The 576,716-nt window shown below is 48.8% G+C and overlaps 1 protein-coding gene across 2 annotated transcripts; it reads right to left on the bottom strand.

Moving 5' to 3' along the window:
- Positions 1 to 92,682: 92,682 nt before the first annotated feature.
- On the bottom strand, positions 92,683 to 575,412 carry LOC146813671 (solute carrier family 22 member 7-like). 2 transcript variants are annotated; one of them, XM_085610167.1, is made up of 11 exons: positions 575,384 to 575,412; positions 454,952 to 455,562; positions 389,149 to 389,252; positions 319,640 to 319,794; positions 236,590 to 236,758; positions 236,335 to 236,458; positions 202,031 to 202,140; positions 201,328 to 201,542; positions 120,144 to 120,252; positions 110,114 to 110,320; positions 92,683 to 97,067 (listed from the first exon to the last, which is right to left on the bottom strand). In XM_085610167.1, exons 2-11 carry the CDS (start codon positions 455,543 to 455,545, stop codon positions 96,995 to 96,997), a joined length of 1,860 nt encoding a protein of 619 aa, XP_085466293.1. In that variant the 5' UTR covers positions 455,546 to 455,562; positions 575,384 to 575,412; the 3' UTR covers positions 92,683 to 96,994. The 2 variants fall into 2 exon arrangements, with proteins under 2 accessions (XP_085466293.1, XP_085466294.1); XM_085610168.1 differs by lacking the exon at positions 110,114 to 110,320.
- Between the last annotated feature and the right edge of the window lie 1,304 nt (positions 575,413 to 576,716).

The raw sequence follows: 576,716 nt of genomic DNA, 5'->3' as shown, positions 1-576,716 counted from the left end.
CTCCACATGAGATCACTTTAGGAAGAGTTGGACAGCCAGTGGCTAGAAACCAACAGCTCTTTTGACTATGTCAATTATATTATGTCCACAATGAGGCAAGTCATGTGATGGTGGTCACATACACCCAACATTTCTGAAAGTCTCTCATTTCTGACACAGATTCCTGAATATGTGGTACAGACTGATGCATCCTAAGGGCAGGGGTGCTCATCTCCAGGACTGACGGTCAGGGGAAAATGGACCTCTCAACAAACACTCCATATCAACTTACTGGAGCTAAAGGCCATCTCCTTGGTGCTAAAATCCTTCCTAACCAAGATCACAGGATTAAACCTGGGGGAACACGTTCATCAGCGCTATCCCTTGAAGCACATGAGATCTTGAACTGGGCCCTTTGACACAGAATAACTCTCAGGGCAGAACATGTGTCCGGCTTATCCAGCATCCTTGCAGACTCACTAAGCGGGACCAGCGCAACCGGCCGCGAATGGGAACTTGACCAGCATACGCTAGACCGTCTTTTCCATCGCTGGAGAAAACTGTGCTTAGACCTGTTAACGACAAGCAAGAACATCAAATGCCAGTTCTTCACCAGTTGGCAACTGTAAAAAGGATTTTGAGGGAATTCATTTGTTCTCAGATGGTTAGGAAATTATGCTTACGTTTCCCCCATCGCCCCCACCCCCGATTCCACTGATCCCAAGGTTTCTAAGGTAGACGAAGAGAGCCTTGCAGAGGCCTTCCCATAGCCCCCAGGTGACCCGCCAATTTTGGTTTACGGAGCTCCTGCTCCTCTCGGAGCAGCTTCCCGTTTGTTTGGAACCAATATTGACCCTGTTAAAAATGAACCAAGGCCAGTTCAGTGATCCCAAACTAACATCTCTTCTCTTGTCGGCCTGGCTCATGAGTTCTATGAGTTTGCCAAATTATATATTCCCTTTGAATGTCAAGAAATTCTCGCCAATGCCAGAGCACAGACCACGAATAAACCATATAATCTTCAGTGGAACAGGTTTTTTATCTGTTCTATGGAAGCAGACATCCATCCTTTCACATCATTACCGAAGCTGATACTTGCGTATCTTCTTTTCCTAGCAAAATCTGGTCTTTCTCACTCATCCATAAAAGTCCATCTAGTTGTCATTCCCAGGTTTTGTCAAACCAGTAACTCTTCATCGTTATGGTTCTTGAGTATATTAAAGCAACTCCGTAAATTACTCTTCAGAATTGTCCTCCAGTGAAACTTCCTCCCCCTCCTTGGCATCTCAAAATTGTATTGTTGCAACTGATGAAAAACCCGTTTGAACGAAGCAAAGCTAAAGTACATTTCCTGTAAACGGCACTTCTTCTGGCACTTCAGCAAAGCGGGTAAGCGGCATCAACGATCAAACAACCTTTTCTCCAATTGAAAACTGACAGTGTGATCCTTAGGACTAATCCTAAATTTATTCCAAAGGTTCTGTCAACTTTAATTTAAATGAACCAGTCATATTGAGAACATTTTCCCCTAATCCTCAAACACCAACGGAAAGATCATAAAATTTTTACGATGTCAAACGATGTCTCAAGTTCTGCATACACAAGACTAACAACATATGCAAAGCAGATCAGTTGTTTGTAGCCTACGGGAACTTCAAAGGGGTTTCCTGTTTCTAAGCAGACTATAGCAAGATGGATTGCTTCAGCCATACGATGTTGTCACTGACAAGCAGGAAAACCTTTGGCTACTGAAGGTCAAGGCCCACTCCACCAGAGTGGTCTCCACCTACACAGCTCTCTTAGCAGGTGTGCCCATTCAACAAATATGCTGAGCAGGGACCTGGTCCTGCAGGCACACTTTTACTCAACCCTACTGCCTTGAAACCACAGAAAAAACTGATGCAGCAGTAGAAAAAGCAGTCCTAAGACTTCTAGCCACTATTCTTCCCACCTTCCACTACCTTATTCTCGTTTATACTGTGTTGTTCACTCCTAATTATTCTGATTTAAGCATGTGAATCTATGAAAGATCCAGTACTGGAGAAGAAATTAAGTTACTAATCTGCATTTGTGGTTCTCTAGTGTTAGTATCTTTTATAGATTCACATGCACCCTTTTCCCCATAGTCTCCCCTTAGGTCTTCTTGTGCATATATATCTCACTTGTGCTAGAAAATCAGAGACTGGAGCCCACATGGGAAGGTTCTAAGGGGTGGTGTCGCCTGATTGGCTGCACTTTGGGGCATTTCTAGTAACATTAAGCTAAAAAAGTGAATGTCATTTGCATTAACTTAAATGCAAATGTTTAATTTACTGCTTTCTATGATACCGTGGGACTCCCTCTTCAGGGGATGATTCAAGCATGTGAATCTATGAAAGATTCCACTAACATGCCAGGATTTTTAGGTCTTGCTTGACAGTGCAATTGTTTCTTGACCTTTTAACCTACACCAGTATTATTCTACTGCTCTTTGCTTCTGATGGATACATCTGCCAGTGGATTCCTCACCTTGTGAATATCCCCTGCGCCAGCAACGTTCGGAAACTTTTGTAGCAGTCCACGCCGATGGGGTCGAAGACGACGTCACAGAGACACGGCTCCGCTCGCGACTCAGCTGACGTCACCGGCTCCATAAGAAGACCTCTTCGGCGTAATGACGACAGTTCCCTTTTTTCCGCGCTGTCGACGCCAACGGATTTCGGAAATTGCTGTTGGTAGCTTTACTGTTACTTTGTGTTTCTTCTGGGTTTTCCTGTTTCTCTTCGAAGAAGATGTCGACGAAGAAGTCGGGCTTCAAGCCCTGTCGGGAATGTGGCAAACACATGTCGATCACGGATCCACATGATGACTGTGTTTGGTGTTTATCATCTGACCATGATGTGGATGGTTGCTCTTGCTGTCGCAAGATGAGCTCCAAAGCTCTAAAAGAAAGGGAGGCGAAGCTATTCATCGCTAGGATGAAAAAGGAAAAGAGAGGAAGAAGTAAGTCGAGATCGAGGTCACGATCGAGGTCGGCGTTGAAGTAGACTTTGGGGCATGCTTCGCGAACCAAGAAGCATAAGAAGAAAAGGAGCCATTTTTCTCATCATCATTCTGATAAGAGTTCGGCGTCGAAGTCGCCGACTCGACGCCGAAAGGAATCCGTGTCTCCTTCACCAGTCCCGGATTCTCCTCCTGGTCCTTCTCCAGTGACTTCGCCGGCTCCGGCTACATCTCCGGTTCCGGTGCCATCTGCGACGCCGGTTCCATCTCCGGCTCCGGTTTCATCTCCGGCCCCTGTTGAGGATCTTCAAGTCCCGGGTGAGCCTGCGACGCCGCTTATTCCACTGTCGGCGCTGGTTGGCCTGAGTCCGGTGATGCCTGACCAGTACCCTGTATTCCCTGGACCAGGTCAGGACCCCTCGCATTATCTAAATGCTATGTATGGGGTTTTTTCGAGGGCCATGTATACCACTGGTGCACCTGCGGGTCCGATGGGTCCAATGGCATTTAACCTGGGAGTGCCACAGGTCTATCCGCAGGCTCCTTTCATGCCATTTTTTCTGGCGACGCCGTCTTGGCATCTACCGGCGCCGAGGACGTCGACGCCGCTCCCTTCTTCACCGGCGCCGGCTCGACCTCGTTCGACGCTGGCTGCTCCTGCGGATCCACGTTTGACGCCGGTGCCGGCGCCGTCTGATTCGAACACGGCGCCACTGACGCCTCTTGTGCGGATTCGATCCAGAAGGGAAGCACAGAGAGTGGTGCATGAAAGGAGGTACCTTTTGGAAGAAGCTGAAGAGGGAGAGCTGGTTGAGTCTGACGAGGTTTTTGAGAAGCTTAAGGAGGCTAGAGGACTGGATTTGTCTCCTGAGTGGGAAATCACTCCACCTTCAGATGAACCCTCGAAAGATGTTGCTCCGTATCATGCAGTCATCAGGAAGGCTGCAGAGCTGCTAGATCTTCAGTTGCCAACTACGGAGTTCAGATCAAATATTCTGACTGAAGTGCTGCATTCGCCCACTACAGTTTTGGACCCTTTGTTGCCTTTTAATGAGGCCATTATTGACCCTGTAATGGAGGTGTGGCGTAAGCCTTTTTCTGCTCCCGCAGTCTCTAAGACGGTTGCAAGGAGGTATAGGGCGGCTCCAGGGGACCCTGAGTTTTTAACATCGCACCCATCGCCTGAGAACCTGGTGGTGCAGGTGGCTTGCTCGGGTAAATCCAAGGGTGCTTTCCCTCAGGTTCCAGGGGACAGAGAAGTTAAAAAGATAGACCAGTCGGCCAAAAAGGTCTTTTCATCGGCCAGCATGGCCCTTAAGTCGACGAATGCCACTTGCCTATTGGGACGCTATATCCATGCGCTCATGGACTCGGCGAAGAAATTGGCACCAAAGCTTTCTGAGGAGGATAGAGTTGGCTTTAATGAAGTTTTGACTGATGCCCAGGCAGCAGCACGCCAAGTGATTCAAAGTGGGCTGGACATGGCAGACTCAGTGGCGAGAGTCATGGGGTCTTCTGTTGCCACCAGGAGAGGTGCGTGGCAGAAGTCTACTGAGTTCTCCCCGGATGTACAGTCGACTCTGTTGGACCTGCCATTTGATGGATCTGGTTTGTTTGGCAAAAAGGCAGATGATGCTCTTGAACGCTTTAAGGAGAGCAAGGCTACGGCTAGGTCTTTGGGCCTTCAATCCCAGTCAAGGGGGTCTTTTAAAAGATACAGAGGCTTCGGAAGGGCAACCTTTCGTTCCTACAGACAGACCCAGCAGCAACAGCAGCAAAGCTCTTTGTCCAAAGGATACAGAGGTAGAATCAGGGGTCGCTCATGTAGCCGTCAACTCTCCTCCTCCTCCTTTTCCTCCTCCTCAGCCCCTCCCACCACCACAAAGCAGCCCTAGATCCGCCATTCTGGATCATGCTGGTCCTGTGGGGGGCTGGCTTACCCATTTTCTACAGGATTGGGAATCTGTAACTACAGATGTCTGGGTTCTGGATCTTGTAGAAAATGGGTACGCCCTTCCATTTCGGGAATTCCCTCCAAATTACCCTCCTTGTCAAGGGGCTTGCTCGGAGGACCACTGTCTTTTCCTGCAGGAGGAAGTACTGAAGTTGTTTCAGAAAGGTGCAATAGAGGTGGTTCCAGGGCAGGCGAGGGGTCAGGGATGCTACTCCCGGTATTTCTGGATTCCGAAAAAGGACGGCAGATTGCGTCCGATATTGGACCTCAGAATCTTGAATCTTTTTCTAAAGCAAGAGAAGTTCAAGATGCTCACCCTTGCTCAGGTTCTTCAAGCGCTGAATCAGGAGTACTGGATGGTGTCGATCGACTTGCAGGATGCGTATTTCCACATCCCCATCCTGAAGTCGCACAGGAAGTATCTCCGGTTTACGGTAGGGTCGCAACATAATCAGTTTGCGGTCCTTCAGTTTGGTCTTACTACTGCACCCCGAGTCTTCACGAAGGTGATGGCAGTGGTGGCAGCCCATCTCAGAAGGTCGGGGATCTCGGTTTTCCCCTATCTGGACGACTGGCTGATCAAAGCGGAGTCGCCAGAAAAGGTGCTGCATCATCTGCGGAATACAACTCAGCTGTTGTACAAATTGGGTTTCTCGATAAATGTGCCCAAATCTCACCCTCTCAGCGCAACCTGTTCATAGGTGCGGTACTGGATACTGTGTGTCGAGCATTCCCCCCTCCTCAAAGGATTCTCGACATACAGGAAATGATTCCTTTGTTTTACAATGGAGCGGTCCTTCCAGTTCTGAAAGTCCTTCGCCTGCTAGGTCTGTTTGCTTCCTGCATTCTGTTGGTCAACCATGCACGCTGGCACATGAGGGCGCTCCAGTGGTTCCTCCGCAGGAGATCTCAGGGAGTCTGTGAAGATCTCCAGGGAAGCTGCAGCGGATCTGTCTTGGTGGAGCGTGGAGGGCAATCTGTCTCAAGGAAAGCCCTTTCATCTACCTCCATCGGTGGCCACAGTGATAACGGATGCATCCACTTTAGGGTGGGGTGCGCATCTGGAGATCAAGGGTCTTTGGTCTCCAGAGGAAAGGTTGCTTCACATCAACCTTCTGGAGTTACGGGCGATTCGTTTGGCACTCAAGGCCTTCCTCCCTTCCCTTCGCGGTCAGTCTGTTCAAGTCCTAACGGACAACACTACCGCGATGTGGTATGTCAACAAACAGGGTGGAGTGGGGTCTCTTTGTCTCTGCAGAGAGGCTCTGCGTCTATGGTCCTGGGCTCAGGACCATCGGATTTGTCTGATGGCAAATCATCTGGCCGGGATTCTGAACGTACTTGCAGACAGTCTCAGTCGGCAGTTCTCCGCCGACCACGAGTGGAGGTTACATCCGGAGGTGATTCGTCACGTCTTTCGAATGTGGGGAACTCCTCGGGTGGACTTGTTCGCCACTCACGAGAATGCTCACTACCTGTCATTCTGCTGTCTCCAGTATCCGATGCAGGGAGCGTTGGGGGACGCGTTTCAGTTGAGTTGGAGCTCTCGAATCCTTTACGTGTTTCCTCCCATACCCTTGATTCCTCGGGTTCTGAGGAAGATTCGCCAAGAGTCATATTGATCGCCCCGGACTGGCCAAGAAGGGTGTGGTATACAGATCTTCTCCACCTCTCCTCGTGCCCTCTGCTCTGTCTCCCTCTGAGGGCAGACCTCCTCTCGCAGTCGGAGGGGCAGGTTCTACACCCCCACCTCCAGAGCTTACACCTTCATGCCTGGAGATTTAACGGAGCAACCTGAATTCTTTTTCTCTCCCGCCAGATGTGGTAGATGTAATTTTGTTTGCCAGACGTCATTCCACCAAATCTATATATTCCTATAGGTGGTCTAAATTTGTACTTTGGTGTGGAGAGAAGTCAATTGATCCTTTGAAGGCTCGACTTTCTGACATTCTACAGTTTGCCCTTTCGCTTGCCCAGCAAGGCTTTGCTGTGGCTACTGTAAAGGGATACTTATCGGCTTTGTAAGCGTTCCTTTCCTTGCCAGATCAGCCGTCCTTGTTCAAATCACCTATTGTGCTTAGATTTCTCAAGGGCCTCACAAACCGGTTTCCTCCTACTCCCTTTATTGTGCTTCAATGGGACTTAAACCTTGTCTTAACTCATCTTATGGGTTCTCCCTTCGAGCCCTTACACAAGTGTCCCTTGAGATTGCTGTCCTTTAAGACGATTTTTCTTATTGCAATCAACTCGGCAAGGAGGGTAAGTGAGCTGAACCTGAACTCTTGGTACTGTGATTGAGTACCACAGTGGTTTGTAAAGCATGCATTATCCTAAAAAACTATTCTTTTATAACCATTTCCTAGAGTGTCCTCCATTGGCATCAGTACCAAAACAAAAGCACTGTTTTTGAGAATCAGACAAAGAGCATAGTTTACATTTTTGCTACTAGACACTAACTTTGATGCAAACAGCATCTGTGATATCCTTTTAGATGACTGTTGTGCTTTTATAAATAAATACTAATTGTGTTTAATTCACTGATCCCTGCTCAATTTAGACTGTTGTAAATGAATCTACTATAGCAGTATTCCAAGGCAAAATATTGTGACTCCACACAATTCCTCGTGTCAGCAGTTGCCTAGCTGACACCAAAGCACGGTGTGTTTTGGACTTAATTGTGACACTGATGAGCATGAAAGACTGCCACCCATGAAGAGTGAGACAAGGAAGTGGCTTGCTGTAACCGGTGCATCTACAGACGGACTGAGAAGATCAGATGCCACCCATGAAGAGTGAGACGGGGACTTGGCTTGTAACCTGTGCATCTACAGACCAACTTAGAGAATCTGATGCCACCCGTGAGACAGGGTAGTGGCTTGTAATCAGTGCATCTACAGACGGACTGAAACGTTTGGATGCTACCCATGAAGAGCGAGATGGGGACGTGTCTTGTAACCAGTGCTTCTCTCATAGGGAATTTCCATGTATAGTCAAACGTATAATATTCCCGCCTGCCTGCAGGGACCCTGGAGCACTTCTCCAGTATGACTTAAGTGCTGAAGTTCACCTTTCTTCAGGAAGGTATTGAATAGTCACTTAAAGTCAATATGCAGCCTAAAAGGCTACAGTGGTCAAAATCCTTTATCTTGATATAACAAAAGGGAGATAGACTAAAGGGGAATTTTGAAGAATAACGGGAAAAATCTTTCTCAAACCCCTTTTTTAATGTGCAATAAGTATGAAGAAGTGCAGAGCAGTATAGCCCATAGGCTGCCATTATAAAGAAAGATAAAGGAGACTATTCATTTTAAGAATCCTGGGACATCAGTAGCCCAAAATCCTCAGCCAGAGAGTTAACCTCAGTTCTTTTTTCCAACTCCTGCTGACAGTACCCTTTGAGCATTGATCACTACCTTTTTTAGGTTTTACTTCACAAAAGTACTTCAGAATTCAGTGACAACTGTTTTACTCAACAACTTTGTCTTTCTCTCTGTTTGAGATGTTTTTTCTGACCGAACAGACATTTCCTGCTTTAAAATGCCTTCTCTTTTTGATAAATGTCCTCACTGTGGTAGGAAAGGCTAAAACAGCCCCCCACGAGGTCTATCATCTGCCTGCTTCCAGTGATATTTGCAAAACATTTTCCAGGTGTACCCTACGTGACAGGGAGATGATTCGCCTGCATGTTAAAGAGGGGAGACTGCACCAGCAAGAAGCCAGTAGGACCTCTGAGCCAGTGGTTGTGAAGGTTCTGAAGTCAAGAAGTGGTACAGCCGCGACATGCTTGCTGTCACGGACTGGCTCGACTTCGCTTAAGTGTTGCCGCTCGGCGTTGAGACCTACAAAAGCGACTTCGTAATATACTGCACCTTCCTGCCCAACGTCGAAGTGCACCGGCGTCGATGGATTCTGACTCGCCGTCATCAAGAAGACTTCAACCGACGTGGAGACCTAAACGTCGACAGGACATAAACATGAAAGCCGGTCGTGGTCTAGACAGAGGAGATGGAGATCGAGGGACTCTTTGATGTCGAAGATAGAAGAAAGCCTCTAAAAGAAAGCAGATTTATTCAGCCTCAGAACGCTCCAGATCTCCTTCTCTGATAGAGCTGCCTTTGTCTCCCATACCACATTCTCCACTGGTCCTGCCGCTTCCTTTGGATCCTTAGCTGCCTTAGCCAGCTCCTCCACCTTCAGTGGTACCAATGCCTCTAGTGTTGCCGGCACAGCCTGCCCTGCCAGCACCTGTCATTACACCTTCGGTGCCTCAAGTGCCTGCATCTCCAGCTCCCAGACCACGTTCACAGTCAAGGTCACGCCATCCACCATGTCATGGCCATCATGAATCTGGGCGTTTTTCCACCAGATCGAGGCGCACTCGTTCAAGGCATAGGTCATGCCATAGATCACAATTACACTGTTATCGTGGGATACTTCATTTTCCTCCAGGGACTATTCTCCCACCTTGTCAGACTCTCCGCAACCTCGCACCTCACTGATTGATGACATCAATACCTTTCAAGAGGTTGTGGTGCGAGGTGCAGCCAAACTGAACAGTCACATAGCGGTTCAATGCCATCAACTTCAGTTATTTTTGAGATGGTACACCTGCGTATGGCCTAAAGACTTTTGTTACCCCTAGTGCCTGGTGTTTCTGACTCCAGCAGTGACTAAATCGGCTCCCTCCAGGCTCCAGAAGAAATATTGTCACCCTTATCTGGATCCGTTATTTCTTGCCAGTGCAACTGCCCTCTTGGGTAGATATGACAGGGCATTATGGGACTCCATGCCTCATTTTGCAGATCAACTGGAAGATGTTTTTCGAGATCGTCCAAGAATGGGCCATGGTCTCCAACCAAATCAGTGCAGCTGCAGATTCCTCTTTTAGCATGCGCAGTTACTGCCATGGAATGTCCTTGCGCAGACATGCCTGGCTCTGACTGACCTCATTAAAACCACTCAGCTGTTTTATCCAAAACCTGCCATTCTCTGGTTCCACGATGTTCGGCTCTCATGCTGATTGTCATTGCATGGATGGAAATGGACACCCTGAAATCTGTAGGGCTTGAACAATTTAAGGAACAACGCAGATAGTTTTGAGCCTACTGCAGTTTTTCATCTCTGAGGATTCAAACCCCTCTGTGGCAGACTGGGAGACCTCCCCAACAATACCAAAGATCCTACCAACCCCAACTCAACAACCCACCCAAGGAGACCTACAACCATCAGCTTCAAAACCCTGAACTCTTCCTTTCCCCTCTTCCGTTACCCACTCCTGTACGGGGAAGCATCTCAAATTATCTAGAAGTGTGACAATATATTACAATAGACACCTGTTTATTTAAATATTGTAAAGAATGGCTATTCTCAGGAATACTGCTTCACCACCGTCCATTCCACCAAAGGCATCCGCTTTCCACCTCGATCTGTTAGAGGGAGGTCCCCATCTAATGCCAGAAGAAAGCGGTGGAACCTGCTCCCCCACATTCAACGAGGAAAGGGCATTTAGTCCCGGTACTTTCTAGTGCCAAAGAAAGACAAACAAGAGTTCAGGCCCATTCTCTACCTCAGGCTCACCAACAAATGGATTTGCAAGGAAAAGTTCAGGATAGGATATATGTTTGTATAGCGCTCGAATGCCAGGGCGTCTTGGCGCTGGTGTATGTGGAAAATGGTACGGCCTGTGTTACCAGGGAGTTAGATCGAAGTGAACACCCACGTTTTCAGATCCTTTCTGAATGACTGTCGATTTAATTGAAATCTCATGGCTATTGGCATCTTGTTCCATAATTTTGCCGCACAGTTTGAAGAAGTTCTGCTGTCCCATTTTACCCGCCTAATCCGGTCAATCTGGAGGAGGCCTAGATTGCCAGACCTAAGGGCATGAGCGGGGGTATAGGGTGAAAACATTTTTTAATGTTCCTGGCCCCTCCCCCGTAGAGTGCTTCATGAACCGGGCATAAGGCCTTGAATTCCGCGTGCTGCTGAACAGGGAGCCAGTGCAGTGCTCTGGTTCCTGCCGAGGTCGATTGACCTCCAGGTATATCTAGACGCAGCCTTGCTGCGGCATTCTGTAGGGACTGCAGCTTTCTCATCTGGGTTTTATCAATGCCCAAAAACAGGGCATTTTAGTAATCCAGTTTGGATAGCAAAAGAGCCACCACCACCACCGTCTTTTGCAATTCCTGTGAGATGAAAGGGAAAATCTTTCTCAAGGTTTTTATTAGAAAGAAACAGGAAAAGGTGAGGCTGAGCAGAAAAATGTAACTGGTCATCGAAGATGACTCCGAGGTTTCTAACCTTAGGCACCGGGCAAGGGCATTCCCCCCCAGCTCCCACCGGCCATCAGGGGTCATTTCACAGGGATCGGCCCTGACCAAACTCTATGACCTCTGTCTTATGTGTGTTAATTTTCAGGAAGCTGTGATTCATCCAGGTCATAATCTCGGTAAGACATACGTGAAACCTAGCAGCTGTATCATCAGGTTGCTTAGATATCGAGATTACAAGCTGAAAATCGTCAGCGTAGGATACCAGGGCGAATCGGTGCTTCCTGATGAGTCTGGCCAGGGGAGTGACCTAGATGTTGAACATCGTCTGGGATAAGGCCGATCCCTGTGGGACCCCACAGGGAAGATAGAAACTGTCTGATTGCAGATCCTCCCCATACAGACTCTGCTCCCTCCCCTCCAAAAACGATGAGAGGAGGATCAGGGCAGCACCCTCAACCCCCACCTCCTTCAGGCGCTGCACTAACACCGTGTGGTTCACGGTGTCAAACGCTGCTGACAGGTCTATAAGTACAAGGACTGCTCTACCCCCTCCGTCTACTATTCTACGGACATCCTCCATTGCAACAATCAGGGCTGATTCAGTAGAATGATACGACCGAAAACCATGCTGAGTGGAATCCAGAAGGTTATTGGTGTCAGCACCTTGTTCACAGACTTCTCCAAATTTTTTGCTGCTATTGGTAAGCCGGCAATTGGACGATAGTTCTTAGGTTCCTAGGGGTCTAGGGTCGGCTTTTTCAGAATTGACCGGATTGTTGCGGTTTTTCCAGCATACTGGATAGCTACCTGATTCCAAAACTTGATTGAGTAGAGGGGCGAGTTTGTCACAGATTTTCCTAGCAGCCAAGTGTATAATAGCGGGAGGACAGGGGTCTTTGGGTGAACCGGATTTTATGGAGACGAGAAGTTTGTGTACGTCATCGCTTGTAACTGTCTGGAAGCAAGATAATATGCAGTGTGTTGATTCAGCCTCACCGGACGATTGACATTGCTTATCCGGAAACATTCGAGTGTTCAAAAGGTCGTTATAAATTACTTGGACCTTGTTCTGGAAATATAGGATGCTGGCTTTACACCAAATATATCCGTTACTTTGCCATGGACACTGGCTGTGCTCCATCGACATGCACAATGCATACTTTCATGTTCCCATTTCAAGAAAGCATCAGAAATTTCTAAGATTTGTTGTGGGGCAGAACCACTACCAATACACCGTCCTACCCTTTGGTCTCAAGTCAGCACCCAGAACTTTCTCCAAGTGCATGGCTGTGGTGGCAGCAAATCTTTGAAAGCACCGAATCTTTGTCTACCCATACCTGGACGACTGGTTAACCAAGGCATCGTCCTTTCGAGAAACCCAACTACATTTCAAATGGACTAATGAGCTTCTTCGTTTGTCGCTTCAGATTAATTTTTCCAAGTCCACGCCAACTCCAGTCCAGAAGTTGCGTTACTTAGGAGCTACTATTGACAGTTCGCAGACGGTGTGTCCTTTGGAGGAACGGCGCTTATCCATTCTCCAGAAGTGTCACAATCTTCAGATAATGTGCCGTCCAACAGTGCTCCCAGTCTTGTCACTTCTCGGCTAAATGGCCTCCTGCATTTTTCTCACTCCCAACGCCTGCCTCCACACATGTCCTCTCCAAGAGCACCTAGAGGACCAGTGGGACCTACTGTCAGGAACCTGGGAGGACAGGATCACTGTCCCTACATGCCATCAGATCACTCAAGTGGTGGTGCTCACTGGCCAATTTCCTACAGGGAATGACCTTTCACCAACAAGATCCCACTCGGACCATTGTGACGGATGCTTCCCTGCTCAGCTGGGGAGCCCAAATGGGTCACCTGCAGATACAAGGCTCATGGTCTCCAAAGGAGAGGGCATACCACATCAACCTTCTCGAACGCCATGCAGTTCATCTAGCGCTCAAATTATTTCACCACCTACACCCTGCTGGTTCACACGGACAACACAACTACTATGTACTACCTGAACAAGCAAGAGGGAACAAGGTCCAGAGTCCTGTCACAAGAGGCCCATTTGATCTGGTACTGGCTCCTCGCCAGGCATCTGAAGAAAACTGCCACTCGTCTTCCAGGAGTCCCAAATGTCCAAGCAGATGCACTTAGAGTTCTCGATGAGAATCATGACTGGGTGTTGAGCGAGGATGTAGTTCAAAATATCTTCCACATGTGAAGCACACCTTCTATTGATCTTTTCACCACAGTGGAAAACAAAACATGCCATGACTTTGCCACCAGGTTTTACCTTCCAAAGTCGTTGGGGAATGCTCTGAGGATCAACTGGTCCAACAAATGTCTTTACACATGTCCCCCAATTTCCCTGTTCAGGCAGTCTGCTCAAACTCTTATCCACAACAGCCAAGATGATCGTCATCGCTCCAGAGCAGCCGAGACATTTGTGGTTCCCAGACCTGCTTCACCAATCACTCTGTCCACATCTCGAGCTGCCCTGCAGGCCAGCCCTTTTAACAAAATTCGGAGGGCAAATCTTAAACCCAACCTCTCCTCCTTGAATTTGGCAGCATGGCTCCTGAGCTTGTACAATATGGCCACCTGAATCTTCCTCGGGCTGTATGAAAATTCTAAAAGAGGAAAAGCAGCCCTCCACATGGGCGGCATATGCATTTAAATGGAGGAGATTTCTCATTTGGTGTTCATCCAAACAGAACAGGTAGACCCTACATCTTGTCAGGAGGATGTTATTCTTCCATATTTATTGGACCTTTCTAAATCTGGCTTGCAATTTTCTTCCATTAGAGTCCACCTTGCGGCTCTCACTGCATATAGGAAAAGTCCTTCACAAACTTCTTTCAGATTCCTGTCATTAAAGATTTCTTGGAAAGGTTAAAGAAGGGCTCCCCTCCCCCAACCTTGTAATACGTCCTCCATCATGGGAACTCAGCCTGGTTCTTTCACGTCTCATGCAGGCTCATTTTGAGCCGATACATAAACCTTCTCTGCAACACCTCACTTGAAAAACTGCCTTTTTTGTGGCAACTACTTCTACGTGCAGGGTTAGCAGGATACAGGCCATTTGTGCTCATGAGCCGTACACAGTTTTCCAATCTTCCAAAGTACTGATAAGGACCCTTTCTAAATTCCTCCCTAAAGTCATTTCTGATTTTCACGTAAACCAGACTATTTCTTTACCCACTTTCTTTCAAAATCCATCTACTCCAGCACTTCACTCTCTGGATGTCAAAAGGACGTTAAAGTTTTATCTAGATGAAACTAAATGTATTTGTAAATCTCAGCAATTATTCACGAATTGTGGCCCAGTTCGCACATGTCTCGCCACCTCTAAACAGCCTGTTTCGAGCTGGATTGTTTCTTGTATACTTTTCTGCTATCAGCTAGCTAACCAGTCTCTTACTGGAAAACCCAGAGTGCGCTCCACTAGGGACAAGGCAGCTACTACTGCCTTGATCAGAAATATCCCATCAGCAGATAATCTGCAAGGCCGCTACATGGAGATCAGCCCACACATTCACTAAACATTACTGCCTCAACTCTGATGCAAGAGCGGGTGCTCAAGTGGAACAGGCCTCTCTCAGGAATCTTTGCTTGATTGCCTATCTCATTGGTCTGTCTACTCCACTGCCGCAAGGGGGATGGGCTTACTACTCTGGTCTATGCTTATGACTATACATGGAAATCCCCTACGAGAGAAGGTATAGTTTCTTACCTGTAACTCCAGTTCTCTCATAGGGGTATTTCCATGATGGTTATGAGCAACCCTCCGTCCTCCCCGGTGGATTAGACGCACTTTCATGTTCCGATATAATGCAGCTAGTACCGCCTATAAAAAAGAACTGAGGTAACGGTCTCTGGCTGACTTTGATGGGATACTGGATGTCCCAGGATTCCCAAAGTTGCAGTTTCTTTTTTCTTCCTTTATAATGTCAGCCTATGGGCTACACTGCTCTGCACTTATTCATACTTTTACACATTACAAAAGGAGTTTGTGAAAGATTTTTTCTGTTATTCTTTAAAATTCACATGCATTTCTACATTTTTCTATCGCTCTTGTTTTTTTTTTTTTTTTTTTCAATTTTATAAAACTTTATTTATGAAAGTTGAGCGACCATACATCATAAGCAAGTTACTTCAATGGGTTCATATGGCAGTGGGAAGCAGTACAGAGGTGACAAGGAGCATCACAGCAAGCATCGATAACACAAGATATCAATAAATCAAGATCGCATTTGAAATCCATATTAACTGTGCAGTGCGTTTCAAATCAGACTCCCCCTGGTGAAGCCGCAATTCCACTCTCTCACGTCTCAGCACTGGGCAAATGGAAGACACTCTTCACGAGCCAAGGGCCGCTGCATTTAACGGCCAGCCAGTCGCATCTGCACTGGAGCACACCATTCATCGTAGGCGTTACACATGTCATGAGGGGTAGTCCCGTATGCGGCTATGGGATCGCCTCATCCCCCCCAGCAGTCTCCCCCTCCAGCAAGTAGCAAGTCAGTGGTGCCCAAATGTCAGTTGGCCTGGAAGCGGGTGGTAAAAGTTCAGAGTACGTGTTAATTTGTTCCTGGCAATAAACAATATCCCGCATCCAATCCTTAAATTTAGGGGCCCTGCCTCTGCCCCACTTGCATGCAACTCGTCTTTTAGCAAGCAGGAAGGCTAATGCAATGAATTTGCGGTGCGCGGCTTGTATGGGCTCCACATACCCCAAGAGGGCGAGGACAGGGGAAGGCTCTATCTCCGAATTGATCATTTTGGATACCGCTGTAAAGATCTGACGCCAGTAACGTTGCACCGCCTCACACGCCCACGCCAAGTGGAGGAAGTCTGCCCCAGGAGCATGACACCGTTCGCACCTATCATCCTCCCGGAGTCGGTATTTGTGCAGCTTTACAGGAGTGTAATACAACCTGTGAATATATTTATAATGTATTATTCTGAATCTGCTACTAGAAGAAATACGCTCCGTTTGTTGAAGGCAGAACTCCCACTGTTTGTCCGTCAGTGGGGTCTGCAGTTCCCGATCCCACTTCTCCCGAGCAGCAAGAGGCGGCGCGTCCATCAGCGATCGCACCGACCCGTAGATCTTGGAGACCAACTTGGCAGGGGTCTCGTCCCGAAGGGCACGCTGTAACGGTGTCACCTCTGGCGGTTCCCGTGGGAAATCGGGCGTGAGTGCCTTAAGCCCCTGCCGGAGCCGAATATACAAAAACACCTCAAGGGGAGAAGGCTGGATGCCCCCATAGAGGTGCTCCATAGAGCGAAACGTGCCATCATGATATAAGTCTCCCCATGTCTTAACGTGGATAGCCTGGGCCAATTTCTGAAACCCTGCCTCCTGCAGCAGGGGCATGGCAGGGTGGTAGACAAGCGGCAAGAGCGGCGCGTATACCATATTCAGGCCCAGCTTAGCAGTTATTCGCTTCCAGGCCGTCACCGTACCAGCCACTGTCGTGGGCGGCGCATCCGCCCCCGCTACCGGAGCGTACAATGCGCCCTCTATGGGGATCGGATGCGCCAGCCAGTGTTCGGCCGCAAGCCGGGGCATGTATCGGGGCTGCCGTATCCAGAAATAGGCGTAGTGCGCCTGCGCCGCTTGAAAGTATAGCTCAAAGTCCGGGACGCCAAACCCGCCCTGCACAAATGGCCTAGTGAGGACCTCCCATTTGAGTCGAGGAGACTTCCCGCCCCAAACCAAGCGAATAAGCTCCGAGCGCAGGGTCCGGAAGAAGAAGCTGCCCGGGTAAAAGGGGATGTTCAGGAAGAGATACAGCAACTGTGGCAGTATTACCATTTTAACCAGCGACACCCGACCCGCCATAGAAAGGGGGAGTGTAATCCATCGAGTTATGCAGTCTGAAATACGAGTCATCTTCGTGCCATAATTGGCCCTCAGCAGTTCCTCCCTGTTTTTCTCAATGTGTATACCTAGATAGGTGAAATCCCCCTCGCACCAAGCTAGAGGGTACTCCAGCGTAAACCTGCTAGTAGATGACGTAAGCGGGAAAACCCGAGACTTGCTCCAATTGATCTGAATTCCCGAGAGCCTGCCAAACCTGACGAACTCCCTAAGAATCGGGTGAAGGTTATCACAGGAATCACGAATATACAGGGTAACGTCGTCCGCAGACATAGAAATCAATATCTGTCTTTGGAAACACCGCATCGCCTTATCTTTATGATGCTGCCTGAGCCGCGCCGCGAGCGGCTCCATGGCGATAGCGAACAACAGGGGCGACAGGGGGCAACCCTGTCTAGTGCCCCTGGTGATATGAAACGCCTCCGACAGTTTGCCGTTCACCAGCACTCGGGCCCTGGGGGATACGTACAAGAGCCTAATCCAAGAAATAAAGATGAGGGGAAACCCCATCAATTCCAGAACTCGAAATACATAATCCCATTCAAGCGAGTCGAAAGCTTTCGAGGCATCAAGGAAGACGGCAGCCATCGGGAGGTCGTCATGCACGGCATTCAGAATCAAGAAAAAAGTACGCAGATTATGGGATGTGGCCCTTCCGGGCACGAACCCCGCCTGGTCAGGGAGGACCAGGTTAGGGAGGAGCAAGTTAATGCGGGTAGCTATCAGTTTAGCAAGTATTTTTACATCGCAATTGAGCAGTGAGAGGGGTCGGTATGAATCACATTGGTCAGCAGCTTTACCAGGCTTGAGGAGCGAAGTAATGAGGGCCATACGCATCGAAGGGGGGAGATGGCCCACCTCCAGTGCATCTTCATACACTTCGCGGAGGACCGGCGCCATAAAATCAATGTAGGTCTTATAGAATTCGATTGGGATCCCATCAAGGCCTGTGGCCTTGCCCGATTGCATGTGCATAATAGCCTCCCGCACCTCATCCAATTCAAAAGGGGAGCTTAAAAACGCCTGTTGTGTATCGCTAAGCCATCCCAAGGAGACATCCCCCAAATAGTCCTGCAGGTGCAGATCCCCAGCCCTGGTCGATGTATATAAGTGGTGATAATGCTCAACAAATGCGTTGAGAATGAGCGTGGTGTCTCTGTACACGGCACCGCTACTGCTTTCAATTTCCATTATAGTATTTGGCGGGCGCGTCAGTCGCATCGTCGCTGCCAGGGCTTTCCCTGGCCGTTCGCCTTCGCCATAGCGGCGAGCTATCCAGTGTTTGCCCCTAAATTTCACTTCCCGATCGGCTTCAGTCATATATTCCGCTATCTTTTCACGAATACGAGCGAGCGTGGCATCTTCAGGGTTGTCGGCCAGCGACACCTCAAGCGCCTCAAGTTCACTCTCCAGAGTACGCAGGCGAGCTAATATGGTTTTGAGAACGCCTGACCCCTTAGCGATGCACACTCCCCGTATGGTAACTTTAAAAGCGTCCCATATGGTTCCGACCTCAGTCACGGAATCTTTATTGCGCTCAAAGAACTCCAAACATTCCTCCCGTAACTCCTCCTGAAATACCGGATCTAGCAGCATCATGGGCTGCAGGCGCCAAGAAGTCACAGGGGGGCCCAGGTCCGCCGCTCGCAACGTGACACGGGTCGGTGAATGATCAGAGAACGTGCGTGGGAGATGGTGTGCATGTTCAAGCGCCGCATGAAAATGAGGGGAAATAAAAACATAGTCAAGCCGTGCCCATGATTTTGCTTGCGCCGTGAAGTGTGTACCTTCACGTGCGTCCGCATGTAGGTGCCGCCACGTGTCAATTAAGTTATGATTAGCCAATGCGTCCAACAGGCTCGCACGCGCCTTAGTGTAATGGTGCGGGGCCGGGTGGGATCTATCCCTAGACGGGTCCAGTGAAGTGTTGAAGTCCCCCCCCCAAATAAGCTGTCTCGGGCCCACGCCCACAATTGCTGCATTGAGGTCTGTAAAGAAGTGCGGATCATCTATGTTGGGGCCATAACAACAGACCAGGGTAACCGCCACATGTCCCAGCCTACCCCACATTAGACAGTACCGCCCTTGAGCGTCACTTTTAGTGCCCTCCATACTGAAGGGCGTTCCCTTCTTTATCAATATCGCCACACCCCTAGAGTACGAAGAGTAGGAGGAGAAGGCAGCAAATGCAGCCCACCTGCCAGCAAAGGGGTGGCTGGCTTGCTCTCTGAAGTGGGTCTCTTGGAGAAAGGCAATATGTATAACATGGCGGTCTAGATAGGAGAGTATCTGTCTCCGCTTTCGCGGGTCTCCCAGACCCCTAACATTCCACGTCAGGATATTTAAGGCCGAATCTACTCGTGTCATGGGGACAGTAAAAGAATATGACAGTGCTGCGACAGGGGAGGGCCCCTCACGCAACCATAAATACACATGTTTAACCGCAGTGTCACCCCAGCATCAGAGCCGCGCCACCACCTGTGTCCCCCATGCCTGCAGTTACCTCCGCCAGACCCCACGTGAATAAATGTGGGAGGAGTCGGCGCCAAGAGGGGACCCCCCAGCATGCCACCCGCAGGAGCACCCATAATCTTCAAAAAAAACCTCACATTGATGTTGGTCGCGTACAATAGTGCAATAACATATTCAAACATTCCCATCCCCCCACCCCACATCTTGAACAGTTCCAACAGAATTCCCGTAACCATCTGAAGAACATGGTCTACCGGCAACGTATCTAAGACAATCTCATACTGCACCGGAAAGCGCATCTCCCCGCCCCACCCAGTGTCAGCTGCCTTGCATAGCCACCATTCCCAAGCATTTTGATCTAAAGGTTGGGCCAGGGTCATCACACACAATCGTTCTGTCCCAGTCGTCCAGCAGCTATCCACAAGAATTTCCTCAGTGTTCCGAGCATGCCAACTCCTACCACATTCCCCAGGCGCGGGCATAGCAGGGCGGCCCGGGCTAGTAAGCACCAGGGCCCTCGCTCCAATCCCCCCCCCTTCACCCCCCGAATGTAGGACAGATAGCCCCGTACACCCCATGCTCCATGACCCATCAATGAGCGTCCCTACCTGATCGTTGCCGCAGGCCATAGTCACAAACAATGTGTGCAGCAGGGGTCTCCGCCAGCGCCAATCCCTCCACCCGGGCAAAGTTGCTCCGGTAGAAGCGAGGGCAGCGGGAGAGACCAGGGCCATCACGCGCATCCCTACCCCACCCCCAACCCACTGAAGCAACCCCAACTTGCCAGAATCCCCTCCCCTCCCCCCACCCATAATTCCCCGCCGAAAGCTCAACAGGAGCAACACAGTCAGTGTTAGCAATGGGGTACACCCCATGGGGTCCGTCCAGAGTGCGCCCATATCCACCCCCAGCGGCCCGTCCCCTCTCACAACAGGGGAAGGCACGGGGAGGTGGCGCCTGGAATACGTTACCAACCGCTGTCCCACATCCGACCAGAGAAGTTCCAAACAGTCACAGCGTCTTCATGCTTGCATGTCCCTTGGGCTCGCATTTGTATTAAGCATATGACAATAGTTCCTGAGTTCGCAGATCCATCTAGCACAAAACACACCCTCATAGCTAGTGTTCATCTTCACGATCTTCCTCGCCACCAGCAGACCTCTCTGTACGCCCATTCTTCAGAGCCTTAAGAAATTCCTCTACCTGCTGAGGGTTTGTAAAGAAGTGCTGCCGTGCTTGGTGGGTAATTCTCAATTTAGCCGGGTAGAGTAGTGCATAATCAATTTGTTGGGCCCTCAGTTTCTTTTTAACATCGAGAAATTTACGCCGCTGTTCTTGCACGATAGGCGTGAAGTCTGGGTAAACGGTAAAGTTGACCCCATCACACGAAAGTGTCTGAGCCGTGCGAGCCGCTCGCAACGCCGTGTCCCGGTCTCTATAGTTTAGTAGCCGTGCAATGATGGGTCTAGGAGGAGCTCCCGGTTTCGGCCGCGGCCCAAGAGAGCGGTGTGCCCTCAACGATAAATTGCTTAGAAAAGGCGTCGGAACCAACGGCGGCCAGGAGGATCTTTTCCACGTAGTCTTCCATGCGCCCTGTATTGGTAGATTCTGGAATCCCTACCACGCGGATGTTATTGCGGCGGCTACGGGCTTCCAACTCCTCATTCTTTGCGGCTATAAGTCTCAAGACATTATCCATTCTGGAAAGCTGCGTGGTGTGGGTGGCTGTGGTATCGTCGTTATCGGATATCCTCCGCTCAGTTTCCGCAATCCTCTCTTCATGGATATCTATTTTCTGCGCGATGGCGTCCATTCTGGACGATAGCCGGTCCACTTTGTCCACAATTGTAGCAAACCCTTGCTTCATCTCTCGCATTAGGTGTTGTAGTTCTGTGGCCGGGGAGGAGGAACTCGCCTCGGGCGCGGGCGAGCTCTGGGCGCCTCCCGGGTCCTGCGCACCTCGCACCCCTTTCTTGGTCGCCGGGGGGTCAAACGTGAGCTTAGGCTGCCGGCTGTCCTGCTTGCCCATCGTGGGTGCCGACACAGGTCTCAGTCCGCCGGCCTCTGCTATCCTCAAGGGCACAGGCGGGCCCAGAAGTCCCGGACCGCACACAGCGCGACCTTAGTGGTGAGTACCAGGTCACCGGCGGGTCCGAACCAGCCTCCCCCAAGCAGGGAGCAAAAGGCAGGTAAGAGGCGTCCACCACCACAGCCCCCAGAGGAAGAACCGGCCGCCGGGACCCCAATATCAACGATGCCGTGCCAGGCAAATGGAGCGAAATGCCCCGCAGGTCGCAGGGTGCAGGGTCGCAGCGTCTGTAGCGTGTCGCCTCCCTCGAACCTCTAAACAGCAGGCCGGCACACGGGAGAGAGGCCAGCCAGGCACCGTCACATTAGAGATGAGCCCAGCACTCGTCGAGTCCCAGCAGATGGCCACGAGGCGGTGAGTCTCCGAGTCTCCCTCACCGGCCCAGGCACCTCACAGCCGCCCACCCCGGCGGGTGGGCGCAGTCTCGGACACCTTCTCGTCCTCCTCTGGCAGCAGGGGGAGAGGGGGGGGGAGCGCCCCACCTACACGGGCTCTCTGCGCTGGCCTTCGCGTGAGCGGGTCGGCCAGACCAGGGCAGGGTACACCGCCGTCCACCCTGCCCGCTACCCGGCGAGCAGGTCGTATCTCGTCGGCATTGCTCCAGAGCCCCCACCTCACCATTGTAGTATGCTTCTCCCTCGGATGGCGCCGTTCCGCACAGGGCCCCGGGTGCACAGATAATGCTCACGCAGCAACGTGACTCATAGCAGGGGGGTAGTGTCCGGCTGTGCCTCCCCCTCTCTCAGCGACCTCTCCGCCGTCCGCACAGTCGTCAAGGCGCCGCCAACGCGGGTCCCCAGCACGGCCCACTCGCCTCGTGGTGAGCCTCGGACTTGCGTGGATCACACGCCGGGCGGCTCGCTCCGCCCCACGTCTGCTGAGCTCCCCTTCCGGCTACCGCCGCCGCTAACTCCGCCGCAGCCGAACGCACAGGGCTCCAACTTTCACCAAAGCAGCAGCAAAACACCTTCAACAGCCACGGGTAGTTTCGGTCGCGGGAGCAGCGGTTTAGACAGGATAAATTACGGATTTGAGTTCCAGGCTGCAGGAGCCTCACAGCAGTGCGGCCATTCTGCGTGCGCGCTCTCTAGCGCCCCTTTTCTATCGCTCTTGTTACATCAAGATGGAGAATTTTGACCACTGAAGCCTATCTGTTAGGCGCATATTGACTTTAACTGACTATTCAAGGCCTTCCTGAAGAAAGAAGAACTTCAGCACTTAAGAAGACATATTGGAAAAAGTGCTCCAAGGTCCCCTCGAGACAGGCAGGAATATTCTACGCTTATGACTATCATGGAAACACCCCTACGAGAGAACTTGAGTTACAGGTAAGAAACTATACCACCTACAGACCCTGAGAAGACCAGATGTCGCCTTCACCTATTTCCACTTCAATAAAATGGACTCCTTGGCCGGAAGTCGAGCAGTAGGTCTTGCTGCTGATTTTAGGATAATGGAACCGATTAAAACAGAGCAAACACAAGGAATAAAATAGATCACAGTAGTGCAGTCCAAGTTGTATTTCGCAAGAGCACTCTAGCACTCCGGACGTCTTTGCCTCATTCTGATGTGCTGCAAGAAATAACTGCACCTATTGCGACTTGAGGCAAAAACTCATTAAGGTTTGCATTGAAATGCATTGGTGTTGTCTAAAGTAGCATAACCAAGAGAGCCTACATTCAGTCAAAAAGCGGAATTAATCCTAAGAAAAGTTTTGTTTTTGAGCAAAGATGTTTCTAGAGTTCAATTGCTGTGGAAGCCAGTCGAAAATAATGTAATGGTAGTTTGACCTCTAGCGGGCAGCTGCAATTATAAGAACTTTTAGGGTGAAATGATTTTGGTTCGGTTGATAGAACCGGTAGTAGAAAAAGTACAGTTAAACTATTGTCAACAGTTCATCCCACATCAGATTACACAGATTGCTTGCGGAATTGAGTATGCTGCCAAATGATTTAAGAACAAGAGGTCTGGAACAGGCACAGAAGGGTACACCACCCGTGGAAGGGTACACTACCCCACAGAAGGATACCCCGCGCACAGAAGTCCCTCACCCACAGAAGGGCACATATTCATAGAATCATCCATCCCCACAGAAGGATGCATCACTCGAATCAGAATACATCAGAAGGATGAATCACCCACAGAAGAATTCATATCTATAGATTAATACATCCCCACCGAAGGATAAACAACCCACCGAAGTATGCATCATGCAGGGACACCTCCCCCACAAAAAGGTGCATCACCCCCAGAAGGGTATGTCAGATGAATAGACCAGCCATAGAAGGCTGTGTCGCCCACAGGATACACCACCCTCAGGAGGAGGATGCACCACCTTCAGGAGGTGAATGCACCACCTACAGGAGGAGGATACATCACCTACAGGAGGAGGAATGCACCACCTACAGGAGGAGGATACACCACCTACAGGAGGAGGATGCACCACCTACAGGAGGGGAATGCACCCCCTACAGGAGGAGGATACATCCCCCACAGGAGGAGGATACATCCCCCACAGGAGGAGGTTACATCCCCCACAGGAGGAGGATACATCCCCCACAGAAGGATGCATCCGAGGAAACCTCGCCCACAGGAGGATACATCAGAAAAATACATGATCCATAGAAGGATACATGGCACATTGCAAGGGAACAATGTAGATGACTGTGATGCTGCCATCTTCCCTTCTGATTCTCATGATTGCGATGATGGCGGATTTTGTAGTGGCGCATCATGGATCCCACCATGGGCAAGAGAATGCCCTAAGGATAACCTCATCCCTTTGCAAAATACAAATACCCATGTGTCCACCCCAGCTGTAGGGATGGCTCCACTTCAATGCCCCTTAGAGCTGCCTTTGACAATGCTGTTCGAGGTGTGCCCTGGAGTACTCTAGAAACGTCCTATAATCGTCGCTAAGACGGCCAGGCTCAAAGAGCGAGCCACAGCTCTGCTGTTTTTGAAGTGCTCCAGGGAGGAGTTGACTTTCTCTCTCCGAAAAGACTCTCTGGATAGAAGGCTACTAAGTTTTGCCTGTACCCATGGGATGTAGCTTTAATGGCTGAGGAGACAGGTGGTGTTTCCTGTATGAAAAGCAAGGCTGCCAGAGGTGAAGATGTTTTGGCCATAGAGTTCAGCTTTTTTAACTCCCTATTTGGGGGCAGCCTTAGATTGTCATTTTGGTTCAGTTTCAAGGAACAAGCTTGGACCACCAGGCTTTCAGGTTAAAGGTGTGAAAACTGACTTTTAGGTTCATCTAGTGCAGGTCTTTTTGTTTAGCTATTTGTAGGCTAAAGGGCCCGAAACCCGTTCCTCCCCTGCAGCCAGACCACCTTCCGAAATAACCTCATTCAAAAGAAGTATTGTATCTGCAACTGTGGAAGATGGCTGCAGAATTGGCAACCAATCTTATGCTGCTTTTCGTACCATTGTAGTGAACAAATAGATTTTCTGTGAATAAGGGCCAAGGGGTAAAAGATGTCCTCCTCTGGCGAAGTATTCAGGCCACTGCTTTTTATAACTCAATGTATAGGCCACCATTGCTATCGTAGGTGACTGACTTTATCGGCTTTTCAGTCTCTCGTTCGTCCCATAATCTATATCTGTCATGTTAAAGGCCATGAACTTGAACCCACGTGGGCACCCCTGTGATTTTAGCCAACTTCGAAGATGGTGCAGAAGGCGGCTTCAAGAGCACCGTCTGTGTCTAAGGTGGCATCAGCCAATGGATGATCGCATCTTTGCAAGCTTTTATTTCCTCTTAGGAAACTGGGCCAGAGCCAGTTGAGGCAGAATCGACCTCACCAATAGGGGCATGGCATAGTTCTCCAGCAGTCGGATGGAGCCGGGAACAACTTCTTCAATGAGTTGATTTTCTCAGACAGTGAAGGAGAGTGCAGTGCCCACCAGAGTCATCGAGACTCTAGGAAGCTATCCTGCTCTCAGGACCATTCAGAGTAAGAAGAGGCTTTCTCAGTCCTGTAGTGATTGTGTGGTTGCGTCTTTTGGGAGAGCATTTCCTGTCAGGAGACTTGTCTTGAGGTGAATGAATGCTTCTGCCTGCAGGCCTGAGCCAAACATTGATGAACCTGCTGCACCCTGGTAGTTTCTGGGAGCATCAGAGTTGCTGTCGCAATCTGCGGCACAGTGCTCTGAGTCTAGACACCACATGCAGACTTCATGAATCCGACAGGGACATGTTCTCATGGGTTCTAAGACTAGGCTTATACCCTGAAACCTTTGCAGAGCCATTTCAGCATGCTAGTGCTCATGGCGCGCTTGAGGGGTATGTATTAGTTGAGAAATTTGCGGAAAGATGTGTTCCTCAGAAAATCAGAGCCCCTACAACACTTGTTTCTATACATTTATTTGCATCAACCAGTTTGAGACTGAACATTGAGATGAGGTTCAGCAATGTAAGCTGGTACAAAAGGCATGCCTTCCTCCCCTCTCCCCAAGAACATAAGACAAGTGACTATTTGTGTTATAGCATTTGTGTAGCACCATAATACCCCTTACGAGGTTTCAACACACTATTCGAGTCGGAGGAGTGACTAGCTGTAGTGTGCATAAACGATAGTGCATTGGCTATGCTGTGACCTATAAGCAGTAGGTTTTGGTGTGTGGGCTGCAATCTTCCTGCACAGTGTAATGCACACAGTGTGGTATTTGGAAGATTAAGAGCGGTAGGTCTGCTAGTTGCTTCTACAAACTGATGACTTATCACAAAGAATTCGCTGATTCATAGTTTGGTAGAAAGCTAGATCTTTTCTGAACTCTAGATGACTGCTGACATTCCTTATTGCCTTCAGGACTGTGCTTGGTGGCTTGCATGTCTGTACAGAGAGCTCCCACTGATCCAGGGTCTTTGAAGTAGGGGCTTCATCCGCAGCAGAGCCTTTCTGGATCAGAGGTTCTCTTTTTTGACTGCTCGATTTGGATAGTAAACAGTTCGGGATTGTGCGGTGACCAATGCGAAGGTTTTGCAAGGAGAGGATTCTTGCCACTGGTAACCAGTGTGGGGGGTTGAATGCTGAATTTAATGTGGATATATGTTCTTAGGACTAGGGCTTTTCCTCTCTTGATCACTGGAGTATCCAGGGTCGTCAGTCGGTTGGTTTTTTTACTCATGGATCCCAGTGAGAGTCCAGAGGGGCGTGGTCTGGCATCTGCCCACGCCCCATGGTGACACTTTCCTTAGGAGCACTGTTGTGCCAAGTGTCCAAATCGACCCTGCCTGCGCCTGGACTACACCAAATGCCAGGATGCCTGGTCCTAATGCCCCAGATATTGCACCTTACACACAATACTCTACGAAGGAGCTCTGGGCCCTAAATAGAAGTTGAATTGTAACCATGTTCTACAGGATTCCTATTGCCTATGGATTGTGGCTCCATGTTCACCAGTCCCTACAAGCATATTTTAGAACGCAAAATTGCACATGACCACCTTCGTATGCCCTCATGTTGGGAATCTCACGCAGCCAGCACAAGATCTTTACTCAAGCATGTGAGAAGTTGGCCTGATATATGATGTCACTAATTCTAGTGTACACCTTGTATCAGTCCAAACAACCCTTATGGTGATTGGTTGTAAAGTCAACCTTATAGACCAGCTATCCTAGTGGTAGCATGGACAAGAGCAGTCTTAGGCTAAACTCTGTATGGCATGTGAAGCCAGCTGTTATACCATATGTAACCCCTTGAATACCAAATGAAAGGACACCACAACAGATATATATAAAAATAGAATGTATTTATTCTAGTCAAACCCTCAGCACTCTTTGAGATTCGAGGTAAGTACAACACAGTCTTATTTAAGCATACATTAAGTCACACAGGTAAGTAATACAGTTAGGCCCTAGGGGCCACGCAAACCATATACTAAGTAAGTGGTATAAGAACCACTGTCACGAACACAGGATAGGCCTAGGCCTAGGGAATCGCTGGGGCTACATTATACTACCAAAGGTTAGGAAGTGGGAGGCCCACGGGATTCAGGTGCAGAGTGGAAACACTTGCGCGTAATGCGTAAAAGTCGATAGAAATGGAAGTTATTAGAAATTAACAGTTTTAGGACACTTCTGGTATAGCTAGGAAGTCGAGACTCGAAAACTAGACCCTTGGATAGTCAATACCCTTGTGAGCACCGAAGTACTCAAGTTACCTAGCCCACGGGCTGCGGGTGCATAGGTGTGAACTTGCGTCGGGTTTCGTCGTTGACTCCTATGGATGCCTGAAGGAAAGTTGCTGACAGGCAGTCAGTGAAGAGTGTCCGGTGGATCCCAAGGATGGAATCAAGAAGGAAGGATACCTGCAAGCAGAAGGGACATAGTCTAGGTCACCAGCCAGGAGCCGGGAAGGAACCAGGAAGGAACCAGGCGATGTCGTGAAGATGCAGGTGAAGAGGTGAAGCTTGTCGCAACAGCCACGGGTACCAGGAGGCGTCGAGGACGAACAGGAGGTGAGCTGTCCCACGAAGGCTCTTGCTGTCGGCGGCGTCTAAAGTCGAGTCAGGACCCAACAAGCCTTGGCAAGCGGAACCCACGCAGGATGGAGGACTTGCTTCTGGTGCAGACCAGGAAGGTCTGGGGTGCTTCTCTTTCACAGAGGAGCGGGTGCCAGTCTGGAGGAGCCGGACCAGCAAGATGAAAACAAAGGTTCATCGTCGCAAAGGTCACTAGCCAACGGGCCAGCAACCGGACAACACGTCGAGCAACTCAGGTGCAGAAGGGCCCCAAGGCAGAACACGTGAAGTGTGGGGAGCTGGTGGTCTTTGCAGATGGTGCTCGGGATGGGGGCTTCTCAATTCCCCAAGCACAGCCTAGAGGGAGCCTCGGAAGTCGCGCTAGTCGGGTACTAGCCACTTTTCCCAAGTCGCCGGTCCCACGTCCCTCGTCGCCTCCACGGGTCTCAGCTTCGCTGTAGATGTGGATCTGGGTCAGAGATGTCTGGAAGTCTCGGCGCTGGTCAGTCTCTGCAGTCGCCCCTCGTAGGATCAGTCTCAAAGCAAAGCAGCGGTCGCTGGATGGTGCCTGGTTGCCCAGGGTGGTCACTCCTTGGCCACAAGGGAGATTTCTTCAGTCTTCTTCCTGAGGTCGAATGTCGAAGGTCCAGAGTTTCTGTACAAGTTGCAGATTCAGGTTAATCTAATTTAGCAGGGCTCAGCTACCTACTGATATAGTGGGCTGGGCTACCTGCAAGGTCCCTCCTATGGGTGGGACCAGGAAGGGGAGTGGTTACACCCCCTTTCCTTTGTCCAGTTTCGCTCTAGGGCTGGAGTGCCCCAGCGCCGGTTTGAACAGGAATATGCATGGGACACCTTGTGTGCCCCAGGCAGTGTCTAGTTTCTTTCATCCCTCCCTGCCCCAATACACTAACTCCTGTCTGGAGTGGTGCTCGCACCTCCCAAGACAGGAAACCTATTGTCCAAGCCTCCCTCGCTGGAAGGACTCCCAGCAGCAGGAGGTCAGACTTGTGTCTGTGGCAGCAGCATCCATTTTGTGATGCTGGGGCTCTGGTTAACTTTAACCGGGTAAGTAGGTTTCAACATGTCTTCTCCCTCTAGAAGGGAGGAATAATATCCTCATTGCCAGAAATGGTATGGGGGTATTATTCCAAAGTGTTAGACACCTTACACGACATGTTTTGATAAAGCCAAACCATAGTTACCATAACCGTTTAAGATTATAAGGTACCTTAAGAGTATATGGTAGGCTATATCATAGAACAGCTATAAGGACATGGTTCCGAAAGCTGCAGACAGGCTCAGCTCATGCTAGAGCACCATCTCACATGTTACCAAGCACTCTGCCTCCAGGATTGTTAAGGCCTGCCATAGGAGTGGCTGATAGGTACACATGTGTCTATATATAAGGTAGGTATAGGAATACTACACCTAAGCAAGGAGTGATTACACGACCTTGCCCCAGCTGAGTGATCAGCCAGTAGTGTCATAATGGAAGGCCAGGCCAGGGGTGGCACAATACATGCTGCAGCCCCTGGTAGGACTATGGTACACCTATGCCCTGGGTACCTAAGGTACGCTGTACAGGGGCCAATAAGGTGATCCTAACCAATTGGGTTATGCACCTAAAGTACATCGTACAAATTTAGAGAGAGAACAGCAGGGCTGTGGGTCTGATTGGCAGGCCCACAGCCACATCTAAGTCGAAAACCAGTGAAGCAAAAGCAAAAAGTGGGGGTGAACATAGAAAGCAGACCCTACTCTCCTACACAAAGCCCTGATATGTGACTACTTGCAATCTCAGAAACCCGTGGCATTAATACTCACTGAACCTCAGTTGAAAGACTCCTCTACACTTGAGCATGGAGCCAAGCCCTCCCCAATGGGGTCACCTTGATTGAGGAGACAGACCTTGCAGTGAAATTGATATCATTCATCCCTCACTGGATTTGTACCAGCACTTCTCTCACAGACCAGCACTCCCCTCGCACACCAGCACTCCCCTCGCAGACCGGCAATCCCCTCACAGACCTTACCCAAGCTGAAGCTTTACTCTTGTTACATAATATTGATGATTTTTTCCTTCTCTGGAGTTCTACGATTGTTGGAAGAGTTGTTCCATGCATTGCTCTCTTGGCCCAGCCTTAAAAAATGTAACTGTGAAATTACCAGAAACCACAGCCCCTTACGTGCTTGAATATCCGGTTTCACTACTTTAGGCAACTTAAAAATTCATTTAAATGATCTCTCTAGCTTCCACTAAAGAGCCTATTCGTGATCTAAACTAAATTGGCTTATTACAAAAAGTTAGTTTACCCTTGCAGACCGCTGGCCACATCCTAAATCACATCTTTACCAATCTGCTTTTCCTCGCGGACTACTCTCATATCACATGTCATTGGTCAGACTACTTCTCTAACTATGTGAGAAGTTGGCCTGGTATATGCTGTCCACTAGTTCTAGTGGGCACCTTGTATCCGTCCAAACAACCCCTTATTGGTTATAGGTTAAAGACAACCTTTATTGACAGCTATCCTAGTGGTAGCTATGCAGAGCAGCCTTCAGGCTAAGTCTTGAAGGAATGTAAAGCAGCTTGTTTAACCCGTCTATAATCTCTTGAGTCACTAAATGAAAGATATCCACACCAGGTATATATATAAAATATATGTATTTATTACTAAACACACCCTCCTAGTCTCTTTATGAGACTAGAGGTCAAAACACATAAGTTACACTTCAATAATCACGGTAAAATAGCACAAATACACATCAGGCCCTAGGGGCGAGCCAAACCATATACTAAAATAGTGGTATAAGAACCACGACTTATCTAGACACAAGGCCTAGTGCCTGTAGAATCGCTGGGCCCTAATGAACCACCCAAGGTAGTGACACAGGGGACCCACGGGGGCCGTGTGCAGTGTGTGAACACAGCTGCAACTCCCGTTAGCTTCTATGGGGAAAGTCGCGGTTAGATTTTTAAAGATTAGCGACACTTAGAAATGAGTCAGGACCAAATCAATCACATAATTTGTAAAGCGCACTACATACCCGTGAGGGTTTCAAGGCGCTGGGAGGGGCGGGGGGAGCTGCTGCTATTGGTCGAAGAGCCAGGTCTTGAATTGTCTCCTGAAGGTCAGCAGGTGTTTGGTTTGTCGCAGGTAGAGGGGGAGGGTGTTCCAGGTCTTGGCGGCGCGATGGGAGAAGGATCTGCTTCCGGAAATAGTTCTCCGGATGCGTGGGACCGTGGCCAGGGCGTGGTCAGTGGAGCGGAGTTTCCTGTTGGGTACGTAGAAGGAGAGTCGACTGTTGAGATAGGCTGGGCCGGTTTTGTGGAGTGCCTTGTGTGCGTGGATCAGGAGCTTGAAGGAGATTCTTTTGTCGACGGGGAGCCAGTGCAGGTTCCTCAGGTGGGGGGTGATGTGGTCACGGCGTGGGACATCGAGGATCAGGCATGCAGAGGCGTTCTGGATTCTCTGTAGTCTGTTGATGAGCTTGGACGAGGCTCCGGCGTAGAGGGTGTTTCCGTAGTCGAGTCTGCTGCTGACTAGGGCCTGGGTGACTGTTTTCCTTGTGTTTGTCGGGATCCATCTGTAGATCTTGCGGAGCGTGCGGAGGGTGTTGAAACAGGTGGAGGAGACTGCTTTGACTTGTTTGGTCATGGAGAGTTTCGAGTCGAGGATGACTCCCAGGTTGCGTGCGTGGTCGGTGGGGGCCGGGGGGGACCCCAGTGACGTGGGCCACCAAGAGTCGTCCCATGCGGAGGGGTTGGACCCGAGGATGAGGATTTCCGTCTTGTCTGTTTAGTTTGAGGCGGCTGTCCTCCATCCAGTCTGCGACTGCCTTCATTCCCTGGTGGAGGTTGGATTTGGCGGTGAGGGGGTCCTTGGTGAGGGAGAGGATCAGCTGAGTGTCGTCGGCGTAGGAGATTGTTGAGGTTGTGCTGTCGGGCGATGCGTGCTAGTGGTGCCATGTAGACATTGAACAGCGTCGGGCTGAGGGAAAATCCTTGAGGGACGCCGCAGATTATCTCGGAGGCATCTGATCGGAACGGGGGTAGGCGGACTCTCTGAGTTCAGCCGGAGAGGAAGGAGGTGGTCCAGTCCAGGGCCTTGTCTTGGATCCCTGCGTCGTGGAGGCGCGTGCGTAGTGTGTGGTGGCAGACGGTGTCGAAGGCGGCGGAGAGGTCCAGGAGGATGAGGGCCGCCATCTCGCCGTTGTCTAGCAGGATCCTGATGTCGTCTGTGGCGGCGATGAGGGCGGTCTCGATGCTGTGGTTGCTGCGGAATCCTGATTGGGACGGGTCCAGGATGTTGTCATCGAGGTGATGGGTGAGCTGGGTGTTTACTATCTTCTCGATGACCTTTGCTTGGAACGGAAGCAGGGAGATGGGTCGGAAGTTCTTGAGGTCGCTCGGATCCGCCTTGGGTTTCTTCAGTAGGGTGTTGATCTCTGCGTGCCTCCAGTTCTCGGGGAAGGTGGCAGTCTCGAAGGAGAGGTTGATGATTTTGTGCAGGTGGGGTGCGATGGAATTGCTGGCTTTGTTGAAGATGTGGTGCGGGAGAGGGTCAGACGGGGATCCGGAGTGGATTGTTCCCATGGTCTTGATTGTGTCCTCGATGCTCATGGTGGCCCAGGTTGTCAGGGTGTCGTGGGCGGTGGGTTCGGTGCGGTGCGGTGTGGTCGGCAGGGGTCATCCGCTGTCTGAAGCTGTCAAGGATGTCGGTGATTTTCCGGTGAAAGAAGGTGGCGAGGGAGTCGCACAGGGCTTGCGATGGTGGGATGTCGTTGGCGTTGGAGCTGGGGTTGGAGAGTTCCTTCACGATGGTGAACAGCTCCTTGCTGTTGTGTGCGTTATTGTCAAGGCGGTCTGTGAAGGAGGTCCTTTTGGCGGTCCTGATGAGGTGGTGGTGGTTGCGGATGGCGTCTTTGTGGGCAGTGTGGCTGTCTGGCGTCTTGTCGCTGTGCCATATGTTTTCCAGTTTCCGGCAGGTGCGTTTTGAGTCGAGGAGTTCCGGGGTGAACCAGCTGACTCTTGTGCTGGTGTCTCTGCTGGTGGGGTTTTTCAGCAGGGCGTCTGTGTTGGCGCAGTCGTTCATCCAGCGTTCGAGGGTGAGTGCACCTTCATCGGGCTTGGTGAGGTTCGTCGGAGGGTTGAGTGCGAGGCTCGTCTGTAGTTGTTCTTGGGAGACTTTGCCCCAGCAGCGGCGGGGGGGTCTGTGGTGTGCGGTGGTGTGTGAGGAGCTTTCGGAAGGAGAAGTGGATATAGTGGTGGTCTGTCCAGGTGAGTTCAGAGGTGTGGCTGAAGGTGACGTGGGGGCTTGAGGAGAAGATGGCATCTAGCGTGTGGCTGGCGATGTGGGTTGGCGTCGTGACGAGCTGTTTCAGTCCGAGGTTGGCTAGGTTGTCGATCAGGGTGGAGGAGTTGCTGTCGTTGTTGTTCTCCAGGTGATAGTTCAGGTCTCGGAGGAGGATGTAGTCGGTGGAGGTCAGCGCGTGCGTGCTGATGAGGTCGGCAATGGAGTCGCAGAATTGAGGCCGGGGTCCTGGCAGTCTGTAGACGAGGATGCCTCTTAGGGTGGTCTTGGGGTCCGTGTGGATCTGGAAGTGCATGTGTTCAGCGGTGCTGAGGGTGTCGTTGGTGTTCGTTGAGACCCTGATGGTGTTTTTGTGGACGATGGCGATTCCTCCTTCGGCCCTGTTGGTGCGGTCTCTGCGGGTGATCTTGTACCCGTCTGGGATGGCTATGGCGATGTCTGGCGAGGAGGTATCGTTCATCCAGGTCTCGGTCAGGAAGGCGACGTCCGGTGATGTGGTGTCGAGTAGGTCCCAGAGTTCGACGGCATGTTTGTGTGCGGAGCGGGTGTTGATCAGGATGCATCTAAGCTGGTTGGGTTCCGTCGCGGCAGGCGTCTCGGCGCTTTCGAGGCAGGAGAAGCTGCAGTTTCGGCAGGTGAAAGGGCCGTGGGTGCGCCTCGGGGCGGCCTTGCAGCAGGCGTGGGTCCTTCCTGGGTTGAGAGCGACGAGGGTGTTGTTGTCGTAGCGGAGGCGGTCTTCGTGGCTGCTGCGGGGGCCAGGGGTTCTGGCGCGGTGCGCGGTCCAGGAGCGGACTGGCGCAGACGGGCTTGCCATAGGCGCGCCATATATGGGGAGGTGAGGAGGGAGGAGCAGCTGGGAGGCGGGAGGTGAGGGACGGGTTTACGTGAATGGGCGCGGAGGGGGCGGGGCCGCAGGGAAGGCCGGGACGGGGAAGAGGAGACCGGCGCGGGGCACGGACAGAAAGGAGCACAAGGGGTACAAAATCAAGGGGCACAGAAGGCACAAAAGTCAGCACAGGGGTATAATATGAACAGAGGCACATAAGTTGACGGGGGTACAGAATAAAAGGGGGCACAGAAGCAAGGTGGCGAGCGGGGGGCAGGGGGGCACAGACAGTTACAGCTACAAAGCGGGTACAACCAGTGATGAGGCGCAGGTGGAAGCCTGCGGGTGGTGGAGGGCCTCCATCTCACCGGCGGCAGCAGGGACAGCGGGGTTGCAGGCGGAGCTGCAGCGGGGGGGGGGGGGGGGGGGATAAGCGACCTACCAGGGAGGTCCAAACCCTTTTGGACTTGGGAAGTTCTAGGGCTAGCACCCACGGGAGCACCGGAAGTTCTAGGGCTAGCACCCACGGGAGCACCGGAGTACTCGTGTTACCTCACCCAGGGAAGTCTGGTGCATAGGTCGCGTTGATTTCAATGGGAGCTGGCGAAGAAGTGCTGCTGCCGTGAAGATGGGAAGTATCCGAAGAGATCCAAGCCTGGGTCGATGATGAGAAGAACCTGAAAGCAGAGGGGACAGAGGACAGGAAGGCGATGAGCAGATGCCCATCTATGTCGGGTGATTTCATGTGAAGGAGGTGAAGCTTGACTCTTCAGCCACGAGGTCCAGGAGGCGTCTAAGACAACCAGGAGCTGGATTCGAGCTGTCCCACGAAGGATGTCGAGTGCTGCAGCGTTGGTGCCCGGATTGGACACAACAATCCTTGGCAACAGCAACCCACGTTGAAACGAGAAAGATGCTTCGGTGCAGACCAGCAAGGTCTGTGGAACTCACCACTTGGAAGGGAGTCCGGGCACGTCTGGAACAACCAGGAAAGCCCAAGGAAATGCAAAGTTACCCCCTCAGGGACCCACCAGTCAACGGACCAGGGATCGCGAAGGGACCTCAGGACTAAACACAAAATGGTGGCCCACGGGTCACTCGGAATGACCAGGCCGATAATCTTTGGTGGATTCAGTGATCGAGGTGGGGGCTACAAGTCAGCCCAAGCACGACTTCAAGAGACGTCAAGAAGTCAATGCACTTGCAGAAATGCACGGTGACCAGGAGTTCCAGTTCCACGCTACTCACGAGGGCTGTGGATCTCAGTTTTGCTGGGGACTCGGGTCGGCCTCTGAGATGTCTGGAAATCCTCTTCCTGGGCTGCAAATACTTCGGACTCCGGCAGGAGCTTCGAGGATGCAGACCGGCAAATTGCTTCGTTGGTGCCTGCCAAGCAGGGGAGTCACTCCTTGACCCCAAGGGAGATTTCTTCAGTCCTCTGGTCTTGAGCAGAGCGTCGAAGGTCCAGGATTCAGCGTCAGAGTTTCGTCCAAGGTAATCTAAAGTCCTAAGGAGAGGGGTCCCATACTTGTACTAAGGTAGGGGGTTGGACATACTGTGGGGACCCACCTATGGGAGGGTTTGGAAAGAGGGGTGAATACACCCATTTCCTTTGTCCAGTTTCACGCCAAATGTGCCCCCAGTGCAGAACTTCAGAGCACTCCGATAGTGCTCCCACCCAGCCCCAATACCCATAAGCCTGTCTGGAAGGTGGTTACACCTCCCTGTGACAAGAAACCTATTGTCCAGGCCTCGCCCGCCGGAGTTTCGGTCAGCCGCAGGAGGCCAGATCCATGTCTGTGGCTGCAGCATCCATTTTGTGATGCCAGGGCTCTATTAAGTTTCTACTGGGTATACCAGTGCTGTCATGTCTCTCCCTCTAGAAGGGTGGGGATGATACTCCCACACCAGTTACTGGTGTGGGGGGGGGGGGGGTGATTCCAAGGTATTTGACACCAAACACGACATGTTTCCGTGCAGCCAGTCCAAAGTTAGCATTTACAGTTTGGTTATAATGCACTTAAGAGTATATGGTAAGGCTGCACTACAAACCGCATCAGAGAAGGGTCTCCGAACGCCGCAGAGGGGCTCTGCTCATGCAGGGGCACCCTCTCACATAAGAACCAAGCACTCTGCCTTCAGAATTGATATGGCCTGCCATAGGTGTGACTTATAGGTTTGTGTGTGTGTGTGTGTGTGTGTGTGTGTGTGTGTGTTTGTGTGTGTGTGTATATATAATATAGTGATATAGGTAACCTATATCACTGTAAGGGGTGCATGCACCACCTTACCCAGGCTGCAGTAGCAAACCTGTGGTGTCATTTTGGGTGGCTTTCCAGGGGTGGCATAATGTATGCTTCAGCCCCTGGTAGGCCTCTGGGGTACCTATGCCCTGGGTACATAGTATACCATATACTAGGGACTTATAAGGGCACCTCAGATCCAATCTGAACTGTACCTAAAGTACATGAAATTATTTTAGAGAGGAGGCAGCTAGGCTAGGGCCCTGAATAGCATGGTCCCAGCCAGACTAAAGTCGAAAAACAGTGAATCACCAGCAAAAAAGGGGGGTAAACATGTGAAGCAGATCCTACTCTCCTACACTATACCTTTCTTCATTAACCCAAAACACCCCCGAAAACATCTCACTGAAGAACCAACCCAGTAGAGCCTAGCCCAGAGTATTTACTTCGAACTTCTGGGAGATCTCTACATATCCAATTTCGTCTAATCCAGTGACTTTGGCATTATGGCTTAAAATGTTGATTCTTGGGTCAACAGGACTTTTGACTTTCTCTCTCCTCTCAAAGAACATCAGTGATTGGCAAATGCACTGTACTTCTCAGAGATGTATCACTTTGCAAAAAACTGCTAAGCAGTCCAACTAGGCAGGAGAAATCTCTTTTTAAAGGTGTGCTGAGAGATTATAAGATTATTCAAATTGAGAGCTCCCCTCGCCTAAAAGGAAAACTAAAGTTCTGAAAATTCAACAAGAAAATACTTCATTATTGTTTTCTTTAAACATGTCTGTCCCAATACCCTGATTCAAGAAGTCACATTATCATGCAAAGTTTTCAGTGATTTGACAAAGTTCTTTTGCAATAAGATTGCTCATATCTATTCACAGTTTTCTGTCCCCCGGTGCCTCAGACTTCTCTAATTGTCCCTCATGGTAAGGTCACCATCTGACAAAATTCCATCCTCTATCCCTGGAAGATGCAAATAAGGCATTGCAGGCTAGTAACTGCATCACCGAAAGATCCATGTCCTCCCTGCATTCTGGTTCTGGAAGCAGAAACCAGTGTTCCCATTCTGATTGATCTTTTGAACCTCATCAGTCACAGTTCTTAACGTATGGAAGTACACTACTCTCCTTTCCGTACTAAAAAGAAAAAAGCTAGCACTGATGCAGCAATTCTCAAGAACAACTGTCCCGTATAATGATTGTTTCTACATCTAAGATTTTTGTAAAACATGTGAACTGCCTGCTCATGGAGTTTATGAAAGTACACCATTTAGAGTCCTCACAGGCTGGGTTTCAACCCAGTCGTAGTACAGAAGCTTCACTGCTGGTGATCTCTGAAGATTTCAGAGCACTACTAAACCAGGCTCTATCAGCAGCTGTAAGTCTTCTTGCCCTGTTGGCAGCATTCAAAACCGTTCCATGTTGTGTGGTAAATAATTTTCCTTTACCTGGACATAATTTGATACAGAAACATAATTAAATAGCTCAGTAAAATGAGAGGCAGAATCCGTGGTATTAGAGGTTAGGAATGGGCTTTATTCCAATGATCGATTATAATCGGTTGCTCCAAGTTCCATCACCACGGAGGTTCAGGAAGTGAAGTACATACTTTATTGACATGAAGTAACCTTTATAGTACATACATTACAATGAAGCGAATGCAATAGGCGTAACAATTGATAAGGAAAATGACGATTGTCTGCGTAACCGAAAAATGGGTGTAATAAGGAGTAAAAAGGAACATAATTGGTTATGATGTCACGTATAGGTGGATCTATAAGATAATACTTGGCATAGATGCGCGCGCAGCAGTATGACGTGTGATTGACGTGCAACTAGGGGGTGAAGGGGACTTGACATTTAGCTCTACATGTGGAGACAAAAAGTCTGGGGGGTCAAGTCAACCTAATCCCAAATCATATCTAACATCCTATGTTTAAAGAACTATGTTATCCGCAAAAGAAGGACTCTCGGACAGAATCTATTCTATACTGACTGTGCGTGCGTGTACAAGCGTCTAAATGTCTACACTGAAAGCGAGGGGGTAGGAATATTTCATGGTAACAGGGCTATGAAGTACTTGCATGAGGATAGAGAAGTCGAGCCTTTTGCTCGGTAGCTGGAAGAATGTTTACTTAAACTACTAGACAGGAATGCATCGGCTAAGGGGGAAGCAGATAACTCGAAGGCGAAATATAGTTCCTGGCAGAGAATAGGCTGATGTCAGGCTTCGTGAGCCGCGCAGAGGATGAGACAAAGTTCATGGTCACAGATGCAGGCTCGAACTGGAGTTTTCAGAGGCAGAAAGCAAGAGGAGTTTGATGACAGAATCAGGGCCTACTTGCCTGGACTGTAAAATGGCATAAGTGAACCATACAAAGCCGGTGGCCTTTCATACTTAGGAATGGAATATCCGGCCTATTCATGGCGGATCTGACAGAGGACATGTTGACGGTGGACGCACATGTATTTGCGTCTTCATAACTGGAACTGGAGGGAACATACATGTACTTGTGACATGCACATAGAACCGTTGGGGTCCAAGATAGGGGACATAACTGATCGGGAAAATCCATATTTCCACATTCCCTCCTTGTCCCCTACTTGCCCGTTAAGAGATATCAATCTTCATCAATCCATTGATCTGTTAATATAACATCATTTGTTCTTCTTTCTTCTTCCGGGACGAACGAAATCTTGGTGGTGGAATACACGATGTGGTACACAGACCACAAATCGCTGGTCCACATTGCAGACATAGACAGCAACTGAATAGTATGAGAAGGCCAATACCTAGGAAGGATAAAACTCTCCATCCCCAGGCCGATATCACACTCCAAAACCAACTGGACCAAGTCCAAGTGCCTGGGTTCTGGTGTATCTGGTTTACAATCTTATGAAGGCGAGTGATGGCTTTATATACAGATGGCGAATTTTCTGGTATGAATACGCAGCAGCTCGATCCGATGACCCTACAAGCTCCGCCCCTATCAGCCAGGATGACGTCAAGAACAAGACGATTTTGAAGCACAACAATCCGCATAGCAGACTGCTCTTCCGTTAAATTGCCTAAGGCGGAAATAGTCTCATTCACTACTGCTTCAAGGGTTCTAGTTAGTCTACGTATCAGTTTACTATTAGTAACAGTACCTATATAAGGAAAGATGCCTTTATTGAAATCTGTGTATTTTTCCCATGCTGTTTCAGTGTAATCGACAATTGGGAGATCTCTCCGCTCTCTGTTGTGTACTAAATGAATATTTCTGTAGTAATCAGGAGGAGCTAGGAAAACAGGTGGCAGAAGGAATGCAATGTAGCAGGTACCATCCCAGTCTAGAGGTAGACGCATATATGCAGTCTGACCACATATAAAGTAGGAGTGGCGATAAGCTCTAAATGAAGATTTGCCTTGATCACTGAATTCTACTGTAGTGGTGCATTTACTATGGCCCATATGTATGGAACCAACCTTTCTTACACATAATTCACCCTTCGCTGGGAATACTGACATGGTGGGCAAGACTAGTTCAACTTCAGATACGATATTTAGAATCATGAGATTAGGTGTAAAATTACCTAATCCATATACTTCATTTTCTAGATCAGTTCCTGTTCTCTTGGGGCGACCCTCCTTGTCAGGGTAGCAGACCTTGAGTAAAACTAGGTTCAGATTTCCCCATACCCAATGATCTTGGTAAACTGCTGTGTCTGAGTCTATGTAATTGATTAAACTAAACCATGCTCCACAGGATCCATTATATGTAAACGGATGTGGAAAGAAAGGCAGGACTCCTTCATAATTCTGATAGGGAGGGAGTCGGCCACACACCCAACAATTAGTGGCATTACTAGTCTGATGGGAATGATGTAACATACTAATGAAAGTGTTATTGCGCAGCGCAAGTCTATAAGACAATTCATGCGGAGGTAAGTCACTAAAAGAATGTTCAGCAGTAACATTATAAACATGTCTAGAAATAGGGTAATATATGTGCAACAATATGCTTGCAGTAATTATTAAAAGACTCAAGAAAAACAAGATTATTAATGTCACTATGCAATGGCTACGCAGTGATTTACAATACGCCTGTCGTTTCATCATTTTTCGCGACTGTCCATAATTCAGGTCTAGAGGATACATGTCAGAGACAGATTCAACCGCTTCACCTAGGAGAGGACTTAAACAATCAAATCGTCTGACGTTCTAGGCCTCAATTTAACTTTGTAGAGTTCAGTTTCAGTCTTTTCAACCAAAGGAAGTTTTGAATCAGTCTGTGAGGGAGTGCAGGGCACAATGTCTATATCCGAGGATTGTCCATGAAATTTCTTGATATGACTTGAATGAATCCAGCCCTTGCGGCCCTCGATCTTCACGGCTGTTCTTGTGGTCAGCAGAACCAACTTGGGTGTCTTCCACCTGGGCTCCAGCTGAGTCTTTCGGTCGAAATTTTTCACAAACACGAAATCACCCGGAACTACGTCATGGGGTTTCACCTCAGTGTTGTCGGGAAATGCTGCAGCAACCTGTGAACGACAAGATTGTAGTGCAGACATCAAGGAAGCCAAGTAATCTGTCAGCATATTACAGTCAATATCAGTTATTTTGCGTGGTATGGGCGTCCCCCACATATTTGGTGGTCTGCCGAAGATCACCTCATACGGGGATAGCCCTGTTCGAGAGTGTGCTACCATTCTCATGTAAAAGAGTGCAACTGGTAATGCTACCATCCAGTCGACACCTTTCTCTCTGCATATTTTGGACAGTCTGATTTTCAGTATCTGATTATGTCTTTCTACGAGACCTGCTGCCTCGGGGTGTCGAACACAGTGGAATTTCCACTGATATCCTAGCAGAAGTGAAACATGTTTCATTAATTCGGATGAGAACGGCTGGCCGTTATCTGAGTAGACAACACGTGGTAAACCGTATCGTGGGAAGAATTCTCGAACCAACTGTTTGGCAGTAGTCGGGGCAGTGTAATCTGAAACCGGGTATGCCTCCGTCCAACGGGACAGAGCGCAGACAACTACGAGAACATATTTGAATCCTCGACATCGTTCCATCTGGATATAATCCATCTGGAGGACTTCAAAAGGGTGGTCAGGAGGATGAAATCCACCCTGTTCTACGGGAACGCTTTTTCCTGGGTTGAACTGGCAACAGATCATACAGGTACGGACCTTTTGTTTGGCTGCTGCTCGTAAATGTTTATTGAACCAAATGTGTTGAATGCTGTCTAGCATAGCTTTTTCTCCTAGATGCGCTGGACTATGTATAGTGTTAATTATAACTTGGACCATTGAATCAGGAAGGAACCATACAGACTTTTCCTTCATCATCCATCCTTGGTCCGTTTGGATCCCTCCTAATTCAGTCCATTTCTTTATTTCGTCTGGTGTAGCATGTGTCTGTATGTCAATTACGTCAAGGGTAGGATCTTTAACTGTCATACAATGTGTTGGTGTCGGGACTATTGTCTTTGTCATGTCGGGGGTTTGAGTTTGAGCAGTCTGTTTAGCTGTTCTGTCGGCTAGATCATTGCCTTGGGAAATGATATCAGTAACTTTCGTATGAGCTTTACATTTCATAATTGATATTGCAGTGGGTAGATGTATTGCATCTAATAAGGCATGAATGAGGGGTCCGTGCTGAATGTGGGCACCGTGGGAAGTTAAATAACCTCTCTCTCGCCACAGCACGCCGAAGTCATGTACAACTCCGAATGCATAACGTGAATCAGTGTATATGTTGACTTTTTTATTTGTGGCTTGAATACAGGCTTGTGTCAGAGCGATGAGCTCGGCGGCTTGAGCTGACAAAGTATTTATACGATTTGTTTCAATGACTTCAGTATCTGTGGTGACTGCGTAAGCAGCCACTAACTCTCCTGTATTTGTTCTCATACATGAACCATCTACATACAACGTCAGGTCTGGATATGACAATGGGACATCTGTCAAGTCTTGTCTGGGTTTTGTCGTTATAGTAATAACTTCAATACAGTCATGAGCTAGTGGGTCTGTTCCGGTTACTGGCAAAAGTGTGGCAGGATTCAATGTGTTACAGCGTCTGATTTCTATATGTGGCTGAAACAATGTAAGTTCATACCCTGTAAGTCGCGCTATAGTCAAGTGTTGTGTTTGCGTTCTATTTACAAGGACCTCTACTGTGTGTGGTACTTGAACTGTCAATGGGTGTCCTAACACTATGGCATCGCTTTGTCTGATTGCTAAAGCTGTCGCTGCCACTGATTTTAGGCACGTAGGCAAAGCCTGAGCTACTGGATCTAATGTACTAGAAAAATAAGCACATGGTTTGTGTGCTCCTGCTTGTTCCTGTGTGAGTACTGACAAGGCAGTACCTTCGCGTTCTGTAACAAAAAGTGTAAACTGTTTTCTGTAACATGGTGTTGCTAAAACAGGTGCTTGACATAGAGCTTTCTTTAGGTTTTCAAAAGCTTGTGTATGTTCCTGAGTCCAAGGGAGAACAGTCGATGTGGCTGCCTCCTGTGTTGTCAACTGAATGAGTGGTTTTGCTAGAAATGCATACTGAGGGATCCACTGCCTACAATATGAAGTGAGGCCTATGAAAGCCCGTACCTCCTTTTGTGTCTTGGGTATTGGCATGTTAGCTATTAACTGAATGCGGTCGGGTGTAAGCTGCCTTCCCTCCTTGGACAGCGAGTGTCCAAGATAAACAACTCGCTGGACACAGAATTGCAGCTTAGAAGGGGACACCTTGTGCCCCTTTTCGGCTAGAAACTGTAAAACTGTCAGTGATGCTTTTTCACATTCCGGTTCGCTTCTTGCGGTGATCAGCAGATCATCGACGTATTGGAGCAGAGCAGTGTTAACTGGCATGTGGATACTATCTAGTTCTCGTTTCAGTGCTTGGCTATAGATGCTGGGGCTTTCTGTAAATCCTTGAGGTGCGCGTGAGAATTTAAAGCTACGTCCATTTAAACTAAATCCGAACAAATATTGGCTTCCCGGATCTATTGGGACGCTGAAAAAGGCATTCTTGAGATCGATTACAGTAAAGAATGTTGCTTCGGAATCAATAGCTGTCAGTAATGACGAGATATCTGGGACCACAGGGAATTGTGGCACAATGCACTTGTTTAATTCGCGCAGATCAATAACCAATCGATATACTGGCGGGGCCTTAGGATCTGTTCGTTTAAGAATCGGAATTATCGGTGAATTACATACATTGGAGTCTGTTTCCACAACTACTCCTTGGGCAATGAGCTAGTCAATGATTTGTAGTAAAGCCACTACAGCATCTGGTGGTAACTTGTATTGTCGCATTCGTGGTAGCACCACTCCTGCCTTTAATGTGACTCTATATGGTGTAATATTCATGCAACCAACATCAGTAGGGCCTTGTGCCCATAGACGTGTAGGTAAAGTCTGCAGTCGGGGATCCATGTCTCTAGACACATAGTGACCTTTAAAATCTCGTAAAAACAACCTTACTCCTTCCGGAGAACAACATATTATGGCTCCTAGAGCTTTCAATGTTTTTATTCCCAGCAAGTTTTCTGGACATGATTTAGTAAGCAATAAATCTGTAGTTCGGGTCAGAGGTCCTATCGTAAGTGGCAGAGGTTGTGACACTTCATTAACAATAGGTTTTCCTGAAAAACCAAGGGAAATATTCTGTGAGCCTGAGAGGGGTGCCCCTGGAACTTCACTACGTTTTATAGTTGTTCGACTTGCCCCTGTATCGAGTAAAAATTTCCTATCTTGGCCTAATAATTCACTATGTACATAAGGTCCTTCTTGATCTACAGGAATCTCGATAAGGGGTAAATCAACTTCCCTCTCTAGGCTAGTTCATGCGTAACGCTGATACTCAGGATATTCATACTGTGCGGTCTGATACATTTGTCGTGTTGTTGTCTGTGTAGCAGCAACAGGCAACGGTGGTGCAGCTGGCACAAACTGTATTGGCTGTTGTGCGGCTGGCATGGCCTGGGCATGCTGCAGAGCTCCTTGTTCATTCTGCTCTTGTCTAAATGGCCGTGGTCTTTCTTGTGTTTTACCTATGGCGATATTATGTTTTAAAACTGGACAATCGTGTACATAATGACCTGGCTTTTTACAATAATTGCATGTCCCTTTTACAGGTCCTGCGGAATCAGAATGTGTCATACCCTTTTTATGTCCTTCAGCTGGAACTGTCTGGGAAACTAACATTTTCATTTTCGTGTCTTTCATGCGTCTGTGTTCATGTTCTTGTTCCTCTCTAATTCTATTATGATGGTACTGTAACATTTGTAACATTTGTGATGGAGTGTTACCTTGCCAGGTACTCTCGAATTTTAATACTCTATTCTTTACTGGTGGCAGGGCATTTTCTACTAATTTTGTTACAAACAGATGTGGGTATGATTCGCTACTTGCTTTTATGCCACTATTTATACCAAAACATTTCTCAAATCGGGCATAGTAATCACTAGTGTCTTCATCTTGCTTCTGTTTACAGGCTGAAATTGTACCCCAATCTTCCTTTTTCGTAGTTAATAAACGTGGCAGTACCTGTACTAATAAACCTGGCAGTGCTTTAGTTTTATCCCCAAGTCCTGCTCCTGCAGTTCGGGCCTTTTCTTCCGCTTCTAACACTGACCATTCTATCTTTTGGTCTCCTACCTCCCACTCTTTTTCCTTGAGTTTCTCATAAATACCAGCAGGCATCAATACCTTTAATATTGTCATAATGTCGGGATAGGTATACTCTCCCATGAGTAACATGTCTTTAATTTCTCGGTGAAAACCCGCTGGATCTTTGTCATGACTGGGTACCACTTTCTTCATTTGTAACAATTCTATTTTCGATATGGGCGTATATACAAATACGCGCTTGAACTCGTTGTCCTCGCCTTTTATTGGGTGCACTTCTCGTAAGGGATTCTGTCTATCCATGTGATACGTGGTTCTTTCCTTGACGGGCAATGAGACATGCTCTGCGCATACAAAAAGAATATACTGCTTTCTTGATTCTAGAATTTATTTAATTAATTTAGTACCTGCACCTCTCCATTTATTCATAAGCAATTCAGTCAGTATGTCAGGTAAGGGACCAGGGTCCGAATGCTGACTTCGATATAGTATAATGAGTTGTTGAATCATATAAATCCCAGCTAACCTCTGTTCATCTGGGGTAAGATTCAAAAATGTGCGTACTACTGTATCATCACTATATTTTCCGGGACTGTCCACCCAATGGACAGCTGCCCTGGCTAAATCTTGTTCATCCATAGAATCGAGAAAATGATAACCCCTTCGTTCTCGGAGTAGTCTGTCGGCGGTTTGGAACGAATGCTCGTTAGACCTTATATTAATTATAGGTATTTGGAAATTCCTGTTATTATCTGGACATATCGGACGTATCGAGTCAGTAAGACGTCTATTATTATTACAAGATCTTCCTCTACCTACATAGGCTATGGTGTCTGACTGTCCTGTGGGCAGTCCTGACCCTTCTTCCTCGCTTTGTTCGGACTCGTCTACCTCTAATCTCTCTTCGTGTAGGCGTTCTATTTCTTTACGGATCTTTCGGCACATGGCTATTATACAATTTTGTTTATCATGTCTCCCTTCTGATATATTCTGGCTCCATCTTGTAAGAACTCTCATTGCTTCCGGGTCTACCCCCGGTCGGTCTTGATTTCTGATCACACAGTTTATGAGGAAACGTAACAGTTCCCCCTGTATCTCTACTTTCTGGTATTCCATAGCTCTGTTAATGCATTCTGGATCTCGCCCTGTTTGGACAAAATGATATATTTTATCTAGATGCTCAGTCATTCCTGGTAACTTTCCTAAATACACTGCGGCTCGTCTGATACGCAATGAGGCCAGGGTCATTTCGTCCTCTTTACCGGGCACAGGGTCATATCTGCAATCTATAAGAAGTTCCTTCAGCGTACGGGCACTTATGAGTTTGGGTGTACGTGAATGTGCTGACTCTTGAAAAGTAAGTTTATTTATTCTGGGTGGCGTAGAAAAGATATTGGTAGCACCTCCCGTGGCCCCATCTGGGGTGTCGGGTGTGAAAGGATTCGTCGAACGTGACACAGCAACTATAGGTGTGGACACAGCTATAGAAGTAGCTGTAGGAGCGGATGCAGAAACAGATGTGCTTGCCAGAACTTGTGACTCGATTTGTTGCTGTAGGGATACGGGTGCTGGATCTTGGCGTTGGACCTCCCTGGTATGCGGTCTAAGCGGGGCGGAATTAGCATATTCGGGAGCTGCGTCATCTAAATATGAGGAAAGAAAAACATCTTCTGCGGTTCTAGGATGCCCCTTAGGATGTACCTTTATTGGGAACAATGGGGGTGTCAAGTCTTTCGGTATTTCTGGAGTAGCCTTAGGTAATCCTTCGGCCAGAAGGGGATACATACCATTCATAAGGGCGTTTCTTTGTCTGTCTACTTGTTCTGATTTCACTCGGATACCTTCCTCAATTAATAGATTTTCTCGAACTTTATTTGAACTTTCTTTACTCTTTTCTTCCTGCCTACGTGCTTTTTCTGTGCGTCTATGAGATTCTTTACGCCATAACTCAACGGCGTCTTTCTGTGACTGTCTAACTTTCCTTTTCCATAACTCTTCCTCGACTTTCATGATGCACTCTGCGTCCCAGGTTCCCGCTGCGGGCCACCTCTGACTTTCTGGTAATCCCTTGGTGTAGTCTACCCATAAATCAAGAAATAATATAGCGTCTAAGCCATGTTTGTGATACATGAAGTGCCCTGGAGTGTCCCTAGGAGGAATAGGGACGGCTTCTTCGAGAACCCCTTTTCTAGTAGTGATCTGTCTTAATTTCGAAAAGAGCGGCATATTGACTACTGATCCGATACTTAATTTTGAACACACTTAATACAAAAGCACAATAATGAACAACCATTCATACCACAATATGCAGGACGTTTAACACATTAAACATTAAACATTAAAACATTTTTTAACCTTTAAAATAACCAGCAATGATGATCGTCTGCATAACTAATCACCAAGCTTAATTTTTGACAATAACTAGATACTTCGGAATACTTGATATACTGCTAAACAGTACAGATACACTGCTAAAACAGTGCAGACCGGATTTGTGTACCCAAACCCGTCTTGACCGGCACAACCTATGTGCACGTCAGAAAATGCCTCCCCAGCAATGGTACTCACCGGGTAGCTTCGGAAACGGAAGGCCTCGGTAACTTGAACTTGAACCGGACTGGACTCGACTCGACTCGTCGGACACTGGGCTTGACTTCGAACTGGTGGGTCTCTGTATACCTCGGATCTTGCTCTCTCAGCTAGGCTCTGGTCGGGATACTTCGCGCTTCTCACCGCCTCGTCTGGGTGTTGATCGCATTCTCAGTCGCCCCCGCTTGACCGGAGGGAGATACAGGAAATCCTGCTGGTACGCGTTATTGTCCGTCCAGCTGTGGCAGGAGACCGGGCCTGCAACGCACCGCCGGCGCGTGAGATGAGAAAGTGTCCCTATTCGGGCGCCATTCATGTGGTAAATAATTTTCCTTTACCTGGACATAATTTGATACAGAAACATAATTAAATAGCTCAGTAAAATGAGAGGCAGAATCCGTGGTATTAGAGGTTAGGAATGGGCTTTATTCCAATGATCGATTATAATCGGTTGCTCCAAGTTCCATCACCACGGAGGTTCAGGAAGTGAAGTACATACTTTATTGACATGAAGTAACCTTTATAGTACATACATTACAATGAAGCGAATGCAATAGGCGTAACAATTGATAAGGAAAATGACGATTGTCTGCGTAACCGAAAAATGGGTGTAATAAGGAGTAAAAAGGAACATAATTGGTTATGATGTCACGTATAGGTGGATCTATAAGATAATACTTGGCATAGATGCGCGCGCAGCAGTATGACGTGTGATTGACGTGCAACTAGGGGGTGAAGGGGACTTGACATTTAGCTCTACATGTGGAGACAAAAAGTCTGGGGGGTCAAGTCAACCTAATCCCAAATCATATCTAACATCCTATGTTTAAAGAACTATGTTATCCGCAAAAGAAGGACTCTCGGACAGAATCTATTCTATACTGACTGTGCGTGCGTGTACAAGCGTCTAAATGTCTACACTGAAAGCGAGGGTGTAGGAATATTTCATGGTAACAGGGCTATGAAGTACTTGCATGAGGATAGAGAAGTCGAGCCTTTTGCTCGGTAGCTGGAAGAATGTTTACTTAAACTACTAGACAGGAATGCATCGGCTGAGGGGGAAGCAGATAACTCGAAGGCGAAATACAGTTCCTGGCAGAGAATAGGCTGATGTCAGGCTTCGTGAGCCGCGCAGAGGATGAGACAAAGTTCATGGTCACAGATGCAGGCTCGAACTGGAGTTTTCAGAGGCAGAAAGCAAGAGGAGTTTGATGACAGAATCAGGGCCTACTTGCCTGGACTGTAAAATGGCATAAGTGAACCATACAAAGCCGGTGGCCTTTCATACTTAGGAATGGAATATCCGGCCTATTCATGGCGGATCTGACAGAGGACATGTTGACGGTGGACGCACATGTATTTGCGTCTTCATAACTGGAACTGGAGGGAACATACATGTACTTGTGACATGCACATAGAACCGTTGGGGTCCAAGATAGGGGACATAACTGATCGGGAAAATCCATATTTCCACAGTTGCCACAAAGCCGGAGTAGTCTTGGATTTGTAAGAAAGCCCTACCATGGATCTGTTTTTTCTTGTTGGACAGAGCCCAGTTGGTTTATTTCCCTCCTTATACTTTGACCTCCTATCTGGGTAAGTTTCTAAATGATTTCTGTTCGGAATTGGGTTTCTGGTTGGCAGAGGTATACACTCTGTCCAAGCAGGAACCACACTTCTAGTCCGGGTAAGTCACAACGCACCCTAAATTATTCTGTGCTAACCTTCTGGTGGCTTGGCACAGAGCAGTCAGGCTTAACTCTAGAGGTAATGCTTGAAGTATTTGTTCAACACCTTACACAATAACACATCAAACACCACAAAAAGACTCCACACCAGGTTAGACTAACAGATAATGATTTTATAAATAAAACAAGACCGCAGTGACAAAAATCCAACAAGTAGAAGTCATGATGTGAATTTTCACAGAATAAATGTAAAATAGTGCTTAGAAGCAATAAGTGCTTAAGTGTTTTATCTGGTCGTGCTAAACCATGGCAAAGTCAAAACCTCAGGCCGAGGGCGGGCTGGATACAGGGACCCACTTTGGCCTGTTGAGCCAAAGTACCTACATCTGGGATGTGCCATGTTATGTTAATTTGGATTTGTTAAGCGCTTTATACCAAAAAGGTCTCTAAGCGCTGTAAGAAGAGTAGGGTTGTCTCAGCAGTGCACTGACGATTAGGCCCAGGCTTCTATGAACAAGATGGTTTTTAATTGTTTTCTGAAAGGGAGAAGGCGGTTTTCCGCACGGAGTTGGCTAGGTAGCTAGTCAACGAGGATGTGCGGTGCAGCCGAGGTGATGCGTCAGTGTCAAGCCACACAGTGGACGAGATACATTGATTTTCTCCACACAACTGCGGTGATGCGTTGGTTCTGAGTGTGGGGCACCGGGTCGAGATTCGATGCAGGTCTGTTGCTCCCACAGTAGGCAGTGCATCGATTCCGCAGGTTATGCACGAGATCCATTCCATGCAACAACGAAAATGTGCTGGTTCAGACGCACAGAAAGGCGAAGATGCACCGCTGTCAAAGAGGGTGCCTGGGTTCTTAATTTGGTTGTTCATGTACTTTAGGTACACTCCAGATTGGATTCTGGGGTATCCTTATCAGTCCCTAGTATATGGTATATTATGTACCCAGGGCATTGGTACCCCAGAGGCCTCTCAGGGGCTGCAGCATGTATTATGCCACTCCTGGGAGACCATTCAAAATGACACAACAGGCCTGCTACAGCAGCCTGTGTAAGGTGGTGCATGCACCCCTTACTTAGATATAGGTTCACAACATCTATCTTTATCGCTGCACATATAAACCTATCAGTCACCCCTATGGCAGGCCTCATCAATCCCGAAAGCAGGGTGCCGGGTTTTATGTGAGAGGCTACCCATGCAGGAGCAGAGCCCCTCTGCAGCCTTCGGAACCTCTATTCCGGGGTTGTTTGTGATGCAGCCAACTATATACTCTTAAGTGCATTATAACCTTGCGGTAACTTTAAAACGGCTGCATGGAAACATGTCGTGTTTGGTGTCAAATACCTTGGAATCATACCTCCACACCAGTAACTGGTGTTGGAGGTATGATTCCACCCTACTAGAGGGAGAAATATGACAACACATATGACCCAGTAACAGCTTTCTCGACCCTGGCATCACAAGATGGATGCTGCCAGCCACAGACACAAGTCTGCCTTCCTGCTGCTGGACGAAACTCTGGCAGGTGAGGCTGGACAATAGGTTTCCTGTCACAGGGAGGTGAGACTACCTCCCAGACAGGCTTTAGTGTATTGGGGCTGGGTGGGTTCACTCTGAGTGCTTTGATGTCTGCACTGGGGGTACATTTGGTGTCCCTGTGCATAGTCCAGCTCAAACCAGTTGCAGGAGCCATTTGCCCCAGCTCTGGCACGAAACTAGACAAAGGACATGGGTGTAGCCACCCCTCTGTCCTGACCCTCCCTTAGGTGGGTCCCCAGAGTTTGTCCCACCCCTTCCTTGGGTATAAAGTAGGAATCCCTGGCTACAGGACTTTGGATTTACCTGGATGAAACTCTGTTACAGAAACCAAGTACTTCGACTATGTACACTACGCTGGATGACTGAAGAATCTCCCTTGGAGTAAAGAAGTTACTCCCCTGCAAGGCAGGCACCTGAAACGCATCTGACCGGTTTGCATCTAAGCAGCTCCTGAAGGCTCAGAAGATTTCTGCAACACAGGAGGTGGGTACCCGTGGTCTCTGTTGATCCGTGCTCTCAGCAATTCTGAGATCTGCATCCCTTGTGGTGACCTTACACCCCGAACCCCTGGTCACGTGTACATTTGCAGCAGCATATTCTTTTTGGCGATCCCTGAGGCTGTGCTTTGGGCTACTTGTAGTCCAGACCCCGAGCAGTATGTCTAGTGAAGATTTCCAGCCTACACTCCACGAGTGTTTCTTGGGCTGGTATTTTGTGATTCAGCTCGAGGTCCCTTAGCGATCCCTGGTCCGTCGACCTGTGGGTCCCTGAGAAGGGAACTTTTACTTTAAGTGGGCTTTCCGGATTGCTCCAGATGTGCCCTGACACTCCATCGCTTGGGGAGTCCCCAGGACCTTGCTGGTCCTCACCGAAGCATCTTTTCTCTGACCGAGTGGGTTGCAGTTGCCAAGGCTTGTTAGTGTTCAGTCCGGACACTGACCTCCTCAGCACTCAACATCCTTCATGGGACAGTTCACCTGCGGACTTTGGTTGTCGACGTCTCCTGGTCCTCGTGGCTGCAGAGTCAAGCTTCACCTCTTCTCACCTGAAACATCCGACATTGGTGGGCATTTGTCTATCGTGCCCCTGGTCACTATGAAGTGACCTAGACTCTGTCCCCTCTGCCTTCAGGTTCTTCTCAGCTCCAATCCAGGCTTTGATCACACCGGACACTTCTCATCATCCCGTCAGCAGCACTTCTTCGCATCACGCCATTGAAATCAACAAGCGTTTCCGACACCACTTGACCCCTATGCACCAGGCTCTCCTGGGATAGGTAACGCTGGTACCTCGGTACTCTCAGGGGTGCTGGCCTTAGAACCTTCTATGTTCCAAAGGGTTTGCTTGAAGTCCTCTCCTAAGTTTCCTTAATCTTCAAAATTCCAACCACGACTTTCCCATAGAGTTATACTGAGCTCGCGCCTGTGTTCTCACACTGCACACATCCCCCGTGCCACTACCTTGGGTGGTTCCTTGGGGTCCAAGCGATTCTACGTGCTCTAGGCATTGTCTAGTCAAGTAGTGTTTGTTATACCACTTTCTTAGTATATGGTTTGGTCTCCCCCCTGCAGCCCACTGTTTTGTGCTATTTATTGTCGTTCTAGTGCTTTAATATTGTGTACCTTGTTCTCTGATCTCATAAAGAGGTTAGTAGAGAGTGTTTAGTAATAAATACATATATTTTATATTCCTTGTGTGGTTCTCCTTTCATTTGGTCATTCAGGAGGTTATAATCTGGTAAACCAAGCTGCTTTACATTCCTTCGAGACTTAGCCTGACGGCTGCTCTCCATAGCTACCACTAGTATAGCTTTCAATAAAGGTTGTCTTTAACCTAATCATCAATAAGGGTCTTTTGAACTGGTGCGAGGTGCCCCCTATAACTAGTGGACAGCATACACCAGGCCAACTTCTCACAGGCAAGAGCACAGCAAGACAGAGTTCAGCAAAGCAGCAGTCCAGCAGAGGGGCTGTGCTTTCATTCGCACGTCAGTTCTTCCTGGCAGAGTAGTCACAGGTTCAGAAGTGTACTGATTTCATAGCACCAGAGGTCCAGTACTTTTTCTCAGTGGTGCATTGGAAGTGGGGGAGGCTTCAAAGTGCACAGAGGTTCTACCTTCCTGCCTTGGCTCCAGACACCCTACAGGGAGGTAATCAATCCTATGTGTGGGAACATGACACAGCAATTTCAGGTGTAAGTGTCAGCTCTTGCCATCCTGCTCAGTATTGCCTATCTGCATGCAGATGACCACTCATGCGCACCTACCCTTCTTTTGTGTGTGACTGTCTAGAGAGAATGCAGGAAGCCAGCTGTCACCCACCTCAGACATGTATTCCAGAGACAGGCACCAAATGGCTAAAGTAAGTAAATGCCAAATTTCTAAAAGTAACATATGCTAAACTGGAATTTGAAATCCAACTTACCATAAGTCGTAATTTTAAATTGTGAGTTTAGTGATACCAAACTTAAAACTGTCTATTTCTTCACAATTGGGAATTACACTTAAAAGATGTAATAAAGTAATCGCAATGTTGTCCAATGGACGAGATAAGCCTTGCAGTAGTGAACAACAAAATTGTGAGTTTTTCACTACTAGGACATGTAAAACATGAAAGTGCATATCCTACCTTTTAAATACATGGCACCCTGCCCTGAGGGTAGACAAGGGCCTACTTTAAGGCTGACTTATATGCATGGGATGGGTTAGGCCTGGCAAGGGTTATCTTTCCAGGTCGACGTGGCAGTTTAAATCTGCACGGACAGACTCTGCAATGACAGGTCTGAGCCATGGTTAGAGGGCTATTTAATTGGGTGGCACAGTGAGTGCTTAAGGCCCACTAGTAGCGTGTAGTTTACAGGTCCTGAGCACATGTAGTGCACTTTACCAGGGGCTTATAAGTAAATTAAATATGCCAATTGGGAACAAGTTAATGTTACCATGTTTAGGGGAAAGCACAATCACTTTAGCACTGGTCAGCAGTGGTAAAGTGTGCAGAGTCCTAAAACCAGCAAAAACGAGTTTTCAAAAATGGAGAGGCAGGCAAAAAGTTGGAGGAAGTCCACCCTAAGGCTGTCAGATCTGACATGTGTTCCCCACCTGAGCTAAAAGTGGGGAGAGCTACCCAACCCCTTGGGAGCTCTCTTCACTAAGGCGGAAGAATGCGTAGAGACCATTTGGCATGATCAGTCCCCGTGCAGTGCTCCACCGCATAGTCCATTCTCTGTAGGGAGATGGACCACCTCAACAGTTAGAGATTTTCACCCCTCCTCTGCATGAGTCATATGAGGGGCCTGTGGTCGGTCTGAACCAGGAAGTGAGTCCCAATCAGGTATAGTCTCAACTTCTTGACGGCCCAGACAACGGCAAAAGCTTCTCTTCCAATGGCACTCCACCTCTGTTACCGTGGAAGTAACCTCCTACTAATAAAGGGTACCTGTTGTTCTAGGCTTCTCCTCATACAGTTGTTCTAAGTCTGCCCCTATCCCATGCTCTGAAGCTTCTGTCTTCATGATGAATTCCTTGGGGAAGTCTGGGCCCCTGTGCACAGGAGCTGTGCACATGACTTCCTTTAGAGAATCGGAGGCTTTCTGACAAGCCTCTGTTCAAATCACCAATCTGGGCTGCTTCTTAGAAGTCAACTCAGATATGGGGCAACAATCGTGCCATTACTCTTAATAAATCTACAGTAATAGCCAGTGAGGCTTAGACAGGCTTTCACACCTGTTTGCGTTTTAGGTGGTTCCCAGGCCATGATGGTTTCAATCTGCATCTTGCGTCTACATATGAGGTGTCCCAAGTGCACCACTGAACCCTACCCAATCTGGCAGTTACTAACCTTGATGGTCAGGCCTGCCTGTTGCAGGACCTGAAGCACCTTATGGAGGTGATACAGGTATTCTTCCCTGCTGGAATATAGACAGCAATGTAATCTAAGTATGTGGCACAGAAAGCCTCCTCCCAAGCCAGGACCCTGTTAACCAACCATTGAAAGGTAGCAGGGGCATACTTCAATCCAAAGGGCATCATATGAATTGGTAATGACTGTCTGGGATTAAGAATGCTGACCTCTTTGGCTCACTCAGTCAAGGCAATCTGCCAGTACCCTGATATCAAATCAAAGGTATTGATGAAGGTGGCAGCACCCAACCAGTCAATGAGCTCATCCGCTCTGGGGATGGGGTGAGCGTCAGTCCTGGTGATGGAATTGAGTCCTCTGTAGTCCACACAGAAACAGAGTTCTGGCTTGATGGCCGGTGGGGCAGCCTTTGGTACCAATACCACAGGGCTGGACCAGGGACTGTTAGAGGGCTCAATCAACCCTAAGACTTACATTTTGAAGACTTCCTCCTGGATGCTGGCTTGCACCCTGTCTGACAACCTGTAAATGTTCTTTACAGGGGGACGGTCTCCCATGTCAACATCCTGGACGGACAGATATGAGTCCAGGGGTAAGTAATAACAGTGAGACGAACTGTCCTAGCAGCTAGTAACAGTCCCCTTGCTGTTCTGGGGTCAGGGTGGTAAAGAGGTTTACACCCTCCACTGACCCATTGTGTTCCTGTGCAGAGATGACAGGAAGAGGTGCACTCTACTTTTCCACTTCAACTGTCACACGGAGCATGGAGCATGCTCACTTGAGACCTCTCGCTGTGAGGTTTCAGTCGGTTCAAATGGCACATCCTTAGGGAGCTCCTGGAGTTCCACCAGGTAGGTGCCCCCCCCCCCCCCCCCATTCCACTCCATTATTTCATATGGCCAGTTCAGGGGTCCTGAAGAGCTCTGCACTCTATTGGTTCCATGATCAGTACCTTTTGGCCAGGCGAAACTCCACCAGTGTGGCCTTCTGGTTCTTTCAGAGTTTCATCACCTCTTGGCTGGCTTCTAGGTGTCTTTTAGCCTTCTACCAGAAGCTGTGCATCTGGTTGCAGAGGGTCAGTATGTAGTTGACCACATCCTATGGGTGCTTCCTGGGTGCCTGCTCCCACCCCTTCTTGACAAGCTGTAGAGGTCCCCATAACAGGGTGTCCATAGAGGAGTTCAAAAGGGCTGAACCCTACTTCTTTCTATGGCTCCTCCCTGTAGGCAAAGAGAAGGCATTTCAAAAGAACGTCCCACTTGCGCCTCATAGGCTCAGGCAGGCCCTTAATCGTGCCCTTCATGGTCTTGAGTCTTTCATCCAAACCAATGGTTTGGGGGTGATCGGGTGTGGGGCACTTGTAAGTTACACCACACTCATCCCACATGGACTTCATGTATGCTGACATTAAGTTAGTGCCTCCGCCTGACACTACCTCCTTGGGGAACCCAACACGGGTAAAGATCCCCATCGGAGTTCCTGCCATCTTGGGTGCAATCCCCTTCCTCAGAGGGGTGGCCTCTGGCAAGCGGGTGACATGGTCTACCAAGACCAGGGCAAACCTGTCGTCTAGGGCTGTCTTGGGGTCCAAAGGTCCAATGACTTTGATTCCGACGTTTTCAAAGGGGTGCCAACGACTAGTAGTGAAATCAGGGGAGCTTTGTGCTTTCACTGATTTCCCACTGGCCTAGCAGGAGAGACAGAACCTGCAGACTGTATCTGACGCGGTCTTAATTTTGGGCCAATAGAAGTGGGAGACAAGCATGGCAAAGTTCTTGTCTTGCCCCCAATGTCTTGCCCAGGGGATGTCGTGCGCCAAACCCAGTAGGAAGGCCTTCTAACACTGGGGGACCACGAGCACACGGGCTGCACCAGGAACCTTAAGACTCACTGTAAAGGAGATTGTTCTGCAAGTAGATCATGTGATCTCCAGAGGCTTCACCTGCTGCATGGGCTGAGACCTGCCACTTCAAACCCTCAAGAGTGAGGCACTTTCTCTGGGCTTGGCAGAATTCCTCCCTGGTGGGCCCACCCTCAACCTGCCAGCTGGCTAACTCGGGTAGGTCACCTAGGACTGCAATGTCTTCCTCGGTTGGCTTGGAGGGCCTCCTCCTCAGGCAGTGGTATCTGGCATTTAGGAAGAGGGGGGTGGGGCAGGCAATTGGGTGGCGGGTAGGTGCATGCAAGCAAGGTGAGCTTAAATAAAAATAAAAAATAACCACTTACCTTACTTGCTGCACAACTCCGTCCTCTTCTCTCCGTGTTCTTCTCTGTCTATTCCACAAGGTCCAGCACTGCCGGCCCCGACGCCACCCTCGGCTCCACCTCTGGCGCCGCAGTGGGTGCCGTTTGTCCCGCTCTTGCCCCGGTTCCAGGACCATTTTGTTCTTACCTGGGATCTGCATTGGCACACAGTGCCGGCTGGGCTCCGGCCGGCGCTGTTCTCGGCGCCGTTTTCGACGCGTATGTTCCTTCTCCAGCTCTGCCGCCGCGGTCTGTTCCCCATGCAACAGAGGTGGAGGACGACTGGGAGGGGTCCGAGGACCCTCTTGCACGTCAGTGTGACTCCGAGCAGGACTGGGGGGACGACTTGGAGGACGCCGGGGACCTCGACGTCTCTTCTGACACGGGGTTTGCCTCTCCCCCGCCTACCATGGAGGAGGGCACCTCCTACACGATGGTGCTCAACCACGATATTCCTACGGTGGCCCTCAAAACTAATCTCCTTACTGAGGTGCTCCAGATGGCGTCCACTTCGTCGGAGCCCCTGCTCCCCTTTAACAACGCCCTCACTGACGTCTTGTTGGGCACTTGGTTGCGGCCAGCCTCGGGGGCCCCTGTGGATGAGAATGTCGACAGGCGTCATCGCCCGGCGCCTGGCGACCCCACGTTTCTGATCACTCGTCCTACGCCTGAGAGCCTGGTCATCCAAGCCTCGACGTCCGTGCTTTTCCCACGGCCCCGCCGGATAAGGGCTCTAAGAAGCTGGAGCAGTTCGGTAAGAGGTTGTTCTGTTCTGCCAGCTTGGGGCTGCGGTCAGTGAACACCGCCTGCTTATTAGGCCGCTATTCCCACGCGGTGTGGAATACAGTTGCGCAGGTGTTGCCTCAGTATCCTGAGGAGATCCACGCTGTGCTGTCCCAAGCTGTTGCTGAGGGTAAAGATGCGGCTAAGTTCGCCATTCGGTGTGGATTAGACACCGCGGACTCACTGGGCAGGGCAATTTCTATAATTGTGGTGCTGCGTCGCCACGCCTGGTTGCGGTCGACCGGGTTCTCGCCCGATGTCCAGAGCTCGCTCATGGACATGCCCTTTGATGGCACTCGTCCTGTTTGGCGATAAGGCCAACAGTGCACTGGAGCGTTTTAAGGACTCGCAAGCCGCGGCCAAGTCCTTGGGTCTTTCTACAAAGAGCCCGGCCACTCCTGGTTTTCGTTCCTTTCGTGGCCACAGCAGAGGCGCCCAGGAACGTTCCTTCAGCAGGCCTGTGCAGAACCAGCCTCAGTGCGGACGCGGCTTCCGCAGGGGCGGGTCTGGGAATTAGCGTGGGGGTCAGTCCACTTCCGCCCGCTGCTTCTACCTCCAAACCTTCCTAATCCGAGCTTTGTGGTGCACCTCACGCCGGTGGGTGGCAGGATCCGCCACCACCTCCCCCACTGGAGCGATATCACATCGGACAAGTGGGTGTTGCAGATCATCCAAAGGGTTATTCCCTTCCCTTTGAGTCCTCCCCTCCAGCCATGCCACCTCGGTGCCACCACATGTCGGGGGATCACTGGGTACTTCTCCAGCAGGAAGTCACGGCCCTCTTGGCCAAGGGGGCCATTGAGTGCGTTCCTGGGTCAGAATTAGGGAGTGGTTGTTATTCCCACTACTTTATGGTCCCCAAGAAGTACAAAGGGGACCTGTGCACCCCATCTTGGACCTCCGGAACGTCAATCGCTTCCTCCGGAAGAAGTTCAAAATGCTGACTCTGGCTCAGGTCCTGGCTGCCCGCGACCCTGGAGACTGGATGGTAGCGCTGGACTTGCAGGACGCATATTTTCACATCCCCATCCTGCCGGCCCACTGACGTTACCTGCGGTTCATGGTAGGCCAGGAGCATTTTCAGTTTGCCGTGCTCCCCTTCGGCCTTACCAGCGCCCCTCTGTGTTCACGAAAGTGATGGCGGTTGTCGCGGCTCATCTGCGCAGGTCAGGGATGTCAGGCTTCCCTTACCTCGATGACTGGTTGTTGAAGGCAGGCTCACCCCAGACAGTCAACCACCTTCAGACTAAGGCCGACCTCCTGCATTTGCTGGGGTTCTCCATCAACGTGCTGAAGTCGCACCTGAGTCCCTCTCAGAAGCGCCCCTTCATCGGAGCGGTTCTGGATTCAACGCTGTTTCGGGTTTATCCTCCCCAGCAGCGAGTCCGGGATATTCAGGCAATGATTCCTATCTTTTAGCCTCTGTCGCGGGTTTCAGTCAGGATGACCCTCCGGCTTCTGGGTCTGATGGCCTCCTGCATCCTGCTGGTGACACATGCCCGATGGCATATGCGGGCTCTGCAGTGGGACCTGAAGTTCCAGTGGGCGCAGGGTGGGGTCCTGGACCCTATGTCAGGAGGCTCTGCGCCTCTGGACATGGCTCAACACCTGGCAGGTTCTCTGAACGCCAGGGCGGACGAACTCAGCCACCGGTGCTTGATGGATCATGAATGGCGTCTGAGCTCTGACGTGGTGCAAGGTCTCTTTCAGCAGTGGAGAGAGCCTTCGTTAGATCTATTCGCCACCGAAGAGAACGCGCAATGTCTTCAGTTCTGCGCGTTGTCATTTCCAAGGCAGCACTCGCTAGGCGACACTTTTCGGCCCGAGTGGAGTTGCGGTCTATTGTACGCCTTTCCACCTATACCACTTCTGCCCAGTGTTCAAGAAGATTTGGTGCGACCAGCCCAAGTCATCCTTGTGGCTCCGGATTGGGCACGAAGGTACTGGTATCCCGAGCTACTCAGCATGGCGATCGATCCCCCGATCCGACTGCCTCTTTGGGAGGATCTTCTGTCGCAACAGCAGAGGATGGTCCTCCGCCCGAACCTGTCCAGCTTCCACCTCCATGCATGGAGATTGAGCGGTGACAGTTGACAGCTTTCAATCTTCCTCCCAAAGTCTGTGATGTCATTCTGGCAGCCAGGCGTCCCTCCACTAAGACGGTATACGCCTGCAGGTGGAACAAGTTTGTGGCATGGTGCACAGCTAAGGCTGTGGATCCCCTTTCTGCCCCTCTTTCTGAAGTCCTTCTGTTCCTTCTTTCTTTGGCCCAGCAGGGCTTTGCTCTGGGCACTATCAAAGGTTATCTTTCGACCATCTCTGCCTTTTTACGGCTTCCCGATCAGCCTTCTCTTTTCAAGTCCCCGGTTGTTAACCGTTTCCTAAAAGGCATTACGCGCATGTTTCCTCCCGTACCGTTCATAATGCTTCAATGGGACTTAAACCTTGTCTTGACATATCTGATGTGTGCTCCCATCGAGCCCCTTCATACCTGTTCTTTGCGTCTTCTCACTCTCAAGACGGCCTTCCTGGTATCTATCACCTCTGCCAGAAGAGTGAGTGAGTTCCAGGCTCTTTCTTCCAAACCTCCTTTCCTTTCTGTTCATCTGGTCAAGGTGGTTTTAAGGACCTGTCCTTCTTTCTTGCCAAAGGTTGTCACGCCCTTCCACATCGGGTAGACTATCACTTTGCCCACCTTCTTTCCGCATCCTTCAAAAGTGGAAGAGAGGCTCCACCGTCTGGACCCAAAACGTGCGCTGTCGTTCTACCTGCAGCGCACACGACAGTTCCGGGTGGATAATCAGCTCTTTGTTGGCTATGTGGCCGCCAAAAGAGGTGGGGCTGTGCACAAGCGGACCTTCTCTCAGTGGGTCGTTCTCTGCATCAAAGCCTCTTGTGGGGCTGCGTCGTCATTCTACCAGGGCACTTGTGAGGCAGCTACGTGGGCCTCGCTGCACACTTTCACCAAGCATTACTGCCTTGACAGTCTGGTCCGGAGAGACGGCTTCTTTGGTCGTTCTGTTCTCCTTGACTTTCTGGTGTTATCTTGCTCGCAGACCCACCACCGGAGTTGGTATTGCTGGGGTATCTATTCTAAGGTAAGGAATCTATCACTAACGTGTCTCTTTCAGATGCACAAGTTACTACTTGTGTAACGACAGATCTGTAAGAGACATTAGTTAGTGATAGATTCCTTACCGCCCCACCCATCCTCCCCGTTCTGCGACCTGATTTCTAGGGTTAAGGTCATCCCCCTTTTAGGGCCCTAGTTTCATGGCACCAGTGGTCAGTTTCTTGCATGGCTCTGCGTTCCTGGCACGGAAAGTAGTGTACAGAACGGACGTCAGCGCGCATGGGTGGCGCTTAAGTAGTCTCCGTGACGTCATCTTGGCGCTTACGCCAGCGATCGGCGTGGAGCCGCACGACGCCACCTACTGACGCGCAGGGGTACTGCTAGCAAAACCTTCCGAATCCAGTCTGACACCTGGGGATATTCTAAGGTAAGGAATCTATCACTAACTAACGTCTCTTACAGATACATCGTTACACAAGTAGTAAATTGTGCTTTAAAGAGCATTTCTGATGGATACATCTATGTACGGATTCCTGACCTTTTGAATATTCCCCCTTCACCAGCTTGTACAAAAGCGTTTTCAAAGACTGTCCCACGTCGACAGGGGGGCTTCCAGATCTACCCGGCTTCACATATGAAGCCACATTACATCACTGTAGCCTTAAAGAGCCGTCCTAGGTGTGCTGACTTCAGTTCCTGTTTTTTCACGCCATCAATGCGTAATGGTTTTTTTGTCCTACGCCCCATTACGTAATTGACAGATTTTTGACGTTTTCTCATCAAAAGTGCAGTTTTTTCATGACGAAGTCACCACCATCAGAAATTGTATTTTATGCCGTGTAAAGACTGTGAGGGTCAGATGTCTATTATCTGTCGTTGGTGTTTGGGTTCAGGTCATGATGTCAACGCCAGTTCCAGTTGTCAAAAGATGAATCTGAAGACCCTGAACAAAAGAGGCAAAGTTTTTCATGGCCACATTTGTTGAAGTTGGCAAGGAAGAAGCTTAAGAAGCAGTGACGCCATGGATCTCGACAATGCTCTTTGAAGGACAAATAGCCAAGGCTGATGTGTCTGTAACCATATTCAGAGGAGGATCGATCGGTTACGGCTGTACTTTTAACTATCCCTGTGACTCGGAAACAAATTATGATCTGGTCCCTCAGCAGCAGCAAGTGTACCCAGCCTTCTCTGCTCCAGTTATGGATCCCAGTCACTTCTTGAATGCCATGTTCAACATTTTTAATAAGATGCTGACTTTATCTGGTGCTCCTGTGTGCCTCATGGGTCCTTTTGCTTATTCTTTGGGGGTGTTTTAAACCCTTACCAGCAGGTGCCCAGATACCCTGTCTTACTCGGGCGCCAATGGAGAGTCGTCAAAAAAGGACGCCTTCTCCTGCCGTCCTTCTTCCTGTAGACGTGTTGCCGACACTGCAAGTTCCACCTCCGTACCGACGTTGCAAACCTCAACTCCAGCGCCTCTTCTGACTTCCCCCGGACCTCTGCCATCAGCACTAATACCGACATTGTTGATGCCACAACATAGATCGAGAAGGAAGACACAACAACTTTTAGAGGAAAGTCACAATTTCTTTGGCGAGAGAGACTCCCAAGAAGAGGAAATTGTGGAGCAACCCTTAATGGACATGCACTTTGAAGGGTTAAGGGACACAAGTGGTTTGGATACATCGCCAGATTGCGAATTGTTGTAACCAAAGGATATTCACCCTCCGCAAGTCACTTTGTACTGTTCTGTTATGAAGTAAGCTGCGGAAATGTTTGATCTACCACTCTTTACTACAGACAATCAAATAAACTAAATGAGGGACTCCTTCCTGCGTGAGTGTCCTCCGAGCCTCTGCTTCCCTTCAGTGAGGCTTTAACAGAGCCAATTTGAGATATTTGGTAAAATCCAATGTCGGCCTCAGCTGTTTCAAGGCCAATAGCCAGAAGATATAAGCTGGCTCCTGGAGATCCTCTTTTTATCCTCTCATCCTTCGCTGGAGAGACTGATTGTATGGCGCAAAAAGGAACATGAAATCTTCAATATACAAATACACTCTGTAGGAGAGTAGGGTCTGCTATCCTATGGTCACCCCAAATTTTTGCTTTTTGCTTCACTGGTTTTTGACATATTGAGTCTGTGGGCCTGCTAATCAGACCCCCAGCCTGCTGTTCTCTCTACTAAATTAACACTATGCACTCTAGGTGCATAACCAATTGGAACTAGATCACCCTGTGAGCCCCTTGTACCAGTGTACACTTGGTACCCAGGGCATTGGTGTATCTAAGGCCTACCAGGGGCTGAAGCATGTATTATGCCACCCCAGGCTTGGCCTAACAAATTTGACACAACTGGCTGATCACTCAGCTGGGGTAAGTTGGTGTAACCACCTCTTACTTAGGTGTAGTGTACCTATACCTAACCTTAAATGGGACACATATTAACCTATCAGTCACTCCTATGGCAGGCCTTAACAATCCTGAAGGCAGAGTGCTTGGTTTCATGTGAGATGGTGCTCTGGCATGAGCTGAGCCTGTCTGCAGTGATCGGAACCACTTCCTTTTACTGTTTCCAGATATCGCCATACCATATACTCTTAAGTGCATTATGAACCTCGCGGTTAAATGCTATCTTTGGTTTGGCTTTATCAAAACATGTCGAGTAAGGTGTCATACGAATTGGAATACTAACCCCTCGCCAATTCTGGCGACGGGGTTAGCATTCCACCCTTCTAGAGGGACACGACATGTACAGTACCTGACACCCGGGTAAAATCAGACATAGCCTCAGCTCCACAAAATGGATGCTGCCACCACAGACACAAGTCTGCCCTCCTGCTGCTGGGAGTCCTTCCAGCTTGGGAGACGTGGACAAAGGGTTTCCTGCCAGGGGAGGTGCATGCACCACCCCAGACAGGATTTTGTGTATTGGTCAGGTAGGGCTTCAATAGAATCAGACATGCCTGAGGCTCACAAGGAGCCTCGGTGCATATGCCAGTTCAAACCGGTCCTGGGGCACACCAGCCCCGGACCTGGGGCGAGCTGGACAAAGGATTGGGGGTGTAACCACCCCCTTTCCTGGTCCCACCCCTAGGGAGGGACCTAGCAGGTAGTCCGGCCCCTAGAATCCGCTTAAAGGTAGGAGCTGTGTCCTAAGACTTCAGACATCCTGGAATCAACTTAACCACAAGAAGAAGACGGGAACTTTGACGCTCTGCTGCACAGAGGACTGAAGGAAATCTCCCCTATGGTCAGGGAGTGACCATCTTGCTAACGCAAGCACCAACCAGCTATCCAACGTCTGCTTTGCCGCCGCCTCATGCCGGAGCCCGAGCCCAGAGCCCGACAAGAACTGGACCTCCAGACCTCTCACAGCCCGATCCACAGTCCCTGCAAAGAAGGAACCCGTGGAGGCACCGAGACACGTGGAGCCAGCCATCTTGGAAGACCGACGACAAGCTGCAAGCGCAACGACAGAGGCTCCCTCCAAGTTGTGCTTTGGGTCCTGAGAAGCCCAACATACGAGCAGCATCTGCACCAAAGGGGAGCCCTCCAGCATCTCCACGATCTGCGTGGGGCCCCTCTGCATTTTGCATCTCGACGCGCCTGCCCGGTCCCTGGCCCGTTGGCTAGTGGCCATTTTGGCGACGAACCTTGAAATCTATGACACTGGTCTGGTTGCTCCAGACTGGCCCCTGCTTCCCTCCAAAGGAGCAGCCCCTCTGACCTTGCTGGTCAGAGTAATCAGCTTTCTTCATTCTTCACGACTTCTGCTTTTGCCAAGGCTTGTTTGCTTCCATCGAGTCGCCGACACTGCCGACAGCGAGAGCCTGCGTGGGACAGCTCGTGAACCGACTCCTGGACGTCGTCGACCTTCAGGGACCACGTGGCTGCGGAGACAAGCTACCCCTCATCACCTGTTTGCACCCGACATCGCCTGGTACCTACCTGGTGCCACGCCGGTCACTGGCTAGTGACTGTGAACACTGTCCCCTCTGCTTTCAGGTCTTCTACAACTCCGATCCACCCTTGGATCCAACGCAGCTCTTCAGGACCGACCGCCTGCAGCATCTTAGTCATCAGGCTCCATTGAATCGATAGAAGAAACCCGACGCACTTCGAGACCTATGCACCCGCTTCCTGTGGGTGAGGTAAAGCTGGCACTCCGGTGCCCAAGTGTAGAGAATCATCTCTAGTGTCTGTGTTTCAAATCTTAAGATCGTAGTCCACCCAGAAGATCCTTTCTGCAGTAACTTTATAACTTTTACGCACCCATTGAAAACCTATGGGAGCACGCGTGTGACTTTACTCACTGCATACGCGACCCGTGGACCTCCTGGTCACTAACTGAAGTTAGCTCCTTGTAGGCCCAGCGACTCTAGAGGCCCTAGGCCTTTTCCCTTTCCTGTTCGTGGTACTTATACCACTATTTTAGTATATGGTTTGAGTGGCCACCAGGGCCCATCCATATAAAGTGCAACTTCTGTATATTATAACATTGTCTTGTTTAACGATTTGTGCTCCTGTGCTCATAAAGAGTCTAGGGGATACTTTGAGAAATAAATACATATATATTTTGAATATATATCTGTGTGGTGTCCTTTCATTGGGATAAAAGGGGGTTACATTTGGTAAAACAGCCTGCTTAACACGCTTTAACGAGTTTAGCCTCAAAGACTGCTTAGCCTACGCTACCACTAGGGCAGCTAGTCCGAAAAGGTTGACTTACAACCACACCATTAGGGTTGCTTGGCATGGTACAAGGTGGTCACTTTAACTAGTGAACATCAATTTCCACCTGGAGAACAACAACGACCGCAACACCAGCACCCTGCTCGACAACCTCGCCAATCTTGGACTCAAGCAACTGGTGTCCACCCTCACCCACCTCGCCGGACACACACTCGACGCAGTCTTCTCTTCCAGCACAGACATCGCCTTCAGCCACGCCACAGAGCTTCACTGGACGGACCACAGCTGCGTCCACTTCACCTTCAAGAGAACGACGACCCACCACCACCAGCAACAGGCCGCCCGCAGAAGCTGGAACAAGATCACAGCAGACCAGCTCGCCACCTCCCTGAGCCAGCACCCTCCTGCCAGTTCAGCGAACCCCAGCCAGGCCGCCGACAACCTCACGAAGTGGATCAGCAACTGCGCGGACGAACTCGCCCCTCTGAGGACCCCGCCCAGCAGACCCGGCAGCAAGAAAGCCCCGTGGTTCACCGACGAACTCAAGAGCTCCAAGAAGAACTGCCGAGCCCTCGAGAAAGTCTGGAGAAGGGAACCTACACCGGACAACAGGACCTCCTTCAAGCTTGCCACCCGGAAGCACCACCAGCTGATCCGCGCCGCCAAGAAAACAGCATTCAAGGACCGGTTGGACAACAACGCACACAACTGCAAGGAACTCTTCAACATCGTGAAAGAGCTTTCCAACCCCAGCACAGGAAACAACGACATCACCCCATCGCAAGACCTCTGTAACTCCCTCGCTTCATACTTCCACAACAAGATCGCGGACATACACAACAGCTTCAACAACCAACCAACGCACACCATGACCGAACAACCACCCCCCACCACCACCCTCCACGCCTGGACCCCGATCAGCACCGAAGACACCATCCGCACGATGAACTCCATCCACTCCGGATCACCGACCGACCCCTGCCCTCACCACGTCTTCAACAAGGCCGACGCTGTCATCGCACCCCACCTGCGAGACATCATCAACACATCCTTCGACACCGCCACCTTCCCTGAGAGCTGGAAACACGCCGAACTCACCGCTCTGCTCAAGAAACCAACAGCGGACCCCACCGAACTCAAGAACTACCGCCCCATCTCGCTCCTCCCGTTCCCTGCGAAAGTCATCGAGAAGACCGTCAACAAGCAGATGGCCGCCTTCCTCGAGACGAACGGATCCCTCGACCCCTCACAGTCCGGCTTCCGAGCCAATCACAGCACCGAGACCGCCCTCATCGCCGCCACCGATGACATCCGAGCCCTGATGGACAATGGAGAAACAGCGGCCCTCATCCTCCTAGACCTCTCCGCGGCATTCGACACGGTCTGCCACCGCACCCTAGTACAGCGCCTCAGCAACATCGGAATCCAGGACAAGGCGCTGGAATGGATCATCTCCTTCCTCGACGGAAGAACACAGAGAGTCAGAGGCCTCCGAAGTCATCTGCGGCGTCCCTCAAGGATCATCTCTGAGCCCCACCCTCTTCAACGTCTACATGAGCCCCCTCGCGGCCATCGTACGCAAACACAACCTCAGCATAATCTCCTACGCCGACGACACCCAGCTGATCCTCTCCCTGACCAACGACCCCGCCTCCGCCAGAGCCAACCTGCACGAAGGGATGAAAGAGGTAGCCGAGTGGATGGCGACCAGCCGCCTGAAACTGAACTCTGACAAGACGGAGGTCCTCATCCTGGGCTCTTCACCCTCCGCCTGGGACGACTCCTGGTGGCCTCCCGCCCTGGGCGCCGCACCCAAACCGACAGACCATGCACGCAACCTGGGCTTCATCCTGGACTCCTCCCTCTCCATGACCAGGCAAGTCAACAACGTCTCCTCGGCGTGCTTCAACATCCTACGCATGCTACGGAAGATCTTCTGGTGGATCCCCACCGAGACCAGGAAGACCGTCACCCAGGCCCTCGTCACCAGCCGACTGGACTACGGCAACGCCCTCTACGCCGGTACCACCGCCAAGATCCAGAAGAGACTCCAGCGGATCCAGAATGCCTCAGCCAGACTCATCCTCGACATCCCACGAACCAGCCACATCACCGGACACCTGAGAGACCTTCACTGGCTCCCCGTCAACAAAAGAATCACCTTCCGCCTCCTCACCCACGCACACAAAGCCCTACACGACCAAGGCCCGAGCTACCTCAACAGCCGGATCAACTTCTACGCTCCCAAACGCCACCTCCGATCAGCCAACCACGCCCTCGCCGCCGTCCCCCGCATCCGAAGAGCGACTACAGGAGGAAGGTCCTTCTCCTACCTGGCTGCCAAGACCTGGAACTCCCTCCCTCCCGACCTGCGCCTGACCCAAGACCACCTCTCCTTCAGGAAGAAGCTGAAGACCTGGCTGTTCGAGTAGTAGCGGCACCCCCCCCCCCCCCCCCCCCCCCCAGCGCCTTGAGACCCTACGGGTATGTAGCGCGCTCTATAAGTGTCATTGATTGATTGATTGATTGATATACCAGGCCAACTTCTCACATTGGTGACCAGCGGTTGGATTTGAGCTTGCTGTGTTTTATCATTGTAATCTCTTGGTTACCAATTGAAAGATCACATAGGTACCTGTAGGTACATATAAAACAAGATAGATCTACTTAAGTTCTACTGAACTTAGTGTTGTAGAGCAAAGGGAGTAGCACACCCTGACTACAACTACTAGATAGGTTTAGTAGGTAAACCCAAGTGTAGGTAGATTGCAACACATCCACCCACACTTAAGAGCAATGGAGGGGGCAGAGGGGTCCAAGGTACCCATCTCTGTCGAGAGTGACCCCCAGAGGGCACCAACTCTCTTTGCTACCCTAAATTAAAATGAGCTCAGGCAGTTGGCAAATATCAGGGGCCTTAAACAGCCCAAGAACCCTACTTCTGCTGAACTCAGAGAGCTTTTGCAAGCTGATGAAGATCAGAAAGCTCTCAAGAAAGCCTCCCAGTTAGGCCCCTTAGGGACTGGAACAGGAGGCCCCCCTTCTGAAGATGCTACTGAGGTACCCCTTTCCAATAGTCACCCCTTAGATGAGATTCATACTACAGAGGATGAAAGTGATAAGGATACAGAGGGTAGTGAGGATGAAGGGAGAAATAGCCCAGTGCCAAGTGTTATACTTGGCCCAGCTAAACTAAGGCTATTGGGGACTGACGATGGGATCACCCCATTGGATCTCCCCAGTGGACTTAACCAGGGGCTTGGGAGGCACAGGAATCACTCAGGTGACTCTAATGCTTCTCATGCCTCTAGAGGCTCTCAAGGTCACTCCAGGAGAAGGATGACCACCCCTCAGAGGAGGGAGCATGAGGCCAGAATGCAGGAAGCCCAGCTGAGGATCAGGAAGCAGGAGCTAGAGGTAGCCCTGATTTGAAGAGAAACTGAACAAGGCTAGGCAACTTAAAGAGAGTGGGTCTATACCCACTGGTGGCAGCATTGTCCCTAAGGACAAAGATAGGGTCTTTGACAATAGGAACCTGTCCAAGGTTGTGCCCCCCTACAAAAGTGGGGATGACATCCACAAATGGATGACTGCTCTTGAGAGAACCTGCAAAGTGCAGCAGGTTCCTGAAGACCAGTGGGCAGCAATCTTATGGCTCTCCTTTGAAGGAAGAGGCAGAGATAGACTCCTCACTGTTAGGGAGGAGGATGTCAGAAACTACAGAGTCCTGAAGAGTGTCCTAGTTTATGGGTTAGGCTTAACCACTGAACAGTATAGGTTAATGTTCAGAGATACCCAGAAGACACAGACTCAGGACTGGTCTGAATACATTGAATGTGCCACTAAGGCTTTGGAGGGTTGGTTGCTGGGAAGTAAGGTTTCAGATTTTACAGGATTGTATAATTTGATGATGAGAGAACAGATTTTAAATAACTGTCAAAACCAGCAACTGCATCAACACTTGGTTGACTCGGATCTGACCTCTCCCCAAGAATTGGGAAAGAAGGCAGACAAATGGGTCAGAACCAGGGTTAAGCAAAAGAACCAGAACCAGGGCCAAGGGGGTGATCGGAAGAAAACAGACCAAAAGGGTGGAGATCAGAAATCTAAAGACCAGAAGTCTTCAACAGGGCCCCAAACTACTGCTAAGGAGGGTGGGTTCCAACAATCCAAGGGAAAGAAGAAAGAATGTCAAAAGAAACCCTAGTGCAATCATTGCAAGAATACAACTCACTGGACTAGTGATTGTAAGAAGGGTGGAGCCCCCAACACTGTTGCCCCTAAGGCACCTGCTCCCAGTACTACTGTTAGCAGTGTTGGTCCTCAAACAAAGGGTGTAGTGGGAATCACTATGAGAACTGAAGGAGATTCTGACTTAGACAGAACCCTGACACAGGCAGTCTTGATCTGTGATGGGGACATGGATTTGTCCCTGACTGTGAGCCCCAGTAACCTGGGCAAGTACAGACAGACTCCTTTAATTAATGAAAAAGTGGCTCAAGCCTACAGGGACACATGTGCCAGTGTCACTATGGTGACACCAGGCTTTGTGGACCCTGGACAGTACATACCAGGTGAGAATTACCTGGTGACCAATGCCAGCAATGCCACTACTTCACATAGTGTGGCAGTTGTTAACTTCTCATGGGGAGGGGTAACTGGCCTCAAAAGGGTTGTGGTTAGTGCAGACCTCCCAGTAGAATGTTTGTTGGGCAATGACCTAGAGAGTTCTCTATGGTCAGAAGTGGAGTACAGGACACATGCAGAGATGTTAGGTATATCACCACATGTCCTTGCTGTGACCAGGTCACAGGCCAAAAAGGGCCTCACTGAACCTCAGGTCTTGGATCCTGGAACAATGGACCAATCGCCTACCAAGAAGAACAGGAGGGTTAAGGATGTGCCTTCCCCCCTGCCTCCAAGTGATGATCAGCCTTCTCAGGAAGATGATCTAGAGAACCCTGAAGGAACTGTCCCTGAAGAGCTTGAACCTGATCAGGTTGAGTTTCTGGGGACAGGGGGACCTTCCAGGGCTGACTTGGGGCAGGCTCAGTTAACCTGTCCATCTCTTGAACCCCTCAGACAGCTGGCTGCTGCTGAGGCTGCTGGGAATGCTCAAGGTACCCATAAAGTGTATTGGGATGAAGGGCTCCTTTATTCAGAGGCTAGAGACCCCAAGCCTGGTGCAACCAGGAGGTTGGTTATACCTCTGCAATTTAGGGGCTTCCTTCTTACCTTGGCCCATGATATTCCTCTAGCAGGACACTTAGGCCAGAACAAGACTTGGGACAGGCTTGTCCCTCACTTTCACTGGCCTCACATGAATGAAGATACCAAGGAGTTTTGTCGCTCCTGTGTGACCTGCCAAGCCAGTGGCAAATCAGGTGGCACAACAAAGGCCCCCATAATACCACTACCTGTGGTGGGGGTCCCCTTTGAAAGAGTGGGAATAGATATAGTGGGTCCCATGGATCCTCCTACTGCATCTGGGCACATATTTATACTGGTGGTAGTGGATCATGCCACCAGGTATCCAGAGGCAATTCCCCTTAGGACCACTACAGCTCCTGTTGTGGCCAGGGCCCTGCTGGGAGTATTCTCCAGAGTGGGGTTTCCTAAGGAGGTGGTTTCTGACAGAGGTACCAACTTCATGTCAGGATACTTGACAGCTATGTGGAAGGAATGTGGTGTCAACTACAAGTTCACCACTCCTTATCACCCACAATGCAATGGGCTTGTTGAGAGATTCAACAAGACCCTAAAGGGTCCATGTTAACAGGTTAAAAGCATATGTTGACAGGGCAGACATGGGCTTGCTCATGGCTACAGATGAGGGACAGGAGGAAGAGAGTGACCCTCTCCCAGATCTGTTGTCTCAGAACCCTGAAGATGGTTCAGTTGAAGGAGTGACCCTTGGAGGCAACCTCACTGAGCATCAGCAGATTGAATGTAGACAGGTTCTACAATCATTTCAACATATGTTCTCCTTGATACCTAGTCAAACTAACTGGTGCACCCATGTGGTGGACACTGGTGACAGTCTGCCTGTAAAGAACAAACTTTACAGACAACCTGACCACGTCAGGGACTGTATAAAGGCTGAGGTACACAAAATGCTGGAACTGGGTGTCATTGAACCCTCAGAGAGCCCCTGGGCTAGCCCAGTGGTTCTGGTCCCCAAACCTCACACCAAAGATGGCAAGAGAGAGATGAGGTTCTGTGTGAATTACAGAGGACTCAGTGCTGTCACTAGGACAGATGCACATCCTATTCCAAGGGCAGATGAGCTCATAGACAAACTAGCTTCTGCTAAGTTTTTGAGCACATTTGACTTAACAGCTGGCTATTGGCAAATCAGGTTAGCTGAGGAGTCCAAGGCCAAAACAGCATTCTCAACCCCAGGTGGGCATTATCAATTTTTGGTGATGCCCTTTGGTCTGAAGAATGCACCTGCCACCTTCCAAAGGTTGGTGAATCAAGTCCTTACTGGGTTGGATGACTTTTGTGCAGCATATCTTGATGACATTGCTGTCTTTAGCTCCACCTGGGAGGATCACCTGATCCACCTGAAGAAGGTACTTGAGGCTCTGCAAAAGGCAGGCCTCACTATCAAGGCTACTAAGTGCCAGATAGGGCAGAGTAAGGTTGTGTATTTGGGCCACCTTGTAGGTGGAGGCCAAGTTCAACCACTGGAGAGTAAGATACAATCCATCAAGGACTGGTCTCCTCCAACCACCCAGACTCAAGTTCGAGCTTTCTTGGGCTTGACTGGGTACTACAGGAAGTTTGTTAAGAACTATGGGTCCATTGTGACTCTTCTTAATGATCTGACATCCAAGAAGATGCCCAAAAAGGTTCAGTGGACAGTAAGCTGTCAAAAGGCATTTGATGACCTGAAGAAGGCCATGTGCTCTGCACCTATCCTGAAAAGTCCTGACTACTCCAAAGAGTTTATTGTCCAAACAGATGCTTCTGAGTTGGGTGTGGGAGCTGTGCTGTCACAACTTAATGTAGATTGTCAAGACCAACCCATTGCTTTTATTAGCAGAAGGTTGACCCCCCGAGAGAAGAATTGGTCAGCTATTGAGAGGGAGGCCTTTGCTGTGGTGTGGGCCCTGAAGAAGCTGAGGCCATACTTGTTTGGCACTCACTTCAAGATTCAGACCGACCATAAGCCCCTCTTGTGGCTAAATCAGATGAAGGGTGAAAACCCCAAACTGCTTAGGTGGTCCATTTCCCTACAGGGGATGGACTTTACAGTGGAGCACCGGCCAGGTACAGACCATGGGAATGCAGATGGTCTCTCCAGGTACTTCCACTTAGGACATGAAGACGAGACTGGTCAAGGCTAGTTTAATGTCCCTGCGTTTGGGGGGGGTTGTGTAGGAGAGTAGGGTCTGCTATCCTATGGTCACACCAAATTTTTGCTTTTTGCTTCACTGGTTTTTGACATAGTGAGGCTGTGGGCCTGCTAATCAGACCCCCAGCCTGCTGTTCTCTCTACTAAATTAACACTATGACCTCTAGGTGCATAACCAATTGGAACTAGATCACCCTGTGAGCCCCTTGTACCAGTGTACACTAGGTACCCAGGGCATTGGTGTATCTAAGGCCTACCAGGGGCTGAAGCATGTATTATGCCACCCCAGGCTTGGCCTAACAAATTTGACACAACTGGCTGATCACTCAGCTGGGGTAAGTTGGTGTAACCACCTCTTACTTAGGTGTAGTGTACCTATACCTAACCTTAAATGGGACACATATTAACCTATCAGTCACTCCTATGGCAGGCCTTAACAATCCTGAAGGCAGAGTGCTTGGTTTCATGTGAGATGGTGCTCTGGCATGAGCTGAGCCTGTCTGCAGTGATCGGAACCACTTCCTTTTACTGTTTCCAGATATCGCCATACCATATACTCTTAAGTGCATTATGAACCTCGCGGTTAAATGCTATCTTTGGTTTGGCTTTATCAAAACATGTCGAGTAAGGTGTCATACGAATTGGAATACTAACCCCTCGCCAATTCTGGCGACGGGGTTAGCATTCCACCCTTCTAGAGGGACACGACATGTACAGTACCTGACACCCGGGTAAAATCAGACAGCCTCAGCTCCACAAAATGGATGCTGCCACCACAGACACAAGTCTGCCCTCCTGCTGCTGGGAGTCCTTCCAGCTTGGGAGACGTGGACAAAGGGTTTCCTGCCAGGGGAGGTGCATGCACCACCCCAGACAGGATTTTGTGTATTGGTCAGGTAGGGCTTCAATAGAATCAGACATGCCTGAGGCTCACAAGGTGCCTCGGTGCATATGCCAGTTCAAACCGGTCCTGGGGCACACCAGCCCCGGACCTGGGGCGAGCTGGACAAAGGATTGGGGGTGTAACCACCCCCCTTCCTGGTCCCACCCCTAGGGAGGGACCTAGCAGGTAGTCCGGCCCCTAGAATCCGCTTAAAGGTAGGAGCTGTGTCCTAAGACTTCAGACATCCTGGAATCAACTTAACCACAAGAAGAAGATGGGAACTTCGACGCTCTGCTGCACAGAGGACTGAAGGAAATCTCCCCTATGGTCAGGGAGTGACCATCTTGCTAACGCAAGCACCAACCAGCTATCCAACGTCTGCTTTGCCGCCGCCTCCTGCCGGAGCCCGAGCCCACAGCCCGACAAGAACTGGACCTCCAGACCTCTCACAGCCCGATCCACAGTCCCTGCAAAGAAGGAACCCATGGAGGCACCGAGACGCGTGGAGCCAGCCATTTTGGAAGACCGACGACAAGCTGCAAGCGCAACGACAGAGGCTCCCTCCAAGTTGTGCTTTGGGTCCTGAGAAGCCCAACATACGAGCAGCATCTGCACCAAAGGTGAGCCCTCCAGCATCTCCACGATCTGCGTGGGGCCCCTCTGCATTTTGCATCTCGACGCGCCTGCCCGGTCCCTGGCCTGTTGGCTAGTGGCCATTTTGGCGACGAACCTTGAAATCTACGACGCTGGTCTGGTTGCTCCAGACTGGCCCCTGCTTCCCTCCAAAGGAGCAGCCCCTCTGACCTTGCTGGTCAGAGTAATCAGCTTTCTTCATTCTTCACGACTTCTGCTTTTGCCAAGGCTTGTTTGCTTCCATCGAGTCGCCGACAGCGAGAGCCTGCGTGGGACAGCTCGTGAACCGACTCCTGGACGTCGTCGACCTTCAGGGACCACGTGGCTGCGGAGACGAGCTACCCCTCATCACCTGTTTGCACCCGACATCGCCTGGTACCTACCTGGTGCCACGCCGGTCACTGGCTAGTGACTGTGAACACTGTCCCCTCTGCTTTCAGGTCTTCTACAACTCCGATCCACCCTTGGATCCAACGCAGCTCTTCTGGATCGACCGCCTGCAGCATCTTTGTCATCAGGCTCCATTGAATCGATAGAAGAAACCCGACGCACTTCGAGACCTATGCACCCGCTTCCTGTGGGTGAGGTAAAGCTGGCACTCCGGTGCCCAAGTGTAGAGAATCCTCTCTAGTGTCTGTGTTTCAAATCTTAAGATCGTAGTCCACCCAGAAGATCCTTTTTGCAGTAACTTTGTAACTTTTACGCACCCATTGAAAACCTATGGGAGCACGCGTGTGACTTTACTCACTGCATACGCGACCCGTGGACCTCCTGGTCACTAACTGAAGTTAGCTCCTTGTAGGCCCAGCGACTCTAGAGGCCCTAGGCCTTTTCCCTTTCCTGTTCGTGGTACTTGTACCACTATTTTAGTATATGGTTTGAGTGGCCACCAGGGCCCATCCATATAAAGTGCAACTTCAGTATATTATAACATTGTCTTGTTTAACGATTTGTGCTCCTGTGCTCATAAAGAGTCTAGGGGATACTTTGAGAAATAAATACATATATATTTTGAATATATATCTGTGTGGTGTCCTTTCATTGGGATAAAAGGGGGTTACATTTGGTAAAACAGCCTGCTTAACACGCTTTAACGAGTTTAGCCTCAAAGACTGCTTAGCCTACGCTACCACTAGGGCAGCTAGTCCGAAAAGGTTGACTTACAACCACACCATAAGGGTTGCTTGGCATGGTACAAGGTGGTCACTTTAACTAGTGAACATCATATACCAGGCCAACTTCTCACACACTCCAACAGATCACTTAATCATGGATTTTAGTCCAAGTTGTTTGTGATACTAGAAACAGTACAATTTCAAAAGAACATTATTCCATATGTCCTAGTCTAATAACAAAACATTTTCAAAGAATATATTACCGTTCACAGTAATCAGAACAGACAAAAGTCAAACATTATTCAAAGCCTGACCAGGCAAAAATGTAACGTGTTTCCACACAAGATATTTACAAATCAAATTATTTCCAACTCTTGTTTTCAGCCAACGCGGGTTTAACGGCGATAAATGCTGCTTCTTTAGGGCTGAAATAACAAAACCAGATATTCTTGGTCATTATTACAAGCACTCTGGTGGACTTTTTTGACTACTTAGACTGTGCACTTTATAGCCAAAATTGGAATAGCAGTCTCCATGCTTACTTGAAAGGACTCAAAAGAGGTGTCTTATTCACCTACATTTAATATCTCGACATGGTTGTGCACCAGTTTAGTGGGTAGAGCTTGTACTGGGCCTTTTAGAATCTGTGTCCACCAATTCGTGTTAGAATTTTTTTTATTAGTTTATCTAAAAATGGTCTTTTGGCTATTGATCTGTCATTTGTTGGGTCAGGCTGGACAAGTCCCCACTTATCTATGTTGTGCTTAGTGTCTGATTATCTCCTTGTGTTTGCTTTACTCGCCTTAAGTTGGCAGGGTAGGCCCAGACGTGGGTCCCTTGCTCACTTTGCCACTGGATTCAAGCTAGCCTGGCTGATGAAGGTTGTGAACCCGAAACCGGTCCCAGGATGCTTGTTTCCAGTCCAGGGAGGACCTGGCTTGGCAGTTCAGGCTGGACTGTTTCCATGAGGCAAAGGGTCAAGACTGATTTGCATATAGCTGTCTCTGAACTGGGGTGGCAAAGTGAGCTAAAGAACAATGATGGATTCAACCCAGATCTGTGACTTTTGGGGGGGGGGGGGGAGGGGCTTGGAAATGTCTGAGAAGTTTCAGAGCTCCGTCCATCTCCTTGTGTTTGCTTTGATGATTATAGGTCGCTTTGGAGCTCTTAGTAAGAAGGAATTAGCAATCGCTCAGACCGGTGTGGCAGCAGAGAGTTATAAAAGGATGCTTTGAAACATGTTTGAACTGTTCAGGTCTGTGGGCGAGCCTGCGATGCTTCGATTTTTGTTTTGTTGCCAACTTGAAAGAACATCGGGCCTGATCATAAACTGAATTTTGTAGTACTAAAGTAGTACTAGTTACTAACTGCAAACACCTGCGAGCCAGCTGCACCGAATGGTGAGAGAACTGGGTTTGTTCTCAAACAAATCGATTGTCTGTGCCCTTGTGCCCGGGATAGCAGGCAAGCTATCCCAGACAACAACAGACCTTGTTGTCCCAAGTCAGGCACGCGCAGCACCTCAAACCCGGAGAATAAATGTAATATTTAATGATCCTGCTCGAGCTAGCATAGCATCTAAAGTTCACACAGTGAGGGTGTTATGGCTACAAAACTAAATTACCAGGTTACAGCTCTTTTTCTTGTTGCTTTCACTGTTCACGAATTGCTTTGCTGCTTTAGTTTTTATGTTCTGCGATGTTACCATTCAATATTGTGTGCACTAGATCAGGATTTTTTTAAATAGATATTTTAATATGTGTTGCAGTCCAACTGGATTTGCTAGTTCAAGTTGGTGCATTGAAGTCATTCCTTGTACCAGGGAGCTAGAGATCCGACCCCTGTGGCTCTGGTCCTCCACCTAGATCGTGACAACGTTTACGCCAACCTGGCTCTAAGCCCCAAAATCACCCTTACCTCCTTTTACCTCTTCGTACCCTATAACCCTCAACACAACCATACTGTTTACCTGTACTCACTCCATAACCATAAAATCACCCTTACCTCCCTTCACCTCTACCCACACCTAAAACCCCTTTTAGAAAAAAATTACAATAACACAAAAATTGTTGTTCAAAATTATATTTGATTAGCAGCCTGGTAAAGTTCTGTGTGGTAAAGGATGCATGGTAAAGCTAAAAACCTATAATATTGTCTTACTTGCGTGGTAAGGACTGGATGGTAAATGTGCTGCATAGTAAACAATGGGTGGTAAAGACACCCTACTGTAGAATCCTAGTCCAGGGATGTAACCTGTTTGTCCTGAGGTGAAAGCTTTCATATAATGCCCCTTGTGTGTGAAATCCTAGTCCAAGAGTATAAAGTGACTGTACTGAAGGTATAGGTTTGATAGAATGGCCCCTGTGTGTGGAACCCCAGCCGAGGGGTTGAAGGTGTCTGCTCTAGGCTTCTACCTTTTGGCAATAGCCTCTGTGTGTGGATTCTTAGCACAGGATTATTGGGTGTCTGTGCTGAATCTGTACCCATCATGGAATAGCCTCTATGCTTGCAATCCTTCTCCATGAGTGTAAGGTGTGTGTCCTGGGGTTTTACCTGTGATAGCACCTCCTGTTTATGGAGTCCCACTCCAGAGGTGTTGGATGTTTGCCCCAGGATATAGCTCGCCTGAGAGGAATGGAATTTGGTCTCTTGTTCTTAATTCTCGAAGGGGAGGGAGATGGCCAATCAGAAATGAAGTCACAGGCTGCTAAACCGCTGCCCTCTTTCAGCTTCTCTCAATGCCAACGAAGATGCTGCCCATGGAGCAGACAACCATGCCGCTCTCAAAGCAGCTGGTGTTGGGAGACACTACCCTTGTGTGGATGAAAAAAGCTAAGATGAACTTTAGTGATGTTCCCTTCGCACAGCACCTCCCAGAGGCCTAGATTTGCTGGGGTAGATGAGGTTCAGCTCCATTGCCTGACACACACTATAATTATACAGAAGGTGATGATCCAGAGGTTGATAACTGTCTATCCAGTTACAATACTGATTCTGGTTTATACCTGGTCCTACAGCTTACAAAAGCCTAGTTACTGCTATAGATCCCTTCCCTCTCTGGTCCTGCCATGATTATAGTATGTAAAGCAGATGAAACCTTGGAAATGATATTACCCTCTAGGGAGGTGAAACCTAACATTTTGACTGAATTACTGTAATCCTCATCAGCAGCTCCCAAGCCCTATTGGATTCATTCATAGCTGCTTGGGAAAAAAAGTTTTTTGGGCCCAGCAGTCCACAGACAGATTGCCACACATCGACCTGCATCAGATGAGCCCCAATATTTACCTTTTATTTATCACAGGAAGGTCTGTTCCTTCTCAACTCACCTCTTGATTGAGAGTCGAAGAAACTTGACAGTGGGACAGACCCTATTTGCTTCTGGCTATAGTGCCCACAGCCTTCCTAATGCCACCTACTTCATGGGTTCTTGCACTCGAGAGTCACAGTTTTGGGCTACGTTGGTGACGGAGCTGTCCTTACGAGCTCTTGGATTGGTCAGACTGAGACCTTTCCTGAATGAACAACCGATTTTAACGCAGAAGACCGATGTTTTACCCATTGTTTTCCCTCTGAGGCGGAAGCCGGAGGCCATAAGGGTTGCTTGGCATGGTACAAGGTGGTCACTTTAACTAGTGAACATCATATACCAGGCCAACTTCTCACACACTCCAACAGATCACTTAATCATGGATTTTAGTCCAAGTTGTTTGTGATACTAGAAACAGTACAATTTCAAAAGAACATTATTCCATATGCCCTAGTTTGCTCTGTGTTTGTTGGATGTATTTGAAAAACGACTGACTGACTGCTATACTCGTTTTAACCTTGTAATTATTTTAATCAGGCGCTGTTTTATATTCCCGCCCCCCCACCCAGGCGAGACTAATTCGCAGAGGCTCCGGTTCATTTCTTACCTCAGCGACGCTGTTCACGCGCTGGGGAGCTATTAGCTTGACTTTGGGCGCCATCTTGTGTTGGGAAGGCTGCCCGGTTTGCTCGGCGCCCCTCCCACCCTCCTCCTGCCCGCCCCGCTATGTATATTAACAACAGAGCCGCCCGACCGCGCAGCGGGCGGGCGCAGCGGGCGCGCCGAAGGCGCGCCAAAGGCAAGCCCGTCTGCGCCCGTCCGCGCCTGGCCCGGGCCCAGGGCCACCCCCCTTGGTCTGTTCCATCCTACCCCCCGTATCAGTTACTCAGCCGCTCAGCTACAGGCTTTTCGCCCCCCGACCAGTCATTCATGCTGCACATTCCATCCTAATGCCCTGCTTACAAAGCATGAAGCATACTGCCCTGGCTGTCACGCCATTTTACCGGTCATTTGCAAATCTTCTCAGACTGGTAAGCACCATCTGACGAAATTTTACACCATTGCGCTCACAAACGTCCGTTCACTTAGCAAACACAGCCAGGACATCCATGAACTGATACAGGACCACAAAATAGATATCCTGTTCATGACGGAAACTTGGATGGGCCAAGCATCTGATCCGGATCTTGTCATAGCCGTTCCTGCTGGATTTGCCATTTATAGGCTGGACAGGCAAACCGAGAAAAAAGGTGGCGGCATTGCTATCATTGCCCGAGACACCTACATTGTAAGGCACACGCTAATTCCTCAGACTTCTTGCGAAGCCTTAGAATTCGCAATAAAACTGACCCCTTCCTACACCTTCAAAGGGATCCTTCTTTATCGACCACCGGGACCCAGGTGTGACTTCCTGGGGGCTCATATATCCTTCCTAGAAACATCCGCACTGGAGAACTCCTTCACCATTCTAGGTGATTTTAATTTCCATTTTGATGTGCCCAACAATCCTGATACAGCCACGTTTTTAGCTGACATGTCCACTTTTGGTCTATCCCCCTTGGTCCATTCCCCTACGCATGAAGGAGGGCACACACTAGACGGCATTTTTTCTAATGCCTCGGGCCTCAAACTTACAGAAATACTCCCTTTAATTTGGTCGGATCACCATCTCATTCTGGCTTCACTTCCAGTGGGCGACCCCCAGGCCGACAAGCCCCATTCTAACTCCTGTCCCCCCTACCTGGCATGGGATGACTTAGATGTACACAGGCTGGAAACCTTGCTTAAAGATACCCTCCCCGCGTTATCTCCGGACCCCAATAATGCTACGTCCCAATTTTACAACTGGGTGAGCACAGCAGCAAAAGATCTGGTCCCACTTAAACAACGGTCACGCAACAGATCGACCCCCTCGGCCCCATGGTACTCAGAGGAACTGCGTACCCAAAAACAACAGTGCAGACATAGAGAGAGACATTGGCGGAAGGACTACACACCCGAAGCCAAACTCCTATACAAAGAATCAGTAGCAAAATACAAACATCTCATCTTGGATGCAAAAAAAAGTATTATTGCAACAAAATTGAAACAGCACAAAACTCTAATAAATGTCTATACGAGACCACCAAACAATTGGCGGGTTTCTCCGTGGATCTCACACCTCCCCCGTCTCAAACCCTTTGCGACGCTTTATCTAGGTTCTTCTTCAGTAAAGTGGACGACATTTACAGGGTCTTCACCAATAACGTCACTCTCTCCCACAGCCCATCTACTCAACCTGAAGGACCTATTCTCTCGCAGTTCAGTGAGGTCACGTGCCCGCAGGTGCTAACAACGGTATCCACCATTAAATCAGGATCGGCCCTCGACCCATGTCCCTTGAAGGTCCTGAGACCTATTATGGATACAGTTCTACCCTCCATAACCAACATCTGTAACTCCATGTTTAGCACTGGCATCTATCCTGAGACACTAAAGAAAACCCTTATAAAACCGTTGCTCAAAAAATCTACCCTTGATAAAGATGAACCCAAAAGCTACCGCCCCATCGCCAGTCTCCCACTTTTAGCAAAAATTGTGGAAAAAATCATGAATGCCCAACTCTCTTCCTTCATCGAGGATAACAAATGCCTAGATGAATCACAGTTTGGCTTCCGTCGCTTCCACGGTACCGAGACGGCCTTGGTGAAAGCGGCGGACGACATCAGACTTATCCGGGATGCGGGAGGTACCGCCGTCCTGATATTACTAGACCTGTCGGCGGCTTTCGACACGGTCGACCATACCATCTTGGTCGACCGTGTCGAGAGCATAGGCATCCAAGGTAACGCCAAAAATCTTCTTGCCTCCTTCCTGGCTAACAGGACCCAGGTCGTCACAGTGGGACCTTTTGAATCCTCCCCTCTGTCACTACCTTGTGGAGTTCCCCAAGGCTCATCCCTTAGTCCGACACTATTTAACATCTATGTGTCGGACCTTGCCAATGTCATCAGGGCACATGGGATGAGCCTTACTTCATACGCTGATGACACTCAACTGGTCCTAGCCGTCAAAAATGACGGCCTTCAGAAAGCCGACATGTTCAATCAGGGCATGTCGGCCATCGGGAACTGGATGTTGCACAATTGTCTGAAGCTAAACTCCGACAAATCGGAGGTTGTAATCTTCGGCAATCTCTCTCCGGAGTGGTCCTCCCGCTGGTGGCCGTCATCTATGGGCCAGCCCCCAGTTCCGGTGGATAAAGTGAGAAACCTGGGAGTTATGTTTGACAACCGTCTGAATTTCCTACCACACGCCAATCAAATATCCTCTTCAGCCTTTTATAAACTGAGGCTCATCAAAAAAATTCTGCCCTTCTTACCTGAAAACATGGCGAAAACGCTGGTAAGCTCCCTGGTGCTTTCCACCCTAGATTATTGTAACGCTTTGTTTCTAGGGGCCCAGGAGAGAGTGTTAACAAAAATGCAGTCCATACAGAACGCGGCCGCCAGGCTCCTAGGGCGAATCCCCAAATTCCATCCGGTTCTACCTACCATGAAACAACTCCATTGGCTTCCGGTGAGGAAGAGGATCATGTTGTGGTAAATAATTTAATTACCGGGACTTAATTTGATGCGGAAAATCTATAATAATAGCTCAGTAAAATAAGAGGCAGAATCCGTGGTATTAGAGGTTCGGAACGGGCTTTATTCCAAAATCGATTCGAATCGATGGTCTCCATATTCCATCACCACGAAGGTTCAGGAAGTGAAGAACCAACTTTATTGACAAGTAATCATTTTTATACAATAGGCATTACAGTGAAACAGATGAAGGAGGCGTAACAGTTGATGATAAAGATAAGAACATACATGCGTAACTAAAATAGGTGTAACTGGGCGTAACTTAAAGAACGTCATTGGATATGATGTCAGAAATGGGTGGTTCCACGGAAGAATTTCGCAATGTCAGCAGAAATACTTGGCAGAGATGCGCGCGCAGCAGCATGACGTGTGATTGACGTGCAACTAGGGGGTGAAAGGGACTTGACATTTAGCTCTACATGTGGAGACAGAAGTCTGGGGTTATGTCAACCTAATCCCAAATCATATCTAACATCCTATGTTTAAAGAACTGTGTTATCCAAAAAGAAAGGTCTCTTAGGATAGAATCTTATTCTATACTGACTATACTGACTGTTAGTGCGTGTACAAGCGTCTAAGTGTCTACACTAGATGCGAGGACAGAAATCTTCCATAGTAACAGGGCTATGAATTACTTGCATAAAGACAGAGAAGCCGGGCCCTTTGCTCGGTAGCTGAAAGAATGTTTACTTAAACTACTAGACAGGAATGCATTGGGTAAAGAGCGGAGCAGAGCAGATAATCTTGAAGGTGAAATACAGTTTTTGGCAAGCAACAGGCTGGAGTCAGGCACCGTTAGCCGCGCAGGGAGTAGGACAAAGTTCATGGATACAGATGCGAGCTCAGACTGGAGCTTTCAGAGGCAGAAGGCAGAAAAGGCTTGATGCCAGAATCAGGGCCTACTCGCCTGGACTGTAAGAAATGTGGGAAGTGAACCATATAAAGCCGGTGGCCTTTCATACTTAGAAATAGAATATCCGGCCCATTCACGGTGGACGCACAAGTGTTTGCGTCTTCATAACTGGAACTGGAGGAAACATACATGTACTTATGATCTATACATGAAACCGTTGGGGTCCAAGATAGGGGACATAACTGATCATAAAAATCCATATTTCCACATTCCCTCCTTGTCCCCTACTTGCCCTTAAGAGATATCAATCTTCATCAATCCGTTGATTTGTTCATATAACATCATTTGTTCTTCTTTCTTCTTCCGGAATCTTGAGTGAAAACTTGGATGTGGGATACACGAGGTGGCACATAGACCACAAATCGCTGGTCCACATTGTAGGCATAAGCAGCAACTGAATAGTATGAGAAAGCCAATACCTAGGAAGGATAGGACCCTCCATCCAAAGGTAGATAATACACTCCAAAACCAACCGGACCAAGTCCAGGTGCCTGGATTCTGGTGTATCTGGCTTACAATCTTATGAAGGCGTGTTATGGCTTTATATACAGATGGCGAATTTTCTGGTATGAAAATGCAACAATTTGATCCGATGACCCTACAAGCTCCGCCCCTATCGGCCAGAATGACGTCAAGGACAAGACGATTTTGAAGCACAACAATCCGCATAGCAGATTGTTCTTCTGTTAAATTGCCTAAGGCGGAAATAGTTTCGTTTACTACTGCTTCAAGGGTTCTGGTTAATCTACGTATCAGCTTACTATTAGTGACTGTACCTATATAAGGAAAGAAACCTTTATTAAAATCTGTGTATTTCTCCCATGCTGTTTCAGTATAATCGACTATTGGGAGATCTCTCTGTTCTCTATTGTGTACTAAATGAGTATTTCTATGATAATCAGGAGGAGCTAGGAAAACAGGTGGCAAAAGAAATCCGATGTAACAGGTACCATCCCAATCTAGAGGCAGACGTATATATGCAGTCTGACCACATACAAAGTAGGAATGGCGAGAAGCTCTAAATGTAGACTTGCCTTGATCACTGAATTCTATTACAGTGATGCATTTACTATGGCCCATGTGTATGGAGCCATTCTTTCTTATACACAGTTCACCTTTAACTGGAAATACTGACATAGCGGGCAAAATTGGTGCAGCTTCGGATTCGACATTCAGGATCATGAGATTAAGCGTGAAATTACCTAATCCATATACTTCATTTTCTAGATCAGTTCCTGTTCTTTTGGGAAGTCCCTTCTTGTCAGGGTAGCAGACTTTAAGTAAAACTAAGTGCAGGTTTCCCCATACCCAGTTGTCTTGATAAACTGCGGAATTCGAATCTTGGGAATTAATTAGACTAAACCATGCTCCACAGGAGCCATTGTGTGTGAACGGGTATGGGAAGAGAGGCAGAATTCCTTTATAGTTCTGATAGGGAGGGAGTCGGCCACATATCCAACAATTTGTAGCATTGCTAACCTGATGGGAATGATGTAACATACTAATAAAAGTGTTGTTGCGCAGCGCAAATCTATATGACAACTCATGCGGGGGAAGTTCACTAAAAGAATGTTCAGCAGTAACATTATGAACATGTTTAGAAATAGGATAATATATGTGCAACAATATACTTGCAGCTATTATTAAAAGACATAAGAAAAACAAAATTAATAACGTCACTGTGCAATGACTACGCAGTGATTTATAGTACGCATGTTGTTTCATTCGCTTCCTTCGGTATCTTTCTCTATTCAGGTCTAGGGGATTCATGTCAGGGACAAATCCGACCGATTCACCTTGGAGAGGACTTAAACAATCAAATTGTCTGACTTGGTAGACCTTAATTTTAGTCTGTATTGTTCTTTGTCATTCAGTTCAACCAAAGGAAGCTTTGAGTCAATCGGTGAAGACACGCAAGGTGTGTCAGTTACATCGGACGGTAGTCCATGAAATTTCTTGATATGACTTGAATGTATCCAGCCTTTTCGACCTTCGATCTTCACGGCTGTCCTCGTTGTTAACAGTACGAGTTGAGGCGATCTCCACCTAGGATCCAGCTGGGACTTCCGGTCGAAATTCCTCACTAACACCAAATCCCCTGGAATTACGTCATGGGGTTTCACCTCGGTGTTGTCGGGAAAGGCTGCAGCTACCTGTGAACGACAAGATTGTAGTGCAGACATCAAGGAAGCCAAGTAATCTGTCAGCATGTTACAGTCAACATCAGTTATTTTTCGTGGTACAGGCGTCCCCCACATATTTGGTGGTCTACCAAAGACCACCTCATAAGGGGATAGCCCTGTTCGAGAGTGCGCTACCATTCTCATGTAAAAGAGTGCAACTGGTAAGGCTACTACCCAGTCGACACCTTTCTCTCTACATATTTTGGACAATCTAATTTTCAGAGTTTGATTATGTCGTTCCACGAGACCTGCTGCCTCGGGGTGTCGGACACAGTGAAATCTCCACTGATAGCCTAACAAAAGTGAAACGTGTTTCATTAGTTCGGAGGAGAACGGCTGGCCGTTATCTGAGTAGACAGCACGTGGTAAACCGTACCGTGGGAAGAATTCTCGAACCAACTGTTTGGCAGTAGTCGGGGCAGTGTAATCTGAAACCGGGTATGCCTCTGTCCAACGGGAAAGAGCACAGACAACTACGAGAACATATTTGAATCCTCGACATCGTTCCATCTGGATATAATCCATCTGGAGGACTTCAAAAGAGTGATCAGGAGGCTGAAATCCACCCTGTTCTACGGGAATGCTTTTACCTGGGTTAAACTGACAACAGATCATACAGGTACGGACTTTTTGTTTAGCTGCTGCTCGTAAATGTTTGTTGAACCAAATGTGTTGAATGCTGTCTAGCATAGCTTTTTCTCCTAAGTGGGCAGGACTATGTATTGTATTTATGATAACTTGGACCATTGAGTCGGGAAGAAACCATATAGATTTTTCCTTCGTCATCCATCCCTGATCAGTTTGGATCCCTCCTAATTCAGTCCATTTCTTTATTTCTTCTGGTGTAGCATGTGTCTGTATGTCAATTACGTCAAGAGCGGGATCCTTAACCATCATGCAATGTGTTGGTGTCGGAACTACTGTCTTTGTCATGTCAGATGTGTGAGTTTGAGCAGTCTGTTTAGCTGTTTTGTCAGCTAGATCATTGCCTTGGGAAATGATATCAGTAACTTTCGTATGAGCTTTACATTTCATAATTGATATTGCAGCGGGTAGATGTATTGCATCTAATAGAGCATGAATGAGGGGTCCGTGCTGAATGTGGGCACCGTGAGAAGTTAAATAACCTCTCTCTCGCCACAGCACGCCGAAGTCATGGACGACTCCGAATGCATAACGTGAATCTGTGTATATGTTGACTTTCTTATTTGTGGCTTGAATACAGGCTTGTGTCAGAGCGATGAGCTCTGCTGCTTGAGCTGACAAGGTATTAATACGATTTGTTTCAATGACTTCAGTGTCTGTTGTGACTGCATACGCGGCCACTAGCTCTCCTGTACTTGTTCTCATACATGAACCATCTACATACAACGTCGGGTCTGAATCTGTCAATGGGACGTCTGTCAAGTCTTGTCTAGGTTTCGTCGTGATAGTGATAACTTCAATACAATCATGTGCAAGTGGGTCTGTTCCGTTTACTGGTAACAGTGTGGCAGGATTCAATGTACTACAACGTCTGATTTCTATATGTGGCTGAAACAATGTTAATTCGTAACCAGTGAGTCGTGCTATAGTCAAGTGTTGTGTCTGTGTGCGGTTCAAGAGAACCTCTACTGCATGTGGTACTTGTACTGTCAATTGGTGTCCTAACACTATGGCATCGCTTTGTCTAATTGCTAAAGCTGTTGCTGCCACTGATTTCAGGCACGCAGGCAGAGCCTGAGCTACGGGATCTAATGTACTAGAAAAATAAGCACACGGTTTGTGTGATCCTGCTTGTTCCTGAGTGAGTACTGACAAAGCAGTACCTTCGCGTTCTGTAACAAAGAGTGTAAAATGTTTATAGTAACATGGTGTTGCTAAAACGGGTGCTTGACATAAAGCTTTCTTTAGGCTTTCAAAAGCTTGTGTATGTTCCTGTGTCCAAGGGAGGACAGTCGATGTGGCTGCCTCCTGTGTTGTCAACTGAATGAGTGGTTTTGCTAGAAATGCATACTGAGGGATCCACTGCCTACAGTATGAAGTGAGGCCTATAAAAGCCCGCACCTCCTTTTGTGTCTTGGGTATTGGCATGTTAGCAATTAACTGGATGCGATCTGGTGTAAGCTGCCTTCCCTCCTTGGACAGCGAGTGACCAAGGTAAACAACTCGCTGGACACAGAATTGCAGCTTAGAAGGGGACACCTTGTGCCCCTTTTCGGCCAAAAAATGTAAAACCGTCAGTGAGGCTTTTTCACATTCAGGTTCGCTTCTAGCGGTGATCAGCAGATCATCGACATATTGAAGCAGGGCAGTGTTGACTGGCATGTGTATACTGTCAAGTTCTCGTTTCAGTGCTTGGCTATAGATGCTGGGGCTTTCTGTGAATCCTTGAGGTGCGCGTGTGAATTTAAAGCTTCGTCCATTTAAACTAAATCCGAACAAGTATTGGCTTTCCGGATCTATTGGGACGCTGAAAAAGGCATTCTTGAGATCAATTACAGTAAAGAATGTTGCTTCGGAATCAATAGCTGTCAGTAATGAAGAAATGTCTGGAACTACGGGGTATTGTGGTACAATACATTTATTTAATTCGCGCAGATCAATGACCAATCGATATACTGGCGGGGCCTTTGGATCAGTTCGTTTAAGAATCGGAATTATCGGTGAATTACATACATTGGAGTCTGTTTCCACAACCACTCCTTGGGTAATAAGTTCGTCAATGATTTGCAGTAAAGCCACTACAGCATCTGGTGATAACTTGTATTGTCGCATTCGTGGTAGTACCACTCCTGCCTTTAGTGTGACTCGATATGGTGTAATGTTCATGCAACCAACATCTGTAGGGCCTTGTGCCCATAAATGTGTGGGTAAAGTCTGCAGTCGGGGATCCATGTCTCGGGACACATAGTGCCCTTTGAAATCACGTAAAAACAATCTTACTCCTTCCGGAGAACAACATATTATAGCTCCTAGAGCTTTCAATGTTTTGATACCTAACAGGTTTTCTGGACATGATTTAGTAAGCAATAAATCTGTAGTTCGTGTCAAAGGACCAATCGTAAGGGGAAGAGGCTGTGATACTTCGTTAATGATAGGTTTTCCTGAAAACCCAAGGGAAATATTCTGTGAGCCTGAGAGGGGTGCCCCTGGAACTTCACTACGTTTTATTGTTGTTCGGCTTGCCCCTGTATCAAGTAAAAATTTTCTATCTTGGCCTAATAGTTCACTGTGTACATAAGGTCCTCCTTGATCTACAGGGACATCGATAAGGGGTAAGCCAACTTCCCTCTCTAGGCTGTTTCATGAATATCGTTGATAATCAGGATAATCATACTGTGCAGTCTGGTACATCTGTCGTGTCGTTGTTGGTGTAGCAGCAATAGGCTGCGGTGGTGGAGCTGGCATAGACTGTTGCGGAGCTGGCATGGACTGTGCATGCTGCGGGGCTCCTTGTTGGTTCTGATCCTGTCTAGGTGGTCGTGGTCTTTCTTTTGTATTACCTATGGCGATATTATGTTTTAAAACTGGACAATCGTGTACATAATGACCTGGCTGTTTACAATAGTTGCATGTCCCTTTTACAGGACCTGCTGAAACACTGGACTGTGTCATACCCTTTTTATGACCGTCGGCTGGAACTGTCTGGGAAACTAGCATTTTCATTTTCGTGTCTTTCATGCGTCTTTGTTCATGTTCTTGTTCCTCTCTAATTCTATTGTGATGGTACTGTAGCATTTGTAACATTTGTGACGGAGTGTTACCTTGCCAGGTACTCTCGAATTTCAATACTCTATTCTTAACTTGGGGCAAAGAATTTTCAACTAACTTTGTCACAAACAGATGTGGATACGACTCGCTACTTGCTTTTATTCCACTATTTATACCAAAACATTTTTCGAATCGGGCGTAGAAATCACTAGTGTCTTCGTCTGGTTTTTGTTTACAGGCTGAGATTGCACCCCAGTCTTCCTTTTTCGTAGTTAATAAACGTGGCAGTACCTGTACTAGTAAACCTGGTAGTGTTTTGGTCTTCTCCCCAAGCCCTGCACCTGGACCCCGAGCTTTTTCTTCGTTTTCTAATGCTGTCCAATCTATCTTTTGGTCTCCCACCTCCCAATCCTTTTCCTTGAGTTTTTCGTAAATGCCCGCAGGCATTAATACCTTCAATATTGTCATAATGTCGGGGTAGGTATACTCTCCCATGAGCAACATGTCTTTAATTTCTCGGTGGAAACCCGCTGGGTCTTTGTCATGACTGGGTACCACCTTCTTCATTTCCAATAGTTCTATTTTAGATATGGGGGTGTATACAAACACACGTTTAAACTGATTGTCCTCACCTTTTATCGGGTGCACTTCGCGTAAGGGATTCTGTCTATCCATATAGTACGTCGTTCTTTCCTTGATGGGCAGTGAAACATGTTCGGGACATACAAAAAGAATGTACTGCTTTCTGGATTCTAGTATTTCTCTAATTAGCTCAGTACCTGAACCTCTCCATTTATTTGTGAGTAATTCAGTCAATATATCAGGTAAGGGACCAGGATCGGAGTGTTGGCTTTTATATAATATAAGGAGTTGTTGAATCATATAGATACCAGCTAAACGCTGTTCATCTGGGGCGAGGTTCAAAAACGTGTGTGCTAATGTATCATCACTATATTTTCCGGGGCTATCAACCCAATGAACGGCTGACCTGGCTAATTCTTGTTCGTCCATAGAATCGAGTATATGATAACCCCTTCGTTCTCGGAGTAGGTTGTCAGCGGCTTGGAACGAATGTTCGGGGGACCTTATATTTATTATAGGAGTTTGGAAATTTCTGCTATTATCTGGACGTACCGGACGTATCGGATCAGTGAAGCATCTAGTATTATTGCAAGATCTTCCTCTACCTACATAGGCCATGGTTTCTAACTGTCCTGTGGGCAGTTCTAATTCTTCCTCGTCTTCGGTTTGTTCAGGTTCGTCTACTGCTAATCTTTCTTCGTGTATTCGTTCTATTTCTTTGCGGATCTTTCGGCACATAGCTACTATACATGATCGTTTATCATGTCTCCCCTCTGATATATTCTGACTCCATGTGGTAAGAATTTGCATTTCTTTCGGATTTACCCCTGGTTGGTCTTGATTTCTGATCACACAATTTATGAGGAAACGTAACAGTTCCCCCTGTATTTCCACTTTTTGGTACTCCATGGCTCTGTTAATACTCTCAGGATCTCGCCCTGACTGGACAAAGTGATATATATTTTCTAAGTGTGTAGTCATTCCTGGTAGCTTCCCTAAATATATAGCAGCTCGTCGGATACGTAATGATGCTAGCATCATTTCGTCCCCTTTTCCGGGCACAGGGTCATATCTACAATCTATTAGAAGTTCCTTGAGCGCGTCGGGAGTTACTAGTTTGGGCGTACGTTGGTGGGCTAATTCTTGAAAGGAAAGTTTATTTACTCTGGGTGGCGTGGAAAAATTGTTTGTTGTACCTCCTGTAGCACCACCTGGGGTGCTGGATGTGAAAGGATTCGTTGAACGTGATATGGCAACCATAGATGTGGGTACAGCTGTAGAAACAGATGTGCTTGCCGGAACTTGTGTCGGAGTTTGTTGTTGCGGAGGTACAGACGGAGGAGGGTCTTGGCGTTGAACCCCCTCGGCAGGCGGTCTATGTGGCGCAGCACTAGCATACTCGGGAGCTGCGTCGTCTAAATAAGAGGAAAGAAAAACATCTTCTGCGGTTCTGGGATGTCCTTTGGGATGTACTTTTATCGGGAACAATGGGGGTGGCAAGTCTTTTGGTATCTCCGGAGTAGCCTTAGGTAACCCTTCGGCCAAAAGAGGATACATACCACTCATAAGGGCATTTCGTTGTCTGTCTACTTGTTCTGATTTTACTCGAGTACCTTCTTCAATTAATATATTTTCTCGAACTTTATTTGAATTCTCCTTACTCTTCTCTTCCTGTCTACGTGCTTTTTCTGTACGTCTATACGATTCTTTACGCCATAATTCAATGGCATCTTTCTGTGATTGTCTAGCTTTCTTTTTCCATAATTCTTCCTCTACTTTCACGATGCAATCTGCATCCCAGGTCCCAGCTGCGGGCCACCTCTGACTTTCTGGTAATTCCTTGGTGTAGTCTACCCATAAATCAAGAAATAATATGGCGTCTAGGCCATGTTTATGATACATGAAGTACCCTGGAGTGTCCCTAGGAGGAATGGGAACAGCTTCTTCGAGTACCCCTTTTCTAGTTTTTATCTGTCTTAATTTCGAAAAGAGCGGCATTTTTGAGAACTGATCTGATCTGATACCTAATTCTGAACACGTTTAATACAACAAAACACAATAATGAACAGTCATTCACACCACAATATGCAGAACGTATTTAAAAACATTTTAACATTTAACATTTAATGAACAGCAATGATGGTCATTTGAGGAACTAGTCACTAAACATGATACTCGGCACTAACTAGGTAATTCTGGATTATATACTAGACATACTTGATATACTGCTAAACAGTACAGATACACTGCTGAAACAGTGCAGACCGGATTTGTGTACCCAAACCCGTCTTGACCGGCACAACCTATGTGCACGTCAGAACGCCTCCCCGACAATGGTACTCACCGGGTAGCTCGGAACGGAAGGCCTCGGAACTGAACTGAACTGGACTCGGACCGGACTGGACTCGACTCGGAACTTCGGGACTTCGGAACTTCGGAACCTGGTGGGCCTCTGTATACCTCGGATCTTGCTCTCTCAGCTAGGCTCTGGTCGGGATACTTCGCACTTCTCACCGCCTCGTCTGGGTGTTGATCGCAGCCTCAGTTACCCCCGCTCGGCAGGAGGGAGATACAGGAAATCCTGTGGGTACGCGTTGTTGTCCGTCCAGCTGTGACAGGAGACCGGGCCTGCAACGCACCTCCGGCGCGTGAGATGAGAAAGTGTCCCTGTTCGGGCGCCATTCATGTGGTAAATAATTTAATTACCGGGACTTAATTTGATGCGGAAAATCTATAATAATAGCTCAGTAAAATAAGAGGCAGAATCCGTGGTATTAGAGGTTCGGAACGGGCTTTATTCCAAAATCGATTCGAATCGATGGTCTCCATATTCCATCACCACGAAGGTTCAGGAAGTGAAGAACCAACTTTATTGACAAGTAATCATTTTTATACAATAGGCATTACAGTGAAACAGATGAAGGAGGCGTAACAGTTGATGATAAAGATAAGAACATACATGCGTAACTAAAATAGGTGTAACTGGGCGTAACTTAAAGAACGTCATTGGATATGATGTCAGAAATGGGTGGTTCCACGGAAGAATTTCGCAATGTCAGCAGAAATACTTGGCAGAGATGCGCGCGCAGCAGCATGACGTGTGATTGACGTGCAACTAGGGGGTGAAAGGGACTTGACATTTAGCTCTACATGTGGAGACAGAAGTCTGGGTTTATGTCAACCTAATCCCAAATCATATCTAACATCCTATGTTTAAAGAACTGTGTTATCCAAAAAGAAAGGTCTCTTAGGATAGAATCTTATTCTATACTGACTATACTGACTGTTAGTGCGTGTACAAGCGTCTAAGTGTCTACACTAGATGCGAGGACAGAAATCTTCCATAGTAACAGGGCTATGAATTACTTGCATAAAGACAGAGAAGCCGGGCCCTTTGCTCGGTAGCTGAAAGAATGTTTACTTAAACTACTAGACAGGAATGCATTGGGTAAAGAGCGGAGCAGAGCAGATAATCTTGAAGGTGAAATACAGTTTTTGGCAAGCAACAGGCTGGAGTCAGGCACCGTTAGCCGCGCAGGGAGTAGGACAAAGTTCATGGATACAGATGCGAGCTCAGACTGGAGCTTTCAGAGGCAGAAGGCAGAAAAGGCTTGATGCCAGAATCAGGGCCTACTCGCCTGGACTGTAAGAAATGTGGGAAGTGAACCATATAAAGCCGGTGGCCTTTCATACTTAGAAATAGAATATCCGGCCCATTCATGGCGGATCTGAAAGAGGACATGTTGACGGTGGACGCACAAGTGTTTGCGTCTTCATAACTGGAACTGGAGGAAACATACATGTACTTATGATCTATACATGAAACCGTTGGGGTCCAAGATAGGGGACATAACTGATCATAAAAATCCATATTTCCACAATGTTCAAAACCTTGTGCTTGGTATACAAGGCTTTACACAACGCTGTCCCAGCGTTCTTCACTCAGAACCTTATCCCCTATTGTCCATCCAGAGCACTGCGCTCTTCCAGCTCCCTGGATCTGGTGATCCCCCGAACCAAATCTGTTAACTGGGGTGACAGAAGATTTCTGGTGGCTGCTCCAAAACTGTGGAACACACTGCCTCACTTCATCAAGACCAGCACGTCCCTCTGGTCCTTCCGAAAAAACCTCAAAACCTGGCTTTTTAATCACTGACCTCCCAGTTCCCTTCTGGCTAAACATTGCAGTTACCTAGCGCCGAGATGCCCACGGGCCTTCGTTTCGCGCTTTACAAATGTCTAAATAAATAAAATAAATTGTGGGTTGGAATTATCACCACACAAGAAAGAAATATTCCAAAGATTGTAGAGCCTTGAGAAATTCGCGGGACGATTTCCCAGTGTATGCGACGCAACACGTCTGAAGAGAAACTATAAGAATAAAGAAAGAAAAACAAGAAACTCCAAATACTGTTAGTATTTATGCATGCAATGTGCAGATAAATGTGTAGATACACTACAGACGTGTGCTGAGGATTTCCTTTGTTACTTCATGGGTTGATATGTTCATGCCTTGTGGGAATTGATGAAACGTACTGTGATCGCTTTGCTAGACTACATGAAAAAGCCATTTGCACACTTTCAGTGACTGCTTGCATGCATCCAAACAGATCTTGATATGCGGCCTCGACTCTGCGGACTCTATTGCTTGGTCAATGGGCACAGTTGTCTCACAGCAGCGACACGCTTGGATGTATTCCACTGGAATGCTCTTTGTTGTTGAGCTGTGTTAGACCTGACATCCTTGGCGTGGTACTTTCCCCAAATGATTTGCCTTCAGCCCTCCTGTTTTGCTGAATTTATTGCTTTTGGCTTTATGACTCTGCACTTTACCACTGTTAAGGTGTGTGTGCGCTCTCTCTACTTCAAACATGGTAAAATTGGACTACTCCTAATTGGCACATTTAATTACTTTTAAATTCCCTATTAAATGGTACTACGTGTACCCAGGGCCTGTAAATTAAATGCTACTAGTTGGCATGCAGCACTCTTACGGCCACCCACGAAGTAGCCTTTTAAAACATGTCAGGCCTGCCCTGCGGCCTGTAGTGCAGTTTTAAACTGCCATTTAGACCTGGCAAAGTAAACTTTTTACCAGGCTCTGGCCCTCTTTTTTGATTACTTATAAGTCACACCTAAGGTAGGCCATAAAGGTTTATAGGGAAGGGGGTATTTTATTTAAAAAGTAGGACGTGTACTTAAATTGTACATGCCCTGTCGCTGAAAAACTCCTAAAGTAATTTTTTACTGTTGTAAGGTCTCTCTCTCCCATTGATTAACACCGGGTTACCTTATTACATTTAATACGAGCTGACTTTGGATTGAGATCAGATAAAGATATGCGGTTTACCCTCAAATTAACTGTAATTTAAAATCCTCTTTAATGGTAAAGTCGGATTTCTGGGTCATAATTCTGAAAAGGCCGCTTTCAGAAAGTTAGCAATTTCTTATCCCATTCATCTGGGCCTTCTGCAAGTGTCGTGACTCGCATGACTGTTAATGGATCTGCTGTTGGGGTTTGTGTATTGCTTCCAGACAGTAGCACAAAGGGGGCTTAGGTATGGTTCAAATGGGCCATCCTGGTAGGATGGTTGCTGAGTAGCTGTACCCAGTCCCACTTATGCTTCAAATGTCATTCCTTCCTGCACACAGAAAGGAACCTGACACCAGGCCTCCCTGGCTTTTCTCACTTTCAAACAGTTTGGAGCCTTGACAGGAAAGTGGAAGCACTTTACAGAACCAGATGTGGGGAGTAGGACAAGGAGCCTCCCCACACAATGGTGAGCACAGTCATCAACAATATGCTGGACATGACCACACAAGTCAACACTGTCACTGCATCCTGCTTCCACCCTGAAGATGATGAGGAAGATCTTCAAATGTGACACTAGAAAAACTGTCACTCATGCCATAGTCACCAGCGAGTTGAACTGAGGGAAAACCCTCCGTTCTGAGATCGCACATGGTGAGAAAAACAAACTATTGATTCAGGCCCAGATCTCTGTTCTGGGGTGAATGTTTGACATTGTTCAGCATTCCATCAATTATTCTTATTGCATTTGTCACCTCATGTGGGATGGGTATGCCCAGATATGAGTCCTGTGCTCTGCATGCCAATGGATTCAAGCTTCCCTGGCTGAGGTGATTCCATGAAACCGGTCCCAGGATGCTAGTTTCTGGTCCTGGGAGGACCTGGCCTGGCAGTTCAGGCTGGACTGTTGACTTAGGGAGCAGGGTCAAGTCTGATTTGTATATGGCTGGGAACAAACTGGAAGGGCATAGTGAGCAAAGAAAATGATGATTTAGGCCCAGATCTCTGTACTGGGGGTGAATGTTTAATATTGTTTAGCAGTCTGTCCATCAATTGTTCTTTTTGCACTCCTTGTTTAGCTGGCACTACTCCGTCCCACCTCCAGGAAGGAATTCCTTTGGGTGAGAAACCTGCAGGAAGATATAGCCATCAGCCGAAAAAACACCTAGCAAAACCTTTCTGGTGGGAACATAATCTTCCTGCAGTTCCTCACCACTCGCCCTCCTCTCCTGAGGATTTAGCACCAGTTATGTCGCAGTTGGAGCCATATGGTGCTACCCAGCGGTTCTGAAGAGCTACTGCTGGGGAAAAGCTTTTTTGGACCACTCTGAAGCCTGGAAGGATAATTCTTAAGGTGAAAAATGTGGGAAGGTTGTGTCTCCAGTAGAAATACCATTAACAAAGGTAGCTTAATGTCTATGCTTTGGTAGTTGCTTCACACTTTAGCACCTAGAAAGGATTACAACCCTCTGGGACCCTAGAACCTTTTAGATAAACGCTGTGTACAGATGGAGCCTTCATCGCTGGTGGTTCAATAAGCTGCTGTCTGACCCAGTACTAAGAAGGAGTCCTCCTTGGCCCTAGGGCTGTGCTATGGATCAATATACAAGAAACATAGAGCACTGTGTAGTGTGGCCTACAGGGTAGAGTTGAATTAAAAAGCTTGAATTTTTTTAGTTACATAGTTGGGTGCCAATCGATATGCGTTGATGCAGTTTGTGAAGTACTGTGATCCCTGGAATACCCTGTCCCCATGATTGTCCCTGCGTCCTTGGAGTCCCTCTCAGCCCAGGACCATCGTTGTCGTTAGATCTTGTCCAGAACCTTCAGTGGTACAAGCTCCTTCGGATCATCCTCGGGCAAGCTGGATCCCATTGTGCTGTAGAAATAAATAATTGTAGAAACAAATCAGAGACCGCAATCAACCTTCTTGTTCAGCATCTGTCATTGTGTCAGTAGGCATCACTGTCTGATAACTGATGATACATCCTGTCTTCCTATGTTCACATATGCAGAGTATAAGGACTTTATGAAGCCTTTTTGGGGGGAAATCCCAATTACGTTTACCAATAAAACACAACATACAATAAATGAAATAATTGAAATTCAACACCCTACGATACAATCTCCATTAAAAACCCAGTTGCAGGACATCTTTCATCACAATTTAAAATGGAATAGTCCCTTCTGTATATCCCAGCAGCCTGACTAAAATGTCCGATCACTTCCACTATGTCATTGCGTCAGCCATGGATTGAAGAGCTCAACTAATCATTTGAAAAGATTTCCCGCTAAAGCATGACAAAATTGGTCAGCGCATGATTTTATTTCCTTTCCTCTGAAAATTTCACATAAAAAGGGAAGTTGTGAATGCAGGGGCATAATGCAAGCACCTGTGGGGCGATGGGGCAATCCTCTGCCCCCCAGTTCTATCAAGTGGGCCCCGTTTCCCCTACGGTCAATGAGTTTCCGTGACCTCTGGGAGCCTCTTCACATTCTGCAGCGGTGCCCATCTTTTTATGTTATGCCTATGTGCACATGCGTCGTGCTGTTACGCTGCTGTGCACATGTGTCGTGCTGTTACGCTGCTGTGTGCATGCGTTGTGCCGTTACACTACTGTGTGCATGCGTTGTGCCGTTACACTACTGTGCGCATGTTTCGTGCCTGTAGAGGTGGGATTCTGATTGTGGAGCACACAAGCACAGGTCTTGTTAGGTTTATTACTCTTTTTCAGTGACTCCTGAACTCTAATAGCTCATCTTTGTGAAATCAAACTCTTATCAAGACTCCACATAGTTGGCTCAAGGCCAACAGGTAAGTACACCTGAGAGGAGAAAGAGGCATAGCTACTTGTTTAAAAAAATTCTCAAATCTGCAATTGGTCTGATTTGTTGACCTCGCTGGAAAGGCAAACAAATAGTCCATGACTGGGATTTATCACTTGTGCATAGGTGCTTCAAAAGAAAAGTGGTGCCGTAATCCACACAACAAACCGCACACAATGTTAGTGCCTAACAAAATTAATGTGTCCATCTGTAATAAAACTGGTGTTGATGTAAAGTGCTCTGATACCTGATATCTTTGGGTCTAGTTTGTGCTATTAAAAAAAAAAAAAAAACTGTGAAAAGAGTGATACAAAGTGAATATTAACTCCGATTGGATAACATCTAATGGCTGTCATGTGCACGAGTCCTAATGAAGGATGAGTGGGTTGCTCATTATACATCTTTGAGATGCATGAGTACAAAGCTTCCAAAAGTATCAGACAGATTGACGTTTCGACACAAGCGTAATATGTTTGAGAGGCTCTTTATCAGGACAAGAATTAAGAATGCACTCTTGTGGTAAGAAACACTACAAAATCGAATGAATGTAGGGTGAAATACATTTGTTTCCTACAAATGAGTACCTTCAATTTACTGAACTATTCTATGAGCCCAACTGGGTAAAAAAAATTCCAGATCCTTATGCTTGCCAGCTACAAATGCAGTCCTGATGAGGAGGCTTCTATTTTAACAAGAAAGGGTAATACAACGTGGCCGGCATGAGAAATATTTACTGTGCTATTTCAAGAAAGCCCGATAGCTGAGGTAAAAGAGGATGAGGGAAGCTCTTGGTTGAAGAGTTCCCATTGTTACTGACATTGATATCTGCAAAGACTCTAAGGAGAGGTTTCATTTTTGCCCCAAAACATCATGAAAGTTGGTAATATCGTCTGACTTGGAAACTCGGGGGTGAGCCCATAAGTGCTATAGGTGAATAGGATAATACGGTGTAACGATCATCTGAATGAGAAGGTGGATCCAGATTCCTCAAAGGAGTATGAGGCACTTGACATCCACACCGGGAGACAGACTAGGAGTCCATGACAATTTCCTTATGAGAGACATTGAAGCTTGCCTAGAACCTATTTTAACAGGACGATACAAGTAAAGAGGTTGTTCTGGTGTTTACAAAGGATCTTCTGCTGGGATGACAAATTGAGGAGGTCCTAGAGGCTGTGGAGATCAGTCAGAAGCTGACGGCCATAATCCTTAATGTCTTTATTGGTGTAAAAGCCACTTCTGCAGAAATACTGGTTGACCTGTTTTTTTTTTTTCTTTTGCCTTCAAATCTTCCATTGTTCCACAAAGCCTGACGCCTTCCTTATCCTCAGGACCATTTTTGGAAGAAGAGGATGGTAAACAAACCGCACACACTGGTATGGGTCAGAGGCAGCATTTTTCCTTCCACTGGATGGGCACACCACAAAAAGTGACGACTTTATAGGAAGAGTCCCATTAAAAAACAATCTTCACATGGAAGGTGGTTGTGCCCTCCAAACAGACCCCTGGAGATTTCCCAGACCTGCTGGCCAGTCATGACCCCACTGGAAACTATCAGGAGAAAAGTAATCTTCACATTATTGCTCAAGGTCACAGGCTGCATTCTTGAGCAATAATGGGAAGATGACATTTCTCCTGCTAGATCTTCTTGATTCTATGAGACAGCCTCCACTTATACCCTGACATCACGAGGAAAGGTGAAATAACTGAGAAAATATTAAGCCTTGATAAAGTAATTTTGCTAAAAACCACTTGGCTGATGGGATGTGAAGGACGTTTTTCTTGAGGCTACCTAGAGTTTGACTGGACTTGTGACCGGTTATGGCCTGGACTACCAGGATTCATGCCAGCAGTCTGCTGTCTTAAGGGCAAGTGATACTGAAGAGCTAAGGCGATTGGAGGCTGGTGAGCCAGTTGTGTCATAGGCAGAAGAGGTGGTTGACATGGTAACATGGGCCATAAGGGTACCAGAGATGTGATGAAGATATGAAGGTGGACATCCAAGCATTGCACCATGATCTCCTAGTTCTCATACAGCTTGATGTGAAGTCTGCATTTGTCGTAACCGGAGATTGCAGGATATCCTCAAAGAACATATGCTCAAACCTTATGGTTCATAAAGGTAGCCATCACCCACTGCTAGTTCACGGAAAATTAATACATTGATTAGACTTGGTGCGGCACATCCAGCTGTTTGTATTTTCACTCAATTGAACAGGGGCGTGGAACAGTAAATTGAAAGAGGGTACATTTATGAACCAAAACCATTTGGAAAAGATGTTGATGTAACGTCCGCCAAGGGCTGGGTGGTGCAGTGGTTCATGGTGCAAACAGTCAGGAAGGGTGTTAAAATGTAACCCTGTTTACTTGGAAATTATTCCAAGGCCAGTGTTCATCTTTGACTTCTCTGCAAATTTACAATATTACCTTAGAGCGCTAGAATTTTTATAAACCTAGCCTACATCCACAGAAAACATGTTCCATAAATATATATGTGATAGAGACATCTAGCTGCAGATTCCTTAACTTAGAATTATCCCCAGGTGTCAGACTGTATCCGGAAAAAAAAAATCAGCAGCACCTCTGCGTGCCGGGGGACGGCGCCACGCGACCCTCCCTTGACGTTGTCCACGGACGTGACGTCAGCGAGGTCATATAAGTCCCTCCCGGCGCGCTGACGTCAGTTTCCTTATTTTCCACGTGCAACGCGGATCTGGACTAAGCTATTCCTCTGGCCTGTTTTCAGGCCCTCTTTGACGCTTTGCATCTAAAACAGTGTGCGATGCCTTCGGGCTTTAAAACGTGTGACTCCTGTTCGCGGCAAATATCCACGACAGAGCCACACCTTATCTGATTGTGGTGTCTGGGCAAACACCACGACTCGACGGATTGCGATGCCTGCCAACAACTCAAGCCGAAGTCACGGCGGGAGCGCCGAATGAAGCTACTTTCGGCTCGCCTGTCCTGGTCGGAGTCGTCCCGGCCTTGTCTTCGGCAGCATGTCCCGGTGGCAGTGGGTTCAGTTTGCGGCGTCGGTCGCCGTCTGGTTCCCACGTGCATCGCTCACCCTTCCTGGTAAGTCCCGGCGCATGTCGCTGAGGTCCTTGACCTCCCTGCCTTCTGTTGTCAGGGGCACTAGTTCATGGATTTCTCTGGACATGCGCCCCAGGAGTCGTCCCTCCCCTATCCGCCTTTTCTTGGTGTGGGGGCGACTCAGACCCAAATGGTGGCCGCAGCGGCCCTGCAGGCCTCCCTTGGGTCCCCTCCTCTCCCTGGGGCGTCCTCGGACCCTCCGCTACATGCGGGATCTCCGGTGGACTTGCCGGTGGGTTTGCCCCCAGCGTTGACTGAGCCCCTTGCCTCTCGGGATGATGGAGATATGGCGTCATCAGGACGCGGCCCGGCTGGGTCCCCCTGTTTGAACCATAGCTCCCCTACCGCGCCGCATAGTCCTGTCGCAGGTGGTTCCTGGCACTCGCAGCTTGACTCTGAGCCCGCCTCGGCCTTCCAGGCAGGCGGCTGCCTTTTCAGAGGCCGAGCCGGCGCCGTAGGCTTGCCTCCCCGGCACCTTTCCTTTCTTCGGAACCGGAGCCTGTTGTTGTTGAGGCTCAGTCGGCGCCGGTCCGGCCCCGTAGGCGTGTTTCCCCGGCTCCTGCACTGTTCCTTTCTTCGGAAACTGAGCCTCTCGTGGTCGAGGTCCAATCTGCACCAGACGAGGCTGAGCCGGCGCTGGACGAGGCCAAGTCGGCGCCGGCCGAGGACTCCCTGGCGCCGCCTCGATGCCGGATCATTGACTCCTCTCCGGAGGCTACCGGGGTGAGTTCGGCATCACCCCGACTTCTGGCGATGCCGGATCCGTCCTTACCTCTCCTCCCCCTGGAATTTGTGGCTCCGGCGGTCTCTGTCTCCTCAGGAGCCCCATCAGGACCCTCATTCGTCACTGGGGCTTCCTTTATTTGGACATCTTCCGTTCCTCGGACAACCCCTTTGGGTGGGAGGCTCAGTCAGCCCTCACCCTCGGATGAGTTACTGTCCCCTCCTCGGAGGGCTACCGAGGCTGGTGCGGCATTTACAAGAGTTGTTTCCTTGGCTTGAATATGCAGCCCCCTTCGGTGCCCCTGCCTGTTGACCCGCTGTTGGATGTCCTCCACCACGGTTCGGGGAATGTTGAGCTGCTTCTGCCTTTTGAAGCTTCTCTGTATGATGTTCTTTTGGGCACCTGGGTCCGGCTGGCGTCGGGTGATCCGGTGGCTCGTTCAATCATGCACCGCCACCGCCCTGCTCCAAACGGTCCTGTTTGCTTGTTTTTTCATCCAGACGTTCAGGGGCTTGTTCTGCATACTGCTCTTCCTTCCTTGCCTCAGCTGCTGCTTCCTCGCTCCCGGGAGTCCAGGTGGCTGGAGTCGCGGGGTTGTAATATATTCGCCTCCACTAGCGCAGCTCTTCGCTCACTCAATACAGTGTGTGTCTTGGCTCGGGCTACTTCTGCCCTTTGGGAGACTGCGGAGTCTCTTCTATCTTCCGCCTCTGAGGGCGATCGTGGTGACCTCTTCCATTTTCTCTGTGACGGCTGTGATCTGGCTGAATTTACTATCCGCTCTGTCCTCGATACCTCGGATTCCTTAGGTCGAGCTATGGCTGGTTCGGTTGCACTGCGACGCCATGCTTGGTTGCAGGATGGCGTCTTCCCGGAGAATATCCGGGAACGCCTTATTGATCTGCCCTTTGATGGGGTCCTTTTGTTTGATACACACGCCGATTCGGTGGTTCAGCGCCTCCTTGCGGGCTTGCACCCTCCACCATAGGTCTGAACTTAGTAGGTCTCAGGTTGTCCACTCCTGGGGTGATTACCCTTTTATTTAGCATCCACCAGTTGGACTATGCGTTTTTGGGCTGGCACTAAGCCTACTGTCGCGGTGTTCCACAGGTTGTTGTGTTCTGTCCTCTGACTGCGGTTTACCATAAGAGGTGTTCCCCTGTTTTCTTGGGGCCGTGATATACTCCAGGTGGGGTACCTGTATGCCATTGTGTGGCTCCACTTTGTGCCACGCAGGCATGGAGGTCCCTTTGGGCTCTCTGTCTCCTGACGCCATTATCTTACTGTTGGATGGTTTTCAGTGTTGTGCCTTCTGGCGCTGCCTCCCACACGCCACGGGTCTCGCCTCACTTGAGCCTTGCGTGTGTGCCCCATTCTCCTCTTCTAGAGGCTTTTTCTTTGTACTAACTTTTTCGGTGTATTTCAACACGCTTCAAATAAGGCTGCCTCCTGCCACGGGTGCTTTAGGTGACTTCCTCCTATAAAGCGCCCGCAGCTGCGTGGTCTCGTGGCTCACCCCTTTTGATATATACCCACAGGTTGACCTTTGGTATCCCTTGTTACACACCTCCACCTCTGTTTTCTGTGAGATCTGGTCCTATATCCCCGTTTTTCGGGGAGCAGTTGGGTGCCTTCTACTCATGCTTGCTATCGTTCTGCACAGCGGTGTTTTTCTTAGCACGTTTATAGTGCACTTCGGTGCCTTTTACTGCATCTTCAACACTGGGAGTTCCTAGGGCTCCGTTCCATGGGGTGGAACTCCACTTCTGGATGCTCTTTCCTTGGGGTTCTGGTCTGTCCCGTTTGTGTACTGCGCAGTCCCTCTCTTCTGTGGGGGGTGCATCTCCCCTCTGGGTCGGAGGTGGTGGTCTGGAGATTTGATGTTGTTCTCAACAGCTATACGTGTTCTTCTTCATGGTTTCGATAGGCGCCTTCAGTGCCACACCCTTCAGATGTCTCTTTTTCCTTTGGATGTTGCCCTAATCGGTGTCTGGTCTGCCTGCGGGACAGCTCCTCTGAAGAAGGTCCTCCCAGGTGTTGTGCTCTGCGACTCTATCTTCCGTGGGTGCGGTCTCCCCTTGGCCTTCAAACTACCTTGTTGGGCAGTCCCATACTCATCTTAGCTACACCATTTTGTAGTCTCCGTAGCTGTCTGCTATGTGCATGCTCTCATTGTGGTCCGCCTCGGTGTGCTTCAGCATGGTGCTCTCCGCCCCTTCGACTTCGTGTGACTGAATGTGCACTTGGCATGTCTTATGTTCCCGCATGTACTTCTGTGACATTCCTCAGTTAGTGCCTCTTGCCCTTCGCTTCCTGGATGCTGTCTGTCCGGCCTCCCTTGCAAGGGCTCGCCTGGTAGGCTCTGGTTACGTTCCTTCATATTGCCCTCTAGCTTCGTTGGTGCCAAATAAGTGTTCCATTGAGCTCAGGGAGTAGTTCCTCGTTATAACTCTCTCTTCAGTTCTGTGATATGGCTTTGTGCCATTTCTTCCTCTCGTGCTCACACGGGTATGGTCTCGCGCCATTCTGGCAGTCTTGTAATACCTTGCCTCCCGTTATCTTTTGCTCTCTGAGCTGCTTGGGTTGCTGACTGGCTGCACCGCCACAGCTTTCCCCATAGTCCGTCACTTTGTGGCTGGCTCAGTGCTATCAGGCACTTTCTATTGTTCTATTGCAGACCCACCTCCCCGGTATGGCTGTGGTATCTATTCTAAGTTAAGGAATCTGCGGCTAGATGTCTCTATCAGATGTACGAGTTACTTACCTTCGGTAAAGATGTATCTGGTAGAGACATTGTCTAGCTGCAGATTCCTTAACGCCCACCCATCCTCCCCGTTCTGCGAGGAACTTGCCTGGTGGGGTTCTCTACTTTTCCTCCTTTCAGTAGGCACTGGTCTTCATCCAAGGTGCTCAAATTGGTGCGACCATTTTAAGAATTGCCATATGCAGTGCCCCCCTCCAGGTGGCTTTGCTTCCTGTAAAGCGGTGCTTATTGCTTCGTCTTCCCCGGTCAATTCTTCTTCTCTTGCTCTGCATTCCTCCACTCTGGTCCTTCCATTGTGGGGTCTTCTCCTGTTGTTTTTCCTCCCTCCCGCCTCCTCTATCGACCTGGAGCTCTTGTCCCCTCTACAGTCGTCATCTTTGGAATCTGCTGGATGTGCTTCGACCTTCCATTTCTATTGGAGAAGTGCCCTTCTTGTACTGTCTTCTCGCAGAAGATTGTTGTTCTCCCTGTGCTCCGCCCTCATGGCCAACGCAGTTCTACGTTGTAATAACAGTCTACTTTTTGTCGGTCGAGATATTCTTCCCTTGTTCCTCAGCCTCTGGGAAGGACCCATGCTTTGCTTGCGGGGTTGTTTCTCAGAGCGATGCTCTGCCTTTCCTTCTTGGTCTGTTGGTTACAGTGTCTGACACTGTCCTTTATGATGATGTTCTGCATTATCCGATCTTTTTGTTTTATGGATTTTTCCTTCTACGCACACTGTTGCCATACTTTCACAGTTTTGTTGGTGGCTCCGCGTTGTGCCGTGGAAAAGTTTGTCCGAAGAAAACTGACGAAAGCGCGCCAGGAGGGACTTGTATGACCTCGTTGACGTCACGTCTCTGGACGACGTCAGAGCGGGGTCACGTGGCGCCGTTCCCCAGCGCACAGAGGTGCTGCTGCAAAAAAAATTCTGTCTGATGCCTGGGGATAATTCTAAATTAAGGAATCTGCGGCTAGACAACGTCTCTACCAGTTACATCGTTACTGAAGGTAAGTAACTCGTACTTATAACATGCAATGAACACTTTGTGAGTCAACATATAGTATTGGGGACGCTTCCCACATGTGTTGCGGCTAGTGCGTTTCTCCTGGCTATGCCGCGCCCCCGGAAGTGAAGGTGGAATGAAGGCGGCAGATGAAGGACAAAGAGCTGCGGAATCTGTGGTGTTCTGCACCGGTTCTGGGAAAATCCGTCTTTAACAACCCACTGTATTTGGAGCTGAGAACGTGGAGCCCTGGAGCTGCGTACGAGGGTGAGGCGTCTGTACCAAGGAACAGCCATCCCGGTAACACAAACGCCAAGGACGACGCAGAAGCAGGAGTGGATTGACATCGACTTGCCAGGTGAAGGTAAGAGCGCAGAACCACAGGGAGCAGTGGTGTGTAAAATCCTTGTCCTTTCCACTTAGAGCTCGGTCAACTGCTTGTTGACCGCGGAGTCAATTTTGTACTCACACGACACAGCAGCATGCAAGGATGCTTGATTAATGTACCATGAAAAATGTACATCCAACTGAAAGCAAGTTAAGCGCGGGATTTGCCGAAGAGAGGAAGAGGTAAAGAAGGGAGGAAAAAAAGGAGTAGTCGCACTTAAAGCAGAAATTAATATAGGGCGACAATAACTTTGCCGTGTTTTTGGGAGGAGGAGGGAGAAGGGTGGAGGTTTAAAGAGGAGGGAGAAGAAGGCGAAAAAAAAGAATGAGAGCAGGGGAGAGAAGTGGACAATAAAGGGGATCCTAGCAGTATGTGCACGATTAAGCGCAAGAATCTGAATATAAGCACTCTGACCGGTAATCAGCCTGGCAACCAGCCGATTTCCACTCAAAGGCATCGCAGTAAGCCAGGTGTGGAGAAAACCATGGGTTTTACGGAATGCGCAACAAAGAATGGATCTGAAAGTGCAGCATTTGTTAGCGGTAGAAAGAGCACAGACCTTGGAGGCACAGAAGGCTCCGCCCGAGAATCGGATCAGCGGTAATCAACAGACCATGACAGAACATACTAGAACACAGGGTCCTCTGAGACAAGAGCTGAAGATGCCAACATTGTTTTGGAAGTAGTGGCAAATCGTCTATGGTGAAATCCTTCTCTACTCCTACCTGTTGCAAGCAGTACCCCCTGTTCTCCAAGTCTCATTTCACAATCACAGCCACCTCTACTCAGCCCTCAGATTCATCGCTAATGCAGGTCATCCTGCCTCCTGCACCTCCACCTTCTCCCGCGCTGCAAGTAGACGAGACGGAAGAGCTAGTACCTCACGCTCCATCGTTAGGCGCAGCCACAAATAGTAATGGGGCAGTCTTTCAGGTTTCGGAGAATGGGAAAGAATCAGATCCAACAGTGCAAAGTATGTTTGAATTAATTCTTTCCGACATAAAAGAGCTCCGGGCATCACAAGCGCAGGAAATTGCTTCACTGCATGCTAGGTTATCACAAATTGAGGACTCTATGGGTAAAATTCCGGAACGCCTAATTGAAGCAGAACGCGTATCTAGTCTTGAAGACAAAGAAATGACTTTTGAACATGAAATAGCTCAAATTAAACAAAATACAGAGGTTCTTGAGTCTAAATGGCAGGACATGGAAAACTACAACAGAAGATCTAATCTACGGTTAGTACGCGATCCAGAGGCAATCGAAGGAACTCCAGCGCGAGAATGCGTCGGTCATTATTGAAGAAAGTAATCCCCGAATTAGAAGGCGATTTAACCATCACTAGAGCCCGTAGAGTTCCTTTCCAATGCCCAATGAATGCAAAATACCCTTGCACTATCTTAATATACTTTGCCGACTACAGAGTAAAGGAGAAGATTCTTTCTAAGGCTATTGAGAAAACAACCTTGTCAACACAAGAAGTGCCGCATTTTAAAATCTTTTCAGACATGTACTTTGTGGCAGCAAAGAGGCGCCGAGAATTTGTGAGAATGGTTGACTTTAAAATCAAAGGGAGCACAGGCAACCATTGTTCAGCAGTTGAAACTAAAGGTTTTGGCAAATGGCAAATTTTATTTATTTTATTTGCTGGACAATGTGGTTACAGCACAAGAACTACTACAGCAGATTTTGAGTTCAGCCTAGTGTTATGAGAATGTATGTTATTCAACCAATGTTAGGCTTGGAGTATAAAGAAGTATAAGGCCTTTTTCTTCTTCCCCCTGATGTGGACATGATATTAAAGGTTCCACGTAAGAGCAGTTAATTTATCGGGGATTGGGGGGAGGGGAGAGGTATCCCAAACCTCCAGTAGATGGAACGCACAGGAGGGGGTGCAGATACATGGCACCCAGAGTTCTCTGAGAAGAGATGTGGGTCACTCTCCAACATACAAGGGGCAGGGCGGGGTGGTTCTCCAAGGGGGAGTGAGGTTCACGGTCGAGTAGGGGAAGCATGAGGAAAAAAGGAGATAGATCTTCTAAATTTCAATGTGTCCACAATACAAATAAGTTCTATGAATGTAAAGAATAGGTTAGGGTGTCAGGCATTATTGCAACATCATTATGCACTTTATACGTTAATTGCACTGCACTGTCACTTTATTTGGTCTATATGCACAGGCACCTTCAACTAGATAAGCCTATTTGTACTGTCTTGTGTCTTAGTTGCCTCTTAGTTGGCCCTAGACCCACAGACACTTTCTCCAAGGGCTGCTATGCTCCTGATAAAGTTTTATAGGACAAAACGGACTTCAACTCTTTGGGAGTTTATATTAATGTTCAATTCAGCTAAGCACTTTATTTCCACTGTCACTTTATATATCTCTTACCTACAGACTCTGTTTTTAGTTAATCTTTGTGTTGCCAGGCGAAAGTTGTCTAAGGAGAGTAAGCGGCAAGAATATTTTATTTCTTCAGGTATCTCTAGCGACTGATATTATAGTTTTGAATGTGTATCCTATTTTATCTCTATCGTGTCAATCAACATTTTAGCATCCTTTAAAAGGGTTTTTTTTTTTAAAAACAAAAAAAGGGTAGATAAATACGCAGATACAAGCTAGGTTGAATACTTTTTGTTACCGCTGATGTCTTACCAACAGGCAGCCAAGGAATCTGTTAGAATTCTCTCTTTTAATGCTAATGGCTTGACTAACAAAATTAAAGCTCGGGCTTTGAATAATGGATGAAAGGCAACTCCCCAGATATTATATTGATACAGGAAACCCACTATGTTGCTAGGAGGAAACTCATACAACATGTTCCAGCAGTGGGCAGGCAGTAGCCATCTTTCATCAGCATGTACGGCTCAAAGAGGGGTAGCAATCTTTTTTTTAACACATTCTTTACTTTCCAGACAATATATATTCCCAGATAAATAAAGAGGGCAGATGGGGATTAGTAAATGGTTCAATTAATACCAGGTTGACTATAGCCACGATCTACGCCCCAATAGAGGATAATCCTGCTTCTCTTTTGGATTTGCATCACGCACTGCTGCTACTTCCCGGAGTGGTCATTTTAGGCGGGGATTTCAATTATCTGCAGAATTCCGCTTTGGATTCATCTTCCAGGGTTCGAAAACAAAATGAACCACGTCCAGGTGCGGCATTAACTGAATGCATGGAAAATCCAAACCTAATAGACAGCAGACGGACAAGATTTAAAAAAAATATATATTTGTGCTTTTCAGCTGAATATAACTCAGCTGCCAGACTTGACTATTTCTTAGTCTCTAGGGAGTTAAATCTGGTTAATTGTACCTACATACAAAACAGCTTCTCAGACCATGCTTTAGTAAAACTTGAATTATCTGGAATCAGGAGCGACAAAAATACCCCTAAATGACATTTAATAGAATACAGCTAGAAGATGAAGATTGGTGCAAGGAAATCCAGAGGGAGATTGAAAGTTGTTTTCAGATAAATAGGGGTACAGCCTTGGTAGAGAATGTCTGGGAGGCTTTTAAAGCCACATTTAGATGCGCTCAAAATACAGCGAGTAAACACCTTGAAATCAAAGTTAAGCATACTAATGAGCAATATTTATGGGATAAAAACAGTAAGAATAAATCTGCTTTAGAGTCAGCTCGTCAGGACATGCAAGATTACTATTATACTAAAGTATATACGGCCAACTCCTCCTATCTTCAGAGAGTTTATGAAGAGAGTGAATTTACCGGTAAATTCTTAGCTTGGCAAATAAAAGACAAACAGGCCCAGAACAGTCCACACGTTGAACAATAATATTACTAAAACCTGCATCACAAATGAAGAGCAAATTCAAAATGCGTTTTTGCAATGTTTACTTGGCATTAAATAAACGGGCGCAGTTTTTAGCGCGTCCATTTCCGATAACCACCTACAGCATTGCATCACCAGTTGTGACCGGTTAGGAGAGGCTGGTTCGATGTGGAACAATTAAATGGGATGTTTAGCAAGGTCAGCAGGGCGTGCAGAGAGAAGCTGGACAAAAGTGGACTACTACAGTTCTAAATTCTTCCTATAGATGCCTACAGATGCTCATCCTATAGATATTCACCCCAGAGGTGGTCATTCATTTCTAAAGATAACTAGGACAGGCCTTACCGCGTCTCTTCGACATCCTTCACTGTCTCAGGCAAGTGCACATTGAGAGTCTCAGGGAGGCAGAAGGCCACCAAGCCGGACACAATGGCCACCGAGCAGAAGACAATCTGTGGCAGGAGATTCCATATGTCACTCAAAAGCATCGTCAGAGGAGCCATGGTAACGCCGATGCGTGCGATGAAGGCAGTGTAACCGATGCCGTTTTGCCTGGAAGAAAACGGTGAAAGAAAGACCTGAAGCGGAGCATGGCTCATTCCTTAATTTGAGCCGGTGGTTTCCGGTGCTCGGCACCGGCACTTATGACATTCTGCCACGTGGTGGCGCTGTTTCTCTAAATTAGAGATGAACATAACAGCTGTTTATAAATTAAATGTACATTAAAATATACTAATATTTGCAACCCAAGCTATTCCTGTCGCTTTAGGTGCTCCGAATAGTCTGAATTTGTACACTCGCTGGTTGTGATGTTTAGGAGTTGTCTTGGTTCTGTCATTTGTGGGCTGGCAGGAGCAATAGGTCATGTGAGCTGAAGTGGCCTGCTGACAAGGGCCCTGGCACTTAAGCTTTAACAAATTAAGCACTGGCATGGTCGATGTCCACTCGGGGAAAGTTGACTTCACACAAGGTTGGAATAGCATTATCACATGAATGCATCTCACACATAATCATCCCTCTTTGTTTTGTGGTTCCTGCAAGGGACTCATTGCGCCCACCTTTCACTGAAACTGCAAAGAAGAAAGTGGTTGGGATCACAAAGACATCACCCATAACTCCCAGGTATCTACTTTTTAAAGACCTAAATATCTTTCTGGGTTCAGATGTCATTCATTGGATTTGTATTAGTAAAATAGTGCAGTATCTAAAAAAAAAAAAAAAAAAACACCACACACACCCATTCACTCACACATACCCACACTCACACACCCACTCTCTCTCTCCCATACACTCACTCTCTCTCTCACACACTCACTCTCTCTCTCACACACACACACACACACGCTCTCACCCACACACTCCCTCTCTCTCTCACCCACACACTCACTCTCACGTTTCTCTGAATCCTTTCACATTTCTCCTTGTCTGCATGTTCACCTGCACATTTTGCTGCACTCTCCCTATCCGTGTCAGGATTGTTTTACTTAAAAATTTGACTGTTTATTAATTTGTCTTCTACTCTGATTTTATGCATGTCTAGGGAAAGGGGTGGGGCCAGAATAACCTGCCAATCACCGGAAGTGAGGTGGAGGAGAAGAGTCCAAACCTCAGTTCAGCTCTACCAGAATCAACATCTCCCATCAGAGAGATGCTCTTGGGATGCAGACCCAGATACTTGCACCTCCTCTGTGTCTCTCCAGATGTGTGGCACCCAGTGCAGGGAGCAGAGGAATAGCTAGGGTCTAGATAGCGTCATCAGAGAGATGCTTTTTGGGATGAAATCCGACATTTTTTTACCTTGTCCATATCTTCACAATATAGACGATACCCTATAGCCAGGTCAAGATTTGTAAGCCTTGTGGCATGTGTTGGGACCTTGACTATCCTGTGTTACCATATTTACAGATTAAACTAGGAGGGGAAAGACTGCACCTTGTCCCAGCACCCTTCTAGGAAAAGGCAATTTAATGATGTACATATATCATGAAGTGATGATGTATGACTAGTGAAGACACCCTCACACTCTAAGTTGACCTGTGTGTGTATGTGCCCGACGAGGTGAGAACTAGGATAAACAACAGCTGGAAAGCAATCATATATATTATTTGTTGTGCTAAGAATGTCTCACTACACATATTTTGGCATACATGTCCTCAAAACATGTTCCTCTTCGTCACACTCCTGATATGTTCTATAAGCTAAAACACTTCTCTTTTAATGTAACAAAACATTTTATCCTGTCTTTTGCCCCAGGAAATAAATACCTGATATTTCACTGTGAATTCCTGTGTGTTTTTCTGACACCACCTGGCAAGTCTTATTGGCAGGTGGATACCTGCAGTGTGAAAATAAATATTATGGATTACACCACACAGTTTAGTGATTATTTGCTCAGAAATACTTAGCATGGATGTGTCAGGTTTGGGGTGTGGCACGAGCCATTTGGTACCTCGCTGACTGGCTCCTGTGTTGGTTTCTGCATTCAGTGTGTACACACTCAATGCCAACTTCTGCAGTTTCACAAAATTCCATTTCAAGATGGCAGTCGTACGCACAGTATGACACAAATTGAGTCAGCAGTGATGTCTTAGTCTCCGCCTATCAGCCTGACCACATTCCAGATATGTTTTTTGCTACTCTTTTAATTTATACTCGGCCTCCAATTTTTGGGTCTACAACTCTGCTTTGTTTCCTATCGGTTCCCTCAGGGTATTTGGCCTGTATTGGGCTTTTGATTCTTTACTTTGAACTATTCGCTGTTTTGTCCAGTAAACCGAAGTTATAGTTACCGGACAAACCGAAAAACCATGAAATTGGCCCTTTACTATTAGCTGAGCACCCCCGCCATGCAAACCATACATTGCACCCCCACCATGCAGTCCATAACTTGAACCCCTGCATGCAGTCCATAACTTGCACCCCCTCCATGCAAACCATAACTCGCATCCCGCCATGCAAACCATAACTTGCACCCCACCATGCAAACCAAAACTTGCACCCCACCATGCAAACTAAAACTCGCACTCCGCCTTGCAAACCCTAACTTGCACTCCTACTATGCAGAACATAACTCACACCCCTGCCATGCAAGCCATAACTTGCACTCCCGCCATGCAGTCCATAACTTGCACTCCCACCATGCAAACCATAACTTTCACTGCTGTCATGCAGTCCATAACTCATACTCCTGCCATGCAAACCATAACTTGCACTCCCACTATGCAGTCCATAACTTGCACCCCCGCAATGCAAACCATAACTTGCACTCCCACCATGCAGTCCATAACTTGCACCCCCGCCATGCAAACCATAACTTTCACTGCTGTCATGCAGTCCATAACTCGCACCCCTGCAATGCAAACCATAACTTGCACTCCCACTCTGCAGTCCATAACTTGCACCCCCGCCATGCAAACCATAACTTGCACCCAGCCATGCAAATCATAACTTGCACCCCGCCATGCAAACCATAACTTTCACACCTGGCATGCAGTCCATAATTTGCACCCCCGCAATGCAGTCCATAACTCGCACCCCTGCTATGCAAACCATAACTTGCACTTTCGCTATGCAGTCCATAACTCACAACCCTGCCATGTAAACCCTAACTTGCACTCCCCCATGCAGTCCATAACTCGGACCCCAGCCATGCAAACCATAACTCGCACCCCCGCCATGAAAACAATAACTTGCACTGCCGCCATGAAAACAATAACTTGCACTGCTGCCATGCAGTCCATCACTTGCAACCTTGCCATGCAGTCCATAATTCACACTCCGACACGCAGCCCATAGCTCACACCCCACCATGCAGTCCATAACTCGCACCACTGCCATGCAAACCATTACTTGCACCCTCGCTATGCAAATAACTTGCACCCCCACCATGCAGTCCATAACTCGCACCCCTGCCATGCAAACCATAAGTAGCACTCCTGCCACGTAGTCCATAACTCACACCCCTGCCATGTAAACCATAACTCGCACTCCCACCATGCAAATCATAACTTGCACCCCCGTCATGCAATCCTTAACTCACACCCTTGCCATGCAATCCTTAACTGTCACACCCGCCAATCAATCCTTAACTCGCACACCCGCCATGCAATCCTTAACCTTTACACCCGCCATACAAACCATAACTTGCTCTGCTCATGGTGCCAACAGCAAAACAGGTTGAAGGGGACTTTCTTTTGGACAGTTGCAGTCAGCTCCAGTGATTAGTGATTTACAAAAATGAGGCTGAGACAGCCAAATCGGACCTATCACTATTAATAAAGTATTTACACTTCGGTGGTGCAACAATCTGGGAAACCAGACTCCCAACTTCCCATGTGGGAACTAAGTTGCACAGAAACAATCAGAAAAGACGATCAGCACCCACAATATATCTGATTCAGTGTATAAGCTGCACAGTCAAACACAATTGTTATATATGGCACAGGCACCTTTTCAATTTTTCATCACAATTTCCTTCATTTATGTCTTTTGTAAAGTTCTCTGTAGCCAACGCGTTTCATCCCTTAACTGAGATTTCTTCAGGGCTTGGAGTATGGTACAATTTAGTCAAAATACAGACATTCCTTTCTGCAGCAAAGACACATAGCATTTCACTTTAGACCAAAGGTAGAGGCTGAGTTACAGAAATTGGAGAAAGTAGACATCATTGAGAAGGTAGAGGGCACCACTCCATGGATGTCATCCATAGTTGTCATCAGGAAGCCTAAGCAGCCTGGTGAGGTGAGGCTGAGTGTTGCAACGCGGCTACCAAATGTTGCCATTACGAGAGGATGCACCTTACTCCCACGGTAGACAAACTAGTCGGTGAGTTGAGCAATGGTTCTCTAAGATGGACTTCCCCTACGACTACCACCAAATCCTGCTATACCCCGACTCACGCTACATTACCACGTTCTCCACGCACATGGGCCTTCACTGTTACTAACTGCTACTAACGGCTACATTTCAGCATATGCGGTGCTGCTGAAATATTCAAAAGTGTGATCCAGAAAGTACTATTGGGCCTGGAGGTGTTCATCAACATGAGTGATGACATTTTGGTGTATGTAGGCAACAACTATAGAAGAAAACTGTGCCTACCTGAAGAGTGTGTTGCAAAGGCTGCATAAGAGATGTCTAATGTTGTCTAAGGAAAAGTGTCTTCATGCAAACACAGATTATTGTGTGGTGTGCAGAAGATAGTTTGTTGTAGACTAAATAGTGTTTATGTTTTGTTTGGATTGTTGTGTTTGGGGAGGAATGTAATGTCCAAGTATACTTCTGGAGTGATGGAAGTGTACCACTGGGCGGAGGAAATTGTTGTTTACACCTCTGACAACAGGGTTTAATGGTTTGGTTCAGCAATAACGTCAGGCTGAGAATAAATCATCCACGCCAATTCCAGGGTGGAACTTCATACCTGTAATGTGATGTATCTCCTGTTACTGCTGTGCTCAACCTCGCCCTGCCGAAAAGACCTCAACGAACTGGGGCCATTGCCCGGAAGCCAGAGCCAATAATGTTGTGGTTTATTGTATTGCACACTTGTATAGCGCTGACTGTCACCCTACTGGTATCCTAGCGCTTTCAACCTAGACTGATGGAGTCAACAGAAGCAGGCCTGAGTATTAGCAAGGAGCATTACTCTCATTCCTGGGAAATAGCCAGGTCTTCAGACTCTTTCTGAAACCTAACCAAGAGTTGGCTTGTCTGATGCTGTGGGGTAGCTCGTTCCAGAGGTGTGATGCTGCTGTGCCAAAGGCCCTACCTCCCCTCCTGGATTTCTTAAATCTGATAGTTATTGCCAGATTTATGCTACAAGATCGAAGGTGTCTAGTAGGCTTGTACCAGGTGAATTTCTCCTACATGGATAGAGGGCCTGTGCTATGCAACGCCCTATATACCATACATAGGGACTTAAAGCTAACTCTATCCCTAATGGGCAGCCAATGGAGATCTCTCAGAGCCATGCTGGTGGAGGACCTGCGCTGCCTATTAAGTGCCAGCTTAGCTGCTATAGACTGGACTCTTTGCAGCCCCTGCAAAATGTATTGTGGAGCACCCAAATACAAGGAGTTGCAATAGTCCAGTCTGCACAGAATTATGCTCCTCACCACCAGGGGTCTAGCCTCACTGAGTAGAAGTGGTAAAATCTGCCGGAGCACTTTTAGCAAGGCAAAGCACACTGATTGTTTTATTAGCCTGTGACAGCATTTGAAGATCTTAATCAACCAAGACACCCAGGTTGCGTACGGTTTTGACTGGGACCAGGGGGTCATCCTCCGGGGTGAGTCTAAACTCACACGGTAGGAGCTGTGACATTCTGGCAGCAGAGCAATATACCAGCTCAGTTTTTCCTCCATTAAGCTGCAGAGAATTTGCTTTAAGCCAGCCAGAAACCCGACGTGTGCATTCCTGGAAGGTGTCCATAGACACCGCATGCTTCCCTCCCAGGGAAAACACCAGTTGGGTGTCGTCGGCATAGTTGACCAGATCAATCCCATATGATTTTATAATGGGAATCAAAGGGCGTAGATATATATTGAAGAGGATGGGGCTTATTGCCGAGCCATGAGGCACTCCGTGACATACCGAAGACTTGGGAGAGGCAAATGGTGTCATGGTTACAACCTGTTGTCTTTCTGACAAGTACGATTGCATCCAATTTCAGGGCACGACCTTTCACACCCAGTCTCTCCATCCTTCCTATCAGCACTGCGTGGCTTATTGTGTCGAATGTGGCCGACATATCCAGTAGCACTAACACCGAAGAGTTACCATTGTCGGCTCGCATTCGCAGATTATCCAACGCGGTTGCCAAAGCAGTTTCCGTCCCATGACCTGGGCGGAAGCCAAACTGATCCCTGTCCAATAAATGGTTATCTTCAAGATAACTCGACAGGGACTTGCTAACAACCTTTTCCAGGATTTTTATGGGATAAGGCAGGAGAGATATAGGCCTAAAACTAGCTGGGTTTGTTGGGTCCAAAGAAGGTTTCTTTAGCAGGGGAGTTACCACTGCCTGCTTCCATACCTCTGGGACTACTCCTTCTTCCAGAGATTAAAAAATCATAAATCCAAAATGAGAATGTTTATTTCAAGAGAGACATTTGAGATTCCCTAAGTACGAGCTCCTCATTTCCTAACAATCCTTTATTTAGGGCAATTGGGAGGCTGCATGGGTTGGGCCAAAGTTGCAGTGTCCACTTCCTGATCAGCAGTAGATGGTTGCTAAGCAGCACAGGGGCAGATCCTTCCAATCCACCAAAACGAATTCAATCTTTTGTTGAGGGAGCTGCACTCATCCTGTCATGAAACTGGATTTAAAAATTTGGAACAAGACTTGTTATAGGGCTCTAAGAAGTGAGATGAAGGCTTGTTATCAGGCTCTGAGGAGTGAGAAGAAGGTATGTGATCAGGCCCTAAGGAGTGAGAACAAGGTGTGTTATCATTCTTTGAAGAGTGAGCAGAAGTCCTGTGATCAGGCCCTGAGAAGTGAGAACAAGACTTGTTATCGGCCTTTGAGAAGTGAGAACAAGACTTGTTATCGGGCTCTGAGGAGTGAGAAGAACGCTTGTTATCGCACTCTGAGGAGCGAGAAGAAGGGATGTGATCAGGCCCAGAGGAGTGAGAACAAGGTTTATCGTTCTTTGACAAGTGATCAGAAGGCTTGTTATCGGGCTCTGAGTAGTGAGAAGAAGGCTAATCGGGCTCTGAGGAGTGAGAACAAGGCTTGTTATCCGGCTCTGAGGAGTGAGAACAAGGCTTATCGGGGTCTGAGGAGTGCGAACAATGCTTGTTATCAGGCTCTGAGGAGTGAGAAGAAGGCTTGTTATCAGGAATGAGGAGCGAAAAGGCGGCTTATTAATGGGTTCTGAGGAGTGAGAAGAAGTCCTGTTATTGGGTTCAGAGGAGTGAGAAGTCCTGTTATCGGGCTCTGAGGAGTGAGAAGAACGCTTGTTATCGCACTCTGAGGAGCGAGAAGAAGGGATGTGATCAGGCCCAGAGGAGTGAGAACAAGGTTTATCGTTCTTTGACAAGTGATCAGAAGGCTTGTTATCGGGCTCTGAGTAGTGAGAAGAAGGCTAATCGGGCTCTGAGGAGTGAGAACAAGGCTTGTTATCCGGCTCTGAGGAGTGAGAACAAGGCTTATCGGGGTCTGAGGAGTGCGAACAATGCTTGTTATCAGGCTCTGAGGAGTGAGAAGAAGGCTTGTTATCAGGAATGAGGAGCGAAAAGGCGGCTTATTAATGGGTTCTGAGGAGTGAGAAGAAGTCCTGTTATTGGGTTCAGAGGAGTGAGAAGTCCTGTTATCGGGCTCTGAGGAGTGAGGAGAAGGAATGCGATCAGGATCTGATGAGTGAGAAGAAGGCTTGTTATCACAAGTCCTGTTATCGTTCTTTGAGGAGGGAGAAGAAGGCTTGTTATTGGGCTCTGAGGAGTGAGAAGAAGGCTAGTTATCTGGCTCTGAGGAGTGAGAAGAAGTCCCGTTATCAGGCTCTGAGGAGTGAGAAGGCGGCTTGTTATCAGGAATGAGGAGCAAAAAGGCGACTTGTTAACGGGTCTGAGGAGTGAGAAAAAGACTTGTAATTGGGATCTGAAGAGTGAAAACAAGTCCTGTTATCGGGCTCTGAGGAGTGAGAACATGGCTTGTTATCGGGCTCTGAGGAGTGAGAAGAAGTCCTGTTATCGGGCTCTGAGGAGTGAGAACATGGCTTGTTATCGGACTCTGAGGAGTGAGAACATGGCTTGTTATCGGACTCTGAGGAGTGAGAAGAAGTCCTGTTATCGGGCTCTGAGGAGTGAGAACATGGCTTGTTATCGGGCTCTGAGGAGTGAGAACATGGCTTGTTATCGGGCTCTGAGGAGTGAGAAGAAGTCCTGTTATCGGGCTCTGAGGAGTGAGAACATGGCTTGTTATCGGACTCTGAGGAGTGAGAACATGGCTTGTTATCGGACTCTGAGGAGTGAGAAGAAGTCCTGTTATCGGGCTCTGAGGAGTGAGGAGAAGTCCTGTTCTCGGGCTCTGAGGAGTGAGGAGAAGTCCTGTTATCGGGCTCTGAGGAGTGAGGAGAAGTCCTGTTGTCGGGCTCTGAGGAGTGAGAAAAAGTCCTGTTATCGGGCTCTGAGGAGTGAGGAGAAGTCCTGTTATCGGGCTCTGAGGAGTGAGGAGAAGTCCTGTTATCTGGCTCTGAGCAGCGAGAAGAAGGAATGTGATCAGGCCCTGAGGAGTGGAGAACAAGGTTTGTTTTCCTTCTTTGATGAGTGATAATAAGGCTTGTTATCGAGCTCTGAGGAGTGAGAAGAAGGCTTGTTATCAGGAATGAGGAGCGAAAAGGCGACTTGTTAACAGGGTCTGAGGAGTGAGAAATGAATAGTAATCAGGATCTGAAAAGTGAAAACAAGTCCTGTTATCGGGCTCTGAGGATTGAGAACAAGGTTTGTTATTGGGCTCCTAGGACTGAGGAGAGATCCTGTTATCGTTCTTTGAGGAGTGGGAAGAAGTTCTGTTATTGGGCTCTGGGCAGTTAGAAGGCGGCTTGTTTTCGGGCTCTGAGAAGTGAGAAGGTTTGTTTTCGGGCTCTGATGAGTGAGAAGGTTTGTTATCGCACTCTGAGGAGCGAGAAGAAGGCTTGTTACCGCACTCTGAGGAACGAGAAGAAGGCATGTGATCAGACCCAGAGGAGTGAGGGCTTGTTTTTGGTCTCTCTAAATGAGAAGAACAAATGTTTTAACGCTTTCATTTGAATTGTCACCTGATTCCTGGGAGACGGTGGCTTCTGCAACAAATCGATGCCCAGTTTGTCCTAAAAAAAAACATTTTAAAAAGCCACTGAACTGACCTTTGCCTCACAAACCCTCAAATATATAATATAATCTATTGGATTCAGACTGGACGTGTTGGACAGTTCACCTCTTTCATTCTTTTGTTTGAATGTTGGTCTAATTGGCTACATTAAAGGTTTTTGTACTTCAAACATGAATATTTTATTCTAAAGGTGGCACATCAGTCCAGAAAACAGAGAAGATGTTTCTGCTGTTTAACTTTGGCTGGTTTAAAGTGATGTATTTTGATAGTTTTGGTGCTGTAAGTAAGGTTCTTGGAGTGCTGATGTTACAGGCACCCCAATATACTTGACATTTATACCTACATTTTCTACAGTTAACTTTAAGAGTCCAGTCTGCTGAGATGCATTGCTTTTAGGAAATTGATGCTGGCCTGCTGTATTTAATACATCATGCCAATTCCACAAGATCGAGGATTTGGGATTTCCCAATCTAAATTGCATCTCCTTGTTTCCTGTGAGAGCCGCTTTAGGGGTTGTGGTCGCCTACTTTATCCATCGTAAATGTCAGAAGCCTGGCACATGCTTACCTGAGGACGGTGGGGTAGAGCTCGGCAGTGTACAGCATGGCAGACGTGAAGGAGGCTTCAGACATACCTTTTCCTATAATGGCAATGGTTGTTCGCAACGGGCCAAGAGCTGCAGTTGGTGAAAACAAAGACAGAGACCACAAGAATTATGAAGATGATGGTTGCAAACATGAGTTGAATCCTAATTACAAAGCTAACTATTGAGCGAAGCTTGGGACCCGATGTAGAGTGTGGTGAACGGGTTACTCCATCACAAACCTGACGGATATCCTTATTGCAAGCTACATAGGATATAATGCACTTGTAATGAGGTAGTCGGTATATCTAACATGTTAGTGATGGAGTAACCTGTCCATCAAACTCATGCACAAAATGTTCCATATAAACTTATTCTCAGCACATGACGTTTCTTTTCTTTGTTCACATTTAAAGAATGTCTTTCCACGCTGGCCTCTGTGATTGGTCCTGTGGCACCGGCTCCACAGCCAGATCGGATCATCTGATCTGCAGTGTTCCTTTTTAAATTAACTCTACAGTCCTGGAGAAGTCCCGACTCTTTGCCAAAACTCTAAATAAATGTGAGTTGAAGTGAAGACACTGAAAAATGATCACGTTTAACATTATTCTAAGTCACGTATGCATTTTTGATAATACGTGCAGTCCAGTTATAGTATGTCAGGATTGGAAGGGACGTTGCAAACCATCAATTCAAGGGTCAACCCACAGAATTGTAATATATATATATATATATATATATATATATGTATGTATGTATGTATGTATAGAGGGAGAGATCATATTTGTTTTATAATAGCAGTCATTTTTCAATATGAATACAATAAGAGCTATGAATCTAAACCAACCCCTTGTATGCTGCTCATTCCTACATACAACATCATAATATACATCAACATTGCTAGTTATATTTCGTATGTTGTGACCGAAAAAAATCATACTTAACTTCACTGCAGTCAAAGGATATGTGACTTGACCCGGATATAAAAGCTGCAGTAACACCGATTGTAGACATGAAGCGGTGCAGCATCACGGATCTGGACTAGGCCTCATCACAGCAGTTGTTGTAACGAGAACGTGGGCCTCTCTCACCTTGATATGACAGTTCATACATGTCACAGTCTACATGCCATTTGTGATATGATGTGAGATAGTGAACATGGAATGAGGGGAGGTATTGTTATGCAGCTCATCATAACTTGTACATTTCAAGAGTTTTGCGGTTTTGGATTCTAACCACAATTACCCTTCTGATGTTTTTGGGGGAATTTCCCAGTTATTTTACTATTGGGAAATTACTTAGCACCTTTTCTTACTATTCCCTAAGAAATTATTTTAGTGTATGCTTTGCTTTTGTTCTCCCCCACTGGATCTTAAATAGATTCACATCCTTGAATCATTCCCTCTCATCGAGCTGTGAATCCCACAGTAACTTTGAAGGAGCTCTACTAGCGAATTACATTGAAAAACCAGTATGGTGCAGTGTCGCTTCAGTAGCACAGTCACCTCATTGGAAATGACCTAAATACCAGCCAATGAGGTGAGACTGCTGATTATATTTTTTTGAAAAGGGGTTGTTTGTGGGTGACCCCTATCCTAGTGGCATCTATTGCCTCTGTCCTCTCCAGAAAATAAAGGAGTGCAACATGTGTCTGAAATATTCAGCACAGATGTGGAATGGCCATGAAGGATCATTTTTTATTCAAAAGCACAAGGCAAACGACCAGCCATCATCTGAGGAGGAATCAGCCCACAGCTCTGGTCATGAAAGTAGGAAACCTATGAAGTGGCCTCTAGTTGGGAAGAAACTTCTTCAACAATCAGTGTCTGAAGAACATCTTCTACTTTAGAAAAGCCCCTCATCCTGGTAGAGCCTTTAAGAACTGCAATAAGAAGCCAGATAGGCACAAGTCCTCTTCCGAGCTGCACACCAGAGAGAAAAGTACCTCAAAACCGTCTTTGATGGCGCTATCAACGATGCCCACAGAGACGTCATCATTGCTTCATTACTATCAGCCTTCTAGACAGAGGACCAGCATTCACCATCAACATCATCAGGGGTATGGCCAAACCAACAATGGCAACCCCATTGTTGACAAACAGTTTCTATCGACACTCCCAATACCGGCACCACTTGATTGCAACAAAGAACATAATAGTCAGGTAGCAGACAAAGGGGCCTTGGCTCCTGCAGACACTTTCCCAAGCAAGATTCCTTCACAGTTACCTGCCAAGTTCCTGGACACTGAAGGAGAATCGCAGAATGAGTGGCCTTTAGAACAGGCAAGAACACAACCCAGCTGAATGCCAAGTGTCAGGATGATGATGATGAAGATGAAGGGCGGTATTATTGTACGCATCACGAAGCATGCAGATACAACAAGAGTGTGAAGACTATTATTGGAGGATCTGCCAAGCAAATTATGATAGGCAGTGCGACGAATATTAAGAGGTCACTCACTACCAACAGCAGCCAATAGTTAGAGTGCCTGTTGATATGATTGACGACTTGCATCAGATGATGCCAGGCTACTATAAGATTCCTTCCAATACCATCTTACACAGAGGTTGCACCTCCACCACCCCCTTTCCTGAAAGACTTTTAAGTACAGATTCCTTACCCTAGAATAGTCCCCAGGTGTCAGACTGGATCCGGAAAATCTTTAGCAGTACCTCCTTTTACCTGTACATGGTGGCCTCGGCTCTGTGTCGATGTTGTCCATGCCGCATATGACGTGTGTGGTGCCTTTATAGGCTCCACCCCAGTGAGCTGGCATCAGCTCCTTTGTTTTCGCACCAACAGCTGCGGTTCTGGAGAGCTATATAGGTCACTTTTTTACCACCTTTTTCTCAACTTTTGTCAAGATGCTTTTTACAATTACTTGGGACATGTTCCCAACAAAACCTGTGTGTTTTAAACCTTCCGATAACTGTTACAGAGAAATGTCTGTGATTGATCCCCATTTGGTTGTCTTTGGTACTTGGGGTTGAGTCATGACTCCAAGTGTTGCTCCTACTGCCTGTCGATGTGCTCGAAGGCTGTTCATGAACAAGAGATGAAGCTCTTCACGGCATCGGAAGACACCGCATCACTCCCAGGTTCTTGGAAGCTCTCGGTAACACAGACAATCCAGAGCCCATACCCGGAGCAGTTCCAGCAACCCGTTGTCCTCAAACTCAAATTCATGGTCAATAAGACAAAGAAAAACAAGCTTTGGAGCATCGTTTGACTTCACCGTGACCCTCCAAGTCCCTGGATGGGTTTGGGAGCGTTGTTGTCCCTCTAGAGCCCGCTCTCTCACTCCTCCTGTGGAGCTGGTGCCGAAACCGACTCTGCGTTTCCCGGAGTTTTATGAGGCTATGTCCCTCATCTTTGGGCAACCGACTCCAACGGGTGTGCCTCCCAGCCCCAAAGAGCCGTGAGTGTCCCACAAAAGCCTTGTTGCTCAGACACTGTACTCCTGTCCTTTGGCAGGCCAGAGTTTGGAATGGAGTTTGGGAGTGATGACGCTGATTACAGGGCCTTTGATCCTGCTGATGACATTGTCCAGTCTTTCCATGAACAGAACTGGAATGAAGAGTTGGGAGACGCAAGCGGGCTGAGCACCTCACAGGACTCTGGCCCCCTCAGGAGAGGGCATCCTTTGCGATGGTGGCGAGGAGAACAGCTGAGGTCCTTGAGCTCCAGTTTCCTGCAGTGGAAGTTCAAACTAATGTTTTAACTGAGGTGCTACAGCTGGGGCAAACCATCACGGAGTGCCTGTTCCTATTTAACGAAGCACTCACGGATGTTCAGTAGGGGGCTTGGTCCAAATCCTGTTCAGAGGTTCCGGTCAACTGAGAAATTACCTGTTGCCATTAACCTGTGTCAGAGTACCCTGCATTCCTCATCGAATACCACACCCCTGAGAGTCTGGTGGTGCCGGCTTAATCAGCCATGATTAACTCAAGTCTATTCCCACCACTCCCCAGGACAGGGAGTCAACGAGATTGAAGAATTTTGGTAAGTGAATTTTCTCCTCCACTAGTCTGGCCTTGTAGTTGTTGAGCACAGCATGTCTATTGGGCCGATACACCCATGCATTTTCTGTTTTCTTGGTGCGGGTTCGCCTGTTCAGCCACAAAACAGATATTGCTCTGGAGCGCTTTAAAGACAGCACCGTCACGGCTCAACGTTTGGACCCGTCACTGTCTTGCTTATATCACACTCTTCTTTTTGCCCTTTCCGTGGCTACGGTAGAGGGTTTCAGTCTTGTTTGCAATAACAGCCATACCTACAGGGCCAGCAGGCTTCCCAGCCTTTTTGTGACTGTGGTTAAGGTTCCCACAAATCATCCACCCCACCAGCTGCTGCACCCTTCAAGTCTCTTTTGTGCTTCCTCTGAAACACAACGCCATGCGGTAGGAGGCAGGATTTGGCACTTTTTGCCTGAGTGGCAAGCTGTCACCTTAGACGACTGGGTACTACAGATTGCTTGGCAGGGTTACACTCTTCCATTCCTAGAAACCCCACCACCTATGCCAGAATCTATACAAGGGCTGATGGACGACCACCTGACTCTGTTACATCAAGAGGTGCAGGCTCTTTTGGCCAAAGAAGTCATTGAGAGTGTGCTAATGCCAGATGTAGGCGGTGTTTGCTAATTCTGCTACTCTCTGGTGCTGAAAAAGGACAGAGGCCTCTACCCTATCACCCTCTCAATGCCTTCCTGAGGAAGAACATGTACAAGATGCTCTCCTATACCCAGGTTCTGTCTGCCCTAAACCCTGAATGGTAGTAATGAACTTGCAGAACGCTTACTTTCATACTCCCGTCTTGCAGGCCCACAAACATTACCTGTGGTTCACGGTAGGCCAAGTACATTTCCATTTCACTGTGCTCCCCTTTGGCCTGACCAGCGCCCCTGAGTGTTCAGAAAAGTGATGGTGGGGGCTGCAGCTCATCTTCAGAGGTCAAGGATCCCAGTCTTCCCCCTACCTCGACAACTGGATCCTGAAGAGGAGCTCACCACAGGCAGTCATCACCCACCTCCAGACTACGACAAACATTCATTGGGGTTCACTATCAACGTGCCAAAGTCACACCTGACTCCTTAAATACTCCCTTTCATCAGAGCCATTCTGGACATGGTACGGTTTTCCGTCTACTCTGGATCAGCGAGGCAGGACATTCGGGCTCTGATCCTAATGTTTTGGTCTCTGTTCTGGACTTTGGTGAGACTGACTGAGGCTGCTGAGTCTGATGGCCTCCTGCATCCTGCTGATGAAGCACAGCAGATGGCATATGCAGACTCTGCAGCCTCTCCCTAACCCTTCCAGGGCTGACCGTGATGAACGATGAATAGGGCTAACCACCTGGGAGAGGTAGGGGTCAGAACTCTGGTCTCCGATGAAGGCCTAGCTCCACATCAACCTGTTGGATCTGAGGGCCATCTGCTTAGCATTAAAAACCTTCCTCCCAATCATCAAAGGGAAGCTGGTTCATGTGTACATGGACAATTCCATTGCCATGTGGTAATGCAACAAGCAGGGTGGGGTGGGATCGAGGACCGTGCCAGGAGGTCCAGTGCATCTGGAATATCGAGACAACTTCTGGTTCGTACAACGAATGGTGGAATCTCTGAAAGCCAAGATGTACAAACTTAGCTGCCAATGACTGGTGGACCAAGAATGGTGTCTACACCCGGAGGTGGAGCAAGGTCTCTTCCAAGAATGGGAAGAACCATGACTCGATCGATTTGCTACAGCCAAGAACCTGCACGGTCAGTACTTCTGCTCGTTGGTTTCCAAAGCCGCTTTCACTTGGAGACACATTCCACTTGGAGTGGAACTCAGGATTCCTTTATGCCTTCTTGCCGATACCACTCCTGCCCCGAGTTGTTAAGAAGATATGACCGATCGGGCCCAACTCATCTAGTGTTCCTGACTAGGCATAACAAGTATCTTATCCCAGACTCCTGGACATGAGCATCTGTCCTCCGATGAGGTTGCTTCTTTGGGACGATCTCCTGTCGCAGCAGCAGGACAAGGTTCTGCATCCAAACATGTGTGCCCTCCACCTTCATGCTTGGAGACGGAGTGTTTTCAATAATCCTTCAAAGACTGTCATTCTGGGAGCCAGAAATTTGTGTACGCCTGCCATTGGAACATGCTTGTGGCATGGCGTTCAGCCAAGCATGTTGACTCACTTTATGCTAAACTGTCTGAGTTGTGAATGCTTGTGTTATCGTTGGCCCAGCAAGGCCTTGCTCTGGACACTGATATGGGGTATTTGTAGGTTATCTCGACCTTTCTATGATTGCTGGATAAGCCCTCCCTGTTTAAGTCACCTGTTGTGACTAGTTTCTTGAAAGGTTTGCAACACATTTCCGCCTTCCCCCTTCATTATGTCCCAGTGGGATTTAACTCTGATGTGTTCTCCCTTTAAACCCATGCATAGCTGTCCTCTTGGGATTCTGACTCATAAGACAGTCTTTTTAGTTGCCATTACATCGGGACGGAAGGTAAGAGAGCTTTAAGCCCTTTCCATTAACCTGCCATAAATCAACTTCTACCCTCATAAACTGATTCTTCGGACTCGTGCCTACTTTCTTCCAAAGGTGGTTAATCCCTTTCACTTTGGTCAGACCATCATCCTTCCGAATTTCTTTGCTCCCTCACCCTTTTAAAGAGAAGGAAAGACTGTCGCTAGAATCCAAGGACAACTGTGAGCTTATATATCAATCATACCAAAGAATAGCAGCTTGGACAATTAGCTATTCATTGGATTCACTGGAGCAAAGAAGGGCATGGCAGTGCAGAGGAGAACCAGCCCTCTGTGGATTGTACTCTGCATTAAAATCACGTTCATGAAAAAAGCAGCCTCTAGACTACTTGGGACTGCACCAGAGCCAAGACTGCTACTAATGCATTGGCACATGGGGTGCCTGTCCTGGACATATGCCAGGTAGCTACGTGGGTGTTGCTTTATACGTTCAGGAAGTACTGTTGTCTGGACAGGTAGGCACGCTAAGATGGGTATTTTGCCTGCTCGGTCCTGCAGAACTTTTTATTTTGAGCCAGCTCAGAGTCCCTCCCCCAGGGAGGTTAGTGCTTTGGTATTTATTCTAATTACCGTTCCTCCCTTCCTTCCCGCTCTGCTAACTGGTGGTCTTCTTCTAGAAAATCCTTCTTAGATTCTGCACACTAGTCACAACTATGCTGACTTGGCTCGGCATCTGTTAGCGTGCAATATGATATGAAAGTAACTGATATCAGCACACTCGGGTGATGCCTGCATAGGCAATGCACAGGTTGCATTCAACATGGAGCCGTCGGTGCTACTTACCGGCAATCAGAGATATTGGTCAAGATTTTCCAGATCAAAGGGGCGTGGCCAGCAGCATGCAGGGCTAGACGTGTCTCCCGGGAGCTCCCGGCCGACGTCTATATATCTGACCAATTACACATCTCCACTGGCCTAAAACCACACACTGGCTGTCGGTGGATGCCTGGAGAGGGACGAGCGCGACAAAGCCCGAAACCGAAGCCTTCCAGAGGGAGTTTGGCTGACCTTGACGCGGCGCCCGTGGTGAAGGGGTAACGGCCGGACAAGATGGCGGCGCGGTGAACGGCCCGGGGCAGAGTGCCGCATCCCGTCGGGTACAGGAGACTACCTGTAAGTGACGAGGCGCCATCGGACACTGACACCAGCCGAGCCCGGAGAGCCGTACAAGCCCGGGTGCCTACAGGTCCGCCCGCCGGGCGAAGAGTCGGAGCACAGCGAAGGCGCTCAGGTGAAGGAAAGCTGCACGGGAGCGGACTGCGGAGGGGCCGGAACCCAGGGTGGCATGCTGTACGGCTTCCTCGACTGGGCAAGAGAGGGACGCCGGGCCGCAAGCTGAGTGGACCGGGTGCAGCGGGTGTCGCTGAGACTCGAGGCGCACCTACTCAACGTGGCGGCCGCTACACCGGACTGACGACCAGAGAAGAGCCCTGCGGTCTCCACGGCGGGAGACAGGACCTCCCTGCCCACACCGGCTACAGCGAAGACACGGAGGAGGTACACTGGTTACGGCTAGAGCGGGGGAGCAGCGGACGCCGAGAGCCCACCTTTACCAATATGGCGGCCGCGACCTCGGACGCACTCGGTGAGTGAGCGGTGCGAGAGAAGGCGGCCCTGCGCACCCAAACACACAGAAGCCGGTAGTGGGGTGCATCTGACTTGAAACGAGGGGTTACTGTGGCAGATAACCCTCCCCCCCCCCCCCACTCCTCACGCCCTCACTGCCAACCCACGGAGGTGAGCGCGCAGGCCACACTGGCGACCGCCACGCACTGGCAGCCACGCGAACCTGGGAGAGGCGCCCCCTGACCGCCCAGAGGAAGCACTATTGATGAGACCAGTGGCGATGAGAGGGCTAGCCCTGTAAAGAAGCAGGAGTAGTGCAGCGCAAGGTTGGAGAGCAGGGGAGAAGGTAACATCCACGCTGCACTGTCGAAGGGCCCTGAGGGAGGGCTGAGATTGCAACCAGCGGCGGTGTAGACAGGGGCGCCGGTTGGAACCTTGCTGGACGTGCTTCTGCATAGGGTGGGCCCACCACAGCTAACTCGGAGGGGCGACGCCGCACACCGCACTGTGCAACACTGAGGCGTAGTGGGTCAGGCAGAGCGGAGGGTCACTCGGAGACACACGGCCGGAATACCCGCTACCAGATAGGCAGGGAGGAAGAGGAGCACCAACCCAGTACACCACCTTGGACGATCAGAGTGAGGTGATAACGGGGGGCTGCCTCGTAAAGAGTTGGTACTGGAGATTTGACGCACGGCGGGCAGTGCCTGGACACTCTGGATCCCTGTGGGGCGCACAACGAGGAGGCCGCTAAAACCACTCTGCCCACATCCCTCACAGCTGGGCTCACCACTGAATTAGTTAGGATGGGGAAGAGGGACCTCCCACCCAAGCATCCCAAACAAGGCACTCTGGATCTCTTCGCGGCGCCAAGGACATCCAAAGACAACACAGGCGCGGCAGCAGAGGGGGCCACTGACACGGACAGGTTACTTGCAGCAATCCAGGCGTCGAGATCGGATATCCAGGAATCCCGATCCGCGTTGGAGGGCAAAATTGGGGAAGTGGGCGCTGAGGTCACACTCCTGCGCCAAGATTTCAAGTACCTCTCCGCCAGAGTGACTGAGACTGAAACACGCATTGGAGAGGCTGAGGACTCGATAACTACGCTTCGAAGAGAAATGGCGGAGCTCCAGGCGTCGCACAGACAGCTGCTCTGGAAGGTGGATGACGCCGAAAATAGGGCGAGACGGAACAACCTCCGATTCGTGGGATTTAGAGAGGGAATCGAGGGGAACAATATGGCATCCTTCCTGCACAAGTGGCTCACGGACACCTTCCCTGGAGCCCGTTTTTCTTCCTGCTTTGTGATCGAAAGAGCGCACAGGGCGCTCCTGGCGAAACCTCCGGAGGGCGCGAGACCCAGGCCAGTGATCGCACGATTCCTAAACTTCACTGACAGAGACTTAATATTGCGGGAAGCGAGGAAAATGGGCGAAATCCGAGTTGAGAACACCAACATAATGATTTTTCCGGACTATAGTCAGGAGGTCCAGAAGCAGCGGCACTCCTTTGACTCGGTGAAAGTCAAATTGAGATCACTGAACATTACGTATATGCTGCTCTTCCCAGCAAAACTCAAAGTCATCTACAAGGATAAGGCGCACTTCTTCAGCCATCCGGAGGATGCATGGCAATGGCTGGAGGAGAGACCGATCTTCAATAGTCGGGAAACGGCAGGGAGAGAGGAGCTGGTGAGGGCGGCACAGGACAAGGCGCGGTGGGGCTCGCCAAAACAGCAGAGGAGGAGATCCAGGAGACTTTACTCGAGATACACAGGCACCCCATACCATTCACGCACATCGGCAGGATCCAGGAGGGGGAGATCGGAATCACCCGGGACGTCGAGGACGGCACACGGAACACAGGAAGGGTCACGGGACCAGGCATGCTCGGAAGGAGAAGGAGAACACCTCAGGGACTCGGATGTGGAGGGCGAGGTGTCTGACACTGGCCAGCGCTCCTTACACCCACTGGAAACAGAGATCCGGCTGCTGGAACAGGACGTATCCGACCAACACTGCAGCACAGTACCGACAACACAAGACTCACATTCGTGAACCTGGAAGAAGTGGATGATTGGATTGTCGGCCGGGACACGGCCATGACACGCAAGTGGCCAACGCCCTTTTAGTTGTTGTTTCTTTCTTTTTTTTTTTCCTTTCGTTAAATCTTTTTGTGTTTTCAGGTACGGTGTACTTGTTAGCAACAACAGTTCTTTCATAGTCCGGACAGGAGCCCAGGAGTGGTGCATACCCTTGTCGGGGGTACAAGCCCGACGGGGGGGATACAGCACGGACCATTATAGGCGGCTCTTGCGGGCCATAGTTCGGTAGAGGGAGGGAGTGGGGGGGGGTGACAGACCGACTTCTACTAACAGCTTGGACCTTGATGGGGACGAGTCTGGAAGGGGAGAGAGGTGGGGTGGGGGGCGGGAGAGGGCACAGGGGAATTTCAACAAGTTGGGGAAGTTGGGGAGGGAGTTGGACAAGGGATAGCACAAAGAGGCACAATCTGAGGAATGGGAGTCAACACTGTCACACACAGCCGCTATGGTCGCCTATTGACCTCCAGAAGACCTACGCAGTATGGCAGGTACACTAACAAACACAGACGGTATACACAAGGGGATCTCCATTATGACTTGGAATGTTAATGGTCTGGGCTCCAAAATAAAGAGGGGATTAGTGAATTCATACATAAAGAGGACCGCCCCGGACCTCATCCTCCTGCAGGAAACTCACCTTAGGGCGGGAAAATGTACATTCATAGCGAGGGGGAGATACAAAGTCTTGAATCACGCGGGCTACACGTCAGGCGCCAGGGGAGCCGCAATACTAATTAACAAAACACACCCCTTCACCGTAGCGCGCACATGGAGCGATACACAGGGTACATATGTGGGAGTACAGGGAGTGTGGAACAGACAACGCATTACAGTCATCTCAGTATATGCCCCACCGAAACTCCAACCACGCACACTCAGGGAGGTAGCGTCCATCTTACTGGAAACGGCGGATACGATGCAAATAGTGGGGGGGGACTTCAATGACGTCATGTCGGAAGAATTAGACCGCTCGGGGGCAACACGCAGAGGGGGGACACAAACAGCTCTTGCGAAATACGTGGCGGACATGGGACTCACTGACGCATGGCGATGGCGACACCCGATGCAAGAGACGTTCTCCTTTTACTCAGGGGCCCACAAAACCTTCTCCAGGCTAGACTATATTTTTGTGGCAAGACAGTACCTGTCGGAAGGAGATGAGTTCACGTACAAGGCAAGGGGAATTTCAGACCACTCCCCCCTATATGCGCTCTTAGGGAAGAACACCGAAAGGCGTGAGACGGAATGGCGCTTGGCAGCCTGGGATATTCAATCCCCTGAAATAGTACGGGGTCTGAGGGCAGACATAAAAGTGTATGTAGCGGAGAACAAGGGCTCAGTGGAATCTAACATTATCTTCTGGGAAGCCATGAAGCCTGTGATGAGAGATAGACTTAGAGGGAGACTACGGGATGAGCGCAGCAAACAGCACAGGGAGGCAACAGCGTTAGAACTCGAAATCCTGACCCTAGAAAGACACTACCTTGTAAACCGAGGGGACGGTATACTGCGGCAACTGCAAGACAAACAGAAGGAGTATAGGGAACTGGTCTCTAATGAGGCAAAGACGCAAGCCCTAGCAACGTTACACCGCCTGTATGATGTAGGCGACAAGTCAGGCAAGCTCCTGGCTTGGCTTAGCAGGAAAGAACACGCCGCGAGGTGGGTGGAACGAATCAGGAAGGATGGGGGAGGCCTGGAAACTACCGACAGGGGCATAGCAGAAGCCTTCGCACTTCACTATGAGAACTTCTATAGGGGCCGAGACCTCGGGTCAGTGGACGAGGCCTTACTTTATATGGAAAATCTGGATATCCCAGTATTGGATGAGGAACTCAGCGCCCCTTTGGAGGCGGGAATCACACTGGAGGAGATCTCCGCAGCCATCAATAAATTAAAAACGGGGAAAACACCGGGGCCCAACGGGTTCCCGGCGGAATTCTTTAAAAAGACAGCCGACCTATTGACGCCTCACCTGTTGGCTCTATATGTTGAAGCATACGGACTAGGGAGACTCCCACGAGATCTAGTATTAGCAACCATAGTGCCGATCTACAAACAGGGCAAGCCGAAGGAGGATTGTGCCTCGTACCGCCCCATCTCCCTCCTAAATATGGAGGTCAAAGTACTGGCCACAATTCTAGCGGCGCGCCTACGGACGGTGGTCCCAGACCTTATACACACAGACCAATCCGGATTTTTGCCGGATAGAGCGACAAAACTCAACCTCCGACGGACCCACAACTGGCTCCAAAAAATACAAGGTAGAACGGAGCCGCACTGGTTCCTGTCCTTGGACGCGGAAAAAGCGTTCGATGCGGTACATTGGCCCTTTCTCATGGCAGTGTTGCGTCGGTTTGGCTTTGGCCCACACTTTCAGAAATGGATAGGGCTGCTATACGCGGCGCCGAAGGCGCGGGTACGAGTGAATGGGTGCTTATCGCGCGAATTCCGGGTGGAGCGGGGCACCAGACAAGGATGCCCGCTGTCCCCTCTCCTTTTCACTCTCACTATAGAAATACTGGCGGCCAAAATTCGACAGAACCCAGAGATCCATGGCTTCAGGTGTACGGAGTCGGGGGATACTCAGGAAAAGGTTTCGTTATATGCAGACGATGTACTGTTGTATATCACGAACCCTGAGGTCTCCGTAGGGAAGTTGTTCAGAGAGTTGGAAGACTTTGGGGTAATGGCAGGCCATACCATCAACTGGCATAAATCAGTCTTGTATACGCCACAGGGAGCAGTACAGGGAGTAACGCTACCGGACCGTCTACTCACCACCGCTGAGGGGTTCCAGTACCTTGGGGTATATGTCACCTTGGACAAAAAGCTCTCGTTCCAGAGAAATGTGGAACGAATACTGAAGGAGGCAGTAGAGGATATGACAAGATGGAGACAGTTGCCGCTCACCCTACTGGGAAGGGCGGCGATGTATAAGATGATTACCCTACCCAAATTCCTCTACACACTTCAAAATGAGTACTATCCGCTTCCGACTAACACCATCACCAGAATACACGCAGACCTGCGGTCATTCATATGGCTAGGCAAACAACCACGCATTGCGCTCCAGACACTCCAGCGACATCAATATAGTGGAGGGATTTCATTACCGAACCTGGAGGCATACTATTGGGCGGAACACCTGACCCCCATTAATGACTGGCTGCACGCACCAGCGGACCACCCAACATATGCATTAGAGAGGCATAAATTATCCGCACACAATATACTTCACTATCTGTATGGGGGAAAGGCGGAGAGAACGCTCCTGCCCGCAACTTTGATTACGATTAGAGCATGGTCCCGAGCTACTAGATCCACGGGATGGGAGGGGAGGCCAACACGTCAGACACCACTGTGGCACTGCAAATGGTTCAAGGAACTCCATAAACTGAAAGGCTTCCAAAGGTGGGATGACATAGGGATCTCCACCATTGGGGACGTGATTAGTAAAGGTGAGCTGAAGACGTTCGCGATGCTGCAGGCGGAGTTCGGTTTACACCACACACAACGGTACAAGCACCTGCAGTTAGTACATGCCTGGAATGCACAGCAGATGTCACTACAGGACATACCGGAATATGCACCTTTGGAAGGGAGACTCCTACAGGAGCAGATGGTACACCAGGCAGTGTCGCTTACATATAAAACCCTCACAAACAACATGTTGGGAAATCTGGCGAAACTCAGAGGTACATGGGAGGCGGACGTAGGGCAGCTAGAGGACTTAGACTGGGAGCTGATACTGATGCACCCCCGAGAAGTCGCCATTAAGTCACGGCTGAGGCTGATCCAATTAAATGTATTACACAGGACATTCTTCGACCGGAGGCGTCTCCACAAGATGGGTAGGATAGCAGACGCCACGTGTCTTCGATGCAATACCGAACAGGGAGATTTCTATCACACTATATGGTCCTGTGAGAACATTCAAACGTATTGGTCTCACATCTTCACAGAATTGGGGGAGGTGTTGGGAATAGAACGAACACTAGACCCGAAACTGGCGTTACTGGGAATGGTGACCGAAGTAGACCTGCCGCGTCCACATATCATTTTCCTGGTGTTGGCGCTGGTGGTAGCGAAAAGGGACATTGCGAAATATTGGGGGGTGGCGGAGCGGCCAGTGATAGAGGAATGGAGGAGAGGTCTGGACCTCTATATGGCAGCGGAACGAGTGACATACAAAGCTAGAGGCTGTCCAAAAAAATTCCGAAAGATATGGAGCAAATGGAGACAATACCATGGCCTAGAGGTGGGACACATAGGAGGACACACATAGAGGGGTAGATGGCGGGGATGGGCGGGAGGGACCACCTGATAACGATGAGTACCCGTACAAGACAGTGACAGTGATTCATTTAGAGATTCCGTACATGCGAGATGCTATATTGTGCTATGGGAGGGGGGACAAGCACTAATGCACTATGCACGGATGAAACCGGTGGACTGGTGACACATAGTTGGATGGACTTGGGAGCTATCTGTCGACCCTGGAGGGGGACGTGCTATTAGTTCTGTAGGGGGTAGTGGGGGAAGGGGGGGGGTGTTGTGGGAGAAAATAGACAAAAAGCAGGATCGTGGGGTTCCATGTGGAACGCGTAACATTGGAAACATTTGCACACTATTGGAATACCTAGGTGTTGCTGCCCGGCCTCAGGGTTATGGGCATAACGGCTGTGGACTAATAACAATATGTAAGTTTGACATGATGGTATGGACGTGCCACATCTGTGATCTTTTCATGCCTGCACAAAAATAAAGTTATAAAAAAAAAAAAAAAAAGATTTTCCAGATCAATTCAGATTCCTGGGGAATATTCAAAGGTACAGAATTTGCAATCAGTCTCAACTAGAAAAGCAATTTGTTCTTCCTGCTCAGCCTCCACCACCACCACAGCTTGTGTTGACACCCCCACTTACAAAAGTGCAGACATAGACTGATCAGCTGATACCGATGTTGAAGGGGAAAGTACTTCATGACCAACCACCAACTATATATATATATATTTTTTTTGTCCTCATATAATCTCCATAATATTATATAAGCATCCTCTCGGTACTAGCAACCCAATTGCTTATGTCATGGGGGTCTGATCTCAGCTGATGTTCTATGGGGCCCGGCCCACGCTGCACATCATAAACGGACCAAGAGGTGTAATCATTGGACAGTTTTTACCAGCCATACCAATTACTGAGTCTAGTAATTTCCAGAATAGCCCAAGCTTGTTTCTATTATTACGGGAATTAACCTTTTGATCCAAATCTTTAAAAAATCTGACTCAGTTCCACCATTCCCTCCAGGAAGGAGGGTCAGCCTGGCGCCATCTTTTGCATATTTCTCGTCTTGCTAAGAGAATGAAATAGAACACAAGTTTACACTGTTCACCCGTAAAGTCTGCCTCCCCCTCTGAGGGCTGTACTATGCCAAAAAAAAATTAAATACGGCTTACCTCCACATCTTTACCCAGTACTTCTGATAAAGTCTTACCCACTTTGCCCCAGTATTCCTTCAACATTGGGCAGGTGAAAAACATGTGGATGTCATCCGCCTCGTGAATGCGACATCTTGTACATCTGGCATCTCCTCCTCCTCTCATTTTGGATATCTTAAACGGAGACCAATATATCCTGTGAAGGGTTCTTCCTTAGTGCAGCCGATTTGATGAAAGGGTATAGTTTATCCAAAGATACTTGCCATAATGTTTGCAGCTCTTCATCTGGCAAGCAATTCTCCCAGACTGTATAAGCAGGGTCCAGCTTCCTGTCTGCAGCAGCAAGAAGATGATTATACCAGAGAGCGATCTCCTTTTTTCTTGGATTTGGATCTTGGAGATCATCCTCCATTGCATTGTCTCCAGGAAATTGCCAGTGTTGGTTCTTACACCAGGTTGAGATTTGGTAGTATTTAAATCTGGAGAGCCTGCCATTCGTTAAGTTCTTCCAGGTATCCCAAGTAGACAGCTATTTCCTTCAACTATGTCGCCCCAACGCTGAACCCCCACCTCTTTCAAGGGTTGAGATAAAGCGTCATTCAGGCTTTCAGGAGTGCCCGGAGAATCCCACACTGGCCCACTCGCTAAAATAGGGTATACCTAGAGTTATGAGGCAGTCAATCCATAATTTGGCAGCAGTGCATAAAACATTTAGGTGGATTTTTAAAAAAAATTTAGTGGTGCCAAACTTGTACATAAAACCCTCCGCTGGACTTTCGTGCAGCATGGCCTTGAACATGCGACCAATCAAATTGTCATCTAGTCTAGATAGGAGCATCCTGCTGTTCTTCAATTGGGATGCCCAGCAATATAATTGTTAGTCTGGTAGGCCCAGGCTACCATGTGCAAACTTTCGTCTAAGCTTTTTCCACGATAGTCTAATCCCCTTACCAGCCCAGATGAAAGTAGAAATCCTTCCCTGAATCTTATTTAGAAGGTTTTTATCAAAAGTCAGGGGGATATTGTTAAAAAGATAAGTGAACTTGGGCAAAACACACATTTTGACCAAGTTTGACCTACCATAGTGTGTAAGTGGAAGATTCTGCCATCTCTTCGAAAGAATATTAACCTCCTTAGAGACTAGCTATATTTGTTTTGGGGAGTTCATTTAGCTCTTGTGTGATGGTTATTCCTAGATACCTTAACTCCTTTGAGACCCTGAAACCCTAGACTTCTGAGTTCCAAGTTATAATCTCGGTCTTATTACTGTTAATCTCATAACCTGACATTTTTCCAAAGAACTGCACTTCACTGAATAAATTGGGTTGAGCTTGATTAACATTAGACGTAAAAAGTATCAAATCATCAGCATACAATGCTAGTTTCCTTAAAAACCCATTCGCTGAGAAGGGGGAGATTTCTTTATTTAGCCTTAAACTTTGAGCGAAAGGCTCTATGTATAAATCAAAAAGAATAGGGGACAACGGGCAGCATTGTCTGGTGCCACGCCCTATTGATCTAGGAGATGAGAGGTTACCATTGGGCTCTTGGGTCTCTAGATTTTTCCAAGAGCATCTCTAAAGGTACCATCAAGCCCAAAAGCCTTCAATACTCTAGAGAGATAACACCAATTAACGTGGTCGAAGGCTTTTGCAGCGTCCAGCGTTACAATTGTTAGAGAAACTTTACCCACCGTTGCCAGATCTATTGCGCCAATTAAGGAACTAACAAGATCCTTCATCTGACACCCGGGGAAGAAACCCTTCTGATCTTTGTGTATTATAGCCCCTGCGATTTTACTTACCCTGGCGTTCAAAATTCCAGTGAAGGTTTTATAATCGCAGTTCAGCAAAGATATCGGGCGCTAGGCTTGACATTGTGTAGGATCTTTTCCGGGTTTTAAAATCAGTGTGATGACTGCATCTTTCCAAGAATCTGGCAGTGGAGAAGACACTCTCAAAATATAATTAAATAGTCTTAACCATATGAGGATAACTTCATCAATTAGTATGGTATAGATCTCATTAGGAATCAAGTCTGGGCCTGCAGCTTTACCTTTCCGGATTTTCTTAAGAGCTTCCACAATTTTACTCCGTTATAGCTTGATTAAGTAATGCTAAGCTAGGGGGGCGCTAGCGAGCCCGGAGCAAGATGGCTGCGCCGTAGTGTAGCTCTGCTGGTCGAGCTGTCTATTCGTCAACTATCCGCAAATATTGGCGCCATCCGTGGCTACTAACGACTGCTGCCTGCTACTAAAGTGTTATGGACTGCTCAGATGCAAACATCTGCGCGCTCTGCTGTCTCTACCCCCTAGAATCCGATCTCGTACTGGCAGTCCGCGCTGGAGGTAAAATGGCGGCTACTGGAAGGTCCGACTAACAACTCCATGCGGGGAAGGCCCTGCACTGCCTGGTAGTGTGCGATACGCTGCGGTATTGCTGCTGAACAGTTACTTACGCGACGGCGACTGCTGGTGGTACCCCTGGACCGTGCGGTGCTCACTGTGTCGTGTCTCGTAGTGGCTGGCGGCCCCGGCGAGACAACATCCCTCCCGGAGCCGGGTGCCGCTGCTGTCTGCCTGCTGCTGGGACCGGGAGCTGCCGCGGGACCCCTACGCTGGACGGCGCGGCGGGGATCTCGCCTGTGGACCCGGGAGGTGTTGCGGAGTCTGGGGCCTCAGATGTGGTGAGTTCCTGGCCGGTCTGGCGGCGTCCTAGTGGGGTGGAGCGCCGGCTGCTGTATCCCGCTGGGAGCGGGCCACCCGGGGAGGAATGCGCTGCACTCTGGGGCCTGCTGACCGGGGCTCCCTGCGCTCGCTGACGAGGCCTTGGTCGGCCGCAGTGGACTGCGGCGGGCGTTGGTGGGATAGCCTGGCTCCTGACACCGGTGAGTGCGCGCCGGCTGGGACATCTGGGGCGCGCCTCACTCGTGGCGCGACGACGGACAGTGTGGCCTGGGGGACCTCCTGGATTTGGTGAGGCCTGCTGGAGGACAGGGGGACAACGTGTAATGTGCTTGGCCATCCGGGAGTGTGCATCCTGAGCAGCGCGTCACATGAGTTGCCTCTGTGGGGTTGTGTGGCCCCTAGTGCAGCGCCTGGACAGTTTCTGATCTCTGATCTGGCTGGATGCTCGCTGTCCTGATCAGTGTTGTGTAGGCTGAGTCACCACTTTGCCCTGTATTCCCTACCTCCATGGGGGGGACTTGCTAGCTCAGACACTGGTGCTCAGCTGTATCTCTGGTCTAGTGTGTAACATGGCTGCAGGCACTAATTGCTGGTTCCCTCTACAACTACACTCCTTGCTGGACTGTGGTACAGTACAAGCATGGGTCGCACGGATAAACAGCAGAGTAATCTTCAGTTTGTGGCTAAAACAAGTACTAAAGCTCCTACGCCTGCCACCCCTGGCTTGTAATCGGAGCCGGAACAGGGCCCGACGGCACGGTTGGAGCGCATGATGCTCAGTATGCAGCAAAGCCTCCAAACCATAGATGCAAAAATTGATGGTTTAAATCTCTGCATGGACAGTATGACCTCAAAGCTGGACAAGCATGATGCGCAAATTGCAGAGGCAGAGGCCCGCATTTCAGTGGCGGAGGATCGGATGGAGGTGGTGGGCGCCTCATGTGCCACTATGGAGAAAGTACCCGAAGGAATAACCTGCGCATTATTGGGGTGGCCGAAACTACCAACACTGGTCCCATGGAAATGTATGTTGAGTCGATGCTCACGGCGCTGCTGGGTGCTGAACATTTCTCTAAAGTGTTTATTGTAGAGCGCGCTCACCGCTCCCTGGCCCCTAGACCCGTCCCGGGAGCCCCGCCGCGACCAATTATTTCCAGACTCCTTAATTATAGGGATAGAGATGTGGCTCTCCATCTGGCCAGGACGAAGGGGAGGCTTGACTATCAAGGAATGAAAATAAAGCTGTTCCCTGATTTCACTATAGCAGTGCAGCAGGCTCGACGAGAGTTTCAGGCTGTGAAGAAAAAACTGCAGTCTCTTCAAATTCCCTATGCTATGCTCTACCCGGCTCGCCTGCGGATACAACATGTTAGGAAGGCGCGTATCTTTACGACCCCAAAGGATGCACTGCAATATGCCCGTCGGTTGGAACGGCAAGAGTCGGCATGCGGGAAGAATGGACATTCTGACTCAGATGACTGAGTGCGAGGGTCTAGACTAACCTGGTCACTCATTGCTATTTTGCCTGGCATTCTTTTGGCTCCTTTCTATGTACTTTGTTCTCTTACGGATCGATATAGGGCCACTGCGTAGGTTGGCTTATGTGACATTTCCACTTTGTGTGCCATGATTTGTAGCTGCTGCTCAGGGATGCAGGCATGGGGGCATGTTTAGAATGATATTCTACGCCTACTGACAGTACCAGGTAGCTAAGGTTACATTTTGCATTTTTGCGTAGTCCACGAGTTGGTTGCCAATTTTCTACTAGCTCAACCCATCCCGCCTATGCGGGGGGCCAGGAGCCTCTAGTGACCCCTGAAATGGGAATTCCCCGCAAAGTTTTGGGTGTATGTTGGTGCCAGGTTGGCGCCTTTGTTGGGGGCACTGTATTTATTTGCTCTCAATCTACTATGTGCTATGAAAATACGATTGTTCTGTTTTCGTTTGGTTCATACAAGGGAATATATGTGGCAGTGTTTATTGGCTGCTGTGGGGGGATGGGGTGGTTGGGGATCTATGACTCAATGTGTTGGCTTGGTGCAGATTCTAATGTTGCATGCTATATGGTGCCGCGAACGTGGATGTTGGCCAGTTGCCCTGTTAAGACCCAGAGTAAGTCGCTGTGGTAGTTAACAACCGATCAAATCTCACTTGGATGAGCTGGAATGTCAGGGGGCTTAACGCCAAGAAGGTGCGGCAGGTGCTAGCCTATCTAGACATAATGTGCAGGTCTCACTGCTGCAGGAGACGCATCTCACGCAGCAGTCCGCCTCGAGGGTCGCTGCTGGGTGGGCAGGGGTGAGGCTGACAGCGTCCTACTCCTCGTACGCTCGGGGGGTTATGATACTGGTCAAAAAAAATGTTCCCTATACGCCTATCCAGGTGGATGTCGACACAGAAAGCAGGTACATAATAGTTCAGGGTAAGCTCTATAATACGCCTTTAACGATTGTTAATATATATGGTCCAAATATAGATGATCTCGCCTTTTTTGACACTCTGTGGGGGTAAACTTGCCAATATCTCCCGTGAGACCATTATTTGTGGCGGGGACTTCAATGTGGTGCTTGACCCTGCGCTGGACAGAAAAACAACAGTAGTATATCCCTCCAGAAGGGCCTCCGGCGTAGTGCATGAGGGAATGAGATCGTTGGGGCTTATTGATATCTGGAGGCAGCGGCATCCTCGAGCTATGGAGGGAATATGCCATTCGTATGCGCGGCAGGCTTGGTCCCGAATTGATTATTGGCTGGGAACGGCGGATGTTTGTAGTTGGGTTGTACAGATAAGGCATTTACCTAGAACTTTGTCCGATCATTCCCCAGTGGCTCTGGATATGACTCTGCCCTCTCGAGTCCCACCTCCCTTCCAGTGGCGCCTTCAGTCCTCCTCCCTTCTTGATCCGGTGTTTACAGAAGGGGTTCGTAAGGCTATAGCGGATTACTTCGCAATAAATAGAGGGTCAGTTACAACTATGGGGGCATTATGGGAAACCTTTAAGGTGACCATTCGGGGGGAATGTATAGGTCTGCAGGCTGGAGTCTTGAAGTCTCTCCGTCGCACCATGGGGGTACTGGAGAGGGAGTTGGGATATCTGGAACATCAATATAGTGTCCGGCCTAGTCTAACCATCCTGGCGCAAATAAAGGATTTTTTTTTAGCATATAACGACACTGCCGAGCAAGAGGTTCAGCATCTCTCCAGGTGCAGTAAGGCGCGCTATTACGGTGAGGGTGGCCGAACGGGGAGGACACTTGCTGCCCGCATCCTTGATCCGCATCATAGGGCGCCGGTCATTCAGGCAATTAAGGTTGATGAAGGTGTGCCTCATGACGCTGACGGTATTTTGCGGGCGTTCTCTGACTATTCCACTGAAATGTATGCCTTTCGGCCCACGGCTAGCCCCGATGAACTAGAACAATATCTAGATGATATCTCGCTGGTGTGGTTATCGTGCGGACAGCAAGAATTTCTGATGCACCAACTAACACTGGGGGAAATACAAGATGCTATTACAGCTCTACCTGGCAGTAAGGCTGCGGGCACTGACGGGCTGCCAGCTGAATTGTATACAGAGTATGCTGACCAGTTAGCACCATGTCTGCTACAGCTCTATGAGGAAGCATACGAGACCCAATGTCGCCCTTTGAAACCTGATAAGCCACCTGATCAGTACGACTCGTACCGCCCATTGTCTCTAATAAACACCGATGTTAAATTTCTGGCAAAGGTATTGGCCACGAGGCTCCAGCTTCTCCTTCCGGTTATGGTGCTCCCGGACCAGTCGTGGTTCATTCCCACTCGTTCCACATCCCATAACTTACGTACCATATTCGCGGTAATGCATGTGTTAAAGCCCACACTTCCAGCGGTGGCAGTGTTACTTGACGCTGCAAAAGCATTCGATTCCATAGCATGGTCCTATATGATTGCGGTCCTCCATCGTATGGGCGTCCCGTTTGTGTTCACGAGCTGGATTAGTTTGCTGTATACTAAGCCGTAAGCCAGAGTTAGAATTAACGGTCACCTTTCCGACAAATTTACTATTCACCGGGGTACTCGGCAGGGCTGCCCGCTGTCGCCCCTGCTATTTGTGCTTGTACTCGAGCCCTTGGCCTGCATAATATGGCAAAGGCATGCTGCGTCGGCATTGCGCTTTTTTCAGCGACCGCTTGCTGTCTCCATGTATGCGGATGACATGGTACTATATGTTCGTGAGCCGGCGCAGTATCTGGCGCCACTTATCCGAGAATATATTCAGTTTGAACGCTTCTCTGGCCTTGGAATCAACTGGTCCAAGTCCACTATATTGTCTCTCACTGATAGTACCCGGCCCTTCGATATGGAGTACCCGTTGGTGTGGGGTTTGGAGGCTGTTAAATACTTAGGAATATGGCTGCATAGGGATCCGCAGACGGTCATTCAAGCAAACTTTGGCACAGCCGTTACCAGATTGGAGGAGCAGGTGGCTCGTTGGATTAAGCTGCCGTTCTCCTTCGCGGATCGCATAGCATTAGTGAAAATGATAGTGCTTCCGCACTTTTTATATTTCTTTTGTAACATCCCGGTGCGTCTTAACGAACACTTTTTTGACACTCTTCGCTCACTCCTGATCACACTGGCTTGGGGTGGGAAAAAGGCCCGTCTTCGGTGGGAAACGCTTACATTACCATATGACCAGGGTGGGTTTGCGGCGCCGGATTTCTAGCTCTACTACCTCTGTGCGCAGGCGCAGTATGCCTATTACTGGCAACATGACCCTGCATACATCCCGCATGTGGCGGTGGAGGCGGTTGCAGTCCATCCTCTACCCCTTAAGGCGGTGAATGTAAACACGCATACGGTATATGAGAAGGGAGAATTTGACACGGTGCAAACTACCTCAAACGCCTGGCGGGCGTTGGGGCGGCGTGCAGGTAAATTACCGCTCTATGCTCCAAGCATGCCTTTGCTCCATCACTCTGACCTCTCGGTTACCCAAGAGGCGGGTACGCTGCGAACACTGGCAGAGATGGGACTTGGCGTCATGGCGGACGTGTTCCCTGGGGGCCAGTTTATAGCTTCAGCAGATCTGGCGGCCCGTGGTGAGGTATCGGCCATGCAGCTATTTGTGTATACTAGGTTGCGCTCTGCCATGCGTGCATTCAATCCGCATTTCCCTTCTGAACCACCGACTCTTGGGGCACTGCAGCTTCTTTACACGGCTACCTCTAGAGCCCGGCTGGTGGCAAGGCTCTATAAGGTGTCCCAGCGTGATAGGGTTTCTGTGGGGACTACGGCCCTGGACAATTGGAATATGGTGCTCCCAGAACCCCTCACGGAGGATGACTGGCTGGATAGTTGCAGCTTGACAGTCCGCTTGACGCCGAATGGCAACCTGCGCTTGGTGCACTGCATCAGTTGTACTATACATCGGCGCAGTTGTTTAAATTTGGGCTCCGTCAGTCTGATGCCTGTAAGCGATGTGGTGCGCCTGGGGCAGGGTTTTATCATCTGGCATGGGAGTGTCCTAAGATATTTGACCATTGGGGTGAAGTTGTGAGAGTACTCAGTCTGATGATTGAGGAGCCACTAGACTGTCATCCACGGCTGTGTCTGTTGGGCACTGGGACTAAAGTGAACCCTTCTAATAAAAAGTTAGTATCTATTGCATTGCTCATGGCTAAGCGAAGAATCTCTCTGTTGGGAGAGTCGACTAGCTCCTACAGCAAAAATGTGGCTGCAAGTCTTAGCGTATTGCTGGGACCAGCTTACCTGCTATATGGAGGAGTTGCCGGCAGCCTCGAGGCCACTGGGCATTTGGAAACCGCTTACATCATATCTGTTGTCGTTTACTGATGTTTGATGTCGTGACTGTAGTTGTTGTGCTACCCAGTTCATTTTCACTCTGTAGGTTGCTGCCCGACATTCTGGCCTTGTCATTCTGGGACTGTTTGAGGACATGATCTTGCGGCGATGTAAGTTCACTGCGACACCACTAATTGCTTTATCCATTGTGTTGATGACATGAATCTGCCAACTTGCATAATTTTGTATTGTATCTGAAATGCATAAATAAAGTTAAAAAAAAAAAGTAACGCTAAGCTATCAGCTTAGGAAGCTGTTTTCGGGCAAGCCATTGATCTAGGGCAAGCTTATCTACCTCTAAGTCCTCCTTGTACAAGTCCTGAAAAAATGTACAGAACTCTGACTCTATCTCACTCTTGTTGTCAGAAAACTGATCAGGAGGCTCGCCCCCACTTTTTATTCTAATCCTACTGATGAAGTTTTGAGACCTGTCCATTCTACTCTTTATTGCTAGAAGTTTTCCACAGTCCTCACCCTGACCAAATTCTCTCATTCTACTCTTGTCCCGTTTATGTAACATTATTCCTTCCATTGCCAGCCTGTATTCATGTTGCAAGCCCTCAACTCTGCCCACCAGTTTTTCCTTTTCCTCCCCCTGAGCTTGATCAAACTTTAGACTTGCTTCGGCTTTTATCAGCCGCTCCTCCAATGAGGCTATCTTTTCTTTCTCAAGTCTGACCCAGCCTGCCGCCGCCCCCTTCACCATCCCTCTCAGCCAGGCTTTAAAAGAATCCCAAACCAAATGTATGGGAGCACACTCAAGGTTTTGGTTAAAAAAGGCAGCCAAATCTAGTTTAATCTTATCCATAACATCAGTTTGTGAGAGCAATCTTCTATTCAATGTCCACCTCCTAACTAAGGGACTAGAGGGGAGTTCCATGATTAGTTCTATTGCCGCATGAATAGGCAAATATTCAATTTTCTTGACCTTATCCACTTTTGAAAGATCCATAAATACATAATCGATCCTAGAGAAGTGGCCATTCTTTTTGCTAAAAAAAGGAATAGTCCCTTGCATCTCCCTTTTTCTTTCGCCTTCTATCACATAGATTTAAATTATTTAACATGGCAGAAAGGCAGGCTCTGACTCGAGGCACATTAATTTGAGTACGGGGTGGGATCTATCCAACTTATTGTTTAGTAGTAAATTAAAACCCCGCCAATTATCAATGGGGCCTCAAACTCAAGCAAAGAAGAGCAAAGACTATGCAAGAAAATAACCTCATCCTCGTTTGGACCGTAATAGCTAGCCAACATGTAGGTGCTAGTACGGGATTTTATTTCAGCAACCACCCAACGCCCTTTAATGCCCACCTGCGTGTTACCCAGTTCTATTCCGGTGTTTGCTTTAATGACTATTGCAACTTTTTTAGAACAACATTGCTGATCTGTAGCTACCACCTTATTCACCCATTTCTGTTTATTGAATAATGCTAAGCACTCTCATCTCAAAAGATGAGTCTCCTGAAGCATAAGAACGTTAGTAGAGGTGTTTTTCAAATATTCTAAAACCAATCGCTGTCTCCTTTTAACTCTAAGGCCATTTGCATTCCATCATAGTATGCCCAGACGCTCTCTTCCTAAAACCTTATCCCCATCCCCCATCCTCAGTATTCCTGATCTTTCTGCTTTCAGTGATGTCGGCTATATTGAAAGAGGACGCTTTTTTTTTTAATTTTTTTTTTTATCCCCATGCTCCCCCCCCCCCCCCCACCACCCCTCTGCCCCCCTTCCTTTCCCCCTCCTCCCCTAGGAACCCTCCCTGACTACTTATTGGCTGACGCCAATTCGAGCCGCTGTCCAACACCCGCCTTCATTATCTACCAGAAGGTGAGCAATAACCTCTCTGCATCAAGTCAACTTTTTCTATTTTTAGTTCTTATAAATTCACTCAACTAAATGCTTGCTTAACAAAAACTTATCAACCTCCTCTGGGGAAGGAAAATTGTAAATTTTATTGGCCCACATCTCTTTAAGGTATGCTGGGAACCTTAACTGAACTTGGGCGCCTAGTTGTCTCAAGGGGTCCATCCGTTTGCCCAACTCCCACCTTCTATCTTCTGTGACTCTAGATATATCAGACCTTATTTTAAACGACAATTCCTGAACCTGAATAGTTTTCAGTTTTAGAGCTGCACCTAAAAGTTTTTCCTTAAGGGAATAAGATTGTATGCACACCAGGATTTTCCTGGGCTTCTTCCGACCAGGATTAAGGCTGAAAGGGTCCAGATGCACTCGCTGAATTTCCGTATCCCAAACTGAGGCAGAGGCGACTTGAGGGAAGGATTAAGACAGGATCTCCACCACAAAGGCTTTAACATTTTCCCCCTCTGCACCCTCCCTTATATCCAGAATCCGGTTGTTATTCGCCTTGAATTATTTTCCATCCTTTCTAGTCTATCCAATAAATCCTTTTCTCTTGTCGTGAGCCTATCCAGTTCCTGAGAGTGATCTTGTAAGTCTGTCCCTAGTTCTAGAACTTTATTTTCCAAGTCCTCCATGCGTTTTGTTAGTACCGATACGTTCTCCTCCAAACTGCTACAGGTATCTTGAATTTTTTTCTGGTTGGTTTCTGAGGTAGCGAAGCGATCTTTGATCTCTAGGGAGAACTGGCTTAGTAAGCCTTTCACAGCTTCTAGGCCTGAAGTATCTTTAGCACCCTCTTTTGCGCCCTCCTTAGGTGACTTATCAAGGATCTGGTCGGTCCTTTCTACCATTTTAGGGTCCCGTGGTTCAGAGTTAGCAGGGGTAATGGGATCACTCAGGGGTAAGAACCTGTTCGAAACAGAGATAGCTGAGAGACTAGCTAGTTGTGGCGTCAAAATATTTAGTGACACAACCTCTGCCAGAGGTTCCATGTTGCACTGTAAATTAAGCTGCGAGTTTAGCTTAAAATAAGACCTTTGTGAAGGGGTCACTCTAGGAGCTAATGGGACTGGTCTCTTTTTCCTTTCTTTTAAAGGAGTGGTCTTCCCTGTCTTAGTAGGGGGATTCCTGTTCTTAGTTTTACCTAACCGGAAAGCTAATGGTTGTCTTGATTGTGACTGTGACTCTATCTGGAAAACCACCGCTTTACCAAGGGAGTTATTGGATCTTAGTTTGTCCTTCTACCCAGTGTTGCTTCCCTATCTGTCTTTTCCGTTGAATCTTTCCCCTTAGGTAGTCTTGCTGGCTCACTCCCTTTGTCCGTCAGATTTGTATTCATTAGAGGCGAGGAGACCGTATCTATACACACTGTACTCATGCAATCCTTCTGGCTTACCTCCTTAGTTGGCTTTGTCAACTTTATCTCTTTTATCAGCTCTCTGTCTCCTGCTCTCCAGACATCAGGCCAGGCCCCCTTGAAAGAGGACAAAACCAAAGCTGTCCTCATTTCCACAGAGGCTGTATTCGCTGTTGTGGCCTCGGCTCTCTGCAGTTTTCCCCAGAAACCGCATGTGTTAACCCTGCCCAAAGCGAACCCGGAGTCAAAACTGGCCTCTCCGAGGCGGGGGAAAGTGCGGAGCACAACTCGAGATTCTCTGAGTGCACCCGCCGCCCTGAAAATCTCCGGACCGACACACATCCGGTCACAACCCCAAGAATGGAGGAAAACTTAGAGCGGAGCTTGCTACTGGTAAAGGTCGCCACCGCCGATCAAACACCAGCGGGTGCGGCCCCCGAAGCAAAAGGAAAAGAATGGTAGGTGTGCAAGCATGCGGTGGAGGTTAAAAGTGCAGTTTATCCATTTCGATGCGGGTGATGAAGAGTGACTCTTGGCCGGTTGGCTTGCTGGCCGCCATGTTCCAACCAACAACTACTACGGAAAAATGGAATGATAATATGGAAAAACAAATATAGTTATGCACCGACAACGATTGTAAATACAGGAGTCCAATCACAATGTCTACTGTTCCATATCTTCTTTATTTTCATCAGTGTTAAAGGTCCCAGGTATGTTTCAACTGCTGGTCATTTGCATTGGCGTGGTGTTGGTTGCTTTTCGTGATGTTATTTTGAGACAGATCCGGGTGTCCTCTGTTCGGTCTGCCTGACTTGAAATTAGAATGAACAGGCGATTGAAACATAACTTTAAACTTCAACACTGACGCAATTTCCAAAAATGTGGTATCCTATATTGATGACCTTCAACAATTGGCTTACCTGCTAATTAAATGTGGATGCCCTGAAGAAGTTCACAGTGGGGAATGCAACGTGTTGGCTTTGTTTTTTAATGTAACGTTTGGAATTGCAAACTAAAATAAAGAAGATATGGCACAGTCTACATTGTGATTGGACTCTTGAATTTACATCTTTGTTGGTGCACCACTATATTTGTTTTTCTATATATCCTCCTTTGCAGTGTACCCTGGAGCAGCAGGTTCTCATAGTGTGTGCGCAGCGTTCTTTGAGTTTATTGTTGATGAGACAAAGGGGAGGCGCTGTTCATTAATGCCTGCTGCTCAGTATAAGCAATTGGAATGATTGTGTGGCTTCTACCACCAACACGCTGACCCGCCACGGGTCTTGATGGGATTGCCAGGTTCCCTTCTTTGGGGGAGAGGGTGTAAAAATGGTTGACCTGTCTGTTTCAGTTCTTGCACGATTTTGAAGAACCTCCACAGAAGTTGTTAAAATAGAGTGCTTTGTAGATGATATTTGGAATAAAGGAGAAAGTATAATGCATATGCTAGCTTCTGTGTGGACCAGAGTATCCAGACTGGATAGGAAATCCAGGGCCGCTGATAGCATATCTGTGTGCCTGACCTCCCAAACCTAATTTGCTTGTAAAGCAAAATGTTCCAGCAATCAATATTTACCTTGACCAACAACTGTAGGGAAGGGCCCCTTTTTGCATGGTTAGCCCCCACTTTTTGCCTGACACATGATGCATTTCGACTTGATGTGCCCTGGGTCCCTGCCAATCACGCTCCCAGGGCCTGTGTTATTTCCCCAAAATTGTACCTTTGTACCAACAATTGGCACATCTCTGGCCACAGGTAAGCCCCTTGTAAATGGGTACCAAGGGCTGTAACCAGGGAAGGCCTCTAAGGGCTGCAACACCTATTGTGCCACCCTTAAAGACCCTGTACCTTAACACCCACACACTGTCATTGCAGGCTGTGTGTTTTGGTGCAGAGAAAATAAAGTGAAGAGTCGACATGGCACACATGGTAAGTAGAGATAATATTGAGTTTTTTTTACAATATACATTAATATCGAGTACATAATATAGAAAGTATGAAATATCGATGTTAAGTATATCAATATAAAAATATCGTTTTTTTGTATAGTAAAAATATTGTTGCTAAAATTATCGATGCAAAAATGTCGTAATGCAAAAATATTGTAATTAAAAATATTGTTTAAAATATCGATTGCAAAAATATTGTTATGCAATATTATCATTTTACAATTTTTTTGTAACGTTATAGGTTTGCTAATGGTACAATAATAGTTTATTAATGTTATAAAAAGTTTAAATTGTTATATAATCTTTAGGAGAGGGATGTTGGGTTTATTGGGGATAAGGGTGGGGAGTGTGTTAAAAATAATCTTAAATATTAAAAAAATTAAGAATTTGAAAAAAATTTAACTTTTTTTTTTAGGAGTGGGGTGTTGGGTTCAAAGGGGATATGGGTAGGGAGTGTTTTAAAAATATTATTAAAAAATATTTAAAAAATTAAGAATTTGTAAATTAAATTAAAATTCGTTTTCTTTAGGGTTTATAGGGGATAAGGGTGGGGAGTGTTTTAAAATATGTATAGTGAATAAAGGTGTTGAATTTAGTAAATATTTCAAACAATTATAAATTATTTAAATTTGAAATATTTATACAATATTTATCAAATTTGTTCAGTAAGATTATAATGTTTATAGTAAATACATTTTTTTTTATTTTTTATTTTATTTTTTTTTTTGAAAAACCTTTATTACAATTTCAGAGAAATACAAGTATGGGCCTACAACCAATAGGCCGGCCGCTAAAATGCAGTGTGACCCTAGGTACAACTGGAACATTCACGTCGATGAAGCCATAAAAGGGGGTCACTGGAGTGTAAATCCTTGCCGTCGGCCGCAGTTGCAGTCCATGAACAAACAAAGGTTTCATATTTTTAAGAAACGAAAAACAACAAACACACAAGGCAAGGAATTTTAGAGCAGTAGCATGTGCCCATCGTATCGAGGGAGTAAACCAACCCGGGTAAACAGAGGGGGAGGGGGGCAAGGCCGAAGAAACCAAACTCGCATGTCGCAGGAGCGTACAGGAATGCGCGGGCTAGGGCGACAGCGCGGCATCTATCTCACGCGTCTGAGGCGGGGCACATATATCCCCGCGATAGGAGTTCCAAGGACCCCACACCTTACTCCACTTGCCAGGCTTGCCTCTCGCCACGTACACCGTTTTCTCTCTGAACATACACCAGTCCATGTGTTCTTTCCACTCGCTGACCGTGGGCGGCCTCTGGGAGCCCCACAATTGTGCAATGTCACGCTTCGCTACCATATAGCCCAGAGTCACCCACTGCGTCTGCGTCGCATTGTAATCAGTAGGCTCCCAGACATTCAACAGACATCGCCGTGCCTCCGGCAACAAGGCCACATGCGTGACTTCTTCTAACACAGCATGCACTCTGCACCAAAACCGAGTCACCTCCGGACATTCCCACAGGATATGGAGGAAACTCCCCAGTAGCCCACAGCCTCGCTTACACAACCCATCCACCGAATATCCCATACGCATCAAACCAGGCCCCGTGACGTACACTCTGTGGAGTATTTTAAGCTGGACGAACCGCAATCGGGCCGGGATAGCCACCTCTTTCGGGGAGGCCACCGCTGACACCCAATCCTCGTCGTCCAGCTCCAAACCGTCGGCAATCCAAGTCTCCCGCAATGAGGCCAGCAAACCCACCCGATCATTAATAAGCTTCTTGTAAATCAGCGAAATGGTGCTATCCGGCACATGGCCGTCCAAGACCCTGTCCTCCAACGGGGAATTCTCCGGAATAGCCGCCGCGTCCGGAAACACGGAGCACAGGGCATGATGAACCTGAGCATACCGATAGTATTCCCTATCATTCAACTGATATTCAGTTTTCAGCATGTCGAACGTCTTGAATTTCCCTTTCGTCCAGAGATCCCCTACCGTGCTGATACCAATCGTATCCCACTTCTCAAAGCCTTTCGTAGTATACAGATAGCCCAAGCGCTGAGATGTATACAGTGGTGTAGCCCGAGTCAAGCGATCCCTCCACCCCATCGCCGCATTTGCTGCATGCCACACCTGTACCGCGACCCGCGTCGGGCCCGTCAACCGCGCATCGAGGACCCCGAGTATAATGCTAGATTATAGTCACCGCCCGGCAATAGCAATTTGTCCATCTCAAAAGCCGGGTTCAAAGCAGGGCCATACATCCTGTGATTGACGGCAGCCAACTGGGAGGCCCAGTAGTATCGCTTAATGTCCGGGAGGGCGACCCCCCCATCGTACCATGGCAGGGTTAGTTTGGCAAGAGCAATCCGCGGCCGCCCATCCCAAAACAATCGACGCTGGAGACACTCCACCTCCCGAAAATAACGGGCCGGCACCAGGTCCATGGTGTTCTGTAGGGCGTACAAAAAGCGGGGCAGCGACATCATTTTGAACAGCGCTGCCCGGCCAAGTGGCGAAAGCGGCAGCCGTCGCCAACCCGCCACGTCCGCCCTTAGGCTCTGGAGGGGGGGGGAGAAGATTCCGTTCGTAGCGGGCCACTGGGTCCAGTGTTATAAAAATACCCAAATAAGTGAATCCCGATGTCGCAATCTGGATAGGGCACCCCCGCGGAAGGGGGGGGGCCTCCCCGGAAAGAACGTACACACAGGACTTAGCCCAGTTGATGACCAATCCGGAGTTGCGACCAAAGGAGCTCAAAACGTCCACCAACACGATGAGCGATTTGCACGGGGATGCGAGATACAAAAGTATATCGTCCGCGTATAGGGAGACCCGGTCCTCGTATTCCGGCGTCCATCTAAGACCACGCATCGAGGGTTCCCATCGCAACCACTCCGCAAGGGGCTCCAAACAAAGCGCAAATAGGAGAGGCGACAGCGGACAACCCTGTCGAGTGCCCCTGCCCAAGAGAAAGGGAGCCGATACCCGTCCGTTGACCACTACCTGTGCCAGCGGATTGTCATAGAGCAATTTCACCCAACCGATGAACCCCGGGCCAAAACCAAACTACGGCAATGCTGCCCAGATGTATGGCCATTCCAGGGTATCAAACGCCATGGTAGCGTCCAAGGACACCAAGATGGCCGGCTCACGAAGGAATGGTGCGCGAGCAAGGACGCCATGCAACCGCCGCAGGTTCAAAGCGGTATTGCGATGGGGTATAAAGCCGGATTGATCCTGATGAACCAGGTCGCCCACAACCCGGATCAGACGATTGGCCAGTACCTTGGCGAGGATTTTAGGTTCCGCGTTTAACAAGGAGATGGGCCTGTAAGAAGCACATCGATCACGGGGCTTCCCCTTATGGATAACAACAATGGTAGCGAGACGTTGGTCAGAGGGGAGAGAGCCTGCCGCCCTAGCCTCAAGGAACATGTCCCTGAGATAAGGCGCAATAACATCTGGGCGCAACTTGTATAATTCAATGGGGAGTCCGTTAGGACCCATGGCCTTGCCCGCTGCAATCGAGCGGATGGCCAAAGCAATCTCATCTGACGACAGGGCCGCATCCATCACTACTTTATCCTCATCGGACAAGGAGGGCAGAGTTACGTCCCGAAGCAGCAGTCGAGAGTCTTCCTCCGAGCGTTCCGAGACCGGAGAGTAGACCCCGTGAAAATACTCCGCAAAGCAATCAACTATATCACCGGGGTCCGTCACACGCACACCGTCCACCCTTTCAACCTCCGGTACCACTCGACTCGCTCTCTCCTTCTTATCCAACCAAGCAATCAATTTCCCGGCCTTATCACCCATATCCTACAAACGTCCCTGTTGCTCCCTGCTCACACTCCTAGCAGATTCAGTAACCAGCGCCTTGTAGTCGGCCTGCTTGAGCTCCAAGATATGCAATCTGTCATCCGTTACACCTTGCTCCAACTCACTCTCCAACTCAGTAATCTCATTTTCTAGCCGAACAACCTCCTGCGCAGCGCATTTTTTGGTGGAGGAAATGAGAGATAGGGCCTGTCCCCTGAGCACCGTTTTAAAGGCCTCCCAAAGGGAGATGGCGGAAGACACCGACCCCACGTTGTCCTTGAAGTAATGTTCCAGAGACTTGACCAAGTCTGCACGAATCGCGGGGTTCCGTAGGTACCAGGGGTTGATCGGCGCCACCCTCCCCTCCGCCCCCAGGGCGATATCCAAGTGCAACAAAAGGGGGGAGTGATCTGAAATACTGCGTGCCAAGTGTCTCACCTCCCCGATCATCCCAGCTTGGGCCGCAGGAACTAGCATATAGTCAAGCCTCGAAAGACTACCATGGGCCCCAGAATGGAAGGTATACTGCGCCTGTCCAGGGTGTTTCAACCGCCAGCAATCTATCAGTCCCAGGGCATCCAGAAAACCCCCCAACCAACTCTGGGCCCGAGGGAGGTCCCTAGGGGGGTATCAATCCTCAACTCCGGAAACAACAGCGTTAAAATCCCCCTCCAGGACCACCACCCCCCCCGGGAGCCCTAGCAGCAGACGTCCCAAATCAGCATAGGTGGCCGTCTGCAGGCCCGGCGGGACGTAGACCGTGACCAGCGTAATCAATCTACCCTCCCACCTCCCCACCAGCGCAGCGTAGCGCCCTCTGTCGTCGTGGATCACCTCATCCACCACTAACGGGAGAGAGGTCCTGACCAAAATGCCCACTCCCCTCGAGCCAGAAGTGAAGCCAGAATGGGCCAGAAGGCGATACCCTCGTCTATTCATGGCATGGAAAGAGTTCCCTATGAGGTGTGTCTCCTGCAGGAACACAATGTCTGGCGAGATACGTTTCAGAAACTGCAGGACTACCCCCCGCTTTATCCTGTCCCCCAGCCCATTCACATTCCAGGAAAGAAGTTTCAACCCCCTACCCCCCATCCCTCCCAGCACAGAACATCCCCCTCCCGGGTGGCACAATCATAGTAGAACAGCATGAAATATTATCCCGCCTTGTGAAACAAACAAACAATCCCCAACCCCGTCCCATCAACCCCAACAAAACTCCCCCCTCCCTGCACCCCTGCGTGAGCCCAAACAGCCCCCCCAACCTGCAGTGTGCCTGTCGCCCCATTATAAAATTCACTACAAAAAGGACAAAAAAAGAACCCCAGAAGGAGGAAAGGGCCCCAGCAAGCCCCCCGCAACCTCCAAACACCACGGGGCAAAGTGTCAACAACTGGAGTCCGGTGCAGCCACAGGCGCAAAACGTTACCAAAGCAGTCCAGCGCCAGAATCACAGATCCATTCCTACTCCGGCGAACCTTCTCCGCTCTCCGTCATCCGCCCCTCCGGCTCCCGACTCTTGGGCAGGGCATCCAGCCACTCTCCCACCGCCTCCGGCCGGTCGAAGAAGTGTGAGCGACCATCTAGCTCGACTCGCAACCTAGCCGGGAAGAGCATCGCATACTTAAAGTCCATGTCTCTCAAGCGCCGTTTGATGGCCGAGAAACCCATCCGTTGCTTTTGAACCGCTTGCGTAAAATCTGGGTAAAAGCTAACATTAGAGTTCTCAAAGCGTAATGGCCCCGCCACCCTCGACGCCTGCAGGATAGCGTCTCTATCCCGAAAATTAAAAAGTCGGGCAATGATCGGCCGCGGGGGGGCACCGACCTTAGGCGCACCCCCTGGAACCCTGTGGGCCCGTTCCACGGCGAAGAATTTGCTCAGCCCTTTGGGTGCTAGATGAGTCACCACTAGATCCTCCACAAAGAGGTCCACGGCAGATTCCTCCGATCGTTCGGGCCCACCGATAATGCGGACGTTGTTCCGCCTGGCCCTGCCTTCAGAGTCCTCGAGGCGACGCTCGGTCAGATCGCTTGCGAGCTGCAACCTCCGCACCGTCGTCTGCAAAGCGGCCACATCCACCGTTAGGCTCGAAGTCGCTTGGGCCAACGAGTCGACCCGGTCGTTGGTTTTCGACAGGTCTGCTCTGACCAAGGTGACATCGATCAGCACCGAGTCCAACTTGTTGGCCAGAGTATCCAGTTGCTGGTTCACGGTCACCTTCATCTCCTCGATGGCCCCCATGACATCCAGCAATTGTATGGGGAGAGCACTCCTTTGTTGTAGTGAATTAATCAATAGTTATCAATTTGAAGAGACAGCGGTGCATCAGTTCTGTAGGAGTTTGTCCTCTCCTACTGTAATCAAGACCGGGTATTGACAGGTTGAGAGCCTGTATACAACTGAGCACTGTTCACAAAGTGTCCTTCCTGACACTGGTTTGTTTGAAACGTGTGTTTTTAATTTTCAGCGATAAATCAAAGCTTACTCTGAAGTTTTACACATGATTATCAGATGTGACAACATTCAAAAATGTAGTAGTTTGTGCCAATACAAATTAATGTCATTTGTACATGAGTAACATCGATACAATCATTTTTCACATATTTCCAAGTTGTATATTCTGAACATATTGCAATAACATAAAAACTTATACACAGCAGAAAGATTTTTTAAATGCCCAATGCATTTCGGAACCAGCCGGTTCCTTCGTCAGGGGCCAATCTGAAAAATAAACCGAACCATTTTTCTGATTAGGATCATGTAATGGGGGCTCAATCTCAATAACTCTAATACAAAACAGATGTGTTTGACAACAAGTTACCTGTTTGACTGTGTAGTTGGATAAGCTCTGGGCTTACCTGGGTGTAAAGAAACTCATATATCTGAAAGGATGAGAAAATGAACCTCTTACATAAACGTATCCTTAACAGCTTCACAGCCGATGACCTCACTTAAGGTATGAATAAACTATCTTCATTGTGACGGCAATTTTTCTCAGCGTGTAATTTTAAACATTGTGCACGCCAAGTTGAGTTGACTTGACTCGTTATCAGCTCATACACGGTACTGTTATTTCCTCAACAGCTTCACAGCCGATGACCTCACTTAAGGTATGAATAGACTATCCTCATTGTAACGTGACACCGATTACCGTTTACTTGCATTAGGACCCCAGTTCTGATTACTTGCATTAACACAATCCGGTTCATTTTCTCATCCTTTCAGATATATGAGTTTCTTTACACCCAGGTAAGCCCAGAGCTGACCACTATCCACTTTCCTCTTGTTCGCAAATTTTATCATGTGAACCTATGTTGACTCAACCACATTTTCGTCCCTTTCAGTGAATATCCAACTACACAGTCAAACAGGTAACTTGTTGTCAAACACATCTGTTTTGTATTAGAGTTATTGAGATTGAGCCCCCATTACATGATCCTAATCAGAAAAATGGTTCGGTTTATTTTTCAGATTGGCCCCTGACGAAGGAACCGGCTGGTTCCGAAATGCATTGGGCATTTAAAAAATCTTTCTGCTGTGTATAAGTTTTTATGTTATTGCAATATGTTCAGAATATACAACTTGGAAATATGTGAAAAATGATTGTATCGATGTTACTCATGTACAAATGACATTAATTTGTATTGGCACAAACTACTACATTTTTGAATGTTGTCACATCTGATAATCATGTGTAAAACTTCAGAGTAAGCTTTGATTTATCGCTGAAAATTAAAAACACACGTTTCAAACAAACCAGTGTCAGGAAGGACACTTTGTGAACAGTGCTCAGTTGTATACAGGCTCTCAACCTGTCAATACCCGGCCCCATGACATCCAGCAGAGTCAATTCGGGTGATGCGCCCGAGGCCTCCTTGGGCGGCTCAGGCGATTTACGTGATCCACTAGGGGATCCCTTTGGCTGAGCATAGCGGTCCATATTGTTGCCCTGAGAATAGGCTCCCTTCCGGGTAGATTTGGGTTTTAGCTTGTCGCCATCCACTCTTGTCGTCATCGTTGGCGATCAGCAAGGTCAGCACCCTCCAGCACCCGGAGGAAGGCCCGGGGATCCGGGCCGCTAGCTAATGACCAGGCTTGGCACTCCTCACTCGGTGCAGCTCTCCCGATGTTTCCTCAACAGTTTCGGTCGGTCAACTCGAAACCGAAAGTGAAAGTACGAGTTCCAGGGCAGGCCCAGCCTGGCATGCCGTTGTTGTTCACTTTGCAGCCGGGCACCTCACCAACCCGAGTCCGGGACCAAAGCCGGAGAAGGCCGCAAACTTCAGGTCGCCAAAAAACCAGGTTCCCGGAGTCCAATTTCGATTTGGAAAACGAGTGGCACCTCAGCATAAGATCATAGACAAAAGCCCGTCGAAAAGATCAGGATCATGACAGGATAGACGTGGGAGGTTGCGGAGGCCCTTGGGAGCCACAAGCCTACGCGGCCATCTTGGTTGCGCGCTAGGCTCCTCCTCCGTAAATACATTTGTTGAAAATTTGTAAAAATATATTTATTTCTAAATTTAATATTTTAATTTAAATATCAAAACAAATTAATAGTAAGAAACAATATTTCTAATGTTATTAATAAATAGGAAATTATTTATAACTATTGATTATTAAAATAAAAATAATATTTATGATAAGATATCAATACAATTATGTATTATGATTTATGATTATGGAAATCTTGCTTTAATCAAAAATGTTTTCAAAATGTAATGTAGAATGTTTCTTTAATATTTAATTATTTTACATTTATGATTAATATTTATTAAAATGATAAAAAATATTACATGTAAAATGTATTTATTTAAGTAATTTAGAATTTAAAATGATATGTTTAATGTACACCACTTGTATTGACTTAATATTCATTGGAGTGGGAATAGTAAATGATGTATGTTTAGTATCCAACACTGTCCCTGATTTTATATTAATTAGAGTGGGAATAGTGAATTATATATGTTTAGTGTCCAGCACCTTCCCAGAGTTAATATCGATTGGAGTGGGAATAGTAAACTATATATGTTTAGTGTCCAGCACCTTCCCTGAGTTAATATTCATTGGAGTGGGAATAGAAAATTATATATGTTTAGTGTCCAGCACCTTCCCAGAGTTAATATTAATTGGAGTGGGAATAGTAAATTCAATCAACCAATCAATCAGGGAATTGTAAGCGCGCTACTCACCCTTGAAGGTCTCAAGGATCTGAGGGGCGGTCCGCAGATCTGTTTAGCGAAAGAGCCAGGTCTTGAGGGTCTTCCTGAAGGTGTTCAGGGAGGGGGCGCGTCTGATGTCTGCTGGCAGATCATTCCAGGTCTTGGCTGCAATGTGAGAGAAGGATCTTCCGCCTGCTCTGGCTCTGTGGATGAGCCAAGGTTCCGGCCAGTGCGAGGTTGGAAGGTCAGAGGTTTCTTTTGGATATGTGGAAGTTGATTCTGTCATTTACGTATTTGGGTCCGTTGTTGGGTAGGCATTTGTAGGGGTGAGTGAGGATTTTGAAAGTGACCCTTTTCTCCACGGGGAGACAGTGGAGACTTCGTAGGTGTTGACTGATGTGTTTGTGTCGGGGAATGCCAAGGACGAGTCTGGCGGCGGTGTTCTGTATTGTCTGGTGTTTGCCTGAGTAGGGACTTGTTGATGCCAGCGTAGAGTGCGTTTCCATAGTCCAGTTTGCTAGTGATGAGTGCGTGGATGACTGTCTTCCTTGACTCAGGGGGGATCCGCTTGAAGGTCTTGTGAAGGATGCGGAGGCTGTTGAAGCAGCTGGAGGTGACGGCGTTGACCTCTCGGTTCATGGTGAGTGACGAGTCGAGTACGATACAGAGGTTCTTGGCGTGGTCAGAGGGGGTAGGTGTGCTTCCGAGGGCGGTTGGCCACCAGGTGCTGTCCCATGCAGAAGGAGTGGTACAGAGGACGAGGACTTCTGTCTTCTCGGCGTTGAGCTTCAGGCAGCTGTTGGTCATCCAGACTGCGACGTCTTGCATTCCTTTCTGGAAGTTGAGTTTGGCAGTGGTGGGTACTTTGGTGAGGGAGAGGATGAGCTGTGTGTCGTCGGCGTAGGATACGATGTTGAGGCCGTGTTGTAGGACGATGGCTGCGAGGGGGAGCATGTAGATGTTGAAGAGGGTGGGGCTCAGGGATGAGCCCTGTGGGACTCCGCAGGGGATTTTCATGGCGTTGGAGAGGAAGGGTGGGAGTCTGATCCTTTGGCTTCTTCCGGTGAGGAATGATTGGATCCAATCCAGGACTGTTCCTTGTATGCCTGCGTTGTGTAGTCTGGCGACTAGTGTGCAGTGGGAGACCGTGTCGAAGGCCGCTGATAGGTCAAGTAGGATGAGGGCAGCGGAGTGGCCTTGCTCCAGGAGGGTGCGGATGTCATCTGTGGCGGCGAGTAGGGCGGTCTCTGTGCTGTGGTTGCTTCAGGATCCGGATAGGGACGGGTCGAGGACAGCGTGCTCTTCAATGAATCGTGTCAGTTTCCTGTTGACTGTTTTCTCTGCATTTTTGGCTACGAAGGGGAGGAGCGAGATGGGCCAATAGTTCTTGAGGTTGGTGGGGTCAGCTGTGGGCTTCTTGAGCAGTGGTCTGACTTCTGCGCGCTTCCAGTCATCTGGGAAGGTGCCTGTTTTGAAGGAGGTGTTGATGGTGCATTGTAGTTCGGGTGCGATGGCAGCCGCGGTTCTGTGGTACATGTGAGGTGGGCAAGGGTCGTGGGGGCCCCCGAGTGGATGCTTTTCATGGTCGTGGCGGTGTCTTTGGCCGTAATCCGTGTCCAGTTGGAGATGGTGGGCTGGCTGGTGTTTCTGGGGGGTGGGGGGGGGGGGTCGTCTGTGGCACCTGGTGGATGGTCGATGAAGTTGTCGAGGTTTTTGATCTTGAGGTGGAAATAGGTTCCAAGCTTGTCACAGAGGTCTTGGGATGGGGTGATGTCTGTGGCTTCTCTGCGTGGGTTGGTGAATTCTTGAATGACACTGAAAAGTTCCTTGGAGTTGGCCAGGATTTTGGTGTGGATGAAGTTCCTCTTGGTGGCTCTGATCTGGTTGTGGTAGTCCGTCAAGGCGTCCTTGTAGGTGGTGTGGTTTTCGGTTGTCTTGGTGTTTCTCCAGTTCTTCTCCATGCGTCTGCAGGTGTGTCTGGCTTCTTTGAGAGCGGTGGTGAACCAGACAGCTTTCCTGGGGTGTTGTTTGTCGGTGTTGCGTAGTGGGGCGAGCTCGTCTGCGCAGTCGGGGATCCACATTATGTATGTTTAGTGTCCAGCACCTTCCCAGAGTTAATATTAATTGGTGTGGGAATAGTAAACTAGATATGTTTAGTGTCCAGCACCGACCCAGACTTAATATTTATTGGAGTGGGAATAGTAAATTAGATGTGTCTAGTGTCTAGCACCTTCCCAGAGTTAATATTAATTGGAGTGGGAATAGTAAATGATATATGTTTAGTATCCAGCACCCTCCCTGAGTTAATATAGATTGGAGTGGGAATAGTAAACTATATATGTTTAGTGTCCAGCACCTTCCCAGAGTTAATACGAACTGGAGTGTGAATAGTAAATTATATATGTTTACTGTCCAGCACCTTCCCTGATTTAATACTGACTGGGGTGGGAATAGTTAATTATATATCTTTAGTGCCCAGCACCTTCCCTGATTTAATACTAACTTTATTAAAGACATATTATTTTATACAGTACATTGATTTCAATTATATTTTTTAATAGAAAATGAAATATTACATTAATAAATAAATATTGAGACATGTATTTTTTTAATTGATGTTTCTTTATTGTTAAACATTTATGGCTCGATTTCGATCTCGCTCTGAAATCCTTCCGACCAACACGGATCTTGACTGGCTTCTGACCGACTCGTACACGCAATGTCCCAATGGCGGAGTACGATTCAATGCGTGTCAAATATGAACGACTCGCACGGAGCACAATATGGACGAACGACTCAAACGGAAAACAATCTATCCGTGCGAACCGTCGGGAAAGAGCCAGACTTGGCCGAGTTGTAAGCGAACGATGCCACATAGCCTAGCATGATCCCAACGTGACAGACTCGTACGCGAACGCTGCTACATAGCCTAGCATGATCCCAACGCCACAGACATATACGCGAACGCTGCTACATAGCTTAGCATGCATGGAACAGACTCGGACAAACCCAATAATACATAAACAAGCATCCGGTGTGGTCAAGGCAACGTTCATCAAATGCTCAAAGATAATCCAATAGTAACAGACAAAATAAGTTCAAACAAGCATTGTCACATCCAAAAAAAAAAACCATTTAAAACAAAAGTTTTAATTAAGACACACCCACAACTCAGCCTATATAAAGGGACTAAAAATGTACCATGATCCTTTGCTACTTTTACATACCTGCCAGCAGACCACACTACTACACAGCACTGATAACTAGACACACAACTCTTACACCACACAACCTCTACACAACTAGCACCTGTAAAATAATACACTCACAAAAACACACCTTTACTCACACTCACACACACATCCATCTCCACCACCACCCATCACCATGCCCCCAAAGAAGAATCCAAAGTTCACAGACAGTGAGTTGGAAGTCATGGTAGATGAAATTCTCAGAGTCGAGCCAAAGTTATTTGGCAACTTGGTCCAGAACCCAAGTCCCAGAAAAACAAGATGTGGGAGAGGATTGTCAACAGAGTGAACGCTCAAGCACCTTGCCTTCGCATAATGGAGGATATCCGGAACAGGTACTACGATGTACGCAGGAGGGTCATGAAGCTCATCGTGAGAGAACATGTCCTGAGCCAGCGTACAGGCAGTGGCCCTCCTGCCAAACCTGTGCATATCACTTCCTGCGAGGAGAAGGTGCAGGCCATGGTACCAGCAGAGGGCGTACATGGAATATCAGGAGTACCAGAGCCTGGTGAGTACATACTCAAATAGCCTATATTGTCATCAAATACACAGCCACAGACATCACTGTCAAGGACACAGTCATACAAATCCCTGTTAGCAAAGACAGAACAACATGAAGCAAATGAGCATGTGATGTGTATGCCACTTAGTAAAACAAATTTACCTGCAATCTCACTGTAATATTAAACTAGTTCATGACATGTACCAACTTACCAACAAACACAAAGGCTTTGTGCTCAAAACAGCAGCCACCACTGTCAGCATGGTTATATTCACTCACAGGGAAGCTGAGCCACAGGAAGGACGTGTGGAATGGCTGGGAAGGTGGGTGTTGCTTAAAGCATGATGGGAGTCGTACTCACAGCTAACAGTTCTCCTCCCACATGGACCAACAAGCACACCTTGAACTATGCACATTGAACAGGGAGTGGAAAAGTACTGGCAAGATGGCTGACACTGGGCTCTGGTGTGGGGATCAAAAGGCCCTGTTGGGAGTTGTGCTCAAAATAACACCAGGCACCACTGTCAGACATCTTAGCCAGTACCTTTCCATTCACTGTATAGAACGCATAGTAGCAGGTGGTCTAGTTGTGCCATGTGGGAGGATGATTATTAGCAGTGACTGCAAATACCATCATGCCCTGCCCTACACACATCTTCTCAGGCAAAACAAATGGCACACTTGTGACTAGGCAGTCTATGAAAGTGAAAGGAAATGTACTTGCAAGATGGCTAAACAGGGGCTTCATGTATGAAGTTGAAAAAAGTCACAGCCAGTCCTTGGCCTTCTCACACAACTACACACTCTCATCCACCTTCACAGTAAATTTCCACTCACTGTCAGGGAAAGCATAGTCACAGGTGTGCTCACTGTGCTTGCTGGGAAGGTGTGTGGAGGACAGGACAAGGTATAAGTTGCAGTCATAGCACATATCACTACCCCCACACAATGAAAACGGTCATCAGCGACAATGGCCACCGGACAGTGAATGTAAGGGGTACAGCAAGATGGCTGGCACTGTTGCATGGAGTCATGTACCCAAGGCATTGTTGTGATTTGCATTCAACTTCAACATCATGCAGCGGTGTCAGCATCCTTGCCACTACACTCCCCTCACTGTCATTGATCCTTTGTCTGCGAGGAGTAAGCTGGTCTGTTTGGGAAGAGGGGTACAAGTTCCAGCAGCATAACTCAAGCAAAAAAAACACTGTACCTCACAGCTCCGACCATGAAAAAGCAAGCAATCAGCCTTGGTTAACTCATCTGTCCATGGAGGACAAGGAGAATGTACATGATGTGATCTTGCGCAAAGCTAAGCAGCAACAAAATATACTACAGAAAGCTATTCACATGTGTGCAATGTAATGAGAATTATTAACACAAATGTCTTTTCACATTGCATGCATTTACAAAGCATGACATTACAACACATTTGTTACAACTACTGTGTTACATCGCGGTACATCACAACGCAATACATTACATTGACTTGCAGTAGGGGCTGCGCCCAATTTTGGATTGATACAATTCAATATTACAACTCCAGTGTGCGCAACAGTAGGGAATGTCTATTAATATTGAATTATACCATTCCTTAGATTAGCGTCCCCTACTGCAAGTCAATGTAATGACTTGGGTTTCAATGTACTGCCATGAAACAATGTGGTTGTTGTAACAACCGCGTTGCAATTGCATGCGTTGTAACGCATGCAATGTAATTGCTGTTTCACCTTAACAAATTCATCAAAGTACAATATAGTAAATGCTGACACAGATTCAGGATAGTGAGTGTGTAGTTTGCCACAGCAATGTGACGGCTTTAAACATCCACAAAGGCAAGCACACATGCTCAAATCTTGCTAAACATCATAATAGAGAGACTACTGTGTTGAGAGACTGATGGCCATGCATCCCCCCAGGAAGTTAAGAAATGCTCCTGATATCCTCCATTGTGTGCAAAGCATTCACTTTCTTGACAGTCACTGGACTCTCCCACATGGGATGGAGGGTCTAAGTTGGATAAATTGCTCAAATGACTGTGGACTTTGCTCTGAAACTTTTCATCTACCACCGCTTCCAACTCCTCTGTGAACTTTGGATTTCAAATTCTGTACAGCACTTACCCTTTCATGTTAGATTTGCACACATGCACTGCAATAAACGTATATTCACAAAATACGTGATTCTTTTGTGAATAAAACACTGTTCCCCCAATTGAAATGATGATCAGTATAAGAAGGAATTGTCTGAAAAAGAAGTGCAGGAGTTTAGCTATGGTCTTGTGAATAAATGTAGCATGACACATATGAGAGATACACACAAGGTCAACACAACATACACAGTACATGCCATAGATAATCATTGCCTCGACTGTTGAAACCATTGAACTGCACAAAGACTAAGCATTGTCTTATGAACTGAACATCAGGAAATATATACAGTATATGAATGAATGTTGGATGTGTGGAAACCGACAAGGCACACCTCAATGTGGCTCAAAGGTGTATTACACAGGCACAAGCTGTTGCCTTCACCACAAAAGCAAGCAGATGACACAGTGTCAATTATCACAAATAACAAAAAAAATCATAATAGGTCAGAAGTGAGTGTGTGGCATAGATTAATGAACCCAATAAAAATTCCATTATGGAACTCCATTGTGGGTCTCGGAGGTCACATGTATCCAAACAACGGCCAAAGGCCCCTGTGAAGGAGAGACCTAGAACAGTCTTAAATCCAATATTTATTTTAAGACATCTCCCAAAATTGTTCCACTATTATCAATTGCAAAATTTGAACACCAGCTAGGAGTAATGTCAACACTGTACTGTTGACCATTATAACTTAATATACACTGAACAAAACCAAATACCATGTTAAGTAGCATATACTTACACGTATCCCAACATATTGTACAACATCCACATATCATGCTTAGAAAATGTTTTATTAAATCATCTTAGCGTACTTACACTCATGAGAAAAAGTTGTTTATGAGCTGTCTCCTAACATCAGCCTTATCCTCCTCATCACTGGCAATGTGTGCCAGTCCAGGATCCTCCCCTGCTGGAGGCTGCTCATCTCTGTCATCATGTATGAGAGGTAACTCATTCCTCACTGCCAGGTTGTGTAACATGCAACTCCCAATTATGATTTTACACGCCTTTGATGGTTTGTATTGAAGTGCTCCTCCTGTACGGTCCAGACAGCGAAATCTGGTTTTAAGTAGTCCAAATGTCCGCTCAACCACTCGCCTGGTCTGCCCATGTGCCTCGTTGAAACGTACCTCAGCAGGGGTGACTGTGTTCCTGAGTGGTGTTAGCAACCACAACATGTTGGGGTATCCAGAGTCACCTATATTTAACACAGAAAATACTTCAGTTGTGCGAAAACAGGGTACAACATGACATACAAGTAACACACAACAGAAACGGATAACATTACACACCAACAAGCCAGGCCAGCTCATTTTGCAGCCGAGACATCATCTGTGGTATCCGACTATTTCTCGTGATGTAGGCGTTGTGTGCTGATCCCGGTAAACGCGCACAGACATGTGAGATGATCATGTCAGGCTGACATACCACCAGGGCATTTATGGAGTGGTAATGTTTACGATTCCTGTATGTTTGTTCATTGGCTTGTGGTGGGATCAAAGCCACATGTGTAACATCAATGGAGCCAATGACATGTGGCATTTGTCCTAAAGCATAAAAGTCACTCTATATTCAAGCAAACTGTCGTGGTGTTGGGAACCTGATGTAGAGGGTCAGAAATTTCAACATAGCCTTACACACATCACGAAGCACACAACTGAGCATTGTCTGTGACATCCCACCAGCAGTTGCCACAGTACACTGAAATGCTCCTGTGGCAAAGAAATGAGGAGCCGCCATCACCTTCACCTTGGGGGTCAGGGTAAAGGTTTATGTCCATCCAGCTTGCAAATGAGGGGCCAACTGGTCTGCCAAATCCTCACTGAGTTGTGTGGTGAAGCGATATCGTCTGATGCTGTCACGTTCTACAATGGTCTGTAGGTGGGGGAAGGGTCTGTAGACAGCTGGTCTCCTGCGGTACATATGTTAAAGAATATTAACATATAAATGTTACACTTTAAAATGTCGTAATGAACATTCAAAAAATCAAATACAACTTTAAAGCTGGACACAATGAAGTCAGATGTGTGAGGTTAAGCATAGACACAAAGGACAGCTATGTGACCCTGAACATACATACAATTTTGTTATGGATTGTCAACAAATGCAGTGCTGTACTGTGACTAATCACTGGTGTGTGTCACTGTCCATGTGATCAAACGTCGCATACTCACCACACACCTAATAAAGTTTCAAATATAGATGTTTGTAACAACTATCACATGTTTGGAAGGTACACACACATGGATCATGTATTGCAACCTAGCTGGTACACTAGATACAGACAGCTTGTCGCCATGCACACCACTGTCATGGTGTGGACAATGTCATGTCATGTCTGACCTACATGTTCTGTCACATACACAACATTCATGATGTGTAGCACATATGTATTTTACATGCATACATGTAATTCAGTGACACAAAGACACAACAGCAACTCACATGACAAATACAATCAAAACATCACCAATTAAGTGTCTGCGTTGTAAAGACTCAGATACTGTGGATACACTCAAAATGACTTCACACGATGCACTTTTTAACACACATTCAGATAATGCAGTGATTATGTGTGGATGTAACCTGGGTTAACACAATGATCCCCTGGGACTGTGTCCAAGCATAGGAGGGTGATCTGTGAAGTGGTCACTCACAGTTGTGATGTTCCTCACAAACAATGCATTTTGTGCACAGGAAGCTTGGCTCATCATGGGAGTGTGAGTTATGTTCTATGTACAATTTGACATTGCTTCACTCCATCCACACGTCATTCAGCATAACATAAATATTTGCTATACTGTCTGACATGGTGAGTGATTATTGTAGTGCGCCTGAGGCGCATTCTGACCGAGCCGGACGCACAGATTGCCTGTTTACTACAATGATGTACAATGCGGGTGAGTATTGTATGGACGCGTGAGCCGCATCCTGACCGAGACGGACGCACAGATTGCCTGTTTACTACAATGATGTACGACGCGGTGAGTATTCAGAGGATGCGTGGGCCGCATACTGTCCGAGACGGACGCACACATTGACTGTTGGTCGTCATGGTGACAGACGTGCATTTTGCTTTGTGTACAATTCGCGTGCGGTCCGATTCAGTTCGCTTAGACACAAATGTATCCAAATCAATAGTGTTATGAGGAGTTGAATTTGAACGTCGCAGTAGGCGTTTCCGATGCGTGCAATCTTATGGATTGGACTAAATCATATAATTCGAACGACTCTGACCTATCTCTTTGGAGGCATGGAACAGAGTCTGCCTCTGCTGCACAGATACAAGTCTGTCTGTTCCCAAGAGAATTCACTTGCCTGCACTACATGAAACTGGATCACATCTCACCATACCACGGCTGCTGTCTCTGCATCCTCTGGATTCTACAATGGCACGTACTGTGGAGAGGTCCCCAGCCTTCACAGAAGCTGGAAACCAGACCCTGCTGGACCGCCTACTTCCACAGTACAGCAAGCTGTATGGAAAACCAGGGGAGCAGGTGAGTGTTGATTACACTGCAATTTTAATATGACTTGTCTAAAAAGCGGCACTACTAGTATTGTGATCCCGAGGGCAAGCATGCCAACCTAGTTTATGTAAGTCTTACAGTGTGTAGATTTATGTACTGGACAGGTAAAGTGATGTAGAAGTGTGTGTGGTGGGTTAGGCTTTTCTGCACTGTTCTCATGTTTGTGAGGGAGATATTCACTCAGAATAACCGCCCATGATGATACTTGGCTACCCTTTAGACATTAAATGGCAGTCTGACCATGATTCATATGTCCATGTGTGTGATGCATAAAGATGTAGCATATGGAGTAATAGTGTGTCACCATGTCATCCTCACAGGTCAACGCCCATCAGAAGACTGAAATTTGGCTGACCATCGTCCGGGTCGTAAGATCTGTGGGAGCATACAGACGCCGTGTCCGCCACTGCCAGAAGAGGTGACAGGACATCCGTGACTGGACCCGGAGGATTGCAAGGGTCCAGCTGAAGCTGTCACCTCTCCGCAAAAGGGGTGGCCGACGGACACTGACCCCCCACATGCTCAGGATCCTGACAGTGGTCTACCCTGACCTAGATGGGCAGTTGAAGGACAGACATCAGCAAGGAGGGGGTGAGTATGTGCAATGTTGCTGAACTATGTATGACATGCTTGTTGCACTCCCTCAGCCTGCTTACCCTCTCACAGGTCATATGTCTGCCAAGACAACACTTCAGGGGCAAAATGTGACTATACCCCATTATCATCTGATGTCCAGGTGTGTCTCTTTCCGTCTGAGACATGTGTCACTTAGGTGCTGTGCATTTGCTGTAGTCCAAGTTCATGTGATCAGCACCATATACAAATGCATTGATTTGTACCATCATGAGTGATGTACTTGTCTGACCTGTGTCAGCACATTGACTGACATATGACCTGTACTCTCCGTGGTACATACATAGATGTAAAAAATGTGTATGTAGGTGCACACATGTTACGAATAACGATGATACACATACGTGCATCAGGTGAGACCAATGTGGATGCCTCAGAGAAATGTGATTGATAATTGTCCCAAATGTTTAGTTACCTACATAGTACTCTGTGTAATCACATGTATCGCATGTACCAAGGTCATGTATGCCAACTCAGGCCATACAAGGCACAGGCACATCCGATTTTTGTGTGGAAGGCAACACTTTCACCATTGTAAATTGTAAAATACATGGATCAGACTCGTTAGTGTGTACATGTAGAAATGTTAGAAATACACGTGTCGCTATAGGAAATATTTACAATCATCTAATGTATGGAATGTGTCTCAGATACACAAGACAAAACATGTTTGTATCACCCCTTAACTATGCATTATGTTGGTCTCAACATATATGTGTATGCTAAATTAGTTCCTTATTCAGAGCTCTGAAGACTTCATGGAGAAAGATATTTTAACTTGACATAGTCCAATATCTGAGTAGAACAACGTGAGCTGGTCAAAGTGTTTATATTGTGTGTAGCACGTAGGGGACATGTATACTTGACCACAACAGATGTTGCTTTAATCCGTCAATGCCTGATTTTTACACGGTGCTGACTTTAAACTTGAGTTTTACTGGTCCTGTTACAAGAGTCAGTACAGACTGTTTAGACAGGCTAGTGGCATAGTTTTACAAAGGTCATTTTGTGAGGATGCAGTTATTCAACTTGTCTGTTCTGCATGCAGAGCATTAGAGCACTGACGTTCAAGACATAGGTGCCGATCATGATGACTGGGGATGGAAGTATGTTGATCATGTAAACTCAATTAACTTGTCCATCCCAAATGCTGCGTCCCTTCCAGACTCCCTTGCAGGAGATGATACAGGTTTGTAATGACACATGACCCTAAGGAGCATTACAGATCTGACAATACGCAAAATAGTGGGTTAGTGGATATGTATTTATTGGTTATCGAAATACATCTAACAGATGTTTGACATGCCATCATGTGTTTGTGAAGCATAGTTTACTGGCAGACTGACAAGTGCCGTCTCCACATATGTGTAAAGATACAAAACAATGACGTGAAAATAATGGTAATGTTTGCTCTGTGACGTGTTGTGATGAAACTCATGTGTTAAGTCTATGCAGATGACTGATGTGAATCTTTCTCATCCTTGTCAACAGCATCATCAATGGCTACAGGAGGAGAGAGTTCCGCAGAACAAGAGGAAGTGGAGAGCCAGACGGGGTCCACTCTGGAGGATGAGGAGGGACCCAGTGGCACAGAGGGTGAGGGGAGCCACACTGAGGGCCGGTCAGAGATAAAACATCTGCAGAAGACCAGGAAAGCTCCAGTGATGACTCCCTTGTGGCGGCGGGTGTTCCAAAATCAGAGGACATTAGTTCCGAGTCTGCCACCACCCTCACAGCTGCTCCCGTTCCCAGTGTCCGTGGAACCTCCCGTGTTAGGGAGCGTGTCTCCTTCGTGCCAGGCACCTCACCCCCTGCATCTGTCTCCCCTGCTGCCCTGAGTGTGGAGGCCATGGATTTACTTCAACAGATCCATGTGGGGCAGACATCCATGCTGAGTGCCCTCCATGCACATGCCAGTCTTTTGACACAATTGGTGTTATACAAGGAGGGCATCTAATCAAACATGTCTACCCTACAGTGATCAAATCAGACCATGGCCTCTTCGCTGACGGCAGCAGTGTCCCCATAGCTGCCAAGGTTTCAGATTGCTATGTGTGACATTTTCATAATTTCACTGTAAATATGAGTGACATTCAACGACTATGAGGGACACTTTCTCAGGAGCAGAATCAAGCAATGACCATGAGGAAAACCTATAAATATCAGAAATTACACCAATTTGAGCAACAAGAAACTCTAGGAAGATCTTTAAACTGCTGCAAACCACTAGAAATGGAAGGGCACAAACCAAATAAAAAGCAGTAATTCTTGGCTAATCCTCATAAAATAGAGTTTTGAGAATATGCGTGGTTCATATTCTTTTGGGAAAACTGTCGCTCAGTAAAAGCTGCTCTTGCCCCAGCGCTGCATCATTCACCAGAGCTATCTTGACCTTTGCATTTGTTGCATGAAAACTCCTGGGCAGAGGAAGAATTCAGCTCCACTAACGTTGGTTTTAACCTCATGTTATTTAAACGAAGCACCCACCACACCTCAGGCGAGCGCCGGGTGCAATGCGTGGCAGAAGCTTCACAAAAACAAAGCGCATCTCGTGATGGATGCGCTTCCCTGGTCACTGCGGCCAGGCTGGGCGGGGGGCCGCGGGCTGCAGTTACAGTGTGGGGATGGGGTCTGAAGCTTGTGATTTTATTGGCCTTGTACAGGCCTTTTCGTTTTTTCACCGATTGCTGTGCGCCCGCTTCCAGATTCACCTTCACTCCCTTGCGTGTCCCGGCTGCCGTCAGTTGGACGAATGCGACTAATACGGTAAATAAATGTGCAGCCCGCGGTCTGTAGCCCGTCCAGCGCACTCATTGAGCAGGCTCAGCAGTCACAACGCTATGAATTAAAAATATTATCCTAAAAGAATGATAAATACCTGTCCATGAGTGACAGGCACTCCGAGCAAGCCACCGCTGTATTATGGGCCAGCCGCCACGACTTCTCCGGCACCGGACCGATCCAGGGACTCGCAGGTGGCATAAAAGCCAGCTGCCGCACAGGCCACACACGGCTGGGTGAGCTCCGGCGGACTCGCTCGGCATGCCGCATGATCACTACTAACGGTGTGAGTTGTTGTGGGGTTACCAGCGGTATTACGGGCCTAGCTGCGCACGCTTGCGGCCGCAATAACGCACAACACACTGCGGGTCTGGGTCTCGGCGCGAACTGCCTCCTCAGGCCGCGCCCCTTTATTTTATACAAGCGCGTACGCCACGTTTGTGGCGTACGCATCGCGTATCAGCCCCCGGCACTCTAGCGTCTAACGCTAGAGCGCTAACTGCAACATCCCTCCCCAACTTGGATAACAAAAATAACTAAAGTCCATGACAGTCACTCACTTGCTTGGCAGGCAAAGTCTCTGAGGCGGCTGCTTGGCGGGGGGTTCGCTCTCAGACCATACCTTGCGGTGGCACGAGTGCCGGAGTTGGCTGGGTGGCTGTTCACCGCTTCGCTTCCCTCAGGGGCACGATGGCTCTGCTCTGGGGCAATGCTGGCTCCTCTGGGTGTTGGTCCATGTCCCAGCTCGGGGGTTGAGACCTCTTCCTCCACCTCGTTCAGCCCCCCCGGGTCGCGCTCAGTGGCCTCAGGAATGCGTTTGAACCACGAGATGTTCCTGGTGGTCGACTCCGCCCCTCTTTCGGCTGTGATCATGGTACCCCGTCGCTGTGCAACTGTCCAACTTCCTGGTTCATACCGGGGTTTGAACTTTCCTCCCGGCCTTCGATCCTTTACGAGGACGCTGTCCCCTGGCCTGATGTCACGGTCCCGACTGCCTCTGGCCCGGCTCACCTGCTGGTTTCGGTGTGCCCGTCGGTGAAAGGCCTGCTCCGCTTCGAATGGTGGGGGCGTCCACCCAGGGGCCGTGGGTAGCCCATCGCGGCGCGTACCTTTAAGCATAAGAGTCCACGGGGCTTGCTTGGTGGAGCAGTGGGGCGTGCTCCTGTACTCCCCCAGGAATCGCTGAATCTCCCTTTTCGGGGTCTAGATGCTCCACCCCGGCTATCCGTATCACTTTATTCAAAGTCCGCATGAAACGCTCTACCTCTCCGTTGGCTTGTGGCCATTGAGGGGTGATTCGCCGATGCTTTATCCCTTGGTGCTGGAGGAACCCCTTGAACTCGTGACCGTGGAAAGGTGGTCCGTTGTCGCTTTTTATCTCAGAAGGGCGCCCAAACATGGTGAATATTTTCTCCAGGGCTGGTCCCACAAACGTGAACGCTGTGGATGGTAGGACTTTCACCACGGGATATTTAGAGAAGCTGTCGATGATGACCAGCGACACTTTTCCGTTTGGGAGGCTTCCAAAATCTATGCTGACTTTGTCCCACGGGTGTCTTCCCGGTTCTTCTGTCACAATGGGGGCTGGAGGCTCAGGGCCACTCGTCACCTGGCACGCGGAGCAGCTCCTTACTACGCTTTCCACCATGCCATCCAGCCCCGGGAACCATATCTTCGCCCTCATTCGGGCCTTCATTTTCTCTGTCCCTTGATGGCCGTTGTGAGCAATGAGCGTGGCTTGATGGCGCAGTGCGACCGGCATGACGATCTTGGACCCCCGCAAGATGACTCCATCTCGGGTCACACTTAGTTCATTCCGCACACGCCAGATCTGCTGCAAGTCCTTCTTCTCCTCGTCTGTCCACGTCTGGCGGACTGTAGGAAATCAGCCCATGATCCTTTCTGGAGAGCTCCTCGTGTCCTTGCCATCACGGCATCATGCTCCCCGGCTTGTAGGATCTCCCGGATCGTTAGTACTCGAGGGCAGGTCAGGGCGGCCAGAAGGTCGATGTGTGCTTCGGTCTCATCCTCTTCTTCCTTCCCCATCGGGGACGTCTCTTCACTCTCCGGGTGTCTCGACAGAAAGTCCGCCGGGTTCTTTGCACCTGGCCGATAGATCACATCCATCTGGTATTGTTGTAGCCCGATGGCCCACCTTTCGATCCTCGGAGGGGGGTGGGGTGCTGTCCCTTTGAACAGGGGCACCAATGGTTGGTGGTCCGTCACCACTGTGAAGGGGTGCCCGCAGACGTATAAGTGGAAGTGTCGGCAGCCCCACCGGATGGCTAGTGCTTCACGCTCAATTTGAGAGTACCTCAGCTCAGTTGCTGTAAGCCAGGGTTGCCCATCTCCCCGGTTCTTGTTCTTGTGTGAGAACTGCGCCCAGCCCCACCGGGCTGGCGTCGACGAGCAGCTCAGTCTTCCTGGTCGGATCGAAATAGACCAGTGTAGCTTGATCCAGAAGCGTGGTCTTGATGGCGTGGAATGCTTCCTCTTCCTCCTGCCCCCAGTGCCACAGGGTGTCATTCTTTGTGAGGCGTCTGAGGGGCTCAGCCGTGGTAGCCAAATTTGGGATGAACCGCCCGCAGTACGTGGCCATCCCGAGAAAGCTACGGACTTCGGACTCGGATGTCGGTGCTGGGGCGTTTTTGATAGCCTGGGACTTCCTCGGGTCCACCTGAATGCCGTGATTGGTAAACGTGTACCCGAAGAACTCGATCCTTTGCTGAAAGAACTGGCATTTTTCTTTGTGTAACGTGACCCCGAACTCCCTCAGCCGCGTCAGTGTGGACCGGACCCGCCGGTAGTGCTCATCCACCGTTGTGGCATGTATCAGTATGTCATCACTGACATTTAGTACCCCTGGTAGCCCCTGCAAGATGTCTCTGATAGTGTTATGGAATATTTCCGCTGCCGAAGAGATGCCAAAGTTAAGGCGTCGGTACCTTCGCAGCCCCAGGTGTGTGCTGAAGGTAGTTATGTATCTGCTCTCTTCGGCCAATGTTAGTTGGTGGTACCCCGCATTAAGGTCCAGTTTGGAGAACCACCGGGCCCCGTTGAGGTCTGCGATTATGTCATCCATCGTGGGCGTGATGTGTCTCTCCCTTTTGATGGCCTTGTTGGGCAGCCTCATATCGATACACACTCTGATCTTGCCTGGTTGGCGGGGCTTCTCTGCTATCACCATGGGGGATGCCCATGGGGTGGGTCCTGTTACTGTCTCGATGACGCCTTGCTCTTCCAGTTTCCTCAACTCCTCCTCCACTAGTGGGCGTAGGTGGAAGGGAATCCTCCTGTGTTTTAGCGCTGTAGGTGTGACAGAGCGGTCAATGTGGAGCTTGACCGGCGGTCGTCGGATGTTCCCCAGGGCAGCAAACAGCTCCGGAAACTGATCCAGCAGGGTGGTCGTTTGGGATTCCTGTACCTTCCGGAGGAATGCTATCAGCCCTAGGTCTTCGGCTGCATGCCCACATAGGAGGGTGTCTGCTTCCTGATTGATCACGTGTATATCAATCGTTATCTCTGTATCATCTGTCCTCACTGGCACCGTCATCTTCCCTGCAAGGGGCAGCGGTACGTCGCTTCCGTAGGCATAAATCTGGGCCTTCGATCGTCGGAGCTCGGGCTTGGGCCGGAGGCGATTGTACTGTTGCACCCCCATCACGGTGACTGACGCCCCAGTGTCGATCACGGCGTTTATTCGGGATCCGGCGACCAGCACGTCGCACCTCGGCTGCGGCCTTCTCGAGCTCTTGAGGGCTCTGGTGAACGAGACCAGGTACGTCTCCCCCTCGTCATCATCGGACTCAGAGGTCTCATCTCGCAGGGCTTGGGCTTGCTTGCGGCCTGCGTTGGTGTGGGAAGACAACGACAGCTGGGACAGCTGTCTCACCATGTTCTTCGCTGGTCTCTTCCCCCTTCGGTCTCGTTGCGTGGAGCGTTTGCGGCAAACAGACGCAAAATGGTTCATCACACCGCAGTTGTCACACGCTTTCCCTTTTGCGGGGCACGTCCTGCCCGGGTGTTCGTCATACCCGCAGTATCCACACAAGGCCGCAGGCTTCTTGGCCGCGGGGCGCTTCACGCGTCTGTACCGCGTCGGCCCGCTCCGTCTTGACTGTCACTCCTGACCCGGCTTCTCGTGTGAGCGCCATCTCCATCTCCTCCGCTCGGGCGTCGGACAGATCGTGGGACCGTGCTAGCACCAGGATGTCCGCCATCGGGATGTTCGGTTGGCGAAGGATGAGGGTTCGTAGCTTTTTGCTTCGAATGCCGCAGATTATCTGTGCTCTGATCTCTTCCTTGGCCTATCACCGACGAGGTGAGTGTCCGCCAACACCCTCAGACGAGCGTGGAATGCGTCCACTGACTCCCCTTCCCTTTGCCTCGCCTGGCGTAGCTTAAAGTGTTCAAAGTCCGGGTTCAGTTGGGGGTCGAAATGTGCATTGAGGGCCGCCACGGCCGCATCGTAATCGTCCGCATTCCCTGTGTTGGGAAGATGTTTGAACAGGAGATACACCTCCTCCCCCGCATAGTGGAGCAGTAGGGACCTCTTCACGGCTCCGTCAGTCTCTCTGGTGCCAGCTAAATAATTGTTGAGCCGGCCAATCCACGTTTGCCAGCGTGGGGCGGCAGTGGCAGGGTCAGCAGTCTCGCTGAATGGCGGCAGGACGCCAGATGCAGGGTGCAGTGGCACTGCTTGGGCGGGGCGTTCATCATCACCCATGGCTCCCTGGGACACAACACAGCAGGAGCAGGTCGCAGAGTCAGGGAATACGTAGGCCGCAGAGTCAGGGAATCCCCACACTAGGGAAGGCTATGATGCTTCAGGGCCAAGATAGGGCACGACCTCCAGTGAGAAATCACCCTTGCAGGAGGCGGGAATATTCGTCCGCCGAGAGTGTTGTGACTTGGTGCACACGTGCACTCACCGGTGATGTGACAGGTCACTCGGGGCTCAGCGCCGACGTCCGGGAAAACCGAGCAGTTCCAATTGACACTTCGGACCCACGTGCGCGCGCGGGACTGCCGCGGGGCACGGGTCACTGCCGATGCACACGGGGCGTGTGTCCCGTTCCTCGTCGCCAGTGTTGTGGGGTTACCAGCGGTATTACGGGCCTAGCTGCGCACGCTTGCGGCCGCAATAACACACGACACACTGCGGGTCTGGGTCTCGGCGCGAACTGCCTTCTCAGGCCGCGCCCCTTTATTTTATACAAGCGCGTACGCCACGTTCGTGGCGTACGCATCGCGTATCAGCCCCCGGCGCTCTAGCGTCTAACGCTAGAGCGCTAACTGCAACATCAGTGAGCACTCAGCTCTTTAGCTGCCAAACGCTAAGAAAACATAACTGCCGCCTGCTCACACGTGACGTGGGCGGCCCGCCCACAAGAGCACAGCCTCGGCCGGGGGTCGGGTGACCTCAGGCCTGGTACTGAGTAATGTCTCACTAAGTGACAGCCTCGTCATGGGCGGGAATCTCAATGGCGCCAGCACAGAGCAGGATAGTACGATACATTGTAGCAGGCAGCATGCAATGCACACGGTCATCAGTAACTGTTTACGAGCCTGCTGGTGACCGCGCCCGGGCCGGCAAGTCAGGGAAAGCAGCAGAGCCGGCGCCCAGGTGCCAGAGGCACTGCCGCGCGCACTAGCAGCTGGCGTAGCCAGTTTCAGCGCTGGTACAGCAGAGTGACACAGTGGCATAAAAATGTGTGACAATACATTTCAGTGCGGTGATGCGGGACACCACACTGAAATGCGTTAGCGTCACGTTTGATGCGTGATACTTGGCAGGCATGTGTCCCTCCTACAGCAGTCCCTCACCCCTCACTCCCCTGCCCCATCCACAGTCACCACTACCCTACCTGACCACAGTACACGCACACAGACACATGCACACACAGAAACAGACACAAGCAGCACACAACCACCCAAAACAAAGTTTAAAAAAAACAATCACGCACACTCAGGGGACTGACATCAAACACACAGGGCAAAGGGACAAAAAAACTCAGACATCCGTCCACAAGCTCTCCACATTCCTCAGCTACATCTACCCCCAAAACACCTACCCTTGACTCTCTGGCAAAACTCTCTTCCCAGCGTACCTTCCTCTCTGATCTTGGCCTCTTCCCAAAGATACACCTGACCAGACTCACAAGGGGAAGAGGAAATCCCGCAGGACAGAGTAGATCCCCCCCCCATGCACGCACCCCCTTCTCTAAGAGTAGAAACCCTGACCCCCCCAGCTGTACATCACCCAGAACCAAAACATCCAAATCCCCAACACCATCCCACACTTCCACCCCAAAATCTACTTCCTCCCGGTTCCAGCCTACCCCTCACAAAGAGCAGACAGACACCAACCGAGTTTCCCCCACACACTATTACACCATCCCCAAGATGAACAGGCCTTCCCCCCCCCCCCTACCAGGAGCACTTCCACTCCCACAACACCACACCCTCTGTCTGTTCCTGACACTGCAGTGGAGCCCCCCCTCAATCAGACCTGTCCACTGCACTGGAGCCCCCCCCCCATCAGACCTGTCCACTGCAGTGAAGCCCCCAACTCAATCGGACATGTCCACTGCAGTGGAGCCCCCCCTCAATCGGACCTGTCCACTGCAGTGGATCCCCCACCCCCTCAATCAGACCTGTCTACTGCAGTGGAGCCCCCCCCCCTCAATCAGACCTGTCCATTGCAGTGGAGCCCCCCCCCCTCAATCAGACCTGTCCACTGCAGTGGAGCCCCCCCTCAATCAGACCTGTCCACTGCAGTGGAGCCCCCCCCCTCAATCAGATCTGTCCACTGCAGTGGAGCCCCCCCTCAATCAGACCTGTCCACTGCGGTGGAGCCCCCCACTCAATCAGACCTGTCCACTGCAGTGGAGCCCCCCCTCAATCAAACCTGTCCACTGCAGTGGATCCCCCACCCCCTCAATCAGACCTGTCTACTGCAGTGGAGCCCCCCCTCAATCAGACCTGTCCACTGCAGTGGATCTCCCCTCAATCAGACCTTTGCACTGCAGTTGATCCCCCCTTAATCAGACCTGTCCTCTGCAGTGGAGCCCCCTCAATCAGACCTGTCCACTGCAGTGGAGTCACCCTCAATCAGACCTGTCCACTGCAGTGAAGCCCCCCAACTCAATCGGACATGTCCACTGCAGTGGAGCCCCCCCTCAATCGGACCTGTCCACTGCAGTGGATCCCCCACCCCCTCAATCAGACCTGTCTACTGCAGTGGATCCCCCTCAATCAGACCTGTCCATTGCAGTGGAGCCCCCCCCCCCTCAATCAGACCTGTCCACTGCAGTGGAGCCCCCCCTCAATCAGACCTGTCCACTGTAGTGGAGCCCCCCCCTCAATCAAACCTGTCCACTGCAGTGGATCCCCCACCCCCTCAATCAGACCTGTCTACTGCAGTGGAGCCCCCCCTCAATCAGACCTGTCCACTGCAGTGGATCTCCATTCAATCAGACCTTTGCACTGCAGTTGATCCCCCCTCAATCAGACCTGTCCTCTGCAGTGGAGCCCCCTCAATCAGACCTGTCCACTGCAGTGGAGCCACCCTCAATCAGACCTGTCCACTGCAGTGGATCCCCCACCCCCTCAATAAGACCTGTCCACTGCAGTGGATCCCCACCTCCTCAATCAGACTTGTCCACTGCAGTGGAACCCCACCCCCTCAATCAGACCTGTCTACTGCTGTGGATCCCCCTCAATCAGACCTGTCCACTGCAGTGGAACTCCACCCCCTCAATCAGACCTGTCCACTGCAGTAGAGCCCCCCTCAATCAGACCTGTCCACTGCAGTGGAGCCCCCCTCAATCAGACCTGTCCACTGCAGTGGATCCCCACCCCCTCAATAAGAACTGTCCACTGCAGTGGATCGCCCCTCAATCAGACCTGTCCACTGCAGTGGACCCCCCCTCAATTGGACCTGTCCACTGCGGTGGATCCCCCACCCCCTCAATAAGACCTGTCCACTGCAGTGGAAACCCTCCTCAATCAGACCTGTCCACTGCAGTGGATCCTCCCCCCTCATTCAGACCTGTCCACTGCAGTGGACCCCCCTCAATCAGACCTGTCCACTGCAGTTGGTCCCCCACCCCCTCAATCAGACCTGTCCACTGCAGTGGATCCCCCCTCAATCAGACCTGTCCACTGCAGTGGAGCCCCCCCTCAATCAGACCTTTCCACTGCAGTGGAGCCCCCTCAATGAGACCTGTCCACTGCAGTGGATCTCCCCCCCCCCAATCAGACCTGTCCACTGCAGTGGAGCCCCCCTCAGTCATACTTGTCCACTGCAGTGGAGCCCCCCAAATCAGACCTGTCCACTGCAGTGGAGACCCCCCCCCTCCATCAGACCTGTCCACTGCAGTGGAACCCCACCCCCTCAATCAGACCTGTCCACTGCAGTGGAGCCCCCCCTCAATCAGACCTGTCCACTGCAGTGGATCCCCCCTCAATCAGACCTGTCCACTGCAGTGGATCCCCCCTCAATCAGACCTGTCCACGGCAGTGGACCCCCCTCAATCAGACCTGTCCACTGCAGTGGATCCCCCACCCCCTCAATCAGACCTGTCCACTGCAGTGGAGCCCCCCCTCAATCAGACCTGTCCACTGCAGTGGATCCCCCCTCAATCAGACCTGTCCACTGCAGTGGATCCCCCCTCAATCAGACCTGTCCACGGCAGTGGACCCCCCTCAATCAGACCTGTCCACTGCAGTGGATCCCCCACCCCCTCAATCAGACCTGTCCACTGCAGTGGACCCCCCACCCCCTCAATCAGACCTGTCCACTGCAGTGGATCCCCCCCTCAATCAGACCTGTCCACTGCAGTGGAGCCCCCCCTCAATCAGACCTTTCCACTGCAGTGGAGCCCCCACCCCCTCAATCAGACCTGTCCACTGCAGTGGATCCGCCCTCAATCAGACCTTTCCACTGCAGCGGATCCCCCCTCAATCAGACCCGTCCACTGCAGTGGATTCCCCCTCAATCAGACCTGTCCACTGCAGTGGATCCCCCCCTCAATCAGACCTGTCCACTGCAGTGGAGCCCCCCGTCAATCAGACCTGTCCGCTGCAGTGGAGCCCCCCCCCCCCCCCCAATCAGACCTGTCCACTGCAGTGGAGCCCCCCTCAGTCATACCTGTCCACTGCAGTGGAGCCCCCCAAATCAGACCTGTCCACTTCAGTGGAGCCCCCCCTCAATCAGACCTGTCCACTTCAGTGGAGCCCCCCCCCCTCAATCAGACCTGTCCACTGCAGTGGAGCCCCCCCTCAATCAGACCTGTCCACTGCAGTGGAGCCCCCACTCCCTCAATCAGACCTGTCCACTGCAGTGGATCCCCCACTCCTCAATCAGACCTGTCCACTGCAGTGGATCCCCCACCCCCTTAATCAGACCTGTCCACTGCAGTGGAGCCCCCACCCCCTCAATCAGACCTGTCCACTGCAGTGGATCCCCACCCCTCAATCAGACCTGTCCACTGCAGTGGATCCCCACCCCTCAATCAGACCTGTCCACTGCAGTGGAGCCCCCCTCAATCAGACCTGTCCACTGCAGTGGAGCCCCCCCCCCTCAATCAGACCTGTCCACTGCAGTGGATCCCCCTCAATCAGACCTGTCCACTGCAGTGGATCCCAACACTCCAGCAGCTTCCATCCCTCCCATAACCCAAACTGGTACACCCTAGTCCTGTCCCTGCAATGCCTGGCATGCCCCTAAAGATACCTCTCCAAGGGGAGACGTCCCAGAGTTGTTTCAGTGCAGGCAAGCGAGGGGGGGCGCTTGATCCTTATTTGCCCCCCCTCAAGGACTATAATACATGGACTGGCCATTGGCCTTATTGGTCTATTTCCATTATTTAATTATTTTTTTAAATGCTGAATAAAGCACTTATTTAATTTGTGCATTTTCTTTTTGTGTCACAGGATTTGATAATAAGTGAACTATCATTGATGGGCTAATCTTGTAGTGTGTATACCATGATATGGTGATGTGATGGACTGCATGTGTTCCATGGCATATGTGTCCTATTAGAGTATGTATCGGAGTCCTCTAGATTAGCTGTTTGTCATGATCCACAACATTTGTGAGCATGATGGTAATATGCTTATAACAAAAAACATTTTAGAATTTCACTTTTGAATATAGGTCATGCTGACATTTGTAGACATTGTACAAGTCTTTCAAAGTGCAACCGTCTAGGATGGACATGCAGAATAGCTCTGTGGTGAGCTACAAGTCATCAGTCTCATTCCAACTGTGTATACATGAAGGTTTACTACGTGCAGATGACTTTAGATACACACATGTACACATGCTGATGTATACAAAGTCTTCAGTGACTTGTAAGTGTTGGAGCCGTGCCTGAGTATCATCATGACATGGTAGACCCCTGCCAAGGACAAGCTTGAAAAAGATTAACTTTCACTGTAGGGAAATCAACTCATGGAAGCATGTTAATCAGTGACATATCCTGAAACCATGATGTGTGTGAGGTGAGCAGGAATCTGTCTTCAAACCCCCTTTCATACCAAGAATATAGTCTGTGCTGATGTTCCTGTTTGAGAAGCTCTCTGTGTGCTGACTAGTCCAGTGCTTTCTCGACCTATTTGCCTTTGAGTGCCCAAGATGTGGGTGCACCATTAGAGTGGAGTCCTTCAGATGTCATCCCTGTTTGGGTTGAGACAAGGGCCTGCACTGTGGGAAAACTAACATGTGACACATTCAAAATTGCACAAGTAACATTTCTGTTAGCCTCCTCAGTGTTTTTTTTATGATGTCATATGTTTTTGCAAGTGTGTCACTTGGATGTGTCAATGACTGCGCACAATCAGCAGATTCGACCCTTCCATGTAGCATGATGGCAACATTTCTTCTTTGTAGGTCTCCTTAAGGGAATTGATTAATCTGATAGTGTTTAAGTGCCAACTTTGTACAATGCATGTCACAATATGCACATGTACTCCATCCTAAATGGATGTACAAATTTACCATGTGTTATGTGTAGCTATGTGTATTGTGATTGTGAGACACAGATCCCACCACCGCCCCTGGCGTTGTCAACAGTGCAAGAAGATTAGCTTACACATTTGCCTGTGCTTGGATGATGCTAACTTTTGATAATCAATGTGTGTGGTGTTTATACTGTCCAAGTGTGGTTTGGCTCCTGGAAAGGGGCCTACCTACAATGTTTGCTCACATTAGCAGCCATGTCCTATGAGTGATGGTTGGGTATTTGAGGAGCTAGTGGTTCTTGCATGGCACGTGACACAGTGCGCAAGAGTGAGTGTGCTCAAACGTATGGCACACATCCTGACTTACCATCACAGAGTGTCAGCATAAAGAATACTGTCACCACAGTGCTGTAGCCTTGACGGTAGTGTTGAAGTGAGTCAGTCTGTTGATGTATTGTTTGTTGTTCCACAAAGCTTGTTCTGCATGTGACTCTTGTGCACCTGCACATCAACCAATGCCTGATTGCCAACATTGGGTATTCAAAGCGTATATGGATTGCTTCCTGAATAGACTCAACACACATCTGCCGGTAATGCCCGGCTGAGTCAGCATCCACACTGACACACATGTTGTGTTTGTTCTGCAGTGGGTGGCTGTGCGGTTGTCTTGGTGAACTTCACACATGTATTTCACATGTCTTTGGTGGAAATGGAGTGAATGGTGTGCTTTATTTTCTACTGGCCCTGGGACTCTTACATCTCTACACTGTACATCCCTCTGATTTCACCAGTCAACGTTGCTGTCACAGTGTGGTATGGTATGTCATCATAAATGTAACATTGTGATTCTATCCTGTATTTACTGCCGGTTATACCACAAATGTAGTTGTTGATGTATTTGCGATGGTCTTATGTCACTATGTGCAATTACACATTGCTGGGAGTGTTAGCCCCTCAATGACAAGATTGGCAGAACATGTCGGAGGGTATGTATCCCCCACCCCAAGTGTTGCCTCTGCAGTGCTGCAGGTGTTTCAAACACATTCTGCCTTTCGTGAGTACAATGCAGGTGTTCTTCGCGCCACAATACACCTATTTGCAATACCAGGAAGGGTGTTAAACCCCACAAGTCCATATTTGTCATTGCAATCCAGGTGGGTTTTACCCCCAATACACCTATTTGCAATACAAGGAAGGAGGTTTAACCCCACAAGTCCATATTTGTCACTACAATCCAGGTGTGGTTTACCCCCAACACACATATTTGCAATACCAGGAAGGGATTTTTAAGCACACATACACATTTGTCACTACTGAGATGGGGATGTTAGCCACCATAACACTGTCTGTATAAACAGTGCTAGTGCTTAGCACCAGAAACACCACCACCTATGGGGTACACATTACTGTGAGTGTTATGGATTTACCTCACTATGGTGTGGCCATTAATATGAGTCTTAGCCATCCACCCCTATGGCTAGAGAATGCTGGTAGTGATAGGCATCCACCCCCTATAAGTAGAGAATGCTGGTAGTGATAGGCATCCACCCCCTATGGGTAGGGAATGCTGGTAGTGACAGGCATCCACCCCCCTATGGGGTGGACAATGCTGGTAGTGATAGGCATCCACCCCTATAAGTAGAGAATGGTGGTAGTGATAGGCATCCACCCCTATAAGTAGAGAATGCTGGTAGTGATAGGCATCCACCCCTATAAGTAGAGAATGGTGGTAGTGATAGGCATCCACCCCTATAAGTAGAGAATGGTGGTAGTGATAGGCCCCCACCCCCTATTAGTAGTGAATGCTGGTAGTGATAGGCATCCACCCCTATAAGTAGAGAATGGTGGTAGTGATAGGCATCCACCCCTATAAGTAGAGAATGGTGGTAGTGATAGGCATCCACCCCCTATGAGTAGAGAATGGTGGTAGTGATAGGCATCCACCCCCTAAAAGTAGAGAATGCTGGCAGTGATAGGCCTCCACCCCCTATAAGTAGAGAATGGTGGTAGGGATAGGCCCCCACCCCCTATTAGTAGTGAATGCTGGTAGTGATAGGCATCCACCCCCCTATGGGGTGGTAGTGATCGGCATCCACCCCCTATGAGTAGAGAATGGTGGTAGTGATCGGCATCCACCCCCTATGAGTAGAGAATGGTGGTAGTGATAGGCATCCACCCCCTAAAAGTAGAGAATGCTGGCAGTGAAGGCATCCACCCCCTATTAGTAGAGAATGGTGGTAGTGATAGGCCTCCACCCCCTATAAGTAGAGAATGGTGGTAGTGCTAGGCATCCACCCCCTATTAGTAGAGAATGGTGGTAGTGATAGGCCTCCACCCCCTATAAGTAGAGAATGGTGGTAGGGATAGGCCCCCACCCCCTATTAGTAGTGAATGCTGGTAGTGATAGGCATCCACCCCCCTATGGGGTGGTAGTGATCGGCATCCACCCCCTATGAGTAGAGAATGGTGGTAGTGATAGGCATCCACCCCCTATTAGTAGAGAATGGTGGTAGTGAGAGGCATCCACTCCCCTATGGGGTGGATAATGCTGGTAGTGATAGGCATCCACCCCCTATAAGTAGAGAATGCTGGTAGTGATAGGCATCCACCCCCCTATGGGGTGGACAATGCTGGTAGTAATAGGACTCCGCCACCTATAAGTAGGGAATGCTGGTAGTGATAGGCATCCACCCCTATAAGTAGAGAATGCTGGTAGTGATTAGCATCCACCCCCTATGGGGTGGACAATGCTGGTAGTGATAGGCATCCATCCCCTATGGGGTGGACACTGCTGGTAGTAATAGGACTCCACCCCCTATAAGTAGAAAATGCTGGTAGTGAAGGCATCCACCCCATATAAGCAGACAATGCTGGTAGTGATAGGCATCCACCCCCCTATGGGGTGGACAATGCTGGTAGTGATAGGCATCCACCCCCTATTAGTAGAGAATGGTGGTAGTGATAGGCCTCCACCCCCTATAAGTAGAGAATGGTGGTAGGGATAGGCCCCCACCCCCTATTAGTAGTGAATGCTGGTAGTGATAGGCATCCACCCCCCTATGGGGTGGTAGTGATCGGCATCCACCCCCTATGAGTAGAGAATGGTGGTAGTGATAGGCATCCACCCCCTATTAGTAGAGAATGGTGGTAGTGAGAGGCATCCACTCCCCTATGGGGTGGATAATGCTGGTAGTGATAGGCATCCACCCCCTATAAGTAGAGAATGCTGGTAGTGATAGGCATCCACCCCCCTATGGGGTGGACAATGCTGGTAGTAATAGGACTCCGCCACCTATAAGTAGGGAATGCTGGTAGTGATAGGCATCCACCCCTATAAGTAGAGAATGCTGGTAGTGATTGGCATCCACCCCCTATGGGGTGGACAATGCTGGTAGTGATAGGCATCCATCCCCTATGGGGTGGACACTGCTGGTAGTAATAGGACTCCACCCCTTATAAGTAGAGAATGCTGGTAGTGATAGGCATCCACCCCCTATAAGTAGAAAATGCTGGTAGTGAAGGCATCCACCCCATATAAGCAGACAATGCTGGTAGTGATAGGCATCCACCCCCCTATGGGGTGGACAATGCTGGTAGTGATAGGCATACAGCCCCGTATGGGGAGGGAATACTGCTAGTGATAGGCATCCACCCCCCTATGGGGTGGACAATGTTGGTAGTGATAGTCATCCACCCCCTATAAGTAGAGAATGCTGGTAGTGATAGGCATCCACCCCGTATGGGTAGGGAATGCTGGTAGTGATAGGCATCCACCCCCTATAAGTAGAGAATGCTGGTAGTGATAGGCATCCACCCCCCATAAGTAGAGAATACTGGTAGTGATAGGCATCCACCCCCCTATGGGTAGGGAATGCTGGTGGTGATAGGCATCCCTCCCCTTTAAGTAGAGAATGCTTGTAGTGCTAGGCATCCACCCCCCTATTTTGTGCACAATGCTGGTAGTAATAGGCATCCACCCCCTAAAAGTAGAGAATGCTGGTAGTGATAGGCATCCACCCCCTATAAGTAGAGAATGCTGGTAGTGCTAGTCATCCACCCCCTATGGGGTGGACAATGCTGGTAGTGATAGGCATCCACCCCCTATAAGTAGATAATGCTTGTAGTGATGGGTATCCACCCCCTCGAAGTAGAGAATTCTGGTAGTGATAGGCATCCACGCCCTACAAGTAGAGAATTTTGGTAGTGATAGGCATCCACCACCCTATAAATACAGAATGCTGGTAGTGATAGGCATCCACCCCCTATAAGTAGAGAATCCTGGTAGTGATAGTCATCCGTCCCCTATAGGTTGAGAATACTGGTAGTGATGGCCGTCCACCCCCTATGGTGGTGTTGCCTTTTGCAGGATAGTGACGTTTTTGTGTGTGCTAGGTGTTTGACTTACCGTCTGTGATGAATGCATCAGTTATGGTATAAGGATGACATGACCATCTGTGACGAACGCGTCCGTTACGGTATAGGGATGACATGCGCGATTAGATACATGGCTGGTCCGTCTCGTACGCATTGATCGTGTTGTTGCACGAATCGGAACTGAAATTAGTCTTGTCCGAATGCTCTGACGTGCTGGAAGTGGCGACATGTCCGGCGCATAGAAAGTACGGAGCATACTCGCCTGGCCGGAAACTGCTTGTGAAATGCCTCCGGACGACTCCATTCAGCTTTGACGGAGCCTGTTCGTCCATAAAATGTTGCTGGATTCGGAGTGTACGAGTCGTTCGTTAATTGGACACTTCTGCGCATCGTACATCATCGTTTGGATTGACCGGCTTCCGGGGTGAGTCGGTCGGAAGGTAATTCCGTAGATGGCTTTAGGAGGGCCTTCCGAGCGAGATCGGTATTGACCCCTTAGAGTAGATTTCTGGAGGTGTCTCCAAATACATTGATTAAAATGATAGTAGCAGTTCTGAATTGCTATATGTGGGTAGGTTTTTGGTATTGCATTTATCATTGCATGCTCAAAATCAATAATTATTGGTTACTTGTTTAATTTTAGACAGTAGTTCCATATATGTGGAGTTTTGTTTATTTGGTTGTAAAGCGTAGAGAAAAGGGATGTTAGTTTTTTGGTATAGTACATGGACAGTATATAATTGATAGAAGGATTTGGGACATATTTTAAAAGACCCGTCCATCATCCATGTTTCAGACTGTTGGAGTATTACAAAATTATTAGCAGTTGCAAGCATAATTATTCTTTTATCTGTAGGTTTGTTATCATAAAGAAGAAATGGTTCATCATGTGTAATTGACAGTTCTGGGGGCATTTCTACTTCTTCAAATGTTTTTGGGGCAGGTGTGGTGGTGGTAGTAGCTTTTTTCGTTCTAGCTATAGTTCTTTTTAGGGAAGATATTGAGGGCATTTGTCCAGTTGCATGTTGTGGTATTCTAGGGAGCATTTCCTTAAGTATTTCGGATGTAGATTTTTGTGAGCTAGTACTATCTTCTTTAATATCGTCTAATGCATTTCTAACTTCTATTTCAGTAACGTTAGGGGGATGGTTATGCTCCCAAATGTACAGAACAGTTCTTTCCTTAGCTGTAGCCATCCCATAACACTTAGGGGTCGATTCCAATCTTGCTCAGAAGGGCTCCAAACGCGATCCGGCGGGTAAAAGGTACGAGTCGGACGTGTGTTTCACGACCAACTCAGACACCTGTACGAGCGAGCCAGTACGATGCGAGTGTACGCGTGTGTTCCGACCGAACCGTTTTCGGATCCGAGCCGCTCCAAGTGACTCGTACGGACACGATTCACACTGCACAATGGAGACGTTTCATGACCGAGCGAGTACGATGTACGTGTCGGACAGCTGGATCGAGCCGAAGTTTCCGGCTCGCAAAACATCCAGGAAGCTGCCTTTGGGAGTCCGCGTTGGACCCCCATCACACGCAGCCTTACGACTCGGACATAGGGGGAGGGTCTCCCCAGCACAGGCATGTACAGTGCAGATGGCACCGACGCGTACCCACTGTAGGGGGCTCTTGTCCGAGACGTACCCATTCAGTCAATGGGAGCCCATGTAGGCGTTGTACGACCGACTCCCATTGACTTCTATGGGAGCCCTACCGAACCGAGTCCGGCAGCATGCGGCCGCATCGTACTCGCTCCGTCGTACTGCAGGGGTCCGACTCGGTCGGAAAACACTTCGGATCCGGCTCGGTTGGAGAGCTTTCCGACCCAGATCGGAATCGACCCCTTATTAGAATAGTATTTACTACATTTCCAATTTATTTTCAGTTCAGTTTGCTTTTCTTGGGTATATACATACCCCAGGTAACAGTAAAAACTTTCCTTTTTGTGAAGTTATGAATTGGGTGCCTTCAGTCATTGTGATGTTGTAAATGCTAAGAAAAATGTATATAAAAATTACTAAAAATGCTGTACAGTTGTATATATTAATATATGTACATTGTTATTTATATACTTAGATTGTTGAATTTGAGGTCGTTTTAAATGCTGATGCACTTTCTTTGTTCTTTGATTTCAGTTTTATTGCTGATATTTCTGTTGGTAGAAAAAAATTGTTTTAATAATTTTGTTTTATTGTGAAAGAGGTGGGGGGAATTTGGGATAAAGTTGGACTTTAGTTGTGTATTTTAGGTCATTGTTTTCATTTAATTTCATTTAATACTTACTTTATTTCTAAGTCGATTTTTTACGGTGTTCTGTAACTGCTTGGATGTTTTCAAAATTATCTGTAGAGGAGATATAAATTGAAAATATATATATTAGTTAGTTTTTTCAGTATAAATAGTTGTTTTTTAAGAGTAGGAGTAGTGTTAGATTATAAATGTTATTTTACTTACTTTCTGGAGATGGAAATAGTTTTCCTTAATGAAGTCCTGTGTTCTGGCAGCAATACGGCAGAGTTTCGCATTCTTGTTTCTTTTTGGTTTGAGGTGTAAAATATGATTAATTTTCCTGTGCTTGTATAGTGTTTAATTAATTGTTTGTTTAATTTCATTGGTTTATTTTAATAGTGTGTGTATTTCATTGGTTGTCATTTATTGTTTTAATTGTTTTGGTCGTTCTCCATATATGGAAAAGGCTAATTAAGAGTCAGTTTTTGCATTTCTTTTTATTTTACTGCTTTAGTCTATTAAATGTATATTATATTGTATTTGATGTTAAATAATATATGCCTATTATTTGAGAATAATATTTATATAGTTATTGATAGTGTGTTTATAATATATTTTATAATGATATATTTTAATAATTTTAAAACAGGTTGTATTTGATGTATTTTGTATGCAGTGTATGTTTATTGATAAAAATATATTTGGGTTAAGTTTTGTATGTTTTAAGTGTTTTTAACTTGTCGATATATATATATTTTTTTTTTTTGTTGTTGAAAAACCTTTATTGCACATAAAAATCAATACAAACATGGGCCTACAACCACCAGGGCCGGCCGCTAATATATACATGTTCAACAACATCAAGGAAATAATGGGCCCCCTGGGGCTCAGCCGAATTGACAAAATACTGAGTGCACCTCAGAAGTTATCCGGATACATAAATTTTAGAAATACAAACGAAAAGGTAAAATAAAATAACACCAGAAAACAAGGCGGAAACCATCGAAAAAGAGGCGTCGAACCACGGCTGGGGGACAACACAATACCAACTCCACCCTCGGGTGGTCAATGAGGATGATCAAGGGGGAGGGTGGGGGTGACGGGAGAGCCACAACCATCTACAGGTGAAATGCAATAGTCCGGGAACCTCAGGATCAGGGGGACAAGGCAGCATCAGATGAATCCATGAGGGGGGGTGTGCAGATGTTCCCACGGTACGCGTTCCACTGGCCCCAAATTCTACCCCACGCCCCCGGCTTACCCCGGGCCACATACACAGTCTTCTCTCTGCACATGCACCAGTCCATGTTCTCCTTCCATACTGACACAGTGGGAGGCCGCCGGGAACCCCAAAGCTGTGCGATGTCCCTCTTAGCAACCATGTTCCCAAGGGCCGCCCACCGAGTCTGAGCCGCATCATAATCGTTAGGCTCCCACACGTTCAGCACACATCGGCGAACCTCAGGCAACAGGGCGACCCCAGTGACACATTCCATGACAGCATGCACCCGGCGCCAATACTCCGCAACCTTACGGCACTCCCAGAGAACATGGAGAAAAGTGGCGCTGAGCCCACAGCCGCGTCTACAGAGCCCGTCTTCAGAGAAACCCATCAGAACTAAACGAGGGCCCGTCACGTAGACACGGTGGAGAATTTTGTCGATATATTTTTTAAACAATATTATTGCTGTCTATATTGATATTGAGATCTAATATATTTTTTAACTATGTTTGATATTTTTTATAACAATATTTTTGTGTTCGATATTACTGATATTGATGTAAATGTTTGATAATTTTGTGTCGATATTAGTGTATTGTTATAAATAAATATAGGGTGTCGATATTAGTGTAATCGATATTTTTGTGTCAATATTATAATAGGTTGATATTGTGTCTGCCGATATTATGTCAGTGATTTGGCACATATACCTGTGCACCATGCCTGCAACCCACTGCTTGAGGCCTAAGTCACCCTTCCAGCAGGGTGCACTAAACCAAAGATGAGGGTATAGTTGCATGACCACTGTACCCCTACAGTGTCTAAGTCCATTCTTAGACATAAGTACAGTAAAGCCACTCAGGGGGCATCTTAGAGAGGCCTCCTGAAGAACAACAAGCCCTGGTTTTTGAATGGCTGGTTGCCATTTCCCACCACCAGACAGGTTTCTGGATCCCTCGAAAGAGGGCATCCACTCTCTAGGTCCAGAAACAAAGCCCATCCTGGGCAGAGGTGCCAAGCCTCCTCACCCGGATGGACTGGGTCCATGAAGGGGAAGCTTCAAAGGCCTGCCGCATTTGTAAGCTGTCCCTGCCTTTTGCTGCCCCAAGCAACTGGTTCCCACCGGTTTTGACCCCAACTTTAGGAGGGAGAATCAGCGGGAAAACCAAGTTAGGAGAAGAGGTGTGCCCAACTTTGCCAATCTCACCCCTCAGGTGGAGGAGGCAAGGTGAAGCACACCTTTCAGTCCCCTCCATCTTGAAGATGAGCAGACTCAACCAATCAGGAAGAGGCTCCTGCCCCCCTCCCACTGGAGGGTGGCAAAATAGAGGGTGTGCTCACCCCAAGGAAGGGACCTGTTGGTCCCAACCTGCACACCCCTGTAAATGCCCCTAAATTTAGTATTTAGGGGTGATCCTGAACCTTGCCTTCTTAGATTCGAGGAGGAAAGAAGGGCCGAAGAGCAGTGCTGACCCAGGGAGAAGAGGACACCAACGGCGTTGGCCCCAGCCCTACCTGCCTCTCCCAACTCTGACCTGTCTACAGCGAAACTCCGGTGTGTCCAGCAGCCCCCGAGAATCCAAAGGAACTGCCCTGCATCTCCTGAGGCTTGAGCCGGGAGTCGGCACGCTGCGTACTTGCACTTCCTAAATTTGCATATTTCCACGTTCGAAGGTATTCTTGCTGCTATCTTTTCTAGAGTTGTGATTTTACTTGTACTGTGTTTTTAACGTTGGGCAGGAACCACTGCTAGTTGCACTTTGCACTTTACTCACCGGACTCTCCAGGAGCTTCCACTCGGTGGCAGGGGCGGGGGCCGCCATCTTGGGGGAATCACGCTTGCCGGTGTAGCTTCTTTGGCCCTGAATAGATTTAAACAGCACATGATCCGAGCGTGCAGCACTGCATCTCCTGAGGCTTGAGCCGGGAGTCGGCACGCTGCGTACTTGCACTTCCTAAATTTGCTTATTTCCACGTTCAAAGTTATTCTTGCTGCTATCTTTTTTAGAGTTGTAATTTTAAAATGTACTTGTACTGTGTTTTTAACGTTGGGCAGGAACCACTGCTAGTTGCGCTTTGCACTTTATTCACCGGAGTCTCCAGGGGCTTCCACTCGGTGGCAGGGGCGGGGGCAGCCATCTTGGGGGAATCACGGTTGGCGGTGTAGCTTCTTTGGCCCTGAATAGATTTAAACAGCACATGATCCGATCACGCACGCGCGCCAAAGGCAAGCCCGTCTGCGCCAGTCCGCGCTCGGACTGCGCTTTGCGCTGAAATCCCTGAAGGCATGGCTATAGACATGAAACCCTCTATTACCTACTCTAGGGAGCAACTACTTGCTTTAAACAGACACACAAGTACACTTGGTTGTGTCTGTTTGGACCCTAAGAGAAAGTCTGGATTAACAACAAAGGTCTGTACGGGGTGTGAAACAACCCTCCCAGAGCTAGATACCACATATCCAGTCAGGAAATTCTTTAGGATGAGTTTGACTAAAAAGGTTATTCCGGCCTTTAATTGCGTTCTCTTAAACGCACGCTCTTTGGTGAAACACAGCATTGAATGTGCATCTTTAATAGAGGGTAACAACGTTCAAATTGCTTTCATAACAGAAACATGGACTGATGAGGCCTCTGGCCTTGATCTTGTGAAAGCAATCCCTCCTGGATTCATATGTTATACGGCTAATAGACCTCTAAAAAAAGGTGGAGGATTGGCAGTTATTTATCATAGCTCCATCAAAGCTAGTTTCGATATAATGTTTAATCCTCTGTTTGAAGCGCTATCCTTTTCTCTCAGCCTCTCTGATCACTACATGTTCAAGGGAATTCTAGTGTATAGACCTCCTGGTCCTAGGAATCCGTTCCTAGCTGAGGTCGGCACATTTCTGGAAGCTGGTTTGACCCTTGACTCGCACACTATATTGGGAGATTTCAATTTTTACCTAGAAGATGGTGTAGATAAAGATACGCTAAATCTTTTAGATCTAATGAATAGTGCCGAGTTAAAGCAACTAGTGAAGGGACCCACACATTTGGCTGGGCACACGTTAGATGGGATTTTTTCAAATGCTCTATCCCTCTCTGTCTTAAACATTTTACCCCTTCCCTGGTCTGATCACGCTGAAATTATGTTTGAATTGATCATTCAGGGAGGTCGGGCGGGGACCCCCCCTCTAGGAAAACAAAGGAGATCAGAGCTTGGAATAGGGTAGGAGAGAAAGAACTTACTGAGTTACTACGTTGGACCCAGGCTTCTCTGCCCTTGGAGGTGGAGGAGGCCTCGGTTGCCTACACCACTTGGTTAGAGGATGCTTGTCATATTTTAGCTCCTAAAAAAGTAATTGTTCCAAAGAGGATTCAGACCACGGCTCCTTGGTATTCTCAGGAATTAAAGACTCAAAAATTGAAATGTAAACAATTGGAACGCTCCTGGAGGAAGGACTACCATCTAACTAATAAAGCTCTATATAAACAAGGCCTCCTTCAATATAAACAGATGCTTTTTAAGGCTAAATGCGAGTTTTTCACTGGACAGATACATTTAGCCAATAATTCCTCTAAGGAATTATATAAAGTTGTTACTAGGCTCACTCATCCACCACCTGCCATTACCTCAACTAGCCTGGTTCTCTGTGAAGAAATGGCCACTTTCTTTCAATCTAAAGTGGAAGCTATTTATAGCACTTTTAGGGACTATGCAGGTAATACTTTAGGGGATTTGGCCCATGCTGTTGAGGTAGGACCTGGTTCAAAATGTTTATGTATGGATAATTTTCCTCCAATAACCTACCCAGACACTTTTAAGCTTCTTCTGTCCGCTAGATCAGGCTCACCCTATGACCCGTGCCCAGTAGCAATTGCGAAAAAGGCTTCTGAACCTTTAGCTGGGACACTTGCTACTCTTTTTAATGCTATGTTTGTAGAAGGACTTTTTCCTAAATTGTGGAAAATTGCGTCTGTCTTGCCGCTCTTAAAAAAACCTAGCCTAGATAGTAAGGACCCAAGTAGCTTTCGTCCTATCTCACGCCTACCGTTGCCTTCTAAATTGGTGGAGAAACACATGAACGCTGCTTTGAGCTCTTTTCAGCATGAAGCAAAGGTTCTGGATCCCACCCAGTTTGGGTTTAGAGAGGGTCACAGTACCGAAACTGCCCTCCTTAAATCCACGGAAGAGATTAGGAAAGCACTGGACCAGGGATGAATGGCGGTATTGATCCGGCTTGATCTCTCCGCGGCCTTTAATACGGTCCACCATGGGGTTTTGATGGATCGTTTATGGGGTTGCGAAGTGAGAGATGAAAGCTTGGTCTCTCCTTAAATCCTTCCTCTCTGATAGAAGCCAGACTGTTTCACTAGGTGAGTTTGTTTCCAAACCATTCTCTCTTCCTTGTGGAGTGCCTCAGGGGTCTTCCCTGAGCCCAACGCTTTTTAATGTATATGTCTCCTCTTTGGCCCCCTTGATTGAATCCTTCGGCTTTGGTCTAACATCTTACCCCGATGACACTCAAATTGTCATCTCTTTGCAATCAGGTCAGGTAGAGGCAACGGGTGAGAGGCTTCATGACTGTATGGGGGCAGTGGGAGAATGGATGTTGCACAACTGTCTAAAATTGAATGCTGGCAAAACAGAAGTGATTCGGTTCGGGAACAATGTTAATCTTTGGACCCCTGGTTGGTGGCCTGAGGCCATGGGTACTCTCCCAGTACCCTCCAGGAAAGTTAAGAATCTGGGGGTGGTGCTGGATGAACACCTTGACATGCATGATCAAGTAAATACCGTGGTCTCTGCCACCTCGTATACTCTCAGGACCTTGAGGAAAGTTTTGCCCCTGTTGCCGGCAGACTGCAAGCAGACAGTGGTCTCGGCCCTGATTATGTCAAGACTTGATTATTGCAACAGCCTTTACTTAAATATTCATGCACGCAGCGTTCAAAAACTTCAGATGGTCCAGAACGCAGCAGCCAGGTTGCTTACGGGGATACCAAAATTTGCTTCCATCTCGAGTACAATTAAAAAACTACACTGGCTGCCAGTAAAAAAACGAATACTTTTTAAATCACTGTGTTTGGTTTTCCGAGCGCTCCATGATATAGGTCCACTCCATTTGATGCGACAATTCCAATGGTATGTGCCTGGAAGATCACTACGCTCATTTGGAGCCAAACTCACTGCTGTGCCCACCTCTAAGATAGTCAGATGGGGAGGCAGAAGTTTTTCCGTTGGGGCAGCCAAGGCCTGAATAAACTTCCTGTTGGCTTAAGAAACTGTAATGATGTATTTACTTTCAGGAAGGCGCTTAAAACATGGTTGTTCTAACTCTCTCTGGTTAAACGTTAGGAGGACTGTAGCAAGCGCCGGGACACCTTCGGGTAGCTGCGCGCTATATACGTTTTTCTAACATAACATCTCAAGCACTCGGTCTCCCTGTGAGCACTGGATTTGCTCAACCCAAGACCCCAAAAGAGAACCCAGATCCAGGCGGTTTCGCTATTCTGCACCACTCTGCACAAGACGCCCTTGGCCAGAGTTTGAGTGGCCCAACACCATGAGGAGGTCTCCCCAGCAATCCTGACCTGTGATCTGGTGATCTCTGACCTACCTTGAGCTTCAGACCGAAGCCTGCAGCCTCAACCTGAGGGGTCTCCCCAACTGGAGCTGGTAAAAAGATTCATCCTCTGCACCCGATGCCCCATGGCCTTGGGTGGCCCAACGGATTGTGTCCAGCCATTCCACAAGACTCCAACTTACTTCTCCTGCTGTTGGTCACCCCTTGACTGAGCCTGCGGCATTATTCTGAACCGGAGATCTCCATTGCAAACCACAGGGCTCCTGATGTCTTTTTTGCACTCTGCATCTGACCGCCCCCATGCTGCTGCAGCTCCTGTGCTGATTGTTGGTCCCTGCAGTGCTGATCCTAACCCTGGGAGCTTTGCTTCCACAACCGAGTGGTCTGCTCGTAAGCAGCCCCCTAGTGGAATTGGCTAACATTGAGCCACTGCACTCGGTACCTGGCAACTCTAGTGCCCCTGCTGGTGCAATTTGAGTGCCTACCGGAACCTTGGGGAACCTTGGTTCTAACCCCCAAAAGCTATTCTTGCAGGTTGTTTACTTGCCTGCAAACTGATAACCTTCTTTCCTCCCATAGGAACCATTGTTATAAGCTTTGTTCCAAAAATGTTCTAAGTGTTTAACTGGAAAACCAAAGTCATTTTCGTTGAATCAAAAACTGTCGTTCTTACCTGTATTTTGTAAGACCCATTGTGTGATATCTAGGCATCTCACCCCAAGGAGTCAAAGTAAGTGAAAGGTAATACAAAGTAATTTCTATGTATTTTAAGCTGTTTTAAAAGCAAATACAAACGTGTAACAATTCCAATTCCATTCACAATTGTATATCCTTGTAAAGTTTTGCATTTGAAAGTGCATTCTACTTACCTGTGCCAAGTCTTGCTTGGTTCTAGAAATAAAACATGAGTATACCTTTTTATACTTGCCCAATTGGTCTGGATTCAGTCTCTGAGTGTGTGTAATCAGTCCTTGCCTGAATGAATACAATAAATGCTTAACACACCCTCTGATAAGCCTAACTGCTCGACCACGCTACCACAAAGAGAGCTGTTATTGTTTGTCTAATTTAGCCTCTGTAAAGCCTCTTGGGATCCACTGGACTCTGTAAACACTATACCTTACTTTGGTATAGTATATACAGAGCCAGTTTCCTACAGCAACTCCAGGCAGAGAAGGCCAAAAGATGACCAATTTTGAAACGAGAGTGCCCACCTTGACAGCAACATCTACTAAAACTGCTAATTGTCTAGCTATAGTTCACCGCTACAAGCATCAGACGAACACCTTTTTAGAAAGCACATTGACCAGGCACTTCGGGTTATTAAATTGGACACTGAAACCACTCGCTTCATAGGAGTGTCACAATATCAGCAGCGGCTGCATTTCATGGTGTAAGGGGCAGAGGACTGCACTCCTATGGAGGTAGCTACCAACCCTATTGTCCTTTTACAGCAACAGCATCCTCCACAGACACCCTACTGTCAGCAGCATTCCTGCCATCCTCTGTCACGCCAGCCACCTTACTCTTCTTGCGGCAAACAGCAGCCTAGAAAGAATGTCTCCTTTCAAAGCAAGACTCATCACTTCTACAATGACTCTCCGCCGGCTTCTTCTCCTGCCTGGACGATTGGCTAGTCAAGGGGAAGAGCACGTCCAAACCAAACACACAGCTGTTCAACAAGCTAGGGCTCCCCTTCAAGAGTCAAATCTCACCCGCAGCACCCACGTCCAATCAGATAGATTGATAATCTCTTTATCGGGTTAGGTAAATTACCATCATTGTTTAAAAAAACAAAAACAAATAAAAACACATAAAACAGATATATATTCATATTACAGTTAAAATACTTGGAACACAATACTTGAATTATAAATAGTGAGGTAATGTATATTTACTACATATACGGTTATAAAATGGATCCAGTAAGCAAGGCAGACAGTAAAATACTGGAGCGTTAAGACCAAGCCCCTCCAGTACTAACAATACTGCTTAAAAAATGACCCATGTTCACACAGGTACAAACTACCTCCAACATGAAGAGGAACAACATTGTTGGCTCTACTTGTTGGAACCGAACCGCTCTTAAAATGGGAACCAAAAACTTTTTCCTGGGAAAAGTGTATAAACTACAGAACATTGCGACATGTGTAATAGAGTGAGCTGAGGTTTTATCACACTCACATGGGCCTACAGTACCATCTGCTGCCCAACCTTTAGGAAAACTGATTAGTGGGAGAAAAGAATTAATCCTGAAACTGAATAAAATCTGGCGATGGTAAATGTTATTGACCCGGTCAGGTACGGTTCGATAGAGCTGTTTTTGTCACAGATTATTGATCGATGGTGCCCAGACCAGGCCTAAACCCATCCTGAGAGTCAACAATGATGTGAGAGCCTGAGCTCTGGTGACAGCCTGAGCTCTGGTGAGACCCTGAGCTGTGGTCAGAGCCTGAGGTGTGGTGACAGCCTGAGCTGTGGTGAGAACCTGATTTGTGATGAGAGCCTGAGGTGCAGTGGCAGCCTGAGCTGTGGTGACAGTCTGATGTGCGGTGACAGACTGAGGTGCAGTGACAGCTTGAGCTGTGGTGAGAGCCTGAGGTGCAGTGACAGCCTGAGCTGTGGTGAAAGCCTGAGGTGCGGTGACAGTCTGAGGTGCAGTGACAGCCTGAGGTGCAGTGACAGCCTGAGCTGTGGTGAGAGCCTGAGGTGCGTTGACAGCTTGAGCTGTGGTGAGAGCCTGAGGTGTGGTGACAGCTTGAGCTGTGGTGAGAGCCTGGGCTGAGGTGAGAGCCTGAGCTGTGGTGAGAGCCTGAGGTGCGGTGACAGCCTGAGCTGTGGTGAGAGCCTGAGCTGTGGTTACAGCCTGAGCTGTGGTGAGAATCTGAGATGCGGTGACAGCCTGAGGTGCGATGATAGCCCAAGGTGTGTGATATCTCAACAACAAAAAATACCCTGGTGTAAGAAGCATTCTCATGCCTAGGACCAAGACTATGGAAACTTCTTCCAGAACACCTCAGGCTCAGCACATGTGTGTTGCCTTTCTGAAAGAACAGAAGACCCAACTCTTCAGACTGCACCTCGATGTCCAGAACTGTTTCCTCCCTTCTGTTTTCCCTTTTCTAGGCTGTACTTGTGTCTGATATATTTGAAGTGCTCTGTTGCACCTGCGGCCAGGTCTGTTATATATAGCAATCTTAATACAGAAACCTGTAAAGAAAAGCTCACTGAGTGAGAACAAGGGGTGAACTAACCTGGGTATTCATGGAAGGGTTGGGGACAGGAGAGAAAAAAAGAATTACCATCCTCCACCTTCAAGAGAAACTGAAGCATAGACAGGGAGAAGGTAAAAGGGAATACGTAAAGGTTGCAAAGGATCTGTGTGGTCCTGAAGGAAAAGGCTGTAGAATGTCTTCAACAAGAACTCATTCAGCAGGATGCATTGAACATCCTTAGGGTTCCATTTATTTGAAAAATGTGAGGTGACCAATTTCATGACAAAGTTCCTTCAGAGCATGTTACCTGGAGTTTACTCCTGAGTTACTATACTTCTGATGATGATGTATCTAGAACTCCTTCTTCCGTACTTGTGTCCTACCTTTACTCATGTGTTACTGTACTTCTGATGATGCTGCAAATATAACTCATTCTTCTGTACTTGTGTCTTACCTGCACTCGTGAGTTACTGTACTTCTGATGATGATGTATCTATAACTCATTATCCTGCACTTGTGACTTACCTTTTCTCGTGAGTTACTGTACTTCTGATGATGCATCTAAAGCTCATTCTTCTGTGGCTTGTGTTAACTTTACTCATGAGTTACTGTACTTCTGATGATGATGCATCTGTAACTCATTCTTCGGTACTTGTGTCTGACCTTTACTAATGAGTTACTGTACTTCTGATGATGCATCTATAACTCATTTTTCTGTACTTGTGTCTTACCTTTACTCGTGAGTTACTGTACTTCTGATGATGCATCTATAACTCATTCTCCTGTACTTGTGTTTTACCTCTGCTCATGAGTTACTGTACTTCTGATGATGAAGCATCTATTGCTCATTCTTCTGTGCTTGTGTATTACCATTACTCGTGATTCTCTGTACATCTGATGATGATACATCTATAGTTCATTCTTCTGTACTTGTGTCTTGCCTTTACTCATGAGTTACTGTACTTATGATGATGATGCATCTATAACTCATTCTTCCATACTTGTGTCCTACCTTTACTCATGTGTTACTGTACTTCTGATGATGCTGCAAATATAACTCATTCTTCTTTGCTTGTGTCTTACCTTTACTCGTGATTTACTGTACTTTTTATGATGATGCATCTATAGTTAATTTTTCTGTACTTGCATCATCAGAAGTACAGTAACTCATGAGTAAAGGTAAGACACATCTATAGTACATTCTTCTGTACTTGTCTTACCTTTACTCATGAGTTACTGTACTTCAATTACTCATTCTTCTGTACTTGTCTTACCTTAACTTGTGAATTACTATACTTCTGATGATGATACATCTATAGTTCATTCTTCTGTACTTGTGTCTTACCTTTACTCTTGAGGTATTGTACTTCTGATGATGATTCATCTGTTGCTCATTCTTCTATGGCTTGTTTTAACTTGTGTCTTGCTTTTACTCATGAGTTACTGTACTTCTGATGATGATGCATCTATAACTCATTCTTCTGTGCTTGTGTCTTAACTTTACTCATGAGTTACTGTAATACTGATTGATGTATCTATAACTCATTCTTCTGTACTTGTGTCTTACCACTGCTTATAAGTTACTGTGCTTCTGATGATGATGCATCTATAGTTCATTTGTCTGTGCTTGTGATTACCATTACTCATGAGTTACTGTAACACTGATGATGATGTAGCTATAACGCATTCTTCTATGCTTGTGTCTTACCATTAAATTGTGAGTTACTGTACTTCTGATGATGCATCTATAACTCATTCTCCTGTACTTGTGTCTTACCTCTACTCATGAGTTACTGTACCTCTGATGATGAAGCATCTATTACTCATTCTTCTGTGCTTGTCTTACCATTACTCGTGATTTTCTGTACATCTGATGATACATCTATAGTTCATTCTTCTGTACTTGTCTTACCACTACTTATGAGTTACTGTACTTCTGATGATGATGCATCTAAAGTTCATTTGTCTGTGCTTGTGATTACCATTACTCATGAGTTACTGTACTTCTGATGATTGATGTATCTATAACTCATTCTTCTGTGCTTGTGTCTTACCTTTACTCGTAAGTTACTGTACTTCTGATGATGATGCATCTATAGTTCATTCTTCTGTACTTGTGTCTTGCCTTTACTCACAAGTTACTGTACTTCTGATGATGATGCATCTACTTGCCTTTGCACATGAGTTACTGTACTTCTGATGATTGATGCATCTATAACTCATTCTTCTGTACTTGTGTCTTACCTTTACTCGTGAGTTACTGTACTTCTGATGATTGATGCATCTATAACTCATTCTTCTATACTTGTGTCCTACATTTGGACTAAAGCTCTGATTTTATGGAGAGTAGCTCTCTGGAGTTCAAAGGTACATGTCACTAAGCATAAGATATTGAAACAAATGGTTGTTCTCAGAAGCAACTCACAGACTGGGATGAGAGTGTTTATGCCAAAACAGAAGCCGGTAATCAGCATGGTCCAGGCCTGTGCGTGACGTCGGCCGCCCTTGTCCATAAAGACCAATATGCCCAGCTTGGCTGGTATCTCAATGGCTCCATAAATGAACTGGGTCATGTACATGTCCAGCCCAAATCCTGTGATGTTAAGGCTGATCCCATAGTAACAGAATGCCACGCCAAACCTACAAGAGAGGAGACAAGCAGTCACATGGAGTAAGCTCACAGCCAGGGATATTTTCTGGATGTTGGGGGCCCGGGCCAAACATAATTTGGGGCCCATTGCTCGGAACAACTCAGAATTTATTATCGATTTTAAGCTCATTCCCACACTCAGCAAGTATGGTTTGATCGTAGACAGCCCTCTTTGTTGCCCCTCAAACCTTTTAAGAGGACACCAGTCCTTCAGGGGCTCCAATATAATGCGAAGCCTTTGAATATTTATTAATTATTGGAGACATGTGAGCCCTTTTTCATATTCCCCAAGGGGGCATTATTTTTGTGTTATGCCACGGACTGTGACTGTCCTGAAAGCTTAATGATGGGGCCCAAAGAAAGGTGGGGCCCTGGGCCAGAGCCCACTTTGCCCATGCCTTACAATGTCTCTGCTAGCAGCAGCACTCAGCTGAGTCAATAAACAAAGGAAGGTTCCCCTTTAAAAAACATCCCTCACCATACCACAGCTGCACAGAGAGAGATCTTTCTCAGGACGGGGGTTCTGAACAAGTCGATGTAGGAGTAATTTGCGCCGGTGTTCTCCTCTTCTGCGATTTTATGGAGTGTCTGAGAACGAAGAAGTATAAAAAGAAGTTGTAGCTTTTGCATCTTTTATTTTCTTGTAATATACATTTAGCTGTGGCTGCATCAGTGGCTTTCCCTTTACTGGTTAGAGCCCAAGATTTACTTGGCAAACCTCTGACTTTGCTGAGCAAATCTCATCATGATTAGAACGTTGACATCAGTTTACAGGCATTACGTTAGTAAACTCTTTCAGACCTCACTACTGTAGGCAATTGTCAGTGTTCAGCCTTTATTTAGGGCATAATCTATGCTTTCTAATTACTGCTGATTTTGCATTGCATTGACTACTTCCATGATTCCATAACAAGAACGGAGGCTACAATAGAAATACATAAAGGGCATGAGCCATAAACAATCTGCCTCTTTTAAATGCGGCTCTGAGCAGATAAGTTGACTTTATTTATACTCTTCAACCTTTTAACCTTTGCTTTCCTACTTGTGGGTTAACCCCAACCCCTCTTTCTGCCTCCATACCGATTTCCAATTTATGGAAATCCCCCGTTTCCTGCCTTTCTTTCTCACAGTGGGGGCTCTCCCCGTGCGATTACACTTCTCTAACTCCTTTTCCTTTTAGTATTGGTAAGTATCCCTTCTCACAACCACCTTATTGGCCTTATAACGTATTTCACTCTATTTCCGCTTTAGGCACACTCTTAAAATGTCTATTTTCTCCCGTTAAGAGCCTTACTTACTCCGCCCTTCCAACGCTACCCCCATCTGACTATTACCGATAACTCCGCTGTTTTCCCATTCATTTTTGGTATTCCCCCGATGCAGGCCGCTGGCTCGAGCGCGCCCCTGCATCACGCTTAGCTTAAAGAAATTGGCCTTGGCAACTGCGACACCGCGTCTTCGTGTTGCCAAGGTCTTTTCCTTCCCCCTACTAAAGCCAACCTCAAGCTGATCGCAGAGACGATCGGGTGTGAGACAACAGTTTCCATAACAACGGGCAACACCAGCTGATCGCGAACACATGCGAGTGTCAGTTACTCGTCGGACATCGCGATCAGCTGCTGCCTCTCATCGTACCGCAAGTTCTTTTTGCTATTTATTTACTAAGCATAAAAAAAGGGGCTTTATCGCTACCCTACCTGAATCCTTCCATTACCTTTGGATTTAAACCCACCTTCACCTTCCAAATCGAACTTTAAATAAAAAATAAGCAGATTCTCTCTACAATATCTCTGCACCAGCAAATTCTACCCTACATCTTCAAATTACTTAAATGTTCTTTATACCTCTGACTCCCTGACCTGCGCCATGTCTGACTCCAACGACGATGCTGCCCCTATAGCTAATTTGGACAATAAAAACCTTAAAAAGTTCCTACAAAAAGAGATGAGGACCTGTATGATCGAGACCTTGAACCAGGTCATGTCCTCCAAAAGGTCACTCCCCACGGAGGACGACGCCACAAAGATCCTCAATAACGATATCACTGAAATGGGGTAAAAGACAAAAGAAATGTAAAAACATGGATCCTAATCCCAGGAGAACTATGGGTGGTCTCAGCACCTCAATTTCTAATGGAGGTCACCGTACCTCGAACTCCCTGGGTGTCCCTAACGGCACAACATATCTGGGTGTCCTTGACGGCACAAACAATCCGTGTGTCCCTAGCGGCACAAAATATCAGAGTGCTCATCATAATATGGGAGACAATGACTCTTACGACGATAACTCATCGGATATGCCTGATGAGTATATTCTTGACCTAGACGAGGATGACCAAGAATTCTATGGCCCAGAAGAACCCCCATCATCCTCTAAGGATAATATAATTGACCCTTTGGTAGATGACATTTTTCACTTCTAAATCTTAAACACCTCAGGAGCTTGGAGTGGTGGCCCCAAGACCACGTAGCAAAATTCATTAAAAAATGGCCAAGGACGGAGCCTAAAAGATGTTTATTAAATATATGGGAACCCAATGACTTGAATCATCCAGCACAGGACTGGGCAACTTTGGGAATGATGGTCGCAAAGCGAAACATAGCCAGACTGTGGGGTTCCAGGTGCTCACCGACACTCGCGGAATGGTGTATGGACATGGATGAGGCCATGGTCGCAGAAAAAGCTGCGTATGTCAATCGAGGCTGTCCCCAGAAATGGGGGTGAATATGGGGAGCCTGGAACAAGTATAGGGGCTTTATATGTGACCCACCTGAATTGCCAAATGAGGACGTTTCGGATTGAAGTGGGGAGGGAATGTAAAGAATTGTGTGGATTTATTAATGTGATCCATTATGTACTATTTGTAACAAGGATATGCATACTATCTAAGAGTACTGAACCAGCCAAATGCAATAACTGTTTCATTTATATGACTTTGCTATGCCCTAACTTTAAAAAAAAAAAAAAAGATAAAAAAAAAAAAAAATGGCCAAGGAATCTCCTTGAGCGAGACACTCGAAACATCCTTAGAGCCGAGTGCTCCAGACCTTCAATTGAAGATAAAACCTGCCACACCCCAAACTTGGACCCGGAGCTGATAAAGTTCCTCTTCAAACTTGGACGGGATCCAAGAAAAGGGATGGAAAGAGCCCTCAAGGGATGCCAGGACCGTCTCCTTGATGTCCTGGGCCCCTTAGCAAGGATCTTAGACTCAGCCGAGCTAAGCCATATTAATGGTTCCCCTCTTGACACCGATTTAATTAGGGGCTGGAGTCGGAGAGCACTAATTTTTCTCAGAAACGCCAACGCAAGCCTGAACACCGAGAGACTGAGAGTTGTTCTGACTAAGATCAACCCTAAATTCTCTGACATGGCAGATAAAGAAACCTCACAAAACCCCAAAGGTTTACTCTTTGGAGAAGACCTTATTAAGTCCTTGGGGAAATATGTCTCAACTTTTACAGCCCTTGATAAGGCCCAACAAAACATGCAGAAGGTTTTTAACCCCAACCTTTTTGGCAGGGCCGGAAGAAGGGGCCTCTCTTTTGGCCGTTTTAACCAAAGGCCCTTTTCAAGATCACGTGGTTTCGGAAGAGGCTATCAACAATACAACTCGCCTCAATTTTACCCCCAAAGAGGGAGAGGACCCCGCCCCAGAGGTTTCAGATCCTGCGGACCCTCCAACAACACCAATCTTCCAACTGAGTACTTTTCTTCCCCTTCCTCCCTCTTCTTTCCCCCCAAAGGAGGGAGGCAGACTGAAATTCTTTTACGAGAATTGGAGATCAATCACACAAGACTCATGGGTATTAAACACCGTCAAGGGTTTCATGATAGACTTTCTAGAAACTCCTACACAATCCTCTCTCCCAAGAGACATTCCACTCCCTCTAGACCAACAAAAAATAATAAAAGAGTAGATCTCTTCCATGCTCCAGAAAGGAGCAATTATAGAAGTCCCTCTGGAAGCACTCTCCTCCTTGTACAAAAAAAAAGGACAAGGGTTGGAGACTCGTGATGAATCTAAGAGAACTAAACAAATATTTGGTTTACAGGCACTTCAAGATGGAAGGGATCCATCTTCTGAGGGATCTTCTATTGGAGGGAGACTGGTTAGTCAAACTGGACCTAAAGGATGCTTATTTCACCATTCCTATGGCCCAAATCCACAAACCCTTTCTTCAATTCCTGTGGAAAAACCATTTATATCAATTCCAAGCTCTTCCATTCGGCCTTTCTTCTGCCCCCTGGTGTTTTACCAAGGTTATGATAACAATTGCCTCAAACCTAAGAGAAAGAGGCATCCGTCTGATCATTTACTTAGACGGCATTCTCATAATGTCGCAAGACCTCTCTCAAATAACCCAAGATCTCAAGACGGTAATGGACCTCTTAGAAAGCCTAGGCTTCATCATCAACAAAGAAAAATCAATCCTGACTCCTTCTAGATCTTTGGAGTTTCTAGGCTTCAACGTAGATACCTCTATATCTCTTCTCTCACTCCCTTCCAAGAAAATCGCCAAAATCAGGAAGGAAATACGTCAGGTCTTGAAAAAACAAGACCTTTCTCTGAGAGAGCTAACCAGACTACTCTGTCTCCTCTCCTCCTCCATTCAAGCGATCTTTCCCTGTCCTCTAAACTATCGGGCCCTCCAAAGGGTAAAAGCGAGAGCCCTAAGATCTGGTCTTTGGTATGAAGATTACCCTGGATCAAGAAGCCCAATTGGAACTAGCCTGGTGGCTCGAGAACCGAGACGTGTGGAATGGCAAAGCGATCTTCGGTTCAAAACCAGAATTTGTTTTAGAGTCAGATACGAGCCTCCATGGCAGGGGAGCCTGTCTTCTCGATCAGAACACGGGTGGTATCTGGTCGCAAGAGGAATCCTCTCACCACATTAATTACTTGGAACTAACAGCTGGTCTTTACGCCTTGATGAGCTTCAAACACTCTCTCCAGGGCAGGTCAGTCATCTTAAAGATGGACAACATGTCCGCAGTAGCCTACATAAATCGCCTGGGAGGTACCAAATCTGCGGACCTCTCGAATTTAGCCGAGAAACTTTGGATGTTCTGTCTGGAACACAAAATTGCTCTCAAAGCGGAATACCTCCCGGGGAAAACGAACATCTCTGCGGATTGGAACTCCAAATTCCTGTTAGGTCACAGCGATTGGAAACTCAACGTTTCCGTGTTCAGGACCCTGAACAGGATTTGGGGTCCCCTGAAAATAGACCTATTCGCGAGCAGACTAACGTTTCAATTGCAAAATTATTTCAGCTGGATGCCCGACCCGGGTGCTCTGGCAATGAAAGCCTTTCTCTATTCTTGGAAAGGAGTCAAAGCCTACGCCTTTTCTCCTTTTGCCATGATCCAAAGGGGTTTTACAGAAAGTGAGACAGGACCAGTGCTCACTTGTCCTAATAACTCCCTTCTGGCCATCTCAAGCCTGGTTCCCCACCACTCTGGAACTAGCAGGAACCCCCCCCCCCTTCTTAATCCCTGCCCAAGAGTATCTCCTAACAGACGTAGATGGAGGAAGTCACCCTCAAATTCAGACAGGGAGTTTGAACCTTCTTGCTTGTAGAGTGTCAGGAGATCCACGAAATCTCAGGGCTTTCGTCAACAGCTGCAACTCTCCTTAGAGAGTCTTGGGCCCCAGGCACTCACTACAGATACAACGACATTTGGAGAAGCTGGGTTCGTTGGTGCCTGGAAAGGAACCTGGATTCCTTGGAGGCACCTATTGTTGACTAAGTAAACTTTCTTGTTGAACAATTTGATAAGGGTCTCAGCTATAGAACTATCAATTGCTATAGATCAGCTATATCTGCTGGCCACGTCCTTATCAACTGTAAAACGGTAGGTAAAAACGTCATTGTTTGCAGAGTAATGAAAAGCATTCGCCTAAGAAGGACTCCTAAGCCCAAATACGAGACTCTCTGGGACGTTAAGTTAATTCTAGATCTTTTCACTAACTGGCCTGATAATACTGAATTGAAAAAACCTTTCAATCAAGCTTGCAAATCTGCTTTGCCTCATTTCCTAACAGAGAGTCTCCAATGTCAAAGCTCTTGAGGTTTCGAATAGATCCTATAACATGTTTGGTGTTAAATTCGAGATTTATAGAAGAACAAAAACTGTCCGATTCAATATTCTATCCACGTTTTGATTTTTGCCCTAAACTCTGTGTAGTTGATTGTATGAGTGGGTATGATCGGAGAATGTCGGGTATTCGTGCCCCAGGTGTGAACCAATTACTCATATCCTTTGTTAAACCCCACAAAGGTATAACCTCAACCTCCATTGCTAGATGGGTTAAAACCGTCATGAACCTAGCCGGTATTGATTTAGGAAAATTTCAAGCTCACTCTCTTAGAGGTGCTACGGCCAGTAAATCTCTCTACTCTGCAGGTAAGTTGGATGACATTCTCAAAGCGGCCGACTTGTCGAATGCTAGCACTTTTGCACGACACTACTGCAAGCCTATTGAGCATATGTCTGATGTGGTCTTACAAAGCTACCAACATGAATAATGTAGCCTCCGTTCTTGTAATGAAATTTCGATTCTCCTATTACCATGACTAGAGAATCTAGATTTCATTAAAGACACGGAGGCTGACATTATCCCTCCGATCCCACCCTTAGGATGACTACTCTTACAGTATTTATATGCCTATTTATTAACAGTGCTAGTATAATTTGTGATGTTTTTCTCATACTATGTATTTCTTCCAGGAGGTATTTACTTCTCTCGCTTTTCAGGTAACCCTTCTTAACTACGAGGCGGCTTGGATCGATCTTCGCATTTCCTTCTCTCTTTTGTGATGTGCACCTGAGGATCCTTTAGAAGTTTAGAAGTCTTGAGTTTGGACATTTAGAAGTTTATTATAAATTCATGGACTTCTTTATTATCTTCTCCACATTTAAAAGAGGAAGATTGTTTGTGGCTCATGCCCTTTATGTATTTCTAATATTCTATTCTGGAACCTTTTTTATTGTGAAGTATGCGGCTGCTTGGAGACTGCATTAAAAGATTATGCATAATGTCAGCCTCCGTGTCTTTAATGAAGTCCAGAATCTCTAGTCATGGTAATAGGAGAATCGCAATTCTTGTGGTTTAACTTTGGGGCTTAATAAAGCTTTGGTGGGCTGTGCTCTTTCCACCAGTTCAGCCGAGTGATGTGCTCTGCTTCCCCGGCAGAATACGCCCTGGCGAAGATCTCTGTGCCATCAACAGAGCCATTACTATGACTGCTTCACTGAAGTCACCAAGGCTTTGCTGTTCACACCCAAGTCAGGAGTTTGTTATTGAAAAATAAAACAACAAGGTTATGGCCCTGACGTAGTGGGTGCGGGTCAGTAATCCTGTTCGCTGGTGTGAACTGCCAGGCTTTATCTGGCCGACCTGAACAGGAACAGATGACAAAAGTACATCCGCCCCTCAATAAGGAAGAAAGACTGGTGTGCAGTAGCTCATCCGTCAAAGGTTTCCACCAGTAGAGCTGGCGGAGGCTCTACTATCTGAAGCATGGTGGTTCTTCCGGCTCTAGACACTGCTTATGACCTCACATATTACATCACTCATGACATCATTGATGACATCACTGATAACATCATCCAGTAAATGTGACAGTTTGGTATAGGCTTACCATACTGGAAACTATTCAGCAGGGTATATCTAGCCCTCATTGTCTACACCCTGTTAACGGCTAATAGGTGTAAACTTTATAAAATGCGTGGCCTCCTAATGGGTCTTGGGTGTGGGAAGATTCTGAGCTGTCCTTGAATGGTTGTGCTGAGGGCAAGCACTGTGCGCAGCAGTGGCTTGCCGACTCATCTCTCGTTGATTGCCCAAAAGAGGGCAGATATCAATGAAAGCTTTGTTTCTTGATGAAAGTTGTACATAGTAGGTGCTTACTGTCCTTTACGACCTGGAGTATCTGGAAGGAGTGGTCTCTGCGTCACATGTAGTTTGTATGTGTTAAGGCCTGGTACTTGCCCACTCGTGTAGTTGATTGCTCACAGGAGGCCGTCTATGTACAAAGTGTTCTGCACAGAGTAAAGGTGTGCATAGTAGGTGCTTCACCACCTAAGGGGCTGAAGGCGGTGGGCTCACAGTGGAAGGGTTGTGTACATGGTGAACGCTGCTCCCCCCCTGTCTGATTCATTACCCATGAGAGGTCTGCAATCAGATGGTGCTTGGTACAAGGGAAAGGCTGTGCATGGTAGGAGCTTGGCCACCTAATGAGGCTTGGGTGTATGCAGGAAGCGGTTTCTCCGTGAAGTCGTTCACAGGGTAACTGCCGTGGTCACAATGGCTTTGCCCACCCATGTTTGTTTAGGTTGCCCACATGAGGTTGGGTAGTCACAGTGTTTGGTACAGGGCAAAGGCTGTGCAAAGCAGGTTAGTTCCTAGCTTGTGTGTTTGAAGGTAATGCATGCTTTATATGATTCTGAGCCATCCAGTAGTTATTTACATAATTGAAATGCTGCAGTGTTTATACAGTACTGAACAGCGGCACGTTGGTTAATGGCGTCAGGGATGTCATCGATGATGTCACTGAAAATGTCATAAGTGATGTAGTAAGTGAGGTCAGAATCACTACATGACAGGGGCGCAAGTTATAGTTTGATCGCTGAACTATACATACAGAATTTCAGGGGGTTTTAGGTATAAAATATTATCACTAACACTGTCGCCCAACCATCCATGATGTAAGTGTATATGCCTGTTTCTCGCTGGCTTACCTGATGTTCTTTATTAGAATGTATATAGTTAATAATTAAAGTGTCAGTTGAACTGCAGCTCCTGGGCCTTTTACTCAACACTTGCACCTTTACATTAAACTCTGTGGGTTGTTATTTCTTGACCTACTATTCTTAGACACTTTTCCTACTTTGTATTTACAGCACGCATGCAAAGTCGGAAAAGAAAGGAGAAATAAAACCATTTCTCCTTTAAACGCCTCATTTCAAATGGTGTTAACGTTTGGTGCTAAACCCTGTCTACAATTGTTTGTATATAGGGTTTTGCATCAAAATTCATGGGTGGTGCATAGGGAACGCACATGCACCACCCATGGAATGCCCCTTTGGTGCCAAGTAATGCAAAGCAGTACTTTGCGCTGCAGTGCGTTACTTTTAGGGTACTTTCCAAAGCGAAACAAGCTTTATTTATTTATTTAATCATTTGTATGGCGCGACTAATCATCCCCTAGGGGATCTCTCGGCGCCTGAGAAGAAAATACCCTATTGGCAGTAGGAACCAGTTTTTGGAAATTGGAAGAGGCACGAATCTCATCGGGAAGGATGTTCCAATGGCTGGGGGCCAGATGAGAAAAAAACGCCCACCCATTTTGGCCTTCCTTATTCTCCACATGCAAAGCAGATTGAAGTTACTGGATCTCAGCCAGTGGTCGATCGGCAGGGCATGGCGTGCCCCTACTTCTTCAATTTCATAGTCAGTTCCCCTACTTTCTTATTTCAAATATGCGTCCCGGACGGCAGAAATCGCCAAGGCCGATAGTTGAGGCTCGGCTTTTGGGGACGGGCGGAAAGTGCAGATAAGGAAAAGGACTTTGTCTTTTCCTTCGTGCAGAGAGAAGACAAGGACAGTGTCCAGTTCTCCTGCCACTGGAAACTGCCCTCCCTTTGTTCCACCTCTTCCCTCTCTTTCTGTCTCGCTCCTCCTCATTTAGTGAAAACCGAGACTTCAAGAAACAGGTATTACCTTCTCTTAGCTCCTTTTGTTTATTTGCTCCCCTGTGAAATGGATCCAAAAAAGAAACACTTTTGCTGGAAACAATGGGCCCGCTTCACAGAACTAACTTAAGACAAAATCCTAAACTTACTACCATTTTGGTATTCACAGAAGGCACTTACTCATTTTGGTATTCACAGAAGACACTTACTCATTTCGGTATTCACAGAAGTTAGGAGTCCTAACTTTAGGACTCCTAAATGCCTTCTGTGAATACCGAAAGTCTTAAAATTAGGATTTTTCTCAGTTTAGTAGTAGTATAGTTAGGACTCCTAACTTTAGGACTCCTAAATGCCTTCTGTGAATACCGAAAGTCTTAAAATTAGGATTTTGCTCAATTTAGTAGTAGTAAAGTTAGGACTCCTAACTTTAGGACTCCTAAATGCCTTCTGTGAATACCGAAAGCCTTAAAATTAGGATTTTTCTCAGTTTAGTAGTTGTAAAGTTAGGAGTCCTAACTTTAGGACTCCTAAATTGCGAAAAATCCTAATTTTAAGACTTTCAGTATTCACAGAAGGCATTTAGGAGTCCTAAAGTTAGGACTACTAACTTCTGTGAATACCGAAGTGAGTAAGTGTCTTCTGTGAATACCAAAATGAGTAAGTGCCTTCTGTGAATACAAAAATGGTAGTAAGTTTAGGATTTTGTCTTAAGTTAGTTCTGTGAATCGGGCCCGTCGTCTTTTCTGACATTTTTCAATTTCTAAGTGCAGCCTCGGGATGGATAAAAATAAAACATTAAAAATATGAAAAATAAGTAACTAAAGCAAAACAGAGGGCCAGATGGATTTCTTCACACCTAAACACATTAGCGCCACTTTACAGTGTTTGCCAGTGAAGCGCTACTTTTATTTTCTTGTCGCTCTTTGAACAACATTGCTTTCCGTGGGTGAGAAAGTGCACTATTCCTGGAGGTACTAAAATACCTGCTTGATGGGTGAATTGGAAAACAAAATGTGTACAGTGGTTGTGTGTTCACGAATGTGGTAATTTTAAGCCCTACTGCTTACGTTTTGTAAGGATATAAGCAATGGGCATTGAAACAGGTCCATTCTGGGCCCTGTAGTCATGGCCTTAACTTTTCAGACAAACACACACACTAATTTCTGAATAATGACTGTAAAAAGAAAAAGGTAACCATGTTGTTCCTGCTTACATTTCACATGCTTTACTTAATCTTGCATTCCCTAGGAGTGTTTTCTTTTTTTAGGATGCTAATTGGTTTTTAGGCAGCATATTGCTCTTGTCTAGTGCGTAATTTGAATTGAGTCACATCCAGGTGTTTATAGCGGGTCAGTGCACTGCAAGTTTCTCTCAGTGGGGCAGTATGGTGCTTAGTGTGGGAGAGGATGTGGCACTATGGTCGGAGCTGCTGAATTTGAAACTGGCGAACCAGTTTCAGCCTTCCTGCCCAGTCCACCAGACCACTCTCCCCGAGGGAGCACATGCCTATGCTAGACCTTAGATGGCCCGCAAGATCTTAAAAGCCCTGGTGTCATAGCACCAGCAGGTGGACCCTAGCAGTGGCAAGTGTGGGTTAACCTTGAAGGCCTGTCCGCCACAATTCATTCTGAAGTTCACCTCCAGTCTTGCAGGCAGGCCTATGAAGCAGCACACCATACAGTGACAGTGACTCTGTCACTGAGGTCACTGGACCCTTGAGCAGGGTGGCTCTCGGGCAGTTCGACTGCACCAGGCGCTGACCAGCCGAGGTCCGTGCGGGTAACGGCGGTGGGGCAGAGGGGCCAGGTAAAGGGGGATTTCGAGGGACGATGCCAAGTTGAAAATTAAATAATCAATTTTCCCTCTACATCGTCCGTCGAAACCCCCCCTTACCCGGCCCCACCGCTGTTACCTGCACGGACCGCGGCTGGCGCTGACTAAAGGTGGGGGCGTCATGTTTGCAAGTATAATATGGTTTTAAAAGCACTTGCTGTCTCCTCCTTGGCCTCCAACAATTTTCGACAACAATAAAAATGTAATGATAACTCCGGTGATTAATGTTCTTAGTAGAGAAAGATGTTTTTTTTGTCTGGTGGACGTTTTGGCTCATGGAATGGAAGAGCAGAGGGTTAATGTGCCTGCTGCAAAGAACATGTACCATGCAGATCACAAAGTGCACATAATGTAAATCGGTCAGTGGGTTACTGTTTTTGTCAGAGAGACCCTATTGTTACTTGCAGTTAATACGTTAAAATCCTAACATAGAACAGTGAGCTATTAACTGTCATGTTAGAACTGCATGCAAACTGCAAGGTATAAATTACAGCGTTATGGTTTTTTCCCAGTCTTTGATTATCCTAATGTTGCAAAAAAGGGTTCATTTGGGTAGAAATCAATTCTCATTATTAAAGAGAACCCCCAACCATGGTATTACGTTTTAAATTCTGAGTTTTTGTTTCTCCAGACCAATCACTATTAAACTATACTACCCACTAGTATGATTTTCATATGACTCCTACACATTGTAGTCCACTGTCTTATGTAACATTTCCTATGCAGTTATTCACACACGTATGATTGATTGTCTCTGTGTAATATGTGAGATGTAAAGTGCTCTGACACCCTACACTGGTATTAGTTGCGCTTTAAATTTTCTGATACTTTTATTATTTTGACATTTTTACACATGCTAAAAGTCTCTGCAAAGATTTTTCCTTATTAGTACCAGTGGAACATACAATTGCAGCAGTGAGAAAGGTGACCAGTCAACCTTTGAAAAGGGCCCTCCACTTCACAGCATCACAAGTCACATTTTTTAGTAACTTTTGATCAGTTTGAGCTATACACAATTTATTAGTTTAAATCGTCAGATTATGCAGCAGATGATGTATTATGTTGCAAATATGGCAAAGCCATAATTATGTGGAAAACATTTGCAAACTAGGATATTTGTGGAAAAAGGGAGGAGAAGTGATGATGAGAGAAACTCCATGGCTGGGAGACAAATGGCTTGCGATTCCACTTTTAAGGATATTTGGGACATTCCGTGATTGGAAACGTATCCCACTCTGTGAATGTATTTTAACGTCAATAACTCATATTAAACCTTAAATAAACATGTGTATCTATTGGTTAAATTAAATAACGTAATAAGCTGTAACCGATTAGTGAAATGAGAAACAAATACTAAAAATTGGGATATTCTGCCACACCTCTGACTATGCCCACTGACCCAATCCACGGGTTAATCCCGCCCTCTGATTCTCCGCCCACAGTTCCCCTACTTTTTTTCCCCCACTTCAACCACTGATCTCAGCTGTCGTAGAGGTTGATAACGTTCAATTTTCTTCATCAGGTAGGCCGGCCCGGTCCCCCGGAGAGACTTAAAAACCAAACGTAGCAGCTTGAAAATGGCTCATTTTCTGATGGGGAGCCAGTGAAGTTGACGCAGGCGAGGTAAAGGGGGGGTCCGTGCTGGTTAGTTGAGGGCAAGGCTGGCTGCCGTATTTTGAACTGCTTGTAGTTTGGATACCAAGTCCTCCCTCACTCCAACCAGCAGAGAATTGCCATAATCCAGTCAACTAACTAAGAGCGACTGGATAAGAATCTTTCTGGCACTAAGCGGGATCCATGGAAAGATCTTTCTGAGCATCCGCATGGTTCCAAAACAGATGCCTGACACGGTCTTCACCTGTTCTTCCATAGATAGTTTGTTATCAATTTTGATACCCAGGTTCTTGGCCCATCCTCTAGGGGAGGGAGCTTCTCCTAGTTCTGGAGGCCACCAATCAGGGGTCCACAACTCCTCCGCTTTACCAAACAGCAATATCTCTGTTTTGGAGGAGTTAAGTTGAAGGAAACTCTTCTTCATCCAGCTTGCTATACTAGTCATACAGTTTATAAACTTTAGTTTGGTTACTGCAGGGTTGTCCTCAATGGGGACTCTCACCTGCGTGTCGTCTGCATAAGATATGGTCTCAAACCCACAACTCCTAATGATTGAGGCTAAGGGGGCCACATAAATAACAAATAAAGTTGGGCTCAGGATAGAGCCTTGTGGGGCCCCTTTATCCACCAGAGTGGTTTGTGACACGGAGTCCAACTGGACAAATTGTGTTCTGTCAGACAGATAGTTCTGAATCCATTTAAAGGCCATGCCTCTGACACCAATCTCTCGAAGCCTGTCCAGAAGGATTTGATGAGATCAAGCAGCACTAACATGGCAGGGATATCCTTATCCAGAGACATTCTTAGTGTCAGTGACCTCCAACAGTGCGGCCTCCGTGCTATATGAAGCACGGAAACCCGACTGGGATATATCCAGTATGTTGTTCTGTTCCAGATAGTAGGAAAGGTGCCGATTGACTAGTGTCTCCATGATTTTTAAGCAACAAGGAAGAAGAGAAATTGGTCTAAAATTCTGTAAATCAGTGGGATCTGCTAGTGCCTTTTTGAGCAAGGGGTTTAAGGCGTGCGCTTTTCCATTTACGCGGAACAGTGGCTGTGGCTAGCGAGATATTACAAACTTCGGCAAGCACATCAGCTAGGACTGGGGTTAGCTCAGACATAACAGCAGGCGGCACCGGGTCTAGAGGAGAACCGGATTTCACCTGAGTTAATAAAGACCTTACTTCTTCACCAGAGACATTAGGAAAGAATTCTAAGCTCGAGGGGCAGCAGCTTTCCTGACGGGGGGCTCTGACGCGCATTGTGAATCTAGCCTTCCACCGTAAGACTACTCTGTTGGTACCTCATCTTTAAGCATTTTTAAACCAAAAGAAATTGTATTTTAACCAGTTGCGTACTGTATAATTGCTGTTTGCACAGATTGAATTACCGTCTTTTACCATTGTCACTTGCACTTTACTTTGTTTTAAAACGCTATCTTTTGCCTACCTCTCTACCTCTGACGCCCTTTTCGATCGCATCCTCCACGTTCCACCACGGGTGCTCCCGGTTGTTGTGGAGGGAGATCGCGGTGACATTTTTTTTTTCCCATTTCCGGGCTAGAGGCAGTGCTGAACAAAACTCTCTCTTATTACCTCCAGGGGGGTGATACACTAAAGCTCCCACCCACTCAATCACTTGGCCTCTCCGCACCCTAAAGATCAACAGCTCTAGATTGGGGGAAGATACTGTGTCTAGGGTCTTAATATGATAAGGGGGACGCGTGGCGATAGCCAGACCTCCACCCCGCTTTCCTAATCTGTCCAAACGAACAACAGAATAATCTACTGGGAAAGCCATTGCCAATGCTGACGTCGCTTCGTTATTCAGCTAGAACTCAGGAAAAAGACAGATATCTGGCTTGGCATCATCTAACAAGTCCCAGATTTCTACCACATGTTTTGGAATGAATCTCACATTGACATACAACCCCTTAAAGGGCACTACTTGCCCTCCCTCAATCTGCTTCTCCCTTCCAACATACTGCCCTTTGCATGAAGGATTGGAGATGGAGTCTAATTGTGGGCTGGAGGAGGTACGCTTATAATTACCCAGTGCCTATCCACAGTCGGAGCACTTCCCAGACGGGAAGGCGTCTGCTACTTGAAGGTTAATTCTCTCCCCTGCACAGGATGAGGCATGCCCAAGTTCCACCAACCTCTCATTGGGGTAAACCAGCCTGGGGACCACAGGTCCCTGTGGGAGAACGGGCATCGTCCCCTGGCAGCCGGCAGCGTCAAGGCGCGGATGGGCGCAGACGGGCTTGTACTGTAAAGGCAATTAGGAAAAAACCTTTTGTGCCTGTCAGCATCACTTTTGTGTCGCTAACCCAGGGTAAAGCGTTTGAGAATCCCCCCCCCCCTTGCTTGAAAGCAGAGAGTCTGATGCGCAGGCGCACGCGGGGTCTTCTCTGCTTTCAACCAGCAGCTATCTAGAAAGGCGGGTGCCGGTATCGGCCCTGCCGCGGATATGGCGGGGCACCGACCCCCTCCCCCCCCTCGCCTGTTCGCCCGGCCCGGCGCGTCTACCGTGTCAGTGTGACACGGTGGGCGCGCCACGGCCGGGATTGGGTGGCGGCAGGGAATCCTTGGCCCGGAAGCAATTAAGGTGCTTCCGGGTCAAGGGGGCGGCGGGGGACAGGCCAGTTAGAACTGGCCTGCCCCCAGTGTTAGGATAAAAGGCCGGGGAGCGCGGGACGTGGTCTCTTGGTCCCGCGCTCTCAGGCAATACGACGCAGCCCCTGGGAGGCTGCTAACTATTTGTTTGCCCACCCACCATCCCCTGTTGCAATATGGTCATTGGGTAATGAATGACGGTGTGGTGTTTTGTTCCTTAGGTTTTTTCCCGTTTACAGGTCATCTATCGTCGTATTTATTGCTATTCCTTGGTCAGGCGGTAAGGTCATGACTGGTGAGCAGTAAATTTAAGGTCCTTAGGGGGCGGCGCCATTCACGGATGGGGTCGCCCAGGAGGAGGGACAAGGGGTCTCTCCTAGAACTCCAGGGGCGGTACATCCGGTTGGATGGATGGGTGCGGGGAAAGGAGGGGAGTCGCGCTTTCTTTAGGCTGGTTGGCCACCCCGCACTGGTATGGACGTCATTAAATGGCGCAGAGTGCAAGACCCCACAAATTGGAATAGAGTTCAGGGAACGTATGGGGGTAACTGGGGGGGGGGGGGGAAGTACCCTCTCGGTAAGCGGGCCCTCTGCGCATGCGCAACTCCTACGGGAGGGCGTGGTTAATTGATAAGGATCTGCCACCGGTTAGCGACCTTGCCGTAAGCCCAGATAGGATACGCAGAAAATAATTAATGTATGATGATGTCCAGATGTTAGATTCGGATAGGAAAACTATGTATTAGGGATAGTTTAAGGTTAGCCATCTGATATCTGTACATATGAATTGTAATCAAATGTTGTGTCATGTTTCTCCGTATAATTGTGTTAATATTGTTTATTTCAATTTTAATTTTGTTTTCATATTTTAATAAATCCGGCTGGGGGTTGTACGACCCCTGCCTCCAAAAAGTAATTACCTTCTCATGTCCCTCATTAGAAATGTGGTTTACGCGTAGGGGGAGGGGGAAATTCGGTAGTCCCAGACCATATCAGCCAGCTGCTGCTGATCCTGGAGGGATTCCCGCCACCTCACGCATCCTTTCACTCCTGGTAACTTCACACTGGCTTTAGTATGAAGAAGCCATTGTTCAGAATTCCTTTCTCTCAACCTACCGGATACTCCGTTCATTAGGTCCATAACCTGCTTGAAGTGCATTAGCAATACAACAGTGACACCCATTGGCTGATGGCCACACCTGCGTCTTCATGCGAATACGATTCACAAGTTTGTTTTTGTTGAAAGCCCATCTACAGTTCAAGTTTCTTTAATTTTCACAACGATTTGCAATTTTACTATTATTGTATTATCACAGTAATGGGCACGCTCCCTAAATGAATGGAACACTGTCCACACTGTAATGGTGCAGGGCCCTAGGCCCCCATGCATAAAGGACTGTCACACAGATACCATTAGATACTGGGTAGAACTGGCCCAGGGCACGTGCGCCCGGCCCCTTTTATTATCAGGGTCACATGTCCAGTGACCCCTGTGGTGGATGGGTGTGGAGTGGGGTGTAAGCCAGCCCTCGGGGAGTGGCTGGTGCTGATAACTAGAACAGTGACCAGTAGGTTGCTCCACACACCGTTGTTTATTAAAGGGTGACTCGGCAGCGATTTGCACGCTTGTGCAGATGCTAAAGTGCCTAGTCATTGCGTACTGTTTTTTCCAGCCATTGGCACACCCGCTGTTAAGGACCTATTCACCGTGATTTGCAGGATTGACCAAATGCACTAATTTTGCTTAATTTTTCTATTGATTTTTAACTTTTTATTACTGTTCATGGATTTTAATTTTGTTGTTTTGCTCACACTCGTATGCTGCTGGTTGGTGCATTGTTATTGTTCGCTCGCACTTTCAGTATGAGGCAAAGGGATCCCCACCTGCTCCTTTTCTACACGAGCCTGGTGAACTCCGCCAAAGTGGCGCGTTTGGCTCAGATCATTCAGTGCGGATTTAGGTGTCATTCCTTGGGGTCAAGTTCAAACCAGACCGGAAAAGGAATTTACTATATGATTATTTGGGGGTTGAGGGTCAGAATGTTTTTGGCGATTTGTCGGAGTATACACCAGCTGAGAATGTGGATGAATTTCGAACTGCTGTAAAACACTTGGGGGCAGATTTGCAAGCCCCTTGCGCCACTTTTGCGTCACTTTTCCCATGTTAAAAGTGACGCAAAAGTGGCGCATGGGGCTTGTAAATCTGCCCCCTGGAGACTTATTTTGAAGGCAAGGTTAATTTGGTGGTAAGTGGGCATACTTCCTTCACTAGAGTGCAAGGGCCCGCTGACTCCTATTGATGTCACAGCTTTGAAAGTGTTAGACTCATTTTGTGCCTTTGAGAACTTTACATCACAACGAATCTGCAATCAAATTGTTTCCAGATGATACTCAAAAAACATATAGGAAAGGTTATTGGCATATAAGAATCCAAGCCTTGATGAGGCAGTTGATATTGCCAAGAGTACAGTGTGTTAACTCGAAGACTCCAAACATAATCAAATGCCATCCAATAGTAACAGGAATGGTTCATTACCCAGTTTTGGCGGAGGGAGAGGCATGATGTGTACTAACACAAAAGCACAGTGTTTTCAGTGTGGATGCTTTGCCCATGTTTCCAATTTCAAAAATTGTCCAACGATTGTCCAGGAATGTTGGAGATGTAACAAAGTGGGGCTTTTTGGCAAAGTGTGTAAAGGTAACAGTGTCAGGAGTGAACAGAACCAAATATTCACTGATGGAGTTGAGGTAGTTGAGACATAGGTCAATGAGTTACTCTTTTCTATAGGGGTACTAGAGATAGGGAGCATTGACAACACCAAGAGTTATAGTGACCCTGTGTTTGCATTTTCATAGATATGCTAAATATACCTCTACAAATTGATTCAGGTACTAGGATTTTCATTATTGCTATTGGCAAGTTCAAACAAAAATGGTGTGACAAAACCCTTCTACCTCCTGATGTTCTCACCACAGCATTTGAACGCAGTATAATTGAACTTCTAGTCTATTACTGGGCTGAAATTGGTTTCCAGGACAAAAATATTAAAGGCAAAGTGTATGTAGCTAAAAAGGGGATTAATGTCTTGGGCTGGTGGCACTACACAGATTTTGGTATGGTAATCAGACCTGGTAGGATATGCCTGTGTATCTCTAGAGGATAATCAGCCCATAGGAGGGGTTTCATCTATGGTCAATCATCAGTGGCTTTCAAGTTTTGAAAACATTTTTAAAGACGAGGTTGGAAAGATCAAATATTTTACTCATAATATACTAAAATATGTATGTGGGATAATCAAACAAACCATCCAATGTTCCTCTTAGGATAAGAGGTGAACTTACTCACATTTTGTAGAAAATTAAGAAAGATTGTATCATTGAACAAGTGGATACCACATTATGATTGTCCCCTGTGGTTTTAGCAAAAAAGTAATCTGGAGAATTGCACTTGTGCATTGACCTCAGGTATCTCACTAATGCCATCTGGGTGAATAATTTCCCTCTACCTCACACCTAGGACTTAATTACATCTATAGGTCAGTCAAAATGTTTGTCAAAGTTAGATCTCAGAGCCGCTTACCATCAGGTGATTTTGGATAAAGATTCACGTCACCTAACTTCATTTTTTTTATTTTTATTTTTTATTTTATTTGGGAGTTCGTACCGGTAAATACATAATCCGAATGGGTACATAGATACATAAAATAGAAGCATAGCATTATACCGTCATGCGAGACAAAAACAGAAAGAGTGATAAACAGTGACAAACAATACGAATTCAATTGACATGTTAAATATCTACACAGCCAGTATGTCATTCATTTGTGATTAATTTTTGCTATCCTCCATGTAGCCACTGGGGCCCAGAGTCGCTTGCCCACATCCCTTAACTTTGCTCCCTTTAAATCATATAATGCCTCCTCAATATTATGTATGCCCAGTATTCTGCACAACCACATTTGAAAAGTTGGTGCTTCTGTATCCTTCCAGGCTGCGCTAATTAGAATCCTAAGGACTGCTACAGAGATAAAAACTAAAGCTTCAGCCTCGATACTTATATTTAATTTCACGTCACAACCAATTATTATCAGGGTCGGGGATAGGTTAATTTTGACATCAAGTAGCCCCTCTAAAAACCGTGTTATTTCAGTTTTGATTGATTTCAATTTTTCACAACCATAGAACATGTGTATAAGATCTGCTGTACCTTTTCCACATCTGGGGCAATTACTATCTGTCGCTTTCCCCCACGAAAATAGTTTTTCGGGCGTGTAGTATAAATTAAATAGGGTTTTATAATGTTGGGCTCTGAGATTCGAGGAGCGTAAGAACTTCTTATCCATAGCTAACGCCTTATCAACATCTATTTTGGGATCTCCCAATTTTTTAGACCATGCAGCTTCAATTTCCCCAATATCATCTATTATTGCATCATTAAATATTTTATATATATCTCTAATTCTATGGCCCCCTGACTTCAAATACTCAATTAATTCATATTTCCCTTGCAGAGTGATACATGGCCTAATTGATTTAATTCTATTTACAATCTGCATGTATTTGAATTCTTGATAGCCTCGTAGTGAATAGTGTTGTGTAAGTTCTTCAAGTGTTCTGCACTGATCACCAATCATTATTTGCCCCAACTCCACTATACCTTGACTCTCCCAATGACGCCACGTTCCATCCCTACTAAAATTTGGAAAAAGTGTTGAATTCCAAAGTGGTGTGCGATAATGGATGGTAGGTATATCTAGAGCTTTTTTAACAGTTTTCCAAATGTACCATACATCCTCAAGCGTCTTGTATCCAATTTCCTTGAAATAACTCCTCTGAGTTCTCCTTAATAAAAGCCCTACGGCTTCACCTCCTACCAATAGCTGAAAAATTGATGGTATTGCCGCCTGTCTGAGGGTTGGACCCCCCGGGTGGAGTAGAATAGCCATGTCTGTAAGGAGACATGCAAGATGGTAGCTCTTAATATCTGGCAGTCCCAAACCACCTCTATCTTGTGGTAATGACATATATCTATTTGACCGCCTTATTTTGCCATATTGCCATAAAAATTTCATAAAAATGGCCTCAATCCTCCTAATAATTTTCTCATCAATTTTAAATGGGATTGACCTTAATTTATAAAGCACCTTAGGAAACATTGTCATTTTTATAACGTTAGCCCTCCCTATCAGTGACAGCTGTAATGAGTCCATTCTTTTTAGGTCTGTTTCCATAGATTTCAAAAGAGGGGTGTAATTATCGTCAATTATTTTACCTGGTTCTGCATTTATTGTTATACCCAGGTAAACTACAGATCCTACATATCTTCCATCCACCTTGGCTATTTTTTTTTAACATAATACCTGAGTTTTATCAACATTTAGTTGGTAGCCAGACACATCTCCAAACTGACCGGTTATGTTAACTACCTCCCTCATAGCTAGCTCTGGATCTTTTGTGATGACTGCTAAATCATCCGCATAAGCGAGAATTTTAGTATGAAACCCATTTGATATTACTGGTTTAATAATCGCACTATTCATTAATTGTGTAATTAAGGGATCTATGTAGAGCGCGAACAAGATTGGAGAGCATGGGCAGCCCTGTCTCGTACCCCTTTTTATATTGATCCTATCTGATCTTTCCCCCATTGATTGAATTCTAGCCGTAGGTGATGAATACATAGCCTGAATAGCTTGACAAAATCTAGGGCCAAGTCCCCTTTCCTCCATAACCTTCCATAGAAAACTCCATCTAACGCGATCAAATGCCTTCTCTGCATCGAGGAGGATCATTGCGACCCTCTCTCCCCTAGCAGCACCGATGTCAAATAATGTAATAGCTCTCCTAATATGGTTTGTAGTTCCTCTTCCTGGGATAAATCCATGCTGCCAGGGGGAGACCAAGGACGCAATAACCCTCCCGATACGAGTGGCCATAATTTTGGCATATAGCTTGTTATCACTGTTAATCAGTGATATTGGTCTGTAGGAGCCTGGGTTAGTCTTTGGTTTCCCTTTTTTATGAAAGATTACTATATTGGTTTCTTGCCAAGACTCAGGTATTATTCCGGTATTCATAACACCATTGAATAGATCTAAGAGCAGTGGTGTTGTTTCCTCCCTTTGACTTTTATATACCTCTAACGGTATGGCGTCTGGGCCCGCCGCCTTTCCGCTTGCAAGATCTTGCAGAGCTTCCGATACCTCCGTCAATGTGATATCTTGTTCCAGTAATTCGATCTGGCCTAAATTTAGCTTACTGCCCATGTCTAACCGACTTATATTTGGGTGCCCTCCAACCGCTTCCTCCTGATATAGTTCTTGGTAAAATTTCCTAAACCCCTCCAAAATTTCACCAGGTTTGTTGTATATTTGGCCCTGATATTCAATTTGTGTCACAATGTTTTTACTTGCAACCTGCCTGATTCGCAAGGCAAGAGCTCTACCTGCTTGCTCACCGGTTTCATAAAGGCATGATCTCTGTGCCTGATAGTATGCTGCCGCCTTTCTTGCTAATTGTTTCTGGATCTCAGCTTTTAAGGAGTTTACTTTATGTAGGCTCTCAACAGATTGATCACCTGTAATTAAATCTTGTCTATGTTGTGTCTCTGCCTCGCTCAATTTTCCCATCCATGCTTCCCTTTCCCTATTAGCCTTTTTCCATACGTTGGTGGTATAGCTTATGGTCTCTCCTCTTATTCCTGCCTTGAAGCTATCCCACACCACTCCCCTTGATGCGCTATACCTATTAGCGTCAAAAAAGGACTGGGACCATTTTTTCATATGAGTGATGTAGTCGACATCCGCTAATAGTTTTTTATCAAATGTCCAAGGTCTAGGAACCTTGAATGATCTATTAATGACCATATTTAAGACTAGGGGGTTGTGATCTGACATGATTTTGGGAAGCTTGTTTATTTGAACACTCTTAAGTAAGGTAGTCGAGATCATAAAATAATCTAATTTCGAATATTTATTAAAAGGATGTGAATAATAAGTAAACCCTGGATCTCCGGTCGATAAGTTTCCCCAAACATCGTATAAGCCATGTGACTGCATCATTGACATAATTGCTCTAAACACCCTTGGCTTCCTGCCTATGTATGCACTATCATCCGTGAAATTCGCAGAGATGTTAAAATCTCCACATAGTACTAAGTTGGTATGCCAATCAATTAATTCATTTTCAATGTGGCTAAAAACTTGTGGCTCGTCTGTGTTAGATCCATATACTGTGCAAATAGTGAAACCTAAGTTCATTTCGCATATTGCCCATCTTCCTAGTGAATCCGCCTTACACCTTTTGGCCCCCCCTAACCCCACTTTGCCAATTATGGCCACGCCTCTTATCATAGAAGTCTGGTATGTACATGACAACAATTCATAGCCTTTAAAATTCAACCAGTGTTTTTTGCTCCAAGGTAAGTGGGTCTCTTGTAGACATATTAAATCTAAGTTTATCATATTTAGATACTGTTCAAGCTTCCCCCTCTTTTTCCAATCATTTAATCCTCCTATGTTAAGAGATCCAATACTTAGCTTCGGCATTGCCAATTTTTAAATACTTCCATAACATCAACCTGTCCGGATACCTGAATTCATAATAAGAACCCATCCTTTGTTTCAAATTTCCTCCTTCATTCGAAATCCCTTTAACAGTACGAACTCTCTTTGGTTTTTTATTTTCTCCCCCCAGATCCACCACCCAACCCCCTTTCCCCCCTCCCTTCCCCCCCCCTCTTGCCACCCCCCCTCCTGCCACCCTTCGAGGCATCCTGGGTTTAGACTCAGCCAGCTGTTGATGGCCGTGTGTTCCACACGCCTGAGCCTACTACCTGGCCTGATACTATATGATCATACTGAGTGTCAACCTTATATCAGATAATAGTAGTTAATAGTTTGTCGGCACTAAATGTCTTCTTCTGTTCAGTTACCATTGTTTTGCTTCATTCTTGCTTCAACCTCCTTAAGATAGACCTCCGCCTGTATCTCACTTGTGAAGCTCCTTGCTGTGCCTTTATATGTTATTTTTAATCGTGCCGGATTTTGCAGGTAGACTGTTGCTCCAAGCTTTTCAAAAGGGGCAAACAGCTGTCTCATTCGCCATCGTCTTTCAACTGTTGCGTGTGCAAAATCTGGTCTTACAAAAAACTTAAAGCCCCTATATTCTCTTTGAGCCGTTGGCCTAGCCAAGTCATATATTGTGTCACGTACCAAAAAGTTTCCAAAGTTGACTAGGAAAGCTCTCGGATATTTAAGAGATTTCTCTGACCGTTTTGGTAATGTTAGTGGAAAGCGATGTGCTCGGCATACTTCTTTATCCATTTCCCAGGAGTTGAGTTCCGGGAAAGAAGATTTTAGTAAATTAATCATGAAGTTTCTTGGATCACTACCTTCAGAGCCCTCGGGAATCCCAAGAAATCGAAGATTATTCCTTCTTGTTCTATTTTCTTGGTCTTCAACCTTTGTCATTAGGTCTTTGATTATACCCTCGTGCTCCTTTGCTTGGAGTTGTAATCTGCCAACGTCTGATTCCAGGTTTTCTGCGCGAACTTCTACCGAACACATTCTATCAGAGATTTCCTGACATGTATTGCCAACTTTGTTGATAGCTCCTACCAATTTTTGAATAGCGACATGGTTTCTTTGACTATCTTTCTTTACATCTTGATGAAAATTTTTAATTGATTCGAAGACTTCACTCAGTGTAGGTTCTCTATGCTTCAGCTGCTCGTCGTCATCCGGATTATCAAAAAAAATATTCTTATTTCTTTCAGATTCTGCGTTTGTTTTGCGATGAGGACTTTTGCGTGAGAGTTTGGTTCTCGCTGTTTTTTGTTCTGGATTGCTCCCAGGATCTGTCGTTTCATCCTGAATTATATTTGGGTGCCTTTTGGGTTTGCTTCTTTTTCTCCCAGTTTTCTTTGTTGATATATAATCATAAAGTAGAGCATTTTTAGATCCGATTTCTGTCGGTAAAAGTACTTTTTTGTCCAGTTCCTCCTGTCTAGGATTCTCGCCAAGATCGGTCTCTTCACTGGATTTGCTGTATTCACTGTATTCACTGGAAATTGATATTCCTGTCTCATAGATCTCCGATTCAGAGCCATCGGAAACTTCCGCTGAGGCATACCCCTTCGTAGCTCGGTTAATATTCGATAGTTCTACTGTAGTGCTGCCTTTCACTTTCCGCATATTTCCCTGTTCTAGATGTTCTGCCGGGACTAAAACCTCATCTACAGCAGTTATGGTCCTATTTTGTAATCCTTGTTGATCCATTGTGATTGATACAGTTTCATTATAGGTGCCGTTCTGCTGTCTTTCTTTAATTGCGGGGCTGAATATATTTGAAATTCTGGGTTGAGAGCCTGTTGAATGCCCAGTTATATTAGCCACAGCTTTTAATTTTTTAATCATCTGTAGTCTTTTAGCCTTTTTCTCCAATAGGTCAAGATTCTCTCTACTTGCCAATTCCTTTTCCTTTTCTATTTCTTTTGCTCTCTGGTTTTCCTTAGCTTTCTTTTTTAATTTCTCAGCTTCCTTATTCCGTTTCTGTTCAATCTGACCATTCTCGATGTTTCTATCTTTTCCATCAGACTTGATATCTTTCATTTTGCCATCGTCATTATTTTCGTCGTTCTTTTCCATTGCTTTGTAACCCCTGGTTTCGGGTCGTCTTTGTGTTCCTTTTATCTTCTGAGATCCTTGTAGATTGAGGATCTCTTTAGTATTCCCTCTGTCCCGGTCCTCTAAGTCCTCTAAGTTCTCTTCTCGTTCATAATTTTCTTGTATTTCCAGTTTTTCTTGATCAGCCACACCTCCTTGAACCTGGGTCTGAGCCTTTGCTTTAGCTTTTGTATCGGTTGTTGTATCATTCTTTATCCCAGTCTGATTCTGGTTTTGAGTTTGAGTTTCATCTTGCGAAACAGAGTCACTGGTTCTATCATTGTTTTTCTCTTTATCTTTTTCCACATCTTTCTCCATGATTGTGTTCAAAATTTGTATGGTAATTTCCGTTATATTTGCTAACAGCGCTGCGTTACCTCTGGCCCCAAGTCCTCCACCTTTAAATCTTGTAGTTGTTTTAAGTAACCTTGGGGGTCCAGCATACGCTCTTTTCGCCCAAAGAATCTTAATGACAAGACCTGTGTTTTTCCCCAGTTGTAGGTCTAAATAGATCACCTGAGAGTTTAGGCCAACCACCAGAGAGCCCATACGTGGTTCAGCTCCTTTTGCTCCTTTTGCTCCTTTCACTCCAGGTATATTATTACTGTTGTACTGTTGTGCTGTATATGTTTTTTTTTAGTTTTTTTTGCTCTCTCTTTCTTTTTTTTTTGAATTTCCTTACTTTCCCTTGTTTTCTCTTTTATTTTTTCTCGTGTTATTCTTGGCCTCCCCCGGGCGTGCTAGATTAAAAGCGTCGTCTCCTTGACAACGACACAACACGATCTCACGCGATCTCCCGCCTACATATCCTCCGCAGTCGTGTCTGCAGATGACAGGTGATGTCAGTCAGCAGCAGCAGCAGCCAGCGGTCAGCGGTCAGCGGAGCGGAGCACAGAAGTTGACGGTGGGGCAGAGAGGCAGAGAGGCAGCGAGGCAGAAGCTATTAACAGAAATCACGAGGAAATAGCTTCAATCACATCCCGGCTTCGCGTTGCATCTTCGCTCCTTGTTTTTCCATTATGGAGCCATACATAGCAAGCAAACTCTGCTAGCGCTACGGCACCGAGGCAGTAAGTCAGGGACCCGGGGGGTAGCCGGTAGGTTATAGCCGATAGTAAGAAAGTTAGAGGATTTTTACACACAAGCCGCGTAATCGCGTCTTTTTTTTTCCCCCCTTATCTGGCAGGCCTCAGCTTCTTTTCCCAACGCAAAAGTCTATTGCACACAGTTCATGTTCAGCAGTTATCAATCACAATCAAACACGATAGAAGAGTGCTGCAAAAGCAAAGGTATCCGCTTACATTTCACTTTTCACTCTTCTTGCCGCGCCACAGTCATCCTGGCAGACACTGAACGTAATCATCGCCTGGGAGTCTTAGGATCCGGCAGTTGAGTTAGAGCTGACGATGGAAGATTAGAGATTAGAATTTTGAGGTTGACAACCAGCGTTGTACTATATTAGGCATCTTACAAGGTCCCAGGTCTCAGGAGCAGGCTCTGCAGCGACCTCTCACACAGACGCCATCTTGCCTCACGTCACCTAACTTCATTTGTAGCACCTGATGGAATTTTTCAGTTTTGCATAATGCCATTTGGACTGTCCACAGCTATTTAGAAAGTAATGACTAAAATGTTAAATGGAATTTCCAAAAATCCGTTTTCCAGGATGACATTTTGATATTTGCAGAAACACTGGAAATCCATGATACTATTTTGAAGTGTGAGCTAAGTGTCTTGTTAGAAAAAGGTGCCACTTTGAGAAAAGACTACTGTATTTTTGGTGTTAATGAAGTAGAGTACTTGGGGCATGTGTTGTCCACTGAGGGAGTAAGACCAAAACCTGGGTTAGTTCACAGCACTGTAAAGGTTTCATCACTCGTGTGATGAAAACAAGGCATGTGTGAGCTCTATTCTAAATTTATGAAGAATTAATCCAATCTCACAGAATGGTACAGGAATTTACTTAAGCTCAATACTGAGTTTGTATGGTCACCTTTGCGTCAGGAAAATTTTGAGCTGATCAAACAAAGTATCATTTCAGCGCCTCCTTCACATCCTTATTCAGAAAAACTTAGAACATTTGTCACAGTCGATGCCAGTGCATATGAAATGGGGACTGTATTGTTCCAGTAGGATGGTGCTAAGGAGGTTACAGTTGGATTTGCTTCCAGACAGTTGAAAGATGTGGAGTCCAGGTATTCCGTCATTGAAAAAGAAATGCTTTCCTTTCATGGGGGTTGAAAAGTTCAAACCATGCTTGTGGGTTAAAACATGTTTTTTTAAGAACTGATCATCGTCCTTTGGTTGATATTTTGTCTGGAGAAAAACATTAAAAATCCACTGCTCAGTTGGCTAGATTGTCTACCAAATTGTTGTTCAAATTTAAAATGAAACATATTGTAGGTGGCAAGAATGTTAAGGTGGATTGTTTATCGAGGTTGTCTTTGGTTGATCAACATGACATTGATGAAGAAGAGGTTGAGGAATGTATCATTGTCAAAGTTGAAGATCGGGTTGGGTGTGAGAACATGGACACTTGGTGCAATGAATTGAGGTCTGATCTTGATTTGCAAGAAGTCCTCTATTTTGTGACAAAAGGGTGGCCCGAGAGACATCAGTAAGGGTCAGGTTGCCGCCTTACTATAAAATTGCTCATCAGTTGTCTTTGGAAAATGGTATATTGGTGAGTAGAGGCAAACTCATTCCAGCTATTTATTTCAGACCGAGGGTTTTGGAAACAACACGTGCTGTTCTTCTGGGCATGAGTGCCACCAGACATAGAGTTTGTTGCAGTTTCTGGTGGCCTGGATTGGATGCAGATGTAGAAGATCTGGTTCGTAATTGGTTGCAGTGTTCTTACAGTGACAAACATCTCATCACAGCTGTTCCCTCTCCATTGTCGTCACCTTGTCCAGACAAGGTATGGCAGGAAGTTGCTGTTGATTTTTTCAGTCCATTTAATTTGTTACCCAGCAAAATGAGATTTTATTGTGTTGATAGACCATCTTTCATGATGAGTTGAGGTAAAGGCTGTGGCTGAACCTACGACTGGCAGTGTTTTAGGATTTTTCAAGAAAGTGTTCACTAGAGATGGAGTTTCATCCGAGATTTTCTCTGACAAAGAAGGTCAATTCACATCTACAATCATGAAAGAGTTTCTGGACTAATGCAGAATCAAACACTTGCGTCACTCCACTCTATTATCCACAATTTAATGTCAAGGTGAAGAGATTTAACAAAGTGTTGGTGGAGAGTATTCAAAGTGTGCCTAAGTCTAGCAAAGACTGTGGAGGCTGTTAGACACTTGTTGTGGGCCTACCGGTCAACACCAGGCATGGGTGGTTGCGTGGAAACGCCCATGTACCACCCAAGTAACCAGTGTTTAAGTTGTCAAAAAATACGTACCGGGGCTCTCTTCAGGAAACAGCGAGCATCAGCCCGTTTCTACTGTTAGTGCCGACTGAAACAGAACCAACTACTAACCATGAAAGCGGGGAGAGGATGTAGTCTAATAGTTAGAGTTGCTGACGTAAGAGCTGGGGAACCAGGTTCGAGTCTAGGCGTCAGCACAACACCCTGTGATTCTCGGCAAATCACTTAATCACCCCATAAATAAATGTGTCCTTAACTGGTGCTCATAAAAAGTGCCAGTGTTGATTATTATGTGCTGGTGCTAAGAACCGGAAACCACCGGCTCAAATTAAGCATTGCATGTAACTTCCCTTTGCCGCTAAGTAACTCAAAGCAGTGCTTTGCGCTGCTCTTCGTTACTTTTAGGGTGCTTTCCGATGCAAAACAAGCTTTGCACTGGAAAGGGAATCCGCAAAAAATACATTTTATGCTGGTCAGCATCATTTGTGTCACTAACCCAATGCAAAATGTTTGAGAATCTCCCCCACTGCTTGAAAGCAGGCGCTAGTGGTATTTCTCTACTTCCAACCAGCAGCTGTGTCTCAAGCTCCAGGCTGCAGCCTGCTGCTGCTAACACTGGCAGGATTCCCGCCCCCTCACACATCCTTTAACTCCTTGTGTCTTTTTTTTAAATCGCACTGGCTTTATTATGAAGCCATCTTTCATGAATCGTTATAGGTTCTTTCACTAGTTCCATTTAGTGTGTTCTGAAGATAAAGGTTCTTTGTGTTCCAGTCTGAGTCTACAGGTTCGCAGGAGTACGTGTGTAGGAGGGTTCTTCGCAAGCTCCTGGACTGTGTTGTTGTGCCCTGGTGTTTGCGTCACCTGTCTGTATGTCTCTTGTGTTTTTTTTAGTTGTATGAAGGGGGGATGTGTTGTATCTTCATTGTTTATTATTAATAGAACATCCATGAGGTAAGAGTATATGCCTGTTTCTCATTGGCTTACCTGATGTTCTTTGTTAGAATGTGCCTTTTTAATCATTAAAGTGTGTGTCAGTAGAATTGGGGCTTCTGGCCCTTTTGCAGCTTTTCCCCTAATGCTTGTAACTTTACATTAAACTCCATGGGCCCGATTCACAGAACTAACTTAAGACAAAATCCTAAACTTACTACCATTTTGGTATTCACAGAAGGCACTTACTCATTTTGGTATTCACAGAAGGCACTTACTAATTTCGGTATTCACAGAAGTTAGGAGTCCTAACTTTAGGACTCCTAAATGCCTTCTGTGAATACCGAAAGTTAAAATTAGGATTTTTCTCAGTTTAGTAGTAGTAAAGTTAGGACTCCTAACTTTAGGACTCCTAAATGCCTTCTGCGAATACCGAAAGCCTTAAAATTAGGATTTTTCTCAGTTTAGTAGTAGTATAGTTAGGACTCCTAACTTTAGGACTCCTGAATGCCTTCTGTGAATACCGAAAGTCTTAAAATTAGGATTTTTCTCAATTTAGTAGTAGTAAAGTTAGGACTCCTAACTTTAGGACTCCTAAATGCCTTCTGTGAATACCGAAAGCCTTAAAATTAGAATTTTTCTCAGTTTAGTAGTAGAAAAGTTAGGAGTCCTAACTTTAGGACTCCTAAACTGAGAAAAATCCTAATTTTAAGGCTTTCGGAATTCACAGAAGGCATTTAGGAGTCCTAAAGTTAGGACTCCTAACTTCTGTGAATACCAAAATGAGTAAGTGCCTTCTGTAAATATGAAAATGGTAGTAAGTTTAGGATTTTGTCTTAAGTTAGTTGTGTGAATCGGGCCCCATGTGGATTAACATTTCTTTGCCTTGGGTCTGAATGACTCCACTTCAGTTTCATTTGAGACTCATTGATTAGGGATCGGCTGGTGCATTTCCCTAATATTTTTCACTTGCAAGAAAAATTGCTACCACACAGTCTCAACTTGAAGTTGACATTTCAGGTAAATAATGTGGACCAGAGTGACAATAGTGTGTTGTCTAAATGAGCACATAAGTCTAGATGTGAGAACGGTAGAGGAGCTTGAAGATGTTGGGTCCTACACACCTTCATAGCCAAGGATGTCATGCATGGTGTTTCTGCTGAGGCCCTGCCTACCCATTGATGTTTGGAGTATTTCGCACTTAATCCCTCAGAACATTTTTTCCACAAAAGGTATCCAGGCTTATTTTGCCTCCATTCTTTCCCCACATGTTGAGGATTCTAAAGGTACTTGGGGGTTGTGGATCCCCCAAGAGAGAACTAAAAAGATAGCCAAAATATAATAATAGAAATGTTTCTTTATAGAACAATACAAAAAGATGCTGTGCAAGAAACCATTTCTTTTTTTCTAAACATGAGAGCAACAGATGGTATTCTGTGCTAATATCCTAATTTCCCCAGCGTTCAGAACAACCAGAGTGGTAAGAAAAATACTATTTTACCACAGTTCTTGCATTTTTCTAACTGGTAGTCAATGTTTCCTATTGTTGTGGTTTCAACCTACTTGGAGTTTGTGGTGGAAAATCCAGGAGTGAACCCAGAAATCTTATATATTTCTCAACAGTAGTGATTACGATTTCAGCAAGAGGTCATTTGTGTAAATTGTTCATAGTTTACCCTCATCAAAATAAATTAGGAATAATGTAATAAAAATAGCTGGCAATGTTTGCATCTCTAATTTTGTATTCAGTGGATGATTTGCAAAAGTAGCACACTGCTACATCCACCAGACCCTTCTAGTTACAGGTGCAGATCGTGTTTGTTCAATACCCAGGAGCTAGGAGCTGAGCTGCAGCTTATAATGAGTTTTCCTTTTGTACCACCTAAGCTTCAGATGGTAAAATATTGTGGATGAAAAATACATATAAAGAAAACTTATGCATTTATGTTTAATGTGCCCAAATAGTGAATTTAGGAATTGTGGTGAATCGTACTACTCGGAATTTGGGGTGACATATACTGAAGAAATGTGTTCTTTCTCGCACACTGGCTTGCATTTCGAATGCACAAATGAAGAGAAATTCATTTGATATTAACAAATGTTCAACTCTTCTGTGATCCCATGCTTCTCTCAAAGGAACAGAAGTCCACTTGCGTGGGTGAGCCTAGCAACTGTGATAAGAAAAGCCCTAAAACACAGTGTGGAAACATCACATTTTTGCCTCCAAGTTCTGCCAATTTTGCTGATGTGAGTAGCAGTGGTATCTGGGCCTGGGCTCAGCTGCCCCCCAGGGGAAACGAATTAAACACAGACATTTCTTGAGTATAAATACTCTGGGGAGTCTAGGGTTGTGTGGGTCCCTCCCCCTACATTCTCCTACCCAGAATGTCCTGCAAACCTCCATGTTTGGCTAAAATCACCCATTTTTTCTGACATATCTGTGAGGGAAGGTTCTGGAATCTGTGAGGCTCAACAAACTACCTACCATCCTGTGTTCCCATACTTGGGACCAGAAATAATGGAGAGGAGGTGACCATCACATGCTCTGCTTCCCAGCTATTGTAAGCTATTATAGGAAAGACCCCACTTCTCCTGAATGAATGGTTGAAATGAGTATTTTGTTCAGAGTCAAGGTAACTGTGGGTAAGGTTTACATCATGACTTAGGACCTAATCTGCTAGTTTGGAGGGACCAAAAACAGTTTGGTATGACGCTAGATTCGAATGTTGAATGTCAAGTGTTAATTTGAGAAAACAGCCTGCAAAGTAAGAACATAGAAGTGTTTACAGAGAAAAATATTTTTTAATATAGGATTCACCTCAAAGATGATGCGGCGCCAGTTGTGGCAAAAGTGAGACCAGTACTGAATCCTTTGAAGGAACCATAGAGAAGGAACTCAAACATCTACTGGATACATAAATTATAGAGGAAACTGAGTTGTCTTTGTGGCTTGCACCTGTGATTCTGGTGATCAAAATGGGTGAAGACTTGATGATGTGCGTCTACTTGAGAAATCTTAACACTACAGTATGAATTGATCATCAACTTTTACCAAATACTACTGCTACAATTAATATGGCTGGAGGTATCAGCAGTTATAGCATTCTAGATCTGTCATCCCTATATCATGGAGTGGAGCCCAATCCAGACTAAGCACTTAACATCTTTTGTTATGATGATGGGAAACTCAAATTGCTTCTCTTTTGTTTGTCGTAGCTTCAGGATGGGCTGCCCTTCCACACTTCTCCTGATAAACATGCTGCCCCTGTACGTGGCTGGACCTCATGCTAGTCTTTGTGACAGGCCAAAGCTAATACCTTGCAAAGACCAGATTGACATTACATTTATTTCACAAAGTGAGTTCTGACCAGTTCCTTCTGTGGACGATAGGCCCACCCCGACAAGTGAGGCACTGTTTTTATTGGGAGAAGTGTAGAATCGCAAATTCTGGAACTTTTTCCTCACAGAAATGTGAGGAAAGGTTGTGATTTTAACCAGTTTTATGTTTGCAGTGCATCCTGGGTAAGAAAAAGTGGAGGGAGCCATGTAAATTCTCACAAACTTGGAAAAGTAGACGCTCTGAGGCATCTACTTTTCAGAAGTGTGTGGGGTTGGTAGAATTCTCTGGGTACCATTTGACCCTGGAACCAAATACCACAGCTAACCACATCCCCAGAAAAATTTAAGTTCAAAGGAAAAATCTTGATATCTCCATGTTACTTTCTTGTAACGGGTGATAGACCTTTCCACACAAGTGCGGTAAAGTTTTATCCTTATACCAGAGTCCTAGTCCTGCTGGATCTCGGAAGCTTTCAACGCTATCAGCGGTAGCTTTGAGACTGAAGTTGTCATATATTGGGTAGCACTAAGATAACACGTTTTCTTTCCAACCAGCAAAACAGTTTAGTTTCCCATCTTTCTTCTCCTCAGTAAACCTCTTACATGTGACATACCTCATAGCCTGGTGATTTCACGGTTCCTCTTTAATCTTCACTTTTAGCTGATCATGTTGTCAGTGATAGTGGTGGCAGACAAAGTATCATTCTAATGCCCACTGGCTGTGTTTACCTCTTGCATACAGAATATTGCATTGAACCTTCATGATGACATTAATGCTCAATGACTTACTGGTTCTTCCTACCTACAAGATATTGTCTTGTACATTTCTGGTCACCTCAAGCACATCAGCTAACTTGCGTTGGTGATATCACTTATGCCTTTGGCTTCACCTGATGGTGATGCTAATACCCACTCAGTCAAGAGACCTATTTTGCTGCAAGGATGTCAGCTAACAGATGCCTATGAAGCTGTTGTTGCCTCGGTCAACAGGACAGAAAACCCATCCTGGTCCAAAATATAGTAATCATATCCTTCTGATTGTGAATTCAGAGCTCCTGAATTTACAATCTGCACCTCTTCCATAGAGGCTTCCTGAAACTGGCTATTCAGCACAACCTTGCCATTCTGAATGTAGTTTTTAGATAATCTTGGTTATGGGAACAGCCTAAACATGGGAAGCCAAGGGGTTTACTCCATCGCCTGCAAGGAGGTCACACTGAAGCAGATTACCTGCTCAGTAGGCTTTAGCAACAAGAACAAGTTGTGCTTTACATTCATAACCTCCATTAGACACCAGATGGGAAAACTCACTTGAGTGGTTTACTCCTTGTAGACTGGGTGTTTCATGACATAGACCTCTGCTTCTTTTGTTTAGGATAATTCAATCACTACTTATTCCCTTATTTCTGTGCACCACCAAGACTGATGCAAGTTTTAGATACATCGCTACTCCTGATGGAGTTCTCTCCATCCATACATCTGCAGTCTTGAAAGTTTTCGGGTACCTTATTGAACCACAAACAGTACCACTTCTCACCCAACTTACTTACAGCACCCTGAGGTCACTGCTAGGATATGTGGTATATTGCAAACCCCTTTCCTCATCGCAGTGGACCCGACAGAAGGAAAAGGATAGGGTGAAAGAGATATCCTTCAGAGGATTGGTTTTATGCATTACCAGTATGGGGTAGTACTTCACAACATCTCACCTCAGTGCTAATTTTGGAGGACAAGTGTGCCTGGCCATTCATTGAAGAGCATTGAACCAAGAGAGTGTGAGCTTCCTTCACCTTGCCTTTGGTCAGCAGCCACCTTGCAGATTCAGGAAGCCATCTGTGTGAAGAGAGCAGACTGAAGCCTAAGTAAAGTGTGCACATATGTCTAATTTCAGATCTCAGGAAAAAGAAGAGGAGCGAAGGATCAGAAGAAAGACACAGACAGCGAGAGGGCATAGTGTCACCCACCGTATGCTGATGATCATCACAATACATGGGGATGTGGCTGCGACTAGAAGCCAGCGCCAGTCCCGGATCAGGTACGCCACCAGGGATAGAAGCATGCTCCCGAAGCTCCAGAACAGGCTGCTCAGGCACCCGGCCAAGGTGCGGTGCTTCGTGTCCATCCACTCTACACCTGCAAGAGAAGATGCAACGAGTAAATGTTGATAGTTGTCTGTTGCCTTTTAACATAAGATCTTGGAATTTCATCAAAGGGATAATTCACCTCCTTTATCTGACCCTTACGTTGTATTGTGGGCCATTTATTTCTTTGTACCTTCTCTTAGACCACAACCTGTTGACAGGGTGACATTACAGCAGCACATAGTAGCTGTTGAGCTTCTAGAGCAATTCCAATGCAGCATTTCCTTGACCTGGATTGGAGGACAAACTGGTCCACACGGGGGCTTGGACCTGCTGTTACCCACTGGCAAAGTTGCATGAAGCAAGAGGCTGAAAAAGCAGATGTGCCTCAACAAGGCCCCTGTCTTGATCATTGTTAGCAGGACACTTTTCCCATCCCTTGGCTCCCACTAGGCAATCTGGAGAGTTGTGGGAGTTATACTCTTGGATTCTTTGGACCAACTGTACCATTGCACCTGAAAACAATTATTTGCAGCAAAAAAGGTCAGCAAGAGATTCCTGGTGGCCTGCCACCATGAAACAAGATGGTGGCCCCAGTCGTGCAAGCACTCTTGCATCGGACAAAGAAACTCAGTTTTGTGTATGGATTCAGCAAGAAGAAGCAGAAGAGAGACCACAAAGAGGTGCCCTTGGTTGCTGCTGTGAAAGGCGGTGATATAGAAGAATCCCTAGCACAGAACTTGTCAGTTAAGAAAATGATGAGAAGTTGCATTTCAAATAGAAGCACTGGCACTTGACATGCTAGCGAAGGTGGTCATATTTATCACTAGGTAAATATATCCTACATCATCCTCAAGGAAACCAGTTCAGGGGCCTAGCCTGCTTCTGTGCAAAAGAATAACAGCTATCCAAACAAAGTATTTGTTTGCCCCCCCCCCCCCCACACAATGGAAGTTAGAGAATGAAAATCTTAATTTAATAAATACTTCTGGGCAGTTTGAAGCAAAAAGTGAAGCAATAAGGGAGCTCTGCTCACAGGCATGCAGATGTCCGTACTACACGCTAGTTTGAGCCCAAAACAATATGACGCCATCATAAGATATTGACACTTTGTTTACAAAGCTGTGAGAGGAGAGCATCTGACCAGGAAGCACCAGGATGGGCATGTGGACCTTTCAGGAGAGAGACACAAGTATTGCTTTCTAGAAATGGATCAAGCCACAATGAAGAGTAGATGGGCTTCTAAGCCAATTTGTCCTCTGTCAGTCAATGCCTCTCTAACAATCCTCATAAGAATGTTTCAAGAATATGGTGGGGTTTGGCTGCAGCATATACTACCCACCGAAGGGGGATATATCTAGCTAGTCTTGTAAGAGCACCCCTGCAGGGGCTAGAAGTTATATGTGTTGTGCATTCGTGGCACTATGCAGGCTGTGAATTGTGTGCAACAGAATAAAAGCTGTGTCTCCATCTGTAGCCCTGGTCGGGCTCCACAAAGAGTTTTTCAAGGTTCTGTTGTAGCCCCCACACTCTACAGCCTCTATCATGAAAACCTGGGTGACAACATTAAAGACTAGCATATTACACCATCAGTATGATACAACCAATTTGTTGTCAATATTTCCTTTCCCTCTGACATCTCCTTATTGGAAAAGCCTCTGGATCCTATAGACCCTTGGAAGATCACTCATCTTCTCTGATTTAGTCCCAACAACACTGAGTATGGTTTATTTCTCCTCGGTTTTCTGCCACCCAGGTTCAGTACTGATTGTACTCTATAAGCATTCTGGACTGGGCACTGACCATTGCGCTTGGGTTCCCTCGTGATAGCCAACTCAAGCTATGCATAAACATCAACAACACGGTCAGAAAGGCCAATCCAGCTCAGACTAGCCTGTGACTTTAATTGTTTTTACTGGAGCAATCCAGAAAGGGACTGGTTCAAGCTCTGCTCCTCTCTAGACTGCACAATGGTAAATTAATTATCTCTGCTATTTCAAAAATTCACATCCGCTCTCAAAGCTGCACTTCACGCCTTAAAATCGATTTGTACTTCATGTGGCAAAAGGCGGCATATGAAAATGTTGTGGACTTAGTAGTGACAGCGAGAAAAATTTGGAAGTTTTCACCGAGTTGAAGACTGTGGCGTTACAGGTCAATGACTGTGTCAACAGTTTACAGTGTTATCACTCCTCCATAAGCAATTTAAGGATCGATTCAGGGGCCTGCCTTATCGTTGTCTCTGATGTATTCTGACAAAGTGAAAGTTAAACTTTTGGAACTGGATGTGACACCTTATAGCTATGGGGAAAACATATAGACATGTTGGTGTATCCATAAAAGTGTCATCACTTTTAGGGATAAGACCATAGTAGGGAAGGTCTATGTACCTGCTGTGGGATACTCTGTGATAAGCTGGCCACCCCAGAAGGAACTGGATGTATCTCTTGACCCCAATGAATCCCCTCAGGTTGTGGTTAACAAAGTCACCATTATGCATAAAGATTTGCTAGAGAAATTTGTGAAAGAATATTCAGAAGTAGTCTGACATAAGAATGGGTGCGTGCCAGGGTACATTCACCACATTCACTTAACAAGCATTGGCATTGCCAATAGGTCTCGCTTTTGGAACCTTATAAGTATTTAGTTATGCAGCACAATATCCTTAGTGCAACAACAACTGTTGCATTGCAAAACACCTTTAAGGTCCCAAAGGTGAGACCTATTGGCTATGCCAATGCTTATTGCTGTTTTTGTGGTACTGCAATATATAGGGATGTTATTTGTCACAGTTTATAGTTTGGATTAGATAATTGATGACACTATTGTTCATAGGATCACGACGTTTCCAGTGACAACTTCTTGCTGCCCAGGTCGTGCCGAGGGGTTCCTTTTCCGGTGGTTCTGCTGTCCTGATCGAGCTGAAGGTCCTGCTGCAGTTGTCTCCTCCCTTTGTGTGTGTGGTTGTGGTTGTGTGTGTGGTTGTGTGTGTGGTTGTGTGTATGGTTGTGGTTGTGTGTGGGGTTGTGTGTATGTGTGAGTGGTTGTGTGTGTGACAGTAATACTAAAAGCATCTCAAAATAAAGGAACACAAACATCGAGTTTGGAGAAAGAGAAAGCACGTTGTAAGTCAAACGGGCGCAGCAAAGCATTGACACAACAACAAAAACAAAGCAAGATCACTTAGCGAAGACTGAGTGCTGATACACACAGCCCATCATCTTAAACGTTCGATTGCAACCAATGTGCACTCAAACCTGCCCCCTCCTTGTGAGATGCACCCCATATTTCATGAGGTATAACTGCTGCACCCACCATAGCGCTTTGAGATCTAAAGCGCAATATAGGTCTAATCGACTAAGCAGTCGCAAACATGCTGTGCTTTTAAAGAGAATGTGCCAAAAGTTTCCAGCTTCCTCATGAAAGCGCCAACGAAAGGACTCCCTGAATGGTGCAACGGACATGAAGCAGCCGCTGCGATCAGAAATAAACACTGTGAACGTTGTCCAATTTCACAGTAACATTTCCTTAATGTTCCTTAAGTCACAAAACAGTAATACTAAAAGCATCTCGAAATAAAGGAACACAAACATTGAGTTTGTGGAAAGAGAAAGCACGTTGAGGCAGCGATGGAAGCTACATTTAAGGTGGGCGTGATATTGCCGGACGGAGATGCACCCACTGGGAGAATCCCGAACGCTTGTAAGCGCGAAGGCGGGGGAGGGGCGGAGGCAGGGAGCAAGCAAGAGGAAAGACAGAAGACGCTGAAGGCTGGCGGTTCACGCGTGCACGCTCGCGTGAACGCAAGCTTGTTGCCAGTCAGCAGCACTTTGAAAGCTCACCTACTTCAGTCTCTCCGAGCAGCGCATGCGCGCTGACTCAGCGAGACCTAAAAAGTGCTATTACGTGCCCAGCGTTGGCCACTTCATAGCCTCTTCTTTTTCCCTCCCGATGACTGTCCGCTTCCCCTCCCGTTGTCCACTTCTACCTGATTGACAAAGCCAATAGTTTGCCCATAAGCGAGTTTTGCGTTGCTAATGCTTATTACGTTGTTTCACTGCTCTGTACCCTCGGTTTCCCCTGACTCAAACTTTGGTGCTGGGCCACTGAATACGAAGTGTGTCTGTTAGTACTTCCAGCTGCAGCATTGCCACATTGTCTCATTTCGAGTTTTGGAGGCGGAGAGTGAAATAAAACAGCCGGTGTGGCATCCCATGAGCTGAATATACCTGAATGGGAGTTATACAACGGAAGTACAGTTTTATTAAATCTTCTGTTAATTATGTGGCATGGAGTAGAATCTGCCTGAAGGGAATCCCTTGAAAGTAAATATGTTCAAAGAGAGTGTTAACAAATCTAGTGGAATGCCTTGTAAGGGAGCGCCAGGTCATGGAATGTTATCTTCTGTAATGGAGTAAAAGCTGGTGGAGACTAGTGCAGTACCGTGCCAGGCTATTACCCATCTTGGCATTGAATCTCAAAGAGTGGAATGCCAAAATCTCTGACCTGAATGTCGAGGAAAGCCTTGCGGTGTATTCTGCTGGAACAGAATGTAATGAGATGTCTTCAAACAAAAGAGCATTTCTAGGATGAAATGAGGAGACATTTTACCTGATGGCACGCAGTGGAAATTAATATCACTAAAGTAAGATTTTTAAAAAAAGTAATGCTGAAGACAACAAAGTGCTGGAGTGGAATTTGAGGAATGCCGTTGTCTGGATTCTGCTAGAAGGAAATACCATTGCATTGAATTTTAAACCATTAAGTCGAATCGACCGGGGCAGAGCATGTAATGTGAGGAGCGTGGAAAGCGATCAGACCCTCGGAGGCCTTCAGGGTGCTTTGTGATGTCACAAAAATGAGATGGGGCCACTTTGAGGAATGCCTATTGCTTGTTAAACCAGTCCTTCTGAAGTTCTACTACACCATCTATTCATGAAGGATTCCATCCAGTGAGCGACGTCATCGCGGATCTTAAACTTGCCAGACTTCTTCAAACAAAGGCACATTCTGGAATCTGAGTTGGTGATCGCTGACTTTACAAGCCCAGGTAGTGAAAAGTGATCACTTCATATCTACAAGCTAGCTTAGTGTAAATCGGATCCATGAATTTTATTGACGTCTTTGGCAAGTTGGTGCAATCGAGAATTGGGTAAGGTTGCTACTGCATCGATTGTGTGAAGTACACAAAAAAGAAACCCAGACACTCGGTTGCGGCTGCTATCAGGAAAAAGGGGTGAGGCAGCGCGGGGGACAAAATAATTAACATAAAACTTGCCCCGCCTCTTCAGTTCCCGACGCTGTACAAAGTTGGTTGGTTCGCGGCACACTCTTAATGAAGGATTTTCAGGACGTACCCGCAAGATAAACGTAAAGATAAAGAATCAACTTAGAGTAAATTGTGTAGCCGGAAGTTATCCTGCTGATTGGGTTTGGATCAGCCATAGGAACCAATGTCGAACACCTCAGCCTGGAAATTAATAAAACATCTCCTCTAGATATAAAGCATTGGCATGTTTAATCAAAAAGTGACGCAGAGTTGTTTTAGTGTAAATATTAAGATTGTGAGGAAGGGTCTGGTGAGCCTGTGCCACTCTAAGAATAATCAATGTTGTAGATTTGGCGGAGATGCACCCACTGGGAGAATCCCAAATGCTTGTAAGCGCGAAGGCGGGGGGAGGGGCGGAGGCAGGGAGCAAGCAAGAGGAAAGACAGATGGCGTTGAAGGCTGGCGGTTCGCGCGTGAACGCAAGCTTGTCGCCAGCCAGCAGCACTTTGAAAACTCACCTACTAAAGTCTCTCCGAGCAGCGCATGCGCGCTGACTCAGCGAGACCTAAAAAGACAGCTTCCACAATGTCCACTAAGGGAGCGACAAGAGACATTATGTGAAAGACATTGAGACAGTCCAAAGACTTGAGCATTATCATTGTAACACTAAGAGCAGCGAGAAACACTGCGTGAGACAAACAAAACAAGCATTGGCCGCGCGGCCGTAAAAGTAACGGCCGCGTGGCCGTGAAAGCAAAAGTAATCGCGATCAAAGCGAAAGTGATCGCGATCGCGAGGACGGGACGCGCTGTGTGGTAAGCACGCGAGTGGTGCGCGTGCAGCAGTGATTGGCGGCTGCGCGCGTGCACGCTTGCGTGAACGCAAGCGTTAGGCCAGCGAGGTCTGGTAGTACTTTAGAAACCCGTATACTAAATGTCTCTCCGAGCAGCGCATGCGCTGGCTCAGGCAAGACCTGAAAAGAGACAGACTAGGACCTACAAACATACGGAGCCACCACAAGGTCCACTAAGGGAGTGACAAGATACATTATCAGACTGAAACTGAAATAGACCCAAGCCTTAAGCGTTCTCATTGGGACATACAAAGGCGACAGACCTGCCACAGACCCAAAAAGAGAAAGACGAGGACCTACAAACAGACCGAGCTGCTGCAATATCCACTAACGGATCGGCGAGAGACACTCTTACAGACGAAAGACTGGAGTGTACTCATTATAACACCCAAAGGGAGAGATGTGAGACAGACACAAATAGATTACGGTCTACAACAAGACAGTGCTGCCCCAGCATCCAGTAGGGAAGCGTCAAGAGACACTCTGAGACAGACACAAACATAGACACAAAAAGAGACAGAGTAGGACCAAAAAAAGGCAGAGCTTCCACAACGTCCACTAAGGGAGGGACAAGAGACACTGAGAAAGAGACATTGTTAGAAATGGGATTTCTGGTTGGCTAGGGCTTGCGCAAAAGCCAGGCAGAAACCACCACTCTAAGACAGGGCTGGGGAGTTACACGCCAAAGAGAACCGCTGCTCACCCCCTTGGTAGCTTGGCACGAGCAGTCAGGCTTATCCCGGAGGCAATGTGTAAAGCGTTTGCGCGCGCACACAGCAACAACACCCTAGGCCCACTACAAAAGAAACTCCACACAAGGTTATATATAAAAATAGCCTTTGTATTATACCAAACACATTAGATAATATTCACACAAATTACACTGTGCCAACTGGCACTGGGCGGAATTTACAGGGGACTATTTACACAAGACAGGGCCACATGGACCACTGTCAGAATCATCACAAATCACCAAATTGTAAATGTAGAAATGTAGAACAAATAATAAATGTAGCGCACAACCAGTAACCACTGGTAACAGGTAAGTACACCCTACGCAATCCTAAACACCTTAGGCATATATCAACCAGGGAACCATGAACACACTAGCATAACCTATACTAGGAAAAACCCTCTTCTACGCATAGGCATAGTTAGAAATAAAAATAGCATCAAGGCAATACACATGGCGCAAAAGTACACATGTAAAAATAATCATGCACCCTAGGTGAGGGCACCACACAGGAAAACTGTCCCCAGGCCAACTTGGCCTCTCAGGGGCTCAAACGCCCTTTGTCCACAGAGCAAGGGCTGGGCTGCCAACGCAGCGTACGCAACAGGGCATAGGGGCACAACCTAAACGTTGCAGCTGCCCACTAAGTGCTGGGCAGCTGGGAAAAGGAGCCTGGGCACCACTGTGCCTTTAAATCAAATATGCAGCGCCTAGGGGGGCCACCTAGGCTCTGGGAATTAGTATATCACACGTTGGAGCTCACTGACGCGCTAGATTAGCAATGCCCCCCTCGTTGGAGCGCACTGGCGCTCTTGATTAATAATGCCCCCTTTGTTGGAGTCCCGCTCGGGGGACTCGCGAGCCCTCAAAGACAATGGGCCCGATGTTGGAGTTCCGCTCGGCGGCTCTACAGCAGGGAAAGTGCTGCGCGGAGCAGAGGAGTGACCCGCGGGGACGCACTCACCGTCTCGCTCTCCGGCGCTGTCGTCCTATTCACCCAGGCCCCCTCCTGGGACCCGGGACTCTGCAGGGGCACTCGGGGAGGCGGGGTAGGCTCCCGTCCTCTCCCGTCTTCTTTCCTCTCCGTCGGGCCCCTCGTTGTTGGGGGCTGTTCCCTCCCCTTGCTCTGAGCCGCAACACCAAGTCTCCCGGTCACTTGGAGACTCGTGCCGTGGGAACCAATCCCAGCGCGGCCTCGGCGGTGACGCCAGGGAACAGGAACCAATCCCAGCGCGGCGCTGCCAGGCCAAGCCTCTGAGTCACTGGGAGGCTCGTACCGCGGGAGCCAATCCCGGCGCGGCCTAGTGGTGACGCAACGGGAATCCCTGAGGCCTGGGACCAATCCCAGCGGGATGCTGCTGACGTCGGTGGGCCCAGCACTTGCAATGAAGCCCCCGGGCCAGCGGCGGTGAATTCCTCTGCGGGGTAGGCTCCTGTTATCTTTACATAAAGTCCCTGGCGGGGTGGGCACCCGCTAGGGGTATTCAGATGGTTGCGGGGCGGGCACCCGTTGAAATTACGCCATAAGCGGGGTGGGCACCCGCCAACGAGCACCACAATGCGGGGTGGGCACCCGCGACAAATCAAGGGCAAAAGCGGGGGAATCCCACGTCGGGGTTCCCTCGTAAATTATCGCAGCTCAGCGCTGCTGGTTACAACGAAGGCGCTCCTCAGCAAGTAAAAATAAAGCGCTTCTCGGCCATGAAAGACCCAGCGCTCCTCCCAGGCAAGGCCCAGGAACAAAGTCTTCTAGGAGGCAGGGGGGGGGCAAGGGCTGGGCCCAGGGGCCAGCTCACAGGGCCCTCCAGGCAGGGAGGCCGTCCCCAGTGGCGGTCTCTCCTGGCGCCCAACAGCAGCAGGCCCCCCAGTTAGGATCAGCAGAGAACATTTTACATGGGGTCACAGCCCCTTTTTATACACAGGTTTCCTTTGTCTCAAGGTGTAGGGAAGGGGCGAACCAGATGCAACTGGTTCCTGAGCACTTTGTTTTACTCAGCCCCTCTCCCTATTCACAGAACAGGCCAGGGTCATCAGCCGCACCACAGGGGGCGGAGCCAGCATTGTGTGGGGAAAGCCCAGCCCTATTCAGGTCCCAGGTGTACTCCTCCCACTCATCAACATGCAGATCTCTCCACTCACCACTGGGGCAGACCCATCCTGACTCCTGGAGCCAGGCTCACCAGCCAATCACACGCCAGACAGTCACTTCACATTTATGCCAGCGTCTAGAAGTGGCACTTCTATACTAGACACACTAACGCCGCACACATCATCACGTAGCATTCACTCTCACGAGTTCGCACATACCAAACTCGACCCTGCACTCCCCACGCATCAGGAACTATCATGGACACATACATTCCTATGGGAGGGCAGGTCAGTCTCACTAAATGTAACAGCGCACGCACTTTCCACTGGGACACAGTGTAAAAGTGCCTAGAGGCCTAAAACCACTTACACCACATAGGGAAAAAGCTAAGATAAATGCAAAAAGTTTAGGGGTGAACCTGCCAGAAGGGCCAAGTCCAACAGACATTTACAAAAAGAGACAGGCAAGCGCCTATAAAAAGACAGAGCTGCCACAAAGTACCTAAGGGAGTGACGAGAGACACCCTGAGACAGACACAACAAGTGATAGAAAAGGACCTACAAAAAGACAGAGCCTTATAACGTCCACTAAGGAGGTGGCAAGAGACACTCTGAGACAGACACAGAAAGAGACAGACTAAGACACCTAAAAAGACAGAGCTGTGCAACACCCAGTAAGGAAGAGGCAAGAGACACTCTGAGACAGACACCAATCTCTCTCTCTGGCCCGCCTCCCCACAGAGAGGTCATTGAAAACAGAGCCTGCAGCTCGGGGGATTTTGTGGTTAGACAGACAAATATTTCTGTGAATTACCTAAAACTTCTAAATGAAAGTTCTTCTATTCATTCTCCGCTCTCTATGCACCCCAACAATACTGCACCCTGCTTTACTCATTTTACATGAGTATTTAAGACTCCTCAATAACACCGCACATATTAAACGCTGCTGTCCTAAGGATGTCTGGGCGTGCGTTCCGTCTAGGAGGGTGGGAACAAGAGTTAACTCAAAACATGTGTGTGCTCACATTTCTGACCAGGGGAACATGCTTCGAAATAACAAAATGCCAGACCTCAGCTCGCCCCTCGCATGAAGCACGACACTGAGCTCCGCCTGACCTAAAACACACTAAAGGCTGGAGGGAAACAGCTAATTGGAACCCCATGTCGAGGCGAGGCCTGGCCACATCGGCATTATTTTTATTCTGACAAGGGCAAATGTGATACAAACATAACATTAATTTTTATGTTAATCTTGACAGAAGTGCAGGATTGCATTGCCCTGGACATGCACGCATGCCCACACACACATGCTTTGACATACACAGGCAAACATACACAGATGCTTTCACATACACAGGCATGCACACACACAGATACACACACACGCCCAGGCACGCACACACAGGCCCAGGTACGCACGCACACACACACACATGCGCACACATATACAGGCACACACATAGGCACGCACACATCCACAGACGCTTTCACATACACAGGCATGCACACACACACAGAAACACACACACGCCCAGGCACGCACACACCAAACACACACAGACATACATTCATGTTTGAGGCTGCGAGAAACAGTCAATTCCAAACTCAACAAGTAGAAACCCTTAGTGCACAACTTGCACCACAGCTGGGATTCCATTTTGGATGCAAACTTCTTTTTGCAGCACATTGGGATGTACACCGCCCTTGGGATACAGAAACAGTGTCCATCAGAAACAAACAACTTTATTATCACTTACGGTAGATTAACTTTGATATGGCTCTTCTCGCAAGTCGAAAACGTGACTGACATTAAAGCAGGAGCATTTGCTTCTTCATCAAACATCGCATTTCCGCAAGAACGGCACTCGAAGTGGACGCAGGTCGCTTTAATGGTAACACGCACTCTATTTAGCGGCCCATGACAAACTTACTGTCGTTTCTAAGCGCTGTAAATTACAGGTGTCGGTAGCACTACAATAGTGAGCAATAGTAACAGTTTTTCCAACATGGGGGCATGAAATCAGCCTTGCTTGCATCTCAGAGCAGGCAACTGCACTCGAGTGGTTCGAAATAGCTTGGTGAGCATACAGCCCCGGTTGCTTGCAGTATTATAGATACCCTTTGTGCATACGTGAACTGCGCAACACTGAAAAAGCAGTCACTAGAGGGTGCTAGACACTCACAATAAGTAGTACATACACACAGCTGAGCACCGAAGTCATTAATGTAGAAATAATGGCGAAAACTGCCCGTAAACGAGCTTCTCCTGCTGGGGTACGAACAGATATCACTTTGCACACATGAAACTTTCACAACAATGCCAAATATAGTCTCCAAGTGGAACATGGGACCCACTGACTGGCCTCATATAGACATACTATGAATGACCTGCGAACACGACAGACATTAAAATGCCATCATGCAGTTTTCCTCAACAAGTACACTATTCCCGACAGTGCACACGCTTTGATTCAATAATGTGTTCAGAATATCTGCGTGGAACCGCGCTCGGCAACCTAGTGGCCTCTACCCACACAGCCTTCTATAGTAGCTGTTTACTGTAGGTAACGTGATTTATACTTGGTCTCCTGCAACAGAGCATGCACCCAAGATTTTGACGTTTAATAATTTTTCATTTCTTATTCCCTTGCACAAAAAAAGCATTTCCCGCGTATCCTCGCACTGTCTTTAGTTGTTGCCATTACTCAAGAACTCGTGTCTTTTCTGTTGAAGTGGTGGTCGATCGAGGGATCAGAGTATGCCAATGAGGGCTCCTGGGGGGCGGAGGCAGGGAGCAAGCAAGAGGAAAGACAGATGGCGCTGAAGGCTGGTGGTTCATGCGTGCACGCTTGCGTGAACGCAAGCTTGTCACCAGCCAGCAGCACTTTGAAAACTCACCTACTAAAGTCTCTCCGAGCAGCGCATGCCCGCTGACTCAGCGAGACCTAAAACATGATGCACACCCACTTGCCTATAAAGTCATAGGGGGCCATTAGTATAGCGGGCGGATCGCCACCGCCCTTATGGCGATCCGCCCGCTGGCGGGGGAGACCCCGGCGGACGGGAAGACCGTCCGCCACTTTTCCGCATTGGCTAGCGGGCGGAAAAGCATTTCATATGGTGGCGGCGTCTGGTAGACACCGCCATCCATATTACAATGCAGGCGGGGACCTGCCTTTCCGTGGCGGCAAAGCCGCCACGGAAATGCAGGCGGTTTTTGACATTGGGGGCCCGTTGCATGCCCCCAGGGATTCTGAGGGGTGGGGGGTGCACATGGGGGGTACCTATGGTACCACCCTGCAGTTCCATGCACAACAGGGCAGGCACCGCGCGGTGCCAGCCATGTTGTGCATGGAAGTGCACGACATGCCTTCTTGGCATTACGGCGGGCGGTGCTGAGAGCACCGCCCGCCGCAATGTCAGGAATGCAGGATGCGCCCGCGAGTGTGGTGGGTGCATCCTAATTTCACCTACGGGACACCCGCACTAATGGCGGGTGGTCCCATTCCACGCCATCCTAATGACCCTCATAGCTTTTATGCTCAGTATTAAAGATACTGTGAAAGCTGAGTTAGATCGGCTATGCACGGAAAAAGGTCATGGAGTCAGTTGAGGCCACTGAATATTTGGCACTCGTAGTGGCAAAAAAGGGGAACGGTGAGATCAGGTTTTGCATTGACTTGAGAGAATTGAACAAAAAGTCATTCAAAATAGATTCCCATTGCCCAGTAGTAATGAGATTGTGAGTGTATTAGCAGGTGCAAAGTTACTTTCCTCTCTAAATCTGATGCCAGCATACCATCAATTAAGACCAAAATCTGACTTTTATTACTTCTTTTGGCATACACCCATCCAACAGGGTGCTGATTGGCCTTTGCTGTGCAGCCACAGTATTCCAGAAGCTCATGACAGATTTGTTTAGCTGATTGCTACGGGTTATATTCTCTGGGATGACATTGTGGGTTTAGTGAGATGTAGGTTGAACACCAGGTATGTTTGCGGACTCTTTCGGATGTGTTGAGAGAGCATGGTGTAAATACTGAAAGCCTTGAAGTGTAAATTCTGGTGCTCTGAATTAAGTTACCTAGGGCACATGAGGAAAGGGGAAAGACCATACAAGGTTTACCAGCACGGCAAAAGAAGGCTGAGATTCAAACCTTTCTGGGAATGAAAGAACTTTATAAAGTTAGTACCGAATTTTAGCAGCAAGACAGCTAATGTACGCTCTCTTCTCCAAAAGGGTGTCACCTTTCTTTGGGGTGAGGCTTGTCAAGGGGATTTTGACAGTATCAAGCTTCAACTCGTGGTTGCCCAAGATCTTCAGAGTTTTATTCCTCTTGATCACAGATGCTAGCAATGCTGTTTCGAGTCCGGCCCTGAATCCGGTTCGAATCTACAATAAGGTCATCATAGCTTTTGCTTCTGGACTTTAAAGGGGCAGAGCTAAAGTATTCTACTATAGCAAAGGAAGCTCTTGCAATATTTTGGGCTGTGAAAATATTCAAGCAGTTTAAGTAGGGTGGGAGTTTTCAGGTAAATTCTAACCACAAACCCTTGCAGGAGATTTTTGTAGGTGAAGAACTAAATGACATATTTTCTTGCATCTGTCATTGGGTGGTTTCTGTGCACGATTTCCACTTTCCAATAAACTACTTACTAGTGTGTAGCTAAAAGCAATTGTCCACATTGAAAAAATTCCAAAATATTGCTTAGCACCTTCCTTAGAGGTCAAATTTAAGGGGCGGATTGGGACTTTGGCTTTGCAGGAGCGGGGTGGAACGTCACCGCTCCGCTCCAGCAGCACCAAAGTTGAACACCGGCCGCCCGCCAGAGTTTCTCCTGGTCTGGCGGGCGGTCCTTTGGCTTTCCCACAGCAGTGCCTTCGAAAAAAGGCACCGCTATAGCAATGGCAAAGCAAGTTCCTGCACAGCATGAACTGTTAAGTCCATGCCGTTCAGGAACTGGTCGTGCATGCACACAGAGGGGCCACACCACGTCATCTCAGTGTAGAGGGGCAACACGGCGCTCCATAGGGCCCCCTTTGTTTTTCCACCATCAGCCTTTTCATGGCGGGCTCTCTACCATGAAGAGCCTGGTGGTGGGGAAACTCAGAATATGGTTGGCGGTGCTGCAGTGGCACCGCCAATCATATTGCTGCTCCAGACCACCACGCTACTGCCAGGGAACACAGTTCCCTGGTGTTTGTAGAGGTCCCTAAACGGTCTTACCACTGTACTTGTAATACCGTGGTCGGACCACTGGTGCTGCGGTCCCGGACTGCCACCGCACCTCCACCTCAGGTTCTTCAGTCCATTGTAGTCAGGCCCTAAGTTTAGAAATCCAATTCAGTTTGTGACAGGCAATGCACATATGTTCAAGCTTGTGATTAATGAACGTCCATTATTGGTTCCATATTTGCATTCATACAATTGCTCTTAGCCAACGTGTTATGTTCACCATAAGCTTCTTCAGGGCCACAATCAAGAAATGTATACACATCAATGTATACCAAATATTTTTGAGATTGCGAGTATAGTGCAATATTGTTTCATGAAATTCTTTATTTCCAAAATTTTAATCTCATCAATTAGATATACACATTATGGGGTCGATTCCGATCCTGTATTTTTTTTTTTCGTACGTTTCGCATCCGTAATTATTTCCATACGAATCGTACAAGTCCCGTCCGACCCATGAAGTACAATTCGTACGGGAAAAATACATACGGATCGGCCCGATCCGTACGAATCGGATCGGGAAAAGTTGTACGAGACTGACCCGGACACTTTTCCGTACGAATCGAAAAATACAGTCTGACCATACAAGTACGATCTGGAACGGCTTTCCGATTTACGAATCGTACGGAAAACGTCCGGTACACGGGGAATGACTTTACCCGCTACGAAGCGAACTTTGTACGACTCGTATCCCGGGAAAAGTTGTTCCCGGGGTGCGAGTCGTACAGGGGTACAAGACGTACAGGCCCCCCCATGCATATGTACGCACCTTACAACAACATCACGTATGTACGCACCGTACATACGCAATGTTGGGGTACGCACCGTACATACTCAATGCATGGGGGTGTATGCCTGTACGACTCGTACCCCTGTACGACTCGCACCCCTGGGAACGTGTCAGAGTACGATTCGTACCGTGGAGAACGTCGCGTATGACCGAGTCGGACACACAAAAAAACAGAAGCAAATACAACGAAACGAGTCATACTGAACCACGGACACTGTAAAACAGCACAAGGAGGGTCTATTCGACTCGCACAACACCACAAAACACGTCTACAGTGCATAAAACATGGAAATGACTGACCTGGCCACATCCAAACAGGCAAACAGAGGGGCAAACTCACAACCACCCCTTATAACACACCCACCAAGAATTCAAACTGAGGCCCACCCACAAATGGACCAATAAAAAGGGCCCACACGCACAAACCATGAGCCTTTATTATTATTATTTAAAGATTTGTAAAGCGCCTGGTGACCCGGAGGCATCCCCGCGCTGTAAGAGCTTGAAATTGGCCAAGAGGGGAGGAAAAAACTTATTTAGGGAAAAGCAGAGTTTTAAGCTGCTTGCGAAAGCGCAAGTAGCCGGGTTCCAACCACAAACTGCGGGGAAGCGAATTCCAGCGTATGGCTGCCTTTACGGAGAAGCGACGGCCTCCAGTACGCAGCCTCCTAAACTTGGGGACATTTGCCAATCGCTCATTGTCCGGCCGCAGGGATCTCGAGGCTTTGTACGAGGTAACCATATCTCCTAGGATCGAAGGGCCTTGTCCATTGAGGAGCTTGTGAGCGATGCACATTGCCTTAAACTCGATCCTCTCTCGCACTGGCAGCCAGTGGAGAGCCCTAAGCGCAGGTCTGGCAGAGGTTCTGGAAGGAAGACCCATCAGCATCCGGGCAGCCGCATTTTGGGTTCGTTGTAGCTTGCCCAGAGTAGCTTCAGGGGCTCCTAAATAAACAGCATTGCTGTAGTCCAATTGTGCAAGGACCAGTCCTTGAACCAGGAGTTTCCTGGATTGAAGGGGAAGCAGAGGAAGGATCTTGCGGACTGACCGCATAAGTCCAAAGCAGGTTCCAGCTGTTTTAGTTGCTTGGGTTTTCATTGATAAGTCCGGCTCGAGCCAGACCCCAAGACTCTTGATTTCTTTCTTGGGGGCGGGTACCTCACCCATAATATCGGGCCAAACAGATGATGGAATTGCTGACCACTTCTTGCCCATCAGCATAACTTCTGTTTTGGACCCATTAAGTTTGAGTGAGGACTCGCACATCCAGAGATGGATTTTCTGGAGGCAGTGCAGGAGATTATCTGGGCATTGATCAAGATGTGAGAGAGAGACGACCAATTGCGTGTCGTCCGCATAGCTCACAATCTTGATGCCGAAGGGGGCAACTACATCCTCCAGAGGGGCCATATATGCGTTAAAAAGAGTGGGACTAAGTGAGGGACCCTGGGGAACCCCACTTGTCAAAGGAAGAGAGTCAGAACGGGAGTTGCCATCCCAGACCTGGAACTAACGGCCCGACAGAAATGACTCTATCCAGGCCAACGCAGTGCCCCCGAGTCCTGCCCTGGCCAGCCGGTGGAACAAGACACGGTGATTCACCGTGTCAAAGGCTGCACTAAGGTCCAGGAGGATCACTGCCACTGACCCCCCCGAATCCAAAATGCACCTTGCCTCCTCGATGACGGCGAGGAGGGCAGTATCCGTACCATGGCCAGGGCGAAACCCCTTTTGGGAACGTCGCAGCAAATTGTTAGATTCCAGAAACTGGGACAGCTGGACGTTAACCAGTTTTTCAGCAATTTTGCTGATGCCCGGGAGGAGCGAGATCGGCCTGTAGTTGGCCAGATCAGCGGGATCCAATTGGGGTTTTTTGAGAAGGGCTTTAACTACCGCCCCCTTCCAACTAGGAGGGACGGAGCCTTGGGACAGTGAGGCATTGATCAACTCCAGAACTGGAGGAACAATCGCAGAGGCGACTGCTTTCAAAAACCTCATGGGAGCAGGGTCACGGGGAGAGCCACTTTTCATCTTGGCCAGAGTTTTTTCAACTTCGTCCGATGAGACCGCCCTAAAAGCATTAAGCTGCGGGCGAGGGTCGCCTACTGGACAAGTGTCAGGCGTCACGTTGTCCCAGCAGGGTAGCTGGTTGGGCTGTGGAAGTGAAGTTAAAATGTGGGAGACTTTAGAGTCAAAATATTTTGCCAGTTCATTACTCCTGTCCGGTAGGGCCCTGGTCAATGAAGGGGGTTGTGGTATCTTTAGGAGTTCTTTGACGATGAGATAGGATTCTCTCGCGGGGTTTGTGGCATTTTTTATCCTATCGTCATAGTAAAAGGCCTTAGAAAGTTTCAAAGCAGATTTGTATGCTCTCACAGTCCTCCGGTAGGAGTCTTTACTAGAGTGGAGCCAGTCCTTCCTCCACAGTCGCTCCGCTTTTTTACATTCCTTGCGGAGGGCTCTGAGTTCCAGGCTAAACCAGGGGGCTGAGCCTGTCTTTCCGCTCTTGTCTTCACGGGTTTTTATAGGTATGATAGAGTCGAGTGAGTCGGAAATCCACTTCCTAAAATTGCTATCAGCTACGACAAGGTCCCCCGAGGGGGCGAGGGTCGTCGATGGCAGAGTACACAATTTATAAAATGTCCATCTGATTCGTGTACATAATTACACTGTGCGTTCTTTGTAGGTCTAAGACTTAGTAAGGCACGACGCGAATAGTTCACCCTATCGGTGTCCACGCCCGGCATAGGTTCTGGCCCTAAGCCCGTTCGTGCGCGGACGGGCGCAGACGGGCTTACCTTTGGCGTGCCTTCGGCGCGCTGTCGGCGCGCCCGCTGCACTCGTCCGCTGCGCTTCCTACAGGGTGCGTCCATTTGTACTACTGATTGGCGGGAGGGGCGAACACTAGTCTGCCGACCCACTCCTCACCCAATATGGCGACCAACCCCCGGCAACAGCCCCAACTCGACTGCGGCGGTGGAAGGGAAGCGTCTGCGCTTAGGGACCCGTGCGGCAGAATAAGGATGCGGCAAGGATCGTGGCAGCAGCTGCAAGTAGCATTAAATCATGGCATGCAATACGGTAGGCTTAAAATTACAAGTTTACAAATGTTAAAAAAACACAGCGTCCCCGGCTTCCGCCTCAGGGATACAATGCAAGCAACAGACTCACTGCAGCTAGAGAGCACACACCAACAACTGCACCCATCCACATTAACATATACACCTTCACACAACCTCCTTCACACATACCCCCTCTTCACATTCCGACCTTCACATTCAGACCCACACACCCACAACCATCCACACCCTCACCCCACGCCATGCACACAGACAAGAATCCAAAGTTCACAAGGGAGGAGCTGGAGATCCTTGTCAATGAAGTCATCAGAGTCGAGCCACAGCTGTTTGGAACATTGGTCAGACAGACCAGCATAGGCGAAAAATCACGCCTGTGGCAGAGGATTGTCGATAGGGTGAATGCTGTTGCACCCATCAGAAGGACCAGGACTGAATGCCAAGCCAGGTGGTACGATCTGCGGAGGTCAGTCAAGCGAAAAATGAATGACGACTACGCCCAGAGCAACATCACTGGAGGTGGTGGGCCCCGCAGACCAGTACATTTCCAACCCTGGGAGGAGAAGGTGATGGCCCTGCTTCCGCCGGTGGGAGTACATGGACTTCAAGGACATCCAGAGCCTGGTGAGTACACAAACAACTTATGTAACATGGGGGTAATGGCATCCACACCCCAACTACACAAAATGCACGCAACTACCCCCAAGCCCTCACCGGCCAGAACCACAGTCACAAACAACGCTAATGCCACTAACATGTGTATGCCCCATTGAGAAAGCAAGGCCATGATATGTCCCATGCTACACGAAGCACTAACCCAAGAATGGATGTCCGGTATGCTGGGAGGGTGGGTGTCACAAAACGCATTGTTGAACTCCAAATCAGACACAATTGCCCTCATCCCATATGGCCCAGGTACATACCCATGCACCATGCGCAATGCACAGGGACTGGGAAAGTACTGACAAGATAGCTGACACTTGGCCCTGGTGTAGGCAGCACAAGGCCCTCCTGTGACCAGTGCAAACACAAACACCAAGACAACAAGGTCAGATATCTAGGACAGGAACTCACACTCACTTTCATGGCAGCATGCTCCATGGGGGGACAGCTACATCACCTGGGAGCCCCAGTGCCAAATCACACTACACCCACCAGCAGGCCCTGTCACACACACCCCTTACACAAGCTGGCACCCCCGGGACAGGCAATGGATTTACCCACTGTCACAATGGACATGTAACACAACAAGACCAATACATAGCCGAAGAAGCAACCAAGCCAAAAATCTACATGTCAAAGACTCAGGAGAACATATCAATCTGTCCCCCGCAACATACCCATCCACAAGTGAACATTGAGGAGAATTCTAGGCACATACAACTACCTGGAGGAACAGTGCCAACTTGAATGTGTATGAAACATGGATGTTGCATGAAACAGCATTAACATTGTCTGTCCCTCACACACAGGGTAACGTGATGAATCTCCCCCCAACAATGGGGATAAAGAATCACAGTCCCAGGCTCGGGAGGAACCTGATCCCACCGGCAGCGACGCCTCTCAACACTCCGCGGATGACCCCGACCGACCTGGACCCTCTGGTGTCCAAGCCCCTGCAGCACCTGGTTCAGGAACATCTGTGCCAACCACCACCCCCATTCCTGCCACATCCCAGGAGACACAGAGGAGCCGTGCCCACAGTGAACAACTGAGCCAGTCTGACCAGGAGGGACAAGGTGCGCCGGGCACCCAGGAGGAGGCAGACAACACCGCCACTGCCACCCCTCAGGGGTCCCGTAGACCCGATGTGCCCAGGCTCTTGTGGGCAGGGGTGGTGGGAGTGTAGGCAGGCGGAGGCGAGAACCTGACCAGCCAGCTGAAGGGACCGGTATGTCACACATACACAACATCATGGACGCATACCGGCGTGACACCAGGGAGTTCAGCCAGGTAGTGGGGACCCTCACAGAGATAAAGGGGACCATCACAGAGATGAAGAACCAGCAGGCCGAGCAACACGCCAGTCAACAAGATCACCAAGGACGGATGGAGGCAAGACTGGTTGTGAGCTCCTGGTGGTGCAAAGGGACATAAGCCATTCACTCCGTCGGATCGCCGACAACATGGGCAACCCTCCCTGTGCCACCAGGCGAAGACCACCACCAGCCACAGGGAAGGAGGAGGAGGAGGAGGAGGATTCGTCCGACGGAGCGTCCCAAGCATCGTCAAGGCCTGCATCTGAGGGTCCCCCGAGGAAGGTGCGTCGTCCACGGAAAGACAGTGAGAGGCAGCGGCCCATCCACATCTCCCAGGTCACCTGGCCTGGCACCTGGCCTTCATGTGCGACAGCATCACCTCATTGACTGACATTGTCTGCCACATGGATGTGCTGGTCACAGTCTGACCAATGATGCCAAACACTGTGGTCTGGACTCTGCTGACTTCAAATGCCAAGGATCCCATCTCCCCCTGTGAATTTTGGATTCTATGGTCCCTGTATTGCACCTTTTTCTTTGCACAAATCACGCCCCAGACCTATAATACCAAAAATAATAATTGAAATTTTATGTTGCAGTCATTTAGCATGAGTCCACAACATACGTGTGGGGATATGTCAAAGTATGCCTGAGTGTGGAACTAACTCCAGCCATCCATACACTGGGACCTGAGTCCGGTCGAGGACACACATGGGTCACAATGTATCATCAAATACAGACATGGAGCCCAATACTCACCCGTGATGGCCTCAAGGTGCTGAGGGGGGGCTTGCAATACTGCTCGGACAGACCAATTTGGAAGAGTATCATGAAGGCGTAGAGGTCATGGGTCATGTGGAGGTGGAGGGAGTCCCAGGTCTGTTTGGCGAGGTGGGAGAACTATCTCCTGCATGCAGTTGTTCTGTGGATGTGATGAATGGTGGCCAGGGCAAGGTTGGCTGCACGGAGTTGGGCCAACGGGGTGTTGGATGACAGACGTCCAAGGTCGGTTTTGGGTCTGGGGTTGTGCACTGCCTCCTGAGTGTGGTTGGGGAGTCTGAAGGTGATCTTGCAGCAGACAGTGAGCCATTGTAGCTATCTCAGGTGGACGGTGATGTTGCTGGGGCGGGAGATGTTGAAGATGAGGTGTGCGGATGCACCCTGGAAGTGGACAAGTTCTCCTGTAGTTTTGCTGTTGTTCCTTCGTAGAGGGCGGTGCTGTAGTTGACCCGGCTGGTGTCGTGGACCTGGGGGACGGTCTGTCCTGCCTTGGAGTGGATCTATCTGTGGATCATTTGCAGCATGCAGAGGGTGTTGCAGCACGAGGCACAGATGGTGTTGAGTTGCATGGTAATTGTGAGCGATGAGTCCATGATGAACACCAGCTTGCGTGCGTGGCCACTGGGTGCTGGTGCGGTGCCCAGGCCGGTGGGACACAAGGAGTTGACCCAGCCATAAGGGGACAATCCTCAGATGATGACCTCAGTCCTGTCCAAGTCCAGCCTCAGGTGGCTGATGTTCAGCCATTCGTCAACGGATCTCATGCCTTCTTGAAGGTTGGATCTGGCAATGGCTGGGTCTTTGGTGAGGAGCAGCTGGGTGTCAATGGCATACGAGATGATGATGAGGTCGTGTGCGCATGTGATGGTGGAGAGGGGGGTCATGGAGACATTGAAGATCGTCACGCTGAGAGATGAGCCCTGGGGCATGGGCCAGATGACCCCAGTGTACTACATGCTGAAGGGTGGAGGCCGACTCCCTGGGCCTTGCTGGTGAGCTACTTGTTGATTTAATCCTGGGCCCTCCTCTGGATACCAGTGTTGGAGATGTGTGAGCTGACAGTGTGGTAGCACATGGTGTAGAATGCCATTGAGAGGTCAAGGGGGGTGGTCTCACCATTGTTGAGCAGGGCAAAGTTGTCGGTGGTGGCAATGATGACGGTTGCAGTGGTGTGATTACTGTGGAAGATGGTCTGGTGCCAGTTGCCTGGAGCTGTTTGCGTGGAGGAAGTTTGTCAGTTGCTCGTTGAGTGTCTTTCTGATTACATTTTCTGGGTAGGGAAGCAGGGTGATGTTCCAGGAGATCCTACGGTACTGCCGTCCGTTGTTTAAGAAGGGCCTAGGTCTCTGCATGCCTCCAGCTCCCATGGAATGTGGCAAACTCAAAGGAGACATTCATGATGCGCTGGATGTGGGCTTCAAGGATGGGGAATGATGTGGTTGAGATGTTGTTTGGGAAGGGGCCTGATGGAGAGCCAGAGTGGATGGTGCACATGAGCCAGGTGGTGTATTTGCTGCTGACGGGAGTCCAGAACCTGTGGGGGGTTTGTCCCGCGGATAATAGTGCTGTCTGCCTCTGTGTGCCAAGGCTGTCGTGTATGTCCATGAGCTTGCAGTGGTAGAAAGTTGCAAGGGATTTGATCTGCCTTGCAAGGGTGGGGTGTCTTTTGGATGGAGATCTGCTGTCAGTTCACTCACAATGCTGATGAGCTCCTTTATGTCGTGTGTTTTGGTGCCTCGGCCCTATCTGAAGGATCTCCACTTGTCCTTGCTGATGATATGGTGATGGCTGTGTGCGGCGTTTTTCAGGGCTGTAAGGTAACTGATGGTTCTTTGTGTTGCAAGGTTTGCACAAGAGTCCGGCTAGATCTGTATGAGTCCAGTAGGTCTGCCTTGTCCCAGGTGGCTTAACTGTTGTTGTGCTTCACAGGAAAGTCCGTCAATGTGGCAAGATTGTTGTATCAGTTGCTGATCCAGTGTGTGAGGTTGCAGGGTGTGGCGGTGGTGTTGGTTCGAGTGTCCCACACAGCTTGTCTGTGGTGACTGACATCAAGCATCTTTGGGGGATCGGTAGTGGGGTGTGGGGCAGTGTGTTGCTTGTCGGAGACGTGGATGCAAATGTTGATGGACCAATGATGGATGGTGGTGTGGTTCTCCTCCAGCAAGAAGTTACTGCCCCCCAGCCACATGTTGCCTGTGGAGGTGAGGGCGTGCGTGCAGATGTACGTGTTGATGGCTTAGCGGAATTGTGGATGTAGGCCTGGAGATCTGTAGAGGAGTGTTACTCTGAGGGTTGCCAGGGGGTTGGTGCGAAACCGGATTTGTGACTCTGAGGGTGTACTTGTGAATAAATTGCAATTCATCCTCCGGGATTGTTGGTGCCGTCCCTGCGGGTGATCTTGTATCCGTCTGAGATGGCAATGAAGAAGTTGTGTGCTGAGGATGCTTTTATCCAGGTTACTGTCATGAAGGTGATGTGTGGGGCTGTTGTGTTGAGGAGGTAACAGAGTCCAATGGCGTGCTGGTGGACGGAGCGGGTGTGGAGTAGGAGGCACATGACCTGGTTGTTCTGACAGGGTCTGGTAGGTGGGGCAGCGCTGTGTAGGCAGTTGGAGTTGAACACTCAGCATGCGAAGGTGTCGTGTGTGCGCTTAGGGGTTGCCTGATAGCAGGCGGTTGATTGTCTGGAGGACATTGCTTGGAGGGTGGCTGCAGCATGAGCCTATTGTGTGACGTGGGTCATGCAAGGACCAGAGGGTCGTGCACTTTGCAGGCGCAGACGGTCCTGCCTTTGGCACGGCGTTGGCGCAACAGTGGCACAGACAAGCTGCTGGCTGCATTAAGAATGGGTGGAGGGGGGAAGGGAGGAGCATTTTGGAGGCGTGTGGGTTGCAGAATCAGGGCACTCGGTGGGGCGGTGCCACAGGTGAGGCAGCAGCAGGCGGAAGGGGTGAGAAACTAGGCAAAAAGTAGCACACACAGACAAGGAGGTCAGAAAGGCACAGTGCAACAGGTGTATGTAAAGGAAGGAGTGTCAGGTCACTCATGGGTCACTCCGAGAAAATGTATGAACAATCACCACAAATGACGGCCACAGGATCAGGCAACAAAATGCGGAGCTGCGCACAGGAGACACACCGTCAGCAGGCGTTGACGTCCCGTTGTGGGGAGCAACCTGCACAAATACTTACACAACCAGGTACTTCATGCACAATAGAGATTATTAGCCATGAAGAACTGCATGCATGTTGCCGAAGTACACATACACTCATATGCTCAATCTTTGACAATTATGCCATAGATGACGCATGCAAACTGGCAAGAGATCTGCAGTGACAGAGATGAGGCACTTTGGATTGTGGTGAACACCTTTATTACACAAACTCACACAAAGGGAAATGCATCCATATGAAGAGACTCACAGGTCAGTTGACATAACATGTGGGACATACGCTGAACCCCCCCTTCACAACACGGATGTTGTAAATCCCAATGAACTGGCACGCAAGTTATGGGGATGAGCCAAACACATCCTGCTGCACACGGAGAGGCTGCAATTCCCCATAGAGCCTGTTGTTGTGATGTCCCACACTATGTCCACCCGTAGCATCCGCAATGTTTCAGAGGCAAGGTTTACACACATTGATGCCTTCATCAGACACCACACTCCACTACAGATGACTGTCAAGAAGGGTGACTATCATGTCATGGGAGTGATGCTACATGTTATATGCTCCATGGTGAGACGACATGTATGCATGGTACCACAACATGTACAGAAGCAGTCCCCACACATTCCCAACCCGTACCATCGCCAAAAAGCCTTGCTGCAATCCTTACCCAAACTGACATTTCCACATGTCCGTGCATGGAACGCTGATTCAGCACACGTTGCAACCCTCATGAGGAATAGCAGGAGGACAAAGATGACACGAGCAGACAACAGGCGCAAAAACCTGGGAATGACAGACACACAAGAAGTCACCTAAACAATTCTCACCGCACACATGGTCAGTTACGAAACATGAACAATGTTGGACACATGCAAATTTCAAAGAAAGTCTCTCCGCAAAACTGTGTGGCATGACATCACTCGAGTGACACATCAGAACACACATCAAAGTCACTTTGCATTCAGTCAGCTGGACACACACATTGCAACACATGCCACTCAATGCTACAAGCTTGCACACTCATACCCAGTGACTCACCATTCTGAGAAGAAGTTGCGTATGAGCCGACTCCGGATATCATCCTTCTCCTCCTCCTCATCACTTGCCTCGTGACCAAACCCTTGATCCTACACGGGTGGATGTTCCTGCTCATCCGGATCCAGGATGAGTGGCACTGCGTTCTCAACTGCCATGTTGTGCAGCATGCAGCACACGATGAAGATTTTGCAGACCTTCTCCGGTGCATATGGGAGGGACCCGCCTGTCTTGTCAAGGCACCGGAATCTGCTCTTCAGGAGGCCAAACGTCCTCTCAATCACTCGCCTGGTCTTCCCGTGTGCATTGTTGTACCGGTGATCTGCAGCTGTTCTTGGGTTGCAGAGAGGTGTCAGTAGCCATGGCATGTTGGGATATCCAGAGTCCCCTACATGGAAACATCATGTAAATAAGTGGGTCAGGAGATGCCGTAAGAGCCAAAGATACCGCAACACACAGGACAAACAGAGTATACCCACCAACAAGACATGCTCGTTCGTTGTGCAGCTGCAGCATCATTTGTGGCACCCTGCTACGCCTCATGATGTAGGCATCGTGTGCTGATCCTGGAAAACGTGCACAGACATGGGAAATCAGCATGTTAGCAAGACACACCACAAGGGCATTTATTGAGTGGTAATGTTTTCGGTTGCGATAGGCTTGCTCCTGTGCCTGTGGTGGTACCAAAGCCACATGTGTCCCATCAATGGACCCAATGACATGGGGCATCCTTCCCAGGGCATAGAAATCACCCTTGACATCTGTCAACTCCTCAGAAGTAGGAAATTTTGATGAATTCATCAAGGTGCTCCAACATGGCTGCCAAAACATCACGCAGGACACGGCTGAACCTTGTCTGTGACATCCCACCAACATCAGCTATGGTCAATTGAAACGTACCTGTGGCAAAAAAATGTAGGGCTGCCATCACCTTCATCTTGGGGGGTCAGCGCAGTAGGATACCTGTGTCGCGGTTGGAGGTGTGGTGCCAGCTTGTTAGTCAAGTCCTCAATCAACTGTCGAGTGAATCTGTAACGTCGGATGCAGGCGCGTTCCCTCATGGCAGCCAAGTCTAGCATTGGTCTTGGGACAGGCGGTGCCCTGCAGGACATTGTTTGGAATAATGAAGATTGAGAGTCTTCCAACATCAATGTCAATGAACATAGCACATGCTAAACTGCTACGAAACATCAGGTAACTATGGAGTCTGGTGTGTGCAATACATCCAGGACACACATGCCAGCTTGCTCGCACTCCTACGAAAAGCCAGATACACCTGTTGATTGTCAAGTCTGCATGACATGCCCTGAAATGAGCTGGGGGCCAGTCTGAGTGAACAGCCAGAGATATCACCGGAGTGACACACATCCACATAGCTGCATTGGAAGGATGTCATCTCATCCAGACAGCTGACTGCAAGGCACACGCACAGGTCACATGGAATGTCAAATGTACATATCAAACACATTGCGATGAAGGGGTACACGTGACAACAAAAAAACACAGCCATTGAGATGACGCAGACATGTATGCCTGGGAAAATATGATGTCCGATGCACACAGACCATACAGCCGTGGGAATCCACATGTGGCATGGTGTGCGTAGATGTGTGCCATGCCCATCTCCACACAGACCCATGTTGGATGCACCAACAGCAGATGCAGTTGACGGAACACTAACAGCAAGCTCATGGGAACACATGACACACACCTGACATAGTCACATAGGGGCACGCTGATTATGACATGTCAGTTGATAGAGTGTCCCTGTCATCAGGAGACAGGTGCGGGTGTTGATGACTGTGCCATCCCACTGCTGCTGTACATGACACAGTTGGAACACAGACACATGTGGCGAGTGTCAAGGTGATGTGTGCCACATAGTGCCCCATCACACATGACGTGTCCACAGGTCATCACACATCAATTGTGCAACTAGATGAGATGACCTGTGCAATATCACTGGCTGCCACACCTAGGGCCTGTACATGAAAGTATGCAATGACAAGTACTTGATGGACATCCTTGTGTGACTCGTAGCCCTTCATTCCTGGCGTGTGTACGCCTCGTATCACCATTGTAAGCGTGTGAAACGCACCGTACCACCGCATTCATTGCGTGTGTATGCCTCGTATCACTATTGTACTGGTGCCGTACGGGTACGTGTGAAACACACCGTACCCCTGCATTCATTGTGTGTGTACGCCTCGTATCACTATTGTACTGGTGCCGTACGGGTACGTGTGAAACGCACCGTACCCCTGCATTCATTGCGTGTGTACGCCTCGTATCACTATTGTACTGGTGCCGTACGGGTACGTGTGAAATGCACCGTACCCCCGCATTCATTGCGTGTGTACGCCACGTATCACTATTGTACTGGTGCCGTATGGGTAAGTGTGAAACGCACCCTACCCCCGCATTCATTGCGTGTGTACGCCTCGTATCACTATTGTACTGGTGCCGTACGGGTACGGGTGAAACGCACTGTACCCCCGCATTCATTGCGTGTGTACGCCTCGTATCACTATTGTACTGGTGCCGTACGGGTAAGTGTGAAACACACCGTACCCCTGCATTCATTGTGTGTGTACGCCTCGTATCACTATTGTACTGGTGCCGTATGGGTACGTGTGAAACGCACCATACCCCCGCATTCATTGCGTGTGTACGCCTCGTATCACTATTGTACTGGTGCCGTACGGGTACATGTGAAACGCACCGTACCCCCGCATTCATTGCGTGTGTACGCCTCGTATCACTATTGTACTGGTGCCGTACAGGTACGTGTGAAACGCACCGTACCCCTGCATTCATTGCGTGTGTACGCCTCGTATCACTATTGTACTGGTGCCGTACGGGTACGTGTGAAACGCACCGTACCCCCGCATTCATTGCGTGTGTACGCCTCGTATCACTATTGTACTGGTGCCGTACGGGTACGTGTGAAATGCACCGTACCCCCGCATTCATTGCGTGTGTACGCCTCGTATCACTATTGTACTGGTGCCGTACCTGTACGTGTGAAACGCACCGTACCCCCGCATTCATTGTGTGTGTACGCCTCGTATCACTATTCTACTGGTGCCGTACGGGTACGTGTGAAACGCACCGTACATGTGTGTGGATTTCAAAATTACATAGGGGACACATAGGGGGCAAGTATTGGGCCCAAAATGCATGCTGATTGTCATGGATACAGAGTTTTCAGTTGCAATGTGTCCATCAGTTGTCCTGGAACAGTCAGTTGGCAAAAAAATAAAATGTTGCAAAGTGGTTGTTGACTTGACATGATGCTCAAAATTTGAACGATGCGAATGCGTGTCATTGGTGTATGTTTAAAGGGATTGGAGTAACCGTACAATGCGAATGAGTCTGACCAATCACTATGTACTCCTCTAAATGAATGCCCCTCAGCAAGACAGATATAAGGCAGCCAGAACCCATGAGAGGGCACTTGCCTGCACAACTTTCGAGTCGACCACACTGCTGCTGACTCTGCTTCCTCTGGACCATGTCGCGTACTGTGGAGAGGGCCCAGCCATTCACCCTAGAGGAGAATGAGGCGTTGCTGGACTGCCTCCTCCCACAGTACCCCAAGCTGTATGGGAGACCAGGGGAGCAGGTGAGTGCTGACTACACTACCTTTGTCTATGCACCTGTTGTGTGACTGTCAATATTGTGTCCGGGTGGGACAGACATGCTATGTGAAACGAAGCGTACACCTGCATTCACTGCGTGTGTACGCATCGTACCCATGGTGTCGGTTAGAATCGTATCACTGTTGTAATGTTGCCATAAGCAGTGTAAAACACTACCTTTGACTGTGCACCAGTTGTGTGACTGTCACTTCTGGCATTGTGTCCAGGTGTGACAGACATGCACAGTTGTTTAGAGTGGGTCCCAGGGGGGTGACATGCTTATGTCTCTCATGCAGAGCATGATGTAGTTCCTGTGTGCACTCCTCACTTGCATTGTGCTTACTGTGACATTCACTGCATAGTGCATGAAACATTCAGCCTGGCAAATCCTTGGTGGCTTTTTTTTTCTATTGTCCTGAGGTGATTCAGTGGTCCCCCCGGTGTGACAGGTGACTGTACCCACAGATGTGTATGAGTTGAGTGGACCTGTGGTGAGAGTGTCCAAATGATGTGTACGACCTCATGGACATTGATGTGTGTGAATGTTCCTTGTCATGTGGGTGAGTGTCTATGTGAAGTGTTGCACCACAGCTGCATGGAGGAGGCAACAGCTCTACCCATCTGATGTGACAAGTAAGCCGTGCTGTGTGTCTGACTTGCAGAGCTAGCACGACACCTGTGACACCCCACAGGCAAGTGGCACATGTGCAGAGTGAGGGTTGTATCTGCTGTTGTCAATGACAGGCGAGTGATCTGTGCCTGGGTGTGTCTGTCTAGTCTGCTGAGGGTGCGTCAGTGGAGTGGAACATGTGACTGCCTGGCACGTGCTGTCCATCAGCCTGCTGTTGCATGTGCTGCACAGTGTGTGCCATGATCAGTGAGTGTGTCGCACCCCTTATGTCACCTGTTGACTTTCAATGCCATGTAGTGCATTGGGGCTTGTACACAGGCCAATTTCTCATTGAGAATGATGCAATTCCTATCAGCATCCTATGACCTGTTCAACATATCAAAGATGTTCAAATGTGTGTCTCTGGGACATGGAGCAGGTGTAGTGATGTTGTCTCACTTTGTCATCCTGACAGGTAACTGCCTACGAGAAGATGTTGATCTGGCGGGACACGTCAGGGCCGTGAGATCGGCGGGGGATCGTAGTCGGCGCCTAACACAGGTCAGAAAAAGGTGGCAGGATATCCGGTGCAGGACCCGGCGGATCGCCCGGGTCCAGCTGGGGATCGACCCTCCGCGCCCCCACAGTGGACGCCGATGCCTGACTCCCCACATGACCCGTGTCCTGGCGGTGGTCTTCTCTGACCTCGATAGGCAGTTACAGGAGAGACTGCAGCAAGGAGGGGGTAGGTACATGGCTGTTTGTTGTGTTATGTGTCACCAGCTTTTGGAAGTGCTCTGTAGCCTGGATACACTCCCAGAGATGATATGTGCAGTGCATTTTCTGTTCCCCAATGTCACCTGGTGCTCTTTTTCATCCCTTCCCCTCCTTGACATGTGTCCCCTGGTCTGTGTGTAATCACATTTGCACATGGTCATCTAGGGTGCCAGAAAATCAAAGTGCACATTGCTTTCCGCATCATGTGGGAGGGTGGTCTGTGACTTGTGTTGGTACCTTGCCTGTGCCATGACCTGTTCACTATGTTGGGGGTCCATATTTGTTGGCACTGATGAGTCTCAACATAGGAGTGTGAGGTTTCAACTGAACACCCTTGCACCATGCATGACCAATGTTGTGGCCTCAGACATGATGTGCATGAGTGGGAGATATGCATAGTGCCATGACGGTTGCTCATGGTACAGTCAGCTCATTCCAGGAACATGGAGCAGTGTGCCCACTACAGTCCCCTGAGACACCCCGGCCTCCTAATCATGTGTGTCACCCAACACTGTGCACATTCTCTGTGGGTTCAGCATAGGTCTGCCTCTGTGGCATTGTTCCCTGGCCTAGTTTGTATTTTTCCAATGTGTGCTACATGTGTCCACTAGACAGGGATACACCATTTGGCTTGTGCATACTCACACTGGGCAGTGCCTGTGTGGCTATTCACAACAATCTGTTGATGGTTGTTTGTCACAAATATGTGTTGCCAGCCCCACGAGGTGATGTTGTGTCAATGTAGCAATTGTTGCTGCACACAGGAGACCGAATGTTGGTTGAGAGGCAAGATGGCGTCAGCGTGAGCAGTCAGGCATGCATCTCTCTGCGAGCTCTGCCTGGAGAGCAGATTTCCAGTCCAGGCCTGGAGTTGAGAGATGAAAGACGATAGAAGAAACAAGAGACTGTGACCTGGGATCTATGATCGATATTCTCTGGGGTAGCAATCAGCGCTTGGACTACTACAGTCCTACTCCAGTACGAGAGAACAGAGCAGAAAGAAGTCTGCCCCGGGTAAGACTGCCCCGGGTAAAGAGTTTCCGATGCTCTGATACTCCGGTGTGATACGCTGCTACGATGCTATGATGCTACTACGATGCACTGAAGAAATCAGGGACAAGATGTGGTGGAGACGTGGTGGAGTTGGTAGAAAGCCAGAGATTGAGATTGGGTTCTAGCTGGTTCTAGCTGGCTAAGATTAATCAGTGGGAGCATCTAACCCAAGTCAGCTGTGGAGCCTGTGGTGCCCGTGGAGAAGCTGTGGAAAAACCGTGGAGCCGCAGTGATGGAGTAGTAAGTGGAGCTGTGGATAGAAACACAGCCACATCCGACGGACTGCTGTCGAGGTGAGCGTCTAGAGGGGTGAGGAATCTAACAGCGAAGACCCCCAGATCTGGCGCTGACAGTTTCGGAAGCGTAAGTTGCTTTGACGAGATATCGAGACTTTTACACTGACACTGACATCTACTCCATGGCGGCACCGATTCTGCTTTGATTTTATAAGACGGTTGTGAGACTCTCTGCGAGACTTCTAAGAGAGCTATACACTGCGTGGGGGAATTGTTAATGAGCATATATACGTACACACGCTCGCATAGCCGCATAAACATAAAACACTAAGAAACTACTGAAAGATTTTGAAAGTATATTCAAGTCTTGATCAAGATCTAGCTCTCTTATACCTTTTCCTGCTCTACTGATACAGCGCGTCAGTTCATCAGCTCATCAAAATTCCCCCTCCAGCACAGCATCAACTCCGCAGCTCCTGTCCAGCTAAAGCTAAGGCTTTTCTTCGTGTCATCTGCTAACGCGGAAGCGAGCCTTCTTAGTACACGCTGCTGACTCACGTCGCTCTCACATTCTCACGCTGTTACTAGGGCAACAGAATAGCATGTGTAGATCGGAGCTTGAAGCAGGAACGGACGGTTACAGCTGAGGTTGGAATTGAGAGAGCTGGCGGGGGGTGAGATAAACAGGAAAAACAGGGAAAAACAGGGAAAAACAGGAGACAGGGCTAGTAATGGACCTAAAATCTTGTAGTCCCTGAGAGAGAAATAGGAGAGTGGAGCTACATGCAGCGTTGGAAAACAGCGCCGAATAGTGCTGAACGTAATCATATTCATACAAACCACAAAATAAGCAATATTATCACACAAATAGTGATATTATGACACAAGTGCAGATTTCTATCACATATTCACACCTAGCATACTTCTCAAGTAACTGTTGGAATCTATATACTATTATAATCCCTATTATAATCCCTTTAGAACAGGCTATACAAAGGGCGATACACAATCAGTTACAGCTACAACAACAGCAACTGACGCAACAACTCCGAATCCAACAACTCCAAGAATTCCAAACACAGCCGAATCTAGTATTTCCTCAAGTATTTCTTCAAGTATTACGGGTACTACAGGCACTACAGGCACTTCAGGCACTTCAGGCATTACAGGCACTCATTGCAGTATCATTTTTGATTACAGATATGGCAGCCCGGGGCGAGGAAATTGTAAGTGGACTAGAAGGTGCTCTGACCACAGAAGCTATATTACTACAACAACAACCCCTACGTAATGGAACCGAAAGCAGAAATGAAGCTGCAAGTGGTGGGGGAAGACCAATTATAGATGACGAACATGGAGAACAGAATCTTAGATGTCCAGAAGTTTCCGAGATTCCAGAAAGGCTGGAAAGCATTCAAAGTACAATGAACGCACAAGACCCACCGAAAAACGTTGAAGTGCAGAGACGACCCGAAACTAGAGGCTCCAGAGCCAAGGAGCATGAAGAAGAAAAACTTGAGGGTAAAGAAAGAACATTAAAAAAAGACAAGAATAAAAACAAAAACATGGATAAGAAGCAGAATAAAGGCAAAGAGAAAGACAAGGAGAAGGAGCAGGAGAAAGAAAGGGAGGAGTTGAAAAAAAGCAAGATTGGGAGCGGGGGTAGAAATGAAAAGGAGAAAGAGAGAGAGAAAGACAGAGGAAAAGATTTGGGAAACAACGACAATAACGACAGTAACAAGAACCTAGAATTAATGGCAAAAAAAGTAAAAAGACTGCAAACAATTAAAAATTTAAAAGCTGCGATAAAAACTACCGGACCGCAGGATCTTTCTCAGCCTAGGATTTTCAATATATTTAGCCCACTGACCAGAGAAGCAGGGAGTGTATTATTGAAAACGGATAAACAATTTGCCACGCAGGAAAGCGATGAGAAACAACCCACTGCCAAGAGTAGTAATTACGATGATGATTCTAGATTCCTTCTAACACGACCCATTATAAATGAAAAGTCTATGCAGGTTATGGACTCTGGTACCCAGCTCCACGATCAGTTATATGAATTATCCCAGAGAAATTCAGGGGCTAAAGCAGCCAGAACACGAATAACGCAGAATGTGGTTGACAACCCCCTACCCCTCTCACTCCGCTCACCTGCACCAGGCAGTGAAAAACCTACTCCACTTGAAAACGACACACTCTCCGATGAGTCGGACTCTGCCCCGTATGAAACAGGCTTGTCTATCTCTACCGATCCCTGCAAGATAACCGATACAAGTGAAGACCAATTTTCGGATTCTGGTAGCTCTGATGGCTCCGGCTTTCTAGAATCGGATAAGCTAACTACCTCTGGGCAAGGTCCGAACAAAAGCCAAAGTCTTGAAAAAAGGAGGGCGAAATTCAAAAAACAGGGGCAAGTTACAAACGAAGAAACCATCGATCTGGTGAGCAACTCGGAACAACCGGGCACAAGAATCAAACTTGCGCGAAAAAGCCCCAATTTTAAAACAAAGAGGAGATCAGAACATAAACAACTTTACAAAAATCAAGAGCAAACTGATTATAGAATTGATGCAAGCTCATCGGCAGAACCCTCACTAGCCGCAGTGCTAAGTTCCATTAAGAGTCTCCATCAAGATACAAAAATGGATAGTCAGAGGAACCATTCTGCTATCCAAAAGCTACAGGGAGCAATTCAAAAAGTAGACAAAACTTGCACTGAAATCTCTGAGAGAATGGCTACAATAGAAGCACGTACTGAAAACCTTGAGTCCGATGTTGCTCAGCTTCAAAAACATGAAAAAGATCAAGAGGCAGTTATAAAAGACCTACTGATAAAGATCGAAGACCAAGAAAATCGATCCAGAAGAAATAACTTGCGCTTCCTCGGAACTCCTGAAGGCAAGGAGGACAACGATCCAAGGGGCTTCATGATAAATCTTCTGAAGACTGCCTTCTCGGAACTACAAACTTGGGAAATAGAAAAAGAAATTCAACGTGCCCACCGATTTCCTTTGACGCTCCCTAAACATCTGCACAAGCCGCCTCAATATCCAAGGGCTATACTGGTTTACTTCGGAAATGTTCTTTTACGAGAAGCTATCTACGATCTGGCAAGACCCACAAAAAAAAAGAGAATACAAGAGCTTCTCATTCTTTACTAGACCAGACTATGCTCACACGACTGTCGAGCGAAGATGGATGCTGCGACAATTAATCACCCCTTTTGAACAAACCGGGCAACTGTTTTTCTCCAAAATCCGGCACGGCTGAAAATAATCTATAATGGCACAACGAGAAGCTTCACAAGCGAAATCCAAGCAGAGGCCTACTTAAAAGAAATAACTAAGACAGGAAAATGATATAAGGACAAAAAAGTTTAAAACTTTTATCAACAAAGGAAACCACAAGTAAAACCTGGAAACTTGACTATAACGCTTATACCAGCCTCACCAGGCCGGTACACAGAGGGTGCAGAAACGCGCTGATCTAGCGGACGCACACACTTGGGTACTTGCTGACCCAGGACGCCTCATTGGGTGGTAAGGGGGGGGAGGAGGGTGGGGACCATGGGGAACGAGGGGCCTTGGGGAGGGGGTTTGCGGACCAAGGCTGAATCAAGAGTAGAATGTAATGATCCACAATCAGGGGGAAAAATGGAGACCAAGTTATATGGTAAACAAGAGGGCATAACTATATGAATACGGAAATATATCCTTAATGAATAAGATAAGAATTATTTCATTGAATATATGCGGCCTAAATGATCAAAACAAAAGACAAAAAGTTGCTATCGGCTTACAAACAATGGAACCAAATATTATATGCTTACAAGAAACCCACATTGAAGGTGGACAACTATATATCTTAAAAAATGCTAGGGTATAAACTGATAATCGCTTCTACACAGCCTACTAGAACTAAAGGGGTTGCAATATTAGCTAAAGGGGGAGATCTTCAATTTACAAAGACAACTTCCGACAAATTTGGTAGGTGGGCCATTGCGGATTGTCTATAAAATAATGGGGAAAATAGGATGACTATCTGTACTGTATATGGCAATGTAGGAGATGACCCTGAAGCCTTGAACTATATTACTAATGAGTTGGTACATTGGCCATTACCCGTAATTATTTGTGGCGATTTTAATTTAAATCTTCCGGGGCAATGGTCGACAGATCCGACATTTATCTATCAAGGGAGAAAACCTAGGGTCTTCAGGGCATTTAAGGAGCTGTGTGCACTGCACGGGCTGATTGATACTTGGCATATGAAACACCCAGGCGATCATGGATTTACCTTTTATTCTTTCCCCCACTCACACCATGCACGCCTTGACTATTTCCTCATCTCCAATTCCCTGCAGAATAGGTGCACAATCAATAAATTACCTAGGATACTTTGGGACCACAACCCGTTAGCACTTAATTTAGAATGCAATAGAAGCAACTCCACACGGAGGAGTTGGACGTTTGAAAGGGCCTTTTTAAGAACGAGGGCTATAATAACCAAATGAGGGATTGGATCTCGGCTTTCTTGGAAGTTAATATCGGTAGTGCTCCGATAGAGATAGTTTGGGACGCATTGAAAGCTGGGATCAGAGGAGAAACTCTCCAGTTCTCTGTTAGGTCCAACCGAGAAGGAAAGGCTCAACTCAATAGACTACAACTGAACCTGAGTATGACAGAGGCGGATTTAGTCAAAGCAACACTAAGTGGTCAGGTAACTGATGAATTAGAACGGGTGGCTGTGGCAAGAAATCGGATATTGGAAGTGTTTATTGAGAAAGCTATTAGTAAAGTTTCGATCTATAAAAAAAAAACTTATGAACTCAGCGAACAAGTTGGACACCACCTAGCTGTTCGCACAAGAGAAGAACAGATATTAAATACAATAAAGAGCATTAAAGACTTAGATGGAGGAGTGAGATCGGAAGCCTCAGAGATTAGAAGGGCGTTTAAGAGATTCTACGAAGATCTATATAAAGAGCCTAATAGAGAACTGGAGAACATGGATGAATGCTTGGAGCAATATGAGGGATTCTGCCTTAACAAGGAGGAACAGGCTAATATAAATAGTACCCCTACGTGGGAGGAAATACAGATGGCAATGAAATCATTAGCTAATGGAAAAGCTGCTGGGATAGATGGAATCCCTTCAGATTTTTATGAAAAATTTGCAATACAGCTCAAAATAATTATGCTTGAATTATTTAGCTCCATTGTTAGTGGCGGTAAACCACCTCCCTCATGGTCTACAGCAAAAATCATGGTCTTTCTGAAAAAAAATAAAGACCCCATGGAAATGGGTTCTTATAGACCGATTACACTAATAAACGGGGATTCGAAAATGTATTCAAAAGTACTGGCTGCCCGATTAGCCCCTATTATCCATAATATAGTGTCTCCTCGTCAACACGGGTTTATCCCAGGGAGATCAACATTGGACCATGTCCAACGGGTGATATCACTTTTTGATTTCGCAGAAAAAACAGGAGACCCTATGGCTCTAATACTGCTGGATGCAGAAAAAGCCTTCGATAGGGTTTCCTGGAGGTTCCTTTGGGAAACTAAGGGTAGGTGTGGACTTGCATCACAATTTATCAAAGCCATGCAAGGACTATATGTTGACCCAGGAGCCAGCGTTATGATCAATGGGACACTCTCAGAGAGATTCAAGATCACTAGGGGAACGAGACAGGGGTGCCCATGCTCTCCCCTGCTATTTGCAGTCTATATAGATGCATTCATACGGAAATTAGAAAATCATCCGTTAGTGACTTCGATAAAGGCATTTAATATTGATACAAAAATCCTAGCGCATGCCGATGATATAGCCATAGTCACCTGTAACCCTATCCAAGCAATGTCAGCGATAGAAGAGGAAGCGAATAGCTTTGGTAAGATCTCCGGATATAAGCTGAACTCAACTAAAACACAGATAGTTATTAATGACAAGCTCAAGATGGATGACTTTAGAGTAACGGAACATGCTGTCTTCCTAGGAGTTGATATAACCGCAAACATAGATAGTATAGTTAGCTTAAATTTAGACCCACTGGTTAAACATACTAAGAAAGAACTATCCCGACTTGACAACCTACATCTTACTATTGGCGGGAGATGCAACGTTATCAAAATGATATTTTTACCTAGATTCCTGTATCTCTTTCGCACAATATGCCTGGAGTTCACTCCCCAACAGTTCAAAAACATAGAGAATACCTTATCCAGATTTATTTGGGGTTATAAGAGACCTCGCCGAGCACTTAAATGGCTTATGCTCCCCAAAGAAAGAGGCGGACTCGGAATGCCAAATTTTAAGCTATACTATTGGGCTACGGTAATCAGATATAGTATCGTGCTTTTATCAATAGAAGAGGTTCACAACTCCGACAGGATCACTGCACAAGAATTGATCCTAGGGACAGGCTGCGAGGGATGTCTCTGGCGACACATGAACGACAACTATTTTAAGAAAGTAAAACTTAAGACCATCTCCAGTATATATAAAGTTTGGATTAATGTAAGAAAACTGCTAGGATTGGGCCGTTTTTCATGCTACACCCCAAATAAGCTAAATTATGAGCTACCCGCATTATTCCACGACACTTGTATGTCGAGATGGATCGAGAATGGCATTCAGCAATTAGGCTGTATTTATAACTCTAGTGGCCTAAAAACTTTTTCCGACCTCCAGACTGAATATTCCATCAATCATAGAGAGTTTTTCAAATATCTACAGATCAGGGATTTTCAGCAAAAAAAAACAGGGGGACGTGATAAATTCCAAAACAATATCGTACTAGATACTATATCTAGACCAAATACACCAAAGATTGGGGTCATCTATGAACTTCTTAGGGATAAGCTCCCTGATGACATGGGAAAATATCTAATGGAGTGGCAGACCTCTCTTGCAATCCAACCGAATATCCCTTTGCAAGCGTACAAATTATCACAAGTATGCTTAATGTCTATAAATCTCCAGGCACAATTTTATAAAACTTTTTTCTCCATTTACTATACACCATATAAGATTGCAAAATGGACAGTAGGAAAGGGAACAACATGTCCACGTTGCTCGATGGGCGCTGCCGACATGATTCACATGTTTGCCTCTTGCGAGAAACTGTCAGGTTTGATAAAAGAAATCTCTGACTTCCTTTCAGAAATTCTCCAAGTTAATATATCTATTACTCGGGAGGAAATTTTGCTAGGAGTATCTAATAATCAAAGACCTAATCATATACACGGCCTTATTTTTATAGCTATGGCTGTTCTCCGACTCTGTATAGCTTCAGCGTGGCTGGATGCAACTCCACCGGCTTCTACACAATGGAGAACTAGACTATTAGCAATCTGTACTCTGGAAGTAGCTATATATAAAACTAAAGGGAAGAGAAAAAAGAGAAGAGGGATGCAGATCTGGGGTCCGCTTTTGCAATGGCAACTAGATCACACCTAAAATGCTTGGTCCATAATATGATCCTATTTGGGAGAATATTCATTGTAAACATACAGATTTTGACAATACATGCTGTATTATCCTACAGATTTACCGAATTGTTTTTCTCTCTTTTGGATGGGTACGATGTGAAGTAATATCTTGGTCCAAGGGAGGGGTGGGGGGTTTATGTATAATTTTGTGAAAATTGCTAATAAAAATCATTAAAAAAAAAAAGAAATTGTTGCTGCACAGTTTTTGTAACCCCGATTAAGAGGTGTCACTTCTTGATCTGTATCAATCACATTGACTCAGGTATCGGGGGGTTGTGCGGGAGAGGCCTACATGGGCACCCCTGATTTTTCCTTGCCAGGTCTGACCTGTGTGTGAGAATTGGCTGTACAAATAATCACCGTGCTGTGCCCCTGTGATGGTGGTCAGTGCTTAATGTTCGTGCTTTGCAGCCTGTGTCAGTTTTTTAAAAACATGATTCCTGCTCATACATTTTTGGCACCTGTGTGTGGTTCAGATGCAACGCAGTTTAGTCTTTGTGTGCTGACATCTGTGTGGACATTCTGGTTTGCCATGAGGGTGTCTCCACAGTACAGCTATGCTTTTTTACAACCCTATTGCAGGCCCATTAGCTTATGCATTGTCCTGGGTTTGGACATGTGTGCCACTCCACATGACAGGCAGTAGGTCATATGTGTAGCCAACTGTGTCATCAGGTAACAGATGGCCATGTGACAACTGACATAATTCAAGTTGTTAGTCAAAAAAAATTGTACCTTGGCACTCACAGCACTTGTCAACAGTTCTTCATGTTTTAAATGTGGTAATTTGATGATTTGTGTTAAGAACTCTAATGTGCCTGCATGAAAGATGTCTCCCAATGAAGTGCACACCAAACGACATTTCCACTTTCATGGAACACGCTGGCACCTTTACAAAGAAGCCACTGTTAGAATTAAATGGTGTTGCAGATTCTCCATATACATGTTCCCACAGTGGTCTTGATTTTGTGAAACTCCTTTGTTTTTTGGTGATACAAACTATGAGTGTCAAGACATCAAGACCTCCGTGGGCCCATGTATATGCACTTTCTGCAACACCATTTATTTCTAACAGTGGCTTCTTACAAAAAGGTGCCAGCTTCTTCAATGACAGTGTAAATGTAGGTTTGTGTGCACTTCCTTGGGAGACATCTTTCATGCAGGCACATGAGTGTTCTTTTCACGAAATGGCAAATTGCCACTTTCAATACATGTCGATTCTGTAAAGTATTGTGAGTCCCAAGGTACCAACATTTTTTCGTTTTGTGTTCCTAAGTACTTACAGGTCTATGAGTGTGGTGACACCTTGAGTATTGAGGTATGTTAGTTTACCTTGGGTGCACCACTACTGTTTCTTTCAGGGTAAACAAGAGGTGGCATGACTTCATTGTATTGCTGTGCTCACCTGTTCACAGACACTAGCTTCTCAGTGTATTTCTCATTCAAGTTGTGGCCTGGTGTGTTCTTTTTTTTCTTGTGTCCAAGTGGCATAGTGGGTCTACCAACTGGGCAGTACAGGGCTTACATATGTGTGGAGTAATCTAGCTGTTACTCATGGTGCATTGCCTGATATGCACTGTGACCTATTGTTTTTGTGCTCATGTGTCAGATGTATACAGGTGACTGATGCATTTCGGTTTCTTCTCCTTGCCCACAGCATCATCATCCGAAACAGATGGAGACACCTGCACGGACCTGGAGGGGGGACCCAGCGACAGTGCCACCATTGCTGTCGAGTCCGAGGGAGCCAGTGGCACGGAGGGCGAGGAGAGTCAGTCCGAGGACCTGTCTGGAGGCAATACCACCTACGACGCCGAGGGGTCCGACGCTGCCTTCCTCGAGGAGGTGGAGGCTGCTACACCACCTGGCAGCAGCCCCACATCTGTCCCCGCCTCCTCCGTTACCATCTCCGCCCTCCCAGTTGCTCCCGTCCCTTCTGTCCATGCAGAGGCCCACCATGTCTCCTTCGGCCCAGGCACCGCACCCCCTACCCCTGTCACTCCTGCTGCCCTCAGTGAAGAGTCTGTGGACATACTGCGGCAGTTGCAGGTTGGGCAGGCATCGGTGCTGACTGTCCTCCATGGCCACACTAAACTGCTCACACAGATGGTGTCGTTCATGGAGGGCATATCAGCAACGATGTGTGACCAACGCAAGATTCTGCGGTCCATGGACTCTTCCCTGATGGCAGCAGTTACTCTCCTGCAGTGCTCCATCCCCCCTACCCCGCACCAATCCACACTCCCCTCTCCCATACCTGTCCAACGCACACCCAGACAGTCACGAGCACGCACCCCACCAGACACAGGCAGCACACCCCCAAGTAAGGCGAAGCGCACACCTCCTGGCACGCACACTCAGGGGGATGTAGGCACACCCACAGGGTATGGGGACAGGCGACATACACACAGTCTGCAGTCCTCACAACCCTGTCCCTCCAAAACCACTCCCCTTGGCTCCCCTGCCAAACACTCACCCAAGCAGCTCTTTTTGGGTGAGCTGGACCTCGCCCCCGCTGAGCCACCACCCCACAAGCGGGCGAGGAAGTCCCCGGGCACGGGAGTTGAGTCCGCCACCACGTCGACCCCCTCCCCCAGGAGTGCTGCACCCCATCCCTCGCCCACCACACCCTCCCTTGACCCTGGGGAATACTCAGGTGCAGGGGTTGGGCTGGTCTTACTTGCAGCGGTGTGCAGCGCCGAGCTTGCCTCCACCTTCGGCGCTGACCCACCCCCTGTGGTGGAGCCGTCCACCCCTGCACCCACCACACCTACCCTTCCCCCTCCTGTCCCTGCGGTGCCTGGTACTGCCCCAGATGATGCCCCACCCTCGTTCGACGAACCTGGAGGTTCATTTGTGCAGGCAAGCTAGGGGTAGACGCGGTCCCCTACGTCCCCCCTTGGACTTTACATATGGACTGGCCATTGGCCTGTGTAAATAGTCTATCTGTTGAATTGTTTTTTTGTGCTGAATAAAGCCTTTTGTTTTACTTTCAACACTATTGCATTTCAGGGACTTGATGTTGGTGATGAGGCTCCTGGAGTTGGTGTTCTGGTAATGTGTTAGGGTTCTGAGAAATGTTTTTGTATAATGGTCATGAGGTGGACCATGGTATCTGTGTGCCATCACAATGTCTCTGCAAAGAATCATTGGTAGTGTGTGTTCATTTTGTTTTGAGACATTGTCCCAAGGAGTGTTCCTTCCTCTGTGGCACCTGACATCTTCCCTGCAAACAGTTGCACAATTGTTGTGCTGACCTGTGTCAACATTTCCTTTGTTGGTGACAGATCCCTTCAACAATGGCCATGCCTGCTCACCGATGTCTCCTGCTGAATAGTCTGTGCCATCCTTGCTAGTCACTGTACTTGTGTTTTGAGTATGTAGAAATGCCTTCAGGGACAAATTCACCCTTTTCAGCACTATGCATGTGTGTAATCACGGCCTACCACACAAATGGTACTTGTTATGCAGGGTATTTGGGCACCTGACTCACAATTGTGGGCATTGTATCTAGGGGAATTCCACCCTATTCCTTCCATGAGAGACAACATCTTGGTGGCTGGACCAGCACCTGGACATCCCTATCACTCCTGGGATGTTCGTGACAGTGTGTGTTCCCTTTGGCTATTTTAGTTTTGTAGGCAGTTACATGACTATACAGTCTTGTGGCATGATATCAGGGTGTTTATAGTGCTGCATCCGCCATGGGTGGGTATGCATGTGTTATTTGTCCTCACACCCACATGTGGTGTGTCATGCAGTGGGTGAAAGACATCCATCCTCGTGGGAGTGGGACACTGCTGTCAGTGATGTGTTGTTATAGCACTATCATCATAGTCCAAAGTTAGGGATGCGTCCATACCACCATGTAGGTGTGGTCATCTGATAATGATGTACACCCCCCATATCTCTGTCCACTGCTGGGAGTCATATGCACCCACCCCCATGTCTCTGTCCACTGCTGGGAGTCCTCTGCACCCACCCCCATATGTCTGGACACTGCTGGTATTCATCTTCACCCACCCCTATATGTCTGTCCACTTCTGGTATTCATCTGCAGCCACCCCCATATGGCTGGACACTGCGGGTATTTATCTACAGCCACCCCTATATGGCTGACCACTGCTGGGAGTCCTCTACAGCCACCCCTACATGTCTGGACACTGCTGGTATTGATCTGCAGCCACCCCCATATGGCTGGCCACTGCTGGGAATCCTCTGCACCCACCCACCCACCCCTTTGGAGCAGTACACTGCTGGCCTGGACCTACACACACACCAATATGAAGGTAACATGCAGGGCCAGACCGTAAGCCCACATTCGTGGCGTGTGTATGCCTCGTATCCCAAATGTACGGGTGCCGTACAGGTACGTGTGAAATGCACCGTACCCCCGCATTCATTGCGTGTATACGCCTCGTATCACTATTGTACTGGTGCCGTACGGGTACGGGTGAAACTCACTGTACCCCTGCATTCATTGCGTGTGTCCACCTCGTATCACTATTGAACTGGTGCCGTACGGGTACGTGTGAAAAGCACAGTACCCCCGCATTCATTGCGTGTGTACGCCTCGTATCACTATTGTACTGGTGCCGTACGGGTACGTGTGAAACGCACCGTACCCCCGCATTCATTGCATGTGTACGCCTCGTATCACTATTGTACTGGTGCCATACGGGTACGTGTGCAATGCACCGTACACGTCCACTTCCGTTGTTGTGGTACGCAGGGGTTGCTGGACACGCCCCCCCAAGTGACCAGACCCTGGTGGTAATGTATGGGCTCCATATTATAGGTTTGGCTTTGGGTATGGGGTATGTTTCCTGCCCCTCACCCCCACCCTGGCCCCTGGGTGTTGTTCTCACCTTCTGCGGTGTGTGCATTGGTTTCGGTGCACCAAGTCGTAGGCTAAGAGGACCGGCATGACACGTACGATGGGGTTCATGGCGTGTACGTCACGTACCGGGGCTCCGTTTGTAGGACTCTGCTTTCACGGCTGTTTTTGGCTCCCGTAAGAAAAGACCCGTACGGAGTGCCGTAGGGACGAATCGTACTTGCTGGGCTGGAAACCACTGCTTAAATACGTCCGGACGTCGCGTACAGGCTGTTCCGGATCCGAATCGTTGTTTTTTTTACCCATACGGTCTTTTGTATGATTCGTTCGGAAAGAGGCTTTCTGTACGATTCGTACTTCCTAGGTTGTAAGGAAAGTTTACCGGGTACGAGTCGTACGGAGAAAACGCTCCGTACAACAATTCGTACAGCCTTTTTCCAGGATTGGAATCGGCCCCTATATATCTATTGCCTGTAAATTACATCTCATATTTTAGATATAGTTCAGCACTATAGCTGACATGCTGTTCTCCCCTTCCTCAATTTCATTTATCGGGAGAAATATTTTTATTTGTGTTTCACTTGTCTATATTTTTATATTGTTATCGCAAATCATATTCCCATAAATGCCATAAGCATTCAATCCTTTAGAGCCTACCAGTGCTCGTAATGGCTGAATATGTGTTCCTCTTATTTTAACCAATAGTTGTCTCTCCAATATGTTTCTAAGAAGTAGACTAAAAAGTTTGAACTCCAGTCTCCATATGTTACACCAGTCCGGTTTATTCTGACCTATATTACAGTTCCTACATACTACACCTCTTGATAACTCTCTCATTCACCACTGCTCTGTTTTCTCCCATCCTTACAGTCTCTACAGGAGTCCAATATCACCACATTCTAAAAGAAAGGAGTAAGTACCCATGTGGAATATCTTGCATATATTTCTTCAAAGAAGCACCTAACAGAAAGATCATTATTCCATAAGGGCGAGGGTGAAGTATGCTCGCCTGGATGAGTATGTATGGGGTACAGCCCCACAATCAAATTCATCTGTACTCCTGTCCTACATAAGCTAAATTTGTTCTTCTTTCATTGATTGATGCATGTTTTTGATTTACTAACGCAGATTTTCCCAAACTGTGGGTCACGACTCAGAGTCGAGAGCCAATTAATGGTGCTGCGCTTTAAATACAGAGGTCAAATGTCAGGCTATGTATTCCAACAAATTAGGGCTTGTAGCATAATGTGTGATATTTGCTTGTTGCCCCAATCACGATTTATGAATCATTTGGTGTGTACCTGTATGACTTACTATCAACGTTAAATAATGCGTCAGTGTCTTTTGAACTGCTATTACCTTACTCATTCTTGCAAACCACAGACCAAAAACACAAGTTCTGTTTTTTGTCATTTGCGTCCCTGAATGATGCATGTTGAGTAGACACGCGGTCCAGATGCCATGGAGAAAGGCCTGGGAGCGGCATGGATGAATCGTCATCCGCCCACTTACTTCATAAGACTACTGGGTGTAGTTCAGCTGTAAGACACTATTGGTCTAAAGCAAGTCAGCTTCCAAAGATGCTGGCCAATGTGGTGCGTTGAATCAGGGCCGGTCCTAGGACTTCTGGGTCCCTGGGCGAAAGGGAAGATGTGAGGACCCTCTAATGTGCATGTGACATCACAAGAAGTGATATCTCAGAAAGTGACATCACAGGACCATTGATCTTCTTTGGCATCACTGAAGTGACCTGCTGTGGATATCAGTAACATGGACAAAAAGATACATCTCCAAAGGAAATACGCCCATCTGTTTTACAACTGTGTGAAGTGGCTCACACTAGCCACGCTGGATGGAAAAGCTAGGCGCAGGTCTCACAAAGATGGATTCTTACTCCATGTTAACTGTTCAGCCCAATTCACAAAGGTAAACTTAGGCTTCAGGTCTAAACTTACACTTGTGGTCTGAGTTTAGACCTAAAGTCTAACTTTACTAGTAGTAAAGTTAGACTTTTGGACTAAGTTTAGTTCAAAAGTCTACCTTTACGACTAGTAGCGCACTATATAGACTTCTTTCAAAGTCAGGTTTTAATTACTGGTTGTAATAGATGAAAAATCCTGAACCTGATGCGCGTCTCCTGGACCATATGTCATCAGAATAGAGATCCGCCCGACTAAAAGAGAGCAACGAAAGCCTCACAGTGCGCGGAACCTTACATTTTCCAAGAAACGGAACACAAGAAGGAAGGAAGAATAAAGACTAAGAGGAAATTAAAGACATATAAGAAAAGGAGGTTGTCACGAGTAACCTAAGACAGGACATCGGACCAATAATCGTTGAAAAATTGAATAGCTGCTAAACGAAAGATTATAAACAAAACCCTGATTTTAAAAGAAACTGAGGACCCACCGTAAGAGATAGACAAATTTGTGTCTTGATAAAGATGGTACAAATAATCTGAAGCCATCGAAACGCGTCGACGCTGTTGAAGGCACAATCCAAGGACCAACATAGAGAAATTAAATACTGATTATATCAATGTATTAAGAAGCTATGTTTTGAAGTCCAATTGGATGTGCATCCGTAAAGAACAGTAACCTTTTTTGTCTTACTTACATGTATGTCTCTATTATGCTGGTCATAATTGTGATGTATTGTTTATTTATCCTTGTTGTTCAGTATGAAATGTAGATTGTTTTAGTGAACAAATGGTTTTTTCTTATACATTGTAATAATTTTTGTGAGATTGAATTTTATTATATGTGTTTGGAAATCAATCGAACACAATATATATATATATATTTTTTAATAAAATATTGTGATAATATAGAACCATTGATTTAGTACTCAATTTCTCTATTGAATCAATAGTATCCACCGAAATTGAAACTGTTAAGTCAAGGGAATCGCTCTCTTTTTCTCTGGTTACAAGAACCTCATTTCCCTTGATAACTTTAAGGGGTCCCTCTTATTATTATTTCACTTAATTAGTGGTTGGCCAGAAATCCAGAGGAACCTGCCTCCTTGAAAGCCTTGAGTTCATCCTGCTCACCCTGCCTTGGTTACACCCTGCCTTGTAATGAATGGTACGGCCGTCAGAGTTCTTAGGATGTTTTCTAGTAACACCCATGAATGTTTTCAAGGCCCCCACAGCTGGAAGGTTCCCAGGCCCATGCGTGATGTACTACTCCAGTCCAGATTTTGTTCTTTGAATTCTGGGATTTGTACTCCTGTTTTGTAATGGAATAAACAGAACTACAAGTCATAGCATTCAAAGAACAAACCTGGACTGGAGCAGCACATCTTGTATTGCCACGGGAAACTTGACATGGCTGGACCCTTTGTGGCCATCAACCAACCTCCATATCACCCTGGTCTCACTGCCCTGTGCCCAAATTTATCTGCAGACATTTTGATGTATCTCAGGAAAAAAAAATATCCTAAAGCCTTTCCTTTCTCACCAGCAAGATTGCTAAATAGTTCAATTTATAAAATCCTCTCACTTTTAACTCAAGAGAAAGAAAAGTAAACACCAATCTGTGTTCAAAGGATAAGCAGTAATGTGTCTGAAGAAAGACTGTCATTTGACCTCTGGCTTTCAACACACAGAAAATGTGACAAGATAAAAGCAAAATTTAAAAGCATCATAATGCTCATTCACTTTGGAACTGCAGCATGGTTATTAGCACGGTTGTTATGGGGGTCCTGAAGTAACACCGCATTTGTACTTCAAGCACCTATGGGAACCCCTCTGCAATGCCTACACCATAAGTGTGAAGAGAAATTAAAACCTCTGCTGCGCTTCCCAGCCGCCACTCAGTATGGACTCTGGAAGCGGATTACTGACAGAATATCGAAGGTCAGAATATCGACCTACAACAATATCGAAGTCAAGAATATTGACATCCTATCTACATTTTAGTAAGTACAAAAATATCGGAAAAAAATATTGTCAAAAGTATCGTTAAAAATATCGGTTTTTTTAGTTAAAAAAATAATGTAAAATAAAGTAAATAATACATATAATTAAAATAAACATAGTTAAAAATATTTTAAAATGTTTAAAAATTATAATTAATATATATATTATTTATAAATGCATTAAGGTGCCGATTCCGATCCGTTAAAAAAAAAATCCGTACGACTCGTATCCGTATTTTTTTACGTAAAATCGGTGAAGTACGATTCGTACGTGAACAATACACACAAATCGCTTCTGGAAAAGGGTACGAGAGGGAGCCGGACAGTTTTACGTACAAATCGTAAAACTGAAGTCCGAGCACGCTAGTACGATCAGTACCGCCCTTCCAAATACACAAGCGCATGGAAAAGGCCCCGTACGGAGCGAACGCAGTACCACTCGTACCCGGGTAAACTTGTGCCCGGGATATGAGTCGTACAGCCCCCCCTTCCCCCGCATATGTCAGCACTGTACCCCCGTATGCCAGCACCTTACCCCCCTATGTCCGCACTGTACCCCAGCCCCGTACGTTTACGCGCCGTACCCCAGCCCCGTACATGTACACACCGTACCCCAGCCCCGTACTTGTACGCACAGTACCCCAGCGCAGTAACCCAGCCCCGTACATGTACGCACCGTACCCCAGCACCGTACCCCAGCCCCGTACATGTACGCACATACCCCAACACCGTACCCCAGCCCCGTACTTGTACGCACAGTACCCCAGCGCTGTACCCCAGCCCCGTACATGTACGCACCGTACCCCAGCACCATACCCCAACACTGTACCCCAGCCCCGTACATGTACGCACCGTACCCCAACACCGTACCCCAGCCCCGTACTTGTACGTGCAGTCCCCCAGCCCCATACATGTACGCACCGTACCCCAGCACCGTACCCCAACACCGTACCCCAGCCCCGTACAAGTACGCACCGTATCCTAACACCGTACCCCAGCCCCGTACATGTACGCACCGTACCCCAGCACCGTCCCCCAGCATCGCGTATGTACGGACCTTACAACAACATTGCATATGGCAGCACGGTACAACAACATCGCGTATGTACGCACCTTACATACGCGAAAACGACTCGTACTGAACCAGGACACTGTAAAACATCACAAGGAGGGTCAATTCGACTCACACAACACCACAAAACACGTCTACAGTAGAAAATACATCTAAATGACTGACCTGGCACATCCAAACAGGCAAACAGAGGCCCAAACTCACAACCACCTTTTATAACACACCCACCTAAATTTCAAACCCAGCCACACCCACAAAAGGACCAATAAAAAGGCCCCACACACACACACCATGAGCCTTTGCAACAGACCCACTGCTGACAGACACCACACACAAACAACTGCACCTATACACCTTAACTTACACACCTTCACACAACCTCCTTCACACAGACCCCCTCTTCACATTCAGACCCACACCGTCACATTCACACCCACACACCCACAACCATCCACACCCACACCCCACACCATGCCCACAGACAAGAATCCAAAGTTCACAAGGGAGGAGCTGGACATCCTTGTCAACGAAGTCATCAGAGTCGAGCCACAGCAGTTTGGAACATTGGTCAGACAGAACAGCATAGCAGAAAAATCACGCATGTGGCAGAGGTTCGTCGATAGAGTGAATGCTGTTGCGCCCATCAGAAGGACCAGGCATGAATGCCAAGCCAGGTGGTACGATCTGCGGAGGGCAGTCAAGCGCAAAATGAACGAGGACTACACCCAGAGCAACATCACTGGAGGTGGGCTGCCCCGCAGACCGGTACATTACCATCCCTGGGAGGAGAAGGTGATGGCTCTGTGTTAGACCTGGCACCTTGGCGTGAGTTTCCCTTCCACTTTTTGCTGATGTGCCTCATTGTGTTTTGTTGGTGTTAGCTGCTCAGGGCACTGTGCCACTGCTAATCAGTGCCACAGTGCAAGTGCTCCCTGTTGAAAAGTGTATACATTGATTGGTGTCCATGTTTGGCTTATTTGGTTTACTATCAGCCCCTAGTAAAGTGCACCAGGAGTGCCAGGGCTTGTAAATACAAATGCTGCTGGTGGGCTTGCAGCACTGGTTGTGCCACCCACAGAAGCGGCCTAGTAAAATGTGTCTAGGGTCTGCCACTGCAGAACTTGCGCGCGGTCTGATACTGTCGCGCTGATTGCTCAAGTGCACCTACTTGCCAGTCCCCAAACCTTCACTTAACTACATATTAGTCACACTAGTCATATTAGTAGGCCCAAGGGCAGGGTGCATTGTAGGAATAAGGTAGGACATGCCCTGATGTGTGTGGCATGTCCTAATAGTGAATTACAGCCATTTTCGTTTTTCACGATTGAAGGCTACCTGCTCTCCATAGGCCAGAATGGGCTGCTGGAATTACTACACGCTGTAATCCCAGTGGACTCAGAGAGCATGGTAGAAAGTCATATTTAGTATGCCTGAACTCAGAATAATAAAATACTTCTTTTAGTAAAGTTTATTTTAATATCCTGTGTTTGTAAATACTACTTTTAGAAAGTTAGTATTTACTGACCTGGCCATTTCAGTCCGCCTCTGCTGTGTGTGCGTGTTCTGCCTAGTAACAGGGAAGAGCAGGGCTGGGGAATTCCAGGAGACAGGCTGGCTGTCAGGTGGTAGGTAAAGAGATTACACCAGGATGGGTGGGAGGAGTACACTTTTGACTCTGAATAGACCTGTGCTCTGCCACCACAATGCCGGCTCCGCCCCCTGTGGAGCGGCTGATGTCTCTGCCCTGCTGCTGAAAGGAAAGAGCAGAGTCACCACAACAAAGTGCTCCAAAACTGGACTGAGCCAGGCCCCCTGGCGACAAAGAACAAAAGAATTGTGCTATAAAAGAAGGAGCCCTGCTCCTAAGAAATCAGATCCTGTTTGCGCCAAGACGAACCTCTGCCTGAAGGAGAAGGACCTGGAGAAGCTGAAGGAGGAATACTGTCCCTCTGCTTGAGAGACTGGCCTGCAGTGGGTGCCTGTCTGCTGGAAGGAGAGGAAAAGACTAAAGGAAAAGACTTTGATTCAACTTGTGCTTTTAAACAATCTCCAAGGGCTTGCTTGTGAACTTGCCCTCTGACCTGCGCCCCAGGAACAGTGGGCGCTACCTTCCCCCAAAGAGAAGAGAAACTGCTGGAGACGATCCTTGAACACTGACCCCAGAGAACCTGTGCGTCCCCCCTCTCTCTGAGCACCGCGACTTCTGCCACCGGGGCTGCTGTGAGCACAGTAAAGGCCTGCCTGGCCCGAGCACAGCAAGCAACTGCCCCCCCCAGGCCTTGCCTTGCAAAGTAAAGAAGAACCTGACCAGGCTCCAAGCGCCGAGCCTCTGCGACCCCTGGAAGTGGAGAGCATTGTAAGGACCTGCGACGCCCTGTTTACCCCCTGAGTGAAGCTGACAGCGCGACGCGCTGAAGAGATTGCCCCCGAGCTGCCCCTCCTTCTTCTGCCCGTGATCGTGTGGCCGAGACTGTCCTGGAGCACCCCACGAAGCACCGCCGGCCACTGCCAAAGAGGGACGACAACGCAACGTGGGACGCTCCTGCAGGGACCCCTGAAGCTGCTGTGATCATCTTTGGGCAAGAAATAAGGTACTGTGTGCGAGCGCACTGAAGTACGACCCGTCTGCTGCTTTGTTCGGGCCGTACTAGCGCTGTAGACCCGCTACGCGACTAACGCGTGAAGTGTGAGCTTTTGTACGGTTCGAAATCAGCTGTTCGAGGCGTCCCGACGAAGGTACGGCTCGTCCAGCCTTAGATACATTGACGGCGCTCACGCGGGAAGCGTGAGCTTTGGCAAGAGGCGTACCGGACGGGTACGACGCGTACCAACGAAGGTACGGTCCGTACGGTTCACGTCCCGAGTACGCGTGCTCACGCGAGAAGTGTGAGAAACGGCAAGTGACGTCCAAAACCTCGTACGAAGCGTACGCAAGGCGCTACGAAGCGCACAGACACCCTAAAGAAGCTATTTTGAGTACAATTTTGCCCTTTTAAGAACTGTGGACTGCCTGAAAGCATTTGAAAGTAACTGGAACATTATTTATACAAGAGAACTGTATTTTGACAACCTGCCTAAAGAAATCTTATCTATAAAGAACTTTATTTTGCTATAAATACAGCCTTGTGTCTTTGTGTGGTGGGGTGGTGATTATTGTGTGGGACGACTTGAACGCTTAACCTAATGCCCTCTGGAATCTAGCCTGACTGCTCGCGCCACGTTACCTAGAGGGTGAGCAGGGGTTATTTTTAAAGAGGTAATCCTACGCCTTGACTTAGATGAAAAGGGTCCCTGCTTGTCGCAAGTGCATACCTGCGCCAACCAGAGACCCGGGATTCTAACATTGGTGGCAGCGGTGGGATTTTACGGATTTGCGTTCTTGGTGTCTGCGCAGTGATTACTAACCATTGCACGGTGAAGACAGTCCAGTAGCTTGAACCACAGAACTTTTTAATTTTAATTTCGCTTGCCAAGTAAAGAAGATCCCTTGCGTTTGAAGCCATGCAGGGCTCAAACAGCACAGAGAATACAGCATCTGAAAGTGGAGAATCAGTATTGGATGAGTCCAAACTGGAGAGCTACTCCAGAGCCCAACTCCAGCGTTTCTGCAAGGAACTCAAGGTTCCACATAAAGGAGGCAGGCTCAAAGGACAACTCCAAAAGGCGCTGAGGGCCTGGATGGAATCAAGGGGTGCAGCTGAGGATGTTGTACCTGAGGATGTTGTACCTGAGGGGGTTGACCTAGTGGAACCAGCGGAGACCATCCATAGTTCTAGCAGAGGCCTGTCGCCAGAGGAGCTGGCAGACAGACAGGCCGCAAGAAAGCAAGAGGTCACTTTGGCAAAACTGAAATTAAATGGTCAATTGGAGCTGGAAAGCAAAAAGCTGGCTCTAGAAGAAAAAAGAATGGCTCTGGAAGAAAGAAAGATTCTGATGGAGCACGACGCGAGAATGAGGGAGCTGGCGATAAAAGAGAAAAGTTTGGAAAACCCTCCCTCTGGTGGCAGCGCAACACCGGTGCAGGTAGAGTCAAGGGTGTACATGCCAAAAGATGTAGTTAAAGAGTATTCCAAGAATGATGACATAGGGCAATGGTTCCGGGCCTATGAGATAGCCATGTCCTCCCATCGGGTCCCTGAGAGAGATTGGGGAGCGGGGTTGTGGGGGCGGTTCCTCAATGAGGGGCGGGACACACTCTTAGATTTGCCCTCTGATTTCTACAACTCTTACCCCCACATGAAAGAAGCTTTAATGACCAGAAATGGGCTAACTCCTGAATTATATAGACAGAGGTTCAGGGGGTGTACCAAGATTGTGGGGAGTACGTATGTGGAGTATGTAACCTTTTTCTGCAGAGCACTGGATGGCTGGGTGAAGGGTAGCAAAGTGAATGATTACCAAGGTCTCTTTGATTTAATTGCATGGGAGCACTTGTCGCGTAATTGTTTTCCTGAGCTACGCCAACACCTGATAGATAGCAAGCTGACTAATCCTAGGAAGCTTGCTGAAGAGGCGGACCGCTGGGTCAGCACCAGGGTCCACAAGGGTCAAGTGGGAGACTCCCCCAAGGGTGGGCAGGGTCCCCAGCAGAAGAGTGGGGGGGGACAAGGGAAAACAGAAAGTGTTCCAAAAAGGCCCCCAAAGTAATCCCCAAGGGAACCAGCAGAAAGGTTCTCAACCTCCCCCACCCCCGAAGCCGACAGGGGCCCCGACAGGTAAACCTGTTCCCAAGGGGCCCCCTCAGTGTTATAAATGTGGTGAACTAGGTCACTTTGCCAGTGATCCCAAGTGTCGCCAGTATGTGAAACCCGCACCCACTGGTGCTCTACCGAAGCAAGTGGCTACAGTAGCCTTTGGGGAGGAGGTAGAAGTCCCAGGTGGGTGGGACCCCGTCCAACTGACCTTAGTCTCACTAGGAGACAGTGAGATGGTCCCTAACGCCGACTTGCCCTCTAACACTAAGAAATATGGGCAAGCGGTGACCGTCAATGGGAAGAAGGTAGAAGCTCTTAGAGACACAGGAGCCAGCGTGACTGCAGTGCGGCAGCACCTGGTATCTCAAGAGCAGGTCGTACCCCATGCCTATTGTCGGGTTGTCAATGCTGACAACACGGAGAGTCATTGTCCAATGGCTCAGGTTCCATTTGAGTGGGGGGGGGGGTCTCTGGTACTCTGCAAGTCGCTGTGAGAACTGCCATGCCTGTAGACTGTCTCCTAGGTAATGATTTGGAGAGCTCCCCTTGGGAAAAGGTGGAGAAGACAGCTCACCTGCGGATGGTGGGCTTACCTGATTGGGCGTGCGTGACCACCCGGTCGATGGCAGCCAGTAGGGGTGTTGAAGGGACCCTGGAGCCTGAGGGAGAGGCCCAGGAACCGGCTTTAGGGAGAGAGCGCGGGAGGCACGGGAAACCGGCTCCTAAAGTTTCCACGGCCCAGGAGGAAGCAGACCTTGAGGGGGATGCCCTGGAGCCCACCGGGGAACAGATAGCCGAACTGGGGGACCTGCCTGAGCTGGCCCATTGGCAGCAAGAAGGAGGCCCCACCAGGGAGGAATTCTGCAGGGAGCAGAAAGAGTGCCCCTCTCTAGTGGGTATGCGGCAGCAGGCTGCAGCCCAAGCCAATGATGATCAGTCCGGTACTCACTTGATCTACTGGGAGAACGACCTCCTGTACTCAGAGCCTAAGGTTGCTGAACCTGGGTCAGCCCGTGCGCTGGTGGTACCCCAGAAGTTCAGAGCCTTCCTACTGGGGCTGGCTCACGACGTTCCATTAGCAGGGCATTTGGGGCAGGACAAGACCTTCGAAAGGCTTGTCACCCACTTCTATTGGCCTCAAATGCGCAGGAGTTCTGAAACTCACTGCAGGACATGCCAGACTTGCCAGGCAAGTGGCAAGAGTGGAAGGAAGCTGAAAGCTCCACTCCAACCTTTCCCTGTGGTCAGTACCCCATTCCAACGAGTGGGGATTTACATTGTGGGGCCAGTGGACCCCAAGACAGCCGTGGGCAACAGGTTTTTCCTGGTCTTGGTGGACCATGCCACCCGGTACCCTGAAGCCATCCCTCTGAGGACAGTGACGGCCCCCGTGGTGGGACGGGCACTGATGGGAATTTTCTCACGAGTAGGATTCCCTCTAGAGGTGGTGTCTGACAGGGGGACCAATTTCATATCGAAATATATGAAATCCCTTTGGCAAGAGTGTGGTGTGACGTACAAGTTCACCACCCCTTACCATCCCCAAGGAAACAGGTTGGTTGAGCGCTTCAACCGAACCCTAAAAGGCATGATTATGGGTCTTGAGGAACCCATGAGGCGTAAGTGGGACGTCCTCTTACCATGCCTTCTCTTTGCGTACCGTGAGGTGCCACAGAAGTCTCTGGGGTTCAGTCCCTTTGAGCTTCTGTATGGCCACCCAGTACGAGGACCTCTTAGTCTGGTCAAGGAAGGCTGGGAGCAATCTCCCAGGAAACCTCCCCAGAATGTATATAGTTACATGCTGGCCTTTCGGAACCAGACTAGGCGTTTCAGGCAACTTGCTGAGGCAAACCTGGACACAAGCCAGGAGGAGATGAAGCGGTGGTACGACCAGAACGCCACTCTGGTTGAGCTTCAACCTGGTCAAAAGGTATGGGTCCTGACCCCTGTGGAGCCTTGTGCACTCCAGGACAAGTGGACAGGACCCTTTGAGATTGTGGAGCGCAAGAGTTCTTCACCTACTTGGTGGACTTGCAGTGTCTGAGGAACCCCTTGAGGGTCCTCCATGTCAATCGACTGAAGCCCCACTTGGAGAGGTCCGAAGTGGGCATGCTCTTGGCCACCGATGATGGGACGGAGGAGGAGTCTGAGCCTCTTCCTGACCTCTTGGTAGCCTCAGAGCAAGACGGGTCAGTGGATGGAGTTAACCTCTCACCCACCCTGACCCCTGAGCAACAGAATGACTGCCGCCAGCTGCTGGGGCAGTTTCCTGACCTGTTCTCCCTGGTTCCTGGTATCACAGGTTGGTGCGTCCATGATGTGGATACAGGAGACAGCTTACCTGTGAAGCACAAGGCTTACAGGGTAACTGACAGGGTCAGAGCCTGCATCAAAGAGGAGGTCTCCAAGATGCTTGCTCTTGGGGTGGTTGAGTCCTCCAGCAGTCCTTGGGCCAGCCCAGTGGTCTTGGTCCCAAAGGCTGCAGCGCCGGGTGCCACACCCGAACTCCGGTTCTGTGTGGACTACAGAGGACTCAATTCAGTCACGAAGACTGACGCGCACCTCATCCCCAGAGCTGATGAGCTCATCGATCGGTTAGGGGCTGCACGGTACCTCAGCACGTTTGATTTAACGTCTGGGTACTGGCAGATCGCCTTGACTGATGGGGCCAAAGAGAGGTCCGCATTCTCCACACCAGATGGGCACTACCAGTTCCGGGTTATGCCGTTTGGGATGAAGAATGCCCCTGCCACCTTCCAGAGGTTGGTCAACCAGGTGTTGGCTGGGCTGACCGAGTTCAGCGCCGCATACCTGGATGACATCGCAGTGTTCAGTGGTGCATTGTAAGAACACCTGCAACATCTCTGGGAAGTGTTGATGGCACTGCGCAAGGCAGGCCTCACGATCAAGGCAAGCAAGTGTTAGATCGGGCAGGGTTCCGTGGTGTACTTGGGACACCAAGTAGGGAGCGGCCAGGTGGTGCCCCTACAACCCAAGATCGAAACCATCCTGGCTTGGGAGCCCCCAAAGACCCAGACGGAGGTGAGGGCCTTCTTAGGACTCACAGGGTACTACAGGAGGTTTGTCAAGGGGTATGGCAGCATCGTTGCCCCCTTGACAGAGCTGACTTCGAAGAAGCAGCCCAGAAAAGTGATATGGACTGACACCTGTCAGAAGGCCTTTGACACCCTGAAAACTGCCATGTGCACGGCGCCCGTGCTCTTGGCTCCTGACTTCTCCAAAGAATTCCTAGTACAGACAGACGCATCAGAGCATGGTGTAGGGGCTGTTCTCTCACAGATGACTGAGAAGGGCTGGGACCAACCTGTAGCCTTCATAAGTAGGAGGTTACTTCCACGGGAACAAAGGTGGAGTGTGATAGAGCGAGAAGCATTTGCAGTGGTCTGGGTGCTGAAGAAGCTGAGGCCCTACTTGTTTGGGACTCACTTCCGGGTTCAGACCGACCACAGGCCCCTCAGATGGTTGATGCAAATGAGGGGTGAGAACCCAAAACTGTTGAGGTGGTCCATCTCCCTACAGGGTATGGACTTCACGGTGGAGCATCGCCCTGGCACAGATCACGCCAATGCTGACGGTCTGTCCAGGTTTTTCCGTCTTAGTGAAGAGGAACTCCCTGGGGTAGGGTAGTTCCCCCCACATTTCAGCTGGAGGGGACACGTGTTAGACCTGGCACCTTGGCGTGAGTTTCCCTTCCACTTTTTGCTGATGTGCCTCATTGTGTTTTGTTGGTGTTAGCTGCTCAGGGCACTGTGCCACTGCTAATCAGTGCCACAGTGCAAGTGCTCCCTTTTGAAAAGTGTATACATTGATTTGTGTCCATGTTTGGCTTATTTGGTTTACTATCAGCCCCTAGTAAAGTGCACCAGGAGTGCCAGGGCTTGTAAATACAAATGCTGCTGGTGGGCTTGCAGCACTGGTTGTGCCACCCACAGAAGCGGCCTAGTAAAATGTGTCTAGGGTCTGCCACTGCAGAACCTGTGCGCGGTCTGGTGCTGTCGCGCTGATTGCGCAAGTGCACCTACTTGCCAGTCCCCAAACCTTCACTTAACTACATATTAGTCACCCCTCTGGTAGGCTCAAGGGCAGGGTGCATTGTAGGTATAAGGTAGGACATGCCCTGATGTGTGTGGCATGTCCTAATAGTGAATTACAGCCATTTTCGTTTTTCACCATTGAAGGCTACCTGCTCTCCATAGGCCAGAATGGGCTGCTGGAATTACTACACGCTGTAATCCCAGTGGACTCAGAGAGCATGGTAGAAAGTCATATTTAGTATGCCTGAACTCAGAATAATAAAATACTTCTTTTAGTAAAGTTTATTTTAATATCCTGTGTTTGTAAATACTACTTTTAGAAAGTTAGTATTTACTGACCTGGCCATTTCAGTCCGCCTCTGCTGTGTGTGTGTGTTCTGCCTAGTAACAGGGAAGAGCAGGGCTGGGGAATTCCAGGAGACAGGCTGGCTGCCAGGTGGTGGGTAAAGAGATTACACCAGGATGGGTGGGAGGAGTACACCTTTGACTCTGAATAGACCTTTGCTCTGCCACCACAATGCCGGCTCCGCCCCATGTGGAGCGGCTGATGTCTCTGCCCTGCTGCTGAAAGGAAAGAGCAGAGTCACCACAACAAAGTGCTCCAAAACTGGACTGAGCCAGGCCCATGCCCCCTGGCGACAAAGAACATAAGAATTGTGCTATAAAAGAAGGAGCCCTGCTCCTAAGAAATCAGATCCTGTTTGCGCCAAGACGAACCTCTGCCTGAAGGAGAAGGACCTGGAGAAGCTGAAGGAGGAATACTGTCCCTCTGCTTGAGAGACTGGCCTGCAGTGGGTGCCTGTCTGCTGGAAGGAGAGGAAAAGACTAAAGGAAAAGACTTTGATTCAACTTGTGCTTTTAAACAATCTCCAAGGGATTGCTTGTGAACTTGCCCGCTGACCTGCGCCCCAGGAACAGTGGGCGCTACCTTACCCCAAGGAGAAGAGAAACTGCTGGAGACGATCCTTGAACGCTGACCCCAGAGAACCTGTGCGTCCCCCCTCTCTCTGAGCACCGCGACTTCTGCCACCAGGGCTGCTGTGAGCACAGTAAAGGCCTGCCTGGCCCGAGCACAGCAAGCAACTGCCCCCCGAGCTGTAGCTCGCAAAGTAAAGAAGAACCTGACCAGGCTCCAAGCGCCGAGCCTCTGCGACCCCTGGAAGTTGGAGAGCATTGTAAGGACCTGCGACGCCCTGTTTACCCCCTGAGTGAAGCTGACAGCGCGACACGCTGAAGAGATTGCCCCCGAGCTGCCCCTCCTTCTTCTGCCTGTGATCGTGTGGCCGAGACCGTCCTGGAGCACCCCACGAAGCACCGCCGCCCACTGCCAAAGAGGGACGACAACGCGACGTGGGACGCTCCTGCAGGGACCCCTGAAGCTGCTGTGATCATCTTTGGGCAAGAAATAAGGTACTGTGTGCGAGCGCGCTGAAGTACGACCCGTCTGCTGCTTTGTTCGGGCCGTACTAGCGCTGTAGACCCGCTACGCGACTAACGTGTGAAGTGTGAGCTTTTTTACGGTTCGAAATCAGCTGTTCGAGGCGTCCCGACGAAGGTACGGCTCATCCAGCCTTAGATACATTGACGGCGCTCACGCGGGAAGCGTGAGCTTTGGCAAGAGGCGTACCGGACGGGTACGACGCGTACCAACGAAGGTACGGTCCGTACGGTTCACGTCCCAAGTACGCGTGCTCACGCGAGATGCGTGAGAAACGGCAAGTGACGTCCAAAACCTCGTACGAAGCGTACGCAAGGCGCTACGAAGCGCACAGACACCCTAAAGAAGCTATTTTGAGTACAATTTTGCCCTTTTAAGAACTGTGGACTGCCTGAAAGCATTTGAAAGTAACTGGAACATTATTTATACAAGAGAACTGTATTTTGACAACCTGCCTAAAGAAATCTTATCTATAAAGAACTTTATTTTGCTATAAATACAGCCTTGTGTCTTTGTGTGGTGGAGTGGTGATTATTGTGTAGGACGACTTGAACGCTTAACCTAATGCCCTCTGGAATCTAGCCTGACTGATTGCGCCACGTTACCTAGAGGGTGAGCAGGGGTTATTTTTAAAGAGGTAATCCTACGCCCTGACTTAGATGAAAAGGGTCCCTGCTTGTCGCAAGTGCATACCTGCGCCAACCAGAGACCCCGGATTCTAACACTCTGCTTCCGCCGGTGGGAGTACACGGAGTCGAAGGAGTGGCAGAGCCTGGTGAGTACACAAACAACTAAAGTAACATGGGGGTAATGGCATCCACACCCCAACTACACCAAATGCACGCAACTACCCCCAAGCCCTCACCGGACACAACCACACTCAAAAACAATGCTCATGCCACTAACATGTCAATGCCCCATTCACAAAGCAAGGCCATGCCATGTCCCAGGCTACACAAACCACAAACCCAAGACTGGATGTCCGGGATGCTGGGAGGGTGGGGCTCACAAAACACATTGTTTAACTCAGAAGCAGAAACCATTACCCTCAGCCCATATGGCCCAGGTGCATACCCATGCACCATGCTCAATGCACAGGGACTGGCAAAGTACTGACAAGGAAGCTGACACTTGGCCCTGCTGTAGGCAGCACAAGGCCCTCCCGTGACCACTGTACACTCAAACACCAACACCACAAGCTCAGATATCTAGCACAGGAACTCACACTCACTGTCATGCCAGCATGCTCCATTAGGGGACAGACACATCACCTGGGAGACCCAATGCCAAATCACACTACACCCAACAGCAGGCCCTGTCACACACACCCCTTACACAAGCACACATCCCCGGGGCAGGCAACGGATTCACCCACTCTCACAATGGACATGTGACACAACAAGATCAATCCATAGCCAAAGAAGCATCCAAGCCAAAAATAGACATGTCAAACACTCAGGAGAACATATCAATCTGTCCCCTGCAACATACCCATCCACAAGTGAACATTGAGAGGAATGCTAGACACATCCAACTACCTGGAGGAACTGTGCCAACTTGAATATGTATGAAACATGCATGTCGCATGAAACAGCATTAACATTGTCTCTCTCTCTCACACACAGGGCAACGTCATGGATCTCCCCCCAACAATGGGGGGGAAGAATCACAGTCCCAGGCTAGGCAGGAATCTGATACCACCGGCAGCGACGACTCTCAACACTCTGTGGATGACCCCAACCAACCTGGACCCTCTGGTGCCCAAGCCCCTGCAGCACCTGCTTCAGGTACATCTGTGCCAACCACCACCCCCATTCCTGCCACATCCCAGGAGACACCCAGGAGCCCTGCCCGCACAGAACAACAGAGCCAGACCAGGAGGGACAAGGTTCTCTGGGCACCCAGGAGGAGGCAGACAACCCCGCAAATGCCATCCCTCAGGGGTCCCGTAGACCCGATGTGCCCACAACGGCAGGCCAGGCTCGAGTGGGCAGGGGTGGTGGGAGTGGAGGCAGGCGGAGGCGCGAACCTGACCAGCCAGCTCAGGGAACCGGTATGTCACACATACGCCACATCCTGGACACATACCGGCGTGACACCAGGGGCATCAGCCAGGTAGTGGAGACCCTCAACGAGATTAAGAACCAGCAGGCCGAGCAACACGCCAGTCAACAACAACACCAAGGACGGATGGAGGCAAGACTGGCTGAGCTCCTGGCGGTGCAAACGGACATGAGCCGTTCACTCCGTCGGATCGCCGACAACATGGGCAACCCTCCCTGTGCCCCCAGGCGAAGACCACCACCAGCCACAGGGAGGGAGGAGGAGGAGGAGGAATCGTCCGACGGAGCGTCACAAACATCGTCAAGGCCTGCATATGAGGGTCCCGCGAGGAAGGTGGGTCGTCCACGGAAAAGACCGTGAGAGGCAGCGGACCATCCACATCTCCTAGGTCACCTGGCCTGGCACCTGGCCCTCTGGCGCAACAGCAGCACCTCATCCAATGACATTCTCTGCCACATGGACTTGCTGGTCACAGTCTGACCAATGATGACCAACACTGTGGTCTGGACTCTGATGACTGCAAATGACAAGGATCCCATCTCCCCCTGTTAACTTTGGATTCTATTCACACTGTATAGCACCTATTTGTCCACACTAAACATGCCCCCCACCGAGAATAAATCTTCATTTCTTTAATTATATGTTGCAGTCATTTTGCATGAGTACACAACCTACGTGTGGGGAAATGTCAAACTATGCCTGAGTGTTGAAGTCACTCCAGCCATCCATACCCTGGGATCCGAGTCTTGTACAGGACACACATGGGTCACAATGTATCATCCAATACAGACATGGAGCACAATACTCACCCGTGATGGCCTCAAGCTGCTGAGGGGGGGTTTGCAATACTGTGCGGACAGACCAATTTGGAAGAGTATCATTAAGGCGTAGAGGTCATGGCTCATGTGGATGTTCACGGGGAGGGAGTACCAGTTATGTTTTGCCAGGTGGGAGAACTATGTCCTGCATGCTGGAGTACGGTGGATGTGAAGAATGGTGGCCAGGGCAAGGTTGGATGCACGAAGTTGGCCCAACGGGGTCTCGGATGACAGACGTCCACGGTTGGTTTGGGGTCTGGGGTTGTGGACTGCCTCCTGAGTGTGGGTGAGGAGTCTGAAGGTCATCCTGCAGCAGACAGTGATCCATTGCAGCTATCTCTGGTGGACGGTGATGTGGCTGGGGCGCGGGATGTTGAAGCTGAGGTGTGCAGATGCACCATGGATGTGGACAAGTTTCCCGTGAGTTTGGATGTATTTGCTCTGTAGAGGGCGGGGCAGTAGTTGACACGGCTGTTGTCGTGGACCTGGGGGATGGTCTGTCTTTCCTTGGAGTGGATCTATCTGTGGATCATGTGCATCATGCAGAGGGTGTTGCAGCATGAGGTACAGATGCTGGTGATTTGCATGGCAAATGTGAGCGACGATTCCATGATGCACACCATCTTGTGTGCGTGGCCACTGGGTGCTTGTGCAGGGCCCTGGCGGGTGGGACACAAGCAGTTGACCCAGCTGTAAGGAGACAATCCTCAGATGATTACCTCAGCCCTATACAAGTCCAGCCTCAGGTGGCTGATGTTCAGCCATTCATCAATGGACCTCATGCTTTCTTTAAGGTTGGAACTGGCAATGGCTGCGTCTTTGGTGAGGGTGAGGAGCACCTGGCTGTCAATGGCATACGAGCTGATGATGAGGTTCTGTGCGCATGTGATGGTGGAGAGGGGGGTCCTGGACTCATTGAAGATTGACACACTGAGAGATGATCCCTGGGCCATGAGCCAGATGACGCCACTATACTACATGCTGAAGGCTTGAGTCTCTCTGCCATGGCCTTGCTGGTGTACGGAGCCGGTGGGGAGTAGGAGGGACATGACCTGTTTGGTGTGACAGGGCCTGGAAGGCGGGGCAGCGCTGTGTAGGCAGTTGGAGTTGCACACTCAGCATGCAAAGGTGTCGTGTGTGCGCTTAGGGTATGCCTGAGAGCAGGCAGTTGATGTTTGGATGGACATTGCTTGGAGGGTGGCTGCACCATCAGACTGTAGTGTGAGGACATGAGTGTCGTGCAATGTGCACGTTGCATGCGCTGACGGTCCTGCCTTTGGCACCGCGTGGCCGCAACAGTGGCACAGATAAGCTGATGACAGCCAAATGAATGGGTGGAGGGAGGAAGGGAGGAGCATCTCTGAGGTGTGTGTGTTGCCGAATCCGGCAACGTTGTGGGCCCTTGCTGCAGGGCCCGCAGCAGCAGGCGGCATGTCCTGGAAACTAGGCCAAAAGTTGCACACAAAGACAAGGATGTCAGAAAGGACAACTGCAACAGGCGTATGTAAAGGAAGGAGTGTCCGGTTACCCATGGCACACCCAGAGAAAATGGATGCACAATCACCAAAGATGACTGACACAGGACCAGGAAACTGAAGGCCGAGATGCGCACAGGAGACACACCCTCAGCAGGTGTTGACGGTCCGTTGTGGGGACCAACATGCCCAAATACATACACAACCATGGACTTCATGCACAATAGAGATTCTAATCCATGAAGAACTGCATGCATGTTGCTAAACTACCCATAGACTCATATGCACAATCTTTGAAAACTATGCCAGAGATGCCGCATGCAAAGTGGCAAGAGACCTGCATTGACAGAGATGAGGCACCTTGGAGGATGAGGAACACCTTTATTACTCAGGCTCACACTAAGGGAAATGCATCAATATGAACAGACTCACAGGTCATTTTGCTGAACATGTGGGACCTACACTGGACACCCCCTTCACAACCCAGATGTTGTAAATACAATTGAACTGGCACACAAGTGAAGGGGGTGAGCAAAACACCCCCTGCTGCACACGTAGAGGCTGCAAATCCCCATTGAGCCTCTTATGGGGATGTTCCACACTATGTCCACCCGTAGCATCCCGTATGTTTTGAGGGAAGTTTTACACACATTGATGCCTTCATCAGAATCAACAAACCATTACAGATGACTGTCACGAAGGGTGACTTTCAATTCATGGGAGTCATGCTACATGTCACGTGCCTCATGGTGAGTCGACATGTATGCATGGTAACACAACATGCACAGGAGCAGTCACCACACATTCCGAACAAGTACCACCCCCAAAATGCCTTGCTGCAATCCTTACCCAAAATGACTCTTCACCATGTCCGTGCATGGAACGCTGATTCAGCACACTTAGCAATACTCGTGAGGAATAGCAGGAGGCCAACGATGACACGAGCAGACAACATGCGCTAGAACCTGGGGATGACAGACACACAAGGAGTCCGCGAAAAGATTGTTATCCGCATACATGGTCATTTACTCTACAGGAATAATGTTGTCACCATGCTAATTTAAAATTTAGTGTCTCAGCTAAAATGTGTGGAATTACATCATCACTCGAGTGACACATCAGAACACACCTCTAAGTCACTGAGCATACAGTCAGCTGGACACACACATTGCAACACATACCACACAAGGCTCCAAGTGTGCACACTCAGACCCAGTGACTCACCATTATGAGAAGAAGTTACGTATGAGCTGACTCCGGATGTCCTCCTCCACTTCCTCCTCCTCACTTGCCTCGTGACCAAGCCCTTCATCCTCCACGGGTGGATGTTCCTGCTCATCCGGTTCCAGGATGAGTGGTACTGCCTTCTCCACTGCCATGTTGTGCAGCATGCAGCACACAAGGAAGATTTTGCAGACCTTCGCCGGTGCATATGGGAGGGACCCACCTGTCTTGTGAAGGCACCGGAATCGGCTCTTCAGGAGGCCAAATGTCCTCTCAATCACTCGCCTGGTCTGCCCGTGTGCATTGTTGTAACGGTGATCTGCTGCGGATCTTGGGTTGCGGAGAGGCGTCATCAGCCATGGCATGTTGGGATAGCCAGAGTCCCCTACATGGAAACATAATGTGAATAAGTGGGTCACGAGATGCCATAAGATACAAAGATACCGCTAAACACAGGACAAACAGAGTATACCCACCAACAAGACATGCTCGTTCGTTGTGCAGCCACAGCATCATTTGTGGCACCCTGCTACGCCTCATGATGTAGGCATTGTGTGCTGACCCTGGAAAACGTGCACAGACAAGGGAAATCAGCATGTTAGCAAGACACACCACAAGGGCATTGATAGAGTGGTAATGTTTATGGTTGCGATAGGCTACCTCCTGTGCCTGTGGTGGTACCAAAGCCACATGTGTCCCATCAATGGACCCAATTACATGGGGCATCCCTCCCAGGGCATAGAAATCACCCTGTGTACAAGTACGTGTACGCACTAGTTGTACACATATGTGTACTACCAGTGTGTACACGTACTTGTACACGTACGTGTACTACCATTGCGTACACGTACTTGTACACGTACGTGTACAAGTACGTGTACACACTAGTTGTACACGTACGCGTACACGTACGTGTACTACCAGTGCCTACATGTACTTGTACATGTATGTGTACATGTACGTGTACGCACTAGTTGTACGTGTAAGGTACGCACTAGTTGTACACGTACATGTAGGCACTGGTAGTACACGTACGTGTACGCATACGTGTACAACTAGTGTGTACACGTACTTGTACACGTACGTGTACGCATACGTGTACGCAATGGTAGTACACGTACGTGTACAAGTACGTGTACACACTGGTAGTACACGTATGTGTACAAGTACGTGTAGGCACGTGTACAAGTACGTGTACACACTGGTAGTACACGTACGGGTGTAGGCACGTGTACAAGTACGTGTAGGCACTGGTAGTACACGTACGTGTACTAAATGCATGCTGGTTGTCATGGATACCGAGTTTCCAGTTCAAATTTTTCCATCAGGTGGCCTGGAAAAAGCAGTTGGCCACAAAATACAATGTTGCAAAGTGGTTGTTGACTTGACATGATGCTCACAATTTGAACGATGCAAATGCTGTCACTGGTGTATGTTTAAAGGGATTGGAGGAAACGTAGGATGCAAATGAGTCTGACCAATCACTCTGTACTCCTGTAAATGAAAGACCCCAGCAAGGCAGATATAAGTCATCCAGAACCCATGAGAGGGCACTTGCCTGCACAACCTTTCTGTCGACACCACTGCTGCTGTCTGTGCTTCCTCTGGCACCATGTCAAGGTCTGTGGAGAGGGCCCAGCCATTCACCCAGGAGGAGAATGAGGCACTGCTGGATGTCATCCTCCCACAGTACCCCAGCCTCTATGGGAGACCAGGGGAGCAGGTGAGTGCTGACTCCACTACCTTTGACTGTGCACCTTTTTTGTGACTGTCACTTCTGGCGTTGTGTCCAGGTGTGACAGACATGCAATGTTGTTTAGAGTGGGTCCCGGGGGGGGAATGGCTTATGTCTGTCATGCAGAGCATGATGTAGTTCATGTGTGCACTCCTCACTTGCATTGTGCTTACTGTGCCATTCACTTCCACAGTGCATGACACATTCAGCCTGGCTAATCCTTAGTGGCATTTTTGTTCTATAGTCCTGAGGTGATTCAGTGGTCTCCCCGGTGTGACAGGTGACTGTACCCACAGATGTGTGTGAGTTGAGTGGAGCTGTGGTGAGAGTGTCCAAGTGATGTGTACGCCCCCTGGACATTGATGTGTGTGCATGTTCCTTGTCATGTGGGTGAGTGTCTATGTGGAGTGTTGCACCACAGCTGCATGGAGGAGGCAACAGCTATACCCATCTGATGTGAGAAGTAAGCCGTGCTGTGTGTCTGACTTGATGTGCTAGCCCCACACCTGTGACACCCCACAGGCAAGTGGCACATGTGCAGAGTGAGGTTTGTATCTGCTGTTTCCAATGGCAGGTGATTGATCTGTGCCTGTATGTGTCTGTGTACTCTGCTAAGGTTGCGTCAGTGGCCTGGGGCACGTGACTGCTTTGAGGTGCTGTCCATCAGCCTGGTGTTGCTTGTGATGCACAGTGTGTGCCATGATCAGGGAGTGTGTCGCACCCCTCCTGCCACCTGTGTACTTTCAATGCCATGTAGTGCATTGGGGCTTCCACAGAGGACAATGTCCATATGACAAAGATGCTATTCCTTGGCAGCATCCTATGCCCTGTTCAACATATCAAAGATGTTCAAATGTGTGTCTCTGTGACATGGAGCAGGTGTAGTGATGTTGTCTCACTTTGTCATCCTCACAGGTAACTGCCTACGAGAAGGGGAAGATCTGGAAGCGGGCCGTCAGGGCCGTGATATCGACAGAGGGTCGCAGTCGGCGCCTAGCCCAAGTGAGAAAATGATGGCAGGACATCCGGTGCTGGACCCGGAGGATCGCCCGGGTCCAGCTAAAGCTCTCACCTTCATGCCCCCACGGCGGGCGCCGACGCCTGACCCACCAGATGAGGCGTGTCCTGGCGGTGGTCTTCCCTGACATGGATAGGCAGTTCCAGGCGCAACAGCAGCAGGAAGGGGGTAGGTACATGTGTGTTTGTCCTCAGCTTTTGGAAGTGCTTTGTCGCCTGGATACACTGCCAGGGTTTATATGTGCAGTGCATATCCTGTTCCCCAAAGTCAACCGGTTCTCTTATCCCTCCCTTCCCCTCCTTGACATGTGTTCCCTGGTCTGTGTGTAATCACTATTGCACATGGTCATCTAGGCTGCCAGTTACTCCAAGTGCACGTTGCTTTCTGCATCATGTGGGGGGGGGGGGGGTCTGTGACATGTGTTGTTACCTTGCCTGTGCCCTGTCCTGTTCAGTCATTTGGGGGTCCATATTTGTTGGCACTGATGCTGAGTCTCAACATAGGAGTGTGAGGTTTCAAATGAACACCCTTGCAGCATGCATGACCGATGTTGTGGCCTCAGACATAATGTGCATGAGTGGGAGATATGCATAGTGCCAGGACGGTTGCTCATGTTACAGTCTGATCATTCCAGGACCATGGAGCAGTGTGTCCACTACAGTCCCCTGAGACACCCTTGCCTCGTAATCATGTGTGTCATCCAACACTGTGCCCATTCTCTGTGTGTTCATCATAGGTTGACCTCTGTGGCATTGTTCCCTGGCCTCATTTGTATTTATCTAAAGTGTGCTACATGTGTCCACTGGACAGGGAGACCACATTTGGCTTGTGCATACTCACACTGGGCAGTGCCTGTGTGTCTATTCACAACTATCTGTTGATGGTTGTTTGTCACAAATATGTGTTGGCAGCCTCACGAGGTGATGTGGAGTACATTTTGGAATTCTTGCTGCACATTTTGGCAAACCCTAATTAAGAGGTGTCACTTCTTGATCTGTCGCAATCACATTGTCTCAGGTATGGGTGGGTTTGTGCGGGCGAGGCCTACATGTCCAAACCTTATGTCTCCTTGCCAGGTCTGACCTGTGTGTGATAATTGACTGGACAGAGACTCAACATGCAGTGACCCAGTCATGTTGTGCAGGGTTTAATGTTTGTGCTTTGCAGCATGTGTCAGTAGTTAAAATACATGATTCCTGCTCATTCAGTTTTTGGCACCAGTGTGTGGTCCAGATGCTACGTAGTTTTGTCTTTGTATGCTGACATCTGTGTGGACATTCAGGCTTGCCATGAGGGTGGCTCCTCAGTGCAGGTATGCCTCTTTCCAATACAATTGCAGGCACATTAGCTTATGCATTGTCCTGTGTTTGGACATGTGTGCCACTCCACATGACAGGCAGTGGGTCAGATGTGTTGGCAATTGTGTCATCTTGGTACGGATGGCCATGTGACAAGTGGCATAATTCAAGTTGTCAAAAAGTATTGTACTTTGGCACTCACTACACTTGTCAACATGTCTTCATTTTTTCAATGCTTGATTTTGATGTTTTGTTGTGCATGACAATAATGTGCCTGCATGACAGATGTCTCCCAAGGAAGTGCACAAGAAAAAAACCTTTACACTTTCAGGGAACACCCTGGCACATTTTAAAGAAAGGCACAGTTCGAATAAGACTGTTTTTCAGATTATACATATCCATGTTCCCACAGTGTGGTGGAATTTGGGTAAGTCCTTGGTTGTTGGTGATAACAACTTACGAGTGTCAAGTCATCCAGACCGCCGTGGGCCCATGTATATGTACTTTCTGCAACACCATTTCTTTCTAACAGTGGCTTCTTTAAATAAGGCTGGCAGCCTATACAATGACTGTGTAAATGTAGTTTTGTGTGCACCTCCTTGTGAGACTTCTTTTATACAGGCACATGTGGGTTCTGTTCACAAAGTGGCACATTCACACATTCTAAACATGTCGATTGTGTAAAGTGGTGTGATTCCCAAGGGATCAAAATGTATTTTTTTTGTGTTTCAAAAGTACTTACAGGTCTCTGAGTGTGAGGACACCTTTAGCATTGAGGTGTGTCATTTAGCCTTGGGTGCACGAATACTGTTTCTTTCCCAGTGAACAAGAGGTGGTATAACTTCATAGTATTGCTGTGCTCAACTGTTCCCAGACACTGGATTCTCAGTATATTGCTCATTCAAGTTTTTGGCTGGTGTGTCCTATTTTTCCTTGTTTCCAAGTGGCATGGTGGGTCAACCAACTGGGGAGTACAGGGCTTACATATGTGCGTAGTAATCTGGATGTTACTCATGATGCATTGCCTGATATGCACTGTGACCTATTTTGTTTGTTTGGACTCATGTGTCAGATGTATACAGGTGACTGATTATTTTCTGTACCTTCACCTTGCCCACAGCATCATCGGAGGAAACCGAGGGAGACACCTGCACGGACCTGGAGGAGGGATCCAGCACCGGTGCCACCAGTGCTGGCGAGTCTGCGGGAGCAAGTGGCACGGAGGGTGAGGAGAGTCAGTCGGAGGACCTGTCTGGTGGCGACACCAACTACGACACTGACGGGTCCGAAGCTGACCTCATCGAGGGGGCGGAGGCTGCTACAACACCTGGCAGCAGCACAACATCTGTCCCCGCCTCCTCCATTCCCATCACCGCCCTCCCAGTTGCTCCGGTCCCTTCTGTCCGTGCATGGCACCACCATGTCTCCTTCGTGCCAGGCACCGCACCCCCTGCCCCTGTCACCCCTGCTGCCCTCACTGCAGAGTCTGTGGACATTCAGCGGCAGTTGCAGGTTGGGCAGACATCGATGCTGAATGTCCTCCATGGCCACACCAGACTGCTGACCCAGATGGTGTCGTTCATGGAGGGCATGTCAGCAACGATGTCTGACCAACGGATGTTGCTGCGGTCCATGAACTCTTCACTGACGGCAGCAGTGAGTCTCCTGCAGTGCTTCGTCCCCCCCCACCCCAGCCCCATCCACACTTCCCACTCCCATACCTGTCCCATGCACACCCAGACATTCCCAAGCACGCACCACACCAGACACAGGCAGCACACCACCACGTAAGGGTAAGCACACACCTCCTGGCACGCACACTCAGGGGGATAAAGGCACACCCACTGGGTCTGGGGCACACAGACATACACGCAGCCACAGTCTGAGTCCGCATGCCTCACAACCCAGTCCCTCCAAAAGCACTCCCCTTGGCTCCCCTGCCACACAGTCAGACATGGAAGTCTACATGTCTGTGCTGGCCCTCAGCCCCACTGTGTCACCAACCCGCAAGCTCCACTCCATGGGCAGGGGAGTTGAGTCCCCCCCCCTGTCTATCCCCTCCCCCAGAAGCGCTACACCCCATCCCTCACCCCCCCCCTTTGTGCCTGTGGTTTCTTCCGGTGCAGGGGATACTCTGGACGCCCTGGCAGAAGTGTGCAGCGCCGTGCTCACCTCCACCTTTGGCGCTGCCCCACCCCCTGTGGTGGAGGCGTCCACCCCTGCACCACAACCCTTACACCTCCTGTCCCTGCGGTGCCTGGTCCTTCCCCACATGATGCCCCCCCCCCCGGTCGACGAACCTGAGGGTTCCACTGTGCAGGCAAGCTAGGGGAGACGTGTGCCCATGTGTCCCCCCAAGGACTTCTATTCTGGACTGGCCATTGGCCTTCGTATATAGTGTTTTTCCCCAAATTTTGTTTTATGCTGAATAAAGCATTTTATTTTTACTTTGAACACCATTGCATTTCAGGTATTGATGTTGGTGCTGATGCTCCAGGAGTTGGGGTTGTGGTAATGTGTTATGTTTCTGGGAACTGTTCTATTCTGATGGTCATGAGGTGGACCATGGGATCTGCGTGCCATCACAAGGTCTCTGCAAAGAATCTTTGGTCGTGTGTGTTATTTGTTTTTTGAGATATTGTCCCAAGGAGTGTTCCTTCCTCTGTGGCACCTGACATCTTCCCTGCATAGAGTTGCACAATTGTAGTGTTGACCTGTGTCTACATTTCCTTTGTTGGTGACGGATCCCTTCAACTCTGGCCATGCCTGCTCAGCAATGTCTCCGGCTGCATCGTCTGTGTTATCCTTGCTAGTCACTGTACTTGTGTATTGAGTATGTTGAAATGCCTTCATGGAGAAATTCTCCCTTTTCAGCACTATGCATGTGTGTAATCCCAGCCTAGCACACATATGGTACTTGTTCTGCAGGGTATTTGGGCACCTGACTCACAATTGTGGGCATTGTATCAGTGAGAACTCCACCCTATTCCTTCCATGAGAGACAACATCTTGGTGGCTGTCCCAGCACCTGTACATTCCTATCAGTCCTGGGATGTGCGTGACAGTGTGTGTTCCCTTTGGCTCTCTTAGTTTAGTAGGCATTGAAATGACTATACAGTCTTGTGGCATGATCTCAGTGTGTGTACTGTGCTGCATCCGCCAGGGATGGGTATGCATGTGTCATTTGTCCTCACACCCACATGTGGTGTGTCATGCAGTGGGGTAAAGACAGCCATCCTCATGGGAGTGGGACACTGCTGTCAGTGATGTGTTGTTATGGCACTATCAACATATTCGAAAATTAGGGATGCGTACATACACACATGGAGTTGTGGTCATCTGATACTGATGTACACACCCTCATGTCTCTGTACACTGCTGGTATTCCTCTGCACCCACCCCTCACATGTCTCTGTCCACTGCTGGGAGTGATAGGCACCCACCCCTCACATGTCTATGTCCACTGCTGGTATTCCTCTGCACCCACCCCCATGTCTCTGTCCACTGCTGGGAGTGATAGGCACCCACCCCTCACATGTCTCTGTCCACTGCTGGTATTCCTCTGCACCCACCCCCATGGCTCTGTCCACTGCTGGGAGTGATAGGCACCCACCCCTCACATGTCTCTGTCCACTGCTGGGAGTGATAGGCACCCACCCCTCACATGTCTCTGTCCACTGCTGGAAATGATAGGCACCCACCCCCATGTCTCTGTCCACTGCTGGTAATCCTCTGCACCCACCCCCATGTCTCTGTCCACTGCTGGGAGTGATAGGCACCCACCCCTCACATGTCTCTGTCCACTGCTGGTATTCCTCTGCACCCACCCCTCACATGTCTCTGTCCACTGCTGGTATTCCTCTGCACCCACCCCTCACATGTATCTGTCCACTGCTGGTATTCCTCTGCACCCACCCCTCACATGTCTCTGTCCACTGCTGGTATTCCTCTGCACCCATCCCTCACATGTCTCTGTCCACTGCTGGGAGTGATAGGCACCCACCCCCATGTCTCTGTCCACTGCTGGGAGTGATAGTCACCCACCCCTCACATGTCTCTGTCCACTGCTGGTATTCCTCTGCACCCACCCCTCACATGTCTCTGTCCACTGCTGGGAGTGATAGGCACCCACCCCCATGTCTCTGTCCACTGCTGGGAGTGATAGGCACCCACCCTTCACATGTCTATGTCCACTGCTGGTATTCCTCTGCACCCACCCCCATGTCTCTGTCCACTGCTGGGAGTGATAGGCACCCACCCCTCACATGTCTCTGTCCACTGCTGGTATTCCTCTGCACCCACCCCCATGGCTCTGTCCACTGCTGGGAGTGATAGGCACCCACCCCTCACATGTCTCTGTCCACTGCTGGTATTCCTCTGCACCCACCCCCATGGCTCTGTCCACTGCTGGGAGTGATAGGCACCCACCCCTCACATGTCTCTGTCCACTGCTGGGAGTGATAGGCACCCACCCCTCACATGTCTCTGTCCACTGCTGGTATTCCTCTGCACCCACCTCCATGGCTCTGTCCACTGCTGGGAGTGATAGGCACCCACCCCTCACATGTCTCTGTCCACTGCCGGGAGTGATAGGCACCCACCCCTCACATGTCTCTGTCCACTGCTGGGAGTGATGGGCACCCACCCCTCACATGTCTGTCCACTGCTGTGAATCCTAGGCAGCCACCCACCCGCACCCTTGGTGCAGTACACTGCTGTCCTGGGCATACACACACCCCAATATACTGGTATTATGCTGCACCAGGCCGTACGCAAACATTCGTGGTGTGTGTACGCCTTGTATCAAAAATGTACTGGTGACGAAGGGGTACGCGTGGTACGGGCTGTACCCACGGTCTGAGTGCGCGGGTACGGTCCGTACCACCATTGGAGTGGTGACGTAGGGGTACGCGTGGTATGGACCGTACCCACGCCCTCAGAGCGTGGGTACGGTCCGTACCACGCGTACCCGCCCTGCACCACTGATATAGTGCTACGGACCGTACCCATGCTCTGAGGGCGTGGGTACGGTCCGTACCACCATTGGAGTGGTGACGTAGGGGTACGTGTGGTACGGTCCGTACCCACGCCCTCAGAGCGTGGGTACGGTCCGTAGCACTATATCAGTAGTGCTGTGGGGGTACGTGTGGTACGGACCGTACCCACGCTCTGAGGGCGTGGGTACGGTCCGTACCACGCGTACCCCCCGGCACCACTGATATAGTGCTACGGACCGTACCCACGCTATGTATGTGTGAGTACGGTGCGTAGCACTATTGTAGTGTTGCCATAGGGGTACACGTACACGTCCACTTCCGTTGTTGCGGTACGCAGGGATTGGTCGACACGGCCCCCGAAGTGACCAGACCCAGGAGGTAATGCATGTTGAAAATATTGTCGTCATTTTATTTGGGTAGGGGGTATGTTTCCTGCCCCTCACCCCCCCTTGACCCCTGGGTGTTGTTCTCACCTTCTGCGGCGTCTGCGTCGGGTTTCTATGCACCAGGTCACAGGCTAAGAGGGCCGGGATGACACGTAGGATGGGGTCCATGTCTGTCCGTCGCGTACCGGGGCTCCTTTTTCGCGTCGGACTCATGTTTCCGGCTCTTTTTAGCTGCCGTAATAAAATTGCTGTGCGAAATGACGAAGGAACGAATCGTACTTGCTGGTCCGTAAAACGCTGCCTGACTCCGTGCGGACGTCGCGTACGCGCTGTCCAGGATCAGAATTGTAAGTATTTTTTTGCCGGTCGGTGTTTTTTACGATTCGTACGGATCGTACTTGCTGGTTTGTAAGGTGGTTTTCCCGGGTACGAGTCGTACGGAGAATACGCTCTGTACGACCATTCGTACCCGGGATTTACAGGATTGGAATCGGCACCTAAATATATACATATAATACACTAAGGGGCCGATTCCGATCTGGGTCGAAAGGGCACCGAACGCGATCCGGCCGGAAAAACTGCGAGCCGTACGCGTGTTTTCCACCCCACTCGTACAGCTGTACGAGCGAACAAGTATGATGCGAGCTACGTGAAATTCACCGACCGAGTCGTTTCCAGTTCCAAACCGCTCCGTACGTCTCGATCGTAAGCTAACCGCCGCGTGCAATGGATACGATTCACGGCCGAGCCAGTACGATGCACGCGTCGGACAGCCGGTACGAGCCAGAGTGTCCGGCTCGCAAAACGCCCTGGTGGTTGACTTTGGGGGTACGCGTTGGACCCCTGTCAGCTGCAGCCCTACGACTCGGACACAGGGGGAGACCCAAGGGTCCCCCCAACACAGGCATGTACGGTACGGATGGCACCGATGCGTACCCACTGTAGGGGGCACCCTTGTGTGAGACGTACCCATTCAGTCAAAGTACGCGTCGTATGACCGGCTCCCATTGACTTCTATGGGAGTCCGACCGAACCGAGTCCGGCAGCATACGGCCGCATCGTACTCGCTCGGTCGGACTGCAGGACTTCGGCTCGGTCGGAAAACACTCCGGATCCGGCTCGGTCGGAGTGCTTTCCGACCCAGATCGGAATCGGCTCCTTATTAATATGTTTTAAGAATAATTTTAATAACATAATTTTTTTTTTAATTTATAAATTATGAATACATCTATACACATAAACCAATAATATAAATTAAATCAATAGATGTAACAAATTAAAAAAAATACAATTATTTTTAATCTTTTTATAATTAATTATAAACTACATTAGCTAAAATAATACAAAAAAGAGTAGACAGTGGAGGGAATAAAATTACTATTCCAACTCCAAACAGTGCAACATTAGGGTAAATGTTGGATAGCATAGGGGTTAAAATTGCTATTCCCACTCCAATGAGTGCAACAGTAGGGAAGGTGTTGGATAGCGTAGGGGTTAAAATTACTATTCCCACTCCAATGAGTGCAACAGTAGGGTAAATGTTGGATAGCGTAGGGGCAAAAATTACTATTCCCACTCCAGAGAGTGCAACAGTAGGGAAAGTGTTGGATAGCGTAGGGGTAAAAAATAACATACTTATAATTAAAATACATTTTTTAAATAAATAATTATTTAATTATTAAGTAACAATAAACTAATTATCAATACCAAGAAATAATTAATAAAAAATAATTGCCAATTAATAATTATTTAACAATAAGCTAATGATAAATACCAAGAAATAATCATTAATAAAAATGAATTACCAAATAAAAATTAACAAATTAATTTTCAATACCAAAAAACAATTATTAAAAAGTAATTACCAATTAATAATTAATGAACAATACATTAATTATAAATACCAATAAATAATATTATACAAATTAATTGGTAAATAAAAATTAACAACAAATTAATGTGCAATCCAAAACAATTATAATTAATAAAAAGTAATTGCCAATTAATAAAGAATTAATTAATGATTAATACCAATAAATAATAATGAATAAAAATGTGTTAATAATTAATAATTAATGAACAATAAAATAATTTCCAATACCCAAAAAATTAATTATTAAAAATTAATTACCAATTACCAATTAATAATTAACAATAAATTATCAATACCCAGCAATAAAATTAATAATTACTTAATTACAATTAAATTACTTCCCACCCTATTCCCCTATAAACTCACAACCCGCTTGAATAATAAATTAATACACTTAATATAATTACCAATTAATCAATTAATAAAAATGAATTACCAATTAATAAAAATTAATTACCAATCATAATTTACCAATAAATTAATTATCAATACCAATAAATAAAAAGAAATAATTACAAAGTTCAAAGATTACTTTATTTCGACCACAAAGTTATAAAAGTAGACACAGCATGGTAAAAGAGCACATTTTAAAAACAGATATAAAATAGACAATATGGTATGATGCAATTTAAGAATAAGCTACAGAGATGGGAATAACAATCAGTACAGTCGATGGGAACAAGAAGGTCAAGCAAGAAATGATGTGAATCAATTTGGTAATCATAAGTAACTGCCATACTAAAGTGCATAAAAGTTAATCCAGTTCACAACAATGACCATCACATCAAGCATTTGGTCCTTTTCAGCCATAAGGTATGCCAGTATCTAGATAAACCAAAAACCACAAGTCTGCTTGCATCCGTGCTTAGCAATCTAAGCACCTTCAGATAGTGGCCGGAGCCAACAATTTTACAAAGTGGAAAAATCCACTTGGCCCTCAGCACTTTATATATCGGGCAGAAAAATACGAGATGAATAATAGATTCAGCACCAGCATTACAAGCAGGACAATGATCGTTATTCTCAGATTCTGACCTCCAGTTTTTGCAAAACGTTTTAAGCGGGAGTGTTTTATAACTGAACTGAAAAAACAACTTCCGAGCCAAGGGAGGGACAATTTTATCCAATGTCTCTTCAAAGCGAGGTACACATTTAAAATTAAAAAAATTGGTGGTCAAGCTACCCTTGGCGTCAAGTGCAATTTGTAGGGCTGTTGCTTCCCAATACCGTTCCTTCAGCACAGCTCTCGAGATGGTAACGATACTTCCTGGGTCAAACCGGTACCCCATCATTCCAAGCCTCTCTAGGAGAGCCCTCAGAGCTCTAAACCAGGGGACAGATTTAATAATACGAAATTTCATAAGCTCACAAAGTAGCTCCCGGTATGGGCGCAATTCCTCCACAGTCCGCAGTCTGTGCCAAAACATCAAGTGCTTATAACTAATTTTAAGGGCCAGCTGTCTGTGTGCCAAGTCAAAATAAAGGGGGACTAGAGGCGTGCTTACTGGAAAATTAGTCAAAGATCTAAGAAAACGATTTTCAACAAATGACAAGGGAGCAGTTATACCAGGGCCCCAAAGTTCTGCTCCATAAAGTGCACCCCCCAAGATTTTCATATTATAAATTTCCAATGCTGGCACTAACTGTCTTGTAAAAGTATTTGTGTATATTTGCCAGATTTGCAGTTTGAAGGATAAGTTGCAACTTTACCTTATCAATGTGTTGATCCCACCTCAATGTGGGAGTTAAACGAATGTCCAGATAGTCAAAAAATTCCACACGCTCTAGCTTGCTACTGCCAGCGAGGACCTGTCTTTTGTTTCGTTTGTCCTTACCCTTCCTAAAAATCATTTATTTTGTTTTAGTTTCATTTAACACCAGGCCTCGTTCCTCTCAAAACAGAATCAAATTATTTCAAAGCTGCTGGAGACCTTGGGGAGATTTTGCAATTAAGAGAGTCGTCAGCGAAGAGGAGGGCTGGAACTCTTCGGCTGCCCACCTTCGGAGCGTCGCACCCGTCCCTATCTAGCCACTTTATAACGTCATTAATAAAAAGAATAAAAAGAGTAGGAGCAAGGACACGTCCCTGTCTCACACCACAGTCCACAGGGAAGGTGTCCGTAACTTGGTTGTTCTTGCCCCATCTGACCTGTGCTGTATTAGATGTGTGGAGTCTAATTAAAATGTCTAAAAGATTAAGTGGCATGCCTAATTCTTTGAGAACCCACCATAGTTTTGCCCGGGGAACTAGATCAAAGGCCGACCGCAGGTCTACGAAGGCCACATTGAGTTCCCCTCCCTTGATATACACTTCCTTCCAATATAAGCATAGCAAACGGAAGGTTTGGTCCAGGGTACTCATTTTGGCTCGAAATCCTGCCTGAAGGTCACTCAAGATTTCAGACTCTGTGATCCAGTCCTGGAGTCGAGCTAGCATCTGCTTGCAGAAGATCTTTTGTGAGGAGTCAATAAGACTTATCGGCCTAAAGCTTGAGGGCTTTGTTCTATCCCCTTTTTTGTAAATCGGGACGATCTAGGCATTTTTCCATGAAATAGGTATAGGACTACCCCTAAGAATGGAATTTGATAGTATGTTGATATACCGGCCCCATAGGGCCATATCCTCCTTATAAAGATCATTAGGGATTCGATCGCCAGAAACCAGAAAGACGGTCACCCAGGCCCTCGTCACCAGCCGACTGGACTATGGGAACGCCCTCTACGCAGGAACCACAGCCAAACTTCAGAAAAGGCTCCAGCGCATACAGAACGCATCCGCACGACTCGTCCTCGACATCCCTTGCCACAGCCACATATCTGCCCACCTTAGAGACCTGCACTGGCTTCCCGTCAGCAAAAGGATCACCTTTAGGCTCCTCACCCACGCACACAAAGCGCTCCACAACACGGGCTCTGAATACCTCAACAGCCGCCTCACGTTTCACACTCCAACCCGCCAGCTCCGCTCCGCCAGCCTCACCCTCGCCAGCATACCACGACTCGCAGAACCACCTCCGGAGAAAGATCATTCTCTTACCCGGCTGCCAAGACGTGGAACTCCCTGCCCACCCACCTACGACTGACCCAGGACCATCTCACCTTCAGGAAACACCTCAAGACCTGGCTCTTCGAGCAGTAGCAGCACCTCCCCCCACCCTTCAGCGCCTTGAGACCCTCACAGGTGAGTAGTGCGCTTTATAAATGTTTTGATTGATTGATTGATTGATTGATCAGGCCCTGGCGCACGTGCTAGGGTACAAGAAGCAATTGCAACTCGGGTCTCCTCTAGCGAGATGTGAAGATCAGTTACATCCAGGGCCTCATCAATCAGACTTACGTCTTGACCTACAAGTGCCTTGTCCCTAGATTCGTATAGGGTGCAAAAGTGGGTTTCCTAGGCCTCCGGTTGAACCGTAAATTCCAGATGGCACTTATTATCCTTTAACCAGTATGCTGCCAGACTCCAAAACTTTTTCGAGTCCCTCGCTAGCAAAGCACTCCTTAAAGATGACCAAACATGGGCCTCCCACTCCTTTTTAGCTTCTTCGATGGCTTTTTTATACTTAGCGCGGCAAAGCATTATATCAGGGCAAGATTTTTGCTTTACTGCCTTTAATAATTCCTGCTTTGACAGCCTACATGCCTTTGTATACCAGGCTCCCTGCTTATTTTGTGCATAATGGGGATTTATTCTCTCTCTCGTGTGCGACTTCCCCAGGCTACCCAATAGATCCAGGATTTCTCTATAGAGGAGATCATGACTCGTGCCTATCACATCATCGACCTGCTCCATGGTTGATCTAGCGGCTTTCTCAAGGAATGCGGAGACCTTCCCCTTTACTGCACCCAAGACCTCCGGGTGGGCCTCTACCCAGTTCCACTTGATTCTCCTCTGATTATTAGCAACTGACAGGAGCCCAATATCCGGGCAACCCCGGTCTACAGTCCACCCGGATGCTTGATTTGTAAGGGTAAGAGCGAGGGCGTTATGGTCGCTATCGGCCCTTATGACCACTGCCATGTCCAATACAAGATGCCAATAATTTAAGGATACAAGGCAGTAATCAATTCTGCTTTCCTGAGCAGTCCTATTAAAGGTAGGGTCCCCTTTTGCATCTAATAGGGTCCTGCCATTGGTAGCCCTGAGGTCATGTTGCAGTGTAAGTGCCAACAGCTGCGCTCTTCTTGCACTCCACCTAACCGGGGGCAAATCTAGTTGAGGAACCTGCCATTCACTATCCCATTCATCAGTTAAATCGGGGGGAATTGAGACCAAAGGCTCGAATGTACAATTAAAATCACCACAAACCAATAACTGAGATTTATGGGAATATTGGGTTAGTGCAGTGTCAAGAATGCAAAGTATCTGTTTCAACCATACCTTTCTGTACCCTATTATAGACATTAAAAATTCTAGTTCTAATGCCACTATTGGTGCTAACTTCAAGGGCTAATATGTCTTCCGACTCTACCTGCAGCTGTCTAGCTTTGCACCCAAGTCCAATGTTCACCCAGACTGCTAGACCTCCTGAGCGTCTCCCTCTCTCTTTTCTAGTGGCATCTTTGGCGTAAGTTGTAAAGCCAGTTCGATAAGGGCAAGAAAGACTCCACATTTCTTGAAATAGAATGATGTTGAAGGAGTCTATAAATGAGCACCAATCTAGGTTTGCCATTAGCTTATTAATCCTTGCCACATTCCAAACCAGAACCTTAAGAGGGGGTGACTGCGACATTGCTGCTATCCGAACCTCGGGGCTAATTTGATCCCCTAAATGTAAGCCCACCCCGGTCCCAGATTCAGCAATGGGAGCACAATCAATATTAGTAACTGCATCTGGTTCCGGGACACAAGCTAGGAAAGAAGAATTTGTGACTGGAGATCTAGATTTACTGGAGCTATTGCCCACGCAAGTGCTTTGGAAGATTTGCTTTAGGGGACTGTAAATTACTTAATTACAATTAAATAACTTCTCACTCTATTCCCCTATAAACCCACAACCCGCTTCAGAACTAAAATGCAAAATGTAATTAAAAATAATTAATAATTCCTAAACATTATTAATTAATTTACTATAATTAAATTACTTCCCACCCTCTTCCCCTATAAACCCACAACCTGCTACGGTACTAAAACGCAAAATTTACTTAAAATAACATTACTAACTTCTAAAAAAAATTATGTATATTTTTAAAAAACAGTACAATACTTAACAAAAAATATATAACACATACATATAAAATACATAATAAAACATATAACACTAATATAAATATCGATATTAATAACGTTGATATTTTTGCTATCGATATTACTAACTTCAATATTAACAAAAACGATATTTCTTACCTTCAGGTCGATATTCTGGTCGTCGATATTCTTGATTTCGATATTCTATCCCTACGATATTTAAAACTCGATATTACTGTAGGTCGATATTTAAAACTCGATATTTAGACTATGCACCTCTGGAAGCAACAGTGTCAGGGTGTGAGTTGATTGTTACACGGCATTGCAGGTTTTCTTTTACTTTTTTATACAGCACAAACTCAGCCAGTGGTCTTTAGAGTGCCTTACACAGGCACCAGTAACAATTGCAATAGGCCAGATTATTTTTAGATATGGAAATTTAAGTGATTTGCCAAGAATCATAGGATGTTGAGTGATGCCGGGACTTGAACCTGATTCCCAGTTCCATAGTATAGCGCTGCAAGGCCAAGAAGAAGGGCTCCTTTCCTGGGCCTCGCAGCACTACATAATGGCTACAAAGCCCAGGGAGCGAGATCCCACACCTGGCCCCTGCAGCCTGATGGAGCGCTGTGGGGCCCAAGGAAGGGGGCCCACCTACAACGAGCCTCTCAGCATCCTGGGAAATGGCTGCAAGGCCCAGAGAAGGAAGCTGCACACCTGGACCATGCCACCTGATCCAGTGCTTCGAGACCCAGGAGATGGGGACCGCCTCTCTTGTGCCTCGCAGCAGTAGCGAGGCATTTTGGAAAACACTGCCCTACCATGCCAGTTTGACCCTACACCTCTTTCCTCCCTTCATCCACCTCTCCTTACCTGTGTCCGGATGGTCCTGAAAACAAAGGGGCCTTCTGTTGCCTGGAAACGGATTGTAGAAAGGGCAGACAAGGATTCACAATAGGTATTTACCAGAGGCGATGCCCCGCCCCTGACACTGTGAGCCAACATAATTGCAGGCCTTGCTTCTGTCACGCCCTCCACCCCAGCTTTCCCTACCTCCTACTCCAGTACACCCCGGAATACCACCACGCCCTGACCAAAGAGATCGAGGCACCTCACTTAAAAATCAGGGCTCTCATTTGCATGAGGCCTGCGCTGCCGGAGCGTCTCTTTTTATGATGCGCCGACGGCGCAGGCTCTCAATCGCATCTATGAGGCGACGCGAAGCCACGCTGCGTAGTTCTGCATGGCCTCATAGATATGGAGTAAGGCTCGGTAGCGCTTTGCACTGCCGTGCCTTACTCTGGTTCATGGAGGCGTTACATCAGCATTGCAGTGGGCGCTTCCACGCAGCACCCATGAATTCTGACACTGCCTCAGATTGGCAACATCACGTAAACCTGGGGCAGCACCAAAACCTTCCCAGAGCAGGCGTAAAGAGGAGAAATTTTCACATTTCTCCTTGTTTTTTCCTCTTTTCTGCAGCACACATAGAATGAGGAAAATGACTCTCGTGAATGTTTTGTGCAGGAAGGGGTACCCTTCCCTGCCAGTAACATAGACTACCTTGCACCATGGTGCCAGGGTGCCTGATTTAGCGCGCGGCTGCAAATTGTGTGCCGGCTGAAAGGACAGGAATGCATTGTATCTTGTAAATACGGTGCAATGCCCTTCTGAATTGGTCCAGTGAAGCACAGCAAAAAGACTTGCGGCGCTGCCCTACGCCAATATTTTGTAAATGAGGCCCTACAGTACTAATGTGATGGGGAGGGCCCCTGGAGGAGCAGGTGGGCTGACTATGAACGTGTGTCCTTTCACACGGAAGTGGACCCCATGTTTTACAGCTGAGCACGGGGCCCTGGTCAGCTGCCCACACTGCCCATGCCTAGCGCCGGCCCTGGGCGATAATCATTTGTAATATTTGCACTTTTTAGTGATGACCAAAAAACTGGAGGCTCTGAAAGTGACCTGTTTTACAGTCGTCATCCTACTCTCGCCCACCCCTTTACTTACTCATAGCCAAAGTGATGGTGGAAAATCCGGAAAGTGACACCCCCGAAAGGGACCTGAAGACGGCAAGCATGGGGTAATTGATGGAGGCTGCGGCGGCCATCCCGAACACCAGTGTGAGCACATAGCAGACCAGGAGCATCGAGCGTCGGCCATACCTGGGGGGAAACACACCAAAGCAAGATCACTTAAAACAGTCTGAGGGGTCATAACAGAGGCCTTCCTCATAACAGAGCATAGGGTTCAGGGCCCTCCCAGGACTCAACAATGTACAGTGACTGTCAACTTACTACCTGGCTACAGACCTGGATAATGGCACACTTCAGAGCATTAAAATACATCTTTACATGCGTTGCACTGAACACAAAGGGGCTTATTTACAAGCCCCTTGCGCCACTTTTGTGTCATTTTTAACATGGGAAAAGTGACGTACGGGTGGCGCAAGGGGCTTGTAAATAAGCCCCAAGATGTTCACTTTTACTCAGCTCAATGGTATTTATAAGAAATTGGAGAATTAGTTGAAGAGGATAAGAAGACGCCTCAACTAATAATAACAGTTATGAAACCTGTGCTCAACCCCCCATCCCCCAGTAGCTACAGAACAGTCAGGGTTAAGGTAGCGGCAATGTGTAAAGTATTTATGCAGTACTCCAACTGTAATTTAGTGAAAACATAATACAAGAAAAATCACACACCAATAGAGAAAATGTTAATGTATAAAATGACATGAAAATGACAAAAAAAAAACTTTAGTTGAACTGGAGTTTTGAATTTTTTTAAGTTTGGACTTAAAAATATTGACAAAAAGCGCTTAGCTAGACCCGCGGGCAACTGGTCGCGCTGGACCGGGACAAGGGTAAGATTGAAGGCCTACTGTGATGGAACACGGTCCGCATACAATGACCATTTCCCAGACGCCCTTACTCACAAATTTACCTTCTCACTTTGATGGGTTCATGGTATGTCGAACATTTGTGCTAATTCAAAGTGTGGAACGTTTTACAGATATCTTTAAGGGTTGGGATGAAAGATATCCCCAACCAACTGTAGAAACACCATGTCCTATGATGTTATTGGCAGCCATTTCCGAGAGTTGGGAAGCCTCCCATTTCCGCCACTGGACAACACGTTATAAGACTCCAGTCACCTCTTTACCTGCAGTGTCGGTGACAGGCACACCTGTGTTTATAATGGATATAGTGCATCGGGCTGCGCTACCAGTGACAGGCACACCTGCATTATTGGAACTGCTGCAGCTTTTGTATTTAACAGCATTTCTCTAGTTTTCTGTTTATTCTTATATTTCACGCACATTTGTGGTGTTTATTCTGTAAGTAGCAGCTCACCCACGCGGGGTGCCTTCCTGAAGAAGATACGGGCTCCTCCACCGTTTCTCATTGTTCCAGGTGCTCTCCCACTGGATTGGCCACAGTGTCCGGGAGCCTTTGAGGCGTATTTGGAGGCAACTGATGGTGACACTTTCACTTCGAAAAAGTAAAAAGCACTTTTGCTGCACAGTACAGGTTCAGACGGTAGGAGCATTTCGAAAACACTTCCTTTAGAAGTCGTCAATGTCCACACTGGGGAGGGTGAGGGAAGCAGCATTTACAATGCTGTCTCCACAATGCGGTATCTTTACAATGCGGTAGTTACAACGACTGCGTTGTTACCACGCGTACCATTACATCGCAAGTTGTTTCAACGGCTTCCTGTAGGGGGCACGCTGGTGTTGGATTTACAATCCAACACCTTCCCTGCTGTTGTGCAAACTGGAGTAGGAATAGTAAATAATACTATTCCTAAGTCCACTGCTCCCCCTACAGCAAGTCATTGTAACGACTTGTGATGTACTGGATCGCAAGGTAACAACGCGGTCATTGTAACAACCGCGTTGTAATGGCATGCGATGTATTTGCATCCATTAATAAAACTCCTGCCAAAAAATGTAATCCTAACAATAATATTTTTTTGGTGGGTCATAATTTTACACAAGGTGCCCAGAGTTTCCTGAGAGTCTATTGATGACGTTGCTGCTTTAAGTAACCCTGGGCATAGTTCACGTAGTAGCGCTATGCGTAGCTACGCAAAGTGCACTTCGCACAACGCGAGATACGCGTAGCACTACGCGAACTGCGTAGAGCGCTGTTCACGATGATTGCACAGTGCCGGATGCTTGTCCGCACTCGAGCGGCAGCTTTCTCAACGCGGACTGGTAGTTTCTCACCGCGAGCGATCACGAGCATACACGACCACTCGCAATGAGAAACCTGACCTTCTCGCGTTGAGAATCTCGCCGGGAGGTTTCTTTTCCACGCTTGCGATCGGCAACTTGATATTGCTGATCGCGAACGAAGGAAAAAGACTCGCCGGGATGTCATTTTGCTCGCCCTCGGTCGCCAACTTGACGTTGAGGACCGCGAGCGAGCAAAAAATGCCAACTACGCTACGAAACACGTTTTTGCACTGTGCTACGTGCAATTCGCGTAGCGCGAAGTAGCACAAACTACGCAAACATCGCGAGCGTAGCGTAGTTGTCCGCCCAGGGTTAGCTTTAAGACCACTACCAGGTACTAGTGGCGTAACAAATCCTGAGGGATCCCCCTTTGAAGTGAACGGTGTAGGGGCCCCCGCACCTCGGAGGTCTCTGTTACACCCCTGCCGGCTGCATACAATTATCAAAACTTTTAAAGATTAAATTGATACATATAGTAATGTAGTGTGATCGATGAACATAGTAAAAGATATGCAATGTATAATACATTAGGGTGATCATTATGAGGCATCCAACATGCAACACAGAAGGAATAAACTCTGATAATAAACATAGCTTGAAGGGTTACAACCAAAACTCTTGAAAACCAAGCCAGCTCCCTCTCCCCCCTCCCTCTGTCGCATCCTCTGATCCATGGCCCATAACTAGGACAAGCCTGTGATAAGAGCTTTTGTAAGTTCACATCTATGGCTCAGCAGGGACTCCGGGAACCGCCCAAGCTAGCATCAGGGTTATCTCAGAGCGGTACGAGTGAATTCAGTAGATCTTCCAGACCTAAAAGGGGTTGAATGGAACAATGTAGTAAGCCTAAGGTGATAGTCATGTTTCTGTGCCTGCGTGTCTTACAAGCTCTAGGTAAACTATTGAGGGGCGGGGGGGTTCAAGATGGGCGCCCATTATCGTTACCATGGTCTTGTACAGTCCGTACTGGGTGGTCCTAGGATGCTGCTATAGGTGGTGTATGCAGTCTCCTTGTTTCCCTCCCTGTGGAGAACGCTACTCTCTGCCTCTGCCCAGTATTCTAATGTTTGCCTCCATGTAAGAAGTGCAGGGGGTGCCTGGGGCTCCCATCTTATTTTTATGGTGCCGTTGACCAGGAGGAGGATACAACCAACTAGAATAGAGGGTACAAAGGGTCCACAATATTCTGGGGTTGCGATCCCCAAGTCCTGCTGAGACAAGAAAGATGTGCTACCATTTCCAATGTGCAGTAAATCAGGCTTAGGGAATGTTTTATCATCCACGAGGACCACGCCAACTGACCGGGAAAAGGCATCGCCATCATACACAAAGCCCCCCTCTGCCTCACAACTAGCTCTGACGACCACTTACACGAAAGGAGCAGCTCTACTTCCAGACCAACCCTAATGCCACACTCCGCGGCACCCTCGTCTAAAGACCTCCCTGACCCTGCCCACCCTTCAGCGATGCCATAGCCGACTTCATCACTCACCATGCTCTCACCTCAACAGACTACATCTTCCTCAGTGACCTCAATTTGCACCTGGACAACCTCAAAGACCACAACACCTCATCCCTACTGGAGAACCTCAAACAACTGGTCACAATGCCAACCCACTCAGCAGGACATATGATTGACCCCATATTCTCCGCATGCAGCAACATCTCCATCAGCCCCACCTCAGATCCACACCAGACTGACCATCACTGCGTCCACTTCTCCTTCACCAAACCCACCGTATGTCACAACGCCTACTGCGACCCCCGCAGAAGCTGGAACAAGGTCATTGAAAACCAGCTGACCACCTCCCTCAGCAAGACCCCACCACAGACATTCATTGATGCCAACAGTCCACTGCTGGATCTCCGACTGCACCAACACACTGGCCCCCCTCAAGAAACCCTCAGGCAAACAGCCTTCCAAGAAGGCCAGCTGTATAGACTGAAGAGTCGGTGGTATTGAGTATAGGGAAAGGTGCCCAACGGTTATTCCCACCAAGTATCTAATGATCTGTCTATTTAGGTACGGTGCTAAAGGGGTGGGGAGAACCACCTACCTCCCCAAATCCTGCGGCTCAAGCTGCAACTTCAGTGCTTCGAATCCCTAGCACACGTTAAAAGGGAATTGTACAGCGAAATGACAGCAGTGGCAGTAGTATGTCAATGCAAATGTAAACACAAGTCACAATAGAAACTTGATTCTTTTATTTTCTTTTGTAGTCTCTTCAGATTTGTGAGCCAGATCAAAAGCCAACACGTGTTTTGCCGCTTCTTGTTTTGTATACAGACGTGGCTTTTTCAAGGGTATGTAAAAAACATAACATGCAATCACTAATGTTGTATAGTCAGCGGATCACTGACAAAATATCGAGAAGGAGAATATCGACCTACCAAAATATAGAGGAAAAAATATAGAATGCCAAAATATCGAATGCCTATCTCCAAACAGGTAAGTACAAAAATATAGAATCCAAAATATCGTTGTAAAAAATATAGTTAGTCAAAATATCAAATTTTTCAAATGTCTTAAAAGTAATGTAAAATTAATGAAATAATACATATAATTAACTGAAACATACTTTAAAATACTTAAATAACTTTAACATTAATAAATAATTAATGTAAGTAAAAAAAAAATAATACATATATTAACGTAATATTAATTAAAAATATTCAATATTTTTGGCGTAGGATAGCGGGTGGGTAAAATTTACTATTACCACTCCAGTAAGTGCAATAGTAGGGAAAGCGTTGGATAGCGGGAGGGTAAAAAATACTATTCCCACTCCAGATAGTGCAACAGTAGGGAAAGCGTTGGATAGCGGGAGGGTAAAAATTACTATTCCCACTCCAGAGAGTGCAATAATAGGGAAAGCATTGGATAGCGGAGGGGTAAAATTTACTATTCCCACTCCAGAGAGTGCAACAGTAGGGAAAGCGTTGGATAGCGTAGGGGTAAAAATTACTATTCCCACTCCAGAGAGTGCAACAGTAGGGAAAGCGTTGGATAGCGTAGGGGTAAAAATTACTATTCCCACTCCAGAGTGTGCAACAGTAGGGAAAGCGTTGGATAGCGTAGGGGTAAAAATTACTATTCCCACTCCAGAGAGTGCAACAGTAGGGAAAGCGTTGGATAGCGGGAGGGCAAAATTTACCATTCCCACTCCAGTGAGTGCAACAGTAGGGAAAACGTCAGATGGCGTAGGGGTAAAAATTACTATTCCCACTCCAAAAAATGCAACAGTAGGGAAAGCGTTGGATAGCGTAGGGGTAAAAATTACTATTCCCACTCCAGAGAGTGCAACAGTAGGGAAAGCGTTGGATAGCGGGAGGGTACATTTTATTATTCCCACTCCAGTGAGTGCAATAGTAGTGAAAATAATAATTTAATATTTTATTAAAAATACATTACTTATTACTACCAAAAAAGTATTAAAATTAAATACCAATCACACAATATTTAATAATTATTTAATTATAAATACCAATAATTTATTTTTTCATTAATTACCTATTAATAATTAATTAACAACCAAATAATTTCCAATAACAAATAATAAATACAATTAATACCAATTAATAATTAATTAATTAATAATAAATTAATTATCAATATACAAAAATTATTTCAATAATTAATTATTTACAATTAAATTACTTCCCACCATATTCCCCTATAAACCCACAACCCGCTACAAATAATAAATTAATACAATTAACATAATTATCAATTAAACAATTATTACAAATTAATTACCAATTAATAACAATTATTTACCAATTAATTATTATTCAACAACCAATTAATTTTCAATACCAATTAATAATTACCTAATAACAATTACATTACTTCCCACCCTATTCCCCTTAAACCCACAACCCGCTACAGAAATAAAACTCAAAATTAAATTAAAAATAATTAATTATTCCTAAAAATTATTATTTAATGTACTATAATTAAATTACTTCCCACCCTAATCCCCTATAAACCCACAACCCGCTACGGAATTAAATTACACAAAAATTAAATAACCTAAAATTCATTACTTTAAAAATAATCAAACATACATTCCAAAATTAATACATACTTTTAACACATATACTAACACTTAAAACACTATAAAAAAAATCGATATTTTTAACAACTATATTATGAATGTCGATATTACTTACTTCTATATTATTTAAATCGATATTTCTTACCTGATTTTCGATATTCTTCACCACTATATTTTGGTAATTCGATATTCTGTCCATTCTATATTAAAAACTCGATATTCTGTCCTGTCGATATTTTTTATTCGATATTATGTATGTTTACCATAGTCAGCACCTGTACATCTTTTATACAGTTCTGTAAAAAAGCCTCCACCGTGAAGCAACCACAAATATGGCAATCCTTCTCATAACATATCATGGTCATGCAATATTCCACCATGATCTCAATACCCTTACACCGCAACACGTGAAAACACAAAAAGAAGGTCTGGTGCACATATGAATTCAAGAGGTCAAATTACCCACTATTATGTGTTATGTGCTCTTTAAGGCTCTAATGTGAGGCTATCGCAGCCTGTTACTTGCACTAATGAATAGAAATGTCAACTCCAAACAGAACCAAAATACGTCACCCATGAGTGCCAGAAAAACACCCATTATTCAAAAAATGCTTAAGTAGCACAAACCTTGAATGTTTTTGAGAACAAAAAAAGATCAGATAGAGATCAGTACTATCTGCGCCAACTGTGGCGAAACACTCGAATACTCTTGAAGCAAGCAAGTAACTGAAACTGCATTTACCATAATGCCAGGGGCGAACCTTGCTGGAGGATGAAGCGGTGTGCTCCCACCCCTGTTTCTGTTTAATAGTACTCCCGTGAGTCATTGAGCTGACGAGCTCGTGGAAGAAGCACCCGCGCGCCAGTTAGAGGTACCTGACCTGAGAAAGATGTTGGCAGCCTACTCAGCCAACCCCAAATTTGAAAGACTGTAATCTCTACTGATGACGGTTAAAGAACCAGAAACACGTGTCTAGAGATCAGCACCATCTGCGCCAACTCTGGCAAAACACTTGAATACTCTTGAAACAAGCAAGTAACTGAAACTGCATTTACCATAATGCCAGGGGCGAACCTTGCTGAGAGGTGAAGTAGTGTGCTCCCACCCCTGTTCCCATACTGAAAGTTCCTATGGCCAAATAATCATATACTCCAGATATTCAATGAGCCAAAATAGTACATACTTTACACGTGGTGATAATTCCAACCCACAAGTTCCTTCGGCGTGGGGAAAAGGTGATTGTCAAGGTCTACAATCTTTATGCCCGCTTCCTCTACAATGTAGCTCGAGTCACTATAAGGCAATAATCATACATGGACCACGCACACAACATCAGTATCATCTTGGACTCCTCGCTCTCAATGAACCGCCAACTCAATGCTGTCACACCCACCTGCTTTCACACGCTCCGCCAACCTTTGTAAGATCTTCAAGAGGATCTCCACCAAGTCCAGGAAAACGGTCACACATGCACTCGTCAGCCGCAGAATCGACTACAGCAACACACTCTATGCCGGCACCACTCAGAAACTCCAAAAGAAACTGCATACCATCCAGAACGCCGCCACCAGACTCATCCTGAGCATCCCACGCTGCAACCACATCATCGGTCACCTGAGAGACCTTCAGTGACTACCTGTCAAGAAGAGAATCACCTTCAAGCTTTTCATGCACGCCTACCCAGCCCCCCACAACGCCGGACCTGCATACCTCAGCCACCACCTCTCCATCCACACCCCCACCACACAACTCTTCTCCCCCCAAATGGCCCTGGCCACCATCCCACGGATCCGTAATACCACAGCTGAAGGAAGATCCTTGCCCTACCAGGCTGCAAAGACCTGGAACCCCCTTCCTCTGTATCTCAGGCAATCACCATCACTGCCGCAATTCAGGAAGGACCTCAAGACCTGGTTGTTCGACTGAACTGCAGAGCCAGCCCTCCCCCCCCCCAGCCCCTTGAGACCCTCACGGGTGAGTAGTCATGCTTTATAAGTCCATGATTGATTGATTTACTTGTGGTAAGAAGGAGCACATTGCTTTATCTCTGTAGTGTCCTGCTGGACACATTCTAGTGGTTTAACCAGCCACTCCTAGAGGGCTGGCTTTTATCACCACACCACACCACACCTACCCAATACAGGTGTCACCGGTCAGGTAACTCTACCAATGAAAAGATGCAAGCGCATGTGCTTGTGGCTAGTTTCTAGTACCACATACTAGTTTAAGTGTATTTATTTACTAGTCCTGCGGGCCTGGGGCCCACAACATAACAATCTTCTTGTGCGCCTACACCTGCAGCTAAAATCCATAAATCTGGCCAAGGAAAATACAGAGGTGCCGATCACGATCCGGTAAAAAAATAGCCCGTACGACTTGTATCCGGTCTTTTTACCGTACGAATCGTACAAGTGCCGTACAAACTGCCAATTGCGATTTGCATGGGAAAAAGACCATACGAATCGCATTGGGAATAATTCCCCACACGTCCTCGGGTCGGAAATTGTGTCCGACACGTCCCCGGACGATTTACCGTACAAATGTGAAAAGTGAAGTCCGACCGCGGAATCACGATCCATCCCGTGCGTCCGATGTTACAACTGTATGGAAAAAACACCGTCCGCACCGAACTCCCATAGCAACCATGGCGACATGTGCCCGCATACGTGCCCAACACCCCCCCAGCCCCCGTACGTTCGAGTCGTACCCCCACCCGTGTATGTACACCTGTGTACGTTCGAGTCGTACCCCCACCCGTGTATGTTCACCCGTGTACGTGTCGTACCCCCACCTGTGTATGTACACCCGTGTACGTGTCGTACCCCCCGTGTATGTACACCCGTGTACGTGTCGTACCCCCGTGTATGTACACCCGTGTACGTGTCGTACCTCCCGTGTATGTACACCCGAGTACGTTCGAGTCGTACCCCCACCCGTGTATGTACACCTGTGTACGTTCGAGTCGTACCCCCACCCGTGTATGTACACCCGTGTACGTGTCGTACCCCCACCCGTGTATGTACACCCGTGCACGTGTTGTACCCCCACCCGTGTATGTACACCCATGTACGTGTCGTACCCCCCGTGTATGTACACCCGTGTACGTTCGAGTCGTACTCCCACCCGTGTATGTACACCCGTGTACGTGTCGCACCCCCCGTGTATGTACACCCGTGTACATGTCATACCCCCGTGTATGTACACCCGTGTACGTTCGAGTCGTACCCCCACCCGTGTATGTACACCCGTGTACGTTCGAGTCGTACCCCCACCTGTGTATGTACACCCGTGTACGTGTCGTACCCCCACCCGTGTATGTACACACGTGTACGTGTCACACCCCCGTGTATGTACACCCGTGTACGTGTCGTACCCCCCGTGTATGTACACCCGTGTACGTTCGAGTCGTACCCTCACCTGTGTATGTACACCCGTGTACGTGTCGTACCCCCACCCGTGTATGTACACCCGTGTACGTGTCGTACCCCCGTGTATGTACACCCGTGTACGTGTCGTACCCCCGTGTATGTACACCCGTGTACGTTCGAGTCGTACCCCCACCCGTGTATGTACACCCGTGTATGTGTCGCACCCCCGTGTATGTACACCCGTGTACGTGTTGTACCCCCCGTGTATGTACACCCGTGTACATTCGAGTCGTACCCCCACCCGTGTATGTACACCCGTGTACATTCGAGTCGTACCCCCACCCGTGTACGTGTCATACCCCCCGTGTATGTACGAACCGTACCCTCACCCGTGGACGTATGGAGCGTACCCCAGGCCCCAACACCAGCACCTTCACACAACATCGCGCATGTACGAGTCGTACCAAGCCAGACACAAGGACAGCACTGTACAAGAAAATGCCCGAATTACACACCGTACACACGCTAAAAACGCACGTACACAACCAGGACAAAGCAAAACAACACAAGAATACACCATTCGAATGGCACAAAGCCACTAAACATGTCCAACAAGCTCAAAAACAACACAATCACTGACCTGCAACTGCCAAAATCCAAAACAGAGGCCCAAAACACAACCACTCCTTATAACACACCCACCCAAAGTTCAAACACAGCCACACCCACCAATGGACCAATAAAAAGGGCCCACACACACAAACCATGAGCCTTTGCAACAGACTCACTGCTGCCAGACCCCACAGACAACCTACAGCACCATACTAGAAGCTTTACCACACCTTACACTTGCACACCTTCACACACACACCTTCACAAACACCCCCACATCACATTCACACACACACCTGCACAACCACACCCACACACCCACAACCATCCACACCCCCCCATCCACACCCACACCCCTCACCATGCCCACTAACAAGAATCCAAAGTTCACTAGCCGAGAGTTGGAGGTCCTTGTCGATGAAATCCTCAGAGTTGAGCCACACCTCTTTGGAACATTGGTCAGACAGACCAGCATTTCAGAAAAAACATCCATGTGGCAGACCATCGTCGATGCTGTGAATGCTGTTGCGGACACCAGAAGGACCAGGCATGAATGCCAAGCCAGGTGGTACGATCTGCGGAGGAGGGTCCGAGCCAAAATGACGGACGAACACAACCAGGCCAACGTCACTGGAGGAGGGCCGCTCCGCAGACGCGTAGAATACCATCCCTGGGAGGAGAGGGTGATGGCCATACTGCCGGTGGTGGCAGTGGACGGATTAGACGGACTCCGAGACCCGGGTGAGTACACAAACAACTCACCTCACATGGGGGGAACGTCATCCACAACCAAACTCACAAACAGGCACGCAACCCCCCCAAGCTATCGCATGACTCAACCACACTCCATGAACACGCACATGCCACTAGCGCCACCATGCCCCATGCACCCAGCTGGACAATGTCAAGTCACAGGCCACAGAAAACACCAACACAAGACACGGTAACCCGGATGGCGGTAGTGTGGGCCCCAAAAATCACATAGTGCAACTCAGAAGCAGAAAACAATGCCCTCTGCCCATATGGCCTAGGTCACAGCCAGACAAACAGTGTGTCCCCACACAGGAAAGACTCGCCAGCAAATGGCGGACGCCTTGCATCAACACATGGGGGTGACGGCACGTTCTTGCACATGACAGCAGCTAATGAACAGCCAACACTGTGAAAGAGTGGCAGCACACACCACCACAGCAGCAGTGCAGACACACACACTACACCCAATGGGTGCCTGGAGATCAGAAACAAACTCACATCAACAATCCAAGGGCCATTCAAAGATCTGCTAACAGTCTGTGCTCAGGAAGCTGGGCTGAGGTGACAGAGGGTGACACACAGAGGGAGGGAGAGGGGGACAGAGAGGGAGGGAGACACAGGGAGACGGACAGAGGGAGGAGGCTGACACACAGAGGGAGGGAGAGGGGGACAGAGAGGGAGGGAGACACAGGGAGACGGACAGAGGGAGGAGGCTGACACACGGAGGGAGGGAGAGGGGGACAGAGAGGGAGGGAGACACAGGGAGACGGACAGAGGGAGGAGGCTGACACACGGAGGGAGGGAGAGGGGGAGAGAGAGGGAGGGAGACACAGGGAGACGGACAGAGGGAGGAGGCTGACACACGGAGGGAGGGAGAGGGGGAGAGAGAGGGAGGGAGACACAGGGAGACGGACAGAGGGAGGAGGCTGACACACGGAGGGAGGGACAGGGGGAGAGAGAGGGAGGGAGACACAGGGAGACGGACAGAGGGAGGAGGCTGACACACGGAGGGAGGGAAAGGGGGAGAGAGAGGGAGGGAGACACAGGGAGACGGACAGAGGGAGGAGGCTGACACACGGAGGGAGGGAGAGGGGGACAGAGAGGGAGTGAGAAAGGGACACACAGGGAGAGCAAATCAGCCTTGTGGGGTGTGGGGATGTCTGCTCCTCAGCAGGTGGACTGCGTGCATGTAGACAAGGGTGGCCAGTGCCAGAACCCCCCCTCTTCTCCATGGCAAAACACAGGGCCATGTCACAACCTGTGCACCAGCACAATGACAGCTACCTACATCATATAAGTATGTGGAACCACTCCATGTGCACACCTACAGTGCTACACGGAAGGCGCCAATGCATGGCTCGCCACACCTGCCCACTCCACTGCTGACTGCTGTCACAATTGACGCAGCAAGTAAGACTGTGCCACACATAGGTAAAGTCTCAAAAGCTGTGGCCAAGGGACATACCCATGCACAAGTGCACTGTCAGTGGAATGCAAGACATATCCATATTCCCAGAGGAAATGTGCCAACTTTGAAAACAATGAAACATGGATGTTGCATGGAACAAAATTAACATTGTCTCTCTCACACACAGGTCAACGTCGTGGATCACCCCCCAACACTGGGGGGGGAAGACTCACAGGACCCGGTTCGGTGGGATGACGGAGCCACCGGCAGCGACGACTCTCACCACTCTGTGGACGAACCCGGCCCGACCAACCTGGCCCCTCTGGTGTCCAACGACCTGCAGCACCTGCGTCAGGTACAACTGGGCCAACCACCACCCCCACTCCTGCCACATCCCAGGAGACACCCAGGATCCCTGCCCCACTACCACAATGCAGCCAGGCTCGCCAGGAGGGACACGGTGTCCCGGGCACCCAGGAGGAGGCAGGCGACAACGCAAATGCCACCCCTCAGGGGTCCCGGAGACCTGATGTGCCCACAAGGGCAGGCCAGGTGCAAGTGGGCAGGGGTGGTGGGAGTGGAGGACGGCGGAGGCGCCAGCCTGACCAGTTGGCTGGGGAACCGGTATATTCCCATGTCCGAAACATCCTGGACACATACCGGCAGGACACCACGGGCATGGCCCAGGTTGTGTCCATCCTCGAGGGGATCAAGACCCAGCAGGCCCAGCAACATGCGGAGCAACATGCCTGTCTACTGCAACACCAACGGAGGATGGAGGACAGACAGGCTGAGCTCGTGATGGTATTCACGGGAATTCACAGTACACTCCGTCGGATGGCCAACAACATGGGCAACCCTCCCTGTGCCAGCAGGCGTAGAACATCACCACCCACAGGGAGGGATGAGGAGGAGGAAGAGACATCCGATGGAGCATCCCAAACATCGTCACGGCCTGCTTCTGAGGGTCCCCGCAGGAGGGCGGGTCGTCCACGGAAAAGACCGTGAGGGTCGGCGCAACAGCACCATCTCCCAGGACACCTGGCCTGGCACCTGGCCCACTGGAGCAACAGCAGCACAGCATCAAAAGACATTCTCTGCCACATGGACTTGCTGGTCACTGTCTGACCAATGTTGACAAAGACTGTGGCATGGACTCTGAGGATTTCAATGGCAAGGACACCAACTCCCCTAGTGAACTTTGGATTCCACACACCCGGAAAGCCCCTCATGTCAAACCCCCCCCTACCCCAACCAAAATAAAAAGTCACACCATAAAGAGAAGATGCCTACTGATTGCATTATTACCTTACATGTGTCTTGTAAAGTCTAACTATGCCTGAGTTCTCATTTGACTTCAACCATCCACACCCTGGGGCCGGAGTCTGGCACAGGACACACATGGGTCACATTGTATTAGGCAAGACAGACATGGAGCACCATACACACCCGTGATGGGCCCAACCAGCTGAGGGGGTGGCCGCACAACCGTGCCGACAGACATATTGAGTACAGCGACAGCCATGCGCAGAGGTCAGGGATCATGTGGAGTGTCCTGGGGGGCACCCAGGTATGTGTGGACAGGTGGCAGAACCATGTCCTGCAAGCTTGAGTCAGGTGGATGCAGTGAATGGTGGCCTGGCCAACGTTGGATGCATGGGGATGGCACATGTCACAATACCCACACAGTCATTGACTACATGCACAATACACAGTCTAATCCCACACAAACAGCTTGCATCTTTCTACTCGACACATAGACACATAGCCACTATCACGGAAAACCATGCCAGACATGCCGGATGCACCGTGGCAACACACCAGCATTGACTGAGAAGAGGCACCTTGGAGGCATAGGGACACCTTTATTAGTCATGTATTCGGGATTGCAGAGGCAACTCGGAGTACACATGAACGGGTCATGTGGAGTAACATGTGGGTCCAACACTGGAACCCCCCTTCTGCAGCCCAAATGCGTGATAGCCATGGAACTGGCACACAAGTGTCGGCTAACAGCTAAACACCCCCTGCTGCTCACGGAGAGACTGCCATACACCATTGATCCGCTGATGTGGAAGTCCCACAGCATGTCAAGCCAAGGCAAACCGTATGTGTCCGAGGGCAGTGTAACACACATTGATGCCATCATCACATTCCACAATCCCATCACTGATGACTGTCAACAAGTCTGACCATCTATTCAGGTGTACCCAGCTGCATGTAATGTGTACCATGGTGATGCGACATGTCTGCAGAGGAACCAAACATCGACAGGGGCAGTGTGCATACATCGTGAACAACTGCCACACCCAATACACCCCTGATGCATCCCTTACCCTAAGGAGACTTCCAAACTTGTCCGTGCATGTAACGCTGAGTCAGCACACGATGACGTGTCCATGAGGAATAGCAGTGCCACAACAATGCAAGCAGCAGACGGCATGCGCAAGTACCTGGGGATGAGAGACACACAAGAAGTCAGCCACAAAAAGCACAGCCACTTGCATGTGCATGTACTCGACACATGTAAGGATGACAACATGCCAGGTCACAATTATGACTGGGGAAATACACATCACTGCCACCATCACTCCAGTGACACATCCACACACACCTCTGACTCACGTGGCATACATGCAGATGGACACACACATCGCAACACATGCCACACGGGGACCAATGCGTGCACACACAGACACTGGAACTCACCACTAAGCAAAGAAGTCACGTATGAGCCGAGTCCGGATGTCCTCTTGCGGAACCACGTCCTCCACATCACTAGCCCCATTGCCAAGCCCTTCGTCCTCCACGGGTGGATGGTCCTGATCATCTTGATCCAGGATGAGTGGCACAGCTTTCTCAACTGCCATGTTGTGCAGCATGCAGCAGACCATGAAGATTTTGCAGACCTTCGCCGGGGCATATGGGAGGGCGCCGCCGGTCTTGTGGAGGCATCGGAATCGGCTCTTCAGGAGGCTAAATGTCCTCTCTATCACTCGCCTTGTCCGGCCATGGGCGGTGTTGTAGCGGAGCTGGGCCGGCGTGATGGGGTTGCGGAGAGGTGTGATCAGCCATGGCATGTTGGGATAGCCAGCGTCCCCTACATGGAAAGCACATGGACATAAGTAGGACAGGAGAAGCGGTCGTGCTGGAAGTCTACGCAAAATACAGGACAGACAGACTGTACCCACCAACAACACATGCTCGTTCGTTGCGCAGCTGCGTCATCATTTCAGGCATCCTGCTACACCTCATGATGTAGGCATCGTGTGCTGATCCTGGAAAACGAGCACAGACATGTGAAATCACCATGTTGGACAGACACACCACAAGGGCATTGATGGAGTGGTAGTGCTTGCGATTCCTGTACGCTACCTCCTGTGCCTGTGGTGGTACCAAAGCCACATGTGTCCCATCTATGGACCCAATGACATGGGGCATCCCTCCCAGGGCATAGAATCCACGCTTGACCCCAGTCAACATTTCAGGGGTTGGGAAATGGATGAAGTCATCCAGGTGAATCAACATGGCCTCTAAGAAATCATGCAGCACACGGCAAAACATGCTCTGGGACATGCCACCAACATGAGCTATGGTATTTTGAAAGGTACCCGTGGCAAGAAAATGTAGGGCTGCCATTACCTTCAGCTTGGGTGTCAGTGCCGTAGGATACCTGTGCAGCGGTTGCAGGTGTGGTGCCAGTCTCGCCGTCAACTCCAGAATCAACGGTTGGGGGTAGCGGTAGCACCGGATACAGTCATTCTCCCGCATGGCAGCCAAGTCCGGAATTGGTCGGGGAAGAGGCGGCGCTCTGCAGTAATTTGGAAGTGACAAGGAAGAGTGAGTGCACCACAACAACAATTTATTTGTACTGAGCACATGTTAATCTGCCAATACACATATGCTACATACGGAGTCAGGTATGTGCCACATGCCCTGGATACGTATGGCTGCCAGGTGACACTCCTACCAAGACCCAGCTACACATGGAGATTGTGAACCTCCACATGCCATGGCATGGGATTAGCTGTGTCCTAGTGTAAGTGAACAGCCAGACGCAACACAGGAGTGACATACATCCACACATCAGCAGAAGTAGGATGTCGATTGCAGAGACTGGTAGCGGAACACTAGAGCCACAGGTCACATGACATTACTCTAAGACAGCCCACACACCTTGCCATGAAGGTGTACATGTGATGACTCACCACACATTCATAGAAAGGATGCAGACATGTCCTTGTTACGCTACTCCGTGTCCCATGCATACATACGCACCTCACATCCGATACCACATGTGGCATGGTGTGCGGAACAGTGTGCCATGTCAATCTACACACAGACACATGTTGGTTGCTGCAACAGCTGCTGCTTTTGAGGGAGCTCCAATATCAAGCTAATGGGAACCCCCCACACATACATGACATGGTCACATCGTGCACCGTGGGTAGTGACATGTCAGGTGTGGTAACCCCTGTACCGGGCCTCAGGGGACACTTCCGTGTGTTGTTGTCCGTGCCATGCCAGTGACGCTCATCCCAAGTGTGCAGTACGACGTGCACACGTCAAAGGAGTCAAGGGCATGCCTGGAACACATTGCACCGTCACACATTACATGTGTACACATCTCATCATACATCTGGTGCCTTCTCGACTCAGGAGTAATGTGCCACATCACAGCCTTTCACACCTGTGCCCCACACATGTAGTACTGCCCAGACAATGCCTTGATGTCCATCCATGGACAAGTATGTCAGCCCTATTCCTTCCTGTGTGCTGCCTGTCACCACTGTGATGTGTGAAAACCACCGTACTTTCGCAAAGAGGGCCTGTGTACGTTCCCGTATCACTATGGGAGTGCTGCCGTATGTGTACCCATAGTGATGGTGAGCGTACGCATGTGTGTACGGTCCGTACCACCATGAGTACGCATACGCGAGAACATCCATAGTGGTACGGACCGTACACGCGTGCGTACGCTCACTATCACTATGGGTGTTCTCGCGTATGCGTACTCATAGTGATAGTGAGCGTACAGACGTGTGTACGGTCCGTATCACTATGGGTACGCATACGCGAGTACACCCATAGTGATAGTGAGCGTACAGGCGTGTGTACGGTCCGTACCACCGTGAGTACGCATACGCGAGAACACCCATAGTGGTACAGAGCGTACACACGCCTGTACGCTCACTATCACTATGGGTACGCATACGCGAGCACACCCATAGTGGTACGGACCGTACACGCGTGCGTGCGTACGTTCACTATCACTATGGGTGTTCTTGCGTATGCATACTCATAGTGATAGTGAGCGTACAGGCGTGTGTACGGTCCGTACCACCATGAGTACGCATACGCGAGTACACCCATAGTGATAGTGAGCGTACAGGTGTGTGTACGGTCCGTACCACCATGAGTACGCATACGCGAGAACACCCATAGTGGTACGGAGCGTACACACGCCTGTACGCTCACTATCACTATGGGTACGCATACTCGAGCACACCCATAGTGGTACGGACCGTACACGCATCCGTACGTTCACTATCACTATGGGTGTTCTCGCGTATGCGTACTCATAGTGATAGTGAGCGTACAGGCGTGTGTACGCTCCGTACCACCATGAGTACGCATACGCGAGAACACCCATAGTGGTACGAAGCGTACACACGCCTGTACACTCACTATCACTATGGGTACGCATACGCGAGCACACCCATAGTGGTACGGACCGTACACGCGTCCGTACGTTCACTATCACTATGGGTGTTCTCGCGTATGCGTACTTATAGTGTTAGTGAGCATACAGGCGTGTGTACGCTCCGTACCACCATGAGTACGCATACGCGAGAACACCCATAGTGGTACGGAGCGTACACACGCCTGTACGCTCACTATCACTCTGGGTACGCATACGCGAGCACACCCATAGTGGTACGGACCGTACACGCGTGCGTACGTTCACTATCACTATGGGTGTTCTCGCGTATGCGTACTCATAGTGATAGTGAGCGTACAGGCGTGTGTTCGCTCCGTACCACCATGAGTACGCATACGCGAGAACACCCATAGTGGTACGGAGCGTACACACGCCTGTACGGGCCGTTGATATGCATTTGGGGTGCCCTAGGGCCCCGGAACGCACCGTACCTGTGTGTGAAGCTCCAAATTACATAGGGGACACATGAGGGACAAGTATAAAGGCCTACATGCATGCTGGTTGTCATGGAGACCAAGTTTAAAGTTTGAATTTGTTCCGGAAGGTGCACAGCAGAAGTCAGTTGGAATGAATCTACTTTGTTGCAATGTGTTTGTGGAGTTGACATCATGCTGAAGAAAAAAACACAATAAGAACCCACTGACTGTGCTAGGTTTGAAGGGATTGGAGGAAACATAGGATGCAAATGTGAGTGACCAATCACTCTGTACTCCTGTGCATGAAACAGGCCAGCAAGGCAGATATAAGGCAGCCAGGTCCCATGAGGGAGCACTTGCCTGCACATCTTTGTATTCCACGACCCAGCTGCTGCTACTGATTCCCTGGAACCATGTCAAGGTCTGTGGAGAGGTCACAGCCTTTCACCCTGGAGGAGAACCTGGCTTTGCTGGATGTGATCGTCCCACAGTACCCCATGCTGTATGGGCGACCAGGGTATCAGGTGAGTGCAGAGTCCACTGGCACAGACTGTGTCCCTTTTTTGTGACTGTGACTTCTGGCATTGTGTCCAGGTGTGACACACATGCTATGTACTGTAGGGGGGGTGCCAGGGGGGGGAATGCCTGATGTCTCCCAGCCAGAGCATGCTGTGGTGCATGTCTGCCGTCCTCACTAGCATGGTGTTTACTGTGACAATCACTGCATGGTGCATGCCACATTCTGCCTGTCTTGTCCTCCTGGGAATGTAGCCTCTACAGTCCTCATGTGATTCTGTGGTCAGCCCAGTGTGACAGGTGACTGTACCCACAGATGTGTGTTAGTTCTGTGTACCTGTGCTGAGAGTGTCCACATGATGTGTTCGTACCCTGGACATCGGTGTGTGTGTAAGTCCCCTGTCATGTGGGTGGGTGCATATGTGGAGTGTAGCACCCCAGCTGCATGAGGGATGGATATACCCTGGCCATGTGATGTGAGCAGGGAGCAGTGCTGTGTGTCTGACGTGCAGAGCCAGCCCCACACCGGTGAGCCCCCCCCCAGTCTAGTGGCACATGTGCAGAGTGAGGTATGTCGCTGCATTTGGCAATGGCAGGTGAATGTCCTGTGCCTGTGTGTGTCTGTGTACTCTGCTGCGGTAGCGTCAGTGGCCTGTGGCATGTGACTGCTTAGAGGTGCTGCACATTATCCTGGTGTAGCTTGTGATGCACAGTGTGAGCCTGGATCATTGATTGTGTAGTTGCCCTCATTCCACCTGTGTCCTTTCAATGGCACGTACTGCTTTTGCCCTGCCCCAGAGGATCATGTCCCTATGACAAAGGTGCAATGCGTTGGATGCATACTATGCCTTGTTGTAAACAGCAAATGTGTTCTAATATGTGTCCCTGTGACATGTGCCAGGTGTATTGATGTAGTGTCACTTGTTCATCCTCACAGGTAGGCGCCTCTGCCAAGGAGCAGATATGGCTGACCGCCGTCAGCGCCGTGAGGAGTGCGGATGGTCGGAAGCGGCGCCTGTCCCAGGTGAGGAAACGCTGGCAGGATATCCGGTGCTGGACGCGGAGGATCGCACAGGTCCTGCTGGGGGACTCACCTGAGACCCATAAGAACCGCGGGCGCCGCCGACTGACCCACATCCACAAGCGTGTGCTGCCAGTGGTATTTCCAGACTTGGAGAGGCGCTTACAGGAGAAGCAGCAGCAGGAAGGGGGTAGGTACATGTGTGCTTATTGTGTTTCACCAGCATTTGTAAGTGCACAGTTGCATGGATACACTGCCAGGGTTTAAAGGTGCTGTGCAGATCCAGTTACCCACAGTATAGCTGTACTCTCCTGCCTCCCTTCCCCTCCTTGCAATGTGTTCCCTGGTCTGTGTGTAGTCACTCCTTCACAAGGTAATGTAGGCTGGCGCTTTCTCCACGTGAACTATGCCTGTAGCATCATGTGTGGGGGTGGTGTGTAACAGGTTTGGGGACCTTGCCTGTGCCCTGTCCAGTTCAGTACATTTGGGTTCCATGTCAGTTGGCACTGATGCTGAGTCCAGACATGGGAGTTAGTCTCACAAGTGTCATGCCTTACAGCGCGCATGTCCTATGTTGTGGCCTGTGACATGATGTGCATGAGTGTGCGATACGCATAGTGCAGGGATGGTGGCGTGTGTTGCAGTCATTCACATTCAGGACCATGGAGTTGTGTTGCCACTACTGTCCCCTGGGGCATATTTTCCTAGGTGTCATGTGTGTCATCACAAAACGTGGACACTCTCAGTGTCTACAGCATAGGTTGTGCTCTGTGCCATTGTCCCCTGGCACCATGTATATTGACGTGAAATGTAGTACAAGTGTCCACTGTACAGCCTGACCTGATTTTCCTTGTTCATAGTCACAGTGGCCAGTGCCTGTGTGTCTTGTTACAATCATCTGATGATGGCCATTTGTACATGATTATTTGGACAGGCGCACCTTGGGTATTTGGCGTCCAATCTTGCATTTATGCATCCCCTGTGTATTTCACCCAGACTAAGAGATGTAAGTGCCACCTGTGTCTCAACAAATTGTCTCATGTAGGGGGTGGTTGGTGCGGGCCAAGCCTACATGTCAAAACCAGAATTCTCCTTGCTAGGTCTGGCCAGTGTGTGATGTTTGTCTGGACATACAATCAAGGTGCAGTGAGCCAGTCATGGTGGGCATGTTTTCAGTATTACCTATGCAGCATGTGCCTCAAGTTCATGGATTTGGTCCCTCCTCATCCCTATTGTCGGCAACGCTGTGTGGTGCAGCTGCAGTGCTGGATTGTCCCCAGGGCCTGGCTCCTATGTCAAACTCCATTTCATGTCATTTGCTATTGTGTCATGCTCTCCATGGATTTTCATTGGCATGGTGGGTCAACCAACTGTGTGTTGCATGCCCTACATCTGTACCTTGTTTTGTAGATGTTACTGATCTTTCTTTGCAGGCTATGCACTGTAACCTATGTAGATTGGACTCATGTGACATATGTATACAGGTGTGTGATTAATGGCTGTCTCTTCACCTTGCCCACAGCATCGTCGGGGGACACGGAGGGAGACATGAGCACAGACGGAGCGGAGGGACCGAGCACCAGTGCCAGCGTTGACATCGTGGCTGGCACATTGAGTGGTACAGAGGCGGAGGAGAGTGAGGCCGAGGACCTGTCCACTGGCACCACCGAATATGAAGCGGACGGGTCCGAGGATGATCTCTCCGAGTGGGCGGAGGCTGCACCACCAGCTGACAGCGGAACAACATCGCACCCCGCCCCCTCCATTGCCATCAGCCGCCTCCCACTTGCTCGTGTCCCTTCCCAACGTCCATGGTCACCACATGTCTCCTTCCTGCCAGGCACCGCACCCCCTGCCCCTGTCTCCACTGCTGCCGCCAATGCCGAGTCTGTGGACATCCAGCGGCAGTTGCAGGTTGGTCAGGCTGCGATCCTTAATGTCCTCCATGGCCACAGCCAAGTGCTGAACAACATGGAGGCATACTTGGAGGGCATTTTTTCGTCGCAGGCTGACCAACGCCAGTTGCTGAGGTCCATAGACTCGACACTGACTGCAGCAGTGGGTCTCCTGCAGCGCTACGTCCCACCCCCTACCCCTGCCCCATCCACACTTCCCATTCCCATGCCTGTCCCACGTACACCCAGACGTCAGCATGCACCCACCACAACAGACTCAGGCACCACACCAGCAGGGAAGGTCATACGCACACCTTCTGGCACGCACACACAGGGTGAAGTAGGCACACCCACTGGGTCGGGGGGCAAACGTAAGACACGCAGCCAGAGTGGGAGTCTGCATTCCACCCAATCCACTCCCTCCAAATCCCCTCCCCTCAGCTCTCCTGGCCACATATCCGGCAAGGACTCCTTCATGGCCGCTCTGTCCCTGAGCCCCACTGTGACACCACCCCGCAAGCGGTCAAGGGAGTCCCCGGTCAGGGTGGTTGAGTCCCCCCCCGTCCACACCCTCCCCCAGTGGTGCTGCGACCCATCCCTCCGCCCCCCCCCTCCTTGGGGCCTGTGGTTCCTTCGGGTGCAGGGGAGACGCTGGAGGACCTTGCTAAGGTGTGCAGCGAGATCCTGGCCTCCGCCTTTGGCCCTGCCCCACCCCCTGTGGTGGAGTCCTCCATCCCTGCACCCACGACGCCTACCCTTCGCCCTCCTGTCCCTGCGGTGCCTGGTCCTTTTTCCCCACATGATGCCCTCCCCGCTGTGGAAGACGAAGGAGTCTGACTGTGCAGGCAAGCCAAGGGGACACGCGTCCCACTGTGTTCCCCATCCAGCTGTGACTCATGGACTGCCCTATGGGCTTTGTAAATATTGAACTTTCTACGAACACACTATTTAAGATCATGCTGATTAAAGCCATTTTTGTTTCCTTTGAACACTACTGCTTTTCTAATGTTGCTGTTGGTGGGGCTGCTTCAGGATTTTGGGTGGTAATCATGCGTTGGGTGTGTGGGAAATGTAGTAGTGTGCTGGTCATAGGGGGGACCCTGGTATCTGTGTGCCATCACACGGTGTTAGCTAGGTTTCTCTGTTCATGTAAGCAGTTACTGCATGGTGAAATTGTCCCAAGGTGTATTCCTTCCTCTGTGTACCCTGACATCTTCCCTGCAGGGTGTTCCCAATATTTAGCGCTGAGCTGTGTGTACATTAGCTGGGTGTGTGACGGACTCCTTCAACTTTGCACATGCATGCTGAGCGATGTCTCCACCTGCATCATTCGTGGCATCCTTGGTAGTCATTGTACTTGTGTATGTGGACTATTGACATGACTTCATGTGGACAGGTTTTCTTTTCGGCGCTATGCATGCGTATACTCCCAGCCTCGCACACATGTGGTACATGTACTGCAGGGTCTTTGTGCACCTGACTGACATTTGTGGGCATGGTATCTGTGGCTACTCCACCCTTTGCGTTCCATGGGCACTGCTGGGAGTGTTAGGCACCCACCCCTCCTGTCTCTGGGCACTGCTGGGAGTGTTAGGCACCCACCCCTCCTGTCTCTGGGCACTGCTGGGAGTGTTAGGCACCCACCCCTCCTGTCTCTGGGCACTGCTGGGAGTGATAGGCACACACCCCTCCTGTGTCTAGGCACTGCTGGGAGGACTCTGCACACACCCCTCCTGTCTCTGGGCACTGCTGGGAGGACTCTGCACCCACCCCTCCTGTCTCTGGGCACTGCTGGGAGGACTCTGAACACACCCCTCCTGTCTCTGGGCACTGCTGGGAGGACTCTGCACCCACCCCTCCTGTCTCTGGGCACTGCTGTGAGTGTTAGGCACCCACCCCTCCTGTGTCTGGGCACTGCTGGGAGGACTCTGCACCCACCCCTCCTGTGTCTGGACACTGCTGGGAGTGTTAGGCACACACCCCTCCTGTCTCTGGGCACTGCTGGGAGGACTCTGCACCCACCCCTCCTGTCTCTGGGCACTGCTGGGAGTGTTAGGCACCCACCCCTCCTGTGTCTGGGCACTGCTGGGAGGACTCTGCACCCACCCCTCCTGTGTCTGGACACTGCTGGGAGTGTTAGGCACCCACCCCTCCTGTCTCTGGGCACTGCTGGGAGGACTCTGCACCCACCCCTCCTGTCTCTGGGCACTGCTGGGAGTGTTAGGCACACACCCCTCCTGTCTCTGGGCACTGCTGGGAGGACTCTGCACCCACCCCTCCTGTGTCTGGGCACTGCTGGGAGTGTTAGGCACACACCCCTCCTGTCTCTGGGCACTGCTGTGAGTGTTAGGCACCCACCCCTCCTGTGTCTGGGCACTGCTGGGAGGACTCTGCACCCACCCCTCCTGTGTCTGGACACTGCTGGGAGGACTCTGCACCCACCCCTCCTGTGTCTGGGCACTGCTGGGAGGACTCTGCACCCACCCCTCCTGTGTCTGGGCACTGCTGGGAGTGTTAGGCACACACCCCTCCTGTCTCTGGGCACTGCTGGGAGGACTCTGCACCCACCCCTCCTGTGTCTGGGCACTGCTGGGAGGACTCTGCACACACCCCTCCTGTCTCTGGGCACTGCTGGGAGGACTCTGCACCCACCCCTCCTGTCTCTGGGCACTGCTGGGAGGACTCTGCACACACCCCTCCTGTCTCTGGGCACTGCTGGGAGGACTCTGCACCCACCCCTCCTGTCTCTGGGCACTGCTGGGAGTGTTAGGCACACACCCCTCCTGTCTCTGGGCACTGCTGGGAGGACTCTGCACCCACCCCTCCTGTGTCTGGGCACTGCTGGGAGTGTTAGGCACACACCCCTCCTGTCTCTGGGCACTGCTGGGAGGACTCTGCACCCACCCCTCCTGTGTCTGGGCACTGCTGGGAGGACTCTGCACCCACCCCTCCTGTGTCTGGACACTGCTGGGAGGACTCTGCACCCACCCCTCCTGTGTCTGGGCACTGCTGGGAGGACTCTGCACCCACCCCTCCTGTCTCTGGGCACTGCTGGGAGGACTCTGCACCCACCCCTCCTGTCTCTGGGCACTGCTGGGAGTGTTAGGCACCCACCCCTCCTGTCTCTGGCACTGCTGGGAGGACTCTGCACCCACCCCTCCTGTCTCTGGGCACTGCTGGGAGTGTTAGGCACCCACCCCTCCTGTCTCTGGGCACTGCTGGGAGGACTCTGCACACACCCCTCCTATTTCACAATATGTACGCTTAGAACATACACGTGTGTGGGTTCGCTCCATGCATACGAGGTGGGGGCACGTGTCGTACATACACGGTTGGGGTGGGGGTACGCTCCATGCATACGGGGTGGGGTTACGGTCCGTACGTACACTATTGGCATGGGGGTACGCTCCATACGTACGCGGGTGAGGGTACGGGTCGTACTTACACTGTTGGCATGGGGGGTACGCTCCATGCATACGCGGGTGAGGGTATGGGTCGTACTTACACTGTTGGGGTGGGGGGTACGCTCCATGCATACGGGGTGAGGGTATGAGTCGTACTTACACTGTTGGGGTGGGGGGTACGCTCCATACATACGCGGGTGGGGTACGGGTCGTACTTACACTGTTGGGGTGGGGGGTACGCTCCATGCATACGGGGTGGGGGTACGGGTCGTACTTACACTGTTGGGGTGGGGGGTACGCTCCATACGTACGCGGATGGGGTACGGGTCGTACGTACACTGTTGGCATGGGGGGTACGCTCCATGCATACGCGGGTGAGGGTACGGGTCGTACTTACACTGTTGGGGTGGGGGGTACGCTCCATACGTACGCGGGTGGGGTACGGGTCGTACTTACACTGTTGGGGTGGGGGGTACGCTCCATGCATACGGGGTGGGGGTACGGGTCGTACTTACACTGTTGGGGTGGGGGGTACGCTCCATACGTACGCGGGTGGGGTACGGGTCGTACTTACACTGTTGGGGTGGGGGGTACGCTCCATGCATACGGGGTGAGGGTACGGGTCGTACTTACACTGTTGGGGTGGGGGGTACGCTCCATACGTACGCGGGTGGGGTACGGGTCGTACTTACACTGTTGGGGTGGGGGTACGCTGCATGCATACGGGGTGGGGGTACGGGTCGTACTTACACTGTTGGGGTGGGGGGTACGCTCCATACGTACGCGGATGGGGTACGGGTCGTACGTACACTGTTGGCATGGGGGGTACGCTCCATGCATACGCGGGTGAGGGTACGGGTCATACTTACACTGTTGGGGTGGGGGGTACGCTCCATACGTACGCGGGTGGGGTACGGGTCGTACTTACACTGTTGGGGTGGGGGGGTACGCTCCATGCATACGGGGTGGGGGTACGGGTCGTACTTACACTGTTGGGGTGGGGGGTACGCTCCATACGTACGCGGGTGGGGTACAGGTCGTACTTACACTGTTGGGGTGGGGGGTACGCTCCATGCATACGGGGTGGGGGTACGGTCCGTATGTACACTATTGGCATGGGGGGTACGCTCCATACGTACGCGGGTGAGGTTACGGGTTGTACTTACACTGTTGGGGTGGGGGGTACGCTCCATGCATACGGGGTGGGGGTACGGGTCGTACTTACACTGTTGGGGTGGGGGGTACGCTCCATACGTACGCGGGTGGGGTATGGGTCATACTTACACTGTTGGGGTGGGGGTACGCTCCATGCATATGGGGTGGGGGTACGGTCCGTACGTACACTATTGGCATGGGGGTACGCTCCATACGTACGCGGGTGAGGGTACGGGTCGTACTTACACTGTTGGGGTGGGGGGTACGCTCCATACGTACGCGGGTGGGGGTACGGTCCGTACATATCCGTACCCACGCTGTGGAATGCTTGTGCGGGCCGTACTCAGGCCTTTGCCACGTGGGTACGAGCCGTCCCGCCATTGTTGGGGTGACGTAGGTGTGGGCGTGGTACGACTTGTACCCACGCTCTTCAGGCGTGGGTACGGGTAGAACCTGTATTGTTGTGTTGCCGGTTCGCGTCGTCAAGCACTTCCGTTGTGGCCGTCGCTGGCTTTGCTGGACACGCCCCCACCCCCTCGTAATGACCAGGGCCTGAGGGTCAGGTATGTCCAGGGCATGTGTGCTGTGTGACTTTGGTGGGGGTTTTGTGGCCTGCCCCTGGTCCTGCCACCCCCCCCCTTTCCCCCCTCCCTTTGTTGTTCTGACCTTCTGCGGCGTCTGCGTCCGAACCTGTAGAGGAGTCGACTGCTATGAGGGCCGGGATGACACGTAGGTTCGGGTCCATGTCTGTCCGTCGCGTACAGGTACTCCTTGTTCGCGTCGTCCTGATTTCCCGGCAGTTTTTGGCAGCCGGAAAATATTCACCGTGCGGGATGACGTCGGTGCGAATCGTGATTCCTGGTTCGTGAATGGCAGGCTGCGTGCATCCCGACGTCACGTCGGCGTTTTCCCGGTTCGCATTTGTACGTTTATTTTCGTCGGTCGGGGTTTTGTACGATTCGTACGGAAATGGTATTTCCGTGCGAATCGTAATTCCATGTTTGTATATTTTGACGACCTGGTACGCGTCGGACGGAGAATATGCTCCGTCCGACGGTTCGTACCCGGTTTTTACCGGATCGTGATCGCCACCTGAGTGTTATTGAGGTTTTCTGAGGTCCTTTATAGGATGTTATCCCCATCGACAAGGTTCTACACTGTCCCAACATTAGACCCGCTGTAGCTAGGCCAGGCTTCAATGCACTGTAATACTGGGCCTTGGCACCGTCAGATTGAATGTCTGAATAATGAACTTGTGGCTTCAGATCATCCAAAACACAATGGCTCTATCGATCAATCATCTAGCCGACATTCTTCGTCCCCGGCTCTAAAATCTCTTCGCTGGCTCTCAGTGCGCAGTAGGGCCGTTTTTAAACTGCTTTTCCATGTTCAACGAGCCCTCTACGCGACTGGTCCTGTGTATCTTCAAAATAGAATTCAACACGACCCACCCTTGCAGATTTACGAGCCAAAAACAGTTGGACGCGCTTTCACCCACCCTGCTGCTTTCGATAGCAATGCCTTACCATGGCCCTTGCGACAAACCCCAATCTTTTTCTGTTCAGGAAGTGCTTCAAAACGTGTCTCTTAAATCAATTGTAACCTGACATCACATGACATAAAATAACATAACATTTTAGCCCTTCTCCTACAAATAGTAAATTTTGTGTTTCTACTGTCTTATATCACAGTAAAAAGACTCCACTTTTGCATGCATAATTCGAAAGCCTTTAACCCCTTCCCTGCTCATGACGGAACCACTCCGTCATGAGCCACGGTTGCGCTGTGCTCATGACGGAGTGGTTCCGTCATGCTGCGGCCGTTGGCCGCCGCTCCGCCCACGCGGCGCTAATTCCCCGCCTGTGCGGGTGATTAGCGCAGTGGGCGGAGACGTGACGGAACCACTCCGTCATGAGCACAGCTCAACCGTGGCTCGTGACGGAGCGGTTCCGTCACGAGCACAGCGCCACCGCGCTGCCCCCAAACCCCCCCAGCGCCGCGGCGGAATTCCTGCCGCGGCGAAGGGGTTAAGTCAACACACCCACCAACGACTCAAAAATACCACAAAACCTATTATTTTGACAATGGTTCAAAGCAGATATAATATAGCCCGCTGCCGAGGGCTATACTGGTTGTTAAAGGACCTTAACCCGAGTTTATGAGGGAGAGGGCCTTTAACAACCCGTATAGCCTGAGGCAGAAGGGCTATAAGGCTAGTAGAACATTCCACCCACTGAGAATAGAATGTTTAAGCTAGAAAGGGAGAAATACAAAAACAAGCATTGGATTGTTGGAGCAGAAGGCCTGTACTAGGCATTGTCAGACCTGAGCACTACGTTGTCTTTAATGGAGCCCTCAACATTCCAGTGTTCTAATACCACCTAATAGACCTGATCCAAGGGCTATACCAGTTGTTAAAGGCCCTGAACATAGTTACAGGCCTCAGTCGGAGGCAAAGGCCTATAGGTTTAGGTTTTAGGTTTTAAAGTCTTTATTTCGATAATAAAATCATAAAAGACAGCAAAATCAACACATACAGTTTGGTCCAATTATCAAACTACTCACACTTTGCAATCACGATAAACTGTCCAATTTACGAATATTTTTACACACAATAAAATCAATACATTTAAAACCCTTGTTAAACATCCCAATAATACAAAAACAGCCCGTCTAAATAATTTTAAAAATATAAAAACAATAAATATATCAGTCTTAATATACTATGTACAATGTCCAACGTTAGATCAGAGAAATAATGTTTTAAATATAAATCAAAGGAGAAATCTTTTCTACCTGTTTTTTAGCTCTAATGATCCAAACCCAGCCAAGAAATTTCGCTATGCTCACCACGAACAACTCTGAGGTATTGGTCTTTAATACCCGAATGGCCTCCGCAGACCTACTGCAGGTAAGGCGTTGGAACAGAGGTTTTATCCATTTTCTACGTGGGTCTTGATACATGGGACAGGCAAATAAAAGATGACCCTCAGTCTCCTTATGGCCCGGGCACCATTGGCAAAATTCGGTTACTCCAGAAGCACAATTTTTTGTGAATGAATTCAAAGGCAGGGATCCCACCCGGAACTGATGATAGAGTTTCTTGTCGAGTGGCCTGGTAATAATATCCCAGTAACTCTCGCGAGAGAGATCCAGTTTATTAATCAGGAACCTCCCTGTTAGACTGGTAGAGCTAGAGGCAGTCACTAGGGTTTGTCGGACTGAGGCCCAATACAGAGCTTTAAATTCTTGTTTGGTGGGAAACACATTGGTTCCTGGGGACACCCACAGCTGTTCCATTCCCATTTCAACCAAAATGGTTTTTACCGTACGTAGCCATGGAATTCTCCTGGAGCCCTCAATAGACCTAACTTCAGCAAGTTCATTAGCAAAAGGGGCAAGGTCGGGAGAAGTCCAAACCCGCCTCCAGAAGGCTACCAATCTGAACCTTGCCATCTCATTTATTGGGTTACATCCTAAATCCAGACAAAGAGGTATGGATGGAGTGGATTGCGGTAGCCCCACTAGACTCCGCAAGAACTTACACTGTGCTTTGAACAGGCTAGAAAGATCCATATACGCCCAGAGATCCGCACCATATAAAATAGCAGCATTAATCTTTGTGTCGTAAATTTTTAACGCAGGGTGCACACGTTTGGTAATGGATCTCTTTTGCTCCCTAAGAAGACAACCAGTTAAGCGGGCCAGTTTTAACTGCTGTTCGACCACCTGCTCCTTCCATCGTAAGCGAAAATCTAGGGTCACCCCTAGGTAGGTCATATGCTCAACTTGTTCCAAGTTAACCCCACCCATGCTTACCGAACTCCGCACCGAGAGTTTCTTAGTAAGAACCATAAACTTAGTTTTGCCTACGTTTACCTTCAGATCGTTGATGACACAGAACTCCTCAAAGCGGTTCAGAGCCCGCTGTAAACCACTTCTGGTCTTAGAGAGGAGCAGAGTGTCATCAGCGAAGATAAGCATGGGGAACCTCGTCCCGGCCAGGGAAGGAGCGTCAGTGGGGAACGCCTTAAAAAAATTTACTACCTGGTCGATAAATAACAGGAAGAGTGTGGGCGCCAAAACACACCCCTGACGGACCCCGCGTGTTACCGGAAAGCTGTTTGTCACTTGTCCTTGACCTCCCCACCGAACCCTTGCAAAGTTGTCATCATGCAGATTAACAATTAAATCAAGTAGTTCCATGGGCAGGCCTAAGTCTCTCAAGACACGCCACAGTTTAGCCCTCGGCACCATGTCAAAAGCCGCTTTCAGATCAATAAACGCGGCGAAGATTGTTCCCCCGCCCAACACCACCACCTTCCAGTAAATCAGACAAAATCTAAACACCTGGTCGATGGTGCTGGTACCAGATCTGAAGCCTGCTTGCATGGGAGACAAGATGCCCTCGGAAACCATCCAACCCTGAACTCTACCTAAGACCATCCTTGCAAAGACCTTTTGAAGAGAATCAATAAGGCTGATCGGGCGATAATTGCCCGGATTGGACCGATCTCCTTTTTTGTGAATTGGAAGGATCTCAGCCCCCTTCCATGACTTGGGGATTCTAGCACCTTTGGCAATTGCATTGGCTAACCTGGTAATATACGGTACCCAAAGTTCGTGGTTGGCTTTAAACAGGTCAGCAGGGATTAAGTCCATCCCCGGTGCTTTCCCCCGCTGAGTCAAGCCCAAGGCTAATTCAGTTTCATGTTCTGTGAAGATCAGGGCCCCACCTTGATCAGACAATGTATACACACTATTTAACATTGTAGAAGATTCCGAGTTCTCAGACCTAAATTGGGCAGAATAAAAATCCACCCAGGTTTCGGGAGAAACATGATTTGTAGGCGTTTGGGAATCTGGGTCTCTGCCCCACTTTACAAGTTCCCAGAATTTAGTCTGGTTATTGGATGTAGATGCATCCAAAAGGTCGGACCAGTGCCTGTCTTCCCACTCTCTTTTAGCATCCCACTGTTTTTTTAATACTGTACCCTTGCTAGCTTGACATCGATCATAGCCCGAGACTTGACTGCTTTAACTAGTTGACTATAAGCCTCCCTACATTTCCCATTATACCACTTCTGACGGGAACCAAGTGTTTTTAACGGGCCTTTTGAACATGGAATGGATAAAAGAGATTTACGCTTCTCAAAACAACATTCGTGAGACTCAATAACATAATCAAGACCGGCCCCCTCAGACACAATGGGCATGGGTTCGTTCACCGTATTGGTGACCAAATTTTTGATACTTTCGAAGAGAGTGACGTCCCCCACTAACTTAGACCATTTCAGCCTTCTTCGATCATTGGTCAGGGCGACTTCTCCTGTCCTAAGAGTATCTGGATCCTTCAATCTATTGATACCCGGCAGCCTTAGTCTAAGTGACAGCGGATTGTGGTCACTTTCTGGGCGGGATACCACTTCCATGTCTATCATGTATTGCCAGAATTCCAACTTTAACAAAATATAATCTATGCGGCTTTTCCTTAGACCATTATCATAAGTAGCACAGGCGCATTGATCTGATGTGGAGCGACCATTAACTGCCCTTAAGCCCCTATTCAAACATAAGGCCATCCAGTTCAAAGCAGCCTCGGTCCCTTTAGCAATTTGATCAATTGATAAATCCGGAATGTTCCAGACAGCATCCTCTGCAGACCCCCAACTGTCCCCAACTGCCTGAAGCGGCTCAAAGGTGCAGTTCAGATCACCCGATAAAACAAGAAAATTATCACTTCCCAACCCATCGAAATACCTGTCCACTACGTCAACAATACCAGGGCAGCGGCCTCCAGGTAGGCCTCGTGCATAGATGTTAATTATAATCAGGTCCCGATGGACAACCTTACTCAATTTAATTCCCAAAAGGTCTTGATGTTCTACAAGTATTTCGGACAGATGGAATCCCAATGCCTGCTTCACCCAAATCAGTAACCCCCCTGAAGCACGCCCTTTGCTACCGCTAATTGCAGGTTTAAAAAAATTAATAAACCCAACCCTGTGGATTGGAACCGTTGCCCAAGTTTCCTGGAGTAATATAATGTCGAAAGTATCTATAAATTCCAACCAATCCCTAGAGTGTAGCCGACCCTTTATCCCAGCCACATTCCAGGAAGCTACCTTTAGTGTATCATATGGAGTTGTTACTTTTCTTTTGGAAAATTGGGCCATTGGCACAGTAATAGCAGGGTTCTCCACTTCCCTCACTAGTTCTGCCCTTGTCTCCAGACTGAGAACCATACGTGCACTATCCACCCCCACGGTTGCCTCTATAATATGCTCAGCGGACGCTTCAACCGTCCCCCCTGTAAAGTCTAACATTAAGCCCCCCTCTTCAGCGTTCCCAGGGAAGGATTCCACCCTTTCGGGCCTAGTTGCCACATTCCTACAACACTCGACAATACTGTTCACCCTAGTTGGTGGATGTAGTCAATCAATGGCCTCTAGATCGGAAAGGGGGCCGTAGCGATTGAAAAGTAATGGGCGTTGGGGGAGGTAAGGTGTTCTGACAGTTGGACGCCTCCTATCTAGTAATCTCATGGGTGGGGGGCCTGATGGGAATTTAAGGTGTCTTTCGGGATAGAAGTAAGCAAGCCCCAGAGTTTGTACATCCCCCAGTCTTGCAAACCTTACTTCCCTTCGAATAGACTCTACCACCCAAGGGTCCTTAAACGATACCAAGATACAATCACCCTCTAAATCTTTGGTCCCATGACCCACCCAATCTACTCTCCTCACGAATAGAATTTCAGTTGAAGTTGATGGCGGGAGGGGGCGATTTTTGTTAAGCCAGAATACTACTTTGTTGCGTAGGTCCCTGTCAGTCTCTGTAATACCCTCCTTTACAGGTGCTGCCCCAGTTAGCACAATGGTATATTGATTTGCTTCGGGGGGTAAATCTGTACGAAGGTGAACATTCTTAGTAGCGTTCCCCCCAGTATGGGTATTGGAATTACGAATAATGGCTGGCTTTCCTATGGAAGGCTGGGAAGAGGTACTTGGGGCGACGTTTACACTGTCGTCCGACCAGCCTGCTTGAACCCGTTGCGCCATTAACTTGGAGGTGGCCTTTCTGGGTTCCTGCACCGAGATGCCTACATCAGCAGTGCTAGTTTTGTCCCCAGAACCCCCCAGTGCTGTAGATTTGTTTGCTACAACCCCCGTTGCTTTACCAGAGCTATCATTGTTTATACACTTAATTTTACTTGCCTGAGAAGTAGGAGCCCCCGCTACTGTGGAGGGGACGGATAACTTCTGAAGCAAGCGCATATTCGTGTTCACTACAGACTCCAAAGCATCAATTTTAACGGTCATCAACCTGGTTCGCTCCAAAACGGGAAGCAGGAGAGTTTTAATCATAGCCTCCATTTTTACCAACAGGATTTCATCGCTATTAAGACAAGTAGGGCATGAATCTCAAGAACCAAGGGGAATTAGAGCGGGGCATAATACATTGGGAAGTACCGGGGGGAGTTGCGGAGCAGTGGGCAACAGCGAACCAACGGCACAAGTACTGTTAGAAACGTTTAACTTATGCAACTTCTGATCTCTCCCCCCCTGACGGCTCTGGACCTTTTTCCTTTTACGGGCTGTTTGTCTCGAAGGATCAACCACTACCGGTGGATTCAACTCAGAATGATTAACTATGTCCACACTATCTGAGCCCCTATCTTTACCCCCGCTATTCTGGGTATCATCCAAGCTCGAATCAATATTGTCTACAGAATGTAGAGAACCCACCCCTTCTCCTTCAACATGCGTTAGTGCCTCAGTCGCTACTGAGTATGAGCTATTAGGCAAGACTTGAGCCACAGGGCTAGAAATTGTAGCAAGGGCACCCAGAGAGGAACGCTTACCACTGACTAAATCTAGGGAAAGTCTTTTCTCAGCCATTGCTATTTCTTTTTCTAATATCCCAGTTGCTCGAGTTATGAAGGCATCAAGCGGTCCAGAAACTATCCCCTTAGAAGTTTGCAGTTGAACTGTACGATCTTTACCAGACCTTAGAGACATATTAAAGTATATTGAAGCAAACAATACCTAGAACAAACCACAATCTGTATTAATGGATGGATACCCTCTACGATGGAATCCAAAATAAAATAGGACAGAAAACCAATAATTGTAGTCCAGTCCAACCTCGTCCAATCACGGGCGGCCTCAGACTTGTCCCGGGCTGCTCCCGTGTGCTCAACGTGTGAGTACTAATCCTGATATAGGAGGGAGGTGTTCGGGGGGCAGGGCAAACAAAGTGAGCACCCAGGTGCAAGTGATGACAACGCAGGGACTCCTGGAAGATGGGGTCCCTGTGTCTGGGGCTCAATGGAGACAGTGCAGATGTCGATCACCTGACTCTGGAGCAACTTGTAGCGATTATGTAGCCAACGACAGGGGGGGTGGCCCAGCCCAGCCTCAGTCAGCCTTGGACGGCCGTAGACGGCCCGCCCTTTGCCCGGGCTTCGCCCGGCGCGTCCCGCGAAGCGGGAGGCGCGAGCTGATTTAAGTCCGCTACGGGAGGGAGGGAGGGGCTGCTGCTGCTGATGACACTCGGCCCCCAGGCCTGCTGGGATCAGTAGTTCTCCACTCTCCAAACGATCCACCACCACACTTGTAGCGCTGCGCGTCCCGCGAAGCGGGAGGCGCGAGCTGATTTAAGTCCGCTACGGGAGGGAGGGAGGGGCTGCTGCTGCTGATGACACTCGGCCCCCAGGCCTGCTGGGATCAGTAGTTCTCCACTCTCCAAACGATCCACCACCACACTTGTAGCGCTGCGCGTTCCGCGAAGCGGGAGGCGTGAGCGGATTTAAGTCCACTACGGGAGGGAGGGGCTGCTGCTGCTGATGACACTCGGCCCCCAGGCCTGCTGGGATCAGTAGTTCTCCACTCTCCAAACGATCCACCACCACACTTGTAGCGCTGCGCGTCCCGCGAAGCGGGAGGCGCAAGCTGATTTAAGTCTGCTACGGGAGGGAGGGAGGGGCTGCTGCTGATGATGACACTCGGCCCCCAGGCCTGCTGGGATCAGTAGTTCTCCACTCTCCAAACGATCCACCACCACACTTGTAGCGCTGCGAAGGCCTATAACAAGGGTGAGGGCCTTTGACAATTGGTATAGTCCAATGCCGAATGGTTATAAGGCTATTACAATATTCAACCCACCGAGATTGGAATGTTTTAATGAGAAAGGTGGAACCATAAAAACAAGCATTGGAATGCTTCTGCACTAGGCGTTGTTAGCCCTGAGCCCTCTGTTGTCTTGAATGGAGCTCCCAACATTCCAATGTTCTATTTTTCCTTCATGGGACGTCCATTGATAAATCGAAACACTGTATAGTCCCGCCCACGCTCAGCATCCAGCAGTCGTGCGCGCGAGAGCGGGAGGTGGCGGAATGTTCAATAAAGAAGAGTTCCTAAAGTGGATGGGTTTTCTGCCTTCAAAGATCTCCTCAATCTCCGGGTTTAAGAGAAATCCCAAACTTCAAGCTGGTGTGGCGGAGAATGAGTTTCATGGTCTATTAGGATGTACACGGAAGAAGTATACGGCAATTCCAATCTTCTCCTTTTTATTTATTATTTTCTGAGAGTGCAAGCAAGAACACAAACAGCCGACACGTGTTTCGCTCCGGGCCTGCTAGCCGAGGCTTTTTCAAGGCACACTGGTGATAGTAGATGGTTCCCACTAATCGTTGAAATAATTAGTCCCAGGATAGAATCTGCCTCCCTTGACGGGATGTCATGCAAACCCTAATGCGGTTTGACACGACTATAAAAGGAGAAGATTGGAATTGCCCTATACTTCCGTGTACATCCTAATAACAGAGCATGTCAACTCATGTCTCCGCCACACCAACTTTTTGGGATTTCTCTTAAACCCGGGAATGAAGTGATCTTCGAAGGCACAAAACCTGCCCACTTCATGAACACTTGTATCACGCCAGGTGGTCTCTGGGTGAAAGCACGGACTAGGGACGTGCCAGGAGCCGCGTGTGGGTCCTCGTGCCTGACCCTCGGTGGCAGCCACTATCTCCTACCGCGAGCATTGAAGAAGAACCCGAGCGACACAACACCCAAAGGCCAAGACGTGCTTCACGCGCCAGCCCAGGAGAGGGCACCTCGGCCCGATGGGCCAGGCGTGACGCTGCGTGGACCTACATGTGTAAGGGAAGCCGGCTGAAGAAGTAGCTGCTGCATTCTCTAGGGGGTCCCAACGGACCTTTGCCCCGCTGGCCGCTGCGGACGGGGCGAGTGGAGTTGTCACCGGGGGTCATCAGGGGAGACCGGCGCATGAGAGGTGCGCATGTGGAGCAGGATTGTCATTCGCGCGTGGTGACGTGGTGAATCTTAATCTAGAAGGACCTGAATGGAACAATGATTGCCCTTCGGAGGGTTCGTATAACTTATTCGTATTAATTTATGACGTCACAGCACAGGCTGAGGGTGTGAAATACCAAGTTGATGTCAGTGCTGGGTGTGTCTGATTCTGGGACGTGGCTTTCTTCTATAAGTTTCTGGCGCAATCGGATGGGGTTCGCTGCGTGTTCATTGCCGGGACCCTGTGCGCGCCGCGGGGTGTGTGAGTTTCACCTGGGATCCTTTTCTATTCACGCTTTCCCAGGCCTAGGAGCAGTGTGGGAAGCCCCATATTCATTTCAACGCTTCACTTTGGTTTTACCATAATATATTTAAGCTTGCAGCGCCATCTAGTGGCATTTTCTTACCAAGTTTTCAACTGAAATTAATTCTGGGCCTTAATGGCAATGTACCGGTGTCTGGCAATGCTCCGCTAGCTCGCGAACTCCACCCACCCCGAAAAATAAGCCCCATGCAAAGAGGTTCCTCTGATGGCCTGATCCACTTGGACATGTGCCCTAGAATCAGAGTCCAGACCGTGCCATTTGAACAGACCCCCGGGTACCGGATATACTCACTGCTGGAGTTGGCATATTCCTTAATAAAGCATTGATTGTAGCTTTACCCCTAGCAGGATGGGTTACCGAGAGCTGTTCGCCTTATGATAACATAACACAATGTAAAACCCTCTCTGTCTAGAGATTGGCTGCTGTGGAACAGCCACGTCCTTCTGAACAGACCCACCTTGTCACATACATGCGTCTTATTCCTACATCCTAAGTTTTGCCACAATTTAATTTTATTAAACCTGGCAAGGACCTCTCACCCGGAGGAGCCATTTTCTGAAAGGAAGTTGGTAACTAAATGGAAAACAACAAGTGGGCATGGTCGCTGCCCATCACCAGAGCGGGTGGGTGACATGCTTGTGGAGATAAACTTACAAACACAAAGGAAGTGGTCTCAACACTGAACCACCGCCACTGTTTCAATACTCTCTGAATGGACTTCTAACTGCTCTGTGTCTGGGGAGGATTTATTGAGTTTGTGGAATAAACGTTTCATGACCCTGTGCTAGGCCAGGCCAACAAAGGTTTAATCAGAAGCATGGTGAAGGAGAGAAGGTTGCAGCACAGTATCAATCAACCAGGGGTTTGCAAAGTGCCGCTACTCACCCGTGAGGCTCTCAAAGCACTGGGGAGGGGGGGCTCCATTGGGTGCTGGGGTCCTCTGAAGAGCCAGGTCTTGAGGTCCTTCCTGAACTGGAGCAGTGTTGGGCTTTGCCGGAGGTGGAGGGGGGGGTCGTTCCAGGTCTTGGCTGTGGGATCGGGGAAGGACTTTCCACCCATTCTGGTCTTGTAGATGCGTGGGATGGTGGCCAGAGAGAGGTCAGCTCATCGGAGGTGTCTCTTGTATGCGTGGAAGTATAGGCTCCTGAAGGCTCACCATATATACCATAAAGGAAGCTGTAACATAGTCTCATGAGAGACCTAAATATGTAGGTAGCTCCAAAGAGTATGGGCCAGATGTACAAAGCAAATTTTCAGTCGTAAACAGCCCGAAAAATGCTTTTTTTTCATGTACCAAGCCCTATTTGTGATTCAGTAACGTATTACCAAACTGCGAACAGGGTTCACGGTTCGGTTTTACGAAGGGAAGTGTTTAGGTCGTTCCTCCCTACTACCGACTCGCCGTGGTATATATGTGAATGTTTTGCGACTGAAATGCAGTTGTAAAACATTCGCAGTTTACTACCAACTTGTTGGTGGTAACCCGTTTGCAAATGGTAATGGGTCTCAAAGGACCCCCATCCCCGCCCCTTTGGGAATGTTGGGGAAACCTTTTTTTAAGAGCAGGCAGTGGCCACAATCCCTGTGATTTTGCAATACCCGATGGGTCGCAAACGTAGACCTACCTCATGAATATTAATGAGGTAGGTCTAATTACAACTCACTGAGAATCGCAAAATGTGTCACAGGCACATTGGTACATGGGTGTTTTCTATTACCAAACAGCAAATAACAAACATTCGCTATTTGGTCATTGCAAAGCCAAACCTATGTACACCTGGTCCTGTTTCCTACCTGAGGCCCAGGTAACTCTGCTAATCTTTACCAGGACGTTTTCACAAGCACAAGGTCGTGAAGATATTCACCCAGGGCCAGATGTACGAAGCTTTTATCAGCTCACAAACGGGATGTTTTGACCTGAAAACAGCATTTTCCAATGTATAAAGCCTTATTTGTGATTCAGTAAGCTATTACTGAATTCTAAATTGAGTTTGTGAGTCGCTATTAGGAAGAGGTGTGCCAAGGGCGTCCCTTCCTAATAACGAGTCGCAGGGGCATGCATGAATGTTTTGCAACCAGAATGTGGTCGCAAAACATTCATACTTAACCGACTCCGTGTAAGAGAGGCTCCCCCATTCGCAAACAGGAAGGGATCCCCAAGGTACCCTTTCCCCTTTGTGAATGTGGGCGGCAACATTTTTTAGGAGCACTGCCTACTCTTAAAAAATGAAAAAGGAATCTTTCCAATTTTCTTCTTTAAATGTATCCAGTTTTCCTTTAAGGAAAATGGGCTGCATGTAAAAAACTGCTTTATTTAAAAAGCAGTCACAAACCGGTAAAATGCATTTTCAAATGTACCAACCCTATTTTGCTAGTCTGTAACCGATTACCGAATTGTAAAATAGGGTTTGCGAGTCCCTATTAGGAAGGGGCATGCCAAGTGCAGCCCTTACTAATAGCATGTCGCACTGGTATGTAGGAATGTTTCACGACCATGAATGCGGTCACAAAACATTCGGAATTTACCACCAATTTCAAATTGGCGGCAACAATTTTTCAGAGCAGGCAGTGGACCACTGCCCACAAAGAAAAAAGTAAAAAGAAAAGTTTTCATTAATATTTTTGAAAAGCATCCCATTTTCCTTCAAGGAAAATGGGCTGCATTTAAAAATAAAAACTGCTTTATTTAAAAAGCAGTCACAGACATGGTGGTCTGCTGACCCCAGCAGGGCACCATCCCCGTGAGTCCCGGCCATTCCCAATGGGTTGCAAATTGCGACCCGCCTCATGAATATTAATGAGGCAGGTCCCTTGTGACCCATTTGGAAACAGGTTCTCGGACACTGCAGTATCGAAATAGCAGGTCACTAAAAATCGCAATTTGCGAGTCGCAAACCCTGGTGGTCGCTCATCTGGCCCAAAATATCCAATCTGACATATACCAAAAGCAAAAAGGGAAGGATCTGGGGGCCACATGTACATAGATTTCCGTTTGTGAGTTCCTAATAGTGTGACAGGAAGTGCCTGCTGTAGCAAGCTGCATAACCTAAAGGCGTGTAGAGTGTGACAGGAAATGTCTGCTGCAGACACTTGTAACAGGAAGTGCCTGCTGTAGCAGGCTGCATAACCTGAAGACGCTCAGAGTGTAACAGATGTGGATGTAGAAGGCTGCATAACTTGACGGTGTTTACAAAAATTCTTTAGATATACATTGTGAGAAGCTGGCATGGTTTATGATGTACACTTATGTAAGTGGACACCTTGCACCAGTCCAGAAAACCTATATTTCTTAGCCACCTTAGAAAGCTCTCTAAGTGGTAGCTGTGGAGAGCAGCCTTCGGGCTTAGTCCAGAAGGAGTGTAAAGAAGCTTGTTTTACCAGAATGCAATCTTATTCTATAAACTAAGTGAAAAAGAACCACACAAAGTATTTATAAAAATATGTATTTATTATATAATACTCTCTAACACATACAAATATCTCCTACCTGAGATACGCACAATGCACACAATACTTAGCAAAGAAACACAGTAAATAGCACGTAATACAAAGTGGACCCTAGGGGAGGACCAAACCATAGAAAGTGGTATAAGAACCAGGACTCGGATCAAGACAGTGTCGAGAGGATGTAGAAGGGCTGGGGACCCAAGGAACCACCCGAGGTGCGTGACTAGGAACCCCATGGAGAGCGTGTGCAATGAGGAAAAACAACCGCGGGCTCCGTACATGTCTACGTGTAAGTCGCGGTTGGATTTTTAAAGATTAAGGACCCTTCCCAGTGGACCCTGAAGACACCCCGTGGAAGACAGAAGTTTGAATAGCCACCCCACCTGTGGTTACCCAAGAACCCATGTTACCACCAGGGAAGCCAGGTGCATACGTGTGAAGTGGTGTCGAAAACTGCAGTCAAACCCAATAAAGGACTTCAGGAAAGTGCTGCTGCTGGAAGGGTTGGAAGTGTCCGGTGGTATCCAAAGGTGGATTCTAGTTGAGAGGTACCTGCAAGCAGAGGGGACAGAGTCTATGTTACTCAGGGGTGACCACGAGACTTGGAAGACAAATGCCCACCGATGTCAGGTGCTTCAGGAGAGTTGACGAGGACCTTGACTCCTCGGGGACCAGGCGATGCTGAGGATGTCCAGGAGCTGTGCATGAGCTGTCCCACAAAGGAAGTCGAGTGCTGAGTGGTTGGAGTCTGGCGGAAGCACCAACAAGCCTTGGCAACAGCAACCCATGCAGAAGGTCAAGGAAGTGTACGATTTGGACCAGCAAGGTCCAGGAGACTCACCACACACAGGGGAGTCAGGACAGACCCAGAGCAATCAGGGGACCCCAAGAAAAGCAAAGTTGACCATTAATTGGACTCACAGGCTGGAGGCACAGGAGTCACAAGAGGACCTCAAGCAGCTTCACAAAACAACAGGCCACGAAGCACTCGGTGTGAGGTGGTTGAAGACCTTTGCAGGAAAAATTGCCAGAGGATAGGGCTACTTGGAGCCCAATGCACTTGTTGCAGAATTGCCAACAAGCACTTGCACTTGCAAATGTATGCGGTGCACAGAGGTTCGGGTACTGCAGGCCCCACGAGGGATTCTGACCTCAAACTTGGTGAGAGGACAGCTCAGGCCTCAAGAGATGTAAGAACCCACCTCCTGTGTTGCTGAACCATTCAGAATCTGTAGGAGCTCAGGATCAGCAGACCAATCAGCAGTGTAGCGGTGCCTGCGAATGCAGGGGAGGGACTCCGTCACTCCAAGGGAGGATATCTTCAGCTGTCTTTTATGCTCCACAGGTCTTACATAGATTCTGTACCGTGCACAGGCACACACGATGCAGCAGACTGAGAGGGAAATGAAGTCAGGCCCAAACGAAGTCCAGCGAAGTCCAGAGTGCCCAGACGGTCGAAGTGCAGTGGTTTCTGTTCTGAATCTTGTCCACAAAGTATCTACGGTCCTACAGCCAGGTAAGCCCGGAAGTACCTACGGGAGAGGGTTGGAAAGATTCAGGGGACCCTCCCAGGGGAGGGTCTGGACAGGGGGGAGGTTACTCCCAAGTCCTTTGTCCAGTTTCGCCACAGAGCAGGATCCAACGGCTCCCAGGACTGGTTTGAAACTGGACTATATGCACAAGGACACCAAATGTGCCCCTTATGCAGACTTTCAGTTACTGGCAAGCACACCCACTCAGCCCAAATATACTAAATCCTGTCTGGGAGGTGGTCACACCTCCGTGTGACAGGATGCCTATTGTTATGCCTTCCCCTGCTCGAATTTGGCTCAGCAGCAGGAGGGCAGAAATGTGTCTCTGGTCGGCAGCAACCATTTTGTGCTGTCTGGAGCTAGAAGGCTGGTACTGAGTATTGCCAGGGGCCCCATGAAGGTTGCTTCTGAAGGGTGGAATCATACACCTCCCACACCGGTTACCGGTGTGGGGCTATGATTCCAACATGTTTGACACTAAACACAATAGGGTTTGTGTTAGACCTGGCACCATTGGCGTGGGTCTCCCCTGTATTTTTGCCTTTGACTCTGTTCAGTGCCAAAGTGCAAGTGCTCCCTTTGTAAATTGTCATTATGGATTAGTGATTCCATGATTAGCATATTTGATTTACTTGTCAGACCCTAGAATAGTGCACTGTGTGTGCCCAGGGCCTGTAAATCAAATGCTGCTAGTGGGTTGAAGCACTGATTGTGCCACCCACAGAAGCAGCCTGCAAAATGTAAATCTGGCCTGCCTTCGCAGAGCCTGTGCTCAGTCTGGGACTGTCATGTCGACTTTGTAAGTGCACCCACTTGTCAGGCCCTACCCTTCCCTGTTCTTATGTGTCAGACACCCCTAAGGTAGGCCCAAGCTACCCCTGTGGGCAGGGTGCAGTGTATGTGAAAGGTAGGACATGCCCTGATGTGTTTAGCATGTCCTGATTGTGAATTACTGCCAATTTAATTTTTCACTATTGCAAGGCTACCTCTTCCCATTGGACAGAATGGAGAGTTTGTATACAACATCTTATAAACATAACTGGCCCTGAGAACAAGGTAGAAAAATAAAGTTTAGTATGTCTGAACTCAGAATTTTAAAATGCATCTTTTAGTGAGGGTGATTTTTTACATTTTGTGTTTGAAAATACCACTTTTAGAAAGTAGGTATTTTCTTGCCTAACCATCCAGTGTGCCTCTGCTAGTTTTGTGTATTGGATGTCTGGCTTTTGGATGACAGGGGCTGGAGAGGGCTGTGGCTCCAGAAGTCTGATGAGTCCGGGCTGGGCTGAATAGACCTGGGCTGCATTTAGAGTAGGGGGAGGAGATTTCCTTTCACCTGAATGGGCCTGGTCTGCCTTCAACAATGCTGTCTCCATCTCCTGCCAGGAAGATACACCAGTGAGGACAGAACTGGTTTTGGCTGGGTACAGACACTCTCTGCCTTCAGATAACAAAGGATTTTTATGGATTCAAAGAGTGGCCCAGATCCCACACTTTTAGATCACTTCTGGGAATCAAGAAGAAACCTCTGCCAAGGAGAAGAGCCGGAGAAACTGAGGGGAAATACTGCCCCTGTGCTGTTTGCTGTCTGGGGTCGGCCTGCAGTGGTTGCTTGCTGCCAAGGAGAGGAGAACAATACTTTGCTGTTTGCTTTGTCATCATCTTGAGGAAAAGATCTCCAAGGGCTTGAAACTGAGCTTGCCTCCTGCCTGAAGTCATAGGGACATAAATACTTCACCACCAGCTCCCCTAAATTCCCTTGATGGGAATTCTAACCCTCAGAGAGGTGCCTGCTGCTGTTTAGGACCTCTAAAGACTGTTTGTCGCTGGGAGCTGGAAAATCGATGCAACCTCGAAGAAGCGTGTCGCATCTGCACCTGTTTTCTGACGCATCGCCGAAGAAACCATCGCAGCACCTGCCGTGGCTCGAGAAATCAGCACACGACGCATTGGATACAACGATCTCTGAAGTCTGAGGTCACCGCACCAATCCCCATGCAAGCCTGCTGTGCTGCTGCACGAGTTCACGCATCACCACCGGATGGTCACATCATATTGAGGCGCCAAGTCTGTCGCATCGTTGGGGGATGCAGTAGGAAACTAACGCATCACCTCCCCATGCAGTAAGAAACCGACTGTTGGACTTGGCCCTTCTGGCAAGTTCACCCCTAGAACTTTTTGCATTTATCCTAGCCTTTTTCCTATGTTGCATTATTGGTTTTAGGCCTCTAGGCGCTTTTACACTGTGTCCCAGTGGAAAGTGCGTGCGCTCATTGTATGTTTTAGTGAGACTGAACTGCCCTCCCATAGGAATGCATGGGGGATCTGAGTGACCGTGTTAAGTCCTGATGTGAGAGGAGTGCAGGGTCGAGTTTGGTATGTGCGAACTCATGAGAGTGAATGCTGCGCAATGATGTGTGCGGCGTTACTCTGTCTAGTGTAGAAATACCACTTCTAGGAGCTGGCATGTCTGTGTAATAAATGTGCAGTGACAGTCTGGCTTGTGATTGGCTGGTGTGTCTGGCTCCAGGAGTCAGGATGGGTCTGCCCGGTGGTGAATGGAGAGATCTGCATGTTGATGGCAGGGAGGAGTACACCTGGGACCTGAATAGGGCTGGGCTTTCCCTACACAATGCTGGCTCCACCCCCTGCGGTGCGTCTAATGTCCCTGGCCTGTCCTGTGAATAGGGAGAGGGGCTGAGCAAAACAAAGTGCTCAGGAACCAGTTGCATCTGGTTCGCCCCTTCCCTGCACCTTTGGAGACAAAGGATTTTGTGTATAAAAGAGGGGCTGTGACCCCATGAAAATGTTCTTGTGTTCTGACTTGAATCTACCAGGGGCGTGCTGCTGCTGGGGCCCAGGGGAAGGCTTGCCTCCCTGGGCCCTGCCCAGCCCCTGGATGCCCTGGATGCTGGAGGACTTCTTTTGGACCCTCCTGCCTGGCCTGAGGATGGCTGGGAGACTGTCCTTGCCCTTCATTCCTAAGGACTTGTTATTTCTGTTGGCTGAGGACTTTGTATTTTACCCCTAGCGCTGGGTGAGCGCTTTGGTTCTTTTCCTACAGAGCGCTTTGTTTTTCCCTTACAGCGCTGGGCGGCGATCCTTGTCGAGGGAATCCTGACGTAGGGATTCCCCCGCTCCGTCTGGTGTATTGCGGGTGCCCACCCCGCTTCTACGTTTAGTGTTTATGGCGGGTGCCCACCCCGCATTTGGCCTGCTTCGCGGGTGCCCACCCCGCTTATGCCTCCTTTCCGTGGCGGGAGCCCACCCCGCACTTTGCCGCAAGAAATTATCACCGCCGCTGGCCCGATTGCGGAAGGAAGTCTGGCGCGTCCGCCTGACTCTGAGCGGGACTTCGCCAATGCCATTTCCGCCTTCCCCCGGCCGGGAGAAGGCGACGCGGAAGTCCCACCCACCGGAGAACGCGAAGAGGAGGGAGTGCGGCCCGGAGCCTCTGAGGCTCCATGACTAAGCCCCAGGTCCCAGGAGGGGGCCCGGGTGAAATAAGAAGTGGCGGCAGAGGCCGCCGATGCCTGGGCAGGGCTCCCGTGTGGGAGAGAGAGTCCCGCCCGCTGCTACCGCCGAGAGAGGACTGCTGCCGGCGCCAACGAAGAGCCCAGGTGAGTGGGGCTCGCAGTGGATGGTGCCTGGCAGAGGCACCCGGTCAGAGCGCCCCCGTTGTGCACCGTGCCGCTCCAACGTGGCGATACCTGTTTTAAAGGCCCCCCCGGTGGGGGGGTCCCGAGGTCCCGTGCCGCCCCTGTTGGGCATTTCTCTCCAGCTGCCCCACTTTGCAGGGGTCAGCTCCAACGTTTGGGGGCATGTTATCCTTAGAGCCTATGTGGCTCCAACGCTGGGGGTCCAGTTATTTTTAGTGTGTGACTGCATTGGGGGCATATTTTATTGAAAACACCAGTGCGCTCCCTAGTGCTTTGGGGCAAGTTCTTTTTCTGTGTTGGCGCATATTGATTTCAGGAGCCAGTGCGCTCCAGGGGGACATGTTTGTTTTCTGAGCTAGATGGCTCCAACGTGGGGCACATTGGTTTCCTCATATTTGACTTCCACAGCTGCGCAGCACTTTGTGCCAGCTGCAGTGTTTAGGCCCCGTTCTTGTCCCCAGCTGCCGAGCAAGTAGTGGGCAGCTGCTACGTTTAGGTTCTGGCGCAACCTGGACCCTAATGTGATTGAAGTACTATTGTGTTTTAATGCTTTGGGTGTTAGGAAATGTACTGTGTGTAGTATGTTTTGCGCACCCTGTGTTTTATACCTCTAGATATAATTTCTGCATAGGAGGTTGTTTTACCTGTTTGGGTTTATGTTAGGGAGATTATACTTCCCTGTGTGATGTACGCCCCTAGTGTAATTATACTTAGGAGGTAGGGTCTAATGCGTTAGACCCTACCTCCTTATGCAATCTCTCCTAGTGTGAGAGATTGCATAATGTGTTTATGCCCCTGTGATGTATACAGGATAGGTTTTATACCTGATTCTATTGTGATAATGCTGAGGTCATTATTGCGCCAGTAGTTACTGGTTGTGCTCTACCATTATAATTTGTGTTACAGTTGGTATATGTTCTACATTTACAATTGGTGATTTGTGCTAATCCTGACAGTGGTCCATGTGGCCCTGTCTTGTGTAAATAGTCCCCTGTAAAATTCTGCCCAGTGTCAGTTGGCACAGTGTAAATTATGTGATTATCATCTAATGTGTTTATTATAATACAAAGGCTATTTTCTATATATAACCTTGTGTGGAGTTTCCTTTGTGGTGGGCCTAGGGTGTTGTTGCTGTGTGCGCGCGCAAACGCTTTACACATTGCCTCCGGGATAAGCCTGACTGCTCGTGCCAAGCTACCAAGGGGGTGAGCAGGGGTTATCTTTGGCGTGTAACTCCCCAGCCCTGACTTAGAGGGGTGGTCTCTGCCTGGCTTTGACGCAAGCCTTAGCCAACCAGAGATCCCATTTCTAACATTGGTGATCAGCGGTGGGATTAGGACTTGCATTTGCGCAGTACCACAGCGACAGCTGGCTGCACTACGAAACTCTGCATTTTAGATAGTCACATGGAAAGGGATTATTGTTCTAAGGTTGTTTTAAGTGTCATGTCTGTGGAAATGTGTTCCTTGTGCACTTTGAGTTGAGTGTCCTGCCAAGGACAGAAACCATAGAAGCTGGAGGAGGTAACTGCCCCTGTGCTGGTTGCTATTTCTTGAGTTTGCCTACAGTGGGGACTTAATTGGTATGGAGTCACTAGCTTGGGAGGGTAGATCATCCCCTAAGTGCAGTGTGTTTTCTGGATTCACCAGTAGGGTGGGGATCCAGTGGTGGCAGCAGATGTGTGTCCAGTGCATGTATTCCCATTCCCAGTTCCCGGAGTAATGGTACCTGTGTCACGTGGTGGTCAGGTTGAGAAATCAGGGGCGGTAGAAACTGTCTTACCAGTCTGGGGGGGTGTGTGTGGATGAATGGTGTGTTGCACTGGACGGGTGAGTGTGAGTTTTCTGAGATAAGGAGCTTGCGGAATACTTGGGTGTAACTGAAATCGGGAGCTTGCTGGTTGATTGGGTGTGAGTTCTCTGGGATAGGGAGCTTGCATTGGGGAGTGATTCCAAAAGGAGTGGCTGAGGTGTCTTCCAGCCCAGCGTGGTGGAAGAGGTTCAGAGTAGCCCAGCTAGCTCTCGGTGTAGGGGCTCATGTCCTGACTCTGCGGAGAAGGAGTGGGTGGGAGTGCGTGTCTCCAGGTGCCCGAAACCCAGTCTCAGGGCCTGGATGGTTTCTTTAGGGAACACCAGGTCGGGGGCCTAGGCTGTACTAATAAGCCATTTGAGGAGGATCTTCCCGTGTTCTAGGATCGGAAAGGGCATTTGGGAGTGAGCACTTTAGGAAACAAGGAGAAGCTTTTGTTGGGTGGAGGAACCAGATGAAACTTAGGAGAGGCTATCCATGAAACTGGGGGAAGTGGCCTGCAGTGGTTGCCTGACTGCCCAAGAAAGGAGTAAGGAACTGTGTGTGTACTTAATTTTCAACTTGTGTAGGATCTCCCAGTGTCTAGAGGACGTGGAGTGTCTGTAATCAGAGCTCCAGCAGTCCTAGTGTCTGGCGGTACCTCTCCAGTTGGGAGGGTGCGGAAGTCCAGAGGGAGGGGTGAGAAGGGAAGGGAGTCCCCAGTTTGAACCAGTAGGTCAGAGGCCAGCCGGAAGGGCTGAGTCGCCAATGAGTGGCCATGGTGTCGCCACTTCTGTCCTGGGGGGTCTGCACGCACTGTCAGATTGACAGAAGGTCGTGAGATCAGCGCCAGGCAGACTGTCACACGACCCATTAGTTATGTGTCACCCTCGTTAAGTCCTGGTTCGCCAGGCATCTGACCAAAGGGTACATCCCTCGGTTGGGGAGCCAGTAGTCGGTGTTTCCGGATCTGGACATAAGGGCAGCTGTAGTCCTGAGGGCAGGTGGGGCTCATCGTAAGTGAAGAGACCCTGCTCTACAGTGGAAGGGGATGCAGAGGGAGGGAATCCTCGCCTCTGACCCCGGTGGATCCCAGTTGGTAGACCAGTTGATGGAGAGAGGTCCTGAACTGGTGGGAGAGTTGTGTTCTGGTGGGTGCTTCCCTGGGAGGGTGCAGAACCCCAGAAGTAGAGGTAGGGTGTGGCATTCCTGCCCGTGACCTCTGGTCAGCCTCAGGGTGCGGACCCTAGGTTGAAGGATCAGTGGTAGTTTGGAACTACACTGAGAAGGAGAGTGGAGAATGGCTGTTGGATGCCAGGGGTTACTGCCCCCCACTCTGTGCTTGGCAAGGACTAGTGGTATCTGGGTGGCCTAGGGCCTGGTCCTGGCCGTGGACAACTAGGTAGTACCAGTGGGGTAGCCTAGTTGGGCCTGAGGTTTTTGTTGTTTGTTTTTTCAGATGGAACCACGTTGATTCAGAATGGCGTAGAACCGGAGGGTGTCCCTGCAGTGCGGGCCTGCGTCCGTGTTCTATCGCCCCAAGCAGGAAGACCATCACGGTGGTGATTGGTCTGCCCTGCGTTTTGGCTGGAAGGGGGTAGTGTTGGACTTGGCCCTTCTGGCAAGTTCACCCCTAGAACTTTTTGCATTTATCCTAGCCTTTTTCCTATGTTGCATTATTGGTTTTAGGCCTCTAGGCGCTTTAACACTGTGTCCCAGTGGAAAGTGCGTGCGCTCTGTGTATGTTTTAGTGAGACTGACCTGCCCTCCCATAGGAATGCATGGGGAATCTGAGTGACCGTGTTAAGTCCTGATGTGAGAGGAGTGCAGGGTCGAGTTTGGTATGTGCGAACTCGTGAGAGTGAATGCTGCGCAATGATGTGTGCGGCATTACTGTGTCTAGTGTAGAAGTACCACTTCTAGAAGCTGGCATGTCTGTGTAATAAATGTGCAGTGACTGTCTGGCTTGTGATTGGCTGGTGTGTTTGGCTCCAGGAGTCAGGATGGGTCTGCCCCGGTGGTGTATGGAGAGATCTGCATGTTGATGGCAGGGAGGAGTACACCTGGGACCTGAATAGGGCTGGGCTTTCCCTACACAATGCTGGCTCCACCCCCTGTGGTGCGTCTGATGTCCCTGGCCTGTCCTGTGAATAGGGAGAGGGGCTGAGCAAAACAAAGTGCTCAGGAACCAGTTGCATCTGGTTCGCCCCTTCCCTGCACCTTTGGAGACAAAGGATTTTGTGTATAAAAGAGGGGCTGTGGCCCCATGAAAATGTTCTTGTGTTCTGACTTGAATCTATCAGGGGCGTGCTGCTGCTGGGGCCCAGGGAAAGGCTTGCCTCCCTGGGCCCTGCCCAGCCCCTGGATGCTCTGGATGCTGGAGGACTTCTTTTGGACCCTCCTGCCTGGCCTGAGGATGGCTGGGAGACTGTCCTTGCCCTTCATTCCTAAGGACTTGTTATTTCTGATGGCTGAGGACTTTGTATTTTACCCCTAGCGCTGGGTGAGCGCTTTGGTTGTTTTCCTACAGAGCGCTTTGTTTTTCCCTTACAGCGCTGGGCGGCGATCCTTGTCGAGGGAATCCCGACGTAGGGATTCCCCTGCTCTATCTGGTGTATTGCGGGTGCCCACCCCGCTTCTATGTTTGGTGTTTATGGCTGGTGGCCACCCCACATTTGGCCTGCTTCGTGGGTTCCCACCCCGCGTATACCTCCTTTCCGTGGCGGGAACCCACCCCGCACTTTGCCGCAAGAAATTATCACCGCCGTTTGCCCGATCGCGAAAGGAAGTCTGGTGTGTCCGCCTGACTCTGAGCGGGACCTCGCCGATGCCATTTTCGCCTTCCCCCGGCCGGGAGAAGGCGACGCGGAAGTCCCACCCACCGGAGAACGCGAAGAGGAGGGAGTGCGGCCCGGAGCCTCGGAGGCTCCATGACTAAGCCCCAGGTCCCAGGAGGGGGCCCGGGTGAAATAAGAAGTGGCGGCAGAGGCCGCCGATGCCTGGGCAGGGCTCCCGTGTGGGAGAGAGAGTCCCGCCCGCTGCCACCGCCGAGAGAGGAGTGCTGCCGGCGCCAACGAAGAGCCTAGGTGAGTGGGGCTCGCAGTGGATGTTGCCTGGCAGAGGCACCCGGTCAGAGCGCCCCCGTTGTGCACCGGGCCGCTCCAACGTGGCGTTACTTGTTTTAAAGGCCCCCCTCCCCCCCCCCGGTGGGGGGTCCGGAGGTCCCGTGCCACCCCTGTTGGGCATTTCTCTCCAGCTGCCCCACTTTGCAGGGGTCAGCTCCAACGTTTGGGGGCATGTTATCCTTAGAGCCTACATGGCTCCAACGCTGGGGTCCAGTTATTTTTAGTGCGTGACTGCATCGGGGGCATATTTTATGGAAAAAAAACAGTGCGCTCCCTAGTGCTTTGGGGCAAGTTCTTTTTCTGTGTTGGCGCATATTGATTTCAGGAGCCCGTGCGCTCCAGGGGGACATGTTTGTTTTCTGAGTCAGATGGCTCCAACGTGGGGCACATTGGTTTCCTCATATTTGACTTCCACAGCTGCGCAGCACTTAGTGCCAGCTGCAGCATTTAGGCCCCGTTCTTGTCCCCAGCTGCCCAGCAAGTAGTGGGCAGCTGCTACGTTTAGGTTCTGGCGCAACCTGGACCCTAATGTGATTGAAGTACTATTGTGTTTTAATGCTTTGGGTGTTAGGAAATGTACAGTGAGTAGTATGTTTTGCGCACCCTGTGTTAATGCTTTGGGTGTTAGGAAATGTACCGTGTGTAGTATGTTTTGCGCACCCTGTGTTTTATACCTCTACATATGATTTCTGCATAGGAGGTTGTTTTACCTGTTTAGGTTTATGTTAGGGAGATTATACTTCCCTGTGTGATGTACACCCCTAGTGTAATTATACTTAGGAGGTAGGGTCTAATGCGTTAGACTTGTGTGAGAGATTGCATAATGTGTTTATGCCCCTGTGATGTATTCAGGATAGGTTTTATACCTGATTCTATTGTGATAATACTGAGGTCATTATTGCGCCAGTAGTTACTGGTTGTGCTCTATCGTTATAATTTGTGTTACAGTTGGTATATGTTCTACATTTACAATTGGTGATTTGTGCTAATCCTGACAGTGGTCCATGTGGCCCTGTCTTGTGTAAATAGTCCCCTGTAAAATTCTGCCCAGTGCCAGTTGGCACAGTGTAAATTATGTGATTATCATCTAATGTGTTTATTATAATACAAAGGCTATTTTTTATATATAGCCTTGTGTGGAGTTTCCTTTGTGGTGGGCCTAGGGTGTTGTTGCTGTGTGCGCGCGCAAACACTTTACACATTGCCTCTGGGATAAGCTTGACTGCTCGTGCCAAGCTACCAAGGGGGTGAGCAGGGGTTATCTTTGGCGTGTAACTCCCCAGCCCTGACTTAGAGTGGTGGTCTCTGCCTGGCTTTGGCACAAGCCTTAGCCAACCAGAGATCCCATTTCTAACACCGACGCATCACCTCCTCTCCGGTAGGGACCTGACGCATCACCTCCCATGTGCTGCAGTAAGGAACCGATGCATCACCTCCCTCGAAGCAAGGGGTTATTTTAGGAGTGTGTCCCCCTTACCCTGACGCATCACCTTCCCTGCGTGTAAGGAACCAACGTATCACCTTCCCTGCGGCCATTTTGTTGTTTTGCGTGACACATACAAGGTACTTTGTGAGAAACATGTCGCATTTACAATTTGCTTTGAATTGAACTATTTCTAGCATCTGAAATTAATATTTGTATTCCTGTATTGTGGAGTTTTGTCGTTTGGTCTTGTTTTGGTTTAGAAAAAGATTACTTATTTTCCTAATTTGGTGTGGTGTCCATTTGTAGTGTTTTCACTGTATTACTATATGTGTTCACAAATGCTTTACACACTGCCTCTGTCTGCTCGTGTCAAGCTACCAAGGGGGTGAGTAGGGGTTATTTTAGGAGTGTATCCCCCTTACCCTGACTAGAAGCAAGGGTCCCTATTTGGACAAAGGTACCTACCTCTGCCAACTAGAGAGCCCCATTTCTAACAGTTTGTATCAGCCGTTTTAGAGTTGCCCATCACGTTATCACATAATGCCCCTCTATAGATAGTATATGGCTGCTTCACTGACAACCCGGGAGAATGGATTCCGTAGGCTGCAGAGGTATCCTGCTCAAGCAGGGGCACACTCTCACTTAGAACCAAGCACCTTGCCTTCAAGATTGTAAAGGCCTGCTATAGGAGTGACATAGGTTTTAAGTGCAGTGACCCTTAGATATAGTAAACCTATATCTTGAGTAAGTGGTGCATGCACCAGCTTACACAGGCTGCAATGGCAGGCCTGTAGTTCAATTTTGCATGCCCTCCCATTGGTGACATTATACATGCTTCAGCCCATGGGAGGCCTCTGGGGTACCTATGCCCTGCGTGCATGGGTACCAAGTACTAGGGATTGACAAGGGTACCCCAGTATCCAATCGGGAGTGTACCTAAGTACATAACAAGAGTTTAGGGAGGAAGCAGATCGACTGGGGTCCTGATTAGCAGGATCCCAGTCAGACTAGTCAAAAACCAGCTTAGCACCAGGCAAAAAGTGGAGATACACAGGCAGAAAGATCTTACCTTCCTACAGGCCCCAATTCCAATTTTGGTCCAAAGGGCTCTGATTTGGTTCCGAAATTGCCTAAACCAATCCGGAGCCCTTGTTTCTGACTGAATCGTTCACAGTTCTGAACAACCAAGTACGATGCCTGGAAAGCCTTAGCGCTGACTGAATCCGTTACAGAAGGCATTCGGAGAGATAGAGCCTTCCGGAGCCGATTTGTACAGCTCTATGGACTAGGTATTCCAAACAACTAAGTACGGTGACCGATTTGGATAGAGTTTCTGAATTGGTTTGCCCGGGTCGAAAAGTCTTGCGGAATCGGTGTTTGGGGGCCGATAGCAGGCTCCCCTTCACTCGGGGCTCTCCGAATTGGGCTCTTGGCAGTACCCGTGGGTCCTCTCTTCCCAACCATGCACAGTGTCGCAGGCACCAAGGGGTTCCCACCACAGGGTGCACGATTATCCCCAGCCACCCCTTTTGTCAATGCGAGCCTGTGTGCGCGTTCAGTACACAGGCTCCCATTGAAGTCAATAGGAGTCCAACGGAATCGTATCCAGATGCATTCAAATGCATCATACTCGGTCGGTCGGACTCCCCCGATCCGAGTCATACAGAAAGCATTCCAGACCCGAGTTGTTCGGTCGGTATGCTTTCCGAACGAGATCAGAATCAGGCCCAAAGTTGGAATGGAAGGCCACAACGAGCTAGCTACTATCACATGCGTAGGGGCGCAAAAGATATTGTTGCAACAAGTGATGAGCTGGAAACAGATAAAATATAGGGGACTCCAGCTCACATTCCACAGAAATCTTTATTGCTAAGCATTAAATAACTCCCATTTGAAAGGACTGTATTAAGGGGAAGAATTGTGTGGACTGGAATTCCTTTTAAATAACAGGACAAATTCAGCTCTGAAGTATTACATGCTCCATGGGAGGAAGAGGCGTGGCGCAGGGCCAGGGTGCCTGACTCCGGACCACAGGGTTCATGGTTCGATCCCCGGCAGCAGATTAGCCCAGCACCAATAGCTTGCTCAATCTTCCTGAGGGCCCCCCAGCGCCGGGACACCTCTCTGGAGGTAGTTGTGAGCTTTACAAATGCTGGCATTTACATTTACATTTTAATGTATTTGCAAAGGAGTGAATGCCTGACAGAAGAGTTGCATTCTACTCCAGTAAGAAAACTCCATACTGGCCCCTTCACAACAATATGTAAAGGAAAGTGACAATAGTTCATGAATGAACCTGCTCCCAAGGGGTTCATTTATACCAATAGGAAAATGTTTCATGCTAGCTGTGAACTGAAATGTTGAAAAAGGTAAAATAATAACGCTGTGTATCAACCACTCAGCCAAAGATGTTTCTGCTATAGTGGATGGAAGCATTGTGTAAGTTGCGTCTTTCATCACCATCAGTTATTGTTTGTGTGTTAAGTTAAAGGGCATGAATAAATTACGGCAATCCATATAGCGCCATGGTACGCACCCATTTTTATAGTTTGAAGTGTCCAGCTAAACTGCATAATAGATCTAAGCTGACTTTGCCCATGATACAATGTTGACATATCATTTTGCATAATATCAATAGCAGACAGCACAATGTTAATTAAATTGTAAATACGAGAATACAACGTATTGATACTATTATTAACAACAGCAAGCATTTTATTCAAATTATCTTGGTCAATTTGTCTTCAACATGCAGCAGCTTCCATCCGGGATAATTTCTAAATTTCATTATAGGAAGAATAAATTAATCTTTTAGAATATGGAGATTGGGATCCCAATAGAAAATCGGATAAGTTCATGTCTTCGGACAGGAGAGAAAGATGTTTCACTGCAGACAGTGTGGAATGTTCCGACCATGGTTGACACAACTTTCCCACTGAATATGTGGTAATAATACCAGAATGTGTTGATTGACAGTGTCCGGGATCAAGTCTGTTTGATCTGAACCCAGGTGTGGAATTAAGAAAATGAGCATGGCAACCATTAGTACCTCCTGGCCACAAATGGAATTAAATGTACCATTCTGCGCCATGCTATTTAGCTGTTCTTCAGTGTAATTTGTCAAGCTTTGCCAATTATCATAGCGGGTAATAAAGGGAATTGTTGGAACATCCATTTCATTAATTTTCGCCAAGCCCAGACATGTAGTCTGCTGGATACTGTCATTCCAGAAGATCATTTGTGTGAGAATCAAGCAGGCTCGACACAAGGTTTCCATTCCCTGAACCTGCCAAGATTTTTTTCCCCAAATTGATTTCAAAGCAATTGCGTGTTTCCAGTAACCATAGCCTTTAAGGGCTAACTGGTTAACAAATGAAGCTGTATATATTAGCTTGGTCTTTTCAAGCATATGTACTTTTTTTGGTTGGGTAGGTACTAATTTGAAATAATATAACAGGGAGGTCTGATGTGTCATATCTTATAAAATACTTGAACTTGTCTCTATATGTTTTGGATCTCCCTTGTGGAGGAGTTGGACAATGTTCCCGTTGTATATAATTAGGGCTCCCAGTTTTATGGTATTTATTTTTTTGCCGTTTTCGTCTTTATTTATCCATATTTATTTTATCTGTATTTATCCATATTTATTTTGGGTTTTGTGGAAAAATTAAGCTGAAATTAGTATATTTCACATTTATTTAACCGATAAATATGCACTCATGCTCGAATGTCTGCCAGGTTTCAGTGCTGTGAACACCCACAGAAGATAAATCAGTGCACTTATATGAAAATATGCACATTTCAGTATCAACCTTGTGCATATCTACTCCTGTTTAAAGCTTCTTTACTAAAATTCCTTTCTTTTTTGACCCCCTTATCTATCAATCCACACATCTATTGGCCTGGCAGTCATAGCAGACAGAATTTAGAATTACTAACAAAGCAATCCAATTTCCATTTTTATCTACATTTAAAAATAAATACAGACAAGAAAATGAATGTTTTCTGTCTGTATTTATCTGTAAAAATCAGTAAAAATGGAAAACAGGGAGCCTTATATATAATTCAAATGTGGACGTTGACTACTGGCTCTCTGTAGGAAGTAATGTCCATAATGATGATAACAGAACATATAAGATGTAGGTTTTCTGATTCAAAAACAGTTTAATACTCAAATTCTGAAAGCATAGACTTTACAGGTTCGACATCCCAACCATCTGAATGTAACCCAGGTACTATTACATCACCCACTAAAACCTTGAACACCCATAGGATCTGCAGGATTTCCATTGGACCGAATATATCGAAAGGAACTTTATCCCAAACAATCCCATCAGTCACTGGAACAGCCGAAATGTTGACAAGCGACAAGTCTCTTTTCAGTTTATGCAAAGAAGAATGAGGGGCCAACACCCTGTCAACCAGTTCAATAGCAGAACGTTCCGGGAGGTAGTAAGGCAATTGATCAATTGGAAAAAAACCTGTCACAAATCCAATCCACATGAACAAAAATACCAAGGAGCGTATGATCCAGACATATATTCAAGGAGGGACTAGATATGTGCATTTTAACCATGAAATACAAAACACAAATCCATGCTGGAGGCGGATGCAAAACATAAGAATTGTCTGAAGAATAATCATCTTGATCCATGTAGTACTGCAGGCTGAGATTCAGTAGTAGAACTCGGAAAATCCAACAAAGAGAGATTTACCAATGGTGAATCATTATAAATTACATCCGCTGTAGAAGATGCAATAGTAGAAACAGTTATCCTTTCCGTCATGTTGTCAGCAGAGTACTCAGCCTCCCCCCACTCCAAGGTGGATCAGCAATGGGTGGTGCTCAAGAGCTGCAAAGGAAAGCCTTATGAAGAAGCACAAACACATCATGGCATATGTTAGACCTGGCACCTTGGCGTGGGTCTCCCGTCCATTTTTATTGTTGCCTCATGTGTTTTTGCTGGTTTTAGATGCTTTGGGCACTGTGCCACTGCCAACCAGTGCCACAGTGCAAGTGCTCCCTATGGTAAATTGATGTATGGATTAGGCTGGTTTGGTTTACTTGTCAGACCCTAGTACAGTAGACCAGGGGTGCCCAGGGCTTGTAATCCAAATGCTGTTGGTGGGCTTGCAGCACTGGTTGTGCCAACCACAGAAGCAGCCTATAAAAGTGTGTCCAAGGCTTGCCAATGTAGAGCCTGTGTGCAGTCTGGTACTGCCATGCTAACTGGGCAAGTGCACCCACTTGCCAGTCCCTAAACTTTCCCTTTTCTTCATATCAGACACCCCTATGGTAGGCCCAAGGGAAGGGTGCATTGTAAGTATAAGGTAGGACATGCCCTGGTGTGTGTGGCATGTCCTAATAGTGAATTACAGCCATTTTCGGTTTTCGCTATTGCAAGGCTACCTTTTCCCCATAGGCCAGAATGGGCAGTTTGATTTTTACAGTTTATAATCCAAACTGACTCAGGGAACATGGTAGAAATTCGAGTTTAGTATGCCTGAACTCAGAATGATAAAATACATCTTTTAGTGCAGTTGGTTTTAACATTCTGTATTTGAAAATACCACTTTTAGAAAGTAGGTATTCTCTTGTCTAACCATTCAAACCTGCCTCTGATAGGTTGTATATTCCTTGTCTGGAGTTTGAGTGACAGGGGCTGGGGGATTCCAGGAGACAGGGTGAGTCAGCACAGGGCTGAATAGAGAGATCTGCATCTAGATGGGTGGGAGGAGTTGCACCTGGGACCTGAATTGGGCTGTGCCTTCCCTCCACAATGCTGGCTCCACCTCCTGTGGTGCGTCTGATGTCTCTGCCCTGCACTGTGAAAGGAAAGAATTAGTCATGTAAACAGAGTGCTCCAGGACTGACCAGAACTGGTTTGGACTAGGCAAAGGCATCTCTGCCTTCAGAGAACAAAGAAAAACTGTGTATAAAAAGGGGGACCCAGACCCCAGAATTTTAGATCACTTTTGGGAAACAAGAAGAAACCTTTGCTGAGGAGAGGAACCAGAGAGACTGAGGAGAGTCTTTCCCTAAGCTGAAGTGCTGTTTGGGGTATTGGCCTGCAGTGGTTGCCTAACTGCCAAAGAGAGAAGAGAGGAACTTTGTGTGTACTTTCATCAACTTGTGAAGGATCTCCAAGGGCTTGAGAAAGAGCTTGCCTCCTGCTGAAGTCTCAGGGACAACAGACTTCACCCACCAGCTACCCAAGAGTTCTTTGGAAGTGCCTGCAGTTGTGTTGGGCTTTCTGAGGGACTGCGTGTTGCAAGGAGCTGGAAGCGCGACTCACGAAGAAGAAGCGTGTCGCCGCCGCAGTCGGTGTCATTACATCACTGAAGAAGGGTGTCGCTGCTGTAGCTGGTGCTTCGCTTCGCATTGCAGAAGCGTCTCACATCACCGAGGAAGCGTTTTGCCACCGCAGCCGCTGTCGTTGCATCATTGGTGAAGGGTGTCGCCACTGCAGCTGTCGCTTCGCATTGCAGAAGCATCTCTTATCACCGGAGAAGCATGTCGCCGCCGCTGTCGTCGCATCACTGAAGAAGGGTGTCACCGCTGCAGCTGTCGCATTGCATCGCCAGAGTGCCACGCACCACCGGAGTAGCGTGTCGCAGGGCCTATTGTGGCTCAGAAGAATCGTTGAGTCGCCGCATGGCCGTCGGGCTTGCACGCATCGTATCGCATCAAGAAGAAGACGCCGCCATCTTTGTTTCATTGCACCGGATCTTCATCGCATCACGGCGTTGCGGCGCACACCGCCACGGAAGTGCAGTAAGAAACCAACGCATCACCGTTCCTGTGTGTAAGGAACCGACACATCACCTTCCCTGCAACACTTTTGTTGTATAGCGTTACGCATCCAAAGGTACATTGAACTCAAAGGTGCCGATTCCGATCCGGGTCGGAAAGCACTCCAACCGAGCCGGATCCGGAGTGTTTTCTGACCGAGCCGGAGTCCTGCAGTCCGACCGAACGAGTACGATGCGGCCGTATGCTACCAGACTCGGTTGGGCGGACTCCCATAGAAGCCAATGGGAGCCGGTCGTACGACGCGTACATGTGCTCCCATTGACTGAATGGGTACGTCTCGTGCAAGGGCGCCCCCTACAGTGGGTACGTGTCGTGCCATCTGCACCGTACATGCTTGTGTTGGGGGGACCCTTGGTTCTCCCCCTGGCTCCGAGTCGTAGGGCAGTGGGTGACAGGGGGTCCGACGCGGACCCCCAAAGGCAACCACCCGGACGTTTTGCAAGCTGGACACTCCGGCTCGCACAGGCTGTCCGACGCATGCATTGTACTGGCTCGGTCGTAAATCGCATCCATTGCATGCCACGGTTAGCTTCCGACCGAGACGTATGGAGCTATTCGGACCCGGGAACGACTCGGTCGGTGAATTTTACGTAGTTTGCATCGTACTTGCTCGCTCATACAGCTGTACGAGTCGGGCAGAAAACATGCGTACGGCTTGTAGTATTTCCGGCCGGATCGCGTTCGGTGCCCTTCCGACCTGGATCAGAATCGGCCCCAAAGTGTCGCATTTTAACATCTAAAGAGAACTAAATGAGGAAAGAAGATCACTGAGAGCAATTGAAAGACAATGGAGAGCCGCCCCATCCGCTACCCACCTCAAATTACTAAGAAGCACCAGAAATGCCTACTACAGAAGGATTAGACGCTCAAAGGCCGATTTCATATGCAAACAATTTGACCTAGCTAAGAATCGCTCCAAAAAACTGTTCGAAATAATCAAAGCTCAATCTAAGGGTGTCTCTCACCCCCTCCCCCCAAGCCAATCCAGACACACTCCCCAATTGCGAGGATCTTGCTTCCTTTTTCACAACTAAAACTGAAAACTTAAAGACAGACCTATTTAACGATCTATTATCCCTGACCGACCCACACTCAATCTCCTCACTGACCACACCTGGGACCCCGCTTAACTGCTCTGCAAGGCTCAACCTCAAGAACAACGCCTCCTTGACCGCCTTCAACTTCTACAGCGAAGATACTATCCTAAACATGCTCACTACTTTGAATCCCTCCAATCATTTCACAGACCCCCTCCCAGCATCCCACTTAAAGACCTTCATGCAACTACTAGTGCCCATATGGACTAGGATTATAAATACCTCTCTTCGGCAAGGAACCATCCCAGACATCCTCAAAGCTGGTCAGATTTCCCCCATCCTAAAGAAAGTAACAGCAGATCCTTCAGACATGAATAACTATTGCCCAAAATCCAACATCTCGACCCTGGACAAACTGCTCGAAAAATGTGTACACATGGATCTTAGTAACCACATAGACCATTTCAACCTACTCGACCAATTCCAATCAGGCTTTCGTTCAGGGCATAGTACCGAATCAGCCATGACCCACATAATAGACGACGCATTACAAATACTGGATCAAAACAAAGCCTGCTTGCTAATCTTACTGGACTTATCCTCAGCCTTCGATACAGTCAAACACGACAACCTACTGGATCTCTTGAAGCATAGAATGGGACTATCTGGAACGGTGTTAAACTGGTTCACCTCCTTCCTCTAACAAAGAACACAAAGATTCAAGATTAACCAATCCTTATCTAACCCCACCCCAGTCACTTTGGGAGTACCCCAGGGATCTTCCCTCTCTCCAACACTCTTCAATTTGTTAATGGTCACACTCACTGAGCTTCTCAACTCCGCAAATATCCAATATTACATGTACGCCGACGACACGCAGCTCTACATTAAGGTCCACTCTCTTGAAGACATCAAGTCCCTTAACTCAACGGTCCAAAAAACACAGACCTGGCTGACTAGGAACCATTTAAAACTTAACACACTAAAGACAGAATTCCTCTTAATCGCTCCCCCCAACCAAAGAACCATCATCCGCGAGTGAATGAAGCACCTAACTGCACTCGACGGCCAACCTCTCATCATCGATTATGCTAAATCCCTAGGAATAACACTGGATGATAAACTAAATATGCAGAAGCACATCAGCGCTGCAACTAAAGGAGCACATTTTCAGATGAACACCCTGAGAAAATTGAAACCCTTCATACCCGCAAATGACTTTAAACAGGCAGTCCAAACTCTAGTAATTCCCAGAGTTGATTATGGGAGTGTCGCTCATTGTGGCCTTCCTAAATCAACGACCGCTCCGCTAAGAGCCTCAATCAATACAGCCGCTAGACTCATCACTGGCAACAAAAGAAACTGCCACATTTCTCCTGACCTGCAGGCCCTCAACTGGTTACCGTCTGAGGCCAGAATCAATTTAAAAATCACCTGTATGACACATAAGGCACTGCATCACAAAACCCTGAGGTACCTAGCGGATAAACTAGTGCTATCTGGTGGTAACAGAGCTACTAGGAGTTCTGATAATATTCTACTTAACCCACAACGTTTCTCCAAGAAGAAAACATATAATCGTACCTTCTCAGGAATGGCTCCCAGGATTTAGAACGCCTTACCCCCAGAAATGAGACTTAATCCGTCCGCTGCTTTTTTAAAAAAAGAAGTGAAATCGATTCTCATGTCTAAATTCATTTTAACTTTTTCTTATACACTCTTGTAGATATATGCTAACCTCTAATACTTACCAGTCCTGTATTCAGAGAATTTGTTATATTTATTTGTACATGTCATCCACCTATATTTGTCCTGTAATGCGCTCTGATACCCGCAAGGGTCTTGTTCGCGCTATTCAAAACCGTAAAAAAAAAAAAAAAAAAAAAAACTAAGCTAATTCTACCATTTTAAGTATAGTATTGTGGATTTTTGTCATTTGTGGTCTTGTGTTAAATCTATATAAAGAATACTTATTTTTAATATACAACTGGTGTGGTGTCCATCTGTAGTGTTGTCACTGGGTTGCTGTATGTGTTCACAAATGCTTTACACACTGCCTCTGAGATAAGCCTGTCTGCTCGTGCCAAGCTACCAAGGGGGTGAGCAGGGGTTATTTTAGGAGTGTACCCCCTTACCCTGACTAGACACAAGGGTCCCTATTTGGTCAAAGGTACCTACCTCTGCCAACTAGAGATCCCCAAATCTAACACTCCTGCATTAGGGACTCCATGTTGTGTTAAATGTGCATAGACCGTCTGTCTGCAGTTGGCTGCAATAGCACTAGGGTGTGCCATAAGTAATTAAAAATTGATTCAAAGTGGAACATAAACAGGGTTGGAACCTTTTAACATTCAAGCTTGAAAAACCAACAGAAGAAGGTGATCCCTTAAAAACTAGGGAGGATTAACCCCTAACACCACAGACGTCTACGGTAGAAGATGCAAGGGTATAGTGAACAAGCACAAGCACAAGCACTACTCAGGGTTCACGTAAATAAATACCTGAACAAACATTGGTGGTGCCATGTTGCAGAGATTCTGCTCAGGTACAGAACTATGCCTGGGATGATAGAACATTGGCATGTAGGGACTGTGTCACTACACTACCTCAATATCTATGAGCCTGAGTCCAACTAGCTATAGTGGCTCACTTGCCACACTAACCTTTTTAGAGAGACAAGTGAATTGGCACCCCAGAACACAACACACTCGACCCTCTGAAGGATCATGGTAACAGGACACACCCTTTCGCTCCCTCACTTGTACTTGTCCACAATAAGATCAACAAGAGACACGAAGGAAGTTTAGAATCTTTATTTAAAATATTGTGCTGTAAGATACAGTATTTGCGCCATAATTAGATTAAAAATGGATAGCAAAAATATCATTAGCATGGTCAACAAACCATATACCATAAAAAGCCCTGTCATGTTATGAGACAGATTAGCCTAAACCCCCTCTTCTACTGAAGCTAATTGATGTATATTATAGATCTCTGGGATTAGTGTCGGACACTGTGCCTTAGCATACATATGTGGGCGTTCTACATCTCAGCTGACGCAGCACTCTTGCTTTAGGACCTTCTCTCAGTGTGTTTTTTGAGGACTCCTGTCCTCGGTTATATGACCAGGAGTGTGATCACAAACAGCAGCTGCATTTTCTTGTTATGTCTAAGTGCGAGTGTCTGGCTAGAGCGAATAACAAGGGGCTTTGTTATTTGACCTTGTCTAGTGTGTTCAGACACAATCCCAGGAAAGGAACAAAATAGGAAAACATGTGCAGGTTCTGTGTGAATATCCAATGTGGCCCAAAGACAAGCGTGCTATGTAGTAACATGTGCAATATAAACGCAGCCTACAACGTGCACAGTTAGTCTAACATAGGAAAAATGACAATGGGCCATGCAGGAAACACACAACACCGGCAGCAGCAAGGCTGGTATAACACAGCATGATGTACTGTGGATTCCCTACAGCTGATAATGGAGTCAGTCATATGGAGTGGGTTGGTGGGTGGTGCGTGTGCCAGTAAACAAACAAACCGCCTTGCATCCTGCCTTTCCTTCAGCGGCCTTTTCGATTTCCGCTGGGCTTCGTTCAGCGCTGTCTCCATTCAATTCGTAGGGGTCTGAGGTACACTATGATGAGTTACATCATATGCAGGTATGGCACTTTTCTGGGCGTGCATGAGTACATGATGTTCGACTCATGCACAGTTCATGTTTCCTGCCGGCTGTCTGTCATCGGGCTCACTGTACTGCACATGAACCCCTCCTGTGAAGGGCAGTTTGCTGCACATGTATGTTATTGCTGCATTCCCGCAGGAGAGCTGTGTTGGCTTTGGGATCGGAATCAGCCAGGAACAGCAGCTGCTAGAAAGTGCTGCACAGCGGTTCGTGTGCAGCTGGGGGTACACTCCTGGATCAGAGGGCGAGTGTCTGCAACTGCAACCCACTGTATTGTATATTGTAGCCGGAGCTCGGTGATGCCAGTAAACACATCTGGTTGTGCTCATATTGTGGGCATCCGTTATCCGGTCGAGGGTAAGGAGAGTGTTGATCTGTTGGGTCAGCCGGCGAGCAGACATGGGTGAGTGTGCATGTGCATGTATGTGCGCCGGGTTTTGTCTAGCGCAAAACTAGTCAAGCAGCAGAGTTCTGTACAGGGTCAAAGGCAAAGATACAGTCACCATGTGATTGGAGAGGTCGATGATTTCTGAGAGCAAGAGTGGGCATTTGTGTGTGTGAGTCTCACTGTGCCGAAGGACTCCACGTCTGGAGTTGCTTCCGTTCCCGTCTGGAGGGGACCTGGCCTGGCAGCTCAGACTGGACTCTTCCTATTGGAGCCAGACCAAGACTGATTTGTATAAGGTGGGTCTCTGTCTAGAGGGCACAACGGGCAAAAAATAATGGTCTGGATGCCGCCTGAGCGATTGTTTGTGGGTGAGATTGATTCAGGCACCCCTTTCATCACCTTGTTCTTGCTGTGGTCATTTTGTAGCATAAACCTAGATGAATTGCTGTACATGAAGCGTTCTCAAAAGTGAATAAATGGACAGCGCCATTAATTAATGTTCCTCACTAATCTATGGGCAGTCTCGTTAGCGAAAGCAGAGCATCAACGTACACAACCGGAGGAAGATCACTCGGCTTACGACAGATAGCTGTGAAAAAGCAGGGTTTTCGTGAAAATAAAAACCTGCTCAAATTGAACCCTCAGTAACATCTACTAACCGTGTGCAGTGAAAATTATGTGGAAAAGGCCTTACATGAGGGAAAATGCTACTGCACAAGCGCATATTACACTAATAATAGGAGGCCGCAAAATGCTTTTTAGCTAATGGAAATAAAAAGGACTAATGCTGCTTTTGTGCGCGCTATTAACGTCTGCTAGGAAAGGGTAATAACTAACGTGGGTTGCGCAGGGATTCGTGCAGCATTGGGATGGTGCCTGAAGAAAAATATTATAAGTGAATATTAATGTCTGTGTTTTGTTCTGTTCAGAAGCATGGTTCACACATTCTGCATTGTAAATAATGGGTTAAGGAGCCACTAACATCTAATAGTGGTAAATGATGAAAATCGATCATGAAGAAGGAGATGGAATATTGTTCTGTCCTTCAAGTCCTGAGTGCCTGCCAAAACCAGTATGAAAGTATAATGCGACAGATAAAGGAAGCTTCCTCTGCAGGAAGGCGCCGAGTGAGAAAGATATACAAAGTTGTAACTTTTGCCGGACAAGAGGAAGAGAACAATGACGAAAGCTCAAAAATTTTAATTCTTGAGTGGAAGTTTATATAATTTGACCAAATAAACAATAAACTATTTAGTAAGATGGATATGCCGAGGATGGTGTGACTATACACCTCCTTTCTTAACCAATCAAATGTTGAGAAAACCTTTATTTTGTAACATGCATGGGTTGGACATTTTGGGGATTAGGGTATAATTGATGTGCCTAGCGGGAGGGATTTAGGAGTCTGTCTGGATATTGTTGGGAGATCATCCCTCTCGTCGGTTTTGATGTTCTGTTTCCTGTTTACTGATTCCTGACCTAGTCTTTGCCTCTTCAAATCTTCTCGAGGGGCCTTTCTGCTCTCATGGCCAGACAGTAGATTTCTTATTCCTATTTGGGTTAGTGTGGACTGAAACCTGAATTTGCATAAACATTTGCAAATGTATTTTGTCTTTTGTCTCTTCACCTATCCACTCCTCTGTGCATTGTGATTGATATCAATTTGTCATTTTCTCTTCTGATGTTGTTTGCCTTGTGTTGATCTATGATACATGCTGTATGTTTTTGCCAGAAGCATTATTTCACATTATTTAGATAAACATTACAAATATACAAATGAGTCTGTCTTCATTAGGAGTGAATCATTCTAGTGTAATATTTTGCCAAATGTACTCAACTATATAAAGATTGCATCGCCAATGTGGTATAATTAGAAACGAAAGAGCAAATTTTAAGTTTGGTAAGTTTGGTTTAGTTTTTGGGAATGCACTAACGCAGCGTGAAGGGACTTTATTTGGGGAATGGAAATTGGGCCCTGTCTTTAGAAAAATTATTGGTCCTAACTCGCAGGATCAGCTGCATCAGTCTTATATAAGCACCCTTGGGGCGTGGATGTCCCTGGCATGTCTCTGATAGCGTGCACCTATGGCAGGAGTTACCCAATGACATGACATGACAATTATGCTTGTATGGTGTGAGCCTACAGACTGGTCCTCTGTGGTCTAAAGGGTGACACCATGTGCACCCTCTTTAACCAAGCATGACCACTGTCGCCTGACCAGGCTGTAGCCATCATTCAGTGGTGGCAGTGATGTGTTCATAAGGCAAGACAGACTGTTTTATCTGCGATCTGTTGCCTACTGGCCTCCCTTCTGGGCCCCTGTAACCAGTATTTTTCTGCATTCATTTTAATAATGTGATTCTGAGTATAAGAAGATTATTGTAGATTGATCTGAAGATGGCCAATGAGTGGTATGAATAACTTTTTATCATTCATTTAAGGGATTAGATATGCAGTAGTTGTTTCCTCCTAATAATGACCTGAATTCAACAATGATTGGATTAGAGATCTAGAATACACAGTTTATTTTGATATGTACTTGACCATCAGTTTTGCTGGAGTAGTAATAGTACACAGACACATCACATGATACTGGGAGATGCATTCGGTAGGCAAAGCTTCTGGGTTTTGAGCTCTTTCGTTAAAATACTTTGGTTAATATCACATACAGGGAGTGGACACGCCTCAACGATACTCTTTATATCAGGTGTATCCAATGAGTAGCTTGTGAGCTACCTTTAGCTCTCCATCTACCTGTAAGTAGCTCTCCTGTGTTCAGCCCAGGCTACTAATATAGAAGCTTTTGCTTGGTTCAATTATTATATGTATACTAAAATTTAAAAGCATGTTCTCAGGATGAAAATGTTTCTATTTTCAGAACTCAATAGCTGATGTTTGTCAAAAAATAGTTGTGTTTTAAAGCAATTATTGAGTTGGGGAGGTTTTATTACTCATAATATTACCATAGTGCCATGGGGATTGCAGCTATGGCTTTTATGTATTACTCGCGTACAGTCATTTCAAATTCTGAAGGGATTTTTTAGTATTAGTTCTGGAAAACTTGACTCATACTCTTATGTGATCACTGCTGACAATCTTGGATAGGGTGGTCACTATTGCATCACTAATACTAGTAGCTCAGAATGATTTCAATTGAACATAAGTACCTCTTCTTACAGAAAGGGTTAGAAACCCCTGCTTTAAATAATTGTAGATGAAATAGGGGGTACTATACCACTCAACACCCATTTCTGAACTTTTCTGGATTCTGTTTTTTTGATGACATCATACACTACGAGTGATAAGGGATTAATGATTCATCCAAGTGACAGCCCTCTTTATAACATTCCATGCTAAGTAAAAAGTACTGTGAATAGCACTGGGCAACTAGAAGGCCAGTGTACAGATAAAGAACGTGTCATGATGGACATTAAATCGCTAGAAACGTGTAATCAAAGTATGAGTGTATACAAAAACTATTGTTTTAAGAAAAATGTATATAGGTAGGAGGTCTTGTGTAGTTTGTTTTCTAACGCTTGAAAATTGATGTCATATGTAAAAGTATTGTGTATCTAGATAAATTGTAAATGAATGATTGTTTGATATGGGACATATTATTTTATGTATGTTTTCAATCTCACAGCCCTGATGAAGTCCTAAGAGACGAAACGCGTTGGCTGGGCTAATGTTCAATTGTCTTTGATCAAAAATCTTCAATAAAGGTGGGTTTGAACATACGTACAAGACTCCTGAGGAATTTAATTGAACTTTTATTATGAACACATTTTGATACTGCATTTTCCTTTTTCTTATGGAACTTTTCCTAATGCTCTAAATTGAGTGATATTTATGATACTCTGTATGCTCCTTTTCATTTGTCTTGTTTGGTGTTGCATTATCTGCGACTTCTAACCAGTGGGGTCACGAAAGGTTGAGCAGAGGCAGGGCATACAATAATAGGACGATACACTAGTGCGACATCGAATGACCCACACTACTATCGTATAGTTTCTGCGGATTTAAAATATGCATACCTCAGTCCTTCTCTGTCTGGATAGCTAGGAAATGTATCACCCATTAACTGCCCCAAATCTGTCCTTGAAGACTGGCAGTCCAATGAGCCATGCACGCATCTAATGCAGGAGACCTTCAGGGGTAAACATATTTTCAAAATTGAAAACTGTAACCCTCTTTCTAGGAGCATCGACTTGTACCAGGTACTGCAGAGTTCACAAATCAACCATGTGTGCCTGGTTTGCCACAGTGGAGTAGCAAGGGTACCATTGGCCCCAATGGAGCAAGGAAAAGGTGGCCCTGATCCCAAATGGGTAATAAAAATGCAATAATCTGTCTGCAATGGTCCAATCACACCTTTGTGGCCAGTGCCACTGCACCTGCTGCACTAATGGTAGCTACTCCCCAGTTGCCAATGTGCTGAACTAGTATTATGTTGTGTTGTGTTGTGGGCCTGGCTAGAAACAAGTAACTTTTCCAAGGAGTTTAGAAGTTATAAAAGAAATATGTGTTTGAAGCTACCTTAAAGTGGGCACTGTATGCCCCGTATTTCTCTGTTTATGTACTAGCATGAAACATTCTATTATAAGTGGATATTAAATATTTTTTAAAGTGCCACATTTTACCTCTAATAACTAAATAAAGCACATGTTAAGTGGATGCAGTCAGCGCATGAAATGTGTCTGTACCCACATGGTTTTTATTGTGTGCCATTTTCAAGAGGTGGTGCTATCTGTCCAGAGTCCTATCTATAGTACTACTTGCATATAGTTCCAGCTTAAAACATTGCTGTGTAACGGACAAAAGTACGTTTAAAACCAAGGCATATGAAGAATTAGAACTGTGTGGTTTGTATGATTGTGTCTTGTGCTGTGGTGTGATCTATTCAGAAACCTAAGTGGCTCTTCATTCTATGTGATTGCACTAGATAGTCTATATTACCACTTCATAACTTACTCAAACCTGACCTCAAATTTCGAACTGCAAAAGAATGTGCTTGTGTGTGGACCTTAGATTAAGGAGAATGAGGTTCGCCCAGACTTTTACTGAATTATCAATTCAATTGATCCATTAAGTTAGATCGCGTGCTGGGACATCACCGAGTCACTCATGATCAGCTAGTATTGTGCGAGTAGGCTGCATTTAACAACCACCCCCTCGTTGAATTATGAGTGCTTACACTGACACCAGCCACCACACCACCATCTCCTGAACTTCTGTCGACTCAGCTTCCATCCTCAGATCTTCTGAGCTGTGGCAGGTAGAAGAGACCTGAGAGCCTTCAAGAGTGGACTCATCCATGTACAACACCTACCCTCAGCATGGGAAGGAGCTCAACCACAAAGACGAAGGAACATAAACAAATTATGCAAACAACAAATGCACACTGTACCTGTCTGACAAGTAACCAAGCAAAATAGCTCCCACCATGACCCCGATGAAGAAGAAGGTGGCTGATGCTTGATTGAGGCGTTTCTGCTCGCACACGAGGTCCCACTGAAAGAGAAAGGCAGGGACCAGTGTTAGTCACTGATATCAGTCAGGGATTGTTCATGCTGTGCTGGTTAGTTTTGCATGCCCTTTAAAGCCTCTGCATTGGTAGAGCCCCTTCCCTCCAAGCATTCATGTGTTAAAACAGGCATGGAGCCTCCCTATACTCGTTAGCTATGATCGGTTATCTCTAAAGAGACCAGTTCATGCCCCACACGTTAACACACAGCGAAGAACAGACCTAGTCCACATGCCGCATGTTAATACTTTTACAAAGAGCTCTACAGGATTTACACTCAAACACAACTAGTGTTAGCCATGAATCTGCCCACTGCCTTCCTGCAGTGCTCTTCTGATTGTCGACTGGGCCCATGAGGACACTGTGACATTCCTACTCCCATAAAATAATACATGGTTATCAGACCAACTTCAAATGGAATAATTATCCAATTACTCACAGTTTGAAGATGTGAGTGTGTAAGCATTTGGCCCATGCATTTCATAGTGACTGTATATGGCAAATATCCATTGGCCATGAAAATGACGCCACTCCTACAGACCCAATCAATCTTGATGTTGGGTGGCCAGATCTTCCTTTATTTTCCATTGGAAAGAATGTGATAGGGTGCAGAAATCATAGCTAATCCCTACGTAGTTGCCTTGCCTCCTGTGTATGCAGCCCCATTCCTTCAAGCCTTAGATGAGATGAAGTTGACACAACTTCATGCCACTGAAGAAATATCATCTCCATTCTGATCCAAGGTGTAGCATCCTTACAGCCATCCCATACTCTGCACCTCTTTGACAACACCAGGAAGACTCACGCATTCTCAGATCAAGATGGCGACCCAGGAGTCAGATCAGTGGCTTCAGAAAGACCACCTGCTCTTCACCCAACCACGATGACTATCCAATGACTATAGGATCCTATCCCGTTCATATGCTTCACAACGCTGCCTGAAATTACAACCTAGGAAGTCACAGACATTGCTTTTTGTGATCCCTTGTGTGACATCACAAATGAGAGTAAGCCCTCAGAGACTGCTGGGTACGCCCTTCGATCACACAGCGCATGCTCTGACCACAAGTGGGCACAGGCTGCGCCCTGCGCTCTCTTAAATAAGCCCTTAGAGGCCACTGAGTGCATTCCTTCAATTGTACACCTCAAGCTCTGACCCGATATAGCTGCCAATTTGGCTAGTACCCCCGCTAACTTTACACTATTGGGAGATTTTAATCTCCATTTTGACAACCCCTCTCAGCTGTCTGCAGCTGAGATAACAAAGGACCTTGAAGGCTACCAGTTTCTTCAAAACGTTGCGCACCCAACACACACAAAAGGACACCTAGTAGATCCCATTTTTTCTAATCTGGAGGACTTAGTAGGAGGGATACCCATCCCAGTACCATGTTCTGACCATTTTCTCATTTCATTCACTTGGTCCCCTAACTTAGACCAAGTTCTCCTTATAAAATCTACCCAGACGAAAACTGGAATCAATAGAAGGGCATGGTACTCTCCAAAGCTCCAGGCATTGAAGCAAACTTGCAAAAAACTAGAAAGAACCTGGAGGAAGGACTTTTCCCCTAGTAAGAAACTAGAATATAGGGAAGCCATCAAATGATATAACAGAAATTAAATCTGCTCAAACGGCCTATTACGAAGAAAAAATATGCGCAGCCAGCAACTCCGCACGCAAGATTTTTCGCATAGCAAAACCCTGCTCAGTCCCCTCTACCCCTGAGACCACACATTTTTCACGCTCACACTGTAATAAATTAGAAGACTTCTTTAATAAAATATAAGATATCAACACGTCTTTTCCATTGATGGACGGTCAAACATAGGATCCCAGTCCCCTCAGCTTAGATTCCCATCTGGAGGCAATCCCCTGATGAATCCCGAGGCGTTTGAAAGTATCTCTTCAAAGGTAAAGAGTGGCTCGCCCAGAGACCCAGCACCTCTTCACATCCTGAAACAAGATGCCACAACCATCTCCCTCACTATACTGGAACTGATCAATGCCTCTCTTGCCCATGGAGTGGTCCCCCTCCTTGGAAAAAAGCAATGGTGAAGGCACTCCTAAGAAAACCTAACCTCGACCCTGATTCCCTGGGAAACTATCGCCCCATCTCACTCCTCCCAGGGATCAGTAAAATAGCAGAAAAAATGTTAATTCGGTGCTGTCTTCCTTCTTAGAGACTCACAATCTCCTCCATCCATCACAGACTGGCTTCTGACCACTCCAGGGAACTGAAACGGCTTTACTATCTGTGGTCGAAGAGTCTAGAAAAATTTGGGACGCTGGAGGCACTACTGTTATCATCCTCTTCGACCTCAGTGCCGCCTTCGACACAGTCAACTATCAAATGTTGGCCCATGACTAGGTCGCGTTGACATGGCTGCAGTCCTTCCTGGACGATAGATTCTTCCAGGTCTTCGACGCTGAAGTGACCTCAAAACAGATGCCTCTCCGCTGCGGAGTGCCTCAAGGATCCCAGTTTATTTAACATTTACCTGAGTCCCCTAGCACGGATCGTACTGCCTTTTGGGGTACACATAGTGACATTTGCAGATGATGCACAACTCGTGGTGGGACTCAAACAAGCAGACAACTCCTCCCCCAGCCTTTCTCCGTCCCTGAAAGAGGGGGCCAAATGGATGAAAAACTCCTTCTTGAAATTAAATGGAGAAAAAACTGAGATGATGATCTTGAGAAACCCGTCTCGATTTGATCCCAAAATAATGTGGCCGGCCGACTTGGGCCCTGTTACGGCCCCCAAGACCCAAATAAAAAGCCTGGATGTCTGGCTGGATCATGATCTGACTTTCAAGGTCCAGGCACTCAAAGTGGCAGCCTCCTGCTATGGCATCTTAAAGATGCTCCGCAAAGTCCTCCCACTCCTCCCATTCCAGGCAAGGAAGCTCATGGTTCAGGCACTCATTCGATCATGTCTGGACTAAGGGAATGCCCTTTATCTTGGGGCCCCATGCACTACCTTTGCAAAACTCCAGACAGTACAAAATTGGGCAGTCAGAATCCTTTCGGATATCCCGAAATGCCGATTGGCAAAATCCACCCTGAAACTTCTCCACTGGCTACCCATTAGGGAGAGAGTTTATTTCAAGGCTATGTGCATCGTACATAAGTCCTTAGCTGGAAAGGGCCCTCCTATTAACCGTTCTGTTGTTCGGCCCTCGGTGCTAACAGACGCCTCTGCTCAGATGATCTAAATCTTGCTGTAGCTCCTAGGATTCGGAAAGCTAGAAGCGGGGTGTAGGAAGGTGGAATCTGACTATATGGTTGCCCCCACTTTTTGCCTGGTGTTTTGCTGGTTTATGACTTAGTTGGACTGGGATCCTGCTATTCAGGGCCCCAGTCTATCTGCTTTCTCTGTAAAATGGTTTCCATGTACATTAGGTACATTTACAATTGGATTCTGGAGTGCCTTATAAGCCCCTAGTATATGGTATACTATGCACCTAGGGCATAGGTATCTCAGAGGCCTACCAGGGGCTGAAGCATGTATTATGCCACCCCTGGGAAGCATTCCAAAATGGCACCACAGGTCTGCTACTGCAGCCTGGGTAAGGGTGTGCTTGCACCCCTTACAGTGGTATAGGCTACCTATATCACTACCATTGCACACAAATATAAAACCTATAAGACACTCCTATGGCAGTCCTTAACAATCCTGAAGGCAGAGTGCTTGGTTTTTATATGGGAGGGTGCCCCTGCATGAGCAGAGCCCCTCTGCAGCGTTTGGAGTACCTCCTCTGATGCTGTTTGTGGTGCAGCCTGACCAAATACTCTTAAGTACATTATAACCTCGCGGTAAATGCTAACTTTGGGATGACTGCACGGAAACATGTTGTGTTAGGTGTCAAACCCTTTGGAATACTTCTAACCCCCCCCCCCCCCCTCCCCTGCCAGTTCTGGCGGTGGGGGTAGCATTCCACCCTTCTAGAGGGAGAGACATGTTCACACTGGTCTAACCCGGTAGGACTTTCTAGAGCTCTGGCATTACAAAATGGATGCCTCTGCTACAGACACGGGTCTGGCCTCCTGCTGCTGACCGAAACTCCGGCAGGGGAGGCCTGGACAATAGGTTTCCTGTCGCAGGGAGGTGTAACCACCTCCCCAGACAGGCAGATGTGTATTGGGGCTGGGCGGGAGCACTCTCTGGTGCTTTGAAGTCCTGCACTGGGGGCACACTTGGTGTCCCTGTGCATAGTCCAGTTCAAACCGGTTGCAGGGGCTACCTGCCCCTGCTCAGGTGTGAAACTGGACAAAGGAAATGGGTGTAACCACCCCTCTTTCCAAACCCTCCCATAGGTGGGTCCCTAGAGTATGTCCAACCCCCAAACTTAGTATAAGTATGGGAACCCAGTCCTTGCGACTTTAGATTACCCTGGCCGAAACTCTGCAACATATATCCTGGACCTTCGACGTTCTATCCTGACTAGAAGACTGAAGAAATCTCCCTTGGGGTCAAGGATTGACTCCCCTGCTTGGCAGGCACCAAAGAAACAACTGTCTGGTCTGCAATTCCAAAGCTCCCGTTGGACGCCGAAGTCTCTGCATCACCAGAGGTGGATTTCCCAACTTCCCCGAGGCTACCCTGAGTCCACAGCAAAGCTGAGTCCCGTGGCTATCGTGGGTGATGAGGAACCGTGACCCCTGGGCATCACGTACTATTGCTGGTACATCAACTTCCTGTTTATCCTTGAAGTTCTGCTTTGGGCTCCGTGTAGCCCCAGCCTTGAGCATTGACTGCACTGAAGATCTCTGACCTCCACTCCACGAGTGACCCGTGGGCTGGGTTCAAGTGCGACCACTCGATGCTCCTTCGCGATCACTAGCCCATTGGCTAGTGGGTCCCCACGAAGGCAACTCCTCTTCTGCTTGGGCTTTCCTAGTTGCTCCAGATGTGCCCCAACTTACCCTCACTGGGTGAGTCCCTCAGACCTTGCTGGTCTGCACCGACGTCCTTCTTCTCTTTCCACAAGACTTGCCGTTGCCAAGGCTTGTTAGATCCAATCTGGTCGCTGACACCGCAGCACTCGACAGACTTTGTGGGACAGCTTGAATCCGGCTCGTGGACTTCGTTGACGCCTCCTGGACCTCGTGGCTAAAGAGTCAAGACGTCCATCAACTCACCTGAAGCACCCGACATCTGTGGGCATTGGTCCATCCTGCCCTCGGTCACTGGCAAGTGACCCAGACTCTGTCCTCTCTGCTTTCAGGTTCCTTCCATCCTAGACCCAGGCTTGGATCTCTTCGGACACTTCTCATCTTCACGGCAGCAGCAGTTCTTCGCCAGCTTCCATTGTAATCGACGACGCGACCCGACACCAAAAGATACCTATGTACCCGGCTTCCCTGGGTGAGGTAACAAGAGTACTCCGGTGCTCCCGTGGGTGCTATCCCTAGAACTTCTTAAATCCAAAAGGATTTGGTCCTGACTCGATTCTAAGTGTCCCTAATCTTTAAATTTCCAACCACGACGTTGCCCATAGAAGCGAAGCTAACGAGAACCCGCGGTTGTGTTTACACACTGCACACGGCTCCCGTGGGTCCCCTGTGTCACTACCTTGGGTGGTTACTTGGGGTCCCAGCAATTCTGCAGGCTCTAGGCCTTGTGTCTAGTTCAGTCGTGGTTCTTATACCACTTTATTGGTATATGGTTTGGTACGCCCCTAGGGCCCAAACGTGTATTTGTGAAATTTCTGTTGATTGCGAACTTGTAAATTAAGTACTTCGAACTCCAGTCTCATAAAGAGACTAGAGGGGTGTGTTTTATCTTAAATACATATATTTTAAATATATACCTGGTGTGGTTGTCCTTTCATTTGATCATTCAAGAGATTATAGACTGGTAAAACAAGCTGCTTTACATTCCTTCCAGACTTAGCCTGAAGGCTGCTCTCCATAGCTACCACTAGGATAGCTTTCAATAAAGGTCGTCTTTAACCTATTCACCATAAGGGGTTGTTTGAACTGTTACAAGGTGCCCACTAGAACTAGTGGACAGCGTATATCAGGCCACCTTCTCACACGGGGGTCGTCTGTTCTCATACATTGCCTCCAACTTCTGGAACACCCTCCCTCTTCATATGCGCAAGGAACCCAATCACCTTGCATTTTGTAAGTCGTTAAAAACCTGGCTATTCCCCTAGTTTGGTCGGTTCTCTACTGCTTGCCGCTACCAGCGATGGGATGCCCTTGGGTAGCCACGCACTTAATAAATGTATTTTTCATCTAATTTCATTTCATAAGTGGCCACAGGCTGCGCCCTGCGCTCTCTTTAACAAGCCCTCAGAGACTGCTGGGTACGCCCTTCGATCATACAGCGTATGCTTTGACCACATGTGTCCACAGGCTGTGCCCCGTGCTCTCTTAAACAAGCCCTCAGAGACCGCTGTGTATGCCCTTCGATCATACAGCGCATGCTCTGACCACATGTGGCCACAGGCTGCCCCCTGCACTCTCTCAAACAAGCCCTCAGAGACCGCTGGGTACGCCCTTCGATCATACAGCGCATGCTCTGACCACAAGGGGCCACAGGCTGCACCCTGCACTCTCTTAAATAAGCCCTCAGAGACCGCTGGGTACGCCCTTCGATCATACAGCGCATGCTCCGACCACAAGCTGCGCCCTGCACTCTCTTAAACAAGCCCTCAGAGACCGCTGGGTACGCCCTTCGATCATACAGTGCATGCTCTGACCACAAGTGGCCACACGCTGCGCCCTGCGCTCTCTGAAACAAGCCCTCAGAGACTGCTGGGTACACCCTTCGATCATACAGCGCATGGTCTGACCGCGACAAGTGGCCACAGGCTGGGCCCTGCACTCTCTTAAGCAAGCCCTGAGAGACCGCTGGGTACGCCCTTCGATCATACAGTGCATGCTCTGACCGCATGAGGCCAGCGGCTGCACCCTGCTCTCTCTTAAACAAGCCCTCAGAGACCGCTGTGTACGCCCTTCGATCATACAGCGCATGATCTGACCACGACAAGTGGCCACAGGCTGCACCCAGCGCTCTCTTAAACATGCCCTTAGAGGCCACTGAGTGCATTTCTTCAATCGTACAACTCAAGCTCTGACCACATGAGGTCACAGGCTGCGCCTGCGTACCCATGAGGTACACGATTGAAGTAATGCACTCAGTGACCAGTGGACTGCTCACCTGTGAGGGTCTCAAGGTGCTTGGGGGTGCAGGTTCCAGTCCATCAAGGAGGGGGTCTGTCGAAGAGCCAGGTTTTGAGGTTTCTCGCGAAGATGGGGGGCGATGTTGTCTGTCTGAGGTGGAGCATAAGGGCGTTCCAGGCTCTGGCCGTGAGGAAGGAGAAGGAGCGGCCTCCCAATCTGGTCTTTCTGGCGTGGGGGAGCATGGCGTGGCGTAGGAGAGCTGGGCTGATCGTAGGGTCATTTGGGGTACGTGGAATTTAAGTCGGCTATTCAGGTATGCTGGTCCGGTATCGTGGAGGGCCTTGTGTGCGTGGGTGAGTATCTTGAAGGTGACTCTAGCTTCGATGGGAAGCCAGTGGAGTGTGCACTGGTGCTGGGAGATGTGGCAGTGTCTTGGCAGGTTGAAGACCAGTCTTGCGGCGGTGTTTTGGATTTTCTGTAGCTTGCGGGTGAGGTTTGTTTATTCTGGCGTAGAGTGCATTGCCGTAGTCGAGTCTGCTTGTGACCAGGGCGTGAGTGACGGTCTTTGTGTGTTCAAGGGGGATCCATTTAAAGGTCTTACATAGGAGGCGGAGGGTGTGGAAGCAGGAGGATGCAACGGAGTTGAAACTACCCTCCCCTACCCTCCACCCTCCCTCCAGCATCAAACATGCAAAAAATGACTTTTCTGTGGGATTCGTGGGTCCCATTGTTGGGTTCACCAACTGTCAAGCAGGCCCTGGGGACTACAAACCCTGCACAAGCAAACTTTGACCTTTGTTGGACCCCCGCCACGTTGATGCAGCCGGCACCACAGAGCTTCGACATTGGCGCACGGGTATGTGAGGGTCTGCAAACCCACCTTGAGGTTCCCCAACCCTTATAAAATAAATATAATAAGATTAACACATGTTGGAAATAAAAGCGGCCTGTTCACTGGGCATTTCCATGTCCATGTGCAGCAGGGATTGACCAGCCATGATGGGTGGGCAAACCTTGGACCCTGTGGGCAACGGTTTTATGTGACTTCATGGAAAACGTTTTCCTCGATCTACATCATCAGCGTTACATTTGAACAGTTTAAAAAAAAAAAAAATCTAAACCCTTTGGAGGAATGTTTTTTTTCTTCTGGAAAAAGACCATTTTTATTCAATTTCAAACTATTTTCTACTGGTGCACCTGAAGCAGCAGTTTAGAATTGGATCTTTCATCAGAACAAGTGTCATTCTACCTGGAAGGCAGCAGAGGGCGCAGCAGCACAGGACTTCTGTCAGCTCTGTCGCACAAAAAGTAAAGTTAAGCTTTGGCTGACACAAATCTGCTCTAAATGTAAGTGTTCCTTTGCCTTGTATTAAACAGCATTCTCCATACTTCTGTGTTCTATTCCAGTGCCAACAACTCAAAAGAAATTAAAGTAAAATATATTAACTCCCAGGGTGGTGGATAAACTGTTGTAATGTTAACCACAGGAGGCTCCGGCTACAGCAGAGAGAAAAGTCACAAAGAGAAAGTTTTCAGGGAATGCACTCAACATCAAAGGAGAAACCGTGAACTTTAACCTTTTGTACCAGAGTCCAATGTCTACTGCCATTATTTTCAGATAAACATTTTACAACGTTTTCTTCTTTTTTTTTGCAGTTTTTTACAGCGGGAACTCGGCCCGAAGGTATTGGAGCGCTTTACATGAGCGCCGGTTACGTTACACAAAGACACATTGGGCAGATTTATGTTGCACTTGCGCCACTTTTGTGCCGCCATTGCGTCACTTTTGTGACGCAGCAGCGGTGCAAATCCTGCGCCATGGTGCGGGGTATTTACAACGTGACGCATCTTGGAGATGCGTCACGTTGTAAAGCCCTGCGCCACATGTAGGCGTTCCAGGGCAGGTGGGGGCGTTCCGGCGCAGGAACGCCTCCTAAAAGTGGCTGAGTGAAAACTACGGGGCAGATTTATGTTGCACTTGCGCCACTTTTGCGCCGCCGTTGCGTCACTTTTGTGACGCATCAGCGGCGCAAATCCTGCACCATGGTGCGGGGTATTTACAACGTGACGCATCTGGGAGATGCGTCACGTTGTAAAGCCCTGCGCCACATGTAGGCGTTCCAGGGCAGGTGGGGGCGTTCCGGCGCAGGAACGCCTCCTAAAAGTGGCTGAGTGAAATCTACAAGATTTCACTCAGTCACTTTTAGGCCCATGCTGCGTCAAAACCCTGCGCCTGCTTGAAGCAGGCGTAATGATTGACGCAGCATTGTAAAGATAGGGCCCCCCAGATCATTGCTGGAGCTGCGTCGTGCTTGCGACGCAACTCCAGCAATGCGCCACTTTTCGGCACAGATGCGTCACGCATCTGTGCCGTTTTTGCCCCATGGTGCGCCGCATTATAAATGCGGCGCATCCATGGTGGCGCAGCAGTGGCGCATAATAACTGGCGCATCCCTGCTGATATGCAGGGATGCACCAGTCGTCATAAATCTGCCACTACAAGTTTTCACTCAGTCACTTTTGAGCCCATGCTGCGTCAAAACCCTGCGCCTGCTTGAAGCAGGCGTAAGGATTGACGCAGCATTGTGCAGATAGGGCCCCCCAGAGCATTGCTGGAGCTGCGTCGCGCTTGCGACGCAACTCCAGCAATGCGCCACTTTTACGGCACAGATGCGTCACGCATCTGTGCCGTTTTTGCCGCATTATAAATGCGGCGCATTCATGATGGCGGAGCTGGGGCGCAAAATAACTGGCGCATCTCTACTGATATGCAGGGATGCGCCAGTTATTATAAATCTGCCCCATTCATTTTTGGTGCGCACGGGGAAATTAAGGGATTTGCCCAGAATCACAGGATGTGGGGTCTGACCCCGAGGCTCGAACCCTGGTTTTCCCACCTCCAGAGTCGGCAGTCAGACCACGTGTAGTTTAAAATTCAGTAAATCTCCAATGACACCAAATACCTATTGTACTGTTGTTTCCATTAAACTGTTTTAATTTAAATTCACCTTTACATTTTCCATTAAAATGTTTCCACTCATTTTCCAAGTTTTGGTGTTTTGTTATAAATGACTTTCATTAAATACGGTTTTCCATGACTTCGTTTCCTCTAATATTCCTTCTTTGTTTTTGTTTTTCTATGAATTCTCTTACAACCGTGTCCCACCCCTGCCGCGCATGTCCCAGGGCTCTGAAAGACAGCGCTTTTGATCTCACAGCCTTTATACCAGTGCTGATGTGAGGGGGAGGGAGGAGGGTGGGGGGCTGCAGCACCTCCTTCTTACCACCGGCTGGCAGTGGCCCCCAGAGTGAGGAATGAAGGGCCGAGCTTTGGAAGACCCCGGTACTCCTAAGCTCCCAGGAGGCGTGGGCCCTCAGTCTGGGCCCCCTCAGTGTGAGGATTGAAGGGTGCGAGCTTTGGAAGACCCCTGTACTCCTAAGCTGCTAGGAGGCGGGGGTCCTCAGTCTGGGCCCCCTCAGTGTGAGGATTGAAGGACACGAGCTTTGGAAGACCCCTTTACTCCTGAGCTCCCAGGAGGCGGGGGTCCTCAGTGTGGGCCCCCTCAGTGTGAGGAATGAAGGGTGCGAGCTTTGGAAGACCCCTGAACTCCTAAGCTCCCAGGAGGCGGGGGTCCTCAGTCTGGCCCCCCCAGAGTATTGTATTGTATTGTGTTGGCACTTGTAGAGCGCATGGCTACCCGGAGGCATCCCAGCGCTGTGAACGTCTGGGGCTAGGGGCGCTGATCTTTTAGGTGAAGAGCCAGGTCTTAAGTTGTTTCCAGAACTTTAGATGGTTCAGTTCCCTCCGTAAATGTAGTGGGAGGTCATTCCAGAGCTCGGAAGTGTTTAGCGAAAAAAGCCTTCGGCCACTTCTCGCCTTCTTGATCCTGGGGACCATCGCAAGGTGAAGTTCATTTGAGCTCAGTTTCCTATTTGCCCTGTGGGGTCGGATCATAGCATTTTGTGATTCCGGGTCTTCCTTCATTCAATGCCTTATGGGCTATACAGAGAGCCTTAAAGTGAATTTTCTCCTGAACTGGAAGCCAGTGGAGAGAGTGTAATGCAGGTCTGGCTGAAAATCGGTTAGGGGTGTCGGTAAGCATCCTCGCCACACAATTTTGTACGACCTGCAGTTTTAAAATCACCTCCTTAGGGGCACCTAAATATAGAGCATTTCCATAATCTAATCTGGACAGAATCAGGGCCTGAATCACTAATCTTTTTGCAATCGCCGGTAGGAGGGGGAGAATTTTACCGATGATTCTCAATAGGCGGTAACATAGGGCGGCCGTTTTCCTTGCCTGTGCTTTAAAGGTGAGATTCTGGTCAAGCCAGATTCCAAGGCTTTTGATCTCTGTTTTGGGGGTCGGTGCTGGGCCCATGGTGGATGGCCAGAGATCTTTTGGGAATGCATTTACAGAGTTACCCAGGATCATAAGCTCTGTTTTCTCCCCATTGAGCTTCAGATGGGATAGACTCATCCATTTTACAACTTCTTGCAAGCAGGAGGGGAGATTGGTCTGTTGGTTAGGGTGGTTCAAGGCTACAACCAACTGTGTATCATCGGCGTAGGTTACCATATGAATCCCAAAAGGGGCCACCACTTCAGCCAGTGGGGCCATAAAGGCATTAAAAAGAGTGGGACTCTGTGAAGAGCCCTGTGGGACTCCGCACTGTAGGGGCAAGGGCCGTGAGTTGGTATTGCCCTCAAAAACCTGAAAGGATCTCTCTTCTAGAAAGGACTGCAGCCATAATAGCGCTGTTCCCGTCACTCCAGCTCTCCTGAGGCGGTGAATCAAGACCCGGTGGTTAACCGTGTCAAAAGCCGCACTCAGGTCGAGGAGGATTATTGCTGCTACTCCTCCTGCGTCCAGTATTTTCCGAGTTTCTTCCACCACTGATAGTATTGCGGTCTCCGTCCCTTGCCCGGGGCGGAAGCCTGTCTGGGAGGGGTGGAGAGCACCATTGGACTCAAGAAATGCGGAAAGAATGTGATTTACATGTTTCTCCGCTATCTCGCTGATACCTGGCAGGAGCGAGATAGGGCGGTAGTTACCTAGCTCAGTAGGGTCCAGGTTGGGTTTTTTAACAATGCGCGCACCATTGCCCTTTTCCACTCTGAGGGGACCACACCCTCATCCAACGAGGAGTTAATCAGGCAGGTAGCAGTGGGGGCAATGGTTGCTCCAACCAGCGACAGAATGTTGGGAGGGGCTGGGTCTAACGGGGATCAACTTTTTACAGATACTAATATGGCAAGGAAACGTTCCTGGGTCAGCATAGGCAAGGACGTTAATCCCTGTTTTTCTGACTGCCCACAGCCATTCATATCCAAACCAGTTTTAGGGGAGGTCGTAGGTTCCTGTTGTCCTAACTGCCCACTATCATTCGTGTCTATGCTAGGAATTGTCCTGATCTCTTGAGGGAGAATCTTAACAATGTTCTGAACTTTGGCGGAGAAAAAATTGTCCAGTTCAGTACATCGCTGACTAGATGAATCCAGTAGAACCGCCGGGCCAGGTGATTTCATTAGCTTCGAGGCAATATTGAATATTTCTCTGGGGGAGTTACATGCCGATAGGATCTTTCCCTCGTAGTAGGAGGCTTCGGCAGTTTTTATTTCTGCTTTATACCGGCAAATGACTGACCTATATTCACTTTTTTTGTCAGAAGAGAAGTCTTTTTTCCACTTTCATTCTGCTTTTTTACACTGTTGGCGTAGGGTGCGTAGATTAGAGTTATACCACTGAGCCTTATTCGGGCCAGTCTTCTTCTGGGTTAAGACCTTGGGGAGCACCAGATCGAGAGACCCCTCAATCCAGTTGCCTGGTCCCCCCCCACAGTGAGCAATGAATGGACGAGCTTTGGCAGACCCCTATACTCCTAAGTACCCAGGAGGCGGGAGTCCTCAGTCTGGGCCCCCTCAGTGTGAGGAATGAAGGGCACGGGCTTTTGAAGACCCCTGTACTCCTAAGGTGTTAGGAGGCGGGGGTCCTCAGCCTGGGCCCTCTCAGTGTGAGGAATGAAGGGCGCGGGCTTTGGAAGATCCCTGTACTCCTAAACTCCCAGGAGGCGGGGTTCCTCAGTCTGGGCCTGGCAGCCCGCAAGTTCAGATGCTGGCGGGTACCACAAGCCCTGGTGACTTTAGGAGTACATCTCTGAAGTACCAGGCTGCTGCCACAACACCAAAAGACCTTTCAGAGTGTATAAAGGCGCTTCTTAAAGGAACAGGCATGTCAGAAGAGCTGAGTGCATGTCCTAGAACCTAAAGTGAGTTTATACAACATAAAGTTCTGTGGGACAGATTCACAAATGTAATCTGAGACAAAATCCTAACTTTACGACTTTCGGTATTCACAAAGGGCATTTAGGAGTAGTAAAGTTAGGATTCCTAACTTCACTTCTCCTCAACTGGGAAAAATCCTAACTTTACGACTTTCGGTATTCACAAAGGGCATTTTGGAGTAGTATAGTTAGGCTTTTGTCTCAGATTACTTTTGTGAATCGAGCCCAGAGTGTCTTGCTGATCATCAAGCTGGGAGCGGTGTTCTGCTCTTGTCAGTGGCTAACGTAAAATGTTGGGCCCCTCTGCAGAATGTGATGAGGGGCCCCTGAGCCTCCCATATCTCACAAATATTAGTCATGGGCTGAATGGGAGCCCCCAGAAGGGTTGGGGTCCCTCTCTATGGTCGGGGGCCCCGTGTGTCACAGGGGCCTGCCTTACGCCCCTGGCTCTTGTGTTCTTGGCTTGATTTGCCCATCCAAGTGTTGCAGACGTTAAACTATAAGCTCTACTCCTGCTAAGCTGCCAGGACCTTTAGTGGGGCAACAAGAAAGCTTACAAACATTAACAGCTGTCATTAACAGCTGTCACAGCACATTTGTCACAGCTGCTGACTTTTCAAGCAGCAGTCACATGAGAGGGCAGGTCCAAATATTCATACTGAATCATGCTCCATATTATGCCGTTCCATGCAGCCTCCCAAGCAAGGGGTGGTGTGAAACAACCGTGATGGAATGGCACGGACGTAACAGGAACCCAATAAATAGCCCAAGAGCCCGCATCTCGTGGCAATTACCTAACAAGGATACTGGTGTGTGACCTACTTCATTTACGGCCTTACATTAGGCCTACGGACACAACACTCCTCTGTGCTCCCCTTCAGCCCTGCAGAAACTGAGGATTTCTGTCCACATCTGCTGCCCCTCTCCCCTCCTACAGAGGGGGCCCTTTCCACCTTCATGCATCAAAAGCCAAAGCACATTTGCTGATCTGTGTGTACACCTGGCATCAACCAAACCCCTAGACCTGCAAAGTGAACCCAAAGACTGACAGAGCAATTGTCAAAGCAGAAAAGGCCTTCAGGAAGACACCAAAGGTGGTTGCAAGACTAAGGTCTGGAAAGGGTAACAAAGGCCAATTGGAGAGCAAGAAAGAAGAGTTTACTGTAACAAAGACCATCCCAGCATACAAAACACAACTGTAAGTAAAGCTTGCAATGGGTAGCAAAAACCAACCCAAGCTGTCGCAAGCTTCATTGTAAGGGGAGCAGAGACCATCCTATGGGTAACGGAGCACCGTGCGGGTAACAAAGAACATCTTACATGTCTCAGAGAGCATTGTGAGCTAAACATAGAGCTTCCTACAGGTGAAAGAAATGTGTAAGTTGTAATAAAGATCATTGTAAGGGGAGCGGACATCATCCTATGGGTAACAGAGTATCATGCAGGTAATAAATACTATCATAAATGTTGGTTTAACAGTGCTTAATTTGAGCCAGTGGTTTCAGGTGCTCTGCACCGGCACTTAATTGTCAACACCGGCATTTATGACAGTCTGCCACAAGGTGGCAGTTTTAGTTGAATTTAGTGATAAGCACAACAGTTATTTATTAATTCAATACACAATACAAATGACCAATACCTACCAGCAAGAACGTTTTTATAGCTTTGGGAGCCGAGAATTTTAAGAGCGTGATGATCAGTAGTGTGTTGGTGTCATCATTGGCAGCTCTGGCAGGGGCAACGGATAGGGCAAGTTGCAATAACCTCCTGACGAGGGACCTGCCCCTTATTGTTTGTTACAAATTGAGCACTGTTGTACAGGTAACAAAAACACTGTAAGCTTATCAAAGTCCCCCAAAAACCATTGTATATTTGGGCAGCTCAATGGAGGGCGGGAACCAAGATGGGTGAGGTGCTCTGGTTGTAGCTTACCGAGCTCTTAGACAATCATTTTCACAACGCTTACCAAGCTCTAGATAATCATTTTCACTGAAATGAGGACCTGAATAAAGTACTACAGTGAGTGTTTCCTAAAGCGCTTGGCTTTGTGGCTCTCCTGTTTTGCTTTCCATTCTTTTTTCACTTAATAATAGTTTAATACTTCCACGTTTGTAAAGCGCAAACCTATCACCCCTAAGTGTATCCAGGCGCTGGGGGGCCCTTGGGGAGATTAAGTGAGTTAATGCCCAAAGTCACATGGTGCTGAGCTGAGCTGCCACTGGGGATCGAAACACAGGCCCAGCGCTCCGGAGTCAGCCACTCTGGCCTCTGCGCCACACCTCTCTTAGCCATACCCCCCCCACTTGACATCTGTGCCATTCTACGAGCAGCTTCTCGAGCGGTGTTGTTCCTTTCTCCACGACAATACTTATAGACAGCTTAGGAAGCAGCGTCCCTTCTAGGGCTCGTGTCGGGGGTACGCGCAGGTACACGGCGTCGCCCCACTCTTTTCACAGAGTGGATGCTGTCCCCCTGCCAAGAAGTTGGGCCTCACAGAAATATGCTGAACTTGTCCCGGTGTAATTTACAGACACCTGCACCTTGCCTGCTTTCCATTCCCAGCAGCAACATGCAGGCAGCGAGGGAGCCTTTTTCACCTCCAGCTGGGCCGAAGTTACGGGGCCATCCAGCCTCCTTTTGTTTGTATATGCAGACTGGGGCCGCCTGGAACCTCACACTTAAATGTAAATGCCACAGAGGGAAACAAAGGCACACAGCTCGCCTTCTCTTCGCAGCAACGAGAGGCAGCTTTTGCCTTTGTTCTGTCCCTGTATATAAATGCGGACACTGTAAGACTGTCAGATGGGTTAGTCTGTCCCAGTATTTACACAAATAATTTAAATAGCACTATTTTATTTCGTTTATAGCGCTACATCGTGATGTCATCAGGTCATTTGCATATTGTCTTACTTGGTCAGTCCCCTCACCTCTTTTTATAGGACTTGTGCCCTGGTCCTTTCCCAGGAAAGGACACGGCTAGCTGCTTGCCGACTCGCCCACTCTTCTTGAAGTGCCACAAGCACAATTCCTTTCAACAAAATACGCCTTGCATTTATTTTTTCCTTGCATGTTTATATTATTTTACAAAATATACACAGCTCAGTATCTTTTTAGTGAATTTTTTCCACATATTTTCTCTCTCCAGAGATTGTTTTTATGGCTGAGTCTAACATGTCTACTGACAACAAGCCCTCTTATATTGCTCTCAGTAAAAGGAAACAGATGAATTCACCCCCTCCATTTAAGGCTAAAGCTGTGGAACCGCAAGAACGTTCCTTCAACAAAATTGTAGAAGAACTCCAGGCAAATTGTCATGACACAGATTTTATAAGAGTGGTTATTAAACACGATCAACGAGACATTGCATGCCTTTCCATGAAAGTTTCTGATAACAGAATTAAGATCAGAGACAATCAAATTAAAATTGACCAAAAGTCTCAGCTGGTCTCTCCTAAATTTGTAAAATTTCAATAAACAATATAATCTCAGAATTTTCAATTTAGCAGAAAATGTTGAAGGCTAAGACTGATGATCTTATTTGCAATCTCTTTCACCTAAACATTTGAGACAAAAATTCTGGAACCTTTTGAGATTCATAAAGCACATTGAATCCCATCTCATAAGAGAGCTGGTCAATATAAATCACACCAGATATTTTTTAAAGTACTTCGCCATCACTGTCTGGCAGTGATTAGGAAAGCAGCTGAGAAAATACCTTCTCTCGTGGTAAATGGTAATAAAATATTCATCCATTAAGACTTTGCAAAGGAAACAGTTGCTATTCAGAAATAGTCTGCCTCTCTAAGACCTCATCTCAAAGACATTGTATTTATGGCCTACTTTTATCCATCTCTTATGAATATTTGGAAAGATGGTATCACTAAATCTTTCAGTGTTCCTCAAGATCTAATCGACTTTCTGGACCAATATCATCCCACTCACATGGAAGCTCAAGCCAGTGGACGTTCTCCACATACCACATAGTAGCTCAGTGGTACTCGATATAGGTCACTCAGCTTTTCTGATTTCATAGCTTTAGTTCTGGTTGTGTGTGTGCTTGCCCCACTGGGCCTCTTTACATTTTGAATTCCCCTCATGATTCTCTGTTCTATATGTTGATTGTCCCATTTGTCTTCTCTTTTTTGAGCTGCTTAGTATCAACATCATTCTTCTCTATAGTCTCTTCGATTATTCCTATACCTAATACTATTTCCTTTTCCGTCCCATTCCTACCTCCGCTCACCTTAAAATTGTGGGGTATATTCACAAGAACGTGTGATAACTACCGCAAGAGTAACCTAATGCATCTCTCAACATCGCAGCCTATCACCGGAAAATTTCGCCATGCCAACCAAGTATTCACAACACGACGGTAGCATGTGATAGTCTCCTGATAACGCGTCAAAGGTCAGCGTAAAAATCAACGCCACGCCACAAAAAAGCAAAATGCGAACGCAAAAAATAATGTGATGAGGCCAATCGCGGTACAAAAAGTAGCGAAAACCTGCCGCAGACTTGCAAATCCCACGCGTCTGGCGGGAGAATGCACCATATAAACCACGGAAACAACAAACCAGAAACAAGCCAAAGCACGTAGCAACATGGATGCACCCTGACCCAGCACAGAGGCCAACGCGAACCCCACAACCCCCACAGATCACCAGCAAGGAACGGTGACGGGGACGGCCGAGGAGAAGAGGGAGAGGAAGACGGGGTGCAGTCCGCAGCAAAACCAGATCAGCATCACGGAGGTGACAGAACACTACCAGCAACTGACCCACAAGTCGACTACCTGGAATGCAGTTGCAGTGCCGAGGAGGCCAAGAGGCGCTGGCATGATGTGACATCCTAAACCAGGCACAAACCCGCTACCAACAGGAAGGCTCCAACGGTGACAGGAGGTGGCAGTCTGGGGCCACAGGAGCAGCTGGAGGAAACCAAGGCCACAGTCATCAGTGTGGAGACGGTGCAAGGAGTAGGGAGCATGAACACAGCTCGAGAGGACCTGACACAACATGAACAGGGTGAGTAACGACCAGGGACTGGGGGGATGGGGGGAGATGGGCACAATGGCACACATGCACAACTAGGTGTAGCACACTGCACACCCACAACTACCCTGGATCATGTCCCTCATCCCCTTGGCACACTGCAGCACACACACATAGCAAGAACAGCACACCCACATTGACAACAACATGGTACAATGCGCAAAGCCGACACTGCAGAACAGAGGACACAACTGGCTCCGCACATGCACAAAAACATGACTACTACATCTGACAGAGCAGGAAACCGTGAAATGGAAATGTATGCATACGACCTCACATCCGTCATGTAGTCCAAATGTACACTGTCCCGCAGCAGCAGTCAGCACCTCCCAAACAGTCACAATGTACATTGTCATACAGTCTGCATGTAACACAGAACAATGAACCAACATACATGTCAACACAATGTCAACATGCATCTCCCCTTCACATTGCAGAGGGGCACACAACACCTCCAGTAGAGCATAGAAGACAACACATCTGTGATGCCGGAGAGGACCACCACACCTTCGACACCGACACCCTTCAACAGCCCATGGACATCCCACGCAACTCACCACCAGGACCTGGGCAGCCAAGCTACTTAGAGGAGAACACAGGGCCTGCAACAGACCGCACAGCAGGAAGCACCCGCAAGCACAGCTGGCTCACGACACTTCACCCACCCACACATAGCACCCCAATGCCATGTGTCAGCACGCCAAAAGGAGGTGGCCCAACAGGTGTGGGTGGGGTCCGAACCCATGGAAGGCGAACTAGATCACATACGTTGGTGTCAATTACCCTTCAGGGACCACCTACACCCCAAAGGAGACCCACACTGCCATAGGGACACATGCAGATGCACATTCACAGTACACAACCACGCCCAGGGGCACGCACATATCAGTCACACACCCACATTGGCCCCGCGTATGACGGCCCAAGCCACTCCCCATACAAATCTGAGTGGGTGATGACAAAGCTACATGTCAAAAGCTCAAACCCGATGCCTGCGGTGACATGCCTGCATCCGCTGTACACAGCACAAGGTAATGTTGCAGGGCCCTGGGCCCCCATGCATACATCAAGACCACAGGGACAAACGCAGACATGATGTTGAACTGGCCACGGGCACGTGCGCCCAGCCCCTTTTTTGGCAGGGCCACATGTACAGTGATGCCTGTGCTGGATGTGTGTGGGGTGGGTGCAAGCCAGCCCTCAGGGAGTTGTTGGTGCTGGCAACAAATACAACAGTTAACACAATGAATACGGAAACAGACAACACCAGCATCACAGGGACAACTGCGGAGCATCATGGAGGTAGCATGAGCAAGTCCAGAGGGCACATAATGAGCAAACAGAAGTGTCCATGAGTTGCAGCGCACTGAGGTCTGGGCACTAAAGCTGAGCGCGCCCATGTGAAGAAAAAGTCTCGGATTGTGTCCCTTCGAGATATTCCTGATGCAGATGCAGTGGGGTGTGTTACACCTGCATCATCTTCCTCATCAACGTCCCAGGACTCCCACACTGCTTGTGGTGACATTGCTGTGCAACCTCTCCACAGCACAAAACTCAATCAGCAACGGACAATGGCAGTGCTGAGCAGGGTATCAGTCTGATGATGGCATCCACTACAGGTGTGAGCAACTCCGTAAGTCTGTCAGGACCACCGTTGCGACTCTGGCAGATGGTGGTTGGATGTGGTCCTGCTGGGATTGTCGTGTGCCTCCTGCGGTGATGCGATGTCCGGGCCGGTCAGGACTCGATTTGGTGTGTGAGCCCTGGTGGACCGCAGTTAAGGCCAGAGTCAGCGGACAGTGCAGGGCCACAGACACATGGCGTTAATGACCCCTAGGCCATCGCCTCAGAGACCATCCAGTATCTCAGAAGGAGGGGTCCCGGACCTGACCAGCACAGAGTTAGTGGCCCCCGGATGCACAGCGGCCGGCACAGGCACCCTGCCACTGGACGGTGACTTCCGGTGCACTGAGGTAGGTCCATGTGCAGTGAGCGGATCCTCATCGATGTCGAAGGTGAATGTGGTGGAGTCTTGCGGTGGACAGAGGAAGGTGTCCTCCTGGGCATGATGCGGAAGGTCTGATGTTATCCGAAAGCAGCAAATGGTGGAGTGGAATGCGACAGCCTCGTTTTCACCACCAATTCGGCATCAGCTACATGAGGATGAGAACTAGCTCCTAGTCCATAGACTCAGATGCCACAAATGTACAACCAGAGAGTGTCCATGAATGTTGGGGGACCGACTTAGTGGCACCAGTGCTGAGAGGGGATGCAGTCTGCAATGATGCCGGTACACCGATATGAACTCCGCCATTGCTAAATCAAGACTCTGTGACCTACTGGACCGCAGTATAAGCGGACACACCCTCAGGCTTAGTCTGCCTGACTTCTGGTGGAGAAACCGGAGCACAGCTTTTTCCCGCGCCCGGCCAACTACGTAGTCCTATGCTGGGACGGACGCACAGCGGAACTGGAGGTGAGACGAGCGCTCACCGAGCAACAAACAATTGAGCTCTGCTACGATATTCTGTTTTATCTTTAGCCTCGCTTTCTTTTATTGGGGACACTGCATATTGCATTTTTAACGATCTTACGCTAGCACCTTGCACATCTTGGTTTTAAATATTTTTATACTGCGCCTTTGCACATTACCTTTGCTGCTACTCCTGGCTGGCTTCTAAACTCAGTCTCCGCTTCCCCGGTCCGACACGGCTAACGCCGATTGATTGGAGGGAAGTGGACACACCCTCAGGCGTGTTCTGCCTGACTTCCGGTTGAGAAACTGGAACACAGCTTTTTCCCGCGCCCGGCCAGCTACTTAGTCCTATGCTGAGCCAGACACACAGCAGACGCGCGCAGCGGGCGCGCCACGCCAAAGGCAAGCCCGTCTGCGCCAAGTCCACGACAAGGGCAGGAAATGCTTCTCAAAATGGCCCAAAAATTAAGTACTCTTCAGCTGCATTACAAATTCTTAATACTGAGGGTCTGTGTAAGAACTTGATAGCACCCGAGCAGCTACAAAGGGCATGTTCATGCCTCCACTGCAAAATGGAAATCCCCATTAAAGGCATTATCCCCAAGCCAAGTGTACCCATCAACTGTTGCTCCGTTATCAGATCTCTGATGTCTTGGCAGTGTTTGCACAATGAGCGGGCATTAATTAGTCCCCCTAATTAACGCCCGCTCATTGTGCAAACACTGCCAAGACATCAGAGATCTGATAACGGAGCAACAGTTCGACTTCCTATTTATTCCTGAGACCTGGCTGAAAGAGCGGCGCAACCCAGATATCGCGGTAGCTTTGCCACCCCTCTACACGATCTATAGGAAAGACAGAGAATACTCCAGAGGAGGGGGTCTGGCCATGATCCTTCGGGACACTCTACACTGCACTGCCTTTGAATTGGATACACTCAAGGGAGCAGAGAGTCTTGGTTTCTGCATCTCACTAAACACCTCTGTGTCATTCTCAGGAGCCTTAATTTACCGCCCACCGGGTCACAGTGCCAGTTTTAATGAATCACTAGGAGACACCCTAAGTCATTTCCTTCTGAGATATACCAACTCCACCCTATTTGGAGATTTTAATCTGCACCTAGAAGACAAGAAAGAGCCAGGAGTAGAGAACTTCCTCCAAATATTAGAAATACTAGGACTGACCCAGATGGTGGATACTCCTACACACCGAGCTGGTCACACACTGGATGGAGTCTGCACTAACTTCAGCCTCCTTTCGGTAGACCCACCCACCCCACAAATATGGTCTGACTACAACCTAGTCCCTCTCACACTCAGTATTCCCATGACAAATCACCTCGACAAACAAGCAAAGGTGCACCAGACCAGACGAAATTGGACACAACTAGCCCGCCATCCTAAGTTGGCCATTACCGCTCAGGCGCAGATACCTACCCTCACAGGGAACACTGCTGCACACTCACGCCTCTTCCACAATTGGATGACTGCAATAAGCAACAAACTTATCCCACAAGATAAACTCGACATAAATAGAAAGACAGAATCCAAGAGAGCCCCTTGGTTCACACCCACGCTCAAAGCAGCACATAACCAATGTAAACAACAAGAGCGTAAATGGAGAAAATGTTATGACGCCAAAGAAAGCAAGCATTTAAAATAAGCAGAATGCTTTACCACAAACAGATTGAGTTAGCCAAAAAAGATTAGTACTCGAGCTAAATACAAGAGGCTAAAAAATCATTTTTTTCAGTTGTAAAGTCTTTCACAAATCCTAAAGCTTTACAAAAAGAACTTCCCCGTCACAAAGGCTATGCGACAAGATCTCATGCTTCTTTGAAGAAAAGATCATGAACATCCAAAAAGACTTCATCACGGACACTAGCTCTTCGACGCATGCCAATTCAGAGCACGAATATGACAGCACCCAACATTCTATCCGCTCAATCGAGCCAGTTTCTCTGGACCAAACTCGCGAAGCTATCATAACATGCAAATCTGGATCTCCCTTAGATGCCTGTCCCCCTTCAATTCTTCACCAGATTATTGACACAGTCAACCTAATTATAAACCAGATCAGGGACAGTGCTAGAAGATTGGAAGTTAGCGATAGTGAAACCCTTGAAAAAGAAGCCAAATATTGATCCATCGGTAATCTCCAATCCACGTCCCATATCACTCCTTCCCCTTCTAGGAAAAATTACCGAAAAATGTGTGCATAAAGAGCTAACTAAATTCATCGAGGCCGCAAATATCCTCCACCTCCAACAATCCTGTTTTTGCTCTAAGCATTCCACCAAGTCTGCACTCCTGGAAATCACGGACTCTCTTAAAATGATTGCTGACAGAGGTAAGAAGGCTGTGCTGATCCCACTCGACCTGCCGGCCGCATTTGATACCATATCACACAGCATCCTCCTTTCCAGGTTCAAATCATGCGGTATCTCACACACTGCCTTGGAATAGCTAAAATCCTTTCTTTCCATGCGCAGGCAAGCTGTGTCCCTTGGAAGCTTCTTATCGGTGGAACGCACCATCACAACAGGAGAACCACAGGGTTCTTCATTAAGCCCTCTCTTATTTAATGTCTACATGACTCCACTCATCTCACTAATAACATCATTTGGGATCGAAGTTACGTCCTACGCAGACGATACCCAAATGATCCTATCTCTAGATCATAACTCTAAGGAGGCCGAACTCAATTTTAAAAGATGCTTCACCAAGGTCCTCCAGTGGATGAAGGATAACCACCTCAAGCGCTGAAAAAACTGAGATCTTACCAATTGGTAAAGAAGTCTCTTTCTCGCCAGATGAGTGGTGGCCAGAGGGTACGTCACCCCCACCTGATATGGTAACGGTGGCAAGAAACCTAGGAGTGCAGTTTGACTCCGCCCTCAGTTTCAAACCACATGCACTGAAGGTTGCAGGGATCTGTTTCAGCCTTATAAAATCTTTCAAAAAATGATTTGATCTACTCCCACTCGCGGCAAGGAAATCAGTAGCGGTCGCCTTGACACTGTTGCGGCTAGACTTCTGCAACAGTCTTCTGGCAGGAGCCAACAAACAAACATTAAAAAGACTCCAAGTAGTCCAACATGCAGCAGCGCGGTTGGTCTTAAAACTTCCACGAAGGTCCTCCGCTTCTACAGCTCTGAAAACCCTTCATTGGCTCCCACTACACAAGAGAATACTCTTCAAGATTCTCCTCATCACCTTCAGAGCCTCACTCAAACTGGGGCCACAATACCTCACATCAAGATTCACCCCTACAGTACAACCAGAACCCTCAGGTCATCATCAGCCAACCTACTCAAACCTCCCAGTTTCAGATGCAAAACTAGGGGAGGAAAAACAATAACAGCATTAGGCACCAGAGCCTGGAACCTACTGCCACCGCATCTGAGAACACATACATCTGAAACACAATATAGGAAGGAACTGAAGACTTGGATTTTCGGAGCCCCACATGAACTTTGCCTCTCTCTCATCTAAGAATTTCTGGGCAGCCGCTCACCTCCATACCAGCGCCAGGATGCTCCTTTCGGAGTGGCAGTTAGCGCTTTACAAATACCAATTTTCATTTCATTTCATTTCAGTGGAGGCAGCGGTCAGCAGTGGCCAACACCCACCTGTCGTTAGCTAGCGATTTTTTTTTTTGTAAAATATGTTTATCAAATAACCTTGTACAGTACTTCAGGAACATTTCAAGCAGAAACTTCCGCGCACATACTAAGATCGTAATCCACCAACCCCCTTGTACAAACAATACTGTTTGTGTGCGATGATTTACAGACAGAGTTGCTCATACCCATTGTAACATCCTGGGATATACCACCCATTAGTCGTACCATCATCTTTTCATATCAAGGTGCACCGCAACAATGCTAATAACAGTGAGTACCCTCTGCAGTACCATAACGTAATAAAGACAGGTACATAAAACCCTTAATCCTATCCCATGCTACCTCCCCTCCTCCCCCCTACCCCCCATTTCCACAACTCCCCCGGCATGACTTCTTGAGTGGATACAGAACAAGGCCTTCGGCTTTGCGCACACTTACAACTCCTACAAGACTAAGGTGGACATCAAACTTTCCCGTTTCAGGACTACTGACAGGCTATCAATAAGATCCATCTATTCTCCCGTAACCGTTCTGACCAGGCCCAGAGGAGGGCACGTCTTGCCTGTCGTTAGCTAGCGATGCACAGACTTAGTGACACTAGGGCAGTTGTCGGTAATGTTCGATCACCTCCGTAACGATGATCCTATTCCCTCCGGACTGCAATGCGTCATCCACTTACGCCTCGCCTTGCGTGCGATGATATGTTTCTGCCTTTGAATAATCGGTGTTCCGTTCCAATTCTGTGGCCTACTCTTGCGCAGCGTTGGCCGAGGGCAGTAGTCCACGTAGTCCCACATACACGTGTGGTTGTAATGCTATGCACAGACTTGGTGGCACCACATCGAAGGGAGTATAGTGACATGAATTTGCCTTAAATAATGTTCACTGCCATGGTGTAATCAAGACTCAGTTCCAAATGTGTGACCTACTTGACCGTAGTGTAGGCCGGGGGCGGCTGTAGAGTACATCAACAAGAAAGGTCTAAAGCAGGCCTGTGTCGTGGAGGCCGTGATGGTCTGAGAGGCTGACAAGGTCGCGGGACTTGGGCTTGGAGCTTGCGCAGGCACGTGGTGGGCCCTCCTTGACACACGCCGGTGCCGGCAGGTGATCAGTGTGGCCTGGCTGCTCAGGGGCGGGCCTGACGGGTTCGGGGGCCAGCGGGCCGGGGTACGGCAGTCGCACAGGATCGCAGGCAACTCCGCTCACGAGGACGGCGTCGGCCTCGTGGCATGGTGAGAGGCGCCGCCCTGGCAGAGACTTTGGGCTCTCCAGAAGAGTACCACGCCCAGGGCTACGTGCTTTTTATTCACACCCCTACGCTGGCCTGCCATACGCCGGGCCATCCCACTCCACTCACGATTACGGGGGTACGTAACAGGCAACATTTTCGCAAACTCCCCCACTGGCTGGGGTGACATGGTTGCGTCCACTGACCACTACACTCCATACACCAGAGGTGTATGTCGCCATGGATATGAGTGTGTTCGGCATACTGCAGTCTGTCCAGCACATCTCTGCCACCCTTGGCATTGTGTGCTTTCCCATTCATGGTTTTCCTGCATCCTTCACACATGCCTGGTTGCCACTTCTCCCCACATTCAGCTAGTAAATGGCTGAGGTGCCATGCCGTTGAGGGCTCATGTTCACGGCTTGCCCAGGTTACCATCGTGAGTTGTTCTGTCATGCTGGGTGGGTGGGCATGTTGATTTTGATTTTGTGACGTGTGCATTGCCAGAGTTGTGAGTTGCATGGTTGTGGAGTTGAGGTGAGTGGGGTGTTCATTTGGAACTTGCCATGGGGCTGTGCATTTCCCTTGGTGCCATCCTGGGGATGCTGGTTGCTGCTGGACTGTCGGAATATGGAGGAATCGTTTACAGTGGCTGGGTATTTGGAGGCGAGATTGGTGGAGGTTCCACGGTGTTCGTTGTTGCCTGCACATTGATGTGAGACGTTTTCTTTCTGTTGCGATGATTGTGTGCTGTGTCGACAGGGCGCACAGGTATGACATGTGTGCTGTGGATTGCCCCAGACACGTGCGTGCATCCAGCTATGGCGCATGGGCCTTGCTTGGTGTCCAGTGGATCCTGCGCATTGTGTTGGACGTATAGGGACTGGGGTAAGAGGCTGGTGATGTCAAGGGTCAGGTGTGAGGGACTTGGATGTGGCTGGCTGTATGTCTCCTCCGACTGCGGCGGGTGTTGGTTGGGGGCTACCAGGGGCCAACAGGTGCAGCACAGCCAGCAGCTTTGTGTGGGGTGGGATGTTGGTTGTCTTCTGTGTTAGTGCTGTCGGCCTGTTGCGCGTTGTTGGTCAGGATGCGTACAATGGTTGTCCTTTTGAGCCTGTGGTGGGCAATAACATTGTCGGGTGTTGGGTCTGTGTGGCTGGTGCGTTCCCTGGGGGTCTGCTGTGTTTGTCTGCGCTGCCTCTGTGGTGGTCCGGGGGGGGGGGGTGTTCCGGGTGGGTTTTGGAGTCCTAGGGTGGTGGCGGTGGGTGTTGTGGGCCTCTTGGGTGTCCGGTCTGCATGACCGGTGGCTCCATGGCATCTGTTGCCCTTCAGATGTGGCTGTGGGCTGTGCTCCCTTTTGTGGTGCAGGCTGTGGCCCGACTTTGCACCAGGTCAGAGCAGGTGTTATTTTCCTGCTGCTAACGCGCCTTATCGACTGTTTTGTGTTTTTATCGCAGTTCTGGCTGGTCGTTGTGAATGTTGTGGAGTGGTGTTGTCCCGGCTTTGGGCACGGGAATGCCTACTCTGCATCTCATTAGCCATAGTTGCAGGGGTCTTCTGTGGCGATGTTTTTTGCGGCTGCTATCGCGGGCAAACTGGTGCTGTGGGCTGTTTACACCAGCTTGTGAATGGGGCGAGCGATTTATTGTAACTTTGGCTGCGATAAAGTGCCGTTACCTCGACATTAGCTCCTTGTGAATATCCTTCTGTATCTATAAATGCGAAAGGGCTTAGACACCCGGTTAAACATAAGAAAATATGGGACTATCTGCATCGCTATCAAGGTGACATTTGTTCCAATCACTCAATCAGGGATTTGTAATGCGTGGCAAATCACCCAAGAGGGTCTCAAGGCACTGAAGTCGCTAGCTGCGTCTTAGTCATCAGCTTACTCAAACAGCCAAGTCTTGAGTCCTTTCCTGAATTGCCGGAGCGATTAAGTGGCCCTGAGGTGCTGGGGAAGGTTGTTCCAAGCTTTGGCCACCAGGTGTGAGAAGGAGAGTCTTCCGCTGTTACTTTGGCGGATTTGGAGTTGTGTGCTAGGAAGAGGGAGGTAGATGTCTAGTCAGCTGGTGAAAGGTCATGCGTTTGTTGGGTATGCTGGTCCTTTGTTGTGCAGGGCTTTGTATGCGTTGGATAGCATCTTGTAATTACATCTCTTCTGGATTGGTGGGAGCCAGTGTGGCTTTTTGAGGTAGGGTGTGATGTGGGACTGTCTGGGGGGGAAACAACTGTTACAACGCATGCATTACCCCGCATGCCATTACAACGAAAATGGCTTGCACCAGGGGTTATAAGGTGTTGGACTTAACTCCAACACCTTCCCTACTGTTGCACAGACTGGAGTTGGAATAGTCATCATCATAGTCTTTATTCGATTTTAAAAGATCATAAAAGACACAAAAAAAGAACAAAATATGGCATCTAGTGCCCATTAAAATGCTTGAAATCCATCAATAAATACTTTTAAAAGTTTAAAAAAGCATTAAACAAGTCCGAAGACTACAGGATTAAAGTTTAAGTATTTAAAAATCAACAAGATCTATAAAAAAAAAAAAGAAAAAGATATCAATTAAACAAGGTTCATATCATAATACAGGAGGAAGAACCCACGTCCCAGCGTTTATATAGTTTCGTAGGAGTGCTTCAGGTATTTAGTTAAAGGCTTTTTTCCTTAAAAACCATGCCCAGCCCAAATATTTAGCTAGAGCTATAGAGATGATTGGTAAAGTGCTTGTGCGTAAGATTCTTAATGCAACAGCACTACTCCTGGTACCTAGAGTTTTACACATTGGAGACCACCAGACGCGTCTTGGGGTAGCAAGTGCAGGGCAAACAAACAGAAAGTGGGCGATTGATTCTGCTTGCAGTCCACAAGCAGGACATGTTTCCTCACATACACTAGACCATCTTCCTGTGAGAGACCCAAGTGGTAAAGAACCAGCTCTAAGCTGAAAATAAAGTTTCCTGACTCCAGTTTTGGTGATCAAGTCCCAGTAAGGTTCTAGAGCGGGTGTAATTTTTGCCTCCAGATACCATCCGGTCATCCCGGAGGAATTTGCTCTACTCCATACTTGATATTCAACACGTTCCCAATATGTCATTCTCAAAGATCTCTTTGAAGGGAACAGAGCAGCCGCTGGATCACTCCACAGCCCCTCCAAACCCAATTCTATCAAGGTCTCACGGAGGTTCCTCAACCATCCAATCTTATGGAACTCATCAGATTTTATAACATCCACGAGACCTTTGGCGTAAAGGGAGAGCTCCGGAGTGGTCCAAAGCCACCGCCAGTATAGAACAGGACGAAGTTTAGCTATGTCCATAATGGCCTTCCTGCCTAATTCGTATCTCAAAGGTACCAAAGGTGTACTCTGTGGGAGACCAGTTATACTACAAAAAAAATTGTTTTCAGCTACCATTAGAGAAGTTAGCTGGTCAAAACCCCATAGCTCAGCCCCATACAACACAGAACTTAGGGCCTTGGCCTCATAAACTTGGAGCACTGGTTTTATGGGTTTAGTGAAAGATTTTTTAAGCTCACTAGATAAGGCTCCCGATATTTGTCTAAATTTCAAGGCGGCCATCTCTATATGCTTACTCCATTTATTGTCTTTTGTTACATGCATACCTAGGTAGACAAAGTTATTAACCATTTCTAGCGGTTGCCCGTTCATAAAAAACTTTTTCCCTCTATAGCTTAAATGTGGGTTAAAAACCATGAGTTTAGTTTTGCCCACGTTTACCTCCAAACCATGACCAAGACAAAAATCTTCAAACACTAGCAAAGCTCTTTGCAGACCACTCGGTGTTTTTGATACGATAAGCGTATCATCCGCAAGCATCAATATCGGAGTAGTAACTCCAGCCAGCTTTGGGGCATCTGTATTGACGCTAAGCATGCATTCTACTATCCCGTTAATGTATAATGAAAAGAGCGTGTGGGCCATGGTACAACCTTGACGCACACCACGCTCTACCGGGAACTCAGAAGTAACATCACCAGGGCCTCCCCACTGTATTTTGGCAAAATTAGACTCATGTAGCCTCATTACCAGGGTCAAGATTTCTACGGGAAGCCCTAGCTTTTCTAACACTGCCCACAGCCACAGGCGGGGCACTAGGTCAAAGGCAGCTCTTAAGTCCACGAAAGCGACATAGAGACTGCCTATTCCCAGGGTGACTACCTTCCAGTGGAGTTGAACAAAACGAAAAACCTGATCCACTGTACTAGTTAGTTTACGAAAACCAGCTTGAAATGGGGACAGGATCTTGTTATCTTCAATCCACTATAATATCAGGTTCAAAACCATCCTCCCGATAATCTTCTGGATTGTGTCTATCAGGCTGATTGGTCTGTAGTTTCCTGGTAGTGCCTTATCTCCCTTCTTGAACACTGGAATAATAACTGCACCCCCCCCCATGATTTAGGGACTGGGGCACCTACGGCCACAGCATTGGCCACTAGTGTGATGTACTTGCTCCAACAAGTTTTGTTGTGGAGAAAGACATCAGATGGAACCCCATCTGGTCCTGGAGCTCGCCCACTTGCTGCAGATCCCAAAGCCGTTAAAGCATCTTCGGTACTAAAAGGACCTTGGCAATAAAAAGCATAAGATGTCTCCCTAGTGGGATTGAGTATAAAGTTACATGCATATTGGGGCTTAAAATATTTTAACCATTCCTCTTGGGTGACATGATTTGAAGGTCTATCAGGCAGACCACCTCTATTCCACTTAATGACATTCCAGAATAATCTAGCATAGCTTGCTCCCTTCAAGTCTTGCCAATAAAGCTCATCCCATTTCTTTTTAGCCTGCCCAACACATTTTTTATATGTCTGTCCAGCCTTTCGGACACGATCATTATGACCACTAGAAAGGGCTGCAGCCAGATCAACTCTGGCTCTCCTACAATCGCCATCTTACCATCGTAACCGCTTAAGTGGAGCCTTTTTATCTTTTCTTGCTGGTTTCATAAAGTGCCTACGTATTCCCTCAAAAAAGGTTTCATGTAGTCCAGTGGCTTGTGCACTACCTTCCTCGGTGGCCAAAGCACCCTCAAGTTCCAATATAACTCTGGCCAACTCATTGTCAATATTAGCAATGACCTTTTCGTTAGTCTTAACCTCGCGCCACTTGAGTCTACGCATATCATTAGAGGGGACAACTTCAGGTGGCTCGAATTTCGTCGCCTCTTCTTTTATTTGGGCACTCTTCCACCACCAGTGCGTTACACAAATAGGATTATGGTCGCTCTCAACTCTTAATTCGACCACCATGTCTTTGACGAATTGCCATAGCTTCATGCTACAGAGGACATAATCGATCCTACTTTTAGAGCGGCCATTTTCGAATGTACTAACTCCTGTTTTGTCCCCCGGCGTCCTGCCATTCAATGCCCTCAGTCCTTTCTTGTAGCAGAGAGCATTTACCTGGACTACAGCCTCTGACCACCTTTTGATTGGTTCAAGATCAAGGCCGGGTATACCCCAAAGCCGATCTTCCTCAGGATCAAGACCCCATTCAGAGTCTGGATCCAGGAGGGGTTCGAAAGTTACATTAAAATCCTCCGCGACGAGCACTCCCCTCTCACTCGAGTGCTCATCTATAAGGGAATCCAAATTGGCCAGGACCCGTGACCTTGTCCCCTTGGTCCCTCTAAGATACAGATTATAGATATCCAAATCGCCCAAGGGGCCCAGGGATAACCTGACTAGTTGGATGTCAGGAGACCCTGTTGGTATCTCACTAACCATCTAAAATAAATCCTGGTGAGCCCAGGTTGTTAGGCCACCCATAGGGCGCCCTTTGGGACCCTTAATTGCTGGAGCATGGAAATTCAAATATCCCAGCAAAAACTGTGGCTCGCAAGACCAAGTCTCCTGAAAAAGGCAGACATCGAAGTTACCGATGAATTCAACCCATTCAGGAGAATCCATTTTTACCTTCAGGCCAGCAATTCCAAGAAATCATTGTACCCACCCCTGATCCTGACGTTATAACCTGATGGGTAGTATTGGAGCTTACTTCGTGTTGCCTCTGGTTCTCCCTGTTCAGATTTAAATTTGGGACCCTTTTCAGGTTAGGCGTCCTGGGTGAGGCCAGATCGACTACATCTGCTCCACCCATGGGCACATCTCCAGCTACAGTGGCATGCCTAGAGACTATTAAATTCGGCCCTTCCATCACCGGTCAGTCCAGGTCATCTAGATTACGCGAACCATTGTAGTGATCAGGGGGGGAAATGGTAAACCAAGAATTTATTCCTCTCCCTACCCAGTCCTGTCTAATTCTTCCATCTCGATTGGGGGCCAGATTATAAAAATAATTTAGGTCGTGCACCCCAATCCCCGACCAGTCTCCAGGGAATGCACAATCGCAGATAAAACGCGCTATGCGCCTATCTTTAAAGTTGACAATAATGGAGTCACCCAAAACATCTTTTGGTCTGGATCCCACCCAACTGACCCTTCTAACAAATAAGATCTTCCTGTTCATGTTGTTGGGAATTGGTCTGTTCTTATTTAACCAGAATGTCACTTTGTTTTTAAGTTCTTGGTAGGATTCAGATTTGCCGCCTTTTATTTCGGGGACACCAGTTAATACGGCAACGTAAGGAAGAGAATCTGGTGGGGGATGAATATGGACCATGGGAGATTTAATAGATTTATCATGGATCTCTGGATTTACGTCTTCTCTCACTCCCTTATTTTCCTTGTTGGTGTTACCCCCGGATACATTACTTTTTTGGCCTGCCCCTCGGTTGATTTGGTAGGCATTGGCCCGAACCTTTTGAGGATCAGTTCCTAGACTGGCCTTGGTTATCACAACAGGATCATTAATGGGAATGGGTGCAGGAATCATGGATGTGTCAAAGGATATGGGATTAGGTTTTGCTCTATCTTTAGTTGCTAATTTGACAACATTTTTTAGTGAACAAAAATTATCAAGGATCGTTTGTTCCAAGCGTTCAATTCTTTCATTAACCAGTTTTACCCTTTCTAGGAGGGGGAGTATTAATGATCGCACCACCTGCTCAATCTGGGAGATCGTTTCTCCAGTTTGAGGCTGGTCAGAGAGACGTTTGTTTGCCTCGCCCAGAACCGGACAGTCATCAAGTAATAGAGCACCAGGCAATTTGGAAGTATTTTTCGTAGTTTTAGGGATTTTTGACTGCCTCACACCTTGGGTATCCCCTCCTCTTTTCCTCTTAGGATTAGTAGATCTTATTTCTTTGTTACTGGCCCTTGTCTGGGGTAGGCTACTTCAGATCTTAAAGAACCCTCGGTTACCGAGGCAGCCACACCGAAGGCCTCCGTAGTCCTCCTACTATCAGATAACATAATGAGACTAGCCTCAGTATCCCCATGCTGGAGCAAATCACCAATAACATGCCCTACTGGCCTAATAGGGGATTTTACTAATGCTAATGGGCCAATAGATGAGCGTCTGGCATGCATTGGTTCAGTAGAAATGCGCCGCTCAGTAATAGCGATTTCATGTTCTAGGACCGAAACAGCTCTGGTTATGAACTGATCTAAAGTACCGGTCACTGTCGCACCCCCCCCTGTACGCTTCCCTTTCCCTGCCATTTAATAGCATACACACCAATGCACTTGCCAGGGAATAAAGAACTACAATGGGTTGGCATTAACACAATGTCCCATAACGTCTTACTGAACTTCAGAAGGTTAAGGAGGTAGCCCAGCCCGGCCCTCCTCGGCCCCTGACGGCCCGCCCTTTGCCCGGGCTTAGCCCGGCACCGCCCGCGGGCGTCCCGCGTCCGGTGAAGAGCTGCCAGCTATATCCGGTTCTTAGGGGCGTGGCCGAGTAGCGCTGGTGGCTCTCGCGCTGCTTCCTGCCTCCTCCCTGCTCAAAATAGGAAGTCCTGAGCACCGCTGGCAATACAATCCTTTGTGCTGCATCACCCGCGAAGCGGGAGGCGCGAGGTCAATTTGATTGGCCCAGTGTTTGGGGCCGTGGCCGGGTAGCGCTGTTGGCTCTCGCGCTGCTTCCCGCCTCCTCCCTGATCAAAATAGAAAGTCCTGAGCACCGCTGGCAATACAATCCTTTGCGCTGCCTCTCCCCAGTTGGAATAGTAAATTATACTATACCATACTCCAGCGCACCCCCTAAAGCAAGTCGGGGGAAAAAATTGAGTTGTAAAGGCATGCGGAGTAAAAGCATGTGTTGTAATGTCATACAACCGTCTGGGGAGGTCGAGGATGAGTCTTGCAGCTGAGTTCTGCATTGTTTGTAGTCTCTTCAGAAGGCGTGCAGTGATTCCTACGTAGAGTGTGTTCCCGTAGTTCAGCCTCCTGGTGACAAGGGCCTGCGTGATGGTACTTCTAGTGTTGACTGGTAACAATGGGGAACACCCTGTATCATTACGTTTTACAATGGAAAACAATTGCAATACCTTTCTTACATCGCAATGACTTTTGCCAGGCAAGTCTTTACAATACATATGTGTTTCTGTTGATGATAATGTAGTAAGTAGTTTATATATTTTTAAGGGTAAATAAAAAATGGGGATTTGGGTGGTCTCCCCCAAAAATATAAAATGTTAAAATATTAGCAAAACTGTAAGTGACATAAATGTAATTTGTTAAACATATACATATTATGTTAACAGTAATGTATTAGGAATGAATGTATAACTTTTGAACAGTAGGTTGCAGTGTTAGGCTGTGACTGGATTTTACAATACCAGTAAGCATGGAAAAAGTATGCATGCTAGGAGATTGTGTGGCGAAGGTATTTCAAATGTGAGTGAATGTGAATGCGTGGCAGTGGTATGCGTTATAAAATCTACGTAGTAAAAACATGGATGGTGGAAGAAGATGTGATAATGTCATACAAGCAGAGCCGCCGGCATATCTTGAGCATCATGTGTCGAGAGTGGAAGGCGGCAGATGAGACTGCGTTTACCGATTTCTTCATAGATAGCTTGCTGTCCAAGATGACGCTGAGGGTGTGGGCGGGGTCTGTCGGGGCAAGGAATTAGCCGAGCTCAACAAGCCACCATTCATTGTTCCATGGCGAGGTGCAGTTCCCAAAGATGAGGACTTCCATCTTGTCTGAGCAGAGCTTGGGACGGTTGTCCTTCATGCAGTCGGTGACGTTCATCATGCAACTATGGAAATTGGCTCTGGTGGTGGAGGGGTCTTCTGACAGCGAGATGATGAGCTGGGTGTCATCGACATATGACATCTGGGTTCTTTCAGTGAGTTATGAGGTGATCCCTTTAGGGAGTCTCCCTGGTAGAGTCTATTGATCAAGATGTGATCTGAGACAATGTCGAAAGGGACTGACAGGTCCAGAGGGATGAGGGCTTCTGTTTCGCCTCAGTCTGGGAGGGCCCTGATGTCATCGGTGGCTGCAATCAGGGTTGTCTCTGTATTGAGAGGGCTCTAGGTGGTTGTTGTGTTCCGAGTGTTTGGTAAGTTGCTGGTCGATTGCCTTCTCGAGAACCTTCAATGGAACAAGGAGCAGGGAGATTGGCTCGTTGTCCTTCGGTTCTGCTAGGTTGGCAGATGGTTTCTTCAGAAGGGGCCTCACTTTGACGTGTTTCTAGTCCTCCAGGAAGGAGGCCCAGTTGATGGAGGTGTTCAGGACTTTCTTAAACTCATCGCCAATTGTCTAGCTCCCAAGTTTGAAGACTCCTTCAGAACCCTACTCCGGAAGAAAAACATGCTTTTCAATATCTCAAGCACAGTATTACGTTCAGGCCAGTCCTTGTATGCCCGAACTATACTAAACCTTTCCTTTTACAAACTGATGCCTCAGACAAAGGACTTGGGGCGGTTCTATCACAAACAGACGAAGAGAATCAAGAATTACCAATTATTTACATCAGCAGAAAACACTTTCCTAGAGAAACTAAATATGCAGTCATGGAAAAAGAAGCCCTCGCACTTAAATGGGCTATTGAATCCCTTTTTTATTATTTAGAAGGCAGAGAATTCCTCCTCTTCACAGACCATGCCCCATTGGAATGGTTGTCCCAGAATAAAGGGCACAATCATATTACGGTGGTTTCTCACCTTGCAACCCTTTCAATTTACAACGCTCCATAGGAAAGGAGAGATCAGGCCAACGTGGACTACCTATCCAGATATCCATCTGGTCCCTTTCTTATATACAAGAAAGTTAGGGGAGGGAAATGTGAGAAAAGGTGGCGGTTGCACCACCCAGGCTTACCTTTGACCGGGCAGTCAGAATCTGAGGGCAACAACGGGGATAGTGCGGGAGGTGCTCCATTAACCGAGGGCTGTCCCTCTCCTCCACAGGGCGGGGAATCAGCGTGCTTGGGACCGAGCCCGCCCTCACACACACACCTGACAGGGGGTAACCAATGGCCTGTCCCGACAGGAGGAGAAAAGGAGGCCGCGTCATCAGACGAGGAGGGAAGCAACCCGGAAGCCGACGACGGGCCGGAAGAAGATGCCAGGAGGACCGGAGTCAATGACGCTGAATGGAACGCGGAAGACTGGGCAGTGCCGGCAAGGAGCAACTACCTGGGGGCAGAGAAAACTGACGCCGATACCAAAGAGGACCCAGACGAGTGGTGGGAAAAGTGGTGTACCCCGGAGGACACGCAGGAACCCGCCGCAGCTCAGGAGAGCTGCGGATTAAGGCGGTACGTGTCGGGGCACGGGGGGGCCAATGTGGGTGGCAGTGAAAGAAACGTACTATATACGTTTAAACCGCGCCACACCAAAATCGGGATTGGCATTTGTTTTTGCACTTTTAGCAACACTATAATTGCTTATGATCTTGATACTTTCCCTTTTACCAACCCCCGGTTTCTGGACCGCTTTTGACCGCCTCTACGCTTTCTTTTGTGCACAATTTTTTGTTATTCTCTCCCTTCTAACGGTGCTCCTCCCACAGCTTGTGAAAAGGGAAAAAAGTAAGGAAGGACCCTGAGGGAAGGGATCATGCCTCCAGCACCGCCTTCTGTTACTGGTACCCTGCAACAAGCACAAACCTCACCTGGGTGTGGTGGTAGAAACAGTGCAACAAGCATAGGGATATTTATCGTCTCTCTTTCCTTTTTTTGGGTTATCCTGTCTTATGAACCTCCTGGGAAGCCACCTTCTTCTGGACCACCACCTCGGAAGAGAGTGAGAGAGAGAGTGAGCGAAAAAGAATCCAAGAAGCATCGCTGACCAAAGACATCCTACACCCGGCTGTACACCAGGGAAAAGACTCTTTAAACACCCTTTTGATCCTGTAACCTTGTCTGCAACTGTTGCTATCCTGACAATAAAATCCTCCGACAGTGGGTCTGTTTCTTCCCCTGCTACTAATAGGACACATAGGAGCATATTATCAAGGAGCTATCGCCGAGTTACCGGCACTTTAGCACAGCCAAAGTTGCAATAAATATAACACCCCATTCACAAGCTGGTGCAAACAGCAGATACCACCAGTTTTCCGATGATAGCATCCTCAAGACACATCGCCACAGATGACACCAGCAATTATCGCTAATGAGATGTAGAGTAGGCGTTCCCGGGCAAAAAGCTGCGACAAAACCACTCCTCAACATTCACAACGACCACCCACAGCGGCGATAAGATCCCAAAACAGGTGATAAGGTGAGTTAGCTGCAGGAAATGAACACCTGCTCCGACCTGGTGCAAATCAGGATGACAACCGGCAGCATAAAGGGAGCCCAGCCCAGAGCCACACCTGAAGAACAATAGATGCCATGGAGCTACTCATCATGCAGTTCAGAGCCCCAACAGGGCCACAACACCCACCGCCACCACCCTCAGGACCGCCACCCCCACCCGGACCCCCACTGCCCCCCCCTTCAGATCAGCACAGAGGCAGCGCAGACAAAAACAGTGGACCTTCAGGAAAAGCACCAGCCTCACAGACTTAACACCAGAGCATGTCATTGCCCACTACAGGCTCAAAAGTACAACCATCCTCCGCATCCTGAACATCATTGCCCACAGGCTGACTGTTGGACTTGGCCCTTCTGGAAAGTTCACCCCTAAAACTTTTTGCATTTATCCTAGCCTTTTTCCTATGTTGCACTAGTGGTTTTAGGCCTCTAGGCTCTTTTACACTGTGTCCCAGTGGAACGCGCAAAAGTCTGCCGAGGTCAGACCTCGGCAGACTTTTGCACGTTTGAATCGAAGCAAGACATCTCTTGAAAACAGAACGAGGAAGGATCTCCCCCGTTCATGCTCCTGTCATTAGAATTTTTGGAAAACTGATTGTATCAACCAGAACGCCCCAACCACGACAAAACACGAGTATCGTGGGATTTCTAGAACTCACGAATGGTCTTATTATGCAATAACTAACTGTCCTGAAGATGGTCTGACGGACTTCCGCCATCCAAGACCGAAACGTCGACTCCATCATCTATTTTCGCAATATTCGATATATTCAGTTGATTATTTTCTCAATAATGAGATTGGTCTCTGTCAAAACTGTACTGAAATAGATGTCTCTTGATGAAATGTGGATCTGATGTAACCCGCTTTTCATGATTTATTGCTCAAACCAATGGTTCTTATGTACTCCTTTTTATTCTGATTTATACATAAAAAGATTTGTGTTTAATTCACAAAAAAAGAATTCCTGTGTGTGTACTCTTTATATCTGATGATTGTTCTTGTTGATAAATTTACTGCTGGTGTAAAATTTGTTTAAATACACCCACAAAACAATTGGCTATGAAATATAACCAAGTAATTACTTTGTTACGAACAAAAGCCCTTGTTGGCATTTTCACCTTATCAACTTCTAGAAGCTGGCATGTCTGTGTAATAAATGTGCAGTGACTGTCTGGCTTGTGATTGGCTGGTGTGTCTGGCTCCTGGAGTAAGGATGGTCTGCCCCGGTGGTGAATGAAGAGATCTGCATGTTGATGGCAGGGAGGAGTACACCTGGGACCTCAATAGGGCTGGGCTTTCCCTCCACAATGCTGGCTCCACCCCCTGTGGTGCGTCTGATGTCCCTGGCCTGTCCTGTGAATAGGGAGAGGGGCTGAGCAAATCAAAGTGCTCAGGAACCAGTTGCATCTGGTTCGCCCCTTCCCTGCACCTTTGGAGACAAAGGATTTTGTGTATAAAAGAGGGGCTGTGACCCCATGAAAATGTTCTTGTTCTTGGACTAGAAACTACCAGGGGCGTGCTGCTGCTGGGGGTCAGGGGAAGGCTTGCCTCCCTGGGCTCTGCCCTGCCCCTGGATGCCTGGAGGACGTCTTTTTGGGGACCCTTCTGCCCTTAAATCTCTACAGGAACTTTCTGCTGGATTCACTCCTTATCCTACAGGACCTTTTGCTGTACTGACGTCTTGTGAGCGCTTTTTATTTTAATTTGACCACAAGGTGAGGAGAAAGGAGCCCGTGGGCCTGGCAGCGCTGAGCTGCGTCCCCTTCTGAGGGAATCCCGATGTGGGGATTCCCCCGCATCACAGAGGGAGAGCGGGAGCCCACCCCGCGTTTTACCGATCTCAGCGGGAGCCTACCCCGCTTTATACTTCTTGCCGAAGTGGGTGCCCACCCCGCATTCTTTGTGAGCCTAAGCGGGTGCCCACCCCGCTGTACATTTTGTATTACGGAGGGAGCCCACCCCTCGTTGCCCCCGAGAGCCGAGATCGCCGCTGCCGCCCGCAGCCCGCCTGGTTGTGGGCGGGGTCACCGGACGGAAGCAGAAGTGCCAGCGTAACGTGTTGACGCGGGGCTCCCATGCTCGAGGGAGAGCCCCACGGTGATGGCCGGATAGAAGAAAAGCCCTGGGTCCCAGGAGGGGGCCCGGGTGAAGAATCCAATGGATCCAGGCGGGAGCCCACCCCGCTGGACCTTGAGGGGAGGAGTGGCGCCGCAGTCTGTTCCCGCGAAGGGGGCGCGAGGCACATTGCCGGTGCCTGCCCCCGCCGCGTCCAGAAGAGGAGTCCCTTGCGCCGGAGCCCGGTGAGTAAGGGCTGGGCAGGGGACAGGGCTGCATTTCGCTCCCGCTCCACCAAGGGAGCAGGTTTTGTTTTTGTTGCAGTGCGAGGCACCGAGTCAGAGCGGCCCCGTCTGTCAGCGGCCCGCTCCACCGAAGGGGGCACTATTATTCTAGAGCCCAGAGAGGCTCCAAAATTTGGGGGCAAGTTATTTCCAAGCCCCGTAGGGGCCAGAGGGCACCGAGGTGCCATGCCCCTATTCTTTGTTGTCTTCTGCCCCGATGGCCAGGGCACTCCACGTTTTGGGGGCACATTTCATTTATTTAAAAACGCCAGTGCGCGTCCCAGTGCTCAGGGCCAGTCCTTCTTTTTCTGTGTTGGCGCATATTGATTTCAGGAGCCCGTGCGCTCCATGGGGACATGTTTGTTTTCTGAGCCAGATGGCTCCAACGTGGGGCACATTGGTTTCCTCACATTTGACCTCCACAGCTGCACAGCACTTAGTGCCAGCTGCAGCGTTTAGGCCCTGTTCTTGTCCCCAGCTGCCCAGCAAGTAGTGGGCAGCTGCTACGTTTAGGTTCTGGTGCAACCGGACCCTAATGTGATTGAGGTACTATTGTGGTTTAATGCTTATGGTGTTAGGAAATGTACTGTGTGTAGTATGTTTTGCGCACCCTGTGTTCATGCTTATGGTGTTAGGAAATGTACCGTGTGTAGTATGTTTTGCGCACCCTGGGTTAATGCTTATGGTGTTAGGAAATGTACCGTGTGTGGTATGTTTTGCGCACCCAGTGTTTTATACCTCCAGATATGATTTCTGCATAGGAGGTTGTTTTACCTGTTTGGGTTTATGTTAGGGAGATTATACTTCCCTGTGTGATATACACCCCTAGTGTAATTATACTTAGGAGGTAGGGTCTAATGCGTTAGACTTGTGAGAAATTGCATAATGTGTTTATGCCCCTGTGATGTATACAGGATAGGTTTTATACCTGATTCTATTGTGATAATGCTGAGGTCATTATTGCGCCAGTAGTTACTGGTTGTGCTCTACTGTTATAATTTGTGTTACAGTTGGTATATGTTCTACAGTTACCATTGGTGTTTTGTGCTAATTCTGATAGTGGTCCATGTGGCCCTGTCTTGTGTAAATAGTCCCCTGTAAAATTCTGCCCAGTGCCAGTTGGCACAGTGTAAATTATGTGATTATCATCTAATGTGTTTACTACAATACAAAGGCTATTTTTTATATATAACCTTGTGTGGAGTTTCCTTTGTGGTGGGCCTAGGGTGTTGTTGCTGTGTGCGCGCACAAACACTTTACACATTGCCTCCGGGATAAGCCTGACTGCTCGTGCCAAGCTACCAAGGGGGTGAGGAGGGGTTATCTTTGGCTTGTAACTCGCCAACCCTGACTTAGAATGGTGGTTTCTGCCTGGCTTTGGCGCAACCCAAGCCAACCAGAGATCCCATTTCTAACATTGGTGATCAGCGGTGGGATTAGGACTTGCGTTTGCGCAGTACCACAGCGACAGCTGGCTGCACTACAAAACTCTACGTTTTAGACAGTCACATGGAAAGGGATTATTGTTCTAAGTTGTTTTAAGTGTCATTTCTGTGGAAATGTGTTTCTTGTGCACTTTGAGTTGAGTGCCCTGCCAAGGACAGAAACCATAGAAGCTGGAGGAGGTAACTGCCCCTGTGCTGGTTACTATTTCTTGGGCTTGCCTACAGTGGGGACTTAATTGGTATGGAGTCACTAGCTCGGGAGGGTAGATCATCCCCTAAGTGCATTGTGTTTTCTGGATTCACCAGAGGGTGGGATCCAGTGGTGGCAGCAGATGTGTGTCCAGTGCATGTATTCCCATTCCCAGTTCCCGGGGTAGTGGTACCTGTGTCACGTGGTGGTCAGGTTGAGAAATCAGGGGCGGTAGAAACTGTCTTACCAGTCTTGGGAGGGGTGGGGATGAATGTGTGATGCGCTGAATGAATGTGAATGTCCCATTCCCAGTTCCCGGAGTAATGGTACCAGTGTCACGTGGTGGTCAGGTTGAGAAATCAGGGGCGGTAGAAACTGTCTTACTAGTCTGGGGGGTGTGTGTGTGGATGAATGGTGTGAGTTCTCTGAAATAAGGAGCTTGCTGAATACTTTGGTGTGAGTTCTCTGAAATAAGGAGCTTGCTGGTTGATTGGGTGTGAGTTCTCTGGGATAGGGAACTTGCATTGGGGAGTGATTCCAAAAGGAGTGGCTGAGGTGTCTTCCAGCCCAGCGTGGTGGAAGAGGTTCAGAGTAGCCCAGCTAGGTCTCGGTGTAGGGGCTCACGGCCTGTCTCTGCGGAGAAGGAGTGGGTGCGACTGCGTGTCTCCAGGTGCCCGAAACCCATTCTCAGGGCCTGGATGGTTTCTTTAGGGAACATCAGGTCGGGGGCCTAGGCTGTACCAATAGGTCACTTGAGGAGGATCTCCCAGTGTCTAGAGGACCTGGAGTGTCTGTAATCAGAGCTTCAGCAGTCCTGGTGTCTGGCGGTACCACTCCAGTTGGGAGGGTGCGGAAGTCCAGAGGGAGGGGTGAGAGGGGGAGGGAGTCCCCAGTGGGAACCAGTAGGTCAGGGACCAGCCGGGAGGGCTGAGTCGCCACTGAGTGACCATGGTGTCGCCACTTCTGTCCTGGGGGGTCTGCATGCACTTTCAGATGGACAGGAGGTCGTGAGATCAGCGCCAGGCAGACTGTCACACGACCCATTAGTTATGTGTCACCCTTGTTAAGTCCTGGTTCGCCAGGCATCTGACCAAAGGGTATGTCCCTCGGTTGGGGAACCATTAGTCGGTGTTTCCGGATCTGGACGTAAGGGCAGCTGTAGTCCTGAGGGCAGGTGGGGCTCATCGTAAGTGAAGAGACCCTGCTCTACAGTGGAAGGGGGTGCAGAGGGAGGGAGTCCTCGCCTCTGACCCTGGTGGATCCCAGGTGGTAGACCAGTTGTTGGAGAGAGGTCCTGAACTGGTGGGAGAGTTGTGTTCTGGAGGGTGCTTCTCCTGGGAGGGCGCGCATCCCCAGAAGTAGAGGTAGGGTGGGGCATTCTTGCCCGTGACCTCTGGTCAGCCTGAGGGTGCGGACCCTAGGTTGAAGGATCAGTGGAAGTTTGGAACTACACTGAGAGGGAGAGTGGAGAATGGCTTGTGTGCCAAGGGTTGTTACCCCCCACTCTGGGTTTGGCAAGGACCGGTGGTATCTGGGTGGCCTAGGGCCTGGTCTTGGCCGTGGACAACTAGGTAGTACCAGTGGGGTAGCCTAGTTGGGCCTGAGTTTTTTTCGTTTTCTTTTTTTCAGATGGAACCACGTTGATTCAGAATGGCGTAGAACTGCAGTGCGGGCCTGCATCCGTGTTCTATCGCCCCAAGCAGGGAAGACCATCACGGTGGTGATCGGTCTGCCCTGCGTTTTGGCTGGAAGGGGGTAGTGTTGGACTTGGCCCTTCTGGCAAGTTCACCCCTAGAACTTTTTGCATTTATCCTAGCCTTTTTCCTATGTTGCATTATTGGTTTTAGGCCTCTAGGCGCTTTAACACTGTGTCCCAGTGGAAAGTGCGTGCGCTCTGTGTATGTTTTAGTGAGACTGACCTGCCCTCCCATAGGAATGCATGGGGAATCTGAGTGACCGTGTTAAGTCCTGATGTGAGAGGAGTGCAGGGTCGAGTTTGGTATGTGCGAACTCGTGAGAGTGAATGCTGCGCAATGATGTGTGCGGCGTTACTGTGTCTAGTGTAGAAGTACCACTTCTAGAAGCTGGCATGTCTGTGTAATAAATGTGCAGTGACTGCCTGGCTTGTGATTGGCTGGTGTGTCTGGCTCCAGGAGTCAGGATGGGTCTGCCCCGGTGGTGAATGGAGAGATCTGCATGTTGATGGCAGGGAGGAGTACACCTGGGACCTGAATAGGGCTGGGCTTTCCCTCCACAATGCTGGCTCCACCCCCTGTGGTGCGTCTGATGTCCCTGACCTGTCCTGTGAATAGGGAGAGGGGCTGAGCAAAACAAAGTGCTCAGGAACCAGTTGCATCTGGTTCGCCCCTTCCCTGCACCTTTGGAGACAAAGGATTGTGTGTATAAAAGAGGGGCTGTGACCCCATGAAAATGTTCTTGTTCTTGGACTAGAAACTACCAGGGGCGTGTTGCTGCTGGGAGTCAGGGGAAGGCTTGCCTCCCTGGGCTCTGCCCTGCCCCTGGATGCCTGGAGGACTTCTTTTTGGGGACCCTTCTGCCCTTAAATCTCTACAGGAACTTTCTGCTGGATTCACTCCTTATCCTATAGGACCTTTTGCTGTACTGGCGTCTTGTGAGCGCTTTTTATTTTAATTTGACCACAAGGTGAGGAGAAAGGAGCCCATGGGCCTGGCAGCGCTGAGCTGTGTCCCCTTCTGAGGGAATCCCGATGTGGGGATTCCCCCGCATCACAGAGGGAGAGCGGGAGCCCACCCCGCGTTTTACCGATCTCAGCGGGAGCCTACCCCGCTTTATACTTCTTGCCAAAGCGGGTGCCCACCCCGCATTCTTTGTGAGCCTAAGCGGGTGCCCACCCCGCTGTACCTTTTGTATTACGGAGGGAGCCCACCCCTCGTTGCCCCCGAGAGCCGAGATCGCCGCTGCCGCCCGCAGCCTGCCTGGTTGTGGGCGGGGTCACCGGACGGAAGCAGAAGTGCCAGCGTAACGTGTTGACGCGGGGCTCCCATGCTCGAGGAACAGCCCCGCGGTGATGGCCGGATAGAAGAAAAGCCCCGGGTCCCAGGAGGGGGCCCGGGTGAAGATTCCAATGGATCCAGGCGGGAGCCCACCGCGCGCTTGACCTTGAGGGGAGGAGTGGCGACGCAGTCTGTTGCTGCAGAGGGGGCATGAGGCACATTGCCGTGGCCTGCCCCCACTGCATCCAGAAGAGGAGTCCCCTGCGCCGGAGCCCGGTGAGTAAGGGCTGGGCAGGGGACAGGGCTGCATTTTGCTCCCGCTCCACCAAGGGAGCAGGTTTTGTTTTCGTTGCAGTGCGAGGCACCGAGTCAGAGCGGCCCCAACTGTCAGCGGGCCGCTCCACCAAAGGGGGCACTATTACTCTAGAGCCCAGAGAGGCTCCAACGTTTGGGGGCAAGTTATTTCCAAGCCCCGTAGGGGCCAGAGGGCACCGAGGTGCCATGCCCCTATTCTTTGTTGTCTGCTGCCCGATGGCCAAGGCACTGCACGTGTTGGGGGCACATTTCATTTATTTAAAAACGCCAGTGCGCGCCCCAGTGCTCAGTGCCAGTCCTTTTTTTCTGTGTTGGCGCATATTGATTTCAGGAGCCCGTGCGCTCCATGGGGACATGTTTGTTTTCTGAGCCAGATGGCTCCAACGTGGGGCACATTGGTTTCCTCACATTTGACCTCCACAGCTGCGCAGCACTTAGTGCCAGCTGCAGCATTTAGGCCCTGTTCTTGTCCCCAGCTGCCCAGCAAGTAGTGGGCAGCTGCTACGTTTAGGTTCTGGTGCAACTGGACCCTTATGTGATTGAAGTACTATTGTGGTTTAATGCTTATGGTGTTAGGAAATGTACCGTGTGTAGTATGTTTTGCGCACCCTGTGTTAATGCTTATGGTGTTAGGAAATGTACCGTGTGTAGTATGTTTTGCGCACCCTGTGTTTTATACCTCTAGATATGATTTCTGCATAGGAGTTTTTTTTACCTGTTTAGGTTTATGTTAGGGAGATTATACTTCCCTGTGTGATGTACGCCCCTAGAGTAATTATACGTAGGAGGTAGGGTCTAATGCGTTAGACTTGTGAGAAATTGCATAATGTGTTTATGTCCCTGTGATGTATACAGGATAGGTTTTATACCTGATTCTATTGTGATAATGCTGAGGTCATTATTGAGCCAGTAGTTACTGGTTGTGCTCTACCGTTATAATTTGTGTTACAGTTGGTATATGTTCTACAGTTACCATTGGTGTTTTGTGCTAATTCTGATAGTGGTCCATGTGGCCCTGTCTTGTGTAAATAGTCCCCTGTAAAATTCTGCCCAGTGCCAGTTGGCACAGTGTAAATTATGTGATTATCATCTAATGTGTTTATTATAATACAAAGGCTATTTTTTATATATAACCTTGTGTGGAGTTTCCTTTGTGGTGGGTCTAGGGTGTTGTTGCTGTGTGAGCGCGCAAACGCTTTACACATTGCCTCCGGGATAAGCCTGACTGCTCGTGCCAAGCTACCAAGGGGGTGAGCAGGGGTTATCTTTGGCGTGTAATTCCCCAACCCTGACTTACAGTGGTGGTCTCTGCCTGGCTTTGGCGCAAGCCTTAGCCAACCAGAGATCCCATTTCTAACACTGACGGTACCAACATAGAGGACAACCAACATTCCTCTGCAGACAAAGCTTCTGGCTGTGCTGCACCTGTTGGCCTCTGGGACATTCCAACCAACAACTGCCAGAGTTGGAGGAGTCTCACAGCCAGCCCTATCCAAGTTCCTCAAACCTGTCCTGGATGCCATCATCAGCTTGGTACCCCAATACCTATACTATCCCCACACTGCGTAGGAACAGCTGGAGACCAAGCAAGGATTCTATGCCATTGCAGGATTACCACACGTCTTGGGGTCAATTGACTGCACACATGTCCTACTTATCCCCCCTGCCGACACTGCCCACAATTACCGCAACAGAAAGCACACACATTGCATCAATGTGCAGGCAAGAATGGACCACTGGGGACTCTTCACCAATGTCGTCGCCAACTACTCAGGCAGTGTGCACGACTCATACATCTTCCGACAGTCCATCATCAACCGGCGCTTCCAGGATGGCACATACGGAAATGCAGTGCTCGTTGGTAAGTACCAACTGGACACACCACACACCTCAACTCCACAATCATGCAACTCAGAACTCTGGCAATACACATGTCACAAACCCACATACAACATGACAAACATGCCCACCCACCAGACCCGACAGCACAACTTACTATGGCAACCTGGGCTAGCCATGTACATGAGCCACCAATGGCACAGCACATCAGCCACACACCAGCGGAATGTGGAGGTAGGTGGCAACCAGATATGTGAAAAGGAGGCGAGTGACGCATGAATGAGAATACACACATTGCCAAGTGTGGCGTGGATGTGCTGGACAGTCTGCAGTATGCAGACCACAGACATATCTATGTAGACATATTATGCTGGTGTTGGCAGTGTTGTGGACAGTGGATGCTACCATGTCACCACAGCCAGTGGGAAAGATCTGGGAAATGTAGCTTGTTATGTCCCCCCTGTAAGCGTGTGCGGAGTGGGCTTGCCTGGCGTATGCCAGGCTAGCATAGGGGTGTGAATAAAAAGCACATAGCCCTGGGCGTGGTTCTCTTCCGGAATGGCCAACGTCTCTGCCAGGACGGCGCCTCTCACCCCGCCACGAGGCCGACGCCGTGTGCGGCAGTGCCTCCTATCATGTGCGCCTGCTGCAGCCCGGGCCGCAGCTCCCCGAACCAGTCTCGTCCGCCCCTGCGCATCCAGGACTCACTGCTCACCTGCTGACACTGTCTCAAAGTGTCCCCACCACGTGCCTGTGCTAGCTCCACGCCTGAGGCCCGTGATCTTGTCAGGCTCCTCAGACCATCACGGCCTCCGCGAGCAAGACCCGTAGTACTCCTTCCCATTGACGCACTCCACCGGCATACACAGCGGACAAGTAGGTTGCACATTTGGAACTGAGTCTTGATTACATAATGGCAGAGTACATTTTAAGGCAGAGCTTGAATCTCTATACTCCCTTCGATGTGGTGCCACCAACTCCGTGCATAGCAGTCAGACCACACGTGTCTGTGGGCCCTTGCGGACTTCTGCCTTAGGCCTACACACCTGTCCAGCAGGCCTCTGACAAATCCTTTCCAGTCCGTCCCAGCCAGGACACATCATCATCGCAATGTGCACACCTGCCCTGCTCTGGTGCCTCCACCTCCGTTACCCAGGAAACCTTTTCACATGCCATTCCAACGCCGTGTGTTAGAGATCCAGGAGGAGCTGGCTGCACAACGGCTGCCCCACGCTGACCCCTGCCTCTGGCACACACTGCGGTCGAGTAAGACACACATTTGGAACTGACTCTTGATTTGTCAATTGCAGAGTTGATATCATTGTACAGGCCTCATCGCACACTGCATCCCCTTCTAGCTCTGGTGCCTAAGACTCTGCGCCACGGGAGTCATGGGCACCATCCCGTTGGACTATTTTGGCATCTGAGTCCATGGCCTGGGGTTGTCTTCACCATGTAGCTGATACTGATATGGTGGGATGCAGGTGACTGTAGCATTCAGCTCCTCCATTCAGTCTGTTTCTGCTTGCTTCTGCCCCCTTCATCATGTTCTGGATGGACACCTTCCACTGTCCCCCGTAACACTCCGCGACATTCTCCTGGGACATCAACGAGGACCCGCTTAGCTCTTGTGGCCCTATCTCTGTGCACCACAAGTCACCATCCCTTGCGGGTGTGCCTGTGCCGGCTGCAGTGCATCCTGGGCCACTAACTCTGTGCAGCTCGAGTCATGGACCCTTGCTGTTTGTACTTTGGACTTCTGATTGTCAGATCACTGTTGTAGTTGTTGCCAGCACCAAACAACCCCTGAGGGGTTGCTTACACTACCCTACACCCATCCAGCACAGGCATCACTGGACGTGTGGCCCTGGCAATAAAGGGTGCCGGACGCACGTGCCCGTACCACAAATTATCTCATTGTGTCTGTGTGGTCACAGGTGACTAAGGATATGCACTCTGCGATTGGATGATGACACCCCTCCGTGCCCCCAAAACACAGGCCCAGAGGCAGTACAATGCAGCCCACAAACGCACCAGGGGCATCATGGAACGCACGTTTCAGGTGCCTAGATGTCACAGGTGGACGGCTCCTGTACAGGCCAGACATTGTGTGCAAGATGATCGTTGCATGTTGTGTGTTGCACAACATAAGTGTACACAGCAAGGCACCATGGATACCAGTTCCAGTGGCAACGGACGATGAGGATGAGGCAGGTGGACCACTCCCCACTGCAGCCACAGCAGGAATAGCCCGCAGGGACGACATCATTACAAATTTCTTCTGATGATCACGTCACATTGTGACTGTCCTTGGAAATCATGGGACAGCACAGAATGACCACAGGCACGGAATGTGCAAATAAATGCCTTACATACTTACATTCACCAAGTGCATGTCACTCATCTGTACAGGCACATCACTCAGACAGGTGTGAGTGCGACATGTGTTGATGGCGAGTTTGTGATGTGTTCATGGTTGGTGGGTGTGCACCTCTGCAGTGGAGCTGTTTGGGGTGTCACGTATTTGAACTGCCAGTTCTGTGTGTCACAGTTGGTAGGGTGTCCCACTCTTTGGCATTTCACATGTGTCCAGGGTCATTCCATTTTGGCTGCTATTTGTGGTCTACAGGTGACAACAGGGCTCCTTGTGGGGTCAGTTATGTACCACCATGATGCAGGGATGCCCCCTGTGAATCAAATCCCACAATATGTGCAACATGTACATAAGCGGGAGTCACTGTCCCTACATTCGTCCACGCTGACATGATTGATTGCTCATGGTCATGACACGTCTGTGTGCAGGAGGGGTTGCTTGTCCCTCTGCAATGCGGTGGGGAGATGCGGTTTCACTGTGTGTTCCATGCATGTGTCTGCATTGGCGCAGTTTACATTCAGACTGCGTGTCAATGTACATTGTGACTGTGAGGAGATGCCTATGTGATGCGGGACGATGGTCATTTGTTCTACGTCACGGATGTGGGGGTGTGCTCGTACATTGTCATCTCACCGTTTTTTTGCTCTGCTTTTTGTTGCGTTTTCCCGCATGAGGCATGGGAATTGCAGGTCTGTCACTAGATTTCACTGGTTTTTGTATCGCTATTGACATCATCGCAGCTTTTTTGCGTTGGTGTTTCGCATTTTTGTGGCGTCGCATTGACCTTATCGTGGACCTTTGACACGTTGTCATGGGCCTATCGCATGGTGCCGCCGGCTTGGGAATACCACGTTAACATGGTCTTGTTTTCCCATGCTGGACTGCGATGTGAAGAGCTGTGTTATGCTACTTTTGCAGTAGTTATCACACGTTCTTGAGAATATACCCCATGGTGTTGCTATTCATTTTTCCAAGAAAATTCCTTTTAAAGTTTTACTTAAGTATTCTGATAGTAATGGTAGATACTTGTATCTTAAAGTTTTAACTGAAAGTATAATTTTTCATTGGTTAATATCCATTATCATGTCTATTAAAACCGGATCGGCCTTGGACCCCTGCCCCTCTTCAGTGCTCTCCAATGTGATAGATATAACTGCTCCAGTTCTTACTCATGTCTGTAATACAATCTTTAGTTCTGGGTCGTACCCAGACTCCTTAAAAAACACACTGATTAAACCCCTGCTTAAGAAATCCAACTTAAATAAGGAGGAACTGAAGAATTACAGACCTATAGCAAGCCTCCCTTTCTTAGCTAAGGTGACGGAGAAAGCCATGAACCAACAGCTTTCAGAGTACATAGAAGAACATCAGTTACTGGATGACACACAGTTTGGCTTTCGAAAGTATCACGGAACGGAAACCGCCCTCATTAAGGCAGCGGACGACATCAGAATTGTCCGTGACCATGGAGGGACAGCACTACTTGTATTGTTGGACCTCTGTTGCTTTCGACACGGTCGACCATAAGATCTTAGTGGGCCGTGTCGGAAGGATGGGGATTCTTCACACTGCGAAAGACCTGCTTTCCTCCTTTTTGGCCGACAGAACGCAAGTGGTTACACTGGGGCCATATCAATCGGCCAAGCGTTCACTTCCGTGTGGGGTTCCTCAAGGCTCCTCCCTCAGTCCGACACTTTTTAATATCTATGTGTCGGACCTTGCAGCTGTGATCAAAGCATTCGGGATGAGCCTAACCTCATATGCTGATGATACGCAACTGGTGTTTGCCATTAAAGGCGACGGACCGGAGGTGGCAGAGCGCTTTAAAAATGGAATGGTGGCAATCGGAGAGTGGATGACAGGTAACGGTCTGAAACTTAACTCCGATAAAACGGAGGTGGTCATTTTTGGCTCTCTTTCCCCAATCTGGCCTGTATCCTGGTGGCCACCAGCCTTTGGTACTCCCCCCAGCCCGACCCTCAAGGTCAGGAATCTGGGAGTAATTTTTGACGATCACCTTAATTTCATGGCACACGCAAACAAAGTAGCAGCCACAGCCCATCATAAACTCAGAATGATAAGGAAAATCATTCCTTTTCTACCAGACACTGCCGCTAAAACACTGGTCAGCTCTCTAGTACTTTCATCATTAGATTACTGCAACTCACTTTTCTTGAATGCCCAAGCCAGGGTAACAAAAAGACTGCAGACAATACAAAATGCAGCAGCACGTCTCCTGTCCAGAACATCTAAGTTTGCACCCATCGCTGACACCATAAGAACATTTCACTGGTTGACTATCCAAAACAGGATTAAGTTCAAATCACTTTGTATAGTCTATAAGGCGCTTCACGATCAAGGACCACGCCCCCTTAAGGACAAGATTATACCTTACAGACCGGCTAGACAGCTTCGTTCTACAACTCTGAACCATCTAGTGGTCCCTCGCTCCAAAACACTGTCTTGGGGTGATCGTCGGTTTCTAGTCGCAGCTCCGAAGATATGGAACACTCTACCTCAACATATTAGAACTTGCCCCTCACTTTTACAGTTCCGGAAGAAACTGAAAACTTGGCTGTTTAACCAGTGATTGTACCCATGTTCTCCCGATGTTAGCCATACCTCAGGGATAGACAGCTGCTAAGGTCTAGCGCCGAGACGCCTACGGGTATTCGTTCGCGCTTAACAAATGTCAGAAATAAATAAATAAAATATCCTTATCACCACAGCAGATGGTCCCATCTTCTGGAAAGACTTAACCACTGCAATTCTTAAACTAGTTAATGTTCCAATGATAGTTGGTGGCGACTTTAATCTTATTCAGGATCTTTCACTAGGCTGCCTTTCTACAGCTAAGTTTCATCCCTCTAAATTCCTTCCAGAGACCAATAGAATTAAATTATCAGGTGCCATTTTTCATTATTTCTTGGTTTACCTCGAAGGAGATACATCTCACATTATCATATGGGATGCTTTTAAAGCCACCATAAAGGATGCACATTTCAGAAGTCTAAACTAGTAAAAGCCATATCCAAACATGAAAGTCTATATATTTCCTCTACTAATCTTAAATATGAAACACATTCGCGGAAACTGAGATATGAGTACAATTAATTATTAAGTAAAATCATTATCAATTATCAAATTATAATGCAAAAATTCAAATCTCAGACTGATAGCTCGGGAGATTATTTGCGAATTATTTGTACTTCAACAATGATAAGAGACAAATTCACACTATACATCCTGTTAGAAATTAGGTTTCTGGTTGACTGGGTGTGAGCACTGGTCAAGCAGCAACCACAACCCTAGTCAGAGTAAGGCACAAGCAAACCGCAAATTAACCTTTGCTCAACCCCCTGGTAGCTTGGCACAGAGCAGCGGGTTTAACTTAGAGGCAATGTGTAAAGTATTTGAACAACACTTCAAACAGTAAAACAGTGAAAACAACACACAAGAAGATCCCACACCAGGTTAGAAATATAGAGCTTAATGCCATAACTAAATAAAGACCAAAACTAAAGAATCCAATCTGTAGAACAGGAGAGATATTGAATTTTAAAGTTTTAGATCAAAATAGAGCCAAAAAGCACAAAGTGCCAACTGAGGATATCTGGTTGCGCTGGCCCAAGGCAAAGTCACAAGTTCAGGCCGACTGTGATGGAGCGCAGGCTGACTACAGGGACCCAGTCAGGCCAGCTGAACACAGTTCTTTAAATCATGGTTGCGGATCCCACAACTTGTATGGGTTGGTGGTCGTTTTCAGGGTTATGCTATGTTATGTTAATTTAATTTCTTAAGTGCAATGGTTACCCGAGGGTGTCCTGGCGCTTATTACTGCCTTCTGATTGACGAGGTGTATAATGACCTATGAAGTGAAAGGACAGGTTTTAAGTCCCTTCCTGAATGCCAAGAGCTCTGTGGTGTTCCTGAGGTGGAAAGGAAGCTCATTCCAGGCCCTGGCGGCGGATGTGATGAAACTCTGCCCCTCCCCCTACCCCAATTGGCTTTTTTGAATGGGGGTACGACCACCCCTGTTGCTCCGGTGGAGCGGAGGACTCTTCTGGGGATGTACCATTTGAAATACCATTTCAGGTGGTCCGGGCCTATTCCGTGGAGAGCTTTGAAGACCGTGCATAGGGTTTTGAATTGAATCCGCTGTTTAACTGGGAGCCAGTGTAGCTGTTTTATTCCTTTTTTGATCGAGATAAACTTTGGTGTCCCAGTCAGTAGTCTGGCTGCTGCATTTTGCACGAGTTGAAGCCTGTTCAGGTGTTTCTTTTGGATGTTTCAGTATAGACTATTACAGTAGTCCACACGCGATAGGATTAACGATGTTATCACTACCTTATGGCTGTCTGCCGGTAAGAATGACATTATTTTCCTTATCATTCTAAGAAGGTGGAAGCTGACCGAAACAACCGCATTTACTTGGTCTCCAAATGTAAGTTTATTGTCAACTATGACTCCTAGGTTTTTCGCTTTCCTAGTTGGCTCCGGGAGCGTCCCTAATTCTTCTGGCCACCAGTCTGGCATCCAAAAGTTGGCATTATTGCCAAAAAGGAGGACACCCTTTTCAGCCTTTTGTCCAGGCTGAAGTGACATCACTATTTGCTGTCATATGCATAGGGTGTCAGCTGGAATCCCAAAAAATCAGATCACTGCAGCCAAAGGTGTCACATGGACATTAAAAATTGTCGGACAAAGGGAGGAGCCCTGTTGTACTCCACACGGTAGGGAGAAAGGTTTTGAGCGAGCTTTATCAAGGTCCACGATTTGGCTCCTTCCCGTAAGGAAGGATTTTAGGAGTTTCCTGGCCTTGCCTTGTATCCCGCCTTCTGATAAACAGCTCATCAGAACTTCATGGTGGACCGTATCAAAGGCAGCGGAGAGGTCCAGCATGGTTAGTGCTGCGTTACCTCCTTGGTCCAGAGCTTCCTCAGTGGATTTTATCAGGGCCTATTCTGTGCTGCTGGTTGGAGGGTCGGGGTCGTTTTTAGTGCTGGGGGGTCGGGGTAGTTTTCAGGGCTGTGGGAGTCGGGTAGTTTTTTGGACTGGGGGTGTCGGATAGTTTTTAGGGCATGGGGTTGGGGTAGTTTTTAGGGACAGTGGGGGGGTCGGTGGTGTATGTAAAGGGGCAGGGGGAGGGGCATGGGTAGTCAGTGTTGTTTTTAGGGCTTAGGGGCAGGCAGGGTAGTTTTTAGGGCAAAGGGGGGGTCGGTCATTTTTTAAAATTTGGGGTTAGGGTTTTAGGCCTAAGGGCAGTGGAAGGGGTAGGGGTTGTTTTAGGGACACTGCAGGAGGTGGGAAGGGGTCGGAAGAGGATTTTGGGCATCAGGACGGGGGGACAGGTAAGTGGTATGTAGCTTAGGGCGGCATGAGGGGGAACGCAGGAGTGGCGAGCTTAGCCCTGCATACCCCTTTACCATTCATGCCTTTACCACCAAATTCTGTGGTGAAGGCATGTGTGGTAAAGGAATGCGTGGTTAAGATGCATTTGTGGTTCAGGCTGCGTGGTAGAGGCACACGTGGTTTAACCATGTGTGCCTCTATCATACAACCAGAGTGTGCCATGCCCACAACCACTGTCTGTGGCATAGGTAAGTTACCCCTGTACCAGGCTTCACAGCCCTAAGGCAAGGTGCACTATACCCCAGGTGAGGGCACAGCTGCATGAGCAGTATGCCCCTACAGTGTCTGTGCTATTCAGAGAAATGGTAAATAAAGGGAAGTCATAAGGAATATATGGTCTGGGAGTTTGTCATTACGAACTCCACAGCTCCATGATGGATTTACTGCAGACGAAGAAGTTTGGTATCAAACTCCTCAGCATAATAAACTCACACTGATGTCAGTGTGGGATTTATTGTAAAATGCACTCAGAGGGCATCTTAGAGATGCCCCCTGAAAAATGACCATCTTCCTCGTGTCCAGCTGACTGGTCTGCAACAGCCTGCCTCACAGAGACATGTTTCTGACCCCTGGGGTTGGAGCCCTTGTGCTCTCGTGGGTCAGGGACAAAGGCTGCCTGGGGTGGAGGTGCTTCACACCTACCCCCAAGCAGGAAGAGCATTCAGGGCGGTGAACCTCAAAGGCTTCCTGCCCTTTGATGTGCTAGCCGGGGCCTCTTCAGATAGTGGAGATACCCCCTTCCCTGACCAGGCCTCACTTTTGACAGCAAGGGTGGTGGGGAAATTAGAAGTCAGGAGAGGTGTGTCCCATCTCTGCCAGGACCACCCCTAAGGTGCCCCGGACCAAGGTGATCCCTCCTTAGGAAATCCTGAATGGAAGGGTTTTAGCCAGTCAGGTTAGTAGATGCCCCCTCCCCAAAGGGAGGGGACATTGAAAGTGTCTAGTCACCCTTAAGGCAAGTAGCCCATTGGCTACTATCTGCCAGCACCTGTAACACCCCTAAATTCAGTATTTAGGGGCACCCCTGAACCTTGATCCTCAGATTCCTGGTGACCTAAAGAAGAAGAAGGGCCAAAGAGCAGTGCCACAGTGAAGACTCCTGATGACAACTGACTTGGCCCCAGCCCTACTGGCCTATCGGCACCCTTGAAGAAACTTGCTCCCAAAAAGTGACTGGTCCTGGAGGCCCAGTGACCTCCACAACCCTGGGAGGACTGCTTGCCTTCTCCAAAGATCAAGAACAACAGAGGGCAGCAGCCCTGTCCACAAAGAAACCAACATCAAGGACTCCCTTGCCTCCTGGAACTGTGAGCCCTGCCCACTCTGCACCAGACGCTCACCGCCCGAGTCTAGGTGGCCCACCGGTCCAGTGAAGTCTCCCCAGCAATCCTAACCTCAAAACCATCTGTGGCTGATCTCGCCTGGAGTCCATGAAGACATGTGCAGCCTCATCACGAAGGATCCTCTGGACCGCGACCGGCTCCGGTGAAGATTTTCCAACGGCTAAAGGCATCCTTGCATCCTCGCATCCTCACCCCCCCAGCCTTGGGAAGCCCAGTTGATGGTGCCACGGCATCCACTTTCATCTCAACTTACCTGCCCAGTTGTTGGTCACCTTCGTCCAGCCTCCTGGAGCCTGCAGCCTCTTTATGACACTGAGTTCCCCTATTCAATTGCATTGGGCTCATAACGCTGTCTTTGCACCCAGCTGCCCCTGTGCCGCTGGTGGTGTATGCTTGGTGCTGCCTTGTGGCCCCCGTGCTTGCTTTACCCTCCGGGGCCTGTGCCCTGAAACCTCGGGTACCTACCTGCAAACAGCACCTCTTGTGGGTGTCCCCAGTCTCCATTGACTAACATTGGGCCCAGTGACCTCTGCACCCGGCCGCCCCAGTGCCGCTGGTGGTGCAGTACCTACCTTGGTCTGACCCTAGCCCAGTATTAGTCTAAACCCATGAAGACTGTACGTGTAAGTCGAGTACTTACCTGCAACTGCATAGAACTGTTTCCCTTCCATAGGATTGCATTGCGCTCTCTGCTTATTATACTAAGGACCTCGTTACGATTTTGGACACCGTTGCGGATTGCGAACCAACTGACTTCAGGTCAGCGGTCCCGACCTGATCATTTGGATGCGACAGCACACAGGGAGGTCAGAAACATCCTTTTTTCCATGGGAGCTTGTGCGGTGGGCGGAAAATGCCTGCAGCATAAGCTCCCAGAGAAAAATCGATATTTGACTGTCTTTACAAAACAATACTTACTGCATTTGAAAAGCATTGCTATTCATAAAACACTTCACTGCATCTGAGTTCCTCTCGATTCTAAAATAAAATAACAAAGTAATAACTTTTTTATACAACACAATTGGTCTTGGATTCAGTCTTTGAGTGTGTTTGTAATAATTTATTGCCTGAGTGTGTACAACAAATGCCTAACACAACCCTTTAATAAGCCTAACTGCTCGACCACACGACCAAAAATAGAGCTTTTAGTAATATCTACCTGAGCCTCTGTGCACACTATACCTTACTTTGGTATACTATATACAGAGCCAGCTTCCTACAATTGTGGATCAGTGGGGGTCTACGACTTTGGCTGGACCACTATGACAATATGTAAACACACGACTATATCTCCAAAAATTGCTTTTTAGATTCAATGTTTTTTTGAATTGGCAACATTTTAAAAGTCTTATTAAGGCCTTAGTCCTTTTAGTGTTTAAAAAGTTACCTTAGTTAGGGGTAAAATACTCAGACGTTTTTTAGCCTCTTAAAAAGTCCCCAACTATTAGTAACATAATGGAAGGTGCAGATGATATGGTTGTGGAACTCAACCTGACCCTTTACCTCCATCTTAGTGGGAAGGAGCTTAGGGCCCTCTGCAAACTTGAAAAAATAAAATCTGGTTCCAATCCCACTAAGGTTAAGCTCCAGGAGCTCTTGACAGAATATGCTAAGGAGCACCCTTTTGAAGAGGATGACTGCCCTGAAGAAGGATAGAGAAGTGATGGGGAGGACAATTCCCATCCACCTCACCTACATAGAGAAGATGTGGCCCCTGTCCCCATCTTCCCAAAATTAGTAGTTGGAGTACCTAAATCTTACAGAGGTGGGACAGGCACCCCAAGGGAGGGACATTGAGGACAGCTTCAATGAGGGAGCCATCCTTTTTGTAATGTTGACTAAAAGACTAGCGTTGGAGGATAGACTTCTGGCTCTGGATAAAGAAAGAGCAGAATTGGTTCTAGCACCCATCCAGATGGCAGCAATTTAATACCTAGGGAGAGAGAGAATTATTATGACCCTAAAATCCCCAATGAGATTGTACCCAAATATGAGGACGGTGATGATATTAGCAAATGGTTCACAGCCTTCGAGAGGGCCTGTGGAATGAGAAAATGGAATAAGTCACACTAGGGAGCATTGCTTTGGGAAATGTTCACTGGTAGCTGCAGGGATAGACTCCTGACCCTTACTGTGGCATGTGCTGAGCCCTATGACCTCATGAAGGGTACCCTGATTGAGTGCTTTGGACTCATCATTAAGGAATAGAATTAGATTCAGTGGGGATGACAAAACCTCGAGTCAGTCTTGGGTTGACTTCATAGACTACTCAGTGAAAACACTAGATGGCTGGTTAACTGGAAGGGAAGTGCATTACTATGTTGGGCTTTATGATCTCATGACCAAATGACACTGATTATTTGCAAATAGACCCAGTCCATATACCGGTGAACAGTAATGCTGTGCTGCCTCGCATACCTCAATACAAGATAACAAAGATAGGTGAGCAAGGACTAAAAGAGGTTATACTGGATTATTGGATAAGGGGAAACATGAGGTGTATCTGGAAATGTATGTAACAGTCCTATTTTACCTGTGGTGAAACGAGATGATGGTACAGAAAAAAATAAATATTGTATGGTAGTTGATTTACAGGCAATTAACAAAATAGTTCAGCCCCAGTATCCAGTGGTCCCAGATATTACTGCAATGTTTTTTTCTTCTATCCCAGCTAATGCTAAACGGTTTACAATAATAGATCTCAAAAACACGTTTTTCAGCACTCCCGTTCATAAAGATAGCCAATATTTGTTTGGCTTCAGTTGTCAAGGTAAATCTTGTTTTTTTTCGTGCACCACAAGGGTTTACAGAAAGTCAGAGCATTTATAGTCAAGCCCCTAGTTAACTGTATACTGCCATCAGGAACAACATTATTACAGTATGTAGACGATCTATTAATAACAGTGGAACGTGAAGAGGATTGCAAGTACTGTCTTTTTTGGCTTTACACAAACATAAGGTTTCTCTATCAAAATTGCAATATTGTCAAGAGGAGGTCACCTGCTTAGGTCACCTCCTGTCAAAAGGGGGAGAAGACTGTCACCGGATCGCATTAAGGTAATTCAAAACATACCTCAACCTACCACACAAAAACGATGTATGTGCTTTGTTAACCATGGTCTAATTCTGTTGACAATGGATTCAAACTTTTTCCTAGATAGTAAAGCCTTTACTGTATTTGACACAAAGACATATCTGACCCAGTTCCATGGAATGCTGAACTTCAACATAGCTTTATCACCCTGAAAGAAGCTCTTTGTAATGCATCTGCTTTGGGTACCCCTGATTATACTAAATGCTTTGCTTTATTTTTGCATGGAAAAGATGGCTGTGCTTTGGCTGCACTAACACAAAAACTAGGAGAGAGGAATCAACCATGTGCCTATTCTTTCACAACATTGGATCCGGTAGCAAAAGGCCTGCCGAACTGCCTCGGAATATTGCTGAGACGGCAGCTGCATTAAAGCAGGCAGATTCAATTATTTTGTGGCATGAGGTTACAGTATGTGTACCTCATTATGTTCACATCATATTGAATAAAACAAAAACACAACATTTAACTGATGCCAGATTGATGCAATATGAACTGACACTGATGGCCCCAAATGTCACCCTGGAACGATGTAACACAATAAACCCAGCTTCTCGGATGCGTCTTCCTTTGGAACAGGATGAAGTACAACATGACTCTGTGATTGTTTTAATGAAACTGAGAGAAAGAGTCGAGTTAACTTGGTGGATGAACCAATGCCAATTGTTGATGGTACTTTGTAGATGGCTCCTGTCTAAAGAAACTGGGTGGGTCTATCTCAGCCACCTATGCGATTGCCACCAATTATACGGTAGTTGAGACATGTAGAATAGAACAGACATCAGCACAGGCTGCAGAGTTGATAGCCTTAATTAGAGCGTGTGAACTGTCAGAAGGGTTAAAGGTAAAAATATCCACCGATAGCCAGTACGCATTTGGCGTGGCCCATAATTTTGTCCGCTTATGGGCCGAGAGAGGATTTATTACCTCTAATGGAGCTAAGATACAGCATGGACATCTCATTTCTAGGCTTTTGAATGCTATCACTCTCCCGAAAAAATTAAGATGAGCTATCATTAAATGCGGTGTGCACAAAAAAGTAATAGATAAGGTGGGACAAGGAAATGTTTTTTGCAAATGAGATAACACAAAATACAGCTGTGGCATAACAGTCACTGATGAATGTGGTAGTGATGACTGATGATGGAGGAGAGGTGTATGACCCTTATTCAGAAGTAAAGGAAGTACAACATTTGGCAGATGAGGAAGAAAAGAAAACATGGCAGGAAAAAGGATATGTTTTTGACCAACGCTTTGAGGCATTGATGGAACGTCCAAATGGGAATAGATGGATTCTACGAGACAGTTTTGTTTTGCCTGTGGTCCAAATGGTAAATGGACCAGCGCATATTGGAGCAGATGGTATAGTAAGCATAATTTCAAGAATATTAAAAAACAATACGGTCAGAAAGGTGGCTATAAATTTTGTAAAAATTGTATCATTTGTGCCAGGCATACTGTGGGAAAAGGAATTGCAGTGCCAATAGGTCATTTCCACATGCCGGAGTAGCCCTTTGAATGCATGCAGATGGATTTTATCCAAATGTCTCCAAGCAATGTGAAGCGTTATGTGCTGGTTGTGATATGCAGTTTTAGCAATTGGTTTGTTGAATTTCCTTTATAAGACAATACAGCTTTGAGTACGGCAAAGGTACTGTTGAAGGAATATCTCCCAAGGTTTGGCTTGTCCCAGAGCATTTGGAGCGACAATGGAGTACATTTTTCAAATAAAATAATGGATTTGGTGTGTAAAGGTTTAGGTATAAGGCAGAAATTCTATTCAGTTTATCGTCCTACAGCTGCAGGATTGATTGAGAGGTGTAACGGAACACTGAAGAACAAGATGTAAAAAATATGTCCATCTAGTGAACTGAGTTGGGTGGATGCCTTGCCCTTAGCCTTGTTCTCTATGAGAACGATGATAACAACAAAGAATAAATTATCGTCCTATGAATTAGGGATGAGTATGCCGGCCAATGTCTATGGGTTTGCATCTCCCTCAAAATTGTGGGATATGCCATATCCTGTATTGCTGGATTATTGTAAAGAACTGACTAACAAACTATCTGAAATACACCAACAGGTCAGAGACACTTGGTCACCACCCCTGGAAGGAGAAGTGCATGGCATCAAGCCTGGGGACCGGGTGCTGACAGGGACCTTCTTGAGAAAAAAACTGTTTGCAACCCCAGTGGAAAGGCCCCGTCTAGGTTTTTTCTGACAACCCAGACTGCAGTACGGTGTGAGGGACAGAAGAATTGGGTTAATCTCTCTCATGTTAAATAGGCACCACCACTCTTGCAGGAACAGTTTTTGGAAGGAGATGGTTTGAGTCCCAAGAGAGTGTCCGTTACTGGACCAACAGACAATGCACCTACTGCACTACGCTACAATCTGCATCCGAAATTACTGAAAGATTAGATAGGAAAGTGCTTAGGACAGAACAAGCACCAACTGCCAGGTGCTCACGAGTGCCATCTTTAAGAGACTAACTTTTGCAGTGAAGTTAGTAAAATAAGGAGACTGTAGACTATGGTTCGCTTGGAGATGCATCCCTTTGGCCGACCAGTCACTAATGTTGATCTAGAGAAAGAAAACACGCTAGGAACTACTGTTGATGAAAGATTGAAGAGGAAAAAGAAATTGGTAGTTGTTTTTATATTGTTATCTGTATTGTGAGATTTGCCTTGTCCTGGTACGTTGATGTTTAGTACCCAGTACATGTGATAATGGATAAGACCACTTCTGCACCTACTATGCACCAGTTAGAACATCAACACCATTTTTCTGAATATTATGATAATGGCTCACACCTACTACAAACAAATGAATATCTCATAAAAATGTTGGGTACGTATGAAACTTCAAGCAGATACTGCAACAGGTATGCCCTTTATGTCTCTGTCATTAGCTTATAATAACTCCTGTTTTATCCTTTTCCGGACAGTAATGCAGTGGTACATTGCAGACGGAATAGATTTCATGCATGATTTTAGGGATAACATTATGGTCCCCACATCCTGTACTATTAGGGGAAAGAATTCACCTTATTATAACCTTTTTAATAATTCCTTTATGTCTTATCGATATGTGGAATTCCTAACTAAAATGAATACCACTGTTCTGTCTACTGATCCAGCCATTTTCCTTCCCACCGTCTCTCTAGGTAACCATATCACCTGGGGAAATATGTCTGCAATCTAATGGCTCCCTGTCTATAGGTGATAGTATTTGAAATGTACATTTCTCAATGGTTAGGGTCTCACACATTCATTGTGCTATCCCACCAGGTGAAGGTATTTATTTTATATGTGGTTCCAAGGCTTACCAATGGCTGCCACCAGGGTGGGGGGATCCTGCTATTTGGCATTCGCTCTTCCTCACATTCAGGCCATACCCTCTGACCTTGGATTTGCCAAATTACAAACTTCTTTTGGTCATCACAAATAGAACAGCTTGAATATTTTCCTAGTAGATCAAAACGATACAGCTTGGCAACCGGTTTATGAATTTGGATTAGGAATACTACCTATACTAGGGATAGCTATGGATTTCTCTTGAATTAGGACATTGGGATGGTATTGGTGACCACAATAAAAGAAACAATGTTGGCCTTGGATAATTAACAGCTGAAATGACTGCTATGTGTTCTGTGGTTTTACAAAACCGCATTGGTCCTTGATATGCTACTAGCAGAACGCGGAGGGGTATGTAGGGTTTTCATACCGATTGTTGCATTTTATTACAGACAATTCCAAAAACATAAATCAGGCTGTTGAGACCATGTATAAAATAGCCGAACAGGTACATGTGTTTGGCAGTAAATATATTTCCTCCCTTTCTAATCGTATTGCGTTGTTTTTTACTAGTTGGGGCTGGAAAGTATTGATGTTAGCAGTTGTAATAGGGAGTGTAGGGTTAGGATGATTCCTGTGTATACAATGCTTGCCATTATGTCATGGTATGTTGGCATCCATTTACGGTCCTTCTCCAGCATCTATACATCAGTCAAATGCAGCAATGGTCCAACAAGAGGAAGTTTTTATGTTAATGCAAATAGATGAAAAATTACTATCCAGCGAATAATTGTTAACATTACAACTAAGTGCTTATTGATATTTTGGGTTTGATGATACTGAAGTGTTCAGAACTAATGTGTATGGGTCAATTGTGCAAAACGTATGATTTTGAACATCAGTTCTTCCATTTTGTATTTTTCCGACATGTTGAATCGTGAACTTTGGCGCCTTTCTGTTTGTTTCTGGTCAGCAAAAACAAGACTCGTTTTTGTGTCATCTTGGCACACCTGGTGTTGACATACCTGCTCTTTGCCTGTCTGAGGCTTATCTGTGATCCACTTGTAATGTTTGCACTTGTTTGTTCGATTGTATTTTAATGTTTGGGACAGAACAAGCAATGTCCTTACTATCTAATCAGGGATTGATTAATCTGTAAATGTTTTGCACATCCTCAGCCTGTTCAACGTGTATAAATAATCTTGCCGATCTTTGTACGTTGTCCACTCTTTTCATAGCCGTCCTAGCACTGTGAATACATGCACTCACGCATTTATAATAAATACAAGATACTTTGGCAGGCCTCCGACTACTGGCCTCTTTGTTTGTAGGGTGGAGAAGAAATAAGTTTGTTTCTCACAATGCGCAGAAAGGGCAGCAGAGGGGAGGACACTGTTTGGCCCCCGGTCTTTCCAGAGAAGAGATTGCTGTAGGTAGCAAGACCACCGCACCAATGCACAAACATGTACGCTCCTGCCTCCATTCTCGGTCCCAGGGCGGCCCTTAACATTTTTGGGGCCTCCTTCTTAAAATGACAAATGGACCCCAGACATGGAATTACAGTGCAGCGACGCTCATCTCAATCAAGCGGGGGAAGGGGATGAGTACCATGGGAGGGGGAAAATGCCAGCATAGACACCCCTTGCCAGGAAATCTGGAATAGCGAGATCAATAGGTACAAATGATTGCCGGGGAAGGGACAACCCCTAATTTTACAGAAACCTATGTTGTACTCTTTATGTTTCAGAGGCAAATGACACATACCATTGGGCAGCAAAGAGAATTGCAGCATGCTAATGCATATACTGGACCTGGAATGGGGCACCTCCACATTGATGGATTACTCCTGGCAAAGTGGGGATCTTGCCTACACCCAGCTAGTCCCCGGATTGCGTTGCCTCTTCACCCTCATACACTCCCCCCACCCCTGTTATCCCTGGAGAAGATCTGTCTGAGTTGTCTCAACATCCATTACAGAAGAAAACAACTCATTTGCATCAGGCTCGAAGGAGAAGAACTGCTGAGTATTTTATCCGGACTCAGCACAAGGACATTCCAGAAGAATTTAGGCTGTTCACCGAGGCTTAGGCAAACGCCAGAGGGTCAATGCCCTTTTAAACCATGCACCCAAACGGACCACCCTCTGGTTCCAAATAACCAGATGGGAGATAATGAAGATGATTAACAAAACTGAGCTTTGCCTATACTCTTTCAAGGAGGAATTGAGAGCCATCCGCCTCGTGGTGTTGCAACAGTAGGACGTGTTGGACTTAATTGCCGCTATAGAGGGTGGGGTGTGTGCCAAGGTTGGTGCTTCTTGTTGTACTTTTATTCCCAAGAACTGCACCGTCTGCAAGCCGACATCAAGAAGGAGGGATGTGCCCCCGAGCAGGACTGGTTGCATAGTATCTTTTCTTGGATCGCCCTATGGGTGTCCAAACTATTCATGTCATTGATACCAACTCTCCTTGCTGTACTTCTGTAAAGTGGTTTCCTACAAGTAGGGGTTTCTTGCTGTAAAAAAGCCATCCTCAAATTAGGTAGTATGCACATGGCGCAGGAAAAAGTAGCAGACACTACACACACACACACACACACTTTCTAATAGCATAACTGTCATAACATATGAAGAGGACAGAGTAGTTGATGAATCAGCTAAAGGGAGGAATGTTGGAATGGGTGATTATGATGTCAATGATTGCCGTGATGTGTGCAGGCCCGACAACGGCAATACCAATAAATGCAATATCAACGTATGCCATAATCTGTGCCTGCAAGACCATGCCAGTCCCCGTCAATGCAATGTTAATGTATGTCATAACCTGTACCTGCACAGTAGCCCAGACACCAGCAATGACGAGATCAATGTATGTCATAATCCATGCTTACTGTTACTAGTAATAAAGATGTCGATGTACGTTATGACCTCAGCAAACTCAACTGTGTCAATACCAGTAACGTCATGCAAAATGTTAAGGAAGTCGATTAAAATGGTACCAGTGAGTGCCATATTATTTTTAGTTCGACTGAACTTGCATCATCGCTGTCAGATTCACCAAAGGTTACCTCCCCATCAACCCCAGGTCAGAGACATATGTGGTTAGGCAAGTTCTACGACCCACATCTATCGAATGTCAGGTCACAGGTAGCTTCTCTCTTAACCTAAAGACAAACCCTCACCCAGGGGAAACCCTAATCAATCCCAGAGATAGATAGTTGCACCACAAACAGGTCTGAGGAAATTGGCCCCAATAGAACCAGTTTGGCCAAGGGCTTGCATTCCCCAAAATATCACAAAGCTAGATACCACATGTAGATAGAAACACTCAACCAAACAGGACACCGCATGCACACCACACGTAGTGATCACGTGCTCCTCATGCCAGAGATCGGGACACATACACACTTGCCGACACTAGCACTCCACGAGGTCGAGTGCCATTTGTGTCCTTATCAGATACGGCATTAGTTGATTTATGACTGAGATGCTTTTTTGGAATGTAGAAAATTCCACCCATTACAATTCATTGATTGTTCACAATTTGTAATCAATGGCTTTTTTCCTACGTTCCCACCACCCAACCTGGTTATATAACAACAGTTGGCATCCAGTCAGCTCTTACCTGGGTGGCTGTCGTAGATGTGAACTGGGAGTGGTCGTAGGTCCACCCATGCTGGCAGCCCTGCAGGGAGGAGGAGTTGGGTGGTCCCCAGGTGGAGCTGTTGGGTGGTATCCAGGTGGAGTCTTTGGGTGGTCCCCAGGTGGAGTCTTTGGGTGGTCCCCAGGTGGAGTCATTGGGTGGTCTCCAGGTGGAGTTCATGTGCGGTACCCAGGTGGAGTCGCTGGGTGGTCCCCAGGAGGAGGTGTTGGGTGGTCCCCACGTGGAGGTGTTGGGTGGTCCCCCTGTGTAGTCCTTGAGTATTCTCCAGGTGAAGTTCTCCAGCAGGTGCCACTGGGGCTCTCTGTACATCTTGCAGGAGCTGAAGGTCCCATCAGGCTCCCTGGGGATGCTAATGAGGAGCAGCTCCTCCTCTGTGAGGTTCCCAAACTCACCCTGATCAGAGAGGGCACAGTGGTGGGGAGGCACCGCCGCCAGGAAGTTGATCACCAAAAAGTGTAGGGGAAGGGTGATCCGGGGAATGCCTATGAGGACCAAAATGAGGACCTGGAACCTTCCAAAGCCCCCAGCCTCGAGGAGGAGATCTTCCAACTTCATCCCAAGGAGCACATTCGCTGCAAGGAAGAAGAAGGGAAAGGTGAAAGTGGGAAAAGTTTATCCCAAACAGCACTTCCATTGTTGGACAGAAGGTAGGAGGAAGAAATGTGTCTATGGGAGCAAAAGGTGAAATGTCACAGACAGAGAAGAGAGGCTGCTGATCCTGGGTGTAGATCAATCAATAATGTGGGAGAGTGTGGTGTAAAGGTTTCCCAACAAGCAACAAAGTGTACCCAACTAAAAAGAATGGGGTGGGCTGGGGCCACAAGAGGTGATAATAAACACAGTATAAGATTTCAGTATCTGAAAAAGAAAGGCCAGTCAGAGTAGGGCCTCAGTGAGAGAGCCTGACTATGAGGTCTACTCTAGTCCAGTTCCCCCTCGTAGCAATGTAGGGTACAAAGGCCCTAGAGGTGGGCGAGCCAGAGAATTAATAGGGAGGGCCGAGTCAGAGCCCCGGTAAGCTTTTGTCAAGCTTCACGACCCTCTGCGTGAGCCGAGCTCTCAAACTATTTAGCATGTAATCATACAACAAACATCTTGTAAAAATACAATAACAGTTCTACAAAATTCAAAAATGTGTATTTCTTTAACACGCGGAAGCGTTTCACTTTAGTACATGTGATTATATCACTGGTATCGAAAGGTGTTTATTAAAAGTGATAGCTTTTAAACATTTCTGCACCCTCCCCCTTGAGAACAAGGCCATTGGTGAACTGAGGGGCACGTCACCTGTCGTGGCTAGGCCATGTTATGTGGAATAGATTCTTAGATGGAGCCACATTAAAGTCAAAAAAGTCAAACAGAAGACCATTTCGCACAGCACACATGATAAACTTGAGTAGATGAAGTTGTTTTTGTGTGCCTTTTAAAAAAAAGCTCAGTGAAATAAAATATTTGCCAAGGATCACACAATCTTCTGAAGCAGGGAACCCGATACTGAGCCCAGGTTTTCTAGTTCCACATTGTAGAGTTCAGCCACTAAAAGGGCATCTCTTTCTCTTGCCCGTTTCGATCAAAGGTTACAGCTTTGCCTATAATTCTTGAGGTGTGAGGTGGAGCGTGGGTGGCAGACAGAAGCCACCTGGAAGCTCGGCTCGCGTTGGGCTCGAGGGTCCAAGGGGACCTTGAGCTGAGTCAGAGTCCATCCTCAGGATCGAGCCTGCCTGGAGCTGTCAGTGCCCCCCCCCCCCCCCACCTCTAAGACGCCCAGGAGGAGAGGCCAGCAGGAGCCCACACTTCACATCAACAGAGCAGACGTAGACCTGGTAGCCCAAAATTCATATCCTGGCTTGTTCAAAAATACATACCTTTCGGGAGCTTGCGCTCCGCTCATAAGAACCACCTAATCATTCCTTCATCCAAACGGAAATGACTAGGCGGATGTAGGTTTGCAGTATTGGCCCCCAGCTTCTGGAATACTCTTCCCTTGGACATCAGAACCTGCACTGAATTCTCTAGAGTCAGGAGGCTTCTCAAGACTTGGTTACATATCCAAGCTTATACCTAAAACCCAGTAGATGATCAAACACATGGGGCTCTGGCACTATCCTAGGTTAGCGCCAAGAAACCAATCGGTGTATGTGCGCTCTATAAGACATTTAACATAACATAACAGGGCGGGTAGTTTACTAGCCCCAGCCCAGCAGCAGAGGACTCAGGGACCGCAGGCTCAAGCAAACCTGCAAACAGGCGAAAATGTTGCTGAATACCATGCAGTGTGTAAGGACAGAAGACACCGCACACCCTCGCACACTGTGGTGATCCACACATCAAAGCACAGGGACTCCTTGTTTTATCCCTTTTAATTGAAAATGTAAAAATGGTTGATAAATTTACAGATATGAAGAGCATGTGCGTGGATAGGTGTGCCCTGCACTGGTTGCCCTACTGATTTAGCAAACACCGAACCCTCTGGATGGCGTGCAGCTGGTCGACTGCCCCAGGAGCTGTCTCCTCAGCCGCCACCCTGTGACAGGACACCACAGTGTGATCACTTGAAGGGAGACCACGACAGGAAGGGTGGATGGACCCAGGCTGAGATGGGACTCGGACAGTATGCACCGAGTCCACGTCTGCACCCCCACCACCAGCCCCCGTGCAGCAGACGATGGGGGGCTTGTAGGTAGCCATAAAAGGAAGCAAGCAGGTGGGGCAAAGGTTACACAAGGATATCTATCACAAAAGCATTTGCCCCCTGAGCTATCTTAATTAGACTGCATCTGTGAGATCATACATTATATGCAATGCTCTGGTGCAGGTACATTAACCATCCGAGGTATTTTAAGAGACCTGAAAATTGTGACTATTGGTTTGGCCAGTATTTAAGACCAAGTCAGATAAGAAGAAAATTGAAAAATCGTAATGAAAGTCATCACAATCCAACATTTTTCATAAAATAGCAACTACAAGATGTAAACACATCAAAAGATTTTTGAGCTGTCTAGACTATTCAAATATTTGTTAATGCAAACAGAGGGAGAACTGCTATCTTAAAGAAAATGAATGCAGAGGTTTTAAACAAGCTGCATTTTAATTACTAGCCTAACTCACGACCCTTTCAAAAGCTCAGAACACACAGACATGTTCAGTGTATGTCTCCGGAAATGGTGGCAATCCTTTCTATAGATCGGGGATGCCAGCCGGATGCTCACAACCATGGGTAGAACCCGAAGCCTGATGCACCCTTGTGGCACCAACCGACAGGTCATAATGCTTCGGAAACATGAGAGTGCAAGCATCCCTCCCTCACAGAACAGGTTCAGCAGACCACCAGCAGTGAACGCGTCACTCACACAAATGGCACAGCTGAGTGGTAGCAACAGCAGTGCAAGCTTCCCTCTCATGGAACAGATACACCATGTGCATCAGTTGACAAACATCCCTTCTTCACAGAAGTGCTCCACAGCATCCGTCACACAACAGCAACCACTGGGCATCAGCAGTGCAAGCTTCCTTCCTCGGAAGGAACATGTTAGACTTGGCATCTTTTGGCGTGTTTCCCTTGACTTTTTGGTTTCTGACCTCCCGTTTTTGACTCTGTTTTTGCTGGTGTAATGATTCTGCGCACTCTCCTGACTGCTGTCAAGTAGGACAGTGCAAGTGCTCCTGTATAAAATGTGTATGGATTGGTATTTCCATGATTGGCCTATTTGATTTATGTGTCAGTCCTTAGTAAAGTGCACTGCGAGTGCCAGGGCCTACAGCTCAAATGCTGTTGGTGGGCTGCAGCACTGGATTGTGCCACCCACGCAAACAGCCTGTAAAGTGTGTCTTAGGCCTGCCATTGCACAGCCTGGGGCTGCCATATCGACTTGGCAAGTGCACACACTTGCAAGTCCCTAAAGCTTCCCTTTTCTACATGTTAGTCACCCCTAAGGTAGGCCAAAGGTACCCCTGTGGGCAGGGTGCATTGTATGTGAAAGGTAGGACATGCCCTGGTGTGTGTGGCATGTCCTGATAGTGAATTACTGCCTACTTCGTTTTTCACTATTGCAAGGCTACCTGTTCTCCATAGGCCAGAATGGGCAGTTGGATTATTACATCCTATAATCCTAACTGACCCAGGGAACATGGTAGAAATTCGAATTTAGTATGCCTGAACTCAGAATGATAAAATACATCTTTTAGTGAAGTTGGTTTTAACATTCTGAGTTCGAAAATACCACTTTTAGAAAGTAGGTATTATCTTGTCTAACCACCCAAGCCTGCCTCTGCGAGGTCGTGTATTCCTTGTCTGAAGTTTGAGTGATAGGGGCTGGGGGGATTCCAGGACACAGGGTGGGTCAGCACAGGGCTGAATAGCAACATCTACATGTAGATGAGTGGGAGGAGTTGCATCTGGGATTGAATAGGGCTGTGCCTTCCCTCCACAATGCTGGCTCCACCTCCTGTGGTGCATCTGATGTCCCTGGCCTACTCTCTGAAAGGAAGGAAGGAGACTTGTCAAGAAAGTGCTCCAGGACTGACCAGAACTGGTTTGGACCAGGCAAAGGTCCCTCTGCCCCCAGAGGACCAAGAGAAATTGAGACTAAAAAGGGGGACCCAATCCCCAGAATTTTAGATCTCGCTGGAATCAAGAAACCTACCAAGACAAAGAGCTGGAAGAGCTGCTAGGCGTAGTACTGTCCCTTTGCTGTGTTGTTGCTTTGTTGGGTTGGCCTGCAGCTGCTGCATCTGCCTTGGGAAGTGAAAGGACTGGAGTGAACTTTCTCTACTTGTACTGAGTATCTCCAAGGACCTGAACTGAGCTGGCCTCCTGTTAAGAAGTCTCAGGAACTGCAAAGACTTCACCAACCTCTGGGTACCGCTCCTGGAACCGCTGTTTCAGTTGCCACAGAGAAGAGGGAACCGTGACTGTTAGAAATGAGGGGGCTCTGGTTGACGCAGGTGTGAACCCACAACAAGCAGGGACCCTTTACTTCTTGTCAGGGCGAAGGGTGACTCCCCAGAATAACCCCTGCTCACCCTCTAGGTGCGTGGCGCGAGCAGTCTAGGCTAAGTCTCAGGCGTACACGGTTAAGCAAATGCAATTACACATACAGTAAACCCCTTGCATGCACCACAAACGGACACCAATCAGGAAGTATATAAAAATAAGCTTTTATGTAGATTCAGCAGATTCAAATACAAGGCCCAGTAACGTTGAACTGATGGGGCCACAACTCTTGGAAATACGGTAAAGTCTCTTTGTTACGGAAAGTTCTTTAGGCGGGCACAAGTTAACTGTAGGCCTCAGCGCACTCCGTGCTGAGGCGGCGCCCGGGAAGCACACGGCAGATGACAGGGAAATCAGAACGTTGCGGACCCTGGATCCGATGCGAGCTCGCGGTCGAGTTCGTAAGTACAGTACCTTGTTTCTTGACGCAAAGGCGGGTGCGGGATTTCAGCGGCTCTTCGACAGAAGGGCGAGGCGGCGTCCGAGGCTCCCACACTTCACGATGGGGGTCTGATCTTCAGGCTCACGGCAGGAGCGGGGTGTTGCAGGTGGCGGGTGAACAAAGCGGGGCAGCCGGGCACGCAGATTACGTCCGGGCCGTCCGAGGCTTGGAGATGCTCACAACGCCGATTCCGGCGGGAGGGTGAAGGTGCACAGCGAGCCTCCGGCGAGCGAGGTGACAGGGGCAGCCCAGCACAGCGTAGGGGGAGCGGCTCCGATCGAGCGAGGCTCTTCCCAAGGCGGGGGCGGCTAAGCAGTCCTGGTCACGGCTCAGGGAGGGACTGGGGCACGAGGGTCACAGCTCCGGCGAGGGAAAGGACACCACAGTCCAGCGGCAGGCGAGTGAAGATCAGGTAGAGCCCAATGGTCCTGGGGCTCAGTTCAGGGGGCAAGCTCAGTTTCAAGCCCTTGGAGATCGTTTTGGAAATGCACAAGTCTTGAAAGTAAAAATAAAGCAAAGTCTTCAGCAACAGTTTCTCTTCTCCCCTTTGGCAGCAAGGTCACCACTGCAGGCCAATCCCCCAGGATAGGGACAGTCTTCCTCCTACAGCTTTCCCGGTGCCTCCTCCTCAGGCAGAGATTCTTCTTGGTCAAAAGCGGATCTAGTTTCTTAGGAGCAGGGCTCCTACATTTATACAGCAAATCTTTTGTTCTCCCAGGCCAGGGGGGCCCTTGCCTAGTCCAGTCCGGTTTCTGAGCACTTTGTTTACGCGATGCAGGCTTCTTCTTTCAGAGTGCAGGGCAGAGTCCTCAGACGCTCCACAGGGGGCGGAGCCGGCATTGAGGTGGCAGAGCACTGTCCTATTCAGAGCCTAGGAGCACTCCTCCCACCCATCTACCTGTCGATCGTCCTATTCACCACCAGGCTACCTAGCCCTGCCCATCTGGGTTCCCCCAGCCCTGTCACTCACACCAGCCAGACATCAGATACACATCACGCAGAGGCGGGCTGAAATGTTTAGGCAAGCAAAGGCCAGCTTTCTAAAAGCGGCATTTGCAAACACAGAATATTAAAATAAACCTTGGGAAAAGATGTACCTTATTATTCCGAGTTCAGGCATACTAAACTCGATCTTCTACCATGTTCCCTGGGTCGGTTAGGATCATAGGGTGTAACAATCCAAGCCGCCCATACTGGCCTATGAGAACAGGGTAGCCTTGCAGTAGTGAACAACAAGATGGCGGTAATTCACTACTAGGACATGCCACGCATCTAGGCTTGTCCTACCTTAGGCTCACAACGCACCCTGCCCGTGGGCCTACCGGAGGGGTGACTAATATGCAGCTAAGGGAAGGTTTTAGGGACCGGCAAGTGTGGGCACTTGCCAGTCAGCATGTCAGTACCAGACTGCACGCAGGTTCTGCGATGGCAGACCTTAGACATATTTTACCGGCCGCTTCTGTGGGTGGCACAACCCGTGCTGCAAGCCCACCAGTGGTGTTTGCATTTACATGCCCTGGCGCTCCTGGCGCTCTTTACTGGGGTCTGATAGTAAACCAAACAATCCAATCATGGAATCCAACCAACATATATAATTTACAAGGGAGCACTCGCACCGCGACACTGGTTGGCAGTGGCACAGCGCGCTGAGCGGCCAACACCATAAGAACACATGAGGCACAGCGACAAAAAGAGGAAGGGAGACTCACGCCAAGGTGCCAGGTCTAACAGTGACCGACTCTGTCAACCGACTCCGTCGCTGGCCTTGTGACCTGAAGGCACCGCAAGCCGCACCGACTCACCCTGCACCGTAAGCCTTGGTCTCACCGACTCTGTCACCGTGCCGCTGCCCTCACCGCATCGAGGGACACCGCAACCTGCATTGCCTTGCTTCACTTTGCTGGCCTGGGCAACCGCGACGGATGCCAAGACCGACTCGCACGCCTGTTTGAGCCGCATTAAGAAAGGTACTGTGAACAAATCTGTCCCGCTGTTGCTGGCCCTTACCGACGCGGTTAGCGGGAGACTGTTGTTTTCAGCATTGCGGTAGGCTCGGAACGAGCTACCGACTCGTAAGAACTGTGTTTTTCAACGTATTTTGCAACTTAAAGACATTTTTCTAAACTGGTGTGGTGTCTGTTTGTAGTGCTTACATTGTATTATTGTTGGTCTTGTGCAAATGCTTTATACACTGTCTCTAGAATAAGCCTGGCTGCTCGTGCTAAGCTACCAAGGGGGGAGAAGGGGTTATTTCAGGTGTGTAACTCCTTTATCCTGACTAATAAGAAGGGTCCATACTTGGACAAGGGTGCAAGCCCTTGCCAACAAGAGACCCCCATTTCTAACAGAACAGATGCAGCATTATAACCGCAGCGGGGGCTTTCCTCCCTGACACTGATGCAGCAGTGCGTGCTTCCGTCTTCATGCAACAGGTACAGTGTGGTAACTGCAGCGGACGCTTCCCTTCCTGACACTGATGCAGCATCACAAGCTTCCTTCCTCATGGAACAGGTGCAGCATGGTAACTGCAGCGGACGCTTCCCTCCCTGACACTGATGCAGTAGTGCAAGCTTCCTTCCTCATGGAACAGGTACAGCATGGTAACCTCAGTGACGCTTCCCTCGCTGACACTGATGCAGCAGTGCAAGCTTCCTTCCTCATGGAACAGGTACAGCATGGTAACCTCAGTGACGCTTCCCTCGCTGACACTGATGCAGCAGTGCAAGCTTCCTTCCTCATGGAACAGGTACAGCATGGTAACCTCAGTGACGCTTCCCTCGCTGACACTGATGCAGCAGTGCAAGCTTCCTTCCTCATGGAACAGGTACAGCATGGTAACCTCAGTGACGCTTCCCTCGCTGACACTGATGCAGCAGTGCAAACTTCCTTCCTCATGGAACAGGTAAAGCATTGTAACCTCAGCGGACGCTTCCCTCCCTGACTCTGATGCAGCAGTGCAAACTTCCTTCCTCATGGAACAGGTGCAGCATGATAACTGCAGCGGATGTTTCCCTCCCTGACACTTATGCAGCAGTGCAAGCTTCCCTCCCATGGATCAGACACACCATATGCATCAGTTGACAAACCTCCTGTCTTCACAGAAGTGTACCACAGCATCCGTCACACAACAGCGACCACTGGGCATCAGCAGAGCAAGTTTCCTTCCTCGTGGTACAGGTACAGCATGACGCTTCCCCCTTGACACTGATGGAGCAGTGCAAGCTTCCTTCTTCATGGAGCAGGTACAGCATGGTAACTGCAGCTGACGCTTCCCTCCCTGACACTGATGCAGTAGTGCAAGCTTCCTTCCTCATGGAACGGGTACAGCATGGTAACCTCAGTGACGCTTCCCTCGCTGACACTGATGCAGCAGCGCAAGCTTCCTTCCTCGTGGAACAGGTACACTATGGTAACTGCAGCGGACTCTTCCCTCCCTGACACGGATGCAGCAGTGCAAGTTCCTTCCTCATGGAGCAGGTACAGCATGGTAACCACATCGGACACCCCCCTCCCTGGCACTGCGGCAGTGCAAGCTTCCTTCCGCATGGAGCAGGTACAGCATGGTGACTGCAGCAGACGCTTCCCTTCCTGACACTGATGCAGCATCACAAGCTTCCTTCCTCATAGAACAGGTGCAGCATGGTAACTGCAGCGGACGCTCCCTCCCTGACACTGATGCAGCAGTACAAGCTTCCTTCCTCGTGGAAAAGGTACAGCATGGTAACCGCAGCTGACGCTTCCCTCCCTGACACTGATGCAGCAGTGCAAGCTTCCTTCCTCGTGGAGCAGGTACAGCATTGTAACCTCAGTGGACGCTTCCCTCACTGACACTGATGCAGCAGTGCAAGCTTCCTTCCTTGTGGAACAGGTACAGCATGGTAACCTCAGCGGACGCTTCCCTCCCTGACACTGATACAGCAGCGCAAACTTCCTTCCTCTTGGGAAAGGTACAGCATGATAACTGCAGCGGATGCTTCCCACCCTGACACTGATGTAGCAGCGCAAGCTTCCTTCCTCATGGAACTGATACAGCATGGTAACCTCAGCGGACCATTCCCTCCCTCACACTGATGCAGCAGTGCAAGCTTCCTTCCTCATGGAAGAGGTACAGTGTGGTAACTGGAGCGTCGCTTCCCTCCCTGACACTGATGCAGCAGTGCAAGCTTCCTTCCTCATGGAGCAGGTACAGCATGGTAACTGCAGCGGATGCTTAACTCCCTGACACGGATGCAGCAGTGAACGTTTCCTTCCTCATGGAACAGGTACAGTGTGGTAACTGCAGTGGACGCTTTCCTCTCTGACACAGATGCAGCAGTGCAAGCTTCCTTCCCCATGGAACAGGTACAGCATGCGCTTCCCTCCCAGACACTGATGCAGCAGTGCAAGCTTCCTTCCTCATGGAACAGGTACCGCATGGTAACCGCAGTGGGCACTTCCCTCCCTGACACTGATGCAGCAGTGCAAGCTTCCTTCCTCATGGAACAGGTACAGTGTGGTAACTGCAGCGGACGCTTCCCTCCCTGACACTGATGCAGCAGTGCAAGCTTCCTTCCTCATGAAACAGGTACAGTGTAGTAACTGCAGTGGACGCTTCCCTCCATGACACTGATGTAGCAGTGCAAGCTTCCTTCCTCTTGGGAAAGGTACAGCATGATAACTGCAGTGGAAACTTCCCTCCCTGATACTGATGCTGTAGTGCAAGCTTCCTTCCCCATGGAACAGGTACAGCATGATAAACTCAGCGGACGCTTCCCTCCCTGACACTGATGTGGCAGTGTACGCTTCCTTCCTCATGGAACAGGTACAGCATGGTTACCACCGCAGACGCTTCCCTCCCTGACACTGATGCAGCAGTGCAAGCTGCCTTCCTCATGGAACAGGTACAGCGTTGTAACTGGAGCGATGCTTCCCTCCCTGACACTGACGCAGCAGTGCAAGCTTCCTTCCTCATGGAACTGTTACAGTGTGGCAACTGCAGCGGACGCTTCCCTCCCTGACACTGATGCGGCAGTGCAAGCTTCCTCTCTCTTGGAACAGGTACAGCATGGTAACCGCACTGGGCACTTCCCTCCCTGACACTGATGCAGCAGTGCAAGCTTCCTTCCTCATTGAACAGGTACAGCATGGTAAGTGCAGCGGATGCCTTCCTCCCTGACACGGATGCAGCAGTGCAAACTTCCTTCCTCACTGAACAGGCACAGCATGGTAACTGCAGGGGACGCTTCCCTCCATGACACTGATGCAGCAGTGCAAGCTTCCTTCCTCATAGAACAGGTACAGCATGGTAACCGCAGCGGACGCTTCTCTCCCTGACACTGATGCAGCAGTGCAAGCTTCCTTCCCCATGGAACGGGTACAGCGTGGTAACTGGAGCGATGCTTCCCTCCCTGACACTGATGCGGCAGTGCAAGCTTCCTTTCTCTTGGAACAGGTACAGCATGGTAACCGCACTGGGCACTTCCCTCCCTGACACTGATGCAGCAGTGCGAGCTTCCTTCCTCATTGAACAGGTAAAGCATGGTAACTGCAGCAGATGCTTTCCTACCTGACACGGATGCAGCAGTGCAAAATTCCTTCCTCATTGAACAGGTACAGCATGGTAACTGCAGTGGACGCTTCCCTCCATGACACTGATGCAGCAGTGCAAGCTTCCTTCCTCATGGAACATGTACAGCATGGTAACCGCAGCGGACGCTTCTCTCCCTGACACTGATGCAGCAGTGCAAGCTTCCTTCCTCATGGAACGGGTACAGCGTGGTAACTGGAGCGATGCTTCCCTCCCTGACACTGATGCAGCAGTGCAAGCTTCCTTCCTCATGGAACAGGTGCAGCATGGTAACTGCAGCGGGGGCTTTCCTCCCTGACACTGATGCAGCAGTGCAAGCTTCCTTCCTCATGGAGCCGGTACAGCATGGTAACCACAGTTGACGCTTCCCTCCCTCACACTGACGCAGCAGTGCAAGCTTCCTTCCTTATGGAACGGGTACAGCGTGGTAACTGGAGCGATGCTTCCCTCCCTGACACTGATGCGGCAGTGCAAGTGTTAGACGGCGACCTCAGAGGGGCCCGGAAAGGGGTCCTGACTCCCCTGAGTCCCACCCGTATTGTATTGTAGCCGGGCACTGGCGAGAGATTCCCCAGGGGGAGGAATCTCGCAGCTAGGATCGTACTTTTGGCCCCACACGACACAAAGAGACCACACTGGGTATTCTCAGAAACAAGCTTTATCAAAATAGGTATCACTGCAAATATGTACAAGATGAGCACGGGCTCAAGAGTCTCGGAAAGGTAGGGGGTAGCGGGACTGTCTCTGGTAACGGTTCAAAGCAGGGACGTATCCGGCGCACAGCTCACAATCCTCGAGCTGGGAGATACGTGGTCGGAGTCGGGGTCCGGCGGGACTTTGAGAGTCTGGGGGAGCCGCGAGTCACTCAGCAGGGCTCAAGTACAAGTTCGGAGGTCTTACGATCTTCAGGGAGCCGCGAGTCACTCAGCAGGGCTCAGGTACAAGTTCGGAGGTCTTACGATCTTCAGGGAGCCGCGAGTCACTCAGCAGGGCTCAGGTACAAGTTCGGAGGTCTTACGATCTTCAGGGAGCCGCGAGTCACTCAGCAGGGCTCAGGTAGGTTCCAGTTCCAGGAGCCGCGACCACGTCAGCAGGCTCTCGTTGTTCCAGCGTCGAATCTGCCGGACAGTCTCAGAGCACCCCTTGTTATAGGTCGACCCCGCTTTGATGTCCGGAGTCTGCGCAGGCAGGGGTCTTGTCACCTGGGGGCCGCTTGTCGGGGTTTCCTGCTATTGTCTTTTGATCCTTTCAGGGCCGGGTCGGGAGGAGTCCCAGACGCCCAGCAGGCACGGAGCCAGCTCGCAGGGAGGCCGGAGGGCCGATCGAAACCCATCATCCCAGGGGAGTTCAGAGGTGCGATAGAAACTGCTCCTCCCTCTCTCATCCCCTGGAAGCGGGATGTCCTCCAGCCGGAGTGGCGCCTTGAGGCCCGGGTCGCGCTCGAGCCGGGCGGCCATCTTGTTGCAGGGAGTGGGCACGCGGGCCCGGGGTGGCCGAAAGGAGAGAGGCCATGGACGGGGATGTCCGGGGTTGGTGCAGGGGTCCTGGTGGGAAAGGTCGGCTGGGCCGCGGGCTGGGGCTGCAGGCACTAGGTTTCGGTGGTGCGGGGGCACGGAGGGCCATTCTACGAGGCCGGGTCCAACACGCGTCCCCCCCAGCTGAAAGCCGGAGAGAACTGCCCATCACCTTGGGGGGTTCTCTTCGCTGAGGCGGAAGAACCGGGAGAGGCCGTCAGCGTTGGCGTGGTCCGTACCAGGGCGGTGTTCTACGGTGAAGTCCATTCCCTGGAGGGAGATTGACCACCGCAGTAGCTTGGGGTTTTCTCCTCGCATCTGCATGAGCCATCGCAAGGGCCGATGGTCAGTTTGGACCCTGAAATGAGTGCCGAACAGGTAGGGTCGTAGTTTTTTGAGTGCCCAGACCACGGCAAAGGCTTCGCGCTCTATGGTGCTCCACTTCTGTTCTCGGGGTAGCAGCCGCCGACTGAGGAAGGCGACGGGCTGGTCTAGGCCTTGATCATTCACTTGGGACAGGACGGCCCCAATGCCATGCTCGGAGGCATCGGTCTGGACTATGAACTCCTTGGTGTAGTCGGGAGCCTGGAGGACGGGGGCCGTGCACATGGCCTTTTTTAGGGCATCGAAAGCTTCCTGGCAGGCAGCCGTCCATTGCACCTTCTTTGGCTGTTTTTTAGACGTGAGTTCCGTGAGAGGGCCGACCAGGCTGCCATACCCCTGAATGAATCGGCGGTAGTAGCCCGTGAGTCCCAGAAAGGCTCGGACTTCCGTTTGGGTGATGGGTGGGTCCCAGGCCAGGATGGCGTCGATTTTTGGCTGTAGAGGAGCGACCTGGCCACTCCCGACTTGGTGCCCCAGGTAGGCTACGGATCCTTGCCCGATCTGGCACTTGCTGGCTTTTATGGTGAGGCCTGCCTGGCGCAGGGCGGTTAGCACTCTCCGGAGGTGCTGGAGGTGCTCACTCCACTCTGAACTGAAGACAGCGATGTCGTCCAGATAGGCCGCGCTGAACTGTTCTAGCCCGGCCAGGACCCTATTTACCAGTCTCTGGAAAGTGGCCGGGGCATTTTTCATCCCGAAGGGCATCACGCGGAAGCGGTAGTGCCCATCGGGGGTGGAGAAAGCAGACCTCTCCTTGGCCCCTTCGGTGAGCGCAATCTGCCAGTAGCCGCAGGTGAGGTCGAAAGTGCTGAGGAACCGGGCGGCCCCTAGTCGGTCAATGAGCTCGTCGGCTCGTGGAATAGGGTGGGCATCGGCTCGGGTAACGTCATTGAGCCCCCGGTAATCCACGCAGAACCGGAGCTCGGGGGCGACACCGGGGGCTGCTGCCTTCGGAACCAGGACCACGGGGCTGGCCCAGGGACTGTCAGAGGGCTCGATCACCCCCAGGGTCAACATCTTCGAGACTTTGGCTTGAATACAGGACCGGACCCGGTCAGGAACCCGGTAGGCTCGGTGTCTCACCGGCGGGCTGTCCCCGGTGTCCACATCGTGAACACACCAGTTGGTGACCCGGGGGGTCAGGGAGAAGAGGTCAGAAAATTGTCTGAGGAGCTGGCGGCAGTCCGCTTGTTGCTGGGCAGTGAGGGCTGGGGAGAGGTTCACTCCCTCCACGGAGCCATCCTGCTCCTTGACACACAGGAGGTCCGGGAGGGGATCCGACTCATCTTCGGCCCCGTCATCGGTGGCCAGCAGGAGGCTCAGTTCTGTCCGCATGAAGTGAGGCTTGAGGCGGTTCACGTGCAGGACCCGGAGGGGATCCCGAGGCGACTGGACGTCCACCAAGTAGGTGACTTGGCTCTTCCTCTCAACCACTTTGTAGGGCCCAGTCCATCGGTCCTGGAGAGCGCCAGGCTTCACAGGGGCCATGACCCACACCTGCTGGCCCGGCTGGAACTCGACCAGAGTAGCATTCTGGTCGTACCAGCGCTTCATTTCTTCTTGACTCGCCTCCAGGTTGGCCTCGGCCAGTTCTCGGAACCTCCTGGTCTGGTTCCGGAGGGCCAGGACATATTGGAACACATCTCGGGGGGTGGTCTGGGGTGCTGCCTCCCACCCTTCCTTAACCAAACTGAGGGGACCTCGGACGGGGTGCCCATAGAGTAATTCAAACGGGCTGAACCCTAAGGACTTCTGGGGGACCTCCCGGTAAGCGAACAAGAGGCAGGGGAGCAGGACGTCCCACTTACGCCGGAGGGGCTCTTCTAGGCCAGCGATCATCCCTTTCAAAGTCCTATTAAACCTCTCTACTAGGCCGTTCCCTTGGGGATGGTACGGGGTGGTGAACTTATAGGACACCCCACATTGTTGCCACAGGGACGTCATATACCTTGATATAAAATTAGTGCCGCGATCGCTCACGACCTCGCGGGGGAAACCCACCCGGGAAAAGATCCCCATCAGGGCCCGGCCCACCACGGGGGCTGTAATGGTGCGCAGGGGAATAGCCTCTGGATAGCGGGTGGCGTGGTCTACTAGGACCAAGATGAACCGGTGACCTTGGGAGGTGGGGGGGTCCAGTGGCCCCACGATGTCGATTCCGACTCGTTCGAAGGGGGTACTGACGACCGGGAAGGGTTGGAGGGGAGCCTTGCGCTTCCCCCCACTCTTCCCACTGGCTTGGCACGTGGGGCAGGACTTGCAGTGTGCCTCTACCGCTGCTTTCATCTTAGGCCAATAAAAATGGGTCACGAGACGGCTGTAGGTCTTGTCCTGACCCAGGTGGCCGGCGAGGGGGACATCGTGGGCTAAGCCCAGGAGGAAATCCCGGAAGCGGAGGGGTACCACCAGTACCCGTCCGGATCCCAGCTCCACTGATTTCTGCTCACTATACAGGATGTTATTTTCCCAATAGATTCGGTGCGTTCCGGTCTGGTCACCTGCGGCTTGGCCCTCGGCCTGGCGCCGCAGCCCGACCAGGGAAGGACAGGTGGCTTGCTCCCGGCAAAATTCGTCCCGGGTGGGCCCGCCCTCGTGGCGCCAATGGGCCAACTCGGGTAGATCCCCCAACTCGGGGACCGGGGCGGGGTCGGATGGTGCGGGTTCGTCGCTGGCGACGGACCCCTCCGATGGGGGAACGGGAGGACCCTCGGCGGGGACGGTACGGGCTTCTTCGACCGGGGTGCTCTCGACTTCTCTCCGGGGAGCGAGTCGGGCTGTCATCGATCGGGTGGTGGCACACACCCACTCGGGGAGTCCCATCATTCCTAGGTGGGCCTTGCGCTCTACGTGCTTCCAGGGAGAACTCTCCAGGTCGTTCCCTAAGAGGCAGTCGACCGGCTGGGATGTTCTTACGGCCACCTTGAGTTTACCTATCACCCCTCCCCACTCAAATGGCACCAGGGCTACCTGACACATACTTTCCCTATTGTCTGCAGAGATTACGGGGCAAAAGACATCGGGGAGGATCTGCTCCTCGGGGACTAGGTGCCTGAGGACACCGGTGATACTAGCCCCGGTGTCCCGCAGGGCCTCTACCTGGTGGCCATTGATCTTGACGAGCTGCCCATATTTCTGTGTGTTGGACGGTAGGAGGCTACCAGGGATCATTTCCCTATCTCCCAGGGATACTAGGGCCATAGCGGCGGGTTCCCACTCCTCGGCTTCCTCAACCTCCTCCCCTAGGGCTACGTTGGCTATCTGTCTCGCAGGGGTGACTTGGGTGGCCATGGGGCACTCTGGGTCATTGGCGTAGTGCCCGGGTCTCTGGCAACGAAAACAGGTGACGGTCACCCGGTGTCCTCGTCTCCCAGGGGGCCCTGTTACTGGTGGGGGGGCGCCGGGAAAGGTGGAGGTGGTGTCTTCGGGGGGCTAGGCTGGGACTCTCTCGGCCCTCCCTGGTTCCCTCCCCCTCTCTGGCGGGGTGGTCCCTGACTGGTTCGGGGGTACTCTCCTACCATCCCCCGGGAGACCCGGGTGTTGGTCCAGCGGTCGGCCTCCACAGCCAGCTTCCGGGGATCTGTGAGCTTGCTATCCAGCAGATGTTGACGTAGTTCTACGAAGCAGTTCGCGGCCAGATGTTCCCATAACATGAGGTCAGTGAGTTCGGCAAGGGTGGTGACCTTGCTGCCCTTGACCCACCCATCGAAGGCCCGACTAAAAAAGTTTACATACTCCACCCAGGTGGAGCCCGGGATCTTCCTGCAGTCCCGGAACCGTTGGCGGTACATTTCTGGGGTGAGGCCGTATCTTGTGAGGAGAGCCTCTTTCATGTGGCTGTAGGAGGTCTGTAGGGAGAGGGGTAGGTCGAGCAGGGTGTCCCTTCCTTCGCTCAGAAACCGCCCCCACAACCCCGCCCCCCAGTCCTTCTGTGGAATCCGATGGGAGGTCATGGCGACCTCGTAGGCCTGAAACCATTGCTGAATGTCATCGTTTTTATAATATTCCTTGACCACATCCTTGGGGATGTGGACCTTCTGTTCCGCTGGGGGGGCCGTCTCTCGGTTCCCCGGGGGCCTCCCGTCCTCATTTCGGGCCTTGAGCTCGAGTTCTTTTAAGCTGCGTTCATGCTCTAGTTGGAGCTTTCTTCCTTCGTGCTCCCGTTGGAGCTTCTTTTCTTCCAGTTCGCCTTGTACGCGCATTTGCTCTACCGCTAGCTTTTTCTCCGCTAACTTCAATTCGCCCTCGATTTTGAGTTTGGCTAACTCGAGTTCATGACTGCGGCTTCTCTCTCTGTCCGCGAGTTCTCCCGGGGATAGGCCCCCGTCTGGTACAATGCCTTGCACCTGATTGTCGCTGCTTTCACTTGGAGGGGGTTCGGCTTCGTCGGGGCGCTCCCCCGTGCCTTCCGGGCGGGATGCCCCGGTCTCCACCCAAGTTTTCAGTGCTTTCTGCAAGTCTTCCTTAGTGTTGAGGCCAGTGGTAGCTATTTTAAGTTCTTTGCAAAATTGTTTTAGCTCTTTGTGTGTGTATTCTTCCAGATGCTCCACCTGGAATACTCTGTTAGCGTTGGTTTCTGCGGAGCTCATGGCGCTTCCTTCTGCCATCTTTGTTGGTCGTGCGTCCGTTGTTCACTGTACGATCTCTAGGTGATGGGCCCGAATCCCGTCGCTTGCCACCAATGTTAGACGGCGACCTCAGAGGGGCCCGGAAAGGGGTCCTGACTCCCCTGAGTCCCACCCGTATTGTATTGTAGCCGGGCACTGGCGAGAGATTCCCCAGGGGGAGGAATCTCGCAGCTAGGATCGTACTTTTGGCCCCACACGACACAAAGAGACCACACTGGGTATTCTCAGAAACAAGCTTTATCAAAATAGGTATCACTGCAAATATGTACAAGATGAGCACGGGCTCAAGAGTCTCGGAAAGGTAGGGGGTAGCGGGACTGTCTCTGGTAACGGTTCAAAGCAGGGACGTATCCGGCGCACAGCTCACAATCCTCGAGCTGGGAGATACGTGGTCGGAGTCGGGGTCCGGCGGGACTTTGAGAGTCTGGGGGAGCCGCGAGTCACTCAGCAGGGCTCAGGTACAAGTTCGGAGGTCTTACGATCTTCAGGGAGCCGCGAGTCACTCAGCAGGGCTCAGATACAAGTTCGGAGGTCTTACGATCTTCAGGGAGCCGCGAGTCACTCAGCAGGGCTCAGGTACAAGTTCGGAGGTCTTACGATCTTCAGGGAGCCGCGAGTCACTCAGCAGGGCTCAGGTAGGTTCCAGTTCCAGGAACCGCGACCACGTCAGCAGGCTCTCGTTGTTCCAGCGTCGAATCTGCCGGACAGTCTCAGAGCACCCCTTGTTATAGGTCGACCCCGCTTTGATGTCCGGAGTCTGCGCAGGCAGGGGTCTTGTCACCTGGGGGCCGCTTGTCGGGGTTTCCTGCTATTGTCTTTTGATCCTTTCAGGGCCGGGTCGGGAGGAGTCCCAGACGCCCAGCAGGCACGGAGCCAGCTCGCAGGGAGGCCGGAGGGCCGATCGAAACCCATCGTCCCAGGGGAGTTCAGAGGTGCGATAGAAACTGCTCCTCCCTCTCTCATCCCCTGGAAGCGGGATGTCCTCCAGCCGGAGTGGCGCCTTGAGGCCCGGGTCGCGCTGGAGCCAGGCGGCCATCTTGTTGCAGGGAGTGGGCACGCGGGCCCGGGGTGGCCGAAAGGAGAGAGGCCATGGACGGGGATGTCCGGGGTTGGTGCAGGGGTCCTGGTGGGAAAGGTCGGCTGGGCCGCGGGCTGGGGCTGCAGGCACTAGGTTTCGGTGGTGCGGGGGCACGGAGGGCCATTCTACGAGGCCGGGTCCAACAGCAAGCTTCCTTCCTCTTGGAACAGGTACAGCATGGTAACCGCACTGGGCACTTCTCTCCCTGACACTGATGCAGCAGTGCGAGCTTCCTTCCTTATTGAACAGGTACAGCATGGTAACTGCAGCGGATGCTTTCCTCCCTGACACGGATGCAGCAGTGCAAAATTCCTTCCTCATTGAACAGGTACAGCATGGTAACTGCAGTGGACGCTTCCCTCCATGACACTGATGCAGCAGTGCAAGCTTCCTTCCTCATGGAACATGTACAGCATGGTAACCGCAGCGGACGCGTCTCTCCCTGACACTGATGCAGCAGTGCAAGCTTCCTTCCTCATGGAACGGGTACACCGTGGTAACTGGAGCGATGCTTCCCTCCCTGACACTGATGCAGCAGTGCAAGCTTCCTTCCTCATGGAACAGGTGCAGCATGGTAACTGCAGCGGGGGCTTTCCTCCCTGACACTGATGCAGCAGTGTAAGCTTCCTTCCTCATGGAGCCGGTACAGCATGGTAACCACAGTTGACGCTTCCCTCCCTCACACTGACACAGCAGTGCAAGCTTCCTTCCTTATGGAACGGGTACAGCGTGGTACCTGGAGCGATGCTTCCCTCCCTGACACGCATGCGGCAGTGCAAGCTTCCTTCTTCATGGAACAGGTACAGCGTGGTAACCACATCAGACGCTTCCCTCCCTGAAGCTGATGCGGCAGTGCAAGCTTCCTTCCTCATGGAATGGGTACAGCATGGTACCTGGAGCGATGCTTCCCTCCCTGACGCTGATGCGGCAGTGCAAGCTTCCTTCCTCTTGGAACAGCTACAGCATGGTAACCGCAGTGGACGCTTCCCTCCCTGACACTGATGCAGCAGTGCAAGCTTCCTTCCTCATGGAGCAGGTGCAGCATGGTAACTGCAGTGGACGCTTCCCTCCCTCACACTGATGCAGCAGTGCAAGCTTCCTTCCTCATGGAACAGGTACAGCATGGTAACTGCAGCGGACGCTTCCCTCCCTGACACTGATGCAGCAGTGCAAGCTTCCTTTCTCATGGAACAGGTACAGCATGGTAACTGCAGCGGATGCTTTCCTCCCTGACACTGATGCAGCAGTGCAAGCTTCCTTCCTCATTGAACGGGTACAGCGTAGTAACTGGAGTGACGCTTCCCTCCCTGACACTGATGCAGCAGTGCAAGCTTCCTTACTCATGGAGCCGGTACAGCATGGTAACCACAGTTGATGCTTCCCTCCCTCACCCTGACGCAGCAGTGCAAGCTTCCTTCCTCATGGCACGGGTACAGCGTGGTACCTGGAGCGATGCTTCCCTCCCTGACGCTGATGCGGCAGTGCAAGCTTCCTTCCTCATGGAACAGGTACAGCATGGTAACCACATCAGACACTTCCCTCCCTGAAGCTGATGCGGCAGTGCAAGCTTCCTTCCTCATGGAATGGGTACAGCATGGTACCTGGAGCGATGCTTCCCTCCCTGACGCTGATGCGGCAGTGCAAGCTTCCTTCCTCTTGGAACAGCTACAGCATGGTTACTGCAGCGGACGCTTCCCTCCCTGACACTGATGCAGCAGTGCAAGCTGCCTTCCTCATGGAACAGGTACAGCGTTGTAACTGGAGCGATGCTTCCCTCCCTGACACTGACGCAGCAGTGCAAGCTTCCTTCCTCATGGAACTGTTACAGTGTGGTAACTGCAGCGGACGCTTTCCTCCCTGACACTGATGCGGCAGTGCAAGCTTCCTTCCTCTTGGAACAGGTACAGCATGGTAACCGCACTGGGCACTTCCCTCCCTGACACTGATGCAGCAGTGCAAGCTTCCTTCCTCATTGAACAGGTACAGCATGGTAACTGCAGCGGATGCTTTCCTCCCTGACACGGATGCAGCAGTGCAAACTTCCCTCCTCACTGAACAGGTAGAGCATGGTAACTGCAGTGGACGCTTCCCTCCATGACACTGATGCAGCAGTGCAAGCTTCCTTCCTCATGGAACAAGTACAGCATGGTAACCGCAGCGGACGCTTCTCTCCCTGACACTGATGCAGCAGTGCAAGCTTACTTCCTCATTGAACAGGTACAGCATGGTAACTGCAGCGGATGCTTTCCTCCCTGACACGGATGCAGCAGTGCAAAATTCCTTCCTCATTGAACAGGTACAGCATGGTAACTGCAGTGGACGCTTTCCTCCATGACACTGATGCAGCAGTGCAAGCTTCCTTCCTCATGGAACATGTACAGCATGGTAACCGCAGCGGACGCTTCTCTCCCTGACACTGATGCAGCAGTGCAATCTTCCTTCCTCATGGAACGGGTACAGCGTTGTAACTGGAGCGATGCTTCCCTCCCTGACACTGATGCGGCAGTGCAAGCTTCCTTCCTCTTGGAACAGGTACAGCATGGTAACCGCACTGGGCACTTCCCTCCCTGACACTGATGCAGCAGTGCGAGCTTCCTTCCTCATTGAACAGGTACAGCATGGTAACTGCAGCGGATGCTTTCCTCCCTGACACGGATGCAGCAGTGCAAAATTCCTTCCTCATTGAACAGGTACAGCATGGTAACTGCAGTGGACGCTTCCCTCCATGACACTGATGCAGCAGTGCAAGCTTCCTTCCTCATGGAACATGTACAGCATGGTAACCGCAGCGGACGCTTCTCTCCCTGACACTGATGCAGCAGTGCAATCTTCCTTCCTCATGGAACGGGTACAGCGTGGTAACTGGAGCGATGCTTCCCTCCCTGACACTGATGCAGCAGTGCAAGCTTCCTTCCTCATGGAACAGGTGCAGCATGGTAACTGCAGCGGGGGCTTTCCTCCCTGACACTGATGCAGCAGTGCAAGCTTCCTTCCTCATGGAGCCGGTACAGCATGGTAACCACAGTTGACGCTTCCCTCCCTCACATTGCCGCAGCAGTGCAAGCTTCCTTCCTCATGGAACGGGTACAGCGTGGTACCTAGAGCAATGCTTCCCTCCCTGATGCTGATGCGGCAGTGCAAGCTTCCTTCCTCATGGAACAGGTACAGCATGGTAACCACATCAGACGCTTCCCTCCCTGAAGCTGATGCGGCAGTGCAAGCTTCCTTCCTCATGGAATGTGTACAGCATGGTACCTGGTGCGATGCTTCCCTCCCTGACACTGATGCGGCAGTACAAGCTTCCTTCCTCTTGGAACAGATACAGCATGGTTACTGCAGCGGACGCTTTCCTCCCTGACACAGATGCAGCAGTGCAAGCTTCCTTCCTCATGGAACAGGTACAGCATGGTAACCGCAGTGGACGCTTCCCTCCCTGACACTGATGCAGCAGTGCAAGCTTCCTTCCTCATGGAGCAGGTGCAGCATGGTAACTGCAGTGGACGCTTCCCTCCCTCACACTGATGCAGCAGTGCAAGCTTCCTTCCTCATGGAACAGGTACAGCATGGTAACTGCAGTGGACGCTTCCCTCCCTGACACTGATGCAGCAGTGCAAGCTTCCTTCCTCATGGAGCAGGTGCAGCATGGTAACTGCAGTGGACGCTTCCCTCCCTCACACTGATGCAGCAGTGCAAGCTTCCTTCCTCATGGAACAGGTGCAGCATGGTAACTGCAGCGGGGGCTTTCCTCCCTGACACTGATGCAGCAGTGCAAGCTTCCTTCCTCATGGAGCCGGTACAGCATGGTAACCACAGTTGACGCTTCCCTCCCTCACATTGCCGCAGCAGTGCAAGCTTCCTTCCTCATGGAACGGGTACAGCGTGGTACCTGGAGCGATGCTTCCCTCCCTGATGCTGATGCGGCAGTGCAAGCTTCCTTCCTCATGGAACAGGTACAGCATGGTAACCACATCAGACGCTTCCCTCCCTGAAGCTGATGCGGCAGTGCAAGCTTCCTTCCTCATGGAATGTGTACAGCATGGTACCTGGTGCGATGCTTCCCTCCCTGACACTGATGCAGCAGTACAAGCTTCCTTCCTCTTGGAACAGCTACAGCATGGTTACTGCAGCGGACGCTTTCCTCCCTGACACAGATGCAGCAGTGCAAGCTTCCTTCCTCATGGAACAGGTACAGCATGGTAACCGCAGTGGACGCTTCCCTCCCTGACACTGATGCAGCAGTGCAAGCTTCCTTCCTCATGGAGCAGGTGCAGCATGGTAACTGCAGTGGACGCTTCCCTCCCTCACACTGATGCAGCAGTGCAAGCTTCCTTCCTCATGGAACAGGTACAGCATGGTAACCGCACTGGGCACTTCCCTCCCTGACACTGATGCAGCAGTGCAAGCTTCCTTCCTCATTGAACAGGTACAGCATGGTAACTGCAGCGGATGCTTTCCTCCCTGACACGGATGCAGCAGTGCAAACTTCCCTCCTCACTGAACAGGTAGAGCATGGTAACTGCAGTGGACGCTTCCCTCCATGACACTGATGCAGCAGTGCAAGCTTCCTTCCTCATGGAACAGGTACAGCATGGTAACCGCAGCGGACGCTTCTCTCCCTGACACTGATGCAGCAGTGCAAGCTTACTTCCTCATTGAACAGGTACAGCATGGTAACTGCAGCGGATGCTTTCCTCCCTGACACGGATGCAGCAGTGCAAAATTCCTTCCTCATTGAATAGGTACAGCATGGTAACTGCAGTGGACGCTTTCCTCCATGACACTGATGCAGCAGTGCAAGCTTCCTTCCTCATGGAACATGTACAGCATGGTAACCGCAGCGGACGCTTCTCTCCCTGACACTGATGCAGCAGTGCAATCTTCCTTCCTCATGGAACGGGTACAGCGTGGTAACTGGAGCGATGCTACCCTCCCTGACACTGATGCGGCAGTGCAAGCTTCCTTCCTCTTGGAACAGGTACAGCATGGTAACCGCACTGGGCACTTCCCTCCCTGACACTGATGCAGCAGTGCGAGCTTCCTTCCTCATTGAACAGGTACAGCATGGTAACTGCAGCGGATGCTTTCCTCCCTGACACGGATGCAGCAGTGCAAAATTCCTTCCTCATTGAACAGGTACAGCATGGTAACTGCAGTGGACGCTTCCCTCCATGACACTGATGCAGCAGTGCAAGCTTCCTTCCTCATGGAACATGTACAGCATGGTAACCGCAGCGGACGCTTCTCTCCCTGACACTGATGCAGCAGTGCAATCTTCCTTCCTCATGGAACGGGTACAGCGTGGTAACTGGAGCGATGCTTCCCTCCCTGACACTGATGCAGCAGTGCAAGCTTCCTTCCTCATGGAACAGGTGCAGCATGGTAACTGCAGCGGGGGCTTTCCTCCCTGACACTGATGCAGCAGTGCAAGCTTCCTTCCTCATGGAGCCGGTACAGCATGGTAACCACAGTTGACGCTTCCCTCCCTCACATTGCCGCAGCAGTGCAAGCTTCCTTCCTCATGGAACGGTTACAGCGTGGTACCTAGAGCGATGCTTCCCTCCCTGACACTGATGCAGCAGTACAAGCTTCCTTCCTCTTGGAACAGCTACAGCATGGTTACTGCAGCGGACGCTTTCCTCCCTGACACAGATGCAGCAGTGCAAGCTTCCTTCCTCATGGAACAGGTACAGCATGGTAACCGCAGTGGACGCTTCCCTCCCTGACACTGATGCAGCAGTGCAAGCTTCCTTCCTCATGGAGCAGGTGCAGCATGGTAACTGCAGTGGACGCTTCCCTCCCTCACACTGATGCAGCAGTGCAAGCTTCCTTCCTCATGGAACAGGTACAGCATGGTAACCGCACTGGGCACTTCCCTCCCTGACACTGATGCAGCAGTGCAAGCTTCCTTCCTCATTGAACAGGTACAGCATGGTAACTGCAGCGGATGCTTTCCTCCCTGACACGGATGCAGCAGTGCAAACTTCCCTCCAGACTGAACAGGTAGAGCATGGTAACTGCAGTGGACGCTTCCCTCCATGACACTGATGCAGCAGTGCAAGCTTCCTTCCTCATGGAACAGGTACAGCATGGTAACCGCAGCGGACGCTTCTCTCCCTGACACTGATGCAGCAGTGCAAGCTTACTTCCTCATTGAACAGGTACAGCATGGTAACTGCAGCGGATGCTTTCCTCCCTGACACGGATGCAGCAGTGCAAAATTCCTTCCTCATTGAATAGGTACAGCATGGTAACTGCAGTGGACGCTTTCCTCCATGACACTGATGCAGCAGTGCAAGCTTCCTTCCTCATGGAACATGTACAGCATGGTAACTGCAGCGGACGCTTCTCTCCCTGACACTGATGCAGCAGTGCAATCTTCCTTCCTCATGGAACGGGTACAGCGTGGTAACTGGAGCGATGCTACCCTCCCTGACACTGATGCGGCAGTGCAAGCTTCCTTCCTCTTGGAACAGGTACAGCATGGTAACCGCACTGGGCACTTCCCTCCCTGACACTGATGCAGCAGTGCGAGCTTCCTTCCTCATTGAACAGGTACAGCATGGTAACTGCAGCGGATGCTTTCCTCCCTGACACGGATGCAGCAGTGCAAAATTCCTTCCTCATTGAACAGGTACAGCATGGTAACTGCAGTGGACGCTTCCCTCCATGACACTGATGCAGCAGTGCAAGCTTCCTTCCTCATGGAACATGTACAGCATGGTAACCGCAGCGGACGCTTCTCTCCCTGACACTGATGCAGCAGTGCAATCTTCCTTCCTCATGGAACGGGTACAGCGTGGTAACTGGAGCGATGCTTCCCTCCCTGACACTGATGCAGCAGTGCAAGCTTCCTTCCTCATGGAACAGGTGCAGCATGGTAACTGCAGCGGGGGCTTTCCTCCCTGACACTGATGCAGCAGTGCAAGCTTCCTTCCTCATGGAGCCGGTACAGCATGGTAACCACAGTTGACGCTTCCCTCCCTCACATTGCCGCAGCAGTGCAAGCTTCCTTCCTCATGGAACGGTTACAGCGTGGTACCTAGAGCGATGCTTCCCTCCCTGATGCTGATGCGGCAGTGCAAGCTTCCTTCCTCATGGAACAGGTACAGCATGGTAACCACATCAGACGCTTCCCTCCCTGAAGCTGATGCGGCAGTGCAAGCTTCCTTCCTCATGGAATGTGTACAGCATGGTACCTGGTGCGATGCTTCCCTCCCTGACACTGATGCGGCAGTACAAGCTTCCTTCCTCTTGGAACAGCTACAGCATGGTTACTGCAGCGGACGCTTTCCTCCCTGACACAGATGCAGCAGTGCAAGCTTCCTTCCTCATGGAACAGGTACAGCATGGTAACCGCAGTGGACGCTTCCCTCCCTGACACTGATGCAGCAGTGCAAGCTTCCTTCCTCATGGAGCAGGTGCAGCATGGTAACTGCAGTGGACGCTTCCCTCCCTCACACTGATGCAGCAGTGCAAGCTTCCTTCCTCATGGAACAGGTACAGCATGGTAACCGCAGTGGACGCTTCCCTCCCTGACACTGATGCAGCAGTGCAAGCTTCCTTCCTCATGGAGCAGGTGCAGCATGGTAACTGCAGTGGACGCTTCCCTCCCTCACACTGATGCAGCAGTGCAAGCTTCCTTCCTCATGGAACAGGTGCAGCATGGTAACTGCAGCGGGGGCTTTCCTCCCTGACACTGATGCAGCAGTGCAAGCTTCCTTCCTCATGGAGCCGGTACAGCATGGTAACCACAGTTGACGCTTCCCTCCCTCACATTGCCGCAGCAGTGCAAGCTTCCTTCCTCATGGAACGGGTACAGCGTGGTACCTGGAGCGATGCTTCCCTCCCTGATGCTGATGCGGCAGTGCAAGCTTCCTTCCTCATGGAACAGGTACAGCATGGTAACCACATCAGACGCTTCCCTCCCTGAAGCTGATGCGGCAGTGCAAGCTTCCTTCCTCATGGAATGTGTACAGCATGGTACCTGGTGCGATGCTTCCCTCCCTGACACTGATGCGGCAGTACAAGCTTCCTTCCTCTTGGAACAGCTACAGCATGGTTACTGCAGCGGACGCTTTCCTCCCTGACACAGATGCAGCAGTGCAAGCTTCCTTCCTCATGGAACAGGTACAGCATGGTAACCGCAGTGGACGCTTCCCTCCCTGACACTGATGCAGCAGTGCAAGCTTCCTTCCTCATGGAGCAGGTGCAGCATGGTAACTGCAGTGGACGCTTCCCTCCCTCACACTGATGCAGCAGTGCAAGCTTCCTTCCTCATGGAACAGGTACAGCATGGTAACCGCAGTGGACGCTTCCCTCCCTGACACTGATGCAGCAGTGCAAGCTTCCTTCCTCATGGAGCAGGTGCAGCATGGTAACTGCAGTGGACGCTTCCCTCCCTCACACTGATGCAGCAGTGCAAGCTTCCTTCCTCATGGAACAGGTACAGCATGGTAACTGCAGCAGACGCTTCCCTCCCTGACACTGATGCAGCAGTGCAAGCTTCCTTTCTCATGGAACAGGTACAGCATGGTAACTGCAGCAGATGCTTTCCTCCCTGACACTGATGCAGCAGTGCAAGCTTCCTTCCTCATGGAACGGGTACAGCGTGGTAACTGGAGTGACGCTTTCCTCCCTGACACTGATGCAGCAGTGCAAGCTTCCTTCCTCATGGAACAGATACAGCATGGTAACCGCAGCGGACACTTCCCTCCCTCACACTGACGCAGCAGTGCAAGCTTCCTTCCTCATGGAACAGGTACAGCATGGTAACCACAGCGGATGCTTTCCTCCCTGACACTGATGCAGCAGTGCAAGCTTCCTTCCTCATGGAAGAGGTGCAGCGTGGTAACGAGAGTGATGCTTCCCTCCCTGACACTGATGCAGCAGTGCAAGCTTCCTGCAGTCACAGAACAGATACAACTCTGGAAGTATCAGCGAATCTCCTCTCTCCCGTAACTGATTCTGTGGTGCAAACACTCTCAACTATATGTGTATGTTTCAGTGTGGCTGTGTGGATTGGTGAGTGCATGAATGGGTGCGTAAGTATATTAGTTCAGAATGAATGGTTGAGTATAAACATCTGTATTTTCAGTACCAAAATGCTTCCAAATCCTTATTTTATGTTATGATATGTTATGTTATGTCATGTTATGTTATAATATATTATGCCATGCTATGGTATGGGATTTTATGTTATGTTATATTATGCCATGCTATGGTATGGTATGGTGTGGTATGTTATGAGATGTTATGCTATACTATGTTAAGTTATGTTATGTGTGGAGGGGTAAATTGAGACACTGATAGATGAGTAAATGGATGTAGAAGTAGACGGTGGTGACAGTTGGTGAACAGTTGGGTGAGCGAGAGGCAGGGCAGCTCATTTATTTTTTCTGTTTTGATGAATGCTGAATTTGTGTGGACAGATGGATGACTAGATGAATGGAGAATGCATGTAAATGGTAAATGTCTGTGGGTGATGGGTATTTATACAAGGATGTTTGATGTATAGGAAAAACAGGGACCATTTTGTGCATATGGTATGTGTGTATGCCTGCGGTATGTGTATGGATGTGTGCACCAGGGGGAGGATATTGTGAGAAAGTGTGTGTTAGACCTGGCACCTTGGTTTGAATCTACCTTCCACTTTTTGCTGATGTGCCTCATGTGTTTTGTTGGTGTTGGCTGCTCAGGGCACTGTGCCACTGCTAATCAGTGCCACAGTGCAAGTGCTCCCTTTGGAAAAGTGTATACATTGATTGGTGTCCATGTTTGGCTTATTTGGTTTACTATCAGCCCCTAGTAAAGTGCACCAGGAGTGCCAGGGCTTGTAAATACAAATGCTGCTGGTGGGCTCGCAGCACTGGTTGTACCACCCACAGAAGCGGCCTAGTAAAATGTGTCTAAGGTCTGCCATTGTAGAACCTGCGTGCTGTCTGGTACTGTCATGCTGACTGCGCAAGTGCACCTACTTGCCAGTCCCTAAACCTTCCCTTAACTACATATTAGTCACCCCTATGGTAGGCCCAAGGGCAGGGTGCATTGTAAGCATAAGGTAGGACATGCCCTGATGTGTGTGGCATGCCCTAATAGTGAATTACAGCCATTTTCGTTTTTCACTATTGAAAGGCTACCTGCTCTCCATAGGCCAGAATGGGCTGCTGGAATTATTACACTCTATAATCCCAGCGGACTCAGAGAGCAAGGTAGAAAGTCAAGTTTAGTACTCCTGAACTCAGAATAATAAAATACTTCTTTTAGTAAAGTTTATTTTAATATCCTGTGTTTGTAAATACTACTTTTAAAAAGATAGTATTTACTTGCCTAGCCATTTCAGTCCGCCTCTGCTGTGTGTGTGCTGCCTAGTTTCGGTGAGGGGCAGGACTGGGGAATTCCAGGAGAGAGGCTAGCTGCCAGGTGGTGGGTAGAGAAATTACACCAGGATGGGTAGGAGGAGTACACCTTGACTCTGAATAGGGCTGTGCCTCTGCCCTGTGCACTGAAAGCAAAGAGCAGAGTCACCACAACAAAGTGCTCCAAAACCGGACTGAGCCAGGCCCAGGCCCCCTGGCCACAAAGAACAAAAGAAACTGTGTATAAAAGAAGGAGCCCTGCTCCTAAGAAATCAGATCCTGTTGACGCCAAGAAGAAACTCTGCCTGAAGAGAAGGACCTGGGAAAGCTACATGGAGGACTACTGTCTCTAGCCTGAGAGACTGGCCTGTGGTGGGTGCCTTGCTGCAAGAAGGAGAGGAAAAGACTGAGAAAGACTTTATTTTCAACTTGTGCTTTTGTGAACAATCTCCAAGGGCTTGCTTGTGAACACGCCCCCTGAACAGCGCCCCAGGAACAGTGGGCGCTACCCCTCCCTTGAAGAAAGGAAGCTGCTGCTGGTGAATTGCCCCCTTCAGCGCTGACTCCAGAGACCTGAGTGCGACTGGGAACCTGTCCCGCACTCTGAGAACCGGTGTGCCCTCATCCCGCCGAGCAACGTGACCCCTGCACGACTGTACCGCAGTGAGCACCGTAACGGCCTGCCCCGCCTGGCCTGAGCATCGCGAACTGCTCCCCCCTCGAGCCGGAGCTCGCACCGCAAGAAAGGACCGTCCGGTCCAAGCAACGACCCTCTGTGGCCCCCGACCCGTAGAGCCCATCGTGAGGACCAACTGCACCGCGTTCGCCTCTCCTGGACGACACCCTGTCGGCAGCGCCTCGCCGCTGGATTCACCCCCAAGCCGCCCCTCCTTCTGTAAACATCGTGACGAGCATCGGAGTCCAGAGGCGCCCCACAACGCATCGCTGCCCTCTGCAAAACGGGACTGCACCGCGACGTGGGACGCCCCCTCTACAACGGCCGAAGCCGCCTCGAACTCCCCCTAAAGAAATAAGGTACTGTGCGCGTTTGAGACCCCCAGCGTACGGCTGAAGCGTAGCCGAACTGTGCGCGTCTGAAAGCCCAGCATACCTGCAGCGTACGGCTGCAGCATAGAAGACTGTGCGCTACCAGCCCCCCAGCATACGGCTGCCTCCCAGGAGAACTGTACACGTCAAGCGTAGGCCAACCGTACGCCCGTACGGCCTGAAGATCGTCGGCCCGTACGACTGCTCCCGCGGGAAGCGTGAGACGTAGTAGGGATCGTCCCGAAGAGCGGAACGACGCGTACCAACAGCGGTATGGCGCGTACCAACAGCAGTACGACACGTACGGATGGCGCTACGCCGTGCACTGGCCCGAAAGAGGTGCAGTCTGCACCCAACCTTGCCTTTTTAAGAACTGTGGCATCCAAGATCAAAATTGAAACAGTATCACAAGTAACTGGAACTGTGTCTGAAGTCTAAAGACTGTAACTAAAGCCTGCTTGAAGAATCTATATAAAGAGCTTTAATTTTATAAATATAGTCTTGTGTCTCTGTGGTGTGGGTTGGTGGTTATTGTGGGACATTACAAATGCTTAACCCTATGTACTCTAGAGTTTAGCCTGACTGCTCGCGCCACACTACCTAGAGGGTGAGCAGGGGTTATCTGCTGAGAGTAATCATTTGCCCTGACTTAGAGGAGAGGGTCCCTGCTTGTCGCAAGTGCATACCTGCGCCAACCAGAGACCCCCGATTTTAACATTGGTGGCAGCGGGGAGGATCACGGAGTTGCATTTGTGGTGTCTGCGCAGTGATTATTAGCCATTGCACAGTGAGTACAGTCCAGTAGCTTGAGCCACAGACCCTTTTAATTTTTTGCGTGTCAAGAAAGAAGATCCCTTGTGTTTGGAGTCATGCCTGGCCCAAACAGTATAGAGAAAACAACATCTGAAGCCTCTGAAGTAGGAGAGGTTGAATGGGATGAGTCAAAACTGGACAGCTACAAGAAATCCGAACGCAAGTACTTCTGCAGGAATTTCAAGGTTCCACATGTAGGATGCAGGATCAAAGCAGATCTCTACAAGGCACTGAATTCCTGGATTGAATCAAGGGGTACACCTGAGGAGGTTGTACCAGTGGAACCAGCAGAGAGCGTTCATAGCTTTGGCAGAGGCCTGTCGCCAGAGGAGCTGGCAGACAGACAAGCCACCAGGGATCATGAAATGAAATTGGCAGAGCTGAAATTAAATGGCCAATTGGAGCTAGAAAGCAAGAAGATGGCTCTGGAAGAAAGGAAAATTTAGATGGAGCATGAAATGAAAATGAGGAAGCTTGAGCTAAAAGCCAAAAGTTTGGAAAACCCTCCGTCTGGTGGCAGCGCAACGCTGGTGCAGGTAGAGTCAAGAGTGTACATGCCAAAAGATGTAGTTAAAGAGTATTTTAAGAATGATGACATAGGGCAATGGTTCAAGGCCTATGAGGTAGCCATGTCCTCCCACCGGGTCCCTGAGAGAGATTGGGGAGCGGGGTTGTGGGGGCAGTTCCTCAGTGAGGGGCGGGACACACTCTTAGATTTGCCCTCTGACGCCTATAACTCGTACCCCCACATGAAGAAAGCTTTAATGACCAGGTATGGGCTAACTCCTGAATTACATAGACAGAGGTTCAGGGGGTGTACCAAGATTGTTGGGAGTACCTATGTGGAGTATGTAACCTTTTTCTGCAGAGCACTGGATGGCTGGGTGAAGGGTAGCAAAGTGAATGATTTCCAAGGTCTCTTTGATTCAATTGCATGGGAGCACTTGTCCCTTAATTGTTTTCCTGAGCTACGCCAACACCTGATTGATAGCAAGCTGACTAACCTTAGGAAGCTTGCTGAGGAGGCGGACCGCTGGGTCAGCACCAGGGTCCACAAGGGTCACGTGGGAGACTCCGCCAAGGGTGGGCAGGGTCCCCAGTAGAAGAGTGGGGGGGACAGGGGAAAACAGAAAGGGTTCCCAAAAGGCCCCCAAAGTAATACCCAAGGGAACCAGCAGAAAGGTTCTCAGCCTCCCTGTGAGACCGGCCTCGTGGCGTGGGCCCTCCCGACCAGCAAGTTATCCTGCAACCATGCCGAACCTCGTGGATACAGCCTTCCGGCTCCCGTGGACCAACATCCCGAGGGCCGACCAGATCCCCAACATGCATGCCCGGCCAAGGGAGAGCGAAACCCCCCCAAACCAGACCGAGAGGCGCCGACCCTGTCACACCTCTGGTCTCTCCCCCGAGGGAGGTTTCGATCGACCACCAGGCCCCCGGTGAGCGGGCGCCTCGCCTGCTGGGTGTCTGGAGCCCCTCCCGGACCCACCTGAACAGATCAAAGGGCCGAGCGACAGGAAATCCCGGCACACCGCCCCCAGGCACCAGACCCCTCTCCGCGAGGACTCCGGACTTCAAAGAAGAGGGGGAGTATAACAAGGGGTGCTGAAGGGACGAAAGCAGAGAAGACCTGGACTGACGAGAGCCTGCTGACCTGGTCGCGGCTCGATCGCTCCCCGAACCGAAGAACGCTACCCGAACTCTGAACCATCTGAGCCCTGCTGACGCTGTCGCGGCTCCTCGAACTCTGAACCATCTGAGCCCTGCTGACGCCGTCGCGGCTCTCCGAACTACTAACCACCGGTGCCTGCTGAGTGACTCGCGGCTCTCCGAACTACCAACCTCCGGTGCCTGCTGAGTGACTCGCGGCTCCCCGAACTACGAACCTCCGGTGCCTGCTGAGTGACTCGCGGCCCGCTCCTCCAAGAGAATCGGCAGAGATTGCCGAGAGAAGCAACATCCCCTCAGCTCGAGGATTGAGAGCTGTGCGCCGGATACCTCGCAGAGACACTGATTCAAAGACTGTCCCGCTACCCCTTTTCCCTCATCACGAGATCGCTGCCGCTTGTGGCATTAATTCTGCACCTGCCTACCGGATCATAAAGATCCCTGACAACTACCGATAAAAGCATCTTGTCTTATAACGAATTACTGTGTGGTGTCCCTCTATCCGAAGAGAGAGTAAGCGCAGCGTGTGCGATCCTAGGTACGAGACCCTTCCAGGAAGGGCCTCCCCGCTCTTGCTCGGCCTAACTCTGGGAAAGGGGGGCCTCCGGGTGGTCGGGAACGCATTCCGTAGCCTCCCCGGGGAACACCTTCCAACACTCCCCCACCCCCGAAGCAGGCAGGGGCCCCGACAGTTAAACCTATTCCCAAGGGGCCCCCACAATGTTATAAATGTGGTGAGATGGGTCACTTTGCCAGTGATCCCAAGTGTCGCCAGTATGTAAAACCAGCACCCACTGGTGCTCTACCCATGCAGATGGCTACAGTAGCCTTTGGGGAGGAGGTAGAAGGCCAAGGTGGGTGGGACCCCGTTCAGATGACCCTAGTCTCACTAGGAGACAGTGAAATGGTCCCTAAAACCGACTTGCCCTCTAACACTAAGAAATATGGGCAAGTGGTGACCGTCAATGGGAGGAAGGTAGAGGCTCTTCGAGACACAGGCGCCAGTGTGGCTGCAGTCTGGCAGCACCTGGTATCTCAAGAGCAGGTTGTACCCCATGCCTATTGTCGGGTTGTCAATGCTGACAACACAGAGAGTCGTTGTCCAATGGCTCAAGTTCCCTCTGAGTGGGGGGGGGGTCTCTGGTACTCTGCAAGTCACTGTGAGAACTGCCATGCCTGTAGACTGTCTCCTAGGGAATGATTTGGAGAGCTCCCCTTGGGAAAAGGTGGAGAAGACAGCTCACCTGCAGATGGTGGGTTTACCCGACTGGGCGTGCGTGACCACCCGGTCAATGGCAGCCAGTAGGGGTGTTCAAGAGATCCTGGAGCCTGAGGGAGAGGCCCAGGAACCGGCCTTAGGGAGAGGGCGCAGGGGGCGTGGGAAACCGGCCCCTGAAGTTCCCACGGCCCAGGAGGAAGCAGACCTTGAGGGGGATGCCCTGGAGCCTACCGGGGAACAGATAGCCGAACTGGGGGATCTGCCTGAGCTGACACATTGGCAGCAAGAAGGAGGCCCCTCCAGGGAGGAATTCTGCAGGGAGCAGAGAGAATGCCCCTCTCTCGTGGGTATGCGGCAGCAGGCTGCAGCCCAGGCCAATGGTGATCAGTCCGGTATACACTTCATTTACTGGGAGAATGACCTCCTGTATTCAGAGCCTAAGGTTGCTGAACCTGGGTCAGCCCGTGCGCTGGTGGTACCCCAGAAGTTCAGAGCCTTCCTACTGAGGCTGGCTCACGATGTGCCATTGGCAGGGCATTTGGGGCAGGACAAGACCTATTAGAGGCTGGTCACCCACTTTTATTGGCCTCAAATGCACAGGAGCTCAGATGCTCATTGTAGGACCTGCCAGACTTGCCAGGCAAGTGGTAAGAGTGGAAGGAAGCAAAAGGCTCCACTCCAACCTTTCCCCGTGGTCAGTACCCCATTCCAGCGAGTGGGAATTTACATTGTGGGGCCACTGGACCCCAAGACAGCCATGGGCAACAGGTTCATCCTGGTCTTGGTGGACCATGCCACCCGGTACCCTGAAGCCATCCCTCTGAGGACAGTGACGGCCCCCGTGGTGGGACGGGCACTGATGGGAATTTTCTCTCGAGTGGGATTCCCTCTAGAGGTGGTGTCTGACAGTGGCACCAATTTCATATCAAAATATATGAAATCCCTTTGGCAAGAGTGTGGTGTAACCTACAAGTTCACCACCCCTTACCACCCCCAAGGAAACGGGTTGGTTGAGAGATTCAACCGAACCCTAAAAGGCATGATTATGGGTCTTGAGGAACCCATGAGGCGTAAGTGGGATGTCCTCTTACCATGCCTTCTCTTTGCGTACCGTGAGGTGCCACAAAAATCTCTAGGGTTCAGTCCCTTTGAGCTTCTGTATGGCCACCCAGTACGAGGACCTCTCAGTCTGGTCAAGGAAGGCTGGGAGCAATCTCCCGGGAAACCTCCCCGGAATGTATACAGTTACATGCTGGCCTTCAGGAACCAGACTAGGCGTTTCAGGCAACTTGCTGAGGCAAATCTGGAAGCCAGCCAGGAGGAAATGAAGTGGTGGTACGACCAGAATACCACTCTGGTTGAGCTTCAACCTGGACAAAAGGTGTGGGTCCTGGCCCCTGTGGAGCCTTGTGCACTCCAAGACAACTGGACCGGACCCTTTGAGATTGTGGAGTGCAAGAGTCCTGTCACCTATTTGGTGAACTTGCAGTCTCCCAGGATCCCCTTGAGGGTCCTACATGTCAACCGACTAAAGCTCCACTTGGAGAGGTCCGAAGTTGGCATGCTCTTGGCCACAGATAATGGGGCAGAAGAGGAGTCCGAGCCTCTTCCTGACCTCCTGGTAGCATCAGAGCGAGACGGGTCAGTGGATGGAGTTAACCTCTCACCCACCCTGACCCCTGAGCAACAGGATGACTGCCGCCAGCTGCTGGGGCAGTTTCCTGACCTGTTCTCCCTGGTTCCTGGTGTCACAGATTGGTGCAGAGTGACTGACAGGGTCAGAGCCTGCATCAAAGAGGAGGTCTCAAAGATGCTTGCTCTAGGGGGGGTTGAGTCCTCCAGCAGTCCTTGGGCCAGCCCAGTGGTGTTGGTCACAAAGGCTGCAGCGCCGGGTGCCACACCCGAACTCCGGTTCTGTGTGGACTACAGAGGACTCAATTCAGTCACCAAGACTGACGCGCACCCCATCCCCAGAGCTGATGAGCTCATCGATCGGTTAGGGGCTGCACGGTACCTCAGCACGTTTGATTTGACGTCTGGGTACTGGCAGATCGCCTTGACTGATGGGGCCAAAGAGAGGTCAGCATTCTCCACACCAGATGGGCATTTCCAGTTCCGGGTTATACCATTTGGGATGAAGAATGCCCCTGCCACCTTCCAGGGGTTGGTCAACCAGGTGTTGGCTGAGCTGACCGAGTTCAGCGCCGCCTACCTGGATGACATCGCAGTGTTCAGTGGCACATGGGAAGAACACCTGCACCACCTCTGGGAAGTGTTGATGGCACTGCGCAAGGCAGGCCTCACGATCAAGGCAAGCAAGTGTCAGATCGGGCAGGGTTCCGTGGTATACTTGGGACACCAAGTGGGGAGCGGCCAGGTGGCGCCTCTCCAACCCAAGATTGAAACCATCCTGGCTTGGGAGCCCCCAAAGACCCAGACCGAGGTGAGGGCCTTTTTAGGACTCACAGGGTACTACAGGAGGTTTGTCAAGGGGTATGGCAGCATTGTTGCGCCCTTGACAGAGCTGACTTCGAAGAAGCAGCCCAGGAAAGTGATCTGGGCTGACACCTGTCAGAAAGCTTTTGACACCCTGAAAACTGCCATGTGCACGGCGCCCGTGCTCTTGGCTCCTGACTTCTCCAAAGAATTCCTAGTGCAGACAGACGCATCAGAGCATGGTGTAGGGGCTGTTCTCTCACAGATGACTGAGGAGGTCTGGGACCAACCGGTAGCCTTCATTAGTAGGAGGTTACTTCCACGGGAACAAAGGTGGAGTGCAATCGAGCGAGAAGCATTTGCTGTGATCTGGGCGCTGAAGAAGCTAAGACCCTACTTGTTTGGAACTCACTTCCGGGTTCAGACAGACCACAGGCCCCTCAGATAGTTGATGCAAATGAGAACCCAAAACTGTTGAGGTGGTCCATCTCCCTACAGGGTATAGACTTTACGGTGGAACATCGCCCTGGCACAGATCACGCCAATGCTGACGGTCTGTCCAGGTTTTTCCACCTTAGTGAAGAGGAACTCCCTGGGGTAGGGTAGTTCCCCCCACATTTCAGCTGGAGGGGACATGTGTTAGACCTGGCACCTTGGCGTGAGTATCCCTTTCACTTTTTGCTGATGTGCCTCATGTGTTTTGCTGGTGTTGGCTGCTCAGAGCACTGTGCCACTGCTGATCAGTACCACAGTGCAAGTGCTCCCTTTGGAAAAGTGTATACATTGATTGGTTTCCATGTTTGGCTTATTTGGTTTACTATAACCCCTTAGTAAAGTGCACCAGGAGTGCCAGGGCTTGTAAATACAAATGCTGCTGGTGGGCTTGCAGCACTGGTTGTGCCACCCACAGAAGCGGCCTAGTAAAATGTGTCTAAGGTCTGCCATTGCAGAACCTGCGTGCAGTCTGGTACTGTCATGCTGACTGCGCAAGTGCACCTACTTGCCAGTCCCTAAACCTTCCCTTAACTACATATTAGTCACCCCTATGGTAGGCCCAAGGGCAGGGTGCATTGTAAGCATAAGGTAGGACATGCCCTGATGTGTGTGGCATGTCCTAATAGTGAATTACAGCCATTTTCATTTTTCACTATTGAATGGCTACCTGCTCTCCATAGGCCAGAATGGGCTGCTGGAATTATTACACTCTATAATCCCAGCGGACTCAGAGAGCATGGTAGAAAGTCAAGTTTAGTACGCCTGAACTCAGAATAATAAAATACTTCTTTTAGAAAAGTTTATTTTAATATCCTGTGTTTGTAAATACTACTTTTAGAAAGATCGTATTTACTTGCCTAGCCATTTCAGTCCCCCTCTGCTGTGTGTGTGTGCTGCCTAGTTTCAGTGAGGGGCAGGGCTGGGGAATTCCAGGAGACAGGCTGGCTGCCAGGTGGTGGGTAGAGAGATTACACCAAGATGGGTGGGAGGAGTACACCTTGACTCTGAATAGACCTGTGCTCTGCCATCACAATGCTGCCTCCGCCCCCTGTGGAGCGGCTCATGTCTCTGCCCTCTGCGCTGAAAGGAAAGAGCAGAGTCACCACAACAAAGTGCTTCAGAACTGGACTGAGCCAGGCGACAAAGAACAAAAGAAACGTGCTATAAAAGAAGGAGCCCTGCTCCTAAGAAATCAGATCCTGTTTTTGCCAAGAAGAACCTCTGCCCGACGAGAAGGACCTGGGAAATCTGCATGGAGGAGTACTGTCTCTAAGCCTGAGAGACTGGCCTGTGGTGGGTGCCTTGCTGCAAGAAGGAGAGGAAAAGACTGAGAAAGATTTTATTTTCAACTTGTGCTTTTGTGAACAATCTCCAAGGGCTTGCTTGTGAACTTGCCCCCTGAACTGCGCCCTAGGAACAGTGGGCGCTACCCCTCCCTTGAAAAAAGGAAGCTGCTGCTGGTGAATTGCCCCCTTCAGCGCTGACTCCAGAGACCTGAGTGCGACTGGGAACCTGTCCCGCAGTCTGAGAACCGGTGAGCCCTCATCCCGCCGAGCAACGTGACCCCTGCACGACTGTGCCGCAGTGAGCACCGTAACGGCCTGCCCCGCCTGGCCTGAGCATCGCGAACTGCTGCCCCCTCGAGCCAGAGCTCGCACCGCAAGAAAGGACCGTCCGGTCCAAGCAACGAGCCTCTGTGGCCCCCGAACCGTAGAGCCCACCGTAAGGACCAACTGCACGGCGTTCGCCTCTCCTGGACAACACCCAAGCCGCCCCTCCTTCTGTAAACATCGTGATGAGCATCGGAGTCCAGAGGCGCCCCACAACGCATCGCTGCCCTCTGCAAAACGGGACTGCACTGCGACGTGGGACGCCCCCTCTACAACGGCCGAAGCCGCCTCGAACTCCCCCTAAAGAAATAAGGTACTGTGCGCGTTTGAGACCCCCAGCGTGCGGCTGGAGCGTAGCCGTACTGTGCGTGTCTGAAAGCCCAGCGTACCTGCAGCGTACGGCTGCAGCGTAGAAGACTGTGCGCTACCGGACCCCCAGCGTACGGCTGCCTCCCAGGAGAACTGTAGGCGTCAAGCGTAGGCCAACCGTACGGCCTGAAGATCGTCGGCCCCGTACGACTGCTCACGCGGGAAGCGTGAGACGTAGTAGGGATCGTCCCGAAGAGCGGTACGACGCGTACCAACAGCGGTACGACGCGAACCAACAGCGGTACAACACGTACGGACGGCGCTACGACGTGCACTGGCCCCAAAGAGGTGCAGTCTGCACCCAACCTTGCCTTTTTAAGAACTGTGGCATCCAAGATCAAAATTGAAACAGTATCACAAGTAACTGGAACCGTGTCTGAAGTTTAAAAACTGTAACTAAAGCCTGCTTGAAGAATCTATATAAAGAGCTTTATTTTTATAAATACAGTCTTGTGTCTCTGTGTGGTGGGTTGGTGGTTATTGTGGGGCATTACAAATGCTTAACCCTATGTACTCTAGAGTTTAGCCTGACTGCTCACGCCACACTACCTAGAGGGTGAGCAGGGGTTATCTGCTGAGAGTAATCCTTTGCCCTGACTTAGAGGAGAGGGTCCCTGCTTGTCGCAAGTGCATACCTGTGCTAACCAGAGACCCCCGATTCTAACAGTGTGCATGTGTGCGTGTGTGCCTGTGGTGTGTGTATGTGTGTATGGATGCTACCTGCCCCTGCTCTGGCGTGAAACTAGACAAAGGAAATTGGTGTAACCACCCCTCTTTCCAAACCCTCCCATAGGTGTGTCCCTAGAGTATGTCCAACCCCCAAACTTAGTATAAGTATGGGAACCCAGTCCTTGTGACTTTAGATTACCGTCAACGAAACTCTGTATCATATATCCTGGACCTTCGACTTTCTATCACGACTAGAAGACGGAAGAAATCTCCCTTGGGGTCAAGGAGTGACTCCCCTGTTGGCAGGCACCAAAGAAGCAACTGACCGGTCTGCATCGCTGAAGCTCCCGCCGGATGCCGAAGTCTTTGCATCACCAGAGGTGGATTTCCAGACTTCCCCGAGGCTACCCTGAGTCCACAGCAAAGCTGAGGCCCGTGGCTTTCGTGGGTGACGTGGAACCATGACCCCTGGACACCAAGATCTTTTGCAGCAACAGCATCTTCCTGGGATTCCTCGAAGTTGTGCTTTGGGCTCCGAGTAGCTACCAGCCTTGAGCACCTCCTGCACCGAAGATTGCTGGCCTCCACTCCACGAGTGACCCATGGGCCAGTTTCAAGTGCGACCGCTCGAGGCTCCTTCACTATCACTAGCCCGTTGGCTAGCAGGTCCTCACGACACGAAGGCAACTCCTTTTCTGCTTGGGCTTTCCTGGTTGCTCCAGACGGGCCCTGACTTACCCTCACTGGGTGAGTGCCTCAGACCTTGCTGGTCTGCACCGAAGTCTTTTCTCTGAATTCCAGTGACTTGCCGTTGCCAAGGCTTGTTGGGTCCATTCTGGTCGCAGATACCGCAGAACTGGACAGACTTCATGGGACAGCTAGAATCCGGCTGGTGGACTTTGTCGACAGCTCCTGGAGCTCGTGGCTGAAGAGTCAAGACACCCATCAACTCACCTGAAGCACCCGACATCGGTGGGCATTGGTCCATCCTGCCCTGGGTCACTGCCTAGTGACCCAGACTCTGTCCCTTCTGCTTTCAGGTTCCTTCCATTCTAGATCCAGTCTTGGATCTCTTCAGACACTTCTCCTCTTCACGGCAGCAGCAGTTCTTTGCAGGCTCCCATTGAAATCGACGACTCGACCCGACACCAAAAGACACTTATGAACCTGGCTTCCCTGGGTGAGGTAACTCGAGTACTCCGGTGCTCTCGTGGGTGCTAGCCCTAGAACTTCTTAAGTCCCACAGGGTTTGGTCCTGACTCGATTAGAAGTGTCCCTAATCTTTAAATTTCCAACCGCGACATTGCCCATAGAAGATAACGGGAACCCGCGGTTGTGTTCTCACACTGCATACAGTGCCCGTGGGTCCCCTGCGTCACTACCATGGGTGGTTCCTTGGGGTCCCAGTGATTCTACAGGCTCTAGGCCTTGTGTCTTTTTCCGTCGTGGTTCTTATACAACTTTTTTGGTATATGGTTTGGTACGCCCCTAGGGCCCAAACGTGTATTTGTGCTATTACTGATGATTGCTCACTTGTAACTTAAGGACTTCGAACTCCAGTATCATAAAGGGACTAGAGGGGTGTGTTTTATCTTAAATACATATATTTTAAATATATACCTGGTGTGGTTGTCTTTTCATTTGATCATTCAAGAGATTATAGACTGGTAAAACAAGCTGCTTTACATTCCTTCAAGACTTAGCCTGAAGGCTGCTCTCCATAGCTACCACTAGGATAGCTTTCAATATAGGTTGTCTTTAACCTATCATCATAGGGGGTTGTTTGGACTGATACAGGGTGCCCACTAGAACTAGTGGACACCATATATCAGGCCACCTTCTCACACTATGGTCGTCTTCCCAGGTGGCCAGTACTTCTATCAGATAACTGGGGTCATCCTCCCAGGCGGTCAGTGCTTCTATCTGATCACTAGGGTCGTCCTCCCAGGCGATCAGTGCTTCTATCAGATCACTAGGTGTAGGAGAGTAGGATCTGCTTCTTATAGTTACCCCCACTTTTTGCTGATGTTTCACTGTTTTCGACTTAGTCTGACTGGGATCCTGCTAATCTGGACCCCAGTCTATCTGCTTTCTCTCTAAATTGATTACATATACTTTAGGTACACTGAAGATGGGATTCTGGGGTACCCTTATAAGTTTCTAGTATATGGTATATTCTGTACCTAGGACATAGGTACCCCAGATGCCTCTAAGAGGCTGCAGCATGTATTATGCCACCCTTGGGAGACCATTCAAAATGACACCACAGGTCTGCTACAGCAGCCTGTGTAAGGTGGTGCATGCACCCCTTACTTAGATATAGGTTCACAGTATCTATCCTTATCATTGCACATATAAACCTATCAGTCACCCCTTTGGCAGGCCTTATCAATCCTGAAGGCAGGGTGCTGGGTTTCATGTGAGGGGGTGCCCATGCATGAGCAGAGCCCCTCTGCAGCCTTTAGAACCTCTATTCCGGGGTTGTTTGTGATGCAGCCAAACCATATATACTTAAGTGCATTATAACCGCATGGTAAATGCTAACTTTAAAACGGCTGCATGGAAACATGTCGTTTTTGGTGTAAAACACCTTGGAATCATACTTCCACACCAGTAACTGGTGTGGGAGGTATGATTCCACACTACTAGAGGGAGAAATATGACAGCACCGGTACACCCGGTACCAGCTTTACAGACCCTGGCATCACAAAATGGATGATACCAGCCACAGACACGAGTCTGCCCTCCTGCTGCTGGATGAAACTCTGGCAGGGGACGACTGGACAATAGGTTTCCTGTCACAGGGAGGTGTGACCACCTTCCAGACACTCTTTAGTGTATTGGGGCTGGGTGGGTGCACTCTGAGAGTGCTTTGATGTCTGCACTGGGGGCACATTTGGTGTCCCTGTGCATAGTCCAGCTCAAACTGGTTGCAGGGGCTATCAGCCCCTGTTCTGGTGCGAAACTGGATAAAAGACATGGGTGTAGCCACCCTCTGTCCTGACCCTCCCATAGGTGGGTCCCCAGAGTTTGTCCCACCCCTTCCTTGGGTATAAAGTAGGAACCCCTGGCTGCAGGACTTTAGATTTTACCTGGACGAAACTCTGCTACAGGAAACCAAGTACTTCAACTATCTACACTACGTTGGATGACCGAAGAATCTCCCTTGGAGTAAAGGAGTTACTCCCCTGTAAGGCAGGCACCTGAAACGCATCTGACCTGTTTGCATCTATGCAGCTCCTGAAGGACTCTGAAGATTTTGCAACACACGAGGTGGATTTCCAAGCTTCCCTGAGGTCGACTAGTGCTCTCAGCAAACCTGAGAACCCGTCTCCTCGTGGGGACCGTACAACCCGTACCCCTGGACACTGTGCACATTTGCAGCAGCATATGCTTTTTGACAATCCCTGAGGCTGTGCTTTGGGCTACTTGTAGTCCAGACCCCGAGCAGTGATTCCACTGAAGATTACTGGCCTACACTCCACGAGTGTTCCGTGGGCTGGTATTTCGTGATTCCTCTCGAGGTCCCTTCGCGATCCCTGGTCCATCAACCTGTGGGTCCCTGAGGAGAGAACTGTAACTTTAAGTGGGCTTTCCTGGTTGCTCCAGATGTGCCCTGACTCTCCATCGCTTGGGGAGTCCCCAGGACCTTACTGGTCCACACCGAAGCATCTTTTCTCTGACCGTGTGGGTTGCAGTTGCCAAGGCTTGTTGGTCTCCAATCCGGACACTGACCCCCCCAGCACTCAACATCCTTCATGGGACCGCTTGCCTGCAGACTTTGGTTGTTGTCGACATCTCCTGGTCCCCGTGGCAGCAGAGTCAAGCTTCACCTCATCTCACCTGAAACATCCGACATCGGTGGGTATTCGTCTACCGAGCCCCTGGTCACCCTGAAGTCACCCAGACTCTGTCCACTCTGCTTTCAGGTTCTTCTCAGCTCCAATCCAGGGTTGGATCACACTGGACACTTTTCATGTTCCCGGCAGCAGCACAACGCCATTGAAAACGACGAAGATTCCCGACATCACTTGACACTATGCATCCGGCTTTCCTGGGTTAGGTAACACGAGTACTCCGGTGCTCACATGGGTGCTGGCTTTAGAACCTTCTACGTTCGAAAGGGTTTGCTCAAAGTCCTCTCCTAAGTGTCCTGCTCTCCATAGCTACCACTAGGATAGCTTTCAGTAAAGGTTGTCTTTACCTAATCATCAATAAGGGTTGTTTTGACTGGTGCAAGGTGCCCACTACAACTAGTGGACAGCATATACCAGGCCAACCTCTCACATTGGTGCGCAGCGGTTGGGATTCCAGCTTGCTATTGCTTTAACAGATAATCCCATTGAGTGACTAACTGAAAACCACTAAAGGTACTTAGGTACATATAAAACAAGACTAGAATAAAGTAAGTTGGGTAAGTCAAGGGCCTAGCACACCCTTTCTCCAACTAAAGAGAGTTTAGTAGTTCCCACTAGGTTAGGTAGGTGCCACACCACATAACACTAGTAGGTCTTCTAGGCCAGAAGCCAGTGGGGCTCTGACAACTAAGTATGACCATATCCCATTCCAAGAATTGAGGAGTATCTGTACAGCTAGGAAACTGAAGACAGGGAACAATCCACGCACCCAACGGCTCATAAAGGCTTTGCTGTTGGATAACCTCAGAAAGACCACAAGGTCTGATGAGGCAGGCTAGTTGGGTGGGACAGCAGAAGAGGAAAGGCCAGCAAGTAAAAACATCCAGAACCTAGACTCTGAAGCTGATCAGAAGGATCGAGAGGATTATAACCTGGACAATCCAATTCTTCCTGAAGGTGAGAGAGAAGGCCTCAGTGGCACTCGCTTTACCCCTCCTGGAAGGGTTAACAGTTTACCAAGAAGATCTAGATCTCCTTCTCTGGAATCTAATAATTCTGGTACTTCTGTAGGGGCTTCTGTTTCTCATAGGATTTCTTCTCATAAAAGGGAGTCTTCTTATGAGAAGAACTGCAAACTGCTTGACTTTGAGAGAGCTAAGCTCAGAATCCAGAGAGAGAAATTGGCCTTAGATAGGGAATGCCTGGAGCTTCAGAGAGCTTCTAAAAAGTTGGGGCTAGAGCCCCATGGTGGCAGCAACAGTATCCCTAGAGGTAGAGAACATAGTCATGACCATAGGAACCTGAACAAGATTGTCCCTCCCTACCAGAGTGGGGATGACATCCACAAATGGATAACTGCATTGGAGAGGGCCTGTAAAGTACAGAGGGTCGCTCAGGAGCAGTGGGCAGCAATCTTGTGGCTCTCCTTTGCAGACAAAGGTAGAGACAAGCTCCTCACTGTTAGAGAAGATGATGCTCATAATTATACAGTCTTGAAGAGTGCTCTGATTGATGGGTTTGGCTTAACCACTGAGCAATACAGGATTAAGTTCAGAGATTCCCAAAAGGCACAGACTCGAGACTGGGTTAACTTTGTAGATTGTGCTACTAAGGCTCTGGAAGGCTGGTTACTTGGCAGTAAAGTGTGTGATTTTAAAGGATTGTACAATTTAATTATGAGGGAGCAGATCCTTAATAATTGTCAAAATCAGTTGTTGCATCAGTACCTGGTGGACTCTGATCTGACCTCTCCCCAAGAATTGGGCCAGAAGGCAGACAAATGGGTCAGAACCAGGGTGAGGCAGAAGGTTCAGAACCAAGGTGGTGACTCCAAGAAGCAAGCTTCTAAAAACTCTGATAAGGGTGGGGAGAAGGGTAAAGACCAGAAGTCTTCTCAAGGGCCCCAAAAATCTGCATCTGGTGGGGAGTCACAATCCAACAAGGGAAAAAGCAAGAATAAACCATGGTGTCAAATCTGTAAACAGAAGACCCATTGGACAAGTGATTGTAACAAGTCCAAGGACTCAACTCCAGCCACCATTGTCCCTAAGGCAACTGTTCCCCCTAGTTCAGCTCTAAGTGATGGTACTCAGAATAACGGTGTAGTAGGGTTAACCCTGGATCTGAGGTGGAGTCTGGCCTAGTCAGAGTTCCTACTCAGGCTGTACTGATCTGTGATGGAGGCATGGATATTGCCTCCTTATTTGTCAGTCCCAGTAATCTGGGCAAATACAGACAGCAGCCTTTGATAAATGGAAGAGAGGCCTTGGCATTCAGGGACACAGGAGCAAGTGTCACAATGGTGACAAAAGATCTTGTGGCTCCTGAGCAAATCATAATTGGTAAGATGTACCAAGCGACCAATGCTAGCAATGTCAGGACAGACCATTCCTTGGCCGTTGTTATTTTCACCTAGGGAGGGGTAACTGGCCCTAAGAAGGTTGTGGTAAGAGCAGACCTCGCTGTTGCATGCTTGTTGGGCAATGATTTAGAAACTTCAGCTTCGGCTGAAGTGGAGCTCAGGACTCATGCAGAAATGTTGGGAATCCCTGCAGATGTGTTTGCTATGACCATGTTGTGAGAAGGTGGCCTGATATATGCTGTCCACTAGTTCTAGTGGGCACCTTGTATCAGTCCAAACAACCCCTTATGGTGATAGGTTAAAGAGAACCTTTATTGAAAGCTATCCTAGTGGTAGCTATGGAGAGCAGCCTTCAGGCTAAGTCTTAAAGGAATGTAAAGCAGCTTGTTTTTACCAGTCTATAATCTCTTGAATGATCAAATGAAAAGACAACCACACCAGGTATATATTTAAAATATATGTATTTAAGATAAAACACACCCCTCTAATCTCTTTATGAGACTGGAGTTCGAAGTACTTAAGTTACAAGATAGCAATCATCAGTAATAGCACAAATACACGTTTGGGCCCTAGGGGCGTACCAAACCATATACTAAAAAAGTGGTATAAGAACCACGACTGAACTAGACACAAGGCCTAGAGCCTGTAGAATTACTGGGACCCCAAGGAACCACCCAAGGTAGTGACACAGGGGACCCACGGGGACTGTATGCAGAGTGTAAACACAACAGCGGGTTCCCGTTATCTTCTATGGGCAATGTCGTGGTTGGAAATTTAAAGATTAGGGATACTTCTAATCGAGTCAGGACCAAACCCTTTTGGTCTTAAGAAGTTCTAGGGATAACGCCCACGGGAGCACCAGAGTACTCAAGTTACCTCACCCAGGGAAGCCGGGTGCATAGGTGTCTTTTGGTGTCTGGTCGCGTCGTCGATTTCACTGGAAGCCTGCAAAGAACTGCTGCTGCCGTGAAGAGGAGAAGTGTCCGAGGAGATCCAAGCCTGGATCTAGGATGGAAGGAACCTGAAAGCAGAGGGGACAGAGTCTGGGTCACTAGCCAGTGACCGAGGGCAGGATGGACCAATGCCCACAGATGTCGGGTGCTTAAGGTGAGTTGACGGGTGTCTTGACTCTTCATCCACGGGATCCAGGAGGTGTCGACAAAGTCCATGAGACGGATTTGAGCTGTACCACAAAGTCTGTCGAGTGCTGCGGTGTCGGCGACCAGTTTGGACCCACCAAGCCTTGGCAACGGCAAGTCACTGGAATTTAGAGAAAGGACTGCGGTGCAGACCAGCAAGGTCTGAGGGACTCACCCAGCAAGGGTAAGTCAGGGCATATCTGGAACAGCCAGGAAAGCCCAAGCAGAAAAGGAGTTGCCTTTGTAGGGACCTGCTAGCCAACGGGCTAGTGATCGCGAAGGAGCCTCGAGTGGTCGCACTTGGAGCTGGCCCACGGGTCACTCATGGAGTGGAGGCCAACAATCTTCGGTGCAGGAGGTGCTCAAGGCTGGAGCTAATCGGAGCCCAAAGCACAACTTCGAGGAGGACCAGGAAGATAGTGTTGCTGTAAAATTTCACGGTGTCTAGGGGTCAAGGTTCCACATCACCCACGATAGCCACGGGCCTCAGCTTTGCTGTTGACTCAGGGTAGCCTCGGGGAAGTCTGGAAATCCACCTCTGGTGATGCAAAGACTTCGGCGTCCGGAGGGGGCTTCAGTGATGCAGACCGGTCAGTTGCTTCTTTGGTGCCTGCCAAGCAGGGGAGTCACTCCTTGAACCCAAGGGAGATTTCTTCAGTCTTTTAGTCAGAATAGAAAGTCGAAGGTCCAGGATATATGTTGCAGAGTTTCGTCCAGGGTAATCTAAAGCCCTAGGGACTGGATTCCTATACTTATCGTAAGTTTAGGGGAAGTACTAACTCTAAGGCCCCACCTATGGGTGGGCTTGAAAAGAGGGGTGGTTACACCCATTTCCTTTGTCCAGTTTCGTGCCAGAGCAGGGGCAGGTAGCCCCTGTAACCGGTTTGAACTGGACTATGCACAGGGACACCAATTGTGCCCCCAGTGCAGGACTTCAACGCACCAGAGAGTGCTCCCACCCAGCCCCAATACACATCTGCCTGTCTGGGGAGGTGGTTACACCTCCCTGCGACAGGAAACCTATTGTCCAGGCCTCCCCTGCCAGAGTTTCGGTCAGCAGCAGGAGGCCAGACCCGTGTCTGTGGCAGAGGCATCCATTTTGTGATGCCAGGGCTCAGGAAAGTCCTACCGGGTTTGACCAATGTGAACATGTCTTTCCCTTTAGAAGGGTGGAATGCTACCCCCGCCGCCAGAATTGGTGGGGGGGGGGTAGTATTTCAAAGCGTTTGACACCAAACACGACATGTTTTGATGCAGCCATTCCAAAGTTAGCATTTACTGCGAGGTTATAATGCACTTAAGAGTATATGGTATGGCTGTATCACAGAACAGCCATACGGAAGGATTTCCAAATGCTGCAGAGGGGCTCAGCTCATGCTTGGGCACCCTCTCACACAAAACCAAACACTCTGCCTTCAGGATTGTCAAGGCCTGACATAGGAGTGGCTTATAGGTTTATATGTGTCTGTATATATATGTGGATATAGGTAGCCTATACCACTGTAAGGGGTGCAAGCACACCCTTACCCAGGCTGCAGTAGCAGACCTGTGGTGTCATTTTGGAGTGCTTCCCAGGGGTGGCATAATACATGCTGCAGCCCCTTGTAGGCCTCAGAGGTACCTTTGCCCTAGGTACATAGTATACCATATACTAGGGGCTTATAAGGCACTCCAGAATCCAATTAGATATGTACCTAATGTACATGCAAACCATTTTACAGAGAAAGCAGATAGACTGGGGTCCTGAATAGCAGGATCCCAGTCCAACTAAGTCATAACACCAGGCAAAAAGTTGGGGCAACCATATATGCAAATTCCACCTTCCTACACATGTCACAGGCAAAAATGTCTAACACTGAACAGGTCCTGGATTCTGGAAAAATGGTCCAGGCGCCTTCCAAGAAAAGGAGCAGTAGGGGTAAGGCAGTGTCTTCCCCCCTGACTCAGAATCCAGATCAGTCTCTTGAGAGAGCTGATCTTAGTCCTGAAGAAGGAACTGTCCCAGAGGAGCTTGAACCTGATCAGGTTGAGTTCTTGGGGACAGGGGTCCCTTCCAGGGCATATCTGAGCCAGGAGCAGCTAAGCTGCCCTTCTCTTGAACCCCTCAGACAGCAAACTGCTGCTGAGGCTGCTGGGAGTGCTAGTGGGTCCCATAGGATATACTGGGATGATGGACTCATTTACTCAGAGTGTAGAGACCCCAAGCCTGGTGCCACCAGGAGGTTGGTTATACCTCTGAAGTGTAGGGGCTTCTTATTGACACTAGCACACAACATCCCTTTAGGAGGTCACCTAGTCCAAAACAAGACTTGGGACAGAATTGTCCCTCACTTTCATTGGCCTCACATGTCTGAAGACACCGAGGAGTTTTGTTGCACCTGTGTCACCTGTCAAGCCAGTGGTAAGGCAGATGGTACCATAAAGGCCCCCCTGATGCCATTACCTGTGGTGGGGGTTCCCTTTGAGTGCGTGGGGATTGATATAGTTGGTCCCATGGATCCTCAAACCGCATCTGGGCACAGATTTATACTGGTGGTAGTGGACCATGCCACTAGGTATCCAGAGCCAATCCCCCTTAGACCCACCATAGCACCTGTGGTGGCAAGGGTCCTCCTGGGAATCATTTCCAGGGTGGGATTTCCTAAGGAGGTAGTATCAGACAGAGCTGCAAACTTAATGTCTAGTTACTTGACTGCTATGTGGAAGGAGTGTGGAGTAAATTACACATTTACCACCCCTTATCACCCACAATGCAATGAGTTAGTTGAAAGGTTCAACAAAACCCTCAAGGGCATGATTAAAGGTCTCCCAGAAAAGCTTAGGGGCATATGGGACATACTTTTGCCCTGCCTTCTCTTTGCCTACAGAGAGTTTCCTCAGAAGGGGGTTGGTTACAGCTTATTTGAACTTCTGCTTGGACATCCAGTTAGGGGTCCATTGAGTCTAGTAAAGGAGGGATGGGAGTTACTTCTCAAACCGCCTAAACAGCATATTGTGGACTATGTACGTGGTCTCCGCTCCAGGATGGCTGAGCACACGAAGAAGGCAAACAAAAACTTGAGGCTAGCCAGGAATTGCAAAAGGCCTGGCATGACCAAAAGGCTGGGCTGACTGTTTACCAGCCAGGGCAGAAAGTTTAGGTGTTGGAGCCTGTGGTCCCCGCAGCCCTCCAAGACAAGTGGAGTGGCACCTATACCATAATTGAGCAAAAGGGAGAGATTACCTACCTGGTGGACCTTGGAACTCCCTGGAGCCCCCACAGGGTGCCCCATGTCAACAGGCTCAAACCATATGTTGACAGAGCAGACATGGGCCTGCTCATGGCTACTGATGAGGGACAGGAGGAAGAGAGTGATCCACTCCCTGACCTGCTCTCTCTGAACCCTGATGATGGATCAGTAGTTGGTGTAGCCTTGGCAGGCAGCCTCACTGCCCTGCAGCAAACTGACTGCAGAAAAGTTCTCAATCAGTTTAGACATATGTTTTCACTGACTCCAAGTCACACTACCTGGGGCACTCATGAAGTGGACACTGGGGACAGTCTGCCCATTAAAAATAAGATTTACAGGCAACCTGACCACGTCAGGGACTGCATCAGGACTGAAGTCCAGAAGATGTTGAACTTGGGTGTGATTGAACACTCAGATAGCCCTGGGGCTAGTCCAGTAATCTTGGTACCCAAATCTCAAGCCAAAGATGGCAAGAGAGAGATGAGGTTTTGTGTTGACTACAGATGTCTCAATGCAGTCACTAGGACTGATGCCCATCCGATCCCTAGGGCAGATGAGCTAATAGACACTTTGACCTCAGCCAAGTTTCTGAGCACATTTGACCTAACAGCTGGATATTGGCAGATCAGACTAACTAATGATGCAAAGCCAAAAACAGCATTTTCTACCCCTGGTGGGCACAACCAATTCGTGGTGATGCCCTTTGGTTTGAAGAATGCACCTGCCACTTTTCAAAGTTTGGTGAATAAAGTCCTTACATGCCTGGAAGAATTTGGTGCAGCATATCTAGATGATATTGCTGTATTTAGCTCCACTTGGGAGGATCACCGGGTCCACCTGAGAAATGTTTTGGAATCCCTGCAGAAAGCAGGCCTAACTATCAAGGCCACCAAGTGTCAGATAGGGCAGAGTCAGTTTGTGTACCTGGGCCACCTTGTGGCCACCATTGCCGAGCAAAATCCAGACCATCATGGCCTGGGTTGCTCCAACCACCCAGACTCAGGTCAGAGCTTTCTTGGGCCTGACTGGGTACTATAGGAGATTTGTCAAAGGTTATGGATCTATTGTGACCCCTTTGAATGACTTAACTTCTAAGAAAATGCCAAAGAAAGTTCAGTGGACAGTCAGCTGTCAAAAAGGCATGTGATGACCTGAAGCAGGCCATGTGCACTGCTCCCATTCTGCAACGTCCTGACTACTCCAAACAATTCATTGTCCAAACAGATGCATCTGAGTTGGGGTGGGGCTGTGTTATCACAAGTGAATGATGAGGGTCAGGATCAGCCAGTAGCTTTTATTAGCAGAAGACTGACCCCCAGAGAGAAACGTTGGTCAGTGTAGGAGAGTAGGATCTGCACTTATGTTGTCCCCACTTTTTTTTCTGATGTCTACACTGGTTTCTGGCTATTGTCAGGCTGGGATCCTGCCAATCAGGGCCCCAGCCTCTCTGTTCTCTCTAAACAACTTGGAGTGCATATTAGATGCACTAGTGATTGGATACTGTAGTACCTTATGAGACCCTAGTATATGGTACTTTAGGTACCTAGGGCATAGGTACTTCAGAGGCCTACCAGGGGCTGAAGCATGTATTATGCCACCCCTGGGAAGCAGACTAAATCTGACACCACACTACTGCAGCCTGGGTGAGGTAGTGTTAGCACTCCTCACTGGGGTATAGGTTTCCTATATCTCACCATACACACACATATAACCCTATCAGTCACCCCTAAGGCAGGCCCTATCAATCCTGAGGGTAGGGTGCTTGGTTTACATGTGAGGGGGTGCCTCTGCCTGAGCAGGGCCCCTCTGCAGCCCTCAGAGTCTATTCTCTGTGGCTGTTTGTGGATGCGGTTAAACCATATACTCTTAAGTGCATTATAAATGCTAACTTTGGAATGACTGCATCAAAACATTTCGTGATTGGTGTCAAACAACTTGGAATCATACCCCCACATCAGTTCATGATGTGGGAGCATGATCCCACCCTTCTAGAGGGGATGACATGTACCCACTGTGGAAACACAGTAGAATCCTATAGAGCCCTGGCATCACAAAATGGATGCCACCAGCACAGACACTGGGCTGCCCTCCTGCTGCTGACAAACTCGCAGTGGAGGAGGCCCAACAATAGGCATCCTGTCACAGGGAGGTGTCACCACCTCCCAGACAGGATTTAGTGTATTGGGGATGGGTGGGTGCACTTCTAGAGTGCTTTGATGTCTGCACTGGGGGCACATTTGGTGTCCCTGTGCATACTCCAGCTCAAACCGGTTGCAGGGGCTATCAGACCCTGCTCTGGCGTGAAACTGGACAAAGGGCATGAGTGTAGCCACCCCTCTGTACTGACCCTCCCATAGGTGGGTCCCCAGAGTTTGTCCCACCCCTTCCTGTGGAGAAGTGTGGCTCAATGGTTAGAGCGGCAGACCTCGATGCAGAGCACTGGTCTGGGACCAGGGTTCGATTCCCGTCGCGGCAGGGTCTCGGGTTATAAATTCCTCGGACCTGATATTCTCGCCTCAGTGCCTATTCTAATCATGGGTCCCACGCTGCAACTCTGGGCAATAGCTTGCTTAATCTCCACAACGGCCCCAACAGCGCTGGGATGCCTGGCTTCACCATGGGGGTGCCCAGGAGTGGACACTTCACATGGATAGCCAGGAAGGGTTCCTACAGCGGTATGAGTAGAGCGCAGAGATACCCCTAGGGGTGATTCGGCGCTATATAAGCACATACACATTTACATTTACATTTACATTCCTTGGGTATAAAGTAGGACCCTCTGGCTACAGGACTTTAGATTTTATCTGGACGAAACTCTGCTACAGAAATCAAGTACTTCAACTATCTACACTACGTTGGATGACCGAAGAATCTCCCTTGGAGTAAAGGAGTTACTCCCCTGCAAAGCAGGCATGTGAAACGCATCTGACCTGTTTGCATCTATGCAGCTCCTGAAGGACTCCAAAGATTTTGCAACACAGGCGGTGGGTGCTCAAGCTTCCCCAAGGTCGACTAGTGCTCTCAGCAAACCCGAAACCCGCAGCCCTCGTGGGGACCGTGTAACCCGTACCCCTGGACACCGTGCACATTTGCAGCAGCATATGCTTTTTGGCAATCCCTGAGGCTGTGCTTTGGGCTACTTGTAGTCCAGACCCCGAGTAGTGATTCCACCGAAGATTACTGGCCTACACTCCACGAGTGTTCCATGGGCTGGTATTTCGGGATTCCTCTTGAGGTCCCTTCGCGATCCCTGGTGCGTCGACCTGTGGGTCCCTGAGGAGGGAACTGTAACTTTAAGTGGGCTTTCCTGGTTGCTCCAGATGTGCCCTGACTCTCCATTTCTTGGGTAGTCCCCAGGACCTTGCTAGTCCACACCGAAGCATCTTTTCTCTGACCGTGTGGGTTGCAGTTGCCAAGGCTTGTTGGTCTCCAATCCGGACACTGACCCCCCAGCGCTCTGGAGTGTACCTAAAGTACAGGAGCAACCTGTTTAGGGAGAAAGCAGATAGACTGGGGTCCTGATTAGTAGGATCTCAGCCAGACTAAGTCAAAAACCAGCAAAATACCAGGAAAAAAGTGGGGGTAACCATGCAGTCAGATTCCACCTTCCTACACTATCAACTCACTAGGGTCGTCCTCCTGGGCGGCCAGTGCTTCTCTCAGATCACTACATTTGTCCTCCCACGAGGTCAGTTTTTCTATTAGATCACTAGGGTCGTCCTCCCAGGCAGCTAGTGCTTCTATCAGATCACTAGGGTCGTCCTCCCGGGTGGCCAGTGCTTCTATCCGATCACTAAGGTCATCCTCCCAGTTGACCAGTGGTTCTATCAGATCACTAGGGTCATCACCCTCGGCGACTGCTTCTATTAGATCACTAGGGTTGTCCTCCCAGGCAGCCAGTGCTTCTTTAAGATCACTAGGGTCTTTCTCCCGGGCAGCCAGTGCTTCGATCAGATCACAAGGCTTGTCACATCAGGTGGACAGTGCTTCCATCAGTTCACTAGGGTCGTCACCCCATGCGGCTGCTTCTATCAGATCACTTGGGTTGTCCTCCCAGACGGCCAGTTCTTCTATCAGATCACAAGGGTCGTCACATCAGGCGGCCAGTGCTTCTATCAGATCACTACAGTTGTCCTCCTGGGCAGCTAATGCTTCTATCAGATCACTAGGGTCGTCCTCCCAGGCAACCAGTGGTTCTATCAGATCACTAGGGTCGTCCTCCCAGGAGGCCAGTGCTTCTATCAGATCACTAGGGTCGTCCTCCCAGGTGGCCAGTGCTTCTATCAGATCACTAGGGTCATCCACCCAGGCGGCCAGTGCTTCTATCAGATCACTGGGGTCCTCACCCCAGGTGGCCAGTGCTTCTATCAGATCACTACAGTCGTCCTCCCAGGCGGCCAGTGCTTCTATCAGATCACTAGGGTCATCCACCCAGGCGGCCAGTGCTTCTATCAGATCACTGGGGTCCTCACCCCAGGTGGCCAGTTGTCAGGGTCAAGATGACGTATCCTGAAGTGCTTGCACAGGAACAGAGATGCTGGTTCCCAACACCCACTACGCGGTAACCAGAGTTCCAGTAATATTCACCTGGACTCTGTAACTACCTCGCAGGGGGAAGGGGGAAGTGGATAAAATAATAAACAAAGAAGAGACTGGTCCTGAAACTCTGGTTCTTCACTATTCTCCTCAGCTTCTTCTTATTGCTGTTGCCAACTCTTGTAAATGAGAACCTTGAAACAAACACGACACCATTACTTTCTATTCCCTTCGATTTCTAACACTCTCTATGTGTTAACACCTACCCTGGGTTTCAAGCACTGTGCCCCTCTTCTGTGTGTCAGTCTTGTTGTGTGGTGTTACTTCTTTCAATTCTTTTCTGTGGGTCTGGATACTTCTTTCCGACTCTCCTTCCTACAAAACATCTTTCTATTAATTCCTTCTCTTTCCCTTTACCTTTTCTAAATTGTTTTCTTAACTTGAAATAATTATTTTTTGGCTTACTTCTAGAGTGGAATCAATCTCGCTTGTCCTCTTCTTCTGTGTATTCTTCTAACAGTGTTATACTCTCACGCTATACTGTTCTAGTTCTAAAACTTGTCTTTTCCTTACTTTTCCTATTTCTAGTTATCTTGGACTAGAGAACGGTGGTGAGTATATTTATTGTATTGTTTTCTTCTACTCTAGTTAACTGCACATTAATCTATCTTTTCAAGGTGAATTTCTGATTACTTGAGTTATCAGGTACGTTTTCTATGCAATCTTTTCTGTCATATACTTTTCCCATTCATCTCTCATGCCTCTCAAATGTACTTAGCTTCGGTCTTCTTTTTTCTGTCACAGGATGGCGCCAAAAGACCTCCGACTATCTGCTCAGGAAACACGGAGATGTATTGGAAGGCTTCACGAGGGTAGGAGAGAATTTCGTCGTCTTTTCTGTCTCTGTAAATCTTTCTGAAAAATCTCTTCAATTATTTTCTCGGAGTTGTGAAAGGTTTCTGACTTGGAAAACAATTCTATTGCCCTGGCGCTAACTAACTAACTCTAATTCTATTCTCTCTAACTCTTTCCTCAGGAACTCTAATGTCAAGCTGCTACTCTCTGAATCTCCTCAGTGAAGTGCGTCGTCCTCTAGGAGCGCGCGCCTCTCCTAACCTCGGAACACCTGTGGGGAGAAAGACTAGACTGCCGCTATGCTTCCAGCGCGGCCGCCATCTTGGAATTCCTCTTTCTTTGTAGTTCAGTCCATGAATTGTTCTTTGCCCTTCTGTTCAGTCCTGGGCAGCAGAAAGACCCCAACGTTGCCCCCATTACCGCCTCTTCGTCCTCTGGAGGCCTGACACCAGTGATTCCATTGGATCACTAGGGTCGTCACCCCAGGCGGCCAGTGCTACTATCAGATCACTAGGGCCGTCCTCCCTGGCGGCCAGTGCTTCTATGGGATCACTATGTTCGTCACCCCAGATGGCCAGTGCTTCTATCGGATCACTAGGGTCATCCTCACAGGTGGCCAGTGCTTCTATCGGATCTTTAGGGTCATCCTCACAGGTGGCCAGTGCTTCTATCGGATCACTAGGGTCGTCCACCACCTCGCTGCTCTCCTCTTTAACACGTTCCTCTCTTCGTCTTCACACTGCCTCGCTGCTCTCCTCTTCTGCATGTATCTCTCTTCATCTTCACGTCCCACACACAGCCCACCAGCTCACATTTAAGCACTTCATTTTATTTTCCTTTTCCGATGTCAATATTTTGACAGCTGTTTCCCTCCTTCACACACTTGGCCATGAAATAACAATTAGATTTGGTTCATATGTGGCAATCATTCTTTGTGCTCTAAAGAGTAGTCAAAGGGCCAGTGGCGTAATAAATCTTGAGGGGGTCCCCCTGCAAGGTACATGGAGGGGCCCCCGCTCCGGATTTAATCAGGTGCTCTCGGGCCAGAGAACTATGGCTCGGGCCCCCCGAATCGTGGGGGCTGCGGGGGCCTCTGTTTTGCCACTGCAAAGGGCCCGATTCACAATTGTAAAGTTAGACTAAAAGTCTAACTTTATACCTGAAGTCTGAGGGCCGGATTCACAGAAGTAAAATTACACTTTTGTGTAAGTTTTCTACTTGTCAGTATTCACAAAGGTAGACTTAGAACAAAAGTCTAACTTTAGTAATTTTCGGTATTCACAAAGGTAAACGTACACTTTTGTTCTAAAATGTAATCCAGGAGCCTGGAGTACACTTCTGGAACCTCTATTCTGCTACATATATAAAACTGGTCAAATACCAACATCGTGGACCGGGAGCATTGTCATCCCCCTTTTGAGGAAGGGCTCAAGACACTCTTTGAGCAATTACAGGCAGATAGCTCTGTTGGACGCAATTGGAAAAATCTTTGCGGCAACCATCCTGGACCATCTGAAGGAATGGGCCTTCTCAAAGGGGTGGATTCCAATGGTTCAGGCAGGATTCTGTCCAAAGCATTCAGTGATTGATAACATCGGTCTGCTACAATCAATAAGTGACAAATATGTGGTAATTAAGTCCCAGATTGTGTATCATGTATTTGTGGAGTTCTCTACAACCTTTGACAAGGTCAAAAGACCTTGCCTATGGAGGAAGCTGAGGAAAATGGGAAATCCTGATGTTTTATTAAGATTAATTGTGACCCTACATGCTACAACGTGGTGTAGAGTGCAGATGGGAGGAGAAAATGGCCTAACTGATAGGCTTCCTACTTCGAAGGGCCTTAAACAAGGCTGTTTGTTGGTCACCTGAATTTTTTCCTTGTATGTAAGCGACCTACCGGAATGTCTAGTATAACCCTGGGCGAAGCACTACGCTACGCTCGCGTAGTTTGTGTTGTTTGCGCTACTTCGCACTACGCAAATTGCACGTAGCACAGTGCAAACACGCGTAGCGTAGCGTAGCGTAGCATCGCGGTCATTTTTTGCTGGCTCGCGGTCCACAACATCAAGTTGCCGACCGCGAGCGAGCAAAATGACATCCCGGCGAGACTTTTTCCTCGTTCGCGATCAGCAACATCAAGTTGCCGATCGGGAGCGTGGAAAATAAACCTCCCGGCGAGATTCTCAACGCGGGGAGGTCAGGTTTCTCATTGCGAGTGGTCGCGTATGCTCGTGGCCGCTCGCGATTAGAAACTACCAGTCCGCGTTGAGAAAGCTGCCGCTCGAGTAGTAATCTACTCGAGTGGCAGAAAACGACCGCTTGCACTGTGCAAGATGCTGTTTGCGATGCTTGCACAGTGCGGACAAGCATCTGGCACTGTGCAAGCATCGCAAACAGCACTTTGCACAGTGCACTACGCAGTTTGCCTAGCTACGAGTAGCTCGCGTAGTGCGAAGTGCACTTCGCGCAGCTACGCTTAGTGCACTACGCAAACTACGCCCAGGGTTAGTCTAGTATAAAAAATGCCCCCCCTAAAATAGCCTCACATGAAAACCATACCCTAATGTACGCAGACGACATTGTCATCCTTGACTTAACTCTGATAGACCTACAGCATAATTTAGATACTCTTTTCGCCCAAACTGTAAAAAGCTTTTTGAAAGTAAATACTTTAAAGACAAACGTGGATTCTTTTAGGGGAAAGAAGCATCATATCAATTTCAATTGGTAATGAGGTGCTAAACCAGTAGAAACAGCAAAGGAGCATGTTTACTTAGGGCGAATATTCTCACAGACACTGGAAAACAATTCTCATCCATGCCACCTAGAATCAAAAGCTACATCCCATGTAAGTGCCTTAAAAATCTATACACCTACACAGGAAAGAGACATTTCCAAGCCTTTTTGGAAATTTATCGTATAAAATTCCACTTACATTGACAAATGCCTTAGAATACATTCCAGAATTTTTTTTTACTTTTTGCATAAATGTGAAGGGAAATTTCTGCGAAAAATAACAAATACTAGTCAGGCCACTTCCTTTCAGGCTCTTCACCTAGAACTATCTTTGACAAGAGTGCATACAATCGCCCTGGCCAATACAATCAGGTGGGCATATAATATGCTACATGCAGAAAAAGAGACAGAAGGGCCCGATTCACAGAACTAACTTAAGACAAAATCCTAAACTTACTACCATTTTGGTATTCACAGAAGGCACTTACTCATTTTGGTATTCACAGAAGGCACTTACTCATTTAGGTATTCACAGAAGTTAGGAGTCCTAACTTTAGGACTCCTAAATGCCTTCTGTGAATACCGAAAGCCTTAAAATTAGGATTTTTCTCAGTTTAGTAGTAGTATAGTTAGGACTCCTAACTTTAGGACTCCTAAATGCCTTCTGTGAATACCGAAAGTCTTAAAATAAGGACTTTTCTCAATTTAGTAGTAGTAAAGTTAGGACTCCTAACTTTAGGACTCCTAAATGCCTTCTGTGAATACCGAAAGCCTTAAAATAAGGATTTTTCTCAGTTTTGTAGTAGTAAAGTTAGGAGTCCTAACTTTAGGACTCCTAAACTGAGAAAAATCCTAATTTTAAAACTTTCAGTATTCACAGAAGGCATTTAGGAGTCCTAAAGTTAGGACTCCTAACTTCTGTGAATACCGAAGTTAGTAAGTGTCTTCTGTGAATACCAAAATGAGTAAGTGCCTTCTGTGAATACAAAAATGGTAGTAAGTTTAGGATTTTGTCTTAAGTTAGTTCTGTGAATCAGGCCCTATGAGCCTTATAAAACTTGAAATTCTTGACAGTGGCTCGGGTAAAAATTCGTTTAACAAAAATCTTGCAGTGGCTCTATCACATTTTAAGTGCACAATTTCACTGTTATCAACTTGAAAATGTAAAAAAAAAAAATATGACCCCTCATCTTAGCTTTGATCTAGACTTAGCCCGCCGCTCACAGTTACCCCACTGTAGGGTTTATTCTGCTTCTCTTGTTTATAAGATCTATCAGAAGTACTTGAAATGTACCCTCGCGCATAGTGTGCGACGTAGCATCATTCTCCTACGCCTAGGGATCCTGCCTTTGAATTCCTATACTAAACATTGGGAAAACTTTACTGGCAAAGCAGAAGTTTGTAATCTCTGTAATGCTGGTAAACAAAACCTAGCTCACATGATACATATATGCCCAAACAGAGAGATAGTAAAGGCTGGACAGTGTTTCTTAAATCCTGTACGTTCTAAGAATAACGTCCTCACAGGGAAGGGAATGATGGCTATTATAAATTCCCCACTAAACAAATTCGTATTTAACTGTATGTTCATTTTTAAAATCCTTTTGAGCATTTTACTAGCAATTGAAGAACTTATGGAAATCAAGAACTATTAATGCTTATTCTAGAAAAATGTATTTATGATGAAGGTGTCGATAGTTCTTATTAATTTTCTGCTAAATAAATTTGTAACAATGTGTATAAATGCTTTAAAATTACCACTGTAATAGCATTAGATGAAATTATGATAACTAAGCAAATTTACTAAAGTTTGTTTCAAATGTTATTGTTGCCCTCAGTAGAGGTCTAAATCAATTAATTAAACATAGAAGAAGTGTAAGTTTAATACTTTTCGGCATTTACAGAGGTAAACTGAGACCAAAAGTCTAACTTTACTAGTAGTAACTTACCTTTGTGAATACATCAGGCCCAATGTATGGAAAGAAAACAGATAGTGTTAGGGAATGCAAAATGAGGTAAAAATTAAATGTAAACAGGGGCTGCATCGCTGTCATGGATTACTTCAAAGCTTTCTACAGTCGTTGGGAATTCAAGCCTTGTTTTTTTCTGTAAAGGACATGCATTTAGGACCCAATAGGGACCATTTGAAGACAGTTTTTAGGTCTCGCCTAGGCAGCGCTTGCGCTGTCTCGTTGAGACATGCAGTATACACTATAGTGTATATAAGCTCCACCCATCATTTTCATTGGCTGGTATCCTAGATGGTGCCTTCCGATTGGTTGTAGGCTTGTTAGTCCCTCCTTATGATGGAAATTTATGGAAATGTCTTCATTTGTGTCCTTCCACGGCTATTGGCCCCTTTACTGCACAGACTACTTTCTTCCAATGCCTTCTCACACCCCCATACTATTGCATTGCCAATGCTTGTTTTATTTGTCTCTGCCAATGCTTGTTTTATGTGTCTATGCCAATGCTTGTTTTATTTGTCTCTGCCAATGCTTGTTTTATTGGTCTCTGCCAATGCTTATTTTATGTGTCTTTTATGTGTCTCTGCCAATGCTTGTTTTATTTGTCCCTCCCCACAAAGCTTGTTTTATCTGAGATCTCTGTTTAATTATTTAGGATTAATACAGCCCACGCCGCCTCCGACCTTCTTTTAATGATTTATCATTATACAGCCCAAGCTGAGGATCGAACTCTGCTCTCCAACTCCAACGTCGGCAGCTTTATATGTTACGCCAACGCTCGTCGCTTCAAAACAAGCCCCCCTTAAAGGGGTTTATCTTTGTGTCCATTGCGTGCACTATAGTGCCCCTGGGGCAAAAGCAGGGACCTACTAGAGTGCTTCTCTATCAGAATGCACTTTGCGGTCCCCCCGGGGCACAAGCAGGCATCCACTTCAGTATGCCTAAGCAAGCGTTTACAATGCAATAGGTCTCGGATTTACGCGAGTTTAAGCTATTGGCATTGTAAACGGCAATGTCTTTTATTCATGTTTTAAAATCCAAAACAAAAATAAAAGGCATTGTTATTTACAATAACAATAGCTCAAACTCACGTATGAGAAGAATGTTCCTGCGAGGACTCGGAGACGTGATGCGACGCAGGACCGGCGGGGGAGATGCCTCATCCTAGTAAGTTTTTTTAAATTTAATTAAACGCCCCTCCCCCCCCTCTCCCTGCGCGTACCCCTCTCCCCCGTCAAGCCAGCCGCGACCGGGCGGCAATCATTGCATACTGTTTCCGACTTGTGCTGCCTTCAGTTCACCCATTAACTCCGAGGAATTCCAACTTTAAATTATGCACTGTATAATAGTGCAGGCGCATAAAAACAAGTGGCCATTCTCCTCAAGTCCATCTCTCTGTATTTGTTGCAGGCACGGTGCACCATTCCCTTAGCACACCAGCAATCATTTCTGGATTTGAGCCGAACTTGTTGAAGGCAGACACGGCGATAAACACGGCACTGCTACTCCTTTCTCAATGAGACCTGAGCCACAAGGTGCATGACGTGACCAGATGCCACTGTCGCTTTTGATGGGTGGCTCATTACAGCCTTTTCTCTGGATCCCAGAGTAGCTGATCACTGCTGGCCAGTGCCGTGGGTGCTCACGTTGTCATTAATGACCAATGGCTATAGATCGCTCCCATAAAGAAAACACAAAGTTTTCCTTTAAACCCTAACTTTCCAATTGTAACTTGGACAATTGATGAAGTCTTTCTGTGGGAGGTGGCATTGTTTGACTTAGGGCATGATTTAGGGCATTGGTTTGGCTGCAGATTTATTTTCGAATATCACACTCAGTGTCCCACACAACTGTGACTAGGATTTGTTCTCACAAACAGTCGAAGCCAATATCCGATCTGTAATGTTTATTTTGAAAGACACATCCACAATCAGAAAACCCGGGGAGGGGGAACATTGGAAGCCGAGATTCAACCTCTGCATGATTCTGGAGGTGGTTGTGAGGTCGTGTTGCTATTTTATAATGATTTAATATTCCATTTGCAAGCTGCCATATTGAGGAACCCCTAGTCAAAAGGCATGCCCATGTTATAGTAATGTGATTAAAGTTCTCTGGTCTCTGACGTGCACAGCCTCGCTGCCATGCATGGAACTGCAACGCGAGGTTTCTCACTGAAGCTAGATAAGCATTTGAGATTTCCACTGTTGAAAAAGTCCCTTTTCGTTTTTCTCATGGGAAAGCGAAGCACCTGTTGGTACATTTATCTAAAATATCAGTGTCTGCTGCGTGAATTCAATCCAGCTCTCAATGTGTAGAAATACAAATATTAGGCACGTTTGTGGAGGAGCGAGCATTAGATGCTCAGTTGCTTGTGAAGGTAAAGTTCTGTCTCTGAGCAGCTGTACCCTTATATATTTTTTTCAGAAACATGATTTAGACTCCAAGTCCGTTCGGAGGGATATTTTTCATTCACTAGAGCAAGTAAATAGTAAGTTGCTATTCACTAATGGGGCTCAATGCAAATCAGAGAAAAGTTGTACAAATGTCTCACACCCACCGGGTTCTGATCGAGTGTTTAAAGGCTGGGCTTTCAAATAATGCAATGATGCTTTCAGTTCGCAAGTTTCTCTGCTGTCGGAATTATATTTATGTACAGGTGTTAACCTGGTAATGATACTGAACATGGCAGGGTCCGTGGAATTATGCGGCAGGACAGGGCCAAATTATGCGGCAAAAAAGGACAAATAATGTAGCATAATGTGGTACGACACCTCATCTGGCTTAGTAAGCGCTATATAAATTCAATTACAATTACATTTTGTAATAGAATTACTTTATTATTTTGTCATTTTTAGGTTGAGCATTCAAGACCTCTTGTATATACTTTAGTATATACTTATATGTGTATGTACTTTGTGGGCTCTGGAGAACAGCCCTAGGACTTGTCTGCTCCGCTTAGGGTCTTTTTTTTCTGTTCAACTGCCTCTGTTTAACTGTCTTGATAGAAAACGATCAGTAGAGGTCAGTAAAATACCAGAATTGCTTTCTGCTGCGGGACTTTCTTTTTAAAAAATTTCTGTTCAACTGCCTTTATTTAACTTTCTTGATAGAAAACGATCAGTAGAGGTCAGTAAAATACCAGAATCACTTTAGCATCCTCTAGATTCCAGTCTATAGAAATTGTCTTCCACGAGCACCCGCAGACAATATGTTTTTCAAATCTTGTATTTTCAATGATATGTAAAAGAAACAATTGATGGACGGAACGCTGGACAATGCAAACATTCACCCCCAGTCACAAGCATCTGGGTTTAATCCATCATTATTTTGCTCACCACCCCAGTTTGCACCCAGCCATATGCAAATCAGTCTTGACCCTGTTCCACGTGGATCCCGTACTCTCCATGCCACTGGAGTCAAGATATCCTGGCTGATGAGGGTTGAAACCCCGAAACCGGTCCTAGGATGCTTATTTATAGTCCAGGGAGAACATGGCCTGGCAGTTCGGGCTGGACTGTTCCCATTGGGCGTAGGGTCAAGACTGAGTTGCATATGGCTGGGTTCAAATCGGAATGGCATGAGGATCAAAAAAACGATGGATTTAGGCCCAGATCTCTGTACTGGGCTGAATGTATGACATTGTTCTGCATCCTGTCCTTCAATTGTTCTTTTTGCTTTTCAGTGATAAGACCACCGAAGGCCCTGATTTTATATTAAAAATAGAGCTTTGAACTATACCATTTCCCACTGAAAGGCAATATTTCTCTCCATGTGTTCCCATACCTGGCGTGTCATGCAGTTTGGTGCTTACTTTCCCTCCATGTTAAAGAACAGTAGATGTTTCAGCACCCAGGCTAATGTGCTGCATGGCTAAATACATATAAGGTCCCAAAGGCGAGACCAATTGCATTGCAAATGCTTGTTAATTACTGCCTCATCTGAGACTGAGGAGGGCCTGGTCCATTTCAAGTCCTCCAGTTGGCACACTGATGTGGAGTGGGTGATGGGCAGGGGTCCAAACAGATCCATGCTCTCGGCCCTGCTTGGGAATCACTCATAGCTTCGTAAGTCACACTGACATCCCAGGCACAGTCTTAGAGGTGGCCGAGCGAGATACCTGGCTCAGCACGAGGTCTTCCAGAACACTCGAGTCCCAAACAAGCTGAGCTTTCATGTGGCTTTTTCCTGCCTCCATGCACCAAGAATTAACAAGAAAGCCATGACCTTTGATGTAAAGCAGGCGAGAGAAAGCGACACTCATCTAATAGCTTAATTGCCAAATGTGAATCCAGAAAAATCTGGGGTCAATCCCGGCTTCCCCGCTTGAGCAAATTGTGTGATCTCAGGCAGATATTTTATTTCACCGATCCTCCTTTGTCTTTACTATCACACACGAGTCCCTTCATATAATGCGTGAGTTCACAAGTGCTCTGCCGAAAAGCCTCTTGTGTTTGTTTTCACAGACTCCAACGTTGCACCATCTGTATTAAGAATCTAGGCCACATTCCAGGTGCGCATGACCAGTGACCAGTCTCTGGGATCACTGGCTGCATTGTTGTCAGGGTGGGGAAGGCATAAATGTTTCTAAACAAAAATACACACCTGAGTGACAGGAATACTGCCCGGCGGTGTTCTCTGGGTACTCTGGCACCCTAGCAGTGTTGGTCTGTATAATGCAATCAATGATATTCAGAGATGGAATAATTACAAGGTCCAACAGCTGAGTCCCATCACAACTTCATTTTTGATTTTCATATCAAGTTTTTCCAAACAGCCAACCTGTATTTCGCGCAGTCTGCCGCTTCAGGTCTGTTGTAGATACAGGAAGGCACAGGAGGTGTCAACAATGAAATGTGAAAATCAGCCCATTTAAGCGCTTTGTGGAAATGTATTACTGTCAGATGCAAATTGAAGTATTAGTGTTTCTATTTGCGTTAAAAACACGTGTGGGTTTAAATATTTGTTTTTCATGGTGGACACCAAGATGTCTAGGCATTGTAAACATTCTGCAAAACTGTGAAAAATACACGGGCATTGATACCGGCATCTCACAGCTCTGAAGCTCAAACTTTATATGAAAATAAATGAAGTTGTGACAAGACTCAACTGCTGGATATCATCATTATTTCATCTCAGAATGCCTTTGATGGTAGATATTTCTATGTTTAAAATTAAAAACTTATCACTTTTGATAAACGCCTCTTAATACAGTCTTATAATTTTGAGATGTGAGGTGAAAACACTTCTGCATGTTAAAGAAATACACCTTTTTCATTTTTCCATGATGTTTGTGGCTTGATTTAGGTGGAAACATTGTCAAGGCTCGACTCGGGCTCTTGGGATCAAGCCAGACCCTTGGCTCGGCTCTGGCCCTTTCTCTGTCCATAAGCTGAGTGGCCCACCTGTGCCCAGCAAGCGGCCACGGAGACTTGATGTCACTGTTGATGCAGACGCCGACCCAGCTGTCAAGGTACAAGGGAGATCTGCTCGTAGGGTACAAGGGAGTGTGCGCTCATGGATAGGAGATCTGCTCGTAGGGTACAGGGGAGTGTGCGCTCATGGATAGGAGATCTGCTCGTAGGGTACAGGGGAGTGTGCGCTCATGGATAGCAGATCTGCTCGTAGGGTACAGGGGAGTGTGCGCTCATGGATAGCAGATCTGCTCGTAGGGTACAGGGGAGTGTGCGCTCATGGATAGGAGATCTGCTCGTAGGGTACAGGGGAGTGTGCGCTCATGGATAGGAGATCTGCTCGTAGGGTACAGGGGAGTGTGCGCTCATGGATAGGAGATCTGCTCGTAGGGTACAGGGGAGTGTGCGCTCATGGATAGCAGATCTGCTCGTAGGGTACAGGGGAGTGTGCGCTCATGGATAGGAGATCTGCTCGTAGGGTACAGGGGAGCTTGTGCTCATGGAGAGGAGATTTGCTCGTAGGGTACAGGGGAGCTTGTGCCCACAGACAGGAGATCCTCTTGTAAGGTACAGGTGAGCTTGTGCTCTGGGAGAGGAGATCTGCTCGTAGGGTACAGGGGAGTGTGCGCTCATGGAAAGGAGATCTGCTCGTAGGGTACAGGGGAGTGTACGCTTATGGATAGGAGATCTTCTCGTAGGGTACAGGGGAGTGTGCGCTCATAAATAGGAGATCTGCTCGTAGGGTACAAGGGAGTGTGCGCTCATGGATAGGAGATCTGTTCGTAGGGTACAGGGGAGTGTGCGCTCATGGATAGGAGATCTGCTCGTAGGGTACAAGGGAGTGTGCGCTCATGGATAGGAAATCTGCTCGTAGGGTACAGGGGAGTGTGCGCTCACGGAAAGGAGATCTGCTCGTAGGGTACAAGGGAGTGTGCGCTCATGGATAGGAGATCTGCTCGTAGGGTACAGGGGAGTGTGCGCTCAGGGAAAGGAGATCTGCTCGTAGGGTACAGGGGAGTGTGCGCTCATGGAAAGGAGATCTGCTCGTAGGGTACAGGGGAGTGTACGCTTATGGATAGGAGATCTTCTCGTAGGGTACAGGGGAGTGTGCGCTCATAAATAGGAGATCTGCTCGTAGGGTACAAGGGAGTGTGCGCTCATGGATAGGAGATCTGTTCGTAGGGTACAGGGGAGTGTGCGCTCATGGATAGGAGATCTGCTCGTAGGGTACAGGGGAGTGTGCGCTTAATGATAGGAGATCTGCTCGTAGGGTACAAGGGAGTGTGCGCTCATGGATAGGAGATCTGCTTGTAGGGTACAGGGGAGCTTGCGCTCATGGATAGGAGATCTGCTCGTAGGGTACAGGGGAGTGTGCGCTCATGGATAGGAGATCTGCTCGTAGGGCACAAGGGAGTGTGCGCTCATGGATAGGAGATCTGCTCGTAGGGTACAGGGGAGTGTGCGCTCACGGAAAGGAGATCTGCTCGTAGGGTATAGGGGAGCTTGTGCTCAGGAAAAGGAGACCTGCTCGTAGGGTACAAGGGAGTGTGCGCTCATGGATAGGAGATCTGCTCGTAGGGTACAAGGGAGTGTGCGCTCATGGATAGGAGATCTGCTCGTAGGGTACAGGGGAGCTTGCGCTCATGGATAGGAGACCTGCTCGTAGGGTACAGGGGAGTGTGCGCTCATGGATAGGAGATCTGCTCGTACGGTACAGGGGAGTGTGCGCTCATGGATAGGAGATCTGCTCGTAGAGTACAAGGGAGTGTGCACTCATGGATAGCAGATCTGCTCGTAGGGAACAGGGGAGTGTGCGCTCATGGATAGGAGATCTGCTCGTACGGTACAGGGGAGTGTGCGCTCATGGATAGGAGATCTGCTCGTAGGGTACAAGGGAGTGTGCGATCATGGATAGGAGATCTGCTCCTAGGGTACAGGGGAGTGTGCGATCATGGATAGGAGATCTGCTCGTAGGGTACAGGGGAGTGTGCGCTCATGGATAGGAGATCTGCTCGTAGGGTACAGGGGAGTGTGCGCTTAATGATAGGAGATCTGCTCGTAGGGTACAAGGGAGTGTGCGCTCATGGATAGGAGATCTGCTTGTAGGGTACAGGGGAGCTTGCGCTCATGGATAGGAGATCTGCTCGTAGGGTACAGGGGAGTGTGCGCTCATGGAAAGGAGATCTGCTCGTAGGGTACAAGGGAGTGTGCGCTCATGGATAGGCGATCTGCTCGTAGGGTACAGGGGAGCTTGTGAGGAGGGAAAGGAGATAGCTCGTAGGGTACAAGGGAGTGTGCGCTCATGGTTAAGAGATCTGCTCGTAGGGTGCACGGGAGTGTGCGCTCATGGAAAGGAGATCTGCTCGTAGGGTACAAGGGAGTGTGCGCTCATGGATAGGAGATCTGCTCGTAGGGTACAAGGGAGTGTGCGCTCATGGATAGGAGACCTGCTCGTAGGGTACAAGGGAGTGTGCGCTCATGGATAGGAGATCTGCTCATAGGGTACAGGGGAGTGTGCGCTCATGGAAAGGATATCTGCTCGTAGGGTACAGGGGAGTGTACGCTTATGGATAGGAGATCTGCTCGTAGGGTACAAGGGAGTGTGCGCTCATGGATAGGAGATCTGCTCGTAGGGTACAAGGGAGTGTGCGCTCATGGTTAGGAGATCTGCTCGTTGGGTACAGGGGAGTGTGCGCTCACGGAAAGGAGATCTGCTCGTAGGGTATAGGGGAGCTTGTGCTCAGGAAAAGGAGACCTGCTCGTAGGGTACAAGGGAGTGTGCGCTCATGGATAGGAGATCTGCTCGTAGGGTACAAGGGAGTGTGCGCTCATGGATAGGAGATCTGCTCGTAGGGTACAGGGGAGCTTGCGCTCATGGATAGGAGACCTGCTCGTAGGGTACAGGGGAGTGTGCGCTCATGGGTAGGAGATCTGCTCGTACGGTACAGGGGAGTGTGCGCTCATGGATAGGAGATCTGCTCGTAGAGTACAAGGGAGTGTGCACTCATGGATAGCAGATCTGCTCGTAGGGAACAGGGGAGTGTGCGCTCATGGATAGGAGATCTGCTCGTACGGTACAGGGGAGTGTGCGCTCGTGGATAGGAGATCTGCTCGTAGGGTACAAGGGAGTGTGCGCTCATGGATAGGAGATCTGCTCGTAGGGTACAAGGGAGTGTGCGCTTATGGATAGGAGATCTGCTCGTAGGGTACAAGGGAGTGTGCGCTCATGGATAGGAGATCTGCTTGTAGGGTACAGGGGAGCTTGCGCTCATGGATAGGAGATCTGCTCGTAGGGTACAGGGGAGTGTGCGCTCATGGAAAGGAGATCTGCTCGTAGGGTACAAGGGAGTGTGCGCTCATGGATAGGCGATCTGCTCGTAGGGTACAGGGGAGCTTGTGAGGAGGGAAAGGAGATAGCTCGTAGGGTACAAGGGAGTGTGCGCTCATGGTTAAGAGATCTGCTCGTAGGGTGCACGGGAGTGTGCGCTCATGGAAAGGAGATCTGCTCGTAGGGTACAAGGGAGTGTGCGCTCATGGATAGGAGATCTGCTCGTAGGGTACAAGGGAGTGTGCGCTCATGGATAGGAGATCTGCTCGTAGGGTACAGGGGAGAGTACGCTCACGGATAGGAGATCTGCTCGTAGGGTACAGGGGAGTGTGCGCTCATGGATAGGAGATCTGCTCGTAGGGTACAAGGGAGTGTGCGCTCATGGATAGGAGATCTGCTCGTAGGGTACAAGGGAGTGTGCGCTCATGGATAGGAGATCTGCTCATAGGGTACAAGGGAGTGTGCGCTCATGGGTAGGAGATCTGCTCGTAGGGTGCATGGGAGTGTGCGCTCATGGAAAGGAGATCTGCTCGTAGGGTACAGGGGAGTGTGCGCTCATGGATAGGAGATCTGCTCGTAGGGTACAAGGGAGTGTGCGCTCATGGATAGGAGATCTGCTCGTAGGGTACAGGGGAGTGTGCGCTCACGGATAGGAGATCTGCTCATAGGGTACACGGGAGTGTGCGCTCATGGATAGGAGATCTGCTCGTAGGGTACAAGGGAGTGTGCGCTCATGGATAGGAGATCTGCTCGTAGGGTACAGGGGAGTGTGCACTCATGGATAGGAGATCTGCTAGTAGGGTACAGGGGAGTGTGCGCTCATGGGTAGGAGATCTGCTCGTAGGGTACAGGGGAGTGTGCGCTCATGGATAGGAGATCTGCTAGTAGGGTACAGGGGAGTCTGCGCTCATGGGTAGGAGATCTGCTCGTAGGGTACAGGGGAGTGTGCGCTCACGGATAGGAGATCTGCTCGTAGGGTACAGGGGAGTGAGTGCTCACGGGGAGGAGATCTGCTCGTAGGGTACAGGGGAGTGTGCGCTCATGGGTAGGAGATCTGCTCGTAGGGTACAAGGGAGTGTGCGCTCATGGATAGGAGATCTGCTCGTAGGGTACATGGGAGTGTGCGCTCATGGATAGGAGATCTGCTCGTAGGGTACCAGGGAGTGTGCGCTCATGGATAGGAGATCTGCTCTTAGGGTACAAGGGAGTGTGCGCTCAGGGATAGGAGATCTGCTTGTAGGGTACAAGGGAGTGTGCGCTCATGAATAGGAGATCTGCTCGTAGGGTACAAGGGAGTGTGCGCTCATGGATAGGAGATCTGCTCATAGGGTACAAGGGAGTGTGCGCTCATGGATAGGAGATCTGCTCATAGGGTACAAGGGTGTGTGCGCTCATGGATAGGAGATCTGCTCGTATGGTACAGGGGAGTGTGCGCTCATTGATAGGAGATCTGCTCATAGGGTACAGGGGAGTGTGCGCTCATGGATAGGAGATCTGCTCGTACGGTACAGGGGAGTGTGCACTCATGGATAGGCGATCTGCTCGTAGGGTACAGAGGAGTGTGCGCTCATGGAAAGGAGATCTGCTCGTTGGGTACAGGGGAGCTTGTGCTCAGGGAAAGGAGATCTGCTCGTAGGGTACATGGGAGTGTGCGCCCATGGATAAGAGATCTGCTCGTAGGGTACAAGGGAGTGTGCGCTCATGAATAAGAGATCTGCTCGTGGGGGAAAAGGGAGTGTGCGCTCATGGATAGGAGATCTGCTCGTAGGGTACAGGGCAGTGTGCGCTCATGGAAAGGAGATCTGCTCATAGGGTATAGGGGAGCTTGTGCTCAGGAAAAGGAGATCTGCTCGTAGGGTACAAGGGAGTGTGCGCTCATGGATAGGAGATCTGTTCGTATGGTACAGGGGAGTGTGCGGCCATGGATAGGAGATGTGCTCGTAGGGTACAGGGGAGCTTGTGCTCAGGGAAAGGAGATCTGCTCGTAGGGTACAAGGGAGCTTGCGCTCATGGATAGGAGATCTGCTTATAGGGTACAGGGGAGTGTGCGCTCATTGATAGGAGATCTGTTCATAGGGTCCAGGGGAGTGTGCGCTCATGGATAGGAGATCTGCTCGTAGGGTACGAGGGAGTGTGCGCTCATGGATAGGAGATCTGCTCATAGGGTAAAGGGCAGTGTGCGCTCATGGAAAGGAGATCTGCACATAGGGTATAGGGGAGCTTGTGCTCAGGAAAAGGAGATCTGCTCATAGGGTACAAGGGAGTGTGCGCTCATGGATAGGAGATCTGTTTGTGGGGTACAGGGGAGTGTGCGCTCATGGATAGGAGATGTGCTCGTAGGGTACAGGGGAGCTTGTGCTCAGGGAAAGGAGATCTGCTCGTACGGTACAAGGGAGCTTGCGCTCATGGATAGGAGATCTGCTCGTAGGGTACAGGGGAGTGTGCACACATTGATAGGAGATCTGCTCGTAGGGTACAGGGGAGTGTGCGCTCATGGATAGGAGATCTGCTTGTAGGGTACAAGGGAGTGTGCGCTCATGGAAAGGAGATCTGCTCGTAGGGTATAGGGGAGCTTGTGCTCAGGAAAAGGAGACCGGCTCGTAGGGTACAAGGGAGTGTGCGCTCATGGATAGGAGATCTGCTCGTAGGGTACAAGGGAGTGTGCACTCATGGATAGGAGATCTGCTCATAGGGTACAGGGGAGCTTGTGCTCATGGATAGGAGATCTGCTCGTAGGGTACAGGGGAGTGTGCGCTCATGGATAGGAGATCTGCTGGTAGGGTACAGGGGAGTGTGCGCTTATGGATAGGAGATCTGCTCGTAGGGTACAGGGGAGTGTGCGCTCATGGATAGGAGATCTGCTCGTGGGGTACAGGGGAGTGTGTGCTCATGGATAGGAGATCTGCTCGTAGGGTAAAGTAGAGCTTGTGCTCACAGAGAGGAGAACTGCTCATAAGGTACAGAAGAGTGTGTGCTTACAGAGAGGAGAACTGCTCATAGGGTACAGAAGAGTATGTGCTCGCAGAGAGAACTGCTCATAGGGTACAGAGGAGTGTGTGCTCGCAGAGAGGAGTGTGAGAAGTTGGCCATGTATATGCTGTCCACTAGTGATAGTGGGCACCTTACACCAGTCCAAACAACCCCTTATTGATGATAGGTTAAAGACATCCTTTATTGAAAGCTATCCTAGTGCTAGCTATGGAGAGCAGCCTTCAGGCTAAGTCTTGAAGGAATGTAAAGCAGCTTGTTTTACCAGTCTATAATCTCTTGAATGATCAAATGAAAGGACAACCACACCAGGTATATATATAAAATATATGTATTTATCACTAAACACACCCTACTAGTCTCTTTATGAGGCTTGAGGTCCAAACACATAAGTTACACTTCAAATATTACAGCACAAATACACGTCAGGCCCTAGGGGCGAACCAAACCATATATTTAGAAAGTGGTGTAAAAACCATGACTTGACTAGACACAAGGCCTAGTGCCTGTAGAATCGCTGGGACCCCAATGAACTACCAAAGGTAGTAACACAGGGGACCCACGGGGGCCACGTGCAGTGTGAGAACACAGCCGCAAGCTCCTGTTAGCTTCTATGGGGAAAGTCGCAGTTAGATTTTTAAAGTTTAAGGACACTTAGGAGTGGACTAGGAACAAACCCTTTTGGACATAGAAGGTTCCAGGGCCAACACCCACGGGAGCACCGGAGTTACCTCACCCAGGGTAGCCGGGTGCATAGGTGTCAAATGGTGTTGGGTCGCCTCGTCATTTTCAGTGGCAGGATGGTGAAAAGTGCTGCTGCCGGGAAGAATAGAAGTGTCCGAAGAGATCCAAACCTGGATTGAAGATGTGAAGAACCTGAAAGCAGAGGGGACAGAGTCTAGATCACTTACCAACGACCAGGGGCACGATAGTCGAATGCCCACCGATGTCGAGTGCTTCAGGTGTGAGGAAGGGAAGCTTAACTCTTCAGCTACGAGGACCAGGAGGCGTCGAGGATGACTAGGAACTGGATTCGAGCTGTCCCATGAAGGATGTTGAGTGCTGCAGTGTCTGTGCCCGGATTGGAAACAACAAGCCTTGGCAACAGCAACCCACACAGTAAGAGGAAAGATGCTTCGGTGCGAACCAGCAAAGTCCTGGGGACTCCCCAAGCAAAGGAGAGTCAGGGCACGTCTGGAGCAACCAGGGAAGCCCAATTAAAGTTAAAGTTGCCTTCACAGGGACCTACCAGTCGATGGACCAGGGATCGCGAAAGAGCCTCGAGCGAAAACACAAAGGGCACTGGCCTCGTGGAGTGTAAGTCCGCAATCTTCTGTGGAAAATGTGCACGGGGTCTGGGCTACAAGTAACCCAATGCACAGCCTCAAAGAACGTTGAGAAGTTGATGCCCTTGCAAATGTGCACGGTGTCCAGGGGTTCCGGTTCCACGGTACCCACGAGGGCTACGGGTCTCAAATTTCCTGGGGACTCAGGTCAGCCTCTGGGAAGTCTGGAAAGTCACCTACTGGGCTGTAAAGTCTTCGGCGTCTGGCGGGAGCTTCGGAGATGCAGACTGGTCAGATGCATCTTTTGGGCCTGCCAAGCAGGGGAGTAACTCCTTTACTCCAAGGGAACTGGACTATGCACAGGGACACCAAATGTGCCGCCAGTGCTGAACTTCAAAGCACTCTTGGAGTGCACCCACCCACCCAGCCCCAATACACTAAGGCCTGTCTGGGAGGTGGTAAACCTATTGTCCAGGCCTCCCCTGCCGGAGTTTCGGTCAGCAGCAGGAGGCCAGACTTGTGTGTGTGGCTGGCAGCATACATTTTGTGATGACAGGGCTCTGTAAGCTGGTACTGGGTATTCCGGTGCTGTCATGTCTCTCCCTCTAGGAGGATGGGATCATACTCCCACACCAGTTGCTGGTGTGGGGGATGATTCCAAGGTGTTTGACACCCAACACGAAATGTTTCCATGCAGCCAGTCCAAAGTTAGCATTTACCGTTTGGTTATAATGCACTTAAGAGTATATGGTCAGGCTGCATCACAGACAACCCCGGAGAAGAGATTCCAAAGGCTGCAGAGGAGCTCTGCTCGTGCATGGGCACCCTCTCACACAAAACCAAGCATCCTGCCTTCAGGATTGATAAGGCCTGAATAACAGGGCATCAGCCTGACTAAAGTCGAAAAACAGTGTTACATCAGCATAAAGGTGGTAACCAGAAGAAGCAGATCCTACTCTCCTACACCTGCCTTCAGGATTGGTAAGGCCTACAATAGGGGTGACTTATAGGTTTATATGTGCAGTGATAGGGTGAGATATAGTAAACCTATATCTCAGAAAGGGGTGCATGCACCACCTTACTTAGGCTGCAGTAGCAGACCTGTGGTGTCATTTTGGAGGGTTTCCCAGGAATGGCATAATACATGCTGCAGCCCCTGGTAGGCCTCTGGGGTGCCTATGCCCTGGGTACATAGTATACCATATACTAGGGACTTATAAGGGCAACCCAGAATCTAATCTGTGGTGTACCTAGGGTACTAGGAATTAATTTAGAGAGGAAGCAGCTAGGCTGGGGTCCTGAATAGCAGGGCCCCAGCCAGGCTAAAGTCGAAAAACACAACACCGCCCCCCCCCCCCCCCCCAAACACAGGGATGTTAAACTAACCGTGACCAGTTGGGTCTTCATGTTCTAAGTGGAAATATCTGGAGAGTCCATCTGCATTGGCATGGTTACTCCCAGGTCTACGTTCCACTGTATAGTCCATCCCCTGTAGGAAAATGGACCACCTTAAAAGTTTGGGGTTTTCACCCTTCATCTGTTTTAGCCATAAGAGGGACTTATGGTCTGTCTGAACAATGAAATGAGTGCCAAGCAAGTATGGCCTCAGCTTCTTCTGTGCCCAAACCACAGCAAAGACCTCCCTCTCAATAGCTGACCAACGTTTGTCTCTGGGGATCAGCCTTCTGCTAATAAAAGGTACTGGCTGATCCTGACCCTCTTCATTCAGTTGTGATAACACAGCCTCTACCCCCAATTCAGATGCATCAGTTTGAACAATGAATTGTTTGGAATAGTCAGGACTTTTCAGAATGGGAGCAGTGCACATAGCCTGCTTCAGGTCATCAAATGCCTTTTGACAGCTAACTGTCCACTGAACATTCTTGGGCATTTTCTTAGAAGTAAGGTCATTCAATGGAGTCACTATAGATCCATAACCTTTTACAAATCTTCTGTAGTACCCAGTCAGGCCCAAGAAAGTTCTGACCTGAGTCTGGGTAGTGGGAGCAACCCAGTCCATTATGGTCTGGATTTTGCTCTGAAATGGTTGAACCTGGCCTCCACCTATAAGGTGGCCCAGGTACACAACCTGACTCTGCCCTATCTGGCACTTAGTAGCCTTGATAGTTAGGCCTGCTTTTTGCAGGGCCTCCACAACATTCCTTAGGTGGACCAGGTGATCCTCTCAGGTGAAGCTAAAGACAGCAATATCATCTAGATATGCTGCACTATAGTCTTCCAGGCCTGTAAGGGCTTTATTCACCAACCTTTGCAAAGTGGCAGGTGCATTCATCAAACCAAAGTGCATTACCAAAAATTGATAGTGCCCACTAGGGATAGAAATGCTGTATTTTGCTTTGCATCATCAGCTAGTTTGATCTGCCAGTAGCCAGCTGTCAAGTCAAATGTGCTCAGAAACTTGGCTGAGGTCAAAGTGTCAATAAGCTTATCTGGCCTTGGGTTAGGATGTGCATCAGTCCTAGTGACTGCATTGAGACCCCTGTAGTCCACACAAAACCTCATCTCTCTCTTGCCATCTTTGGTGTGAGGTTTAGGCACAAGGACTACTGGACTAGCCCAAGGGCTATCTGAGGGTTCAATAACTCCCAAATCCAACATCTTTTGAACTTCTGTCCTGATACAGTCCCTGACATGATCAGGTTGCCTGTAAATCTTATTTTTAAGAGGCAGACTGTCCTCAGTGTCCACTTCATGAGTGCACCAGGTGGTCTGACTTGGAGTCAGATAGAGCATATGTCTGAACTGGCTGAGAATTTTTCTGCAGTCAGTTTGCTGCTGGGGTGTGAGGCTGCCTGCCAAGGCTACACCATCTACTGATCCATCATCAGGGTTCTGAGAGAGCAGGTCAGGGAGTGGGTCACTCTCTCCCTCCTGTCCCTCATCAGTAGCCATGAGCAAGCCCATGTCTGCCCTGTCAACATATGGTTTCAGTCTGTTGACATGGAGTACCCTCTGGGACTCCTGGGATTTCCAAGGTCTACCAAGTAGGGAACCTCCCCCTTCTGTTCAACAATTGTATGGGGGCCACTCCACTTGTCTTGGAGGGCTGCTAAGGCCACAGGCTCCAATACCCATACCTTCTGCCCTGGCTGGTAAACAGTCAGCACAGCCTTTTGGCCATGCTGGGCCTTTTGCAATTCCTGGCTAGCCTCAAGGTTTTTAGTTGCCTTTTCCTATCCTGGAGCAGAGACCAAGTACATAGTCCACTATGTCCTGTTTAGGAGTTTTGAGAGGTAACTCCCATCTCTCCTTCACCAGACGCAAAGGACCCCAACAGGATGGTCAAACAAAAGATCGAAAGGGCTGTAACCAACCCCCTTTTGAGACACCTCCCTGTAGGCAAATAAAAGGCAGGGCAAAAGGATGTCCCATCTGCGCCTAAGCTTTTGTGGTAGACCTTTGATCATGCCCTTTAAGGTTTTGTTGAACCTTTCAACTAAACCATTGCATTGTGGGTGATAGGGTGTGGCAAATTTATAATTCACTCCACACTCCTTCCACATTGCAGTCAAGTAACTAGACATGAAGTTTGCCCCCTGTCTGATACTGCCTCCTTAGGAAAACCCGCCCCTGAGAATACTCCCAAGAGGGCCCTTGCCACCACAGGTGCTGTGGTGGTCCTAAGTGGAATTGCTTCTGGGTACCTAGTGGCATGGTCCACCACCACCAGGATAAATCTGTGCTCAAATGCTATCTGAGGATCCATGGGACCAACTATATCAATCCCCACCCTCTCAAAAGGAACCCCCACCACAGGTAGTGGTATCAGGGGGACCATTGTGGTTCCACCTGCCTTCCCACTGGCTTGACAGGTTACATAGGAGCGACAAAACTCCTTGGTGTCTTCAGACATGTGGGGCCAATGAAAGTGAGGGACAATTCTGTCCCAAGTCTTGTTTTGGCCCAGGTGTCCTGCTAAGGGAATATCATGGGCTAGTGTCAATAGGAAGCCCCTAAACTTCAGAGGTATTACCAACCTCCTGTAAGCACCAGGCTTGGGGTCTCTACTCTCTGAATATAGGAATCCATCATCCCAATACATTTTATGGGTGCCACTAGCATTCCCAGCAGCCTCATCAGCAGCTTGCTTTCTGATGGTTTCAAGAGAGGGGTAGCTTTGCTGCTCCTGGCTCGGATCTGCCCTGGAAGGGCCCCCTGTCCCGAAGAACTCAACCTGATCAGGCTCAAGCTCCTCTGGGACAGTTCCTTCTTCCGGGCTCAGATCATCTCCCTCAGGAGGCTTATCTGTATTCTGAGTCAGGGGGAAGGCGCTGCATTACCCCTACTGCTCTTCCTCTTGGGGGGTGTTAGATTTGGGGATCTCTGGTTGGCACAGGTAGGTACTTGTGTCAAGCAGGGATCCTCTACTCTAGTCAGGGTAAGTGGTTACACTCCCAACACAACCCCTGCTCACCCTCTTGGTAGCTTGGCGCGAGCAGACAAGGCGCAATGGTAAAGCATTTGTGACCACATACAGTAATTCAATGGCAACCCCACAAATGGACTCCACACTGGGTTTATCAGAAATAATTATTTTATATATAGGCAGACTTAGCACAAGACCAAATAACGATCCAAAGTCCCACAATACTCTTGGCAATAAGCAGTTCTTGATTCAAGCGTCTTTTACAGTTCTGTGCGGTTCGTGTTACTTCGTACAGTTCGTACGGGATGAAAGATGCTTTCGAGCGGGGCTCACAAGCGTTGCAGATGCTCCGGGTGAAGCGTACACCCTGCGGTGCTTGCGAACGGGGCTCACAAACGCTACAGACGCTCCGGGTGAAGTGTACACCTTACGGTGCGAAGCGGCGTACGAGCCGTACCTTGTGATCGGCGCCTTTTCTTTCACTGCGGTGCGAAGCAGGAAGTATGCTCCGATGGTGAGCGGCGTACCAACCACTCTACGCTCCGCAGCCTGCCCACAACAGGGGTAGGGGGGCACGCCAGAGTAGTGTGATTCTAAGAGGGGAAACAAAAGTGCGGCACGAAGTCCTTCCTTCACGGCTCCTAGGGGGCCTTAGTCACGTTGTTTGGGCTGGACAGCTGGGCACAGGCTTTCCAGTGTGTGCGCCGAACTAGGCGGCGCACGCTTTCCTCTCCTTCGGGTTTGCGATGAGAACGGCGGTTCTCGGCGGCGATTCTCAAGGGGGGTGAAGTCCACTGGTCCTGGGACTTCGTTCAGGGGGCAAGCTCAGTCACAAGCCCTTGGAGATCTTAAAAAGCACAAGTTGAAGTACAGTTTACCAGCAATCTTTCTCCTCTTCTTCAGCATCAAGGCAACCACTGCAGGCCAATACCCCAGGTCAGGGACAGTACTCCTCCTACAGCTTTCCCGGTTCCTTCCCCTCAGGCAGAGGTTCGTCTTGTAGCAGGATCTAATTTCTTAGGAGCAGGGCTCCTACAATTATACTACATTTCTTTTGTTCCTGCAGGCCAGGGGGGCCGTTGCCTAGTTCGGTCCGGTTTCTGAGCTCTTTGTTGACAGGATGCAGGCTTCTGCTTTCAGTGTGCAGGACAGAGACATCAGACGCTCCACAGGAGGTGGAGCCAGAATTGTGGTGGCAGAGCACAGCCCTATTCAAAGTCCAGGTGCACTCCTCCCACCTATCCTGGTGTAATCTTCCTATTCACCACCTGGCTGCCCAGACTGTCTCTTGGAATTCCCCAGCCCTGTCACTCACACAAACCAGACAGCAGATACACATCAGCGCAGAGGCGGGCTGAAATGGTTAGGCAAGCAAAGGCCATCTTTCTAAAAGTGGCGTTTGCAAACACAGAACATCAAAATAAACTTTGCTAACAGAAGTATTTTATTATTCTGAGTTCAGGCATACTAAACTCGATTTTCTACCATGTTCCCTGGGTCTGTTAGGATCATAGGATGTAACAATTCTAACAGCCCATTCTGGCCTATGAGAACAGGTAGCCTTACAATAGTGAAAAACGAAACTGGCTGTAATTAACGATTAGGACATGCCACACACATCAGGGCTTGTCCTACCTTATGCTTACAATGCACCCTACCCTTGGGCCTACCATAGGGGTGACTAACATGAAGTTAAGGGAAGGTTTAGGGACTGGCAAGTGGGTGCACTTGCCAGTCAGCATGACAGTACCAGACTGCATGCAGGTTCTGCAATGGCAGACCTTAGACATATTTTACTAGGCTGCTTCTGTGGGTGGCACAACCAGAGCTGCAAGCCCACTAGCAGCATTTGTATTTACAAGCCCTGGGCACACCTGGTCTGACAGTAAACCAAATAAGCCAATCATGGAATCCAACCAGCATATACATTTTATATAGGGAGCACTTGCACTGTGGCACTGGTTGGCAGTGGCACAGTGCTCTGAGCAGCTAACACCAGCAAAGCACATGAGGCACAGCGACAAAAAGTGGAAGGGAGACTCACGCCAAGGTGCCAGGTCTAACAGAGCTGGTCACAGTGTACAGAGAGAGCTGGTCACAGTGTACAGAGAGAGCTGGTCACAGGGTACAGGGAGGGCTGGTCACAGGGTACAGGGAGAGCTGGTCACAGAGTACAGACAGAGCTGATCACAGGGTACAGGGAGAGCTGGTCACAGAGTAAAGCGAGAGCTAGTCACAGTGCACAGGGAGAACTTGTCACAGTGTACAGGGAGAACTTGTCACAGTGTACAGGGAGAGCTCGTCACAGTGTACAGAGAGAGAGCTGGTCACAGTGTACATAGAGAGCTGGTCACAGTGTACAGGGGAGATGGTCACAGTGCACAGGGAGAGCTGGTCACAGTGTACAGAGAGAGCTGGTCACAGTGACCAGATAGACCTGGTCACAGTGTACAGAGAGAGCTGGTCACAGGGTATAGGGAGAGCTGGTCACAGGGTATAGGGAGAGCTGGTCACTGGGTACAGGGAGAGCTGGTCACTGGGTACAGGGAGAGCTGTTCACAGAGTGCAGAGACAGCTGATCACAGGGTACAGGGAGAGCTGGCCGGTCACAGAGTACAGGGAGAGCTGGTCACAGTGTACAGAGAGAGCTGGTCACAGGGTACAGGGAGAGCTGGTCACAGGGTACAGGGAGAGCTGATCACACGGTACAGTGAGAGCTGATCACAGGGTACAGGGAGAGCTGGTCACAGAGTACAGAGAGAGCTGATCACAGGGTACAGGGAGAGCTGGTCAGTCACAGAGTACAGGGAGAGCTGGTCACAGTGTACAGAGAGAGCTGGTCACAGGGTACAGGGTGAGCTGGTCACAGGGTACAGAGAGAGCTGATCACACGGTACAGGGAGAGCTAGTCACAGTGCACAGGGAGAACTGGTCACAGTGTCCATGGACAGCAGCTCATAGGGTACAGGGAGAGCTTGTCACAGATTACAAAAGAGAGCTAGTCACAGTGTACAAAGAAACTGGCCACAGAGTACAGGGGAGAAGGTCACAGTGCACAGGGAGAGCTGGTCACAGTCTACAGAGAGAGCTGGTCACAGTGTACAGGGAGAGCTGGTCAAAGTATACACGGGGTGAGCTGGACACAGTGTACAGAGAGAGCTGGTCACTGTGTACAGAGAGAGCTGGTCACAGGGTACAGGGAGAGCTGGTCACAGAGTACAGAGTACAGAGAGAACTGGTCACAGTGTACAGTGAGAGCAGGTCACTGTGTACAGTGAGAGCTGGTCATAGTGTACAGATAGAGCTGGTCATAGTGTACAGATAGAGCTGGTCACAGTGTACAGAGAGCTGGTCACAGGATATAGGGAGAGCTGGTCACTGGGTACAGGGAGAGCTGGTCACTGGGTACAGGGAGAGCTGGTCACAGGGTACAGGGAGAGCTGGTCACAAAGTGCAGAGAGAGCTGATCACAGGGTACAGGGAGAGCTGGTCACAGTGTACAGAGAGAGCTGGTCACAGGGTACAGGGAGAGCTCATCACACTGTACAGGGAGAGCTGGTCACAGGGTACAGGGAGAGCTGGTCACAGGGTACGGAGAGAGCTGATCACAGGGTAAAGGGAGAGCTCGTCGGTCACAGAGTACAGGGAGAGCTGGTCACAGTGTACAGAGAGAGCTGGTCACAGGGTACAGGGAGAGCTGGTCACAGAGTACAGAGAGACCTGATCACCGTGTACACAGTGTGCTGGGCACAGGGTACAGAGAGAGCTAGTCACAGTGCACAGGGAGAACTGGTCACAGTGTCTATGGACAGCTGCTCATAGGGTACAGGGAGAGCTGGTACAGGGAGAGCTTGTCACAGATTACAAAAGAGAGCTAGTCACAGAGTACAGAGAAACTAGTCACAGAGTACAGGAGAGGTGGTCGCAGTGTACAGGGAGAGCTGGTCACAGTCTACAGGGAGAGCTGGTCAAAGTATACAGGGTGAGCTGGTCACAGTGTACAGAGAGAGCTGGTCACAGTGTACAGAGAGAGCTAGTCACAGGGTACAGAGAGAGCTGATCACAGTGTACAGGGAGAGCTGATCACAGAGTACAGGGAGAGCTGATCACACGATACAGGGAGAGGTGGTCACAGTGTACAGAGAGAGCTGGGCACAGTGACCAGAGAGCCCTGGTCACAGTGTACAGAGAGAGCTGGTCATAGGGTACAGGGAGAGCTGGTCACAGGGTACAGGGAGAGCTGGTCACAGGATACAGGGAGAGCTGGTCACAGAGTACATAGAGCTGATCACAGGGTACAGGGAGAGCTGGTCGGTCACAGAGTACAGGGAGAGCTGGTCACAGAGTAAACAGAGAGCTAGTCACAGTGCACAGGGAGCACGTGTCACAGTGTACAGGGAGAACTTGCCACAGTCTCCAGGGAGAGCTGTTCACAGTGTACAGGGAGGGCTGGTGTAAGAGAGTAGGATCTGCACTTATGTTGCCCCCACTTTTATTCTGATGTATACACTGGTTTCTGGCTATAGTCAGGCTGGGATCCTGCCAATCAGGGCCCCAGCCTCTCTGTTCTCTCAATTAGGTGCACTAGTGATTGGATACTGTGGTACCTTATGAGGCCCTAGTATATGGTACCTTAGGTACCTAGGGCATGGGTATTTCACAGGCCTACCAGGGGCTGAAGCATGTATTATGCCACCCCTGCGAAGCAGACTAAATCTGACACCACAGACCTGCTACTGCAGCCTGGGTGAGGTAGTGTTAGCACTCCTCACTGAGGTATAGGTTCCCTATATCTCACCATACACACAAATATCACCCTATCAGGCACCCCTAAGGCAGGCCCTATCAATCCTGAGGGCAGGGTGCTTGGTTTACATGTGAGGGGGTGCCTCTGCCTGAGCAGGGCCCCTCTGCAGCTCCCAGAGTCTATTCTCTGTGGCTGTTTGTGGATGCGGTTAAACCATATACTCTTAAGTGCAGTATAAATGCTAACTTTGGAATGACTGCATCAAAATATGTCGTGTTTGGTGTCAAACATCTTGGAATCAGACCCCCACATCAGTCCATGATGTGGGAGCATGATCCCACCCTTCTAGAGGGGACGACATGTACCAACTGTGGTAACACGGTAGAAATCTGAAAGAGCCCTGGCATCACAAAATGGATGCCACCAGCACAGACACTGGGCTGCCCTCCTGCTGCTGACTGAAACTCGCAGTGGAGGAGGCCCAACAATAGGCAATCTGTCACAGGGAGGTGTCACCATCTCCCAGACAGGATTTAGTGTATTGGGGCTGGGGGGTGCACTTCTAGAGTGCTTTGAAGTCCTGCAATGGGGGAGCAGTAGGTTCCTCTGTGCATATGCCAGCTTAAACCGGTTCAGGGGCTACCTGTCCCTGCTCTGGCATGAAACTGGACAAAGGGAAGTGGGTGCAACCACCCCCTACCCTGACCCTCCCAGAGGAGTGGTCATAGAGCTAGTCCCTCCCCTATCTTCACTATAAGATAGCAAACCTTGCCATTGCAAAACAAATAACCCTGGACGATGCTCTACAAGACGAATCCTGGCCCTTCGACGTTCCACTACCTTTGGAAGACTTACGAATCTCCCTTGGAGTCAAGGAGTGACTCCCCTGCTTGGCAGGCACCAAAAACTCTAATCAACGGTCACAAACTTTCCCGCTCCCGCCGGAGTCCAAAGACCCTGCAGCTCTGGAAGTGGATTTCCTGACGTCTTGATGGCCATTGTGAGTCCCCAGCAAAGTTGAGGCGAGTGGACCCCACGAGTGACGAGGAACAGCAATACCCGGGTACAGTGCAGTAATGTTGAGTGCAACCCCTTCACGACGTTCTACCAACTTGTACATTAGACCATTTGTGGCCCAATCCTCCAGCAGGTTTCGCAGTGAAAATGAGAGGGCTACCCCATCCCGAGTGACCGTGGGCTTCTGTGAAGCATTTCCTCAAAAGGCATCTTTGCAATCACTTGCCCGTTGGCTTTTGGGTCCCCCGAAGACTTTCTTATCAACTCAAAGGACTCCCCTGGTTGCTCCAGGCCTGCCCTCACTCACCCTTGCTGGGTGAGTCCCTCAGACATTGCTGGTCTGCAACGCTGACCTTCTTTGATTTCCACAAGACTTGCTGTTGCCAAGGCTTGTTGGCTCCAATCCGGTTGCCGATACCTCAGTCAGCTGCAGACGTTGTGGGACACCCTGAATCCAGCTGCTGGTCATCGTCGATCTCTCCCATACCTCGTGAGCGAAGAGTCAAAACACCATAGACGACCTGAAATCCCTCAACATCCGTGGTCAGCCATCTTCCTGGCCACCGGTCACTGGCAAGTGACTTTGAATACTGTCCCTTCAATTTTCAGGTTATCTGCATCTTGAATCCACCCTTGGATTCCACCGGACACTTCTCCAGTCGACACAAGCAGCAAATCTTCATTGGTCTCCATTGAAAACGACGACGCAACCTGACACCAAAAGACACCTATGCACCTGGCTTCCCTGGGTGAGGTAACTCTTGCACTCCGGTGCCCTAGTATGTGTTGGCCCTCAAAATACTTACCTTGTAAGTGGCTTAATTGTAGACTTCCTCAAAGTACCCTAAAACTTTAAAAATCAAACCGTGACTTGCTCCATTATAATCGATAGGGAACCCGCAGTTGTGTTCACACACTGCACGCGTCTCCCGTGGGCCTGTTACTTACCTGCTTTCACTGCAGTAGTGAAGCCCCAGCGATTCTACAGGCCCTAGGCCTTGTCATTTTGCAAGTCGACTTTCTTATACCATTTTTTTAGCACATGGTCTGGTACGCCCTTAGGGCCTCAGCCACATTTGTGGTTAACTTATTGTGAAACGTTGATATTTGAATGTGTTCCTGGCTTCTAATCTCATAAAGAGATTGGTAGAGTGTGTCTAGAAATAAATACATATATATTTGATATATATACCTGTGTGGTGTCCTTTCATTTGGTAATTCAAGAGATTATAAGGTAAAACAAGCTGCTTTACATTACTCTGAGACTTAGCCTGCAGGCTGCTCTCCACAGCTATCAATAGGATAGCTTTCTTTAAAAGGTTGTCTTAAACCTATCTACCATAAGAGTCGAATTGGACTGGTGCAAGGTGGCCACTATAACTAGTGACCAGCATATGCCAGGCCAACTTCTCACATTGGTGGGCAGCGTGTGGGATTCCAGCTTGCCATTGTTTTACCAGAAAATCTCTATTTGAATTACTAACTGAAAACCACTAAAGGTACTCAGGGTACATATAAAAGTCAAGCTTAGTATCAATAAGTTCAACCAAATTTAGAGTTGTTTGTGAAGGGATAGCACACCCATGCAACAGCTCAAGCTAGGATCAGTAGGCCACAAACTAGTGTAGGTAGTGCAACACTGCATAACACTAGAATGTCCTCAAGGGATGGAGCCAGTGGGTCCACCCAACCCCAGTATAAGGACATGACCTCCTTTGACTTGAAGGCCATGTGTGTTGCAAGACACCTGGGATTAGGACAGAGTCTCTCCACACTACACCTGATACATCTACTTGTAGCAGATGATCTTAGACTAGCTATAGGAGCTGGGGGTGGGTCAGCCATAGTCTCTGGGTCTGATGATGAAAATCAAGATGACTTGGAGTCTGTGATTGAAGGGCCAGACCCAGAAAGGTCTGAACAGGACAGAGGAATTCTCCCTAAGAGAGTTGACAGAGTGGAAGAGAGGCCTAGGTCCCCTTCAAGGGAATCTATCCACTCATACCACTCTGACAAGGATTCTGTCCATCAGAGGAACTCATACTTTCACGGAGAGACCTCCTCTGAAAGAAGGTACAAGGTGCTCCAGTATGAGGAAGCTAGACTTGCCCTCAGAACCAAGCAATTGGCCTTAGATACAGAAGCCTTTGAGCTCCAGAGAGCTTCTAAGAAAGAGGGGTTAGAACACCCTGGTGGCAGCAACAGTGTCCCTAGAGACAGAGATTACATTCCAGACCATAGGTCCCTGTCCAAGGTTGTTCCTCCCTACCAGAGTGGGGATGAGATCAACAAATGGATAACTGCTATGGAGAGGGCCTGTAAAGTTCAACAGGTCCCCCAGAAACAGTGGGCAGCAATCTTGTGGCTTTCCTTTTCTGATAAAGGTAGAGACAAGCTACTCACTGTTAGAGAAGAGGATGCTGATGATTATGAAGCCCTGAGGAGTGCTTTGATAGATGGGTTTGGCTTAACCACTGAACAGTACAGGTTGAAGTTCAGAGACACCCAGAAAGCACAGACTCAGGATTGGACTGACTTTGTTGATTGTGCAACCAAGGCTCTAGAAGGTTGGCTGGTTGGTAGTAGAGTTACTGATTTTAAGGGATTGTATAATCTTATCATGAGAGAACAGATCTTTAATAATTGCCAAAACCAGTTGTTGCATCAGTACCTGGTGGACTCTGATCTGACCTCTCCCCAAGAATTGGGAAAGAAGGCAGACAAATGGGTCAGAACCAGGGTGAGGTAGAAAACCCAGAACCAAGGGGGTGACAATAAGAAGCAGGATCCTAAAGGCTCAGATAAAGGTGGGGATAAGGCAAAAGACCAGAAGTCTTCACAAGGGCCCCAAAAATCTGCATCTGGTGGGGATTCACAGTCTACAAAGGGAAAAGGCCAAAATAAGCCCTGGTGCAAATTCTGTAAACAGAAAGGGCACTGGACTTCTGATTGTACCAGGTCCAAAGACCAAACCACCACCACTCCTGCTCCTAAGGCAACTGTTCCCCCTAGTCCAGCTACTGGTGGAGGTGGTAATCAGAATAAGGGTATAGTAGGGTTGACCCTGGGTTCTGATGTGGACTCTGGCCTAGTCAGAGTACCAACACAGGCATTGCTAGTTTGTGAGGGAGACCTTGATATGTCCTTCCTAGTGAGCCCCAGTAATCTGGCCAAGTACAAACAGCAGCCTATAATAAATGGCAAACAGGCTTTGGCATTCAGGGACACAGGTGCTAGTGTCACCATGGTGGCAGAGGATCTAGTGGACCCTGCACAGATCATCCTGGGTGAAATGTACCAGGTTACCAATGCAAGCAATGTCAGGACCAACCATAGTCTGGCAGTTGTGAATTTCTCCTGGGGAGGGGTAACTGGCCTCAAAAAGGTAGTAGTCAGTGCAGACCTCCCAGTCGAATGTCTATTGGGCAATGATCTGGAAACTTCAGCCTGGTCTGAAGTGGAGTTTTGGACTCATGCTGAGATGTTGGGCATGCCTGCAGAGGTATTTGCTGTGACCAGATCACAGGCCAAAATGCATAAAGCTGAACCAGCTCTGGATCCTGAAACTATGGACCAGATGCTACCCAAGAGAAGGAGCAGTAGGGTTAAGGCAGTACCTTCCCCTCTGTCTCAGATCTCAGATTCCCCTCCTGAGGGAGGAGAAGCAGATCCTGAAGTAGGAACTGCCCCAGAGGGACTTGAGCCTGATCAGGTTGAGTTCTTGGGGGCAGGGGGACCTTCCAGGGAAGATCTGAGTACGGAGCAACAGTGCTGCCCCTCTCTTGAACCCCTCAGACAGCAAGCTGCTGCTGAGGCTGCTGGGAGTGCTAGTGGGTCCTATAAGGTTTATTAGGATAAGGGACTCCTATATTCTGAGGCTAGAGATCCTACCCCTGGAGCCACCAGGAGGTTGGTAATACCTCAGAAGTTTAGGGGGTTCCTCTTGACCCTAGCACATGACATCCCATTGGCAGGACACTTGGGCCAAAACAAGACCTTGGACAGGCTAGTCCCTCATTTTCATTGGCCACACATGTCTTAGGACACCAAGGAGTTTTGTCACTTCTGTGTCACTTGCCAAGCCAGTGGCAAGTCAGGTAGCACAACAAAGGCCCCCTTGATACCACTACCTGTGGTGGGGGTACCCTTTGAAAGGTTAGGGATTTACATTGTTGGTCCCCTTGACCCTCCAACTGCATCTGGGCACAGATTTATACTGGTGGTAGTGGATCATGCCACCAGGTATCCAGAAGCCATACCCCTAAGGACCACCACAGCACCTGTGGTGGCAAGAGCCCTCATTGGAGTTTTCTCCAGAGTGGGTTTCCCTATGGAGGTCATCTCTGACAGAGCTACAAACTTCATGTCAGGATATATAAAAGCAATGTGGAAGGAGTGTGATGTCAATTACAAATTCACTACTCCCTATCACCCACAATGCAATGGATTAGTTGAGAGATTCAACAAAATCCTAAAGGGAATGATTAAAGGCCTCCCAGAAAAGCTTAGGTGAAAATGGGACCTTTTACTTCCCTGCCTTCTGTTTGCATACAGGGAGGTCCCACAGAAGGGGGTTGGCTACAGCCCTTTTGAACTTCTGTTTGGGCACCCTGTCAGAGGACCCTTATGTCTGGTGAAGGAGGGATGGGAGATACATCTCAAACCTCCCAAACAGGATGTGATGGACTATGTACTTGGTCTCCGCTCCCGGATGGCAGAGTACATGAAGAAGGCAACCAAAATCCTTGAGGCTAGCCAAGAATTACAAAAAGCTTGGCATGACCAAAAGGCTGTCCTGACTGTTTATCAGCCAGGCCAGAAAGTGTGGGTGTTGGAGCCTGTGGCCCCAGCAGCTCCCCAGGACAAATGGAGTGGCCCCCATACAATTGTTGAGAAAAAGGGAGAAGTCACCTACTTGGTGGATTTGGGAACTCCCAGGAGCCCCCTTAGGGTGCTCCATGTCAACAGATTAAAGCCCTATGTAGACAGGGCTGACATGGGCTTGCTCATGGCAACTGATGAGGACCAGGAGGAGGAGAGTTGTCTTAAACCTATCTACCATAAGAGTCGAATTGGACTGGTGCAAGGTGGCCACTATAACTAGTGACCAGCATATGCCAGGCCAACTTCTCATAGCTGGTCACAGTGTACAGGGGAGATGGCCACAGTGCACAGGGAGAGCTGGTCACAGTCTACAGAGAGAGCTGGTCACAGGGTACAGAGGGGGATGGTCACAGGGTACAGGGAGAGCTGGTCACAGGGTACAGAGAGAGCTGATCAAACGGTACAGGGAGAGCTGGTCACAGAGTACCCGGAGAGCTGGTCACAGAGTAAAGAGAGAGCTAGTCACAGTTCCCAGGGAGAACTGGTCACAGTGTACAGGGAGAGCTTGTCACAGTGTACAGGGAGAGCTGGTCACAGTGTACAGAGAGAGCTGGTCACAGAGTGTAGTGAGAGTTGGTGACAGTGTACAGGGTGAGATGGTCACAGAGTACAGAGAGAGCTGGTCACAGAGTGTAGTGAGAGTTGGTGACAGTGTACAGGGTGAAATGGTCACAGAGTACAGAGAGAGCTGGCCACAGAGTACAGGGAGAGCTGGTCACAGTGCACAGGGAGAACTTGTCACAGTGTACAGGGAGAACTTGTCACAGTGTACAGGGAGAGCTGGTCACAGTGTACAGGGAGAGCTGGTCACAGTGTACAGGAAGAGCTGTTCACAGTGTACAGAGAGAGCTGGTCACAGTGTACAGGGGAGCTGGTCATAGTCTACAGAGAGAGCTGGGCACAGTGTACAGGGTTTGATGGCCACAGAGTACAGAGAGAGCTGGTCACAGGGTACAGGGAGAGCTTGTCACAGGATACAGGGAGAGCTGGTCACAGGGTGCAGGGAGAGCTGGTCACAGGGTGCAGAGAGCTGATCACAGGGAGAGCTGGTCGGTCACAGAGTACAGGGAGAGCTGGTCAGTGAGTAAAGAGAGAAAGAGAGAGCTGGTCACAGTGTACAGGGTGTGCTGTTCACAGTGTACAGAGAGAGCTGGTCACAGTGTACAGAGAGAGCTGGTCACAGTGTACAGAGAGAGCTGGTCACAGTGTACAGAGAGAGCTGGTCACAGAGTACCGGGAGAACTGGTCACAGTGTACAGGGAGAGCTTGTCACAGTGTACAGAGAGAGCTGGTCACAGTGTACAGAGAGAGCTGGTCACAGGGTACAGGGAGAGCTGGTCACAGAGTGTATTGTGAGCTGGTGACAGTGTAAATGTAAATGTAGTGCATTTATATAGCGCTCCGCACACCCCCGAAAGTGTCTCTCAGGCGCTGTGCACATACCGCTGTGGAACCCTTCCTGGCCTTTCCCTGTGAAGTGCCCACTCCTGGGCACCCCCAAGGTGAAGCCAGGCATCCTAGCGCTGTTGGGGCCATTGTGGAGATTAAGCAAGCTATTGCCCAGAGTTGCAGAGTGGGACCCATGATTAGAATAGGCACCGAGGCGAGAATTATCGGGTCCGGGGAAATTGAGCCCAAGACCCTCTGAGGCGGGAATTGAACCCTGGTCCGGGCCAGACCTCTGCATCAGGGTCTGCCGCTTTAACCATTGAGCCACACTTCTCCAGGGTGAGATGGTCACAGAGTACAGAGAGAGCTGGCCACAGAGTACAGGGAGAGCTGGTCACAGTGTACACAGTGTGCTGGGCACAGGGTACAGAGAGAGCTGGTCACAGGGTACAGGGAGAGCTAGTCACTGAGTACAGCGAGAGCTGGCCACAGAGTACAGAGAGAGCTAGTCACAGTGCACAGGGAGAACTGGTCACAGTGTACAGGGACAGCTGCTCATAGGGTACAGGGAGAGCTGGTACAGGGAGAGCTTGTCACAGATTACAAAAGAGAGCTAGTCACCGAGTACAGGGGAGATAGTCACAGTGCACAGGGAGAGCTGGTCACAGTCTACTGAGAGAGCTGGTCACAGGGTACCAGCAGAGCTGGTCACAGAGTACAGGGAGAGCTGGTCACAGTCTACAGGGAGAGCTGTATACAGGGTGTGCTGTTCACAGTGTACAGAGAGAGAGGCGGCGGGGCAAGATGGCGGCCGTGCTACTGGCCGAGTGAGGTAGCGTTTTTCACTCCGCTGGACCACGCCGATATTTCAACGGTCCTATCCCTTCTGGTGCCCGGCTACGTTTGGGGAGTTGTTGGGGAAATGCCAGTGAAATGTTAAGGAGGCTCGCTGTCTCCAGAGCCACGGCGGAACAATCGTAAGGTGAAGAAAAAAACTAAACAAGGAGAGATGACGATCTATGCACAGGCTTAGGCTCAGGCGCCGGCGCCAGCGCTGTACCCAGCGAATCCGAAGATCGTCGACCGCTGACTGGAGCTTTGCCTCGTAAACCATCATCTCATCGTCAAACTTTTTCCGCTGCAAGTCTCAAGCTCAGAGGCAGAGCCGTTCATATGGTGTATGGTGTTTTGCCGGAGACTCTGGAGGGAGGTCGGACGACGACTCAGAGCCAGCGTTTTTCAGCGCCTCAGGTGTGAGCGTGCACTTGGAGATGATTCCGTTCTCCGAGACGCCGCCATTCAGGTTGAAAATTCCAGGGCTATGTCTCCTCAAAGGTGATCGGACTCCAAACTGTGAGTAACATGAGTAACATGAGTAAACTGGATTGAACTTGAGCCGTTCTCTGAAAAAACCCTCAACGGGGCCGACTAAGCCGATTGAGCAGTGGAGAGGGGGTCTGCAACATTGTATCATTGTATCGTTTGATGGTTTGATGGTTATACAGTTAATGTACTGCTAAATCCAGAGCCGGTTGCTGTTTGGATTCGGATATTTAACACAGCGGAGAGGAGAGGAGAGTTTGCTACTCTCTTTAAGCCCTGGGGACTTAAAATCGTATGTCTCTCTAATTAACCAGAAATTAATCAGCTGCGGCTTCATCTCTTTTTGAATACTGAAATACTGAAACTGTTTCCTTTCTAAAAAGTTAAAAGTTAAAGGTTAAAAAGCTACCGTATTACGTATGGCACTAGCATTCTGCCTGGATATCCTAAGACCTGCCCTCTCATCAAGACGGTGCTGGCGGTGGCGAGCTGATCAGAGCCTGAATTCCAATATATGTTACACGACGACTAACAGAAAGTTTATCCTTTCTGCGGTTTCTCAGCCTCCTTCCAGGTTCTTCTCGGACTTTTTTGCTCTACCGGTAATGCCACCAAAAGCTTTGAAGACAGCTCCTAAGCCGGTGAAGCCTCGCAATCTTACTCGCAATCACCCTCCAGACGCTGAAGCCAACAGCGCACGGGCCACTCGGAGGGGCAGAGCTCCAATGTCGGATAAAACTTCTGTTCAGGGGTCGTCAGCTGTCACGACTGTAGCCTCAACCTCATCCTTGATACCGGGTAAGGTCCAGACCCTGTCGGATATCTTTGCCAAACTGGGAGCAAAGGAAAAAACGGCTACATCTGTTTCCACTGCTCCATCCGCTACATCGGTACCGGCAACAGTTGTTTCTACCTCCACTATCCTGCCTCCCGTAGAGCAACGTTCTTCCTTGACAGATATTCATGCTCATTCTCTTCATTCTCTTCATGCTGTGACCAACTCCAACCATCTGATCCCTACAGTGGCTACCCCTGAAACACTCGACATGTCACAATCTACGGTGTACCCCTCTTCATTGACAGTCCCGTTCCTCTCTGTTCCCTTGTTATCCGCATCTGGCTCTGCATCACCTCAGTGCATTATGGATGATGCGGGTTCCACAGTCCATCAGGAATCTGTTGGCTTGGGAGCCTCGGAGGAGGGTCGTGTCACAGGTGCGATCAGTGATTCAATGGAAAAGTTATATTCTGTTTCAGATCACTCGCTGTCTGACGAGGAGGAGGGTGATCTCGATTTAGAATGGTCAGATTACGACAGCGAAGCTGGTGATTGGCGACCCAGTGTGACTACAGAAGCCCAGGCTACTGACACAGTCCGTAAGGCCCCTGGTATCAAGCCTCCAGGAGATCAATTTCAAATTGACCTTCAGACATCATTAAATTCCAAGGTTGGAGCCCCTGATCTGTCAGAGGAGGTTTCTCTGTCAACAATATATCATACAATCATCCAACATAGAGAGGCAACAAAGCAAGAGAATTTACGCACTCAGTCAGTGTGTCGTAAATTACAAAACTCCCTTCGACGCGTAATCAAATCAACAGCGGAGATTAACACGAGAGTTACTGAAGCTGAAGAGAGGATCTCAGCACTCGAAGATGCTGCAGCTGTCCAAAAAGACTTGGTTATCGAGGTTAAGGAACAGCGAAAAGACATAATATGGAAGCTATCGGACCTTGAGAATCGCTCAAGAAGGAATAATCTCCGCATTCTGGGAGTTGACGAGGATATTGAAGGAGGCGATGCTCGGCAATTTATAGTTGAGCTTTTCACCGAAGCGTTCCCAGAGGTTACCCAATGGAAATGGAATCAAGAAATTCAGAGAGCACATCGCTTCCCGCTATCAAAAAGAAAGAAAACATCCTCTACTAACACTAACAGTTCTTACCCACGTGCTATTCTGGTTTGTTTCAACACTTTTCTTGCTCGCGAGTGTGTATTCGATCTAGCTCGACCCAATAAAAAAAGATCTGCCAAGGGCTGCCAGTTTTTTGCTCGGCCCGATCTTGCAGCAGAGACAGTAGAACGCCGCTGGCATCTCCGTCAGCAGATCCCTCTTTTTCAAGCGAAAGGTGCCCAAGCTTTTTTGCTCTTCCCCGCAAAATTGAAAATAATACATAAGTCAGAAACAAAATTTTTTCTTTCTGAAATAACTGCAAGAGACTATCTGGACACAATGTAGGGAAAAGGGAGCGCTAAGGGTGGTATAAAAAAAAAAAAATCAAAAAAAAAAATCAATGTTTAGAATATTGGGGGCTGACTTATATAATCTAAAAAAAAAAAAAAAAAATATTTTTTTTCTTTTTTTGCTGCATTTCTCTTCTCGTTTATTGTTTCAATGTGTTAAAAGGAAGTTAACAGACTCTTTTTTCTTCTGTACCACTTTAACATGATTTAGATAGGACCGACTCTCTTATAATATATATCAAGTATATTGTTGTTGGCCCAGCGGAGCGTGGTGTGACGCTTACTCAACCATCACAAGGACCCAGGTCCTGAGCTCCCGTTTTTGGTTAAAGGGTAGGGGGGGGCAATGGGGTGGGAGGGGGGGTTGGAAGGTGGGTAGGGGGGGGTGGGAGGGTCACTGGGTGATATTGTGCTGGATACTTGAGGTGATTGGCCATATAAGTAAGATGCATGGCAGGGTGACTTTAATCTCTTTTAAAGTATTAATTATGTGCTCTTTTTTGATATGTTGGTGGTATATTTTATATAATCTCTTTCAAAGTGTATATACGTTTATATGTATGATGTTCTCTTTCTTTATTAGGCTCAATGGCAAATCGTAAATTTACCTGTGCAACCTGGAATATTTGTGGGTTAAATGATCCTAAGAAGCGTAGGATTTTTTATAAGCTGATGCAGGTCATGCAAGTGGATTTGATCTGCTTGCAAGAAACTCATATTTCTTGGGCCAACAGGCACTATCTTAAGTTTTTGGGCTATGATTTAGTGGTTACCACCAGACAAACCTCCACTATTAGGGGCGTTGCTATCATCTCAAAAGCTGGAGTTGCCCAACTCAAGAGAACTAAACAAGATAATACAGGTAGATGGTTAATCGCTGAACTGCTCATCAATAACTCTGTACTTTCGATCTGTTCAATATATGCCTCTAATCTGGATGATCCACAGATTTTAATGGATTTAAATGTAGAATTAGCTAATTGGCCGCACCCGCTAATCTTCTGTGGTGATTTCAATATCAATATTCCTAGTGGGCTAGATATCACTAAATCGATTAATTATATCGGTAGGAAACCTCAGGTGTATAAAGCACTTCGTATATTAATATGTGAGCATGGTCTAGTAGATATATGGCATGTTAGTAATCCAGCACTTAACGGGTTTACTTTTTATTCAATACCCCATCAAAAATTGGTTCGTATAGATTACGTCTTTGCTTCTGTTGAAGTTTTGAAATCTATTAAGGTATGGCTCGATCCACGGACTATATCTGATCATAATCCCATAATTTTTAGTTTTTCTTGGAATCGACCTCCGCACTATATTAGATCTTGGACTTTCGACAGGAAGCTGTTGTTGGATAAACTTTATCATGAACGGATGTCAGTTTGGATTCCAGACTTTTTTTTAATCAATAGTAATTCAGCATCTGTAGGCCTGGTCTGGGACACCTTTAAAGCTGCCCTGCGCGGGGAAACTAAGAGAATTGCGTCTTATCGGTGGCAAACCGAGCAGCAAAATCTTAAAAATAGGGCTTTAGCACTTCGACAAGCTGAGCTAGACCTAAGCACTAGCATCCGTATCGGTGGCGATCTAACCATTTGTCAGAAAGCGGTCGCTCTTGCCAAGGCTAACTTTCTTGATCCTTTATATGCTGATATAGCTATTAAGTATTTTCAATTTCGTACATCAATGTATGAGTTTGGTGAAGTATCAGGCAAGGTTCTGGCAAAAAGAGTACAACAAAGGGCAATAGCTAGTCATATAACAAAGGTTAAAGACCGATTTGGTACTCTACAAGACTCACCCAATGGTGTTTTAAACACCTTTGTGGATTTTTATTCAACCTTATATACTGAGGAACCAAATATTTTTCAGCAACAACAAAGTCAATTGGATCATTTTTTAAAATCCTTTGAAACCCGGAAGACTGCTTCCGAACAGAATTTAATCTTGGTCGAACCTATAAGTTGGGAAGAAATCGAAGCTGCCATGAAATCTTTGTCCTCTGGCAAGGCCGCAGGACCTGATCTCATTCATCTTGAATTTTATAAAACTTTCTCACATCTATTTAAACAACAGATGCTTGAAGTTTTTCAGCTTGCTCAGAAGGGGGTCATTCCCGAGACTTGGCGACAATCGACCATTGTATTATTCAAAAAGAAAGGAAAGGATGAACTAAATCCAGCATCTTATAGGCCTATAGCACTAATTAACACTGACAGCAAAATTTATTCCAGGGTTTTAGCATTTCGTCTCGTCCAAATTATTTCTCCATTAGTTTCCATTCGTCAACATGGTTTTATTCAGGGTAGAGATACCACTGATCATATCAAACGTGTTATTGCACTTTTAGATTGGGCTCAGACTACAAAATCTCCCCTGGGTGTGATCCTGTTGGACGCCGAGAAGGCGTTCGACAGGGTCTCCTGGGGCTATCTCTGGGCTGTTCTTCGTTGGAAAGGGATACCGCCTGAATTCATTCTTGCCTTGCAAACATTATATATTTCCCCAATTGCTAAAATTCGTATTTCAGGAGAGGAATCGAGTTATTTTCCTATTACTCGTGGCACCAGACAAGGGTGCCCTTGTTCCCCTCTCCTTTTTGCTTTATATATTGATCCTTTTCTATCCCTGATAGAACGAGCACAAAACATTTCTCCGATTATCGTTCATGGCACTGAGTACAAAACACTGGCATATGCTGACGATATAGTAGTGTTAACAAATAATATTACTGCATCTTTTCCTGTATTGGAGATTTTAGCAGCTCAATTTGGCTCAATCTCTGGATACAAATTAAATATTACAAAAACTCAAATCTTGCAATCGTCAGCTATGCCAATAACAACTGTTTCTACTGTTTCACAAGCGACGTATTTAGGTATTCAGATATCGGCGGACGTAGGCCAAATTTCAGATTTAAATTATTCTCCCATCATCGATCAGCTTCATAATAAACTAGAACGGCTGAACCATCTCCATCTCTCCCTATTTGGGCGCTGTAACGTTCTTAAAATGTTGGTACTTCCAAAATTTTTGTATTTATTCCGGTCCATCCCGCTATTAGTTTCTAACCTCACTTTAATAAAGGCACAAAGAATCTGTCAGTGGTTCTTATGGGCATATCGTAAGCCACGACGAGCTGCCAAATGGACTCCGTATCGGTGGCGATCTAACCATTTGTCAGAAAGCGGTCGCTCTTGCCAAGGCTAACTTTCTTGATCCTTTATATGCTGATATAGCTATTAAGTATTTTCAATTTCGTACATCAATGTATGAGTTTGGTGAAGTATCAGGCAAGGTTCTGGCAAAAAGAGTACAACAAAGGGCAATAGCTAGTCATATAACAAAGGTTAAAGACCGATTTGGTACTCTACAAGACTCACCCAATGGTGTTTTAAACACCTTTGTGGATTTTTATTCAACCTTATATACTGAGGAACCAAATATTTTTCAGCAACAACAAAGTCAATTGGATCATTTTTTAAAATCCTTTGAAACCCGGAAGACTGCTTCCGAACAGAATTTAATCTTGGTCGAACCTATAAGTTGGGAAGAAATCGAAGCTGCCATGAAATCTTTGTCCTCTGGCAAGGCCGCAGGACCTGATCTCATTCATCTTGAATTTTATAAAACTTTCTCACATCTATTTAAACAACAGATGCTTGAAGTTTTTCAGCTTGCTCAGAAGGGGGTCATTCCCGAGACTTGGCGACAATCGACCATTGTATTATTCAAAAAGAAAGGAAAGGATGAACTAAATCCAGCATCTTATAGGCCTATAGCACTAATTAACACTGACAGCAAAATTTATTCCAGGGTTTTAGCATTTCGTCTCGTCCAAATTATTTCTCCATTAGTTTCCATTCGTCAACATGGTTTTATTCAGGGTAGAGATACCACTGATCATATCAAACGTGTTATTGCACTTTTAGATTGGGCTCAGACTACAAAATCTCCCCTGGGTGTGATCCTGTTGGACGCCGAGAAGGCGTTCGACAGGGTCTCCTGGGGCTATCTCTGGGCTGTTCTTCGTTGGAAAGGGATACCGCCTGAATTCATTCTTGCCTTGCAAACATTATATATTTCCCCAATTGCTAAAATTCGTATTTCAGGAGAGGAATCGAGTTATTTTCCTATTACTCGTGGCACCAGACAAGGGTGCCCTTGTTCCCCTCTCCTTTTTGCTTTATATATTGATCCTTTTCTATCCCTGATAGAACGAGCACAAAACATTTCTCCGATTATCGTTCATGGCACTGAGTACAAAACACTGGCATATGCTGACGATATAGTAGTGTTAACAAATAATATTACTGCATCTTTTCCTGTATTGGAGATTTTAGCAGCTCAATTTGGCTCAATCTCTGGATACAAATTAAATATTACAAAAACTCAAATCTTGCAATCGTCAGCTATGCCAATAACAACTGTTTCTACTGTTTCACAAGCGACGTATTTAGGTATTCAGATATCGGCGGACGTAGGCCAAATTTCAGATTTAAATTATTCTCCCATCATCGATCAGCTTCATAATAAACTAGAACGGCTGAACCATCTCCATCTCTCCCTATTTGGGCGCTGTAACGTTCTTAAAATGTTGGTACTTCCAAAATTTTTGTATTTATTCCGGTCCATCCCGCTATTAGTTTCTAACCTCACTTTAATAAAGGCACAAAGAATCTGTCAGTGGTTCTTATGGGCATATCGTAAGCCACGACGAGCTGCCAAATGGACTTATCTCCCGCAAGAACGCGGGGGCTGGTCAGTTCCAAATCTTACTTACTATTATTGGGCGGCGATGATTCAACACTTTGCCTCTCCACTATTTGGTAAGAAGGTGGTATTACAGCCATTTTTGGCTCCTTCAATTTATTCAATTTCATTAGGTAATGCTACACAAGGGATACTAACACGTATTTTAGAACCAAGCTATTTTAAAAAAACGAGGTTTAAGGTAGCCTGGGCCTTGTTTACGATCTGGCAAAAAATTCGTCGATTATTCTCTAACTATAAAACCAACTTTTATACTCCATTGAATGCGTCCGGGCTTCCTCCAGTGATATTTCAAGACTCAATAACTGCTGTCTGGGCTTTGCAAGGCCTTACCGACAGAGGCGACCTAGCTGATTCTGGCATGCTAGCATCTTTTTCTTTTTTACAACATAAATTTGAATTGCATTCTAACCAATTTTTTAAATATCTACAAATTAGAAGCTTTCTTGAGAAAAAATTGTTAGAAAATCCAGCATTGTTTGACAAGATTTTGATATTTGAACTGGTTAAAAAACAAGCCAAAATTGGCATATTGTATCAAACTCTGCTGTCCCGACTATCAGACGATCTCTCGAATTTCAATAATAAATGGGCAGTTAAATTTGGGGTACCTACTATAGATTTAAAGGTACCACTTATGCTAGCCAAGACTGTTTTTGTTTCCGGTACTCTCCGCACTCAAAGTTATATGGCTATGTTTAATCTCTATTATACCCCAGCTAAATTAGCAAGATGGGGGATCGCCTCGGGGGCCATAAGTTCGTCATGTCCAAGATGCAAATTTCCATCTGCGGATTCTCTTCATATGTTTTTTGACTGCCCTGAACTATCACTCTTCACTAATCAAATTGAAATATTCCTCACACAGATAACTCAATCTTCAATTAAAATTTCTGCTGAAATGGTGATTACAGGTTACCAATATGCCATGGATACTGCTAGATCAAGATATCTTCATTCCTTTCTGTTCATTGCAATGGCAATGTTTAGACTCTGTATTACCTCTATTTGGATAAATCCTCAACCTCCTACTTTCTTTCATTGGCAGGCCAGGATGTTGGCTTGGTTTAAGCTAGAAACTGCTGTACGTAAGTTTCAGGGAAGGAGAAGACGTTTAATTGCTGCTAAAAACTGGGCCCCATTTCATGATTGGTTAGCAAATTAATAAGTTGTTTTCTATAATCAACTGTCATGTATTTTTTTTTTCTTTTTTTTCTCTTTTTCTGTTGTTTATTTTTAACCTATTGTATATATTTCTGTATTTCTTTTTATGAAGTTTAAATCGCCAATACCTTTTCCACCACTGTAAAAAATGAAAAATAAAATAAAAAAAATAAAAAAAGTACAGAGAGAGATGGTCACAGTGTACAGGGAGAGCTGGTCACAGGGTACAGGGAGAGCTGATAGCAGGGTACAGGGCGAGCTGGTCACAGTCTACAGGGAGAGCTGGTCACAGGGTACAGGGAGAGCTGATAGCAGGGTACAGGGAGAGCTGGTCACAGTCTACAGGGAGAGCTGTATACAGGGTGTGCTGTTCACAGTGTACAGAGAGAGCTGGTCACAGTGTACAGAGAGAGCTGGTCACAGTGTACAGAGAGAGCTGGTCACAGAGTACAGGGAGAGCTGGTGACAGTGTACAGGGAGAGCTAGTGACAGAGTACAGGGAGAGCTGATGACAGTGTACAGGGTGAGATGTCACAGAGCACAGAGAGAGCTGGTCACAGTGTACAGAGAGAGCTGGTCACAGAGTACAGGGAGAGCTGATCACACGGTACAGGGAGAGGTGGTCCCAGAGTACAGGGAGAGCTGGTCACAGAGTACAGGGAGAGCTGGTGACAGAGTACAGGGGGAGCTGGGCACAGTGTACAGGGTTTGATGGCCACAGAGTACAGAGAGAGCTGGTCACAGGGTACAGGGAGAGCTTGTCACAGGATACAGGGAGAGCTGGTCACAGGGTGCAGGGAGAGCTGGTCACAGGGTGCAGAGAGAGCTGATCACAGGGAGAGCTGGTCGGTCACAGAGTACAGGGAGAGCTGGTCAGTGAGTAAAGAGAGAAAGAGAGAGCTGGTCACAGTGTACAGGGAGAGCTGGTCACAGTGTACAGAGAGAGCTGGTCACAGTGTACAGGGAGAGCTGGTCACAGTGTACAGGGAGAGCTGGTCACATAGTATAGGGAGAGCTTGTGACAGTGTACAGGGTGAGATGGTCACAGAGTACAGCGAGAGCTGGTCACAGTGTACAGGGAGAACTGGTCACAGAGTACAGCGAGAGCTAGTCACAGTGCACAGGAAGAACTGGTCACAGTGTCCATGGACAGCTGCTTATAGGGTACAGGGAGAGCTGGAACAGGGAGAGCTTGTCACACATTACAACAGAGAGCTAGTCACAGTGTACAGAGAAACTGGTCACAGAGTACAGGGGAGATGGTCACAGTGCACAGGGAGAACTGGTCACACTCTACTGAGAGAGCTGGTCACAGGGTACAGAGAGGGCTGGTCACAGGGTACAGGGAGAGCTGGTCACAGGGTTCAGAGAGAGCTGATCACACGGTACAGGGAGAGCTGGTCAGAGAGTACAGGGAGAGCTGGTCACAGAGTAAAGAGAGAACTAGTCACAGTGCACAGGGAGAACTGGTCACAGTGTACAGGGAGAGCTGGTCACAGTGTACAGGGAGAGCTGGTCACAGTGTACAGGGAGAGCTGGTCACAGTGTACAGGGAGAGCTGGTCACAGTGTACAGAGAGAGCTGGTCACAGTGTACAGAGAGAGCTGGTCACAGTGTACAGAGAGAGCTGATCACACGGTACAAGGAGAGCTGGTGGGTCACAGAGTACAGGCAGATCTGGTCACAGAGTAAAGAGAGAGCTAGTCACAGTGCACAGGGAGAACTTGTCACAGTGTACAGGGAGAACTTGTCACAGTGTACAGGGGATATGGTCACAGTGCACAGGGAGAGCTGGTCACAGTCTACAGAGAGTGCTGGTCACAGGGTACAGAGAGGGCTGGTCACAGGGTACAGGGAGAGCTGGTCACAGGGTACAGGGAGCTGGTCACAGGGTACAGAGAGAGCTGGTCACAGGGTACAGAGAGAGCTGGTCACAGAGTACACAGTGTGCTGGGCCCAGGGTACAGAGAGAGCTAGTCACAGGGTACAGGGAGAGCTGGTCACAGAGTACAGAGAGAGCTGGTCACAGGGTACAGAGAGAGCTAGTCACAGTTCACAGGGAGAACTGGTCACAGTGTCCATGGACAGCTGCTCATAGGGTACAGGGAGAGCTGGTACAGGGAGAGCTTGTCACAGATTACAAAAGAGAGCTAGTCACAGTCTACAGAGAAACTGGTCACAGAGTACAGGAGAGATGGTCAAAGTGTACATGGAGAGCTGGTCACAGTCTACAGGGAGAGCTGGTCAATGTATACAGGGTGAGCTGGTCAATGTATACAGGGTGAGCTGGTCACAGTCTACATGGAGAGCTGGTCACAATGTACAGAGAGAGATGGTCACAGTGTACAGAGACAGCTGATCACACGGTACAGGGAGAACTGGTCACAGTGTACAGGGAGAACTGTTCACAGTGTATAGGGAGAGTTGGTGGCAGGGTACAGGAGACATGATCAAAGTGTACAGGGAGAGCTGGTCACAGTCTCCAGGGAGAGCTGGTCAATGTATACAGGGTGAGCTGGTCACAGTCTACAGGGAGAGCTGGTCACAGAGTTCAGAGAGAACTGGTCACAGTGTACAGAGAGAGCTGGTCACAGGGTACAGGGAGAGCTGGTCATTGTGTACAGAGAGAGCTGGTCACAGTGTACAGGGAGGGCTGGTCACAGTGTACAGGGAGAACTGGTCACAGTGTACAGGGAGATCTGGTCACAGTGTACATGGAGGGCTGGTCACAGTGGACAGGGAGAGCTGGTCACAGAGTACACTGTGAGCTGGTCACAGTGTTCATGTAGAGCTGGTCACAGGGTACAGGTAGAGCTGGTCACAGGGTAGAGGGAGAGCTGGTCACTGCACAGGGAGAGCTGGTCACAGAGTAGAGAGAGAGCTGGTCACAGGGTACAGGGAGAGCAGGTCACAGTGTACAGGGAGAGCTTGGCACAGTGTACAGGAAGAGCTAGTCACAGAGAACAGGGAGAGTTGGTCACTGTGCATAGGGACAGCTGGTCACAGGGTAGAGGGAGAGCTGGTCACAGAGCACAGGGAGAGCAGGTCACAGTGTACAGAGAGAGCTGGGCACAGCGTCTAGGAAGAGCTGGTCACTGGGTACAGGGTGAGCTGGTCACAGAGTACAGGGAGAGTAGGTCACAGAGTACAGGGAGTACTGGTCACAGTGTACAGGGACAGCTGTTATCATAGGGTACAGAGGGAGCTAGTCACAGTGCACAGGAAGAACTGGTCACAGTGTACAGGGAGAGCTGGTCACAGTGTACAGGGAGAGCTGGTCACAGGGTATAGGGAGAGCTGGTCACAGGGTACAGGGAGAGCTGGTCACAGGGTACAGGGAGATCTGGTCACAGAGTACAGAGAGAGCTGATCACAGGGTACAGGGAGAGCTGGTGACAGTGTACAGGGTGAGATGGTCACAGAGTACAGAGAGAGCTGGTCACAGAGTACAGGGAGAGCTGGTCACAGTTTACAGAGAGAGCTGGTCACCGTGTACACAGTGTGCTGGTCACGGGGTACAGGGAGAGCTGGTCACAGAGTACAGCGAGAGCTGGCCACAGAGTACAGAGGGAGCTAGACACTGCACAGGGAGAACTGGTCACAGTGTCCATGGAGAGCTCTTCATAGGGTACAGGGAGCGCTTGTCACAGATTACAAAAGAGCTAGTCACAGTGAACAAAGAAACTGGTCACAGAGTACAGGGGAGATGGTCACAATGCACAGGGAGAGCTGGTCACAGGGTACAGGGAGAGCTGGTCACAGTCTACAGGGAGAGCTGGTCAAAGTATACAGGGTGAGCTGGTCACAGTGTACACAGAGAGATGGCCACAGTGTACAGAGAGAGCCGGTCACAGGGTACAGGGATAGCTGGTCACAGTGTACAGGGAGAGCTGGGCACAGCGTACAGGAAGAGCTAGTCTCAGAGTACAGGGAGAGCTGGTCACAGAGTAAAGAGAGAGCTAGTCACAGTGCATAGGGAGAACTGGTCACAGTGTACAGGGAGAGCTGGTCACAGTGTACAGGGAGGGCAGGTCATTGTGTACAGAGAGAGCTGGTCACAGTGTACAGGGAGAGCTGGTCACAGTGTGCAGAGGGAGCTGGTCACAGAGTAAAGAGAGAGGTAGTCACAGTGCATAGGGAGAACTGGTCACAGTGTACAGGGAGAACTGGTCACAGTGTACAGGGAGGGCTGGTCACAGTGTCCATGGACAGCTGCTCACAGGGTACAGGGAGAACTGGTACAGGGAGAGCTTGTCACAGATTACAAAAGAGAGCTAGTCACCGAGTACAGGGGAGATAGTCACAGTGCACAGGGAGAGCTGGTCACAGTCTACTGAGAGAGCTGGTCACAGGGTACCAGCAGAGCTGGTCACAGAGTACAGGGAGAGCTAGTCACAGTCTACAGGGAGAGCTGTATACAGGGTGGGCTGTTCACAGTGTACAGAGAGAGCTGGTCACAGTGTACAGGGAGAGCTGGTCACAGGGTACAGGGAGAGCTGATAACAGGGTACAGGGAGAGCTGGTCACAGTCTACAGGGAGAGCTGGTCACAGTCTACAGGGAGAGCTGGTCAAAGTATACAGGGTGAGCTGGTCACAGTGTACAGAGAGAGCTGGTCACAGTGTACAGAGAGAGCTGATCACAGTGTACAGAGAGAGCTGGTCGCAGTGTACATAGAGAGCTGGTCACAGAGTACAGGGAGAGCTGGTGACAGTGTACAGGGAGAGCTAGTGACAGTGTACAGGGAGAGCTGATGACAGTGTACAGGGTGAGATGGTCACAGAGTACAGCGAGAGCTGGTCACAGTGTACAGGGAGAGCTGCTGACAGAGTACAGGGAGAGCTGGGCACAGTGTACAGGGTGAGATGGCCACAGAGTACAGAGAGAGCTGGTCACAGGGTACAGGGAGAGCTGGTCACAGGGTGCAGGGAGAGCTGGTCACAGGGTGCAGGGAGAGCTGGTCACAGGGTGCAGAGAGAGCTGATCACAGGGAGAGCTGGTCGGTCACAGAGTACCGGGAGAGCTGGTCAGAGAGTAAAGAGAGAAAGAGAGAGCTGGTCACAGTGTACAGGGAGAGCTGGTCACAGTGTACAGAGAGAGCTGGTCACAGTGTACAGGGAGAGCTGGTCACAGTGTACAGGGAGAGCTGGTCACAGAGTATAGGGAGAGCTTGTGACAGTGTACAGGGTGAGATGGTCAAAGAGTTCAGCAAGAGCTGGTCACAGAGTACAGGGAGAGCTGGTCACAGTTTACAGAGAGAGCTGGTCACCGTGTACACCATGTGCTGGGCACAGGGTACAGAGAGAGCTGGTCACAGTGTACAGGGAGAACTGGTCACAGTGTACAGGGAGAGCTAGTCACAGTGCACAAGAAGAACTGGTCACAGTGTCCATGGACAGCTGCTTATAGGGTACAGGGAGAGCTGGTACAGGGAGAGCTTGTCACAGATTACAAAAGAAAGCTAGTCACAGTGTACAGAGAAACTGGTCACAGAGTACAGGGGAGATGGTCACAGTGCACAGGGAGAACTGGTCACCCTCTACTGAGAGAGCTGGTCACGGGGTACAGAGAGGGCTGGTCACAGGGTACAGGGAGAGCTGGTCACAGGGTTCAGAGAGAGCTGATCACACGGTACAGGGAGAGCTGGTCAGAGAGTACAGGGAGAGCTGGTCACAGAGTAAAGAGAGAACTAGTCACAGTGCACAGGGAGAACTGGTCACAGTGTACAGGGAGAGCTGGTCACAGTGTACAGGGAGAGCTGGTCACAGTGTACAGAGAGAGCTGGTCACACGGTACAAGGAGAGCTGGTGGGTCACAGAGTACAGGCAGATCTGGTCACAGAGTAAAGAGAGAGCTAGTCACAGTGCACAGGGAGAACTTGTCACAGTGTACAGGGAGAACTTGTCACAGTGTACAGGGGATATGGTCACAGTGCACAGGGAGAGCTGGTCACAGTCTACAGAGAGTGCTGGTCACAGGGTACAGAGAGGGCTGGTCACAGGGTACAGGGAGAGCTGGTCACAGGGTACAGAGAGAGCTGGTCACAGGGTACAGAGAGAGCTGGTCACAGGGTACAGAGAGAGCTGGTCACAGAGTACACAGTGTGCTGGGCCCAGGGTACAGAGAGAGCTAGTCACAGGGTACAGGGAGAGCTGGTCACAGAGTACAGAGAGAGCTGGTCACAGGGTACAGAGAGAGCTAGTCACAGTTCACAGGGAGAACTGGTCAGTGTCCATGGACAGCTGCTCATAGGGTACAGGGAGAGCTGGTACAGGGAGAGCTTGTCACAGATTACAAAAGAGAGCTAGTCACAGTCTACAGAGAAACTGGTCACAGAGTACAGGAGAGATGGTCAAAGTGTACATGGAGAGCTGGTCACAGTCTACAGGGAGAGCTGGTCAATGTATGCAGGGTGAGCTGGTCACAGTCTACATGGAGAGCTGGTCACAATGTACAGAGAGATGGTCACAGTGTACAGAGAGAGCTGGTCACAGGGTAGAGGGAGAGCTGGTCACAGAGTACAGAGACAGCTGATCACACGGTACAGGGAGAACTGGTCACAGTGTACAGGGAGAACTGTTCACAGTGTATAGGGAGAGTTGGTGGCAGGGTACAGGAGACATGATCAAAGTGTACAGGGAGAGCTGGTCACAGTCTACAGGGAGAGCTGGTCAATGTATACAGGGTGAGCTGGTCACAGTCTACAGGGAGAGCTGGTCACAGAGGTCAGAGAGAACTGGTCACAGTGTACAGAGAGAGCTGGTCACAGGGTACAGGGAGAGCTGGTCATTGTGTACAGAGAGAGCTGGTCACAGTGTACAGGGAGGGCTGGTCACAGTGCACAGGGAGAACTGGTCACAGTGCACAGGGAGAACTGGTCACAGTGTACAGGGAGATCTGGTCACAGTGTACATGGAGGGCTGGTCACAGTGGACAGGGAGAGCTGGCCACAGAGTACAGAGAGAGCTGATCACAGTGTACACTGTGAGCTGGTCACAGTGTTCATGTAGAGCTGGTCACAGGGTACAGGTAGAGCTGCTCACAGGGTAGAGGGAGAGCTGGTCACTGTGCACAGGGAGAGCTGGTCACAGAGTAGAGAGAGAGCTGGTCACAGAGTAGAGAGAGAGCTGGTCACAGGGTACAGGGAGAGCAGGTCACAGTGTACAGGGAGAGCTTGGCACAGTGTACAGGAAGAGCTAGTCACAGAGAACAGGGAGAGCTGGTCACTGTGCATAGGGACAGCTGGTCACAGGGTAGAGGGAGAGCTGGTCACAGAGCACAGGGAGAGCAGGTCACAGTGTACAGAGAGAGCTGGGCACAGCGTTTAGGAAGAGCTGGTCACTGGGTACAGGGTGAGCTGGTCACAGAGTACAGGGAGAGTAGGTCACAGAGTACAGGGAGTACTGGTCACAGTGTACAGGGACAGCTGTTATCATAGGGTACAGAGGGAGCTAGTCACAGTGCACAGGAAGAACTGGTCACAGTGTACAGGGAGAGCTGGTCACAGTGTACAGGGAGAGCTGGTCACAGGGTATAGGGAGAGCTGGTCACAGGGTACAGGGAGAGCTGGTCACAGGGTACAGGGAGATCTGGTCACAGAGTACAGAGAGAGCTGATCACAGGGTACAGGGAGAGCTGGTGACAGTGTACAGGGTGAGATGGTCACAGAGTACAGAGAGAGCTGGTCACAGAGTACAGGGAGAGCTGGTCACAGTTTACAGAGAGAGCTGGTCACCGTGTACACAGTGTGCTGGTCACGGGGTACAGGGAGAGCTGGTCACAGAGTACAGCGAGAGCTGGTCACAGAGTACAGAGGGAGCTAGACACTGCACAGGGAGAACTGGTCACAGTGTCCATGGAGAGCTCTTCATAGGGTACAGGGAGAGCTTGTCACAGATTACAAAAGAGAGCTAGTCACAGTGAACAGAGAAACTGGTCACAGAGTACAGGGGAGATGGTCACAATGCACAGGGAGAGCTGGTCACAGGGTACAGGGAGAGCTGGTCACAGTCTACAGGGAGAGCTGGTCAAAGTATACAGGGTGAGCTGGTCACAGTGTACACAGAGAGATGGCCACAGTGTACAGAGAGAGCCGGTCACAGGGTACAGGGAGAGCTGGTCACAGTCTACAGGGTGAGCTGGTCAAAGTATACAGGGTGAGCTGGTCACAGTGTACACAGAGAGATGGCCACAGTGTACAGAGAGAGCCGGTCACAGGGTACAGGGATAGCTGGTCACAGTGTACAGGGAGAGCTGGGCACAGCGTACAGGAAGACCTAGTCTCAGAGTACAGGGAGAGCTGGTCACAGAGTAAAGAGAGAGCTAGTCACAGTGCATAGGGAGAACTGGTCACAGTGTACAGGGAGAGCTGGTCACAGTGTACAGGGAGGGCAGGTCATTGTGTACAGAGAGAGCTGGTCACAGTGTACAGGGAGAGCTGGTCACAGTGTGCAGAGGGAGCTGGTCACAGAGTAAAGAGAGAGGTAGTCACAGTGCATAGGGAGAACTGGTCACAGTGTACAGGGAGAACTGGTCACAGTGTACAGGGAGGGCTGGTCACAGTGTCCATGGACAGCTGCTCACAGGGTACAGGGAGAGCTGGTACAGGGAGAGCTTGTCACAGATTACAAAAGAGAGCTAGTCACCGAGTACAGGGGAGATAGTCACAGTGCACAGGGAGAGCTGGTCACAGTCTACTGAGAGAGCTGGTCACAGGGTACCAGCAGAGCTGGTCACAGAGTACAGGGAGAGCTAGTCACAGTCTACAGGGAGAGCTGTATACAGGGTGGGCTGTTCACAGTGTACAGAGAGAGCTAGTCACAGTGTACAGGGAGAGCTGGTCACAGGGTACAGGGAGAGCTGATAACAGGGTACAGGGAGAGCTGGTCACAGTCTACAGGGAGAGCTGGTCACAGTCTACAGGGAGAGCTGGTCACAGTCTACAGGGAGAGCTGGTCACAGTCTACAGGGAGAGCTGGTCACAGTCTACAGGGAGAGCTGGTCACAGTCTACAGGGAGAGCTGGTCACAGTCTACAGGGAGAGCTGGTCACAGTCTACAGGGAGAGCTGGTCAAAGTATACAGGGTGAGCTGGTCACAGTGTACAGAGAGAGCTGGTCACAGTGTACAGAGAGAGCTGGTCACAGTGTACAGAGAGAGCTGGTCACAGAGTACAGGGAGAGCTGGTGACAGTGTACAGGGAGAGCTAGTGACAGTGTACAGGGAGAGCTAGTGACAGTGTACAGGGAGAGCTGATGACAGTGTACAGGGTGAGATGGTCACAGAGTACAGCGAGAGCTGGTCACAGAGTACAGGGAGAGCTGGTCACAGTGTACAGGGAGAGCTGGTCACAGAGTACAGGGAGAGCTGGGCACAGTGTACAGGGTGAGATGGCCACAGAGTACAGAGAGAGCTGGTCACAGGGTGCAGGGAGAGCTGGTCACAGGGTGCAGGGAGAGCTGGTCACAGGGTGCAGGGAGAGCTGGTCACAGGGTGCAGGGAGAGCTGGTCACAGGGTGCAGAAAGAGCTGGTCACAGGGTGCAGAGAGAGCTGATCACAGGGAGAGCTGGTCGGTCACAGAGTACCGGGAGAGCTGGTCAGAGAGTAAAGAGAGAAAGAGAGAGCTGGTCACAGTGTACAGGGATAGCTGGTCACAGTGTACAGAGAGAGCTGGTCACAGTGTACAGGGAGAGCTGGTCACAGTGTACAGGGAGAGCTGGTCACAGTGTACAGGGAGAGCTGGTCACAGAGTATAGGGAGAGCTGGTCACAGAGTATAGGGAGAGATGGTCACAGAGTTCAGCGAGAGCTGGTCACCGTGTGCTGGGCACAGGGTACAGAGAGAGCTGGTCACAGTGTACAGGGAGAACTGGTCACAGAGTACAGCGAGAGCTAGTCACAGTGCACAAGAAGAACTGGTCACAGTGTCCATGGACAGCTGCTTATAGGGTACAGGGAGAGCTGGTACAGGGAGAGCTTGTCACAGATTACAAAAGAGAGCTAGTCACAGTGTACAGAGAAACTGGTCACAGAGTACAGGGGAGATGGTCACAGTGCACAGGGAGAACTGGTCACACTCTACTGAGAGAGCTGGTCACAGGGTACAGAGAGGGCTGGTCACAGGGTACAGGGAGAGCTGGTCACAGGGTTCAGAGAGAGCTGATCACACGGTACAGGGAGAGCTGGTCAGAGAGTACAGGGAGAGCTGGTCACAGAGTAAAGAGAGAACTAGTCACAGTGCACAGGGAGAACTGGTCACAGTGTACATGGAGAGCTGGTCACAGTGTACATGGAGAGCTGGTCACAGTGTACAGAGAGAGCTGGTCACAGTGACCAGAGAGACCTGGTCACAGTGTACAGAGAGAGCTGATCACACGGTACAGGGAGAGCTGGTCGGTCACAGAGTACAGGGAGATCTGGTCACAGAGTAAAGAGAGAGCTAGTCACAGTGTACAGGGAGAACTTGTCACAGTGTACAGGGGATATGGTCACAGTGCACAGGGAGAGCTGGTCACAGTCTACAGAGAGAGCTGGTCACAGGGTACAGAGAGGGCTGGTCACAGGGTACAGAGAGGGCTGGTCACAGGGTACAGGGAGAGCTGGTCACAGGGTACAGAGAGAGCTGGTCACAGAGTACAGAGAGAGCTGGTCACAGGGTACAGAGAGAGCTAGTCACAGTTCACAGGGAGAACTGGTCACAGTGTCCATGGACAGCTGCTCATAGGGTACAGGGAGAGCTGGTACAGGGAGAGCTTGTCACAGATTACAAAAGAGAGCTAGTCACAGTCTACAGAGAAACTGGTCACAGAGTACAGGAGAGATGGTCAAAGTGTACATGGAGAGCTGGTCACAGTCTACAGGGAGAGCTGGTCAATGTATACAGGGTGAGCTGGTCACAGTCTACATGGAGAGCTGGTCACAATGTACAGAGAGATGGTCACAGTGTACAGAGAGAGCTGGTCACAGGGTAGAGGGAGAGCTGGTCACAGAGTACAGAGACAGCTGATCACACGGTACAGGGAGAACTGGTCACAGTGTACAGGGAGAACTGTTCACAGTGTACAGGGAGGGCTGGTCACAGTGCACAGGGAGAACTGGTCACAGTCTACAGGGAGGGCTGGTCACAGTGTACAGGGAGAGCTGGTCACAGTCTACAGGGAGAGCTGGTCAATGTATACAGGGTGAGCTGGTCACAGTCTACAGGGAGAGCTGGTCACAGAGGTCAGAGAGAACTGGTCACAGTGTACAGAGAGAGCTGGTCACAGGGTACAGGGAGAGCTGGTCATTGTGTACAGAGAGAGCTGGTCACAGTGTACAGGGAGGGCTGGTCACAGTGCACAGGGAGAACTGGTCACAGTGCACAGGGAGAACTGGTCACAGTGTACAGGGAGATCTGGTCACAGTGTACATGGAGGGCTGGTCACAGTGGACAGGGAGAGCTGGCCACAGATTACAGAGAGAGCTGATCACAGTGTACACTGTGAGCTGGTCACAGTGTTCATGTAGAGCTGGTCACAGGGTACAGGTAGAGCTGCTCACAGGGTAGAGGGAGAGCTGGTCACTGTGCACAGGGAGAGCTGGTCACAGAGTAGAGAGAGAGCTGGTCACAGAGTAGAGAGAGAGCTGGTCACAGGGTACAGGGAGAGCAGGTCACAGTGTACAGGGAGAGCTTGGCACAGTGTACAGGAAGAGCTAGTCACAGAGAACAGGGAGAGCTGGTCACTGTGCATAGGGACAGCTGGTCACAGGGTAGAGGGAGAGCTGGTCACAGAGCACAGGGAGAGCAGGTCACAGTGTACAGAGAGAGCTGGGCACAGCGTTTAGGAAGAGCTGGTCACTGGGTACAGGGTGAGCTGGTCACAGAGTACAGGGAGAGTAGGTCACAGAGTACAGGGAGTACTGGTCACAGTGTACAGGGACAGCTGTTATCATAGGGTACAGAGGGAGCTAGTCACAGTGCACAGGAAGAACTGGTCACAGTGTACAGGGAGAGCTGGTCACAGTGTACAGGGAGAGCTGGTCACAGGGTATAGGGAGAGCTGGTCACAGGGTACAGGGAGAGCTGGTCACAGGGTACAGGGAGATCTGGTCACAGAGTACAGAGAGAGCTGATCACAGGGTACAGGGAGAGCTGGTGACAGTGTACAGGGTGAGATGGTCACAGAGTACAGAGAGAGCTGGTCACAGAGTACAGGGAGAGCTGGTCACAGTTTACAGAGAGAGCTGGTCACCGTGTACACAGTGTGCTGGTCACGGGGTACAGGGAGAGCTGGTCACAGAGTACAGCGAGAGCTGGTCACAGAGTACAGAGGGAGCTAGACACTGCACAGGGAGAACTGGTCACAGTGTCCATGGAGAGCTCTTCATAGGGTACAGGGAGAGCTTGTCACAGATTACAAAAGAGAGCTAGTCACAGTGAACAGAGAAACTGGTCACAGAGTACAGGGGAGATGGTCACAATGCACAGGGAGAGCTGGTCACAGGGTACAGGGAGAGCTGGTCACAGTCTACAGGGAGAGCTGGTCAAAGTATACAGGGTGAGCTGGTCACAGTGTACACAGAGAGATGGCCACAGTGTACAGAGAGAGCCAGTCACAGGGTACAGGGAGAGCTGGTCACAGTCTACAGGGAGAGCTGGTCAAAGTATACAGGGTGAGCTGGTCACAGTGTACACAGAGAGATGGCCACAGTGTACAGAGAGAGCCGGTCACAGGGTACAGGGATAGCTGGTCACAGTGTACAGGGAGAGCTGGGCACAGCGTACAGGAAGAGCTAGTCTCAGAGTACAGGGAGAGCTGGTCACAGAGTAAAGAGAGAGCTAGTCACAGTGCATAGGGAGAACTGGTCACAGTGTACAGGGAGAGCTGGTCACAGTGTACAGGGAGGGCAGGTCATTGTGTACAGAGAGAGCTGGTCACAGTGTACAGGGAGAGCTGGTCACAGTGTGCAGAGGGAGCTGGTCACAGAGTAAAGAGAGAGGTAGTCACAGTGCATAGGGAGAACTGGTCACAGTGTACAGGGAGAACTGGTCACAGTGTACAGGGAGGGCTGGTCACAGTGTCCATGGACATCTGCTCACAGGGTACAGGGAGAGCTGGTACAGGGAGAGCTTGTCACAGATTACAAAAGAGAGCTAGTCACCGAGTACAGGGGAGATAGTCACAGTGCACAGGGAGAGCTGGTCACAGTCTACTGAGAGAGCTGGTCACAGGGTACCAGCAGAGCTGGTCACAGAGTACAGGGAGAGCTAGTCACAGTCTACAGGGAGAGCTGTATACAGGGTGGGCTGTTCACAGTGTACAGAGAGAGCTAGTCACAGTGTACAGGGAGAGCTGGTCACAGGGTACAGGGAGAGCTGATAACAGGGTACAGGGAGAGCTGGTCACAGTCTACAGGGAGAGCTGGTCACAGTCTACAGGGAGAGCTGGTCACAGTCTACAGGGAGAGCTGGTCACAGTCTACAGGGAGAGCTGGTCACAGTCTACAGGGAGAGCTAGTCACAGTCTACAGGGAGAGCTGGTCACAGTCTACAGGGAGAGCTGGTCAAAGTATACAGGGTGAGCTGGTCACAGTGTACAGAGAGAGCTGGTCACAGTGTACAGAGAGAGCTGGTCACAGTGTACAGAGAGAGCTGGTCACAGAGTACAGGGAGAGCTGGTGACAGTGTACAGGGAGAGCTAGTGACAGTGTACAGGGAGAGCTAGTGACAGTGTACAGGGAGAGCTGATGACAGTGTACAGGGTGAGATGGTCACAGAGTACAGCGAGAGCTGGTCACAGAGTACAGGGAGAGCTGGTCACAGTGTACAGGGAGAGCTGTTGACAGAGTACAGGGAGAGCTGGGCACAGTGTACAGGGTGAGATGGCCACAGAGTACAGAGAGAGCTGGTCACAGGGTGCAGGGAGAGCTGGTCACAGGGTGCAGGGAGAGCTGGTCACAGGGTGCAGGGAGAGCTGGTCACAGGGTGCAGGGAGAGCTGGTCACAGGGTGCAGGGAGAGCTGGTCACAGGGTGCAGAGAGAGCTGATCACAGGGAGAGCTGGTCAGTCACAGAGTACCGGGAGAGCTGGTCAGAGAGTAAAGAGAGAAAGAGAGAGCTGGTCACAGTGTACAGGGATAGCTGGTCACAGTGTACAGAGAGAGCTGGTCACAGTGTACAGGGAGAGCTGGTCACAGTGTACAGGGAGAGCTGGTCACAGTGTACAGGGAGAGCTGGTCACAGTGTACAGGGAGAGCTGGTCACAGAGTATAGGGAGAGCTGGTCACAGAGTATAGGGAGAGATGGTCACAGAGTTCAGCGAGAGCTGGTCACCGTGTGCTGGGCACAGGGTACAGAGAGAGCTGGTCACAGTGTACAGGGAGAACTGGTCACAGAGTACAGCGAGAGCTAGTCACAGTGCACAAGAAGAACTGGTCACAGTGTCCATGGACAGCTGCTTATAGGGTACAGGGAGAGCTGGTACAGGGAGAGCTTGTCACAGATTACAAAAGAGAGCTAGTCACAGTGTACAGAGAAACTGGTCACAGAGTACAGGGGAGATGGTCACAGTGCACAGGGAGAACTGGTCACACTCTACTGAGAGAGCTGGTCACAGGGTACAGAGAGGGCTGGTCACAGGGTACAGGGAGAGCTGGTCACAGGGTTCAGAGAGAGCTGATCACACGGTACAGGGAGAGCTGGTCAGAGAGTACAGGGAGAGCTGGTCACAGAGTAAAGAGAGAACTAGTCACAGTGCACAGGGAGAACTGGTCACAGTGTACATGGAGAGCTGGTCACAGTGTACATGGAGAGCTGGTCACAGTGTACAGAGAGAGCTGGTCACAGTGACCAGAGAGACCTGGTCACAGTGTACAGAGAGAGCTGATCACACGGTACAGGGAGAGCTGGTCGGTCACAGAGTACAGGGAGATCTGGTCACAGAGTAAAGAGAGAGCTAGTCACAGTGTACAGGGAGAACTTGTCACAGTGTACAGGGGATATGGTCACAGTGCACAGGGAGAGCTGGTCACAGTCTACAGAGAGAGCTGGTCACAGGGTACAGAGAGGGCTGGTCACAGGGTACAGAGAGGGCTGGTCACAGGGTACAGGGAGAGCTGGTCACAGGGTACAGAGAGAGCTGGTCACAGAGTACAGAGAGAGCTGGTCACAGGGTACAAAGCTAGTCACAGTTCACAGGGAGAACTGGTCACAGTGTCCATGGACAGCTGCTCATAGGGTACAGGGAGAGCTGGTACAGGGAGAGCTTGTCACAGATTACAAAAGAGAGCTAGTCACAGTCTACAGAGAAACTGGTCACAGAGTACAGGAGAGATGGTCAAAGTGTACAGGGAGAGCTGGTCACAGTGTACAGGGAGAGCTGGTCAATGTATACAGGGTGAGCTGGTCACAGTCTACATGGAGAGCTGGTCACAGTGTACAGAGAGAGATGGTCACAGTGTACAGAGAGAGCTGGTCACAGGGTACAGGGAGAGCTGGTCACAGAGTACAGAGACAGCTGATCACACGGTACAGGGAGAACTGGTCACAGTGTACAGGGAGAACTGTTCACAGTGTATAGGGAGAGTTGGTGGCAGAGTACAGGAGAGATGGTCAAAGTGTACAGGGAGAGCTGGTCACAGTCTACAGGGAGAGCTGGTCAATGTATACAGGCTGAGCTGGTCACAGTCTACAGGGAGAGCTGGTCACAGAGTTCAGAGAGAACTGGTCTCAGTGTACAGAGAGAGCTGGTCACAGGGTACACTGTGAGCTGGTCACAGTGTTCATGTAGAGCTGGTCACAGGGTACAGGGAGAGCTGCTCACAGGGTAGAGGGAGAGCTGGTCACTGTGCACAGGGAGAGCTGGTCACAGAGTACAGAGAGAGCTGGTCACAGGGTACAGGGAGAGCAGGTCACAGTGTACAGGGAGAGCAGGTCACAGTGTACAGGGAGAGCTAGTCACAGAGAACAGGGAGAGCTGGTCACTGTGCACAGGGACAGCTGGTCACAGGGTACAGGGAGAGCTGGTCACAGGGTATAGGGAGAGCTGGTCACAGAGCACAGGGAGAGCAGGTCACAGTGTACAGAGAGAGCTGGGCACAGCGTACAGGAAGAGCTGGTCACTGGGTACAGGGTGAGCTGGTCACAGAGTACAGGGAGAGCAGGTCACAGAGTACAGGGAGTACTGGTCACAGTGTACAGAGAGAGCAGTTATCATAGGGTACAGAGGGAGCTAGTCACAGTGCACAGGAAGAACTGGTCACAGTGTCCATGGACAGCTGCTTATAGGGTACAGGGAGAGCTGGTACAGGGAGAGCTTGTCACAGATTACAAAAGAGAGCTAGTCACAGTGTACAGAGAAACTGGTCACAGAGTACAGGGGAGATGGTCACAGTGCACAGGGAGAACTGGTCACACTCTACTGAGAGAGCTGGTCACAGGGTACAGAGAGGGCTGGTCACAGGGTACAGGGAGAGCTGGTCACAGGGTTCAGAGAGAGCTGATCACACGGTACAGGGAGAGCTGGTCAGAGAGTACAGGGAGAGCTGGTCACAGAGTAAAGAGAGAACTAGTCACAGTGCACAGGGAGAACTGGTCACAGTGTATATGGAGAGCTGGTCACAGTGTACGTGGAGAGCTGGTCACAGTGTACAGAGAGAGCTGGTCACAGTGACCAGAGAGACCTGGTCACAGTGTACAGAGAGAGCTGATCACACGGTACAGGGAGAGCTGGTCGGTCACAGAGTACAGGGAGATCTGGTCACAGAGTAAAGAGAGAGCTAGTCACAGTGTACAGGGAGAACTTGTCACAGTGTACAGGGGATATGGTCACAGTGCACAGGGAGAGCTGGTCACAGTCTACAGAGAGAGCTGGTCACAGGGTACAGAGAGGGCTGGTCACAGGGTACAGGGAGAGCTGGTCACAGGGTACAGGGAGAGCTGGTCACAGGGTACAGAGAGAGCTGGTCACAGAGTACAGAGAGAGCTGGTCACAGGGTACAAAGCTAGTCACAGTTCACAGGGAGAACTGGTCACAGTGTCCATGGACAGCTGCTCATAGGGTACAGGGAGAGCTGGTACAGGGAGAGCTTGTCACAGATTACAAAAGAGAGCTAGTCACAGTCTACAGAGAAACTGGTCACAGAGTACAGGAGAGATGGTCAAAGTGTACAGGGAGAGCTGGTCACAGTGTACAGGGAGAGCTGGTCAATGTATACAGGGTGAGCTGGTCACAGTCTACATGGAGAGCTGGTCACAGTGTACAGAGAGATGGTCACAGTGTACAGAGAGAGCTGGTCACAGGGTACAGGGAGAGCTGGTCACAGAGTACAGAGACAGCTGATCACACGGTACAGGGAGAACTGGTCACAGTGTACAGGGAGAACTGTTCACAGTGTATAGGGAGAGTTGGTGGCAGAGTACAGGAGAGATGGTCAAAGTGTACAGGGAGAGCTGGTCACAGTCTACAGGGAGAGCTGGTCAATGTATACAGGCTGAGCTGGTCACAGTCTACAGGGAGAGCTGGTCACAGAGTTCAGAGAGAACTGGTCACAGTGTACAGAGAGAGCTGGTCACAGGGTACAGGGAGAGCTGGTCATTGTGTACAGAGAGGGCTGGTCACAGTGCACAGGGAGAACTGGTCACAGTGTACAGGGAGATCTGGTCACAGTGTACATGGAGGGCTGGTCACAGTGGACAGGGAGAGCTGGTCACAGAGTACAGAGAGAGCTGATCACAGTGTACACTGTGAGCTGGTCACAGTGTTCATGTAGAGCTGGTCACAGGGTACAGGGAGAGCTGCTCACAGGGTAGAGGGAGAGCTGGTCACTGTGCACAGGGAGAGCTGGTCACAGAGTACAGAGAGAGCTGGTCACAGGGTACAGGGAGAGCAGGTCACAGTGTACAGGGAGAGCAGGTCACAGTGTACAGGGAGAGCTAGTCACAGAGAACAGGGAGAGCTGGTCACTGTGCACAGGGACAGCTGGTCACAGGGTACAGGGAGAGCTGGTCACAGGGTATAGGGAGAGCTGGTCACAGAGCACAGGGAGAGCAGGTCACAGTGTACAGAGAGAGCTGGGCACAGCGTACAGGAAGAGCTGGTCACTGGGTACAGGGTGAGCTGGTCACAGAGTACAGGGAGAGCAGGTCACAGAGTACAGGGAGTACTGGTCACAGTGTACAGAGAGAGCAGTTATCATAGGGTACAGAGGGAGCTAGTCACAGTGCACAGGAAGAACTGGTCACAGTGTACAGGGAGAGCTGGTCACAGTGTACAGGGAGAGCTGGTCACAGGGTATAGGGAGAGCTGGTCACAGGGTACAGGGAGAGCTGGTCACAGGGTACAGGGAGAGCTGGTCACAGGGTACAGGGAGAGCTGGTCACAGAGTACAGAGAGAGCTGATCACAGGGTACAGGGAGAGCTGGTGACAGTGTACAGGGTGAGATGGTCACAGAGTACAGAGAGAGCTGGTCACAGAGCACAGGGAGAGCTGGTCACAGTTTACAGAGAGAGCTGGTCACCGTGTACACAGTGTGCTGGGCACAGGGTACAGAGAGAGCTGGTCACGGGGTACAGGGAGAGCTGGTCACAGAGTACAGCGAGAGCTGGTCACAGAGTACAGAGGGAGCTAGACACTGCACAGGGAGAACTGGTCACAGTGTCCATGGAGAGCTCTTCATAGGGTACAGGGAGAGCTTGTCACAGATTACAAAAGAGAGCTAGTCACAGTGAACAGAGAAACTGGTCACAGAGTACAGGGGAGATGGTTACAATGCACAGGGAGAGCTGGTCACAGGGTACAGGGAGAGCTGGTCACAGTCTACAGGGAGAGCTGGTCAAAGTATACAGGGTGAGCTGGTCACAGTGTACAGAGAGAGATGGCCACAGTGTACAGAGAGAGATGGCCACAGTGTACAGAGAGAGCTGGTCACAGTGCATGGGGAGAACTGGTCACAGTGTACAGGGAGAGCTGGTCACAGTGTACAGGGAGGGCTGGTCATTGTGTACAGAGAGAGCTGGTCACAGTGTACAGGGAGAGCTGGTCACAGGGTACAGAGAGAGCTGGTCACCGTGTACAGGGAGAGCTGGCCACAGAGTAAAGAGAGAGCTAGTCACAGTGCATAGGGAGAACTGGTCACAGTGTACAGGGAGAACTGGTCACAGTGTAGAGGGAGGGCTGGTCACAGTGTACAGGGAGAGCTGGTCACAGTGTACAGGGAGAGCTGGTCACAGTGTACAGGGAGAGCTGGTCACAGAGAGAGCTGGTCACAGTGTACAGGGTGAGATGGTCACAGAGTACAGAGAGAGCTGATCACAGCGTACAAGGAGAGCTGCTCACAGGGTACAGAGCGAAATGGTCACAGAGTACAGGGTGAGCTGGTCACAGAGTACAGGGAGAGCTGGGCAATGTGCACAGGGAGAGCTGGTCACAGAGTACAGAGAGAGCTGGTCACAGGGTACAGGGAGAGCTGGTCACAGAGTACAGGGAGAGCAGGTCACAGTGTACAGGGAGAGCTGGGCACAGCGTACAGGAAGAGCTAGTCACAGAGTACAGGGAGAGCTGGTCACTGTGCACAGGGAGAGCTGGTCACAGAGTACAGAGAGAGCTGGTCACAGGGTACAGGGAGAGCTGGTCACAGAGTACAGGGAGAGCAGGTCACAGTGTACAGGGAGAGCTGGTCACAGCATACAGGAAGAGCTGGTCACCGGGTACAGGGTGAGCTGGTCACAGAGTAGAGTGAGAGCTGGTCACAGAGTACAGGGAGTACTGGTCACAGTGTACAGGGACAGCTGGTATCAGTGTCCATGTAGAGCTGGCCAGAGGGTACAAGGAGAGCTTGTCACAGAGTACAGGAAGAGCCGGTCACAAGGTACAGGGAGAGCGGGTCACAGGGTACAGAGAGAGCTGACCACAGTGTACAGGGAGAGCTGGTCAAAGAGTACAGGGAGAGCTGGTCAGAGGGTACAGGGAGAGCTGGTCACAGGGTACAGGGAGAGCTGGTCAAAGAGTACAGGGAGAGCTGGTCACAGGGTACAGGGAGAGCTGGTCACAGAGTACAGAGAGAGCTGGTCACAAGCTACAGAGAGAGATCTTCCAAAAAACAGGAAGAGGGACAGAGAAGCAGAGATTCTTCAGCTCACTGAGCCATTTCTTAAATATTCAAGGTGAATGAATCACTTGTGTTGTTTTCTAGAGTCTCTTGAATGTTCTGATGAGGACCCTCAGCCACACTATGAAGTCAGCGGAATATCTTGGACTCTCAGCCACACTATGAAGTCAGCGGAATTTCTCGGACACTCAGCCACACTGTCACAGCAGCGGAATATCTTGGACCCTCAGCCACACTATGAAGTCAGCGGAATATCTTGGACCCTCAGCCACACTGTCACAGCAGCGGAATATCTTGGACCCTCAGCCACACTGTCACAGCAGCAGAATATCTTGGACCCTCAGCCACACTGTCACAGCAGCGGAATTTCTTGGACCCTCAGCCACACTGTCACAGCAGCGGAATATCTTGGACCCTCAGCCACACTGTCACAGCAGCGGAATATCTTGGACCCTCAGCCACAATGTCACAGCAGCGGAATTTCTTGGACCCTCAGCCACACTGTCACAGCAGTGGAATATCTTGGACCCTCAGCCACACTGGTGGTATATCTTGGTTCTCTGCTGATTAAGTGGGATGAATCATCATAGTCTAGGCACCTGAGTGTCCCGTTCTCCAGGTGTTTATCATCCTCCACCAGGAGCGAGACTGTCTGTTGTGCGATAGTCGTGAGTGGGAAGAGTGTTGGAATAATAAAAAAAATTAAAAAATATCTTCTTTTCTGTGCAGTATGTTGTTATCTTCACAGGGGAGGGATAAGGTTAAAATTTGGGCGGTGCTTAGTTGGATAATTATAGCTCCTAAGCACCTGGTGAGTTGTCGGTCGACATGTTTCAGCCTGTGTCACCCCAAAGAGCCAGATGGCTTTCTTCAGGATCAAAGGATCTAGCCGTCTCAAATGTTGAGGGGCTGTGTATGTGCTATGTAAGTGACTGGATTCTCTCACCCTATCAGGGCAACAGGTTGTATTTAGAGCCTGTTATGGACATGTGGTAACAGGCCTTAATTTGGTATATTGCTGGAATCTATGCGGGCATTTCAGATCCATGAGGCCGGCGCAGTGGCTTGTAATCCTGCCGGTGTGGGTGAGATTTGGTCCTGAAGGAAGCCATCTGACACAGGCTGAAACGTGCCCTCCTGATACTGACGGCCGGGCACCTGTCTGTTGCCAGGAGTGTCTGTGCTCATTGAAGGAGAGCTGGTTGCCAGCAGGGGGTGGGGGGAGGGCTGTAGGTAGCAGGTATGCACTGGTGGTGGAGTTGCTGGCTGTAGTGGCGGTGGCAGTGGAACAGATTGAAGGATGCTACAGATGTATAGAGGTATGAGAAGGTGATGGTGGGCAGGAGTGGACGTATAGCTGGATGGATGAATAGGTGAATGGCTGAAGTACTTACAGCTCGGCTCCGGCTGGCACTCTGTCACCTCTCAGGGATGGTGGCATCTTGGAGCTCTAAGACTTTATACAGCCAGATCTGGACTATGGGACCCGCCAAATAAATTTTTAACTTCACATTCTACACATTATATTTCTGTTAACTTATCTTTTTTGTCTCTCTTTCTTAACCCTTCACCTGCAGAGACTACCCTAAAGAAATCTGCTGGACTCTTGGAAAGAACAATAGACCCTTCTGGAGCTGGTGGTAATCAGACACTTTGATCAAGTGGCGGTAACTTAAAGCAAGGCAGTCTGTGCCTTGTCTTTAAAGGGGTATGCTGCGTGGCACAGAAGCGGGCATCCTTCCACCTCCAGTGGCAATCTGACACTTTGATCAGGTGGTGGTAGTTTAATGCCAGGCAGTCTGTGCCTCATGTTTACAGGAGTAGGCTGCGTGCCATCAAGGCAGGCATCCTTCCACCTCCAGTGGCAATCAGACACTTTGATCAGGTGGTGGTAGTATAATGCCAGGCATCCAGTGCCTCAGGCAGCCTGTGCCTCATGTTTATAGGGGTAAGTTGTGTGCCACAGAGGAGGGCATCCTTCCACCTCCAGTGGAAATCTGACACTTTGATGAGGTGGTGGTAGTTTAATGCCAGACAGCCTGTGCCTCATGTTCATAGGGGTATGCTGCGTGCCACAGAGGAGGGCATCCTTCCACCTCCAGTGGCAATCTGACACTTTGATGAGGTGGTGGTAGTTTAATGCCAGACAGCCTGTGCCTCATGTTCATAGGGGTATGCTGCGTGCCACAGAGGCGGGCATCCTTCCACCTCCAGTGGCAATCTGACACTTTGATGAGGTGGTGGTTGTTTAACGCCAGGCAGCCTGTGCCTCGTGTTTAGGGGGTATGCTGCGTGCCACCGAGGCGGGCATCCTTCCACTTCCGGTGGCAATCTGACACTTTGATCAGGTGGTGGTAGTTCAATGCCAGGCAGCCTGTGCCTCATGTTTATAAGGGTAGGCTGCGTGCCACAGAGGCGGGCATCCTTCCACTCCCGTTGGTAATCTGCCACTTTGATCAGGTGGTGGGAGTTTAATGCCAGGCAGCCTGTGCCTCATGTTTATAGGGGTAGGCTGCATGCCACCCAGGCGGGCATCCTTCCAACTTTGGCGGTAATCTGCCACTTTGATCAGGTGGTGGTAGTTTAATGCCAGGCAGTCTGTGCCTCATATTTATAGGGGTAGGCTGCGTGCCACAGAGGTGGGCATCCTTCCAACTCTGGCGGTAATCTGCCACTTTGATCAGGTGGTGGTAGTTTAATGCCAGGCAGCCTGTGCCTCATGTTTAT

This window comes from Triturus cristatus, chromosome 6, assembly GCF_964204655.1.
Source record: "Triturus cristatus chromosome 6, aTriCri1.1, whole genome shotgun sequence".
Classification (NCBI taxonomy): domain Eukaryota; kingdom Metazoa; phylum Chordata; class Amphibia; order Caudata; family Salamandridae; genus Triturus; species Triturus cristatus.
This window is presented reverse-complemented; position numbering and strand designations above follow the sequence as displayed.

Excerpts from the sequence above, each read along its gene's own strand:
- LOC146813671 (XM_085610167.1), bottom strand. The coding sequence starts at position 455,545 with ATGAAGTTGGAAGATCTCCTCCTCGAGGCTGGGGGCTTTGGAAGGTTC. Across the intron at positions 319,795-389,148 it reads CTTGGTTACTTGTCAGACAG|GTATGGCCGACGCTCGATGC; the intron begins GTACAGTGTGCA and ends GTTTCCCCCCAG. Across the intron at positions 110,321-120,143 it reads CTCTACCCCACCGTCCTCAG|GCAAAACGGCATCGGTTACA; the intron begins GTAAGCATGTGC and ends GTTTTCTTCCAG.